Here is a 576,716-nt window from a genome sequence, read left to right as displayed (position 1 = left end):
GAATTCTTACCACTGTCTATTCCATAGGGGCAAGCATTATTCTTGGAGAAGTGTGACATCCTGGGGTAAAGATGTGGTCCATATTCTTCATGACTAATTGAGAGAAATCTGCCCCTGCCATATATAGTTGTGATATTTAGTCAGCTTCCATAAAGAGTCCCTAAACATCTTTAGAAAGAACTAAACATATGTTAAATTTTGGATAAATTGAAGCAATATTCCAGAACTTTCATTATGTTTTACTAAGACCAGACTTAAGAAATAAAAGAGAGCTTATAGAATCACCATACCCGGAAAACATTCACTGGTGATTAAAATGCTAAGAATTTTGAGGGAGAAGAAATATTATTTTGATTAATAAATTTCACAGATAGGAGGAGCACCAGTGGTACCCTCTTGGTCAGCAACATCCTGACTCCATTCAATATTATTTACTGCATAGGTTAGGGAATCACCAGCTTGATTTTATTTTTAATTACTAAATATCCATTCTAAGTATATACTCCCAAATTTGGGATATGATGACTACATAAAAGATGAACCATATGTCCCACCTATTGTGAGAAAAGCTCAGTCTCAACTCTTTATTGCTTGACATTATTAGCTTCCAGTGGGCCAGTGTGATCAATGTCTGAAAGCTTTAAAGGTATTATCTATAGAGTAATCATATTCTGTTATAATTCTTTCACTTTTCGAAAAAGACAAAGTAAATCAGCCAAGGTATGTGTAAAGCCATTAGAGCAGTCTTTATCATGGGATCTTTATTTTCTGGCCTTCAGTCTTCAGTCTTATTATAACCAAGGACACCAAGTATCCTTAGCATAATAACAAATTTAATACTGATTACTCCTAGACGTTTCCTTAGTATTTTTTACACATTATCTTTAGTCTCATGACAATCATATTGAGTAGCATTCTTATCTTCTTTTCACAACTGAAGAATCTGAGGCCCCAAATCCCACAAGCAGAAGGTGGAGCCGCACATGCAGCCTGAGCCAAGGCTGTGTGTCTACACTGCTGAAGTCATGTTTTGTTAGTATGAGAGAAGTATGGCTCTTACTTTTATGAGCCATTGCAATTTCTCTCATACAGCTCAAATAGAACCTTAAGAAGTACTTTTACATTTTCTTTCATGCTTTGTGAGTCATAACCAAATGTCTCAAGCACTGTCATTCCCCAAAACTGGATTAGCATCTCCACTTTTTGCTTTTGCTGATAGCCAGTACCTGTGTGTATCAATTCTGACCATTTCCACCATAATCAACAACTCTCTTATGATTATAGCCTCTCCTGCAAGTGGAGAACGAACATGAGGTCCATTTAGCTCTTTGGAGTTTTTCCTTGATAAGCCTCTCCTTCTAGCCACTAACAGGATAGAAACATTGTGTAGGAAACAATGTGGCTCCAGCAGCTAGATTCAGTAATAAATCTACTATATAAATCCTTTCTCTCCAAACCATTGAATCTCTTTGCCCAAATTACACCAAATGCTGGCTCTTCACAGCAGTCATTATGAACCAGGACTTAGTATAATTGTACATCATTGTTTTAACCAGCAACCTGTTAAAACTCTTGAGATTTGTCCATTGTGCTTTAATGTGTATTTTCGATGAGTCCAACAAACAACAACAACAACAATAACAACAATAAAATGTATCATACTCCAAATATGTTCTCTGTCTCCTGGACAAAGCATTTTTAAAATCCAGGCCCATTTCATCTCTTCTAGCTTCTGTCAATATACTGACAGCTTATATAACCCATCCTGAAAACATTTGCACGCCTGAGTATGGTTTTGCATAGTGATTCTAGGGTCAGTGACAAACTTCCACTCTAGTTAGTGGATATGTCTCATAACTGGGAATATAATGATATCTGCAAAAAAAGGAAGATAGTGTGGTAGGTGGGGTTAGGTGGTTAAAAAAAAAAGATTAGAAATGTCCTGATGGGTCACACACCTCAACCATAAAGCTCACTTAACTCTTTTAAAAGTGCATACTTAAGCAAGCAACATTTTAAATTTTTACCAGTGTCCTAACCATGAAAAGTTAAGGCAACTGGGAATTCAGCTTGTCTGCACACGCCCCCTTTGCACTTGCAAATGCACTGCCTGGAGCATAGCAGTGCCAGGACTAAATTCAAGTTGAAAGTGTTTTCTTCCACAGAGTGACATGGTTGTACCAGTTAGGATAACTTTGAATACAAAGGGCTGAAACCTAACTAAATAAGCTTCTATAATGGGACTTTGATTTCTTTCTTTTTTAATTGAGATGAAGTTTCCCTCTTGTTACCCAGGCTGGAGTGCAATGGCGTGATCTCGGCTCACCGCAACCTCCGCCTCCTGGGTTCAGGCAATTCTCCTGCCTCAGCCTCCTGAGTAGCTGGGATTACAGGCATGCACTACCACACCCAGCTAATTTTTTGTAGGACGGGGTTTCACCACGTTGACCAGGATGGTCTCGATCTTTTGACCTCGTGATCCACCCGCCTCAGCCTCCCAAAGTGCTGGGATTACAGGCGTTAGCCACTGCGCCCGGCCTGCTTTCTTATACAACCAAGGTCTGAGGTAAAGGAGCTCCCAGTGTTGCTCTGAGAGCTCAGCAACATTATTTAAGATCAAGGGTCTTCCCGTCTTCCTTTTCTACCATGCATACATAATGCACAACTTTAGGCTGGCCCCTCATGGTCTTAAGATTGTCACTGCAGTTTCAAGCATCATGACAATCAACATAGCATTTAGCCTAAGGAAAGGGGTATTTATTAAGCATTTATGTAATTGTGGATGATAAACTTTCCCATAACCCAGACAGATAGCCATTCACATCCCAAACCAGGCTTTAGCTACGATGGATTAAGATGCCTGGCCATAACCTAGTCACAGATAAAGCAGACAAAACGGTTATTTCACATTTTAATCTTTGGCCAAAATGTCCTAAAATGTAAAAATGTTGTTTGTTGGGTAATCAGTAAAGCATATTTGACACATGAATGGTCCTCGATTTTGTTAGCTGTCTACAATTAGAATGCATTCATGTAGGTAACATAGGGTTACCATAAAATCTTAGAGTATTCTGTGTCCTGTTACTCTTTCACATTATAATCTCTCCAAAGCATTCGAATATGATGTCTATTCTGTGGCTGAAAGCCTTGATTTTGTTGGGTGCGTCCTCCTGAAACAACAGCATAATCAGGTGATAGTATCATGTGATACTTATTTACTATCAAGACCTAAATTATGTGTTTCCATTACTAATGAGAGTACCTCATGTTCCCCATTTTGTTCCACCCAATTCCATGTCACATCTGAAGTCTATTCTTTAAAACCTAACTACCTAAATACCATGTACCAATATGTTGCAAAAAAATGTAAGTGAGAGAAAAGATTAGGGTTTGGTACAGGACAATTGTTATAATAGTGCCCCAAAATGTTTTGTCTCTATGCTCTCATTCTGCATTTGGGTTTCAGTTTGGATGAGTAACATGCATCAAACTATGCAGGATGAGACCAGGTGACTTAGCTTCTCTTTATTTAGTAGTTAAAGATCCTAAAAATGACTATTTTGTCACCATTCAATATGGAGACAGATATTGGGCAGAGTTTTATCTTTGCCACATCAGTGTGGATTGGCCTCTTTCCAGAGCGGACAATGGTGGTTACCTTTGAATCATGAATTTTAATTCAATCAATCAATTGTGGCTAGGCTGCCAGGGTTGGTGTTATTCAACCAACTTAGGTAGCATAATATCAGCAGTTTATTGTTAAAAGAGTATTTTTAGAAAAATATAGTAAATTTCAAATGCACTTTAGACTGTATTTCTGAACCAATTTGAAGCACTAAGAGCAGCCGTTTAGTGAATGGTTGTTTTATACTAGTCAACATGCTAAGGGTGTCACATAATAAATATGACCACTGTAAGGAGAAGAAACAAAATCAGAGGAAGTGAATTCCCCAGGATCATATAATAGATGAGCCTATCTGTACTCACTGAAATCTTTGAGTAGCTTTAAAGAAAACAGTTAAAAAATAAAATCCTTTAAATTTAGCTACCCTTCACATCAGAGGCGTGTAAAAACAAATACACATAAGGAGGCACCAAAGGATTAACCGGGTAGTAAATGTTTGTGCTTAATATTGTTTCAAGCAGCCTTTAAGTAAAATAAAGTTAAAATAAAATGTGTCTAAACTTTAAGTAATAGTCTACTTTGTAATAGAATTCTATCTAAAACCTCTGCTTCTTAAACATGTTTGGTGGTTGCTTTCGTTTTAGATGATTTTTGCAATGCTTCTTTCCCCATCTGTTATACAAGAAGGAAATTATTCTATTGTGGCTACTGCAGGACGGGCATGAGGTTAGGTGCTTTATGCATACTGGGCTGCTGAGACTTATTTCTCCTACTTGAAATATTTACTTCTCCATTGATTAAAAAGGTGGATTATAGCATACACTAAATGAAATTGCTTAATACATGCCTTTAAATCTTACACTGTATCATTTGTCTGAGCCATCTCTGAAATATCTCCTAATTATAAATTATTATTTTCCTAAGTGATGCAGGTATTTGTCCTTTTTATCATCAGTACGTGTAATTTTTACTTTGATTAAAATCATGTCCTAAATGAAACATTACAAACTAACCTGGGTAACAGTTTTGATCTACATTCTGCTGTTGGATACATGCTTCTTATTTTTAATTTGTATTCAGATAAGCACATCAGGAGGGAAGAGTATAATTGATTGTTCTGAAGACACAGTACATACCACATCAAAATAATTGGAAATTTGGAATGCAACTTGTATATAAAATGCATTTTCCCCTAGTTAATATTTCTTTTGAATCTGAGCTTGTGCAGTCAAAACACAAACATTTTGAAAATTACTAAACTGAAAATTTATTATGAATGCTCTTTAGTTCATAAACACATGTATTTTAAATACCAAAATAGTCAAGTATTAGGGGCTTCCTTTGTGGTACTGAACTAAACTTTGTGCAAAATTTACATTCTTCTTTATTATACAGGTTAATGTGGATGAGCCAAGTTCAAATTCTCTCTGTGTTAGTTTAACCTCAAGCTCAAGCTCAAGCTCTTTAAGCCTCTTTTTTTTAACCTAAAAATGACTGACGACAATTAACCTGTTTAAATGCTATATAAGGAGTAGAGAACTAAGACGGCTGAATAGAAACAGCTCTGGAGTATAGTTCCCAGTGAGAGCAATGCAGAGTGTGAGTGATCATTGCATTTCCAAACGAAGTAAAAGGTGCATCTCAATGAGACTGTTTGCACAGTAGGTGTAGCCCAAGAAAGGTAAGCCAAGGCAGGGTAGGGCATTGCTTCACCTGGGAAGTGCAATTTCCGGAGGACCCCCCTCCCTACCCAACTGAGGCCATCAGGGGCTTTTCCATCCACTTCAGCACTCCAGTTCAGATACTGCACTTCTGCAGTTTTTACTGCCCACAGATCAGGAGATTCCCAGGCTGAAAAGCCCCACCAGTTTTCCAGCATGGCTGTTTCAGCCAGTGTTGCAGTTTTCCACACAAAAATTAACACAAATCTGGGTGGCTGTTTTAACTGTCACCTGGAATGCCTGGGAGACAGAGCCACCCATTCAACTGAAAAAGAGGGGGCTAAAAGCAGGGAGCCAGGTGATCTGGCTCAGCAGGTCCCACCCCCACAAAGACCAGCAATCTGAAATGCTCTGGATTGAGACTTTCGCAGCAAGCACAGCTGGACCTGGGAAGGTCCAACTCTGTGGGGGAAAGGGCATATGCCATTACCGAGGCAGTCCACCACTACTGAGGCAGTCCACCACTACCAAGGCAGCTCACCATTACAGAGGCAGTCTGCCATTCCCAAGGCAGTCCATCATTACCAAGGCAATCTGCGACTACTGAAGCAGTCTACCATTACTAAGGCAGTTCTAACTCTACCTCTGTAAACAAAACAGCAAGGAAGTTTATACAGCAGCTAGGTAGAGCCCAAGGGAGCTCAACAATACCTCTGCTGGCAGACTGTGACTAAACTGCCTCCTTGCAGGGCAAGGAATCTTAGAAAAAAGGCAGCAGCACATCAGGAACTTACAAATAAAGTCCCATCTTCCCAGGACACAGCACCTGGGAAAATAGATGGTTATGAGTTCTGCTGCAGCAGACTTAAATGTGCCTGCCCAGCAACTCTGAACAGAACAATGAAGCTCCCAGGGCAGCACATGAGCTCTGATAAGGGACAGACTGTCTCCTAAAGTGGCTCCCCAATGCCTTTATATTCAAAGAGGCACCTCATAAAGGAGAGCTCTGGCTGACATCCTGCTGGTACCCTTCTGGAACGAAGATAATAGAAGAAGAAACTGGCAACAACCCTTACTGTTCTGCAGACCCTGTGGGTGATGTCCAGGCAAGCAGGGTCTGGAGTGGACTTCCAGCAGTCCTGCAGCAGAGGGACCTGACAGAGGAAAATAGAAGTAGCTTCAATATCAACAAAAAGGACATCCACTCAGAGACTCCATCCGAAAGTCACCAACTACAAAGACCACAGGTAGATAAATCCATGAAGACAGGAAGAAATCAGGACAAAAAGATTAAAAAAAAACCCAAAAACCAGAATGCCTCTCTTCCTCTAAGGGATCACAACTCCTCACCAGCAAGTAAACAAAGCTGGATGGAGAATGAGTCTGACGAATTGACAGAAACAGGCTTCCGAAGGTGGGTAATAACAAACTTCTCTGAGCTAAAAGAACATGTTCTAACTCAATGCAAAGAAACTAGGAACTTGAAAAAAGGTTAGATGAAATGCTAACTGTGATAACCAGCTTAGAGAAGAACATAAACCACTGGATGGTGCTGAAAAACACAGAACGAGAATGTCACGAAGCATACACAAATTTCAATAGCTGAATCGACCAAGCAGAAGAAAGGGTATCAGAGATTGAAGATCAATTCAATGAAATAAAACAAGGCAGCAAAATTAGAGAAAAAAGAGTGAAAACAAATGAACAAACTCTCTAAGAAATATAGGATCATGTGAAAATACCTAATCTATGGTTAATAGGTGTACCTGAATATGATGGAAAGAATGAATCCAAACTGGAAAACAATCTTCAAGATATTATCAAGGAGAACTTCCCCAATTTAGCAAGGCAGGCCATCATACAAGTCCAGGAAATACAGAAAACACCAAAAAGATATTCCTCAAGAAGAGGAAACCCAAGGCACATAATTGTCAGATTCACCAGGGTTGAAATGAAGGAAAAAATGCTAATGGCAGCCAGAGAGAAAGGCTGGGTTAGCCACAAAGGGAAGCCCATCAGACTCACAGCGGATCTCTCAGCAGAAACACTACAAGCCAAAGGAGAATGGGGCTGATATTCAACATCCTTAAAGAAAAGAACTTTCAACCCAGAATTTCATATCCAGCCAAACTAAGTTTTATAAGCAAAGGAGAAATAAAATCCTTTACGAACAAGCAATTACTTGGAGATTTCATCACCACCAGGCATGCTTTATAAGAGCTCCTGAAAAAAGCACTAAACATAGAAAGAAACAACCAGTACCAGCCACTTCAAAAATGTAAAGACCATTGATGCAATGAAGAAATTGCATCAACTAATGGGCAAAACAATCACCTAGCATCAAAATGGCAGGATGAAATTCACACATAACAATATTAACCTTAAATGTAAATGGGCTAAATGCCCCAATCAAAAGACACAGACTGGTAAATTTTATTAAAAGACAAAACCCATCAGTGTGCTATATTCAGGAAACCCACCTCACATACAAGGACACACATAGGCTCAAAATAAAGGGATGAAGGAAGATTTACCAAGCAAATGAAGAGCCAAAAAAAAGCAGGAGTTGCATTCCTAGTCTTTGATAAAATGGACTTTAAACCAACAAAGATCAAAAGAGACAAAGAAGGGCATTACATAATAGTAAAAGGATCAACACAACAAGGGCTAACAATTCTAAATATATATGCACCTAATTCAGGAGCACCTAGATACATAAAGCAAATTCTTAATGACCTACAAAGAGACTTAGACTTCCACAAAATAGTAGTGGGAGACTTTAACACTCCACTGTCAATATTAGACAGATCAACCAGACAGAAAATTAACAAGAATATCCAGGACTTGAACTCAGATCTGGACCAAGAAGACCTAATAGACATCTATATAACTCTCTATCCCAAATCCACAGAATATGCATTCTTCTCAGCACCACATTGCACCTATTCTAAAATTGACCACATAATTGGAAGTAAATCACTCTTCAGCAAATGCAAAAGAACAGAAATCATAGCAAACAGTTTCTCAGACCACAGTGCAATCAAATTAGAACTCAGGAGTAAGAAACTAATTCAGAACTGCACAACTTGATGGAAACTGAACAACTGGCTCCAGATGTCGGCTGCATAAACAATGAAATGAAGGCAGAAATAAAGAGGTTCTTTGAAACCAATGGGAACAAAGACACAATGTATCAGAATCTCTGGGAGGCATTTAAAGCAATGTCTAGAGGGAAATGTATAGCAATAAATGCCCACATGAGGAGCAAAACAAAGTCTAAAACTGACACACTATCATCAAAATTAAAAGAGCTAGAGGAGCAAGATAAAAAAAAACTCAAAAGCTAGCAGAAGACAAGAAATAACTAAGATCAGAGCAGAACTGAAGGAGATAGAGACACAAAAAACCCTTCAAAAAATCAATAAATTCAGGAGCTGGTTTTTTAAAAGATCAACAAAGCAGACAGACCACTAGCCAGACTAATAAGAAAGAAAAGAGGAAAGAATCAAATAGATGCAATAAAAAACGATAAAGGGATATCACCACAGATTCCACAGAAATAGAAATTATCATCAGAGATTACCACAAACAACTCTATGCAAATCAACCAGTAAACTTGGAAGAAATGGATAAATTCCTGGACACTTGCATCCTCCCAAGCCTAAACCAGGAAGAAGTTGAAACCCTAATAGACCAATAACAAGGGCCAAAGTTGAGGCAGGAATTAATAGCCTACCAACCAAAAAATGTCCAGGTCCAGACAAGTTCACAGCCAAATTATACCAGATGTACAAAGAGGAGCTGGTAGCACTCCTTCTGAAACTATTGCAAACAATACAAAAAGAGGGAATCCTTCTTAAATCATTTTATGAGACCAACATCATCCTGATACCAAAACCCGGCAGAGACTCAACAGGAAAAGAAAACTTCAGACCAATATCCATGATGAGCATAGAGACAAAAATCTTCAATAAAATAATGGCAAACTGATTGCAACACCACATCAAAAATTTACCTATCACAATCAAGTAGGTTTCATCCTTGGGGTGCAAGGCTGGTTTAACATATGCAAGTCTATAAATATAATCCACCATGTAAACAGAACCAAAGACAAAAACCACATGATTATCTCAATAGATGCAGAGAAGGCCTTTGGCAAAATTCAACAGCCCTTTATGCTGAAAACTCTCAATAAACTAGGTATTGATGGAATGTATCTCAAAATAATAAAAGCTATTTATGACAAACCCACAGCCAATATCATACCGAATGGCAAAAACTGGAAGCATTTCCTTTGAAATCTGGCACTAGACAAGGATGCCCTCTCTCGTCACTCCTATTCAACATAGTATTGGAAGTTCTAGCCAGAGCAATCAGGAAAGAAAAATAAATAAAGTGTATTCAATTAGGAAAGGCAGAAGTCAAATTGTCTCTTTTTGCAGATGACATGATTGTATATTTAGAAGACACCACTGTCTCAGCCCCAAATCTCCTTAAACTAATAAGCAACTTCAGCAAAGTCTCAGGATAAAAAAATCAACGTGCAGAAATCACAAGCATTCATACACACCAATAACAGACGAATAAAGAGGCAAATCAAGAATGAACTGCCATTCACAATTGCTACACAGAGAATAAAAGTACCTAGGCATAAAACTAACAAAGGATGTCAAGGACCTCTTCAAGAACTATGAACCACTTCTCAAAGAAATAAGAAGAGGACACAAATGGATGGAAAAACATTCCATGCTCATGATTAGGAAAAATCAATATTGTGAAAATGGCCATACTGCCTAAAGTAATTTATAGATTCAATGCCTAAAGTAATTTATAGATTCAATCCCCATCAAACTACCAATGACCTTCTTCACAGAATTGGAAAAAAACACCTTAAACTTCATATGGAACCAAAAGAGCACCCGCATCGCCAAGACAATTGTAAGCAAAAAGAACAAAGCTGGAGACATCATGCTGCCTGACTTCAAATTATAATACAAGTCTACAGTAATCAAAACAGCATGGTACTGGTACCTAAACAGAGACACAGACCAATGGAACAGAACAGAGGCCTCGGAGGCAATGCCACACATCTACAACCATCTGATCTTTGACAAACCTGACAAAAACAAGCAATGGGGAAAGGATTCCCTGCTTAATAAATGATGTTGGGAAAACTGGCTAGCCATGTGCAGAAAGCAGACACTGGGCCCCTTCCTGACATCTTACACTAAAATTAACTCCAGATGGATTAAAGACTTAAACATAAGACCTAACACTATAAAAACCCTAGAAGAAAACCTAGGCAAAACCATCCAGAACATAGGCATAGGCAAGGATTTCATGGCTAACATACCAAAAGCATTGTCAACAAAAGCCAAAACAGACAAATGGAATCTAATTAAACTCCAGAGCTTCTGCACTGCAAAAGAAACAATGATTAGAGTGAATCAGCAACCAACAGAATGGGAAAAATTTTGCCATCTACCCATCTGACAAAGGGCTAATATCCACAATCTACAAAAACTGAAACAGATTTACCAGAAAAAAAAAAAAAAATTCAAAAGTCTGTGAAGGTTATGAGTAGACACTTTTGAAAAGAAGATATATATGAGACCAAAAAAAAACATGAAAAAATGCTCATCACTGGTCTTTAGAGAAATGCAAATCTAAACCATATTGAGATACAATCTCATGCCAGTTAGAATGGCGATCATTAAAAAATCTGGAGACAACAGATGCTGGAGAGAATGTGGAGAAATAGGAACTCTTTTACCCTGTTGGTGGGAGTATAAATCAGTTCAACCATTGTGGAAGACAGTGTGGTGATTCCTCAAGGGCCTAAAAACAGAAATTCCATTTGACCCAGCAATCCCATTACTGATTATATACCCAAAGGATTATAAATCCTTCTATTATAAAGACACATGCACACCTGTGTTTATTGTAGCACTGTTTGCAATAGGAAAAACTTTGAACCAACCCAAATGCCCATCGATGATAGACTGGACAAGGAAAATGTGGCACATATAACCATGGAATACTGTGCAGCCATATAAAATGATGAGTTCGTGTTCTTTGTAGGTGCATGAATGATTCTGGAAACCCTCATTCTCAGCAAACTGACACAAGAACAGAAAATCAAACACCACATTTTCACACTCATAGGTGGGTGTTGAACAATGAGAACATGTGGACACAGGGAGGGTAGCATCACAGACTGGGGTGTTTTGGGGTGGCTAGGGAATGGACAGTTTGGGGAGAGATAATATGGGGAGAAATGCCAGATATAAGTGATAGGGGGAGGGAGGCAGCAAACCACCTTGCCATGTATGTACCTATGCAACAATCCTGCATGATGTACACATGTATCCCAGAACCAAAAGTACAATTTAATAAAACACCCAAAAATAAAAAATAAATAAAATGCTTTACAAACTAAATTACCAAGATCAAGAGAAATTAGAGTTTATGAATAGAACCTAACCATTTTTGTTCACATTGAATGTATAAAATGGTAGGTTTTGAGTTAAGAGGAGAATTCTAGTAATCAAGTCACAAGATAGAACTGTTACTCTGCTCTATCCTTATTTAATCAAGTATTCAAGTCACTGTGGAGTGAGAAGAACTAACCCTTTCCACCAACCACTGAGGACACCTTCCCCAGTAAAAAACGTCCATTCCCAGTTGTTTTTCAATCATCACCTTCAATCTAACATCCACCTTGCAGCTCAGGTTTTCTTTCTCAAAGAAAATTTGGATGTTGTTGCCCCCATACTTTTCAAATGCTATTCTGTTTTCCTCGAATCACCCATTCTCCTACTACCTAATTTCTCCACTTCACGTCTCAACCTAGATAATACCTGATCTAGAAGGCCTTGCCTGAACATCATACCATTTCTAGACAAAAACAATTTTTTACAATGTTATGTTCTACTCTTATCATTGGATAAGTCGGTGCTCAGTAAATAAGAGCATATATGTGGTACTCAATGCTTATTAAATCTATCTCTATAGCACTATCGACCTCTTCTCCCATTCTCCTTGTATGTTCGTAATGAAGGGAATATGCTAAGTCAGCAACCCAAATTTAGAACTTACCAGGATTAATCAGTGTAATTTTACTAGTTCATCTTTCTATTTTGGAGTCTAACTTGCCTCAAATCTACAACACAGGTAAGTTCAGAGTAGCCAAAAGAGAAACTGGAGAAACAACTTGATCTGCATCACGAATTTACCTTGGTCTGCTCATGAGTCTGGGGAGGAAAGAAGACAAAGGTATTGCAAAGGACAACAAACTATTAGAATTTTGCACCTAAAACTCAGTTCTCATCACACTCCTGATGTGTTATTGGACATCAACCCTTGACATTCACATTAGAATTATATCAAGCAATTTTGATAGAGCAATTTAAAATATTTATCCTCCAGGTCTAATAACAAATACAAAGAGTCAGAAAATTCCAAAAAATATGAATATAACTATATATTGTGATCACATGAAAATTAAATACCTATTAACTTGCAAAATATGTATAATAGTATCTCACATTTATTCATATTATATTCACAAGCACGAAGAAAACACAGCTCTTTATTTTCAATGTACAGATATGATGTTCACCCAATCCCCCATCTCCAGGGCAGCTAGGAGGGGAGAGTGGTGGAAACAAATAGAGAAGAGCACATTCATTCCAATATAACCCTGGTCTATTAGATAAATTGGAAGTATTTAAATGTTTCTCTTTTAGGTAATTCAGTTCTTTTGCTCCTCTTCAAATTTGGGGGCTCCTCTCCAAGCCAGACCTGGAGTGACTGGGAAAATCACGTAAGTTTAAGCCTCAGAATCTCTCTTTGCAGGGACTCTGGAAGCTCTTCCAGGGATCTGGAATCTATTCACAAGCTGATACAGCTTTATAAAATTTGTAAAATTAGTATACATAATAACCTTCACCAATGAAAATGACTGTCTATTTTCACTCTGATTTCCTCTCTGCCACAGTCTCCTTTTTTTTTTTTTTTTTTTCAGTAGCACTAGAGTAGCCATGGGAAATTCTGCAATTAGCCTATGGGACATTTAGCTGGGAATATATGCAGTGTAAGTTGGAGTAATATACTTTTGTAGTTTGCAGTCACTGCTGTGTAAGTTAAATTATTGCTGGCAGTCCCAAAAGGCTTCTAGGAATAATGTAGTCAGTGTAAAGGGTATTTAAGGAAACTTGAAATGTCCTGAAGTTTTAAAGCTCACATAGAATAAAAGCTTCACAGAGGGCTTTCCAAACTTGACAGCAATGGCAAAAATGCACATGGCATTACTAATTATAAGTTGTGAAGCTAAAAGAAACTTTTCCTAAACTAATAGTTTTTAAGAATTTTAAATTGATAATTTCATTAAAAATTTCTATTAACCATGCCAGAGGAAAGACAGAGTTTCTTTTGTATTCTCTCTGTAGAGGGGTATTCCAAAATCATCAAGAGACAATTAAAATCTAAAAAGCATCCAATAATGTAGAGAAGAAATATAATATAGGGTTGAGTCAGGCAACTAACAATTAACTGTATCAGTTCCCCTATTTTCTGAAGCATTTGACAACTTTTGAAACCTAATTTTTTTTGTAAATAATTTTTTTCATCCTGAATGTGTTCATTTTCATTCCTAATTTTTCACCCTAATGTTCTTATTTTTCAAAAATGTTCCAAAAATTTTTAAGTTTCAGGCAACACAAAAGTTTAATTCACTCTGGATGTGGCTAATGTGAATTTGTAGCTCTAGTTGGAGTGGAGGCCTCGACTCTCTGTGGTGTCTTCAGAGTGCTCTGCCACAGAGCTCCTGGGGGTGCATTGGTGAGAACTGTCCCTGCTGGCCATTGGGAGCAACTTGCCCCTATGCAAGAGTATTTGCTCCTAAATACCGTGGCTGTTTTTCTCTCTTTGCTGCAACCTCAGGCTTCTGCTTCCCCACCAGCCACCTCTACATCCCTCTACATTTATCAGTGGGGTTTGCAGATGCTTTAGGGTCTCCAGCACACACAAGCCCTGGGGAAGCAGGAGCAGTGCTCCAGATTCTCTTGGATAGCTGCCTTCCTCTAATACCACTAAGTTCTTGCATAGAGATGGGAAGGACTCCCAGCTAGGGCTTTACCTGGAGGTTGTGGCTCCCCATAGGAAAGGCAGAGAAGTGTGCTTTTCAAATCACTCTTCATAATTGCTAAGTTTTTAGAGACCATTATCCTATAATTTAGCCCAAAAGGTGATAATCCCAACATTTAACCAATTTTTCTATTTTCTGAACTCATTGAGACCATGATTTTATTTTCTCTTGAACCATAACCTTCTTTACATAAAATTCTGTTTCTAGTCTATTTCTTGGTATAATAGATGAGAGGTTGTACTCACACAAACATGGAATACAAGCCAATTTTCTTGAAGTTTCAAAAATCCCATTTTGTCTGTCTGAAGCTGAATATGAATTCTTTCTCTTTGTATTTTTTCTGCAATAAATTCTAGTTTCTATCCCCAGTTCACTAACCATACAAAATAATCGGTCTCATGCTGATTAAGGAAAAGGTAATGTACACAGTGAAACAAAGGAGCAAAGAAACAAACACAGGCATTACATGATTTTTCTAGTCTTCTTCCCCTCACTTCACATGGGTAGATGAAAAATAAGAAAAATAGTTTCAGAAATGAAATCTTAGAGCTAATTGGAAAAAGAAAGTGAGAAAGAAGAAATTAATACATTATAAGCACCAAACTTTGATAATATTTACTCTAAGGGCTTTTAACTGAATGACCCCTTTGATGAGAGAAAAAGAGGGGGAAGCATATAGCGTTGGCTCCATCATGGGAGTTGACTTGCCTGACATCCACTGATAGAGCAATGACACTGAGATTCTCTCCCAGGAATGGCAAAGAAGGTGCTCCTCAAAGTTGGGATTTTATTGAGGAGCACAGAAGGTACTCAAGGTTGTTTTTAATGGTGACAAGGCAAAAAACAGAATGAACATCCATTTGGATGATTTATCCTATTTGCATTTATATGTTCTCCCTTGAGTAACTGGAGGAAACTTATGCATTATGAATTTTTAACTTCATAATCGCTAAATATCTTTTCTGACAGACATGACATAATCTGACCACTAGATTTTATTTATTCTTCTTTTGTATTTGGCCAACTTATTACAAAGCCAAAGCAGTATTTACAATAAATCTTAAAACATAAAGTACAATCCAATTGGCAATAATGTTCATTGAAATATGAACTCAACTCTTAAAATGGTGAAAGATGTTTTCTGTGTCTATTGTTCATCTGTTTCATTTATCCATCAAATATTCCATAATGATCATTGAAGCACTCAATGCTGTGAACCATTATTTTTTTCACTATTTTCAAAGGCATTTCTAACCTGCTTAGATTACCATATTTAAATAACTACATTTATTTTAAATGGGAAGAAATAGAGTTCCTAAAAGGAATAATTTTTTTTTTCTGAAAATGCACACCAACACAGCTGGAATTAGATGACCTATCTGGTGACTCTCAGCCCATCACCCTTTATAATATATAATACCTTCCTTCTCTTTTTGGCTATACTTGATTGTACCATTTCTACTTTATGAGACTCATTAGGTAAAATCATAAAATTTTAGGTCTTGAGAGATATCTCAATGCAAATACAGTTTAATTTTCTTATTTTACAAATGATAGAACCAAAATCCTGAGAAGGTAAATGTCTTACTGAAAGTCACACACCTAAATAATGACAGATACAGAACTTCTCTATTAGACATAAGAAATACGACTGAAATATAAAGAATTATGATTTAGGATAATGAAAAGAAGCTTGCATTTGACACTGAGTAAAGCAAAAATATTAAATTTAGAGCATTGCAATTTTGTTCAAGTACAGCGCATGGAACAAAATATTGCTTTGTACAAGTTTTCATATATTAAAATATGCCTAGGAAAATTATCTTTAAAAAGGATCCCAAGTAAGTTTCAGATTAACAGAAAAGCAAAAATTGATGTAAAAAGTCTTAAACTTTTATTAACAAAGAGTGGGGAAAAAGAAATTTAAGTTTTAAATCTTTATGTAGAATAAAACTTTCTACTTAATGATCAATCGATAAAACAATAATAAATAATTTGACCAAACAGAAATAAGAATTCTTTGAGTAAAATATATACAAACAAGATAGTAGAGGCAATAATAAAAATTAAAAAATAATTTTTAATTACAAAGATGATTCAAGTAACAAGCCTGGACAATATATTTGCAAAAACATTACAAAGATATAATATCTGTAACATTTTTACAAAGGAAAGTAAAACACTCAGGCTCCATTCTGGGTTTAATCATCATGCCCATGCTCCCCGACACAAAGATATGTTGAAGCCCTATTCCCTATTAACTGATACTATGACCTTATTTGAAAACAGAATCTTTACAATGTAATAAAACTAAAATGACATTATTAGGGTATGCCCTCATCCAATATTACTGGGAAATTTAGATACAGAGACAAACACGTACACAAGGAAGACTCCATGTGTACATGCAGGCAAAGATGGAGGAGGGGAGGTTGGTGATGTATCATCAAGCCAAGGAACACCAAAGATTGCCAACAAATGACTGAAAGCTAGAAGAGGGGTGTGGAAAAAATCATTTTTTCACAGCCCTCGGAAGGAACCAATCCTACTTACAACTCGATCTTGAACTTAAGGCCTTCAGAACTGTGAAACAACTAAGTTCTCCTATTTAGGATATCCAGTCTGTAATAGTTTGTTAGGTAGCCCTAGCAAACTAATACAGACTCCAAATCATGAATGGGCAAGCAGCAGATAAATTTTAAAACTACTTTATACAGTTAATAAATGTTCTAAAACTAAAGTTTACTGATAATTTGAAAATGCATATTTAAGTAATACAATTTTATTTTTCACAAATTGGCAATTAAAAATATAAATACTGAATGCTCTTGGGTGTGTATGAGGAAACAGCATTTTTCAATGTCAATTAAGAGACTTAACCATATTGCCGTGTATGTACCTGTGCAACAATCCTGCATGATCTGCACACATACCTCAGAACCTAAAGTACAATAAAAAATAATAAATTAACTTAAAAAAATGCTCATACATTTGACTATTTTCCATTTCTCTAAATATTCACTTAAGAAAATAGTCAAGCAAAAGTTGATGTACATGACAACACTTATAATAGCAAATAACAAAAACTTGAAATTGCCAAAAATAGGAAAAGAGTTAAGGAAATTGAAGTACTTTTTATAAGAGAGACTAGTTTATAGATAATGAAAATGATATTAGACAAAACTATTTTTACTACTATTGGAAGAAGTCTAATGATCTTGTCACCCAGGTAGTGTGCCTAGTACTCAATAGATTTTCAACCCCTGCCCTCCTTCTTCTCTCTCTTCTAGTAGTACCTAGGGTCTATTGTTGCAATCTTCATATCCATAGTGCCCAATGTTTAGCTCCCACTCTTAAGTGAGAACTTGCAGTATTTGATTTTCTGTTCCTGCACTAATTTGCTTAGGATAATGACCTCTACCTACATCTGTGTTGCTGCAAAGGACATGATTTTGTTCTTTTTTCTGACTGCACAGTATTCCATTATCTCTCTCTCTCTCTCTCTCTCTCTATATATATATATATATACTCTAAGGAAATTGAAGTACTTTTTATAAGAGATATATATATCTCACATTTTCTTTATGTGATCCACCATTAATGGGCACCTAGTCTGATTTGATTCCATGTCTTGGCTATTGTGAATAGTGCTGTGATGAACATGTGAATGCATGTGTCTTTTTGGTAGAAATATTTGTTTTCTTTTAGATATATACCCAATAATAGGATTGCTGGTTAAATGGTAGTTCTGTTTTCACATTGAGAAGTCTCTAGACTGCTTTCAACAGTGGCTGAACTAATTTATGTTGCCACAAATGGTGCATGAGCATCCCCTCTTCTCTGAAGCCTCACCAGCACCTGTTTTTTTGACTTTTTAACCTTAGCCATTCTGACATGATGAATAATAATGTGAAACATTTTTTCATGTTTGTTGGCCATGTTTTTTCATGTGTTGCCCATTTTTAATGAGGTTGTTTTTTGCTTACTTGTTTAGGTTCTTTATAAATTCTAGATATTAGGCCTTTGTCAGATGCATGCTTTGGGAATATTTTCTTCCATTCTGTAGGTTGCTTACTCTGTTGATAGCTTTCTGCTGTGCACAAACTCTTTAATTAGGTCCCACTTGTCAATTTTTGTTTCTGTTGAAATTGCTTTTGAAGACAGCCATCAGTTCTTTCCCAAGGCCAATGTCCAAAATGGCATTTCCCAAGTTTTCATTTTGGATTCTTATTGTTTGAGATGTTACATTTAAATCTTTTCAATTCATCTTAATTTTTGTATATGATGAAAGATAGGGGTCAAGTTTCATTCTGCAGCTATCCCAGCACCATTTTTCTGAATAGAGAGTCATTTCCCCATTGCTTATTTTTATCAACTTTGTCAAATATCAGGTGGTTGTAGGTGTACCATTTTTCGGTTTTCCATTCTGAAAACTAATTTTTTAATAAAGAAAAGAAAATTTTATAATTATATCTGAATCCACAATTATAAGCTTGACTTCATTACATCTTCAAGAAAATGGGTGGTCAATTTTAAATGTAAAAATTGGCTGTCTTAAAACACAGGATTATTTCACAGATTTAAAAAGTCCTCAGGTTTTACTGTGACACATAAAGAGAATCATAGAAAATAAAAAGACAAAATGAATAGTGTATTAGTTTTCTCAAGCTACCATAACAAGTTACCACAAACTAAGCAGTTGAAAACAATAGAAATTTATTTTCTGAAAGTTCCAAAGGCCAGAAGTCCAACATCGAGCTTTCAGCAGTGCCATGCTCCCTCTGCAGGTATGAAGGGAGGATCCTTTCTTGCCTCTTGAAGCATCTGATGGCTCCTGGCTTTCATTGTTTTATGGTATCACAGCTTTAATCTCTTATATTCACATGAGCTTCTTCCCTGTGTCTCTAAGTTTTCTCATCTTTTTATAAGTAATCCACTCAGTAAATTTAGAGTCCTCTCTAAATCCAAGATTTCATCTCACAATGCTTTTATATCTGATATTAGTTACATATATATACATATAAATTTACATATTGTATATAACATATAAGACATTAATATCTGCAAAGATACTATTTCCAAAATGGTCATTATCTGAAATTCCAGGTAAGCATGAATGTTGGGAGGATACTATTCAACCCTTTAGAGGAAAAAAAGCCAAAATGAAAACAGCAGCTATTCATTGTTAGGAGTATATTTTATATGAGATTATCCTTTTCATACAGATTCTTTATATCAGTTAAAAGCTTATGATTTTCTTTATGCTGTTTCAGAATAAGTTTAAATAGGTAAGATCATGAGTCTTAGGCAAATTTAAATCACACACATCAAATATTTCATTCATTGAATAAACTAGTAGTAATATGCTAAAACTGGCTTCCGGACAGCAGGATGATGCCCCTGCCTTTAGTATGGCTGAGATGGGGAGAGAAGAGCAGACATAGATGTCAATGCTAAAGTGCTTTGGAGATTTGGAGTCTAAAAATAATGGGGGCCCCAGTCACTATGCCTTCTCCCTGAAGAGACTGAGTTCTGAGCTCCTATGTCTAGGAGAAAGCCAAACTACCCTAACTACCAGCTAGCAGCAGAGAAAAACCTGGACAGGGGGAGCTATTTTTCAGACGGTTGCTAAAAATCTTGTGCTACAATGGAAAGCTATTCAGCAGAGATTGGCAAACTAAAGCCTGTGGCCCAAATATAACCTCCTACCTGCCTTCAAAATAAAGTTTTGTTGTAAAACTCACACAAGTGCCTGCCCCTTTACAACACAGATACTGGTCCCCAAAGCATTTGAGATGCTCAAAATTAATAGGCAATATTAAGATAAAACTGCTGATCTAAAAGCTAGATGAATGTCAAGACTATTAACTATAAGGTTTGAAGTTATTTATTCTAGACAGAAATAATCTGATCTGTGCATGATAAAAATCTTGAGGTTAACACGTAATTTCACCAAATCTCAGCCTTTTAATAGTAAACAGTGAATTGAACTAAGTACATTTCCCTCACACTTCTATAATACTGAAAACAATCAGTTGTATAATGAAAAGAAATACAATTTTATTTTTATTTTTGTATTATTTTTGAGACAGGGCCTCACTATGTCACCCAGGCTGGAGTGCAGTAGCCCAGTCTCAGCTCTCTGCAACCTCCACCTCTCAGGCTCAAGTGGTCGTCTCACTTTAGCCTTCCAAGTAGCTGGGACTATAGGCATGCAACACCACACCTGACTCATTTTGATATTTTTAGTAGAGATGGCACTTCACTACATTGCCCAGGTTGGTCTCAAACTCCTGAACTCAAAGCATTCTGCCCTATCATGGTCTCCCAAAGTGCTGGCATTACAGGCAAGAGCCACTATGCCTGGCCAGGGGATACATTGTTAGAAAGAAAAAATATATTATTGTGTACTGAAAATTTCAAAAGTTAGTTGTAATTATGTTGTCAGAAAAAATAGGTCATAAAATAGAAGATTGAAAGTATTTACCATTTATTGTCAATATAACTCATGATTCCATATGTAATTTAAATAACAAGGATCTTACGTGATTATTATACTGAAATTCTTAAGGTTATTTTGAGTAACAAAAAAGTATTATGAATCAGTTTCTATTCAACAGAACTAAATTCAAGCTCATTTACACATTAGGGTTTTCTGTTTGTCTGAACAGCTCAATTATAACTAAAATTAAATGTCAACTGCATAATTTCTGAAATATGAACTGTATAAAAAATAAAACCATTAACACAATATTCCTTCTCTATATTAGATACATATATAAATGTGTATATGTTTTATGTACACATATATAACTGAAGCTTTAAAATCATAGACACAAATACACATGCATAGATATATAACTATATATGTAGCTTTTAAAGCTAGTTTTTTATACTTGGTTTTTAAAAAGATAGGACAAAATCTGTCCATGATTAAAAAATTTTCTTCACTCAGTAACCTCAAGTGGAAAGTAGATTTTATTAATGACTCAAAGTAGCCACAGACATTTTTCAAAACAATCTTAGATGCATACATGTGTTTCACTATAGGTTATTAGAACCTGCTTAGATTAAAAATGTTTCAATCTTTTGTTCTCCAAAGACGATCCAGGTTTATTTTATGAATGCTTTTTTTCTGATCTACTACAGTAATGTTCACCTACAATGCCAATTTTTGTTGACCAGATTAGGGTGACATGTATTAGGTGTAATTTCACCACTTCGATATCAAGCATAATTCACAAGCAGAGATCCAGAAAGAAGCCAAAAAAACCTTTTAAATAAACTCACTGGAATATATGTCAAAAACATTATAAAACTTAATATTAACTACTTTATTTAAATATAAGCAAATAATTATAAAGCACCTTATCTGAGCCTAGTACTTGTTGGATACTTCAGGAGAAACAAAAGTCATACTCACTTTCAGAGCTTTCTGTTTCTACTACTGTAAAATTCTCTTAGCCTCAAAGAGTTAATTATAATATCTTTTCTGGATACTACCTAGAAGTTATGTTTGTTTTTGTTAGTTCACAGTATAAGAGCCTGAATGATAGGTCAGGATTAGCACATCATCAAGGTAGACATCTAAAAGAAAAAGCAATCCAGCCAGACACAGTGACTCATACTTCCCAGCACTTTGGGAGGCTGAGGTGGGTGGATCATCTGACATCAGGAGTTTGAGATCAGCCTGGCTAACATGGTGAAACCCATCTTTACTAAAAAAAAAAAAAAATACAAAAATTAACCAGGCCATGGCGCTCATTTGTAATCTCAGCTACTTGGGAGGTTGAGGCAGGAGAACCACTTGAACCCAGGAGGCAGAGGTTGCAGTGAGCCGAGATTATGCCACTGCATTTCAGTCTGGGTGACAAAGTGAGACTTCGTCTTAAAAAGATAATTTATCCATTTAGCATGTAATTACAAGTGCCTATAAGGTGCTACACATTGTGTTAGGCAACTGAGATCAACTCCATTGAGTCCCCTCTTTCAGGATTGCTGGCTATGTCATTGGAGATAAATATCTATTCATGTAAAACAATTTGAAATCTATAAAAGAGAGCATATAACCAAGTACTAAAGCAGTGTTAGGATTTGCAATCTGGTGCCAAAACATTGAAGCCATTTTTGACAACTATATTTTTTTTTCAAATTCCGTATCCAATCATCAGGAAATCCTGTACACTCTTCTTTCAAAATACCTAAAATCCAAGTGCTTCTTATGACCTCTCTTGTCTGAGCTAGCATCTCCACTAGCCTGGGTACAGCAGTGGGCATTTATCCAGTCACCTAGCCAGCATCTTTGTCTTCCTGCTGCGTATTCTCAGCACAGCTAGGACAGTGATCTGCATAAAATTTAGGGTAGGTCCTGTAATTCTCCCGCTAAAAACCTTCCAATAACTTACCACTTAATTCACAATCAAAGCCTTTTTTGTGGCTTTTATTGTGAACTTTTCCCCCAAGAAAATGGTCACAATGGCCTTTAAGGCCCTATGTGATCTTACCTTGGCCACCTCTCTGATGTGTCTTTTAAGGCTCCCCTTAAAAGAATGACCACTGGGCCAGTCATTCTGTAGTTTGTTATTTTTCAAACATGACAAACTTACTCTCATATCAAAAAATTTGTATTTGTTCTTTCTGCCTTGAATGCTATTCAGTGAGTGTTCCTGAATGTCTCCCTCTCTCTCTTCTTTCTAGGTCTCTACTCACATATCAGTTTATTAAAGACTTCACTAACTACAGTTTATAAAATAATAAAGCACCTCCACCCTTTTCCACCTTGCCTTTTTTGTTAATTCTTTGCAGACATTAATTGCTATCGATTGCTCTAGATGTTGACTTATATTTCTGTGGTTTGCAAAAAAGGAAAGAACACCCTGAAGTAGAAGTATAAAGGCTTTTAATCAGCACCGATAGGCGTTCTAGGCCAGTGAAGCTGGAATGCAGTGTGTGTGTGTGTGTGTGTGTGTGTGTGTGTGTGTATTCACGAGCATGTGAAAAGAGCAAGAGGGAGGAAGGGAGAAGGGATAGTTTTAAATGAAAAGAGAAGCACAAGGAGGCATGGTAAAATTTTTAATTTCATTCTCATTGCTATGGGTGTTTTAATTATTTGATTCACAAGGTCTGAATGGCATTTTTGAATTGCATTTTTAAAATGTATATAAAAACGATTGTGGTAGAGTATGTTGGAAAATCCTGGCCTTCCCAATCTACTTTCTCCCTTTATCAATCTAGGGAGTCTGATCACTATAGACAGTATCAGACATCCTAGCCATCTCTCTTCCCATTGGATTTGGCCAATGGAAGAATTCACAGTGTGAAAGGAGAAAGAAACAAGAAACTTTTCCCCCAAGAAAATATCTGCTGTGCTGAGGTTTGACATTCCTCATGCTCCCCAACCTAAGGTCTTAGATGCTGTCAATGGCCCAGGTCACTTCCTACAGTCACTGCTGATACCAGGTTTTAGTAACTACTTCCTTGCTTTGCTCCATATGGCCTTGGACTGGCCCAGACATGTTTTCTCATCCCTTGTTAATTCCTCAACTATGTCCTCAACTGGTGATGTACCATATATTTATTACCAGGACTCTGACAGCAATTAAGTGGAGGCATTATGAAGCAAATTCTGGAGTCTGGAAGAGAGGTGACTTGAACTCGCATGGTGTCAGCAGAGATAAATAAGTAAGAGATGTGTTTTGAAGGTAAAATCAGAGGACTTTGCTATATGATCGTCATTAGGAGATAAGAAAAAGGAATACATGAAAATAACTCCTATGTTTATGCTTGAGCCTCCAGCTAGATCAAGGTTTTGTGTCAAGAGTCAGAGAAGAACAGGGATGATAGGTTAACAGTATGGAAGACAAAAATATCATTTTTTTTTTCTTGATATGTTGAGTTGTAATTGCTTAGTTGGGGTAAAACTTGGTTATGAGGTTGGATATCAGGGAGACACCAGGGCTAGCCACAAGTGTGGAAGTCATGTGCTTAGAGGTACTATTTAATATCACATACTAGATGAGGAAATAATGCAGAAAGCAAGCATGAATTTAAGTGAAAAAATATCCTGGGCATATCCTTTCCCAAGATGGGAAACTTAAACATTTAGAAACTTAATAGAGAAGGAGGAGTCAGATGAAATGACTGGGAAATGTGGAATGTAGCATGTGTGTTCGTAGGGAGGAGAGAATCAGAACAGTGTCCCAAAGGCAGGAAGGTGTGATAGTGATCGCCTTGAGAGCAATTTTGGTGTAAGTGTGGGGTGGAAGTGGAAGTTAAATGAAACAAAAAGGTTTTCATTAGAATCCAACCTTGCTCATCAGAGATCTATTCTGAGGATAAAAGTTAGAACATCAGCTGGTAATAAAATGTTGCTTCATTTTTGTTTTTGACAGCTGAGGATGTATTTTTCTTGGCACCATTTAGATAGACTTTGCTACTCAGTGGCAGGATTCAGGTGATCAGTGCCTTGCCCCAGTTGCTATGTCTATTCTATTACTATCTAGTCTGAATTATAAAGCTTTACCAACAGAACAACAGCAGCAAGACAAATTCGATGTTCAGGTTAGTACAATGAACCGTCATCCAGAATTCTACTTGCAAAATTCTGATCAAAGACCTTTATTAACATTAAAAGAGACTTTCAAATTTTAACTTATAAAATAAAACTACACTAATTATATGATTCACTTTATTTATTTATTTATTTATTGAGACAGAGTCTCCCTCTCCCAGGTTAGAATGCAGTAGTGTGATCTCGGCTCTCTGCAACCTCCACCTCTGGGTTCGGGAGACTCTCACGCCTCAGTCTCTGAAATAGCTGAGATTACAGGTGCCTGCTACCATGTCCAGCTAACTTTTGTATTTTTAGGAGAGATGGAGTTTTACCACTTTGGACAGGATGGTCTTGAACTCATGACCTCAAGTAATCTGCCCACCTCGCCCTCCCAAAATGCTGGGATTACAGGCATGAGCCACCACACTCGGCCATTATTTATTGTATTGATGGGCTCTATGAAATGTACTGATAAGAAAAAAAATTCCACAGCTATAAGGTGACTATACAGGTAATTTTGAGGAAAAAAAATAGCAGTACACTTATTTTTTAAGAACTGTACTTTTTTTATTTTTGAAATTACATTGTTACTCAAAATATTTTTTGCCAACATAAATATTTTCTTTTCTATTTCTCTTTCAAATATAACAGGTAAATGTACAAAATATATGTTATTTCAAATATAACATAATTCTTCAACATTATGGTAGACTTAACTATATTGACAAAAAATGATAAAAGCTTTAAAAAAGGCTTGAATTACAGAAAGCATTTTAAACTAGAATTTATTATAAAATGAAACATCCATTTTTCTTACTAGTTATCCTATTTTTTAAATGAGAGTTAAAACATGACATTCTATAAAGAACTGTAAATAAAAGCACAAATGTATAAAATAATCAGGCTGACCTCTAATATTTTCATTGCATATTTTAAGACTTCTGATGTGCCAATTGCCTCATCTTTTAAAAAAAATCAAAAAAATCATAATGCAAACTGATTAAGATTTTTAATCTAATATGAAAATGAATCTTTCAAGGCAAGATACAGACAGATGGGTAATGTAGTAATTAATTGAAGCACTGATCTTTGTTCCACATTTAGCAAATGTAAAACAAATTCAACTAATAACCTCTCATACTTAAAGATAGCTGCACTCCTTAAACTGCCTTCACAGCTTCAAAATTATATTTAAAAAAAACAATATAAACAGATTAAAAGCAGATGTCTACAACTGCATATAGTTATTATGATTATTACACCCAAAATAGGGTATTGAAATAGAACAAAACTAACTCTCAGAACAAGAAGAAAGGAATGGAAGACCGGATTTAACATCAAGCTCTACCTACTGGCTCTTGGGAAAGTCCATATTCTCTTATGTTAAATTCCTTATGAATAAAGTGAAGGGAATACTGCTTCTATTTCAGGGGAGCTTTTTTGTGGTGGGGGAGAATAGGTAGTTTTTTTTTTTCTTTTTTAGTTAGGCAAAACTCCTGTGGAAATGAGAGATATAAATACAGCTTAAAGTAGTATTTAAAGTATTTAAAAATACACTTAAAGTGATTACACTTATTTCAATGAATGCCTGCTTAAAGAGTCATCCTTGATGAAAGATTGCATGCCTTAATTTTAACAAGGTGTCAAATTTCCGTGCTATGGATTTGGTTTCTCTGTGAAGGAAAAAATTAATAAATGTTTAATAAATTGGTATTATCTAATATAAACTATGTGGATGACTGTTAGAGTAGCAACCACTATTTTGAGCAGGTCATCAACTGTACCTAAGTTTACAAAGAGTTTCCAATTTGGTATCACTCTAGTGACAACTGTCAGGAATGGCATGTACCTGGTATCTAACTATCTCTCTCTCTCTCTCTCTCTCTCTCTTTCTTCTTTTTTGTAATTAACTTTATTTTTGTCTTCTACTGTTTGCTTAAAATTTATTCATTAGAGAAAGTTTTTCTCTGCTGAAAAACTAAACTGACAGGATCTATAACTTTCTGGAGACTTGGAGGTAATAGAAAATTCTCGTTCCTTTAAGTTGTAAACAATCTTGACTCAGAAATTACATTGTCAAGACTAATATATTAAGCAATACTTCAATCTGTGCTCAAAGGATGTACCTTTGCCAGCCTCTTCACTCAGAGTCTGCAGTAGGCAGGCTACTTACTTTCAGGGGAGGACTGTGGAGAAGAGAGTTTTTTTCTTTTTAACAGATATCAAATGTACACCAATGTCGCAATAGTACAAAAACTCCTTATGTCCTTCACTCAGGTTTCACAAATGTTAATATGAATATTTTATTGCATCTGTTTTATTCTCCTTTCTCTATCCATATCTACATGATTTCTTTCTGAGCTACTGAGACTGACTTACAGCCATGGTACTTCTTTATTCTTAAATTTCTCAGGGTTTTCCTAAAAACAAGGTACAGAATTATTTTCAAAATCAGGATAACACTATTGATATAATCCTATTATCTAACCTGTAAACCTTATTCTGAATTTTCTGATTGTCTCAATAATCCTCTATAGCAAAAGAAAATATAGGTCCCACATTACATTCCGTTGTCATGTTTCTTTAGACTACTAAATTAATCTTGAACAGTTCAGCAGTCATTCAGTGTGTTTCAAGACACAGACCAGTAATTTTGTAGAATGTACTTCAATTTCAATTTGTCAGATGTTTCCTCATGAGTAGCATCAGGCATTTGGCAGGTATCCCACAAAAGTGATCTGATGTTCTCAGCGCATGCTATCGTGAGGCAAGTGATGCTGATTTACCCCATTTACTGGTGACATTAACTCTGATCACTTGATAAAGGTGATGTTTGCCAGTGATTTTTACTATAATGGTACTACTATTCCTTTTGTAACTAATAAGAACCTTGTGGAGAGATACTTTGAGATTATGTAAATCTGTTACTCCTCAAATGTTCAACCTAATTATACCATCTGCTGATGATCCTTGCCTGAATAGATTATTATTACATTTGCTAAATGGTGATTTTTAATTCCATACTTTTTCATATTTGTTTTTGCCATTGTACTTTAATGAAGGGTTTTACCTGCCTTCACTCCCTCCCTCTCCTCCTCCCTCTCTTCCTTTCTTTCTTTCCTCCCTCCCTCCCTTCCATCTATTCATTCTATCTATATGGACTTATAAATTCTTACTTGGTGAGTTATATATTAAAAGTATTTTATTCTATGCTGAAATTATCCAAGATTTGGCAAGTGGGAATTCCCTGAAACTGAATCATAAATGCTTTTACATCTCTTCATCATTCTTTAAACATTTTGCTATATTCTGGCAAATGAAGAGATTCCAGGTTCATCATAAACTTCCCATTCTCCAGTACTAGAATTGGCCATTTCTCCTACGAGCCTCAGTTTTTCTTTTTAGTGGAAAATGTGTTTGGAAACCTGGGTCTGAGATCCAGGTAAGTTGTGCTCATTGCTTCTAGAGCATTATTGTTTCTGAATCCTCTCCACAGAACACCTAGAAAACCAAACACACACACAAACAGGATACAAACACACCTGCATATCTATGTTTGTATTTGTGTTTAATGGATATAAACACAAACAGGATACATGTTTGTGTCTATATCCATTAAAAGTTATGAGTAGATTTTGGTATCTCTAATTTTAACCCACTATCACTGGGTTCATTCTAGCTTCTCCTTTCCCTGTCTGTAAATCATTTTACCAACAATGAGAAATCTGTCTTCTAGTCCCAAAATATCCACTTGTTTAATACTAAGGTATATGGAAAATAGTTCCAGAATTACCAATCCAGGCCATTGCATAAAAAGAAACCTACGAGCTGGACTCCAATAATGGGTTAGAGTTATTTTTTCTTTAACCTGAGAGAATATAATCCAAATATGTTAAAAGTTCCTGAATGTTAGGGATTTTTTTCTGCTTTTTAGCATCAGTGTGGCTATACTATTCATCTGTTAATAAGGCCCAATTCATTTGTTTCTGTTTAAAGAAACAGTTACTATAGCCCAAATGAAATGTAGCCCAGATGTAATGACTACTTTACATCCAGACTAACAACTCAAATGACTTTCAAAGAGATCAAGTGTATCCATCAACAAAGTAAAGGGTTATATATCTGGCCATAAGATGTCCATGCATCCCTTCTTCAAACGTGTAGAATTCTCTTCCCAGTAAGAAAAGTTACGCATTTTCTTATCCTGTCTCTGAACCCAGTTCAAATCCTGGATCTCTGGTGATGTCAAATCTTAGCCCTGAGGTCTAGATCTGGTGACCCATGAATTATATATACATTTAATACAAATATCCCTCTGTGTGTGTGTGTGTGTGTGTGTGTGTGTGTGTGTGTATTTTCTTTGTGTGGTTTCTTAGCTCTCTACTTTCTGGAAAAACTTTTTCGTTGTTGTTCATTTTTCTCTTTGACCACAATTGCAATCATCACTGGGAATATGACTTTTTTTTTTTTTAAGATGGAGTTTCACTCTTGCACCTAGGCTGGAGTGCAATAGTGCGATCTCGGCTCACTGCAACCACCACCTCTCAGGTTCAAGCGATTCTCCTGCTTCAGCCTCCCGAGTAGCTGACATTACAGGCACCAGCCATCACGCCCGGCTAATTTTTGTATTTTTAGTAGAGACAGAGTTTCACCATGTTGGACAGGCAAGTCTTGAACTCCTGACCTCAGGTGATTCATCCACCTTGGCCTCCCAAAGTGCTAGACTTTCAGATGTGAGCCACAGTGCCTGGACAGGGATATGACTTGTTTTATCCTTGCCCACGTAAATGTGGGGGCCTCAGTGTCACTCTTATATTAGAACAGTTAGGGTTTTTTTTGTTGTTATTGTCATGTAGTTTGGTTTGGCTTGGTGTTTACCTCGGCTTGTGATTTCTTCAGCCAAATGATTCTCTAAAATGTAATAGGCTTTTACTCTATTTGCTCCCAATCAGTTTCTTGTACCAGCAGGCACACTGAAAATATTTTTCTTAGACATGATTCACAAATTTGATTGATTCCTTTGCTTCCTTGCCTCATACCTCTTTTTCTCAATTAAATTATGGCTGCCTTGGGCTGCCACTGTGAAACATGTAACTATTCCACTATTAGACTGCAAACAAGTCACTGATTTCGTGTTTTCTTTTTGCATGTGCACTAGCAAATTCTCCCTTCCTTATAGTGATTGTATGCACCATATGTCTATCTCTTGTCTATTTTATTAATGAAGTATTATGAATACTATTGACTGTTACCTGATAAAAGCATTTTTTTCTGACAAAATATATAAAGTAGGTCCCCACTCAGTTTTTCCCTTGACTCTGTCCATCTTTATCAGTACTTACCCCTACTTTGGAGTTTTGATTATTCGTTTTTAACCCTGCAAGTTTCCCGCTGCCCCCTAGAATGTAAATAGCATGAGCAAAGAGCCAAGCACAATGTCCAGTATATAGGAATCTGTCAATGATTATGAACCAAAATGACTTACGAATAAGCAAGTATACACTTCAGTTAAAATGTGTGGTACAACGTTTTAGAATTACAGCGTTTAATGGCTCTTGAGCCGTTATCTTTAAATGGTTTCATAAGCACAGTACACACAAAAGTGGAAGAAAATTCTAACCAAACCCACAGTTATACATTTACTTTTTGAGTCATGTCAGAACACTTGACACGGAACAGAACACCCTCTCTGTAAGGCATTAAGTTGATGAGTACCTTGCCTCCACACTCTGCCTGGTAAGCGAATTTCAAATGCAGTCCAAGAGTCTCCTTAATTTACTGATTCTACTTTACCATCCCTTCCTTGATGTCTAAGAATCTGAACTAGTTCATTCTACTACTGTCAACAATATAAGGAATTCAGGAATAATATTCCTTCATATGAAAAGTTGGCAAAAATATATGAACTCTTTAGCATCACAGTTTTATATGGTGGTGTCAGAATTAATAATGACCCATACCTAGAAATCCAAAGAAAACAGCAAATCTAAAAAAAGTACTTCTGTGAAGATACAAACACGTTACACTTTTAGCAAATTTAGTGGAATAGAAAAGTTGATGTATTATCTAAAGTTCAAGAATACTGATTATGTGACACTCTGCTGTGACACATCTGGTGACCTTAAAATTAACATTTTATATTTAAATTATTATAAAAGCAGAAACGAGAGATCCTTCAGATCCTCCCCACTCATTGTTTAAAATATTTTACATGCTAATACACTCTTAACCCTACAGGGATGACACTGAAATTTTACTGAGCCATGGAATATAGAGCGAGTTCAAGGCTGAGGAAGGCTGCTCTTTTCAAAAGGATGCCAATGCTGCACACGTAGTCAATATCTGGATAAGTTGTCACGGGGAGCCGCCTGGAGTGAGCAATGGAAACCTGAGAAGGTGCTAGTGTGCAGATCTATTTCTATACATGTGTCTACCATCAATCTGGATATATACATGAAATATGTCAGATATTTTATATAATCATATATTTAACATATGCACATATATGAATATATGATTTTTAATATATATTAGGGAGTCAAATAACTTCTGAAATGAAGAAGTTTATCAATCATTCACTCTTTTGTAAGTTATAATATTGTCATTTGATTTTTCACAGGAAATGAGAGGATACTTTTATGTGTGTGTGTTTGTGAGGGCCTGTGGATAAGTATTCCTGTGTGTTTTTCTAACAAAAAAACACTCTCTTATTTAAAAGAAGATATTTCTCAATTTGATCTAACATTTATATTTTCCCTAATCTTATGCTAATTGGAAAATATATCTATGCTTTTCAATGCTCCAGTTCAATACCCCATCCCACAGAGTTCCCAAGACAACTATTAGGATTTAATGAAAGACACAGTTTTTCCTAACAAAGCTGGCATTTTCTTCAAACTGGATTCAGAAAGGAGGTAAGGTCAAGGAGGCAACCAATACTTAGCTCTGGAACCTCTGTCAACCTAATCCATGAATATAACAAAACATTCATGCTGGCTGGGAGTGGCTCATGCCTGTAATGCTAGCACTTTGGGAGGCTGAGGCAGGTGGATCACTTGAGCTCAGGAATTCAAGACTAGCCTGGCAAATACAGTAAAACGCCATCTCTACTAAAAATACAAAATTAGCCAGGAGTGGTAGGGCGCACCTTTAATCCCAGCTTCTCAGGAGCTACTGAGGCAGGATAATCACCTGAACCTAGGAGGCAGAGGTTGCAGTGAGCTGAGATTCTATCACTGAACTCCAGCCTGGGTAACAGAGTGAGACTCTGCCTCAAAACAAAAAACAAACAATAAAAAACACCTCATGCTGAGAATAAACTGCAAGTAAGTTCAAGACTCTGATAACTGTGGACAAAAAACTTTGGATTGAGCCACTGATATTTAGATTTGTATCACCTGGAGAAAAATGTAATTCCAATGGAAACACCATCCCACTTGGAGTAAAATCCAAAGCCTTACACAGCCCAAGTGATCTGGTTACTAGCTACACAGACGCATGAGTTTCCCCTCTGTCCACTCTAATGCTAGACAGACAGACAGACACTGCTAGCTCAGGCCCTTAGACTTTCCTCGTCCTCCATTATTTCTTCCCCAGAGAACTGTATGGCTCTTTCTCTCCCTTAACTGAGTTTTCTCTTCAAATATCGTTTTATTAGAATGGCCTTCCCTGATCTATATATTAACTCTACCCTCCATCTTTTCCTTTTCCTGCTTTATTGTTCTCCTTAATCCTTATCATCATCTAATACACTAGTTATTCACATGTTTATGTGTTCATTTTCTGTCTCTCTGCACTAATATGTAAGCTCCATGAATTCAGAGTACCTTTTTATCCACTGCTGTATCTCCGCCACGTTGAATAGGGCCTGGCTTATTGTAGTTTAGTGAATGAATGAATGAATACAAACGCACATCATATGGACCATGAGACTACAAGAGCTAATTGATATTACTGTGTACCTCAGAGCCAAAAAATATTCCAGGGTTTATGGTTTTCAAAAGTTAGAAAGACTTACATGAAAAAAAAAAAGCAAAAGTGTTCTTTCCTTGCTAGAAAACTATGGATATTCAATCCTATCCTTTTAAACAGTATAGCTAAGATGGAAGAAAACTGATGACTATTAGAAATCCTACAGAATAAAAATGTCGTTGCTACGAAGTAAATAGCTTCAGCTAGAAGTAGGAAAAAAAAAGTATTTTCTTGAAAAGCCAAACTAGAAATTCAGTATAAGTTTAGGAAACAAACAGTTAAATAACTCAGTGTAAATTTAGAATTTAATGGTGCAGCATTGCTATAGACTTTTAGAATCAGGGTTAAAATGTCAATTTTCATCATGTTTGATAGCAATGCAATAAGGCTTGAAAACAAATTACCACAAAGCTATTAGAGATGGGAAAACCAAATTAGCACATGTAGGCCATGTTATTTTATACCTACAAAGTCTAAGGAAATAAAATTGGAGCTGAGAAATATGTAGTAAAGCAACCGAGAATGAAATGAATGTTAAAAAAATTAATAGGGTTTAAAAATAGTTGAAGATTGTAAGTGTTCCTTTTTTGTCTAATGTTGAAGTTATCTTTTAAAAGTTATTTATAACAAGGATAAAGTAAATATTAGGTAATAATTCATGAAATATAGAGTTGCAATGAGGAAAATAATCATGTAAAACTCTACTAAAGCCACAGATGATTAAAAGAAATAGAATATAAACTGCTGGAGGGAAGACAATATAATAAAAATGTTGATTCTTTACAAATTACTTTCTAGTTTAGTTTAAATTTAATTCAATTCTACATCCTAATGGGATTTTATTATACAAATATTTTAAGGTTCATTTGGAATAATAGGTATGAATATCTAAAAGTTTATATTTTTAAAAAGTCTAGTACACACACGTTAAAAAGCTAAAAGAGGTTGGGCGCGGTAGCGGTAGCTCACCTCTGTAATCCCAGCACTTTCCAGCACTTTGGGAGGCTGAGATGGGGGAATCACCTGAAGTCAGGAGTTGGAGACCAGTCTGGCCAATATGGCAAAAGTCCCGTCTCTACTAAAAATATAAAAATATTAGCGGGGCATGATATCCTGTGCCTATAGTCCCAGCTACTCAGGAGACTGGGACAGAATTGCTTGAACCTGGGTGACAGAGATCTCAGTGAGCCAAAATTACGCCACTGCACTCCAGCCTGGGTGACAGACTGAGACTGTCTCTAAAAAAAAAAAAAAAAAAAAAAAAAAAAAAAAGCTAAAGGAGTATTAAGTGTCATAATATACAAAATAGCAGTCTTTGACAGTTATGAATCTAGTAATTCTACAAACATAAATCAATATACCATCCTGCCATTCAACCTTATAGTAATAGTTTATTTATAATAGTCATAATTTGAGATACAGTAAACTTGGTGTTTACATTATCATGAGTAGTTAAAATACTGTCTTTATAAGTGCTATGCTTAGATTTTCTTTCTACTTTTGTTTTTAGAAGCTTAATTATTTCTTTATTTCCTCAGGTGTATACTTTTCTTTTAGCTGTTCTATGTTTCCAAGATGCTCCATTGGATCTACTACAAAAAGAGTGTCGATTTCTTCAGAATTCTCATATTTATCTTAGAATCTATGAATTCTCTCTTTTGTATTTTCTTGATCCAGGCCTGATGTACAATTCTTTTTCTAAAACTTTTTTTTTAAAAAACACTTTCTAGGTTAGAATAAACGTTTTCTGGATCCCATGCTCTCCTCTTTCTCCTTTCTTTATGTTGTGCTACTAAATTTGCTGGAAGAATCCCCTCACAGTTTCCTAAGAAGGGATCTGAGCTTCCATGCTCTAGGTGGGAAAGAGGGTATCATCTGTTAGTGCAGGATGTGGCTGAGATGCTGCTCCATGGTGAAATGCCTCTGACCAGTTCCCTTTATTTTCTGCCCTGTGTCTCCAGCCTACCTTCATTAAACTAACACATCCAAAACTTGAACATCTAATGAATTCTGCAGAATTAGTTGTCATAGTATTTCCTACCATTCATTTAAGACTGAGACTTTCTGCCTTGCCATTTTGATAATCATTTATCTATTCCCTTTGTTTCTTTCACTATTTATGATGTTGTATTTGCTTCCATTACCTTATGATTTTTTTTCTCTCTTGGGTTTATATCATTTTTAGTCTTTCATAATTATTTTAGTTTGGATCTTAGGAAAGCAATAAACTCTATATTTAAATAAATGTTTAATTATTTGAAAAAGAAGAGGAATAATGAAATTCTATCATAAGACATGTTAAATATAAGTAAGGTAAATAAGTTGATTGGGTGCTGATTTAGAAGTGGAATGTTATTAGTAGTAAGGAAAAAAGATCCAGAAAAACATCTTGGCATATATAGAAATTAAGTGAATATAATGTTAGCATCAGATTAGTAAGAAAAAAAGCAATTTTACAACTGATTAACTATTTGGATAAATGAATGGATGAGATAGATTGATCAGTCATAGATTGATCTGTGATTCTTAACTATTTCTGTTCATCTACATTTATCTGTATAATACATTCTACTCAGTAATCGCTCTCATAATATGGTATAATTTACATCAAGAGAAACATGGCCAACACATTCTCTGAAAGACATATGAAAATATCCAGGGAAAGGCTAATACAGTTTTTAAAATTTATATTCTCCACCTAACCCACTCTGCTCTCCCTTTCTCTTCTAGAGGAAAGAGATCTGCTTCCTTGCAGATTTCTATTACTGTCCTAAATAAAAATCAAGATATTAAAAACCAGAAGAAAATATGAGAGCTATTTCTCAGGTACCTAGTTTTGGAAAAAAATGGATTTAGAAGAAAGTATTTTGGGAAAATTGTGAAGTATTACAACAAAATTAAATTATATAAAACCATATGAAAGATGCTATAAATTAAAAGCTTCTTTCTGTGGAAAAAACGACTTAAAAGATAACCAACAAACTTGAAAAATCCATAAAATCTGCAGAATAAACAATATAAAATAAGGAAAATAAATCTTCCAATAGAAAATGAAGCACAGATAGGCACAGACTGTTTAATGAAGATTCAAAAGGATAATATTTGAAAAAATCTGGGCAATAATGAAAAAATAAAATTTAAAATTGAATTATCAAATTCCTAGATCCAGAAAAGTTGGAAAAGGTTCACTTTTCCCTGCCGCTCCTTTCTCAACACAAATAAATAACCTTGAAAGTATTCAACATACCACAGTAAGAAGATTCTGAAAGTGAGGGAAACAAAGGTAGGCTGGCTAGGGACCTTTTGGAGGACAATATGGTGAACTATTAGGGGAAGGGAGTCCTTTTACTAAATGTGCAAGCATTAAAGGTGACGCTTTGTGCTGCAGAACTCTGTTTTGCTAAATGCATAATGTTAATTAAACACAATTATAGTATCACAGAATAGTTTTACCCTAAAAATTATTTTCCATCACTTATTAAAACTTCTCCCCCACTACATTCCCTCCCAGTGTCTGGCAATCACTCTTTCATCCTGTCTGCAAAGGTTTGCTATTTCAAGAATGTCATATAAATAGAATCCTCTACTAAGTAACCTTTTCAGACTACCTTCTTCAAGTAAAATTCAACTTCTTTTTATTGCTGGATAACATTACATTTTATACATGTAGTACATGCATTATTTATTATCAGCTTTGTTAAGCTATTATTATTGACAAATAAAAACTAAATACTTTTAAGGTGTCCAATGTGATTATATATATATATATATATATATATATATATATATATATATATATATACACTGTTATCACAATTAAGTTAATACGACACATCTATCAGCACACAGTTACCATTTTGTGTGTGTACGTGTGTGTGGGGGGGGTGAGAGTACTTTAATATCTACTCTTTCGGAAAATTGCAAGTAAATAATGCAGTACTACTAACAATAGTCACCATGCTATACATTAGGTCTCCAGAAGTTATTCATCTTACAACTGAGTCTGATCCTTTGACTAACATCATCTCATTTCCACAATCCTCTAGGTCCAGGCAACCACTTTTATACTCTGATTTCTTTTTTGAGCTTCACAATTTTAGATCTACAGATATGCTAGATGATAAAATATTTATGTTTTGAACCACTGTGCTACTCTCAGCTTGTATGAGTTTGAGTGTTTTAGATTCTACATGTATGTTAGAAAACAGAATGTTAGATAACAGAATATTTGTTTATGTTTGATTATTTCATTTAGTATAATGTCCTCCAGTTTCATCTGCATTGGTGCAAATGGCAGAATTTGCTTTTTATTAGACTGATAATGTTCAATCACACACACACACACAAAATTTCTTTATCCATTTATCTATGAGCATGAACTAGGCTGTTTTCATATATTAGCAGTTATGAATAATGTTAAATGAACTTGTGATTGCACATCTCTTCAACATAGAATTCCATTTTTTTAGATATATACATAGAAGTAGGATAGGATGGAAGGATTCTATGGTAGTTCTAATTGTGTGTGTGTGTGTGTGTGTGTGTGTGTGTGTGTGTGTGCCTCCATATTGTTTTCCATAATGACTGGACTATTTTATATCCCCACCAAGAGTCTACAAAGGTTCCCTTATTTCTACCCACATCCTCACCAACTCTTGTTATTTTTGATTACAGCCTGAATGACAGGAGTGTAGTGTTAGTCCATTTGCTTTTCCCTGATGATTAGTAATACTGAGCATCTTTTCATATATAGGTGTATCTCATTTTATTGAGCTTTACTTTATTGAGTTTTACAGATATTGTATTTTTATAAATCTAGGGTTTGTGGCAACCGTGCATCAAGCAAGTATATTATTGCTATTTTCCAACAGCATATGCTCACATTGTATCTCTGCGTCATATTTTGCTAATTCTTGCAACATTTAGAAACCCTGTCTCTACTAAAAATACAAAACCAGCTGAGCGTGGTAGCAGAGGTTGCAGTGAGCCGACGTGACACCATTGCACTCCAGTCTGGGCGACAAGAGCAAAACTCCATCTCAAAAAATAAATAAATAAATAAATAAATAAATAAATAAATAAATAAATAAATAAATAAAAGTGGTAGCATGAGGGTGACTTTTTATGAAGGTACAATTAATAGTCTTGACTGTAGTAGTGGTTATATAATGCAATTACACCAAGCTACACCCCTCCACACACACTCATAAGTAAGCACGTGTATAACTAGCAAAATCAGAATAAATTCTGTGGTGTAGCAAATTTATTTTTTTGATTTTGATGGTGTATTATTATAGCAAAAAATGTTAACATTAGGGGAGTCTGGTGAAAGGTGTTGAGGTTTGCTTGTATGTTTTTTTCTGCTTTTGTGAGAAACTACAATTATTTCAAAATGTCTAAGAAATAAGTTACTAAATTACAAATCTCCCCACATCCTACAAAATCAAGAAGGAGTGTTAATAGTCACTTACATTTATATTTCCATTAGGAGAAAATATAATATTGCAAATTTCCATGTCCATTTGAAGTTTGTTATATTGGAAATTTAAAAGCAGCAGAGCCAGCTCAGGAGCCCATTCCAAAGCACAAAATTAGAAGGAAATGACACAGTCAAGATAAGAATGCAGCAAGAGTCTAGTAGTGGTGAGCTAAAGGTAAAGTCACACTCAGAGTTTCACAGTGATTTGGGAAAACACTGAGTCATTGTCAATCAGAATTGTCTGCTCGGAAATCAAAGGATAGGAGTTTGCATATGTCAGAGTAGAGAAACAGTCTTGGAAAGGCATCACGCCTCAGAGGAGAGAGGTAAGTTACAAGGTGAAGGCATCTACTGGATGCATCGTAGAAATGAGAAAGAAAGTATCAAATGGAAGAAATTAAGGATCCTAATGAAACAAGAGTATCATGGTATTAACACATTGTCTCTCAAAACAAGGATGCTATCTTTTACTGTACCAATAGAAACATCACTTTCTAGAAAAAGAAAATGTAAGCCACACAAATAGTGCACACCATTCCCACCTCATGTAGAAATGCCAGTTATTTCTGGTTCACAAAAAATAACACCATTTAAAAATAACCATAAAAACACAAGAAAATCTATAAAATGCTCCTATTAAAACTATTGAAGTATTGAGAAAACTTTTTGGTTGATTAAAATAATCTCTGCAAAAGCAACCATTATAAGGCAAAGGTAGACTATAAAACAAAATATTGACGTGATGAAATGTCATTAAAGAATTTTTACTGAAAAAATGCCTCGAGTAAAAAAATCACATGCTCAGATTAGGAACGGACAGAAGATACAGATATGAAATGAGATACGAAAATAAATTTGAAGAAAAAGAAAAAGTGAAAGTCAATTCTAAAAATCTAAATATTAATAATACAAGCATATTATGAAAAAATAGGGGTAAATAATTCCAAAGTGTTACTACAGAGAACATTCAAGCATTAAACAAGAAGGCTGAATAAAAAGGCTAGACTTGGAGCTAAATTAGGACTCAGAAAATCCATAGAGAAAGCATTTTAGCTCAGAATGACTATAGTCATAGGGGTATGTATGCCCCAGTCTGTGAACCTGGGGAAGGTAGAGATTGCAACTGTGGGACCTTGCATTGGATTACAAGGCTGCTGTGCACAGCAGAAAGAAGCAGTGGAAGGAACTCAGGTGGAGCCTAGGGAAGGAGTATTCAGACTGCTCTAGCAAGTGGGAAATCCCCCATCTCCGTGGTCAGAATTTGAATTTAGGCACGCCTCACCACAATAGGCAAAAGTGTTCTGGGGTCTTAGATAAAGCTGAAGGTGATCTAGGCCATAAGGACTGCAAATTCTAGACAAATTCTAGCCAAGATCAAGTTGTGCTGGGTTTGAAGCCACTGGACTTGGGGGTGGGGGCACACCCTCATGCCTAGTGAGACATGAGGAGAGGCAGTTAAAGGATTGCTGGCATCACTCACTGCCAACCCCAGGCATTAGAGAGCTCCAAAAGAGACCTCTTCCTTCTGCTTGAGGAGAAGAAAAGGAAGAGTAAATAGGACTTTTTCTTGAAAATTGGATACTAGCTCAATCACAGTAGGGCAAGGCACCAGAGAGATTCCTGAGGTCTCCATTTCAGTCCCTAGCTCCTGGATGACATTTCTAGACAGACCCTGGGCCAGCAGAGAACCTGTTTCCTTAAAGGGAAGAACCCAGTCCTAGCAGAATTTATCACCTGCTGACAGTAAATAATCTGCAAGCAGGTAGGACATACTGTGGGCCTTGGATAAAACAGACTCATGCTGCCTTCAAGTGTGACCCAGCATAGTCCCAGCTGTGATGGCTACTTGAGAAAAGTAGAGAGAAGTGTAAAGGGCACTTTGTCCTACAGCATAGGTACCAGCTCTGCCACAGTGGGGAAGAGCACCAAGCAGGTCCTTGAAGTCCCTCATTCTTCCCTTGACTTTTGAACAGCATTTCTGGACCTACTTTCAGCCAGAAAGGAGCTGAAAGTGAATCCTAGACATCACTGTCTTGAAAAGTGAGTCCCAGACATCACAGAATTTACCACAAGTTGACTGAAGAGAGCTTGGGCTCTAAGTGAACATAAGTGGTACCCTGGCAGTACTCCTCTTGGGCCTGTAGTGGTGGCAGATGTAGGGAGAGACTCCTCTGCCTGGGAAAGGGAAGGGAAGAGTAGGAAGGACTTTGTCTTGTGGCTTGGGTGCCAGCTCAGCCACTGTAAAATAGATCACCAGGTAGATTTATATGGTTTCTGACTCCTTGTTCTGTTTCCCAGACAGCATCTCTGGACTCACCTGGGAGCAGGGGAACTTGGCACCTTCAAGAACAAAACACAAGGCTGGCTAGATTTACCACCTGCTGATTATAGAGCCTTAAGTGAACATAAGTGGTAGCCAGGTCGTGGTCATGGTGGGCCTTGGGCAAAACCCAGTGCTGTGCTAGCATCGGGTCTGACCCAGTGCAGTACCAGTATTGGTGACTACATGGGTGCTTGTGTCACCATCCCTTAGCTCCAGGCAGCTCAGTATGGAGAGATAAACTCCACTTGTTTGACAGAAAATAAGGGAAGAAAACTAGAGTCTCTGCCTGGTAATCCAGAGATTTTTTCCAGATCTTATCTAAGACCACCAAGGCAGTACCTTTGTGAATCTGCCAGAACCATAGCATTATTGGGCTTGGGGTACCCTCTAATGCAGATATAGCTACAGTAACCAAAAACATAGATGAAAACACTCAAGTCCCTTCAAATACCTGGAAGGGCTTCCCAAGAAGAACAGGTACAAATCCAAACTATGAAAACTATAATATATACCTCACTCTTTAATGCCCAGACACCAATGAACATCCACAAACATCCAGAGTATCCAGGAAAATATGACCTCACCTAAGGCACCAGGGACCAATAGAGAGACAGATGTGTCACCTTTCAAACAGAGAATTCAAAATAGTTTTTTTTGAGGAAACGTAAAGAAATTCCAGATAATACAGAAGAAATTCAGGATGTATCAGATAAATTAAGCAAATAAATGGAAATAAACAGAATCAAGTAGAAATTCTGAAGCTGAAAATATAATTGACATACTAAAAATGCATTAAAGTCTCTTAGTAGAAGAACTGATCAAGTATAAGAAAGAATTAGTGAGTCTGAAGACAGGCTATTTGAAAATAAACAGTCAGAGGAGAAAACAGAACAAAAAAGAATATGGCACATCTAAGGTCTAGAAAATAGCCTCTAAAAGGTAAATCTAAGAGTTACTGGCCTTAAAGAAGAGGCAGAAAGAAAACTAGGGGTGGAAAGCTTATTCAAAGGGATAATAGAGAACTTCTCAAACCTAGAGAAAGATATCAATACTCAAATACAAGAAGGTTATAGAACACAGCAGATTTAACCCAAAGAAGACTACCTCAAATCATTCAATAACCAAACTCCCAAAGATCAAGGATAAAGAATTCTAGAAGTAGCAAAAAAAAAAAAAAAAAAAAAAAGGAACAAATAACTATCAATGAAGCTCGAATATGTCTGGCAGCAGACTATTCAGTGGAAACCTTGTAGACCAGGACAGAGTGACATGACATATATAAAGCGCTGATGGCAAAAAAAACTTCTATCCGAGAATAGTATATCCAGTGACAATACCCTTCAAACATGAAGACTAGATAAAGAACATCATTACATAATGATAAAGGGTCAATTTAGCAAGACGACATAATGATTCAAAATATATATGCACCCAACATGAAGCACCAAGATAAACAAAGTAAATATTAGAGCTAGAGAGACAGACTCCAACATGATAATAGCTGGAGACTTCAACACCCCTCTATCAGCAGTGGACAGGTTATCTAGACAGAAAATATTAACAAAGAAACATTGGACTTAATCTGCACCATGAAATAAATGGATCTAATATGTATTTACAGGACATTTTATCCAACACCTGCAGAATAAATATTTTTCTTCTCAGCACATGAATCATTATCAAGGATCGACAATATGTTAAGCCACAAAACAAGACTTAAACATTTAAAATATTGAAATTAAATCTGATGACAAGGAAATAAAACAACAAATCAGTAATAAGAGGAGTTTTTGGAAACTATACAAACACATGAAAGTTAATGTGCTCCTGAATGATCAGTGGGTCAATGAGAAAAATTAAGGAAATTTAAAAATATTTTGAAATTAATGATTATGGAAACACAATATATCAAAACCTATGGGAAACAGCAAAACAGCACTGAGAGGGTAGTTTACAGCTAAAAGCACCTACATCTGAAAGAAGATACACTTTACATAAACAACCTAATACGGCTTTTTTTCTAAACAGCATCTCACTCTGTCACCAGGCTGGAGCACAGTGGCACGATCTCTGCTCACTATAACCTCTGCCTGCTGGGTTCAAGCAATTCTCCTGCCTCAGTAATGAGGCATCTTAAAAAACTAGGAAAGCAAGAACAAACTCAATCCAAATTTAGAAGACTAGACATAGTAAAGATTAGAGCAGAAATAAATTTGAATGAACAGTACAAAAGATCAATGAAAGAAAAAGATGCTATTTGAAAAGATAAATTTGACAAACATTTAGGCAAAGAATAAAACAAACTTGACAAACATTTAGACAGACTCAAATGACATCAAAAATAAAAAAGGAGACAATATACCCAATACCATAAAAATTCAAAGGATCATTTGAGGCTACCATGAGCAACTCTATGGCAATTAGTTGGAAAACCCAGAAGGAATGGATATATTCTAGACATATGCCATCTACCAACATTGAACCATGAAGAAATAATAAACCTAAACAGATGAATAATGAGATCAAAGCTGTAAGAAATAGTCTCCAAAGAAAAGCCTGGGATCCAATGGCTTCACTGCTGAATTTTGCCAAACATTTAAAAAAGAACTAATACAATATCACTCAAACTATCCCAAAATATAGAGGAAAAGGGAGTACTTCCAAACTCATTCTACAGGGCCAGTATTATCCTGATACCAAAATTAAAGATAAATCAAATGAAAAAAAACTACAAGACAAAAATCCCTAATGAACATTAACGTAAAAATCTTCACAAAACACTAGCAAACAAAATTCAACAAAATATTAAAAAGATCATTCATCAACATCTTTGGGATTTAACCCAAGGATGCATGGACGGTTCAACAAATGCAAATCAATCAATGTGATATGTCAACAGAAAGAAGGACAAACGCTACAGAATCATTTCAATTGATGCTGAAAAATAATAAAGTTTAACATTCCCTCTCAATGAATACTCTAAGAAATGGGTATACAAGAAACATTCTTCAACTTCATAAAAGTTATGTATGACAGATCCACAGTAAGTATCATCATGAATAGGAAAAAAAAAAAACACTGAAAGCGTTTCCTTGAAGATCTGGAATATGACAAGGATGCTCACTATCCCTACTGTTATCCAACACAGTACTGAAAGTTCTAGCTAGCACAAGCAGACAAGAGAAATAAAAGGCATCCAAATTGTTAAGGAAGAAGTCAAATTATCCTTGCAAATATAATCTCATATTTGGAAAGAAAAAACTAGAAATTTCACAAAAAACTATTAGAACTAATAAACAAATTCAGTAAAGTTGCAGTATTCAAAAATCAACATAGAAAAATCAGGAGCATTTTTATAGGCTGAAAGCAAATAATCCTAAAAACAAATTTAAAAAGTAATCTCATTTACATTAGCTACAAAGCAAGTTAAATATCTGAAAATTAACCAAAGAAGTGAAAGGTCTAACGAAAACTCTAAAATATTGATGCAAGAAACTGAAGAGGACACAGTGCGATGGAAAGGTACTTCATGTTCATGGATTGGAATCACAATGTCGTCAAAATTGTCATACTACTCAAAGCAGTCTACAGATTCAGTTCAGTCTCTATCAAAATACAATGACATTCTTCATAGAAATAGAAAAAAAAATCCTAAAATTTTTATGGAATTACAAAAGACCCAGAATAGTCACAGCTATCTTGAGCGAAAAGAACAAAACTGGAGGAATCACACTACTTGAGTTTAAAAACTACACAGCTATAGTAACCAAAAGAGCATGGCACTGGCATTAAAACAGACACAGACCAATGGAACAGAGCAGAGAGACCAGAAACAAACCTGTAACTATACAGTGAACTTATTTTTTACAAAGGTGCCAGAAACATACAGTTGGGGAAACAGAGTTTCTTCAATAAATGGTGCTGGGAAAATTGGATATTCATATGAAGAAGAATGAAATTAGTTCCCTATCTCTCGCCATTTACAAAAATCCAGCTAGAGGTCATTACATCAAGTGATGAAAGCCCAGCACAAAAAGACAAACTTTGTATGTTCTCACTTACTTGTGGGAGGTAAAAATTCAAACCATGGGCCGGGCGCGGTGGCTCAAGCCTGTAATCCCAGCACTTTGGGAGGCTGAGGCAGGTGGATCACGAGGTCAAGAGATTGAGACCATCTTGGTCAACATGGTGAAACCCCGTCTCTACTAAAAATACAAAAAAATTAGCTGGTAGTGGTGGTGCGTGCCTGTAATCCCAGCTACTCAGGAGGCTGAGGCAGGAGAATTGCCTGAACCCAGGAGGCGGAGGTTGCGGTGAGCCAAGATCGCAACATTGCACTCCAGCCTGGGTAAAAAGAGGGAAACTCCGTTTCAAAAAAAAAAAAAAAAAATTCAAACCATGGAACTCATGGAGACAGAAGGTAGAATGATGGTTACCAGAGGCTGGGAAGTATAATTTATGGTCCAGTCGGCAATATAGAGTTGTAAATTGTCAACTGTAATACGGTACATGAAATGTTAGGATGATTATGAATGGGTAGCCATATGAACTCATTGAAGAAATAGGGTTATATAAGATTTCATCAGAGCCCTGATAGATTATGGGGATCTTTCAAGGAAAAATAAGCCTTTAAAAAGATGCCCTAGGCATTATAGTGCATGGTTAATGAGTTCAAATTGGGGACCAGATGAAGATGAAAGGTAAAGGCTAGAGAGAGAGATCCATGAGGGCATTTGACTTTTATCCTAGAGAGAGCATACAGTCCATTAAAAATTTTTAGGCATGGGAGTAATTTGGTTGTCGAATTACATATAATTATTACTCGTACAGCAATACAGATGATTAATTGGAGGAAGACAAGACTAGAGGAAGAAAGACTGATGAGAATTGTTTCAATAATCCATATCACAAATGAAAAGGCTTAAGTTAGATGTAAAATGAACATATTTCATAGAAATTAGATAATATGTCAAATGAAACTAAACAAATATGTACAACTGAAGTCCTACAAATACCAATACACAAAGTCAGCAAAGAAAATGGAGGGTCTAGATTAGGGAGGACAACACAAAGGTCATAGGAATACTTAGAGACAGCTGTCCGTAGAAGCCAAGGGTGAAAAATATTTGAAGACAAAGGTCATAGTAAACTCTTTCAAATGCTGCAGTAAAATAAAACCAGGTAAGTTATAAAAGTAACCATGGATTTTCCTATAATGAGCTTTCTGTTGAAGTGAGTTGGAGTTTTGGAGGTGTAATGGTAACATTCTGTTACACTAAAAAATAACTGTTAAAAAAGTTTCCCACCACCGGGGTCAGAGGAGGGGCACCTGCGGCAGCAGCCGCCAGACACAGAAGATGTGCCAAAGTGGAAGTGCCTGGGCACCGGCACCCTTTAAATCACCGAGAGCCACTGTCTTGGTTAGATGGCTCTGGATTAGGATTCCCACTGGAATATCCCACCATTAGCATACATGCATTGCCAAAGACCAAAGTGATTATGAGAGCATTTGTATGTTATGGGGAATGACAAACTAGAAAAATCCTAAGAATCTGTTTCTGATGAAGAAAAGAAAGACAGTGATGATGATGTTGAACCTATTACTGAATTTAGATTTGTATCTAGTGTTAAATCAGCATTGGAAGCAATGTTCACTGCAATGTGTGAATACCAGGTCTTGTATCCAGATCCTGGGGATGAGGATTCAAATAACTACAATGGAGAATATGATGTGGAAGCACATGAACAAGGACAAGATGACACCCTACCATTTTACACCTATGAAGGAGGATTATTCCATCTAACAGCAGAAGACCAAGCTACACTGGAAAGATTAGAAGAAATGCTTTCTCACTCTACAAGCAGCCAGTATAATATAACTAGGGTTTGGACAGATGATTTCATAAGAGATTATGAAGATACAGATGTTGATCACTGAAAATGATTTATACAAGTTTAAGATTCTGCTCCTAACTGTAGGAGAGAACTTGGTACTTCTTCCACTCTGGAGTGAAGTTGATGAAAGTCTTTTTCCTTTTCCAAAACCCAAGTTGAATCAGTTCTTTTTGAGACAGACTATACTGAGACAACAAATTGTCACCAGCAGAAGATAGATACTATGACCTCTATTAACTTGATGAATTAACTTAACCAAGAGGGTATTTGTAGTTTATTATTTATGTAAAACTTTCTATGTCTGAGTACCCTCTGAGTAGGTCTATAATTCCTGCCTTCATTGTATGCATCTTCTGTAAGCTAGCAGACCTATGTGGTAAAAAGGCACAGGAGCTTGGAGGCATAGGTAGACTGAGTGGCAAAGAGAGAGCTCCTTTGCCATGCCTTACCAGCCTGCAGTTATAACCTCTTAGGTTGTATCCTTTCATTTCCAACCTTTTAGATTAGTTTCTGTAACAGAACAAGTGAATCTGGGATGATATCCTCAAAGTACTTCAAATGAAAATTGTTTTGTTTTTATAATTTAACAAATAAACTTAGGTTTTCTATATTAAAAAAAAAGAAAAAGAAATGTCAAACTCATATACAAAATAATAGCAAAGCTCTTTTGAGAACAATGACTGATGAGGAAATCATGGGAAACTCGAAAGGCTACAAGTGATTAAGAAGTACCCTAAGTTTACAGGAAAAAATACTATGTTTGGAAGATCAATTTAGGTAAAACTTGGAAGAAGTTTATAACTCCTACATCCCCTTCGGTGCAAAACAAAAAAAGAAACAGGACAAGAGTCAGTGATTAAGTTGAAAGCAGGAAACAAATTTAGAGTCTTATTCCTATACGATAGCTTTTATTTCCTCAGTGATATAAAGTATGGTATAGTCATCTAGGTAAGAAAATATTATATAGGCATCAATGTTTTTGAAGGGTCTAAATAACATATACTATGGGTACAACACTGTTTACTTCAAGGTAAGAGATTATGCGTAAATATTTTTTCTGCTTTTCACTTTTACATACTTAAAACGTCCTTCATTGAATCTATATATTTTAATTATCATAAAATGACTATTGTGGCAAGATAAGCTATCTTCATCCCATTTATAGACAAGAAAAAGACAAAAAAGGATGAGTGTTTTTAATGTAATATGAAGTTGGGAAGAGAAACAGATAACTCTCTTTACCATAATTAATTTCAAGAAGCTATGGAAATGCTGACAGAGTTAACTCAAGGGTGTAAGATGCTTTAATTTTTTAAATAAAAATATTTAGAGTCCTCAAGAAAGAAAGGCAAGCTACCAACCAGGGTCAAGCTGACATTGTTGACTTTCATTTTCCCTGCCCTCCAGACTGTAAACACCCTCACCCCCTCCTGCATCCTACACAAGGGTCAACAAAATCATGGCTGTGCCAGAGGCTTCAAGGTTTTCATTTCTAAAGAGAATAGGGGAAAGTTGTCAGTCAGGGAATTGGGACATAGGTGGGGGAGTATTCGTGGAGGAAGCAAGGAAAGAATGGAAGGAATCAAAAAGGTCTCAGCAATGGGGAAAGGAAACAGATGTTTTCATTGGAGCTGGGGAAATGATCTTTGCCATTTTAGAGGAGTATCTTCAGGAGATAGCTGAATGGCCTTGTTTTTGATGACTTATCTGGACATCAATGTACCATAACTAGAATTTTACCCAGCATCCTATATGACTTTGATTAAATGAGAAATGGGGTGGCAGATTTCATAATGGATATTAGGGTCTGTATTTGTTTTTCAGGGCTGTCATAACGAAACACTGAAAACTTGGTGACGTAACACGATATAAATTTATTCTGAGTTACAGAGGTAGAAGTAAAAAAAAAAAAATCAAGGTATGTGGCAGGACTGTCCTTCTGAAGACTCAAGGGAAGAATCTTTCCTGCCTCCTAGCGTCTGGTGGCTCCCAGAAACCCTTTGTGTTTCTTGGTTTGTAGCAGCGTCACTCCTATCCCTGTCTCTCTCTATGGTTGCCTGGGGCCTTCTTCTCTGTGTATCTTTGTGTACTCTGTTCTTCATATAAGGATACCAACATTCATACATTCATTGGACATAGGGCCCACTTTAATATGACATCTTCTTATGGGACAGAATTGAACCCACTACAGACCAGAAAAAGAAACAGGATATGGCCTCTACCAAAAGTTAGAGCATCAAAAGTATGAGGATAAAATCAGGTAGCTTAAGCAGAAAAATCTACTGTGCTCAGTTTCCATAGCAACTTTTTTTTTCTAATTCTTTGATAAAGGTGATGATGAGGCAACAATCCGACTTGTTGTTCACCTGAACATGCTATCAGAAAATCCATAGCCACCTTCTAGAGAATCCTTTAGATCAGTGGTTCCTAAACTTGAGCATGCATTAGAATCACCAGAAGGGCTTATTAAAACACAGATGGTTGGGCTCCACCTCAGAGTTTCTGATTCAGTAGGTCTGTCATGAGGTTCCACAATTTCCATATCTAACAATTTCTTAAGTGATAATACCACCAGGAACCATATTTTTGGGGCCAGAACTTCCCAAACTTTAAAGTGTATTATGTGGAATTTATGTTAAAATAACCCATGTACTGTAAAAAAAAGGGAAATAACAGGCATAAGATGCGGAAAGGAAGGCAAGAAGGGACGAGAAAAGACCATGTTAATTAACCACGGAAAATGTAAATCATTGAATTTTTCCAATGAAAGACAAACACTTCCTAATGAATGAAAAAAGAACATTCAGCGATTGTTTGCTTACAATAGAAACAATGAAAATAAGATGACATGGAAACGTTGCAAATGAAAGGATAAACCTATGTTTACCAGGCATATGGTAAGCAAACAAACAAAAGGAGACATGAAAATGTAAACATCAGGCTTTTAGGCAAGTTGAATTTAGAGAAGCATTTAAAAAGATAAAAAGAAACATTTTACATTGGTAAAACATTTAGTCCTCAAATAATATATAACGATGATAATATTTATCTTAATACATAGAATTCACAAATATTACTCCTAACACTTCATATTGGTACTTCTAACCTAAATCTTAGAAAGAGAGCCAGATGAAGTTATAGAGTGAAAAATATTAATGCACTTCTCTCAGTATAGAGCTAGACCTCAATAAAAAATGACACCAATATCTAACACCTTAGAAAGTTAAACTCTCATGTAAACCGAAAGTGAGCTGAAATCATAGTTGATGAACCATGCACATAAATTTACATATGTATTACGGCTGAAATAGTACTCATTAGAAAAACTGTAGTCTCAAGGAATTTCATTAGAGAACAAATGGAGAGAACTCATGCACTATGCATTTAACATAATCTTCAATTTAACATCATCTTGAATGCAAACGGTTGAGAGAAAACAACTGTAAAATAAACCAAAGAGGGTAGATACAGATTATAACCTTTATGGGGACAGGGACCTACTTCTCTGTCTTATTTATTACTCTATCTCCCACAGGTAGAACTATGTGTGGCAACACTCAAAATAGATGGAATAATGAAATACAGAGAAATTAGCAATTAGTTTTAAAGAGTACGGTAATAGAATCAACTAATGTAACAAACAATCTTTCTGTCAAGGAAAGTAAGAATTCAAATACCAGAGATGTAAATAACAATTGGACATATAGATATAAACATATCATGATCAACTTTAAAATTTTAAGAAACATTATGTAAAACACAGACTAATATATGTAAAGTTAGTTTGTAAAACATCTATATTCAGAATCATTAGGAAAGTTTGTGAATCTCTTCCTAAAGATTCTTATTAATTGGGTGTATGAATAGGACACTGTATTTCAATAAAATTCCCTTCTACCCCAAGGAATTCCTATGCACATTTAAGTTTAGAAACCTTTAGATCTGTGTGGATGTTGAAAACCTGAAAGGGAGAGGAACAGATACCACAAGAACAGAAAATAATCTACTTTGAAGATGTCCAGTTCTAGAGGAGTCAATGAATGTCAGCATAGGGCAAAGTATTTCTCACAAAAGGGGAAAGATAGATACGCAAATTGGCTGTAAACATGGAAAGATACTCAACATCGTTAGTCAAAAAAAAAAAAAAATGCAAATTGAATCAGTGAAGTACTGTGAACACCAACCAGAATGGCAAAAACTGACAAAACCAAGTGTTGGTAAATATACAAAATATTTGGAATGCTCATAACTTTACTGGTGGGACCATAAATTGTTTATCATCACTTTAGAAAACTGGCAGTATGTAATAAAGTTAAACATATGCCTGCTATATAACTAAAAAAACTTTACAGCTAAAGATGTACTCAAAAGAAATGAATCTATGTCCATAAAAAGCACATTCAAAAATATTCAGTTTCATTCATAATATTCAAACATTGAAAATAGCCATCTAAAAAGAAATGGATAAACTGTGGCATATTTATACAACCAAAAATTATAGAGCAATTTAAAAAAATGAACAACTGCTGCATTAACAACATGGATGAATCTCAGAGACATAATGTTGAACAAAATTCACACACAAGAACACATATGTGAAGTTCAAGCAAAACTGATCTTTAGCAATCGGTGTATTCTCTGGGTGTTAAATTTATTGATCTTACATATAGTACTTAAGATTTATATGTATCAATACAGATATGATACACTTCAATGAAAGAAAAATTTTAATCCTCAAACAGTAGTATAAGTAGCCACTAAAATTTCTTGTTAATGTTGTTTCCACGTACTTAATTTGTATTGTCATTAAGTAGTTTCTATATATATTTAACAAACATTGTCAGTTTCTCCTCTTGCTACTCAGATAAGTGAAGGAAACCTACAAATTATCTGCTATTTCAATACCCTGATCTGTTTTCTCTGGGAACTTTTTCCCAATTCTCAGCAGCCTAATGAGCATTTAAAGTTTTAAATAGTCTGAATAAATTTGCCTAAACCAAGGCATCATTTTGATGCTCAAAAATCCATTGAACAACTAAATATTTCTATGTCATCCGAAAAGTGTAATTTAAATGACAGCAGAAATGGCAATCAAATCCACAGTAAAGCAATGTAACAGAGAGAAAACAAATCTAATAATATCTTCTCATCACTCTTTCTCTTAGTAGCAGATTAAAGTTATCTTTAATGCCTTCATTACACAGATGTTCCCACACTCTGAGGAGCTCAGGAAACCAAGGATGTTGGCCTAATCTTTTATTATAAATGAGAATTTTGTGTGCCCTTTGCCATTACTTAATTGAAGACAAATATATAGAAAGTAATAGTAGACTAATTTCATTCAAGAAGATTTTCAAAAATATAATTTGTATGATAGATTACATTATAATACATAGTTTAGGATAAAACAGTTGTTTCACTCTGCTTAGACCAGCATAACAAACTACCATAGACTCCGTGACTTAAACAACAGAAATTTATTTTTTTCCTGAAGTACTGGAGGCTGAAAGTTTGAGATGAGAGTGCCAGCAAGGTGGCATTTTCTGCTTCCTTGTGTGTACCCACATAGTCTTTCCTAGATGCACGTGGGGACAGTTAGATCACTTCTCTCCCTCCACCTTCTTAAAAGGGCCACCCATTCTATTAGATTAGTACTCCACCCTCCTGACCTCATTTAATCTTAATTACCTCCCCAAAGCCCTGTCTCCAAATATAGTCACATTTGAGATTAAGGCTCCAATATTTGAATGAATTTTGAGGAGACATATTTAGCCCATACCAACAGTGTAGTAGTTAAAAGAAGGAGCTCTGCAGTTAATAACCAGATTCAAACCCCCAACCTACCATCTCTTAACTGTGTGACCCCAAATTCTCTATAATACACTTTTCTCATCTGTCAAGTAACCTAATAGTATGAGCCTTATAGAATTCTTACAATTAGATGAATACATATATGTCTAATTAGTACATAATTTTTATTTTTAAAAATTTCAAAAGCTTTTGGGGTACCAGTGGTTTTTGGTTGCATGGATAAATCATGCAGTGGTGAATTCTGAGATTTTGGTGTACCCATCAGGGTAGTTAGTGTGTGTTATACCAAATGTGTACTTTTTTTAATCCCTAGCCTCCCTCTCTCTATCCCCTGAGTCTCTGAAGTCCATTATAACACTCTGCAAGCCTTTTCTTGCTCATAGCTTCTCTCTCACTTGTGAGAACTTGTTTTTTTTAAAATTTTCCACTCCTGTGTTACTTCACTTAGAGTAGTAGCCTCCAGCTGCAATCAAGTTGCTGCAAAAGACATAATTTCATTCCTTTTAATTGCTGAGTAGTATTCTATGGTGTATATATGCCACATTTTCTTTATCCATTCATTAGCTGATGGGCACTTAAGTTGGTTCCACATCTTTGCAATTGTGAATTTGTGCTGCGATAAACATACATAGAAGGTGGTACTTTTAAAATAATATTAGTTTGTATTATTATTAGGGTAATTCTACTCATATAGGGAAAATATTTTAAAAACAGATTTGAGTTGTCAGAAAGACTTGATTGTACTGTTGAGTAAAACTTTTAAAGCTATTACCTTGTAGCAATGCAGTGAAGTTAATATAGCAATAGTTCTCATTTTTATGTCAAATCAACAGCATCTACACATATGTTATAAATGCAAATTATTGAGTCCTACCCAGACCTATTTAAGCAGTTCTCTGGGAGTGAGCCCCAAAGTTTGCATTTTAACAGGCTCTCTGGGTAACTTTACTGCACACCAATATTTGAGAACCGTTGTAAAAATGTGAGGCAGCCATGTAAAGGAGGCAGCCTTCAGAGAGAAGCACTATTTGGTGAATCCTTGGCATAGAACACTGAGCTTCCTATGACTTAGCAACTTGATTTATTATTCAAATTAAAATGAACACAGGAATGATACAGAAATGATAAACCATAAAATAAATGGAACATAATTTCATGCTACAGATGAATAATAGAAGAAACACAGACATCTATAAGCAAATAAAGTAAATTTGCTTAAAATAAAGGCTTTTTTTTTGGTTTCCAGCAATTTAAAACTGAAATCTACTTCAGAGATAATAGTGTAAATTCTGGTATCTCCTTCAAATCTTTAGGGTTTTTATATTATTAGAAAAGAAATATCACATGAAAAAACTATACCTCAACAAGATTTTTGCATGCCATTTATGTTCTAGGCTAACCTGTCATGTAAGGGCAACCTCATTTGATAATACAGTTGTGCAAATCACTTATTTAAAAATGAAAACCTACTTTTGCATGATCCTACTTTATGTCTGTATTTGGCTTTGTAAATGTGCTTCACTTTGTTTTCAAATGGTATAATGTCATTTTTCACTTGGAGCCTTCATATTGATTGACGGAGAGCATTAAATGAGAAAGACCTGGCTAGGGTCCAAGTTATCTCCACAGCAACATCTCCATGGCATTAAAAAAAATGAATTTAAAAAAAAGTCAAAGCCGCGAGCCTGTTTCATAGGTAAAATGAAATGGATCAAAAATTTCAGTGGCCTATGGCTTGCCACAATTGAGCATGAAAGTAAAAAAGAAGTAATTCATTGTTCATATTAATCTTACATCGAGTTATTCATCAGAAAGCTTTCTTGTGACCAGCATATTAAGAGGCTTCATTGTTTTTTTATTGTTTTTCTCACTTAATGTTCTGGAAAAAACTCCTTACCATTAATCCAACTTCAAGATTTGTTTCTTAATTATTCACACATAACCTAGTTCCCTCAAAGTAAAAAGACATTTTTTTCAATATTAGTGGTGGGGATAAATGAGTAGGTAAAATGGTGTAAGAAAAGTTGAGGGGGAAAAAGAAGAATGAGTGTGGGTGGGAACCTTGATGTGAACCATCATTAATCAACATTTTACAATTCAGGAGAATAATTTATTATGTGTAAATATGATAAAATCTTCCTGCCATAAACTAATGTAGACACTAGTTTATGCACTTTACCCATCCAATGAGTCTATGCCCAAAGAAACCAAATATAGTGAGATGCAAAGAGTGGATATTAAAAAAGGACTTGGTTATGAATTCAATTAACGGGAGACCAGGAAAAAAACACTCTTTACCATGAAATTTCCTCCTACTACTGATGTCTGAAGAGATGTCTCAGATATCTCAACTGGGTTTCCATAGTATTGCTAAAGGTTGCCTAAGCATTTGAGTTACTGTCTTATTACTACAGTACATTCAGTGGCGTTTGTAATAATCACTTCATTATATAGAAAACAAGGTATCCCACAAATTTTTAATTAGAATTTTATTGCAAATGGAACTGAGGTTAGAAGTTTATCAAAAGTGTAATAAGTCAGTAGTTAACCAAAAATACATTATGGCTTTAAACACGTGTGAATTATATTAAGACATTTGTACCAGAAGTTTGGAGTTACTTGTCATGCTACAGGTTTATCATCCTCGTCATTCTAATTCTAAAGTCCAGTGGCTAAAACATCAGTTGGAGTTTTTAAGTAAAATTTACTAACCATAAATACCACATAAAAATCAAAATGCCCTAACAACACAGAAACATTACTTAGATATTAAACTCTCACAAGAAAGCATTTTATAGTGGAAGTCAAACTTCTCACAGCCTATCATTTTAAAATCATTGAATTTTAATCAACTAAGACTTTCAGCAATGTATCAAAGGACATAAAAATGGGTCTTTCAAGATTTAAATATGAGGGAATCTTAAATGTCAAGAACAATCCTTTGCGAAGCTCAACTTCCTTTGAAAACTTTACCATTTAATAATATTGTAGTGGTAGCTAACTCATTCCCAAAGAAACCTCTTTGTTTCTTACCTTGAAGTTTTTGCCACAAATATTTGTTTTAAAACATAAATTTTACTTCATTATATAAAACATAGTTTTAAACAAAAGCATGAACTAATTTTATTAAAACATCCAAGTGAGATTCTATATGTAGAAAGTTAAAGTATTTTGAGAAACAGAAGGTCTAAGAATATGATTTAATTAGCAACAGGTACTTTATAGAATATTCTAAGTCACAATAATTTGCAATCAGGAAAACCTTGATTATAATGCTCAAATTGGATTTTTAGATGACCTCTTATTCCTCAAAATAATTTCCTGTGGAGGCTTTACTATTTGATATCAAAATTTTAAATATGCATTATACATTCAGTGTTGTATGTTTCATATTGCTGCTGACGTTGCCTGTGAGTCCTCAACCAATTTTCCAGTAAGTAATAGTAAAGTGACTATCTGTGCAGCTCTGGATTCAGGCTGCCTGGGATTGAATCATGGTTTTTTCCCCAATGAACTAGCTACAATAGACTGCATGTTATTTCTTTAGTTTCTTTATAGTAAAATAGGGGCATATATAACAAGTTACCATAAACATAGTGGCTTAAAACAACGCACATTGGTTTACCAAGACCTTCTGGCTCAGGGTCCTATTAGGCTAAAAATAAGGTATTGGCCAGGCGTCATTTTCTTCCTGAGCTCAGAGTCCTCTTTGAAGCTTACTTAAGTTATTGGCAAACTTTAGTTTTTGGAAGTTGTATTAGTTTGTTTTCACCCTGCTATAAAGATACTACCTAAGACTGGGTAATTTACAAAGGAAAGAAGTTTAATTGACTCACAGTTATGCATGCCTCGGGGCAGGCCTCAGGAAACTTAGAATCTTGGCAGAAGACATCTTCTTCACAAGGTGGCAGGAGAAAGAATGAATGCAAGGAGCAACTACCAAACAAAACCATCAGATCTCGTGAGAACTCACTATCAGGAGAACAGCAAGGGAGAAACTGCCATCATGATTCAATGACCTCCACCAGGTCTCCCACTTGACATGTGGAGATTATGCAGTTAATGGGGATAACAAGTCAAGGTGAGATTTGGGATTCGGACACAGCCAAACCATATCAGAGGTTGTAGGACTGAAATCTTCAGCATCTATAGATTGTCTCAGAGTCAATTGATTCGAGATCTTAATTGCCTCCTGAAAATCCTTTCACCTTTGCCACATTTTATTGGTCAACAAAAAGTCAAACTCGGTAAAATATTTGAAGAGATTTATTCTGAGCCAAATATGAGTTACCATAGCCCATGACACAGCCCTCAGGAAACCCTAAGAACATGTGTCCAAGGTGGTGGGGGCACAACCTAGTTTAATACAGTTTAAGAAAACATGAGATCAATCATGTAAGCTGTACATTGGTTGGGTCTGGAAGGCCAGGACAACTTGAAGCAGGGGCTTCCAGGTTACACGTAGATTTAAACAGTTTTCTCGCTGGCAAATGGTTGAGCTAAGCTGTTATTGAAGACCTGAAATCAATAGAAAGGAATGTCTGGGATGGTAAATGGATATGGAGACCAAAGTTCTATCATGCATCTGAAGCCTCCAAATCACAGGCTTCAGAGATAATAGATTGTAAATGTTTCTCTTCAGAATTAAGGTCTGTATTAATGTTGGTCAGCTTTTCATGAGCTCCAAAAGGGAGGAGGGTATAAATGGGTCATATCTGACCCTCCTTTCATGACCTGAACCAGTTTTTCGGGTTAACTTCAGAATGCCTTGGCCAAGAGGAGGGGTTCATTTGAATGGTTGTGGGGAGCTTAGAATTTTACTTTTGGTTTACTGATTGGAAGTTACCGGTTCTAGGCTGCGTGTAGTGGCTCATGCCTATAATTTTAGCACTTTGGGAGGCCAATGCAGGCAGATCACCTGAGGTCAGGAGTTCGAGACCAGCCTGGGAACATGGTGAAACCCTGTCTCTACTAAAAATAAAAAAAATTAGCTGGGCATGGTGGCATGTGCCTGTAATCCCAGCTACCCAGGAGGCTGAGGCAGGAGAATTGCTGGAACCCAGGAAGTGGAGGCTGCAGTGAGCCAATGTCATGCCACTGCACTCTAGCCTGGGTGACAGAGCAAGACTGTTTCAAAAAAAAAAAAAAGGAAAGGAAAGGAAAGAAAAAAAAAGTTACAGCTTCTACCTGCAATCAATTATTAGAAGGGGGCTACACAAAAGTGTGGGTACCAGAAAGCAGAAATCACAGGGTCATCTTATAAGTCTGCCTATCACTGTGGAATAACAACATACATACCTCTTTGGGTTGACTTTATTAAAAGCTTATTTGTATAAAGTAGGTAGAATAGTGCATGCATGATTGTTAATCAATTGTACTTATTTCTCTTTTTAGTTTGATAGTCATTTTTGCAGAAGCTTTGAGTGGCTAAAATGGTGGTGTTATGGGGGATAATAAAAGCTGAGTGGAAATTATAAGTTGTAAGAGAGCCTCCAGTATTCATTGTACTCCATTTATATCTTGATGGTGTGTTCTGTTAGTTTGCATGTAGAAGTAATAGAAATAAGTACAAGTTCCCATAGGATTGTTGCCAAACCCTGTCATGTTCCATGTCTATCACATGTTGAGCATTATAAATATTCTACCTCCAGATACTGAGATATTAAGTGAAGTTGAGAGATAGGTAGGTTATAATATGGGTTATTCTATATTCTTCACATCTATATTCTTCTCATTGCTTTCATGTAGGATTCAGAAAAATTTCCTAAGCAAATAACTGCCAATTATATGAAAGCTAAACAATGTTTTATTAAAGAAAGTCTACTAAAAGCAACAATACTGTTTCTGATTAGCTTGCTTTTTCTCCCACATATTCCCCAGAAAAATATTCTATTTATACAAATGCATCATTTAACTGGCATAGAATAAACAATCTATGGTCATGTTAGTTTTTGCTTTGAAAAAAAGGAAAGTGTTTTTCTCTCACTTGAGGCCACAGACAGGTGAGATGCAGGTAGAAGGGGAGTGAATGTTACATTCTCATGTTACATGAATTAAGTGTAAATATTTAAAAAAAAAAAAAAAAAAAAACACTTCTCTGGATGTGCCTGAAAACAAAGCTCAGTTATTTCTCTGCACTTTATCCAGCTCTCCACTTGAATCCGTAGAGAACTCAGAGGAAGACAGGAGTACACCAAAACACAGTCCCTATTATTTTTTAATAATAGTCACCAAAAGAATGTCACAGTTTTTTCTCATTAATTCTTAGAACATCCAGTGGAAAAAGGTAATTCTTAAGAACAAATTGCAAAATGTTTAATGATTCCAAAATGTAATTAGAGAGAGAAGGTATTTTTCTTTCTTGTTATAGCTCATTGACATTTTAGCTTAATTTACAAAATATTTTATGAAAGCTTCAAGAGAATTGCAGTTTGATATTTGTTTGGCAGGCAGCTAATGTTTCTCTGAAATACTTAGGAAGTTACACCACACACACACACGATTTCAAAAGAGATCCCTATATAAAGTGGGAGTGATTATGCATTTACTCACAGAATCAAGGCACCATTTCCACTAAATTAAGGGAAAAAAAGAGAGAGAAATGGATTAGAAATCCCAATCAGTAGAAACTGTGATATAATGCCAGTAAATCTATTATTGCCTTCAAATATATTGAAAGATCCTGTAAGCTTCTCTCATTCTTTTGGACTCAGGTTTGGATAAACTAGAAGGAAAGACATCTATAATTTTACCTTGTGGCCACTTGTTTAAGGCAGCTAGTGTATCTATCTTCCTTCCTCCAATCGATCTTCTTTTCCTATGCCATTGAGAGGCAGAAATACTTGAAAAAACAAACCAAAACAATAAAACAACTTTATTGAACTTGGTGGGGAGTAGATTGGAATTGGCACATTGCTTAATGGGAATAATGTTTCTTACAGTGCAAAGTAGACTTAGCAGAAAGAGAAAAAGTTCTCAAATGTGAGGGCATTCTGGTAATTGAAGTTACTCATGTACTTCTTTCCTTTACTTCAGTCTTTCATGGCTCCAGAAAATGAGCCTAAGTAAAAGCCCATTTTAACATAGATGCCAAAAGAGAAAGCCTTTTGGATACAGGGAATTGGCTGAGTTAATATTTTTTCCAAGTACTCACGTTCCAAATAACTACCATAGATATCAGGTAATGCACAAAAATGAGTAAGATACAGGATCTTGTGCTCAAGTGACTCAAAGAAAGTTATTTTTCAAAAGCAATTTTATTAATAAGATTTCTCATAATTTTTATTATGCTAATATGCATTTTAATCAGGATTATGGGGACAGCAAGCTGCACAGTTTACAGCATTTACAAAAATATGTTTACCATAAATTGCAACACCTCCTGCCCTGGACATTTTGAGGGCTGAGTAGTCCCAACAGAGAATACAATTATTTAGAAATGGCATATATCACATACCCTTAATCTGCACATGAGAAACTATACAAATTACACTCCTTAAAAATAAGGATTTCTTGCATGAATAAATGAAATGAAATGGGCAAGGCTTTGGTCAATGAGGCAGAACTGGGAACAACAGCTTTCTTTAGTGGAGTTGATAGTATCTTTCTGAATTACCCATCTCCCAGTACATATAGCTTAACTAATTAGAATCCCTTCATATTGTACTGAGGTCTTAACACCTTGCCAAGTCATGTGTCTCTGACATCTGGATGGAGTCACCCTTTGCACAGGGACTATCCAAGTTCCGGTAAGAGTGTACCTTGGCCTTTTATGTTTTCAGACATAAGGGCTATTGGAAAAGAAAACTGAGCATGACCAAAACCCCAACTGATCATTTCACACTTAGGAAATAAAATTACAGAATTAAGGTAAAAAATAAACATCATTGAGGAAATGCAGAAATAAACAAATATCTGAAAATAGCCTCCTGCAATAAGCAAAAGATGATTAAAATATTTAAAAATCTTTATATTATTCCAGAAGACATAACCTGTGGATAAAAACAGATACCTTTAATAAGTAAAACTGTCAAAACGAGGGAAAAGCAGAATCAAACGAAAAAGATTGTATCAAAGAGTAAAAGTAAACGTTTAAAAAATTCCAAGACACAGTAACATTTTAAAGAACTTATTTGAGTAAGAACTAATTCATGAATTGGGGAACATCAGACTTAAAGGATTTGGGTGACAAATCAGTTCTGATGACATATTGTCAGGGACTGTTATTTATGGTATAAGTACAGAAGCAAAATAAAGACACATTTGATTGATAGCTATTATACAGTATCTTAATTGGTGTATCCCATTAGGAAATCCTAATTTTATAATATAAATTTGTTGGCTACTTCTGATTGGTTTAGCTTAAGTTCTATTTTTCATTAATATAGGCATTTACAAGAAATAGCCGAAGTTAAGTATCATTTATATTTGCAGATTAAGCAAGGTTGGGGTCACTTATGAAGCCTAAGTAGTTCTGTCTGCTCAGAGACTCTTCGGGTCTGGTCTCCATTTTAATGTACTATAACACATACAATAGCAGGATTCAAAGATACTTTGCAATGAATAAAAAGAAGAATTAATGCCATAGAAATTTAAACATTTGATGTGAAGATCAAACTTCAAAATAATAGAAACAGAAAAAGATGGTATTCGGGTAAAGTAGAAAACACTGGCTCAAGCCCAAGCCCTCCCAGATCTTCTCACTACGCCCTCTGGAATTCATGCTCTGTCACCAGCATCTTCCCTATATTTAGTCTTTACTGAAATATGTCCTGAGGGTGACACCTTTTTCATTTTCAATAGGCAGGGCATGCATCTGTTTATTGTATTTCTTTTAACTTTTATTTTAAGTTCAGGGTTACATGTGCAGTTTTGTTTTGTAGGTAAACTTGTGTTATGGGGGTTTGTTATACCAATTATTTTATCATCCAGGTATTAAGTCTGGATGATAACCCATTAGTTATTTTTCCTTTTCCTCTTCCTCATCCCACCCTCCACCCTCTGATAGGCCCCAGTGTGTGTTGTTCCCCTCTGTGTGTCCATGATCCTTTAGCTCCCACGTATGAGTGAGAACATGTATTTGGTTTTCTGTTCCTGCATTAGTTTGCTGAGGATAATGGCCTCCAGCTCCATCCATGTCCCTGCAAAGGACATGAACTCATTCTTTTTAATGGCTGCATAGTATTTCATGGTGTATATGTACCACATTTTCTTTATCCAGGATATCATTGATGGAAATTTAACTTGGTTTCATGTCCTTGCTATTGAGAATAGTGCTGTGATAAATATATCTGCATGTGCCTTTATGGGAGAAAAATTAATACTCCTTTGGGTATACGTTCAGTACTGGAATTGCTAGATTGAATGGTAGTTCTATTTGAAATTTTTTGAAGACTGTCCAAACTGCTTTCCACAGTGATTGAATTAATCTGCATTCCCACCAGCAGAGTATAAGTTGTATTAGTCTGTTTTCACACTGCTGATAAAGACATACCTGAAACTGAGAAGAAAAAGAGGTTTAATTGGACTTATAGTTCTACATGGCTGGGGAAGCCTCAGAATCATGGCTGGAGGTGAAAGGCACTTCTTACTTGGTGGCAGCAAGAGAAAATGAGAAAGAAGCAAAAGCCAAAACTTCTGATAAACCCAACTGATCTCATAAGACTTACTCACTATCATGAGAATAGCACAGAAAAGACCAGCCCCCGTGATTCAGTTACCTCCCCGGCCCCTCCTACAATGCATGGGCATTTGGGGAGATACAATTCAAGTTGAGATTTGGGTAAGGACACAGTTAAACCATATCATAAACTATTCCTTTTTCTTCCCAACCTTATCAGCAACTGTTACTTTTTTACTTCTTTGTAACAGCCATTCCAACTGGTGTGAGATGTATTGCATTGTGGTTTTGATTTGCATTTCTCAAATGATCAGTGATGTTGAGCTTTCCCCTTTGCTTGTTCTTGTCAGGTTTGTCAGAGAATAGATAGTTGTAGGCACGTGGTCTTATTTCTGAGTTCTCTGTTCTGTACCATTGGTCTATGTTTCTATTTTTTGTAGTTGTTGTTATTTTGCAAGAGTGACACTTTCTTTGCAAGTTTCTTATGTCAAAGCTGCTTTTTATTTTATTCACTGTGTCAACCAGTTTGTAAAGATGAGTCAAGGTTCTATTTGTTCCTCTTTGATATTTTCAAACCATTTTTGGTCATTTCCCCCCCCTCCCCAACAAATCTCAGCCTCCTGGACAGTCAGGCTCTGAGACTGCCATTTCCCACCCTCATCCATATATTTTTTGCAAAAGGCACAGTGACTTCCTCTTTACCTGTACTTTCACAACCATTCCTGATGGCACCAATGCTCATTTGGATAATTCCTCTGGCCTCTCAGTTCTTTGACCTTCCAAACTCCAGTGATCATTTCTTTCACAAGCAGATAGTTATATCATTGATTTTGTTTCAGCAACAAGTGGCCCACATTCAAACTCACAGTAACAAGTATCCTTTCTTCTAATGATCACCGCTAATTATTCCAGTTCACCTAACCTAGAATCCCCATGCCATCATTCCCTTAAGGGCTCTGAGAGCTTTCATCCATTAACCCAACTACATTTTCAATATCAGTCATACTTTCATCTTCTCTCATCACTCTGTTCCATCTCTTGCCTAGATTCCAGAACTCTTGTTTCTTCACTTACCCAAACTTTTACCTCCGCTAGTCTTTATTACTCATGCCTTTCTACAAACAACCAAGAATCATTTTTTAAAAGTTCTTTTCTCCACCGTCATAATCAATCTATCAGCAAATATTGTCAATTCTACCTCCAAAATATGTCCCAAATCCATCCACTTCCCTGTCTCTGCCTATCACCACCCTGGTTCAAGCAACCGTTGGCTCTCACCTGAAGTGCTGTATGAGATCTTTAACCGGATTTCCTGCTTCTACTCTTACTTCTTATAATTATTAGTGAAATAATAACAAGAGAAAATATTTTGAAAATATAGGCCAAATCATATCTTTTTACTTTGTAAAACCTTTCAATCCTACCTCTTTGACTTCAGCTCCTACCACTTTGTGCCACATTTGCTAAGCTCTCAACATTCTGTTTCTCATTTATCTGAAGAGTCCCCAGGCCTCCAACCAAATGTTATCTCTTCAGAGAAGTCCTTTCTTATCACTCTATTTAAAATTGACCAGCTCTCTCTCTTCTGTCACCAGCACTTTCTATCAACTTATCATTTTTTTTCTTTTTACTTGTTTATTATTCATCTCTCCCTGCTAAAACTAAAGATCCATGAAAATGAGGACCTTTCTATCTCACTCACTGTGGCATCTCTTAATCTCTAACAGCTAAAACAATGCCTGGTATTTAGTGATTGCTACTCAAAGAGACCAGAGAAAGTAGAATACAAACTATAAGTAAATATATGGTTAAGAAAACTCTCCAGAGTTGAAAAATAATTTGAGTATTCAGACTTAAAGTGCTCAAGAAAGAAAGAGAAAGAGAGAAAGAAAAAGGAAAGAGAAGAAAGAAGAGAAAGCAAGAAAGAAGAAAGAAAAAAAAGAAAGAAAGAAAGAAAGAAAAAGAAAGGAAGAAAGAGAAGAGAAAGAAAAGAGAAAGATCAGCAAAGAATAAAGGCAGGCTTTTCTTGGTCTTTTCAACTGCAGCAGGAGCCCAACAACTGCAGAACACTATAGACTATGAAAAGAGATGGTGGTGTTTTAAGGCATTTATAATGAGTTTAATTTTCTTTAATGCCTCAAGGCTACTCAAATAAACTCTCAAATACATCATGGCTCAGGAAGGTTACCACGATTACTCTTTAAATGAAAAAGAAAATAATAAAATGAATGAATAAAAAATCAGAACCTAAAAATAAAAGACTTTTATGTTTTTAATTTTTTTAACTTCAGAAGCTCTGTTGAACTACATGTTGTTAGGCACATTTTATGGCTTCCCAAAATAGGAACCAAAGTACTTTTCTCACTATTTTATCTTTTTCTGCAACTTCTTTTGCAGCCAGGATTTTCTCATTATACAAACTTTATGTTCAAATGCAATATATTGCCAACCATGACAGTCAATTAAAACAATAAGTGGTTGTATATAGTTCCAAACTTGAATTATTTTTGTCATTGCAACACTATAGGGAGGGGAATAAAATCACTGTTTCTCTCTTTCTTCTTTCTCCACTTTGAGATTGATAGAGCTTGTAATGGCAATTTTCACTACCTAAAAATGTAAGTGATAATTTTCATTATTTTTGAATGACTTCAAACACAAAGGTATTTTCATTTCAACCCAGAAAGACTTATAAATTACTCTGTGATAGAGTCTATGTGTCATCAAAAAGCCTTTGACTTTTCTGTAAGTCAAAAAAACGTATTTCATACATTCCGTTAGTGTAACTGCTGAATGACAAGATTATTTGTGTTTTTCCCCTTTACAAATTTTTGAATTTTTATACTCTGTGATTATCACTGCATTTATGTTCAGTTGAAAGGGCTTATAAGTGGTATAATTTTATAGATACTATTTTATCACTGTTAGGTAGAAAATACATCACAAGAGACTTGATAGAAAATGTACCAAAGTGTTAACAGTAGTCAACTACAGTTGTATAAAGTGACTTTTCCTTTCTTTTAATATATTTTGTTACAAATGTTTCCTTCATGAACATGTGTTAACTTTATATTAAGAATGAATAAATCTTGATTTTAAAATCCGAGCAATCTGCAATCAGCTGTTTTATATTCCAGTGAGAATAAAGAAAAAAGAATGGAATTAATAAGGGCTGGGGGGGGGAATAGCGAGGAAGGTGACTAGAAGGGAGAGAGGACATTAAGCCACTGAAAGTTTCTATAAAGTAGGAAAAGGGATAGGGAATGAAAATACCAAATATTTTCATATTTACCATAACCACATCCCCCAGAGACAGTTTTCTTTGTGGTCTTTCAAACATGATTGAGCTAATTGCTATTAAATACTTTTCAATTTTACTTAAGGCCGACTTGATTTTTCTGTAAGTCAAAACAATGTAAAATGCAACCACTGCCAAATTGACATTTTTGAAATAAATATATTTCATAAATAAATATCCATGAATAACTAAATGAATGGACTGTTAAAGATATTTCACAGTTCATTCATTCATTCACTTATTCCCCAGGCATTTGTTTAATACCTATTATTTGGCACTCGAGTACAATATTACACAAGATAGATACATATTTCAAATGCTAGTATAAGTGTGTGAGTGGGGGACAAATAATAAAAGATAAGCAAATAGAATAATTTTAGATATTGATACATTCTATGAAGGAAATGAAACAGGTTAATACAAGAGGCAACATGGGGGAAATTGGAATTTGATAGGAATCTAGGGGCCATCAATATAACACCTGAGTTAAATGTTTATTAACTATTGATTTGCTAAGAATTTATTGTGTTCAATGCAGTGTAGGAGGTGAGAGGAGGAGTGATGAGAGAAAGTTACTGCTCTGTGAGGGCCCACAACCTAACATCTAGTGGATTCACAGAGCATGTATTTTTTAATGCAGTAGTTCCCAAAGTGTGGGTCTCCAGATCACCACAATCAGAATCACTTGGTGCTTGTTACAGATGCAAATTCTTGAGCTTCACCTTAGAACCACTGAATCAGAAATTCTAAGGATGGCCCAGGTGGCTGTATTTTAACAACCCTTCAGGTGATTCTGATGCACAGTAACGCTTGAAAACCATGGCCTACTCCTACTCAGCTGAATGTGTTAATTAGGACCAATTTTCTCACCCCAGCTACCAGAAAATTAATTACAATAAAAATATGTTTCTTTGCCTCCCTCCTTAATCTAGGACTTCTCAGAAAGTCATGGAAAATGCGTATTGGCTCAAATAGTCTTAAAAAGCATACAGTCTCTTTTCTGAATCTGTAGGGAAAAGCACAGATTTCCTTTCACAAATAAGTGCAAAGTGACTGACTGTCAGGTTGCAAGAGAGGCCGTGCAGGAGAGGTGAGAAAACCCACTTAGTCTCAGCACACTGCCTGCTTAAAGAAAAAAGAAAGAATTGTTTCTTTAAAAGACCCAAACCAAAAGTAGAACTATGTGCTTTGTGTTGCTGAGAAAAAGTGCGGCTCTTTATATGATGTAGATGAATTCATTTCAAGACAAATCACTCATTCTTGTAGGTTGTTCGCTTTTATTGAATAGCTGTGTGATGGAAAAAAATTAGGGTAGAATAGATAGATAGATAGATAGATAGACAGATAGATAGATAGATAGATGATAGATAGATAGATGATAGATAGATAGATGATAGATAGATAGATTTACTACAAGTAACTCTATCAGAAAAATTACCAAAATGTTGGCAAAGCAAATTCAGTCAACATCAATTATACAACTTAAAGTTTGTCTAAAGAGACTTATGCATTCTTGCTGCTGTTATGACTGAACTATATGCAGAGCTGCTAGTTTCTCTCTTCAATGGTAGACATTCTCTTTACAATCACTGACTAATTAGTAGTGCTAGCAACACTTCTCTAGATCACAAATGAAGGTAGAGGAGAGGTATTTCATTATCTCCAGTGATAGGTCTTCCTTTTTTAATGAACGAAGGGGAGGAAGTGAGAAGAAGGAAAGAGAGAACAGGAAGTCATCCTCTCAGATACAGGGCCTAATAAAACACCGTATTTCAAAGCAAAATACAATTCCCAATTAAATGTTTCTCAGTAAATAAAATAAGGACAAATGTCAGGATCTTCTCATTTTAGGTTTTTAGATTCAAAAAGACATTTAAACTCGAAATAAAAGGATTATAAACAAAATGCTAGGAAGTTATATTCACAAATATAACCACTCATATTGAATTTCCAAATCATGATTTCAAGTCAAATCAAATCAAATTTCCAATCATGATTTCAAAACGATCATTTGTCATGCAGAATATTTAAAAATTATATATTAGACTCGATGTTATGATAGAGCCTTATTTCATTATTTTCAACATCTGTATACTTTTGAGAATTTTTTGTTTCATTCTAGTTTTGAATATTATACCTGCTGTGCTTCCAAGCAGTACAGAAGAGGACACTTAACCAGAATTATCACCGTCTGTCCAACTGATAGGCCCATCGTGAGCTTGTTATTACTCTTGGCAAGCTCTGTTCTTTCATATCTAAAACGTGTTTGTGCTGAAGCCAAACCAATTACACAATTTCAATCCCAAATTGTTCCAAATTTCTGCTAAATTACAATGTAGAGCAGGTACACGTTTTATTCATTCACTCACAGATGTAGAATATTCAGCTAATACTATATGAAATCCAATTTAACGAAATACATGGGGTTATTGAATAATAAAAGTCCTTTGATCTGTAAAATGCATGCATAGCATAAAAGAAATTTCAATCCCTTTGGGGAATGCACTTATAAAAGAATACATTCATATACACAGTAATGAATACATTTATATATCACAGTAAATGTGATATACTTAATATTTTAATTACATGTTTGATAAATCTACTAAAATTAACAATATAATTTCATATTTTATAACACCTCATTGAAATACCTTGATTCTCTAACAAAAGTAATACAAAATGGAACCCAAAATTATAAAAGATGGAATTTCAGCAGCAAATGCAATAACCTAAAATAATTGTCAATGAGACCTCAAAAGAGTATAAAAAAAGAGGAAAATGTAATTAAAGCTTGTTGAGGAGTTAATCAGGTAAATAGGTATTTTGTTAAAAAATGCAAATAAAAGACATATTGGAATGAGAGATAGAGGGGGCAGATCACTACTAACTTAGGAACATTGTGCCTTAATGATTTTAGAAAAAAAATCTCTTTTGTACCCCTCTCACTAACCTACCCTGGCACAGCATCATTTTGACTGTCGACAATGCGACTAAGACCATCTTATGTGTACCCTAACACCTCTGAAAGAAGGAGAACAAAGAAAGAAGCTGATTTTCTGTCTCATAGCAAGGAATATTCAAGGCAGGCTAAAGTAGCTTGAGAAAAAGAAAGAATTATTTCATGAGTTTTAGAGGATATTGCTGAAAATGGTAAAGGAGCTATAGCAAATAGTGAAATGTCCAGCCACAATAAAAAATAAAATTAAATAGAACAAGTTGAATCTATGAAAACCCACAAGTCCAAAATAGGAAAATAATGTAAAGCATTTAAACAATTATTTATAATGCAAAAGAATGGAGCTCAAATAATATATGATTATACTCATTGATTTTAATTGGTATGGGAGCATTTGAGTATTCTGTTTCTACAATTAAGTACATTTTTGCTTATCAAGTAGAAACCTTTCTCTACCAATTGAATAAATAAAGAATAACAGGAAACTTTATGCTAAATACTCCTGTGAAATGTAGGAACTGTATGAAGAATATGTCATTGTGCATACAAAGACCAAACAAAAAGGAGTTAGCAATGTGTTTCAAAATTATGGCTTAAAAATGTTCTCAAGAGGAGAAGTAATTATCCAGACTCAATCCTTTGTATTGGGCTAAATTATTGATAATGACATATTAATAGGTCAAACATTAATTTTCTGTTATACTAACACTCTGGGTTAATAGAAGAGGAGCTAACAGTGGGAATGTAATACTGGCAAAGTAAAATTTGTCTAAACAATTTTGGGAAAGGGAACAGAATCTACAAAGCTAAAGCTCAGTAGAAATGTTTGGGCTCAGAGAGTTCTGTGGATGTAGCAAGCAAAGTTGAGAAATTAAGAGATGCCCAGCCTGGAGCATTTCTGCCAAGGTTTGGAAAATACGACTAAGTCCATATGCCAACGAAGAATCAATTGATCATCCAGAACTTGCAACTTCAGCTGCAGTGAGACAATCATCTTTTATTTTCGGCTTAGAAGATGGCTATATCCTTCGGAAATAAACCATATGACTGATGAAGTTATTGTAACCCCAAGAAGACCCAAGAAGAATTTAAGAGGGAACATGTTATTGAGAATGAGAATAATAATAAAAATATAATGAAAACAAGTTTATACCCACTGCATGGATAATTTTGTAACTGGATTAAGTATAAATCTTTAAAATTTTTGAGATACTTTCAAATGTTTTGCCTTTTTTACGTTTCTGAAAGTCTTAAATGTGATAGAATACACTTATGATTTTAATTACATGTTTCAAAAATCTAATTAAACAAGTGTTAATCAATATTTAAATAACTGGATAATTTTGCTGTTTACATCTTTTGATATATGTTTTTTTCTGAATGTAAGCATCAAAAGAATATTATTTAATAGCTATATAATACTAAACCATTGAGCATTAAGTAAAGTAAAAATACTTTCAAATATATCTCACCATTCATAAGAGTCTAGTGGACATTAAAGTTAATACTTACATGTGGCAGGTACTGTTTTTGGTTACTTCTCATGTTTTTTCTCTCAGTTTATCCTTATCCTTATAACAGTTCTATGAGTTTTACAGTGTTGTATTTTATAGATGAGGAAACTCCAGCACAAACAAATTAGGTAATTTGTCCTAGGTTACACATCATGTAATCACAGGCTTCACTTGTTCCTGGACTTCACCAATGGTCCCCACTAGTTACATTGCATGTAATGAGCTGTACTGAGTCACTGTTATATTTAAGCTTGAATTCTTCTCTGCAAAGTTGAATTTATGCATGCTGCACCTTTTTTTCGGTCTATATCAAACCAGGGCATTACATTAGTGACAAATGGACTTTATGTTCTCCTTAGTAGATCTCCCCTTAACTCTGTTGAAAAGAATAAAGCAAGACATCACTTAAAATTCAAATTTTTGAAAGAAAGCCTCTGAAGAAAATGTGTTTGCCCAATCCTATAATTCATATTTTAAATGACATTAATAATGTCTAAAGTAGGCAATATTTCAAGTTTAAAATCATTTCAAAACATTAAAAATGTTTTTACCTTTATTTGGAATATCAAGAAATATAGAGACATAGTTGTTCTGAATTATCTAATGTTCTTTCCAGAGTTTAACTTTCTTCATTTATTTGTATTTTTATGTTTGCAAACAAGGTGAGGAGGAGGCTGCAATGAATGAAGATGACAGTTCTGGGAATAATCAGTTCTGCCTTGCCTTGCAGCATTCGCCATAGGCACAGGTTTCCATCTTAATGTTAACGTCCTACTGGCATTTAATGATCATCAGCTACAAAACTCACTCAGGACTTGGATAGTGATGGATAACTAGAATGTATGCTTAAATGTTTCCTAAATATCTGGACTGCTACCTCTGAAAGTAGAAATACGCTATTAAATTAAAAAACAAAATGGCTTTAAAATCTAAGCTAGTCTCCTGAATTAATGATTTTATAACCCAGTCACTTTGACAGGTATGTTCCAGTTCCACATAATGAACCTGAAATGTTCTCTAGAATGGATGAGGGTAGCAATGTCTCCATTTCTACTCCTATATTCTCAAATTACCCTCCAATCCCAGAGAAAATAGTCACCCTTCTTTGCAATGCTGCTTTCAACTTCTATTTATATTCCTTGATGTCATCCAATGTCCTTTTTGACCTTGTTTTCTCAATTGCTTCCTCTCTGTATTTTATTAACTTATATAAGAGTAGTAATCACTCCTGGTGAAATGTTTTCACATATACTGAGTCCTCATGACAGTCCTAAAGTTAGAAATAATACTAGCCCCCTATATTCAAAATCAGGCTTAACTGTACCGTTCCTATCATCCAAGCTCTTTGCATACTAGAAACCCATAAAGAGGAAACTCAGTGTTTTTCTTGCTGCTCATTACCATTTCCAACCCTACTTTGGGGCTCTTATCTGGTAGAATCACTATTGTTTCCTCCTTTTTTTTTTCTTTTTGCACTATTATCTGCCAACCACAAGGACTTATTGTCTACATATGGCCTAGAGTCATCTCTTCCATCTCTAGATTCACAAGTGTTTTGGGTGATGTCAAAGTCTATGATCAGGGCTTATTCAGCAGCCTATCTTTATGTCCCGTGACTTTTCCCAAATTTGCTTCCACAGCCATACCCTGGAACTTATCACAACTCAAATCTGCTACACTCCTGAAATGTTTCACAGAGATATACCTATTTCTATATAGCCTCTTCTCTTTCTTATTCTACCAACAGCAACATCAGAGCTCTATCATTTGTTACAAATATAGCAGTGTTCTGTGTTCACTTCCTTCCCCATGCAGCTTTGGCCCAAGACCAAGCTCATCAAGCTTCATAACCCTATTCTCCATTTTCTACCCACCATACCAACCTTGTAATCCACAGAAATGACTACTTTCTAGTGATTAAAGTTTCTTCTGGAGAAAAGCACCTATTAGGAAGGATTGTTGCTACCAAAAATAATAATAAATAAATCATATCTAGGTCTTAAATATCTCCTGGGAAACATTCTACACATCTTTAGGTTTTATCTACTCCATTCCCTTCAGCTGCTATTCCAGATTTTCACATTTCTCAGGAAATCTTTACACAGCCACATCCTCCCTTAACCTCAGTAAGTAAAACTGCATTCTGTTTTACCAAAAATGTTTAGGCAGAAACAAAAAGTATTTTATCCCTTACTGATATGGTTTGTCTATGTCCCCACCCAAATCTCATTGACAATTCCCACATGTCATGGGAGGAACCCAGTAGGAGGTAATTAAATCATGGGGGTGGGTCTTTCCCATTCTGTTCACACAATAATGATCTGATGGCTTTCAAAATGGGAGTTTCCCTGCACAAGCTTTCTCTTTTTGCCTGCTGTCATCCACATAAGATGTGACTTGCTCCTCCTTGCCTTCCACCAGGATAGTGAGGCCTCCCCAGCCATGTGGAACTGTAAGTCCATTAAACCTCTACTTTTGTAAATTGCCTAATCTTGGGTATGTCTTTATTAGCAGTGTAAAAACAAATTAATACACTTACAAAATCACCTATGGCTGTACCCATCATTTTCACCTATGTATTGGAAGATGTCTCCTCTTCTGTTCCAAGCTAATTATCCCATCTATACTCCCAATTCCATCTCTGCATTAACTTATTATCTTAACCTGGATTCTCTCAAAAGCAGAGCTTGAAATAAAGGATTTTGTGCAGATAGTGTCTTGGGATTGTACCCAGAGAGAGAGAGGGTATGGGAAACAGAAAGATGAAACAGGATAAGGGAAAATAAGTGCAAAGATATAATTTTAAATTGGCCACCCAACAAGCATCTTGTTCATATATAATCTTCTCAGAAGCTTTGAGAAACACAAAAATTGTCCACCAAGGGGACAACATTTACAAGTATTTCTCTATCAACTTCCATCTCCTATTGGTCAAAGGTGGTCCCACAGACATCAGCTCCCTAATACATACTTCTGAAAATTTTCCAATATCAGACTAGATGGTCAATAGTCTACTTAAGGTTGCCTTGTGAAATTTCCATAGGTATCTGAATAATATTCATTATGTGGTCTCCACATAATAAGCACACATATACATACACACACTGTTCCTGTTGTAGTTCCCCCATTACTCATCTAACTAATTGCCTAAGCCACAGAACTAGAATTATCCTTGATCTTCCTTGTTAGTTTTTCACTCCAATATTTCACAATTTCTCTCTGATCCTTACCTCCTTGATCGCTTTAAATTAATCCCTTCCTTGTATTTCTTCTGCTCCTGTATTATTTCAGGCTCTCGTCATTTTTCACTCTGATTACTCTAATTTCTATAGTTTTGCTGGCATTTGCTCAATCATTTTTTAATTACTTTCAGTATGAGTTGCAAAAGGTCCAAATCTGGCCGGGTGCGGTGGCTCATGCCTATAATCCCAGCACTTTCGGAGGCCGAGGTGGGTGGATCACGAGGTCAAGATATTGAGACCATCCTGGCCAATATGGTGAGACCCCGTCTCTACTAAAAATACAAAAATCAGCTGGGCGTGGTGGCACATGCCTGTGGTCCCAGGGACTTGGGAGACTGAGGTGGAAGAATCGCTTGAACCCAGGCGGAGGTTGCAGTGAGCTGAGATTGTGTCACTGCACTCCAGCCTGGAGACAAGGATATATAGGTGCAAATAGTTTATGGGCAAGTTATACCTGAAAGCAGAGTAAGGGAATAGAAAAAGCATGAGGTAGAATTCTTCCTACCAAAGGATGTAGAAGTTGATAATTGCTCTTGGATTGTGCTGTGTGTAGGGTAAACATGTGATCAGGAAACAACCAACCAACCAACCCTTGGGCAAAAAAAGACATACTTTTGTCATTTTGCTATTTGTTTCCTATTTGACTTAAATAGTTTTTTGGTCCCCACATTACTGGCTTATTTTGTGTTTAGTTCTTTTTTTTTTTTTTTTTTTGGTAATAAAACATTTACATTCCTTTCTCATTTACTTTTGTAAATATTTTATAGCTATTTTCTTTGTGGTTACCATGGAGATTACATTTAACATCCTAGAGATATAACACTGTAACTTGAATTTATAGCAGCTTAACTTCAACAAAATACAAAACTCTGCCAGTTTAAAAGCTCTGTCCTGACCCTTTTGCTGGTGAATATTACAAAATTATATCTTTATATGTTATATGCCTCAAGCTAAGATTTATTTAAAATTCATTAGCCACTTATATTATATAAAAAATAAAATGTGGATTTATGAACCAGTTATAATAGTAACAGCTTTTAGATAAATAATTGTTTTTTAAATGTTTTAATCTTTTAAATTGTTATACCCCAGTGAGTTAGAAGGAAAGCGCTACACTCTGGGTTCCAATTGAGAGTCCTTTATTGCCAGTAACCAAGAGTCAGCTTGTGCTCAAAATCTCTTGGCCCCAAAGAGGGGGACGTGATTTCCTTTTATACCTAACCTAGAAGAGAGAGGAGGGTGAGTCTAGCTGAAGCAGAATTTTACAGAAGCAGAACAAGCAAGTTAGTAGGAGGAAGCTGGTAACCAGGAGGCAGGAGGTTCCCATAGTTGCTGGTTACTAAGAGCATTTCCATACAATCATCAAGGTGGGTATTTTCACAATAGTAGGTAGACTTGCCAAGCACGGTGTGCTTACAACAGTTACAGGTACTGAGAACAGCATGACCCAAACCTCAACAGTTCAAGGCTCTGAGTACAGCGTGACCCAGTAAGTCACCTGAAGGGGCCAGGGCAGGGAGGGTGAAGCTAAGCTGGTTAGTTCTTTTGAAAATCACATAGAAAATGAAAGTGAAGTTATAAACCATTATTACAATACGACTTGCTTTTATAATTGTTAATGGATTTACTTTTGTTGAGATAATTATTTCTTTATATGACTTGCAGTTACTGTCTAGTGTCCTTTCCATTCAAATCGCTGGGCTCCCTTAAGCATTTCTTACCGGACAGGTCTAGTGGTAACGAACTCTCAGATTTGTTTATCTGCAAATACTTTAATTTCTCTCTCACCTTTGAAGGACAGTCTTACTATATATAGGATTTTGGTTAGTACTTTCTTTTTATTTTTGCACTTTGAATAAATTAACCCACTGACTTCCTGACCTTTAAAGTTTCTGATGAGAAATATGTAGATAATCCCATTAAGAATCCCTTGTATGTGACGAGTTGCTTCTCTCTTTGTTTTTAAGACTCTTTCTTTGCCTTCAGTTTTAAATAATTGATTACAATATGTCTTGGTGTGGGTTTTCTTTTTTGAGTTCATCTTACTTGGAGGTCGTTAAACTTATTGGATGATTATATCCATATCTTCTATCAAATTTGGGGAGTTTTCAGTCATTACTTCTTTAAATATTCTTTCTGCCCCCTTCTCCCTTCTTCCTCTGGAATTCCCACAATATACATATTGTTCCATTAGGTCTGTTAGATGTTATTCCACAGGTCCTTTAAGCTCTGTTCAGTTTTCTTCAAATAATTTTTGACAAGGGTTCCAAAACCATTCAATGGGAAAAGGATAGTCTTGTCAACAAATGGTGCTAGAGAAACTAGATATTCACATGCAAAATAATCAAACTGGGCTCTTGCCTAAAATCGTATACAAAAATTAGCTCAAAATACATCAAAGGCCTAAATGTAATATCTAAAACATACAGTGAATGTACAGATTGTATGTGGCAGTGATTTCTTAGATATGATACCAAAGACGCAGGCAACAAAAGAAAAAATTAACAAATCGAACTTCATGAACATTTTTAAAAATTATACATCAAAGACACTATCAACAGAAAAAGAAGTGATCCACAGAATGGGAGAAAATATTTGCTAATCATATATGTGATAAGGGATAGAAAACCAGAGCAGATAGAGAACTCCTAAAACTCAAAAACAACAAAAAGAACAAACAACCCAATTCAAAAATAGGCAAAGGACTATGTAGTCATTTCTAAAAAGATATACAAATGGCTAATTAGCACATGAAAGGATACTTAGCATTAGAAGGATACTAATCATTAAATGCAAATCAAAACTACAGTAAGATAGCACCTTACATTATAATGAGAGTAATGACAACAGCCTCATCAGAATGGCTAACAAAAAAATGTAAGAAAGAAAGCAACTAATGTCTGCAAAAATGAGAAGTCAGAAGCACTTCCTGAATGTTCTTCACATGTACCCCAGAACCTAAAACGCAATAAAATCCTTCTGAGGAAAAAAAAAAGAAGAAAATGTAAAATTGTACCACTGCTTGGAAAACAATATGGTGATTCCTCCAGAAATTAAAAATAGAATTATCATATGATGCTGCAATTTCACTTCTGGAAAGCGATGTCTGTATATCCATGTTTATAGTAGCAAGTTTTACAATAGCTAAAACATGGAAGCCACCCAAGTCACTATCAACAGATACATTGCTAATCAAAATGTAGTACATACTGTTCAACCTTAAAGTGCAAGAAAATTCAAACATATGCCACAACATGGATGAACCTTGAGGATATTATGCTACGTATAACAAACCAGTCACAGAGAAAAAAAAAACAAAACAAAACTGTGATTCCACTTATATGAAGTATTTAGAATAGTAAAAATGGTAAAAAACAGAAAGTAGAATAATGATTGTCTAGGGTTGGGTGGAGGGGGTAGAATGTAGACTAATTGTTTAATGGGTAAAGAGTATCAGTTTTACAAGATGAAAGTGTTAGAGAAATGGATGATGCCAATTGTTGCACAGCATTATGAATATATTTAATACCACTGATCTGCATATTTAAAATGGTTAAGATGGTAAATTTTATGTTATGTATGTTTTACACATTATGTAAAATAGAAATGGTAAAACTTTCTATTAGGATTTTGGCAATGTTTAGCTGAATACTGTGCTTTAGGATCTCTCACAAGGCTGCAATCAAAGTTCAACTGGGGCAAAATTTTCTTCCAAGAACATTCATTTTAGGCAAGATTCAGTTCAATGTGGATTGTAGCATCAAAGGTCTCAGTTCTTTGCTTGTGGTTGCCCGGAGGCCACTCTCAAGTTTTGCTATGCGGACCTCTCCAACATGGCTACTTGCTTCATGAAACCTAGAAAGATACTCCGCTAGCAAGATAGAAGTTAAAATTCTCTGTAATTGAATAATAAAAGTGGCATCTCATCACTTTTGCTGTATTGTATAAGTTAGAAGCAAGTTATTAAATCAGGCTATACTCATGAAGAGAATATTATATGAATGTGTGAATCCTAGGAGGTAGGATTATTTAGGGCCTCTTAAAAACTACCTATCACACTTTTCCAAATTCTCCCCACATCTCTAACATGTGATTTTCAGTGTAATCATGCAAAGTACACATTTGTGTTTTTAAAAAATGGATCATGTTACGTCAAACCTTTGTGTCTTTGTAAACTTGCATTCTGCCTTGAGTGGCCCCCTAATCTGATCAGTTAACTAACCTCTCTATGTTTAATTCACTTAATTACACTAGTTAAATTTAAATGTCTGGCCTTTGTGTTCTCACAGCACCTTGTTCAAATATATATTGTTGCTCGTAACCCTGTAATCTAATTGTTTATTTACTCATCATCTCATTCCCTAAACTATTAATCTCCTGAAGCCTATATCCTGTTTGAACCTTAGCACAGTGTCTGAAACGTTATGAATGCCTAATTAATATATCTTGGACAAATGAATGAGTGTATATTATTTTCATCTTATACATTAGGGAATTAAGAGAAAATAAATCAGGGGGTTATTCAATATCTCACAGCTTATAAATTAGAAAGCCAGTTTTAAATAGATGCTCTTTATTCCATACATAGAAAGGTGTATCCTGCTTCAATTTATTTGTATCATATGCTATTATCAACTGAAACCCCTTAATTCTGTCATTTTATTCATCTTCCATTCTACCAGTAACCATACCTCTTTACTATACTTGTCAATAGTCTTGATTTTGTTCTGCATATGACACATAGCACTTGTTTATGTCCTAACCTCTTTGAGTCTGGTCTTTTGAATCCTACAACACTACATTGTGTAACATTCTGAGAAACTGGTGACAGACAACTCATCCTAGATAAATTATTACTCCCCTTTTTATAACCTTCAATGGTTATCAGTTTGTACATGTTTACATCCACATTTCTTCATTCCTTAAAGTGTCAGTGTTTTTACCTGTGAAGGAAGGGAGTAATATACTCCAATTCCTGAGATGAAAGATTAGATTAAGTGATATAAAATAGATTCCTGGCTCACAATAAATGCACAGTAAATAAATATACTATTTTTAGTTTTTAAAACGCAGTTTCTACTTCAGCAGTCAGGTCTATTCACTGTCTTATAAATTTGCCTGGCACACTTAGGCTTTGGTGACTTTCCCCTACATAATTACCCCTATGACCTTTTACAGTCTCTTTAAATAATCAAATTCTAATTACTCTTCAAAGTAATAATCTTATTATGCCTCCTCCTTAAAGCCTTATCCATTTTGAAGGGAATGAGTTATTCCTTCTCTGTAATCATTTAACAGATAAAGGTATAATCTGTATCACTCAGTTGACTCTTAGAGCCTGTGCTTTGTTACAAATGGTTCCAGAGTATGCAATTTGTCTCTCTACCTAGAATCTAAGCTTCTTGAAGGCAGAAAGAATGTGTCTCCTCTTTATTATCTTCTGTTCTTTAGAACAGAACAGTTATCTGGCTATCTGCCACTTGTTCCTACATGCCCCAAATGCTCCAGTCATTGTAGTCTTTTCAGCAAACCTGCCATGACATACTTAGGAATTTGGTCATGATGTTCCTACAATATCCTTCCTTCTGTATTCATTCAAACGGTTACTTTCAAGTCTCATCTTCTCCATGACGTCTGCTCAAATACTTCAATCCCCATATTCTTTCTCCTATAAAATCCTAAAGTTACCATTATTACATGTTCACTACAAGGGCCATGGCATGTACATCTGAATCTTGTTTGGTGTTTGACACTCTAAGACTTAGTGATGAATATTTATTGGTTTATTTGAAAAATATCTTTTTTATTTTCTCATGTTTTTATTTTATAAAATTTTATATTTTTATTTTATAAAAATATAGCCTAACAACATGTAAACTATTATTACTATAAGAAGTAGTCAAAAAAAAAAAAAGAAGTAGTCAGAGAGAGAAGACTATGTTCTATGCCTATGGTTAATAGGAGTAACACACCATTTTCCTCATAAGGATGCCAAGTTAACATATAATTATTTCTTAAAAGATGTTAAGTCAAAATATATCTGAAATGGGTAAAATATTTCACTAATGTGATGTAAATTATTTCCCTTACAAATATGCCAGAAACTTAAGTTTTACATATGTGGATTTTACTTTTAAAAAATGTTTTACCAAATTGCACTATTACAGACATTTGCCTTTTTCCTAGGTTAGTCATCTTTTCATAACGATTCATAATCTTTTACAGAGTCCCTTAAAATCAGAATCCCTTTCATAAGAACAATTTTGAGGGGAAAAACACTTTTGTGCATTTCCCATCAATTGTAAATAGATTCAAAGTGGTTGTTGAGATATGTGGGTTTGACATCATCCTTCGACAGAGAAGGATCAAGGGAAGAAAATGAAACATGCTTTTGTGTGCTAATGGTCTTGCTCTGCATTTATTCGTTTAACACTACACGGATCTTAATGTAAACAGGTTCTAAAGATGCCCATTTATGGGAAAATACTTTAGAACCTATTAGAAAGGCAAGAGTTATCTAGCCAATAATGAGTTATCTAGCTAATAAAGAACTATCTAGCCATTAATGGCCAGTGCAGAAAAATGTCAACGATGTTGACTTCTTTGCTTGCAATAGCATCAGGACTATGTCAAATCTGCTCTTATTCTCATCTAGAACCACATTGTACAAATTAGGGGTTCGCCAACTACAGCCCATGAACCAAATTCCTCTTTTTCACCTGTTTTTATAAGTAGTTATATTGGAGCATAGACACATCCATTCATTTATATAATGTCTATAGCCATTTTGACAATACAGAAGCAGAGCTGAATAGTGAAATGGAGGCAGCAAAATCTAAAATATTTATTATCTGGCCCTTTATACAAAAGGTTTACCAAACTCTACTTTAAAATATATTATGTAAAATTCTTAATCTGGGGTTTACCTGATGAATACATGCCATCTTTGTCCTTATCAAGGGATTTGGAGAATCAATGAAAAGGACAATGGGACTGAAATGTGCATTTGTAATGAATTAACTAGTAATTCTTATCATGTATACATGGCTACTGTTGTAATTTTCCATATTATTATTATTGGTCAAATTTGTTAAGCCTCCTTTATGTGCCAAGCACCTTATATGCAGTATCTCATGTATTAGACACAAAAAACTTTGCAACATATTCTGTATTATAATGTCAATTTTTGAAATCATGAGACTGAAGAGCAAAGAACTAAAGTAACTCGACCAGGGTTACACACTAAGGAACAGGTAGGGCAGGAGTCAAAATCCAAATCTATTCAAATCTACAATTTATATTCAGCAGACAACCCTACAAACTGGGAGAGAAATAAAGGAATATAGAAAACTCAATTTGTGACTGATCCTGCAATAAGCTGTCTAAACAGTTGTTTATATTACAGACAAAAGAAATGCATCTGGAGAGTAAGCATATCTGAAAATAATAACTTAAGCATACTCTTAAAATAACGCTGTATGGGCCGGGCATGGTGGCTCATGCCTATAATCCCAGGACTTTGGGAGGCCGAGGGAGGTGGATCATGAGGTCAAGAGATCGAGACCATCCTAGTCAACATGATGAAACTCCGTCTCTACTAAAAATACAAAAATTAGCTGGGCATGGTGGTGCGTGCCTGTAGCCCCAGCTACTCAGGAGGCTGAGGCAGGAGGATTGCTTGAACCCAGGAGGGGGAGGTTGTGGTGAGCCGAGATCGTGCCATTGCACTCCAGCCTGGGTAACAAGAGCGAAAAACTCTGAATAAAAAAAAAAAAAAACCTGTATGATATATGCATCTGAATATGTGTTTTGAGCTAGGGAATCAGTAGTGGCCAATCTGGAGATTGTTCCTTGTCCATGAGGAGCATCTGAGCCTTCATCCCATCCTGTGTAACAGGTCATACAGGGGATTTGGGCCCTGAGTTTTGCATTAAATGAAGGCTATCATGTGGAGGTCATTAAGGGGAAGGTATAAGGTGAAAATGCTACATATACTGCATGCTGTTTGTACGTGGTTGTCATTTTCCTGTCCAGTCCACTGCTACTTTGTTGTGCTGCTATCTTGTACAGCCCCCTACTGCTGGACTGTAGGAAGGCAGATACATAAGACCTACCACCAACGGACTGTATATAAGGTGCATATCTTGTCCAGCCTGCTGCCACTGGACTGTTTCTGTATGTAAGGCAGTTCTTCTATCCAGCCCTCTGCTATTGGACTCTCTTCCCTGTATATAATCCCCTAATAAAGCCCCATGTCTCATTAGCTGGCTCTGGGTCTCTTCCTGGGTATCTTGAACCTGATGCCTTCCTTATTGAGGTTAATAGGGGTTCGTCACAGCATCATACATTGACTCTGGGAGGCACTTGAGGCATTGTAAATTTATTGTTCTATGTAATTTCCAAATCAGCCTCTGAACTGAGCTCCATTATCTACCACTTTTGCAAATGAAAAGAGAAAAGGTTAGGCTACTCTTTGCAGGTCACAAAGAAAATAACAACAGGTCCTCTGTTAAATTACTCTATAGTGTTCTACCCATTAGTCAATAAACAATACCTACACAACCAAAGCTTTAAACAACTTTTAAGTTTCTTGCTCATAAATATGAGCAGATATCTAAGACACATTAGACATTAAGGAAATATTCTAACATAAAAACAAGTAACAAAAAGGAAGTAATCAAAGAGATTGAGGGAGCAAGATGGTGGAATAGACGGCTCCACTGATTGTCTTCCGTCCCCCCAAGCACACTAAGTTAACAACTATCTACAAAGAGAAAAACATCTTCATAAGAACCAGAAATCAGGTGAGCATTCATCACCAAAATTCATGTGAGTGCCAGCTCTGTATCACTGAAAGAGGCACTGAAGAGATAGAAGAAACAGTTTCGAATCACCGACATCGCCACTCCCCCACCCTAACGGCAGTGGCAGCGTGGTGTGCAGAGCATCTTTGGGTATTGGGGGAGGGCACAGTAATTGTGAGGCATTGGACTCAGTGCTGCTGTCCCATTAGAGCAAAAAGGAAAAGTAAGCCATACTCCGTTGCTGCCTGCCTATGGAGAAAGCATTTAAACCAGCCCTAGCCAGAGGGGGTCGCTGATCCCAGAGAATCAAACTTGAGGTCCTGGAAACCTTATTATCATGGGCTAAGTGCTTTGTGCTCTAAATAATATAGGCTAGCCCATAAGTACTGTAACTCTTGGGAAAGTCCTAGTGCTAAATTAACCCCAGAGACAGTGGACTTGGGGGGCGTATGACCTACTAAGATACCACTTGGGTAGCTAAGAGAGTGCTAGCATCGCCCTTGCCCTTGCCCCAGCTGGCACAGCTGATGGCTCCAAAAGAGAACCCTTCGTTCTGCTTGAGGAGAGGAGAGGAAGACTGGGGAGAACTAGTATTGCATATTGCACACCACCTCAGCCACAGCAGGATAGGGCACCAATAAGAGTTCTGAGGCCCACAATCCAGATCCAGATTCTGAATGGCATTTCTAGACACACCCTGGGCTATTGCCTTGAATTTTGGAAAGGCCCAGTGCTGGCATCACCTACTAGCTAAAGAGCCCTTGGGCCATAAATAACTAGCAGTGATAACCAGGTACTAAATCTGAGGGCCTTGGGTGAGCCTCTGAGACTTGCTGGCTTCAAGTGAGACTCAGGACATTTCCAGCTGTGGTGGCTATGGGGCAAACGTTTGAGAAAAGTAGAAAGCAAAGTAAACCGGGCTTTGTTTTGCATCTTGGGTACTGATACAGAAGGAGGGCAGGGAGGTGTTGGGAGGAGAAGGGCAAGTCCCTGGCAATGGCCCAACCCCCGGGCCTGTGCCCATGGACCTAGGTGAAGATAGGCCCTCCGGCCTTGGTGCCCAAATGTTGCATTTCCCAAGACCACCCTGGCCTGCCATGCCCCTATCCTATGCCTACAAAAACCCCAAGCCCCTAGCAGGCGAACACACAGGCGGCTGGACATCAAGAGGAGCACATCAGTGGAGGAACACACAGGCAGCTGGAGGTGGAGAGAAATGCACTGGCATAGGAGCATGCTTGGCACAGGAACACACCAGCAGCACACTGGCAGGCCACTGACAGGTGGAACAATGTGGAGTTTGACTGGGGCAGTCAGAGGAGAGTCAAGGTTCCCATGTGGCCTGACTCCAGGGGAAAACCAAGTCTCTCTGGCTCCGCCTTTTGCTGAGAGCTACTTCCACTCAATAAAACCTTGCAGTCATTTTTGAAGCCCACATGTGATCCAATTCTTCTGGTATACCAAGGCAAGAACCCCGGGATAGAGAAAGCCCTATGTCCTTGCAATAAGACAGGGGTCTAATTGAGTGGACTAACACAAGCTGCTGATGGACAGCTAAACTAAAAGAGCATCCTGTAACACACACCTACGGGAGCTTCAGCTGTAAATATTCATCCCTAGACGCTGCCATGAGGTCAGACGCCACAGCCTGCCCATCTGTATGCTCCCCTAGAGGTTTGAGCAGCGGGGCACTGAAGAAGTGAGTCACACCATTATCGCATGCCCTGCAAGTGGGACAAGGGAACTTTTCCCATTTCGATTCGAGCATGGCCACAGGGGAATAGAGCACCAAGTCGCTCTTGGGGTCCCTGATTTCAGGACTTGAATTTAGTACAGCATCTTTGGACCTGTCCTGGGCCAGAAGGGAGCCCACCACCCTGAAGAATGAGTTCCAGACCAGACAATATTCACCACAAATTTACTTCAGAGCCCTTGGGAAGCATCTTGAGATGTGCCCTGGTCCAGAAGAGAGCTCACTGCCCTTGGACCTTAAGAGAACATCAGCAGTAGTGTGACAGTACTCACTATGGCCTGGCTGGCCAGTGGCTACAAGGTGAGTCTCCTCTGACTTTGGAAAGGGTGGAGAAGAGTGTGAAGGACTGTATCTTGTGGATTGAGTGCCAGCTCAGCGACAGTATAATAGAACACCAAGTAGACTTCTAAGATTTTGGACCCTAGTCCCTGTCTTCCAAATGGCACCTTGGACCTTGGACCCCCTTGGGTCCTACAGGAACTTGCCACCCTGAAGGGAAGGACAGTTCACAGTTTTGGCACCTGCTGACTGCAGAGCCCCATGGCCTTGAGTAAACATAGGCAGTAGCCAGGGAGTAGTTACAGGAGGCCTTGAGTGGGACCCAGTGCTGTACTGGCTTGAGGTATGACTCGACATAGTCAAAGTGGTGGTGGCCACAGGGATGTGTGTGTAACTCCATCCCCAGCTTTAGGTGGCTCAGAAAGCAGAAGGAAGAGAACAAGAGTCTCTGTCTAGTAACCCAGAGAATACTCCCGAATCTTGTCCGAGACCATCAAAGCAGAACCTCAACAAGTCTGCAAAAACCAGTGTTACCAGACTTGTGGCACTCCCTAAAAGCAGATGCAGCTTACATCACAACACCCAAGTTTTATTTTATTTTTTTAGGATATATGGATATCATTCACAAGAGAAACAGGTACAAGCAAGCCCAAACAGCGAAGACTACAGTAAATCTCTAACTTGTCAATGTCCATTCACCAAAGAATATCTACTAGCATCAACACCATCCCAGGAAAATAACCTCACTACATGAAATAAATAAGCTACCAGAAACCAGTCCTGGAGAAACAGATATATATATATATATAATGGTTTGAACAGAGAATTCTGTATATAATATAAAATACCTGTGTTAAGGAAACTCAAAAAATTCAAGATAACTCACAGAAGGAATTTAGAATTCTATCAGGAAAAAAAAAAGATATTGAAATAAATTAAAAGACTCAAGCAGAAATTCTGGAGCTGAAAAATGCAATTGGCATTCTGAAGAATGCATCAGAGTCCTTTAATAGAAGAATTGATTGAGCAGAAGAAAGAATTAGGGAGTTTGAAGACAGGCTATTTGAAAACACAGAGGAGACAAAAGAAGTACTTTGGGAGGCCGAGGCGGGTGGATCACGAGGTCAAAAGATCGAGACCATCCTGGTCAACATGGTGAAACCCCGTCTCTACTTAAAATACAAAAAAATTAGCTGGGCATGGTGGTGCATGCCTATAATCCCAGCTACTCAGTAGGCTGAGGCAGGAGAATTGCCTGAATCTAGGAGGCAGAGGTTGCGGTGAGCCAAGATCACGCCATTGCAATCCAGCCTGGGTAACAAGAGCAAAACTCCGTCTCAAAAAAAAAAACAATGATACACACTTACAGGATCTAGAAAATCACTTCAAAATGGCAAATCTGAGTTACTGGTATTAAAGAGGAGAAGGTAGATAAAAAGATAGGAGTACAAAGTTTATTCAAAGAAACAATAATAGAGAACTTCCCAAACTTAGATAACGATATCCATATCCAAATAAAAGAAGGTTATAGAACACCAAGTAGATTTAACCCAAAGAAGATTACTTCAAGACACTTAATCATCAGTCTCCCAAAATCAAGCAAAGGACAGAATCCTAAAAGCAACAAGAGAAGAGAAACAAATAACATACAATGGAGTTTCAATATGTCCAGCAGGAGCCTTTTCAGTGGAAATCTTACAATCTAGGAGAAATAGCATGTCATACTTAAAGTGCTGTAAGAAAGAAAAAAAATTCTTTAGAATGTATATCCAACAAAAATATCCTTCAAACATGAAAGATAAATAAAGAGTTTCCCACATAAAGAAAAGCTGAGGGATTTCATTAGCACCAAACCTGTCCTGCAAGAAATACTAAAGACAGTACTTCAGTCAGAAAGAAAAGAATGTTCATGAGCAATCAGTAATCACCTGAAGGTACAAAACTTACTAGTAACAGTAACTGCCCAGAAAAACACAGAAACATTTTAACATTGTAACTGTGGTGTATAAACAACTCATTTCCTAAGTAGAAAGACTGAATGATGAACCCATCAAAAATAATAACTACAACAACTTTTCAAGATGGGTAGTATGATAACATATAAATGGAAACAACAAAAAGTTATAAAGCAGGGGACTATAATAAGGCATCAATTTTGAATTAGTTTTCTTTTTAGCTGTTTATTCAAACAGTATTAAGTAGTTAACAGGTTAAAATAATGGATTAGGAGATAGTATTTGCAACTCTCATGGTAACCTGAAACCAAAATACAATGGATATGCAAAAAATAAAAAGCAAGAAACTAAATCGTATTACCAGAGAAAATAACCTTCACTAAAAGAAGACAGAAAGACCACAAAACAATGAGAAAACAAATAACAAAATGTCAGGAGTAAGTCCGTACTTATTAGTAATAACATTGAATGTAAATGGACTAAACTCTACAATTAAAAGACATAGAGTGACTAAATTAGTGAAAAACAAAATACATTGTTCATTTTCTACAAGAAACATCTTACACCTAAAAAGACACACATAGACTAAAAATAAAGGGATGAAAAAGCATATTCCAGGCCAGTAGAAACCACAAAAATAGCAAGAGTAGCTATATTTATATCAGGCAAAATATATTATACATTATATATAAATCTATTATATATATTATATGTTATATAACCTATAATATATATTATTTTAAGACTAAAATTATGAGAGGAGACAACGAAGGTCACTATGTAGTAATAAAGGGGCCAATTTAGCAAGAGGACATAACAATTTTAAATATATATGCACCCAAAATGGAGCACTCAGATATAGAAAGCAAATATTACTAGAGCTAAAGAGAAAGCAAGGCTTCAACACAATAATAGCTGGAGATTTCGACACCCCACTTTCAGCATTGGACATATCTTTCAGACAGAAAGTAAACAAAGAAACATCAGATTTAATCAGCACTACAGAACAAAAAGACCTAACAAATATTTACAGAACATTTTATCCAAGAGCTGCAGAATACATATGCTTTTCCTCAGCACATGAATTATTCTCAAGGATGGATCATATGTTGGGTCTCAAAAAAGTCTTAAAACATTCAAAAAAATGAAATAATATCAAGCCTATTCTCTGGCTACCATCAAATAAAGCTAGAAGTTAATAACAAGAGGAATTTTGGAAATTATACAAACACATGGAAATAAAGCAATATGCTCCTGAATGACCAATAAATCAATGAAAAAATTAAGAAGGGCATTGAAAAGTTTTTGAAACAAATAATAATGGAAACACAACATACCAAAATCTCTGGGATACAGCAAAAGGAGTACTAAGAGGAAAGTTTATAGCAATGATATGCTTTCATCAAAAAGAAGAAAAACTCCAATTAATCTAAAATTGCATCTTTTTTTTTTTTTTTTTTTGAGACAGAGTTTTGCTCTTGTTACCCAGGCAAATGGCGCGATCTCGGCTCACTGCAACCTCCGCCTCCTGGGTTCAGGCAATTCTCCTGCCTCAGCCTCCTGAGTAGCTGGGATTACAGGCACACGCAACCATGCCCGGCTAATTTTTTTTTGTATTTTTAGTAGAGACAGGGTTTCACCAGGTTGACCAAGATGGTCTCGATCTTTTGACCTCGTGATCCACCCACCTCGGCCTCCCAAAGTGCTGGGATTACAGGCTTGAGCCACCACGCCCGGCCTAAAAATGCATCTTAAAGAGCTAGAAAAGCAAGAACAAACCAAATTCAAAATTATAAAAAAAAAAAAATAATAAAGATAAGAGCAGAAATCCATAAAATAGAAGTGAAGCCAACAATACAAAAGATCAGTGAAACAAAAGTCAGTTCTTTGAAACATTAAACAAAATTGACAAACCTTTAGCCAGACTAAGAAAAAAGAGAAAAGATCCAAATAAATAAAATCAGAGATGAAAAAGCAGACATTTCAACTGATACTGCAGAAATTCAAAGGATTATTTGTGGCTACTGTGAGCAACTATATGCCAATAAACTAGAAAGTCTAGAATAAATAAACCAATTCCTAGACACATACAACCTACCAAGATTGAACCAGAAGAAATCCAAAACCCCAACTGACTAACATCAGCTAATGAGATCGAAGCTGTAATAAAAATTGTCCCCGGAAAGAAAAGCCCAGACCTGAAGGCTTCACTGCTGAATTCTACCCAACATTTAAAAAAGAACTTATACCTATTCTCTTCAAACTATTCTGAAAAATAGAGGAGGAAGGAAGATTTCTAAACTCATTCTACAAGGCCAGTATTACGCTGATTCCAAAACCAAAGCCACATCAAAGAAAGAAAACTATAGGCCAACATCTCTGATGAATATTGATGCAAAAATCCTCAAAAAATACAGCAAACTGAATTCCACTATACATTAAAAAGATCATTCATCATGGCCAAGTGGGATTTATCCCAGGGAGGCAAGCACGGTTCAACATACAAAAATCAATCAGTTTGATACATCATATCAAGATAATGAAGGATAAAAACTATTAGATCATTTTAATTGATGCTGAAAAACCATTTCATAAAATTCAACATTGCTTCATGAGAAAAGAACCCGTCAAAAACCTGGTTATATGAGGAATATACCTCAACATGATGAAAGCTATATATGACAGACCCATAGCTACTATCATTCTGAATGGGGAAAAGATGAAATTCTTTTCTCTAAAATCTGGAACACAACAAGGATGCCCACTTTTACCACTGTTCAATATAGAACTGGAAGTTCCAGCTAGAACAATCAAACAAAAGAGAAAAATAAAAAATAAAAAACATCCCCATTGGAATGGAAGAAGTCGAATTATTCTCGTTTGAATATAGTATGATCTTATATTGGAAAAACTAGACTCCACCAAAAAAATACTAGAACTGATAAGCAAATTCAAAAAGTTGCAGGATACAAAATGTACACTAAAAAAATCAACAGCATTTTTCTATATAACAACAGTGAATACTGTGAAAAATAAATTTAAAAAGTAATCTCATTTATGATAGCCACACATAAAACTAAATTTCTAGGGATTAATCAAATAAGTGAAAATTTTCTATAATAAAAACTATAAAACATTGATGAAAGAAATTAAAGACACAAAGAAATAGAAACATATTTTATGTTCATGGATTGGAAGAATTATTGTTATTAAAATGTCTATACTACTGAAAGTGATCTACCCAAAGCAAGATTCAATGCAATCCTTATCAAAACTCCAATGACATTCTTCATAAAAATAAAAAAAAGAATCATAAAATTCATATGAAAGCACAGAAGACCCAGAATAGCCAAAGCTATCCTAAGCAAAAAGAATAAAATAGAAAAAAATCACATTACCTGACATCAAATTATACTATAGATCTATAGTAAACCACACAGCATAGTACTGACATAAAATCAGACATATAAACCAATGAAAGAGAATGGAGAACCCAGAAACAAATCCACACACCTATAATGAACTCATTTTTGACAACGATGCCAAGAACATACACTGGGGAAAAGACGGTCTCTTCAATAAATGGTCCTGGAAAACTGGATATCCATATGCAGAAGAATAAAACTAGACCCTTATCTCTCACCATAAAAATAAAATCAAAATGGATTAATGACTGAAGACCTCAAACTCTGAAGCTACTATAAGAAAACATTGGGGAAATTCTCCAGAACATTTGTCTGGGCAAAAAATGTATTAAGCAAGACCCCAAAAGCACAGGCAGCCAGAGCAAAAATGGACACATAGGATCTCAAAGTTAAAAGCTTCTGCACAGGATACAATCAACAAAGTGAAGAGACAACCCATAGAATGGGAGAAAATATTTGCAAACTACTCATCTGGCAGGGATTAATAACCATAATATATGAGGAATATAAACAACTCTATAGGAAAATAATATAATAATCTGATCAAAAATGGGTAAAAGATTTGAATAGACACTTCTCAAAGGAAGACATACAAATGGCAAACAGGCATATGAAAAGATACTCAACCAATGAATGCAAGCCAGAACTACAATGAGATATCATCTCACCCCAGTTAAAATGGCTAAAAGACAAGCAATAAAAAATCTAAAAGACAAGCAATAACAAATGCTGGCAAGGACGTGGAGAAAGAAAACACTTGTATACTGTTGCTGGGAATGTAAATTAGTATAAATACTATGGAGAATTTGGAGGTTTCTTTAAAAAAAATCTTAAAAAGAGCTACTATATGATCCAACAATCCCACTGCTGGGTATATATCCCAAAGCAAGGAGATCAGTATGTTTAAGAGATACTCCCATGTTTGTTGAAGCACTGTTCACAATAGCCAAGATAGGGAAGTGACTTCAGTGTCCATCAACAGATGAATGGATAAAGAAATATAATACATATAGACAATGGAGTACTATTAAGCCATAAAAAGAAATGTGATTCTGTCATTTTCAACAACATAGATGGAACTGGAAATCATTATGCTAAGTGAAATAAGTCAGGCACAGGAAGACAAACACCACATGTTTCTCACTTATTTGTGGGATCTGGAAATTAAAACAATTTAACTCATGGATGTAGAGAAAAGAATGGTTATCAGAGTTGGGAAAGGGTAGTTGGCGTTGGGTGGGAGGCAGGGATTGTTAATTGGTATAAAAATGAACAGACACTTTTCAAAAGAAGACATATATGAGGCCAACAAATACATGAAAAAATGCTCATCATCACTAGTCATCAGAGAAATGCAAATCAAAACCACGTTGAGATACCGTCTCATACCCATTAGCATGGCAATCATTAAAAAAATCTAGACACAACATACTGTAGAGGATGTGGAGAAATAGGAACACTTTTACACTGCTGGTGGGAGTGTAAATTAGTTCAACCATTGTGGAAGACAGTGTGGTGATTCCTGAAGGACCTAGAATAGAAATTCCATTTGGCCCAGCAATCCTATTACTGGGTATATATCCAAAGGATTATAAATTGTTCTATTATAAGGACACATGCATACATATGTTCATTGAGGCTCTGTTTACAATAGCAAAGACTTGGAACCAACCCAAATGTCCATCGATGATAGACTGGACAAGGAAATTGTGGCACATATACACCATGGAATACTGTGCAGCCTTAAAAAAATGACGAGTTCATGTGATTTGCAGGGACATGGATGAATCTGGAAACCATCATTTTCAGCAAATGGACACAAGAACAGAAAATCAAACACCGCATGTTCTTACTCATAGGCAGGTGTTGAACAATGAGAACACATGGACACAGGGAGGGGAGCATCACACACTGGGGTCTGTTGGGGGAGACTACGGGAGGGACACTGTGGGGTAGGGAGGTTGGGGAGGGATAACATGGGGAGAAATGCCAGATATAGGAGACGGGGGATGGAGGCAGCAAACCAGATTGCCATGTGTGTACCTATGCAACAATCCTGCATGTTACGCACATGTACCTTGAACCTAAACTGCAATAAAATAGATATTTAAAAAACACAGAAAAATAAGGCCTACTATTTGATAGCACAACAGGGTGACTTCAGTCATTAATAACTTAATCATACTTTTAAAAATAGTTAAAGTCATGTCATTGGATTGTTTGTAACACAAAGGATAAATGCTTGAGGGAATGGATTCTCCATTCTCCATGCTGTGCTTATTTCACATTGCATGCCTGTATCAAAACATCTCATGTACCCCATAATTATATATATCTACTATGTACCCATGTAAACTAAAAATTTTTTAAAAATTATTTTAAAAACAGTGAGTGAGGAAAAATTTTTAAATATCAATAATTACTATACTGGGAAAGTAAGAAAGGATGCTTATCTATGAAACACAAACGTAATGTTAATTTTTCAAAGAGGGATATCCATGTCACAGGAACTGGCTTCCAGAAAATAAAAATATGAGAGAACAAGTTCACTAAGAGAAGTAGAACAAATAAATAATAACAGAAATACAGAAAAGAAAATAACAAAAAATTAATATTACAAGATTAGAATACTCAATGCATTAGTATTCCCAGAAATTATCAAATAAATAATTTAAGAGTTTTTCAGAACTGATGGATATGTTTCCAAAGTGAATAGGGCCCACTGAGTGACCAGCATAGTGAAAAAGGCTCACATTACTACACATTATCACTAAAATTCACAGGACTAAAGATAAATAGAACTAGAACACTTCCAGAGAGGGAGAAAAAAAATGAGTTCACATTTAAAATACTTTACAACAGAATAACACAATTTCTCAGCAACATCAGAAGCTTAAAGAAAATTAAACAAGGTATTCTTTCTTTTCTACATGAATTGTAAATTCTGGGAGGCATGCTGAAGATTTTCACTAGGATTTTCATGTTGCTAGTTTCTTTGTGTATCTAACAGTTTCGCCTGGACTGTTTTGATTCTGTTTTCTTTGTTAGATAAAGTTTTATCTGTCATTTCTTCACGGTTTGTTGTACCTTGGTTTTTTCATTATATATTCTTTTTGTCCTTTTTAAATCATTGTACACTGAATTCAACTTTGATATTAGTAAGGTCACCCCTATTCGGCAATTTACTGCATTTTTTTAGAGGTTTTGCCACCTTGTAATTTTCAATTCTGATTTTTTTGTATTTTAGAAAGTCTTAAGAACACTAATTAAATATATTTGACCATATATTTCTCTAGCAATATCAAAAACTTAAAAATGTCCATGATAGTTCACAAACTCCCCCAACTCGTACCAAAAAATAATGGGAGCTTTAATTTTAAATTTCATAATAAAGGGTTCCTACTGGCTTTAAAAAAAACCTGAAAATATTTCAGCAAGTGGGGAAAAGATCTTATTGTTGTTTTAGAATACTGATTCTGGAACTAATGAGTATACATAGTATATTTGAGAACTGATTTTGGAGGGTGCAGCAATTCTTGCTAAGTAGTGATTGTAATAGTTTAAAGGAGAGATGGTAATTGCTTGACCTAAGGCTGTTCAAGTGGGCATTGAGAGATGATTAATTGGGTAAGAGGCCAAAAAGGTGGAGGTGGGAGGCTGTCTAAAATGATGTTGAGATTTCTATCTTAGTTAACTGGGGAATGATAATGGCATTAATTATCATAGAAAATGATAGCAAAAAATAATGTTCGTTCATATGTTGATTAGAAGTATCTCAGGAACCAGCACTTTACCTTAGAGTTTCAAATAGAGGCTAGTAAAGTAATGAATCAAACTTAACTTAAAATTTTCCTCTAGTCCTCCCCTGACCTAGTAACTGGATTCAGTAACTAGAACTTTACCCAACTGATCCTATTACTAAGTACTTTTCTCTAATTTTGAAGATTAAGATGCTTCCTCTAATCTTCAGAGTTCATTGAAAATATGCTACCTGTTAATCTCTGCTATGGTCTGAGTGTTGTGTGTTTCCCTGAAATTCATATGTTGCATTCCTAACCTCTAAGGTGATAGGCTTAAACAACAAAAATATAGTGACAGTATTAAGGTGAGAGTATTAAGAGGTGGGCTTTGTGAGGTGGTTGGGGGAATCTGCCCTCATAAGTGGGATTATTGACCTTATAAAGAGGCCTGAGAAAGCTTGTTTGCTCCTTTCACGTGTGAGGACACAGTGAAAAAGTACCATTAAATGGACCTCACCTAACAACAAATCTGCCAGTGACTTGGTCTTGGGCTTCCCAGCCTCTAGAACTGTGAGAAATAGATTTTTGTTGTTCAGAAGCTACCCAGTCTAGGATATTTTCTTACAGCAGCTGAAATGGACCAAGACAATCTCCTAATCCTAACTCCTCATTTTTATGGATCTCTTATTATCTCCTGACCAGTATCAGTTAAGATTCTTGGATATAAGCAATGAAAGCCAACTTGAGCTAACATATTGTATTTAATAACATAATGAAGGGAATCATAAAGACTAAGTAGGAAAGACACTAAATCAGACTTATGAAAGGGTCAGACCCCAACGAAGGCTGTGCAATAACCACACCCCACAGCCAATAAAGGGTTGATTAGAAATTGGCTTCTGTCCTGCTGCTGCCAGGATGCTGCAGAACACTGAGCCTACTGGCACAGACTTGGAAACCCCACTCTAGGGGGCGGATGCCAATATTGCTCTGTGAATATTAGCTAAACTCACTCGCATCTTTCCCTCCAAGTCCAAATGCCTGTCAGGTGTTCGTCGTGGCTATGCCTAGGCCACATATTTTTGTCTTTGATGTCAAAATAGAGATGACTAGCCCTCTTTGACTTCCTTAGCGAATGGAGGGAACTGTGTCCCATTAAATTATTCCACAAGTACTTATTGAATATACACTGTGTACCATTTCTAAGCACTGAGATACAGTAGTGAACAAAATAAACCAAAATTCCTGTCCTCATAGACTTGTAGAATGCAATGAAAGGAAGTTTTGGACATATTATTGCCTGAAGCTTACTTTCCAATCTGCTATGAAACACTGTTTGCAAAGATTCAAACTCCAAAAAAACGACTGATTTTCTGAAGTCTATGTTTCCTAAAAATTGGGGTAAGCTTCAGGGTTTGAGACACTATCTAATAATGGATAAGACCTAAAAGTTTGGAAAGCCTAAAAAGAAGACACCTAATTTCTCAGCTTGACACTTAAAACAAGCTTAGCCCCTTGACTCCCGGCTCCATGTCTCATGTAAATCCTATCCTTAGTCCATAAGGGGAGAGTAGCCTCTGTTTAACTTATAAGATACGATTAAAATTTGAACCAGCCAGAAGTATTTCTTTTGAATATTCAACCATTTTTTAGTTCTTATTTTATATGTACGGGCAAATTATCAAATACTCTACAAACTGATCCTTATCTATGTGGGTTCAACTCTAGAGCTTCTGGTGGGAGAAACTCTTAGTCATCCCTCACCCAATCTCCCAGCCGGAACAAAAAGTGCAATTGGTTAATTGCTTCAGAACATTCAGGCTCCTTTACACAGGTATAAGAGATATTAACCCTCAAATGTTGTATGCAAGGTTTCTAATTCCAGTCCCCTGCAACAGAGAGGGAAGCTGAAGGGCTTGATGCTGAAGTCCATAATTTGTAATGAAGTAGCTCACAAAATGATGATATAATGAAGGAAGGTCAAGTATAGACTTAGTCATAGTAATAATGCTTCAAATACTTAAGGGATGAATAGCCTCTGGAGATTGGACTTTGAGCCTAACCAGCATGGATACCGTGATGGTTAATACTGAGTGTCAACTTGGTTGGATTGAAGGATGCAAAGTATTGATCCTGGGTGTATCTGTGAGGGTGTTGCCAAAGGAGATTAACATTTGAGTCAGTGGGCTGGGGAAGGCAGACCCACCCTTAATCTGTAGGGCACCATCTAATCAGCTGCCAATTAATATAAAGCAGGCAGAAAAAGGTAAAAAGGCGAGACTGGCCTAGCCTCCCAGCCTACATCTTTCTCCTGTGCTGGATGTTCCCTTCCCTCAAACATTAGACTCCAAGTTCTTCAGTTTTGAGACTCAGACTGGCACTTCTTGCTCCTAAAGCTTGCAGATAGCCTACTGTGGGACCTTGTGATTGTGTCAGTTAATACTTAATAAACTTCCCTTGATATACATATCGAGGAGAGTTTATTATATATCTATATAATATTTATTATTACATAATAATATATAATTATATATTATAGATATATTATAGATTATAATATAGATATGTAATATATATAGATATATGTTATATATCTATTAGTTCTGTCCCTCCAGAGAACCCTGACTAGTACAGATACCTTGTCTATATGGGAAAAAGCACTCCAACTTTGAAGCAGCTCAATTTACAAATGAATTTCTTAAAGGCAGTCTTTCGCCATTCTTCTTTTCAAGATTGGTCTTACAAAAGTTCTTACCTTTACAATACAACCAAACCCTTCAAAAAGAAAAAATGAGTGTTTCTCAAATCCAGATGTCAAAATAACAGCAAAGTCTCAAACTGTGACTAAACCTCGTCACAGACGAAAATATAAGTCTCCTAGGAAACCTGCCTGAGCCAGAATTATCATCACTTTTTAACTGCTGAAGATAGTTCTATACAGCTCACAAATTTTCACCTGTGGTAAAATATTACTTTGAAAACCTTTATAAGATACTAAAAGCAAGGCAAAATATAAAGTGAATGCATTAATTTGTTAAACGATTAATTATGGAGAGCCAACTACAGGCTAGGAACTGTTCTGACTGAGTGTACAGCACTAATGATACTGACCAAGCCTTTGCTTTCTAGAGGTAACAGTAAATGGAGAAAAATATAAAGCAGACTTTTTTTTTTTTTTTTTTTTTTTTTTTTAGACGGAGTTTCGCTCTTGTTACCCAGGCTGGAGTGCAATGGCACAATCTCGGCTCACCGCAACCTCCGCCTCCTGGGTTCAGGCAATTCTCCCGCCTCAGCCTCCTGAGTAGCTGGGATTACAGGCACGCGCCACCATGCCCAGCAAAGTTTTTGTATTTTTAGTAGAGACGGGGTTTCACCATGTTGACCAGGATGGTCTCGATCTCTTGACCTCGTGATCCACCCGCCTCGGCCTCCCAAAGTGCTGGGATTACAGGCTTGAGCCACCGCGCCCGGCCATAAAGCAGACTTTTAATGAGGAGGCATGAGTTGGAGATGCCACATTAGATAAGGAGGAAAGAGAAGGTGTCTCAGAGATGACACTGGAGCAGAGACTTGTGAAATGAAGGAGGAAGCCAGGAAGCCAAACAATTGACTTAACGGGATGGAGAGAGTAGGCCATGTGAACGCACTGTAGCACTCACACCTTTGGTACATGTGACACTGGTAGGTATTGAGAGCCACCTGGTGTAGCTCTAGCAGAGTGAGTGAGCAAGAGGAGGCAGACATCTCACTGATGGATGTAACAAGGCTAGAGCATGCAGGGCTGTGTAAACACAGTAAGGACTTGGGATTCATTCTAAGTAAAAAGGAAAGTATGACAGTAGAGTTTCAACAGATAAGCAACAGAATCTGACTTTCTATTAGAAGAAATTAAATTAAGTCGGCAATATTTCTGACCACTCTGAGACCTCTATGCAGAGAGGTGAAAGAGCCCCTAAGATGTAAGAATATTCCTGTAAAACAATGCTATTATTTGCTAGTTAGTTATCATTATTTCTCTTTAATTAATTTTGTTGATCTTCCCTTTTGCACATTTTTGGCATGAGGGATCATAAAGCTTATATAATGTTCTGTTGATGCCAACAATAAAGCGAAGTATCTTCTTTGTTTCCAAACTGTCATTGATGTAATTATTTTTTAGTCTCCCAAAATTGTTGTGTTTGAACTCTAGACCTGATCTGATTTTAAATGTTAATGGAAGAAATTACCACAAAATTCTGTCGTATGAATACATTCCCTCTAAATACTCTATGTCTCTTATAAATCCCAATGCAATAAAGAGTATTTTTCTTTGCATTCAACTAAGAAAAAGCGTCAGAAATATTGCCGACTTGTGATCTGAAAGGGGAAGAATAACAGATTAATAGATAAAGAAGAGATACTTTCTAAAAGCTTCAGTATACATGGGAGGGGCACCTCTATCATTTGTGTATGGGTCTGCCCTTCAACAACCAGTTCATCAGATGGTCTGACCAAAACTCTTAAAGCTCAGTTCCTGAGATGGATCATAAAACCAAGGTCTAAATCTATTAGCCTTAGCATTCTACTGGCCACAGTGATTGGTTCAGAGTAAGTCACATGACAAAGACAGTCAAAGCAGATCTCAGGAATTACAGACAGCTGAGAGAAAGTGTGCCTGTGTTTCCCCTGAACACAAAGATGTAAATTGGTATGACTAGAGCTGCTGCAGTAAGACAAAACTTTACAAAAAAAGAACCAACCTAGAAGTGGAACTGAAAAACTGAAAGAGAGAAATCAGACCTTGGTATTATTACTTTAAACTTTGCTTTGAGCTACATCGAAAGGCAGTCTTCTCAGCATTTCTTTATGTGACCCATAAAATATGTATTCTTGAAGCTACACTGGGCTAGGTTTTCTGTCACTTGAAACTGAAACTATGGTAATGGATATATATTGACTTCAAATAATATTGAATGTGAATAATTAAATCAATAATACATAACACTAGATATTAGAATTTTTCCATTAATATTACATCTCTTTTTATTTAGCAAATGGAAGAAACATTCTAAGATTTATGTAAATACAGAGAGAAATAAGAACTTAGAGACCTGACTTATGGTGGAATACTGGGAAGGGAGCAGGAAGAGGTGAAATGGGATTGATATGGGCTCCATGGAACAGAGAAAAGGGGAAACTGAAGTTTTCAAGCTAATCAGGAAGCCCAAAAAGCATCAAGTTATAGAGAACAGTAAGTCAGAATATAAACAAGATGCAAAAGACCAAACAGACCCCTAAACCAGTATGAGAACGTTTAAAACTTATATTAAAAGGACCAGACTTGAAAAAGGTGCCCAGAGACTTGGGGATTAGCTGAAGTGCTTTTTATAGGTAACCTCTGGAGTCAGCATAAGTGGAGAGGAAGTTAGTGAAGTCACTGAATAGACAAGAATATACTTGACAAAATAAAATATTCAGTTATGTATCCAGGCCAAGTAAAATATTCAGAATTCAGTAGACCTTCAAATCCCTAAGGCAACATGACTTTGAAAGGAGAAATATCTTCATGTAGAAAAACATTCCCTATTAATGACATGGTAATTCTCTATGACCTGCAACTGAATCAATGAGAGCCATCAAAGTACAAGATGAAAGTTGTATTTCTCTGTCTCTCTCCCACTTATCCCCTCCCACCCTAACATAACTGTGTTTGGCATTGACTGGTTCACAATGAAAAATGAAGACATGAACTAAACTTACTGTAATGTGCATGAGATTAGGAAAAAGGTGAATACTCATAAGGTATTGCTATATAGAAAGAAGCTCTAAGCTGTAGAAAGAACCACAGATACCAGTTAAAGCTAGACTCAGACACAATTGTGAGATGAAGATGCTTCGCAAAGTCATTCTCATGGTGCGTGCCTGAACCAGCAACGTCAATATTACCTGGGAACGTATGAGGCAGAACTACCAAATTAGAAACTCCAGGGAGAAGGCTCAGCACTTTGGTTTAACAAGGCCCTCAGATGATTCTGAGTTATATTAAAGTCTGCCACCTACTGCCTTTGCCCAGGCTCAGCGGGAGTCAATGAAGCCTTCCTCTAACAACTCAACCATAACCATTTTCTGAGCACATAATGACCCCAGTCAAGAGGAGAGTAGTAGCCCCAAACTAAAACATGGTTTAGTAAGTCTTCGGCTATTTTCAGCCTCATAAATCCACTGACTTGCTGCAACACCAACCTGTCTACATGATAGTCCCTTAGAACAAGGCAGGTAAAAATAGGCAAGTAAATAAATACAGTATTGATACACATTTTATAAAATTGGACTACTGCATAGAAGTTCGTTGACATATTAAAACTTGGTTTCACTAGGCTATGTTCTACACACCTAGAGAATAACTAATAATATAAAGTACCTATAAGAGCACCATCTCACTATGCCAGGAACACAACAAAACAATAGATAATAGGTTCCAAAATACCTCCAAAAGGTAAATTTTGATTCATCCAAAATACTTAAGAGAGTTGATTATGCCACATATTATTTCTTGAAATGTTTATACCTGTTTCTGTATTTCAGATTTACAATACACCAAAATACACTCATAGAAAAAACAAATGATTCAGGCTGAAGGAGAGAGAAACCTCTTGTGATTATAGCAAATGCCCTCAAGCAAAAAAAAAAAAGTTCAAAAGGTTTACAAATGAAAAAGCAAGCAAAAGAAAAAAGATAGAGTTTGCTAAGAAAAGAAAGAATCTTCAAGGAAGAGGTAAGAAAATTAAAATTAAGTTTCTTCTTGGGTATATTTTATTTTCATGAAAAACAAACATTACTGACAACCAACCACAAAAATATTTGGCAGTGTGGTTGATACATACGTAACTGTCTGCATTGTGTGAAGATTCAGATGTGCATGTGTTAGAACTTTTTATTCATTTTTAATTCTAAGCAGCAGTATATTTTGGAAACATATTAGAGATTTAAACTAGAAACAATACTAACTACACTGAAAAGCACAAGAGTCATCACAGACTTGTTTTGTGAAGGATATTAACGGTCATGGATTCAAATCTTCTCACCAATGCAGAGATGCCTTTTCCAGCATCTATGGTAAGTGATCCCAAAGCCTGTGGTTGAACATAGGCAGAAGAGGCCGTTTGACCTCTGTTTAGTAATATGAATCATAAGAAACTTTTGTTTTACTTTTGGCTGATAAAATGCCTTGCTATATCACTTTGTTAATAATACTCCCATTTTAGATAACCTCTTATAGTTTGGTCATAAGCTGACTGTCCTATAAGGTGATACATAGAATTAAAAGAAGTATTCTGTTTGCATATTTTTATTCCTATGATTCATTTTATTTTCATGCAATTCAGTCATAAATGGCCATATCTTTGGGGTGTATATGTGGCTACCTGAGGGTTGCTGGTATTTCAAAAGCCCTAGTAAATACCTTGAAACTAACGTTCTCTTTCCATATTTTAGTTCAGTATTCATCCAGCATCATGAAATATAAAATATTATTTGTCTACTACTCCAGATAAATGAAAATCTCCGTTATTGATAATAACACTTAACTATTGTAGTGGCACTCTTTCTGAATGTAATAATCATAAGTATGACTTTGAAATAGCATGTCTGCTAAGTCAGCAAAGAAACAGCCTGCCCTGTGAAGGTGAGATAAACTGCTAGCTGCCTCCCCTTAAAAACAAGGACAAGCCATCACTTTAAAGCAGAATTTTTCCTTCTTGATAAGAATACATTGAGTGGTCTTATTAATAAATAATGTCTATTTCATGAGAGTAAGGAGCATTTTTGTCCAATAGGAAGAAAGAAATGTTAACTTTCATAGCCTGAAATACTATAATCACCTTGGTATGTAAAGCTAATCTTGGAGGAAGTGCTAAAACAATTTGCTTAAGGAATTTTGGAAAAGAAAAGGTCCAAGACTTCCAGTCACTCTCTATGAGATCCAATATCAGAGGGCTAACTGGGTGAATTCATTCATTCATTCATTCATTAACTATCTATTAAGGGCCAAACAAAATCTACTTGCTAGGAACACAGCAAGAAACGATATCCCCGCCCTCATGGCTCCTAGCCAAGTCTGCTGGTACAGAAAGAAGCCAGTGATGCCCTCGAATGAGAATAAGTCTGGCACTCAACCTAAGGGCCAGAGTGTACAGGAGGAGAGGTGCTGTCAGCACACCAGCCTCCCCGGCATAGCAGTTGTATTTTGTGGAGCAATAACTAGTATATCTTAACAGTTCAGAGCTGCTTATTAATAAATCAAGAACTTTATACTGACATAGTGCAGCCAAATTAAATAGAAGTTACCAAAAGAAATGGAAACCTTTTTTTTTTCTTCTGGTCAACAAGGGTGCTTTATTTTTTAGAAGAATTTTAGTAGTCATAAACATTTAAAATTGAAAATTTTCACATCTAAAAATTATTGAATTTCTATATTGTCTTAAGAAAACAGAAGGTCCATGAAACCAAACCAGCATCTCCTCCTGGCAACTATCAGCTGTGCTGCCCCTGGTTGTTTGGAGCACGTTTCCAATTGGTCCCATCCTGAGCAAGCTCCGACCTTTCACTGGCCCATGGAAAGATTTTATGACACCTTATTTAATTATTGCTCATAAGAGACTTTAATGCATTAACTGATCTCCTAATGAATCAGAGATGTGTAGAGTTTCCATGCATAGCAATCTGTAAAATGAACCTCATCAAATAAATGCTACCAGGACAGTAATACACAGAAACAGTGTATAAAATGACACAGAAACTACAATTCAAAATTAATGTTGTCTTTTACGTGTTCTGGAAATTTTGGAAACTTCTTCTGTTAAAAGTGAACTAAAACTGGCATAGACATAGCCAAGGTAATTTGATAGTTGGTATAATGGTAAACAGAATTCCCAGGAGAAGCAAAGGATGGGGTTTTTTTCTGACAATTTTCTTCCTTCCATCTATTTTAATTAATATTATATATTTTACATTAGGTCTCTGATCTTTTATGGGTCACAGTAATCCATGACAGCCGATGGGAAAACAATAACTAAACAGGTACCATGACACTGTTTTACCAAATTAAATCAAGAAGAGTTCAAGGACAAAAATGACACTGAACTACTATCCAAAAAGAGTGGCTTAAAAGGAAACGTTTTTTAATGACTCAGGTCATCACTGTGAAAATTATTAATATTATAGTAGAATAATATTACCACATGGAGTCCTGATACTTAAAGATATTTGAAGTTGTTTATGTTGGTGGGCAAAAGATTTTACCTTCTTCCCCTAAAATAGTTTTCTAATGTCTGTGTCTTAGTCAGGAACCTGCAAGAAACAGAATGGACCATGGTGAGCCATCGTTTGCATAATGACCTTCTTTGGTTCTACCACAGTCTACATTTCTTCTTGTCTACAAAGTTCACTGCTCTCTGGAGAAGGAACCTAGATTTTCTTTAGTAATTTTGATGAATGGCTACTAGCTGCTGGGGAGGACATACATAAAATTAAAATATAAAGTATGGGAAGCTTGAACTATTGGGAGGCATCTGTTATCCACATAATTTCCCTGTTATGCTGTAGTTCCGAAATGTCAAAAAGCAGGCAAGGCCTCCAAATGACAACATTAGAACTTCCTTTATGGCTTTTTGTCCCAATAAATCTACTCACATTTTGGAATATTATGATTTATAACAATGGTAGAGAACACAGAGAATATTTATATAGGATGGAGATGATGTCTAAGTTTCTTAGTAAAATATTATTTCCTTGAATTAGCCTTGAGACAGTAAAATCTGTTCTTTTGCTTGTTTGGGGATTTGTTAGGATATTTTGTTTGTTTTTCAGATTTATTGAGATATAGTTGACAAAGATTGTATATATTCAATGTGTACAAAGTGGTGTTTTTATATATGTATACACTGTGAAATAATAACTATAATTGAGTTAATTAACATATCAATTATCTCACAGTTACCTTTTTTGTATGGTAAGAATATTTAAGATGTATTCTTTTAGCAAATTTCAAGTTTAAATATACAGTATATTATTATTAACTATAATCACAAAGCTGTTCATGGGTTCTCTAGAACTTACTTATCTTGAGATTGCAAGTGATTAACATCTCCCCATTTCCTCCATCACTTGACTCCTGGAAACCATCTTTCTACTTTCTGTTTCTATGAGTTCAACTTTTTTAGATTCCACATATAAACATGTGAAATCATTCCATATTTGTCTTTTTGTGTCTGGTTTATTTCCCTTAGCACAATATCCTCCAGATACATCCATGTGATCGCAAAGGCAGGATTTCTTTCTTTTATTAAGGCTTAATAGTATTCCATTGCATAGCACATTTTCTTTATCCATTCTTCTTCTCAGAAACACATACGTTGATTTCATATCTTGGCTATTGTGAGTAATTCTGCAAGAAATGGGATTGCAGATATGTCTTCTATATAGTGGTTTCATTTTCTTTGGAAATACACCCAGAAATGGGATTGTTGGATAATATGATAATTATGTTTTTAATTTTTTTAAGGAACTAGCATATTCTTTTTATAATGACTGTACCAATTTACATTTCTATCAACAATACATAAAGGTTCCCTTTTCTCAATATCCTTGTCAATATTTATTAATCTTTTGACTATTTTATAATAGCCCTGCTAATGGTTATAAGGTGATATCTCATTGTGGTATTAATCTGCATTTTCCTGATGATTAGTGATGTTGAACAATTTTTCATATACAATATCTGCTAGCCATTTGTGCATCTTGTTTTGAGAAATGCCAGTTCAGGTCCTTTGCCCATTTTAAAATAAGGATTTTTGTTTTTGTTTGCTATTGAGTTGCATGAGTTCCACACATATTGTAGATATTAACCCCAAATTAGAGATATGGTTTGCAAATATTTTCTGACATTCCATGAGTTGTCTTTTTACTATGTTGATTAATTTCTCTGCTGTGCAGAAACTTTTTTAGTTTGATGTAGTACAATGTGTTTATTTTTGTTTTTATTGTCTATGCTTTTGTGTCATAATAAAAAGAATCATTGCCAAGACCAATATCATGAAACTTTCCCCCTATGTTTTTGTTCAGGAGTTTTATGGTTTTAGATCTTACATTTAAGTATTCAATACATTTTAAGTTGATTTTGTGTATGGTGCAAAATAAACATCCTTGTGTTTTTGTTTGTGTGTGTCTGTCTGTGTGCATTCACGTGTGTGTGTATGTGTGCTGAATGTAGATAACCAGTTTCCCTAGCTCCATTTACTCATGGGTCTATTCCTTCCATATTGTGTATTCTAAGTTATTTTGTCAAAGATTAGTTGACCTTGTGCCTGTGGGTTTATTTCTGGGCTTTCTATTCTAACCACCTGCCTGTGTGTCTGTTTTTATTCCAGGACTACAGTGTTTTGTGTACTAAGATTTGTAGTATATTTTTAATGTAGGCAGAGTAGTACTATAGTTTTGTTCTTGCTTTAGCTATTTGGGGTATTTTGTAGTTCTATATAAATCTTAGAATTACTTATTTCTATTTCCATGTAAAATGACAATAGAGCTTCGATAGTGATTACTTTAATACTATGGATCATTTTGGGTAGTATGGGCATTTTGACAATATTAATTCTTCTGATCCATAAATATAGGATACTTTTTATTCATTTGTGTCTTTTTCAATATTATTCTTCAATGTTCCATTGTTTTCAGTGTATGGAATTTTTACCTCCTTGGTTAAGTTTATTTCTAAGTATTTTATTATTTTAAATGCTATTGTAAATGGGATTATTTATTAGTTTCTTTTTCAAATAGTTCCTAGTGATTGTACAGAAAAACAATTGATTTTTATATGTGAATTTTGTATCCTGCAACTTTACTTGTTCATTATTTCTAGCAGTTCTTTGGTGGAGTCTTTCGAATTTTCTATATATAATCTATGATCTGAATTTAAGATTCTTTCATCTTCAAACAGAGACAAATTTACCTCTTTATTTTCTATTCGGATTCCTTGATTTATTTCTTTGTTGTGCCTAATTCCTCTGGCTAGGACTTCCAGTACAATGTTGACTAGAGGTGGTGAGAGTGATCATCCTTGTCTTTTTTCTAATATTGGAGGAAAAGCTTGAATTTTTTCAGGCATATTGGCCTGTACTTTTAACATCATTATTATTATTATTATTATTATTTTAGTGTCATTACCTGGCTTTGGTATCAGGGTAATGCCATACTCTTCAAATGAGTTGGAAGGGTTTTCTTCTCATCAATTTTTTGAAAAAAATTCTGAGAGGGATTCACATGAATTCTTCTTTAAATTTTTGGTATAATTGACTCATAAAGCCACCCAGTCTGGACATTTCTTTGATGGAAGATTTTTGATTGCTGATATAATTTCCTTACTTGTTATTGGTCCCTTCAGATTTTCTATTTCTTCATGCTTGAGTCTTGGTAAGTTTTAAGTTTCTGTGAATTTATTTATAGTAAAATGTATTCCTATGGTGTGGCTGAACATCATTTGGATAACAAAGTATAAGACTTTAGAATATAGAGGCATCTCTGCACTTGTTTTTTACTTTAGTATCCTATTAAACAAAAAACAACATCAACCTTCACCACCCCAAACCTTCCAGCTTTTGTGCTGGACTTTTAGATATACAAGCTTTTAATTTTTGCTTGATATTTCTCTTTTTCTTCAAAATTATCAGATATTTCTGAATCTTTCTATGTTCTCCTCTTGCATTAGTGCCTTCTTTTCTGAATTCACCTCTCACTTCCTCCAGATAAATCAACAATTTATTTAATGTAGGATTCTAAGTCAAAATATTTTAGGCAAAATCTTAAAATAACTTTATACTTGAAGTTCTTTAAACTTTAAGAGCTGCCTAACAGCTGTTTTTTTAGTTTTTAAAATCCATTCTGAGAACACTAAGGACAGAGGCTGAGAATTTAAAATTTCAACCACCAGCTAGATAATGTGCTCCTACAAGGTGAACCATTAACACTTCACATCAAGCTCTATTCTGGTGAAAATCTTGTAATGTAGGACTATTAAATTAGAATACTCAAAGATCAAATACTGACATCGTATAAGCAAGTTATATTTCTATAAATGCTAGGAATTTATATTTCCATAAATTCAGTTGATGTAATTGAGATATATTACCTTAGGGCCTTAGGAGGCTTGAACTAAAAAAATTATTAAGAAGTTGTTAATAATAGCATATATATGCAATAAATAAAATTGATTTAATAATTTTATTAATTTTATAAATATTTATAGAAAACCTAATGTATATAAGGCATTGTTTATGGTTCTGAGGGTACAGAATGACCAAGAAAGAATGATTTTGATCTCAAAAAACTGACATTCTTGTGGGTGAAAAATGCAATAAAATAAATTAACAAAAAAATTTTAGATTGTGATAAGGTCTAAGAAGGATCTAAAAATGGATAGCAGTATGGAAAGGAAGTAGATCTGAGAGTAAAGGGCTCTATGAATAAAGTTATTAAGGAAGGGGTCTCTTAGGAAGTATACTTTAACTCAGACCTGATTAAATTTTAAACTTGGTACCAGCATTTTGTTTAAACCAGAAATATTTGGTAAAGAAAAGGTTTATAGAAAGCAAAGTACATAAGTGAGAGTAATAAAATTAAAAGAAAATAAAAGTAATTTATAGGATACAGTTGTGTTATGTTATAATAAAAGTTGAGAATGTGTTGTTTAAAGCAGACTTCATTATATTGGTAAGTGTTCGCTGGAAATGACTGAAAGCTCTAGTGAGTAAGTTATTACAGGAAGATACACTCTGTGCACTTTAAAATGATAAAAGGAAGATAAAAAGCAGAAGTCTTATTAAAAATCACCTATCTATATTTTTACCCAGGATGACCCGCATTTTCTGTTCAAATCACCTCCACGTAGGAAAATAGGATTTGTCATGCTGGATTAGAACATTGCTCTATTACATGTGCAATGCTGATTCCAGCATGAGTCAAATATTTGTTGCATCAGACGAAAGTAAAAACTTCCAAAACAAGTTGTCATACTTGCTGTGCTTTCAGCTGCAGCTAAAATTCCATGTAGAACTATACTCTAGATATAAGACTTTTTTTCTATTTTAGATATAAGACTTTTTTTCCAAGAAGTTTAAGACACTATATTTTATGGAGGCGTGGATAAATGTGAATATGGTCACATCTTCCAACTTTACCTTTCCTCCTCTAAACCCTTTATCTCCCATCTATACTTATTGTGTGCCACGGAAGACAGGGGAGAAAAAGAGGCAGTGAACAGCTATCTAGTTCTATAGGATATGGTTGAAGCAGCAACCATGTCCATCTTTCAGGCTGCCCCATAGCAATATCCTTTCTGCTTCAAATAAACCTCCAGATGTTAGCTTTACTCTATTTTACAAAAAATACATTGTGTGAATTGTCATGGCTCATGAACCTGCAGGAATAATTCATTGTTATGCTTTAAAACTTTTTCTAGCTAATGTGCATAAGAGTCAGTATAGACCCTACTCATACAAAGAGATGGTTAATTATGAATAGAATATTTTCATGCTGAATGTAGGGATTGTATTTTATATATCTACCCCAACCAGGCTTGTTTTATGCTCTATATTCTCTTGCACATTGTAGGTGCTCTGTAAATGATTAGCCTGTCAAATTTGTCTTCCTAATTAAAGAGTTTAGACCATTTACATTTATTAGGATAAAAATACATTTGGTGTTGTTATGTTGTGTTATAATGTGCTTTCTATTTTTACTATGCTTTTTTATTCTTATTTTTGTTTTCCTATATTGGTATTTCTTATTTTTTCCTTTTACAGGTTTGTAAATTATAAAACACATTATTATATTTTAGTGTTATCTAAAAATTTTAAACTTACATTTAATATAACAAAGTGTAAAGTTAGTCAACAGTCTTACCAATAATGCAAACAATACATGGACATTAGAATGCTTTAGCACGTATCATCCATTCTCCATTATATATTAATAACTAATACTTTAGATTTAAATTTTTTGTCTTAACTCCAGAAATTAGGAACAATTGCTAATTTATATAATCATTGGTTATTTATATTTACTCACAAAGATTCCAGTTTTTGTTCACCATTTCTTCTGGGATTATTTTTATTCTTCCTGAGGTACATCCTTTAGCATTTACTTTAGTGTACATATATAGGTGACAAAGTCATTTTTGTCTGAAAGTATCTTTATTCTACCTCCATTTTTAACTATAGTTTCATTGGTTATAGAACTCTAACATTTCTAGATTATAAGTGTTTTTTTTCTGAAGATTTTGAAGTTATTATTTCATAACTTCATCATTTGTTAGCTTCTAATGCTTTGTTAAAAAGATACCTCCTCCATCAGTCTAATTGCTTTTCCTTTGTAGATAGCCTGTCTTTTCTCTCTGCAGCCAGATATTATTTCCTCCACATCTCTCTATTTGCTTCTTCTGGAATTTAGATTAAATAATTACCAAAATTTGTGATTCTATTATCCATGTGATTTAACTTCTTTTTGATATTTTCCATCTCTTTTTCTACCTTTTCTGGATGTCTTTTTAGATCTTTCATCCAATTTATTAATACCTTCAATTGTGTCTAACTTGTGGTTTAACTTATTCACTGTTCTCTATTATATCATAATGGTAGGTTTAATATTTTTACTATTTTTCATAATTATCAGGGCAATTTTAATAACTTCTTATTTGTATCATATGTTCAATATTAACCTTTATTTGCGGCTATCTTGTTTCTTCTGATAATTATCTTAATATTATCTGATTTTTATAAGTTACTTGTTTCTTTTTATTTTAGATTTTTAAACTGCTAAAGTTAGGGTTTGATTCTGTTTGATGTTTTTGATGTTTCTTGTTCATTTGGATTTGTGTGGCTTGTGTACATATACACCATGGAATGCTATGAAGCCATGAAAAAGAATGAGGTCATGTTCTTTTAAGGGACATGGATAGAGATGAAGCCTATTATCCTTAGCAAACTAACATAGGATCAAAAAACCAAATACTGAATTTTTTTTACTTAAAAGTGAGAGCTAGAGAATACATGGACACATAGAGGGTAACAACGCACACTGAGGCCTTTTGGAGAGTGGAGATTGGGAGGAGGGAGAGGATCAAGAAAAATAATTAATGATTCTTAAGCCTAATACTTGGGCGATAAAATAATCTGTACAATAAACCTCCATGATGCAAGTTTACCTATGTAAAAAACCTGCACTTGTATCCCTGAACTTAAACTAAAATTTTTTAAGAAAAAAAAAAAAAACAAACAATTCTAAGGAGTTCTTCATTAAAAAAAAAAACGTTAATTCTCCTATTCAAAAACAAGGACAAATGAGCAGTCTCATCACTGTCCTCTGAAAAGCAGCTTTTTAAGCCACCACAGTTGTTACCTTCTATGGGTCAAGCATGATACAATGTCAGAGATGTTTCCTGCACTTTGGAGTTTGCCACCTGTCTCCAATGCAACAGACACATCATTAGGTCTGTATATGCTCTTGGCACTAGTTTACCTCTCTGGGTTTAAGTTTTCTCTTTGTTTCAAACCTCCAAGTATTTTCCATACTCTCCCACCAGTTGAGATTTTTTTTCTAAACATAATTTTTCTAAAAATGTATTTTACCGGTGTGTGTGTATATGTGTGTATATATATATATATATGTATGCACATACATATAAATATATGTATTTTTTTTCTACATAGTTTGATCAATAGAAAACAAAGAGCAGATGTTCCAGTTATGAGCTTTAGCCTCATGAGGCACTGTTCATCTCTACTTTCTTTCTTGGATTCCAAAAACTACCATATAAAGAATCCTGAGCTAGCTTGCTGAAGGATGAACAACCACATGGATCTGAGTAGTGAATTTTTGTTAGCCAAGCTTCAGATATCTGAGAGAACACAGCCAAGATGAGCAAGCTAAGCCACAGATGACCTGCTGGTTGAGCACAGATATCTGAGTGAGGTATTGCAGGTTTTTAGCAATTTTATTATTATATGCTATTATGTGATTTTCTTTGTGTTTATTTTGCTTGGAGTTTGTCAGTCTTCTTGGCATGATGAATTTACATTGTTCATTAAATTTAGAAAATTCCCAGCCAGTATTTCTTCAGCTTTTTTGGCTCCTACCTTTTTCTCTGCTCATTCTATAATTCAAATCCCATGGACATTAGGCCACTTCATATGAAGTCACTGAGGCACTATTTTTTTCATTCTCATTTATCTGCTTAATTTTGAATAGATTCTTCTCATGTCCACTGATCTTTTATTCTGTAAAGTCTAATTTGCAATTAAAGTCATCCAGTGATTTTTTTTTCTTAATAAATTGTAACTTTCATCTCCAAAATTTCTGTGTGGTTGTTTTTATCATCATCTATTTATTTCTTCTTTATGTTTACATTTTTCTTTAAATGCTTCAACTTATGTAATACATTAATAATAACTATGTTAAAGGCCATGCCTATTAATTCCACCCTCTCTGTCATTTCTAGGTTGGTTTATATTAATTTTTTTCTCAGTTTTGAGTCTGTTTACTACCTCTTAATATATTTAGAAAGTATTTATTGAATATAAAACATAGCATATACTCCTTGTTGAGTGTTTACATATTTTTGTGTTTCTTTAAAGAGTATAGAAGTTTGTTTTGGCAGAAAATTATTTTAGACAAGATTAATCTTTAAGAGTATCGTGTTTTCAATTCCATTAAAACATGGGCAAAGGACACAGACAGACACTTCCGAAAAGAAGACATACATGTGGCCAAAAACATATGAAAAGAAGCTCAACATCACTGTTCATTAGATAAATGCAAATCAAAGCCACAATGAAATACCATCTCACACCAGGCAGAATAGATGTTATTAAAAAGTCAAAAAATAATGGGTACTGTCAAGGTCGTGGAGAAAAAGGAATGCTTATGCACTGTTGGTTGGAGTGAAAATTAATTCAACTATTGTGGAAAACAGTGTGAAGATTCCTCAAAGACCTAAAAATAGAACTACCATTCAACCCAGCTACCCATTACTAGGTATATATCCAAAGGAATATAAATTATTCTATCATAGAAGCACATGCACCCATTTGCTAATTGCGGCAGTATTCACAATAGCAAAGACATAGAATCAAGCTAAACACCCTTCAGTGGTAGACTGGATTTTAAAAATGTGGTACATATATACACCATGGAATACTACACAGCCATCAATAAGAATGAGATCCTGTCCTTTGCAGGAACATGATAAAGCTGCAGGTCATTATTTGTAGCAAACTAACGCAGGACCAGAAAACCATATACCACATATTCTCACTTATAGATGGGAGCTAAATGATGAAACCACATGGACACACAGAGGGGAACAACACACACTGGGGCCTATTGGAGAGTGAATGGTGGGAGGAGGGAGAGGATCAGAAAAATAACTAATGGATACTAAGTTTGATACCAAGGTGGCAAAATAATCTGTACACCATGCTTTGGGACACATAATTTACCTATATTACAAACCTGCATGTGTACCCCTGAACTTAAAGATTTTTTAAAGACTTGTTTTTTAAATACTGTAGTCTGAGTAGTCTTAATTCTAGGGAAAATTTACACCTACTAAAACAGGACCCTTGTATGACCTCTACTGATTGTCCAAGTTTTCAATAACCTTTATCCACTTTGATTGGATTAAATTTAAGTATCTCCTAATTCTGTATAAACTTGAGAAACTGATCACCTTATAACTTCCTGACATTTGTTCTTGCCTAGTCTCCTGAAGTTCTACCCTACACATGCACAGGTTAGTGTTCAGCCAAAGATTCAGGAAGGCTGGCATGTAGATTCCTGGAGGTCTTACTGTGTATAACTCCCTCATTTCTGTTTCTCTTCCTTGTAAACTCTAGCTGGTCCAGCCCCTTCAACTTTACTCTTTGTCTTCTTACTTCAACAAGAGCCTCATGCTCTGCTTGGATTTTCACACACACACACACACACACACACACACACACACACGCTCTCTTCAAGAAATTGCCTTTGGACAGAAAATTTAAGTGATAATATAATTATTTTTATTTGTTTTCCTATTCAAGGGGAAATACTCTTATACTATCTGTTGTCTCAATGTCTTAAAACAATTATTTGTATATTTTGTCCAATGCTTTATTTGCTTTGGGTAGGAAATAGGTTCTTATCAGTTTCCTTCTGAGCTAGGATTAGACAGCTCATTGATGCTAGGGCTCTCTTGCTAGGTAACTGCTTATCTATGATTGAGTATACACAAGTGAATCCACATTCACCTATTTTCCAATATTTACCCTTCTCAAGTAAATATCTGAAAAATCTCAAGTCCTTGGCATGCTAAACACCAAGAGTCAAAGTGTTTCCACCATCAATTCCTCTTGATCAGGCCATCATTTCTGTTTAATGACCTGTTCACATCTTTAAGGAGTCATGAAAGCCAATATGGAAAGGCATGTCAACAATCAGGCATTACTATAGAATAACAGGACAGGAAGTTGGTTATCAGACTATGGGTTTCTTTAATACTACAGTGGCCAAAGAGTTACATTTGAAACCAACCACTTATCTTTTTCTCATTACCTTTAAGAGTTAATTTCTTTTGTGTATCTATACATTGGTGTGTGAGGATAGTGAGGGCAAAAGGCAGACATTTTCACTTAAAAATCTTCTGAAGTGTTCTGATTGCATATATTTAAATTTCTTATAGTAGATTTATCTGCCTTACTGCCTATGTAAGTGTAGTATATGTTATAAATCTGTTAGGTTGTTAAGAATTATATGTTATGAATGTTTCTGATAAACATGTCTGGATTGAAAGAGTAGGAACACATTTTATCCAGATACCAAGAAATAAAAATTGTGGCCCTAACCTTTTCACTGTATGATTAAACAGTTTTTTACCCCTATAGAATGTGGATCTTTACCTGTAAAGAGAAGTTAGACCATATGCTGTTGATTAAATTTTCTCTAAAAGGTCTTTAAATTTTATAAATATTTGAAAAGCTTGTTTTAAAACCTGCTGATACAGGCATAGAAAATTGCAGGTAGTTTTATTTTTTTTCTTTTTCTGTCTGTTTTGGAAGCTTTTACAGAACACTGTGGGGGTTTTGTATGCATATTTTTTTATGTCAAGACTTCGTGTGCAGAGAGTTAAATCTCTGGCTAATTGTGGACTTGTCAGAGTGGATGCCAGACTGCAGCAAACTGAAGACTAAATGGTTTAATAGAGCAGAAACCATAAATACAGCTGTCTTTCATGAAATTTGATTATGAAGAAAGCGTAAGAATATTAATACTATATTAGAATATTAATACTATATTGGGCAAACCGTCCTTCAAAAATGAATGATAGATGAAAGCTTTCCCAATCAAACGAAAGCTGAGAAGTTCATCATCCCTGGACCTGCCTTTAAAAATGTTAAAGGGTGTTTTTCACCTGAAATACAAAAATGCCAGATAGCAACACTATAGCATAGAAAAGTATGAAACTCATTGATGAATATAAATATATGGACAAATACAAGTTAGAGTTACTGGATACAATTGAACACAAGCTGTTATTTGCTTAATATAGACTATCATAAAATATTTTACTTAAGTGCCAAGGTTACCATAAAAAACACCTATAGAATGCACGAGCACATGCACACACACACACACAAACACACACAGAAATCAAAGCATTTCAGATAGAAAAAAATAAACAAAACACAAAGAGAGAAAAAGACAAACAAAAGAACTACAAGACAAACAGAAAACAACTCACAAAATGGCAATAATTTTTTTATCATTATTTAATTTAAAGGTAAATGGAATATATTCCCAATAAAAAGTCATGGAGTTGCTAAATGGATTAGAAAAAAGAGACACAACTATATGCTGTCTACAAGAAATTCACTTTAGCCTTAAGTACACAACCATGCTGAAAGGGAATGGGTAGGAAAAGCCATTTCATTTAAATTGGAACCAAAAGAGAGGTAGGGTGGCTATACTTATATCAAACAAAATAGACTTTATGCCAAAAACTGTCATAAGAGATAAGAAAGGACATTTTATAATGATAAAAAGGTCAATCCACCAGGAAGTTTTATAAATTATAAATATATATGCATCTGACAGTATAGCATCTAAATACAAAGCAAACAGTGACAAAACCAAAGAGAAATAGAAAGCAACATAATAATAGTGGGAAATTTCAATATATGACTTTTAATAATTTCAGAACATCAAGAAAAAAATCAATAAGGAAAGACAGAGTGTGAATAAAACTATGAACCTATGAAACCAACAAACATATACAGAATTTTGCAAAATAAAAAATTCACAGACATATGGAAATTTAGAAACAACACTCTTGAACAACCAATTGGTCAAAGAAGAAATTAAAAGATAAACTAGAAAATACATTGAGATAAACAAAAATGAAAACTCACAACAACCAAAACTTATGCGATGTAGCAATAGTTGTACTAAGAGGGAAATTTATAGTGGTACACACCTAAATTTAAAAAAAAAAAATAAGAGGATTCTGCCAAGAAGGCCAAAAAGGAACAGCTCAGGAGTACAGTTCCCAGCGAAAGTGACACAGAAGACAAGTGACCTCTGCATTTCCAACCAAGGTTCATCTCAATGGGACTGGCTGGACAGTGGGTGTAGCCCAAGGGAGGCAAACTGAGGGAGGGAGGGGCACTGCCTCACCTGGGAAGTGGAACTGGGCAAAGGATTGGTGACTGTTCCCCTCCAGCACTCTGGTTCAGACACTGTGCTTCTCCCATGGCCTTTGCAACCCACAGACCAGAAGATCCCCATTGAGCCGACAAGCACCACAAATTACTAGCACAGATCTGAGTGACCATTCTGGCCAGCACTGCAGTTGTCAGCACAGATCTGGGCAGACACTTTGGCAACAGGAGAGCCTGCATGACGGAGCTTCCCATTCCCCAGAAAGAGGGGGAGCAGACAGACAGATGATATGGCTTGGTGGGTCCTATCCCCACAAAGACCAGCAAACTGATGCCCTCATGCTTGAGTTTTACAGCCAGGGTATCAGTTCTAGCTCAACCCAGGATGATTGAGCTTGGTGGGGGGAAGAGCGCCCACCATTGCTGAGGTGGTTCTAATCTCACCTGCATAAACAAAAGCTAGAGGAATCTTTCACAGCCCCTAGACTGAGCATGTGGCAGCCCAGCAGCACCTCTGCAGGCAGACAAGGGACAGACTGCCTCCTCAAGCAGCTCTCTGACCCCTGCATAACCAAATAGATACCTCATACAGGAGAGCTCTGGCTGACATCTGGTGGGTACCCTTCTGGGGTGAAGCAACCAGAGGAAAGATTAGGCAGCCATCCTTGCTGTTCTGCAGCCCTAGCAGGTGATTCTCAGGCAAGCAAGGTCTGGAGTGGACCTTCAGCAGCTCTACAGCAGAGGGGCCTGACTGTTAGAAGGAAAACTAAAAAACCAAAAGAAAGAGCTTCAACATCAACAGAAAGGACATCCACTCAGGGACCCCTTACAAAATCACCGACTTTAAAGATTAAAAATAGATAAATCCACAAAGATGGGAAGAAACCAGCCCAAAAAGGATGAAAACACCAAAGACCAGAATCCCTCTCCTCCTCCAAGGGATCACAACTCCTCACCAGCAAGGGAACAAAACAGGATGGAGAATGAGTTTGATGAATTTGTGACATGGTAAAAAGTGCCATAAAACTGCATACCTCAACTATACCTCAGCTTTCTGTTGAAACTGCTATTTATAACCCAAATGTGAATAAGTAATTAAGCACTGTGATCCTTACCCTACCCAGACAATGTGTAGACAAATGCTAATCTTAGCTTTTGTGAACCACTTAAGTAACAATCAGAATGTCAAATAGTCCCCTGGCCCTTGGAATGTCCGGAAACCCCTCACCCCCATCCCCACCTCTCACCATCATCTCTGCCCAGAAGGTGATTTGCAAAATCCACTAGCCCTCGGTATGTCTGAAGCCCCTCACCCCTATCCCCACCCCTCACCCCCACTCCCAACGTGGTTTTGGGGTATAAAAAGGTCTTGTCACCCTTCTTTCTCTGCCATGGGTTGGAGAGACATGAGTCCTCCGTGGTCGCCAGCAATAAACCCTGCAATTTGGCATACTTTTGTCTTGGTGTTGACTTTGTATGCTCGGTCCAGTATAACAATTTGACAGAAGCAGCCTTCAGAAGGTGGATAATAATAAACTTCTCTGAGCTAAAAGAACATGTTCCAACCCAGTGCAAAGAAACTAAGAACATTGAAAAAGGATTAGATGAAATGCTAACTAGAATAACCAGCTTAGAGAAGAACATAAACGACTTGATGGAGCTAAAAAACATAGCATGAGAACTTCACAAAGCATACACAAGTTTGAATAGCCAAATCAATCAGGCAGAAGAAAGGATATTAAAGATTGAAGATCAAATCAATGAAATAAAACAAGAAGACAAAATTAGAGAAAAAAGAGTGAAAAGAAATGAACAAAGCCTCCAAGAAATATGAGATTATGTGAAAAGACCTAATCCACACTTGACTGGTGTAGCTGAATGTGACGGGGAGAATGAATCCAAGCTGGAAAACACTCTTCAGGATATAATCTGGGAGAACTTCTCCAGCCTAGCAAGGAAGGCCAATATTCAAGTCCAGAAAATATAAAGAACACCACAAAGATGTTCCTCAAGAAGAGCAACCCTAAGACACAAAATCATCAGATTCACCAAGGCCAAAATGAAGGAAAAAATGCAAACAGTAGCCAGAGAGAAAGGCTAGGTCACCAAAAAGGGAAGCCCATCAGACTCACTGCAGGCCTCTCAGCAGAAACCCTACAAGCCAGAAGAGAGTAGGGGCCAATATTCAACATCCATAAAGAAAAGAACTTTCAACCTAGAATTTCATATCCAGCCAAACTAAGCTTCATAAGTGAAGGAGAAATAAAATCCTTTACAAACAAGCAATTGCTGAGAGATTTCTTCACCACCAGACCTGCCTTACAGGAGCTCCTGAAGGAAGCACTAAACATGGAAAGGAAGAACCAGTACCAGCCATGGCAAAAGCATACCAAATGGTAAAGACCAATGACACAATGAAGAAAGTGCATCAACTAATGGGCAAAACTACAGCCAGTAACAAAATGGCAGGATCAAATTCACACATAACAATATTAACATTAAATGTAAAGAGCCTAAATGCCCCAATCAAAAGAAACAGACTGGCAAACTGAATAAAAAGTCAAGATTCATCAGTGTGCTGTATTCAGGAGATCCATCTCCCATGCAAAGACACAGATAGACTCAAAATAAAGAGATGGAAGAAAATTTGCCAAGCAAATGGAGAGCAAAAAAAAGCAGGGGTTGCAGTCCTAGTCTCTGATAAAATGGACTTTAAACCAACAAAGATCAAAAGAGACAAAGAAGGGCATTACATAATGGCAAAAGGATCAATGGAACAAGAAGAGTAACTATCCTAAATATATATGCACCCAATACGGGAGCACCCAGATACATAAAGCAAGTTCTTAAGTTACAAAGAGACTTAGACTCTGCACAATAACAGTAGGAGACTTTAACACTCCACTGTAAATATTAGACAGATCAACGAGACAGAAAATCAACAAGGATATCCAGGACTTGAATGCAGATCTGGACCAAGTGGACCTAAAAGACATCTACAGAACTCTCCACCCCAAATCCAAAGAATATACATTCTTCTCAGCATCACATCACACTTATTCTAAAATTGACCATGTAATTGGAAATAAATCACTCCCCAGCAAATACAAAAAAACGAAAATCATAACAAATGGTCTCTCAGACCACAGTGCAATCAAATTAGAACTGAGGATTAAGAAACTTACTCAGAACTGCACGATGACATGGAAACTGAACAAATGGCTCCTGAATGACAACTAGATAAACAATGAAATGAAGGCAAAAATAATGATGTTATTTGAAACCAATGAGAACAAAGACAACATACCAAAATCTTTGGGATACATTTAAAGTGGTGTCTAGAGGGAAATGAATGGCAATAAATGCCCACATGGGAAGCAAGGAAAGATCTAAAATCAACACCCTATCATCAAAATTGAAAGAGCTAGAGGAGTAAGTTCAAAAAAACTCAAAAGCTAGCAGAAGATAAGAAATAACTAAGATCGGAGCAGTACTGAAGGAGATAGAGACACAAAAAATCCTGCAAAAAAAACCCAATAAATCCAGGAGCTGGTTTTTTGAAAAGATCAACAAAGTAGATAGACCACTAGCCAGATTAATAAAAAAGAAAGGAGGGAAAAATCAAATAGATGCAATAAAAAATGATAAAGGGGATATCACCACTGCTTCCACAGAAATACAAACTACCACTAGAGATTAATACAAACAAATCTATGTACATAAACCAGTAAATCTGGAAGAAATGGATAAATTCCTGCACACTCACACCCTCCCAAGAATTAACCAGGAAGAAGTTGAATCCCTGAAGAGATTAATAACAAGGTCTGAAGTTGAGGTAGCAATTGATAGCCTACTAAGCAAAAAAAAAGAGTCCAGGTCCAGACATGTTCATAGCTGAATTCCACCAGATGTACAAAGAGAACCTGGTACCATTTCTTCTGAAACAACTCCAAGCAATACAAAAAGAGGGAATCCTTCCTAACTCATTTAATGGGACTGACATCATCCTGATACCAAAACCTGGCAGAGACACAACTAAAAAAGAAAACTTTAGGCCAATATCCATGATGAACATCGATGCAAAAATCTTTAATAAAATACTGGCAAACTGACTGCAACAGCACATCAAGAAGCTTATCTATCATGAACAAGTAGGCTTCAACCCGGGGATGCAAGGCTATTTCAACATATGCAAATCTATAAATGTAATCTATCACATAAACAGAACCAAAGACAAAAACCACATGATCATCTCAATAGATGCAGAGAAGGCCTTCAACAAAATTCAACGTCTCTTTATGCTAAAAACTCTCAATAACCTAGGTACAGATGGAATGTATCTGAAAATAATCAAAGCTGTTTACAAGAAATCCACAGCCAATATCATACTGAATGGGCAAGAACTGGAAGCAGTCCCATTGAAAACTGGCACTAGACAGGGATGCCCTCTCTCATTATTCCTATTCAATATCGTATTGAAAGTTCTAGCCAGAGCAATCAGGCAAGAAAAAGAAATAAAGGATATTCAGATAGGAAAAGAGGAAGTCAAATTTTCTCTATTTGCAGACAATATGATTTTATATTTAGAAGACCCCATCTTCTCAGTCCAAAATCTCCGTTAGCTGACAAGTAACTTCAGCAAAGTCTCAGGATACAAAATCAATGTGCAGAAATCACAACCATTCCTATACACAAATAACAAGCAGAGAACCAAATCATGAGCAAACTCCCATTCATGATGGGAAAATAAAACACCTAGGAATATAACTAAAAGAAAATAAAACACCTAGGAATATAACTAACAAAGGATGTGAAGGGCCTCTTCAAGGAGAACTACAAACCACTGCTCAATGAAATAAGAGACGACACAAACAGATGGAAAAACATTCCATATTCATGGTTAGCAAGAATCAATATCGTGAAAATGGCCATACTGCCCAAAGTAATTTATAGATCCAATGCTATCCCCATCAAACTACCAATGACCTTCTTCACAGACCTAGAAAGAATCACCTTAAACATCATATGGAACCAAAAAGGAGCTTGCATAGCAAAGACAATCCTAAGCAAAAAGAACAAAGCTGGAGGCATCATGCTACCTGACTTCAAACTATACTACAAGGCTACAGTAAATAAAATAGCATGGTATTGGTACCAATACAGAGATATAGACCAATGGAACAGAACAGAGGTCTCAGAAGTAATGCCACACATCTACAACCATCTGATCTTTGACACACCTGACAAAAACAAGCAATGGGGAAAGGATACGCTGTTTAATAAATGGTGTTGGGAAAACTGGCTAGCCATGTGCAGAAAGCTGAAACTGGACCTCCTCCTTAGATGTCACACTAAAATTAACTCCAGATGTATTAAAGATTTAAACATAATACCTGACACCATAATAACCTTAGAAGAAAACCTAGGCAATACCATTCAGGACATAGGCATGGGCAAGGACTTCCTGACTAAAACACCAAAAGCAATGGCAACAGAAGCCAAAATAGACAAATTGGATCTAATTAAGCTTAAGAGTTTCTGCACAGCAAAAGATATGATCATTAGAGTGAATGGGCAACCAACAGAATGGGAAAAAATTTTTGTGATCTACCCATCTGACAAAAGGCTAATAACCAGAATCTACAAAGAACTTAAACAAAATTACAAGAAAAAAATAAACAGCCCCATCAAAAAGTGGGCAAAAGATATGAACAGACACTTTTCAAAAGAACACATACATGAAACCAACAAACATACAAAAAATGCTTGTCATCACTGGTCATTAGAGAAATGCAAAACAAAATCACATTGAGATACCACCTCACTCCAGTTAGAATGGCAATCATTAAAAAATCTGGAGACAAGAGATGCTGGAGAGGATGTGGAGAAATAGGAACACTTTTACACTGTTAGTTCGACCATTGTGGAAGACAGTGTGGCAATTCCTCGAGGATCTAGAAATAGAAATACCATTTGGAATAGCAATCCCATTAGTGGATATACACCCGAAGGACTATAAATCATTCTATTATAAAGACACATGCACTCGTATGTTTATTGTGGCACTGCTTACAATAGCAAAGACCTGGTACCAACCCAAATGCCCATCAGTGATAGACTGGACAAAAAGAAAATGGCACATATACACCATGGAATACTTTGCAGCCATAAAAAAGGATGAGTTCCTGTCCTCTGTAGGGACATGGATGAATCTGGAAACCATCATTCTCAGCAAACTGACACAGTAACAGAAAACCAAACACTGCATGTTCTCACTCATAGGTGGGTGTTGAACAATAAAAACAGGTGGACACAGGGAGGGGAACATCATGCACTGGGGTGTGTTGTGGGGTGGGGGACTTGGGGAGGGACAGCAGGTATTGGGGAGGTTGGGGAGGGTTAACATTGGGAGAAATCTCTGATGTAGGTGATGCGGGGAAGGAGGCAGCAAACCACCATGGCATGTGTGTACCTTTGCAACAATCCTGCAAGATCTGCCCATGTACCCCAAAACTTAAAGAACAATTAAAAAAAAAAAGATCTCAAATATATAGCCCAATTCTAAACCTTACAGAACTAGAAGAAAATAAACTAAGCTCAAAGTTAGGAGGAAGAAAATATAAAGATTAGAACAGAAATTAATATTTTAGTCAAGCAAATTGAATAACCTCTATAGATCTACTATACAACATTGTATCTATAGTTAACAATAATGTATTATACACTTGAAAATTTGCTAAGAAAGTAGATTTTATGCTATGTGTTCATATCACAGCAATGAAACAAGTGAAGCAAAGCAACTGGGATATAGAAACTAAAAATATTACAATGATAAAAGAATATGTCACCAACAACTTTGTACCAATAAAATTGAATAATAATTTAGTTAAAACCAATAAATCATTTCAAAGACACAAATTTCCAAAACTGATACAAAAAAATATAATATCTGAATTGCCCTACATCATTGAAAAATTGACTTATAATCCAGCTTCTTCTCAAAAGAAAACAATGCCTAGATGGTCTCATTATTAATTCTACCAAAAAATCTCAGAAAGTTATAACAACTAACAAACTCTCAGAAAATAGAGAAGGAAGGAATGCTTCTCAATTTATTTTATGTATCCAGTATTACCCTGATATCAAAAACATACAAAATCACTACAATATATCACATATCTTCTTAATACTTATTACTATTATGCCCTTTTTAATAATAAAGGAAACTATGACTTAGAGTAACTTGCCCAAGGTCACACAGCTAGTATCTGGCAAAGTTGGGGCTAAAACTCAAACAGTCCACGCTATTACCAAACTCTTCAGCTACTAAACAACTGCCCATATTCTATCAGGTTTGATTTCTAATTCCTATCAGATTCCAGATTTGATATCCTATAAAATTACTATTTCTAAAACTATCTAGCATCTTGATACGCTTTACAGGATAATTGTTTTTATTAGGTATATAAGTGATAGGAATTCCTTAAACATATTTTATTTCAGCTGTAAATACTAGCATGTCTTATTTTAGTTATAAGTTTTTAAAGAAATTAAAGGATTACAACATTTTTAAGAGCAAAACTTTGTCTTTTTCTCCAAACTCTTAACCAATTCTTGGCAAGAATAATAGAAACTAGAGTTGGAGAAAAACTTAAAGAGCAATTAGCTCAACTACTCCATTCAATAATTCCTTCTGGCCATCTGGCTACTACATTTACAGTTGGTAGTTTTGTTTTATTACTATTGATTTTGATATTTTAATACAAAGTCAAAATTTCAATCAAAAAGTAAAGATTATCTGAAGTGTAAGACTTATCCTATGTCCTCAATATGTCAACATAAATCTTACCACATCACCTACACACATGAATAATGAGGATGTGGAAAAAAAATACCTTTGTAAAACAAATGCAATTCATAATGTGTTTCTAAGCATATTATGTTATTTGACACCTAACTTTGTGAGCTTGGTATCTGTTTGCTTCAACAACAAAAAAAAAAAACAGAGACTTGACAAAGATCATTTTCCTTCTTAGGAAGTACAGCACAACTCGGTTCTTTTTGAATTTAAAATTTTTATTAAATTTTTTTATACAGCTGTGTATGCTTACTGTCTTTTTAATTTGATGCAAAAATTTCTCAAGATTGTTTTTTTCCAGTAAGATAAATATATCTAGATATAGATGTAGAGGGCTTGTAATTTACATTTCAAACACTGAACATGAAGTAAAGCCTCAGGAAAGGAACATGGTCATGTAACTGACACTTTCTCCTCAGAACCCATGGCAGAGACAGATATGACAAAAGTCTCAGCACTCAGGGAAAGGGTAAATTTCTGTTCACTGCCCTAATACCTACAAAATGTCTGATGGAATATAACGCCTGGTTCACTGCTCTATTTCTGACATTTCGAGACAGCTTTTCAGCTTGAGTTTTGAGTAGTAGGTTACTTTCTAACAGCCGTGAGCTCTGAAGCTACAGAAGTAAGAATTTTTCAGTGTTTGTAAAGACACTAACACACATTAAGAAGACACATCATAGCAGAGGCCTTTCTCTATAGGAGGGCTACAAAATGGAAATACCTGTCATATTTAAGGTATACAGAGAAAATATTATTAGTTTTTTCTACTTAAAGTTAATAACTTGTACAACAAAGTCCTGAATGTATTTCAAAACTATCTTTTAAAAGATGATTGATGATTTAACAAAATCTGTCCATTATAACTGAGTGTTTTGAACCCAGTCCATCAGTTGTTTTCTAATATCCCTGGGAGTGAGTTGGAAGAACCCACCTAGTTGTAACGGAATCTGTGAGCCTACCATCTCAGAAATAGCCAACCGAGCAAAAGGAGGCTTTCTTTGAAAAATACAGTCTATTCCAGACACATGATTTGATTTATTCATTTAAATTAAATACTATTAAATGTATTTAATAACCATTTATGTATTATTTAATTCTTAAAATAACCTTATAATTTATTCATTTACATAATATTTTTAGGTCGATTATATTGCACAGACTGTAAAAGAGTCAAAGATGTATTGGGTGTTCTCCTGGCTTCAAAAGAATTTCAAAAAGAGTAAGAGATTTGTCAGTATATATATTAATTACCATACAATAGGATAAAATTAGAGGCGGTGAACAGTAGAAGTAGAGATTTCTTGCACCACAGTCATCAGGGAGGTCTTGCTGAGGGAAGTGACCTACAAACCGAGTCTTGCAAGATGAGCAGATTTTACTAGTAAAAATAAGTGAATTGGGAGAACAGCATTTTTAAAATATGACCTCAACTACCTGGGAGAACAGGCATTTTTGGAGAAGGATCATCATAATATTGCCTGGACAGGTCTTAAGGAGGTAATAAATTTATTCCAACATATGTGATGATAAAATTGTTTGTTAGCATTCTGGGTGTGTTCACATGTAATGATGTATTAAAATGTATGATTAACCTTAAAAAATAATAATTTTGTGGTAAGTTTTACTAATTTAAACATGCTGACCCAAATTTTGCTAGCAGGGAAACTAAATGTGTTTAAAAAATGCAATTATAATTTTAATTATAAAGTTTTACTAAAATACAATATGGATCAGTATTGATGCTTTATGAATATGCAATCAGATGTGTCAAACCTCTATCTTTCTACTAGACTCACATTCCTGACAGACATATAAAGTATTTCAAACTGTGAAAGCTTTCAATTTCCTTATAAATGTGATCAAAGTAGAAGCATTTCAATGAAAGCATCAACTTTATCAATAACAAATTAAGATGAATCACAATACATTGGGTCTTCAGACTATATAACTCAAATATTTATCTAGATTATCAAGAATCAACTATTGCAGCCTATTTGTATAGTGAAAACAAATATTCACATACACTTCGACATTAAAGGAAAATAAAAAAGTATCAGGCACAATTAGGCCTAATGTGGAACATGAGCTAGTTTAGGTCTGAACTCTCTCCACAATTCTCTTAGTACCTTCTGATGCTGGAGCGTGCCTGTCCTCACTCACTGCTGGGATGCAGCACTGATCCCATGCAGACAAGCCCTGGCTCCAGGTCCCTCAATTTTCATCAGGTTAATGAATCTAGGCTCCTACCTCAAGACTCAACATTCCCCACTTCCTACACTTTCTCTTTTTCCCTACAAGGAGAAAATGGATAATGAGAATTGTTATGCAGCCTTCACTCTCCTAATGAGTTATTCACCCCATCTCAAAAAAAAATTAGAAAATTGAATAAACTAAATGCTTTTGTCCATGAGTTCAACCTTTTGTGCACTGGACGCCTTTGGTGTTCTAGTGAAGATCATGGACCTCTTCTCAGGATGAGGTTTTAAATGCATATAATATAATTTTGAGGGTGACAAAGAAGCTAGTTATATTGAAATTCTATTATTGAAATAAAAATATATGTTTGTTCATTAACATATTAAATGACATATCTAGTGAGAGATCTAATAATGCCATATTTTCAAAGTAGCAATGAGCACTAATGATATTTTAACGTACTGCAATAACTTTAATGAGCTATCAGGATATGTATACTTCTTTGGGTGACAAAGTCACAAGCATTGCTTAATTTTAAACAAGTTTGGTTTTATATTCAAAATTAATGAAGTGGCTAAATTTGAGGTAGACGTTAGTGAAAATGAAGATGCAATTTGTTCCCCTTATTTAAGTTCCTGGACTCCATTAATTATCTTTATGCAGTCAGGCAAGAGCCCTCATTTGCATATTTGCATGATATAAAAATTAAAAATTTGTACATCACAACTGCTGGGAATGAGCAAAATGCCTCTTAAAAAAAGGCATTTTATAATCAGCATTTAATCCAACATATACAAGTTACCTTGTCCCACACTCTAAAAATGTTGCTTAAATTTTCAGCCCACCTTCCTGTGAAGTACAAATGATCTTCTTGCAGAACTATAAAGGGCCTGTCACCTTGTCACCTAGCAGTTGTTCCTTCTCTAGCTTCTCCTGGTGAAGCTGGCTCCTGGGACTAGGAGTCCACCAGGACTTCTAGAATCTCATTCTGATATAGACCACACCTACCTTTACAACTGTCTCAGCTATGGTCTAAAGGACATTACTTACTTTTGTGCTCCTGGATACAGTACCTTATTAATATCTCTCCTTTGGCACATACCATCTATAATATGTATTTGTCATTTAAGATCAGCTTGTACTCTACAATGTAAATAAAGTTGATATGTCTTTCATTCCACATTCAGTGTGTATTCTAATAATCCCACCACAGACACTCCTGTGTGTTTTCCCAGGGCCTAAGCTCTCGTGGCTACTTCTGCCGAATTTCTGTTTTAGGTGAACTTTTAGCTCCATATGCATCCCACGCTCTTTCCTTCCTTTCAGTGCTGACTTCAGTGAGCAATTTGCTTACTTTTTTGTGATTCTGTTCTTTTGTCTACTCTTCCCAAAAAGGGATATCAATTGCATTCAGAGCACTTTATAGGCACACTGACTGATGCTTTAGGGCAATAAAGGAGTTCCATGGGTACGTATTGCATAACCCCCACTTCTTAGCAGTCTTCTCCTCATACCTCTGTTTTCCCAGGCCTTAACACCCTCGGACTCTGCTAGAAAACTCAATTCCTTTCCATGTTTTAAGGCTGAGGAATTTAGTTCTTCATCAACTAATGGGTGCAGGGTTCACTTTTGCAGAGGCAAAGACTCATGAATGACTGCTCTAGTAAAGGACCCATTTTTTCTTTTATCAGCAAAGAATGACTAGCAGATACATTTCTGTAGCTCTTTCTTCCATCAGCTTCTGGATGAGAAACAAAGCAACAGGTAGATATGGGTTTTTGCTGACATAAATCCTGCTACTCATCTCAGAAGGCAGAAAGTGGTAGGGTAAGTTTTGGTTTTAAATAAAATATTTCTCTGTAGTGCTTGCATGACAGTTACTTGATGGGCCATCTCTGGCGATACAGTCTCAGCTCCTTGAGGACAGTTGGGGACTTTGCAACACATAAGTTCCTCTCCGCATAGAAAAATACTTTGCACATAATATTTCAAGGGGAAAATGAAGGAAAGGGCAAATGGATAAAGAACGAGAGAAGATTTTGCAGTATTGCATGTTCTGTACATGCATGTTTGATTCATGTGATCTGAGTCAGAACTAGTTTGTGAGATGGTCAAAGTCCAAGTGAATTACCAGCCAGTAATGTCTGGATGAGCTCTTCAGTGTTAACACCTCCTAAGTTAATATACTTCAATGGTAAATATGTGTAGAAAGCTATTAGGAGAAATAACAAAGAGGTATAATCATACTAAGCCCTCATAAGACAAAAGATCTAGAGTTCCCTGCTTTCTGATATAGTATATCAAAGTGATTAGACACATCAGATTTAAAATAAGGCAAACCCAGGTGCAAATCCTAGCCCGTCACATACAGGTCACATCAAGTGTGCTAAGTTACTTAGCCTCATGTTTCTCATCAGTAAAATAGTTACTATTAAGGGAGACATGTTGTGAGAATTAATAGAAAGGTAGAGTACATCTCAAGTCCCTTACCTTACTTAACATAGTGCTGGCTACATTACCAAAACATATAATAACCTTCTTATACTACTTGCCATGGCAATTGTTATTAAAACTAAATAATAATAACCAAATTACTTGAAGATGAGAAATGTGCTGGGCACTAATCTAAAATTTTCTTCCACGTCAACTTGGAGAACTTGTTAAGCCTCCTGATAATCTTTGAAGTCAAATGAAATTTTGTAACTTACGCTCTTCCCAGTTCTTCTCAGCTGTGTTCAAGAGGTAAAATCAAAGCCATCTGAAACATCTGTATTTCAATAAAATCGAAAGAAAAAAAGCCCATTATGTAATTAGCAAAAAAATTAAAAGTCAGATTAATGCAATCCATAGCACATGTATACAGATTTTATTCTAAATTATGAAAGGGAGCTGATTGTACCACTCATTATCTTTTTTATGCCTACCTTGGGAAAAATGTATAAATTATTTCAATTAATCACCTGTCTTAAAATTATATCAGAAAAATATTGAAACTTTTTCAAGACTATTAAATGAAAAAATTACTTAATTCAGTGAGTGGATGCTGCTTTGATGAGGTACTGTCCAAAACCTATCACTGACTTCAACATTGCTGTGTGAATTTTAACTGGGACTCAGCCGTCTCTTCTATTTCAGAGTTAGTGAATGCGAAAACTGTAATGATTAATAATATTTGCGGCCCTGATTGAGATTTCTTTGGTTTACAGGGAGCTAACTGTGTCCACTTTGTTCTTTTGTGCTGAAGGCCTTTTCAACAACTGTGTGGACTTTTTAGCTCCATATAAATCCTGAATCCTGTGAGAAACAGAACTTGATCAAAGGGCAAACAGAAGCCCATGCTGTTCTCTCTCCTCACATTGATGGCTAATCGATGTCCATTTACTTGTGTTCTCTAATGCACGGTGTCCACCTAGTTGCATAAAATGAAGGATATTTTGTATGTATGTTAATAACATTTACTGAACTCCTTCTGGTTTCTGAAAGTCAGAAAGGCAATCTTTAAACACAGAAAGTGAAAAAATTTCTAATTTCTAATAAATAAAATCTTTTTCATATCAGGAACACATAAAATGCCTATATGCCTAAATAAATACAGTTTAAGTGTGTCAATTCCCCAGGAAATCTCAGAGTTGAAGTGTAGAATATATGAAAGATAGGAAAGGAACTACATTGGATGGTAAATGAAAACCTCTGCAGGCAGACAGCTGTTCCTTGTTCATAGTATATCTGAAGGGAGAGACAGCTATACATTTTCCCCACAGAAACAAGGTTGAAATTTTTTCCTAGTGCAATAAGCATCTCTACATCCAATAAATACCTGTTTGAAGAGGAAAGTAAAATACAGAGATCCAGAACAGGATCTGAGAGATAGATGATAGAGAATGTGGGAAGATGTTTGCCTATCTCCTAAAATTGAAGAAATTAGTTATTAGTCAAGGCACAGGACAGATAAGAAATAAAATTTTAAAGATATGAGAAGTAATGTGAGTTTATCTATCTGTTCACCTGCTCTTCCATTGAATATTTACCTTAGTGTGAACAAACAGGAAATGGCAAGTGGGAATAGGCAATGCTGTGTATGGCCTGAACATTAACATGGGTAATCTTAGTAACCAAATAGAGTTGCATTTGATAATATATAACATATTTATGAAGGATACATAATGATACTATGGTATACAACTATACAGAAATATTTTTATGAGAACCCAGATTAATTTCACCTGTGCCATGAATATTTGCTAAAATTAAATCTGCATTGGTTGTTGAAAGAGTTCCTATCCATGCATACCTACATGGCCTGTCCAAAAATGATGTATTTAAATATCAAAACAAGGTCCTTAGGGGCTAAGGAGTGATGAGAATTAGTACATTTTGAGGACCAACTCAGAGTTTTTTGAAAAAGGCTCAATTTCAAAGATTTAATTTGTAGTCTCCTTAGGTATGTCTATTTGACTTGGCAAAATGTAGTAGAATGCAGCATAGACACAGAATCTGGGGGATTAGATAGAGGTGAGAAGAGTCAAATAGTTTATTGTTCTGTTAATTTATCTTTCTGCCACGTTCTTCATTTGTCAGTCCTTCTCCATTCTATTTCTCAATCTGTAGAATTCCAACTTCTTTATCAATGCCTAGTCTGCATGTCTTCTCCATAGTGAGACTGTCCTTGACAATTCCCTTCCACCCTAAATGATAATCATTTTTTCCTTTGTGGAGCCAAATAATTTGTTCTGAACACTTATTTAGGTAATTATTTTCCCATCTTCACTTTCACTGAGTCTTTGTATACTCAATATTTAGAGTTCTCACTCAATCAATGTTTGCTAAATAGGCTGGATAAAAATCAGTGGAAGGACAGATGAGCCCCAGAAAATTTGAGCCATTCTCCATCACCATATTTCTTTTCACTCTCACTCAGTTCCCTTTTCTTTACTCTTATTCCTTTCTTTTCTTCCTTCTTTTTTCATCCTTATTACTTGTCATTTTCTTCTCTATTTTATTCTGCTTTTTATTGGAGTTTTTCATTTTTTATGATATATTAGAAACCTTCAATATTTGGATATTGTAACAGAGTTTTCTCTTCTCTTTCTTCTTAAATTTTTTAATAACATAGAAAGCAAATGTTTAATATTTTTCTCTATTCCCACATTTCCTGACCAGCCCCAGAATCCCAGACTTACACGAAAGTGTAACTCAGGTTTTCAATTTTCTGTTAAGTATAACTACTTTTTTATATTTATTCATAAGTGACCATCAGTAGAAAACAGATTTCTTATCGTTGGTGTGTAAGAATACCTATTTCTGAGATCTATGTATACTTTTTTTTTTTGAGACTGAGTCTCACTCACTCTGTCACCCAGGATAGAGTGCAGTGTGACCTTGGCCCACTGCAACCTCTGCCTCCCAGGTTCAAGTGATTCTCCTGCTCAGCCTCCTGAGTAGCTTGGACCACAGGTATACATCACCATACCTGGCTAATTTTTGTATTTTTAGTAGAGTTAGGGTATCACCATGTTCTCCAGGCTGTTCTTGAACTCCTGACCTTGGGTAGTCCATGCATCTCAGCTTCCCAAAGCACTGGTTTTATAGGCATGATCTACCTTCCCAAGCTGGATTTACATATACCCTCAATTAATTCTGAGGAATTATCATTTCTTGGAGATGAATTGTATCCCTAAACAGAAATTACCTAGAGCCATGTATAATTCTGAAGATTTTAGTCCTTAGGGAAAAAGAATAAATAAATAAATAAATGGAAGATTGTTGGCTGGCATGTTTATATTAGCTCAAGATTTCAAAATTGAAATCAAATAAAAGCATTCAAAAAACTCTCCAGCATTTTTTCTCATAGACTAAATGATTTTGCTCTAATCAGTTCTTACTTTCAAGTGCACCTCAAAATAATGTTTATTTTTTTCCATTAGAAATAGATTATATTCCTCTGCTTTATAAAAGTTATTTACTTTTCAAAACACAATATGGGGTATTGGCCTGCAGTTTTCTTCTTGAACCATACACTTACTTGTTTTTGAGAAAGAGACTTTTGTTTTATGGAGGACACATTGCTCGAACACAAGGATAAGTCATATTTCATTGCAACACCAAATATTTTGTAAGATATTTTTATCACAGTGTTCCAATGAGATAGAAAAATGAGTTATCTTCCTTATTTTATAGAAGAACACACCAACTCCCAGGGAATAAAGCATGTAGTAGGCAATAGGACATAGAACTTCATAATTCCTAAACAAACAGTTTATGATATCTCATTTTTTAACTCTTAAAAGCAATGTTAAACATATATCACTATAATACTATGTTTTTTCCTTCATCATGGTCCTTTTTTATCCATACCTGTGATAAAATAAGCATTAAGAGATATTGCAACAGTCCAATAGAAGAAGAAAGAAAAATACACAGTATATTTCTTCCTGATAGAGGAAAGTTTCTTCTGGTACGACACACTGAAAAACGTGAGTCACCTTGGTATCCCTGCTGATGTTCAATCCAATTAATCTCAACATATTCACTTACAGAGCATCGGAGAAGGTAAAAATTAATTCCAATACAGTTACATCTACAACTACGTTTTAGAATGCCTTACTTCTTTGTATTGTTCAGGGTCCTTAGTTTCTGGACCCTTAGCTACTTTAAGCAGAAAAGAATTGATTAAGCCATATTAAATGCTCACAGAATCACTGAGCTTCAAACTCCATTGCCAGAAGCATTTCTTACCACAGAACTGGCCTGAAAAGGAGTCTCCTGACTCTAATGGCATCAGAACAACTTTGGCTCTGCCACAGCTGAGATTCCTAATTCAAGAAGCTGTCCCATTACCACTACCAGCCCCAGAAACACCACACTGAACTGGTTTGAATAGGAATTTGTCACTGCTGTCAGCCATGCAAACAAGAGTCTCTGATTCTACCCAACCCAGCCAAGTACATTTTCCATGTTGAACCTGTTTGTTCACATAGATAAATTACAAATCAAAGTTCAAGGAGGTTGCATCTCACTGAAGGAACCTCGAGCATCTGTCTTGGAAGGGAAGTTGTGAAATACAGTTTTATTAATTCTACCTTATTGAACGAATGCAGCATTCAATAACGTAGGTCCACATACAGAGAGTTCTCAAAATGTAAAGTGAACTTTCAAAATGTCTTGGACATCTATGAATGACATATGATTACTACAACTTTGCAAAACATTATGCTTATTTGTAGACATCTATGGAACAAGTCAGGAGAAAAAAATAAATCCTAACCATCCTCTATGTTTTTTTGCATGTAGAGATCCTTTAGCTTGTTGATTTTTAGGTACTTCCCTGAAAAGAAGTTCTCAGGTAAGCTTTATTTTTGAATGATAAAGTTAAAAGTGTTTATATATTTTAGTTATAGTTGTTTGAAAAGGTAATCAAGGTAGATTCTGAAATTATGTTCTTCAAAGAGTTAAAAAGTATCATGGGAATTAGCTGAAATACATCTGTTTGACAGTGACAAGATTAATGAAGCCTGCTGCTCTCTGTGCTTTCAGAGTTGAACTTTTGTTAGTCTTAAGGTATAATTATAAACATTATTTGTCTTCTTTTAATTTAGGCTTTCTAGCTTTTGGGATTTTTAATGATACAATTTTTTCAAGGGATGCTATTGCCAGGTAGCTTTGATAGCTTTAAGTTTTAGGAGATATTCTTCATCAATAAAGACATTCTTTTGCCTAGGCTAATTAATCTAATCTATAATCTATTTCCTTTTCTACATATTTTGTTTGAGTTACATAAAGTTAAATAACCAGGTGAAGGAAAGAATGTTATCATCCAGATATTGTTAACCATAGGATCACTCTAGCAAAACCACTACAAACTCTGTTTATATAAAATTACAAAACTATATACTAGCAAAATATTGAGCAAAAGAGTACATTTCCCAGCTTGCCCAGTTGTATATTTGTAGTCTAGTTTTGCCTTTATAATTAGATGAATAACCTTGAACAAGTCATTTAACCTTTATTTGTTGTAATATTCCACAGTGGTAAAAGGTGATGCTAATAATACATGACTCTTGTTTCCCAAGAATGTTAGTAATACATAAGTGGTAGCATCTGTACCTGTGTTTCTTTCAAGAAAGTTATGCAATAAATATTAAAACATGGTCACTTTTGAGTTGGAGAAGGTCTACTGTGCTTTAGTCAATACTGCACACTTTTTCTCTTTATTAGGTATCAACACTGTCTTTGAGGATAGTTTCTACTCTTGCTTTACCCATATGACTCTAAAGGGGTTTCTAGACACAGCATGTCATTCTCCTATTCATAGTTGTGAGCATATGATTTGGGCCAACACTGTTACCATTTTCTACTTTTTTGAATGTAGTCGTTCATTCAAAAGTGTGAACATGATAGAAGCCACACCAATAAGATTCCCACGCTGAAACTGTTGCATGCTGAAAGAAGAGACACTCATTCTTTTCTCTAGGGCAATGTTTCTCAAATTTTAGAATCCTTCAGAATCACCTGGAAGGTATATTAAGACAAAGTCTTTGAGTGAGGTGCCCCAGATCTAGAGTTTCAGAGTAGATTGATGTGATCCTGGATACACATTTCTAATAAGTTTCTAGGTCGCTGTTGCTGCTAGTTCCAAGGACCACACTTTGAGAATCACTCCTCTGTGATCACTGAGTTAGAAGGCTGAAAGCCTAAAGCCATGAGTGACTAACTCCCCTGCAATATGTGTAAAGCCTACTTATTATTATTTTCATCATCATCATTTTCATTATTTATGGTCTGTAATGAGGTCAAAGATCAAAGAGTGGCAGAGAAAGAGAGCAATACAGAAAAGAGATAGAGAGAGTGTGGTGATGTCACCATTTAGGCTCTCCATTCAATTAACCCAGGCACAGGCCTAGCTCCACCTCTATTTTTCCCACTTATATGAATCAATCACTGTCCTATCTAGCTTACCCTATTGGAGATAGCTTTCTGTTTTTTTTTTTTTTTTTTTTTTGAGAAAAAAATTTACTTTTAACGAGTTTCCAAAAGAAAAGGGAAATTTAATTTCATAACAGTATCATTTAATGATCCAAATTTTATTTAAGAAAGGTCCCAGAAATAATGTATGGCACTTGGCCCATTTTATTCTTCAGGAAGATGATATTCAGGCATATCTACCTATCTATCTATCTACCTACCTACCTACTTATCTATCCATCTATCTATCTAAAATATTATTTAATATAAATATAAAATACTGTTTTATATATAAAACAATATATAGTTATAACAGTATTTTATATTTATATAAAACAATATTATACGTATATTCAATATATTGTACCAAAATCGTTTGTCATTTTACAAATAAGTTCACCATTTTCATGTGTCACATCTAGAATATATTAGACAGTAAAGAGTATCAGTTCACTGGTGATTGGTTTCTTAAGAAATACTCATAATTATATTGAATTACCATTAAAGCTGGTATTTTAATGGCAGCACAGATTTTTCTATGCCCATCTCTCTCAACTGAGTTTTGAAATAGCTCATTAACAGAGTTTAAATTATAATAACATAGAGACAGCATAATATCTCACTTACTTATAAACATACTGCCAGCACTCTTGCTTGGGAAATACCCATACTGGGTAGAATCTGTCATTTTTGTATTTGCACTATTTATTTTACTATTGAGTGACTCCTGCACAGAATCTATTCAGAGGTTTAAATTCATTTCCAGAAAACAAAGTAGGAAGACATTAGACAGTAATGCTGAGAAGGTGCAGGAAAATTCTGATGATCCTGATAGGTAATTAACACAATAAGTAATGCCTTCTTTGCATGAGCTCTCAATTCCCCCCCAGAGCCAAAATCAAAGTCTTTTCATCTTCTATTTTGCTCCCATTTCTAAGGATCCTTTCTTTACACTTCAGTGAAAAGTCCTTCATTTCTCATTAATGTTTTAAGTACAAAGCTAGTTCTGGTGATGATATAATATTTCCCAAGTCTAAATTAGGTTTCATACAGAGCATTACAAAGTCAAAAGGCAGAGCTCATGCTGTTTTTACTTAGTGTTTATATAAATGAAGAAGCATGGTGTTTCAGAAGTTTGCTTTTTTTCTTCTTTTCTCTTTTAAAATCAAACTTTTGTAGTTGATTTAGCATTTGTTAGACCAAAAATAGCATAAGTGGTTAGTATTTTTATTTCTATCATTAGATATTTTATTGTTGTACAGATGTCAAAAAAATACATACAATTTCATCAACATGAAGTGTTTGTATATGTAGTCAAGGAATGGACCATCTAAATTTTAGTAAGATTGTCTGTGTATTTATTTGCATCATATTAGTCTTAAATTCCTGGTATATTAAAACCCATTTTTTTTCTTGGTATCTTTAGTAATTATAATCATTTTATTCTACAGACATTACTGATACTAAACTGACCAAACCCTGGGAGCTCACCAAAACCTTGCAGCAGCTCATTTATCTTGTCTGTGCTTAAAAATATTGGTTCCTCAATCCAGCAGATCCAAGATGGCAGGAGCAACTCCGGAGTGCAGTTCCCAGCAAGAACAATGCGGAGGGTGAGTGTTCACTCAATTTCAAAACAAGTTTTCACTGCTCACAGACCAGGAGATTCCCAGGCCAAAAAGTGCAACAAGTTTTCAGCACAGCTAGTGCTGTAGGTTGGCGCACGGAAAGTCACTCAAATCTGGGAGGCCATTTCAACTGGCGCCTGGAATGCCTGGGAGACAGAGCCACCCATTCAACTGAAAGGAAGAGGGCTGAGACAGGGAGCCAGGTGATCTGGCTTGGTGGGTACCAACCCCACAAAACAATCTGAAATGCTCTGGATTGAAAGTTTCATAGCAAGCGGAGCTGGACCCAGGACTGTCCAGCTCAGTGAGGGGAAGGGCATCTGCCATAACCAAGGCAGTCCGCCAATACTGAGACAGTTTACACAGCAGCTGGGTAGAACCTGTGGCAGTTCAACAATGCTTCTACTGGCAGACCATGACTAGACTACTCCATGCCAAGCAGAGCATCTATGAAAAAAGGCAGCAGCATGACAGGAACTTACAAATAAAGCCAGCTTTCCTAGGACAGAGCACCTGGGAAAAGAGGTGGTTATGAGTTCTGCTGCAGCAGACTTAAAGGTACCTGCCCAGCAGCTCTGGACAGAAAATGGAGCTCCCAGCACAGCACTTGAGCTCCTATGAGGGACAGACTGTCTCCTTAAGCAGCTTCCCAAACCCCATATACCCAAAGAGACACCTCATAAAGGAAAGCTCAGGCCAACATCTGGCAGATACCCTTCTGGCACTAAGATAACAGAAGAAGAAACTGGCAGCAACCCTTACTGTTCTGCAGCCCCTGAGGGTGATACTCAGGCAAGCAGGGTCTGGAGTAGACCTCCAGCAGTCCTGCAGCAGAGGGGCCTGACTGTTAGAAGGAAAACTAAGAAATAGAAAAAAATAGCATCAACATCAACAAAAAGGATGTCCACTCAGAGACCCCATCTGAAAGTCACCAACTACAAAGACCACAGGTAGATAAAGCCATGAAGATGGGAAGAATCCAGTGTAAAAAGGATGAAAACACCAAACACCAGAATGCCTCTCCTCCTGCAAGGGATCATAACTCCTCACCAGCTAGGGATCAAAGATGGATGGAGAATGAGTCTGATGAATTGACAGAAACAGGCATCAAAAGGTGGGTAATAACAAACTTGTCAGAGCTAAAAGAACATGTGCTAACCCAAAGCAAAGAAACTAAGAACCTAGAAAAAAGGTTAGATGAGACGCTAACTAAAATAAACAGCTTAGAGAAGAATACAAACGACTTGATGGAGCTGAAAAACACAGCACAAGAACTTTGTGAAACATACACAAGTTTCAATAACTGCATTGACTAAGCAGAAGAAAGGATATCAGAGATTGAAGATCAACTCAATGAAATAAAATGAGAAGGCAAGAACAGAGAAAAAAGAGTGAAAAGAATTTAACAAAGCCTCCAAGAAATATGAGATTATGTGAAAAGACCTCATCTACGTTTAATAGGTGTACCTGAATGTGATGGAGAGAATGAATCCAAGCTGGAAAACACTCTTCAGGATAATATCAAGGAGAATTTCCCCAACCTAGCAAGGCAGGCCATCATACAAGTCCAGGAAATACAGAGACCACCACAAAGATATTCCTCAAGAAGAGCAACCCCAAGGCACATAATAGTCAGATTCACCAGGGTTGAAATGAAGGAAAAAATCCTAAGGACAGCCAGAGAGAAAAGTTGGGTTACCCACAAAGGGAAGTCCATCAGACTCACAGCAGATATCTCAGCAGAAACCCTACAAGCCAGAAGAGAGTGGGGACCAATATTCAACATCCTTAAAGAAAAGAACCTTCAACCTAGAATTTCATATCCAGCCAAACTAAGCATTATAAGCAAAGGAGAAATAAAATTATTTAAGAACAAGCAATTGCTGAGAGATTTCATCACCATCAGGACTGCCTCACAAGAGCTCCTGAAAGAAGCACTAAATATAAAAGGAACAACCAGTACCAACCACTCCAAAAACATACCAAATAGTAAAGACCATCAACCCAATGAAGAAAATGCATCAACTAATGGGCAAAACATCCAGCTAGTAAAATGATGGCAGGATCAAATTTACATATAACAATGTTAACCTTAAATGTAAATGGACTAAATGCACCAATCAAAAGACATAGACTGGCAAATTGGATAAAAGATCAAAACCCATCGGTGTGCTGTATTCAGGAAAACCATCTCACGTTCAAGGACACACATAGGCTCAAAATAAGGGGATAGAGGAAGATTTACCAAGCAAATGGAGAGCAAAAAAAAAGCAGGAGTTGCAATCCTAGTCTCTGATAAAATGGAATTTAAACCAACAAAGATCAAAATAGACAAAGAAGGGCATTACATAATGTAAAAGGATCAATGCATCAAAGAGCTAACGATCCTAAATATATATACACACCCAGTAGAGGAGCACCTAGGTGCATAAAACAAGTTCTTAACGACCTACAAAGAGACTTAGACTCCAACACAATAATAGTGGGAGACTTTAACATTCCACTGTCAATATTAGATAGATCAATAATACAGAAAATTAACAAGGATATCCAGGACTTGAACTGAGAACTGGACCAAGCAGACCTAAAAGATATCTACAGAAATTTCCACCCCAAATCCACAGACTATACATTCTTCTCAGCACTACATTGCACCTACTCTAAAACTGACCACATAATTGAAAGTAAATCACTCCTCAGCAAATGCCAAAGAATGGAAATCATAATCGTCTCTCAGAACACAGGACAATCAAATCAGATCTCAGAATTAAGAAACTAACTCAGAACTGCACAACTTCATGGAAACTGAACCTGCTCCTGAATGTCGACTGGTTAAACAACAAAATGAAGACAGAAATAAAGATGTTCATTGAAACCAACAAGAATGAAGACACAACGTACCAGAATCTCTGGGACACATTTAAAGGAGTGTCTAGAGGGAAATTTATAGCAGTAAATGCCCATGTGAGAAGTGAGGAAAGATCTAAAATCAACACCCTATTGTCAAAATTGAAAGAGCTAGAGGAGCAAGATAAAAAAGACTCAAAAGCTAGCAGAAGACGAGAAATAACTAAGATCAGAGCAGAACTGAAGGAGATAGAAATATAAAAAAACCTTTCAAAAAATAAATAAATCCAGGAGCTGTTTTTTTTAAAGATCAACAAAATAGACCACTAGCCAGATTAATAAAAAATAAAAGGGAGAACAATCAAACAGATGAAATAAAAAACAAAAAAGGGGATATCACCACCAATTCCACAGAAATACAAACTACCATCAGAGATTATTGAAAACAACTCTATGCACATAAACCAGTAAACCTGGAAAAAATGGATAAATTCCTGGACACTTATATCCTCCCAAGCCTAAACCAGGAAAAAGCTGAAACCTTCAACAGACAAATAAAAAAGGCTGAAGTTGAGGCAGGGATTAACGGCCTACCAACCAAAAAATGCCCAGGGCCAGACAGGTTCAAAGCTGAATTCTACCAGACATACAAAAAGGAGCTGGTACCATTCCTTCTGAAACCATTGCAAACAATATAAAAAGAGGGAATCCTTCCCAAATCATTTTATGAGACCAACATCATCCTGATACCAAAACCCAGCAGAAACTCAACAAGAAAAGAAAGTTTCAGGCCAATATCCATGATAGCATTGATGCAAAAATCTTGAATAAAATACTGGCTAATGGATTGCAACAGCACATCAAAAAGCATATCCATCACGATTAAGTAGCCTTCATTCCGGGGATGCAAGGCTAGTTTAACATACGTAAGTCTATAAGTGTAATCCACCGCATAAACAGAACCAAAGACAAAAACCACATGATTATGTCATTAGATGCAGAGAAGGCCTTCAACAAAATTCAACAGCCCTTTGTGCTAAAAACTCAATAAACCAGGTATTGAAGGAACATACCTCAAAATAATAAAAGCTATTTATGACAAATCAATATCATGCAGAATATGCAAAAATTGAAGCATTCCCTTTGAAATCTGGCACTAGACAAGGGTGTCCTCTCTCACTACTCCTATTCAATATAGTACTGGAAGTTCTAGCCAGAGCAATCAGGCAAGAAAAAAAAAGGGTATTCAGTTAGGAAAGGAGGGAGCCACATTGTCTCTATTTGCAGACAACATGACTGTATCTTTAGAAGACCCTATCATCTCAGCCCAAAATCTCCTTAAACTAATAAGCAACTTCAGCAAAGTCTCAGGATACAAAATCAATGTTCAGAAATCACAAGCATTTCTCTACTCCAATAACACACTAACAGAGAGCTAAATCAAGAATGAACTGCCATTCACAATTGCTCCAAAGAAAATAACACACCTAGGAATACAACTAACAGAGGATGTGAAGGACCTCTTCAAGGAGAACTACAAACCACTGCTCAATGAAATAAGAGACGACACAACCAGATGGAGAAAAATTCCATGCTCATGGTTAGGAAGACTCAATATTGTGAAAATGGCCATACTGCCCAAAGTTATTTATAGATTCAATGTTATCCCCATCAAGCTATCAATGGCCTTCTTCACAGTACTGGAAAAAAGCCGCCTTAAACTTCTATGGAACCAAGAGAGAGCCCACATAGCCAAGACAATCCTAAGCAAAAAGAACAAAGCCAGAGGTATCATGCTACCTGATTTCAAACTATACTACAAGGCTACAGTAATCAAAACAGCATGGTACTGGTACCAAAACAGAAATATAGATCAATGGAACAGAACAGAGTACTCGGAGGCAACGCCACACATCTGGTCTTTGACAAACCTGACAGAAACAAATAATGGGGAAAAGATTCCCTGTTTAATAAATGGTATTGGGAAAACTGGCTAGCCATGTGCAGAAAGCAGAAACTGGACCCCTTCCTGACACTTAACAATAAAATTAACTCCAGGTGGATTAAAGACTTAAACATGAGACCTAACACCAGAAAAACCCTAGAAGAAAACTTAGGCAAAACCATTCAGGACATAGGCATAGGCAAGGGCTCCATGACTAAAATATCAAAAGCATTGGCAACAAAAGCCAAAATAGACAAATGGGACCTAATTAAACTCCAGAGCTTCTGCATGGCAAAAAAAAAAAAAAACAATCATTAGAGTGAACCAGCAACCAACAAATGGAAAAAATTTTTGCAATCTACCCATCTGACAAAGGGCTAATATCAAGAATCCACAAAGGACTAAAAGAGATTTACAAGGAAAGAAAAAAACAAACCCATCCAAAAGTGGGTGAAGGATATGAACAGACACTTTGCAAAAGAAAACATATAGGAGGCCAATAAACACATGAAAAAATGCTTATCATCACTGATTATTAGAGAGATGCAAATCAAAACCACATTGAGATACCACCTGACACCAGTTAGAATGGTGATCATTAAAAAATCTGGAGACAACAGATGCTGGAGAGGATGTGGAGAAATAGGAACACTTTTACACTGTTGGTGGGAATGTAAACTAGTTCAACCTGTGGAAGACAGTGTGGCACTTCCTCAAGGACCTAGAAATAGAAATTCCATTTGACGCAGCAATCCTATTACTGGGTATATACCCAAAGGATTATAAATCATTCTATCATAAAGACAGATGCATACATATGTTCATTGAGGCACTGTTTACAATAGCAAAGACTTGGAACCAACCCAAATGCCCATTTATGATAGATTGGACAAAGAAAATGTGGCACATATACACCATGGAATACTATGCATTCATAAAAAATGAAGAGTCCATGTTCTTTATACGGATATGGATGAAACTAGAAACCATCATTCTCAACAAACTAACACAAGAACAGAAAATCAAACACCATGTGTTCTTACTCATAGCAGGGTGTTGAACAATAAGAACACATTGACACAGGGAAGAAAGTGTCACACACTAGGGTCTGTTGTGGGGAGGCCATGGGAGGGACAGTGTAAGGGTGGGGAGCTCAGGGAGGGATAATATGGGGAGAAATGCCAGATGTAGGTGACGGGAGGATGGAGGCAGTAAACCACATCGCCATGTGTGTACCTATGCAACAATCTTGTGTGATCTACACATGTACCTCAGAACCTAAAGTACAGTAAAAAAACGAAAAAGAAAAAAATACATTGGTTCTTCATCAACAAGCATATATTAAATATCTGTTGAGAACAATCACTGCATTAAGCAATAGTGAGGATGCAAGTATCCTCTCTCCAGAATATTTCAATCAACAATGCCGATACACATACACACATGTATTTGTGTGTGTGTGTATATGTATATGTAGATATAGGCATGTGTATTTATACAGATATACAGAAATACATACAATGTATGTTTTAGAATTTTTATAATATGACTTAATTTCTATTTTAATTGCCCACTCAGTATTATGAGCAAAAATGTAATATTAGATAATTATTGGTTAAACATAGTCATTTCTATTTCAAAATTAGTTAAGTGAAGTTTTCTTTCTTTCCTGGTTGCATTCTGGGAGGTGGCTAACTCCTAGGACTTACTTAGTGTTCGTTGAATTCTAGCAGGCCAGTGAGAGCTCATAATCTACATCCACCCATACTGGCATCTGTGGACATGATGTTACTTTTCCTGTCTGGTTTAGGGCAGAAGCATCCTTAATCCATCGCAATTGTCAATCTCTAATCTATTCTACTATGTCAAATGTATTCAAACTTAGAGGCCACTCTTACCATTTATTTGTCTGTGTTTGGTAAATAGCAGCCTTTCAATCTCTTATGTCACTTTAGGAGTGTGGAAAACTTGAAATCATATGAACTTAGCATATCCAAATGTGATCTCTTAGTTTCATCCTTATTAACTGATTTGTCTCATTCTTTTCTATCTCCATAAATGACAGCATCTTCAGCCTATTTGGTCAAGGGAAAAACCTAAAATCTTCATTAATTATGTGCTCAAGTCCTTGTTCTTCTGTTTGAACTACTGAAACAGCTTGCATACTGGTTTTTGCCTTCTCTTTAGTCCCCTCCAACCTATTTTTCACACAGCAGTCACTAAGATAGTAGTTGTTCAATGGCTTCCCATTGCCTGGGAATGAAGGCCAAGTTTCTTTCTTACCATGGCCTTTTTTGGTCTGCATGGACCTGTCCTCTGCCACTTCTCCAAACTTACCTTAGTCCTTTCCTCCTCCCACCCCATCACACCCTACTTCACCCAATTATCCCCCACTTAGTAGTCTCCCATTTCTTTTAGGATAAAAGCAAAAACTTCTTAACACAGTTAATACAGTCCTCTACAATCAGCCTGTTGCCCACATGTCTAGTCTCATCCCTGCCACTCTGTTTCTTATCACTTATGAGTGAATCTCTATTTGACTTCTATCAGATAACTCTTCCATCCTGACCTCCCAAAAAGATTATTTTTAAGGCCGTTTATGCCTTGCTTTATCTGGCCTACTCCTACTTTTCCTTCAGGTATCAATCTAAGCATTTTTCCTAAAAGAGACTTCACCAATGTTCTGAATCATAGCAATTCCTTCTGCCACAGCTGGGTATAACCTGTGAACTTCTTCCATCATAGTATCTCTTAAAATTTATTAAAATTATTTGTTTAGTATCTATTTTTCTCATGCCAGACTAAAAGCTATATAAGAGTAGGGCTAAAATCTGACTTTTTGTCCAAAATATCCCCAGTACCTAGCAGAGAGTCTAACTCAGAGCAGGCCCTTGATAAATTCCAATTTAAATAAAATTCCAAACATAAACATAAAAGAGACTTCTGCCTCCAAAGTTCCCAAAAAAGACTATGTGTGACCATGGGTACATACATGTGTGCACATGTATATGCGTGTTCTCACCATAAAATATACCAGATTATTAAAACTATTGGCAGCAAATTAAAGCTGAGTCCCTCCTGCTCACTGTAGCAAGCCTGAGAATCCTGGAAGACAGGCACTCCCATTGCCATCTCCTAAAATAAAATCATAAATAATTACTTCCAGATTTTGTCTGGCAATTGGAAATCCTCATTTCCCACCATGCCTCCCTGCCACTGGTATTCCTTAGTGAATTACTTGAAAACTAGGGAAAAGTAGATTTCTGTCTATTTAGAGACCTCTGCGGACACAGCATTCATGGGTCCTAGATTTTCCAGAGAGTTGTAATGTCAACTAGAATAATTTCCTATCTCCCTAAGTACACTCGTACGTATCCAACCAGGCATCTTGATGGTTGGTTCAGAAAATGTGGATGCTGGTCTCACACAGAATGACGTTGAGGGCAAGCTGTTTGCTCTTAAGCCACCTGCAGGATGTGATTATAGGGAGTGAGAGAACTGCTTCTCAGACTTGTCTGAAACATCTTTGTCTTCTTTCTTCTGCCTTCACTGCATTTGGCATCATGTTAGGATGAGGGGAAAAGTTCTAGGTTAGTAAAGGAGCCATAGCCTGAGTCCCTTTTAAGTTATATTTCATTCAGCTGCATGGATGCCTCCCAAATTAAGTGAGAGACTGTATGAACAGCTCTTAACATATAGGTCAGTGTACAGCAAAAGTTCAATAAATGTTATTATGATTATTATGATAATTTAGCTGCATATGAACGAATAAAGCATAGAGATTTAGCAACTTTCATAAGGTCTCAAGGCTGTTGTACCTGGTAATTTAATATTCGTAAGGAAGATTGTAGCCTAGTTTTACTGTTTCACAAGTGTCTTTTATCACTGTGTTAAAATAGGAAAACTGTTCTTATTACTTCAACTATGTCATCATCTTAAGCATTAATCATTTTAAGCATTGTCTGCATGTCAATATACAAAATATTCTATCAAATAATAAAAATGGGATCTTTTCTACCTGTGAAACTATTTCAAATCTAAACTAATATTTATATCCTAAGAAAGATGCCTCATACCATATTAAATCATAAACCCAAAGTATAAACTAGACTGTCAGTTAAATGCTAAAAAGATTATAAATGGCAATTGCTCATATTATTGCAATGATATGAATAAACTTTACTTTTTTAGACAAATGTCTCTTTACTAGTAAGATACTTGTTAATTGAAATACCAAACTACTAAAAAACCTTACAGAGAAATACAACATGCTACAGAATCTGAAACAGAATTTTAAATGCCAAGGTCATTTACACGTTGGCTAACTTTTTACTACTCTATTTTCCTTGTCTCTGTGGGAACCCGGTTTGCTAAGAAAAAAAAAAATCTATATCTTGCAATTCTTGAAAAAGAAGAATGTTTTATCTAAAATTAATGCATTACCACTTAGCAGTCTGGACACAGAGCATGGCTCCTTGTTTAAAACATGTCTTGTATGAGTCAGCTAGCCCACGAATTAGCCTATTGTGAATTTTCAAATATGTATCAGAGACCTAAATAAATAAAACATGTTTCTTGCAACACAAAGTACATCAGTGTAGTTAGGTAATCAAATCACGTAGTTTGCGTATTATGCTATTAAATTATTTCTACATTGCATTTGGAAACTTACTGAGCAGAGAGAGTACATAAGAAATTAAATATAAATAGAACTGACACAACCTTTCTCCAGGCTCAGCTATTCAGAAAATGTGCTTTCTGTTAAAAAAAAATGAGTAATGATAATTATAAAGAGTTAAAGGAAGCAGTGATTATACTGAGGGGCATCATTTACAGAGCAACCTACATAAATGTCTAGACTAGAAAATAAGAAAAGCTAAAGATTTATAAGTGAGGGGGCCAACATATGAAGCTTGAAAAAATTATCAGAATAGATTCTAAGGAATTTGAAAGATGATAAAAATGTCATTAATTAAACTGAAAACAAAGATACAGTAGAGAGTATCAATAAAACCAAAGCTTATTTCATTGAAAAGAGAAATGAATGGATAAATCTCTGATGAGCTTGTTCAGAAAGTAAGAAAAAGAGGGAGAATTCCCAAAAAAAGAATAAATAACATTAGAAGTAAAGGTGAGAAACAGATTTAGATCCAGCAAGATTAAAACATATTAATAATACTGATAAAATTATATACAATACATGTTAATATAGTCTAATAATATATATATACACATACACACACATATACGTATGTCTTCTTCTCATTAAAGAAGATAAGGGTCCAGGCGCAGTGGCTCACACCTATAATCCCAGCACTTTGGGAGGCCGAGGAGGGTGGATCACGAGGTCAAAAGATCGAGACTATCCTGGTCAACATGGTGAAACCCCCTCTCTACTAAAAATACAAAAAAGTAGCTGGGTGTGGTGGCACGCACCTGTAGTCTCAGCTACTCAGGAGGCTGAGGCAGGAGAATTGCCTGAATCCAGGAAGTGGAGGTTGCAGTGAGCTGAGATTGCACCATTGCACTCCAGCCTGGGTAACAAGAGCAAAACTCGGTCTCAAAAAAAAAAAAGAAGATAAGATAGTCTGGCAAAACTTATATAAAGATATTTAATCATTAATTAAGATTTTTACTTTCAGGAAATACCATGTCTTGGTGGTTTAATGGGCTTATTGAGTATGCTATCAATAAACAAATTATTATAACCTTATACAATCTCTCCAAAATAAACAAAAGAGGTAAAACTCCCCCAACTCCTTCAAATAATCTTACTATTAAAATCTGGCAAGGAAAGAATAAGGAAAAAATAAAATCTTTATAAAAAGTGCATAACTATTTGAGTCAAGAAAAACTTACTTGGTAAAATTGAACATTGATTAATTATTTTTGAAAAGAAGAAGAAAAAAAAAGTCCCTAGCCATGGGATGACTGGTTTTGTCTTTTAACAATTAATGTCATTTTAAAAAGTGCCCTAAAGTGATATAATGATTAGTGAAATGTGTCATTCTGATTTTGATCTGGATTTGGATAAAGCAACTGGAAGAGAGGGTTTGAAATGTTCACAGTACATAGATACAACAAATGCTCAAGGATGTTGATACTCTGAACACCCTGACTTGATCATTTCACGTTCTATGCATGTAAGAAAATATCACAGGGACTTTGTACGTATGTATACCCATTATATATCAACAAAAAAAAGTTTAAAAAATAAAAAATAAAGAATATATTGGGGACAATTAGGGAGATTTAAATATTAACTAATTATAAAAGGTTATTGATATACGATAGGGATTAAGTAAAAAATAATAGATTACAAAAATGTACAGTAGGATCTTCCAAAATAGTGCTTGATTTCTTGTATCTCTCTCTCTCTCTCTCTGTCTTGTTCTGTCTCTCCCCACTAAAAGCATAATAAAATATCATTTTATACCTAGGAGAATGGAAAATGTTAAGAGACTGGAAAATATCTATTATTAGTGAGAATGACCGTTATTAGGAATTAATATATTACTGATACCCATATAAATTGCTAAGCAATTTGTCACTTTTTTACACAATTCAAAACTTAGATATGGTATAACAATAATTTTATTATATGGATATATATACCATACATACATATATATATATATATATATATGCCATACAGTAATGATTGTCAAATATTATCAGGCATCAAAATCACTCAGAGGGCTTATTAAAGCTTTCTATACCTCTCCTCAAAGATTTTTATTTATTAACTTAGGTTGGGACCCATGAATTTGCATTTCTAACAGCTCATGAGGGGTTGGAATCAATGCTTCTGATTCCAGAAACATACTTATAGAAACACCACACTCAAGAAACTTATTCATTTGGTAAGAGACATACATGAATGTTCATAACAGCATTGTTTATAATAGCAAATAAATCTAGCAACAAGCTAAATGGGTAAATCTTGGACAAGTAAAGAGTATTATATGCAGAAAGATTGCAAACAATAGATTGTTTAGGTATATATATCCACTTGAAATGACATATACAAATTTTAGATAGTGGTTCTCTCTGGAGCTGAAGCAAAGCAATGGAACAGGTAAAGAGCACCCAGGTAGATAAAATTCTTATCTATAATATTTTATCTTTTATTTGCCAAGTGTTCCTTTTATTATTATGCTTGATTAGACATGCATTTGTTATAAATATTGTATTTTAGAAGACTGCTACAGAAGATACTATGAAATACTTAATATTGGCCAGTATGAGGATCTCCCAATCAGTCACTGATATATAAGACAAGTTTTTACAGATAAAGTGAATTTTCCTTTTAATCCACTTTGTTGAGGTATGACTGACATACAAAACCTGTACATATATAACGTATGCAACTTGGTAAGTTTGGAGATAAGTATATACCCCTAAAATCACCACCATAAACTTATCAATCACCTCCAAAACTTCCTCCTGCCCTCTTATTTAATGAGCAGGGACAATGGACCCAATGGAAATGATCATCCACAGAACTGTAGCTGGCTTACCTATCTTCTGTGGCTCGCTAAAAGCTGGCAAGTCAGGGATCATCACTCGCAATAGCCTCTGTTGAACAAAGACTGAAAACTTGAGATAACTTATTTACATAAATGAGTACTGGGACAAAGTGGAAAATGTTCTCACATACTTTCATGGCATTAACATGGCACAGCATTTGACTTTATAAACCAGTGCACTGTCACAAGAAATTTCAGACTGGCTCAGATCTAAGCTATAGCTAGCCTAAGGTTACATTTGATAGTGGCATCAAAGGCGATTTACAGATAAAGATAAATGCTCACTGCTATATCAAAACTCAGAGTATCCCAGCTACTCAGGAGGCTGAGGCAGGAGAATTGTCTGAACCCAGGAGGCAGAGGTTGTCGTGAGCCGAGATTGCACCATTGCACTCCAGCCTGGATAACAAGAGTGAAACTCGATCTCAAAAAACTAAAAAAAAAAAAAAAAAAAAACAAAACTCAGAGTATTCCAGCTTCTAAAAGCTTGTCACATAACTTTCTATTTAAAACTGTATCTAGGCCAGTTATCTCCCGAAATGCGTTTTACAAAAGAGCAATTTGTGAGTTAACAGACGGCAGGGATTGTCTGTGTTGGGGGTCACCTGTTATAATTTAAACACCCAGCACAGTAACTAACACCCTGCAGGCTTACAATAATATTGACTGGATAGTGTGTGATTTAATGGGAATTTTTAGGAGAAAAGAATCTGTGGTCATATGTGGAGCTATTGTATATAATTGAACATGTTGACCACTACAAAGGATGCATGGTTGATGTGAGAGAGAACTGAAATCCAGCTGGTGCTAGACTTGCTGCTGGATTTCTCAACAGCCTACCTCTGAACTGTGCACATTTCAAGTACAGAGTACAACATATAGCTTACATTCAATATAACTAGACATTTTTCCCTTATGAGCTCAGAAGACAAGTGCATTAGTCTGTTTTCATACTGCTGTAAAGAACTGGCAGGGACTGGGGAATTTATAAAGGAAAGAGGTTTAATTGACTCACAGTTTCATATGGCAGGGGAGGCCTCAGGAAACTTACAATCATGGCAGAAGGTGAAGGGAAAGCAAGGCACCTTCCTCACAAGATGGCAAGAAGTGCCAAGCAAAGCAGGGAGAGCCCCCTATAAAACCATTGGATCTCATGAGAACTCACTACCATGAGAACAGCATGGGGGAAACCACCCCAATGATTCAGTTACCTCCAGCTGGTCTCACCCTTGACACATGGTGGGTATGGGGGTTAAAATTCAAGATGAGATTTGGGTGGGGACACAAAGTCTAATTATATCAACAAGTCTTTCATGGAATAACTTGAGAAGCATAAAGCTAAACTCTTGCCAGAGGGTAGAGGTTATAGAGTGGAGATGATATACAGAGGTGAGTTTTTTCTATTTTTTTCTAACTAATGGGGCTCTTACTGGTGCTTGAGGAGAAATCTCACTCTATTAGATTTACCTATCAATTACTTTTTAAACATTTCTATCAGATATAGTATCAAAATAATGCATAATAGTATTCATGGCTAGAGATGGAGAAGTCTTTTCCCTTCATTCAGTCTTCCAGTCTTGACAGTGCTGGGCTGATTCTTTTTCCCTTTCTCATTGACATCTCTGGGAAAGAAATGTCTGTGTGTTCTTTAGAAGTCTGCTTTTTGATACAATGACACCTGATGTATTAATACTCTTTTCTCTTGACACATTTCATAAAATGGTGGTTTGTGAGGTACTACTCTCTTTTCCCTCCCTTTTTTTCTTTGAAATTAAATCAACTTCCACCCAAAGAAAAATAAATATCCTGAGATGAGATTATCAGAATTGTTTTGATAGGCAATTGATACAGGAGTTCAGAAGAAATTACCTAGGCAGATAGCGAGAATACATAAGTCCTCAGTAACATTTTCCTTTAAATGAAAAGCAGCCTGAAATAATTTTCCTTTCTAACCAAGAGCAGCCTATAAAATAGAGCTACAGACATAGATGTTGTGCCAATCATGTTCAAACTGGTGGTTCCATATTCCCTTCTCCTTGTCAGCCACATGTACAATCGGAAGCCCATCTCTCTCACTAGAGAGAGAGCTGTTCTCCTTTCTCTTTTCTCTGCCTATTAAACCTCTGCTTTTAACCTCCTCATGTGTGTCTGCATCCTAAAATTTCTTGGAGCAAAACAACAAACCCCAGGTTTTTCCCCCAGACAAGGTAGCTGCTTCACAATGCTCTACAAACTACTGTGAAGGCAGTGGGAAAACATCTTTTCTTGCATAGATTATCATATATTATCTATAGGTCAACAGAGATTAAACAAAAAAGGGATGTGTAATAGCAAGCATTATAGTACTTAAGACATACACATTAGCTAAGGGACCAAGTTGATAAACTAATTATAAAGTAACTGTTGATAGAATATTCTTTTATGTAATCTTAATTTCCAATATCTATATGAGTCAAAAATTCATTTTCTACATTTATCCTTTCTTCCTCACCTTTATCCTGTTCTCCCATGTATCTGGTAAAGAGGTGGGATTGACCCTGACAGCTCCATTTTATAACCTCTGATACCAGTTGTCTGTCAGCTGAGTCAGCCAATGAGAGGTACTGATCAGCATTCAGAGGGCATGAGAAACAGGGAGGCCACAGTGTTTCTCCACCTTCCTCTGCCTCAGCTGGCAAATTTGGCATCCCTATGTCTTTTCATGGCTCCAGCTTCATCAGACAGGGTAGTCATGCTTACAGCAACTGCTGGGTTAACACCAGCCACTAGATTCCAGTTACCCACCTTTGTCTTTTCTTTGTCCCTCAGTCCAGAGCTGATGGCAGCTTTCTACTGTTGCTCAGCTCTGGGCTGCCTCACCATCCCCCATTGCCTTCCAGATTCCCCACTGCCTAGGTAAGCAATTTCTTTCACTACATTCCTTCTGTTCAAAAGACTTACAGAGGTTTCCTTTTTAATGTTTGAACCCCAACTAATAAATGTCATTCCATTTTATGTATTTTTAGGACAATTTTTGAACATGCATTTAAAAAAACTGGGGAAGCTTATTTGTTATTTAGAATAAAATGAGATAATACAAACATCATGGAATAGAGGAGGCCATACACTCTTATCTTCAATGTTTTTCCTACTTTAACTCGTGGGAGGAAACCACCTAGGCATGAGTCAATTTTATTCTGCAAATAGTTACTCAATCCCTAGAGTAAGGCAAGGAATATACTAATCATTAGTTTCTGAAAGTTGACTCAGAGCCCTTGAATAAAAAGTAAAACTAAACAAGCTCTTTCAAGTTGTAAAAATGATAAACAACACTATTCAAGGGAAAACACTGATTCAACAAACCTCGGTAACAATGTTTTCCCTATCCCATGGTACACTGTGTCCCAACTTGTTTCTGTCTCTTCTTTAGGTCTGTAATTGTTACATGAACACACTGTGCTTTTCTATGGGTCTTACTAACGTGGTATTTTTGTTTTCTTTTTCTTTCTTTCTTTTTTTTTTTTTTTTGAGATTAAGTTTTGCTTGTTACCCAGGCTGGAGTGCAATGGCATGACCCCGGCTCACTGCAACCTCCGCCCCCTGGGTTCAGGCAAATCTCCTGCCTCAGCCTCCTGAGTAGCTGGGATTATAGGCACGCGCCACCATTTTAGCACCGGCTAATTTTTTTTGCATTTTTAGTAGAGACGGGGTTTCACCATGTTGACCAGGATGGTCTCGATCTCTTGACCTCATGATCCACCCGCCTCGGCCTCCCAAAGTGCTGGGATTACAGGCTTGAGCCACTGCGCCTGGCCTTTCGTTTTCTTTTTCCTTTCACTTTGGGTTTAGCTTCCTCATCATTTGGTGTCATTAGAAAGGTAGGACCTTTCAAAACAGCAGAACTTAAGCTCACAAACCACAATGGGAAAAATTAATTCCAATATCTTTCATCCATTTGCATAACAGAGGCAAAAGTGGATCAACGTAATCCCGTGTTTTTTATAGGCATGTTAGTCATCTGGCACTTTAGTGCATTAGAATTTATTACTTCAGCAGTCTTCAGCATTTAAAAAGCATTTTAAAAGTATTTTAACACCAACTGCAGACACTATTGGTGCCCTGCCCACATTACCTCATCTGTACTGCTGCAGTGGACCTCAAACTACCAGAACCTGCCTTTCTTTGTTTCTGAGTTTTTTCCGATACTGGAACCTATTTTCTCTGACTCTTTTGCCAGACTGGAAAGAACAAGGAATCCACAGACCTCAGGAACAGTCCTCAACTAAGGAACACTTCTTTCTTCAGGTGGTATAGATCTAAAGAATGTAGCAAGAGTCCCCAGTGGGATAAGAATTAGGTCAATGCACCTTTTACTGTCCACCATCACCAGCCCATGTCACCCCTCACTGCCTTCTCAGTGTTCTTTTCATGGCCTAACCAAATTGTTCGCACTCAAAACTTTGTCTTATGGGCTACTTCTAGAGGACTCCAAACAGAGAAAAAAGCAAATTATTTCTCAACCCTTTGGGGAAACGTCAGCCAACCGCAACAAGGTGACTCACCCTCATGTATATTTTCTAGGGGAGAATGAAGTGAATAAACGCTTCTTCTGATAAAGCTACAGTGATTAATGAAGAAATCAACCACTGCAACAACACTTCACCTTCTGTGCTCTGTTCCATCACATTTTCATCATGTCTAGCTTCTCTTATCAGGACATCTTTGGACACAATCACAGAAAAAAATCCCAACGATCAAAATTAAGATAATAGTGACCAGAAATTCAGTCCATGGAGAGCCCACCATTGTATTTATGATCAATTGTGTTCACTTATGATCAGCTTTGTTTCTGTGTTTACTAGTTTTCCATTTAAGATGCCAGTGAGTTATTAAAAGATTATGTCCTTTCTCAACCATTGCTATGATGCTATTTTTATTTCTCTGACTATAGAGAACTAAAACATGTAAATCAGTGTCAATTTAGCTTACCTTTTAGAATTTCAAGCAGTGAATTGTGATAAAAGTGTATTTGTGATAAAAGTGTGTATATATTCTTTCCAAATCATGGCATCATGTTGCTGTTTTGGGGTAGTAAATGTTTTGTTATCTTTCCAAATATAGTTTTGCAGCTGATTTTAATAGACTTTACATAAAATATACCAGCTTCCAAAAACAGGACTGTGTGTATGTCAGAACAGTACTTTTATTATTAGCCTCCAAGCTTTTCCATTACTTGGCATCTCCACATTACAGGCCATCGCAGAGTACAATAGACAGTAGTTCTTTCCTGTGGAGTGTTGCTTTTCTTTTTATGACCAGATTACAAGGCAGATTTAGGCAAATGAGAAGAAACAAAATGTTAAGTTATCGAGATAAACAACTGGTAACGTATTTCCGCTGCTTAAGCAAAACATAAGCAAGGTTTGAACTAAGAAAGTGTTATTTGGATGAAAAGAAAGTTATAAAGATGGCAAATCACTGAATTTCTAATTTATTTTTTGCTGTCTAAGGTCCTCATTGGTCAAAGAGAGAAACCACGCCATTTCTACAAGTAAGTGCTAAAAACTGTTAAGACAGATGCTGTCACACAGTCTGTGAACAATTAAAGGAAAAGGAACACCATCACGGCAGAAAAATAAGACAACCTGGGAACTTTAAAGGCATTTAGGCACTCTGCTGTCCTTTATTTGTGTTTTTTATGCTCAGTAATGTGAAGAAAGCAGAAGCATAGACTGGGGCTACAACAAGAAAACAGATACATTATGTTAACATGGTGAAGAGACAAAGATTTCACTGTCACCAAGAACTTTAAATTCCTCAACTTCAAATTTAGGGGGTTATTTAAAGACATGGCTTTATGGAAATTTAATGATATGTTATGGTTCATCAGAACTTGTCAGTTGGCCCCAAGCTGCAATAATCAACTTTTCAATGTCAGACTCATTTACTCCTCGAAGAATTCTGAAATAGCCATTCTCTCCCCATGACTTTCCCCAGGAATTGGCAGCAATCTGAAGAAACAAAAGAAAAAAAAAGAAAGAAAAGAAAAGAAAAAGAAAAAGTTGAGTAACAAACTTTGGTACTAAAAAAAATGGAGAACTAATTTGTAACTTTTTTTTTTTTTTTTGTGATGGAGTCTCACTCTGTCACCAGGCTGTAGTACAGTGGTGCAATCTTGGCTCACTGCAACCTCCACCTCCCATGTTCAAATGATTTTCCTGTCACAGCCTCCCAAGTAGCTGGGACTACAGGCGCGTGCCACCACACCCAGCTAATTTTTGTGCTTTTAGTAGACACGGAGTATCACCATGTTGGCCAGGATGGTCTCAATCTCTTGACCTCGTGATCCACCCGCCTCGGCCTCCCAAAGTGCTGGGATTACAGGCATGAACCACCATGCCCAGCCTCATTTGTAACTTTAAATGCCTTTGATTTATTATAGACTACAATTATCAAAAACATACATATTTTTAATTAATGGTTGTGTTATGTATCAGAATACTGATATACAGGCGTGTATGTGTGTTGGCAATAGCCAGAATTTGTGTGACTCTCTGAGTTTCCCAGAGTACAAAGGTAACATACACATGAGTGTTTGAAATGCCCCATCAGAAGATGGCATGCAAACTGCACTTACAGAGTGTCTACTATGTGAACAACAGCCTGTATTAAAGACTGGAAGACCAAAGATAAATAACAAAGTATCTCATGCTCACGAAGTTTATAATCAAATGAAGGATGACCGACATAAGGCAAGTGCGAAGATGGATATGCACAGTAGAATTTCTGAGGTCAGAGAAAGGGCATCTCACTTACTTGGATGGTTCAGGGAAGACACTGTTGAAGAAGTGCCATGTAGGATGCATATTAAAGCCTGAGAATAAATTCACCAGATAAAAAAGGAAGAAAAAGATTCACATTAAAAAGAAACAGTAATAGCATAAACACCAAAGCATGAAACAGCATGAAGTAGTGAAATGAAGCAATAAAACTTTTATAATTAGATCATGAGATGGAAGCAGAATGGTAGGTTATGAGGCTGGAAGGGGAGCTAAGAACATCCATAATGAGAAAATAATGGGAAAGATGATGACAAGCCATTGAATTCATCCCAGCAGGAAAGAAAGGTGGGCAAATTCATACTGTGATTACATTATCCTATATGATAAGAAGTGGATGGATTTAAGAGGGTAGAGACAAGAAGCAGGGTGACTGGCTAGTAGACTCGTGTAATAATTGGCTAAGAGAAAATAAAGTTGGATAAGAGAAAATAAAGTATTTGAGAAATCTTCAGAAAGTAAAATAAACAGGAATTATATTTTTTAAAATTATTTTTAAAATGCAAAAATGGTTGGGTGGTTGGAGTAAGTCCAAAATGACTCCTGGGTTAAAAGCTTGAATGAATAAGTGTGTGATAGAGCAGAAACATTAATGGAGTATATGGAGATTATCATGAAGGCCAAAGGACACACAGGCGGGAGTTAGGTCTGTAACTAAATGCAGGAGAAAAACCCAATAAATTAGCTCTCACACTTGCTTCCCATTTACCCTCCACTGGGACCAAGACAGAAAATTTTCCTGGATGTTATCTGCACTGATATTCTCAAGGCATAAGGTGTTGAACTGAGCTTTCACTCTTTTCTACCATGTAAGAGAGGGGCAGACTGACTGAGCATCAGAAATTGTCATGACATTAGTTTTAATAAATAGTCCATTTTCATTAGCATTTCTTTTTAAGATTTGGCTTTTTGCCTCCTTAATCAACTCTGACACTTTAAAGGAGCTCTCTCAAAACTATGTCTAAAATTATAAATTCAATTTACCACTTCAAAGATGAAATGGACTTTGAATATCTGAGAAGGAAACAGCATCAATGTGTGTGAGAATTCTAGCAATGATAAAGTAAACTAAATGCCAATTTTCATATTTTCTAGTCAGTTCCTATATCTATATCTATGTATCAAATAAAAGCAGTCACAACACATCAAATGGTTACAAATAGTAATATTTGTAAATTCTTGCAAATATAATATGTAACACTGCATCTTTTCTCATTTGGATGTCTGAAGAATATTACCATTCAAAATTTCATAATTCAATTCTTGGTAAATATGGGAAAGGCATATAAAGATTGTATAAGCAAATGTGAATTTGTGTGCTAATGAGCGCTAACCATAGATTGGTAAGAAAGGCAGTACAATTATAAAGAGTGGACACTGTAAAAATTAGTGCTAATAAAATATACCTCAGGACATGTATCTGGTTTATTAATCTTATTCTTCCTACTCTCATTTATTCTATTTCAGCACTTATTTTGTTTGTTCCTTCCATATACCTACATTTTTTGGATTTAATTATAAAGAAAATGATGGCAATGCAGGAGAGAAAATTTCTAAAGACTTAACTTTTTATCTTTTGTTAAGATAAAAAGATATATGATATATGATCCAGTCATATGTATAAAGTATATTCATCTTATGTATATAACTTAATACATTTATACATGTGTTTATGAAATTTGTGTGTGTAATCTCCACCTAGATCCGGATATTAGTCATTTATAGCACCCAAGAAGGTCTAACATGTTTCCTTCCTGTCAACATCCATTCTCCCCTTCCCATAAGGTTTTCCTATTATCGATCTTTACAACAATGGAATAATGCAAAATATACTGAGGGTGACTTCTTTAGCTTACAGTAATGTTTCTGGGATTCATCTATGTTTTGGCCTATGTAAGCAATTAGTTCATCTTCTTACTGTGCATTTTCATTGTGTGACTGTACACAGTTTACCCATTCTCCTGGTGATGAACATGATGAACATAAGTAGCTGCTCCATTTACACATGCATCAGTAGTGTAAGATTCTGTTTACTCCAAATCTTTGTCTCTGCTGGGTATTATCAATCCTCTTAATTTTAGCCAGTCTAGTATATATGAAGTGATATTTTATTGTGGGCTTAATTTGCATTTCCTTGATAACTAATAACATTGATTACCTTTTCACATGGCCATTTGGGCCGTTTGGATTTCCCCCTTTTCTCATGCTTCTGTTTAAGAGTTTTATTTTATTGAGTCATCTTGTTCTTCCTATGTATGTGTAAGAATGTCTATGCATTCTATATGTAAGGACTTATCAGATATCTTTGCAGATAGATAATTTTTTTTCCATTCTGTGGCTTCCTTTTTCTTATAATACTATCTTTTAAATAATTGGTTTTATTTTAATGTAGGCTGATAATTTATTTTTTTAAAGGTCATTTATTTTGTGCCTGATTTAAGAAAGCTTTCTCTCATAGATATCACAAACTTATTTGCCTATGTTTTCTTTGAGAAACTTAATTATTTTGCAATCACATTCAGGTGTATGCTCCATATCAAAATTTTTTTGTCTGTATTTAGTGAGGAAGGGATCTAGTTTTATTTTTCATAGGTATATAAAATTTCTATGATCTATGCATTGGCAAACTATGGCTCATGGACCAAATATGACTCACAGAGTCCCTAAAAAGAGGATATAGAAGTCAGAAATTTTGTTTTTCCTAATGGTCTAGAAGATGTAAGCTACTGTGCTGAGAGAGGTTCTGTAAAAATCTGTGTGAGGGAGCCACATGGAAGGAATTTCAGGCATCCTCTAAGATCTGAGAATATTCTCGGGCAGCAGGAAAATGGGGACTTGGACCTACAACCAGAAAAACAAAAGTCTACCAACAACCACATAAGCTTAGAAGAGGATCATGAGCTCCAGAAAGAAACACGACCCAAACAACACTTATATGGAATCTTTGTGGGATCACGAGCAGAGGATCCAGCTGGGTTCGCTGGACTTCTGACCCAGAAAAACACTGGGGTAATAAATGTATGTTGTTTCAATCTGCTAAATCTGTGATAGTTTGTTACACAACAATAGAACACTAAGTGCTAAATTTTTTTAATGCATTTTCAGCACCAATTAAGATATTCAGGCCAGGTGCAGTGGCTCATGACTGTAATCCCAGCACTTTGGGAGACTGAGGTGGGCAGATCACCTAAGGTCAGGAGTTCAAGACCAGCCTGGCCAACATAGTGATCCCTGTCTCTACTAAAGCTACAAAAATTAGCCAGGTGTGGTTGCAAGTATCTATAATCCCAGCTACTCTGGAGTCTGAGGTAGGGAGAATTTTACTTGACACCAGGAGGTAGAGGATACAGCAAACCAAGATCATGCCATTGTACTCCAGTCTGGGCAACAGAGTGAGACTCCATCAAAAATAAACAAACAAACAAAAAGATATTAATGTGTTTTTTTTTTCTCCTTGACTCTTATATATTGATTAACTCTATTGACTGATTTTAATATTTGAAACCAACCTTGCATTCCTGATGTAAGTGAAATTTATGGAGTATTATCCTTTTATATATTTCTTAATTGTAATATTTTGTTTGGAATTTTATGCTCATGAAATATATTGGTCTATAATTTTTTTTTGTATTGTCAAGTTTTGGTATTGGTGTTAGTGCTTCATAAAATGAGCTTGAAACTGTTTCTTATTTCCTATTCCTTGAAAAAATTTGATAAAAAATTTGTTTTATTTCTTCCCTAATTGTTTGGAAAAATTTACCAGTGAAGCCTTTTGAGCCTGAGTTCCTCTGTGAGAGTAATTTAAATAGACTCAATTTTTTTTCAAATTGTTCCATAACTGTTTAGTCTATTTTCATTTTGTGTGGGTTTTGGATAAGTTTTGTTTTCCAGTAAATTTACCCATTTCATCGATATTTTTAATTATATGGGTATAACTTTTTGATAACATCCTCCTATTACCTACTTAATATCTGTTGAATCTGCAGCAATGTTCTCTTTTTTCACTTCTGTGGTAATTTGTCTCACCTTGTTTCTTTTTCAGTCTTCCTAGACATTTAATCTTTGCAAAAAATCAACTCTTTGCTATGTTGATATCATCTGCTATAATACATCTGCTTTCTTTTTCTTTTCTTTTTTTAATTTTGTTCTGTTATTTCTTTCATTTTATCTTCAGTTTAAATTTTTTAGCTTATGGAATTATTATTTTCAACCTTTTAAAAATATGGGCATCAATTTTAACCTTTCTTCATTCTTAATGCATGCATTTTTTATTACATTCAGTACTGCTTTAGCTAAATAACAAAATTTTCATCATGGTATATTCTGTTCAATTTCCATTTTTTAAATTTATTGAACATGCCCTATGGCCCAGCATGTGGTCAATATTGGCAAATATTTCATGTACATTTAAAGAAAAATGTGTTTTTATCAATATTTATGTGTAATATCCTATGAATTTCAATGACATAAAGCTGGCTAATAGTTTTTTTTTTTTCAATCTCTCATGCCTTTTCTTATTTTTAGCTGCTACTTCTGTGAGATACTGAGATATGTTTAAATATTTGTCTACTTTTTTCTGTGACTTTTGGTGTATATCTTTTGCAACTGTGTTATTTCAGCTTCTCTTTGTCTAAAAAGTCTTAACTTTGTATTTATTTTGAAGAAAAATGTCCTGTATAAAATTTTATGTTGTCATGTTATCTTCAACATTATCAATATTATTATTTTATTAAGCACTTTAACAATGTCATTTTGTAGACTTATACTTTCCTTCTTTATTGTTGTTAAATGCCAGCTGTCAGTCAGTGCTGCTTTAAAAAAAAATGTGTCATTTTAAATAGGGTGGATATTTTTAAATTTCTGTTTATTTTTTATCTTCAGCTGTTGGATTATAAAATGTTTGAGTATGATTTTCTTGGAATGTTTGCATTCATAAATTCAGGAACTCATATATATATATATATATATATCCTAAGAAATATATATATATATATATATATATGAAAAAAGTAGACAAATATTTAAACATATCTCAGTATCTCACAGAAGTAGCAACTAAAAATAAGAAAAGGCATGAGAGATTGGAAAAAAAACTATTAGTCAGCTTTCTGTCATTGAAATTCATAGGATATTACACACACACACACATAAATTCTCCATCTTTTTATCTAGATTTTTCTTAATTTTTTAAAATAATGGTTGTTTTAAAGCCTATATCTAAAGCATTATCTATTGCTTCTGTTGATAGTATTTTTCCCTTTGTTGCTGGTCACATCTTTCTGCTTCACTTGTCTTATAATTTAATCCAAACAAATCATAGCATGCCTGTTATAAACCTTATGCACAAACCTGCCAAATGCTCCTAGGCCAAAACATTTTCTCCAGATTTAGCACTCTCATTTTTAAAAAACACAATTTTGGAAAAGTTATTTTTTACTTATTTAGTGGAATTTATGGCTTGCTGCTATCTGTTATGTTTTACTCAATATTTTTATTATAAAAATAGATTTATGTCATAGGACTATTTGTAAATACTTTGAAACCTAATTGTGAATAAATAAAATTTCCCTAGATTTCTCAGTGCTCTTGCATAACATTTTGGCTTTCCTAACCCACAAAACATTGCATATAATTGAAAATAGGGAATGTTTTATTAAATACATTAATAAAAGTGCTTGGTTTTGTCTCTAAATATTATATTGTTATGAGATTAAATAACTGTTTGAATTTATTTAATAAAAATCCTATGCAGAAACATAATTATAGGTATTCAAATAATGTATTCTAGTTTATAACTTATTCACTGTTAGACATTAATGTTAATTGTTGGCTACTAATTGTTTTATTTTAATGAGAAAAATTAGATTTTTTAAAAGCTCAGTTTAAATATAAAGGAGAACCCTTCTACTTAAAAGCATAAGGCCTCCACATATCAACAACACAAATATACGGTATGACCACATAATTGGGTGATTGAATTTTGTGAGTGCCTTATGAAGAAATATACCAAGCATCATTCCGATGAGAACAAGTTCTAGCACCTAGTGTTTTGTAAGCTGAAATATGCCCTCTACTGTGTACATTCAAATTTAAATTCTATGGTAAGTATTACCACCTAGACTTTATTATATTTGCATAAAAAATATATAATATAAGAACTTAGGACAATTGACCAGCTTGTAGTAAACCGAATATTTGAGGTAATATGTTTCAATCTTCTGCAAATTGTTTCTTATCTGAAGTTTTCTCTTATTTTGAGACTAGACATTGGTTCTGTCTGAGTAAAGACACATGTGTATGTTATAATTGGCAAAAAGGGGGAGAAAAAGCCTTAACCTATAGGATATATATGTATGTGATATACCATATATATGAGATATTAACATAACAAAATCATAAAGTTCATTACCATATACATATATATGAAGGAAGTTTAATCATTACTTTAATATAAAAGATAATAGAACAAAAAGTTATCCTGTTGATTCTCAACTTGGGGAAAAAATAAACACTGATTTTTGTTTTTTTTTTTTACAGTTTTGAAATAGTAGGAGTTGAGGAAAACTACGAATACAATATAAATGTTTATAATCAGTTTTGTGCTGGAGAAAAAGCTGATGTTACCAACAATATTACACAACTGAGGACGTGACTAACACCAAGCACGTAGCTGAGGAACAGAAGATTCACACATATTTACTTCACAGCAGGGATTCAACTGGGAAGAGTTACATACCCAAAATTTTTCTTTCCGCCCTTGTGCTCCTCTCAGTGTGCCCCATCTACAATCAATAACAATAATAAAGATTGGTATGGTTGATATGTTTGGTTTGCTTCTTAAGAGAATGTAGATTATTGTCATTACTACATCTTTTGTGTTTTTTCTTTGTCCCATTCTGTTTCACAATGGAACGGTCACCACTGCCCTACAAAAATGTGCTCGTATAGTTTTCTTCTTTACCATAACATTATTTATATGCACAGAACAGACTCATCTATATAGAAATGGTTTGAAATCAAACTCATTTACCAAAGGAGAGAAAGACTAAGGCAACTTGGGGACAAAGGTTTTTAAAAGGACTTAAAAATACTTATCCTCTTTATATCCACCCCCCTGAAACTCTAACTTAAATGGCATAAACTAAACATTTCCAAGACTACTGATATAAACCATAATGGAAACATATAATTCTGTAGATGAGGGAGTTTATGAAAAATATTTATGTATACATATTATTTTAAACAGTGGCTTTGTGCCTAAAGTAGAATTTTTGTAAACACATATGTATGGATATAGAAGCTTATGTTCCCACTACTGGTCCATTTTGAATGTAGCACATAACAGCTCGTAAAAGACCTAAACCTATATGATTTCCTTTTTTCTCATTATTAAATCCAGTGAGGTAGGTATTATTAACCTTCTATTTTTATGTTTACTGAGATAATGGAGACTTGTCCAATACCATACATTGGTAAGTGTTGAACCAGAACTTCAAGTCTCACATTCATCTTAATATATTATATTGCTTTTCTTTTACAGACATATAGTCCCCACTTGCAGCGTGTCTTAACTTTCATGTAATTTGGTGAATTATGAGACTACAATTAATTCTGCCCATGCATTACCCCATTAACTTAAACCTAATGTTTAAACTTCCAACAGCAGAGCTCCTTTAAGCTAACTTATGGTCTGCCATTACAGAACAAACATTCCTAGGAGAGATATGAATTTCCAACATGTCAGTTTGCAGAAGGCTATTTTTAATAGGGCACAGAATAGAGTTATGGCACCTCAGCATAGAGATAGTGCCTAAAGGTGACAAGCTTGTGGTAGGGCTCTTGGGACACTCAAAAATATATATATTTTCATAGAGATTACATGTATAATCTATTTGGATCCTTTGGCATGAGAGTAAGGGAAGAAAAAGTGATTTTGGGTTTGAGAAACACTAAAAAAACAATTTTGCTTTCTCCTGTTCCTGACAGAGACTAGGAGTGGTAATTGCACTGACTGCCATCTCATTTTGTTCTCTGCTGCATACAAGGGTACCCTGCTCCAAATGTTCTGGGTAGTTAAATGTGAAAGTTGAAATTGCTTCAATTTCCAAAGACATTCTGCAGTTTTTAAATTGCATTTATGTTCTTGTAACTTTTCTTTAAATAGCCATCACCATTGAAAAGATTTACCAATCAATATAAGTGCCGCAAAATATTCAAAGTCCATTACCTTCTTCAAGTAGTAGATTACATTTGAAATCTTCAAGCACTCATTTCTACTTTTTTATAAAAGTTGTCATAACAATTTCAGAAAGACTTTACCAATCAAACTTCCTTTTGGGTGGTCTGGCTATCAGTTATGTTAGCTATTTGTGCAAAATACAAAATCTAAGACTAAATCAGAAGCATCTAAGGGACCATTTAACTCTAATACAGCAGGGGAGGGACCAAATAACTGAGATCCCTCAAGGTATCGTGAGAAGGTGGAGACAGTCCTGCTTAAAGCCACCCTGGAGCCTCCTACAAAAGAATTCCCAATCAAGAAAGAAATGTTCAGGCATGACAAACTAGAGTGAGTAACAAAGCCTTGAACAAAACAGATGAGTAGCAATTGAGTATAGTTTGTTCTCTCTCCCTTGGGTCTGTCCTAGCTCAGCTACCACACTGGACTCAGCTGAGTTTGGAGTTGGGAAAGGGACAAGTCAAACTTGTTATTAAAACGTAAAAGAGCTATTTCATAAAAAGTTTGTATATTCTATAATAATTTAACAGTACTCAAAAAGAGGATAAAACCAAAGTGATAAAAGTTTCCTTTGCTCTTTGTAAGATCTTTCAAACTTCTTGAGCTCCAGTGCCTTGAGGATGGTGCATGGGAAGAAGTGGAAACAGAAAAGACATAAAAAGGAGAAGAGGCACTTTGAAATGTAGTGCATACGTTTATTATTTTAGTATTACTGAATAAATTTAAAGTGAAATAAACTTTCTTAGTCTGGAAACTTTTAAGAAATACAAACTATTACTTTCACTTTTGGAAACTTTTAAGAAATACAAAAAAATACAAATGATTACTTTCACTTTTGTTCAAGCGCCAATATTTTTGATGTTTCTATATATTTCATTACGATTTTCCAAACAATAATATCAATGATGTAAAAGACGACAATAATTCTTGCAAATCTATCAGCTCTTTAGAGTTGCTGTAAGTTTATTTTCAGTAAACATGTTTATTATATATAATTTTAAGATGCTCATTTTAAACATCTGTCATTCTAAACCCAGAGAGAAGAGCAGCATTCGGATTGTTATATCCTTTCTCAAAATAGGCAGCCAAACCAATTATCCCAGTCATTGACTAGAGGTGAGAGAGGAAAAAGAAAGTAAGGCAACTGAATCTAATACTTTCAGAGACTAAGATGCTGGTAAAAAAAAAAAAAAGTAATAATGAAAGGTGTTAACCTTTATGCAAAATTCAAATGAAAAGAAAGTATCACACAAGGAAAAGCATCACCACAGAAGCTACTGTGCAGTTAGTTCGCCTATATTACAGCCTCTGTGTCAAATGACAAGCAAAGTCCATTCATCACAGGATTTAATATTTGCACTGCAACCTTCAGCTATCTCTTCTCTCTTCTATCTTCCCTAAACAGTTTCTAGGTTGGTAATCAAATATTTCATAGAGTTTCAAGGGGACGCTGCAAAAAAAGTAGATCTGTGGGCTGTTTCCCCAATGATATTATAGCACATTCTTGTGGTTAAAGCCTTTATTCAAACTAAAATAAAGATTAACGAGTGCAAAGCAAGAAGGAGTTCACTCCTTCACTCACCGGAAGGAGTTCCTGTCTTCCTGAGGGCATTTCTTTCCTAATATACATGTTCCTAAATTGTGGTCCTATTCCTTTGCTTACTTTTATAGCAACGGGCTGGAAATTCTAGAAATATGTATATATTTTCACAAATATTCTCTTGTAAGTCAGTGGCTGTCACTGAGGACATCAGGACCTTCATTATATTTATATTTGTTCTAAATATAATTATGTATACTCTATTTCCCTTTATATATGCCTTTTCATTTTAAGATTATTTACAAACATTTGTTTAGACAGACCAGAACCTTACTTTACTGAGGTTATTTCTTATTTATTTATTTATTTTTGAGACAGAGTCTAGCTCTGTCACCAGGCTGGAGTGTAGTAGCACAATCTTGGCTCATGGCAACCTCCACCTCCCAGATTCAAGCGATTCTCCTGCCTCACCCTTTTGAGTAGCTGGAATTACATGTACATGCCACTGAGCCCAGCTAATTTTTGTATTTTTAGTAGAGAAAGGGTTCCATCATGTTGGCCAGGCTGGTCTTGAACTCCAGGCCTCAAGTGATCCTTCTGCTTTAGCCTCCCAAAATGCTGGGATTACAGGTGTGAACCACTGCAGCTGGCCAACTGAGGTTATTTCTATACCCTTGTGAGTACAGTGGGTTCACAAGCTTGAGAGATCTTAATACAGGCTTTTTTTTTTTTTTTGCCTAAGGAAATCTACTTAATATGGTTCTTTTGAATTTTTCCGCTTCATTAAATTAAATTGTTTCAATTATTTGTTAAGACCCATTAATATCTTTTTCCCTCAAAATTTAGTAGAACCTGAAAATATGCTGTTTTTGAAAAAATCTAGGCAGCTCTTAGCCCATCTACCATATTCCCTAAGGATGCCTGAGTGCTGTCTGAGCCCTTCTGTCTCCCTACATTGAGACTATGTTTCCATCTCTCACTCAATGCACATATTATTTAAGCTGTTCCTTCAGGATTCATTTTATATGCCCATTTTTCATGAGTTCTAGAAACACGACTTTTTATATAATACGAAAAGTCTTTATGGAAAGACCATAAAGTTCCTGCAGAGTAAGGTATTAAAACCCATAAAAGATTGATTTATGATCCTGTACTTCTAAGGTGACTAATATTTCCATGCACATTCCCTTTAAAAGGGATATTATTCTTTTTTAAAACATTGTACTTTAAGTTCTGGAGTACATGTGCAGATCTTGCAGGATTGTTGCATAGGTACATACAAGGCAAGGTGCTTTGCTGTCTCCATCCCCTCCATCACCTACATCAGGCATTTCTCCCAGTGTTGTCTCTCCCCAACCTCCCCACCCCCCACTGTCTCTCCCCTGGCCCCCGACCCCCCAACAGACCCCAGTGTGTGATGCTCCCCTCCCTGTGTCCATGTGTTCTTATTGTTCAACACCCACCTATGAGTGAGAACATGTGGTGTTTGGTTTTCTGTTCTTGTGTCAGTTTGCTGAGAATGATGGTTTCCAGATTCATCCATGTCCCTACAAAAGACACAAACTCATCTTTTTTTATGGCTGTATAGTGTTCTTTTTAGATAACTGTGCTAAACACTAAACTTCTCTAAACCCTATTTTAAGTTATGTCTAGATAGCAAAATTATTGGAACTGAATAATTTGCATATGATTTTTAATGATCACTTTTTTTCTTTTCTTTGGTTTTGGTAGAGTTTGCCATTGAGGTCCATATGCTCAGTGAAGTCAGATAAGACGTTGTAAATAAGAAGGGTTGAAAATATAACTTTATTAAAGAAATATTTATATTCTCATAACTATAGCTTTTAAGGTAAGCACAGGATATCTCCTGTATACTAAACCTGTTAATTTCTACTTTTTTCAACAAATTACGGGTTAGCCCAAAGAAGACACATCTTTTGCTTTCAAGAAGCTGCCAGTCTAATGGAAGTGATGCTGGGGAATGAAAAACAAGAATATAAATTAACAAAATTCTGTAAGTGTCACTTTAAAAAAGAAGCATGTTTTGAAAATTTCTACAAGTTACCAGATGAAAATATTAACTCTCTCCAAAGGCAAAGATGACTATAGACATTTCTTCTTGGCATGGGAGTGTAGAATTTTTGGCAAAATCAGCAGATGCAAAGTCACAGGAACCATGAAAACTTATCTTTGCCTATTCTAGGAGCAGCACTTGGACCAGTGTGACTGAAGAACAGGGATGGGAGTGATGGGGCATGAAGTTAGGCAGGTGTGGCTCAGGCCTCCAAAAGTACTCATGGTTACCACAGTTGGCATTTACAAAGTTGGTGATAAAGAGCCATTTGAATATGAAATGTGACATGATCCAGATTATGTTTTAGAAAGATAGCTCTGGTGTTACAGAGGGGTGTAGTCACCAGCAGAGTGGGCTAGAAGCAAAAGATTAATGTTGTAGTTCAAGCAAGAAACAATGAAATTCTAGATAAGAATTTAAGACCCGTAAAGTCATGTTGTTTGTTCTTTTAACAGTTGTGTCCTCAACATCTAGAGCAATGACTTTAACTAGTTGACCCTAAGTAGATGTGTGTTGAGCTGGTGAATTGAAGTACATTGGCAGAGGAAATGAGTAAGAGGGAACCAATTTGACAACAACTTAGAAGGTACAAGTGATGGAATTTGTTGGCCAATTGATATGGAAAGAAAGGAATGAGAAATAGTTAAGGTTATCAACAGTATTTCAAAGTTGAATGAACAGGTACATCAAATGTGTACTACTTGAGGCACACTTCATATGATACAGAGATGTGATTCCAATTATCCGGTTAGTTTATTATTCCCAAAGACTGGTTACAACATTGCTTCACCTTCTTTTGGGTTTTCTCTGCTGGTAGTGGTGCTGCACATAAACCTTTAAATTAATGGCTTTTCTGTGTTTCTGACAAACAATAAGCCTAAGAACCAGGAAAAATTGTCAAAAGAAATTCTCAAACAACCTTTCTCTAAAGGAATTCTTCTGTGATGAGAATAACTATTTCCTAACTCGTACATTAAAGATTAAATTTGCTTAGGGATTGGGTTCCTTAAAGGCAGGCTCACAACCATCTAAGAATCTGGAGTTAGAGGGATAAGAAAAAATAACTATTTTATTATGACGGTAGGTATATTACACTGTAGCAGAATCACCTAGACAAAAAAGTTGCAATATTTTTGAAGATTTGCTGTTTCTGGGGTCACTGCATGTATCCAATAGACTGATAACAGGGATTCAAATTCATGTTTTCTGGGCAGACAAACTCTGTATTAGTGACTATAGATCCAGACAGATAAGAACACAGTTTTGAAAGAGTGGACATGTAAAGACATTTTATGCAGGACACCCTCCTTGAACAGGAAATTTTGGAGAAAAACAAGGAGCAAATATATCGTATAACCCGATATGGAACTCCAACCCTTCTTATTAAGGAAATGAAAGTCAGATAGGCTACCATGATAAAGAAACCACTAGATGGGCTTCAAGTCAGTAACAATGATATGACTGCACTGGATATAGGATTTTGCTCTTAGAGGTAAGACTGCAGATAGAGTCTTAGCTCCCATTACACAAAGATTTGAAGGATCACTGCAGGAAGAATAAGGCAAAGATATGCAGGCTTTTATTTTCTTATAAATGTTCTACCTGAGATGCTTAGGAACTTCATTTTTAAGAAAAGCTAATTCCTAGTAAATGAAGTGGTATTGAATATGAAAAGTGCTAATTAATGCTAGATCAAACATGGATAAAAATAGACTCCATGAGAAAGCAAAATGCAATGTGAGCATTCTCTACCACCTCTTAATTTTCTACTTGAGAAAAATGTTAATCAAGCTAAGGTTCAGTATATCTAAGATTAGGTATTTTTACTGATATGTTCTGCCAGGAAGCTACAAATTGTATCACAGATTAAGGAGCAGATGACAGTTCATGAAAGATCATTTTTTGCACGAAAATATTAATATCACACATGATCCTGTGTAACTAATGTTAATTATTTAAACAACACCGTACTGTGCCAACCATATTCCTTATATCCTGATGTATCAGGAACCAAAAAGATTGCAAGTGTAGTATCACATGCAATTTGATACTATGAAAAGAAGTATGGAGAAAATTGATAAATGTGTGTGCCCAGCTCAAGCTCTTGTCAGAATGACCTGCTGTAGAACTGAGAGAACTGTCCTTCTGTATTTACTATGCTGAGAGAATATGCATGAAAACATCCACAACCATGTGACATGTACTGAGCAAAGAGAGAGCAAAGACCAAAATCACGTATCAGTATCTGTGATAACCGACTAAGGTAATATCTTGTAAAGAGAAACTTTAAGGGAAAACTTTATACCTTTGATGTTAGGAATACAAATGACTTTTTACCTTCTCATGGAATCTTAGCACTGCTCAGAAATTATACCATACTGTAAGGTTTGGCCAGCTATGGTTACAGGCAAAATGTAACCTGGGATACCTGTTTTAGTTAATATATTTCATGAAATATCCATGTTCATTTATTTGCATATTATCCATGTCAGCTAATGATAGAGTTGAGTAGCCAAGACTACATGGCTTGCCACAAAACCAATCTGACTTAATTCAATGTATGTATTTCATAGATAAAGGGACTAAGATCCAAAAACGTTCAATAACATTTCAAGATTATATGATTAAGTGGCTAAATTGTCACTAGTGTCTTAGAAGCAGACAATAACACAAGCAATAAAAATTAGAACTAGAAAAAAGCAGAAAGGAGTAGAATCATTTCTAGCCGTGGTGAAGAGGAAAGGCATAGTCCTTTGATAATCTGTAGAAGATGCCAGGGGAAATGAATGCATACGTGAGAAAGAAGAGCATCACATAATGTAAGGAGCTGGCTTTCATGCATTCACAGAGAAATCATGAAAGTTTTGGAAGAAAGAGGGATTGTGGCAGCCATAGGAAAATAAAACTAGTGATGGTGAACAAGATATATTAATAAATAGAAAAGTGTGGGGTTGGAAGTAGGGGAAACAGTTATGTCATCACAGCAATATTCTAACCAGGGTTGCATTTGTCACATCCAAGTCTCATTTGTAACAAGAAATGTAATGAACACAATTGTTACCATGATGGGGATGGAGAAGAATAATATTTAATGCATTTAAGGATAAAAATAAATCAAAGTTGTCACTTAATATCACATTTTTCATTAATCATGTGAAAAATTTGTTTTTTCTGCAACCCTTTCCTTTTCATTGTAGCACAGACTTGGGCTGCCTTTCTCTTTGGTCTTATTGCAGTAATCAGTAATATCCTAGATATTTCTGTGCAGAGAAAACATTGCAAATTGCTGTAGCAACATATGCCTTTTAACAAAACTCTTGATTTATTCATTCATCAGAATTGTCATTCATACACACACGCACACATACATATATTCTTGGAGCATAGGATAAAATCTAATCCTAGTTTCTGCAATGGTAACCTAATATCACGTGGGATATACAGATGTATAGTAATAACCCGGCAAGTGCTCTCTTTTTTATGGGATAATCAATCCATACTTCAGTTGACAGAGAGAAGTAAGAAGCCACATTACTTCTTAGCCCTGATGTCCTCTCCTCCACCAGTAAATCTCTGGAAATTCACAAACTTTCTAAATCGCTATGTGAATTCAATTATTTTTGAAAATATGAGAGAGGTATAAGATTATAAAATACCTATGACAGAGGTATAAGATTATAAAATAAAATCACCAAAAACTATTTATTAAGCTAACTTTGGAAGGTAGCACTGTGCCAGGGGCTAATAACATTTTATTTCACAGGCCTCCCAAAATCTGAAGAATCTATGGACATTAAAACTACTTGAGGCCAGGAGTTGTGGCTCACGCCTGTAATCCCAACACTTTGGGAGGTCAAGGTGGGCAGATCACCTGAGGTCAGGAGTTCAAGACCAGCCTGGCCAACATGGTGAAACCCTGACTCTACTAAAAATACAAAAATTAGCCAGGTGTGGTGGCAGGTGCCTGTAATCCCAGCTACTCAGGAGGCTGAGGCAGGATAATTGCTTGAACCCAGGAGGCAGAGGTTGCAGTGAGCCAAGATCATACCATTGCACTCCAGTCTGGGCAACAAGAGTGAAACTCCATCTCATAAAAACAAACAACAACAACAACAAAAAGCAAGTTGAAAGCCATTCCGTAAATCTGCTAAAGCAAAATCTCAAACTGCGTATAAGCCATTGCTCCTAGATCTCTATTAATCTAAAGAACTGCCTGTAATCACCTTCCTTAATTGAGCTGTTGGTTCATGCACCACATCTGTCCTTGATATTTCCCAGCTAAAAAAGTTTTGTTTTCTACCACAGTGATTTAACACAATTCACTAGAGGTTAAGTGTAAATGAACAAATTCCTACTGCTTACATGGCTTTCTTAGTACAAATAGAATTATATTACCTAGGATGATAAAAAATTTTATCATCTTTACCAAAGAAATCGTTTATTCCTAACATTACATTTCTCTTTTTTTTACTGTCTTTATCTACCTGTGTAATCAAAGTAAGGTAGATCAAAATAAAATAATTTTAAAAACAAATGTAAAATTGTATCACATAGATAAGTACTCATTAATATCATAATTAGAATCACTCTAAATTCTACTTTTTAAATAATTCTAAAAATATATTCAGAGTAATAAAAAATGTTAAAGAGAGTCAGAATTTTAAAAATTAAAGCTTAAAGTGAGTATAAGAGGGCAGACACACTGTCTCATTTAATCCTCACAATAAGACAGAGGGAAACTTACTATCCCAGTGAAACATATGAGAAAACCATAATGTAGAGAGATCATACAGCCTGCCTGAGATCACCCAGTGAGGACAGAACTAGCATTTGAACCTGAGCTTGACTCCAGTACCCTCATTCTTTATGCGATAAAGCATTCCTTCACAATCAAGACCCCTCCTACACGTGATCTCAAGCCAAAATGATCTGTGTGTGTGTGTGTGTGTGTGTGTGTGTGCATGTCTGTGTCTCTTTGATACAAACACACAGGTTTTGTAAGTGACTTTTTTGGGAATGTCAAAATAGCTTTCTAAGAATTCTTTTAAAAACAACACTCCTATAATGCCTTTGCCTGAATAAAAGAAAGCTTTTCTTTCTTTTTTTTTTTTTTTTTTGCCTTGTCTTGCTTTGTTTTATAATAGGTCAGTTCATAGCAATTTTTGCCTTGTCTTGCTTTGTTTTATAATAGGTCAGTTCATAGCAATTTTTGCCTTGTCTTGCTTTGTTTTATAATAGGTCAGTTCATAGCAATAGCACTTTACGGAGTGAAACAGACCTGGTCAGTGTTTGAGATGATGAATCAATGAAGGATCAGTGACAAACAAGACAAAACAAATGGAGCACAAACTGGCCTGTCAAGTTGATTCAGTACTGACAGACAAGACAACACGATTCAATCAGCACTGAAAACAGAAAAAAAATAAAGCCCATCTATCAGTTTCAACATCCCCAGGGTCCTCTGCACCTCCACTCTTCTGTCAGTGAGTTCAGCTTGAAAGATCTCAACTGTCCTGGGGGACCTCTCAGTGGCTCCTTGAGTGACTGATTGATAGCGGCAAAAATCCGAGGGTCATAATTAGGTCATAATTTATTTATCGAGGCTCTCCATGTTATTCATCTCTGTATCTCCAGCACTAACAGGATGCCTGGTACACAATCATCACTCAACAAAATTTGTTGAAAGTTTGAATTAAGAATAAACTTGGGGGTATAGAAATGAAATAATTGCTATTTCGTAATTTATATTTTATAATTTATATTGGTCGCACTTTTTTCACTTTCTAGTAAGGTTTAAATATTTTTGAAAGTCATTCAACATAGCAGTCAAAGGATTTTCTTAGCCTTTGTAAAATCTTTTCATCACCTTTAGTACACACACAATATAGAAATGTATTAATGCCAAGTAAACTCACATAATATAAATCATATTTGTCAGGACTTAAGGTGGACATAAAGTAATATTGTAATGTAATTTGTGCATACAATTATAATAGCAGACACAAACTCAAAGATTCAGCAAGAACCAACTGTAATTTACTTTTTCTGTTTCTTCAGACTTCAATGGGTAGTTTTTTAGGCCTGGTTTTATTTGACATCTCAGCAATATTCCACACTACAGACCATTCCTGCCTTCGTGGAACTCTCTCTCCCCTTAGGTCTGTGTGACATCAAATCCTCCTTGTTTTCTCTCCCCTCTTTGGACATTTCTCTTCAGTTTTCTGATAAATGTCAGTAATTTTAAAACTTCTGGAGGGAATTATAAGGTAACTTTTCATTGAAAAAATTCACATTAAACTATCTGGCCCTAAAGCTATATGGGCCAGATTATTTTATTTCCTCAATGATTTACGCTATAATCACTTACTTGATCTAATTTTCAACTCATATTAAATTTATGTGTTTTCAGAAAATTAAATCATAAAGATTGGTGGGCTGGTTGTAGTAACATCATGATGGCAATAATTATGATGATGATATTAAAAATACAAATAGTTGTTGCTAACTCTGTGTATGGAGCTTCAATTAATTAACATGGTTCTAAGTACTTTCTGTACATTGACTCAACACCATACTCCTAATTCTAATACAGCCAAAAATAGAAATGTACTTTAACAGCAAGATTCTAATATTTTAGCCCAAAAATCCTGGATTATATTTGGGTTCTTAAATTTATGTTTATTTATATAGTATACATATAGAGATGATCATATGTATGTGTGTTCCTGCATTCTAAAAGTCCTGAAGAATTTAATAAGCATGAAACAAGCTTTTGGGTTTCTTTTGAGTTGTTTTAATGTAGTAATAGTATCTTTCTTTCCAGATTGACAGACCAAATTTCTTTTTCTTTCTAAATTTTACTGATTTTCTCTATCACTGAATGTTATTTTTTTAATATGCGAAAGTGATTTTCTAAAAATTGTGTGAGAGTTACTACATATGGGAAGATGAGTAAGCTCATGAAGAGCAAGCGTATTAAGTGACTTACTTTCAAACACCAGCCTTACAGCTCATGCTTCAAATTTGTCTTAGAAACATTATATATTGCAGCTGGGTGCGGTGGCTCACGCCTGTAATCCCAGCACTTTGGAAGCCCGAGGCAGGTAGAACACAAGGTCAGGAGATCGAGACCAACCTGGCCAAAGTGGTGAAACCCCGTTTCTACTAAAATACAAAAGCCCAGCCAGGTGTGGTGGCGCACGCTTGTAGTCCCAGCTACTCGGGAGGCTGAGGCAGGGGAATCGCTTGAACTCGGGAGGCGAAGGCTGCAGTGAGCCAAAATTGGAGTCGCCACTGCACTCCAGCCTGGAGACAGAGCAAGACTCCATGAAAGAAAAGAAAAGAAATGAAAAGAATGCAATTCAAAAATGTCAAATATCTACTTTATTATTTCTGTGATCAGAAAACAGTAAACATTGTTTAAAAACATATCTGAATGTATTTCATATATCATATATAATATATATCTACATGTAGGCTTCAAATGTGTAATAAAACATATACAAGCCTTCAAAATTTCAATTTGAGAATCCTTGAAAAATAGCATTTCTCCAAAGACAACAAAATGCAGGGTACTTAATCATAGTTTTTAAAAGTAAAAAAAAAAAGTTATCTTCTTTATAAATTAAAAAAAAGAATATTCAATTTAAGTTGTTCTGAGGTTTTTGTTTTGTTTTTTAATCTCACTGGGGGAAAAAAAGAAAATACCTAAATATTGAGAAAAATGAGAGCAATAAAGCAATGTGTACAATACCTGGTAGTAAGACAAAATGGAAGAAGTTGAATTGTAATAGTGAGTGTTTTGAACAAGACACCCCAGAATCAAACTCTAATGATTTTATATAAGAATTATTAAACAATAAGATACATTAAAAGAGTGAGGAAAAGGTACATTATTAATTATGTAGTATTTAAGCTTTTTGTTTTAGAGTTTGAAGAAAAAACTTAGGTCTTCATCACTTAATTATGTGCCCAGATATTTTTCAGGCATACTTTTGACATAATTACTTTAATAATTTAATAACATAATAATAATAATTAATATACTAATTTATAATTTAATAATGATTAGTTAATATTTTAATTGTTTGATTACTAATAATTTAATAATTAAATACAATATGTAAATATATTTATATGTTATATATAATACATTATATTATATATAACATGTATAATATATATGTGACTTGTAATGTGTATAATATATAATTTTTAAACAAAATAAAATTTACAATATTATACAGGTCAAAACCATCAGAAATAAAAATACAAAAACCAGCAATAATGGGGTTTAGTCGGTATTATAAGGAAATATTTCTTCTCTATAGATTCAATGTTTGTGTCCCTTCAAAATTCATGTGTTGAAGTCTTAACTCCCAATGTAACGGTATTAGGAGGTGGGGCTTTTGGGAGGTGCTTAAGTGATGAAGGTGGAATCCTCATGAATAGGATTAGCCCCTATAAAAGACATCACACAGACCTCCCCTGCTCCTTTTGCCATGTAAGGACACAGCAAGAAGACAGTCATCTATGAATAAAAAAGCAGGCCCTCCATCAAACACCAAATATGCTGGTATCACAATCTTAGACACTGTGAGAAATAAATGTGTAGGTCACCCAGCTATGATATTTTTGTTACGGCAGTCTGAAGGAACTAAGACAGCTTCCAATGCATAATGAGCTCATACACAACAAGTTTTAAAAACTAGCACTCTACTAGAAAAATGAACAAAGAACAACAACAAAGAGTTCACAGTAGAGGATGCTCATATGAATAATTAACATGTTCACCTTTAATTCTAGGGCCATTTTCTACTCTAGTTTTCACTTGTACCATCTCTGTAGCACCTGCACATGTTCAGGTAGTGTTCATCTTCTCTTTGCTTTGATACGCTTTTATGCCATTCATTTCTAAACCAATGAGTTCACAATATTACATGTGTCTCTAGAGCTGTCTCCACTATTAGACTATATGTACTTCAAGGTCAGGCAAATTCATGTATGTATTTCCCAGAGGTCATCTCTGCCAAAGTGCATCAAGAAAACATTTCTTTTACTTTTTAATGTTATTCAGCTTCTGCTATGTACCTTGTAGTTTACTAAAATCCTCTTTCTTTTCTTTGCTAACAGTTTCTGAACTCAGACTTATCTCAAAGTAGAATCACCGAGAACCAGGATGCTGAACTGAACAGCTTGCAAGTGTGAAAGACATATTGGTCTCTTTTTCAGGAACATCATTTCACAGGATACAAGGAAAAGAGATGTCACATAAACACTTCTTAGAACTTACACTGTAAACCAAACAATGTTGCTACAAAGGCATGTAAGTTAATATAGAAATAATGGAAGAATCTGAAGAAAACTCAGAGACAGTGAAGAAAGCCAAGATAGGCTCCAAGATCAATAAATAGTCGTCATTAAGTAGAAGAATGACCCCTGACTTGGCTACCTCTTAGTATCATTTTTCACTGGATTCCTCCTTGCTTCACACTCTACCCATAAGTTCTTTCAGATTCCTTTAATATGTCATATTCTATTTCACTGTGAGATTAGGCATTTCCCACTCATATTTCTTGGAGCAGGCTTCTGTTTTCATATATCCTTAACACTTTCTACTTGTCCTACTAGATTCATAGTAGGGGCCACTTTTTCCTGGCAACCTTCCCTGGTCCCCAGATTTGGAATTATGTGCCTTCCTAGATAACACACATCTTCATTACTCAATATATATTTCTATCCTATCTCCATCTACACACTTAATACATTGGATGTTGGCATTTGTTTCTCCTCTTCCCCCACCCCTTTCTCTTTCTTCTCATTCTCTCTCTCTCTCTCTCATGACATTGAGGACAGAGGCACTATCTTACTGATTTTTGTATTCTTAATGCCTACCATGGCACTTGACACATATTACATGTTTTTAAAGAGTTTCTTGTTGAAAAATTAAGCAAATTTTTTTAATCTATATATTAAACATGTAGTTCCAAAGCAAGTAAGAATAGAATTTAGGTATGAAAAACCCTGCATTTGTTCTATTTTAAAGAATTTTTCAGTAAAATAGAGAATATAGAAATTACTTGAGCAAATCTAGGAGGTGACCAGACTTTGAGGAATCTTGACACTGAATCTTTCTTGTTTACACACACACACACACACACACACACACACACACACACACACAGTATTCATAGACCATTAATTTTGAAGTCAGGTAATCTAAAGAGTTTTCTTAATATTCTCAGCCTTTTATTTCTGGAAAAATACAATAATTCCCATCTCATAAGGATTTTTAAAGTATGAAGATGGTATTTCATGACAGTTATACTACAGTAGTTAGAGATAGTTCCACTACAGTGATTATGGATATCCTTGGTATCAAAAGCATGTATTACTTTATTCATATTTTTGAGACACAGTCTCTATGTTGCCCAGGCTGTTCTTGAACTCCTAGGCTCAAACAAGACTTTTGCCTCAGCTTCCTAAGTTGCTGGTACTACAGACACACCACTGTATCTGGCTATTCGAGCTTATAAACAGAGATTCTCTAAATTCACCAAAGAAGACTCTCTAAAAAGAGAACATATAATCTCAGAAACCTTGAGACACATAGACTGAGGTAGCTCTCTAGAAACTCAAAATTTGAACCTCTAATGGTTTTTTCCTTGAAAATTTATGCAAATTTGGAATTCTACTCCAAAATATAACTCTTAAAATGTTCCTGTCAAGTCTTTCCATTTTCCAGTCACCTTGGTGTTTGAGTGGAGCCATTGAACAAATCCTAGCTAAGAAGTACGAATGGAGTTACGGACTGTTTCTGAGTTAAGGCTTTAAGAAGTGCATTTAAGGCCAGGTGCAATGGTTCACACCTGTAATTCCAGCATTTTGGGAGGCCAAGGCGAGCAGATCACCTGAGATCGGGAGTTTGAGACCAGTCTGACAAACATGGAGAAACCCTGTCTCTATTAAAAATACAAAATTAGCTGTGTGTGGTTGCACATGCCTGTAATCCCATCTACTTGGGAGGTTGAGACAGGAGAATTGCTTGAACCTGGGAGGCAGAGGTTGTGGTGAGCCAAGATCACGCCATTGCACTCCACACTCCTGCCTGGGCAAAAAGAGTGAAACTCCATCTCCAAAAAAAAAAAGAAGTAGTACCTTTAAGAATGCCTTCCTCATGCTCATCTTTATTGTCCCTAGGCTGGATGAGATCACAACATGTGACCATCACAGATGACAGATCAACAAAATAGAAAGAGCTGAAGCCCTGAAACCATATAAGAGTCATGCAACAACTAAAACCACCCATCTTAAACTGTTATGTGAACAAGAAATAAACTTCTATTAGTACATTTGAATTATTAAATATTTTGAGTCTATTTGTTGTATGACTACTGTTATTCAAACCAGGGCACCCCACCAAAAAAGAAAAGTGCAAGGAAGAGAGAAGTCTTTTGCAATTGAAAGACATTCTAACATCCAAATTAAATGTTCTTGCAAAGTCTATACTAATTATCTCACATTTATTTGCATTTGCCAAATAAGCATAGTAAAAATGTTCATTCAACTGTCTTAGACTTTCCCATCCATTAAGAACCTATAATTAAAACATCTGCTCAGAATTGATCAATTTGCCTGCGGTTAAATGTAACATAGCATGAAAATTCAGATTTAGCATTTAGTTGTTATTCAAAAATACAGAGGAAAAAGAAAAGATAAATGGAGAAAAACAAGTGGTGGCCCCAACAAAACTATGTCAAATAATTTGTAAATATCCTAAATAATAATTTAATGATCTTGGATTTTAAAAAATTTATTTGTATAAAAAATGGTAAAGAAAAAATACATTAAAATTCAATCCTGAAGCATTACTTTTATGCTCTCTTAAAGGACAAATATCTTTAACCAAAGCTAGGTAGACAGATGTTAGGTAGGTAGGTAGGTAGATAGATATTGAGATATCAATGGTTTATGACTACAAAAGTATGGCAACATAATGAGGCACCTAATATAGAAAATCTTGGCATTTAATTACTTTATAACACTATATCCTTAACCTGTAAAATATTATTTCTTTATTATTACATAACTACCTTTTTATTTTCTCATGATTTTAAAAATCTAACAAATAAAAAAGAAACTAAAGAATCCTAAAATCATTGAGATCAGAATTATCATGACAAAGTATTATGTGAACAAGAAATAAACTTCTGTTAATATATTTGAATTAAATACTTTGAGCCATTTTGACTAAATGATTGGTCTATGTTCTCCAAATTCCTCAGTTCTCTTTTTATCAGTCTTATGCCATTTATCCGTCTTTCTGTCATTATAGTAACTAATCAACCTTGTGTGCAGAGAGCACACACAAGAGGACTGAATAATAACATTACCAAGGCCGAATGATCCCTTTGGGTTTTCCGGTCATCTTCCCCCCCAAACACCTAGATGACCACCACAAACCATCTCTATTTTCTTCACATTTCTAGCAATACATTCCTCTCCTTCAAACACATCTTCTTTCTATAGATAACCTAATCTTCTAGTTCCTGGCGATAAGAGAGACAATCCAACAGAAATTTTTCTAAACTTACCACTACTCTAAACGCCAAAACATTTTCAACTAACCTAATTTTCTCTCCTGATACAATAGAGTTACCACTTAGTCCCCTCTCTAAGACCAATCTCTAGGCATGTCCTTTGAATCGCAACACTTCCAGGCTTCCAGCTTTCTAAGAAATCCTACACTAGCAACTCTCTTCTATTTTTTTTTTTTTTTTGAGACGGAGTTTTGCTCTTGATACCCAGGCTGGAGTGCAATGGCGTGATCTCAGTTTACCGCAACCTCCGCCTCCTGGGTTCAGGCAATTTTCCTGCCTCAGCCTCCTGAGTAGCTGGGATTACAGGCACGTGCCAGCTAATTTTTTGAATCATTAGTAGAGCCGGGGTTTCACCATGTTGATCAGGATGGTCTCAATATCTTGACCTCGTGATCCACCTGCCTAGGCCTCCCAAAGTGCTGGGATTACAGGCTTGAGCCACTGTGCTCCACAAAAAGGAAAAAAACAAAAAGACAGAAAAAAAAAAATAAGCGTAACTTCTTTCTTTTTAAACCTCACTGACCTCTTCCATTCTCTCTGTAAACTCATCTTTTTCTAGTCAATAAATATTGAATTTTCCCATGGCTTTGTCTCAGTCTCTCTTTTTTTTTCTGTGTAGCCCCATCCATGCTCAACTTTTCTCTCTCTTTGAAATCAGTAAATTTGCCTGTCTTTTCTGATAATCCATTGGTGCTTTTATGTCTCAAAAACATCTCAAAATTATGAGGTCCCACATTATAGTTTTCCTCTATCTCATTGTATGTCACTGTTTCCCATCAAGTCATACTTTTAAGTGGATCACTTTTGACTTCTCTTCCACCATGCTCCAATACAAACTCATAGCATGTCCTCTAGCTTTTCACCTTAAATATATCTTGATCCGCTCATATCTCCTAACTCTTCTACCATCTTACCAAGTCCAAACTATTATCTTTAACTTGCAATACTGAAATTTGCCTCTATATCACACTCTTTATACTCAGAGCAATCTTTAAATAATGCAAACAAAGATTATGCCACTTTTCTACTTTAAAAAACTTCAATTACTTTCCTTTTTATATGTTTAATCAAATACTTAACATCCTTGACAAAAATCTATGATATGGCCTACAAGTTCTGCCTTTCGTGATACAGCAATTGCAATCTTCCTTGTGTTCCCACAGTGCTGTGTAATCTTCTAACCATAAGGACTTCACACAAGTTTCTCCCTTTGAATGTTTCTATACAATCCATAAATCTTAGCTCAGACTTTACTTCCGCAGTGACATTTCTCATATCTTCCAAATTGGGCCAAATCTATCATATGTCCTCTTACCACCTTCTACCATGCCTTTATAAAATAAAATTGCAGAAATTCAGTCACAGCTTCAGGCTCTACTTCCAATTGTAGTTCTTTTTCTATTTCCATCACATCTGTGTTTCTTTCTCCACTGAAGTCTTGAAATCCACAGTAATCCCTGAGGATTGGAATCAGCTTCTTGCAAACTCCTGGGAATGTTGATATGTTGATCTTCTATCAATCACAAGTGTTCTCGATGGCATCTAGGACACAGAACACTTTCCAGAAGTTTTCAATTGACTTTACCACACTCACAGCCTATGGAACTGTGAGTTAGTTAAACCTCTTTTCTTTATAAATTACCCAATCTCAGGTAGTTCTTTATAGCAGTGTAAGAATGGACTAATACATCTTCCTTTCACTTGAACACTTAGAGGCCTTTATAGGAGTATTAATTATCTAAATTTTAAGATCCATCAGAGAAATAATTATCTATGGCAGGTATAGCCTTATGAAATGCATTCTTTTAGTAATAAGACTTGAAAGTAGAAATTACTTCTTGATCCATGGGCTATAGAATTGGTATCATGTTAGCATACATGAAGACATTAATCTCCTTGTACATCTCTACCACAGATCTTAGATGATTAGGTATATTTTCAATGACAAGTAATATTTTTAAAGGAATCTCTTTTTTTTGAATAGCAGATCTCAAAAATGGGTTACAATATTCAATGAACCATGTTATAAACAGATTCGCTGTCACTCAGGCTTTGTTGTGCCACTTTTATAATGCACACAGAATTGATTTAGCATAACTCTTAAGAGCCCTAGGATTTTTGGAATGGTAAAAAAGCATTGGCTTAAACTTCAAGTCATCAGCTGCCTTAGACCCTAAAAAGACAGTCAGCCTGTCCTTTGAAGCTTCGATGCCAGGCATTGATGTCTGTTCTCTAGTTATAAAAGTCCTGCATAGCATCTTCTTCAGATAGAAGACTGTTTCACCCACGTTGAAATTCTGTTATTTGTTGTAGCCTCCTTCATCAAGTATCTTAGTTAAATCTCCTGGATAACTTGCTAAAGTTTCTCCATCAGTACTTGTTACTTCACTTTTTACTTTTATATTATGAAGTTGGCCGCCTTCCTTAAGCCTCAAGAACCACTCTCTGCTAACTTTAAACCTTTCTTCAGCAGCTTACTCACCTTTCTCAGCCTCCATGGAATTAAAGAGAGTTAGAACCTTGCTGTGAATTAGGCTTTGGCTTAAGGGAATGTTGTGGCTTCTTTGATCTTCCCACAAGTCCACTAAAACTTTTTCCATTTCAACATAAAGGTGCTTTTCTTTTTGATATTTATATGTTTGCTGGATTAGCACTTATAATTTCCTTCAAGGTTTTTTCTTTGTATTCACACCTTGGCCAGCTTTTCAGTACAAGAGACCTAATTCTTTGGCCAATCTCCAGCAATATGCCTTCTTCCCTAAGCTTAATCATAACTAGCTTTTGATTTAAAGTATGACTCTTCTGAAACAGTTTGGCTCTGTCTCCCCACCTAAATCTCATGTTGAATGATATTCCCCAGTATTGAGGAGGGACCTGGTGGGAGGTGATTGGATCATGGGAGTTGATCTCCCTCTTATTGCTCTCATAATAGTGATGGAGAGTTCTCATGAGACCTGGTTGTTTATACAGTGTGCAGCACCTCCCTCCTCTCTCTCTCTCTCTCTCTCTCCTGTCACCAGGTGACATGCTTGCTTCTCCTTTGCCCTTTGGCCATGATTGTGAGTTTCCTTGTCAGTCATACCTCCTGTACAGCCTATAGAACTGTGAGTCAATTAAATCTCTTTTCTTTATAAATTACCCAGTCTCAAGTAGTTCTTTATAGCAGTATAAGAATGGACTAATACATCTTCCTTTCACTTGAACACTTAGAGGCCTTTATAGGCATACTAATTACCCAAATTTTAATATTATTTTGTCTAAGGGAACAGACAGGCTTGAAGAAAAGAGAGAGATGGGAGAATGCCCCATTAGTAGAAGAGTTAGAACATAACACAGTATTTAACAATTAAGTTTGCCATCTTATGAGTACGATTTGTGGCACCCCAAAACAATTACTATAGTAACACCAAAGATCACCAATCACAGGTCACCGAAATAATGAAAAAGTTTAAAATATTATGAAAATTACAAAAATATAACACAGAGACTCAAGCAAGCACATGCTGTTGGAAAAAACAAAGGTATCTTTAGACTTTCTCCATGTAGAGTTGCCACAAACTTTCAATTTGTAAAAAAGCACAGCATTACGACTAAGCAGGGTGAACAAAAAAGGAAGGCAAAGAGTAGTAGTATGGGATTTATTATAAGTCTCACCAAAGTATCTGAGCTGAGCTATGCATTAAGGGAAGAGCTCCCAAGACAACAGGAAAAGTGGATTTGATGAGCATGGGTTCAACATTTACAAATGTGAATCAAAGGGTTGTCACAAACTTTAAATTTGTAAAAAAAAAAAAAAATACAGCAAGAAACCAAAGCACAATAAAACGAAGTATATCTGCAGTAAATCTGTATATCTGTATATCTGCAGTAAAACTGTGCTCCATAAACAGGAATGACAAGATGAAAAAAAAGTCAATGTTCATACTAATTCTTTCCTGTGATTTTCTAAAAATTTTACTCTTGAATTTATTCATTTTAGTTATTGCACCAATTTCTAAGATTCATAAGCAAAAGTAAATGGAATTAATGCATCACAACCAAGCGGGGTGAAATAAAAAAGGAAGGCAAAGAGTAGTAGCAAAGGATTAACTGTACGTCTCACCAAACTATCTAGTTATAAACTAAGGGCAGAATTCCCAGGACAACAGAAAAGGCTGATTTGATGAGCACGGGTTCAACATTTACAAACTCAAATCAAAACTGAGGAGTGCCTCAGCTCTCTCCTCTAATTTCTCCCTAATCTATTTTTTCGGACAAGTAACTTCTCTATGTAAAGATAAGTAACAGCAAAGGAAAATTAGTGCAGAACATAAGGAAAAAACTCATTCATTCATTCATTGAATAGAGAAAACATTAGCACATTATGGATCATCAGATCAGTACCGTATTTGGTGGTTTGGCTACATCAGTAAATAATACAGACACCTGCTTTCTTGGAACTTCATTCTAGTAAAGATGACAGAAAATACACAATCAACATAAAAAGCCAATTAAATTATACATCATGTTAAAAAGTGATAATTGTATAAAATTTAAAAAAATAAAGCAGGTAGGGGGATCAGGATTGCTGGAGCAGGGGGCAAGTCACAAATTAAACAGGGCAGCGAGTGAGGACATATTGAGAAGGTGAGACCTGAGCAGAGACTAGATGGAGACACAGACACTAAGGAACTGGATATCCAGTAGAAGAGCATTTTAGGAAGAGAAAAATCCCTGAGGTGCATGTTGTTGAAACACTTAAAAATCACTAGAGCGGGAAATCAGGGTACAGATGGGTAGGAGTTGAGATCAGAAAGTTGATGGGAGTGAAAGTAGGCTAGAAGGAGAGTCCTCAGAACATGTTGGCCCTTGTAAGCCATTGTGAGAAATTTGGCCTTTAATCTGATGGAATTGGGAATATATTGTAGGGTTCTGAGCAAAGAATGACAAGATCTAAGGTTCTAAGGGAAAACCCTGTTTTCTATGTTGAGACTAGACTGCTGAGGAGCAGAGATCAATGCAGGAAAATCTGTTAGAAGCTACTTCAGTAATCCAAGTGCAAAATAGTAGGTAGCGGTGGCTCAGGCCAGGGTGATGGTGGTTCGGATAGTGAACAGGGTGAAAGGGCCAAGAGAGGCTGTGACATATTGAAAGTAAATTGTGAAGTAAAGGAATAAAGGATGACTCTAAGTTTTCCAGCAGAGAATATGGAAAAACAGAGCTGTCATTAATTAAGACAGAAAAGACTGATGCCATTTAGCAAGAATAAAGAGAGAAGAGAGAAGATCAAGGGTTCAGTTTTGGAAATGCTGAATTTGAAGCATTTACCTCCCTAATAAGGTATCCAGGTGAGGATGTCAAATAGGCCATGGAATGTATGAGTCTGGAGTTCAGGAAAGAGATCTAGGCTGAGATATCAATTCAGTTGATGTCAGCTTTTAGATGATATTTAAAGCCAGGATGACTCAGAAAGATGAGCTCACCAGAGAATGGGTGAGACTAGAAGCATGAGAAGAACCAAGGCCTGAGACTGGGGCATTTCAAAAGTACAGGGGAAAAATACAGCAAAGTACACTGCAAAGTGTTGGCCAATAAGAAAAACAAAAACTTAGATGAAGAGGATGAGGAAGTTCTGGGATCTGACCAATGAATTTGAAACCTGGGGCCTTAGATAACCTTCAAATCAATATTTTTGTGAAGAGAAAGGGGGTAATGGAAACATAATTGGTACAGTTTAAGAAAGATTGGAAAGAGAATTAAAAGTGATTTCAGGCAAATCTTGCAAGGATTTTGCTATAAAGAGTGAACATAAACGGGGTGTGGAGAAAGCAGAGTCCAAAAAAAGTGTTGAGTTTTGTTTTGTTTTTTTTTTAAATCTAAGAGATAACAGCACTATTTGTATGGTGGCAGAAATAAAATTGATTACAGAGAAGAAAAAGGAGAAGTTGCTTCTTCATGTCCTTGAATAGCCAAGAGGGCCTAGAGACTACAATAAATGAAGAGAGATTTAGACAAAAACATCTCCTTTGCTGAAGAATTAAAATTATCTCATTTCATTAAATTTTATTAATTCAAGTAAAGTTACCCTCAATAGCAATATTTTTAAATGCTATATCCTGTGTTGTGTATTTTTGTTTGTCTCTCTAACTTTTCACTAATAAAGAGAAAGATAAGATTTATCTGAAAGGTTTTTTTAAAAAATATATGATAAAAATAATCTTGGAGCATTAATATGACATAATTTTGGATTTTTTTTCTTTTTCTTTTTTTTTTTTTTGGAGACAGTCTCACTCTGTAGCCCAGACAGGAGTGTAGATCTAAGCTCACTGCAACCTCTGCCTCCAAGGTTCAAGCAATTCTCGTGCCTTCGCCTCCTGAGTAGCTAGGATTACAGGCATCTGCCACCACGCTCAGCTAATTTTTGTATATTTTTTATTGATAATGTTAACTTTAGCATTTGTTTAATTTTTTAAATTATATTTTAGCTTCTGGGGCACATGTGCAGATCATGCAGGTTCTTGCATAGGTACATACATGGCAATGTGGTTTGCTGCCTCCATCCCCCCGTCACCTATATCTGGCATTTCTCCAAGTTATCCCTCCCCAATCTCCCCACCCTGCACTGTCCCTCCCCTAGCCCCCATAACAAACCCCAGTGTGTAATGCTCCCCTCCCTGTGTCCATGCATTCTCATGGTTCAACACCCACCTATGAGTGAGAACATGTGGTGTTTGATTTTCTGTTCCTCTGCCAGTTTGCAGAGAATGATGGTTTCCAGATTCATTCATGTCCCTACAAAGGTCATGAACTCATTCTTTTTTATGCTGCATAGTTTTCCATGGCATATATGTGCTGCATTTTCCTTGTTCAGTCTATCATCAATGGAAATTTGGGTTGCTTCCAGGTCTTTGCTATTGTAAACAGTGCCACAATGAACATACGCATGCATGTGTCTTCCTTAACAGAAAAATTCATAATCCTCTGGGTATATACCCAGTAATGGGATTGCTGGGTCAAATGGAATTTGTATTTCTAGGTCCTTGAGGAATTGCCACACTGTCTTCCACAATGGTTGAAACTAATTTACACTCCCACCAAAGTGTGAAAGTGTTCCTATTTCTCTACATCCTCTCCAGCATCTATTGTCTCCAGATATTTTAATGATTGCCATCCTAACTGAAGTGAGATGGTATCTCAATGTGGTTTTGATTTTCATTTCTTTAATGACCAGTGATGATGAGCATTTTTTCATATGTTTGTTGGCTTCATATATGTCTTCCTTTGAAGTGTCTGTTTATATCCTTCACCCAGTTTGGGATGGGTTTGTTTTTTTCTTGTAATTTTGTTTTAGTTCTTAATAGATTCTGGATATTAGCCCTTTGTCAGATGGGTAGACTGCAAAAATTTTTTTCCCATTCTGTTGGCTTCTGGTTCACTCTAAAGATTGTTTCTTTTGCTTTACAGAAGCTCTGAAGTTTAATTAGATCCCATTTGTATATTTTGCTTCTGTTGCCAATGCTTTCAATGTTTTAGTTCTTGCCTGTGCCTATGTCCTGAATGGTTTTGCCTAGGTTCTCTTCTAGGGTTTTTATGGTGTTAGGTCTTATGTTTAAGTCTGTAATCCAGCTGGAGTTAATTTTAGGGTAAGGTGCCAGGAAGGGGTTCGGTTTCTGCTTTCTGCACATGGCTAGCCAGTTTTCCCAACACCATTTATTAAATAGGGAATCCTTTCCCCATTGCTTGTTTTTGTCAGGTTTGTCAAAGATCAGATGGTTGTAGATGTGTGGCGTTGCCTCTGAGGCCTCCGTTTTGTTCCACTGGTCTATATCTCTGTTTCAGTACCAATACCATGCTGTTTTGATTACTGTAGCCTTGTAGTATAGTTTGAAATCAGGTGGCGTGATGCCTCTGGCTTTGTTCTCTTTGCTTAGGATTGCCTTGGCTATGTCGGCTCTCTTTTGGTTCTGTATGAAGTTTAAGGTGTTTTTTCCAGTTCCATGAGGAGGGTCATTGGTAGCTTGATGGGGATAATGTTGAATCCATAAATAACTTTGGGCAGTGTGGCCATTTTCACAATATTGATTCTTCTTAATCACCGGCATGGAATTTTTCTCCATCTGGTTGTGTTGTCTCTTATTTCATTGAGCAGTGGTTTGTAGTTCTCCTTGAAGAGGTCCTTTACATCATTTATTAGTTGTACTCCTAGGTATTTTATTTTCTTTGTAGCAATTGTCAATGGAAGTCAGCTCTTGATTTGGCTCTCTGTTAGTCTGTTATTGGTGTATAGGAAAACTTGTGATTTCTGAACATTGATTTTGTATCCTGAGACTTTGCTGAAGTTGCTTATCAGTTTAAGGGGATTTGGGGCTGAGATGATGGGGTCTACTAAATACAAAATCATTTTCTCTGCAAATAAGGACAATTTGATTTCCTCCTTTCCTAACTGAATACTCTTAATTTCTTTTTCTTGTCTGATTCTCTGGCTAGAACTTCTAATACTATATTGAATAGGAGTTGTGAGAGAAAGCATCCTTGTCTGTGCCAGATTTCAAAGGGAATGCTTCCAGTTTTTGCCCATTCAGTATGATATTGGCTGTGGGTTTGTCATAAATAGCTTTTATTATTTTGAGATAGCTTCCCTAGATACCTAGTTTATTGAGAGGTTTTAGCATAAAGTGCTGTTGAATTTTGTCAAAGACTTTCTCTGCCTCTATTGAGATAATCATGTGATTATTTTCTTTGGTTCTGTCTACGTGGTGGATTATGTTAACAGACTTATGTATGCTGAACCAGCCTTGCATCCCCAGGACGAAGCCTACTTGATTGTGATGGATAATCTTTTGGGATGTGCTGTTACAATCGGTTTGACAGTATTTTATTGAAGATTTTTGCATCTATGTCCATCATGGATATTGGCCTGAAGTTTTCTTTTCTTGTTGAGTCCCTACCGGGTTTTGATATCAGAATAATGTTGGTCTCATAAAATGATTTGGAAAGGATTTCCTCTTTTTGTATTGTTTGGAATAATTTCAGAAGGCATGGTACCAGCTCCTCTTTGTATGTCTGGTAGAATTCAGCTGTGAACCATCTGGACCTGGACTTTTTTTAGTGTGTAGCCTATTAATTGCTGCCTCAACTTCAGCCCTTGTTATTGGTCTATTCAGGGATTCAACTTCTTCCTGCTTTAGGCTTGGATGGCTGAAAGTGTCCAGGAATTTATCTATTTCTTCCAGGTTTACTGGTTTATATACATAGAGTTGTTGGTAGTAATCTCTGATGGTAGTTTGTATTTCTGTGGAATTGGTGATGATATCCCCTTTATCGTTTTTTATTGCATCTATTTGATTCTTCTATCTTTTCTTTTTCATTAGTCTAGCTAGCTGTCTTTCTATTTTGTTGATCTTTTCAAAAAACTGGCTCCTAAATTTATTGATTTTTTTTAAGGATTTTTTGTGTCTCTATCTCCTTCAGTTCTGCTCTGATCTTAGTTATTTCTTGTTTTCTGCTAGCTTTTGGGTTTTTTTAATCTTGGTTCTCTAACTCTTTCAATTTTGACTATAGGGTGTCGATTTTAGAACTTTCCTTCCTCCTCATGTGGGCATTTATTGCTATAAATTTTCCCCTAGAGACTGCTTTAAATGTGTCCCAGAGATTCTGGCACATTTTGTCTTCGTTCCCATTGGTTTTGAAGAACATCTTTATTTCTGCCTTCATTTCATTGTTTATCCAGTCAAAGTTCAGGAGCCAGTTGTTCAGTTTCCATGAAGTTGTGAGGTTCTGAGTTAGTTTCTTAATTCTGAGTTCTAATTTGATTGCACTGTGGTCTGAGAGACTCCTATGATTTCTGTTCTTTTTCATATGTGAAGAGTGATTTACTTCCAATTATGTGGTCAATTTTAGAGTAAGTGTGATGTGGTCCTGAAAAGAATGTAGATTCTGTGGACTTGGAGTTGAGAGTTCTGTAGATATCTATTAGGTTTGCTTGGTCCAGATCTGAGTTTAAGTCTGGATATCTTTGCTAATTTTCTGTCTTGTTGATCTGTCTAATATCAACAGTGGAGTGTTAAAGTCTCCCACCATTATTGTGTGGGAGTCTAAGTCTCTTCGTAGGTCATTAAGAATTTGCTTTATGTATCTGGGTGTTCCTGAATTGGGTGTGTATATATTTAGGTTCATTCACTCTTCTTGTTGCATTGATCCTTTTACCATCATTATGTAATGCCCTTCTTTGTCTCTTTTGGGCTTTGTTAGTTTAAAGTCTTTTTTATCAGGGACTAGGATTGCAACTCCTTTTTTTTTCTCTCCATTTACTTGGTAGATCTTCCTCCATCCCTTTATTTTGAGCCTATGTGTGTCCTTGCAAGTGAGATGGGTTTCCTGGATACAGCACACTGATAGTTTTTGACTTTTTATCCAATTTGCCAGTCTGTGTCTTTTGATTGGGGCATTTAGCTCATTTACATTTAAGGTTAATATCATTACATGTGAATTTGATCCTGCCATTCTGATGCTATCTGGTTGTTTTGCTCATTAGTTGATGCATTTTCTTCATTGTGTCGATGCTCTTTACCATTTGGTACATTTGTGGAGTGGGTGGTACTGGTTGTTCCTTTCTGTGTTTAGTGCTTCTTTCAGGAGCTCTTGTAAGGCAGGTCCAATGGTGACGAACTCTCTTGGCAATTGCTTGTTCATAAAGGATTTTATTTCTCCTTGGTTTATGAAGCTTAGTTTGGCTGGATATGAAGTTCTATGTTGAAAGTTCTTTACTTTAAGGATGTTGAATATTGGCCCCACTCTCTTCTGGCTTGCAGGGTTTCTGTCGAGAGATCTTCTGTGAGTCTGTTGTGCTTTCCTTTGTGGGTGACCTGACCTTTCTCTCTGGCTGCCCTTAGCATTTTTTCCTTCATTTTAACCCTGGTGAATCTGACGATTATGTGCCTTAGGGTTGCTCTTCTTGAAGAATATCTTTGTGGTCTTTTCTGTGTTTCCTGGCTTTGAATATTTGCCTTCCTTGCTAAATGTGGAACTTCTCCTGTATAATATCCTAAAGGGTGTTTTCCAGCTTGGATTTATTCTCTCCATCACACTCAGGTACACCTATCAAACACAGATTAGGTCTTTTCACATAATCCCATATTTCTTGGAGGCTTTGTTCATTTCTTTGCACTTTTTCTCTCTAATCTTGCCTTCTCATTTTATTTCATTGATTTGTTCTTCAATTTCTAATATCATTTCTTCTGCTTGGTCAATTCGTCTACTGAAACTTGTGTATGGTTCGTGAAGTTCTCATGTTGTATTTTTCAGCTCCATTAAGTCATTTATATTCTTCTCTATGCTGTTTATTCTCATTAGCATTTTGTCAAACTTTTGTCAAGGTTCTTAGCTTCTTTGTATTGGATTAAAACATGTTCTTTTAGCTCAGAGTAGTTTGTTATTACCCACCTACTGAAGCCTGTTGCTGTCAATTCAACAGACTCATTCTCCATTCAACTTTGTTCCCTTGCTGGTGAGGAGTTGTGATCCCTTGGAGAAGGAGAGGTGTTCTGGTTTTTGGAGTTATTATCCTTTTTGTGCTGGTTTATTTCCATCTTCATGGCTTTATCTACCTGTGGTCTTCATAGTTGGCAGCTTTCAGATGGAGTCTTTGAGTAGACATCCTTTTTGTTGATGTTGAAGCTATTTCTTTCTGTTTTTTAGTTTTCCTTCTAACAGTCAGGCCCCTCTGCTGCAGGACTGCTGGAGGTCCACTCCAGACACTGCTTACCTGTGGATTACCCACAGGGGCTACAGAACAGTAAGGGTTGCTGCCAGTTTCTTCTACAGTTATCTTCATCCCAGAAGGGTACCTGCCAGATGTCAGTGTGAGTTCTCCTTTATGAGGTGTCTCTTTAGATATACAGGGGTTGGGGAGCTGCTTGTAGAAACAGTGTGTCCCTTATAGGAGCTCATGTGCTGTGCTGGAAGCTCTTGTTCCACTGAGAGCCGCTGGAAAGATATGTTTAAATCTGCTGCAGCGGAACTCATAACTGTCTTTTCCCAGGTGCTCTGTGCTGGGAAGGTGGGGCTTTGTTCATAAGTTCCTGATGTTCTGTTGCCTTTTTTCAGAGATACCCTGCCCTGCAAGGAGGTAGTCTAGTCACAGTCTGCCAGCAGAGGTGTTGCTGCCAGTTTCTTCTACTGTTATCTTCGTCCCAGAAGGGTACCTGTCAGATGTCAGCCTGAGCTCTTCTTTATGAGGTGTCTCTTTAGATATACAGGGGTTGGGGAGCTGCTTGTGGAGACAATCTGTCCCTTATAGGAGCTCAAGTGCTGTGCTGGGAGTTCAAGTGCTGCTGCGGGCTCTGCCCAGCTGCTGTGTAAACTTCCTTGCAGTTTTGTTTACAGAAATACAGTTGGAACTGCCTCGGTAATGGCGGACTGCCTCGGTAATGGCGGACTGCCTCAGTGATGGCAGACTGCCTTGGTAATGGCAGACTGCCTCGGTAGTGGTGAACTCCCTTGGTAGTGGTGGACTGCCTTGGTAATGGCAGATGGCTTTCCCCCAGCCAAGCCGGACAGTCCAGGATCCAGCTGCACTTGCTGTGAAACTCTCAACCCTGAGCATTTCAGATTGCTGGTCTTTGTAGGGGTGGGATCCACTGAATCAGATCAGCTGGATCCCTGTTTCAGCTCCTTCTTTTTCAGTTAAATGGGTGGCTCTGTCTCCCAGGTGTTCCAGGCACCAGTTGAAATAGCTGCCAAGATTTATGTGAATTTTTATGTAGAAACCAGCTGCACCAGATGAAACAGCTGTGCTGGAAACTCATGGTACTTTTTGGCCCAGGAATCTCCTGGTCTGTGGGCAGTAAAAACTCATTTGGAAATGTGGTGATCACTCACTCTCTGCATTGTTCTCACTGGGACCTGCACTCCAGAGCTGTTCTTATTTGGCCATCTTAATTTTTGTATTTTTTTGTAAAGATAAGAGTTCAAATGCCTGACCTCATGCAATCTACCTGCCTTGGCCTCCCAGAGTGCTGGTATTACAGGCATGAGCAACTGAATCCAACCTGATTTGTTTTGTTTTGTTTTTTAACTATCTTCTTTTTAGTTATTAATTTTAGTAGTGAGTATAACATCATTTTATTAAAAATGATACACTTTTAAAAAATTAAGGCAAGCATCTTTTTCCATATAACCTTAAAAAGTAGGGTAATAGGAAGCTACCATAGGCTTCTAAAGACAAGTTATGCTGAATAATTAAAACTCTTCAGTTTTATAACCCTATTAAAATGGAAAAGTGTTTCTTTCAAATTCAGTATTTGATAGAATGTTACAAACTGGCATCTTAATATACCGTCATGAAAACATTAGAAAAATTTTCCTTTTCAAAAAATCTGAAGTACTATAGTATCTTGCTTTCCTGTGAAATCACTTTCTTTTCCTTCCTTCCTTCTTTCCTCCTTTCCTCCCTCCCTCCCTTTCTTCCTCCCTTCCATCTCTTTCTTTCCTTTCCTTTCTTTCTTGTTTCTCTACAGTTATATACCTAGGAGATTCATTAAAAATACTCGGAAATTTCAACAGAGGTTATTATCTCTGAATGGTGAAAACATTTATAAATACACACATACACACATGTATTACATTTTTTTTTTCCAATTTGTAGATTTAGTATTCTACATTAATATGAAACATCATATTCTTCAATCTTAAAATACATGTATTTTCACATTCCTGAAATCAACACAAGTCATAAAATTAGTATTATCTTAGCTTCAAAAAAAGGTGATGATTTTTTAATTGAAATATTCAAGTATTTAAAACAAAAGAGGGACAACGATTAAAGAGACATCACACTGGATAGTTTGTCTATCCGGTGTGATTTAAAGATGTTTCAAAGATCCGTAGTGATTTAAAGGTGTTTCAAAGATCAGTAAGGAGAAGATAATTTGATTGTAGGTGCGGTTGTTTTGTGTAGGCTCAATAAAATTAAGTCATTAAGGACATGTTCAATAGAATGAAGTTATTTACCATAATATCCAAGATGAGAACAGTGAGGGTTTTAGATGGATAAGAAAACTTTGTAGCATGTCATTTGAATTAGAGCGAGACATTATGAGATGTTTTAGTCAGAACGAATTGAGAAAGCACTGGGAAAGTGGTCTCATAACCACACTGTCTTTCAGAGTAGGGCCTATATTAAAAATAACTCACTCCTAAAATTCCACCACCAAATTCTGAACTTCTTTCTTGCTCTTGCATAGATTAACATATTTTACTTACAAATTTGATCAATCTAATTTTGACAATTCTCACATAAAGTAACCTTACATTGAATTATAGGTGACCTTACGTCTCTTTCTGCTTAATCTTTGCTATTTGCAATTCTATTCACAACCGTTTTCCCAAACCATAATACACCTTGGATTTGCTCTCTTTCCTTGATTATGCCATATGTAGAAATTATTTCAATAATATATTTTCCTTGCCCTTAGAACAGATTCTTCAGGACATAGTGACAAGAAGTGAGAGCTAGAAAATGATCATTTTGTCCCCAGAATGCCGAGTTAGCCTATTACTGGACTTGAAAATAATGACTAAATAGTAGCAAGGCTTAGATCATTTTTCATTTGTATCACAATCTATCCTACAAAAGAAATTCTAGCATTGAAAACACTACATATTCTTATTTTCAGTTTCATTTTCCAAAAGCATTACAGGAGTAATTTTTTTTAATTGCCTTACCCAGTGAGTTTGACTGCATGTGTCTGAAGCTTTTGAAATTTTTCTGATTCTTTATTTGTGCTGGTAACATGTCTATATATTCCTGTCTTATAATGGAAGAAATCCTCATGGACTTTCATTATGGCTAAAATAAAATCCAACAAAACACAGCATTAAAATATCTTTAAAAACCACCAGAAAATTTCACAGAACAATCAATGGGTAAATTGCAAGGACTTCAATTTAAAAAGGGGTGTGCAATTTGCCTAATTTTCTTTCCTACTTAATTTAATTAGTTGAAATATCTTTTGTTATCTTATAAAAACAACTTTTAACTATTTAGAATTATTAAGTATGCATTATGCTTTTAAAACACCATCTAGTCTAATCAGCAGAGACTCTACTACCAAAAATTAAGCCCTTGCAGGAAAAGCACACTATACTTGGTCTGTGATTTCTCCATTAACCTTGTGCTTTATCACAAGCCTCTTAAAACTCCAATTAAGCTAGCAGAGCCTAGCAAACTGGGCTTAAAGCAATTGTCCTTAATCCTCATAAGTAAATACGAATCTTTCTTTGGTGAGCTAGAATAAAAAAAGCAAACTCCTAGCAAAAGAAAACTTTGATAGGATTTCATCCTCCCAGCTCTGGAGAGATAAGCAATGTTGTACACTTGGAAAAGTAGAGTTTATACTTTAGACACCTGTCCTTCATTCCCTTACCTAGATTACTTCATTTCTCTATTGTGTGCTGCTTTGTGGAAGGGCTGTGGCAATTCAGGATGAAGACTTTAAACTTCTCTTCTAGAACATATGAATTTAAAAATTTTTAGTTGGGATTAGATATGTTTATCTTGATAACTGTGTAAAATGCTTGTCTTAATTAGACAAGCATTTTAAATAAAACAGGAACTAACCTAACTAGTGTTTGACAGATCCTTAAAACAAAAACTTATACTTGAAAGTTAAATGTAGCTTTTCTAATGTTCCACTTTTTGTTTCATTGTTTAATGTTCCATGCCTTTTCTGATGCTGTGCAAATAGTCACAAAAGGTTAAAACTTCTTTATCTACTCTAAAACACATTCCTATAGGATTTTAAGAATTTATGTAACTGTAGACTCGATACAGATCTCTGCTTTTGTTCTCTTCTCATCACCTATACTTATTTTTAATCCTACAGATTTTAGAAGAATGTACACAATGTTATTCATTCAGGGTTCTATTGCCTTTACACTCTTACATACTGAGACAGGGAAAATGCGGTATGCAAGGCCAGACAATAACAAGCAGGTAATCCTGTAACATCGATTGCAAGAAGAGTCAACCAGCATTCTATCCATTTATAAAAATGTGAAGATATTTCTAGTGGTTTTTCTTTTCTATAGAACCATTCACACTCTTAGGTCTTATGATTCAGTGTTTCTCTAAGCATCATAAATAAAATATATTCATTATTCCTGAAAAACACTGCCAACTAAAGAAAAAGGATGAGAAGCCATCATAATTACCTGAAAGATGGTTTCTTTCTGCAGTTTCTGATACCAAACCCACTTGATAAATCCACAAATACATAACTATACAAGTTATGATAATGCAATTTTACTTTTGGAAAATTACAGCAAATTCATGATACAGAATTTTAAGATGGATGAGAGCCTTGATTGTTGTTCCTCTCTTGCTCCTGACTTAGACGGGTAGGAAGCAGGTTCTCAAGAAACCTTTGTAAATTGGGTGTCGAATAACTTGCATTTTTGTTTTATTGCTTTTAAATGTTATTCTTTATTTTTGATTCATTCTTTGAAATTTAGGAGCATTTCAGTATATGGCCATAAAATAAACCTAAGGTATTTATATTTTCTCATTTGAAATAATTACAATTCAAAATTGTTTGACTTATTTTAAAAAAGAGGGAGAGAGGGAAGAAGAAAAAAATGCTTGAAACAATAATACAATGACTTGAAGATTCTGAAAGGTTAAGTAAATTGCCCAGTTATTTAAATAGCAAATGCCAAAATTGGGATTTTTTAGTGCAACCTTGAGTTCAGAAGCCTGTGAGCCTTTAAATTTGTGGAGCATATTAGTGGAGCATGCCTTGAAATTAAAGATTATTTCCCTCACTCTTAAAATGACCAACAAATACACAGCTTACAAAGCTGTAAGGGGGAACAGAAAACTTCTCTTCATTTTTTTCAGGTTTTGAGTAATGTCCCACAATTTTTAAAAATTAAATTCAGGACATGTTTATGTAAGCCGTGGTTTCCAATAAATGCCAAGTGGTGAAAATGATCAATAAAAATTTATCCCACACAATTATAAAATTTATGATTCTTGTCTATATATATGTAACCAATATAATTAGATCAGTGTTCAGAAAAATTAAAATTGGCACTAGTTTCTTAGGTATGCAACAAATGTTTTTACATTTAATTTTGGCCTATTTTTTATTCCACTTTATTGATAATATATTCCAGGCCCTTCAGTATTCAAAAACCTAAATTTTCATTTTTGGCCTCATTGGATTTGTTCTTCCACGCACTTCAAGTCAATGTTTATACAGGGAATACATTCTGTGAATTTACCCTTATCCAGGCCATTGGAGCAAAATAAAATTCAACAGGTAAGCAGAATAAATTATTATCAGAGATAATATAAATCAAAGGCAATGTACAATAAGTAACTGTGTTATTTTATTATTTACTGTTAGTTTACTCCACATAAAACATTTACAAAATTGATCAGATTCAATAGCTTTCTGGTGTATTCTATTTACTTTGAGCTAATAGAAGGAAACTATTAATCCTCAATTTATTTTAATCCACTACCTAATCCATTTAAACTGAAGGCAAGAAAACGGCATGTATGATTCTTAAATATGACTGAATAAAGTAAGCTTCATTACAAATTAATCAGTTGGCATTTCATGTTTGACTTTCTGTTGGTCAGGATCACTCTGGAAAGACTCTGGAGACATTCATCAAATATGTAATATTTAGGAGTTCAATTTTTAAATTACTCTATCTTCTGAAAATAAAATGGCAGCTAAGTAAGATATAGCTAAGCATATCTCTCATAACTGCACTAATTTTTAAGTGTTGAACCCTTTTGAATATTCCTAAAGTGAAATTTTTCTTTCTTTTATTAAACTCCTATTACGTGAGCTCAGTGTAATGTTGCTTATTAAAAGAATGAATAAGAGAAAACTATCTTTCATCCAGGCTTACCTTGAACTGGCCCATTTTGCATGATTTCTTTCATTATCTCAGTTTCCTGGATGGAAAAATATGAATGAGCAATATCATTATCAGAGCATACTAAACCTATTGATTGGTGTACAATATTAAGTGTTTGCAATTCACTCTCAATCATACTTTGAAAAACTCATGTTATTATGCTGCATCAATGAAATTGTTAAAGACAGGAAGCACCCATTTGTTTTAATGACATTTATCACTAAGTAGTAATTTTGGAGTGGAGAGGAAACACAGTAACTTTTTATGGTTATAAAAAAATAAACAAGGTAAGTTTAAACAATATTTAATTAGTGGAGATTAATAGTACCTGTAGTCTTTTTCTCACAAGAGCTATCCCAAATGATTGTTTAGTTGTTGCAGTAGTTTTAGTACAAATATGTCTATGATGTCTCCTAATGTATAATGCAGCCATCTGTAGGGCGGCAGGGCACTCATTCATTCATTCTGTGCACGCTGAGCACAAACTACATGCCAGAAACTATGACAGGAACAAGTATTAACCCTGCACCTATACTCAAGTTATTTACAGTTTGGTTGAATGACACTACTAATTCCATTATTACATAATGAGATCAATTGTAGAGACAAGCACAGTGTTATGATTGCAAACAAAAAAAGGGAAATTAATTCTGCCTAGAAATCAAGGAAAACTTCACAGAGAAGATAAAGTTTTTACCTGGGCCTTAACATTTGTTTGGCATTCTAGATGGAAAGGTTTAATAACCATTTGCATCCAAGGAATTATCTCCTAGGTAGGTGGAAAAGTATAACACAGCATGGTGTACCTGGGGAACAGGGACTAGTTCTATATATAAGGAACATTATGTGCTGGTAGAGTGGCAGATGGTGGCAGGACATAAGTGAACAAAACTAGTAAGTCAAAATCAACTCAAAAACAAAGGTCAGTGTGCCATGGTTAAATACTGAATTGTATTCTGGAGATAACTGGGAGGCACTGGAGGTTTGCAAATTCTGAAAATGAGAAGGCTTGGGTAACACTGATATGATGAAGTAAATTTGCAGAGGCTTTTAACAGACAACCTAGAATCCAAGGCGGTATTTTTCCTGTTAGACCCAGATCCTCTTAAATTATTTTGTTGAGTGAGGCAAGGATTGAAAAAATGAGCTAACCGCACCAAAAAAGTCAATGAAAAAGTGTTTAAGCTTTTGTCAAGTTCAAATACATTTATATATACATATTATGAAACATAATTTTAAAACACTATTTCCTTGGACATTTTTTTAATTGAAGCTAATTTTTACATTGCTAATATTACACAGATAAGACATGATACCAAAACTAAAAGTACTTAAAAATATTAAAAATGATACATGAAAATAATATATTTATTTTAGAATATAATAGTTTTAAATAGTTTTTAAATTGTTTTAGTTACAGCAGTGATACATATGTTTGAGAAAGTCAACTATTCTTGATTCTTTGCATTTAGACTTACACTGGAAGAGACTCTGTATGGAGGAGAACATTGGTAGATCCTGTTAGATTTTTCTATGTTGTTGGGACATGGCTTTGTGGCATGCCGTTTTCCTCGTCCATCAGACCTGCTTGCCATGGCACATCCACTATTGGTAGCATTTTGGTCCTTGAAAAGTGGATAGCATGCATGGGATACCAGCCTATGAGGAATAAGCAAAAAACAAAGGTAATATTTCAGAAAATGCCATAATATCCTGTTTTTATTTAATTTTACTAAATTAAACCTTCATAAATTATTCCGATTACTTACATGCATAATTTTCAAAATAGTGACTGATTATAGTGACTAATAATGACTAAAACAGTGACAGAAGCCCAGTGACATTACACTCTTCCCTACCTCCTGTTTCTTCACTATAATTTTAAAAATCTTGCTTCAATCAATTTTTAATAAATAATCGTATCTGTAGTATAGAATTTCCTGAAGATAAAAAATGCCTGCCAATATTAAGTCTGTGCTAATACTAATAGGAGAAGGACCCCTTCAACCTGTATATATAATTATAATTTGGAAGAGCTAAATTCAACATAAATAAGACAATGAATCTGACTATTACTAGATGGGATATTAAAATTACATAAGTTGCAGCATTAAAGTTTTTATTTTGTTTTGTTTTCATGTTTTTATATTTTTATTAAGGTATAGATATGTTATACATAATACAAACTATTATATATCGGTGGTTCATGGTACTTTCGGAGCAACAGTATAATATTAATATAATATTTAGAGTTAATAAAGTAGAAAACTATCAGATGTGTGTATGATCTAAAAGACAGAAAATGATTTTCACTTCTGAGTTTTAAACTAAACATAGCACAGTACAAATTATTTAGCACCAATTCCAACTTAATAATATTGAATAAAAAGGTAAATGGAAGGAAAATTAAATCATAGAAATGATATTATCAATATTCTGTGCTGAAATGGCCACAGAAGTGTCCGCTAGGATTGGCTCATGAAAATGTAATAGTGTCCAACACAGTATGAGTATCCGAGGAAAGAATATGACAAAAGCAAAACCATTGAAAACACTCAAACAACCTAAAATATAGTGCATTAAATGCATTACATTTGTATTAAATGATCAGTGCTGTGGACTGAACTGTGTCCATTTAAAAAGCACGATGAAAATGGCCATACTGCCCAAAGTAATTTATAGATTCAATGCTATCCCCATCAAGCTACCACTGACCTTCTTCACAGAACTGTAAAAAACCACCTTAAACTTCATATGGAACCAAAAAAGAGCCTGCATAGCCAAGACAATCCTAAGCAAAAACAAAACAAAACAAAGCTGGAGGCATCACATTACCTGACTTCAAACTATACTATAAGGCTACAGTAATAAAAACAGCATGATATTGGTACCAAAACAGACATATAGACCAATGGAACAGAACAGAGGCCTCGGAAGTAAGACTGCACATCTGCAACCATCTGATCTTTGACAAATCTGACAAAAACAAGCAATGGGGAAAGGATTCCCTGCTTAATAAATGGTGTCGGGAAAACTGGCTAGTCATGTGTAGAAAGCTGAAACTGGACCCCTTCCTTATACCTTATACAAAAATTAACTCCAGATGGATTAAACATTTAAATATAAGACCTAACACCATAAAAACCCTAGAAGAAAATCTGGGCAATAACATTTAAGACATAGGCATAGGTAAAGACTTCATGATTAAAACATCAAAAGCAATGGCAATAAAAGCCAAGACAGACAAATGGGCTGTAATTAAACTTAAGAGCTTCTGCACAGCAACAGAAACTATCATTATAGTAAACCAGCAACCAACAGAATGGGAAAAATGTTTGCAATCTACCCATCTGACAAAGGGCTAATATCCAGAATCTACAAAGAACTTAAACAAATTTACAAGAAAAAAATAAACAAACAACTCCATCAAAAAGTGGGCAAAGGATATGAAAGGTACTTGTTAAAAGAAGACATTTATGCAGCCAAAAAACATGAAAGAAAGCTCATCATCACTGGTCATTGGAGAAGTGCAAATCAAAACCACTCTGAGATGCTGTCTCATGCTAGTTAGAATGGTGATCATTAAAAAATCTGGAGTCAACAGATGCTAGAGAGGATGTGGAGAAATAGGAACGCTTTTACACTGTGGGTGGAAGTACAAATCAGTTAAACTGTTGTGCAAGACAGTGTGGCAATTCCTCAAGGACCTAGAAAGAGAAATACCATTTGACCCAGCAATCCCATTACTGGCTATGTACTCAAAGGACTATAAATTGTTCTGTTATAAAGACACATGCACGTGTATGTTTATTGAGGCACTGTTTACAATAGCAAAGACCTGGAACCATCCCACATACCCATCAATAATAGACTGGATAGAGAAAGTGTGGCACATATACTCTATGAAATACTATGCAGCCTTAAAAAAAGGATGAGTTCATGTCCTTTGCAGGGACATGGATGAAGCTGGAAACCATCATTCTCAACAAACTGACACAAGAACAGAAAACCAAATACCACATGTTCTCATTCATAAGTGGGTGTTGAATAAAGAGAACACATGGACACGGGGAGGGGAACATCATATATGAGGGCCTGTTGGGGGATGGGAGAGCTATAGGAGAGATAGCAGGGGGAGGAGGGATTGAGGAAGGATAAAATTAGTAGAAATACCTAATGTAAATGATGCCGGGATGGAGGCAGCAAACCACCATGGCATGTGTATACGTATGTAACAATACTGCACGATCTGCACATGTACCCCAGAACTTATAATTTAAAAAAAGAAAGAAAAAGATTGTATGTTGAAGTACTTATACCCAATGTAATGATATTTGGTGGTAGGCTTTTGAGAGATAATTCACTTTAAAGGATGTTATGAGAGTAGGGCCATCATAACATGCCATTAGTGCCCTTATAAGAAAAGGAAGAAACCAGAACTCTCTTTCATCATGTGAGGACACTGCGAGAAGGTGTCTATCTGAAAGCCAGAAAGAGGGCCCTTAGCAAAAACCTAATCAGCCAGCAACTTGGTCCTGGATTTTGCAGCCTCCAAAACATCAGTGCTTGCTTTTCAAGCCACTCAGTCTACGAAATTTTGTTCGTAGTACCCCAAGCAGTCCAATACAATAAGATTTAGTTGGGTCTCAATGATAATTTACATTTTTAAGCTCTTAAAGGGCTTTTATTTTTTTATCATAATACAAAACAGAAGCCAACCAAGCACTAGTACACCAGGAAAATATCAGCCTAAGTTGCCCATTCAAAGCATCACATTTTAGGCAAAACATGAAAATATTTAAAGCAATTTATTGCAACCCATCAAAATCTGACATCCACTATCTTCTATAGCATCTAACTGGTCCTGTAGCAGACCCAGAACACTGAGTGAACGATGAAGAGCAAGTGAGAAGTACATATATACACCACTCTTTATCAGCAGCAGCTTCCTTAGCTAAATAATTCAGCTTTTTAGTGGATCAGCTCTTATAACAGACACAAGGATGTTATATGGGTATCAGGCTACATGAGACTAAGGAAATGTAACCTCCCATTTTTTTATCCAGTGGGTTGGAGACAATTAATGAACCATACTGATGAATTAAAACAACTGTAAATTATTTCTTTACATTATTCTTCTTATATCTATTCATCAACCTGGGTAACTGAAAAGCACGACAGAGAGATCTGCAACCCCGATTACTTTATTCTGTCTGTGGGGACTCACTTGGATCAGAGCAACAAGAAGAAATGTTTGCTCGCATCTTCAAAAGTAAAATTCATATTAGTTTAGCTAGAAATGCATACATTCTTCAAGAAGTGTCTCTAATAGCTTCTAATTTCAATAGATAACAAATATAGTGCATATTTAAATAGCATATTTATATTCATGTAGAGGTAGTGTGTGTGTGTATATATATATTTAAATTTTTTTTGTTAAAATACTGAGGTTCTTTTCCTTGTTCTAACACAATGTACCACTCATAAAAATCCTAGAAACACGTTAGGCAGCTATTTACCCACGTTTTCTCAGGTACCACCAAGCCCTATCAATGCTTCCACTGTTGCATCCATGACGGTTCTTGGCACAGCAAGAGATCAAATTCTGAGGGGATAGATTGGCTGTGTATCTTCCCTTAGACTGAATTGCTATTCGGTCAGCAGCCACACCTATTTCAAACAGAGTTATCAATTAACATTCAAATGGTACATAGCATTCCTAATAACATACATAATCCTTTTTGTTTGAACCCTAAGCTAGTCTTTAAAACTGTATATAATTAATAATTAATAAAAGCTAAATAGCATTAATATATTTATGTATTCCAACCAGTTGAACTGTGTCATACTTTCAGTCATAATTTTTGTCCTATTTTGATATTACTCCATTGTCCTATTGACTTCAAAGATTTTTCTGGTTTCTTGTTCCTTTGATGTTCTATATACTTCTGAACTCATCGAGTAATCTGTCAAGTGAAACTCTTGGAGGGCAAGAGCCGTATGTTCCTTATATTTCAATTTCCTGCACCAGGAACCGTACCTTGCATGTAGTCATGGGCAATATATGTTTTCTAAATGAGTGTAACTAAACTGGAGTAATCAAGAAAACTAATCATAGAACTATTAACTGGAAATTCATCCACGGTTATCTGATATATTGGAATAAAATTGACTCCTTTGTTTTTAAACTGATATCTAATTTAGCTACCCAGGAGACTTAAGCTAATCGAGACTAATATGAATTTATTTTCTACAATATCTAAAAGCTACATTGCACACTTTTGTGCTCATAACATAAATGAAGATTATTATCTTAATCTTGTTTCAGTAGACATGGAATTCAGCTTATGTATACCTATATATAAAATAAGCTGAATATATTTATTTAGTTACAATTATTAATGGTTGTAACTATTATTAACTAATATTAGTTACATATGATTTATCACATATAGCTATATTGTAATTATATATATACTATCAAATAGCTATATAACTGATTATATGTAATGCTATATACAACTGGTAATATATTTATGATAGTCATATCATTAGTTATACACACACACACACACACACACACACACACACACGAACTTATTATTAAAACTTCTTTTGTTTAAATGATTCCCTAGAATTGTAATTGTTATTGGTTCATTCCTTTCCTCAACACATTTATTAAACACCTATTAGCTGACAGGCATTGTAGCACTGGAAATTACAATGATGAACAAGAAACAAGAGACGCTTCTTCCTTCGTACAATAACAGACCAGGGGAACTAACCAACCAATAGCAAAATCCTACACATGTACTCATTTTGATTATGGTACCAAAATAAACTAATGTGAGTGATGAGATCACGAGAAAATTGGAGTGGGTACTACTTCAGTACAGACATTTTTGTTGTTGAATATCTGGTACAGTCTTGTTCTGGGTGCTTAGTTTCTCACTGGCTTTTAATTAAAGGCAACAAAGTAATAACCTTTCTTCCATTCATTCACATTTCTTAGTGAAAGTTATAGTATTTCTCTCATCAAAATTGTCAGTGTCCTGAAACCCCTCAAGGTGCTAATTTAAAATTTTTCTAAAATAATTCATTTAATTCATTTACATATGTATCTTTGTATACACATGATTTTGATGTAACTACAACATATTACAATGCTGTAGGGCAACTGCTGGCATTCTTTAGACGTTCAATATGTGTGAAATTTGTAACCTCCAACTCCCTATTCGAATTCCGTCTACTATTGTACTAGGTTATATTTCATAGGAGCAAATGGTATTATACAACTTCTGATAGTGTCAAGAAAATAACTCCCTATTTCATCAAAGAAAGGAGAAATTTTTGATGCTTTGACATTCAGCACAAAGATTTAGAATAAAATTTTTTTAAATGTTGGTGTAACTGTGTATTCATTTAGAAAATACTTTTTATAGTGTAGAGAAAATAGTAGCCCAAAAGTTGGAAGCCTGGTTTCCAGGGATATCTGTGATATTTCTCATCTTTTGGCTTCAGGTAAGCCACTTTACCTACTTGGGCCTCGTTTATAATACTACAGGCTTGAAAAGGGTGACCTTTAAAATCTCTTCCAGCCTCATGAATCTGTAGATTTTATCTAAAGGATAAGTGTTTTAAATCCCAATGTTATGCAATAAGTTGCTCTTATACTGACATTTCTGAATCTCAGTGGTGGTTTAGTCAAAATTCACTTGAAATATTTAGAAAAGGTCAGAAGATTTAAGAATGACTAATTTCAACCAATTGTATCCCACCCTCTTCTTAAAAACTTTCACTGGACATTACGTCTGAGACATGCTCTATTCTTTCCCCTGCTTGTTTTGTTCTGTCTTCAAATATAAGTAACATGTATTACTCCCACTATGACAGTGGGAGTAATATCTATTTATCTCTTCAGCTTCTGACAAATGGCTTGAATTTGATTTGATTAATAACTCTTTAAAATATACGTGCATATTGTCAAGAGTCTTATTTATTCCATTTTATAGCTTTTAGTTTCTCTGAGAGATAATCCTTTTTTGTAACTAATACTTTCTGACATAATTTTTTAGAGTTTCATAATTTATTTTCTTTAACCAAAAAATTGCCCTAATTTATCATACTGAATACACAGGATACAAAACTATGTCCTCTGGAATCACAGAAGGAAACCTCTCTCTGATGTTCCATGAATTAGGCAGGGAAACGGCCCCGACTTGGCGCAGTGCAGAGGCTATCTGTGGGGTTGTGACCTGGAACACCAAGATAAATCCTCCAGCCTAGCAAGTTCCTTTCAGTATTTCACCATTAATGTTTTTCCTTAGACATCTTCAGAAATAGTGGCATAATGTAAATTTTAGACAAAATTCTTATTGATCACCTGCTAGGTGTAACACATTAACCACATGAACAAAAAATGGCAGATGGTTTATTATATTAAATCTCTCTCCACCCATCTGAAAGAAACTTAATCTTGTTTTTATTATCTTGCCTTAACTATCAATAGACAAACAAATTTTGGCTTAGTAAGGTCTCCATGTGTGTCCCTAACACATCAAGGACAGCATAAGACAGCCAGAGAGGGGGTGTGGGCAGCAGTGAATTGATAAATGTAGCCGCTTGGGGTGAGCTGGACTACCATTATGGCACTAACAAAGGTATTTCCGGAATTGTCTGATTGATACCATGGAGCAATGATATTTAGACAAAGATACTAGCATTTCTCTGTCCCAGAATATGCTACCTTTCAGAGCTGGCTTCTCGAAGAGCCTATGTGCTTATTCACAATCCTTCCATGACTTTAAACTGTTTTTGCACTGTTAAAAGTTACTTGTAAGCCCTAGAGCTTAGTTTTATGAAAATAATTTAATGACAGCCAATCATCATCATGTTAGCTCTCACTTAATTGCTGAAATATATTCAGCACTCCTTTGAGGATAATTTTGGAGACCAAATTTGAGGGTTAGCCTGTAACTACTTTACTGGACTTGTGAACTTCTATAAAAGTAACTATAAAAGAATCATTGTTTATACTTTTTGAGTAATAGTAGACTTAATTTGGAAACTATTCTGATTAGAAGATCAGTTATATTACTTTTGAGTCAGAACCTGTATTTATTTAAAATGAAATAAAATCCATTTGATCCATCATTATTTAGTTTTAAAGTCTTACTTTATACCAAATTAGATTAATTACAGCTTTGCAAACTACATAAAGAAAACAGAAAATGAGGTTTATGTGGGTGTATCTATATGTATATTAGAATCATAAATAACATATGAATGACGAAGAACCTTAATCCTCTTTTTATCATCTGGCCTTAACTCTGAATAGACAAATGCATTTTAGCAACTTTATTTTGTAACTCTTTTGATTCACTCTCTATTTAAAATTGCACTCTAAAAATAAAATACAACTTTTAGACGAAAAATTAATTTTTTATATAATCTTCAGGTTACTTTCTTCAGCACAATGAGATTTTATTTTATCATATGCTAATATTTAAATATTCTAATTGTTTGATTATTCTCTCAGTCTCTAGAGCCAAAAGGGGTAGCTTATAAGAAAAGAATTAAAATGACTTTATTACTTGCAGTGGAAAATGCCCAGGATGCAGCACAATTTTTTTGATCCAATGGGCCATGTGTCCATCCAGGCCATTTATAAGAAGCAACAAAAAATTCTGGAAGATCAGTTGTTGCAGGTAAAGAAGCCTAAAGAAGAAGAAGAGGTACATGTATGAGATTTTCTCAAATATGTCTCAATAGGAAAATGTCATGCCTTTTTATAAAGTTACAATTATTTTTAAAATACATCCAAGTTTCCAGATGAACTATAGCTATGTGGGATTTCTATTTCACTTTATGGTTAAAAATGACAATTCAATGTGGGAACTCATAACCTAATACATAGTCATGAGAATAATACATAGAATGGTTTTTCTGGTTTACTGCACAGTGCAATACTATCAGCCAATGTTTCTGTCACCTTGAATCAGAGTTTTGCTCATCCGTAGGAAGACTACATGGTATTATTCAAATTTGTCCTCATAAAGAATGTTTACTTTTCTCTCCTATTTTAAAGAGTGTATACGATTCTGAGATGAAATTAATTTTGAAAGGGTGCATTTCTGACAATTATGTATTACATGTGTATTAGAACCCCAAGGACCACATCAATTTTGCACCAGCTATTAGGAAATAAAACTGGGATGAATTGGTTGATATTTATAAAATCTGTGCTTACTTCAGCAGCACAAATACTAACACTGGAACAATATTTATAAAATTCTTGAATACTAAAAAAGGATTCAGGACCAGGCATGGTGGCTCACACCTATAATCCCAGGACTTTGGGAGGCAGTGGTGGGTGGATCATGAGGTCCAGAGTTCAAGACCAGCCTGGCCAACATGGTGAAAACTCATCTCTACTAAAAATACCAAAAAAAAAAAAAAAAACAAAATTATATGTGGTGGTGGGCACCTGTAATCCCAGCTACTTGAAAGACTGAAGCAAGAAGGCAAGAGAATCGCTTGAACCTGGGAGGCGAAGGCTGCAGTGAGCCAAGATCACCCCACTGCGCTCCAGTCAGGGCGATAGTGCAAGACTTTGTCTCAGAATAAAAAAAAGGACTTTAGAAAGTGTCTAAGAGCAACTGTGCAAAACCACAATGTCTTAAGGGCCCAGGTATAAGCCCTGACAAAGTCAGTTTTGGCCGCCATCTTTCCAAGAAGGCAATGAATATTTGTTCTGGTATGACCAAGTATGAAACTTGTTCTGGTCATTTCATTCAAAGAAAAACTAGAACACAGTAACCTGTTATTTCCCAAACTTTTCTAAAGAGATGACCTTTACTTCCAAAAATAATCAGGCTTATAAACAATTTATTAATTTTTTATCAGTTGTGTATACATGTTCTCACCCACATATACACACATACCAATCATTTCTGAGAGTTCTTTAAAGTTTTGAAAGTGGTTTAATGTTTTCATACTGATTATTTTATATTCTTAATATTCCTATGTGATATAATCATGGACAAATATTATTAGTTCTATTAATGAATGAGAAAACTAACTTTTAACAGTTAAAAGACATGTTCAGTCCCTCAGTTAAATGAGACTGGACTAGGACTACACCCAAGTTTCAAAATTCTTAACTTTCATTTGTATTGTTTCCCTACTTTATCAAAAATAAATGGATAATTTGCAGCAGAAGTAAAATGTCTGTAAAAGATAAAATTTTACCAATTTAAAAGTTTTATGATTGTGCCTTGAACCAGTCATATTATTGATCTGCTTGGTATCTTGCAAAAAAAAAAAATACTTCTAGTAAGTACGTAATAGCTTTCAAGACTAAAACAAGGAACATTTAGAATTTACGCGTCTGCTTGAAAAGAGTTTCATCCAAAATAATTTATCAATTTGTATTTTAATAGGGGAGTTCAGTTTTGATTTAGGGAACTATTACCACCTGATCAAAAAATGACTATATCCTGAGTTCCATTACTGCTATTTAGATCATGTAAGAAAATGCCAAAAACATCAAGCAAATCATTGTGAAGTGCTTGCATGATAACTTGAAGGATAGTATCATAGAAAACCAAGTGATTTGGAAGTTTTGATGCCATTAGATGAACTGCATTGCAGAATCTTAGGGTTGAGGCAAAACATATTTATTGCTCTGGGTAGATAATTTGAGAGATATAGACTCACTTTCAAAAGGTACCTTTCTAGCTGGGACAGAAATATACATATCTTAAACTCATCCCTTCCAATTTTATATTATTCATTTGTCAGTGCACCTTCAAGCATTTATAATACTAGGTTGCCTCGTCTTTTCAGAGAAATAGATGGAGTACCAGTTATTTTATCACTTTAAAATTTCAATTTAATGACAAAGCTAGGACGTGATCCTTCTGCTCTATTGATACAATGAACACATAACTATTACTTTCAATACAATTAATTCTACAGGGTTGGTTATTTAAAATTTGACCTCCACATTTGAAAGCCTACCAGAGTGCTCTGCATATGGGAAATACTCAATACATATTTAATAATAATAATGAAATACATATATATCAAGTAAAAGTATGTTTTCCTCCATAGTCACATTAAGTTAAATTATAATACCAGCATGCATTTGTAGCTTTTATGATTTTTTCTTTAAAAATTAAAAAAAATGGCTAATCCTTCTCATTAAGACAAGGCAATAGAGAAACAATAAACAAAATGACATTTTTATTCAAAACATATATATCAATCCACTAATACAGATAAATTTATGAAGCTCATCTGTTGGATTTTCAAGATCATTACATTTATTATTGCTTTTCCTAAAAACAAGCTCCTAGGATTTGAGGCCCAGCAGATACATATTTTTTATGTACCTCACAATATATCAGCTAATATGATATTATAAAAACACAGAAAATTTTCTATCTCATTATTTCAAAAATACTGTTTTCCTCTGTTAAGTAAGTTTTTTAGAGTTTATAAATAAAGGTAAGCATCACAGAATAACAAGTGTTAGGAATTGGTAATGGAAGTGTGACCTTAATGAATGATACCTTTGTTGTTAATTAACATTTTTTGGTTAATAAGCAAAATAATCAAGAAGACCAGTTGATAGTGACAGAAAATCCAAAATGGCACTGGCTTAAGTAGATAGAAATTCATTTTTAAGAGATGAATTTTATATAGACATGCTTAATTCTTTTAATTGTAATGTTGAAAAATATTTTAATCAGGATCTAATTATATTTTCAAATCAATATTAGCCAAATTTGAGGCTCAATGTGAATAGTCTCCCTGCTTCAGTATTTCCATTTAAAAATTAGGAATTAAAGATACTGTGGGTAAATATGAGGATTAAATATGATACATATTGGAAGACTGTATAACTTTTGCATTTAGTTAAATTAAAATCTCTAAAAGCATGGTGGAAATGCAATCACAGAGTAGCTGGAGAAAAACTGATCAATTTTCTCAGGAACCTCAGAATAAATTCTAGACATTCTCACAATTGAGTCTCTATCTGTATAACATCCCCTGTATGAATCAGCCCCTCTATCCTTAGTTGTATTTCCCCTACCCACTTAAACTTGGATGCTCATAGTGACCTGAGAAGCAAATGAAGCAACAGAGAATGTAATTCTGGTATGACCTTTACAATGTAAGCTCAGTGACCATGAATACCAAGAGATTTCAGAACTATTTGATACTGGGGATGAAAGGGCTAATTTTCTAGTTGCTACTGGCTAAATAAATTTCTCATCTTCAACAATATTTGTCCTTATGACTTACCTTTAAAAGAGGTATCATTTGATATGTCTCTAGTTTTTTATAATAGGGTAATTTTTTAATGATCTCTTTCTTGTAAAGATCAATATGCACAGTGATTGCCCTACGGCAGGTAGTGTTAGCTCATCTCCAGTTCTGCCTTTTTCTTCATAGGAATAGAACTTTTATTTAGCACATTCAGGTTCAGAAAAGTGACTTCGTTTCCCAGTCCCACCCCACACCCCCCATCAACCTCCCTACCCAGGCTGCTATCACTAAGCTCTACCCTAATGAAATGTAAACAGAAGTACTATTTGGCAGCTTCTGAGATCTTTCCTTAAGAGATAGCTGGCCCTTGACTTTTAATCCTTTGATCTTTTGTATTTTTCTGCTGGCAAAAACACTACCGGCATGTTTGTTCAGTAGGCATTATGGATCGACATACAGCAGTCCCCTTGAACCATTATAGGACCTTGGAGATAAAGGTGCTGGGTGATGGAGCAACAAGAAGAAAGAAGTGTGGGTATCCAACACCACAGAGTACAAGTCTAGCGCAGGGCTACCCACTTCTAGATTTACTGGTGAGCAATTGGTTCCTATCTTACTTAAGGAATTGTCATTTTGAATTCTTGTCACTCTCAGCTGAGCCTAATCATAACTAAAACAGCACACATATTTGTCCTTAAAGTTGCTAGGGCAATGTCATATTTTCATTGAACCTAAGACATCAACAAATGTAAGAAAGCATCTCAATTTTAGAGGTGTTAACAAGTGAAAAAAAATGTGCATCTGAAAATGAATGAACTGTGATATTTCCCTAAATGAGTTCCTTAGAACATTAGTTCTGAGGAATTTTAATATATAATTACAAAGGGAGTTAATAAAATAGTTCTGAGAAACACCAGTTTTGAAAATTAGATTTTTGTCTTCACTATTTTTTATAAACTGCTAGTATATGTGAGCTCTAAAACATGTTAATAATGTTCATGATGTGAAATAGGATCTGGCCCAGTGCAAAATATATTATTTTATTTTATTTACTTTATATCATTTTTATTGTGAAGCAGATCAATGAACTAGTGTTTTATGAAACATACTTTAAAACAAGACAGACTCAGACATGGGGAGGCCAGAGAGTAGGTGCCTGTACTATGAACACACAAAATCACTTTAGGAAGCTACTTTTTAACAACCTAAAACATTTATTCATAGAGAATAAATTAATAAATTTTTACATTTATTTGTGAAGATTTCTTATGCAATAATCAGTTCAGTCCTACTGTGTTGTTCAAGCCACACTCAATTTTACCACAGTGTTATACATCAGACTGTGAATAGTGCAGAAAAATCAAACTGGAAACCTGAAAACTGATTTGAAATACATTCATTCTGCTACAAGTGCAGGTAAATAAGGAATGAGGCCAGGCGTATATTTTCTAAAGTTTACCGAAGGGTGTGAGGTTCCATTCTGAGAGGGACAGAAAATAGTAAGAAGAAAGACAGTTTGATGCTCTTTGAAATTTAAAATTCTTAATTCAGTGACAGCAAGAACAACTATCATCCTATTCTATCCTCAGTTTTTCCCTACATGGATGAGAAAATTCTGAGATGAGCTGAAGGAAACGTATACAAACACAGACTCCACATAGCATCTGGCCCTGTCCCTCTTCTGCGGCATCATCAGCCTTCCTGTATTCCAGAAGCCTGATGCCATTTGCCTTACGTTCATGTGTGTGGGAGCTAAACAACAATTTTGTGGAGAAAATGGTCATTATTGCTCAGTATTATATAAAGTATATAACTATATAACTGTGTTTTTTATTTTAATACTCAATGTTTTAGTTTCTAGAGAGGCTTCTGTTTATAAGGGTGACATACAATATTGCAATCAAGTAGTAGATATTTGTTCAGACAGGGTTATTCTTAGTCAAATCAAGAATTTCAAATCCTAGTCAGGTACGATGGTTCACACCTATAATCCCAGAACTTTGGGAGGCCGAAGCAGGCAAAACACCTGAGGTCAGGAGTTTGAGACCAGCTTGGCCAACATGGCAAAACCACATCTCTACTAAAAATACGGAGATTAGTGGCAGTTGCCTGTAATCCCAGCTACTCAGGAGGCTGAGGAGGGGAGAACTGCTTGAACTCAGGAGGTGGAGGTTGCAGTGAGCCGAGATAGCAGCACTGCACTCCAACCTGGGCTACCAAAGCAAGACTCTGTCTAAAATAAATAAGTAAATAAATAAAAGAAACAAATAAAAGATTTTACTTGAACAGTAAAAACTAAACTTGGAAAATTCACTTTGAGATTTTCAAAGGTATTTCTCATTCCTCAGTACTTGGCTGTCATTGAAACATATTTCTGAAAGGAAAAAAAAATCCTTGTATTATAACAAATGACTAGAGAAAAAAATCTAGTCAGTCAGCTGCTATGTGTAAGAATAAAGTACCCAGATGATTAAAAAAATTTTTCCATTTCTCATCTCAAAAATCAGTAGCTTTAAAAGATTTATTATAAAATAATTATTTTACTTTAATTTCCAACAAACTATAGAAAGCATAACATTATTTTTCTTTGTTAGCTAATGCCAATATATTCATCTATATTGGATAACTGAGAAAAGATGTCATCCTGGTTAGCTATGAGATTGACCCAAACAATTTCAGAATGTTTTACTTGCATCAATCTGATATTATATAATATAGTTTACCAACAGGTTTTAAATGCCATACTAGCCTTCTTCATATTTTAATTGTTTCCAAATAGTTCCACCTTAGACATAATACTTACAGGTAATAGCTTTAGTAACCTAATCAGTCTCCTTAGGGAATAAATAATTTCAAAATTGTCAAAAAAACAAATTTTAATGGAGTCAAACATACAAATGAATTCTTATTTTTCACATTTCTATGTGAAAACAGTATTTTTTCAATATATCTTTAATATTTATAAGAAGACATAACACAGTGAAGCTTCCTGGCACTGTCTCCCAAATTCAGAAGCACTTGAACATTATGTCTGGCAAAACAGTCAGGTACAAAGTTGATTTTGATTTGGTATGAGAGCATCACAGAACTCTCAGTTCGCCAGAAATACATAAACTCTATCAGAGCCAATAAATCCAGGGCTACGCCATTCTTTATCAAATGAAATGCTCCCAATAGTGAAGGTTTTAATAACTTAGTCCTTACAACATTAACTTATCTCAGAACCCTGCTATTCCAAAGGTCAATACAAGGGAGAAGAACAACTTTATATTATATAATAGCATTTAATACTTTACTACATTAAAGTACTGTGCTAAGTATTTCTCATCCAGTATTTGATGGGACTTATGCAACCCTATGAGCTAGATACTACCACTATTGTCATTTTTGCAGGAGACTGAGACAATGAGTGGAGGACCCAGTAGACACATTATGGGAATAATGACTTAAGCTAAGGAATGAAGCCAGGGAAGGAAAGAGCTTTCCCAAGAATTCAGGATGACTCATAGCTCATCTTTCCCATCCAGAGATAATAATTTCCCAAATCCCAACTCTTATTTAAGCAATATGGCCAAGGAGACATTTAGGGACAGAGGTGCATGGAAATTTTTCAGTATGCTTTAAATCATATGTTGGCTACTGCCTAACTCTAGCTTTAGTATATATGTTGAAAATAGTTTTTTAAAAGTTGGAAAAAATCATGGAGCGGGGATGGGAACCAGTTATCCAAAAGAATTCCCACAAAAAGGAATTCATTGTCACTGTACTTGGAGGTAGTCTGATATCACATATTGGGTTTTTCTATGTAATCAACAGGCTAAGAACTAGTTATAAAACTAAATGGTAGCTACAGCTTCCTATAGCTTCTAGTTCAACTCAGTTCATACTTCAAGTTCTTCCTAGAAATACCTGCTATTATTTCTGATTCTCTTTCACCTGGCCAGATATTAACACATCTCTAACACTCAGAAATTTAGTACTTAACTATTGTGCCCTAGAAATAAGATGCATTTCCTTGACTTATATGCTAAGTGTAATAGAACTCTTATTGGTTCAGTTGAATTTTTCTTATTACTTTCCTGGAAGTACTTGGCAATTCCAGGAGTTGTAACTTATTACAATAATTCAAAGCACTAGGTAACTTAAATTCTTCCCAACTCATAATTAAGAGTTTTAATTTAAATATCACCACAGTGATTTTTATGCAAACAAATCCCCAGGAGCCAATAAATGATTTTGAATTAAATTTCCTTTTTTTTTTTTTTGCTATGGTGAGTGGAAACTTGGGAAAGAAATGTAACTCATTTTCTCTAGAACATAAAATATTCCAAGCTGCAGAAATCAGTTTATAAAGGATACATTAGACATAATTTTCAGGAAATATATAGGCACAGAAAAGTGAGTGTGTGGCCCACCGTGGCCCTCAATAAAAGCAAATGAAAGAGCAAACCTTATAAAGGGCTGTCCCCTTTTCTTAAATAATGCTTGCTGCATATTATTTTTTTTCCTGCTAGACAGGAACAAAAATGAGACATAAAACAGAAAAACGTTACTCTTTTTTAGTTGACCATACAGTTAGGTCACTCAAAACCACAAATTGGAGCCACATCTCTAAACATTTAAATCTTACTTATTGTAGGGGAGACCTAAAAATAATAAAAGCTGAACACTTCAGAAAACTAGCTTTGGTTAAGATATTAAGTCTTTTTACTACTTTGAACCTGATTTAGCCAATGCTTATTGACTCTACTGAAACTCTAGTAAATTTTTAGGGGGACAGATTTTTCAGATGTGTCCTGGCTACACAATATAAGTAATTCTGGGTGGCTCTTAACCTCTCTCAATCTCTGCGTGACTTAGCTTCTCAACCTCAATTTGCCTGTCTTTAAAATGTGAGTAATGATAGTATCCACTACATCATGCTGCTGGGAAAATTAAATGAGATCATGTAAGAAACTGCTAAGTACTTTAACACACACTGACTTAATAAATGTCTGTTATTGTCTTCTCTGATACTAGTTATAATTTAGGGGCCTTGCTACTGGAACTTGAATCAGAATAATAACTCAGGCAATTATCACTTAAAAACAAAGTACATTAAACATTTAAAGAGAAACCCGTGCATTTATAACTCATCCAACAGCACACAACAACCCAGCTTGCTAAAGATGCTGAGAGCTTCCAGGAAGCCAGGACCCGATGTCTTCCTTGGGAAGTGGAGAGGTTACATTCCTGCAGCCTGGAAGTACCACTCTGCCCTGAGCATTTATAACAGGCCTTTAATATAATCGACATCTCAACTGGGAAATATATGTGCCTGGGGAACACCACACACTGGGTGGTAACACTGCAGCTCTGAGAGTAAGAGGTTTGCAATAACAAGTGAGGTAGAAACTTCTTTGTGCAAGGTACCTATTAGCAGATGATGACACTTCTAAAATATGAAAGGGAAAAAACCAGTATGGTAGTGTAAAGTATATGAATGTTAGGAAAATTGAGGTAATTTTACAAGGGAGTTTGTGAGGTCATCAGGCAAAATTTGAAGATATTCTTTAACAAAAATCTTGAGGATTTTTGAGGATCAACTTTTACTAATCATCATAGCATATATGTCTGAAGATACCAACATTTATTTTATTCTGATAATGGATATTCCTACAGATAGGACAAAATAACTATGTTTAGGTTAAAAAAAAAATAGGAACCATGATTTGCTGAAGCATTGGCATACTGAAAAAACAATCATCTGAAATTGTTATTTGTGTGAAGTCATTGGCAATGTAAATGAACATTCAATTATACTTTTTTGGATTATCTATTTTAATTTTTTTTATTACACATTAATTTCTGGAATACATGTGTAGAATGGGAAGGTTTGCTACATAGGTATACATGTGCTATGGTGGTTTGCTGTACCCATCAACCCATCATCTACATTCGGTATTTCTCCTAATGTTCGCCTTCCCCTTGCCCTTCACCTCAATAGGCCCCGGTGTGTGATGTTTCCCTCCCTGTGCCCATATGTTCTCATTGTCCAATCCCATTTGAGTAAGAACATGCAGTGTTTGGTTTTCTGTTCCTGTGTTGGTTTGCTGAGGATGATGGTTTCCAGGTTCATCCATGTCCCTGCAAAGGACATTAACTCATCCTTCCTTCTTTTTTATGACTGCATAGTTTTCCATGTTGTATATGTGTCACATTTTCGTTATCTAATCCATCACTGATAGGCATTTGGGTTGGTTCCAAGTCTTTGCTATTGTGAAGAGTGCTACAATAAACATACATGTGCATGTGTCTTTATAGTAGAATGATTTATAATCCCAAAGGATTATAAATTATAGTAAAGGGATTTATAAATTACAGTAAAGGGATTGCTGGGTCAAATGGTATTTCTGGTTCTAGATCCTTGAGGAATCACCACACTTTCTCCTACAATGGTTGAGCTAATTTACACTTCCACCAACTGTAAAATCACTCCTCCTTCTCCACATCCTCTCCATCATCTGCTGTTTCCTGATTTTTTAATGATTGCCATTCTAACTGGTGTGAGATGGTTAACTAAGATTAATATTGTTATGTGTGAATTGGATCCTGTCATTATGATGCTAGCTGGTTATTTTGCTCATTAGTTGATGCAGTTTCTTCATAGTGTCAATGGTCTTTACAATTTGTTATGGTTTTGTAGTGGCTGGTACTTGTTCCTTTCCATGTTTAGTGCTTCCTCCAGGCGCTCTTGTAGGGCCGGCCTGGTGGTGACAAAATCTCTCAGCATTTGCTTGTCTGTAAAGGATTTTATTTCTCCTTTGCTCACCAAGCTTAGTTTGGTTGGATATGAAATTCTGGTTTGAAAATTCTTTGCTTTAAAGACGTTGACTATTGGCCCCCACTCTTTACTGGCATGTAGGGTTTCTGCAGAGAGATCCACTGTTAGTCTGTTGGGCTTCCCTTTGTGGGTAACCTGAGCTTTCTCTTTGGTGGCTCTTAACACTTTTTTCTTCATTTCAGCCTTTTTGACTCTAATGATTATGTGTCCTGGGATTGCTGTTTTCGAGGAGTAGCTTTATGGTGTTCTCTGTATTTCTTGAATTTGAATGTTAGCCTGTCTTGCAAGGTTGGGGAAGTTCTCCTGGATAATATCCTGAAGTATGTTTCCCAACTTGGTTTTATTCTACCTGTCACTTTCAGGTACACCAATCAAACACAGATTTGGTCTTTTCACACAGTCCCATGTTTCTTGAAGGGTTTGTTTGTTCCTTTTTGTTCATTTTTCTCTGATCTTGTCTTCATGCTTTATTTCATTAAGTTGATCTGCAATTTCTGATATCCTTAATTCCTCTTGATTGATTCAGCTATCAATACTTGTGTATGCTTCACGAAGTTCTCGTGCTATGTTTTCAGCTCCATCAGGTCATTTATGTTCTTCTTTAAACGGCTGTTCTGATTAGCAGTTCCTGCAATCTTTTATCAATCTTCTTAGCTTCCTTGTATTGGGTTAGAACATGCTCCTTTGGCTCGGAGGAGTTTGTTATTACCCACCTCCTAAAGCCTACTTCTGTGAATTCATCAAACTCATTCTCCATCCAATTTTGTTCCCTTGCTGGCGAGAAGTTGTGATCCTTTGGAGGAAAAAAGGCATTCTGGTTTTTGAAGTTTTTAGCCTTTTTACACCAGTTTTTCCTCATTTTTGTGGATTTATCTACTTTTGACTTCTGATGCTGGTGACCTATGGAAGGGATTTTTACATGGGCATCCTTTTGTTGATGTTGATGCTATTGCTTTCTGTTTGTTAGTTTTCCTTCTAACAGTCAGGCCCCTTTTCTGCAGGTCTGCTGGAGTTTGCTGGATGTTCATTCTAGACCTTGTTTGCCTGGATATCACCAGAGGGGGCTGCAGAACAGCAAAAATTGCTATCTGCTCCTTCCTCTGGAAGCTTTATCCCAGAGGGAAACCTTCCCAAAGCCAGCCAGAACTCTCCTGTATGAGGTGTCTGTCAACCCCTGCTGAAAGGTGTCTTCTAGTCAGGAAGCACGGGGGTCTTGAGGAGGCAGTCTGTCCCTTAACAGAGCTTGAACACTGTGCTGGGATATCTGCTACTCTCCTCAGAGCTGGCAGGCAGGAAGGTTTAAGTCTGCTGAAGCTATGCCCATAGCTGTCCCTTCCCCCAGGTTCTCTGTCCCAGGGAGACAAGAGTTTTATCTATAAGCCCCTGACTGGGGCTGCTGCCTTTCTTTCAAAGATGCCCTTCCCAGGGAGGAGAAATCTAGAGAGGCAGTCTGGCTACAAGGGCTTTGCAGTGCTGCAATGGGCTCCGCCCAGTCCAAACTTCCCAGTGGTTTTGTTTACACTGAGAGGGGAAAGTGCCTACTGAAGCCTCAGTAATGGTTGATGGCCCTAACCCCACTAAGCTGGAGTGTCCCATGTCAACTTTAGAGTGCTGTGCTGGCAGCAAGAATTTCAAGCCAGTGGATCTGAGCTGGGCTCCATGGGGGTGGGATCTGTTGAGAAAGACAACTTGGCACCCTGGCATAAGCCCCCTTTTCAGGGGAGTCAGCAGTTCTGTGTCACTGGCATTCCAGGGTATGGAAAAAAAAAAAAAAAAAAAACTCCTGCACCTAGCTCTGTGTCTGCCCAAATGGCCACTCAGTTTTGGCCACTTGAAACCATGGGCCCTGGTGGTGTAGGCATCTGAAGGACTCTCCTGGTCTGTGGGTTGCAAAGACCATGGGAAAAGTGTAGTATCTGGAGCAGATAGCATGGTTTCTGATGGCACAGTCCCTCGTGGCTTCCCTGGCCAAGGGGAGGTAGTTCCCCAACCCTTGCTCTTTCAGAGTGAGGCAACACCCTACCCTGCTTCTGCTCACCCTCTGTGGGCTGCCCCACTGTCTAACCAATCCCAACGAGATGAACCAGGTACCTCAGAAGATAATGCAGAAATCACCTGCCTTCTGCATTGATCTCAACTGGAGCTGCCAACTGGAGCTGTTCCTATTTAGCCATATTCCCAGCCCACTCAATCATTCTTAAGGAGACTATGTCTAATTGATAACAGTAAATTTGCAAAGCCCACATGAAACTTTTGAGGAATTTAACAACCATTGGGGAAAGGATTTTTGTATTTGCATGACAAAATTATGACTCTGAAAGCTGAAAACTCATTATTTTAGTGATTTTAAATTGCTTTGATGTACACATGAACACATTTATACAAATACATGCACATACATGAATCAGAAAGAACACTTACTGTCATTTCATTCATGCTCAGGAGCATGGGACTAGGTGGCAAGGTGCCAAGGCGAAATTTGAAACCGTCTTCTAAAGTCATTCCCCAAAATTGGCTGTAGTTCTGTGCTGTCCAACTGCCTTACAAATGAAAGAGAAAAATATATACAGGTTATGTGACATCACTTTTATAAACACACATTCCTTTATATTTCTGAAATTCAACAGTGGCAAATCTCATATAATGAGAATTATTGAAGGCTAAATATTCTTTACATAAATGATGCATTATTATTTTAATAATCAAAGGTATGAGATACTCTTCCTAAATAAGATCCATTTTAAGAATTTTAATGACTCATATGAGGAACACAAGGCCAAATTAATATAGGCTAATGCTAAGAATATGAAATATTTACATACATATTAACATTTACAAAGGGATTAAGTGTTAATAAGGCCAATATATGCAGCTTCCTTTAAATGCCATTACATTCATCTTAGAAAGAAGCTTAAATATACAGAAATGTACTTATACAGTAAATAGGTTAATACATTTTCTTTACAATTTAGATTTGAAAAGAAATTGACCAGGTAGAAAAGTATACATAAAAAATGAAGGACAAAATAGTTATAATTTTTAAAAATGACATCAGTGCTAATCAGATATTGACACATTACATATTCTATATTAAATGAATTCATTTGTGTTAAGTGCTCAGTCATCTTAGTAAGAAAAATCAGTTGATGTGAAATTAGGTAACAAAAGTGCATATTCTTGTAGAGACATATTTTGTGCCATGAATTAGAAAAAACTTTCTCTTCAAAATTTAATATTGAAATTTGAAGATCACAAAAATTTTTTACAGATTATAGTAGATAAAAAATTAGAAAGATGCAAGAAACTTAATCATTGGCTATTCTGAACTATCTACAACTTGCGGTCAATATATTTTCAGTAATTTTGTCAAATCTAAATCCTGTCCTGTTGTGTTTATCACCAAAATTGTTTAGAATGTGATCAGCTATTATGAAACATTGAAAATATAACTTAATTTTTTTTTTGTTTTGAGACAACGTTATGCTCTTGTTGCCCAAGCCAGAGTGCAATAGCGCCATCTCAGCTCACTGCAACCTTCGCCTCTGAGATTAAAGTGCTTCTCCTCTCTTTCCTCAACCTTCCGAATAGCTGGGGTTACAGGCATGCACCATCACACCCAGCTAATTTTTTGTATTTTTAGTAGAAATGGGGTTTCAACATGTTAGCCAGGCTGGTCTCAAACTTCTGACCTCAGATGATGATCTGCCTCCCTCTGCCTCCCAAAGTGCTGGGATTACAGGCATGAGCCACCTCACCTGGCCTACAACTTAATTTTTAATAATATACCTGGCAATCCCAAGATGGCTGAATAAGAGGCAGCTCCAGAAAGCAGTTCCCAGCAAGAGAGATGCAGAAGCCAAGTGGTCTCCACAATTCCAAACAAGGTACCATGTTCATTCTGTGGGTCGGGTCAGACAGTGGGTATAAAGCAAATAGGGCATTTTGCGTCAAGGTGCAGCAAGGCCCCACCCAGGAGAAGTGCACAACCAGCTGGAGGATTGGGGGAATCTTCCCGAGACTTTGGTTCGGATACAGTGCTCTACCCAAGCCCTCTACAACCCACAGAACAGGAGATCTTCACTGGGTTGAAAAGCCTTAGTGAGCTGCCTGAACAGAGCAGAACAGCAACTTCAGCCAGCTGGAGAGGTCAGCATAGATCTAGGCAGAAGCACCAGCAGAGGCTGAGAAAGCCAAAATGTCAGTGGGACAGAGATACCCGTCCCCCAGTAAGAAGGAAAATGGAATGCAGAGAAACAGTTCAAATGGCAGGATGGGTTCCCCTGCCACACAAAGCCCAGCAGGCCAAAAAACTCTCACTCCAGAGTTAGACACCCAGAATGTCAGTTAGAGAGTGACCAGCAACTATACAGCTTGGCGGGCGGAATGGAAGCCACCATTACAGAAACCAACCTAATTTTCCTGAGTAAATAAAAGATGCAGCAGCTCCACTGAATCAGTGGCAGCCCAGCAGCACCTCTGCAGGCAATGGAAGCCACCATTACAGAAACCAACCTAATTTTCCTGAGTAAATAAAAGATGCAGCAGCTCCACTGAATCAGTGGCAGCCCAGCAGCACCTCTGCAGGCAGACAAAGGAAAGGCTGTCTCCCCAAGCAGCTACCTGAGATCAAAACTATAAAAATTCAAGGGATGAGGAGAAACTAGTCCAAGAAGAATGAAACCATCAAAAACCAGAACGTCTCTCCCCCACCACAAGTTCACAGCTCCTGACCAGCAAGGGAACAAAGCAGGACAGAGAACGAATTTGATGAATTGACAGAAGCAGACTTCAGAAGGTGGGTAATAACAAACTTCTCTGAGTTAAAGGAACATGTTCTATCCCAATGCCAGGAAGGCAAAAACCTTGAAAAAACATTAGACAAAATGCTAACTGGAATAACCAGCTTAGAGAAGAACATAAACAACTTGATGGAGCTGAAAAACACAGTACAAGAACTTCATGAAGCATACATAAGTTTCAATAGCCAAATAGATCAAGCAGAAGAAAGTATATCAGAGATTGAAGATCAAATCAATGAAATAAAAAGAGAAGGCAAGAAAAGAGAACAAAGAGTGAAAAGAAATGAACAATTTCTTCAAGAAATATGGGATTACATGAAAAGACCTAGTCTATGCCTGATTGGTGTACTGGAAGATGACAGGGAGAATGAATCCAAGCTGGAAAACACTATTCAGGGTATTATTCAGGAGAACTTCCCCAACCTAGCAAGGCAGGCCAACATTCAAATACAGAGAACACCACAATGATACTCCTCTAAAAGAGCAACCCCAAGGCACATAATAATCAGGTTCACCAGGGTTGAAATGAAAGAAAAAATACTAATGGCAGCCAGAAAGAAAGGTCAGATTACCCATAAAGGGAAGAACATCAGACTCACAGCAGAACTCTCGGCAGAAACCCTACAAGCCAGAGAGAGTGGGGACCAATATTCAACATGCTTAAAGAAATAAACTTTCAACCTAGAATTTCATATCCAGCCAAACTAAGTTTCATAAGTGAAGGAGAAAGGAAATCTTTTATGAACAAGCAATTGCCAAGGGATTTTGTCACCTCGAGACCTGCCCTGCAAGAGCTCCTGAAGGAAGCAATAAACACAGAAAGGAAAAACCAGTACCAGCCACTGCAAAAAAAGGACCAAATGGTAAAGACCAATGATGCAATGAAGAAATCACGCTATCCAAAGGGTAAAACACCCAATCAGTAATACAATGGCAGAATCAAATTCACACATAACAATATTAACATTAAATGTAAATGGACCAAATGCCCCAATCAAAAGATACAGTCTGGCATATTGGATAAAAAGCCAAGAACCACCGGTGTACTGTATTCAGGAAACCCATCTCATGTGCAAAGACACACATAGACTCAAAATAAAGTGATGGAAGAAGATTTACCAAGCAAATTGAGAGCACAAAAAGCAGGGGTGGCAATCCTGGTCTCTGATAAAACAGACTTTAAATGAACAAAAATCAAAAGAGACAAAGGAGGACATTACATAATGGTAAAGGATCAATACAAGAAGAAGAGCTAAATACATCCTAAATATATATGCACCCAATACAGAAGCACTTAGATACATAAAGCAAGTCCTTAATGACCTACAAAAAGAGACTTAGACTCCCACACAATAATAGTGGGAGACTTTAACACTCTACTGTCAATATTAGATCAATTGGACAGAAAATCAACAAGGAAATCCAGGCCTTGAATGCAGATCTGGACGAAGTGAACTTAATAGACATTTACAGAACCCTTAGCCCAAATCCACAGAATACACATTCTCTTCAGCACCACATCTCACTTACTCTAAAATCGACCACATAATTGGAAGTAAATCACTCCTCAGCATATAAAAAAGAACGGAAATTATAGCAAACAGTCTCTCAGACCACAGTGTGATCAAATTAGAACTCAGGATTAAGAAACTAATTCAGAACCGCACAACTTCATGGAAACTGAACAACTGGCTCCTGAATGTTGACTGGGTAAATAATGAAATGAAGGCAGAAATAAAGATGTTCTTCGAAACCAATGAGAATGAAGACACAACATACCAGAGTCTCTGGGACACATTTAAAGTAGTGTGTAGAGGGAAATTCACAGCAATAAATGCCCACATGAGGAGCAAAACAAAGTCTAAAATCGACACCCTATCATCAAAATTGAAAGAGCTAGAGGAGCAAGATCAAAAAACTCAAACGCTAGCAGAAGACAAGAAATAACTAAGATCAGAGGAGAACTGAAGAAGATAGAGACACAAAAATCCCTTAAAAAAATCAGTAAATCCAGGAGATGGTTTTTTGAAAACATCAACAAAATAGATAGACCACTAGCCAGACTAATAAAAGAAAAGAGAGAACAATCAAATAGATGCAATAAAAAATGATAAAGGGCACATCACCACCGATTCCACAGAAATACTACCTACCATCAGAGATTACTACAAACAAATCTATGTACACAAACCTGTAAATCTGGAGGAAATGGATAAAGTCCTGGACACTTGCACTCTCCCAAGACTAAACCAGAAAGAAGTTGAATCCCTGAATAGACCAATAACAAGGGCTGAAGTTGAGGTAGCAATTCATAGCCTACTAATTAAAAAAAGACCAGGTCCAGACAGGTTTACCAGACATACAAAGAGGAGCTGATACCATTCCTTCTGAAACTATTCCAAACAATACAAAAGGAGAGAATCCTCCCCAACTCATTTTATGTGACCAATATCATCCTAACACCAAAACTGGGCAGAAACACAAAAAAGAAAACTTCAGGCCAATATCCATGATGAACATCGATGCAAAAATCTTCATTAAAATACTGGCAAACAGAATGCAACAGCAAATCAAAAAGCTTATTCATCATGATCAAGTAGGCTTCATCCTGCGGATGCAAGGCTGGTTAAACATATGCAAGTCTATAAATGTAATCCATCACATAAACAGAACCAAAGACAAAAACCACATGATTATCTCAATAGATGTAGAAAAGACCTTTGACAAAATTCAACAGCCCTTTCTGCTAAAAACCCTCAATGAAGTAGGTATTGATGGTACATATCACAAAATAATAAGAGCCATTTATGAGAAACTGACAGCCAATATCATACTGAATGGGCAAAAATTGGAAGCATTCCTTTGATATCTGGCACTAGACAAGGATGCCCTCTCTCACCACTCCTATTCAATATAGTATTGGAAGTCCTAGCCAGGGCAATCAGGCAAGAGAAAGAAATAAATGGTATTCAAATCGGAAGAGAGGAAGTCAAATTTTCTCTATTTGCAGATGACATGATTGTTTATTTAGAAGACCCCACCATCTCAGCCCAAAATCTCCTGAAACTGATAAGCAACTTCAGCAAAGTCTCAGGATACAAAATCAATGTGCAGAAATCACAGGCATTTCTATACACCAATAACAGACAGAGAGCCAAATCAAAAGTGAACTTCCATTCACAATTGCTACAAAGAGAATAAAATACGTAGGAAAATAACTAACAAAAGATGTAAAGGACCTCTTCAAGGAGAACTACAAACCACTGCTCAATGAAATAAGAGAGGACACAAACAGATGGAGAAACATTCCATGCTCATGGCTGGGAAGAATCAACATCATGAAAATGGCCATATTGCCCAAAGTTATTTATACATTCAATGGTATTCCCATCAAGCTACCAATGACCTTCTTCACAGAACTGGAAAAAAAATTCCAAACTTCATATAGAACCAAAAGAGAGCCTGCATAGCCAAATCAATCCTAAGCAAAAAGAACAAAGCAGGAGGCATCATGCTGCCTGACTTCAAACTATACTACAAGGCTACAGTAATCAAAACAGCATGGTACTGATACCAAAACAGAGACATAGTCCAATGGAACAGAACAGAGGCCTCAGAAGCAACACCACACATCTACAATCATCTGATCTATGATAAACCTGACAAAAACAAGCAATTGAGAAAGGATTGCCTGTTTAATAAATGCTGCTGGGAAAACTGGCTAGCCATGTGCAGAAAGCAGAAACTGGACCCCTTCCTGACACTTTACACTAAAATTAACTCCAGATAGATTAAAGATCTAAACATATGACCTAACACCAGAAAAACCCTAGAAGAAAATTTAGGAAAAACCATTCAGGACATAGGCATAGGTAGGGACTTCATGACTAAAACACCAAAAACAATGGCAACAAAAGCCAAAATAGAAAATGGGATCTAATTAAACTCCAGAGCTTGTGTACAGCAAAGGAAACAATCATTAGAGTGAACCAGCAACCAATAGAATGGAAAAAAAATGACAAAGGGCTAATATCCAGAATCTACAAAGAACTAAAACAGATTTACAAGAAAAAAGCAAACAAATCCATCCAAAAGTAGGCAAAGGATATGAACAGACATTTTACAAAAGAAGACATATATGAGGCCAAAAAACATACGAAAAAAATGCTTATCATCACTGGTCATTAGAGAAATGCAAATCAAAACCACATTGATGTATCACCATACACCAGTTAGAATGGCAATCATTTAAATTTCTGGAGAAAACAGATGCTGGAGAAGATGGGAGAAATAGGAACACTTTTACACTGTTGGTGGGAGTATAAATTAGTTGAACCATTATGGAAGACAGTGTGGCCCAAGGACCCAGAAATAGAAATACCATTTGACCCAGCAATTCCATTACTGGGTATATACACAAGGAAATACAAATTGTTCTATTATAAAGACACATGCACACGTATGTTCATTGCGACACTGTTTACAATAGTAAAGACCTGGAACCAACACAAATGTCCATCACTGATAGAATGGATAAAGAAAATGTGGCATATATACACCATGGAATACTACGCAGCCATAAAAAAGATGAGTTCGTGTCCTTCATTGGGATGTGGATGAATTTGGAGACCATCATTTTTATCAACTGATACAAGAACAGAAAACCAAATACCATATGTTATCACTCATAGGTGGGTGTTGAACAATTAGAACACGTGGACACAGGGAGGGGAGCATCACACACTGCAGTTGATGGAGGGGTCTAGGAGAGGGACAGTGGTGGTGGGGCAGGTGGGGAGGGACAGAGAAGGGAGAAATACTAGATATAGGTGATGGGGGGATGAAGGTAACAAACCACCTTGCCATGTATGTACCTATGCAACAATCCTGCATGATCTGCACATGTACCCCATAGCCTAAAGTATGATTAAATAATAATAATAATAATATATTTGGCAAGTTAATGCTTTTCTTTTGTGTAAGATTTGTTAGTTCATAAAATCTTTAGAAATTCAGCTACAATTTAAAATGCAATCTTCATTACCCAAGGAATCTCAATAAGGGAACCTCTGAATTTAAGAGATACTGTATAATTCAAAAGGTTGACAAGATTTGCCTTGGGCAAACGATGACATCAGTAAAATATGTTTTTGTTGCCCTACATTAGTAGGTTTCAAACATCAGGTCAGAGATATTCATAGGTTATTTAATTAAGCACTAAATTTGGTGAGCAGGGTGATAATTTAAGAAAATAAAATGGAAGATAGGTGAAATAATAGGAAATAGAGTTTATTACAAATAGTGAGGGTAAGTTCTGTGTGTGTGTGTGTGTGTGTGTGTCTGGGTATGTTGATGTGTGTGCACATGTTTGTGTACTAGATCACAAGTAAAATGTATGTTCTACTGTGAGATATGCTCAAAAAATGTGAAAGGTATGACTAACCTGTAACATCCTTCTTCACTTAGACTCATAACTTTCTTTTAATCCAATTTAGCACTTACTGAACTTTCTTAATTTGTGTATCATATTCTCTGATAAACAGAGAACCTAGATATGAATAAATTTCTCTACATTCAAGAAATTTATACCTTAAGAAAGACCAAGGATAGAAATGGCTTCAGCCTGTGTCATTTGTTAGCAGTAGATCAAAATATGATCAAAAGATTCAAACATAACTCTGCCTGAAGGAGTTGGCACATGTTTACATAAAGCAAATTTAGTACTCTATCTGGAAGGCTGAGGATAAGTTTGGTGACCACATATAAAAGAAGAGAGCGTTTATTTAAAGTAAAGGCAACTCTTGAGCAAAGCACGCAGGTTTGAAGTTGGATGGCATGTTTAGGGAATGACAGATAAGTTAAATGCTTAAACTAGGAGAGAGGATAGGGACACAGGGCCGAAATGGCATAAAAGGTAAGGTAGTAAAAAAACTTTTGGACCAACAAGTTATTTATGCTAAGGGCAATACTTATATTTCACAAGCAGCAGAGTACCATTGAGAATTTCTGAAAACAGAGACAAGTCAGGTCATTTCAAACTAGGCTTGATAAAGAAATGCATTAGACTATAGTCTAGAATGGAAGAAGTAAATATCCAAGAGAAACTTTTAGTATGGCAGCTAGCAATACCTACTGACTGAGAGTAAAAGAAACAAAGAATCAAACTAACTTCGAATTTTCAAGTTAACCAGATAGAGCAAGATGCCAGTAAATAAGAATAGGAAGGAGTCAATCACTGCAGTTTGGGGTGAGCTGATTTTGAGAAACCAGTGAAAAATCAAAGCCAAGTTATCCAGTAGACCAAATCTTGAGTTCATAAGAAAGAATCTACTTATCTAGCCTTTGAATGTAAGCTGGTCTAGTAACTTTTACCCAACAGAAAGTGGTAGAATTGATATCATGAAAGTTTCAAGCATAAGCTTCAAGGGAGACTTGTGCACCTTGGACTTGGGCCTCATTAGTACAATAATTATGAGGAGATGCCAAAGCTAGCCTACTGGAGACACATGGCCCAAATAACAAGCAGCACCAACCACAAGGCATAGTGTGAGGCCATCTTAGACAATTCAGCCTCTGTTGAGGCTCTATAGACACAAGAGTAATTCCAGAAAAGAGCAGCCAAAGGGCCTCAGTTGAATCTATTCCAAATTGCTAATGTGAAAAGTCGGAAAGCTTATTGCTTTAAAATGCTGAATCCTGGAATGGTTTGTTATACACTAGCAGATAACGGAAATACTTATGTATCTCCCTTTATTCCACTAACTTGCTGATTATTACGTGTGCCACTAATTTAGCACTTATATTCTGCCCTATTATTAGAAATCCTTTTATAAAGGTATGACAATGTTGGCTCCTCAACTAGATGGTAAATTCCTTTAAGATAGAAATTATTTGTCTTTTGTTTTGTTTTGTTTTGTTTTGTTTGAGACAGAATTTCACTCTGTGGCCCAGGCTAGAGTGCACTGGCGTGATCTCAGCTCACTGAAACCTTTACCTCCTGGGTTCAAGCAATTCTAGTGCTTTCACCTCCCAAGTAGCTGGGACTACAGGCCCCTGCCACCACACTCAGCTAATTTTTGTATTTTTGGTAGAGACAGGGTTTCACCATGTTGGCCAGGCTCGTCTTGAACTTCTGACCTCAAGTGATCCACTCACGTTGGCCTCCCAAAGTGCTGGGATTACAGGCATAAGCCACCTCACCAGGCTGAAATTGTTTATTTGTATCCTCAGCAATGCCAGCAGGGGAACACAGGATTATTAATATCAACTGATTGGATTAAAAAGTAATACAGAGAATAAATAATCACTGAAGTACATTATACAGAATAAGGACTTGGATCTAAAATACTGTCAAGATGTGGGAAAGAAATGTTTTAAAGTAAAGATCACATATTTGATACAGGCTATTTTAAAAAGCACTTAATAAATATTAAATGACATGATTATATTTTCATGCAGAAAAATAATTTGAGCATCATGAAGAGGGAATAGCTGAGAATCAGAACTTTCTTTTAAATTCAAGCACTTTCCCTCTTTTTTGCCCAGGTACATAATTTTAGTTTTATTTTTTGTCTTTATAGCTTGTTCCTTTTACTTAACTTTTTTCCTTTGGTTTTTGTATGTTTCCTTTTGCTCAATTATCTTTCACTTTCTACTCTTTTAAAGTTCTGTGATGTTTCAATATTTGCTACCAAAATGCAAAGCTCATGCCTGTTAAGTAGTCCTAGAGTATGCTCCAAGTAAATAAATCAGGGAAAGAAAGTTCTTCCTTCCAAGGAAGATATTAGGTTGCTGCAAAAAGCAATGGTAGTTTTGGCCAAAATCACCATTACTTTTGCACCAACCTAATAGCATTTCCAATAACTTTTGTAGTCCTAAGTGTACTTTCTTAAGTGTACCACATTGTTTTAGACTGTAGTTTCTCATATGCTTTTTAACAGTGGAAAGCTAGGCTGCTCTGTTTTGGTTTCTTGGAAATGTATGTTAATTAAGTCTAGCATTTGAACCTTTTCAGGAATCTGATTCAAATAATTTCTAAAGGTGACACATACTCTCACGTTCTTCAAATAATTTAAATATGATTTAGCCTCAGAAAATTATAATTTTTTCCCTAGAAATACTTAAAATGTCATCGTTATCATCTAAAATATTGGTTTAACACACTCACACACACAGAAATTGAGAATGGTTTAAAAATATTAATATCAACAAACGTGACTTTCTATATTTTGTATCTTACAAGAAAAAAAAAGCTTTGAATACACTGAAATTCAATGTTCCCCTTATGCTGGGAAACAACATGTTATGTGTGGAAGGAGATTACACTTCTATTTTATAAAAATCCATCTCAAGAGTATTTCACTTTTCTAACTGCTTGATAATAGATCTTTTTATGTTAAGTATTTTCCAGAAATGTAGAAGATGTTATCAAGGGTATATTAAGATTCGATCAATGGCAGCAGAGAAATTCTGAAGCAGATACCAGCTAGCTTGTTCCTCGTCTTTTTAGTTCTGTAATAACAGTCAGTGTTGGCACCTATATCTTTTTCTTTTTCTTTTTCTCTTTGAGGCAGCATTTCATCCCGCATTGCCCAGGCTGGAGTATAGTAGCACAATCTTGGCTCACTGAAACCTCCACCTCCCAGGTTCCAGTGATTCTTGTGCTTTAGCCTTCCAAGTAACTGGGATTACCGGCATGCACCACCATGCCCAGTTATTATTTTTTTTTCTGTATTTTTAGTAGAGACAGTGTTTCACTATGTTGTCCAGGCTGGTTTTGAACTCCTGGCCTCAAGTGATCTACCCACCTGCCTCAGCATCCCAAAGTGCTGGGATTACAGGTGTAAGACACCTCACCCGGCCAGTCCCTACATCTTAATTCCCTCTGTGTAAATGGAGAAGCCACCTAATCTGTTTGTACGAGAGCATCAGCTGTTTCGGATGTTTCAGTGTCAATCATCCCTATCTTTAGTGCACCAGCAAAGTAAAGTAGCTCAATCTGTCAACTGTAAGTGACATTGGCTAGATACCCATTATTTCAGTGACATTATTTAGATTGGCTTGTTATTTGGGGGATCAAGATCGATTACCATCCTTTTAAGGTCAGATTCTACCCATGATAGCTAAGCATGTGATTGGCTTGGCCAGGGCAGCAGCAGAGGCAGAGATGCTTATTATGATTAAATCAGTTTTGCTGACTTCCTGATTTTGACTAAATACTTATCCAAAGTAGCTTTCTCTAGACTTCCCTTACCTACACTATGACCCTACTCTTTCCCAGATAATTTAGAGCTATGCTCTAGATTTCTCATTTGTTCATTTTAATTATTTAATGTTATTGAATGTTTGCCTTTGCATTCCAGTTCTACATTTTCTATCTCCCTTCCTATTTCTCTCCCACTCTTTCTTTTTAAACAATGACCATTTGTTTAAAATGAATAGAAACCAAGCAATACATTGAAACCCGAAGAGTCAATGGGAGTGTCAAGAAGCATATAAAGCAAGATTTCTCTCACCCATAGTCTCCTTTATTGACCTGTTCAATTAATTCTGGACGAACAAGGCATACGTGCTGGGAACATTTCCATTGCTGTCCTGAGCATGTGCTGCAAAGACATGACAGTTACCAAAGTGGCTTGGTCTTTATGAAGTATATTTCAATTAGTAACAAGAATTACACATTGTTATGGCATAAAATGTAATTTCTTGATTAATGTTAGCCATATGGTTGATTCTTGGCAAAAATAAACGGTAAAACATACGTTAGCTACCACTCACGATGCTGTTATCCTCTACTCCAGGCAATTTACAAATGATATGATCACACATCCGTAAAGTTTGAAAACATAAGCCAATTTGGACAGTAGATTCAATGTACTTGTATTTGGAAACTTTCTGCAGGCTAGTCCTTTTAAAGCAGCCTGCTTTTATATAGTCATTGTGCTTAAAAACACAATTTGCCTGTAGGATATCAGAATATTATAATTAAGAGGTATAATTAATGCAGACTTGCTGTATGATAATTTATTATCTAGAACATCAACCTCAAACATTAAAAGACATTCATGATTAAATTTTCAAAATTCCTTAAAATTAAATATACTTACAAAAAGTTACAGGTATGTGATGTCTTATGACATATGATTCTGTCTATATGTACTTAACTATATGTTTTGTTTCACAAATATTTCTTTTATTTGAAGAAAACATACACAGACAGTAGAATTCAGTTCTGTGCCACTTAAATTTATTACCAGGAGTTGCAGTTTTCTTTAATTACTGATCCCTCTTCATAACGTTGACCATCTTTGAAGCAACCTGTCAAAGTCACACGTAAACAAATCAAAATGCTAAACTAAGTAATAAAGTACATTCACATAAAAAGTAGTAAAAAATCATGGTTAGCTTTTCAAATATGCAGAAATGTTTGGTGCCAAGCTGATAGAAATCCATGTCTGGTTTATGCCAAGTTTTGTGTATCAAATTCTTCTGGGCCTGTTTCAATGCTTTTATTTTTAAACTGCATATTATGTTCCAACAGGGAGGATTTGTAAAGCATGAAAACATGATTACCAAAGAATTAATCACTGCGCTCAAAAAATAACGCTTTTAAGTGAGTATGCAATATAATAGTATTTGAATTGATTTGTGGCATTTCTCATTTTAAAAAACAACTTATCAAGTCTCATAAGTGCTTATAATTAATTGGCTATAACTAGACCAAATAGTTCATAGCTTTGCACTCAAAATATCAAGTAATTTCATGGAATTTACCTTAAAATAAAAAATTCTATTTTTTTTTAGCTCTAAATAAGGGGACAATTCATAAAATCAGTAAGATTGTAGCCATTTGCCTTCCAAATCCAAATGTTTCTTAACTATTCACTGAAACTAGTTATTGTTTTATGAGAATATATGAACTACTCAAAGATGATGAACAATGAATTATCATATAAAAACCTTCAGTAACATATTGTAAAAATAGTGCTCTGATTAAAAATTTAAATTCCTTTTGAAAATATAATCTGCTCAAATTTAAAATTAACACTAAATTAGCAAAAGGGTCTCAATTTTGTCTAGTGAAACTGTTTTTGACAGAAACAAGTAATTGATATTTTATGCCAATAGCTTCTGATTAAACAAAATGAATTTTAATCTTTTATTCATAAAATCATATGGCAAACTATAGGATTAGAAAGCATTCTGAGAGACCTGGTTTAACTTCTAGCCACAATGTTACAAAGTCACTTAGGAAATTAGCTGTTCTTTGATTTCCAAAAAGTATTTTAATAGGAAATAGTTCATAACTGTCCCTCCCCTGAATGTTTTACAATTCAATATTTTACTTAATACATCTAGTGATTTATGTATTTGCATCTATGCTTCCCTTTTACATGGAATTTTGATAGTTCACAATCATGAGGTAAGAAAAGAAACCACCTCTCTCCTGACCACAGTCTTCCTCATGCAGCAAGCCCAAGATGGGGGAAGATTGAACTTCCTATCCAATTCATGGTTTTAATTGCTACGTAAGATTAGACACCTATCATAACTCAATTCACAGTATGTTTCTAATTTCAAAAGATCCTAGAATTTTTTAATCACCTAGAAATAACAGAAAATCCATGCAACAATTCAAGTTTTCATTCAAATCAAGAGAAGTACTTTCTTAACCATTCTTAAAAATCAAGAGTGTGGGATAAAAACAAAGCTGATTTTTAATCATACTTCATGAATCTTGAGTGTTCAACTTATGAATTCCATGGATAAATGGAATAGAGATCTCAAGGGTCCTTAAAGAAAAAAGACTGTCCTTTCTCTGACTCGTACTTAGCTAATAATTTTGAAGTCAGGAGAACGCCATTACCAAGCCACCCAAAACCATCAGCACTAAATTTAATGTTAACAAAACCTCCATTTCTTGGTCATCCATCCTTAATGTCATGTAAGAGATAACTACGAGACACTACATTCGCTTTAATCTCATATGAGAATTAATCTCTTGAACAAAAGCCATACTCAGTTACACCTGACGCTGGTCCAGGTGCTGACACAACACCCAGACACAGTCCACTCTCTCCTTTACTACAATCCTTCCCAACTCCAACGGATCCCTCATTTCCCACACGGCATCTACAGAGATCTTCAAAAATATACATAATGTTACTTTCTACTTAAAATCTTTAAGTCATTTCCCATCAAATTTTGAGTAAGACCAAACTTCTTATTGTAACCTATAAAGCCTTACTCAAAATGTCTCTGCCCTAATCTCTGCATTTATCACTCCTGTTGAACTGACTGGGGGTGGAGGTTCCCAGAGGGATGAAGGGTTAGCATAATAGTAGTGAGGCTAGAGGGAAGCAGGTGGATGTAATTTGGAGATAATGCAAAGGGACTCACTTCTGGATTGAGTTTGGTGAAAAAAGGAAAAGAGGAATCAAAGTTATCTCATTAGGACTTTGGTTTGAGTAATGGAGAAATAGTGCAGCTATCACTAAGATAAGAAACAGGTTTGTGTCAAGAAATCAAGACTACTACACTGCATATTTTAGATTTAGATAAAACCTAGGCTAGACATCCTAACAGAGATATCAAGTAGGCAGCAGTTTATAAAAGACCAGAGTTAAGCCAAGGCTGGAGCATGAATTTGGGAGACACCAACATCCATATCTACTTTTTTAAGCCCAACACTAAATAAGAGTCTTTTGGAGAGAGTGTATGTAGATAAGAGAAAGTGGTCCAGGACTGATCTCAAAACACTGCATTTGACAGACATTCAGAAGAGGAAACTGGGAAGAAGTGGCCTGTTAGGGACTGGGAATCGAGGAAAGGGTGGTGTGATGAAAAACAGGGTTACAAAAGTGTTTCATGCACTCAAGGTGGTCAGCTGCATACAGTACTGTGGAGAGGCCAAGAACCAGAAAACAGACATCTGAATATTGCATTTGGTAATGTGGGAATTGCCGGTAACCCTACCAAGAGAGGTTTCAGTGAAGTTGCAGGGAGTTGGCCTCCTGTAGGAATGGGTAGATGAGAAACTTGGAATAAGAAGTGAAAGTTTTCTTTCAGTTATTTTGCCACGCAAGGAAAGAAGGGGATGAGATAGTACCTGGTTAAAGGCATCAGTTAAGGGAGAGCTTTTTTAAAGTCGGGAAAGAAAAAAAAACACATTTTGTAAATTAACAGTTAATCCACGTGTATTAGTCTGTTCTCACACTGTTAATAAAGACATATCCAAGACTGAGTAATTTATAAAGGAAAGAGGTTTAATGGACTCACAGTTCCACATGGCTGGGGAGACGTCACAATCATGGCAAAACACAAAGGAAGAGTGAAGGGAAGTTTTATGTGGTGGCAGGCAAGGAAGAGCTTGTGCTGGGGAACTCCCATTTATAAAATGATCAGATCTCGTGAGACTTACTCACTACCATGAGAACAGCATGGGAAAAAACCTGCCACATGGTTCAATTACCTCTCAATGGGTGCCTCCCATGACAGGTGAGAATTATGGAAGGTACAATTCAAGATGAGATTTGGGTGGTAACACAGCCAAACCATATCACCAGGAGAAAAGGAAAAAAAAAAAAAAGATGCTTCAGGAGAAAGAGCAAGAAAGGAATAGAGAATGGTAAAGATGGAAGTACTAAAAAGACAAGAGAAGATGGGATCCAGAGCTCAAGATGGGGAATCAATTCAAGGTAAGCAGTAACCCAGATGGAGGTAGGCTGAAAACTCTGATTGTGAAGAGATGAACGAATTCCTGTCTGGTAGCTTCACTTTCTCAGTAAAGTATGTCTGGGGCACCTCTGAGTGAGTTAATTAATCAATTGGTTACACACACAGTATATTGACCAATAAAATAAAACGAAGCAAAAACTAATGACTGTTGAAATTAAGGCAGTTTTGCAACTTTAACAGCCTTTAAAGCAATATTAGGCAAATCAAGTCTGTGGAGAATGAAATCATTTACCTTCTTGAATTGAGAAAAGATAATACATTGTCCATAATTTATTTTAAAATAGTTCATCACAGTGTATTATAAGTATCTGTGCTGGTCTAAACGTCACTTCTTGAATTGCAAAAAGATAATAATACGTTTATAATTTATTTTAAAATAGTTCATCACAGTGTATTATAAATATCTGTGCTGGTCTAAACTTCACTGTAGGAAAGGCAGTTACTTGCTCTAATCAGGAATCCACCCATGAAGGGTTGTTCAGCTGCATTCACTCTCAAAGTTAAGACTTTGGAGCAGCTGCGACAAGTGCTTCCATTATCCATATTTTGATCAACACTAGAGTATTAGAATAATAAATGTCAGAAGTGAGTTTTATTGTTAAAATTTATGACTTGTTAATCAGCATAATTTTGATAAATAACTACCTCCAAATGGTTAAATTATAATTTTTTACTTATGAGGATTACCCAAAATATGTCAAAGTCACATCCCACCTTTGTATCCCATAGTTTATATGTATCTCTTAAAGTCAAAAGCACCAAAGACTTGGTGCTCTAGGATTGATGTTTATCCCGTGTACTGTGTCCAGTCAAGTACGTAGGAGGAATTGTCATTCTCTGATAGCCACTGTACAGGTAACAGAGTCATACCACTGAAGTGTTATCATGTGTGCCTCCAATAAATTTTTAATGCAATGTAGATGTGGGAACACCTAAAAGGACAGAAACTGGAGACTTCACAAAGCTTACAGAGGTTGTATAAATTGGTTTGTGTCATATTTTTATGTGTCAGCATATGTGGCAAAGAATGGACTGTGATTTATTGTCATTGTAGTATAGTTAAGGAGACTGAGAAGTAAATAACCCTTATCTGATTCAAACGTCAGTGACTCACACACATTTTTTATCTTTTTTCTTTGATTAGGATTATACACACACATACTGTGCATAATCAAATTATCTTAGGTCTGTTCATGACAGATGGTCTACTAGACTTTCTCCTTAAGATCTGCTGCACCAAAAGGTTATGTCTAGAAAATTCACTCTAGCTGTTTTCAACTCTACCACTGGTTTTCCATATCTGACATTTGATTTTTTTTAATTTTTTTATTTTGACAGGGTCTCATGCTGTCATCCAGACTAGAGTGCAGTGGTGGGATGATAGCTCACTGTAGCCTCAAACTCCTGGGCTTCAGGGATCCTCCCACCTCAGTCTCCCATGAAGCTGGAACTACAGTACATGCCACCATGACTGGCTAATTTTTATTTTTTTATTTACTTTGATATGAAGTCTTGTTCTTTGTATATTTTTGGTAGAGATAAGGTTTCATTGTATTGCCAGGTTGGTCTTAAACTCTTGGCCTCAAGAAATCCTCCCACCTTGACCTCAAAGTGCTGGATTTACAGGTGTGGGCCACGACAGCCACCCTGACATTTGAAATCCTTTACTGGAAATTACCATCAGATGTGGCAAAGAAAACATAGGATGAAGAAAGTAAAACATATTACCAGTATGCTTTACTTCCAGTTTATACAAAAGATATATTTTTATTTTTTTAATCCTGAAGATAATGTACATAGTTTTAAATCCTTGATTTAAAGAGCTCTTAAGACAGGAAAAATAAGAAGAACTAGACATACCCATATAACTAATCTGAAAAATAATATCTACGAGATCAGTGAGTGATCATAGAATCTCAGAGGAAAGTTCCTTTATGCATGCAAACAATATTGTAGACAATATATATTGTATTTTTATCTTAACTACTTTTGCACATTTTTTCAATATTGTATAGCACTATTTTCTTTTCAAGTAGCTACTTTCAAAAGGAAGATAAAACAATAGAAAAAAATTATCTGTATAGAAGTGCTTATAGTCTAATGTGAACTTTTTGCCGTAAAATAAAATGATTAATTACTTCCTTTCATAATGAATGGAGCAAAATCTATACCTGGAACATATGTTCTACATAAAACATAACCCTAAATTAAAGTCTTAGCAAAATTCTCACTCTCAAGCAAAATTGGATATTGAAGAAGTGGATATTGAAGAAAATTGGATATAGCAACTACTTTTTTGTATGGGCTGTATGTCTCAAGAAAAGCTCAAGTACATTTCAGCACATTGAAAACATTACAGCTCATGCTTTTAAACTGAGACTCGAAAAAAAATTAACAAAAGGCAGACATCCAGATAGTCACTGTGTTGTGATGTGGTTCTGCATTCTTAATTTTTGGCAGAGATTGCTGGTTATTCCCAATACCATTCTCTCCTTCTTTTTCTTTTGTATCAGAACCCAATTCATAGCTAGGCACATTACCACACAGCTAAGCAAAACGTCTCTTTGCTGATTGGCATGGCCATGTGACTATGTCCGGGCCAAAGAGATAAAGCAGAGGTGCTGGTCTGCTTTAGAATGTCTTCTCAAAATCTGAAAACTATATTTTTATTTTCCCATTTCTTTTATGGGACTCAAATATTATTTTTGGAGCATGAAGAGCCAAACTAGATAATGACTACAAGGGCCATTTTCTAGCATGGTGAAGCAGAAGGATGCATGGAGCCTGGTCTCTAATGACAACGTGAATCCAGGCAAAATATTCCATGTGTTAGAAATATGTATTTTAGTTAGTGTTGTCACCAATAGGACATATTCTTACATAGTGCATAGTATTTATCAAATAAACATTAACAATTTTAATATACTCAGCTTTCCAGGGTTATATTTTTGTCTGCATGTGGCATACTAGTCACACAATGCTTCCTAATTGTTTCACATACCAAGTCTCCTTACCTATGTAGATGCTAAGTTTCTCAAGGTCTGGAACTTTATAATACTCTTTTCTTATGACCCTCAATGCTTACCACAATCATGGATATATGAAAAGTTTTAAACACTATCAATCACTCCTGTTAATGTTCCAACATCCAAAATAATATAGAAATTGCACATTTAAACTACAAATGATAATACTTTAATGATTTCCAAATATCTTTTAAAAACTACTTTAGGCATGAAAAGCTACACTTATGAAAATATTTTTATTCTTTTAAATCATATAAGTACATTATTATTTAATTTAACAAATATAAAATTTGAAAGAAAATTAAAGCCCTCTAAATATCAATGAATCCAAATTCAACCAATATTTACTAGGCCTCCCTCTTCATGGCACCATAACTAGTATACAATAAGTAAATCACCATGTTTACTCTCAGAAAGCTGCTATTTAATTAAAATAAAGTAATATTCTATTAAACAGTGAATAATTAAATAATGAATGAATTAATACCTGAAAAGTGCTTGGAACAGTTGTTGGCTCCAGAGTAAGTATTCCACAAATTTAGCTTGCAGGAGGAGGAAGAGTGGGTTCATTAAGACAATAAAAAACTTGCTACTCATTGCTTCTCTGCCTTTTGGCTAAGATCAAGTGTAGAAAACTTGCTACTCGGTGTATGTTACAGAGGGGTCTGTTAAGTATCTACCATACGCAGGTTCTATGAGGGGTGAATTTCCCTGACTGCCCAATCTTGTCACTAATAGAAACTATACTTAAATAAGTACACTAATCCTAGGCACAGGACTCCTTATGATGCCTTATGTATTGTCATCATGTTATTAACATATATTAACTTCACCTTTTATTTTAATGATCATACCAACATGACAAAATAGAGAAGTTCAACATTAAAATCACATTTTAAAGGTGTATTTTCATTGAACTTCTCTATTTTGTCATGTGACAATACAGAAATACACATTTAATAGAAAATATTTTCTATTTTTAAACATATGTTTTCTATTTTTCAATGAAATATACCTTCCATTTTCAAAGACATCATCTTCTTTCAGTTCCAAAATACATACAATAGTAATGGCCCAAGGGACCATGTGCAGTTGTGCAAGCTGTATATTGAACAAAAATGAGGAGCTCCGCTTACAGAAACTACAGATATATTGACCCCTGGCAGAAATGAGAGAAGTAGATCAAAGAGGAAATAGCAAGGGGTGAGGTATATGGGAAAATAGAAACTAAACATGTTACCAAAAGGTGTCATCCACCACTCATCTCTAACTGATGGTTACCATACAAGACCCAGGATCCAGAATTGTCAGATCTTTCAACTTTACAAGAGTAGCTAAACATCTGGATTTTTTTAAATAAAAACTCCGGGTTTAAATATTTCTAACTCATATTAATGCTATTTTCTGTTGGTTTTATTTTTTCTATGTAGATTACCACATTATCCACAAATAATGAGAGTTTTATTTCTTTTCTTCAGATTTTTTTACTTCATTTTTTTTCTAAGAGCATAACAAATATCTCCTTGTTAAATGTAGCAAAAACGGTAGACATTCATGTTTTGTTACTAGTCTTAAAGGGAACATACATATAATTTCTCCATTGTGTATGATGTTTACTTTGGAGTTTTGGTGTAGACATCTTTACCATGATAAAGAAATACATTTACATTTCTAGTATTAGAATTTAGAAAAATTGCCACATAGTACATGAGCTCTCATGAATAAATAACATTTTTTCATAACAGCCAACCCACTATAAAATATATTTTTAAGATATGTGATACAATGCTTGAGCTCATGAGTTTGAGACCAGCCTAGGAAACATGGAGAAACCCAGTCTCTACTAAAAATGCAAACAAACAAACAAATAAACAAAAAACATATCCTCGAATGGCAGTATGGGCCTGTAGTCCCAGCTACTTGGAAGTCTAAAGTGGGAGAATCACTTGAGCCTGGGGAAGGTCGAGGCTGCAGTGAGCCATGCTCTTGCCACTGTACTTTAGCCTGGGTGACAAAGTGAGACCCTGCCTCAAAAAAAAAAAAAAAAAAAGCAATACAAAATCAATCTTAAAATATCCAGGAATAAACAAAGAGTATTATAAGGCTACTATGGAGATAAGTGTTCCATCTATTTAAGGATATTTTTAAAAATCAGAGTAAGTGAAGAAACATCCTATTCTCTTTGATGAGATGTCATCACAATACAGAGTTCAACTATAGACAAATAAGTCTATAAATTTTATGCAATTCTATTCAAAATTTTAGCTAAAATTTTTGAGGAACTAGAAAAATATGTTCAATAACTGTTTATGGAAGATTAATGTCTACATGACCTAAGTCATCCTCAAAAAAGGGGGGTGAATAAGTTGACTTGCTATACCAGATATTAAGTTGTATTACAAGGCTGTGGATAGAAAAAAGTAAGTCACAGGAAGAAGAGAGCCAAACATTAATGAGCATATTATGAGAAGCTCAAATTTACTAGAAATTAGAGTAATTCAAATTAAAATGATAATGAGAAATCATGTTTTACTGATTATGTAAGTAAAGGTTACACATCTGGATAATACTGTTAGAGACGTGTCCCCGTATAGTACTAGGGGAGTATAAACTCATGCAGCCAGTTCTGAGAGCCATCTGGCAAGACTTAGATTAAATGCATACCTGGGACTCAGCAACCCAAGTGTTGCCTGTACCATGCAAGTCAATGAGAAGGCGTGCATGAGGCTGTCCTTCATGGACTTCTTTATGATAGCAAAGAGCTGTAGACAACTTAGGTGTCCAGCCACCATGGAGGAAACAGGGAATTAGATGAGATCAAGGGATATCATAGGAAATTAGATATCAGGTAGAAGCCACAGACTAGTCATACAAGCCCGTGGAGACATGGGAAGAGTTTTAAAACATGCTACTGTCTGAGAAAATCAAGAAACAGAATGAGGTCTGTAGCATAGTATGGTCTATATAAATTAATAATTTAAGCACATGCTCTCTCATTTTCTCTGTACAAGTTAAGACTACATGCTGTAAAAGGGTATGTGAAATTTTTTTAAAAGGAGTTTACCATTGGAGAAAGATGGGAATGGCTCCTAAACATTAAAGGAATGAAAGGAAGGAAGGAAGAAAATAAAGAGGGAAAAGAAGTAAGACAGGACATAGGGAGGAAGGAAGAAAGGAAGGAAAGGCTGGATGCAATGGCTCATTCCTGTAATCCTAGCATTTTGGGAGGTTGAGGCGGAAGGATCGCTTGACACCAGGAGTTTTGAGACCAGCTTAGGCAACATAGCAGGACCCCATCATTACAAATAAATAAAATAAATTAGCTTTGAGGTATTGTGGCACATACCTGTAGTCCTAGTTACTCAGGAGGCTGAGGGAGGAGGACTGTTTGAGCTCAAGAGTTTGAGGCTGCAGTGAACCATGATCCTGCCACTGCACTCCAGTCTGGGTGACAGAGCAGCAACACACACACACACACACACACACACACACAGTAGGGGGAGGAAAGGGAAAAAAGGGAGAGAAGGATGGAGGGGTGGAGAGAATGAAGAAGGGAAAGCTATTTATTGGAAAAATGTAAAGGTATCGGATAAATAACAATTAGGTGGAAAATGTAAAATAATGCATATGTAAACACATAAAGAGGGATTTCCTAAATTTTACAAACAAGATGACATTATTGAGAATAAAGGCTATGGCATCTGGATTTTTTTTTTTGACACAGAGTCTTGCTCTAACTTTTTAAATGACATCAGGATTTTTGAAATAAGGATTCCAAGCCCCTAGTTTACCAAAAGTGTCTTCTAACTGTGATTTCTAATCACCATCACCCATTTACGATAGTGTGACAGAGATCTCTGATTAACCCTGAAGTTCTGCTGAGGAGATTTAATACAATGAGAGACAGAAAAATAAAGCCTCATCTAAATGTAGTTGTAGAATTTTGTTTGGTTTTGTTGCAGAACTTGGTAATATCAAATGCTCAAAATCCACAGTCATTCTCCTCTAATTAGATCAATAGTAAATACTATCATCCTCCTTACATTGTGTTTATCCATTTAACCTTAGGCATTTTCAACTACTCTGTATGAAATTCTCTTTCTTTTTTGATAATTTTAGAACTCCCATACTGGAAAAAAAATGAAGCAAAACAAAAATCCACATGAAGAATATATTTGTTATTACTTAGGCAGAGTAGTACCACTTACTACTGTTAGGTGACTGACTTCATTTTATTTTATCCTAGTTTGAATAGCATTACTATTACCACAGTCTCTAATGCTAGTGCATCCATTAGCCCCTTGAAATAACAACTAATCTGCAGATAATAAATCTTGTGACTGTTTTGAGACTGAGAGGTTACACACAAAAAGGCTTGAGAATCCTGATTTCAATACAAAGCAGAAAGAGAGAAGAGAAGAAAAGAAAGAGTTGTAAGTAATCCTTACATAGATTGAGTGAGTGTTCAAAACTCACTGATCAGGATTCCAGTCAGCACTCAGGACTGTCAAATCAGAGCTTACCTGGAGGTGCTGGTACTACACAGGAAGCCCACATCCAAAGCAAAGCATGTTAACAGTCCAAATACATTTATTTTCTCAATCACAGTAGTCGTTTTTATTTCATTGAAAGAAGGAAGAAAATAAAGAAGAAAAAGAGAAAGTTTGTCAGATCTTGTTGTTATGAGCGAGGATAATGTTGAAACACATTCCCAAAGCCTACCTTCTGGATACCAAGGCTGTGTGTGAGGATCCCATTCTTTCTCTTCATGGCAAAAGGACTTGTAATCAGGACAGCAATCAGAATTTTCCCTGTCACAGAATTTATCACAGTAGCACAATGCATTTGCCTCGTAGAACTCAGTGACACAGCCATCATCTCTGTCTTCACAACAACCAAAATTTCTACAGTATCGCCCTTGGAAAATGGCTCTTTTGAATCGAGCACCTTCCAAAATGGAGTGATTCCTAGTGAAATAAGCTTCTAGATCCACTTCTCTTTGAGATAAATACTGCTTCTCCATCCAGATTTCTGTAGTAAGATAAGAGAAGATTAAGATCTGATATCCGGTCCACATTCTCTAAAAGTCAGGTAAAGCTTCCACTTCCGTTATATCCAATACCCTTGGCCCTGTGGGCTTCTGCTTGGAACCTGAATTCTAGTCATCAAGACACTTCGGCCTGAAACCTGAAACTGATCCTTTGCTTGAAGTGAGTATATTTCTTGTAGTTAAACATTAATCAAGAATTTCAATGTTTGACCAAGATAACGTATGTTAGAAATAAACTATTGTTATTCCCCAAAGTTAAAAACTTAAATTTCATATAATGTAAAAATTTTGCATCATCAATATATATATCTACATAAAATCTTATGCATAGAGGTACAGTGAACATTGCATGCCTCTCAAAAAATCTAAGTTCTTAAATCAAAAGCCTCCTTAGAATATACACAGCCCAGATTATAGCTGTAATAACCACTGACAAGGTGCAGGAAATTCAAAAGTCAAAAGTGCAATTATTCATCTCACCTACTTGCATTGCAACCAAAATCCAGGCTCTCATGGGGTTGCTTGCTAGGATCTGTCATATCAATAACAGTTGCTCTAAATCATGCCCAGTCACACACTGGTTTGATTTCCCATCTGTACTCCATTTACCTACCAGAAGCTTTTTGATTTCAAGGCTTAGTGGAACCTAATTTAGCAAGAAATTCCCTGAGGGTGACCTTAGTTCCCTCCACCTGAGTCCCCACTTAGCATAAATACTGTGATGTTTCAGTATCTTGAAGGCAGTTTATAGTCCAGAAAAGTCATTAGTCAGTGCGAATGAGCTGAGGGGAGGGTATTGTGAAGGAAACTGGAAGGACGAGGTATCATTTGCTTGATAGAACTGTGTGTTTACAGTGGTTTTTGGCTACACTGTATTTACTCATTAACTACAATAATTTCCTTTGGAATGGGGATAAGTAACCAGCAGAGGATGATTCAGCAGGAGTTGCTGGGTGGACTAGTGGAAAGCACCTGTCTTGGCAATCAGAAAACCCGGACTCTGGTCCCTGAGCTACTGTTTAATTGTTTCTATAACCTTGGGTTCACTATTTACTTCTCTAGTCTTCAGTTGTCTATAAAATGCGGTATTTCTTTCCCAGGCTATTTCATAACTCCAACCCTACAAACTTGTTCCTTGACCTTGCTCTGTATTTTATTCAACTCACACTTTTGTCTTCATTGTGTCATTTTCTTCTGGCACCTTCCTTTCAGGCTATAAACCAATGTAAGTCTCTCTTTAAAAAAAAAAATCGACATTATCTTGATGTCACTATCCATAATGCCCCTGTCCCTTCAATCCAACACCTGCTGTCTCCACTTCCTTGCTATCAACTGAGTCACTAAATTACTGCAAAGTACTGCCTCTACTCCCATCGACTCTTCCCAATGACCTCCTACCGGCCACTTCCCATGGATCTGCATTTATCCTAGTCATGTAGGTGTCTTGTGAGCATTCAAGGAGGGTAGATGTTATGTGTGCTCACGAAAGAAAGGAAGGAAGGAAGGAAGGAAAGAAGGAAGGAAGGAAGGAAGGAAGGAAGAAGAAAGAGAGCGTGGGGCAGGGAAAGAGAGAAAGAAGAAAATGGAAACTATATGAGTTGATGGATATGCCCATGAGCTTGATTGGGGTGATTATGTTACAATGCAAAGCATGTCAAAACATCAAGTTGTACACTTGAAACACATACAATTTTTATTTGTCCATTATACCTCAGCAAAACTGCAGGGAAAAGAGAGGAAGGAAGCGCAAAATTTAGACTAATGGAATTCAAATCCTAGTTCTGCCGCTGACTAGCAGCATGCATCTTTGAGTATGTGGCTTATTCTCTCTATGCTGCAATTTGCTCATCTGCCCATTTGGATAATAATATTTATTACTACATCAGGTGGGGGAGAAATTTAAATGTGATAATAACACAAAGTACTTAGCACATCACCCATGCTAAATAAATGTTAATCTTCATCAATAAGCATACCCCCTACCTAGAAACTCTTCATCCCTTGCTTTCTATGCTTTCATTCTCTCCTGATTCTCTTCCCATTCCTCCTGAGGCTCCCAATTTACCTGCCCACTCTTGGATTCACTTCCTTCCGTTCTCAATGATCATTTGAAATTTACTTTCACTGACATTCTCCACACTCCCACACCCCGTCCTCACACCTCATATTCCCTCAAACTTTCAACACTGAATCAATTTAAAAGCTATGGGCCACAAGACCCTATCCGAGGTGGACTTCCAACTTTATCTCTCTGAACTTAATTTATACAATTTTACTCCTTGCACACATTGGTCCTGTCCTCATGCTGGGTTTCTTGCCCATTCCTCAAACTTACCATGGACACTCCTGTCTTAGCACCTTTGCACTTGCCATTTCCTCTGCCTGAATCATGCTTTCCAGAAAACCGAATAGCTCTATCTCTTTCAACCTCTCAAAGAGATCTTTCCCACACTCCCTATCCAAAATGAGAAACCCTCTTCTGTCTCAACATGCTGGATCCCTTTCTCTGTACTTATCATAACATACTATAATATTATTCATTGACTTTATTTTCTGCATTTCCCCTTCAAATGTAAAGTCTAAAAGACCAGATAATTTTGTCTATTTTGTCATGGTTTTATCTCAAGCTTCTAACGCAGTGCCTAACACATAGTAGATGCTCAATAAATATTTATTCAATAAATAAATCAATCCTGCAATTTGCATTTGCCCCCTCTACTCTCTCTACTGAGGGCTGCTGGAGATGATATACTGGAGCATATCTAGTATATGCTAGATATGCTCTAGTATATCTGGAGCATTGGTGACACCATAAATTTTGGGTTATTTATTTTAGCAGAGCTTTCAAGTGCTACTCACATTTCTTTGTCTCCTCTTTCCCTTAGTGACTACTACAAATCTCCTTACCTTCCTAACTCACTTTCTCGTTTTCTAGAGATGACCTTCTCCCTGAGGTTGTCAAGAAAACAAACATAGCAAATGTTAATCCCACACCTTCCTGTCATAACACCCATAAACCTATCTATATTTGCAGCCACCTTCCTTTCTTCTAGACTCTGAAGATAAGCTACCAGCATTCCCAGATAATTCTTCCATCTATGATTTTTATTCTGACACCGTTTATCTTATTCCTTCCCTTACGTCTTAGGTCCCACACATCATCAACTTTCCTCTCAGCCAGTTCCTTCAGTGCATTGGTAGGATAGTAGCAGACGCCCTTGACCATCCACCTTGGATGAGGGACATTTTAGGAGAGAAGAAAAGCGCTGCAGTCCCTCTTATGATTACTTTTGCTGCCTCCATTGCACAAGAAACAATGGAGCAGATCAGCAGCCTCCTGATTTTATCTTGGAAAGAATGAAGCTTATCAAATAACCTCCTGACAGAAGATCTTAGCTAGATGCTGCAAAAATGGACTGAAAAGTAGACATTGTAGTCATGTTTATAATTGGCAGTTTTCAGATATCTTTAAATATGTAAACTGACACAAGAACAGAAAACCAAACACCTCATGTTCTCACTAATAAGTGGGTGTTGAATAATGAGAAAACATGGACACAGGGAGGGGAGGGGAACATCACACACCAGGGCCTGTTAGGAGGTAGGGGGCCAGGAGAGGGATAGCAGGAGGTGGGGAGATTGGGGAGGGATAGCATTAGGAGAAATAGCTAATGTAGATGACGGAGTGTTGGATGCAGCAAACCGCCATGACATGTTTATATCTATGTAACAAACCTGCACATTCTGCCCACGTACCCTAGAACTTAAAGTATAATAAATTATATATATATATATATATATATATATATATATGTAAAATGTAAACCTAAAAGAAGAAATACCATGGTCTACCAAGCCACTTTCTCCTATCTGTGTTTTTTGGGGGACATAATACAGTCCTTTTTTCAATGGAGAGCAAAACTGTGTGTGTGTGTGTGTGTGTGTGTGTGTGTGTGTGTGTGTGTGTGAAAGAGAGACAGAGAAACAGAGAAAACAGGAAGATAGGCTTGCTAAAAACAATATATTTGACTGTCTTAATTTCTATCACTAGAAATTTATTAGTTTAAATTATAGGATGTGAAAAAATTTTATTTGGTAATAAGTGCTCTTTGGTAAGATAAATAATATTAACTCACCTATGAAGGTCAAGGCTTGATCTCTTCAACTTCACAAAATATCTAGGATGGTCTCATGAGGAGGTGAGAAAAACTGGAGGGAGTAGCACAGCAAAGTAGGGAAAATGCTTGCTGAACAAACACCATGCGCTCATTCCTCACACATGGGGCCATGCATTAATTATTTGAAGCTACCTTCTTCTTATTTCTATTCAACTGAGTTAATTCAAATTTTAGATAAAGAATTTTAATAAGACATAAAAGAAGTCTCTGTCTATAGAATGCATTTACCTTTGAATTAAGCTGTTATGGGAGACTAGAAGATTGCACACATTACAATTACAATATACATCTGTAAATAGATATATAAATGCCTATTTTATACACAATACACACTAGGTATTAGCATGTGTATATAATCTCATGTAATTGTTGCAACAATCTGTCATGGCAAACAGTATGAGTACTATTCCTATTTTAGGTTTTACAGATGAAGGACTGGCTCAAGTGCTTAAGCAGTATCATACAGCCAGTAATGGAGTATTAGACAGCAAGCGCAGTGAGCATTTCCCTGCTCCATCCTATGATTGTTTCTGTCTACATATTTACCCTGGCCTCTTGTTTGAAGTCTGGTCTTAGCCTATGACATGAATAAATTTTCCAGAACCTTTTCAAATGGAGATATTACTCAGGTAGAGGGAGTATGGGAAGGGGAGTCGGGGACAAAGGTAGAGATCTAGGGAAAGATTGTGGAGTTTTTCACTGATTGGTTGTGTGTTACACACTCAAGTGAAACTCCACTTTTCTCTGGAAGTTTACCAGTTAATGCAAATTTGGCCTCTAATCATACATTGCTGAGAAAAGTTTTAAAAAGTGAAGAACTTAACAGACTCATTGTGTGTACCTATGCAACTATCTTGCACGTTCTGCACATGTACCCCAAAACCTAAAATGCAATAAAAAAATAAATAAATAAAATAAAGTGAATAAACATCAAAAACAAAACAAAACAAAAAAAAGCAGACTCATGAAATGGAAAAGAGTTATCGTGCAGTAGGTCCAGGCTTTTTGCAGTTTTGCTCCAGGCCTTCTAACCTCTCGTTATAAGTAAACAGGTACTTTGGGTTCTACTTTCTTCTTGTTTTCCCACTTTTTTTGCAACAGCAATTTCAACATCTTTTTCCATTTTTTAACTTCCCGACACAGAACTGCACAGTATGGTGATTTGTGTAGTATGCATTTGCAAATTAAAACAGCCTGGAGAGGACATTTGGTTTAGACCATCAAGCACCAAAGAAAACTTCGAATGGGCCAAGATGATGCATCCATTTGAGCCTGGAACAAAGAGAAAGAGAGGCCCTGACAAAAACCTCATTTCACCACCCACCTGGTCAATCTCCACTCTGGTCCAAGGGCCTCCCACAGAGATTATGTTGCCAGTTCTTTGCCTCCATGTAGACTGTGTAGGAGCCATTCAAACTTGCTATTGACAAAACCCTAAAGAAACCAAAAAGTAAAAAATAAAAAAGGAAGGAATATGCATGAAGACAGACTAGGAATAGAGTACAATGGAGAAAAAGCTAACAGAAAAAAGTTATTACAGGAAAAAATATGTGCATATAAGTAAGAATATTTCTTTTTACATCAAAATCTAATTGTAATATGTTTAAACAGGAAACATTATGGGAAATACAAAAACATTACTTCTAGAGCTAATAAAAATTTTTAATTAGTGCTTTATTTCACAAGAGGCACTTGAAAATAAGAAATAGGCCTGCTAGCTCTTTCTCTTAACGTGTTCGTAGTAATATAATGTTTTCAGGAAAGAAGTTCATTTTATTTACTCATTCTTTTATTCAAAAGCATATGTTGAACTCCAAATGTATTGCAGGACGCATACTATATTCTGGGAGTATACTGACTAATGAAACCTGATTCTAATCCTTAAAGATCAAGCCAGCATGGCCAGAGATGCCAACTTATAAACAAAGCATTGCACTGAGCCTTGATAAGTGTGATTACTGGCATATGTAAAGGGTGAACAAGGGCACAAAGAAAAGAGTAGTCAATGCTTCCTGGTAGCATCAGGGAAGGCAATGCTAAAGAAATGACATTTCAGTTCAATCTTAAATAGTAAGTAGGATATTTGTAAAGTAGACAGAATTTTTAGATAAGAAACAGAATATAACACATAGTATATTTGAAAATCTGGTAGGGGCCAGATCACTTTGGGGCTTGAATGACAAAGATACAGTATAAAGTACAGACTTTACTCTAAAAATGAAAAAAAAAAATGTGAGTTATTTGTTTTTGGTCTCCCAACAATTCCTTCGGCACATGGCTTTCTTTGGGGCTCTGTTCTTTTCCCACTTTGCAAAGTCCTGGTGAGACCATCAGTAATCAGTCTTTACCTTTATCACTTCCCAGAAGTGTCTGCACATGACATAAGCTAAGCCAATCACTCTCTCCTGACAATTTGAATCTTCGGTGGAGTTACTAGTATATAAAGCAGAAAGAGCTGAGTCATTCAGACACCAACACTTCCAAAACTGATCATAAGTTATAGATCAAGATCCTTGATCATTCAACTTTTCTTTAATTTCTATGAATACTAGTGTTCTTCTAACAAGTTCCTTTTTTTTCTTTTGGTTTAAATTGACCAGAGTCTGTCTTCTTTTATCAATCAAAGAATCCTTGAAATAGAAAGTTATTTCAAATTGAGGACAAGACAAGGATATGGTCAGAATGGCATTTCCAATAGATTGTTATGTTAGCAGAATACAGGATGCATTGAGTCAGGAAACTATACAATAGTCTAGGCAAAAGATGATGATAACTTGCCCTTGAGAAGTGGTTCTGGAATAGAAAGTTAAATAAGAAAAGCATTAAGTGGGTCATATGTCAAACTGGCTATGGGGATAAAGGAATAAGGGTTGCCTAAAGTGATTTTCATTTTCCTTTCATAAATGACTATATGGTAACACTAGCTTAGGAGAAGCAGTTTAAGGCACAGATGAGCTCAGTTTAAAACCTCTTAAGTTTGATAATCTAGTGGGTTATCCGGATGAATATGTCTAATGAAAAACTGACTTTCATCATTGCTACACTGTAGATTTGGAAGCCATCAACACACAGCTGATGGTAAAAGCCACGGAAATGAGTGACATTACCCATCATCAGCCAGGACTGAAGCATGACTCTGTCAGTAAGATAGTTGAATAGTCTAAATGCGCTGGTAAGTCTTCAGCAAAGAGTTTTATTTTAGAACTTTATGGGCTCTATTGGAAGTTTTGTTTTTAAAAATAATTTCTCTCATAAACTATATGAAAATTCCAAACATCCCTTATCTATGTGTTTTGTGAGAGACATCACGACATAATGGAATGATTCTTAGCTTTAGATTAAAACCAAATCAGATTGAAATCCCTTCCTAGCCAGGTGACATTGGTCAAGTTAGTTATTGTCGTAGAAGATTGGTTAACTCAAATATCAAAATTGGAAGTATAATACCAAATTTAGAGAGCTGCTTTGAGAATTAAATAAGATAATAGATGAGAAAGTACTGGAACCACGCAGAAGCTCCTTTACTTGCAAAGAAATATTTTCCCAAAGGTTGATTTTAAATTGATGAGTTTCAAAGTCTGAAGGGACTTTGGAAGGTTTTTGACATGTAGATGCATTTACACTAAAAGGACTTAAAACCAAACATAAGTTTCTACTCTTTGCTGATATATGTTCAATTAGGAATCAGTAATATTTTCAAAACATGACAGTTTTATTTATATAAAAATATAAATAAAAGTGGCTGACTACATGCAGCCAGGAGGAGCATCTGTCACTGAGGGATGGGGATATCAGGAAGACTGGTGCACTCTGAACAGATTTTTGGAGAGAAGGCCTTGAGAATGAATGCAGGGAGGACACAGATGATGGGCTTAATGAGCAGAGAACTGGGAACCCTGCAAGGGGCTACCATGTGTGAGACTCGTTCCTGGCCCCCAATAACTCCTGGGGAGAGGAATTAGTTGAAAAGGAAAGGAAGAACCCACTCTCACCATGAACTTCTGGAATCTTGGCAGCAAGAGACCCCTACACCCTCTGTAGACACGTGAGCTGCCACAGAGAGCTGCTTAGAATGGTGGTAGGGACAGGACTTCAGCCTGTGCAAAGCCCAGAAAGTTTGGTGTGGGAACATCTACAGTGGAGAATGGCCAGGGATGTCCTTCCCCCAAGGCTCACCATGCAGAGCAATCTTAGCAGAACCATTGGCTCTGAACAGAGCAGGGTGATCTTGCCCATGAGATGGCAGCCAGTTCAACCTGAGTACCCGCTGTCTGCTGGCCCTTCCTGGGGTCCTAGCCTGGGTAGTCTACTTGCAGTGCAGCCTTAAATGCCCAATCAAGGTGCCTCCCTGAGGCCCACCCCATTATAGCTCATGTGCTGGCAGACCATAGCTGACCATTGAAGAGATCCAGCAGAAGGGCCCCAGCCCGTGTGCACCAGCCCACTGGCAGCCTCCCCCAAATGAAGCCTCCCCTGTGCTGCTTAGCCAGCACACACTTGTCCACAGTCACTGCCCCATAGCAATTTCTTAGCACACATGAGCATGGGTGGACCTCACCTCCCCTTCCCTACCAGGGCACATGGGCATATTCACTGTACATGCCACAGCTGCCAGCATAAGTGCACCTTGCTGTCTCCCAGCCTTGATGTCATTACCAGCATGAATGCATGCACACACCCAGAGACCAGTGGCCCGGCCTCTGCCCTGCACCACCTTTGCCACCAGTGCAGACACACACATGGACAGCAACAGCCCCTCAACCCTGCACCACCACCACCACCACCGCTGGGGTGAATGCATGCATGGAGGCCACCAATGCCCCATGCCTGCACCAACACTGCTGCTGGTGCAAATGCACAGATGGGTGCCAGCAGCCCTGCCTTCCTATGCTGCCACCAATGCCTCTGTGAACACCAGCATGGAGGAAGGCACCCTCTAAACCAGCTAGGCCCTGCCCTACCAGTTAAGTGAGCAGCCCACCATACTGCCGCTGCTGCTACTTCTGCTGCCATGGGTGAAAGAGCATGGATCGTGTTGCTACCACCCAATGGAGAACTTCAGCTGGCCCTACCCATCAGAGGGTTGTGGTCAATGGTCCAGGAACACCTTGGCCCCTCTACCACAGCAGGTTCCTAAACTCAAGAGGCCTGGAGAACAAAGCCAGGGGCCCAATATCAGTCCCCCAGAGTTAGAGTATACAGTTTAGGAGTGCTGATCTGAACCTTTTCCCCCTAATGTCTTCTAGAAATGAGGCCACTTGACTGAACCCACTTAATACCACAGTCAACACCCAAGGAAATCAAATAAGATAACAACTTTGATAAACACATCCAAAGGATAGCAACTTCAAAGCCCAAAAGAACATCAGCCCACAAAGATGAGAAAAAACCAGCACAAGAACTCTGGAAACTTGAAAAAACGGAGTGTCTTCTTATTTCCAAACAAGTTCCTCAGGACTAGTTCCCTAGCAATGGTTCTTAACCAGGCCAAAATCACCGACATGACAGAAATAGAATTCAGAATGTGGATAAGAAGGAAGATCAAGATTCAGGAGAAAGGCAAAACACAATCCAAGGGTTCTAAGCAATATCACAAAATGGTATAGGAGGTGAAAGATGAAGTGCCCATTTTAAAAACGAACCAAACTGATCTGATAGAGCTGAAAAACTCACTTCAAGAATGTCACTAAATAATTGTGAGTATTAACAGCAGAATCAACCAAGCTGAGGAAACAATCTCAGCACTTCAAGGCCAGTTTTTCAAAATAACTGTCAGATAAAAATAAAGAAAAAGCAATAAAGAAGAATGAATGAAACGTCCTAGAAATATGGAACTATGTAAAGAGACCAAACCTACAACTCACTGACAACCCTGAAAGACAGGGATAAAAACCAGACAGCTTGGAAAATGTATTTCAGAATTTCATTCATGAAAAATTTTCCAACCTTACTAGAGAGGCCAACGTGCAAATTCAGGAAATGCAGAGAACCCCTGTGAAATACTACTCAAGAAGCCCATCTTCAAGACACAGATTCTTCAAAGCTGAAATGAAGGAAAAAAATTTGAAGGCACCTAGGGAGAAGGGCCAGGTCACCTACAAAGGGAACCTCATCAGGCTAACAGTCGACCTTTCAGTAGTAACCCTAAAAGCCAGAAGAGATTGTGGGCCTATATTCAGCATTCTTAAAGAAAAGAAGCCGCAATCAATAATTTTATGTCCAAGCAAACTAAGCTTCATGAACAAAGGAGAAATATTTAAGACACGCAAATGCTAAGAAAATCTGCTACCTCCACATCTACCTTACAAGAGGTCTTGAAGGGAGTGCTAAATATAGAAAGACCATTGCCAGCCACTACAAAAACACACTGAAGTGCAGAGACCAGTGACACTATAAAGCAACCACCCAAACACATCTGCAGAATAACGAGCTAACAACATGATAACAGAATCAAATCCACGTATATTAATACTAACCTTCAGTGTAAATGGGCTAAATGCCCCAATTAAAAAGCACAGAGTGGTAAGTTGGATAGAGAAACAAGACCCATGGTGAGATTCTTTCCTCAGCTTGGTTGATTCTGCTGTTAATACTTGGAATTATTTAGTGACATTCTTGAAGTGAGTTTTTCAGCTCTATCAGATCAGTTTGGTTCATTTTTTAAATGGGTACTTCATCTTTCAGCTCCTATACCATTTTGTGATATTGCTTAGAACCCTTGAATTGTGTTTTGCCTTTCTCCTGAATCTTGATCTTCCTTCTTATCCAATTCTGAATTCTATTTCTGTCACATCAGGGGTTTTGGCCTGGTTAAGAACCATTGCTAAGGAACCAGTGCTGAGGAACTTGTTTGGAAATAAGACGACACTCTGGCTTTTTAAGTTTCCAGATGGTTTTTTCTCATCTTTGTGGGCTGATGTTCTTTTGGGCTTTAAAGCTGCTATCCTGTGGATGGGTTTATCAAAGCTTTTATCTGATTTGATTTCCTTGGTGGTTGGCTTGTGGTATTAAGTGGGTTCAGTCAAGTGGCTTCAACAGACTTGTCTCATATACACTGACACCCATGGGCTAAAAGTGAAGGGATCAAGAAAAATCTATCAAGCAAATGGAAAACAGAAAAAAAGCAGAGATTGTTATTTTAATTTCCAACAGAACAGACTTTAAACCAACAAAAATCAAAAAAGAGAAGGAAGGGCATTATATGATGGTACAGGGCTCCATTCAACAAGAAGACCTAACTATCCTAAATATGTACGTGCCTAACACAGGAGCACTCACATTCATAGCACAAGTTCTTAGAGGCCTATGAAGAGACTTGGATAACTACACAATAATAGTGGGAAGACTTTAATACCCCTATTAGACAGATGATTGAGGCAGAAAACTAGCAGATATCCATAACTTGAACTCAACACTTGACCAAGCAGACCTAATAGATGTCTACAGAACTCTACACCCAAAAACAACAGAATGTACATTCTTCTTATATGCACATGGCACATACTCTAAAATTGACCACACAGTTGTACATAAAATAATCCTCAGCAAATTCAAAAAAACATAGGAACAGAAAACCAAATAATACATGTTCTCACTAGTAAGTGGGAGCTAAACATAGAGTGCATAGGACACAAAGTAGGGGACAACGGACACTGAGGCCTACTTGAGAGTGGAAGGAGGGAGGAGGATGAAGATCGAAAAACCACCCATCAGGTACAATGCTTACCACATGGATGATGAAATAATCTGTACACCAAACCCCAGTTACATGCAATTTACCTATATAACAAACCTGTACATGTATCATGAAAAGAAAATCAATGTAATTCACCACATTCACTGAATAAAGAAGAAAAAAAGTGTAAATAAGATTGCTTTCTCGATCTCTACACAAGTGAAGGGGAACTCATGGGCATATGATAACAGCATTTCTTACCTTGTCACTGGTTTTAATGTGAGAATTTGAAGGGGCTTTGAGCCTATGGAATCCTCACTAGCTTGGAAGAATCATCCCATATTTATATTATCAGCACACTCTCAATGCTTAAAAACCCTTTCATTTGCAAACTCATAATCTCGATTCAGAACTTCTAATCCAGTGTTTTTCACACTGGCTGAAAATGATAATGACCTGGAAGTAAAATTATAAACAATAAAAATTAAACTCTTCTCTATATCTCATCCTAAGAAATTATGATTGCATTTTTACAGAATAAGATGGAATAGGCTGAAAAGCAACTGTTGCATTTACTCAAAAATTTCTTTGTTCCGGTCACATTTTCTTCATCTCTTTTCTATTAATTTCAGTAGTACAGACACAGGGCCTTCGTGCATTATTTCATGATTTGTGATGTGTCACTTGGAGTTATTCTTATTAAAAATGAGTTATCCCATATACTTGTACAATAGCTATTCATTTCCTCGTCACTTTTAACTTACAAAAATTATCTCTCTTTTCCATCCCACCATGCCTTTTCTTTCTGGCATTTATGTTGTACTTATCAACCATGGTGTCATAGGAGGTGTTTCTTGAGTCATAGGAAGCTGTCCTCCATGTGTCAGTTTTAAGTTGTTTGTGTTAAATTACCTTAACTATCCTAAAACTAACACATGGAGAGCAGCTTTCTCTAACTCAAGAAACACAATGACTAAAATGACCTAACATTAATAATAATCCATTTATTGGTGATGAGCACAATTAATTGCCAACTAATTTTACTCGAACAGTGAGAGTTCATAAACTGAAAATGTATAAGTTGAAAAGCTTCCATGCTAGATACATAATAGGCACTCAATCTGTATTAGTTTCCTCTCCAAATTATTTCCTTGATTTGCCCCTCCCTTTCCCATCATTCTCCTTTGGATAATAAGATCATTAAACAGATCTTGTGTAATCTTAAATTTTAATTCCTAGTGGGCTATTGATATTCAGCAATCATATTTCTTCCTTTTGTAGAATAAAAAGTAGTTTGTATTCATGAGTGGGAATCCTCGGGGTATTCACATCCCATTTGCTCCCAGAGATGATGATAACAACCCATTAAAAAATGTTGATGTTCAATCAGAAGAGAATGAGGAAAATGATATGTAACACTTTGCATGAGACAAATGCACCTGGGTTGAGGAAAGCATGATAATCCAGACAAGGACAGCACTCCTTGTTTCTCACCAGAAGCAGGCACCTTCGGGCATATTGTTACAGAGATGGTATTTTGTGAGTCCTTTCTTCCGTTCCATAAGGCAGGAACCATAGCTGACTGGAAAAGCTGAGTCATTTTGAGCAACTGCTCTAGTGAAAACCAGAAGAGGGAAAGGAGAAGTGTTTCCACTATCGCAAGCAAACAGACTAATACCTTTTCTAAAATGTTTCAGAGCTCCAAGGACCAAAAAAATGGGGATGGGAGGAAAAGTGCATTCCTCACACAACTCAGAGGAATGTAAATAACAGGTTTGAAATTTTCTCATTTAAAACAGTGTGGTCAAGAAGAGAGAGTTTGGAATCTGGAATCAGAAAATTGAATGGGGGTTCTGGCATTAGCCTTATCTTTGACATACTCTTTTTAGACGTCGTTTAATCTTTCTTTGACTTAGTTTATGGGTAAAATGATAATATACTGGCTGAGTATATTTTCTCACATTTAGATTATTTGTATGAAGGACCTCCACAGTCTAGACCACATTCGGTTGAACCAAGCACAATGTACTTCCTGTTTTTGCTCCTCTTGCACATGGTGCAAACCTCGTGCTGCTGAACTCAGAATCTTAGTTTAGACATCTAACATCTAACTGTTAAGCAGTAACACACACATTTATCTGAACAAGAATAGGCAACAGCTCAAACACAGTGCAAGCTGAATTCATATTAGATTCCGTCTTATTTTATCCCCCCAAAACTACAGAATCTGCAGAAAATGAAATCTGATTCAATCATATAAAATTTCCATCATCAAATACCTTTTACATCTTCTGCGTGCAAAGTAACAACATTCAGATTACTTTGTAGCTATCAACAATAATGTCCTAGTTTATTTTATATTTGTGTAACCAAAAAGCCCCTTTAATTTTTCAAAACAACTCTTAATTTGAGTGTGAGACATCACTTCCAGGGAGACAGAAGCTGGATGCAGATTTTTAATACTTGTTTGGCTTATCTGCTCTTCTGTGAGGTTGAAGTTGGCGCCTCTACTTTTCAAGCAGGGAACCCAAATGCCTGGCAATCTCAGGAGGTGGAGAATAAAAGAAAATAACTTTATAATGTATGGTGATATTTAGGTTGACTTGTATAATAAATTCGATCTTTAAAGCAAAAGGCAAAGCTTCCTTGAATTCCACTGCTTTCTTGAAAAAAAAAAAAGCCATTACCAGGAAAAAGTATTTCCAAATTATTTTACATCCAAGTGTTTACAATCATCTGTCACATGGCTTCACTTATGGACTATGATATTTTTCAAAATTTTTCTCTGGTCAAGATTTTGCTTAGAATTCTTCACCCACATTTTTAACTGCATACTGATATGTCCACTGAAATATTTTTCAGTTATCTTAAGCTCAACATTTCTAAAACTGAATTCACATTTTGCCCTTTCCACTCCCCTTTTTTGCACACACACACATACACACACACACACACACACATACGACATGCACACAAATTCCTTCTATGTTCCAGTGTTTATTGGAATAAGCTAACCTTATCCTGCAGGAACAAACAACTCCAAGATCTCAAAAGCATAGCATATAAAGTTTATTTCTAGCTCATACAAGGTCTTCACTGTACTGGGCAACAATTCAAAGCAGCTGTGCTCCATAGGGTTACATGGGGTTCCCAGCCGTTTGATTCTGCGGCTCTGCAGTCTGAACATATGGTCTCCCTGCTTCTTGCCAAAGAAGAAGAAAAAGACTGAAGAATGGTATAGGAGTTTTCATTGCTTCATCCCAGAAGTAACGTGTCACTTCCACTTCCACTGTGTGGTTTCTCCTAACTGCTAGAGTGTTGCGAAGCATAGTTTTCCACGTGCCAGAAAGAAAAAACAGGAAACAAAAACTACATGGCATTGTGTTTGGTCAAGTTTCCGATTTCAGATTCCTGATTCAGAATCTGTGATGTTTGTCCATTTTTCTTATCAGTCCTCATCCAATGGAATACCATTGATAAGTGGATACCGTTAATTCTGCTTTTTCTACATCTCCTTAATTAGTCCATCTTTCTTCATTCCCGCCTTCACTTAAATTCATACTTCCATCATGTCTCCCTTTGATGACTGCAACACCTTTTACCAGGTCTACCTGCATCCAATATTCTTTCCCTTGAATCAATTATCTACACAGCAGCCATAGTGATCTTTTGAAAGTACAAACATGGTCATATTGATTTAACCTCCCGCTTAAAATCCTTCAGGAACTTCCCTTTGCTTTTAAAAATGCCAAAACCTGTAACTATGATTTATTCCCTATTATGTGCTTCCTTCTCTAACTTCATCTATTGCAAATGTACATGTTGTAGTGGGTGCTGTGCTGTGCCACCCAGACTTCCATCCAGGTCAAGCCTGCAATTCTCCAGCCACCGGACATTGCTAGTGGCTGACGGCTCACAGCTGAAACCCTTTTCTGAGAAGTGTCGTCAACCAAAAGAAGCTCTCTCACCCGTGATTACTCCATCCTGAACTTTTGTCCAAGGTCAGTGGAGGATAAAAAGGACTTCCTCTTACCTCAGTTGGGGACAAATGTGAAAGACCATCCCAGAACTCACTATAGGGTTTTCTGAGAGCTCTATTGTAACTGCCTCCCAGGACAACTTCTCCCACTGTCCAACCTGTCTTCTTTTTCACTCCTGATGAATGTTGTCCTTGGAAGAACTTCCAAACAACCTTCTCCACTGAAATCTCTGTCCTAGAGTCTGTTTCCTATGGAACCAAAGAGGTGCCTCACTCTCCGTGCTATAGCCATTTGAACACAGCACCCAAATTATGTTTGTGTGTTTGTTCCTGTCCACACATTTACATGTGTGGCATCTGAGGCCTAGAAGGTCAATCCTACCTTCCTAACTTCATTTGGGTCATTGCTACTTATCCTTTAGGACTGGGCTTAAACATCGCATCAACAAAGAAGCCCTCTTATCAATTCCATATTAGGCACTGTGTGTATATCCTCTCTCCCCCATACCTGCTCAGACTCAGAGCAATTCATTCTTCTTGTCAAACTACATTAGAACTCCCTGTGTAGTGGGGTCATGAATATCATCAGGTATGCAATGAAAATGCATTTAGGGTGATATGATGGACCCATGATTAAGATCTGTGACCTGTGACCCTGGTTATTTGTTTGGCTCAGGCTCAAAGCCCAGAATACTTAGCCCCTTGTTTCTGAACATAGGCCTCTGCTTGCTCTCTGAGCTCATTAGCATCTCTGATTGACCTAAGAATCTCTGGGTCACCTGAACTCTGAACATGGACCTTGGGAGTCAAAGGGCTACCTGGTTTCCTTCTGCTGCACCCTCATCCAGCCATGAGGGAGTCCGTTTGGGTGTTGCAGAAAACTGAAGGCTAGGATTCTTTCAGAGTCTTCATTTTCTCCTATATTACATCTTTCTCTCCTGTCACCAAACTCAAGGCTGTAGTGGCTTAGTGGCTGGTTTTTCATGTTCCTTTCTTATATTCTGAGATGTCTATAGTCCTGACTACCTCTTTAATCTAGTCTTTTAAATCTCCTCGTGTTCTAAGGAAAGATAATTTAGAAATTTCCTTTTTCTTGACCTCTTTTAGAATTACTAACTCCCAAAAAAGGTCACAAAAGTCAGCTTTAATATTTAAGACTAATTAGAGGCCTCTTTTCTGAGCAGTATCCTTCTTCTCCTTCTTGGGGGAGAAAAAAACCTGGTGGCTTAGCCTAGAAGAAGGCTATAAGAAAACACATTTAGAAAGGTCATGAAAATATGTAGTTTAATATTTGCAGAGAACTGTCCTTCATCTCTCATTGTAGCTATTCACGTATCTGCTGCTCTAGAGTGGGTTTTCTGTCAGTAATAAGCAGTTTTATTTATCTTTGAAAATTCAGTGACTAATATAATGCATAACCCATCATAAGTGCTTACACATTACTTGTTGAAAGACACTCAGAACACCTCTACCTCCTACTCCAGATTTATCAAGATTCTTCTCCTCTACTAAAAACTCCACCTGGCTCATCTCTTTTAACTCATACCTCTATTCACTTTTAGTTTCAACAAAAATGTATTTCCTGAGTCACCTTTCTTCTCTGTGGTCACCAATAATCCATATATTTCTATATTTACTATAAGAAAAATAGGCTAGCTCTTCATACATATGGTAAATATGCTATTACTTTGAGTGTTAACCTGATGTATGGTATATATTCTATTTGCTTTTTTGATGTTTATTAATTATTTTTCATCTTCTTTAAGGACTGCTTCAGCTCTTTCATAAAACATTAAACTACAAGAAAAGGAAATCAAATTATTTTCTTCTATCACCTATCTTTGCCATATTAAAATTTCTGCACATAGTTAAAAATATGTCAACCAGCGTGCAAAAATTTAAAAGTAAAAGAATGAGGTTTTAGAATTATACATAATTTCAGGATATTGATTCCAATTAGGGATTAAGACACACAAGAATTTTTCAATTGGGCTAAGGCCAAATATCTGTAATAATAAAAATAATAGCTGACCTTTATTGAGCTATTACTCTCAGCCAGACAACCTATTTTATATGTACTATTTTATTTACCCTTCACTGCATCTCACAAACTTTACAACAATTTTGTTCCCTTTTTACAGGTTTGCAACCGAGACACAGTGAGTTTAAATAGCTTGCCCCATGTCACACAGTTGCTAAGTGTTGAAATCATGATTTAAGCTTAAGAGAATTTAATCTAAAACTTACACTTTTACTTATGGACAGTACTTACAACATTCTAAATAGTTGAGTAATCTCTTGGTTATTGCTTTGAAACACTGTTTCTACCACACATGCTAGTTTTTCTAATGGGATCAAAGAGTTATGGTTGTCACACTGAGACTATTCAAATTGATCTTACGAGTTGAATACTTGATCCCCATCTAGAATCCTCTGCTTTAAACCTAGCCAAACTCTTCTTATGGTGCGCATTGACAGAAGTTCCCACCAAATGGTCCACATTACTGTAATGAATTACATTTTTTAATAAGTCTGAGCAAGCTAAAAGTGAACTGAAAAGCCCAAGTATAAACATCATTAGAACATGACTTATTAGGAGTAAATAATGCTGCTGGAAACACAGACACAATAAAAGCTTTGCTAAAACACCAAAAGCAATGGCAACAAAAGCCAAAATGGACAAATGGGATCTAATTAAACTTAAAAGCTTCTGCGCAGTGAAAGAAGCTATCATTACAGTGAACCGACAACCAACAGAATGGGAAAAAATTTTTGAAATCTACCCATCTGACAAAGGGCTAATATCCAGAATCTACAAAAAACTTAAACAAATTTACAAGAAAAAAAAAAGTGAAAAAGTGGGTGAAGGATATATGAAAATATACTTCTCAAAAGAAGACAGTTATGCAGCTAACAAACAAATGAAAAAACTCATCATCCCTGGTCATTAGAGAAATGCAAATCAAAATCATATCGAGATACCATCACATGCCAGTTAGAATGGTGACATCAAAAAAATCAGGAGACAGCAGATGCTGGAGAGGATGTGGAGAAATAGGAATGCTTTCACACTGTTGGTGGGAGTGTAAATTAGTTCCACCATTGTGGAAGACAGTGTGGCGATTCCTCAAGGATCTAGAAATAGAAATACCATTTGACCCAGCAATCCCATTAATGGGTATATATCCAAAGGATGACAAATTATTCTACTATAAAGACACATGCACACGTATGTTTATTGTGGCACTGCTTACAATAGTAAAGACTTGGAACCAACCTAAATGCCCATCAATGATAGGCTGAATAAAGAAAATATGGCACAGATACACCATAGAATACTACGCAGCCATAAAAAAGGATGAGTTCATGTCCTTTGCAGGGACATGATGAAGCTGGAAACCATCATTCTCAGCAAACTGAACAAGAAAAGAAAACCAAATGCTGCATGTTCTCACTCATAAGTGGATGTTGAACAATGAGAACACATGGACATTGGGAGGGGAACATCACACACTGGGGCCTGTCAGTGGGTGGGAGGCTAGGAGAGGGATAGCAGGGGGTAGGGGGATTGGGGAGGGATAGCATTAAGAGAAATACCTAATGTAGATGATGGGGAGATGAGTGCAGCACACCACCATGGCATGTGTATACCTATGCAACAAACTTGCACATTCTGCACATGTACCCTAGAACTTGAAGTATAATAAAAAATTAATTAATTAAAGCTTTGTGAAGAAGTTATTTGTCTCTAAGTGCTACAGTGGCCAATCAGATTTGCATGCTGTAAGCTTTAATATTCTATCAGTCTGTTAAGCTTCATTTAGTTATATATGCAAATTCCAACTTGAATTAGTTTCTGCAAAAATGAACATATTTATTGGAAGGGTGTGTGAAGGGAGGGAAGCAAGTGACCCTTGGAACTAACGAGTGGCTTCAGGCCAGGACAAATTCAGGTTAGTCCCTCTCATCCATATTTCTCTCCATGCATTTCCCTCATTTGTGGCTCTCATTGCAAATCACATTTCTCAGTTTACCTGTAACTGGTCTGAAAGCATCTGTGATTATTCAATATCCAGCCACCTATTTAGAGAGATGGAATTAATTCTCTCACAACCAAATTTTTAGGGAAAAGTTTATTGGTTCTGCCTGAGTTACATGCTCATCATGACCAATCAAGGGTGGACTGGCTAGATTTTTGAGCTGGGGTTTCATTTCTGCACAGTTCCACTGTGGTCCGTGTGCTGCCTTAGAATTGTACATATATCACAGCTCTTGTAATGGCTATGTAGATGGTGGATCAGTTTGCATGTAGATTAGTTGGGGGAATTTCTAGGAAAATGAGTATGTGATAAATAATCAGATGTTCACCTCAAACAGGGAAGAAAGAAAGTATAGCTGGAATTTTTTGAGCATACACTGAGTATGTCATAGATTTTGAAGGCAAGAAAAAAAGAACGATATTCTAAATCAAAATCTCAAACATCAGTTGAACTGAGCATGAACGGGCATATATATGATATACTCTTTCCTTTACTTGGATCCAGTTTGGCTGAGTATAAGACTAAAAGAAAAATAAGGGTTAAGGACACATTTGGGGCTTATTCTTAGTAACATAAAGGAAGACATAGAAAACGAATATTTATTGTGTACAGTGTGACTCTAGCTCTTTTCACTTATTATCTCATTTAATTCCCACTGCAACACTGTAAAGTAGGTATAATATCTCCATTTCTCAGATGTGAAAACAAAGGCTCTAAAAGACAACTTTCCCCAAATAAATTCTAATAAGTAGAAAAGAGTGTTTAAAGCTAAGTCTGTCTTATTCCAAAACCTGAGCTCTTTTGTTTTACCACAGAAAAGCATTTTAGAATAAAAAATAAATAAAATAAAACTCAAACATAGAAAAATTTTGGTGGCAAAATATAAAATGTAAATAACATAGTAAATTACGTAGATGAAGAAAATATTACTGGTCTCGGGATCAAGAACAAAAGGAGAAAAGCCCCAGATAATAAAGTTCATGAGCCAGTAGAGGAAAAACAAGGTTTATCACATAGGTAACCGTGTGCATTGATGAAATCTGGACAATATACTTTCTTCACAGCTGAAAAATTCCGTTGCCCATTTCCTAAGAAAATAGTATCATATAAAGCAGTACTTGAAGATTTTGGTTAATGAATAATTTGTCAGTGAACTTTGAAGCCCTGACTACAATTTCTTGGGCCTACATGTCAGGGTCAACAACCTCACTAAATAGTTTTTATTTATTGTAATATTGGTTGGTACGTATTAATCAGAGAATCTCAGAGTGTAAATACCAAAAGGGTTTCTGAGAGATCATTAGCAGGAAGGTCAGGGGAATCTTCATTTTATAGATAAAAAACTGAGACCCAAGGAGGAGCAGATACTGCGAGAGAAGAGAATGAAGCCCTGACTGAGCCCCAGACAGTCAGGGCTGAGCTGAAGGCAAGGCCAACATGGCCCCAGTAGAGGCCAGTGCTAGCAAGCAAGGGGCCTCTGGACCCATGGGCCGTCATGTGGTCAGAGGGGACTTTCCTCATATCACCTGCTATGGGTTTAAAGCCAGTTATCAAAACTTAGCTCAGAGCCTCCAGATGCACTCAGACCTAATAAAATAGTCATGTTCAATTGTGGTTCAGTTCTGAGAATAGTCTAATGTTCTTATAAAAAAAAATTAGAAAGAGTGAGTTCACCAAGGCCAACCTCCTCAACACAGATGTCACTGTCACATTAGTGATCTAGCCTCTCAAACCCTTCTCACGATGGAAAGTTGTTACTCCTATTTTCTGAACTTTTAATAGTGCACTAAAATATGACACCTTGAACTCTTTCACACTGACACTAATTCAGCCTTCGAGTTCCACAGTGAACAAACCCAGATGCAGTTTAATTTTAGTTTCAGAGCCACCTACCCATACTTCCTTAAATTTATTAACTCTGTATGTAATCCAGTTAAAATGAGAGAGAGAGAGAGAGAGGGAGAGGGAGAGAGGGAGAGAGAGAGAAATATTTTTGTTCATCATAAGTTGAATTCGTTCTAGATTTAATTGGGATACAAGTTTGGATTTAGTTTTGGTCTGGTTTGGTTTGGTTTGGTTGTTCTAAGGTCACTCATCCTTAATTAGGATATGTGTGGATTCAGTTGAAGTTTAAATACTGGAAAAACTCAGAAATCCTTTTCCATGTTTTTGGTATGTACACCCCTCATTAGTGATTGCAAGGCCTTCTTCACAACTGCAGTTCTCTATCTGCTAAGGCTTCCATCCTCCTCTGCCTGGAGAACAGGTCTTCGCCCTTCTGTCTCAGCTTAAAACTCCATTTCTCACTAAAATTGCACCCATCCCATTGCTAACCACTTCTGTGGTACCTTGCAGCAGTGTGAAGGCACATGGGGTCACTGATAGTAATGCCCCCAAGTGCCACTGCAGCGCAGTGCCTGGGCACAGAGTAGGCGCTCAACTACAACAACAAATTTGTGAAATGAATCCACGAATAAATTAATTAATAAACCCAAAAGACTCTTTCTGCACCAACCCCTTTGAAAGCTACTTCTGCTACCTGAGTCAGCTGGAACGTTTTCTTAGGTAAACAATATTCAACTCCAAGGTGGCTTAGTATCTGTGTGAACTTAAGTCATGTCACCTAACACCTTTGTGCCTTAGTTTTCTCACCTATGAAACGAAAAAAAAAAAAACAAAAACGGTAAATAACGATATAATTAAACTGATAATTAGAGTGATGTGTGGCACATATAAAGAATTCTGTTAGTATTAGCTCTTATCATTATTACCGTGGTAGTGGTAGTATTGCTCTAGTGAATGTATGATATACTTAGAATTCATAATTATGTGTTTAACATTTGCATTTTTGCCAAGCTTACTGAATTATTGTAAGATGAATACCCTTATAAACACCCATGCCAAAAATCAAAACTTTGGCAGCGGCACTGAACTCCTCTCTACATGTTCCATTCTACTCACAGCTTCCTCTCTCCCTCCAGGGGTTACCTGACTGCTGTAGTCACTGCTTCTTTGTGTTTCTTCCTGTTTTTGTCACCCAAATTTTTATTTATAAGCCCTATTATTGTCTTTTAAAAAATGTTTTTACAGTCTATTTTCATCTATAGCCTTCTCCATCTCTTTCTTGGTTTCTTTTTATTACAATAAACATGCTGAAAAGCTCAAGTTTTTGGTCCTGTACAGTTTCCCACAGCCTGCATTTTGTTAATTGCATCCTCATGGTACCATTCAACTCCTTCCTCTATCCTGTCTGGCTTGGACACTGGCAGCTGCTTGGAGAAGCTCGATCACACTCAGCGCCTATCCATTCAATGAGGCTCTAGGGCTGTGGTATATTCTTGAATCAGGAGGCACACTATGTCCGATTTTTCTTCCTTTATTTTTCGTTTTTACTATTGCCTAAACTTCAGACTTTATTTGGATTTTCTTCCATTTTGAAGTTCATTGCCAATTACGCTCAATTTCTAGATCCCCCATTCACTGGGAGTTGCAAAAATGATAATCTATTATTTTATTTTTATGTAATATCTGAAATAATTTTATAAGAAGAAGATTTTCTTCATCAACTACTTAATCGTCCATGTTCAATTCACGTAGAAGGGCCAGAATAGAGCTCTGATTCTTTCATTTTATTTACCCAAATTTCAAGATACATAATTCAAAGCTAATTTAAGATAATAAATTCGCTTTCTGTCTGACATCTTCTGACATGATGAATGTACTTTTTAATATCATTATAAATGCGTGGGTTTCCATCCATTTTAGTTTCATCCTTATGGAAACTTAAGTTATTCCATCTTTGGTGAGTGAAAGCTCCTTTTTTTTTTTTTGAGACGGAGTTTCGCTCTTGTTACCCAGGCTGGAGTGCAATGGCGCGATCTCGGCTCACGGCAACCTCCGCCTCCTGGGCTTTCAGGCAATTCTCCTGCCTCAGCCTCCTGAGTAGCTGGGATTACAGGCACGTGCCACCAATCCCAGCTAATTTTTTTGTATTTTTAGTAGAGACGGGGTTTCACCATGTTGACCAGGATGGTCTCGATCTCATGACCTCGTGATCCACCCACCTCGGCCTCCTAAAGTGCTGGGATTACAGGCGTGTGCCACCGCCCCCGGCCAGAAAGCCTCTTTAAGTTGGCTTCTGAGTCCTTTGACATGACTCTAGTGGTCTTTGATAGCGTTCTTGCTCATCATGTAGTCATCGGGTACAGGAGTGTTTGTGTAAGGGTGAATGTATGTGAGGAAGAAAAAGTGATGTGTGTGTGGTGTGTGTAAAAATGTGTGTGTGCCAGGAGGGTGTGCGTAATGGAAAGTAAGTTGGGAAGCTCAGAGGCTGGGGAAATGTAACATAAAAGACTGATTTGACAACCCACCTACTTTTATTCCCCTGCCCATACCCCAGCCCTGAAACTGGGAAGGCACTAGCAGGCTGTGACACTTCCAAAGCCAAAAGCCCAAAATGACTGCCTAATCAGCTGTCATGTATGAGAGTTGACTGGGAGAGTTTTCCAGGAAAGCTTTCACTGAGGTTGCATCTAGCTGGCCCTGACAGCAAAAGGAAGCTCTCTTTGTTACAAATATCTGAAATTCTTTCCTCAGGGCAATACAAAAACGCAGAAGCTTATCAGGTGTACAAAGCATTTTTTTTTTTATAGTTAAATTCCGGCTCTAGGCATAAATGGAAATACGATGTGAACTGAAAGGACAATTCAGCCAGCTGCAGGTTTCCATTTATATATTTTATTAATTAGAGATAAAGCCCTCACTTAAGAAATGGGCTAACATGTAAAATTTTCGTAAGCCTAAAAATATATCTTATGTAACCAAAATGACTTTGGGTTTTAGAGCTGATATGCAACCTTGGCCTCATATATTCTGCACCATTTAAATCCTCTAAAGTAAGTAAACTTTCACATAGTTAGACAATAGAAACTAAACATTTTTCTGGTCATTTTCTCAGAAAGTCAAGCTCACTTTCAGTGAACTGCACATTTCAGTGTTTCTCTGAATTTTACTGTCTACCTCTAAGAGTAGAATTAATTTCCTTTGCCCTAGCTGGTTAATCAGTGCATGATCACCAACTGAGACTCCCAAACAGTTCCAGTCTAGTGAACCCCTCCTTTCTTCATGTATAGGTTGGCCCTCAGGCCTGAGATCTCCACAGCTGTACCAGAGACTCAAATAGGATAGAGGATCATCAAGCTGAGGGATCAGTCCCCCAGGGGAATGTCATATCAGAACCCAGGATGTGGTCCAAACTCAGGCTGTTGATATGAAAGGGGCCTGGTAACGAGAGAGTTAGTGGCCAAGAGCAGCTGAGAGGACAGGAGGTCTGAGGATGCAAAACAGGGTAAAGAGTAACGCATGTTGGGAGCTGTCTCTAGTTGTCTCAACTTGGGCAGGGAATGCCTGAGGAGCAACTCCAGAGGGGACCAACACAACTGTTTTTGGTTTGGGTTTGGGGGTTCTTTTGTTGTTTGCTTTACTATAATAATTCCAATTTGCTCAAGTTTTGTGATCTTTTCACTTTCTTTAAAGTAAGAAGGGGAAAAAGCTGTGGTATACTTTTAGCTGAAAATTTCGTCTACTACCTTCTAGGACTCATGGCGTTACTTATTAGCATTGTACTTCTTGATATAGGGCTGAAGAAAGAGACTTTTTGTTAAGAAAAATCAATAAGCTATTTAGATGGATAGAGAAAAGAACTAAGAAAGAGATATTGAAACAGTTGCATAAGAATTAAGACACAATCTGTGGATGGAATGAAGCTAAGGAGAGAGAAGATGAGAGAAGGACTCCAGATACCAAGGTGGAAATAGAAGATGCCAATTTGTCATAAATGACTCATTCCTTTTTAAGAACTAGAAAGTTTAAAATCCAATGAAATAGTCTGTCATTTGTTACCATGTAGTAAGTCTTTGTCTCTCAGTGATCACAATAGCTCACAAATCTCTGGTAAAAGTCTAGGTTATACCTTGGTGGAGGGGACTTGTAGGTGGGGATTCTCAGGTAAAGCGAATGTGACCCACTCTGAGGGCGTTCTAAGAGGGTATCAGCAAAATGCAAAGTGTGACATGAATGTTCCACAGAAGCTAGAAATTTGCTCTGGAGAAGGTGAAGAAAAATATAGTCTTTGGGAATTCACAGAAATCTTGGAGAAGGCATTGAATTCATCTTAGCAAGTAGGGATGTGTTAAGCCAGTTTTAACTAGGCGCAGCATTCTACATATTACTATTGAGAATGATTTAGCAAGTGTATTCAGAAGTGGTGAGCAAATCACATTAGGTTTTCTCAATTCGTCAGGGAATTGTGTGATATAACAGAAGTTTTCAATATTAGAGTGGTTAAGCACTAGCACGTAGAAAAGAAGAGGGGCAGAGCAGCTGGTGTGCCACCGAAACGCATGTAATCTCTAAATCCTCCTCTATCATGATGGAGTGTCAAGTAAGGCAGAATTTTGAAAAGAGAAATCAGAAATACAGAACTATGTTCATAGTTCAAGAAACAAGTCTCCTTAAAGCAGATTTTGTTAATTTAGGAAGAATTGTTTGAGCAGTATGGTGCCCATCAAGATTGTCTGAGAGAAGTGGACCTTCGTTCCCCAAAAGGAGTTTCATCTTGCATAAAGGAGGCTTTGGGCAAGGGGATCCAGAGGACAATATCCAAACTTGGTTGTTCATATTTCTGCTTGTTGGGCAAGTTGAGACTTGAACCGTTAATATGAAAAATCAGACTTGAAGCTATTTGCAGCCTGAGCTGTAAAGAGGCTTCTACCTGTCATGAACTCAATTCATAGCTCTTACTGATGTACCCTTAGAAAAGAGACTGTGCTTTCCAAGGAATCGTTTTCTGTTCGACTCATGGCAGAAGAAAAATGGAAAAATGCTTGTAGAGGAAAAAGCCCTTTGGGGCAAGAAAGACCAAAATTCGAATCCAATTCTGCCTCATCCTAACTTTAATGTTAGGATTAAACAACTACTGAGGCAATAATGCAAGCAGTCTGTGAACAGTGAGAGAACTAGAAACTCAGAAGAAAACATACATTTTTGTTTTCTCCCTTTTATAGAAATATTATTTGTTTTGTGCAAAAACAAAATTTTGAACCATAGAATTTTCCCCCTAGTATATGATAATGAATGAAAGCTTCAGTCCTCATTGGTATACCTTCCTAAATTCTGTTGAATCTATCTAATATTAACTAAGCACCACTTCTTAAAAATTCAGAGCCTAGCCTACTACACTACTTCAAAATCTACTTCTCTAATCTTAAATGACTTAAGTAAAAGGTTTTACAAACTTTACCTGTTCATTGGAAAAGAGAAGCTGCTAACTTTAATTTCTCCACAACTTCTGCTATTTTTACCTAAACTAGTATTGATTTAAAAAGAAAAACACAAAGACTGAACTATGAATCAAAAGCAGAGTTGGTAAAATCTCTGGAATTTCTACTCCCTTAAGTGATTTAACTCAGCTTAAAGTTGAAAAGGCTTCTAAGCCTTGTTAGAAATATTATCCAGTTCTAGTCACATTATTATCAGAACATTTTGCCTTGCTCTAAGTACTTCCACAGAACCTGTTCTTGGCTAAACATATTTTTTAATTGAGTTTTCCATTGTTTTAATTTAGATATTCTGTTCAATATTTTAAATCACAATCTGTAGCCCCCTGGGAAAATTCGTCTTTTTTTTCCTTTCCTTCTTTTTTAGCATTTATGAATCTTCCTCTGCCTGTTGTGAGATTTCATTTCTTGAATTTATCCCCAGAGTTTTCAATTAAGGAAAAAATGGACTCAGGTGCTTAAGTGATATTGAGCAACTGCATATACACCCAATAGAAAGGTTTTATAAGAGATTAAAGCATCTTCTTAAAATATAAAATGAAGAGAAAAGCCTATTTCTAGTCAAGTAAATTGAAAATAATACATTTTAAAGTATAAGGGGAGTAGAACATTTAATTTTACAACCCACCACAGGAATATATGGAATGTCCCCCAAACTTACTATGTATTTTAAACAAATCCAGAAATATTTTCTGATTACTAGTTGATTATTCTAAGACCTCTGGATTTACTCTAAGCAAAACAATCTTTCTTTCTCATAAATCGAGTTATCATCTCACACAGTTGATTTAATGTCTAGTTGATAAAGAACTCACATGTGGAAATCCACAGCAGTCTAGTTAAAGTAGAATTTTTGTTCCCAGTCCTAATTGCAGATTTTTCTGCTTGCCCAGTAGATAAAATTCTGAGAGTATTCCCTTCTTTCTCAAGCTTTCAATCGGTTCTTTGTTTCTGTACTTTACTTCAGAGACTATGAAGAACAATATTCAAAAGACCTTCCATTTTCACCAAATTAAAATTTCACGAGAAAATAATGGGTTCCACTGATGATGCATAATGAAAAGTCCGAAAAAACCAAAAGCTTTATAAAGAAGGAAGTCACAGCCACAGCCACGTAACGGTTAAGTCAGGCTTTAGAATGACAACCCCAGTGTCCTTTCCTCTAAATTGAATGAACCCTGAGGACTGTTCAACCTTGTGTCCTCGAATTTCTTAGTGGAAATAAACTACAGTTGCCCAATGTAGTAACCCACTTCCCTAGCTGACTTCCTTACTTCCTTATCAATGTTTCCAAGGATCATCTCCCAAATAAACTACTTATACTAAATATTTGTCTTAGAGTTCGCTTCTGGGAGAAACCAAATAAAGATGCAGTCTCAGTACCTGGCAATTTCACATCATCTGTCCCCATCTCCTGCCTCCTCAGAAACATACATGGTCCTCCCAACCTCTTTAGTGCACCGAATGCACTGCTCACCAACCTGAAAAGTCACTGATTCATGTGCCATGTTCTCCCTACCATCAACCCTTGCCCTTCCTGTGCTCATGCTCTTAAGACTGTTCTTTAATGAGAAACTGAACCAATAAATTAGACCATGATATTCAGATGAAGCAATTTGTAGAAATAGCATAGTAGGAAAATCAAATGACTTATGCTAGGTTTGCCATTCACCAATTTGGTGTCCTCAGTCAAATAACCCATCAGATTCAAGTGTTTCAGCAACATGTGAAAGTTGTCAGAATGAAAATGGAGTTGCAAACATTTAAAAAAAAATCTGACAGACCCAGAAATGGCCATGAAGAGAGGGTTCTTCTGCTAGCATGCCTGACAAAAGCTACTACAGAAAACTACAAGGTCACAAGCATGTGCAAAAGCCATGGAAACCTTATACCAAAAATAAATATTTCTACAATGACAGCAACTGCCTATCCAAACTTGGACTGATGTCACCTTTGTTACTGATTTTTGTAGCTAAGGATAATTATTTCAAAATTATCATGTAATCCTCCTTATTTTTTCCTCCAAATATCTTGGTTGTCCTTTACTTCCCTTAATATGCATGCGAATAGTTTACTATAGCATATGTATATCCACTCCAATACTCTATGCCCAAATAAATTTATTTTTCTTTTAGGAGCCTCTCTATTTAGTTTGAGAAATGAAATGAAGATAATAATACTTAACTGAAAATTGCAATGAGTTAAAGGGTATAAAAGTCTTTGAGAACTGGAAAATATAGAATGAACAGGACACCATGTCAAACAACCTTCCCATTTTAAGATTTGCCGCCAATGACAGTGGTGCCTAATGTTTCAAAGCTCAGACCTTCAAAGGTGAAAAGGAACTTGGGAATATAGGAGACCTAATGCATTGCTGATAGGAATAAAAATTGGTGCACCTATTCTAGTAAGCAATCTGGGAGGATTTCATCAATTAAGTACACCTCGAACTTTAGGATTAAACAATTCTAGTCCTGTGTATATATTCCAGAGAAATTCTCACAAAGGTCCACAAGGGGTCACATGCAAGAATGTGCATCACAACAGTTGGTACAAGAAAGCAACCTAAGAGACCAAAGCTGGGCAGGTAGATAGGTAAAATGTGATGAGACTCCACCAGGCAGCTGTGAGATCACAATACACTAGATTTCTATAGAGCAATGTGTGTAAAGCTTTAAAAACAGAGCTGAGTAGATAAAAAAATATAACAAATGTAAACGATACCATTTACATTTATTAACTATATATGCAGACAAAACAGTGTACATCTTTAAAACATATATGAACAAAAGATATACATTAAATAAATACGAATGTGTGCCTACGGCAAGGAAGGGAAGGTAGGAATAAATGATGGTCATTAATCAACAGGTATATATGAGGGGGGTTTGCCCAAACTTACGATAGAAATCTGCCATGAACTGAGGAGTGTAATCAAGTCACCCCTTTACGCTGGAGTTGAAAGATGACTGCATAAATGACTACACAAATGACTGAGTAAATCATTATCATCTAGTCTTAGAATCAGATTACCTCGGTTTGAATTCTGCCACTGCCACTTACTAGCTTAATTTAACCATTTGGAGGAGCCTTTCTTCACAAAAATAAAATACGAATAATAATATTACAGACATCGCAGGCTCATTGTGGAGGTTAAATTAAATTCATGTAAAGCACTTGGTGTGGCACGTTGCTCATGATAAGACCACAGTGAATGTTAGAGATCATTACTAATAATCTAAAGTGATGCTTCACACAATTTAGCAGGTTGATAAATAAGTGGTTTTGGTTGGGGGAAGGAGAGATGAGCAGAGAGCTTTGCTGAGGCTCCTTTGCTTCTCTAACACCAGCAAAGGAGACGTCGATAAGTTTATGTTTCCAGTGGCCAAATAATAGCTGAAAACGAAACATTCTAAAATGGCTATTGGAGAATGAAGGAGCCTCGATGCTCTTCTATAAGCCACTCTTCCTGCTTAGGTTTGGGGGATGGGATTGGGTAACAAAGCATGGTTTAGGAGCACTGTGCCTCAGAGATGGCTCCAAGGGGAACAGGGACAATGTGCAAAGAATGAATGAACAGGTTTTCCCAAGACTCCTTTACCATCAGGGGTTCACTGTCCAGACCGCTTTTATTTTTTAATGTGTGTTATCCTAGGCTTCTCAGATGAACAGAAAAAGGAAATCACTTACAGGAGGCTAGGACACACTGCTGGGGATGACAAGTGGGAAACAAATTGAAGATGGTCAAGGTGGGCACATAGTGTGCCTGTAGGGGACTCAGGATTATCATCATGTATAGGTTTGCTCTATGGTCTCTGTTGCTCTCAGAATTTTGGGTACAAACTGACTAAAAAGTAGCCTTCACAAGAATCATGTGGCGACAGGCAGAGAGACAATGGCATCCCAGACACTCCAGTAACACAATGTTCATCAGCATTGGGTTGCTCCTGGGACATAGTCTGTCCCAGCAGCACAGAATCCCAACAGAACAGGAAAGCAGTGTTAGTGATACAAAATACGAACTTTCTGGCGTTCAAATCTTACTAGTGAACCTCTGAATATTAGTATCTTCTGAAAGCTAATTATTTACTTTGCTAGAAGAGTGTTTTATTAATGTAAAAAAAAAAGTGAAGTAAGAGGGGAATAACAACCTGACTCAGTTCGTAATGTATGCATTAAATAAAATTCGTATTGAAAAATAGTCACAGCCATTCTTCTATTTACCCATGATTCTTCTTTATTTGGCTGCTAAGTATAGGGGAATGTTAGTATTGCTGTCAGCTTGATATTAGATAGAAGGCATTAAAGGCTTAAACAGTGGTGCAAGAAGCTGTAGGTAAATCTCTCCTATGCTGGCTGTTAGCAGAGCACTGCGATGCTATATAACTGCAGCAAACTTTTTTTTAGTTCTGCTGCACTGCAGCTCTTAAAGGGAGCACACATTCTGGAAAAAAAAAAAAGTTAAATCTAGCAAGTGGTTAGCACCAGCATTCCAAAAAACTTCAGCAGCCTGTGTTTTCAGCCTCTGCTCCAACTTCATTGCTGCAAAATAAGAGAATATAGTAGTCAGGTTAAGATGAATAAATTTAAAAATATACACCTGAAAACTATACACTGATATTTGGGCATAGCATTGCCTATAAAAAAGTGGTTTATACTATAAGAAAAGTTTATTTTTATTCCCTAAGTAGATCCTTCCTTGTTTCACTATTACTGGCATAATAAAGACACACAGCTGTACCTTTGCATCAGACTCCAATCTCTTGGAGCAGACCAGTTCTGGCCTCTTACAAAGCATTATGACGGTTTTGAGGGGTTGGGGGCACCTTAAGAAACAGCACTGCTATATCCCACCCATTATCTGGCTGATGACTTCACTCTTGCATTGACTGCACCATTCCCCAAAATGCATCATCTAACAAGGAGGTAAAGTGAATAGGGACTGAATTAAATCCCAGCTTTTGCAAAAGGGAACATTACAAAAGACCAAGACCAAATAATCTCTTGCTTTTTCTTCATATATTGATTTGCTTGGCCTTACAATTTTGCTGTGTGGTAGAGGAGTGATTCCAATAATTTCTTTACCCATTCAATCTCTGTTCCTATATGATAAGGTTGGACTGTCTGGAACAGATAAGATAAACTTAACTGAGTGGGAGATGGGTATTGCGTACTGTGAAGGCAGATTGCACAGAAGAGAGTAGAAAAAAAACATCAGAGATGAAGCAAGAAGAAAAATTTAGTTCTGAGAAATTTAGTTCTAAGACATGACTCTGATAGAACAATGTGATAGAATAACACCAAATGGAGGAAATGACCAGAGCTTTCTATTTCCAGGTTCTAACTCATAATGAACAAGGGAGCCCTCCAAAATTCCCAGTAGAAAATAAAGGAGGTCAGTTGCCTTTCTGCAGGCAACTTTCTGTGCTATGCCCTTAGCCAGATCATGAGGTGAAGAAGTCGTGGTGGTGACTTGGAGCTGGCTCCTATGTGCAAGGTGTATGTCCTGGCCAAGCAGCTAAACAGGATTGTAAAATGTGGTTACACTCTGCATTATTAGAAGAAAGTACATTGTAGATGAAAAGAAGGAGACAGAGAAAAGCACTAACACAAGGGGTGGCTCCATGATTGCTCTGGTTTATTCTGGCCATAGAAAATCAACAGGCAAAAAGTAAGAAGTAAGCTGTAGCTTTCATCGTCTAGAATTCTCTGAAGCCCTGGAATAAAGTGAGGAAGTGACTCAAGCACATCTCCTCGTTAATTATTCTGATAAATAAAAATTACCATTATTTTGCTTTATCTGAAAGCACCAACATGATTTTTCTGAAAGTACCAGCATTTAATAGTTAATATTACAAGAGATTTAAGGAGATGATCATCATTTGGCTAATACTTTTTAAGTGCCATGTATCTTATACCCTAAGCACTTTACATACATTAAGGCACATCTTCACAATCATTTGATTCCATTTTTCAAAGAATAAAATTGAAGCTCAGAAAAATTCAATATCACACCCAAGGTCATAGTGCTCCAAATGAAACCCCAGTTTATTCTGTGTTTTCTATTTGCTTTTGTTGTTTGCATAGCCATTACTTACTTTGTCTTAGTCAAACTAAAACGTATCGAATCTGGCTTGTATAAAATGGTGAACTCTGTCACCAGAGGGTTTCAACAGAAGATATATGAGCATATATGTTGTAGATGGGATTAGAACATTAAATAAAATACTGGAACAAATGCCTTTAAGTTTCCTCTCAAATATAAAATTTTATTATAATGGGAATCATTAACTCAGATTGAAGAGCAATATAGGCAGATCATCCTCTGACACCATGCCAGCAAGCTCAGCACTATTTCTCAGCTCTTCCCGAACCCACCAGCAGATCAAAGAAATGTTCGGCCCCACAATTGAGCAGCCAGTTGGAAATGACGTACTATGCTATGACAGCTAAGCCATCATTTTACAGACACTTTGTGAAATTTTTACTTTTCTTTGCCAATCTCAGTATAGGTAAAGAGCTAAATAACTTGAAAATAACAAAGGTGGACATATAAGAAAAGTGAGAATCATTAACAAATAAATCAATCCTATTTTCAAACTAGCTCCCTGGCAGTTAAGGCTCAGTATTTTATCATATTGCCAGTGAAACAACACACTTATTTTGGATATAAGAAAGTATAATTAAGAAAGAACTTAAGATGCTTTGAAAGTCGTAATTCTGGAACACAGTCAAACTCAACATCTTGTTGTTTTTTTTTTTTTTTAATTTGAGTTAACTTCAGGTAATGGGTAATATATTCTTGTGAAACATTAAGCCAATGTTACAGAAAGCATTTTTTAAAAGAATGTGCTGTGTGAGTTGGTTTTTCATTCCCTTGAAATGCAAAACCAAATATGCGTACTCTTTCCTGCAAAATGAAAGCAAAATGATCTACATATATGTTCCTGTGAATATGACATCAGGCTGCATGTATTGAGAACAAAAAGCCATTTCCATGTAATGCATATAATATGATTAAATACTGCATGTCTATTCTTTTTCTCTGAAAGATTTTAACTGTATTTTGTATATTTATGTAACTATTGACTTTGGTATAAAAAGACAAGATCTGGTAGCAGAGTTTATTATCCATAAGCCAGAAGCCATAAAACGTTCAGTAATTAAGGTCCTATAAAGACAGCCTCATAGACAAAGAATGCAGGTACTATGGACACTAGAGCGTACAATGTTGAATCTGGGGTCAAAACCATGTGACATCTGGATGATGTGAGTTCCAGATAATTACTAACCCTGATCTTATTGTTTTGTTTGATTCTCTTGGAAAACCAGAAATAGTCTTCCCAAGCCACTACACAGAGGAGTTATGGGTTCTTTTAGTTCCTGACTTCTGCTCAACTTTACAATGACTCACTACAATATCAAACCCAATTTTCATCTACTGAGATGACTTTGAGAAGAAACCCCAAAATTGTCAAACACCCACTTCTATAGATTTAACTCAGTTTCTAGAAAAGAAAAATATATGAGACCTGTTTCTTTTGATTGCGTACTTCAGAGTCAGACTCTCTCTGATTTTAATTCTGGTTCTTGCCAACCAAGTGTAAGGACAATTGGAAATTCAAAACGAAAAGCTTAATTCTTTCGGCTGAACAGAAGGGGAGAGATTTCCCTCCCACTTCTTTTTCTTACAGCATTTACTTTAGAAAACTCATTGTAAGTACTTTCTCCTGTCTTTGAAATGTATATAAAGTCTTTTGAAAACTAGGTGGGCCTTTTGTCAGGCCCAGAAAAGTCTCTTTCGAGAACTTGCGAACTATCTCCTTTAAACGTAAACAATCAAGGAAGACAGCATCCCTGTCTGCCAGTTTCCAAGGAGGATAACACTCTAAGTTTAGCTCAAGTCTGGCTCAAAGTTATAAAATGGCCCCATGTTCTAAAGGTATGAGAAGTTTACTTCGCCTTGTGTAAAGACAGACACAGATTGTCACCCCAAATTTCAGGTGAATTTAATGATGCTCTCATTTTTTTCTTGAGGACCAATTTAATTATTGTTGATCTTGAGAATATGTATATAATGGGGTCGATCTTCTTGGCTATATGAAGGGTGAGATTTCTTCTTCTCTGCAATCTCTTAGCAGATTGCTTAAGATGCACATCACATTCTGGTTCAATGTTTATTCAATACCAAAAAGGGTTTTCTTTCTCTACTACCTTTGCAAAGGGAACTTCTGGGTTAGCAGAAAGGTTTTGTTTAGTTTTGTTTTTAAATTACATTTCCCCAGTGTAGGCTGGGCGCTTGTAACAAAAGAAAGTCATTTTGACGGGTCTATTGCTACCAAATCTGAGTATAGAAATATTCTTTCCTTTATTATTTCCCTGCCCACCTGATGCCTGGGAAAGGTGGCTATCTACTCAGGTACTGTATCAGGTATCTTTATTCTTATAAGACAAATTTACCCTGGCCCTGTAGCCATTTGTCTATCAAATCATAGAAATCTTCTTTTAAACAACAGATAATAATATCCAGATTCCCAATTCTCCCCTGAGATTACAACCATTAACTCTCAGCCATCCAAGATGTATCAAAACTTCATTTTGAGAAATAATGTTTTTGGAAAATTGCCTGAAAAGAATAGAGTGGGCCTTTTTCTCTTGAAAGTTTTATTTTGATCCTTGAATCAAACCAGAATATGAGAGTGGCTTCCACGGGCAAGTAACTTATTTTCCCTTTTCTATGTTCTCATCTGAAGAATAGTCAGAGGAATGGGATGCCTGCTTTATAAGACTGGAACCTTAGACATCAATGGAGATTCTGAAATTCAAAATAAAATAAACTCAGAAAGCTTCTATACCACCAAAGTGGCAAATAAGTCATAGTCACCTTGCTAACAAAACTGTTATCTTGTTAAAAGTTTATCAAAAATCTGCAAAGAGAAGGAAGAAGGAAACAGAAGAATTTGCCTAGTTTGTGTTTTATGAGCAGCTAGTGAATGATTAGCTCTCCAGTTGTGTTAATAACAAATGAACCTGAAAGGTCAGAACCAAATGCATCTAATAATGCTTTTGGTAATCAATTGACCTTCAATTTGAAAATAATATACAGTAGTCACAGGGATGCATGTAGCAGGTAATACAAAAAGGGACAGTCTGTTTATATCTCATTCTGCTGTACGACTTCCACAATTAAGCCTGTAGAAGAAGAAGTAGGTTATGGAGTGGTTGTGGATAAAAGAGTTGCTGAACTCACAAGACAAGAAATATAATAAAACATAATTGTCAGTACTAGAATTTAATTTTCTCCTAAGTAACTCAACTCAGAAATCATTTATCTCAGTCAGGGAGTATGCTCTGCCTATGTGATGTTAAATACTCACCTACCCAGAGATTACTGCTTGGTGTAAACAGTCAAAATCTATGAAAGTATTCTTTGAAAATCAGTTAGCTGACACAATGGTCAAATCAATTATTTAGGGATCTCATCTGCTTGCATGAAGGTGGACAGTGATCATGTATTTTAAGTGTTACATAAAGTACAAATAAAACATTGTTTGGAATACACTAAGCCTCCAGACTCAGCTTGCACCAAATGCTATGCCAGCCTTATCCGAAGCAATTTCCAAACCTTGTACAGAATGTCAAGGAAAATAAAAATAAAGAATTAGATTTTACTAATAAAATTATACTGAATCTCAACATAGAACAGATCTCTCAAAATTAATCTACCACAAATTAAAGCATATGTTATTCCTTCATGCCACTGGACAGGAATTTGTCACCCAAGTTTTTAGTAATTGAAATAATTTACTGGAACAAAATCTTTTGTGATCCTCCTCCTTTTACTTTCTATTTTGTGTTTTCAGAGTTGAATAACTGATTTATTTGATTGGCCTGCCTAGACTGCCAATGAAGGAGCAAAAATTTGAACATCAAAGCCCTTGGTACATATTTGAATAACCTGAAGAGATTTAAAAACATACCAATATCTTTGTCACCTGCAAAGTTTCTCAACTTATTAATTAGTCTGCAGTGGATCCCTGTCATTGGTGTGTTTCAAAAGTCAATTACAGGTGATTCTCATGTTCAGCCAGAGTTGAGAAGCACTGAGCTAGATGCTAAGTGGAACTGTTTTATTGAGTTAGTTCCTTTTAAATGAACTTTAGAAAGGATGTGAGTTATAAAAATGATGGGTAAGTCAAATCAGGTATATCTGACATGTGTTTGCATTTAAAGGAATTACTGAGTTAATTTTTAAAAAGTACTATCTACAAATTGTCTGATTTGATTCAAGAAATGACAGTCTGGCAGTAAGTAAGACAAACTAATGTCTTTAGGAAATGAAAGAAAAACCAAGGGGAAAATTGTGAGATACCATCAAGTGCTCTTCCATAATTCTTTATTTGCAGTGGGTTTGTAACCGAAATGGTTTATTCCTTTAGGCCATAGAGTCATAAGAACAGAATTGCTTTACAAAACTGATGTTTCTTGGTTGATGTTGTAAGTAAATAAATAACAGGGAAAAGGTTTGGGGGAAATATATGGGTCAATATTAGTCTGACCACATATTATAAGAGTCGTAAAAGTTGTTAAATTGCTCCAAAATGTGCCAATATTACTAAGAAGTACAATACAGCACATTGGAAGCACAAAAAGTCCTTTTGCTTAATTATTTACATTTCTTTTACTTCTAACAGTTACTGTGTCTCACAAATGTTAAACTTCAAACTCTAAATGAGATTTTTCATATATTCCAAACCTGAATCAAAATCATTTTATGGCAATCTTATTCACTATCTTAATTTTAAGTTTTGTCTTGAGGGTTGTAATAATTGGTGTAAAAAATGTAACTACTACATCTATACTGTTCTCTTTGGCTCACAAAGTCTTTTGCATTGCCTAACATTCAGTAGTTCTCAATTTGTTAACCGAACTGGCTGTTTTTGTAATTTAAATAACCAATTGATTTTCTCATGTTTTGTGTAGAAACACTCTTACTGTGTAGTTATAGCCTATGTGAACTTGAACCAAAGTTATTGTATTTGAAAGAAATACAAAGCTTACTATTTTTATATTCATCTGAATGTGCAAAATTTATATAATCATTCTTATATTTTTGGACATATATATTTGTCTAATTTTTCACTATTATACAATTTGCCACCATTATACTGAAAGAGCTAACGTATTTGACAAAAAGTTATTAACCTTAATATATAAAAAGGGAGTTGACTACTCAATAAAAATATATTACCAAACCAATAAATTTTGTTTTTGCACTTTTGCCTAAGATAGTGCAAAAAGAAAATACATAAACAATAAAGACAAAAATAACAGAAGATATACAGAATTTTAACATGAAAGTTAATATTAAAACATAACTTGCCTTTTTTATTTGGTAAGTATTTTAAAAGGTGATTTTAAAAGGAAAACAATGAGATCACATAGGTAGAAATATAAATTAAAAATAGAGAAATTTGGATAAATATATTTATCTAAATTAAAGATCCTAATTTAGATTAATATAGACACTAGACAGAGAATAGTAGAGTACCCAAGAGGCACAGACTGCAGGCTGTTAGATTTGGATTCAACTTCTGATGGTGGAGACACTTCCTAGCTATTTGACTTTAGGCAATAGACTGAGTTCCTATAGCCTTAGTTTCCTCATCCCTAAAAAGAATTATAATAGTACTTAAGAATATTTTATGAAGATTCAGTAAAATAAAGTACATAACACTGTTTTAAATGTATAGTAACCTCTCAGTACACTGGCAATTATAACAATTCTCAATGCTGGCAAGACTGCATAGAGGCAGATATTGCTAAACATACTCCTCAAAGGGTAAATTACTACAATTTTCCAGGATAGAAATTTGGCTACATATGTTGAGAGTCTTTCATATGTTCATACTCATAAAACCTATAATCCTATTTTTAGAATCTTATCTTAAAAAGTAGGCAGAGCTGTGGTCAAGGATATAAATGCATACCTATTCATAACACAACTTAATATTTTAATAACTAATGTTACAGCAGAAAGCCACATCAGTCTTCTACAACAGAGCTTTTTAAATTTGCAGAAATCGGGATGCCAATTCAGGAAAAGTAGATAATATGCCCTAAATTGTGGAAAACATGGCTCAGAAAAGAAAATTCAAATGATATGTGTAATTGTATCATTTTTACTTCTCTTTCATATTATGCTTGTTTCTTCTTAAAATTGGAGGCTGCAAAATTAAGCATACTTCTTTTATGAGGGTATTTTAAATGAATGTGTGAGCTCACCCAGTCCCTTCTCAGAGATAAGTTTTTCAAAAATCACTTTTTTTCTCCCATTTTCCACTTTATCTGAGGGGATGTAGAAGAAAAAAACACTGTTCAGTTATTCTTGCTCTTGAAGAATACAAAGGTAAACCATGAAGAGAACATTTCTTTACAGAAGTTTCGTCTTTGTTTCTAGGATATAGCATTTTAAAAAATATAAGAAAGTTGTTTGAATTTACTTTTTACTTATCAGCTCAAAACATTAAAGTAGATAAACATTTACATGAATGTAGAGGCTATCATTGAGCTGGTATGCCTTTGTCTGTATGCTGCATGGCATATATAAAATTCACTTGGGGAAGGTGGGGTTGGGGGTACTCAGTGAGCCTAGCAGTCATCTTCCTATGAACTGAAACTGACATACCATGAAATACTGTGTCTCTGACCCCAAAAGCACACCATATGGATTATGGGACATCCAATGCCCCTCTAGAGAAAGAAGACAACAGTGATGTCACATATGAACCCAAAAAAGAAGTCACAATGACAGGCACTTCGGGCAGGAGTTGGTTTGTGGTCCAGGTATGACACACAGGGAACTCTAGTGCTACCTTCTACATTAAGAGGCAGCAAAAATTCGCTTATTTCACTATCAAATCCTTCTGACCCACAGAATGGAACAGTTAGTAATAATTCTTTCTTTTTTTTTAAAAAAAAGCACAATTTTGTTAATATTAAAAAAATAAGATTGCTTTATTTCTACAATCACATGGAAATGGATAACTAGATGTCCAGTGCTATCTTATATTTACCTCTTTGGAATCAAGAGCTTCATGTTCAGGAATAGCCACCATTGGATGACTCAGCTTCACAGAAAAGATGTCCAGGATATGATCAGAAGTAAAAGTGAGAAAAAATAAATGTTTAAATTTTATTTAAATAGACTGACAATAACATAAATATTTCATTGCAGATAATAGTGGATTATACCAAGTTAAACATTAAGATTCAATTGTCATAAAAAGACAAAGGAAGATATTTTGGCAGAGGGTGAGTATAAGACCACGTCTTATTTAGTTTTGTGTCACACATCATCTCTAACAGTGCTTAGCATATAGCATAGACCCTCATTAATTATGTATTTCATGAAGGAATTGTCAAAATGCACTAACAGATTTCACAGAGAGGAAACAAAGTTAAATTTATGTTTCACCCCTCACATATAGGCCTTTAATTGAAAAGCTCCAAAGCAACAGCAACAAACCAAGCCCAGACCCACAGTAAATGTAGATGCATCTATAGACAGTACTTACTGGAAATGTAAAATATTGTGCTTTATTGTGACTATTAATAATCTCAATACACAGGAACTTCATAAACATTGCAATCTCACCAGGTGATGTTATTATAACGTAATTTATATCATAGTGACACTTTAACAGAAGTTCTTTTCTTAATGTGGGAATTGTAATGCAGGACTTTTTATTATTGCCTGGGTCTTCTGAGAGCTACACATAAACTTCATAAGATAGAAGAAAGTCATCAAGATGCAAGAAAGAGAGAGAGACAAACTAAGACCATTTATCCTATCTCCAGCTTTAGAATAACCACAGATCCAGTTTGCCAGGAACATTTCTTATTTCTGCCATTGTCCTCGGCAAACCCTGGCTATTGAAATGATTGGACCCCTTTCACTTTCAACAGGGTCTTGCTTGGGCAAAAAGGTCTGTGGACAAAGACCAGCTCTTAATCCTCCAGAGCAATTTGGAGGAGGCCAGTAATTTAGCCTGCCTTGGGGAAGACTCTTACCTTGGCTGCTAGGGAGGCCAAGGAGGTCTCCACCTGACATTTCCTCAGGTTTCCCTTCACTCCAACAGACATTCAAGAATCAGTCAGTTTTTATTTAAAGTTATAGGTTCATCAAATCCAAGCCCTTACACTCTGTTCCCAACTATAAAATCCTTTGGGTATCATAGCAACAGGACTCCTTCTAGCTGCCTGAGACCCTTTAAATAGAAGTATGATCTGGCCCTAGAGCCAACTAGAAATCTAAATAGCATTCCAGAAAGCAGCTGGAAGCACCTCCTTTCACCTGTTCATCAGAGTCTCCTGAGATCCTAAGCATGACTTAGGGTCAGACTCTAGGTACTGCCTCAAACTTCAAATCCAAGTGATTGATCCTGGAAATAGCATAGTCATTAGTACACCTAGGCTAAGTAGTACAATATTTATGTGAATCATCAGAGTTTGTACAATGTCAAATGTCCAACCTCCTAATCTCCTAAAACAGAAAAGAATCATCTTGAAATTTTAAAATCTTGGTAATATCCCATTAAAGCACTCAACTGATATTAGAAAAGCAATTGAGTCATTATGTGATGCCTATTGCTATATTCCATTCTTCCTTTCCAATACAGGTATTCAGTAATTTTAATCCATTTTATTTTAATCTTGAATTTCAAAAACTATCTGTTGATTATCCTAATCAATGAAAGAGAACCAAAAATGACTGATCCTAATTAACTGGTAATCCTCAAATCATTTCTATTTAGCTTTGGAATGCTTTCTTCTGTTTATGATCTTTTGTCACAGGTTTGTCTTTTTAATATTCTTAAGCTGACTAAAAATGTGATATTAACGTGATGTGAAAATTTGTGGATTTAGTCATAATAATTTATTACATACTCACATAATAAATTCTTTATATGGGTTTGTTCATTTAGTTTTCACAATAACCTGGTAAGGTGAGCACTAGTAATACCCTGTTTCACAGATGAGGAAACTAAAGCACTGAGAGGTAGAATAACGTGTTCAAGGCCCAAAAGTAGTAGGTGAAACAGCCATGCTTGAATCTAGCCTGAGAGTGTAAGAGACTGCTCTCAAATCAAGTGTGATATGGCAATACATCCATGGGAAGATACGCAGTAAAAGGAAGTGGGGAAGACAGACAGAGACAGCGGAAGGGAATGTAGTATGACTATGACATTTAGCAAAGGGAAAAGCCAGACACTGAAGTCAAGGATGTCCCATTCAGAGACCGGAAGATCTCAGTGGTGGCTGGTGTCTCCACGAAAGGCCACAAGGAGACACAGTACAATGTAACTTATATGTCAGATGAGGAGTTTGAGCTTAATCCTCTTAGGCAATGAGAAGTCCTTCAAGTACTTTAAGTAGGGGACATGTGTGGTCAGATTTTCATTTCAAAAAAAGTCACGTGGCTGATGTACAAAATATGGAAATATGTGGATTGGAAGATATTTAAGTAATGCAGGACAGAAGTGGTGGTAGGGCAGGAAAGTAGGGAGGGGAGAAGAGCGGAAGGGAGGGAGGGGAGGGGAAAAAAGGAAGGAGAGGAGAGGAGAGGAGGAAGAGAAGACTTGAATAAAAATATCATCTCAGAGAATAGAAGACACTCAAGTTTTCTGGGTAACTCTAGGCTTCTTACTTTCTAGGATGAACAAAGAAGCAGAGAGTAGATATGTTGCCATTTTGTTGATTAAGGAAGAAAAACTGGGAACAGAGAGAAATAATGAATGCTAAAATCTCTGCTGAATACAGACTTTGTAATGCATGAGGCCTAGAGATGTCCAATGGGGAGGACAATAACACACAGTATGAAAAATTTGCCAGTCAGAATGGAAACAGTGAAACTAAGCATTAAAACAAGTTCTACATAGGTGAATGGCTTGCTATGCAGAGAGTAGATGAATATTACAGGGCAGAGAGAGTCATCCAAGTTGGCATACTTGATGGTAAACATTGTGAAAAACAAACTACTATGTTGCCTCAAAGAAAAAAATAACTAAAATGTTACTAATGTTAGCATCAGAGCATTATTCAACATGGAAAGATGAATGAAATAGAAAATTCAAGTGAAATGGGATAAAACATACTTTTATCCTGGATAGAAAATCCAGTACTAGATACTATATAAGAGATTAACTTGACCTTTGTTCACTCATCATTGTTGGATAAACACATTCGAATAAAACGTTCAGCTGATTTTCATTACACTGCTGGTCATAGCTGCCACTAAACTAACATAAAGCCTTGTGAAGTGTTTGTTACCACTGTGGGGCTTTCTCATATATACCACCGCCTCTCCTAAGGTAATATAAACAACTCCCACAAAGAGATAAAATCCCCTCACACCAACTGAAGAAATGAGAATGTAACAACTAGAAAAATAATATGCAAAATGTCATTCAATCAGTTAATTAAGTCTTTAATGTACACAAGAAATGGAATTTAGAGCTTTAGCTTTTGTGAAACCGTTCCCTCTTCTTGAGTGGAAATAAAATATGTTTTCTGGACTGCCAGAAATTGTGAAGCTGAGGGAGTGTTACAAGAAGCTTTAACATTTTAAAATCACCACCAGTGCCATACATTCCATCCAGAATTCACTTTTTTGGGATTGCTTTTATGTTCAACCACATCCTCTTGTAAACCTCCTTTACACCATTTGTCTGCAGTCACATGTACCTTCTGCTTCTGTCTCTCCACTTAGATTTGTGAACTACGAAGACAGACTCTCCTAAGACTCTCCCTCAAAAGGAGACATTACAAATTATTGTAGCAATACCCACACAGAATACTGTCTGTTTCATAAGTATAATATTGTCATTATGAGACTAGAAGCCGTTGGAAGTCATAGATTATGTGTAAAACGAACTCATGGTTAGTTGGTCTGTACTTGGCATAGGACCCAGCCAGCACACAGTAGAGACTGAATGAGTATTGAATGAATAAATTAATAAAAGAAGGGAAAATTGATGGCTTCAGAAAAGAGTTTTCTGACTTGTAAAATTAAAAAATTCTGAATTAGTAAAGCCTTAGGAAGTATTAAATGAATTCCTAAAAAGTATCCTCCTTTGCATGAGATTCTGCAAACTGAAGACCCTTCGAGTAGAGCTATCACACAAGGGAGTTCTATTTGATCCTCATATTTCTTTTGCTTTAAAAAGAATTAAGTTTAGTTGTCAGTGTTTAAGTCCAGAGATTATATATGCAGTTGTGTATTTCTGGTTTCTCTTAAACTGTTCAAATCTTTCAACACTAATCTTGCAACTATAAGGAGGGACCTTATAGGTGACTCTGCCTGTGCCTTTTCAATGAAACTAAAGATCTCCATATGAACATAGTCCCACCATTCCTACTATGAGGGACCAAAAGTCAGAGGTTACCTATTATCATGATTATGTAAATCATGTTTGATGTTAGAGATGTAAAAATCAGTGAACAGACATTGTCACAGAATATATAGGTACAAACACAAATAATGTGTTAGAAAGTACAAGTACTGAGTCCTATCATGGTTCATAATAAATGAATCTAACCTAAATTAAAAGGATAAAGGAATATTTTTCCATGAGGCTGAAATCCCAGCGATGCCACCTTATTGGAATAAGAGGCATTATGAGTGCCTATGGAACTCGTTGCTGAGAAGAAATTACTCACAATTGGGCTGATTGAAAGAGAGGAAGAAAATTCAGTGTGGATAGGTAAAATGAGTGAGAGAGAGATGTCAGGAACCGAGGACAGAGAATTACTGTGAGGAATCTGTATGCATCAACTTCACTTCAGAGTCATCTGTAAGCCCTTGAAAATGCTTATTAAATGAATGAACACTGTTAAATATGAGTTTTCCTGCAAAGGACAGGATCTCTCATTCCTTCTTATGGCTACATAGTATTTCATGGTATATATGTACCAAACTTTCTTCATACAGTCTATCATTGATGGGCATTTGCGTTGATTCCATGTCTCTGAAATTGTGAATAGTGCTGCAATGAACATACTCATGCATGTGTCTTTATAACAGAATGATTTATATTCCTTTGGGTATATACCCAGTAATGGGGTTGCTGGGTCAAAAGGTATTTCTGTCTCTAGGTCTTTGAGGAATCTCCACACTGTCTTCCACATGGTTGAACTAATTTGCATTCCCACCAACAGTGTATAAGCGTTTCTTCTGCTCCACAATCTCACCAGAATCTATTATTTTTTGACTTTTTAGTAATAGCCATTCTGACTGGTGTGAGATGGTATCTCGTTGTGGTTTTGATTTACATTTCTCTAATGATCAGTGATGCTGGGCTTTTTAATCATATGATTGTTGGCCACATCATCCTTCGCAAACTATAACACAGGAACAGACAACCAAATACCACATGTTCTCACTTGTAAGTGGGAGCTAAATGATGAAAGCACATGGACACACAGAGAAAAACAGACACTGGGGCCTATCAGAGGGTGGGAAGAGGGAAAGGGTCAGGAAAATCAACTAGTGAATACTAGGCTTAATACCTGGCTGATAATCTATATGACAAATCCCCTTAACATACATGTACCTATGTAACAAACCTGCACATGTATCCCTGAATTTAAAATAAAAGTAAAAAGTATATGTAGGTTTTTCTCATTTTCCCAAAAGACTGCAAGCTGGTTGAGAATAGATCTCATCATATCCTAGCAGTTGTGCACCAAACACTAGTTGATTGATTTTACTACTCACAGTTCTACACCCTGGAATAAAACATAGGCAATGCTCTGATTTTTTCTTTAATACGACCAGCTCATAATATGTGCTATGTGGAAAAAGCTGCTCTCAATAACAGTTAGAGACATACTTCTTGTATCAAAAAAAGAATTGGTTATATGTCTTAAAGTTTTAATCTGTATTAGGCCAAATAGTTAAAAGAAATTACAAAAATTCAGTAGTATAAATATTTATTTTTAGAATTTAAAAGTAGAGCATCTATTTGTGGTGATGTCCAAATATTCACAAGTTTGTCTATCTCATTAATTCCCTGTGTGACCTGTGGAAAATCACTTTGTGTCTGGGCTTTAGTTTTTTCATTTTTAAAGTCTGGGCCCTAAATAGATGAGTTTCAGTTCCCATTTTACTTGGATAATTCATCGGCTTCATGATGATTAAGCAACAAATCTATTGATTGATAAAGGATCCTGTCTCAGGAAAAAAAAAAAAAAAAAAAGGCCTTCCTTTATGGCATCTCCTGCCCTGAGCCACACTGAGGTAGAAGTGATGCCAGTGGGGATGGTAAAATGATCTCCTCAACCTTAACTGGAATCCTTAATATCAGTTCTTAGCTCTGCTCATTTATTCCTTGTATGATTTGTTACAAACCCTATTAAGCTTCACAATATTCTTTTGTGTATTCCCTGGGTTATTACATGTTCACTTGATAACACATGTTAATTGATATGTTCTGCTGAAATGCATGTTAATTGTTTTATAAGCCCACCAAACACTCACTGCTGAATGCTGGTCATTAATATTGTTACATTAGAGTCTCAATTTTAAGAACACTAATAAGAAAACATAGGAATTTTCTGTCCGGTTATGTGTAATAGATCTGAAATATTGCTGAAAACTCCCAAATTATACTATCTTTATTCTTGGCCTTTCCTCTTCCATCCCAAGAAAGACAGACTTAGGGCATGTTAGAATTTCTTCTTCCAAAGACCACTTTCTAGAGGACAGTGTAATGGAATTTCTTTTCTCTCCATTATTATATGTCCAGCCTGTTTAAAAATAAATACCACACCCTATTGTTGACTTAACATTTTTCATCTAGAGTTGTTCTTTCTCAACTAGAAAACAGCTTCCCTAAGGGGATTAACTATACCGTTCACTTTTTTTCAGTGCAGAGCTTTCAGGTTATAATGAAAACAGAGCAAGACATGTTTTTACACCATTTTAGGACTCAAAGCAACTTCCTAAAACTGAAATTGGAATCGACAAGGAAGCATATTTGTTGCTCTTTTTGTCTATTCTTTAAGAGAACAATTCATTACTTAATACTGCAGGCAAAACATCATTTTCAATATCATACCAGTCTAGTACAATCATAAATCAAATGTCTGTTTCTTCACAAAATAAAGTATTGGTGGAATATTTTTCTCCCTCTGTCTTTTATCTCCTATAGATTAAGCATATTGTACCTTTTATTCCAGTGTGATATAGAATAGAATATAAACAGCGATATATTAATACTCTCAACTTCATAAATATTTTTGGATTACTGCCCCTGCCTTATTCCCATCCAAGGTCTTCCTAATTTGCCACCAATTACATCCAAGTTGCAGGAAATCTATCCCAGATCCCAGGTATAATATCAGCAGATGTTAATTGGTGTGTTGCAAGGATTTGGAAGAGTTTTAAGGGAAGAAATAGGTATGACTGTGATAGGGTCAAGCCATCCCTTCTCACCTTAGAGCACCTACCAGATCCCATTCCACTTTCCTCTAACAGTAAACCCCCAAGAGCATCACTAAGGATGTGGGGACCAAGAGTTGGTTGCGGAGGGAAAGGGTATGTGATTGGCTGGCAGGCAGATAAGTTAAGGACTGTATGTCTATAGGTAACACAAGGGCTTCTTTCTATATGGTGGCTGCCAGCCTCATTTTCCCGGCACTGGGCCACATTCCTCCATTCCCACACTTTCCTATGTATTGTTTCAAATACACTTCAAAATTATGTAAGCTTTTCCTGACCCCTTAACATCTCCTTTATATATAATACTTTTCAACTGTCAGCGTTTTCCTTCCATCTCCACTCCTTGCCCTACATGGTCTAACTATATGGTCCTGCTAGGCACTATAACTTGATCTTAGATTGTGGCCATTTCTGAGCCACCTGATAAAGTCCAAAATCTTCCTTCTGGAAAATCTGTCCTGTTTTACTTCCAGCTATGTTCTTTCTGGAACCACAAACTACCAGCTATGGTGGTTCTTTATTCGAACTTCCAATAATAAAATAAGTGAGGTATTTACTGATTGCCAAGAAGCCCTCAGGAAAAAACTCTCCACTGTCAGTAGGTTTCAGCCATCCCAGAGTAAGATCTTTTGAGAATTAGAAGAAAAATATTCATAATACTGCCAAATTTGCCCACGATATCAACTAGGATTTCATAAACGGTTAAAAGGTCATTCAAATATGGAATCATAAAATATATTCTCAGGCATTCAAGGCCTTAGAATATTTGCTAAATAGAAACCTGTCTTTAAAACTTCTTGGATAACACCAGGTGAAATGCTTGATGTAGGAAACGGCAGGGGGAAGGGGGTGGGGAACGCAGACAGCAAACCACCATGGCATGTATGTACCTCTGCAACAATCCTGCAGGATGCAGGATGTGCACATGTACCCCAGAGTCCAAAGTACAATTCAAAAAAATCTTTCTTGGATCAAGAACTTAAATAAAAAGAGGAAGACATACAGGAAGATGCTACAGGAAATATGGAAAGGAAGGGTAATAAAACAATTTGATTAAGCATGTTGTTGCCATATAAAACAAACCATTCAGTTACTATGAAAAGGAAAGAAAGAAGCTATAACCATAACATGCCAGTAATAATTGAACAGCTAGAATTGAACAATATCCATATGATGGGAGGTAATGGGAGGGACCAAATGGAGTTCTCTTACTAGAAGAAGACAGATATTGATACAGGCATATAAACATGAATATGGACTTAAGTCCAGAAATATGAATATGTACTTAAGTTAAGGACAACAGACAACAAAACAGGGTTGAATACATTTTAAACCAGTAAATTAAAATGACACACTTCCATTAAAAAACTGGAAAGCAGAGATAACAGATAAGTTATCAAAAATGTAATAATGTGGCAGAAATGAGATTATGTAATGAGATAATCTCAGGTATTAAGATAAATATCTCCAGATTAAAAAAAATCAAAATTAGAAAATATCTGGCCAGCAAGAGACATGCACACAAGTAAAAGTCATACAAAGCTGAAAATCAAAGTAGGAAAAAGATTTATCTCTCCAATATGAAGCGAACTAAAACTTGAATAGCAATTTTATTATCTTAAAAATGGAATTCAAAGAAGAAATGCTATAAGGGACAGAAAAAAAGATATGTACTGGTAATAAAATCAATAAACCAGAAAATATGACTATCACAAATATATATTTCTAAAAATAGAGCCTCAAAGTATTAAGATTTTCCACTGACTTCTAATGCTTTGAAAGCAAGTTCATGGACACTTCATTTGAAAGCCTTCATAAAGCTAAGAAAGTGTTTAATGTTCAGTGGTGGCTAAATAAATATTTTTATAAAACCTGAGGAAGGACCCAACCTCATCATCATATCCTTGTTCCCCAAAAGAGATTTCCATTTAATTCACAGAACTTATGGAACATATGGCTTATATGAAGGCAAATGGGTATAATTATTTGATGGCTGCAAGTTAAAAGTCTGAGTTGTGCTTTCATCAGTTACACATGGGTAAACCTCAACAAATTCAGTAATCTGAAAAAATTTTATGTTCATATTTTAGTGAAAGAAGTAAAACCATGGTCACATTAGGCAAGATAAAGCAACATAGAAAATTTTACCCTGTAGTTTCCAAATGAGAGACTCCTCACCTGTGCGAATACTACATGGTGAAAATAGATTTTGTTGCATGGGGTAAGTAGAAGGATCACAAAATACCATTAAAGCAATAAGAAAATTAGGTTGAACTATATGAAATTGATAAATTTGATATTTGTGTAAAGAACTGATGAATAATGGCAACTTCATGTGGTTCAACCTAAAGAAACTTTTTAAAAAAACAAGTAATAGCTTTTCAAGAAGGCCAGATAAGCTATTATGTTCAGAGGTAGACAATATATATATTTTTAAAACTCAATTTGCAAATATAAAATGCATCTGTCCTGGTTTTCATTATATTTCAAGGTTAATAATGCATGGCTCACAGCTGCCTCCTCCTACAGAGCCTTAGCTCAGCTGAGACTATTGTCCTAACCCTAAGTTACCTGACTCTCTGCCATCCTACTGCCCATAGCCAATGGCTGACAGATAAAGGGCATAAAAGGGTAGCTCCTTTGCATCAGGTGTGGATAACTTTGCAATTTATTCTCTAGAGAATTCTCCCTGTGAATTAGGCCAAGGCTGGCCTTGACCTGAAGCCGCATTTGCTCAGCTCTTCGCCCTTCTCAATTTGAATTCACTTCCTTCCTTTCAGGATGCTTTTCTGAAAAACGCTCCCTCAATAAATCACCAATACCTGAACCCCCATCTCAGGCTCTGCTTTTAAGGAACTTGATCTAAAATAGCACATGAAGGAGAAGGAACAGGTGGCAGATGTGTGTGGTGAAATACAGAGAGCTTATTATCCCTTAGTGCATCCATCGAACCAGGTGCAAATGGACGGCAGTTTGTTTTCTCTATGCCCATAAAATCCAAGCATAGTCAATAAATTCCAAGGGCTAGCATGTTGTTTTCCAAAAGCTTAAAAATCATGTTTCTCAAAGTATACTTTTCCTCACTAAAAATGTTATCCTGTCTACCTACGTCTCTTTTCTATTATCAAATTCCTAATTTTTAAAATGATTTTATTAAAAAATGTTACAATGGAGAATCCCTGACGACACATGAGCTCAGAGGTGGGTGTTCTTGCTACTAAGATTAAGCCAAAAAGAGAAATATAAATATGAAATTGATTGTTCTCAGTTTCCTGGAAAAAATTTAAAAGTCAACTGTTTTATGATTAAGTTAATTACACTTTAAGAATAATGACTGGCAATTAGATAACCAGAAACATGCCCAGTTTCAAATTCCAGCCTGTCATTAAGGCATGTATTGCCTTGAAATGCTCTTTTTGCCCTCTAGTGGAGAACCTAGCTAAAAATGATTGATACTTCATTTTGCAAAACCGCTTCTCTTAAAATATCTGCTCATTGACATTTATTTTGTTAATGTTAAAACTCCAATTAATTTGCATTTAGTCATTTTTTACTAGAATGTTCTTTGTGGATGTATTAAACAAATTTATTCATTTTGAAAACAATTTGGCATCGTCAAATAGTGTACATGTTTTGGTTTCCTGAAAACTCTTAATTAAAACAGTTTTTAAAATTCATTTTAAGTTTGATAAAGTCTTTTTTCCAGTTCCAACAGTCTCAAATATTTTATGTTTTAAATCATCCTAATAGTTATCTAATTTCCAATACTTTTTAAACCTGTCAGAAACATTTTACAGTTGTAAGCAAAGCTGTTGATTTCTATGATGAATGAAAATAAATTACCTTGGTTTATTCACACAGAAAGATTTCTAATCATACATATGGTTAGATTAGAACATAAACAGACATTATTAATGAGGAGTTTTGAGGGATGTTTTTTCCTCCAAAATTCAAGATGACCTTTTTCAATAAATGTGGCTTCCTCAGTACAATTTTGTCAGATTATTAGATGTTTAGTGGTTCTCTCAGCTACTAACCTTTGGAAAGTGGAAAGTTCTGCCAAAAGAATGTTGGAGCCTGGAGATGAAATGTGAAAAGCATTGTGAAATTCACAAACCCGGCTCTGCCAGTAACTCTTGCCATGACCTTGGGTATGTCACTTTACATCTCTGGGCTTCGGTTTTCTTATATGTAGACTGAAGGAAGTCAGCCTCAGCAGTTAGTTCTAGACCTGATTTACATATATGGTGCTGTGTTTGAGCGAATGGAAGCCTGTGTGTAATTCCTGGGTGATAGTGATGGTGAAGTGGTAATGCTGCTTTATTGATAGATTTTAGGGAGGTGTCTCAAAGAAAATCAATTAAGCATCAGCTTTTAAGCTAATCTAAAAAATTTTTTACAAATGACTTATAGTTTCTGCGCCTCAGTTTCTTCATATGTAAAAGAAAATAAACCCTACTTTATGATTGTTTTAAAATCTAAATAAAATGCTGCATGTGAAGTAAGTGACATGTTCTCACCTTTTCTAAATACATTTCTTATAAAATTTCAGTGGCTCCTTCATTCATTTCCCGCTTCCCCGCTCCCCCTCCACCCACCCCCGCCCCGCACCGCCCCCAGTTCAGATAACTTATTATGCTTAGGAATGTGGAAACTATCTAGTAACCTTATTTGTTGCTAACTTCACATTATAATTTCTGATACCAGTTGCTTCAATGCTATGGCCTGCTTTCATTTTCTCAAGTTTGCCCTGTTCTTTTTCTTTCTGTCTATGCTTGGTGCCCGCTGTAGCTGGAATGCCCAGCCCACCCCAAGCTTTCACCTCTTTTCAGGTCTCAGATTCAAAGCCATGTTCTCACTAAGTCTTTCCTGATTCATCAGACTGGATCAGGATCTCTGATATATATGTGCATACTCATACCTGCCCAGATGTCTTTCGCATGGCAGTTCCAACAGTTATCACTAAGTATTGATTTTTTTGCTTCTTTAATTTCTGTTTTCCCTATGTAGAAAATAAGGACCTGGCAAAGGCCCCTCATGTCTCTGTCTGCTGGCTTTGAACCTAACAGATATTCAGTACATCTTTATGAAATGAATAAATAATTGTGTTTTGCCAACTTCCCGACTCCTGAGTTCACACACTTTATGTTGCAACAAAAATGTTGCAAAATCTATGATTTTTGTTTTTAGTAAGGAATTAGGCTACTAGTTAGTCAAGGTTTAGGTAACCTTGAACCAAATTACTTAATGTTCATTTTTCTAATTTTGAAGCCATGTACAACTGCAAACTGCTTATCTCAAAGAGCTGTTTCTTTATTCTTAATGTATACTCATAAAAGATTTTTCACATCTTTAGATTTAAATATTTACAGCATATATTAGAAAAATAAATTGTTATTTCAAAGCTCTCTCAGCCTTTGAAGCAGTAGGGAAAGGTCAGAATTACTTCAGATTTTCCTTTCTCCAGATAAATCATAATCTCTATTAACTGTTGTTGCTTGATCTTTGTTAAAATATCAGAAGAAACCTCAGGAAAAAAATCTTTCAAAGGAGCTACTAAAAATCAACCCATCCTTAAAAATACACCTATAATATTAATGTTTTAGTTTTTATTGGATTTCTGCAGATTCACATGGTCAATTCTCTGAGTAGCAATGCAACGATAATACCCATTTGCATGCTCTCAATAATGTTAACAATATAAACTTTACACCTGTACTAAATTTGAAAATAAATAAATAGAAGAACAAAATGAACAAGGAAAATCAACCTTTATAGGGTGAAATATCCAAGGAGTTTAAGAAGAGAATGCTCATGGCCTAGAAAGCAGGCTAAAGGCAGTTTGTGAAGGGGCCTCTCCCACCTGTCCATTCTGGACCTGAAAGTTTCTTTCCTTTCTCTGTCCTCCTACCTCATTGACACAACATCGGACCACCATGAAAACTCACCAGATGTTCCAGAGTAGGTATGCCAACCCCTAATTTCTCTCAAAATACATTTTGCTAGGAAGGCTTCCTCATTACTCTAATAGATGATCCACCCTTGCCTTACTATAAGTGAAGTGATTCTTTACATAGAGAAGACAGAAATAATGCATATAATTGGACTGAAAATATATCCATTTGCTCACTCTTCTCCCCCTTTTTCATTTCAGACAACTTATATTCCTTCTTTATTCTTAATATACAATCTCAAGAGCAGCTGCTTAGAAAAAAAGGCTAAGAAAAAATGATTAGTAAATATTTTGACATGTAATAAAGGTAAAATGTATTGTAAGTAAATAAAATGCATTATAAACATTCATTTTTAGGAAAAGCATAATTATAAAGAATTGCTATAATTTGAAATCTCTTTTTATGAAAAAGGCACATTAATTTTTTTAAAAAAGTAAATCATAAGAAAGCACATGTTTGTGGATATGGTATTTTTTCAAAGAGAAAGGACTTTTAATAACTGAAGTCTCATACCAAAAAAAACAATATACCTTCTGATTCAATAAGTCTACAAATACTGAATGTGTAAACCCTCAGGCCCATCTGTAAATGTTACAAGCACATGGGGACAGTTTTGATTAACAGGTAAACCCTGTATTTTATAACTTATTCTAACAAAAAATCCTAAGCTAATATACTAGATATATTACAGTATGTACTAATATATTACCGTATATATACATATACTCTTTCTATATAAATAACAATTGTATTTCCTTTTACTTACTAGGAGGTATATGAAGAAAAAAATAATTATAATCTAGTGCTTATAAACATGTCAATATAGTTTTCCTTTTAAAGGTTTTTATAAGGAAATTTATTTTCTTGCTGAATCATTAGAGAATTTAAAAGGCAAAAGAGGAAACATTTGTTATTATAGGGGAAGCTTAGAGTTTTCATGAGGTAAAAACTCTGAGGTCACCCAGTTCTTGAGATTTCTAAATTTTTTAAGTTGTAAGTAGGCTTAGGAATCTGCACTTTTCTAAAGCTCCCCAGGTAATTCTGAAGCAACCAGTCCAGTCTGAGTCATAGAGTTAGAATTTTGAAACCAAACTAAATGTCCTACTATTACAGCTAAAGAGACAGAAACCCTCAGGAACAGAGTGAAATGTGTGGCACAACAACATTTACATAAATTATGTTATATGCACACAAAATAAGAATGCAACTTTTGAAAGAAAATGCACAAACAGATATAAAACATCACATACTTTAGAATATTTCTCTGGGGGCAGAAAGCAAAGAAGAGTGAGAAATGGGAATTAAAGGAAATACATAAGTGAATAAATCAGAAAGCAATAAAACAAAGGCTGTAATAAAGGGAAAAAGGTATTTAAGATGAGAGTAATGGCCTACTGGTTATATTGATGGATTGTTTCTTCACTCCAACACCAAAATTTTACTATAATAGCTAAATGCTAAAAAGTGTATAAAGCTGAATACTTAAGTAGGAATGTGACCGTGTTACTTTCATATATCATTTGATCCTGGTAACGATTCTATAATAGAGATTCTGTTTTGTTGTTGTTGTTTGTCATTTCACAGATAAGAAAGTTAAAGCAAGAGTTTGAATTACTTTTTCAAACATAGGCATAAAACAATTCATTGATTCTACAGAATAAATTCAGCAACTGATGTCTTATTACTAATAGACTCTGCAGATGAATTTTAATTTGCATTCACTATAAGTACAGTGACTTTATACTTACCGATCAAACAGGATACTTCTGATAAAAAGAGGAAGCACTACACATATTGAAATAATATAATTTTAAAAATATTTATTGACTGGAATGGTTTATTATAGTGGTAGACATAAATATTTCTTTTCAAAACACTACTTTTTTCTTTTTAGTTGGAATCTCGCTCTGTCACCCAGGCTGGAGTGCAATAGTGCAATCTTGGCTCACTGCAACCTCTGCCTCCTAGGTCCAAGTGATTCTCCTGTCTCAGCCTCCCTAGTATCTGGGACTACAGGCATGTACCACCATGCCCATCTAATTTTTTATATTTTTAGTAGAGATGGGGTTTCACCATGTTGGTCAGGCTGGTCTTGAACTCCTGACCAAATGATCCACCTGCCTGGGCCTCCCAAAGTTCTGGGATTACAGATGTGAGCCACTGTGCCCAGTCTCAAAACACTACTTAAAAAATAAAATTCTTCAAAAAATAAGAAAAAAACATTATAATGTTTCTATTCATATATATTTAAATGGCCCAGACTGATCAGTACACATGATCATCTACACAGGAATATACATTTTCCTATCTATATGAGAGATCTTAAAGGTCAGGTCTGGACCTCTAGCAATGACAGCAGCCTGGGGTCTGCAAGTGAGAGTGTTCCGCTTAAGGGGTTCTGGGTAAGAAGAATGGAGAGGTAGGAGACTCTCTGGCTATGAAGTAAAAGCTATAGTGGAAGGGATTTTTCAAGAGACTACTCCGGAGATAAATACTGAAATATTCCAGTGGAAAGGCTAGAGAAATCTAGAACTAGCCCTTGCATAAAAACATACAATAGAATTAAATAGCAGTGGAAGAAAGGGGAAAATCTACAGACATGTGAAGAAATCCACCATACTTATCTCTTTAATGAGACAGAAGCAGACTTGAAATAAAATTGTGTATGGTTACAGACAACACACAAAAATCATGCATTTTTAGAAAACTAAAAGTGAAATAAAATGGCTGCATGGTTACAAACTTGGCACCAAAATATACATTTTTTTTTAAATGAAATAGAAAATATCCTCAAGGATGGCTGTGAATTTTCTCCTGGGGCTTTAAAGCTGTCTGTCTATAAAGATCCTATTTTTGCTTGTAAAACTTCTCAAGCTTTCACTGTAAATAGTGCCTTCTTGCTTAGGAAATCTCAGCCTTGCTTCTGCCAACAGATCAGACAAGTCACCGAGTGAAGGCTTAGTCCTCACTCCTCTGGTTTCTATTCATAGATTGGCCATGTGTTTCCGGTTTGTTTGCTGGTGCAAACTGGCAAAGTAGAGACTCAAGGGAGAAAACAACAAGAGATAATATCTTCCTATCTACATGGCTGTGCTAAATAAAAGGGAGAAAATGTAGTTGGGATAAGAGAAGAGAACAAAGTGCATAAAACTGAGTAATCAAGTGGGAATGTTGAAAATAGGCCAGAAGAATTGTAATTTTAGGATGATTTAAAAAGAGAGGTATATCTTGCAAATTATGAGAGCAGAAGATAGAAAAAATGAGACAGGGAATGAACGGCGAAAGAGGAAAAGTCAAAGACAGTGATAAGCTTTCTAGGTACTTTATATGTGTGTGTTTTCTCACCTCAGGGCCAGGTAAGTAAGCTGAGACACATGTGGCCACATATTCGTGATGCCTAGGAAGAATATTACTTTTCTAAATGAGCTGAAATTTTAAAAATAGAAATGGACTCCAGTAGGCCTTAATTTAGACATAAACATGTATGTTGTTCATGGTACTCTGCTTCCTTTGAAGACAAAAAAAATAAACACATTGTAAAATGGAGGAGAAATGGACAAAATGATAATAGTAGATTAGATACAATTTTAAAATGGTAACCCAAACACCCAGATACATCTTTCCTCTGTACCCTTTCTTATTTCCAGTAATATACATAGCCCAAGGCATAATACATCAAAAATAGAGAATACCCTTCAGACTTTTGTTTTGTTTTTGTTTGTTTTTTTGTGACAGGGTCTCACTCTGTTGTGCAGCCCAGAGTGTAGCGGCACAATAAAGGCTCCATGCAGCCTCGACTTCCCGGGCTCAAACAATCCTCCCAGCTCAACCCCTGAGTAGCTGGGACCACAGGTGCGTGAAACCATGCTCAGCTAATTTGTTGTTGTTGTTGTTGAGACAGAGTCTCCCTATGTTGTCCAGGCTGGTCTCTGGCTCCTGGGCTCAAGTGCTCCTCCCACCTTGGCTTCCCAAATTGTTGGGAAACAGGCGTGAGTGACCACACTCGCCCTCTTAAGTTTTAACCGGCAAAATTTTGATCTACAGGAACCTGGACTTCAACATTAGATCATAAACATAACATGTCATAAATATACACATACATATAATATAAATCACTGAGCCACATATATCCTCTTAGTTCTTAACATTTTAGCAGCAACCATCCTCTGAACCTCAAACTACCTGCTTTTACTTTTCTTTGTCTCAGAGCTCTCTCTGGGGATTAATGCTGCCCCACCCCTTATCCCCAACTGACTGCCAAAATTTCCCTCCTCCACCCCTCAGAGAGCAGAGCTCTGAGCTGTGTGTCCCTACAGCAGCTCCCAGAGTTCCCCAGTAATGAATGTAAAGCTCTAGTCCCCCACAGGGGTCACCTCCTTGCTCACATACTCATTATTAGATGTCGCTCCTCTTTGGCTCCACCCCCACTCCTATAGTTGGCATTTTCTGGAACTACATCCCCAAATAAGTACTCATAGGTGACAGTCTTCTCAGAGAAAACCAAACAAAGGTACAATCATCCTCATTATTCACAGCAGTTATGTCCTTAAAGCTTCCATGAGAATGGAATTCATGAATACCCAACCGTTTCTCCTGGAGAAAACCTGGATTAGGTTACTCCAAGTCTCTGGTTACGTCGTCATTAACCAACCAATAAATAACCTGTTTTATGGGTGTTTCTGTTTAAAGACACATATTTAATATATTTTTAATTCGCTAACACGAAACTCATGGCCAACAGCACTGTAACTCAAGCCTAAAACAAGCTTATCTGCCATACTTATTTTCACTTTAAGACACATCACAGCCTTCTTCTGCCTAGGAACATTAGAAAGCCCTTTAACACTATGCTTAGGGGCCATTTTAAACAGTGAAATTGTGCTCGCTTCGGCAGCACATATACTAAAATTGGAACGATACAGAGTAGATTAGCATGGCCCCTGCGCAAGGATGACACGCAAATTCGTGAAGCGTTCCATACTTTTAAAGCTCCTTATACACAAGAATGGCAACTTTTTTTTGGATCCACCATGTTAAACCTCGTGTACAGCTTGTAGTAAACAGTCAATAAATGTATGTTAAATGACCGAATTTAACACTAAAATGGTGTCCAAGTCAGCATGAGTGTATTTGATAAATAAATGCTTCAGCATTTGTAAGCTAAAAAAATAAAAATAAAAATAAACAGTGAAATTACCAACAAAATACACAGAGATGCAGACAAAAACACGATGCCAGAGAGATCACAAAAAGGACAATTGTTCACAGCATGACAGCAAGAAAGCAGAGCATTGCCTTGTTCAACTTCAGCTGGAACACTGAGGATTTAGATTTCTCCCTGTTCTGTGAATGTCCACAAATGACTAGAAGAGCAAACACAGTGAGTGTTGATTTGGGGTCACACACAAATTTTACTGAGTACATGAACTCACAAATATGAACTGTTTTGGAGTTCCCTATGGCAAAGAGGACATGAACAGAAGAAGAAAGAAAGATATGTAGGGTGCCCAAGAGGATGGTTCTGAGATAGCTTCACAAAGTTCACCTTGTTCCCAGCAAGCAGGTAACAAAGTTCTCCCATGTAAGCTGTAGGGGCACAGAGTAGTTGATAAGGACATGCCATGCAAGTGAAGAAAAGGGGATGTAACCATGTATTCTACAACTCATGGTTGTATAACGGAAAGGAATGAGAACACCACGGACAGGGGTCAGATGCACCGTGCCTCCACAACCCCACCATACCTATGCTCCCATGCCAACGCACTCTATTAGACAGGTGGAAACTGGATATAGACCTCAATAAAAGAAACATCCTCAACTAAGTGAAATTATTCTAAATAAACTGGTAAATCCATAACTTGACTCAGATTTAGTCTTTACTTGAAATAGAAATAATCATAATAATTCGAACATCTGGGTCTCTTAGTGAAAAAGGTAATTGTAGAAATTGTTCATCATTAATACATTTACTACCTTGCGGATAAGGTGGGAAATAGCATATTACATCACACCCTAGATAGATACCAAGACAAGTATAACAAATAAATACAAGATAACCTAAAATATGCATGAGATATCTTGGCACAGGAAAAGAGTATAGAAATTAAAAGGAGAAAACCAGTCACTTTGAGTATTGATGCATGGAGAAATGTCACAGAAGAAGAGGAATAATTTAACACGGTCTTAAGGTACGAGAATGGTTCATATAAGTAGGGTGAACATAGAAGAGTATTTTATATGGGAAAATGAATGAACAAGTATAACAGTAAGGCATTCCCAAAGCATGCCTAGAAGAAAATAAGAAAATCAGTTTACATAAAGTAAAATAAGAATAATAAAGACTAGTGTGAGAAAATAAAAGAATGAATTCTACTTGGTGAATGACTCAATATAAGGACAAAGCAGAAAAAGTATAAGGCATAACAGATGAATCAAGTTTTGAGTTTGGGGACTGAGAATTGTGGTTTTAAAGACGGAATTAGGAAAACCAGTGCAGAACTACTTTGATGAGTTTGAGGTGACAACATAACATCCTCGGGGAAATGATGAGCAAGCAGCTACAGATATGAAACTGGATCTCAGTGGAGAAGCAGAAAGGGAAGTGTGAATTTGAGACTTATCAGTACGAAGATAATCACTAAGGCCTGTGAGTGGGTGAATGGCTGAAGTGAGGCAATTAGAAAGATGAGGTAGAGAAGTAAGAAGTGTCCACAAAGAAAGCAAAGAAGGAGCAGTCAGGGAGTTAGAATGTGCATATTATCCCAAGAGCAGAGTAAGAGAAATGCAAGAGAAAATGATCAACTGTGTCTATTGGTACAGAAGAATAAAAGAGAGAAAGGACTGAGGAAATTCGGCTGAATTGCTGACAACCAGTTTACCTTTGAAAGAGCAATTTCAGTAGAGTGATAGAGGTGAAAGTCAGAAGCTTCCAAAACTGCACTAAAAAGTGAGTTTATAGAAAGGGAATGGAGACAGTGGCTATTGACCACTTTGAGAGAAAGAAACTTTTGAAACTGATAGATTTGCAGCATCATGAAGGAAAAGGATGAAGTGCTCCTTTAGTATTGTTTTATTTTGTTTTTTTAGGCTTCTGCATATAAAGGGGAGGCATTCAATGGAGAAAGAATGGAAGAAGATTTAGGGGAGTAGAAGGAATGACAATTCCAGAAAGCTTAGTGATAATAAGATCTTACTTGTATATGTTTTTGTTATCTTCAGGCACTTTTACACCTATTTGTCAATTTTATTTTCATAATATTCTAATAAGGGAGGTATTATTATCATTTCCATTTTAAAAATGAGTAAATGGAGGCATTCAGAGGCTAAATGACTTGCCTAACATGACCACCTAAAAAGGGTTGGATAAAGAAATAAACTCAGACAAAGAGACTAGTATCATCCTCTTACCCACTGGGCTATCTCACTTTCAAGGATTAAAGAATTTTTGCAACGTATTCATCTGACAAAGGGCTAATATCCAAAATCTACAAGGAACTTAAACAAATTTACAAGGAAAAAAAAACATCAAAAAGTAGGTGAAGGATCTGAACAGACACTTCTCAAAAGAAGACATTTATGCAACCAGAAACATGAAACAAAGCTCATCATCATTGGTCATTAGAGAAATGCAAATCAATATCACAATGAGATATCATCTCACGTCAGTTAGAATGGTGATAATTAAAAAGTCAGGAAACAACAGATGCTGGAGAGGACGTAGAGAAATAGAAACACATTTACACTGCTGTTGGGAGTAGGAAGTGTAAATTAGTTCAACTATTGTGGAAGACAGTATGGCGATGCCTGAAAGATCTAGAACATTTGACCCAGCAATCCATTACTGGGTATATACCCAAAGGATTATAAATCATTCTACTATAAAGACACATGCACATGTATGTTCATTGTGGCACTGTTCACAATAGCAAAGACTTGGAACCAACCCAAATGCCCATCAGTGACAGACTGGATAAAGAAAATATGACACATATACACCGTGGAATATTATGCAGCCATAAAAAGGATGAGTTCATGTCCTTTGCAGGGACGTAGATAAATCTGGAAATCATCATTCTCAGAAAACTAACACAGGAACAGAAAACCAAACACTACATGTTCTCACTCATTACTGGGAGTTGAACAATGAAAACCCATGGACACAGGGAGAGGAACATCACACACTAGGGCCTGTCAGAAGGTGGGGGGCTGGGCAGGGCAGCACTAGGAGAAATAGCTAATATAGATGATGGGTTGATTGGTGCAGCAAACCACCATGACACGCGTCTATGTAACAAACCTGCATGTTCTGCACATGTATCCCAGAACTGAAAGTATAATAAAAAAAGAAAAGAAAGCAATAGGAATGACTTTCTTCATGAGGCTGCAAGGAAGTAAAGAAGGCAGTTTTACTGTTTTATTCCAGGGTGAAAAGAAAGTACTTGAGCATCCTTATAAGATATGATGCACCCAGTTATAAACTTCCATCTTGAAAGTAAAAAAGTGAGGGAGGGATTAGGGTGAAGACTTAGGACCTGAGGAATTTGATGAAAATTTAGAAGAGTGCTCACTGCAGACTCAGCAAAAGAAGAATAAAACCTGTTGAACACCTACTGTAGCCCAGTTGAAGAGGAACTCTAAAGATTGGTAAGACAAGTTAAGCATGTTCTCCAGAGGGAAGGCTGGGAAGATTTCAGTTTGGAGATAAGCCAGTAGGTGAAACTGTAAAGTCAGACTTGGGAATGATGTTAGGGTATTAGAGAAAAGTTAATTTAGATAATAGATTGTGTCTTACAATTAAAGACATTAAGTTATTTCAAGTAAAAAGAAAAAATCCTGATAAATTATTATATTATTCACCCAACATAGATATCAAATTGGTAACTGATATATACTTTAATAAGACAATACAGATTCAAGACTAAGCAATTGAATGGAATCATTTAAAATGTTGTATTACAATCTTATTATTATTACTATTATTATTTCGGTTATGAATGGTTTTTTATTCAGTATCACTAAATCTCACACTCAGAAAGACAAAATCTATTATGAGGATTGCATGAACTGAAAATAGATTTCCAATTTCACACAGCTATTGTTCTTCTCAGTCTGACCAAGCAAAGGCTGAAATATGGATGAAATACAGTCTATCCTTGCTGAACAGTCCAGAAACCATTAAAATATCAAAAAATGAGCTATAGCATGTAATTGATATCTATAAATCATAACCTTAATATAGATGACAATTTATAAGAAAATGGTAACATTATTATCAGAATTATTAACTCAAATAACTAAATGGATTTCATGGCTATTGGCAAATATTAAATCAGAAAGAATTTCAAATAATATAAAATCATTTTTAAAATATTATACTTTATCTCATATACTTATTTTCTAGAACAAGAGTGGGACACAAAGTTCAGAAAAATGTCATATTGAATGTTTCCCTAAAATATTTATTGGCAAAAAAAAAATGGATATTTTAAAATCTGTTTAATTCAAAATTGATCATTAGTTGTTATAGAAGCTATTAAATTTAAAAATCTATTTTTCCTTATATAATAGTGCTTGCTTTTTAGATGATTGTTTGCATTTAGACAGGGTTTATTAACATTTTTTTCCTTTAAAAAATGTCTCAGGCTCTAAGGGCTATTATCCAGCTATATTCTGAAAGATAATCTTGATTGATTTCTAAGTATAGAGATATATTTAATTGGATATAGATTACTTGTAGAATAAATGCTTTGAAACGGGATTTTGAATTTTACAAAAAGATTTAATTAAAGTTTAACCAGTAAATTATTTTAGGAAATTTTCAGAGTCTGAGCATATGTACCAGTGAGGATGCCCTTATGGTAATACACCGAAGAGCAAAGGGAATTTATATGTAAGCTCCACGTAGTTTATTTTAACTGCTTGTTCCTAGAAAACATTTATGATTGAATTCCAAAGTCAACTATAAATATTTTTACTTGTTTTATATCATACATACACAGACAGACAGAAAGACACACACACACACACACACACACACACATTTCAGGTGCAAAACACTTCATTATTTTTTACACATTCCATTATTATACACAATGAAGTGCATAGGTACACTTTAAAGTAAAATGTGAATATTATTTTGTAGATACCCACAGTAATGTTGTCTTTTTTTTTTTTTTTTTTTTTTTTTGCCCATTGACTGTAATTGTAAGTGCCTTCTCATCAAGACACTGCAATTTAAAGAAGGTTTTTTAGGAATACTGAACTAAGACTAGAATATAAATTAAGGGCATTTTGTGAGATTTTGAAAAATGTCTTGCAATTTCACCCATAGGGAAGAACATGAAACAATAAAGAATACAGATCAGGGAATTACTTTGGAAAATAAAATAAAATTTTATTATTTCCCAAGGTCTATTATCTGCTTGTAAGATAATGTGCTTTCACACAAATACTTAATATTCTTAATACATTCAAATAATTAATATTTAAATATTCCTAACATATACGTTTCCTCCACATTTAAGTTTTAATAGTCAAGCATAATGAAGGATCACAGCACAGAGTAATTTCCATTTTGGAGAGTTCTCACCTTGTTGCACACGTTGTGACTGAGGAGGGTGTGAGAATCCTCCTGTTCATCACTCAGGGAGAAGGACAGATGACTGAAAGGTCCTGGGGCAAGACAGTCACCATGTGAGAGGGTCTGTGGATGCAGCAGGGACTTAGCAGGAGGATAGAGTTTAGTCTGATATAAAGGATGGAGCGAGACAGGCTTGGGAAGGACTGTCATACCCTGGGGGGAAGAAGAAAGGCACAAGAGGATGTTAGTGTAAAACAGTCAAGCACCCTTGGAATCAGGTCTATGATAGACATAGGTCAGAATCTCTTACCAGTAAGAAGAAAACCTCTTCTCACTAGGAGGTGTCCCTCATGAGACACCTGCTTTCAACGTGTATGGTGTATCTCTTTCAAAAATTCCTTTCAGTCCCCCACTCCAGACTCTTCTGTGGAACAAAACAAATGCCTGCAGAATGTCTCCTGAAGGGCATTGGGTTTATTTTTGAAAGTATTAAGAGGAGATATGTATAGGGAAGAAGAGAATACATCCAAAAGAAGTAGGTTGGGGTTAGAAACATCCTCATGAAAGAGGTAGGTAGTTATGGAAATTAATTAAGATGCTTGTGATCTGGTCTGGAAGAAATCAGGAAGTCAAGAGGAGGGTACTGTGGAGAGTATTAACATATGAGCGGGCCGGGCTTGGTGGCTCAAGCCTGTAATCCCAGCACTTTGGGAGGCCGAGGCGGGTGGATCACGAGGTCAAGAGATCGAGACAATCCTGGTCAACATGGTGAAACCCCATCTCTACTAAAAATACAAAAAATTAGCTGGGCGTGGTGGTGCGTGCCTGTAATCCCAGCTATTCAGGAGGCTGAGGCAGGAGAATTGCCTGAACCCAGGAGGCAAAGGTTGCAGTGAGCAGAGATCACGCCATTGCACTCCAGCCTGGGTAACAAGAGCAAAACTCCACCTCAAAAACAAAACAAAACAAAAAAAACATATGAGCGGAGAGGCAGAAGTACAAGGTTTAGTTCATGACATAGTGTGTTTCAGAGCTGAGTTTGTCATGGATAAAGAATCAGGGAGAGGCGAGTCTGTAAAGTATGAATGAGGTCTTCAGTTCTAGGCAATATGTTGTTTTAGAGAAAAACTAGTGGTGTAACAAAAAGAAGAGTTCAACTGCAAAGAGGGGAGGTTATGAGGCCTTAACTAGAGTGGGTCTTTAACATGGAAAAAGGATGAATGACTTTGAGGAAGGAGGAGCCACAGCATGAGGCCATGAATTATGTGAACGGAACAAGGAAATCAAAAAAGTAAGAAATCTTGAGGCTACAAAGAAAAGTTGCAGAAAAAGCCTGCATACAGGTATATATCTTCTACAAATCAAGCAAATACAAATATATATTTTATTTTACACACACAGCACATGCATACATTAATTATTTTAAAAAGACAGCATCTAGCAAAGACATGGAATCAATCCAACTGCCTATCAATGATAGACTAGATCAAGAAAATGTGGTACATATACACCATGGAATACTATGTGGCCATATAAAGGAAAACAATCATGTTCTTTGCAGAGACATGGATGGAGCTGGAAGCCATTATCCTCAGCAAACTAATGCAGGAACAGAAAAACTAAACATCACATGTTCTCCCTTATAAATGGGAGATGAAAAATAAAAACACATGGCATATGGTCAGGGAACAACACCCACTGGGGCTTGTCGGGGGTTGTGGGAGGAGGGAGAGCATCAGGAAGAATAACCAATGAATGCTGGACTTAATACCTAGGTGACGGGTTGATCGGTGCAGTAAACTACCATGAGGCACATGTTTACCTACGTAACAAACCTACACATCCTGCACATGCACCCTGGAACTTAAAAGAAAAAAAATTTTAATTTAAAAAATTAAAAAGATAACATCCTTTTTACAGTATTCTCTGTCTTATTTGTTTGACTTTTTTATTTGACAATTTTGGAATTTTTCTGTCTCAGTACATGAAAGCTATTTATTTTCTACCAAGACAGGTTACTGAGTTATCTTACTGATTGTAATTGTTGTTCAGTTGATTCTCTTAGACTTTCTGAGTCTATCACCAAAAAAATCAAATCACCTAACACAGTGATAAACTTACCTGCTCTTTGCCAGTTATTATAGTTTTCATTTCTTCCTTTTGTATAATTTAATTGGTTATTGCCTCTAACATTGTTAAATGAAAGCCATGTCAGTGGGTGGCTTTAATGGAACACATGCAGTACTTGTCCATTTAAGATGATTCTTATAATTTTATTTCTAAATCAAACACTTCATTGTTTTACCAGGTAAGTAAATGAATTATTAATCAGTGTGAAAGTGATTAACATGACAACTGAGTAGCAAACACAAGACTAGCTATGTGAGAAAAGGACAGTGTTGTAATTGACAGTTGAAGGTGCTTAGGACAAGGTGGTCAGAACAGTCTCTGGTTTATATTCAGCCTTCAGTTTTTTTTTTGGAGCGTGTAAAAATCAATTCTCAGGTTGTCAGGGGTCAAGCACATGGTGATCCATGGGCAGCAACAGGTTCACCAAATGCGGTTTTCTGGAGTAATTAAGTTCTATCCAATCAAGAGAAAAATGTTTGCAGAGAGTGTGCTACTCTGTGTTTTGTTCTTCTAAGTTCACTTTTGCCAATCTCCAGCCCTTAGGAGTAGGTCAAACTTGAATGCTTCTGTAGGCTCTGGTTTTGTCCTCACTTTATCCAGGCAGCTGGGCAGGGAGGGAGAGCAGAATCTTATCAATACTTGGACTGGCAGAAGAGAGCTAAGAATTTAGGCCAAGCTCAACTTGAGTATCATCAGTTGGTAATACAATACAAAGGAGAAAGGATTGTTGGTAGTGACAACCTTCATATGCATGTTTCGATCTGTGCTAGTTGCCTTCTATGTTTGTAGAAATTATTATCCTGTGATCCTCTTTAGCAAAATCCTGGGTACTTCTTAAATAGCTTTTACCTTACCTTCCTTTTTTCAGCTACTATTTCTTTACCTTCCCTTCAGAGGTGTCAAGGACCTCCAAATCCTAAGCCTTCTGAGAGCTCTAAGATAGAAATGGTACTTGGCTTTCTCCCTGGCCAGCCTAGGATTTAGCTTTCTTGGGTCGCTATGTCAGTTTTTCCTCATCAGGATATTTTTCAGCCTTTAAAATGTTATTGCTGTGTCTCCTCTTCTTACTTCCCATACTTGTAGATTATATCTTTAAAATACATCTTTACAATAACTTTAAGGGAATATTGGGAAGGAACATATTTCGAGGTATTGTTCAATCCACCATCCCTTACTGAAAGTCCTTAAGAGTTTTGTTTTGTTTAATAAAGATGGCACTTAAAGTCTAAGAAGATAATTACATTATTTTCCCCTTACATTAAATCCCACTTAGTAAGGACACAGCATTCTTTAACGTTCCACTGAGTTGTGTTTCCTATAAAATTGAGACATCTCCATGAATATTTATAACTGAGTTTGGGCTGAGGTTTTCTGCTCGTGCAACTTCTGTTGGGTTTTATAACAATGTGACACTTGCTACATAAAATCATTTAGAAGATATCCTTGCATTACAATAGTCTATAGCTATCTGCTGTCAGGGTTGCAGTCATGCACTGCATAATGAAACAATGAACTGCATACATACAATGGTGGTCCCATGAAATTATACCACATTTTTACTGAATCTTTTCTATGTTTAGATATGCTTAGATACAGAAATACCATTGTGTGACAGTTGCCTACAGTATTCAGTACAGTATGGTGCTGTACAGGTTTGTAGTCTAGAAGCAATAGGTTATACTATAGCCTATAGCCTAGGTGTGTAGTAGACTATACCATCTAGGTTTGTGTAAGGTACAATCTATGATGCTCGCACACAAAAGAAATGCCCTAACTAGTACAACCACTATGCAAAACAGTGTGAAGATTCCTTAAAGAGGTAAAAGTAAAACTACCATTTGATCCAGCAATCTCATTACTGGGTATCTACTCTGAGGAAAAAAAGTGATTTTCCAAAAGATACTTGCACATGCATGTTTATATCAGCAAAATTCACAACTGCAAAATCGTGGAACCAACCCAAATGTCCATCAATCAATGAGTGGATAAAGAAACTGTGGTATATACACACTGTATATGATGGAATACCACTCAGTCATAAAAAGGAATGAAGTAACAGCATTTGCAATGATCTGGATGACATTGGAGACTATTATTCTTAGTGAAGTAACTCAGGAATGGAAAATCAAACATCAGTATGTTCTCACTGATATGTGGAAGCTAAGCTATGAGGACACAAAGGCATAAGAATGATACAATGGACTGTGGGGACTTGGCGGGGAAGAGTGAGAGGGGAGTAAGGGATAAGAGACAACAATATAGTACAGTGTATACTGCTCAGGTGATGGGAGCACCAGGATCTCACAAATCACCGGTAAAGTACTTACTCATGTAACCAAATACCACATGTATCCCAACAACTTATGTAAACACAAAATCAAATAATAATAATAATAGGAAAATTCCCCTAAGGATGGATTTCTCAGAATGTACTCCCATCATTAAGCAATACATAACTGTGTTTGTTCCATAAAAGATTGTTAGAATTTCCCCATGAATCTATTTGTGACCTTCCCTGTGAATTGATTTGTGACCTGAAGCTTTTGGGGGGTAACTTTTCACTTTTTCTTTTTTTTTTTTTTTCAGTTTTTCTTCTGGTAATTGATTTACCGGAGTAACCTTTTCCAGAAAAATTGTATTTTTGCTATAAAGTATTAATTTCCTGTGGATTCCAAATTCACTTGCATAAGGGTAAGAGAAGCAGTGTTATATTTTGTGTCCTCTATATTGTTAGTTATTTTCATGTTTATTTCTTATTTTGTATTTTATCTTTTCTCCCTTTTTATTGATCTGTTTAGCTAACAGTTTGCTATTTTACACTTTATTCAAGGAATACATTTTATTATATTTATGAGTTCTACAACTTTTTTTCTTTCTAGTTATTTATCTTTTTCTAATTCTATAAACTCCTTTTGCTTTTGCAAAGAATAAGGATTTTCTCCTTAAATAACATTTCCTCTAAATAATTGTCTTATTTATGTTTATAAATTTTCCAAATCTAATGCTTACTTGATTGACCTTTATTACTCTTCTTAGATATTTATTAAGCATTTCTACATTACACATTTCCTTTCAAGGACTATTTTAACTATATAAGTTCTAATAGACAATAATTTGAAAAACAATGATTTCATTAGCTTTCTTTTCCAGATAAAAATTTTGTTTCCTATTTTTTCAAGTTAGATCTCCTTTTTATAATTTTAAAAGACTTTTAGTATAATTACAAAGTAATATAAGCTTACTTTAGAAAGATCAGAAGACATATGCAAACCAAAAAGACAATATTAAAAATACTCTCAATCTAGTGAATCCAAAGACAGTTTTCAAACACCCTTTTTTGAGAGGATGACATTGTGATTTCAAAATATATTACAAAACCATAATAATCAAAACAGTATGGCAGTGTCATAGAAGCAGACTACAGACCAATGGAACAAAAATAAATCTACCCATAGTCTTCTCAATAAATGGTGCAATGAAAACTGTATATCCTCATGTAGAAGAATGAAACTGGATCCTTATTTCATACAATATACAAAAATCAACTCAATATGGATTAAAGACATAAACATAAGACCCAAAACTGTGTAACTCCTAGAAGTAAGGAATAAAAAAGCTTCTTCTTGATATTGTTGTGGGCAATGTTTTTGTTTGTTTTGCTTTTGGCACAGACACCATAAGCAAAAATTGGTAAGTGGGATTGCAACAAAGAAAAAAAATCTCTGTACAACAAAGGAAACATTCAACAGTGTGAAAAGGCAATCTAAAGAATATAGAAAGAAAATATCTGAAAACTGTATATGTAAGAGATTAACATTCAAAATATATATATATTTTTTAAAAACTCATACAACTTAATACCAGAAAGCAAAATAACTCAATTTAAAAATGGGCAAGAGACCTGAATAAACATTTTTCAAAAGAAGATATGGCCAATGAGCATATGAAAAGATCAACAGGTATATGAAAAGTTGCTCAACATCAGGAAAATGCAAATCAAAATCACAATGAGATATTATACCACACCTGTTAGAATGACTATTATTAATTGGAAGGAGTATTGACCAGAATGTAGGAAAGAGAGAACACTTGTACACTGTTGGTGGGAATGTTAATTGGTAAGTCAGCAAGGAAAACAGTATGAAGGTTTGCCCAAAATTTAAAATATGGTTACCATAAAATCCAGCAATCCCACTCTTGGGTATATAGGCAAAGGAAATTAAATCAGTATCTTGAAGAGATATCTGTACTTTCATGTACACTGCAGAACTATAGCCAAGAGATGGACATAACCTAGATGCATACTGATAGGTAAGTGGATAAAGGAAATGTGGTATAATATGTAAATACACACAATGGAATATTCATCAGTCTTAAACAACAAGAAAATCCTGCCATTTGTGGCAATATAAATTAACCTGGATGACACTGTGCTAAGTGAAATAAACAAGACACAGAAAGGCATATAGTGCATTACCTCACTTACATGTGAAATCCAAAACAGTCAAACTCATAGAAGGCAGAGAGTAGAATAGTGATTACCAGGGGCAGAGGGGTGGGGAAAAATGGGTCAGTGTTAGCAAAGTATCAGTTACCAAAAATGAATAACTTCTGGAGATCTAATGTATAACAATATTAATATAACTAACAGTAGTGGACTGTATACTTGATTGCTAAGAGGGCGGATCCTAAATGTTCTTACCACAACAATAATAGTAATAATAACGGTAACTGCGTGAGGTGATAAATATGCTAGCTTGATTGTGGTGATCATTTCACAATAAAGATCTATCAAAACATCAAGTTTTTTACCTAAAATATACACAATTTTCAATTGTTGATTATTTCTAAATAAAGCTGAAGATAAAAGAAGGTAAACACAGAAATGTTATTCTGAATTTCCTTTGATCAAAGTTTCACGAAAAAGCAAAATTCTCAATTTACAGATGTCAGAAACTTTGTTTCCTAACTTTGTTATTAATTTATATTTTTTTGTGATCAGATAAACTTGTGTATATCATTTCTACCTTGGCAATTAGTAGGCTTTCTATTTTAGCCTAATGTATAGTCAGTTTTTGTGAGAGTTCCACAGATACTAAAAAGAGTAGTATTTTGTTTTATTTTGCTTTGTTTGCAGGATGGAGTCTGAATATATGCAAATTAGATTTACTTGAGAAGATCTACTTTTACCTATTGTTTTCATTTAATCTATGATAAACTGAAAAAGGAGTTAACAAAGTATTTTACCAATAATATATTTTCACTTTTTTCAAATCTTATCTCCTGCTTTTGTCTTATGAAAGTTGTTACCCTTTGATGTTTTGATATTCTAATGACTGCATTTTCCATGTAAATGCCATCTTTTAAAATTATAAGGAGTTCTTATGTGTCTTACTTAAGGAACTCTTAGCCTGAATTCAATCTGCCCATTTTGCAGATTATATTCTCTCTCTCTTTTTTTTAATTTGTGGTAGGTACCTGGAATACTCTGTCATTTTTTAACTGTCCACTACACTTTGTTTTAAGGTACCAAGTTAAAGATTAATTTTGTTTGTTATTTAATCTGGAGTTTTTTTCTTTTTGTATTTCATTTATTTCCATAGCAAATGAATTTCCTGTAAGAGATGTTTTTGCAACAGATTCATCCTGGGAAAGGACCAATACCTGGGATTATCTCTGCGACCAGGGTTTGGGATGTGAGTTGGTTTAGGCTTTACTTCTAAAATAATATCATCAGCTATATAGCACTTTCCATGGCAACTTGTCTGTGCCTAGGCTGTCACAAAGAGAGAGCATTAAACCAGAAAATCTCACTCATATCTTTCAAAAATGAATATTCCTAATGTGTCTTGAAGTTTGTTACTTTTTAAAATAATTTGTCATGAAGTAACTTGAGAAACTCTGAATGATGCCAAAGATTTTCATGGTCCTTCTCATGAAGAGAGTTTCATTATTGTAAAGAGTCGTCTACGTGTGTGTGTGTATGTGTGTGTATCTCCTTCGTCATTACAGGTTAGCAATAAATGTTGATATAACTGCAATCTCATAGTCCAATCACATTTTAATGTAGTCCATTGCTATTATACCTTCACAATTTTCTCATAAAACAGTGCTTTTACTAAAAAAGTCACTTACTTTAGAGACCACATTTTTTATTATTTTTCCCTTGAGTCAAAAATGTCACTTTCTGTATATTTCATATTTAGAAAACAAATGTTACAAACTGAGAATATTTTATAATTTATACTTTGATCCAACTGCATAATAAAACTCCCATATTGGGAGTAATTGGGTCATTACTCACTTTTTCAAATCTTCAAAGGTGTTTTCTATGCATTTTCTAATGGCATTTAATTACAAAGGAATAAATTTCAGTTCATCGTTCTATTGTTATTATTCCACAACAAATACTTCAGCAGGAAGAACACATGTATCCCCACCTGAATTGGGTTTTTCATTTTTTCCCTACTAAAATTCTTGAAAAAATAATTTCATCATTTACTTCAGTAAAACTTTATACATTTTTTTTTTGCCCCAGCTCACATCTTTTTTTTTTTTGCCCCAACTTTACACATTTTAATATTGAGTACTTTATGTCTTTAAACAGTACTGAAAACTGCACAGCTTCATGACCTTGGATGCCTGTTTTGTTAATGTGTTACCAAGTGTGATGTCATAATGCAATTATTAGTTAAAACTCAAGGCAAAAATACAAACCTTAGGCTAGGTGTATGCATAAAAGCAGATATAAAATTATATTTTAAATTATTTTAATCATTAAAAAAAAAACCTACTTCTTATCAAATGCAAGTAGATTTTCAGGGTTTAAAATGATACATATGGGGCCGGGCGTGGTGGCTCAAGCCTGTAGTCCCAGCACTTTGGGAGGCCAACGTGGGTGGATCACGAGGTCAAGAGATGGAGACCATCCTGGTCAAAATGGTGAAATGCCATCTCTAATAAAGATACAAAAAACTAGCTGGGCATGGTGGCGCGTGCCTGTAATCCCAGCTACTTGGAGGCTGAGTCAGGAGAATTGCCTGAACCCAGGAGGCGGAGGTTGCGGTGAGCCGAGATCGCGCCATTGCACTCCAGCCTGGGTAACAAGAGCGAAACTCCGTCTCAAAAAAAAAAAAAAAAAATGATACATATGGCTGATGACAAGCTTATGCTAGACACAGATATGGTATCACCTCTGCTATTTCTTGTTGCTTATGCTTGTATCAGCAGTGGTATAGTCAACCTAGATTATTTTGCAGAAGGTTTTTTTTTTTTTTTTTGAATGAAGTCATTTGCTTATGTTAAGGTGGCTATTTTAGTTAAAAAAATAGTTAAAAATGATACATCGTATGTCTAGCTAACTGGGCACATATAGTGCAATATGATACAACACATTTAAGGAATGGCCAACTGCAGTCTCACTACCCATCATCCCAAGTTAGAAAGGCCTGACATCTTTCCAGGGAATCTCATTTAGAACATATATGAGTTGTAACTGTCTAGCACTCAGACCTACAAAGGAGATCCATGTAAACCTATATAAGTCAGCAAAGCTTAGAATTTTTATAATTTTATATTCCAAGTTGGCAAACTTTCTGTAAAGTTCCAGTTAGCAAATATTGCAGGCTTTGCAAACCACAAATCTGTCACAATTATTCAATCCTAACATAGTAACATGAAAGCAGCCTTAAACAATAGATACGTGCAGTCATGTACTGTATAACAATGCTTTGGTCAGCAGACAATATACACATTGGTAGTCTCATAAGATTAACATGGAGCTGAAAAATTCCTATTGCAGAGTGATGTCTTGTGACTCTGACCCTGCCTAGGCTAATGTGTGTATTTGTGTTTGATTAAAAAACATGATTAAAGAGAAAAAAAATCCAGAAAATTTTAAAGTAGAGAAAAACCTTACAGATTAAGGACATAAAGAAAAAATATTTTTGTACAGCTGCACAATGTATTTGAATTTTAAATTGTATTATTACAAGATTCAAAAAATTAAAATTTATTAAGTAAAAAAATGGCAGTAAGTTGAGGTTATTATTGAAAACAAAAATTGACTGGACATGGGGGCTCACACCTGTCATCCCAGCACTTTGGGAGGCCGAGGTGGGCAGATCACCTGAGATCAGGAGTTCAACACCTGCCTTGCCAACATGGTGAAACAATGTTTCTATTAAAATACAAAAAATTATGCATGATGGCGTGCACCTGTAGTCCCAACTCAGGAGGCTGACGCAGGAGAACTGCTTGAACCCAGGAGGCAGTGTGCCAAGATCGCAACACTGTCCTCCAGCCTGGTGACACAGCAAGACTCCATCTCAAAAAAAATTAACAAATTTAGTGCAATCTAAGTGTTTATAAAGCCTACAGTAATGTACAAGTAATGTCTTAGGCCTTCACATTTACTCACCACTCATTCACTGATCACCCAGAGCAACTTCCATTTATGGTAAGTGCACTGCATAGGTGTTTCTCTATCTTTTATATTGTATTTTCACCATACCCTGTCTATGATCAGATAATGTTTAGATATGCAAATAGTTACCATTGTATTACAATTACTTACCGTATTCAGTACAGTAATGTGCCATACAGGTTTGTAGCCTGTAGCAATAGGCTATACCATGTAACCTAGGTGTAGTGGGCTATACCATCTAGAGTTGTGTAAATACCCTCTAATGTTCACACAACGACAAAATCACCTAAATAGGCAAGGCTGTGTTCCAATAATACTTTATTTATAAAAACATTGGTGAGCCGGGTTTGGCCCACAGGCCATAGTTTGTGACCGCTGTTTGAGATTAGTTTCAAAACACACTAATAAAATCTCTATCACGTCTAACCTGTGACCTATTTCAACCCCAGTGAATTATCTTGAGATTGATACCTAATATTTTAGAGATCACTATTCTAAATGATTCTTGAAGATGAACATCACTCTATCCTTCATTAGCATCCAATATATGAATCTTTTAATGTTCCAGTTTTGGAGGGATGCACAGGGATCATAAAATTGCCTTGGACATGTTTCTGTCAATGAGATAGGTAACAGTCATTTCTGATAAAATGCTTTAAACCACTTTTTAGTCACTTGAGAATTGTCCTCTTCAATGTAAATATACATAGAACTGATTTAAAAAAAAAAAGGCATTACTGAGGAGCTGGATTTTTTAAAATAGTTAATTATTATTTGTTGATATTATCATATCCCGCAAAACTTCAAGAAGACAGGAACTTATGAAGCTAGTAATATCTTTGTTCATTAGAGAAAAATCAGCAGACAAGTATGCAGCCAATAAATTAATTTAGCTCTGCTTAATTGACAGAGACATCAGAAAATCAATGTTATAGCAATATCTGATAGATTTGGTGTTCTAGAAAAAGCCTACTTTCTACTCAACCATCAAATCATACTGTTAACTTCAAACGCTGTTTCCGTTGCAACATCAAAGAACATTTTAAGGCATTCTGAGCTCTTCTCATTAAAGCCTGAACATCTGAGATGCTTTTGTTCTATCCTGGCATTTTTAAGTCGCTTCCTTGCCTGTGGTTTGGAAGTGAAAGGTGAAAATCCACTTTCTCTTCACTCATGCTGTCCCCTCTTCACACTGCAGTTTTCTGTCTGAATATAAGACACCTTTGTGAACTCAGAGTACCACAGGTAAAATTACTGGAGCCTTTAAGTCAGTCCTATCTCCCATCTTCCCACCTTTTTGGTAAAGCAACATTTGTTTTTAAATGCAGCACTTATTTTCAGCTTTCCTTTGCTGTCTAGAACTTATAACAATTTAAAATCAGAGCTGTGGCATTTTTGCTACAATTTTAATTGAAATCAACACCTTGTTAATAAAATCATGAACAGTAGTAATATTTTCTTAAAGAGCGACCTCCTTTATCTAAAGACATGTCAGCACTTTACAGACACCATCACAGAAACCCCATAATACTAAGAAATAAGAGATTTTGATTAACTGCATTTCACTAAGATCAAGCCAATATAAATTGGTTCTGAATGTATGGCATATCTTCTTGCTTAGAAACCCAAATTTTGAAGAATCCACGTGCATTTTCAGAACAGATATATTTAAAGCAACACATCTATTCTGAATACCAATTTGAACCAAGAAAATTTGAACTTGTGAAGTATGAAAAAATTTAGCGTATGCTTAGCTATTTCAAATCCTCTACATAAAAACGTTTTAATAATCACAGCATAATTTTTAAGATAGAATTTGGATAACTTAGTGCTTAAAGTATATGGTTGTCTGACAGCAAGTTACAGAGAGCAGATGGCATGGATCAGCATGGAGGTACCTGATGGAGGTACACTCAAGGGAAAGGAAAGTAAAACATTCCATAATCAATCACAGTGAGCAGTGGAGGACTACGATGCTGAGTTTTATGTTTTCCTATACAAACAGTTTGATTCTGGTCTTTCATTTCCCACCTGGAGGTGTTTAAGAGAAAGGAGAAATTAAAATTTAAGAAGTCAAAAAATAACACAGAAAAGAAACTTCTATAATTTCTCATAATGGAAGAGAGAAAGACGACAAGGTATTCAGTTGACCCTTTAACAGGAAGTCAACTCCTCTCTTTTAAAATTGCAGTGATTCTAAAGGAAATGATAAGGGGAAACATTTAAGCGTTCAGAGCCCTTTGATAGTGAGTATTTCATGTAACCATTGCAGTATCATTCTTAACAACTAGATATGGAAACAATCTAAGTGTCTGTTGATGGATAAATGGGTAAATGAAATGTGTTAAACAATGAAATATTATTCAGCCTTAAAAAGAAAGAAATCCTAACATTTTTAATAACATGGATGAACTCCAAAGATATTATGCCAGTGAAATAAACTAGTCATGAAAGGACAAATATTGCATGATCTCACTTTAGAGGAATCTAAAATAATCAGAATTATAGAAGCAGAGAGTAGAATGGTGGTGACCAGGGGTTAGAATGTGGAGAAAAGGAAAAATGGTGCTTAAAGGGTATAAACATTCAGTCATCAGAGGAATAAGTTCAGGAGAGGTAATGTATAGCATGGTGACTATAGTTAATCATATTTTATTTTTTACTTGAAATTGGTTGAGAATAGATCTTATGTGTCCTCATCCCTTATACATGCACAGAGTAAATAGTATGGTAATAGTTATGTTGATTAATTTGATTAGTAATCATTACATAATATACACATACATCAAATCATCACATTTTATACCTTAAATATGTACAATTTTTGTTTGTCAATTATACTGCCTTAAAGATGAGAACAATTGGGAAAAAAATGGAAGAAATTATACTTTTAAAAAATCACAAATACATATTAGTATGGGTTCCATTAGAAATGGTGATTAGTAGCCCCATTTTTGCAGGATAAAATTGAAGTTCAGTAAGGACTGATTTTTTTTGAAAATCACAAGAGCACATATTCTTGCCACTGTATTCTATCATCATCATTTCCTTTTTTTCAGGAAGTAGGAAAGTAAAAAGCTACAGTAACTAGCAACCAAAATAGGATTCCTCAATGATCAGAGGACCCAGGGACCAGACATATCACCTCTGTTGCAGTAGGAGGCCACAAAATGTGTAGCCCAAGTGTAAAGTGGTCAGCTTTTAGAGAGGAAGTACACAGGGTACAAAAAAGTTTACAAATAGGAGGAAAAAGACAGAGACCAAGGTGCAGACCACTGGGAACTCAGTAGAATCTAAGCTCCATAAAGCAGGGATATCGTCTGCTTTATTTCCTGGGTAATCACCCAAGCCTATTGCAGAGCCTGGTGCGAATGTTAAATGCATAAATATTAAGTGTAGAGGAAAAGGGGTAAGTAGACAGAGAAGCAGCAACACCATTCAGCATAAAACCACAGCACTCACTATTCAGCATTGCGGAGACCACATGCTCGTCAATGTTTTAGAGTGTGTCTTTCTCATAGTCCTGTGTTCCTTCTGCCAACCCAGGCAGCTAATGATTCATTCTATCCTCATGTTTCTGGGTTAAAATGTTTAGGCAGAATTACAAAAAGAAAGGAAAAAGTCATGGTTTTTTGTGTGTGTCTTTACTTTTTAAATTATTATGCTTTCAGTTATGGGGTATATGTGCAGAACGTGCAGATTTGTTACCCTGGTATACACGTGCATGGTGTTTGCTGCATCCACCACCTGTCATCTACATTAGGTATTTCTCCTAATGCTATCCTTCCTATCCACCCACCCCCCTGCTATCCTTCTCCTATTCCTCCTCCCCCAACAGGCCCAGATGTGTGATGTTCTCCTCCCTGTGTCCATGTGTTCTCAACGATAGATTGGATAAAGAAAATGTGGCCCATATACACCATGGAAAAGAAATGTTTTTAGAGTTTTGGTTTCAAAATAGATTTTGGAAACCCATGGCAGAGTTAATACTTTGAGAGAATAAAATTGGGGTTTCAAAAGCATAGGACCTAGGACATCAAACCTCTAAGACAGACATAATTAATCAGAGTAAGAATGTGTGAACTGTGCTTAGACTGGGGGCAGAAGGATGGAGGGAACAGAGGAAAGCAAGATCAGAAGCCTCAATAGGACTAGGCAAGGCCCCTATGCACCGTGGTCAGCACTGAGCTGACTCCCAGGGTGGAAGTGGTGGTGATGAAGATAATTCCTGATAAATCTGGGGAATCAGAGATTAGAGAGAACTTTTCCACTGACTGCCAAATAAATCTAGAAGAAATGAACCACTTCACTAGTTCCCCTGTGGCTAGTCTGGTGTGGAAGGCATAGACTAGAAATGGCTGCTGGGTGTGTCTTGGCAGAAAGCCTTTTACAAAAAGAGGGAAGAGATTCTGACAGATGTCATTTTGAGGCACCTCAAAGGAGATTTTGAAAACTAGTTAGATTTTTTTTTTTTCCTGAGATGGAGACTCTTTCTGTTGCCAGGCTGGAATACAGTGGTGCCACCTCAGCTCACTTCAACCTTCAACTCCCTGGTTCAAGCATTTCCTGAGTAGCTGAGATTACAGGCACACAGCACCATGCCCAGCTAATTTTTGTATTTTTAGCAGAGATAGGGTTTTACTATATTGGCCAGGATGGTCTCGATCTCCTGACCTCGTGATCCACCTGCCTTGACCTCCCAAAGTGCTAGGATTACAGGTGTGAACCACTATGTGGTTTGTTAAACTGTTAGAGTTGTTCCAAGCATAAAAGCTACTGAATTTCAGAAAATGGTAGAAAATTATACTAAGTGAATAAGTATGGTAAGTTGCTTAAAAATGTGTGACTTGACTGATGCCTGAAGATCTGTGACTTACTGTAAAAAGATCATCTTTATGAAAGCACATAAAAAATAAATGGCTATGCTCTTCTTGATTCCTACGGCAGTCAGGTAGTCAAAGTACCCTATCCTTGTTAGGAAAACAGAAGAGACCGTGGTTTTTCAAGTGGAGATATACTATATACAAACATCAGCTAATTACAACCTTATTAATTCTAAAAGCATGTAGATATCTTTGAATTTTAAAAAAAACAACTTTCACAATTCTGAACAGATTATGTACATACAAGATATGCCTTTATTTATTTATTTTTTTGAGATGAAGTCTCATTCCATTGCCCAGGCTGGAGTGCAGTGGCACAATCTTGGCTGACTGCAACCTCCACCTCTGGGATTCAAGCAATTCCTGCCGCAGCCTCCTGAGTAGCTGGGATTACAGGTACATACTACCCTCCCAGCTAATTTTTGTATTTTTCGCAGAGATGGGGTTTCACCATGTTGGTCCGGCTGGTTTGGAACTTTAGACCTCAGGCGATCTGCCCACCTCAGCTTCCCAAAGTGCTGGGATTACAGCCATGAGCCACCAAGCCCAGCCTAAGATATGTTTTTATTATAGCATTACAACTTCTTAGTGTTACAAAATCTATATATTTAGACACATTAAATGAAGCATTTATACTGTTTATGCTTAAGAAGTATTTTATTTTTAAGTGATCTTACAGTTTTTAATATATTGACGTTTTGTTCTTTCTATTATTGTCTTAACAAGAGATTTAAGTGAAAAGTTTGATGTTCTACAACTAAATTATTTTCTTATATATAGCCTGTGTAAGTCCCACATCACTTCCCAGAGAGAGATTCAAAAGGCAAAAATTATCCCCAAAGTTTATTGCAAGGATTAACCCAGAGACTTCTGTAATTATGAAACAAATGAATGAAATATGGTATCTTCTGCACTTCAAGAATTGCTGAGACAGTAAATTCAGAAACAGGGAAGTGCAAAGGCATATTCACTTTCATTGTAAAAAGTATCTTCATTTAAATTTAAGGTTGCCTACTTAGCCTTCTTATTCAGAATCTTGCAGCAGAAATAGTTGACAAGTTCTCCAATGTGAAAAAGAAAAAAAAGTAACTTAAGTAGCAAATGCCAAGATCCTTTAAAAAACTACTAAATATGTATGTGTGTGCATTTAATTACCTTGTGCATACACACATATATTTAATTTTGAAAATAAATTATCCATCCTTTTAGGGTTTTTAATTTAAGGCAAAGCAAAACAAAATTATAGCTACTCAAAGGGAAATAGCAGCAATAAATCTTATTGATGATTTCTCAATGCAAACAGGAAGTGAACAGAAAATGACTTTTAAAGAAAGGGGGGAAAAAGGATTCTCTACCCCAAATTGCTTTATCCAAGTTGCGAAGACAGAGGGAAGTGCATGCATGTGCACACACACAGGCACACACACATGTACATCATACTAAACCCTATATGGGTGGGTATTTGACATGATGTTAACTTAAGCAATAGATTAACACTTTCCATCTCTCCAAACATGTGACCTAAATAATACTTGTTTTTCCCCCTCTTTTTTGAATCATCTAATCATCAAATATCAGGAGGGCTCCAACGGTATTTAAAGACATAAACATAGAATTTCAGGATACAAGGAGACCTTTAATAGAGCACTGTAGTCCACTCATTGTGCAGGCGAAGACAACAAGGTCCAATATCAGGAATGACTTAATCCAACAATATGGATTTAAAGAGTTATCATACAGATTGCCTGACTCTTTCAAATTTCTCTTTTAGTTGATTGTCTTAGATAATAATTGGGGAACTATAATAAGAAAGAAGAAATGTCTAGTAAGGTGAAAAGCCATAACTTTGCTGATATATCTGGAATCAATGAAAATGTATGTTCCTTATCAAATAAGGCTACTATGACTAGAAGCTACATGGGACAATATTTGGAAAGTGAGGAATTCCAAAGAAAGAGTTTTACCTTCTTCTTATAAGTCAAATAGGAAAAATATCTTAATTAAAACACAAAAAGAAGGCACCTAATCAATGTTGGTCGAACTGAATTGCCCTTGGCAGGGATAAAGTAATGAGCTTCATTAGTAAGAGTATTGGAGCAGAGAGAGCCAAGAGATGTTCCAGTCTAGAATTTCTCAGTGCCAGCATTATTACCATTTGAGGCTGGATAATTCTTTGTTGTGGGGGAATGTACTACGCATTGTAGGATTTTTGCCAGTATCCTTGGCCTCCACCTACTAGATGCTAATAGCATCCCACTTTCTCAGCTGAAAAATTATCTCTGGTTGAGAATCACTGATCTGGTCCTATCCCCTCATTTCACTGACAAGATTCAGCTTTCACAAATGCACAGAGTAGAGGTGATTAACCACAATGTCACAGCCAGAATACACACTTCAAAACTGTTTCTGCAAAGCCAAGCTGTCCTAGCTTTCCTTTGGTTCTATTATACATAAAAAATGAATCAGGTCATCAGAACCTGCCTGAATATGGTTTTTGACATGGGAAGGTTAAACTAGCTTGACTCTACAATGCCCTGCAATGGACCTGTCCTCAACTGCACGCAATTCATAGAGACCTAAGCTTAAGAGAGAAAAAAAAAAAACCTCTATTTTTCTGAACTTAACCCGACATAATAAACATCATATATATTTGCTTTACTTTTGCAGATAAAATATGCTAACCTCCCCACTTTATTTTTATTTTTTGAGATGGACTCTCATTCTGTTGCTCAGGTTGGCGTGCAATGGCGTGATCTCGGTTCACTGCAACCTCCTCCTGCAGGGTTCAAGCGATTCTCCTGCCTCAGCCTCCCCAGTACCTGGGATTACAGGTGCCTGTCACCATGCCTGGCTAATTTTTTGTGTTTTTAGTAGAGATAAGGTTTCACCATGTTGGCCAGGCCAATCCCAAACTCCTGACCTCAGGTAATCCACCCACCTTGGCCTCCCAAAGTACTGTGATTACAGGACTGAGCCACTGCACCCGGACCTCCCAGCTTTATTAGATAAAAATAATTAGACAAGTCAGTTCCTGGTAAGCTATTTATTTACTTACCAAAGGAAGTTTTTTTATTTTTAAGAGAAAGTAAGGTAAAAAATTTTTTAAAGATCTTGAGGTTCATAAAGAAAATTGATATTTGGAAGCCGGAGCTGCAATAGATTAAATTTCACTTAGGATGACGTCATTTGAAAATTAGAACACTATTTTTTAAAACTCTAAAAACCTACCAGTAATTTCATACCTAAAGAATCACCAACTTTGAACTTAAAGAAAATTAGTATAAGTTTCCCTTTCCATCAAATCTTTGAAATAGACAAAAATACATTTCTTTTTTTTTAAATCTTGGAGTTTTCTTTCAATACATTTATTCAGATGATTTGCGTCACTCACTTGATTCTGTTCTCCACAGGCTAAACATCACAAGCTGTCTTTTGTCTTATTTTAGTGGAATTCACAACACAGTTTGATTACCAGCTTTAGTTCTTTGCTTCTCCTATGCCTTCTTTTGGTTGCTCTTCTCATTAAGATTTATTGTTTTTCCTGTCTAAATTGCTTATTTTAGGATATTTTATGTTGGGTCATAGGAAGAGAAGGTTGACAACTGTCTTCATACAACTCACCTTCAAATGTAAATATCTTGTCATATTTTAGGTTTGTCCTCATTCAAAATCTGCTTATAATACACATTTAAAATATATGCCAATATCTCTAAGGTTGAGGAATTGTAAAATGTGTTTAAACACATTAAACTTAGCATTCATATTCAAAGAATACCCCCAATTTTTATTATATTCTCTTCTATTCATTCTACCTTGAACTCGTTTTATGAGTGAAAACAAATGTACAGTACAGAAAAGAAAATCACAAGCCAATACCTTTGCATTTCCTAAGCATACTTATTAATAGCTATCATACAAAACATGTTAAGGCAGTTATAGAATTGAAACTGTGTAAGGAGGGAGGGAGGGGATTTCTGTAGACAGTGTCCTTGGAGAGTGGCACTAGCTCGATCAAAAATATCTTATGTATTATAAGACAATTTGGTACATGCTGGCAAATAAAAATGTATTTAAGATTCTCACCCACATGCCAAAGGTATGTGATTGTTACCATCTATGGTTCTATACACAGGCTAACCTTGACTCAAAATTTGAGAAGGTTTGAGACAGAGATTCCTATGAAATAATACATACTAATGCATCTTTTTTTCTTACAAACAAACAATATTTTTAAGAGATGGAGGTCTTGTTTTGTTGCTCAGGCTGGAGTGAAATGGCACAATTATAGCTCACTGGCACCTCAAATTCTTGGGCTCAAGCCATCCTCCTGCCTCAGCCTCCTGAGTAGCTGAGACTACAAACGCATGCCACCACAACTGGCTGAGTTTTAAATTTTTGTAAAGATGTGGTCTCCCTATATTTCCAGGCTGGTCTCAGACTCCTGGGCTCAAACAATCCTTCCACCTCGGCCTCCCAAAGATCTGGGATTACAGGCATGAGCCACCGCACCCAGCCAACAAACACAAATTGTTAACTTTCTAATCTCAGAATAACATTGATTTTGGATATTATTTCAAATTACTTTTACATAGATATCCCCTCTCTCTTTTGAAATGCTGTCGTTTAATACTTTTCAGATAAAACCAATAAAGAATTAAAAAATTATATTTTAACAAAGACCTATTTTTAAACTGTAATGTGGTTTGTATGAGAGTTCTAAATATGGCAGTGGCCAATCTCCCTTGAAAAAATATACATGAAAACATCATGTGTTAACAAAACATAGAACACATTTGCATAAAACTTTCAAAATGTCATTGTTTCCCAGTAGATTGGGATATGATCAGACACTACATTTTCACCAACTGTTTGTTAAGCAAGTAATCCTTCAGACAATTATGAGAGAAATGGCAAATAGGTCTTTGGGTGTCTGCTATTTTAAAAGCAAATAAAAATTTCTTTAAGATTTTTACCCCTATATAAGGCAGCTGAAGAGAGGCATGGAAAATAAATTCCCATTAACAACTGACATATGCAATAGAATAATCTAAAGCATAGGTTACAATTTTCCAAACTTAATGTATACATAAAATCAAGAGAAAGAAAATGTCAAAAAATGGGGTGCAGAGGTGATGGAAGGTCTAAGTATGAAGAAATGAACCTATCTAATTATATTTCGGAGGAAAAGGCAAATATTGTCTCAAAAGGACAATTTTTTAAAAGATATATCCTAAGAAACATTTATTGTGCTGATAATTTATTACATATAGAGCATAACTTGTTCATACTAAATTGTCTATTATCTTTCATATAAAGGAAGGAAGCAAGGCCAAATAGAGAAAACATCACAAGGATTTCAGTACTTAAACAAAAACAACATGGCAAAACTTAGAGAAGCCAAATCTCTGTTCATAAACCTTCCCAAAGGAATGTAACACTATAAGAAATTGCAGGGACAGATCCAAGATGGCCGATCACTAACAGCTCGGGATTGTAGCTCCCAGTGAAAGCTCAGAGAACGAGACGACGCCACACTTTTAGACGAATTTTAGTCACTCACGGATCAGATGATTCCCAGTGGAGGAGCCCCACGGGTCGCCAGCGTGACTCTTGTGGCCGCCGCAGTGGTTTTGCTGGCGTCTTGGCGCAGCAGCTCTTCATGCAGAGCAAACGGGACTGCTACCCCTACTGGCCGGAGTTTGGAGCTCCGGGAAGTCAGAGCCGTTTGTTGCGGACTCAAGAGGGAAGCCAGACCAGAGACTCCCGGGCAGAAGAGCACCATCAGTTTTATCGCTGCTGTTTAGGCCGCCACAGTGGGTTGCTCGGATCCCAGCACCGGGAATCAATAAATCTGACCTCGTCTCAGAACCTAATTAGAAAGGCGGTTCATCTACAATGAAGGGAAAAAAACAGCCTAAGAAGGCCGAGTATACTCGAAATCAGAATCCATCAGCAACGGAACAAGCCCTGATGGAAAAGGACTGTGTTCCATTATCTGAAGTAGGCTTAAAAGGAGGATGATAAGAAACTTCTGGGAGTTAAAGGAACTTGTTCTAACCCAATGTAAAGAAACTGAGAACTTTGAAAAAAGGTTCGATGAAATGATGAAAAGAATAGACAATATAGAGAGGAATACAAATGAACTTATGGAGTTGAAAAATACAACACGAGAACTTAGTGAAATATGTACAAGCTTAAATAGCCGAATGGATCAAGCAGAAGAAAGGATATCAGAGGTCGAAGACCAACTTAATGAAATAAAACGACAAGACAAGAATAGAGAAAAAAGGATAAAAAGGAATGAGCAAAGTCTCCAAGAAATATGGGACTATGTGAAAAGACCTAATATACATTTGATCGGTGTACCTGAATGTGACGGAGAGAATGAATTCAAGCTGGAAAATACTTTTCAGGACATTATCCAGGAAAATTTTCCCAACTTAGCAAAGCAGGACACTATTCAACCCCAGGCAATACAGAGAACACCACAAAGATATTCCTCAAGAAGACCAACCCCAAGGCACATAATCGTTAGATTCACCAGGATCGAAACGAAGGAGAAAATATGAAGGGCAGCCAGAGGGAAAGATCAGGTTACCCATAAAGGGAAGCCTATTAGGCTTACAGCAGATCTCTCAGCGGAAACCCTGTAAGCTAGAAGAGAGTGGGGGCCAATATTCAATATCCTTAAAGAACAGAACTTTCAGCCCAGAATTTCATATCCTGCCAATTTAAGCTTTACAACTGAAGGAAAAATAAAATCTCTCAGGAACAAGCAAGTACTTAGAGATTTTACTACCATCAGGCCTGCTTTACAAGAACTTCTAAAAGAGGCATTATACATAGAAAGGAACAACCAGTATGAGCCTTTCTAAAAATACACCAAAAAGTAAAGAGCATGAACATAAAGAAGAATTTACATCAATGAAAGGATAAAATAGCCAGTTAATATCAAATGGCAGTAACCCTAAATTTAAATCGACTAAATCCCCCAATCAAAAGATAGAGACAAAATCTAACGGTATATCTAAAGATATACAAAGACTCAAAATAAAGGGTTGGAAAAAAAACTTACCAACCAAATGGAGAGCAAAAACAAATAAATAAAAAGCAGGAGTTGCAATTCTCACAATTAATAAAATAGATTTCAAAGCTACAAGGATACAAGGGTAAAAGGATTAATGTAATAATAAGAGATCTTAACACCCAGATACATAAGACCCATAATGAGATTTAGATTCAACGAGACAGAAAATTGATAACGATATCCAGGACTTGAACTCAGAACCAGAACAAATAAACTCAATAGAGCTCTCCATTTAAAACACACAAAATATATATTATCCACTTTAAACATACAAAATATTGATTGGCCATTATTGATACCCATTTTAGGAATGAAGTAATATTTCTTTTTCCCTCTTTTTCTCTTTTTCCCTCTTTTTTCCTCTTTTTCCCTCTTTTTCTTTCTCTTTCTCCCTAAAAAAAAAAGAGAGAAAAAAAATTGCAGTTTTCCTCTTGTTAAAACAATCTAGCAAGCCACATAGTCATTTCTATTCCTAAAAAGGTTCATTGAAACATTTTACCACAAAATATTCATTAATAAAATGTTCAACCTCGGCACTATTGCTATTTTGAGTGAGATAATTCTTAAAAAAGGACAAATAATAATAAAAAAATAAATAAAATAAAATGTTAGCAATGATAAAAGATGATTTTATGACAGATGGGCCACCTTGATTGAGAAACAAATGTTGAAAAAGAGTTAATTTGTGGCAAAGCCAGAGTTTTTCAGAGAGAGTAAAAGGCTGTATGACAGTACTGACAAGTTTCACCTATGACAAAGGTATTTGCTCGGTAATATTAACATGTAGTTGACATAAAGAAGGGAAGTTGAAGGTCACAGTTGAAATGTAACCTGATGAATCATTAGATAGAAACCTGAAAGTCACTGACATAATCATCACGGTTGAATGTCAAATATAGTCATTTTGGTAGGGAAGAGAGGCAAGTCAGATGTCTAAAAAAAGACTCAGAAGAAAAGCAGGAATGAAATACCCCAATAAGGAAAATTCCCTGTAATTACCCTTTTATGTTCTCTGTGAGGTAGCATGGAGGAAATTCTCTAAATGGTCATCTTCATGCAAAATATGTTCTCTGTCCCATTTAAACAAAGGAGAAGAAAAATAAGAGGCATACACGCTGGGAAGTGTTATTTCTTATAAACAAACAAAAAAAAAGGATTATATTTCTGGGAAAATCAGATGAAATAATATTCTCCCTTTAATTCTACCTAACATAATTTTTATAGATTTCCTTAGAGCTTTAAGAAAGTAACAGTATATCTAATACTGTGAATTGCATTATTAATTTATAAAGAAAGAGACAGGATTTTTACATAGCACATTATGTAAATGAGGTGAATTATTACCTTTTTATATTAAACCGAAAATCTTCAATGAAATCCTCTTTAATTACACATATTAAATGATCAGAAAACAATCAATGTATTTTGCAAACTCATAAATAGTCAGAATAAACTAAATACCATTCAGCTCTTTAGTATCTTAATTCTCATCAGTGAATTGCTTTTTTGAGCTTCTATGCCTTCCGGATGCCCATTAGTCCAATCAATTGTGCTAATTTTTTCCAACTCTACTTTTAATTATCAATAAAAATATGCCTTTAAACACATACCATAGTTTTTATATCCATACATTTATGACAAAGTGTGAGGACATTTTGTAATAACTCAAAAACACCACAAATTGACACAATAATCAATTAACTGAATAATGAATAAAGATTAATCATTAATTAAGAATGAATGAACATAATTTCAGAAGAGCATAATCTTCATTTTGAAGAGTTTTGTTTTTCTTTTTTTTTTTTAAAAAAAAAAAACCCATCTAATATACAATGATGCTTTCTGGCCTATACAACTTTCATGTAAAAGTTGCTGGCCAGTAAGTTTCATTTACTTGATTATGCATTTGGTTTCAAACTTGGCTGTTTGTACTTAGTGACTGTTTCCAAGCAAATTTTCAGCTAATAATCAGGTCAAAAGGCTGTCCAGCTGCACTTTTTTGAACTACAGTAAATACACCTCTGTCTAGTCTTATTATCATCTTTAGTGTCTGACATTTTGTAACAGAGTTTTGAAATCATATTTTATGGCAGTGAAGCTGCTAGGAAAAATTTATTGACTTAACAATCCCATCCAACATCTCCTGTCATGTGGAACTGTCCCCAGTACAAGGCAGATTAGTGAATGTGAGCTGCTTCCATTTGGCCCAACTGTCTGGCTAAAAATTTTCCATTACATGGGTGGGTGAGATCAACTGACTTTAGAACCATTCAATTTATTCTGTGGCAGCAGTGTAAGAGAAGACAATAGTGACTAGAACTGAATTTGGGTATACTTTCTTGTACTGAGGTTCTGATGAAGTAGTAATGATGAGATTATAAATTTAATTAATTAATTATTATTTTTTTTTTGAGATGGAGTTTCACTCTTGTTACCCAGGCTGGAGTGCAATGGCGCAATCTCAGCTCACCACAACCTCCGCCTCCTGGGTTCAGGCAATTCTCCTGCCTCAGCCTCCTGAGTAGCTGGGATTACAGGCACAAGCCACCATGCCCAGCTAATTTTTTGTATTTTTAGTAGAGATGGGGTTTCACCATGTTGACCAGGATGGTCTCGATCTCTTGACCTTGTGATCCACCCACCTTGGCCTCCCAAAGTGCTGGGATTACAGGTGTGAGCCACCGTGCCCAGACAATTAATTTTTATTATTTTATTTTTTAGACTGTCTCACTCTGTCACCAGGCTGGAGTACAGTGGCCCGATCTCCACTCACTGCAATCTCCACCTTCCTGGTTCAAGTGTTTCCCCTGCCTTAGCCTCCAGAGTAGCTGGAATTACAGGCACTCACCACCATGCCCAGCTAATATTTTGTATTTTAATAGAGACAGGGCTTCACCATGTTGGCCAGGATGGTCTCGATCTACTGTCCTCATGATCCCCTTGCCTCGGCTTCCCAAAGTGCTGGGATTACAGGCATGAGCCATCGCACTTGGCCTCAATTTATTTTTTAAGTAGAAGTAAGCATCTACCCTTGAAAGCTGTTTTGGTATCTGCCTCCATTGTAGATTCTGAACACAACAAGATGATAGTTAAAGCTCAACATAAAAAGGCCAGTTGATAGTACATGCCATTTCCCAGATGTTCAGTAGTGCCAAGGTTCTATCATAACTTTCCCTTTCATGCCAGGTAAATGAATAAGACCAGGGGACCCCTGGAATTCACTTTTAAGTGGTATGCTAGGCTTCTTTCAATTCTGACAGTGCATTGTCTGCTATTACTTCTCAGGTTCCACATTCAAATGGGGATACAAACAAGGATAAATTGGTTGGAAAAAAAAAACATAAATAAGATTAGGTCTGTGGTAACGAGATTTGCAAAATAGGTCAAATTTTCAGTCTAGTATTTGGAAATAAAGAGATTTATGTTGTAACGTGAAAAGAGCTTTAAACTTACTTTATAGTCAGAAAAAGCAATGAAAAGAAATGGCAATTATTTTTAATGACAAGAATTTCCTGCACTTGAAAATGGAATTTATCATTTTCTAAAGTAGACAGTATATGTTGTAAATTACAGGTAGATTAACTTGATATTCTGTAAGGTGTCTTGCTTGAAGTAAAATGCACAAATTTAAAATTATACTCACACAGAAGAATAAAGTTATTTCCAAGCATTGGATCATATTGTTAACAATGTATGTTACATGGATAATATTTGAAATTTAACTGTTGGTGGTTTGATTTTCATATAAGTATTAAATTATTTTATAAACATTTTATAATTATCCTATACTGTCTAAAACTTTATATTAAAAGCTGCTAACATATTATTGTCATGTAAGCAACAGATATTTCATAAATGCTTTTGTCAATGATAGAAAAATGCTTTCCCCAAGGAGTTTCCATTTATGTTCTGTGTGGAATTAGTGAAGGCAATCTTATATATTAACAAGATTTCCCTATTTAATTGGAGGACTATTTTATTCTACAAAATAGAAATAATTGCCTCTACTTATCATTTTTGATCATATCAATGCGTTCTAAAAAATTCAGACTTGGCTGGGCATGGTGGCTCATGCCTGTAATCCCAGCACTTTGGGAGGCCAAGGCAGGGGGATCATGAGGTCAAGAGATGAAGACCATCCTGGCCAACATAGTGAAACCCCAACTCTACTAAAAATACAAAAATTAGCTGGGCGTGGTGGTGCACTCCTGTTGTCCCAGCTACTCAGGAGGCTGAGGCAGGAGAACTGCTTGAACCTGGGAGGCGGAAGTTACAGTGAGCTGAGATCGCGCCACGGCATTCCAGCCTGGCGCCTGATGACAGAGCAAGACTGTCTCAAAAAAAAATTAGACTTACCAAAATCATAGCTTTCTCACAATGTATATATAAATCAATAGAAAAAATTTTAATCTGAATTTTGTAAATAAAAACTAGAAATAATCATAAAAAGTATTTGTAATGAACTTTTTCAAAGTTACAGAGGAATTTCAAACCCAATTAGAGTTAACCATAGATTTTAAGTAATGCAAATTTTAGAGTTTAAGGGATCCTTAAAATGTACATAAACTGAACACCTCATTTTATGCATTAAGAAACTGAAGTTTAGATAGATGAAACCACTTGCCCAGGGTCACAGAGCTAACGTGTCAGATAAGAAATTCTTAACGTTTTAAATACAAATGTAATTTATATTTTCAATATTATTAGTTACCATTTTTAAACTAAAATTTTAAAAGCACATATCACCTTATATTCCTTTATAAATATATTTTATTGTGGATTATAAAATATGATGATCTTACATGTCCTCACTATATTCAGAAAGTTTTTTATTTATTAGTTTCATAATATATCAATCTCCCAATAAAATATATAGCTTATACTATTTGCTATATTTTAATAAGATAAATAAAGATTTAAAGTCTCTGCTATTCATTAAGCAGTTTTATATTATATAAATGTGTATTTTCATATTTTTCACAAATATAAAGCATCATTGACAATTCTCCGTTATACCTCCTTCAAATATAAAATATTTAAGGGGAATGTAGTATAGATTTTTCAAACATAAACAAAATGAATAACAAATCCTCATGATGACTTGAGCCCCATCTATGTTACTAGTACTTAGTACTGCCCAATCTGGGAGACAGCATCACCTCAATGTTAATGTGAAACTAAACAGGGCTTTTGTCAACTTTAATATACCAAATCTAAAATATTTCATCTCTTCAAAGGAAGCATGATTTTATTTTATTTTTTGAGACAGTCTTTCTCTGTTGTACAGGCTAGAGTACAGTGGCATGAACACTTGCTCACTGGAGCCTCCATCTCCTGGGCTCAAACATTCTCCCACTTCAGCCTGCCAAGTAGCTGGAAAAACAGGCACAAGCCACCACACCCAGCTAATTTTTTTTTTTAATTTGTTGTAGAGATGGGGTTCTACCGTGTTGCCCAGGCTGGTCTCAAACTCCTGGGGTCAAGCAACACTCCTGCCTTGGCTTCCCAAAGTGCTGGAATTACAAACATGAGCCAGTATACCCACTGGAGGCAGGATTTTAGAAACAAGAATGCAATACCTATATGATCCATCTAATCAGTGATTTCATGATGTCTTTTCAGAGGGTAACATCTTGATGCCCAAAACAATACCAGCACTAGGTAGACAAGTTTTAGAAAAAATCACATTGAAATGCTTCAAAATATTATTATTGAATTATTTAAGAATTTATATTTATTAAACAAGCATCTTTTTTTTTTTTTTTTTTTTTTTTTGCCAATCAGTTTGAGCTTATGAGGTTGCTCAGGTTAGCCTTGAACTGATGACCTCGCCTTCGCGAGCGCCATGACCTCCGGCGGGAGCCACTTTGGACCCCAAACAAGCATCTTTTTATTACCAAATACATGCCAATCAAATGAACACTTTCTTACACATACTATATTCATAGAGACATCTATATTTTATATACTTATTTATCAAAATAGCAAACATTTTCTCTTGTGTGTACTCACCTGTTCAGAAAAGAGGTCACTGTTATCTTCCAAGTATTTACTGAAAGGGTTGGGTTCATAGACTTCCTCCTCTTTCTTCAGTAATATTCTGGATTTTACAGGTACTGGGCGAATTACTCCAGGCTTAGTCTTCATGGATGTCAAATAAATGTTAAAAAAAAAACCACTATTAAAATGAATAAATATGTGTCTTGTTAAGCCATTCAATGCTGTTCTCACAAAAAATTATACTTTTTTAAATTCTAAAATGACCTCATAAATGCATAAAAACAGCCTGAAGTCAAATCATTTTAGCTAATGTGTTTATTTAAAACTTAACTATAACAGCCATCAGTCCACCATTGTAACATTCGAAATGCAAACACGTTCTACCCTTGCAGGGGCATATTGTCAACAAATGCTTCATTTGCTATATATTTGTTGAGAGTCTTCTCTGTGTCAGGCAGCATTCTGGGTGCAATAGCATAGATGACTTTGGTATATCCACCAAGCCCATGACAACTTTCTTTTTCTAGAAAGAGCCTACCCTACATGTCCCAAAATCTCCAAAGCTGGACCCCCAGATGCCATATTCATATTATGAAGTGGGGTGGCTTTCTGACCTAAAAGAGTGGAGGGTGGGTGGCAATTAGATTGTCTCTTCCAATAACCTGAAATAGGGATTTAAACTGCTCTGCAGAAACTGTGGGGGACTGAAATTAAGCAATGTCATGTAGAAGCTACAGGGAAGCCTTAACATGACCTAAAAAGCAGATATTGTGAGAGCAAGAAGACAAAGTGCATGGAGGAGAGAGACACCTGAGGGCTTTCCAGAATTGAGTCCCCAGACATTCTGGAGTTTACATGGATTTCCTGTCCTGAGGTTCTTTAAGACTTTTTTTTCTTTTACACTAGATTCTCCCCCCAACTTTTTTTTTAACCCAACATTACTTTTGTAACTTGCAATGGAAGAGTTTTAGCTAAAACATCACTCAAGATTCTTAAGCTTGTATCCAATGTCAATTTGACAAAGAGAGAGAGATGGGGGGAGAACTCTAGCTTGGGGTAATTTCAAAATGATGTTTCCCAAACACCAAAATCCTGTTACCCTGTAAAGTATCACACAAAAAATTGATGTTTGTAAAAACATCACAAACAGTAATTTAATAAAAAGCTGTGATGTTCTTTCTGTTTAACCATTTTGCTGCAATCAGTCTTCTCAACCCCATTTCCTTTCGGAAAATTGTAAATTAGCTCTTTTCAATCCATGCTGATACTCACACGTTAAGCCTTAAGGGACTACATCTATCTCTCTGCTCTACAAAGCACTTGATATATTTTGAGTCTTGAATAAATGTCGCTCTGCAATACTTTCTTCAACAGATATTTTTCCAGTTATCGTTCATGTATATGACAACTAGGGAAATACAGTTTGAGACAAGTCTCTGACTTCCCCAGACTAAGAAATATCTCCCACTTAAGAAACTCTGATTTTTCTCAAGGGGAAAAATGAACGAGTAACATCCAATTGTGCATGAAATCATGCCATAGAGTATACACATGAGAGATGGAGAATACACATAAGAGTAAACACATGAGAGCAATATTCCTCCATTAAGTGCCACATAAGAACAAAGTCCAGGCAGTTCCTGATTTTTATAGTCACCTGTAATTACAGAGATGCCTGACATCTGGGCCATGATCCTAAGTTGTCCACACTTCTCTTTTTCATTTGACTTCCTGCTTCATTTCTTCTCTTTCTCCTATTCCTGCACCTTCTCCTTCTCTTCTATTCCCTTGTGAGGCAGAAAATAAATGGAACTCCAGGACTCAGATGCTAAAAGGCTCTAAAACCAACATGGTACCTTAGGGGCTAAGTTTGGTATCACTATGTAGAAAGATGAAAGCAGGAAGAAGAAATCCAGGAACACTTTGGATAGTAGGATAATCTCTGCCAGAGAAATATGACTGCCTGGGTCCCTTTATTGCAAGCAGGCAGATGTTTCTGCTTATCCTGGCCTAGAGCCTTCCACTTAGGTCATCTGTCTTGGGATCAGTCCCTTCCAGGATGACACCTGAAGAGAGACTCTTCTGGTTGGTTGGATGTCAGATATATTAAGTATCAGAGTCTGTTACTGGTGCTTCATATTTGTTTCTCTACCAGTTTTTATGATCTTTAGTTCTTATGAGTTTCCTGGATTTGATAGTTGTCTCTTACAATTAGACAATTATTTTTTGCTCCATTTCCTCCACTGTATTTGATTTTTCACATGTTTTTCCTGGACTCTGTGTTTCCAGGTTTGGTCTATGTGAAGTCTCTGAGTCTTCCTCATTCTGTTTACTCACTTGGTCTTCTTAGGGTTTCCCTGATTTTTACATTATATATATTCCCTTTTTCTTTATTCCTGGTTTTTGCTTCTACAACCTTAATTTATTATTATGCAGTAGTCAATACTTCATAGATATGGAAGCCAACTCTAGGCAAAAGACGACTACACATAGCTTGCCTTTGACATTGTTCATACTTCTCATCCTCTGATCTTTAACCATACCTTTCAAACTCAACCATCTGTCAGTATTGGTCCAGTTGGAAATCTAACCCTAGGGTCCCAATTCTGATCCTCATGCACTCTCCACAAACCTTCGTACACTAATCAATCATCTGTGTGGTAGCCTCTACACCTTGCTCATGCCTTTTCATGTGCTTCAAAACCAGCTTCAAAACCCTTGAAGACCTTTTGCAGCTAAGGACACTACCATTGTCTCATAGACACAGGTTTTATATTCTATCAATATAGAATCAAAAACTAAACTCAATATTTTAGATAGATCATCTCATCAATTTCTTATCAATTCTGTGGGAGGTTTAAAGGTAATGAGTCACATGCCAAAGTCATGCAGTTAATATGTGATGTTAATGTTTAAATCCATGTTTTGTCTGATCATAAAGCCTGTGATTTTAATTATTTCTATGCCTATTCCAAAGAGGAAAAGAGATGTCATAGAATAGACAGAAGCTTGAAATCATTGTTAAACATCCATCTTTCTGTAATTTATCCTGTCTAATTAACAAAACACCTGTAATTTTTATATTTTGTATTCTTTTAAAATATATTGTTCCTCTGTTTTATTTTCACTGTCAACTCTCTCATCCTTGATTTTGTCCATTGTTAACTCATTCTATGCCATTTTACTTTCTTTTCATTAGCCATCCTAAATATTTTCAGAACATTTAGGACCTAATGTTTTCAGTTCCTGGTGATGATACACATTCACACATCCACTGTTTACGCATGCACATGTGTGCACGCACGCATACACACACACACACACATCCCTCCACCACCACCTCCTAAAATGATCCATAATTTTCATGGCCAACATGTCAAAATTTCCTCTGATGTCTCTTGTTAAACTTGGTTAAAATGTTACTCTCATGAAGTAGCATAATATTGTAGAAGGAGAACAACATGGACATAGATGTTAGTTTTTGCAATGTTGTTAACAAACTGTATTACATTGGAAAAGCCATTCGACCTGTGTAGACCTTCTGTTGAAGGGTAGTAATTCTAATACATGACTATGTCCTTTAATAAGGGGTAATGACACATTTTATTATTCACCTTTTTGACCCCTCAGGAATTATACCTTGTAGAGTTGTAGCAAAATGCTTGTTTCTGCTTATTCAAATCCATCATCTAAACAAGGGTCTCAAAGTGCCACTTCGAAAGCCTATAAAACAGCATATGTGAAGCAACTGACACTGTTTCATCACACATAGATCTCTCTTGGAATATTAGTTAACTTCCCCTCGATTCTTCCTCATACATTGTTTAACAACGTCAAATGGGCATGTAATCTATATTTGCAACACAAAGTTAACTAATGTTCTATCCAATTAAGACATTGTCCACTAGCATTTTGACTCTTAGAATGAAAACTTCTAGACCATTATCAGCATCATCTGAGAACATGTTATGAGTGCCAAGGCTCAGAGCCAGACCTAAATCTACTGAATCAGAAGCTGCATTTTTACAAATCCCTAAGAGATTCATGTACACATTAAATGTGGAAAGACACTAGACTTGAAGCAATTCATTAAAATGTGCTGCTCATGTAGAGATAGATCTTTCTTGGTCTATTGATCCAGAGACATCCATTTGACCTTGTCTTCTGTCTCCAGACTGAAGGAAAGGCTTTAAAACAGACTATGCTTTATTAATTTCTAATCTACATTACATCTTTGCCTGTAGTCATCTTTGCTGATAGTTTTGGACTTCAAGTAAGGTTCTCTTGAACAACTTCTCTAATTCTGGACAATCTATTTTGTTACATCTGTGTCCAAACAAACACAGAGGAAATTAGATTCATCAAGTTAGGAGAATCTATAAAAGTTAACTATTGTAAGATTGTCATTGTTCAGCAATATTACAACTTAAACTAGCCTCAAGAGGCCCTTCTTTCATTTTTATCTGCAATAGAATCTATAGAATAGTCAGACTCATGACTGATAGACACAAATGGCACTCTAATGATGCCAGAAAAAGCAGTTTTGTAATTTTGTTTCCAGCCTATGTGGAAAAATAAAAAAGGTAATGACTCTCATAGCCAGTACAAAGGGCAGAAGAAGAAAAATGAGAAGATTATCCCAACAGAAAATATCAATCCATGGATTACTAAGAATTGATTTATACTGGGTATAGACATTTTTGAAGTGCCTAAAAGACAAAATAATTGTTTTGCAACTCTGAAGCACACCTCTACCACATGTTCACTGGAGACATTTTGGCAACTGAGATCTAGTCTGTGTCAGGAACTATAGTGTCTACAGAGATAAATAAGATATACCCCCTGTTTTCAGAGGGCTCACAACCCAGTTGAGAAAGCCACAAGATAACCATAGTACAAGTTGAGTCATGTTACTCATCTCCTAAATGATGTCCATCAATTCTACATCAAGTCAAGTCAAATTAACTCTAAAAGCCCTCTAGTGCCTCACCTTCTTACTGAGAGTGATATACAAAACCCCTGTAGTGCCTACAAAGCAACACCTATAAGGGTGCTGTCTGACCTGATCTTTCCTATCCCTAACCAGCCTCTCTTTTCCATTCTTATTTCCCAGTGCTATCCCTTCTATCCCTTCACTCTTTCTACTCTAACTTACACACTATGATACTGCCTCCTCCAGAAGTTTGTATTTGCTCTTCCTTTGTCTGGAACTCCCTTTTTCCTTTTCAGTTTTTCAAATGTCCATTTAAACATCACCTTATCAGACAGATCTTTCTAATGAGCCATAGAAAATAGCAATCTGCACCTCTCTGACCTGCTTTATTTTCTCCACAGCAGTTGTCACTACCTGACATCTATTTGTGTTTACTGTCTTTCTTTCTCCACTAGAATGTAAGTTCTGTGAGACCAGATATCTTTAGTTTATTCACTGTTGTATCTCCAACATCTACAATGGTGTCTGTACCTGGTTGGTGCTCAATAAATATTTGCAGAATGAATAAGTTAATTGACAGGCAGAAGCTCAGTGTGCTGACTGTAATTCAATATGGAGTCTATAAGAGGTGCTGATTCAATAGCAAAAACAGGGGATCAACCCAAATGCCCACCAATGATACACTGGATAAAGAAAATGTGGTATGTATACACCATGGAATACTATGAGGCCATAAAAAGGAACGAGATTATGTCATTTGCTGGGACATAAATGGAGACAGAAGCCATTATCCTCAGCAAACTAATGCAGGGACAGAAAACCAAACACCGTATGTTCTCACTATAAGTGGGGGCTGAACAGAGAGAACACCTGGACAAATGCTAGGGAAAAACACACACTGGGGCCTGTTGCGGGCAGGGAGGGAAAGTATCGGGAAAAAACGGTAACGCATACTGGGTTGAATAAGTAAATGATGGTTTGATGGGTGCAGCAAATCACCAAGGCACATTTTTACCTATGTAACAAATCTATACATCCTGTGCATGTACCCCAGAACTTAAAATAAAATTTAAAAAAAAGAGGTGCTGATTGACTCCTTGAGGTCTTCCATTATTTTTCCTGAATTGGCTAACTTTTTTATTATAAAATAATTCACAAAGAGGGAACTTTGAGGGATAGAAGAGCCATATAGTCTTTTCCAATAGAGGATGAGAAGGAAAGTGGGTTGATGAGCTCTGCCCTCAGAAGAAAGAGTAGAAAGCTAGAGTTATCATCTCCAGAAAGTCAAGGAAATATTAAAATCTTTACAAGATTTTAATCTTATTTATTTAAAAGAAACTTTTCTCCCATGTTCATGGTGATATGCAGTAAAACTCTTAATACCAAAAGACAATGATATTATCTTTTTTAAAGAATTCAAGAGTGGAGAATGGGGAGGAGCAGAGGATAATACATCTGACACTAACATAAGTCTTGGGGGCATAAAAAATCCAAGGAAGTGAGTATATGGGTTCCCCGAGGCCCAGCAGCAGGTTTTAATGGGCTATAAGACACTAGTCTAAGCCTGCTATTGATTTGTGTTTATAATCTATCAAGTAGACACTTAAACTTGAACAGTGTCACTTGGGGCACTATATAAATAGATACCATTTCCATCCTTTGGAACTTATAATCATAATTCTATGACAGCAAGTTGGTACAGCCTCTGGGCTGGAGACCAAGGTTGAATATTAACTACTAGCACTGACTTAGGTAATCTATTACCAATATTTTTAAATAATGGCTTTTCACAGTAAATCTTTCTTATTCTAGTAACTTCAACTAATAATAATAGACTGATGTTTTCAAATTGCCTCTGACTACAGTAATATGCTCTAGGATGGAGTGATAAAGAAAAAAAGAAATAAAGGATAGGGCCAGTTCTCAAGAATTTATTTTTATCTTTCTGGAGAGATACGATATGTAACAAAACTGCAAGAAAGAAACAAAACAACATACAGCAAATTCTGTGATTCTGGCTGGAAATTCTATTAATTTGATGGGCTCAAAGTGTTTGTGACAGTGCCATGGTTGTTTGCAAACTCGACAGCATTCTACCCAGAAAGACTGTGGACAAAAGCAATATTCTCTAAATTATTTACCTGATTTACTCATTCAGATAATACATGCTTATAGGCCCTAATTCTTTTTTAAAACAAACATTATAATATAGTTGAAGCAAACACTTAAACTACGTTTTCCCCTCAAACAAATATCTTCAATCTCAAAACACTATGGCAGAGGGTAAAGCTGTCAAGATTGGAAAAAACAAGAGAGATTTTTATACCACTTATTACCAAGGGACTACTGACACAGCATTCTAGATATTTAAACTTCCGTTTTTCATCAGAATTATGGAAATAACAATTCCTGCCATACTAGCTCAAAGGTGATTGTGAGAACCTAATGTGATAACATGCATGATAAAACTTGGTAAATAAAAAGCAGCATAAAATAAATTTGAAAGGAAAAATAGAACATATGCTTTGTACTTATAAATATGACACGTTGATTCTAAATGATCTAGGCTATTCACGAAAGTACCTACTTAATGTGTTTTTCCAAAAAAATGTTTTATAATGATTATAATACTTGTATAAAAATAAACATACATAAGACCTCATAATTAAAGGCCATATCTCATGGCTCAAGAAGCATTTCATGGAATATACACAATACAGATTGGCTAGATTGAAATATTTCAATGGTTAAATAAAAGACAGTAGCATGACTCAAACCTGAGGAGGCGTACCTGATAAATGCTGTGCCACTTAAATATGTTATGTCAAGGAAAAAGTGGTCAAAGAGAAATTGCCCTTGAGCTTGAAGGAGACATTGGTTCTACACAAAAGCTTTCAGGGCTGCATTTTCTAAATGACAGAGACCTTAAGGCCTTCAGAAAGATGAGTCATGCACCACTAAAACTGGACGCATCAGCTGGCACTCAGAACTAGGAACAAAGTATTTGCAAGTTGAAGGACTCTTCTTTATAGTGTTCCAGTAAATAGCATCTTGCTTTTACCTGTATATAGCCATGTGACTTTTTTTTTTAATCTATTGTTTTGTGCTCTCTAGATTAAGTATTCCATCCTGGACAACAGTGAACATTTTGTAAGGGCATGAAATTTCAAAAGCAAAAGGTAAATGTCATCTAAACTAGGCTACCCTACTGCCAAAGAAAACCAGGATTTACCCAACTTGTGGAGCCTAACTTGTGTGTTACCTTATGTAGAGAAAAAGAACCCGCTCATCTTTGTTAAGATCTTTGTGATAATTCAGCTCAACAGCTAGGAAAGTTTTGTGAAGGTTTAACCTAGATCCTAGATCTTTCCTTTCTTTCCTCTTGCTCCTTTTAATATACTACAGGAAGCACTATTCACAGCTGCGAAACTTCAGTACTCTAACTGACCCTACCCAGTCTCCTCTTCAGTAAGTACTCACATTTTCCAGGCAGTGCACAAATACCAGGCAGAGCCAGACAAAGGAGGTACCCAGTGAACATAATGCTTCCATAGAGGCCCCCATTTCCAAACTCCTTAATTAATCTTTTCTTATTTTCCTTGAATTATCTAAAATCAATAATAATGATTCCTTCCGAAGCCTACACAAAGCAAGGATGAACACTAATGCTGGTGATCCTAAATAATCTATTTAACTCCATAAGCTTCTGTTTCTTTGTAAAAATGGCTGCTCACATTCTCTTCATCATTCACAGATTTTTATGTGCAAAAACAACATCTTCCTGTCTATAGGCATATACTGACCACTCCATATTTTATGACATGTGAGCCTTACAATAATCCCTTCAGGTTTACAGGGTAGTTATTCCAATCTCCAGTGAATAGGTGGGAGTTTCCAATATTTTCATCTCTAAGTTCATTTCCAGTTCTGTTCTACTGCAATGCTATTTAATAGAAGAAAAGCAACTAAGATTGGTGAACTAGCTTCACATGGGCCTCTAAAACAGTCTCCCACACCCAACTCTAAATCATTTGGCTTCCAAAGTAAAGAATGGAAACATTTTAAGAGTAAGGGTCATGGTTCCATTTCTTTTTCCCTTTCAATTCTGAATTGGCACACTTGCAACAAAAGCAAGCAAACAGATAAGCCACGTTAAAAACTTAAAAGCATGAAAAAATGATATATCTTTAAAAAAGTCAAATCTCAAAAACAATTTGAGATTTGTATTAAGCTTGTAGTACCATAGCAATTTGTCAAATATTTTCTATTCAACACATTTATTACATTTGCCTCCTAAAATAGGAGAAATAATTTTATATATTTACTATTTTACACAAAACATATTTTTTATATAATTTAACTATAAAAATCATATATTTCCAGTATCTGTGTTTTTATGTGTTATGCCTACATACATATATACTCATATAAACAAAGGTGTATATACACATACAATCAGAATTACCTGTCATCTATATGTATATGTATATTATAAACACATACATGTATAAAAATGTAATTATATAGATCTCATAGTTTTGTTTATCAAAGGCATTCTTATTTACTCATATTCAGAACTTAAAGAGCTCATGATGGCAAATATTGAAAATTCATTCATAAAAATGAAAAAATTATAACTTTATAAATGTTACTTCAGAGTAAAAATATTCTAAATCATTAGTGAAGTACATGCCCTATAACATGTCTTCCATACAATCATTTTCCGTTGATTTATTTCACTCTTAAGTAGTATTAATATAAACACAGGGTTAACATCATGAAATAAAAACCAAAGTGATTGAAATAATTATATCAGTACAAGAGATGTTCATTATTTTATGTGATATGCTTGTTTAATAATAATCCTTTCACAAACCTACCTATATCTCAAGGGCATTTTGAGATTAAAACTTAATTTAAAACTTGGTTAAGAAATGTCTTGAACTCCTTAAAGAAAAGGTCTTAAGTAAATGCAAATAAATTATTATAAAAGTTTTTCAAAGCAATGCTTTGTAGTTTTTTCCCCTAGAGAACACAAACACAGGATTGTTTTATTGGGCAAAAGATAAGTGTTTTTTATTACATTCACGATGAGTTGTTTTACTATATCTCATTTTATAAAATTATTTTTAATGTATCTATACATATATTTGCCTCTTTGAAATAATTTCTTAAAATATGAAATCAAGAATTTACATGTATATATAAAATACATACCTACACATATATATAGTCTACCGACATCTAAAATCTCTATTTTATAAACTGCTGAGTGAAACTACATATGAGAATGTTTAAAACATTCTTGATTTGCATATATTACTCTAAATAAATATATCATTTTAAATATTAAAATAATTATAGTAATATTTCCATATCTAAAGTGGAAAGTCATTCAACTTCATTATGCTACTGCAGTGCTTGTTTCCATGGCAACTTCTTCATCTTCACTGTGTTAGTAACCATCGATTCACAGCCCTGGAAGAGCTTGGAAAGTACACAATAGAATGCTCTCATTGTTCAATTAGGAAATTGAGATCCAGACTCCAAGATTTGTGACTTACCCACTGTCCGCCCATTAGTTAATGTCAGAGCAAGAAGTATAAAGTAGGCCTTCTGATACTCATCCCAGCATTCTTTCAGGTATACTATATTGACCCCCACTGTTCGAAACCAATTGACATTAAAATCACACACACACACACACAAACGTACCCCAAATATACAAAGTATATATATATAAACACCAGTATAGACAAGTGGATCGATTGAATCAAGCTATTTTCAAAGTCAAACAATGCTTTTTATGATTTCTCAGTATTACAAATAATATAATTATTTTTATTGGGATGATAATTTCAAGAAGATTTGTTGGCTGTGGCTATAGGATACCAAAACAATTTCTTTAAAAGAAAAAAATGAGTTAATGTTTCAAACCCATTCTACTAGAAATTTCCATTAATTTTATTGAAGATATCTATCATTCAGGAATTTACAATTTTAACAATAAACATTGAAAGATATTAAGAAAATCTTTGACCAGTGTCATCTGGGAAACTTATTTCAGGACTTCAATTTGCTAACCACTGTGAGAATAAGAAATACAAAATGCTATAAGAGAAAATAATTTTCCTATTTAATCAAATTTTATAGACAAATTTTTATATTACATTCATGATGAGTAGTTTCACTAAATCACATTTTATAAAATCATTCTAGAGTCTGGGTCTGTGCTGCCAAATGTAGTCACCAATCCCACTGTTGAGCCCTTGTGATTAAGCAGAAATGAGATTTGCTACAAATATGGAATATGCAGTAGTTCAAAGACTTTTCCCCCAAAAAGGAATGTAAAACCATCTCAGTTTTTATACTGCTTATCCATTGCAATGATAATATTTATATAGCATTAAATAAAGTATTTTGTGGAAATTAACATTACCTGTTCTATTTTACTATTTTAATGCGGCTACTAGAAATTTTAAAATTACATATGTGGCTTGCATTTATCATTCATGTTGTATTTCTATTGCTCAGCACTAATCTACACCATTTGTGTGTTGATTATCCTGGGTGAAATATCTATTTCTTATTTCCTCAAATCCAAAAACTATCCTACTCAATCATGACCTTCTCCTTAAACTCTTTTTGGGTCTCTTCCTTTAAAGAGTGAACTCTTCTCTAAATTCCAATGGTATCTTTCATCTGACCTCACTCCATCTCTTCTAATGCCGCTACTTGGATGTAAGTTACTGGCAAGTAGGGTCTATATATGGTTTTATGTATGTTTGTCACCTGCAAAACAATCACCATGGAGCTTTAGAAAAGTATCAATAAAATTTTATTAGACAAGTAAGTGAATAAAAATATATGTAGTCAATGTATTTTTTTTTCACTTTTACTCAAATAATGCTCTCTTGAGAGATCAGAATTTAGAGCAGTAGATCTGTGACTTAGAAGATACATACCAGTTGACTCTCAGATACTGTAGAAGATGGTGAGGAGAGATTTGCCTGCAAAGCATAAACATGGTGTTTATTTAATGAAACTCATAATTTATTAAAATAAAATATTTATTTGTTTAAGTATTTCGAAGTTTATTATTAAAGAAGTATATGTCCATGATAGGCTTCTGAAAAGTATAAACAAAAAGGAAAAGTATCAGTATGCCACCAAAGACATAATTTTTAATATTTTTGGTCAATTGTCATGCAACATTTTTCCTATGTATTTTTATTTGGCCCACATAATAGTAAATATGATGTTTTACATGCTGCTTTTCCTTCTCATTTTCTTAAGATAAGCATTATAACATGACATCAAAAATTATGCAACATTACATAACATTTCATTCCGTGTATACTTCCCATTTTAATCAAACATGCCAGCATTGTTGCTATTTCTATTTATTTAAAGCAAACTGAAATGACAGATATTTCCTTACAGTATTGTTTTATAAAAATAAACGTATCTCAAAGCTTTTATGATCTGAGAATAAAACTGACTTGGTTTTTAGAATTGTTTAAATTAAAGAGCAGATTAATATTGTTTCTTTGTCATTGGCTCCTGTATTTCAACCCTTTCATCTGGATTTAGTTTCTCTCATTTATTAAAATTTTATCTCATTGTCATAACAACATTTAACATGAAATCTATACTTTGAATACATTTGTCAGTGCACAACACGGCATTGTTGGCTATAGGTGCAATGTTGTATGGCAGATCTCTAGAACTTATTCATCTTGTTTAACTGAAGCTTCATGTTGATTAGTAACTTGCCATTTCTGCCTGCTCCCTAGTTTCCTTCATACTAAAGTAAAGGTTTTGGTAGTTTTTCAGACCTTACTGTCTTGGATGTTGTCTGAGTGTTTTTATCGTGTTCTCATTCTTCAGTAAGACTTCAACTAGACACAGAATTCCAGGGTAATAGCATTTCTGTCTTTTGCAGATGCTATCCCACAGACTCTGGCTTTTGTTGGTGGTGGCCTAAATGTCATAACTTGGAGGATCATCTGTCTTCAAATTTGGTTAACATTGAAAGTTTATCTCCATGACATTCTATAATTTCACTATGATGTGCCTCAGGGTAGATTTCTTTTTATTGTTTTTTTTTTTTTTTTTTTTTTTTGGCGAGGGGGGCAGGACTTGGTATGTTCCTTTATTCTGAGTATGCATCTGTTCTGAAAAATCCTACATGATTATCTCTTCAAATGCTGCTTTTCTCCCAATCTCCCAATATATCTAATCTCTTATTATTGAGCTTCTTTTAAATATATATTAATGTGCCACACAATGATGTTTCAGTTGATGATGAACCAAATATATGACAGGGTTCCCATAAGATTATAACGGAGCTAAAACATTCCTGTCATCCACTAATGTCTTAATGATCTTGACTATATGTAGGCCTAAACTAATGTGTTTGTGTCTTAGTGTTTAATAAAAAAAAAAAAAGCTTAACGAGTTTTTATTTATAATAAATAATAAATAAAAAATAAAAACCTGAAATAGAAAAAACTTATAGGATAATGGTGTAAAAAATATTTTTGTACAGTTGTATAATGCATTTGTGTTTCAAGCTACATCTTCCTAGAAGAGTCAAAAAATTTTCAAAATTAAAAAACGTACAAAATAAAAAAAGCTACCATACACTAAGGTTAATTTATTGTTGAAGAAAGAAAAAAAATACAAACTTAATGTAGCCAAAAGTCTGCAGTAGTGTACAATAATATCCTTAGTTCTTCACATTCACTCATCACTCACTCAATGATTCACCCAGAGAAATCTCCAGTCCTTCAAGCTCCATTCTTGGGAAGTGTGCGATACAGATATACCACTTTTTATCATTTACAATGTACTTTTACTGTGCCTTTTCTATGTTCAGACACCTAAATATCATTGTGTTACAATTGCCTACAGTATTCAATACAGTAACATGTTACATAGGCTTGTAGCCGAGCAGCAATGTAGTGGGCTATACCATCTAGGTTCATGTATATACACTTTAATGCTTACATAATGATGAATCACCTAGTGATGTGTTTCTCAGACTGTCTCCCCATAGTTAAGTGAAGCATGACTGTATTTTGGACCCTCTCAAATCCTCTCCCATTTATCTCAAACTCGTCTTTATATTTTTACCTCTTTATAACGTATTCTGGATGGTTTTTGCTCTAAGCCTGTCAATTAGCTTATTTTTCTTTAAATGCATATTAGTATGTTTAACATGGTAATTGAAGTAAATACCTTAATAATTGACTCTTCACTTCTAGGTCTACTTATTTTTCAAATCTTGTCTTATGATATCTATAACTCATTATAATGTTTAACATATTTCAGTTGTTATAGTCACCCCTTGTTAAATACCGTGTTGCTTGTATTTGCTGATTCTCCCTCATGTATTTCCCTTATGATGTTCTTTAGTTATTTTGTGTGTTTTTAAATTTTCTATTTTGAGTAATTTTGGCAATTTGGATTTCTTTAGATATTCAAGAAGCCCTGGTTGGGAAACCATCCCTGTAGTACATTTGCCCTCATGGGGGTCCTAGGAGTTGTCCAGGTTCTGGACCAGTTACCCTTTGCCTACACCTCTCTATCCTGCTTCCATGTGAAGAAAGTCCTTGCTTCCCCTTCACTTTCCTCCATGATTTTAAGTTTCCTGAGGCTTCCCTGGACATGCAGAACTGTGAGTCAATTATATCTCTTTTCTTTATAAACTACCCAGTCTCAGGTAGTTCTTTATAGTGTGAAAATGGACTAATACAAACTTGGAAGTCCCACTTGATTTATGGCATCCAGGGATTAGTTATGTTTTACCAAGCATTTCTGCATTTATATGGGAGGCTAAATTTTCATACCAGCTCAGTCTTCCATTTTGACAGGAACTGGTCAGCATACAGATGAATAATTATAAATATGCTTGGTTAAAATATAATCAAGTTATGTTCCTAAAATATTTCTATTTTTGAAATTGCAAATATTTCAGAGCTTATTCTGATGTATCATTGTTTTTAATCTGAGAGATTAATAATAACCGAGAACTGAAAGCCTCATGGTTCCATGATACCACCAAGTATACAGGAACATGAATCACCAAACAATGATGAGGAACCTGAAGTTCTCTGTACCCAGTGTCTAACATTGTTTGTTTTCTGAGTTTTGATTAATGCCATCCTTTACAGGGACTGCCACTGCTTGCTGCTGTTCCTGGTTGCTTGACGGCAGTAGGGTATCTTGGCTAAGTGCTCCCATTCTCTAATTTATGTGGACCAGGTTAGTGTGCACTCAGCTTTGGGAAGAGTGCCCTTCAGAATATCCACCATGGTGTTCCTGTCAGTTTACCTAGGGTTTCATTATTAACCTCATAATGAAATATAGGTAATAATAATGATTTCCTCTAAAAATCGTAGGTTTTTTACTCTTTAATAATTTTTTTCATATTGCACTAACGAAAGCATTCTCTATTGATTCCTTAAGTTAAATAAATAGCTTCTGTGAAATATGCTGATTTAAATGCAACTTAACTAAAAAAAAATGGTTTAATTTCTACTTCGATAATTATAGGCAAGAAGTTACATAATAATAATAAAGTATTCACACAATTTGCACTACTAACATTTTTCAGTATATAGTACTAAATAATACCAAATTATTATTATAGGGAAAAGAGAGAAAAGGCTCAAAAATATTAATTAAAGTAGGAAAATATCTAAATATCTTTTTATCCAGTCTTTATAAGACCCCCAAATTCCTTCATTGGGAATCATGACATAACAATAAGATGCTTTAGACTGCACCAGACATTTTTATCTCAAGTTATATTATGAAATCCATGTCACTGTGATCAGAAATTTCCCAGAGAAAGGGAGAAGTTAAAAGCAAACCATAGAGTGGAGTGGATATGTATAATATTAATACAGATCTTTACTTAGCAAAGAGGAAGAACAATGTCTTACATGTTTTACACTAAAATGACCAGGCTTTTTCAATGAACCCAATGATGTCCAGCCCTTTGAGAACCCTACCTATGCATGCCTAATACAGGTTAAAGCTGTTTATTAGAAGTTACAGCTCTAATTATGTCATCAATATTGTAGCAATTGTTTTCCGGAAAGTGAGGAGATATTGTGTGGCAAACTAAGATTTACACAGCAGGTGATGGAAGAAGGTTGCTATATTTGAACACCTGCATCACCTGAATAAAGGTGGAGAAGAAACTTAAAATACCTAACAATAAATTTGAAATTGGATTTGAACAACATGAAAATTTTGGTTATTCATATCTCTCCATGTTAACACCAACTGGGAAGAATAACATTTGAGATAAATATAAGAATGGCTCTTGTATGAAATAAAAATTCATAATCTATATTCTACAGCATTTGACATTGTTTTAGTTAAAGAAAAATAATGAGAGATAGAGAAAGATGGGCTTTAGCCATTACTGTAGTCTTAAAAAAAAAAACTTAAAAAACTAATAGAGCAGTCAAAAAAGTATGAAAGTAAAAAAATTTTATTTCAAAAAAATCCATTAAAGAATTAAGTTATATAGAAACTAAAAGAGTTAAAGACTAAATAAAGGTAAGGATTTTAAATCCATTGAAAGATAAATTCCTACACAGGGTACCACTTGTCCCAAGCCAGCTTTGCAGAAATCATTTTTATTTCCCAAAGACTTGAAGCCAAAAGCACACAAAGCATAGCAAAGCTCCTTATTCATTGACTAGATTTGCCATTCCTTGCCATCTGCAGCATTTCACATTCATGACAGGTGTCCTTTCAGTTGGCATCACTAACAGACACCTTCTTGGGGGCCTGGGGCAAAACTCAAGTTGGATTAGAAAAAAAGTATTAAATAATTGCCTTTTCTTTCAGTACTCTGCTACCCTACTTTTAGCATGCTTTTTTTCCTTTCAGCAGCCATGTCCCTTCCACCTAAGTATAATGCCAGGTTTGATACCATTAAGATGCTTCTTTTCCCTTTTCCTCTATTGACTCTGACTGTCCTAAATCTTCCTTTCTCTAAGCTCAGAGAGCTCTAATCAGTGATAACATGCTAGTTGAATTATGTTACTTCTCCCAGTCAAGACTGACATACAGGTAAGCAGAAAGATAACACTCAAAATATTAATTGGGCACCTAGTTATTACTGAATGCTAAACTCAGCATTGAGGACATATAAAATGATAAAGACACTGTCTTACTCTTAACCTGGAGAGTGTTCCTATTATTTGTACACAATGCACTACTCAACAAAATGGATCCATGTTAAGAATGTTAGACGCCAAGGCCATGAGATATATTATGACACATCACCCTTATTTGTTTATTCCTAGTATCTATATAGAATTTACCCTGTCTAAATCTCTCTTCAAAGACCATTTTCTAAGTTAGTAATATAACCCTCATAATATCTAAACATAAAGAGTAGATTTAGTAATTTTTAAAAGTTTGACTCTTTAAGATAGGGGATGATTCCAACTTGTCATGAACATAGTTGGTAGACGGAACAAGTGGGCATAGGTGACCGGTAAAAGTCATAGTTTATATGTGTAAACAGGGAAATAAAAGATCAGATCAAGGGGAAGTTTGTCTGAAATAAGGCGCCTTCCTATTTCGTAAAATCTAAAATGGCAAGGAGAAGGATACAAGCAGAAGGGTTGTCTCATTCAATCTCTTCTCTGCCTCCTCATCTAACGTAATGCAGAAGACTATCTTCCATTCCTTCCTTAGCCCCTGTCACACATATATACACTGCAGAAATTTTCTGAACAACTAAAAAAGGAAATAAGTGGAATTTCTTGTTTAAATAGTTCTCAGTTCTTCCTATAACTCATCAAATCTCTGGTCTCATCCTACAGTGAAGTAGATCTGGACCTGATTGGGATTAAGTCCCCTCTTAGGACTCCCCAGAGTGCACTATTGCACATCAACTCTGAAGCATTCCAGTATAGCAACCTTTCCAAGCATAGCAACAAGAAGAGTGTGTGAGCTGGTGAAATTGGATATGACCTTTATTTGAATATCTGTATATACAGTGGAAATATTATTAATAAAGTTTGACACATTTTTCAATATATTCTGATATTTTGGAAGGAATATGTTTCCATTGTAATAACATTCTTCTGTCTCTCAAGCTTATTAAAATGAGATCTTACCTGTATGCTATCTAATATTTAATAACTCCATCTCAGATATTTCCTCTACACTTAAAAGTAATTTGTAAAATGTAGAAAATTTATAAGATAAGTTGTTATCAATAGAATGTGATTCCAACTACGAGTTTTTTTGATGCCCTATTTTCAGAGTTTGTTCTTTATTAAGAAAGCATACTATGTTTTTGAATTATATAAATGAGATGAATTTATACTGGAAGTTAATAAAAAATAATAAACATTTACAATGGCACATATAATGCAAAGACAAAAAAATTCCCTCTACAAAGTTTATAGAATGAAATAGAATTTTAATACATAATTCTTTCCTGAAGGGTGGAGCAACATGGCAGAGCAGAAACTTATAGTGTTCGTATCTCCTGCAGGAACACAAAATTTTAACAACTATCTGGACACAGAATACCACCCTCTAAAAAACCAAAATCAGATGAGCAATCATAGTACCTAGTTTTAACTTCAAATTGCTGAAAGAGGCATTGAAAGGGTTGGAGAGACAGTCTTGAACTGCTGAGATGCTACCCTTCTCCTGACTCCCCAGTAGTAGCCATACAGCACAGAGAGTCTGTGCACTTGGGGAAGGGAGAGCACAGCAACTAGGGGATTTAACATTGACTCACCGCTGCCTTATAATTGCAGACAACAAAACTGTGCTGGGCTCAGGCAGTGCCCACACATGGAGAGAGCATGAAGTACCTACGCAGAGGGGAATTGCCCATCCCAGCAACTGGAAATTGACTTTCTTGGCAAGGCTCGCCACCACGGGCAAAAGTGCTCTGGGATTTTAGGTAAACTTGAAAGGTAGTCTAGGACATAAGAGCTGCAATTCCTAGGCAACTCCAAGTACTGCGCTGAGCTCAGAGCTGGTAGATTAGGGTGGCATATGACCTAGGGAGATACCAGCTGCCATGGCTAAAAGAGTTCTTGTGCTTTTTCTTCCCCAATTCAAGGCACTGCTGCTTGCAGCAACAAATGTACTCCTTGTTTCTGCTTAAGGAGAGGAGAGTGAAGAGTAAAGAGGACTTTGTCTTACATCTTGGAGATCAGCTCATCCACAATTAGATAGAGCACAAGGCAGAGCTTTGATGCTCCCATTACAGGCCCTAGCTCACAATGTTTCTAGGCACTTCCTGGGCCAAAAGAGAACCTGCTGCCTTGAAGGGAAAGACCCAGTCCTGGCAGGACTCATCACTTGCTGACTAAAGAGCCATTAGATACCGAATCACCAGCAGCGATAGCGAGGTAGTACACCATCGGCCTCTCGCTCTTAGATGTGCTGACTTCAGGTGTGACCCATCACATTCCCAGCTGTAGTAGCTATAGAGACAGACTCCCTTCTGTCTGAGAAAAGCAGAGGGAAAAGCAAATGGAACTTTATCTTGCACCTTAGGTACCAGCTTGACCACAGTGAGGTAGAGCAACAAACAGGCTCTTGGGGTCCCTGAATCTAGGCATAGGCTCTTAGACACCATTTCTGGACTAGCCCTGGGCCAGAGGGGAGCCCATTGTCCTGAAGGGTGAGTCTCAGGCCCAGAAGCATTTGTCACAAGCTGACTGAAGAGCCCTTGGGCTTTTAGTGAACATCAGCAGTGGCATAGCAGACACTCCCACCCCACCCTGCCATGTGCTGATGGTGGTGGTGGCCACAGGGAGAGGCTCCTCTGCCTGTGAAAAGTGGAGGGAAGATCAGAAAGAACTTTGTATTGTGGTGTGAGTGCTAGCTTAGCTGCCAAGAAATAGAATATCAGGTAAATTTCTAAATTTTTTTACTCTAAACCGTGTCTCCCAGACAGCAACTGTGGACCTGCACAGGGCCTGTGGGAACTTGCCACAGCAGTGCATGTATCTCACCACAGTACCAGGCAGCTCAATACAGAGAGAGACTCCATTTCTTTAGGAGAAAGTAAGGGAAGAAATAAAAGTCTCTGCCTAATAATTCAGAGATAGGCATAAACAAGCTTAGACTGTAGACTACAAAAAATACCTAACACTTCAATGCTGAGACACTGGCAAACAATCACAAGCAACAAGACCATCTGGGAAAACATGACCTTATAAAACAAACTAAGTAAGGCTCTGGAAGCCAATCCTGGAGAAACAGGGATATGTGATCTTCAGACAGAGAATTCAAAATAGCTGTGTTGAGGAAACACAAAGAATTTCAAGAAAACACAGAGAAGGAATTTAGTATTCCATTAGATAAATTTAACAAAGAGACTGAAATAATTAAAACAAAATAAAGCAAAAATTCTGGAGCTGAAAAATGGAATTGGCCTACCGAAGAATGCATCAGAGTCCTTTAATAGCAGAACTGACCAAGAAGAAGAAAGAATGAATGAACTTGAAGACAGGAATTTGAAAATGTACAGAGTCAGAGGAAACAAAAACAAAAAAACAATAAAGCACAGCTTCAGTATTTAGAAAATAAGAGTTATTGGCCTTGAAGATGAGGTAGAGAAAGAAACAGGGGTAGAAAGTTTATTCAAAGTTACAATAACAGAGAACTTCTCAGACCTAGAGAAAGATATCGATATTCAAATACAGGAAAGTTGTAGCAGATTTAACCTAAGGAAGATGACCTCAAGGCATTTAATAATCAAGTTACCAAAGGTAAAAGGTAAAGGATCCTAAAAGCAGAAAGAGAAAAGAAACAAATAAAACACAACAGAGCTCTAATATGTCTGGCAGCAGACTTTTCAGTGGAGGTATTACAGACCAGGAGACAGTCAAATGACATATTTAAAGTGCTGAAGGGGGAAAAACAAAAAACTTTTACCCAAGAATAGAGTATCTGGTGAAAATATCCTCCAAGCATGAAACAGACATAAAGACCTTTTCAGAAAACAAAAGCTGAGGGATTTCATCAACACCAGACCTGTCTACAAGAAATGCCGAAGGGGGTTCTTCAATTTGAAAGAGAAGAATGTGAAGGAGCCCGAAGAAATAGGAAGATACAAAACTCACTGATAATAGTAGACGCACAGAAAAACACAGAATATAACACTGTAATTGTGGTGTGTAAACTACTTTTAAGTAAAAAGACTAAATGATGAACCAGTCAAAATTAATAACTACAACTTTTTAAGACATAGTATAAGACATAAAAAATTAAAAACTAAAAAGCAGGGACATGAAGCTAAAAGTGTAGGGTTTTTATTAGTTTTCTTTTTGCATGTTTGTTTGTTTATGCAATTAGTGTCAAGTGGTCATCAGTTTAAAATAATGAGTTATAAGATAGTATTTACAAGCCTCATGGTAATCGCAAATTAAAAAACATACAAGAGCTACACAAAAATAAAAACCAAGAATTAAAGCATACCACCAGAGAAGATCACCTTCACGAAAAGAAAGACAGGAAAAAGGGAAAGAAGAAAGAGAATATCACAAAACAATCAGAAAACTAATCACAAAAGGGTAGGAGTAAGTCCCTACCTACCAATAATATCATTCAATGTACAAGTACTAAACTCTCCAATCAAAAGGCATAGAGTGGCTGAATAGAAGAAAAACAGACCCAATCATCTGTTGCCTACTGGAAACACACTTAGTCTATAGACATACTCTTAGACTGAAAATAAAGGGATGTAAAAAGCTATATTTCGTGGCAATGAAAACCAAAAAAGAGCACAGGTAACTATACTTATATCAGACAAAATAGATACCAACACAAAAACTGTTAGAAGAGACCAAGAATGTCATTACATAATGATAAAAGGGTCAGTTCAGCAAAAGGCTAAAATGGTTGCAAATTTATATGCAACCAACACTGGAGCATCCAGATAAATAAAGTAAATACTATTAGAGCTAAAGAGAGACAGATCTCAATGCAGTAATAGCTGGAGACTTCAACACCCCAATTTTAGCATCAGACAGATCTCCCATACAGAAAATCAGCAAATAAACATCAGACTTAATCAGCACTATAGACCAAATGAACCTAATAGATATTTACAGAACACTGCATCAAACAGCTGTAATGCTTCAACACATGCTTCTCCTTAGCATGTGGATCATTCTCAAAGATAGACCATACGTTAGGTCACAAAACAAGTCTTAAAACATTCAAAACATTAAAATAATATCAAGCATCTTCTCTGACCAGAGTGAGATTAAGAGGAATTTTGAAAACTATACAAACACATGGAAATAAAACAATATGCTCCTGAATGACCAGTAGGTCAATGAAGAAATTAAGAAAGAAATTGAAAAATTTCTCTAAACAATTGATAATGGAAACACAATATACCAAAGCCAATGGGATATAGCAAAGCAGTACTAAAAGGGAAATTTATAGTTGTAAGTGCCTACATAAAAACAAAAGTCAAATAACCTAATAACATATCTTAAACAACTATAAAAGGAAGAGCAAACCAAACCCAAAATTACTAGAAGAAAAATAATAAATATCAAAGCAGAAATAAATAAATTTGAAACAAAGAAAGCAATTTAAAAGATCAATGAAACAAAAAGGTGGTTTTTGAAAAAAATAAAGAAAATTCATAAGCCTTTAGGCAGAATAATGAAGGAAAAAAAGGGAAGAAACCCAAATAAATAAAATTAGAGATGAAAATGAAAACATTACAACTGAAACCACAACTTTTTTTCTGTATGTACTTTTATTTTTTTAATTTTATTTTATTTTAGGTTTCAGGACACATGTGCAGGACATGCAGGTTAGAAACATGGGTAAATGTGTGTCATGGTGGTTTGCTATACCTATCAACCCATCACTTAGACATCAGTCACCATATGCATTAGCTATTTATCCTGACGCTCTCCTTTCCCCTGCCCTTTTAAGAGGCCCCAGTATGTGCTGTCCCCACTGTCCACATCTATGTGTTCTTACTGTTCAGCTCCCACTTATAAGTGAGAATATGTGGTGCTTGGTTTTCTGTTCCTGTGTTAATTTGCTGAGGTGAATGACTTCCAGCTCCATTCATCTCAATGCAAAAGACATGATCTTGTTCCTTTTTATGGCTGCACAGTAGTCCATGGTGTGTATGTACCACATTTTCTTCAGCCAGTCTATCATTTATGGGCATCTGAGTTGATTCCATGTTTTTGCTATTGTGAATAGTGCCACAATGAACATGTGTATATCTTTATAATAGAAAGATTTATATTCCTTTGCGTATATACTCAATAATGGGATTACTGAGTGAAATGGTATTTCTGGTTTCAGGTCTTTAAAGAATCACCACACCATCTTCCAAAATGGTTGCAATAATTTATATTCCCACGAACAGTGTAAAAGCATTTCTATTTCTCCACAGCCTCACCAGCATCTGTTGTTTCTTGACTTTTTTAATAATTGCATATTCTGACTGTGTGAGATAGTATCTCACTGTGGTTTTGATTTGTGTTTCTCTAATGATCAGTGATGTTGAGCTTTTTTTCATGTTTGTTGGCTGCATAAATGTCTTCTTTTGACAACTGTCTTTTATGTCTTTTGTCCACATTTTAATGAGGTTGTTTGATTTTTTCTTCTAAATTTATTTTTTATTATTATTTTTTTCCTGAGACGGAGTTTCGCTCTTGTTACCCAGGCTGGAGTGCAATGGCGCGATCCCGGCTCACTGCAACCTTCACCTCCTGGGTTCAGGCAATTCTCCTACCTCAGCCTCCCAAGTAGCTGGGATTACAGGCATGCACTACCATGCCCAGCTAATTTTTTGTATTTTTAGTAGAGACGGGGTTTCACCATGTTGACCAGGATGGTCTTGATCTCTCGACCTCGTGATCCACCCATCTCGGCCTCCCAAAGTACTGGGATTACAGGCTTGAGCCACCATGCCCGGCCTCTTTTAAATTTATTTAAGTTCCTTGTAGATTCTGAATATTGGACCTTTGTTAGATGGATAGATTGTGAACATTTTCTCCCAATTTCTAGGTGATCTGTTCACTCTGATGATAATTTCTTTTGCTGTACAGAAGCTGCTTAGTTTAACTAGATCCCATTTGTCAATTTTTGCTTTTGTTACAATTGCTTTTGATGTTTTTGTAATGAAATCTTTGCCTGTGCTGGTCGTAAATGGTATTGCCTAGCTTTTCTTCTAGAGTTTTTATAGTTTTGGGTTTTACATTAAATCATCCTGAGTTCAGTTTTGTACAAGGTGCAAGGAAGGAGTCCAGTTTCAATTTTCTGCATATGACTAGTCAGTTTTCCCAGCACCATTTATTAAATAGGGAATCTTTACCCCATTGCTTGTTTTTTTCAGGTTTGTTGAAGATCAGATTGTCGTAGATGTTTGACCTTTTTTCTGAGATCTCTATTCTGTTCCATTGGTCTTTGTGTCTGTTTTTGTACCAGTACCATGCTGTTTTGGTTACTGTAGCCTTATAGTATAGTTTGAAGTCAGGTAGCATGATGCCTCCAGCTTTGTTCTTTTTGCTTAGGATTGTCTTGACTATATACAGGCTTTTTGGTTCCATATGAATTTTAAAGTATTTTTTTTTAATTCTGTGAAGAATGTCAATGGTAGTTTAATGACAATAGCATTGACTCTATAAATTACTTTGGGCAGTATGGTCATTTCCATAAATTGATTCCTCTCATTTAGGAGCATGAAATAAAACCACAGATTTTAAAGGATTATTAGTGGCTATTATGAGCAACCATATGCCAATGAGTGGGAAAATCCAAAGGAAATTTATAAATACTTAGACACATACAACCTATCAAGACTGGACCATGAAGAAATCCAATATCTGAACAGACCAATAACAACTAATGAAGTCGAAGCTGTAATGAAAAGTCTCCCATTAAAGCAAAGCCCTGGACTCAGTGGCTTCACTGTTGAATTCTATGAAACATTTAAGGAAGAACTAATATCAATTCTACTTAAACCAATCAAAAAAAAAAAAAAAGGAGAAGGGAACACTACCAATCTCATTCTATAATGAGACCAATATTACCCTCATACCAAAGCCAGAAAATGATACATCAAACTAAGAAAACTATAGGTCAATATCTCTGATGAATATTGATGCATCAATATTCATTGTTATGCTAGGTTAATGTTGTCAATATGTTATGCTAGTTCAACAAAATGCTAGCAAAACAACTTCAACAATGCATTAAAAGATCATTCATCATGTCTAAGTAGAATTTATCCCAGGGATGCAAAGATAGTTTAACATATGCAAATCAATCAATGTGATATGTCATATCAACAGAATAAAGGACAAAAACCATATGATCATTGATGTTGAAAAATCATATGATAAAAGTCAACATCCTTTCATGATAAAACAAAAACTCTCAAAAAACTGGATATAGAAGGAATATTATCCAAACATAGTAAAAGCCATATATGATAGAACCACAGCTAGAATCATACAGAATGAGGAAAACTTAAAGCTTTTCTTTTAAGATCTGGAACATGACAAGGATGTTCTCTGTCACCACTGTTATTCAACACATAACTGGAAGTTGTAACTAGTGTAATCAGACAAGAGAATAAATAAAGGGCACCTAAATTGGAAAGGAAGAAGTCAAATTATTCTTGTTTGCAGATGATATAATCTTGTATTTGGAAGAACCTAACGAATCCACCAAAAAAGTATTAGAACTGAAAATTGAATTCAGTAAAGTTGCAGGATGCAAAATCAACATACAAAAATCAGTAGCACTTCTACATGCCAACGGAGAACAATCTAAAATAGAAGTCAAAAAAGTAATTTCATGTAAAATAATAGCCACAAGTAAAAGCAATAACCTAGGAATTTACTTAACCAAAGAGTGAAAATCTCTACAATAGAAACTATAAAACACTGATGAAAGAAATTGAAGAAGATACAAAAAAACTGAAATAGATCCCATGTTCTTAGATTGAAAGAATAAATATGTTATAATGCCCATATTACCAAAAGCAATCTACAGATTCAAAGCAATTCCTAGCAAAATACCAATGACATTCTTCACAAAAATTGAAAAATTATGAAATTTATGGGGAACCACAAAGGACCCAGAATCACTAAAGCTATCCTGAGATAAAGGAACAAAGCTGGAGTCATTCTTTGACTTTGAATTCTACTTCAGAGCTATAGTAACCAAAACAGCATACTGCTGGCGTAAAAACAGAAACATAGGCCAATGGAACAGAATAGAGATCCAAAAACAAATTCACTCATTTACAGTGAGCTCATTTTTGACAAAGGTGGCAAGAACATACATAACAAAAAGACAGTCTTTTCAATAAATGATGCTGGGAAAGCTGGGTATCCATATGCAAAATAATACAACCAGACCCCTATATCTTACCATATACAAAAATCAAATCAGAATGAACTAAATACTTAAATCTAAGACCTCAAACTATGAAACTTCTACAAGAAAATATCAGAAAAACTTTCCAGGACAGTAGTCTGGGCTAAAATTTCTCCAGTAGTACCCCACAAGCACAGTCAACCAAAGCAAAAATGAACAAATGGGATCATGTGTTCAAAAGCTTCTGCCCAGCAAATGAAACAATCAACCAAATGAAGGGATAATCCATAGAATGGGAGAAAATATTCGCAAACTACCCATCTAAGAAGAAATTAATAATCAGCATATATCAGGAGCTCAAACAACTCTATATAAAAAGTATAATTATGTTTTAAAATGGGCATAACATTTCAATAGACATTTCTCAAAAGAAGACATCCAGATGGCAAACAGGCTTATGAAAAGATGCTCAACGTCGCTGATCATCAGATAAATGCTAATCAAAATTATGATGAGATATTATCTCACCCCAGTTAAAATGGCTTTGATCCAAAAGATAAGCAATAACAAATGCTTACGAGGATGTAGAGAAAAGGGAACCCTTGTGGTTGGGACTGTACATCACCAATTAGTACAACCACTATAAAGAACAATCTGGAGGTTCCACAGAAAACTAAAAAGAAAGAGCTATCATGTATGATCTAACACGTTATCCCACTGCAGGTCATATACAGAAAAGAAAGAAAATCATTATATCAAAGAGTTATTTGCACTCACATGTTTGCCACAGCACTGTTCACAATATCTAAGATTTAGAAGCAACCTAAGTAGCCTTTAATAGATGACTGAATAAAGAAAATACAGTTCTTATACACAATGGAGTACTATTCACTCATTATAAATAATGAGATCCTGTCATTTGCAGCAACATGTATAGAGTAAGTGAAATAAGCCAGGCACAGAATGACAAACAATGCATGTTCTCACTTATTTGTGGAATCTAAAACTCAAAACAACTAAATTAATGGAGATAGAGAGTAGAGAAGAATGGTTACCAGAGGCTGGGACGGGTGGGGGTTGCTTTGGGGTGGGGAGGTGGGGATGGCTATCAGGTATAAAAAAAATTGAAAGAATTAATAAGACCTGGTATTTGATAGCACAACCAAGTGACTATACTCAATAATTTAATTGTACATTTTAAAATAACTAAAAGAATATAATCAGATTGCAACACAAAGGATAAAAGCTTAAGGGGACAGATACTCTATTTTCCATGATGCAATTATTATGCATTGCATGCCTATATCAAAATATTTCGTGTGCCCCGTACATACCTATTATGTACCCACAAAAAATTTTTAAAAAATCAAAATTTGTTTAGAAAGGAAATTTCTTTACATGAAGAAAATAAACTTTAAAAATGAGTGTCATGAGAAGTAACGCTCTTATACCTTATCTGATATATTATGAGTTAATGTACATTTAAGCACATGATTTAAAATCTTAGAAACAGTAAATCATTATCATTTTAGATGTTAATATGACCAAATATGAAATCATTCCTTCTAAATTTAGGCTGAAGGTTACTGGGCATGAAGACATAATTTGGACCCAGAGTATAAACATGAATGGATAAAATATTTAAAGAACACGAACTATTTCCAGTATGGACTTATACGTCTCTAAGTATATAGAAATATCAGTGACAGAAACTTTGACATGAAGCAAACTTGGGTTGGGTTTTGCCTTCTCTGTGACTTCTGAAACTTGTTTTCTCCCCTCTGTAAAATGGAGATTTTAAAATAAAAATACCCACTTCATATGCTTGGTATATGATTTAAATTAGATAGTTAAGCTTTATTTCAAGTTAAGAGCTCAAAATATTAGTTTTATTATTGTTCAATTAAACATCTTTTTAAAAGAATCAAATAAAATATTGACGATAAATTAATCAACCCTGCAAATGACCTAGGCTCACTCCCTATTCAGCATGCTGTTAGCCTACTTTCAATTTTATTACACTAAAAAGAATCTCAATGATATTACTTTAAAACAGCCCACAATTTAAGCACACCATGGACTGGAGAAAACCTTTACTTTAACTAGTCTGAATTAGTGTTGCTTTTACTGTACCTGGTTCATCGTATAAAACAGACCCTGTAAAATTTCACAATACGTGCAGTAAAGACCCAAAGAAAAAAATATTATTTTGTGTTTTTTTGTTCATTTTTTTCTTCTTTTAAGAGAAAGCCTTACATCAAAGGCCTATAAAATGGAATTAGTTATACACTTTTTTTCTTTTATTAAACCATTATAATTATCTCAGGAAAACTGGAAAACCTATGAATACTTTGAAAACTAGCAAGTTTGTAAGTTGGTTTTAACATCAGTTGGTTCTCTGGCTACCTCTCCTCTATTTCTACAACAAAGTATTTTGTTCATTTACTATTTTAACTATCTACTATCTGTCTTATCCATTGGAATATATGCTTCAGAAATTAGCACCCTATCACTGTGTTCACTCCTCTCACCCCAGTGACTCCTCAGTGAATAGTACTTGGCAGACACAAAATAAATATTTGTTGAATCAATGAATACAGGTGGAAACTGAATAACAGGGCTAGAAATAGTGACTAGCTTTTCTATTAGTCTTGATTCATAGATTATATACTATACCTTTTTAATTTTTATTTTTTATTGGCAAATAATAACTGTATATATCCATGTGTTTGAGACATATAATATGTAGTAGTCAGATATATTATTTTAGGTAGTTAGTACTAACTTGTTCAGGATATCCTCAAGTGTAACAAAACTTTTTTTTCTTTGCTTTAATTTGTGTGTTCCCTTTGTTCAACCTCCTCTGTGGTATAGGAGTTGGTAACCTGCATGATCCCTGCTCTGGAATTTAAGAATATCTACAAAGTCAATGACGCATTGAGTCCCAGCAGGTATATACTCTGAAGATGACTAGTTTCTCCAAAGTTTGAAGACAGATGGTGAAATATTGAAATGTCACAGAAATAGCCTTCTCAGAGTTGCTTTTTAGTTTTCATGGGAGAAGAGGGAAAACATAGTGATTAATTAATTAATTAAATTATAGCTAGTAAACTCATAAAGTGAGACATCCCATAGTTCAGTCAATATGAACATCCTAATTTTTGGAAGAAAATATTACAATGTCATTATTTTTTAAAAGTCAATGTATTATATTAAGACATACATGATAAGCTCTTGTTCATCTAAGATCAAAACTTATAGCTAAAGTGGACTTCTGTTCTACAATTTAATCTTTTCTCCTCTAAATAAATGCATCAGGTATCACTTAGTAAACTGTAATAACTACAGCTGAGTATGTACAAATATGACTAAACCTTGAGCTGGTGCCAAAACTAGTTTTGACCTTCCATTGTAAAATGATCTCTTATGGTCTTCCAAAAGATGTGTGCATATATCAGGTGCCACAAACAATAATCCAAATGTCATGTTGTAAAATAAAGTAAAAACAAAGCTTCTTACTCAAGAAATGAATTTTAATTAAGGTAAAGAACCTTACCTGAAATAAAGGTTATATTTGTTCTAGCCTATACTGAACCTGTTTGATGGTTCATTCTTAACTTTAAATGACTTACATGTTCTCACAACATTAAGAGCATGAAAGTTAATCTACTTTTATTAAGTCTGATAATTGATTGAAAATAAAGAATAATTTGAAATAATTTTAAGCTATGGAGATTGAAGAAGCTGCTTCAGAATCATTTTAATTGCTACCAAATTAACCACTTCCAGAGAGAAACGGATAGTGACGTCAATCCACTGAACCTGCTGAAAACTAATCTAATTAGACATTTTACTGAAAGGCAAGAATAGATAAGAGACGAGAATGAGAAAGCAAAAATTCTGGAGATTTTTTTGATGGTCTGGCTCTTGTAAAATGTATTAGTCACAAAAAGTATGGAAACACTTTTAGGAAAACTTTCTTTTCTTGTACCCACTCAAGAATCAAGAAATTAAACTAAATCACAGTACTTCCAGTATTCCAAAGATACGTAAGAGGTAGAGAAGAAAGGAGATGTGCAAAAAGGAAAACAGGAAAGGAAAGGAAAAGCATTTAGGTATTGAGCAATTCCTTTGTAACCGGATTGCATTAAGGGTTTTTTGTATATTAGCTAATATAAATTTTACACAAGAAAATTATTAGTATCCACATTTCATAGATGAAGAAACAAAGGCACAGAAAGGTAACATGGTGAGTAATTTTCCCAGAATCAGTTATCTAAAAGTAACACTGTGATTTAAACTTGGATCTAGTCTACTAAATGCCTTCATTCTTTTTAAGTATTACTCCAAATGGCTTCCAATAATAATGAAAAATAACAGCAAGACTTCCAGGAAATGCTCTAAGCAGTGTTCCTACCCACATCCTCTAAACATAATTTTTCTGGATGTGGTAAAATTTAGTAATTTCAACTTATTACTTGCCTTGGGGAGATTCAAATGAAGGCAGAACTGTATAAATTGCAATGATGACATGGCACAAAATAAACATTTAATAACTATTTACTCTTCACAATTATGACAAAAACCACAAATATATAATTTAAGTGAAACACTTTACTCATTTGTTTTAGACTAAAAACTAAACACTTATTAAGGAGATAATTTTGTTTCAACTGGAGTAAGTTTGGTCAGAAGCATAAGTTGACCACATGATGGAAAATACAATTATTAGATAGTGAACACTAGTTGGGATGAGGCTATGCATGTGTATGTCTAACGCACTCAGAGCCAGCTACTCATAATTACTTGACTTGAACGTGTGAGTCTAATCCACTATTAATCTATTTTTGCTCATAAGTAGAAATTGATTTATTTGTTAATAATTTAAATGCAAGAAAACAACAAAATAGTCAAAGTTGATTAAACTGGCAATCCGATTAGAAATGGACAAATCTTAATGTTTCAAGTATATGATCTGACTATTTTATAAGCACTATCAACCATTGCAAAAATGAAAACATCATCTAAGCATTGATAACTAGAAAGATACCAAGTATGGCAGTTCTGTTTTATTTAGCTAACTGATCAAATTAGACCTCACTTAAGAATGAATGTGATAAGCTTACCTGATGTTTTATCTCTGACATAATCTGATTTTTCATATCTGAGCCAACCATCTCATCATACCCTTCAACTTCTTTAAAAAATCAACTAATTCTATTTAAATTACTTTATAATTGTGTTCTCTCCAAAGCACAGGCACCCATTTCAAAAGCAGTGTGTATAATTATAAAGGTACTTACATATTTGGTTTCTCGACCAGCTGCTCTTGGAAGAGTTGTAGAAGTCTGTATGAAAATAAAAACAATTTTACTTCTGAAATAATAAAGTAAATAATAATAGATTCAACTTCTGGAATGTGTTCACCTTTTCAGTTGAGACTTTCTAAACATTGCTCTCTCTATACAATATCATCTTTTAGAAAATTATTTAATAAAATGATATCACTTGATTTTACTTTTCACTTATTTTATCTATCAGCTTTCTGGTAATTTCTTCTTATGTACTGATGATGTTAACTCACTGTTAGGAAAGATCCTAATAGTTCTTCCCTCATGTTTCTTCCATAACTTTTGCCTATTTCAAAATTCATACAGAAATCTCTGTCTTTTCAATTTTTTGACCTCCTCAATTCCAAAGATGTTTTCATCTACTCCATTTCAATCATTCACTCCCGGAAAGCTCTTGGACTTCGCATTCACCAATAAAACAGAAACTCTCAGAAATATCAATTACAAATCTCCCTCACTCAGAACTCTCCCTCCTATCCACCATCTTTATTTCTCTAGTGCCACCAGTGAAACATCCACATCACTGAGACCTCCAAATCACTGACTTTCATTGGCTTTATTCTGGCTTTACCTCTCAGCTCATATATTTTTATTATTATAAGTCATTTTAATACTTTAATTTTTTTATCTTCTTCTCTTCCTGTGACAAGTTTATTTCAAAAAAAAAAAAAAACAAAACTCAACCCTAGATTGGCCTTACTATTCATTTTTCCCCATACTTGAATCGGAGAAGCAAAACATTATTGGAGAAACTCTTTCAAACAAAATAATTAATTTTAAACTAATAATTCTCAATTTCGAATGTGCATTCAATATTGCCCCCAATTTTTCTTTTGTAGGCCCACTTTCTGAGATGAAATAGCTATTTGATTCATTTGTCCACTCGACACATATTTATTGTGTGCCAATCACTGTTATACACTCCTGGGACGTATTGGTGAACAAAAGATACAAAGCTGTCCTACCACAGAGGAGTTCACTTCTCGAATAAATGAAATAAGCAATAAAATCATACATAAGTAAATTATATGTTAGAAAGGAATAAATGCAATGAAAAATATGCTTCCAGATAAAATTTTCTTTGCTTCTACAAAATACCTTGTATTTTTCTGGACCACCTAAATGTTAAGGAGGTCAAGAGTGCTGGGAGCTTACAGTTTTAAATCAGATGATCAACGTAGAGAAGGTGACATTTGAAGGAGACTTCAAAGACTTGAAGGAGTAAGGAAGTTGGGTATGTGGTACTACTCTAGATAAAGAGCATTCCAAAAAGAAGGAACAAGCACAAAGTTTCTAAGGTAGATTTTCTCCTCTGAGAAAGGTGGGTAGAAAACTGGAAGTAATCTTTCCATAAAGGACAAGAAAAAAATCTGACCAACATATTGAAAAATATTTACCAAAGACATCAATGTAGTAAAAAGAGAGTGAATAATTACTGGGCCAAATTAAAAGAGGATGGGAACCTGAAGAGAGAAGCCCAGCATTTCAAACTGCTTGTGCCCTCAGGGTGTTTGCAAATAATGATGAATTGCTTGAAAAGCTAACCCAAACTTTTGATATCTCTCAGGCATAGAGAGAGAAAAGTCAACCAGGACTTGCCAAGAACAGTTTGAGCTCCTAGGAGTAAGAGTGACCCAGAAGACTCACATGGTCCTCAGCCTAGTGTCAAATTATGTGAAGATGACTGTCTAGAAAAAATAATCTCAGAACCTTAAATTAAATTCAGGTAGTTTTTTCTTGCTAGTGCTCCCAATGTTTGACAGAAACAAAGAAAAGACTCTCTATGGAAAGACAGTTATCATCTGAAGTCTCCATTTCTATTAAGACGTTTTCACATAGGTTTTCTAGTACACAATCAGATTCAGATACACAAAGAGGCAAGTCAATGCAAATGAGGATGAGCAGAAATACTAGACAGCCAGAAAAAGACCCACAGAGATTCAGAAATTTGTTTTTTCAGAACCAGACTGAAAATAACCATACTGAACCATAATTTAGGAGATAAAAGTTAAGCTGGAAAATTTTTACAGTATGCTAGAAACTATAAAATAATCAGTGGTATAACTAATTTGAAAAGGAACTAAATGTGCTACGATAGGAGCATGCTTGACACATTCATGGAACAGCAAGAAGGCTAGCAGGGTTGGGGTAGAGCGAGTGAAGGAGAGAGAAAATTTAATCACGGAAGTACTGGGGCACCAGACCATATAGACCCTTCCAGGACCTTGAGAGGACTTTGCTAATAATTTGAGGGAAATGTATAAAGCACTTCTGGTTTTAAACAGAGGAGGGTCATGATCTAACTTGTGCTTTAAAAGTTTGTCTGTGTTTGATGTGTTAAGAATGAACTATTGTGAGTTAGAGGCATAAGAACAAAACTCTTGTACTACCCAATAAAATATGATGGCTCAGTAATGCAGAAGCCATGAAATAATCATTGACATATTCTGAAGCTATAGAAACAGGATTTCTAGCAGAAGAGATGTGAAATGTGAAAGAGAAAAACAAAACATCACACCAAAGTTTTTGACCTTGAGCAAACTGAAAAGTGAAATTTTACCAGTGGAGATGAGAAGGCAACATAAGGAATCATTCTGTAGGAGAAAAATCTAGATTTTATTTGTATGCATATTGAGTATAAGACATTTGTTAGAAATCTAAATAGAAATGATGAGTAGGTATTTGGAAGTCTGTAGTTTGAGAGAGAATCCTGAACTAGAAATAGAGTTGTCAGTGTATATGTACTTAATTTTTAAAACATAAATCAGGCTGAGATCAGCAAAAGAATGAATGTAGAGAGGAATGAGAAGTTTGAGGACTCATGACTAGAGAATTCCAACATTAACAGTTTGGAATGAAGAAGATGAACCAGCAAATGATGCTAAGAAATAATAATAATAAGTGAGATAGAAGAAAAACAGAGTACGGAGTTCTAAAATACCCTAGAAGAAAACATATCAAAAAGGAGGGCATGAGCAATTGTTTCAAATTCTGTTGCTGTCATCTCAAATCAGGACTGGATTTATAGCAATGTGAAGGACTTCAAGAACCTTGGAAAAAATGGTTTTGGCAACACAAAATTGGAGAGTTAAGAGGAAACCAGAGAAACAAAATTGAAAGCAGAGTATATAAACTTTTTTTTTAACTTTTTCAAATTCATCCCCATCATACCTTCTCTCCTTAATTTTGGTTATGATCTTAAATTTTACTTTATTGGAAGGTGTTAGTTATGAAATAACTAGAGATATTGGTTATAAAATTATTTCTCTTCCACCAAACTATAAACATTCTTGCATCTGTACCTGTCATGTCCTTTATTTTCTGTCCTGTTCCAATGGAGGACATTTCCAGCTTCTTATCACATGGTCTTAGCACATTTGGGCCGCAATAACAAAACACCATTGACTGGGTGGCTTATAAACAACAGAAATTTATTTTCCACAGTTCTGGAGGCTGGGAGGTCTAAAATCCAGGCACTAGCAGATTTGGTGTCTGGTGAGGGCCCACTTCCGGTTCATAGATGGTGCCATCTTCCACGTCATTACATGGTGGGAGGGGTTAAGAGGTTTCCCTCAGGACTGTTTTGTATAGAACTTATCCCATTCATAAGGTCCCCATCCTTATAACCCAATCATTCCTCATGGCCCCCTTCTAATACCTTCACATATTTCAACATATGAATTCTGAGTGGATAGGTGGGGCACAAAACTTCAGACCATTATTTCCCTTTCTTCGGTAGAATTAGTACTTTCTCTACTGAGACCAACACCACCGTATGCAAATTTGATCTTGTCATTTTCAGCTTCACAAAACATTCTTTCTTGCCCTCACTATCTACCTAAATTCCTTCTCCTTTTAACAGCCAAACATTTAAAAATAATTGTTTTGTTTTGTTCTGTTTTTACGTACTTTATCCCTGCTTTCTCAAATCTGAGGGTAAGAAAAAGAAGTAACAATGAAGATAATACCAAAGTGGTCCTTCAGCCTTGGGGGAGAAAATAGTTAACTACAGGTTTCAACAACTTGCCAGCTTCTGATGAATCTTTCCCTTGATCCTTTGCCTCAGCAATGATGACTGAGACAGCTATTGGAAGAGAAGAATATACCATAAGCAGAGGTGCAGGTAGGCAGAGGTGAGGGCTGAGGGCACCAGAGTGGAGAGGAAGTGGCAAGTGGGAACTGGTAGATACTATAGCACTTCTCCCTTCTGAAGTACATGTTCCTCCTGCTCTTAAGGAATAAATAAATAAACTTCACCAAAACTGGCAAGTGCTAGGACCTGGGCTTGGGGACCTGTCACCCCAGGCAGCAGGCATACATACACCCAACTTAGCTAACATGCTCAGGGAAATTTGAGTTTATAAATATAATAAGACATCTGAAAAACTTAAATACTATAAAAGAAAACAATGGTTCCTCTATTCCACTTCTAAGTATTTACCCAAGATGAGTGAAAGCATATATCCATACAAAGTCTTTAAAAACATTCTTGGCAGCTTTATTAGTAATAGCTCCAAATTAGAAATAACCCAACCATCTATAAATTGGTGAATAAAGGATAGTACATCCACACAGTGCATATTACTCAACAATAATTTTTTTAAAACTGAGCTAAAAAAACAGCAATGCAATGATATGGTTGAATTTCAAATGCCTTCTACTAAGTAGAGGCTGAAGGGACTACAGATTATATTATTATGTTTATATGATATTCTAGAAAAGGCAAAAGCAGAGGAACACATGAAAAGATAAGTGGTTTCCCAGGACTCGGATTGGAGGAAGGAATATACTAAAAAGGAGAACCAGGGAACTTTTTCAGGTGAAGGAAATGTTTTCTTTGGAATGTGGTGGTAATTATATAATTGGATTCTTTTGTCAAAACACAGAACTGTAAACTAAAAGGATGGAGTTTACAGTGATTAAATTATACCTCCTCAATAAATCTGATTTAGAAGAAAAAACTATGTTAGCTAAACTATGTTAACTTAATACCGGAATTGAAGGAAAGAATAGATACTGAATACATTCTTGAACTGGAATATCAGATCAAGAATTCCTCTTGAAGGAATTACAAAATAATAAATAGAAAAATATGAAAAGCAAGAGACAATAAATACAGAATTGAAAGTGACAAAATCAGTATGATAAGAGTTCCATGCGGGAAGGAATATTTGCAAAAATAATGATATAAAAATTACCAAGAATGTAAGGGGAAGAAAAGATTGAATATATCATATAAATGATCATAAAGAGTACCAATCAAAATAAGTAAAAAAGTGCATACATACATAATTTGAAAATTTTGTAAGATCATACGTAAAGTTTTAAAAGCTTACAAAGCAACTCTATAAATGATCACTTTATAGCAGAGGAACAAGTATCATGCTGACAAAATACTCATAAGTATGTTGTTGAAGAAAAACAACCTAGGGGGAAAGTGTTGAAGAGAGAGGACCTACAATTTTATGTGCGGCAAAACTATAATTTAAACGAAAAGGTAAGATAAAGATGTTATCATGGACAAAGTTCACAAAATCTACACAAAAAGATCTTACTTTATACAGCTTGAAGCAAGATTCCAACAAGAAAAACAATAAATCCAGGAAAAACCTTTGAATGTGTGCAAAATAAGGGTCTAAATCAGAAATAAGTATCTAAACAAAGGAAAGATCGAGACGTGTTCAGACATAAAGCTAAAAACAAGACTAATAAATCATACGTGTATGTGCTCGTATATATAGGTTGATTAAAAACAAGTGGAAACTGAAAAATGCTATAGTACTTATAAAATTGGGGGAAAGACATTTATAAGTTTTAAAATTGATGGAAAAAATAAGCATAATAATTTTAATATGTATGTGTAACTACCAAAAGTAACAAAATACGAAGTAAAATGTTCAAAATGTTCGACAGTAAATAACAAAATTGCCTGAGGAAAGGAGAGAAAGACAAGAGAAAAAGAAACATTTTAAATAGAAAACGTAAAATAAGATAGCAAAAAATCAACCTAACATAACAAGAACTGAAATAATTATAAATGGCTTAAGGGCTCTGATAAATAGAATCTAACTGAATGTAAAAATGATATCCAGAAATACGGTGTTCTGAAGAAAATTAAACAAAAGGGCATTAAAAAATGTAAAATAACAGTAAAATATACATGTAGGAAAACAAGAATTAGAATTATAAAGTCACTATTTTAATACTGAAGAGAAAAACTTTAAATTAAAAAATGATTACATATGCTGATAAACCTTCTAAAAACTCAAAAACAAGAATGATTGTCAACACACAAGCACCAGCAATATGGTTTCAAAATATACAAGACAAACCTAATAGACACTTCTTTAGACTTACCTTCCTCTAACCCTTGGCCATAATCAACACAATTACATTCGCAAACACTCTCTTCTTATAGCTCCCATGTACCACACTGCTCTGATTTTCCTCTTAACCATAATAGCCTTTCCATTCTCATTTGCTGGCTCTTCACCTCCTTTGTCAGACCTGTGATTTTCTGTTCCTTGGAGCTCTGTACAGGACATTCACAATGTCTACATGACAATGACCCTCAAATACCTCTGATCAGCTTCAAACACACAGGTATAAGCTTTCATGATAAACACCTCAAATTCATTCTTGTCTAAAACTGGCATACCTTCTGCCTGCCACGATACAGCTCTTCCTTCGCTGTTGTCGATCTTCAAGGTGAGTCCTGCAGTTCATTCATGATTCTTCTCTCTCCTTCACTACCCACACCCAAACTCTCAGCAAGCCTCAAACCCTCATACTTCTCTCCACCTCTTCTGAACCTACCCTATCCAGACCACCATCACTGACCGTTTCCTTGCTCTCAGCAGCCTCCTCACAGCAGCCATATTGATCATCTTGTATGGTTTCATATTACACCCACCATGGTTTTATGTCTTCTCATTTTCCTTGGAATTCAAACTTCATACCATAGCAAGTAAGTGTCTAAATCGCTGTGCATAACCAGTTTCTCAACATCCTTTTTGCACTCTTCATCCCTAGCTCAGTCTGCAGCAAGCACATTGGCTATCTTCTTTATCTTCATACACGCTAAGCTCTTTTGTGCTTCAAGAAATTTACACATGCCTGTTTCTCTGCCCGAAAGCTATTATTCCTGATCAAAATTTCTGTGGCTGGCTCTTTTCCATCTTTGGGTCTCAGCTTGAATTCCACCCTTGATCACTACATTTAAAGCATATACCTTAATTTACTCAGCCTTGCTTAGGTTCCTAGTGTCTTGCAGCACCAGACATATGGCAGGTGTTTAATAAATACCTGCTGAATAAAAAACTGCCTTATCTTTAGTGGCCTAAAATACTGTTTTTTTTTTAACACCATAAGCATTAAATATTTGTTAAAGAAACCAGTAATATACATTATTTTTCATATATAATTCTTAAATTCTATTATTATATTTAATGTCTTTTACATGTTCAACAAATAAAATAAATACATATATGTTTAAAAATTTATATAGTATCTTTGACAAATCAAAGTTTTAGATTAAAAGGCTTAAAGGATATATAATAAAATAGACTTCAAAATTATCCATTTGTGAATCTTCTGCTAAATTACAATTATTTAATATGACAATAATTGATTACTGGGTTTTCTATGTCATTACTAATGGATATTTGTTGATAATATTCCAATTGAAAATCAGGATTACTCTTCCAGTTGTGTATATTTCTGTAGATTTGAAAATTACTTCAGATGTACAGTGCCCCATGTTTTAAGAAAGGACAGGAAAAAAGTATACAAATTCCAAGTAAATAAATAAATAAGTTTGAACAAAAAAACACAATAACTAACAATTATCAATAAAGGAAAAATTATAGGCATTTTGAAATTTGGATGAGTAGAGCTTAACTACATGTTTGAAAAAAATAATTTGGAGAAATGTAGCATTTTATACCAACAAATGAAAATAACTATTTTATAAGAAAGAAATACATACTCAATTACAACAATTAATAGTTTGGTAGTACTCTAACAATCTAAAATATCCACTTTTACTTCCCTTTGAGTCAAAGAATAATGAAATAAATTCCACCAACAAAAAGAAAAAAAAATTCCAGAAATGATACTTCTGTTGAAGCTCTTAGACGAATTTTACTTTAGTCTACTTTACTTTTTACTTCTCTAAGTGGCTACAAATTCCATAAATATTGAATCTATTGTTTGAGATGAGAATGAGCCACATATTATACATTCTAAATGTCAACATTTAAAAAATAATGTTGGCTTTCAAACTGTTTTAAACTTGATCCACAGAAAGAGGTTTTACTTTGCAACCCTGTACACACTTACCTTGCATTCTATGTGTACATGTAAACAAATGTCAACAAAAGCTATACGTTATTTGTAATCAAGTCTAATATTTACTATCTTTAAAAGTCTACTAAAAGTACTGATTGCAATTCACTAAACTTATTTCCCAATTAACTATTGGACCTTGACTTGCAGTTTGGAAATCACTGACCTAATAAACCTTACAATTCCATAAATTATATTAAATACATACATACTTTGACTGTGCCAGAACCCAACAATGTCTTTGGGAACCTTGAAGGAGAATCAGAAGAATGCTGAAAAAAAGAGAAATGAAGGAAGAAAGAAGAGAAAAGGAAAGAAAAGGAAACGCCTGTGAGGCATCATACGAAAGTAGAGGAAAATGGAGAGAAGCAAAGCAAATGTTTGAATTGCACATTCTAGTCTAAGGTATTACCATAGACAAGGAATCCTGTAAGACCTTATCAATGGTAGCACAGACCTCTTCAGTTTGCTGCCTGAGCTGTGCAGGAAAATACAACTGGAAGAATTGAAACCAGGTACTGGGTTAGCAATAAGTTTTGGGATTGCATACCAAAAGCAGGGGTAATCTGAAGTTATTACCTCCACAGGTGGTTCTAATGTGCTGTCCTTGGAGACACTTTCAGTCTTGACTGGTTCATCTAGTGCCTAGTGATAAATGAAATCATTCTTACATAAGGCTTCTAGTCACACAAATGGAGTAGAAAAGTCTCTTTAAACAAAATCTTTTATGTATTAATATTCTGAGAAAACAAATACTTAAAGTATTTGATGAGCCATTCTTTAACATTTTTTATGTTTGTTCAGTTTCTTCTGTGAAATTAGTATCTCCAGTATAAGGTGTTAACAATAAGAAAAGGACTTTGAGGGTTTACATTTGTTCAACTTTTTACATTTTGTTTTTTACTTAATTTTTGAATTTTTAAATTGATTAAATGTGGGAATCTTTTCATTCACTAATTTGGACTTGTGGCAGAGACAGCGCTGGGTACATCAGATACTTCATATTCCTGAGCATAATTATTCAATGTTTCCTTAGCCTCAATAATTTTGGTGTGAGCTTGTTACTTATTTCTTGTTAAATGAAGTCTAAAGTAATGTGTAACTTCTGGGACAAGGCAGTTAAAAGTAGATGTGATTTTTCATCCTAGTCTCTCTCGTCTTCAGATAACTAAGAAGCAAGACAAAAGCAGACAATATTATGGAGTCACTATTGGAAAAGAGCCATGTGGATGAGCTATCAATATACTGAGCTACACCAAACTATGATGTGGGAAGAAAATAAATGCTGATTGTGTTAGGCCACTGAAATGTCAGGTTTTGTCTATGTAAGCAGCTAGTCCATGTAAATCCATGTAAGCAAATCATGTTGCTTACAATGTAGCATTGCTTACATTGACTAATCCAGGCACTGTAGGCTATATATTTTTACAGACTAACCTCGGAATTTTTTCATTCGTACTAAGGCCTAATCCAAGCAATACAATCTTAAAACACTTCATATAATTACGTAAATTTATTGCATTTATACAGTTTACTTCACTTGCTTTTATGCTCTAATTGCCATATAAATTACATTTAAATCTGTATTTAATTACATATGAAATTTAATTGCTGTTATAATTTTTACTTTAAATGCTTATATGCATTATTTTAACTGTAATAAAATTATATTTTACCGTTGACCACATATTTATCATTCTCATCCTCTGCATTCCTCCGAGGTTCTAAGTTTCTATTTGCTATTATATTCCCTCAGCCTGAAAAACTTTTTTCAGCATTTTTTGTAGTATAAGCCTGCTATTAAGGAATTCTCTCAGTTTTCTTTTAGCTAAAAATATCCTTCTTTTGCTTTCTTTCTGAAAGAAATTATTCCTGGATATAGAATGTACAGTTTCTTTCTCTCTCTCAGCATTTTAAATGTAACATTCCATTGTCTTCTGGTCTTCATTGTTTCTGATTAAGAAATTAGCTAGTTATTATCATTTTTCTGTTCTTCTGTATGTAGCATGTAATTTTTCTCCACTGCCTTTAAGATCTTCTCTTTAATTTTTTATTTTTTGGTAGAAGTGGGAGTCTCACTATGTAGTGTAAGCTGGTCTTAAACTCATGACTTCAAACAATCCTCCCCACCTTCAGCTTCCCAAAGTGCTGGGATTATGGGTGTGACCATGCCCAGCTGCAAGTTGGGGGTGTCTAGCATGGTTTTGTGGAATTTCTTTGTATTAAACATTCTTAGGATTATCTGGGCTTCTTGAAAGAATAAATTTGTATCTTTCACCAAATTTGGAAACACTTCGCTATCAGTTTAAGTATTTGTTTCACTCCATTCTCCCTCAACTCTCCTGAAGTCTCAGAGACTTCAGTTACATTTCTATATTATCACACAGGTCGCTGGAATTCTTAAGCAATTTCTATCAATTCATCTTCAATTTCACTGACTCTTCTGTAATTTCCAGCTTCTTCTTAAACCAATCCAGCAATTTTTTTATCTCTAATATCTTTTTTAGTTCTAGAATTGCCATTTGATTCCATTTTGTAGTTTCTATTTTTGTGCTAAGAATTTCTATATGTTAGTTTATTATGAGTATATTCATAATAAACATATAGAACATATTTATAATAATTGCTTTAAAATCCTTACCAGTTAATGACAATTACAACATCTGGAGCATCTTTGGGTTGATCTCTATTAATTACATTTTCCCTTGAGTATAAGTTACATCACTCTGGTTTGTTTTTTTGTTTTTTGAAACTGAGTTTTGCTCTTATTGCCCAGGCTGGAGTGCAATGGCACAATCTGGGCTCACCATTACCTCCACTCCCAGGTTCAAGGGATTCTCCTGCCTTATTCTCCTGCGTAGCTGAAACTACAGGCATCTGCCACCAAGTCTGGGTAATTTTTTGTATTTTTAGTAGGGACGGGGTTTCTCCATGTTGGTCAGGCTGGTCTTGAACTCCTGACCTCTGGTGATCTGCCCACCTCGGCCTCCCAAAGTGCTGTGATTATAGGTGTTAGCCACCGTGCTCGGCCTATATCCTGAATATTTTGAATTATATGTTAGGAAGACTAAGAATTCTATTATGGTCTCCTAAGGAATATTATCTTTATTAGTTTACTTTTTGGTTGTTGTTTTTCTCTTTTAACCTCTCTGCACCCAGAGCTGCTTTGCTTGGCAATCTGTTGTGTCTTCTTAAGATCCCCATACATACTGATATACATGAATTTGTTCTTAACAATGCAGTGGTATTATATCTTTTTCAATTATTAACCTAGCACTGGAGATCTGAAGATTAAAATAAAATAATTTCACTTAACTTTTCTAATTTGAGTTCTAACACCTAAAAATCAATAGTTTTTAAAAGCCATGTTTATTTCTAATTAATATATAGGGCAAAATCCGACTTATTGATAGGGTCTTGGCATTTTTTGTTTTAATTATGCTTTAAGTTCTGGGACACATGTGCAGAATGTACAGGTTACATAGGTATACATGTGCCATGGTGGTTAGCTGCACCAATCAACCCGTCATCTATATCAGGTATTTCTCCTAATACTATCCATCTCCTAGCCCCCACCTCACAACAGACCACAGTGTGTGATGTTTCCCTCCCTATGTTCATGTATTCTCATTGTTCAACTCTCACTTATGAGCCAGAACATGCGGCGTTTGGTTTTCTTCCCTCTGTTAGTTTGCTGAAAATGATTGTTTCCAGCTTCATCCACGTCCCTGCAAAGGACATGAACTTATCCTTTTTTATGGCTGCATAGTATTCTATGGTGTATATGTGCCACATTTTCTTTATACAGTCTATCATTGATGGTCATTTGGGTTGGTTCCAAGTCTTTGCTATTATGAATACTGCTGCAATAAACATACGTGTGCATGTGTCTTTATAGCAGAATGATTTATAATACTTTGGGTATATACCCAGTAATGGGATTGCTGGGTCAAATGGTATTTCTGGTTCTAGATCCTTGAGTAGTTTCCACATTGTCTTCCACAGTGGTTGAACTTACACTCCCACCAACAGTGTAAAAGTTCCTATTTCTCCACATCCTCTCCAGCATCTGTTGTTTCCCGACATTTTAATGATCACCATTCTAATTGACATGAGATGGTATCTCATTATGGTTTTGATTTGCATTTCTCTGATGACCAGTGATGATAAACTTTTTTCATGTTTGTTGGCTGCATAAATGTCTCCTTTTGAAAAGTGTCTTTTCATATCCTTTGCCCACTCTTTGATTTTTTTTTCTTTTAAATTTGTTTAAGTTATTTGTAGATTCTGGATATGAGACCTTTGTAAGATGGGAAGATTGCAAAAATGTTCTCCCATTCTGTAAGTTGGCTGTTCACTCTGATGATAGTTTCTTTTGTTGTACAGAGGTCTTTAGTTTAATTAGATCTCATTTGTCAATTTTGGCTTTTGTTACCATTGCTTTTGGTGTTGTAGTCATGAAGTCTTTGCCCAGGCCTATATCCTGAATAGTATTGCCTAGGTTTTCTTCTAGGGTTTTACAGTTTTCGGTCTTACATTTAAGTCTTTAATTCATCTTGAGTAAATTTTTGTCTAAGGTGTAAGGAAGGGGTCCAATTTCAGTTCTCTGCACATTTTTAGCCAGTTTTCCCAATGCCAATTATTAAATAGGGAATCCTTCCCCATTGCTTGTTTTTGCAGGTTTGAAAAAGATCAGATGGTTGTAGATGTGTGGTGTTATTTCTGAGACCTCTGTTCTGTTCCATTGGTCTATATTTCTGTTTTGGTACCGGCATCATGTTGTTTTGGTTACTGTAGCCTTATAGAACAGTTTGAAGTCACGTAGCATAATGCCTCCAGCTTTGTTCTTTTTGTGTATGCAGTCAATTTGACTCCAAACTTTCTGTCTCTCTAATGATGGGAACTAGCCAAAATCTCCATTCCATTGTTTTCCCCTCAGCTGGGCCTAATAGGTACATTCAATAGTCATCCAGCGACTTGGGCAGAGTTTATCTACTGCATTTATGGCTCCTTTTGGCACTCTCTTTACCTGGACTCCCCCCTCACTTTCCAGTTCCTGTATAACCTTACATTCTGTTCTGTGTTTCTTCATCTAATAAGTCTGCAGGGTTGTTGCTAAATTTTCAGTACTGCATTATGACCAGACAAGGGACAACCCATAAGGTGAAAAAGTTTAAAGTATAGACACCAACCTAGTGCCATATTTTTCTTACAAGTATTGACTCTACTGCAGTTTTTACCTGCCTTGGCCATGTTTCAGTACCTTCAGGCACTTCTTTTTTATAATCTTATCCAGAGTTTATCATTGTTATCTGTAAAAAAGTTGGTCCAATACAAGCTATTCCTCCACTTGCAAAAGCAGAATAAGGCAAGCTAATTTAAAATTAATTCTAATTTCAATTTTCAACACATATTTTCTGTATCACAGAGATTGCATAAATTCAATCTCAAACCCTGTCTCAGGTGACTAAAGGTTATTTTTTCCTACTCTAAGCCTAGATTGATATTAGAAAATGTGATGGCCATTCACAGTGGCTCACACCTGTAATCCTAGCACTTTGAGAGGCTGAGGCAGGAGGATCACTTGAGCCCAGGAGCTCAAGACCAGCGTGGGCAACATAGTAAGGTCCCATCTCTATAAAAAATTTTTTAAATTGGCTGAATGTGATGAAATACACCTGCAGTTACAGAAACTTGAGAGACTAACATAGAAGGATGGTTGAACCCAGGAGTTCAAGGCTGCAGTGAGCCTTGATCACACCACTGCACTCCAGCCTGGGCAACAGAGTAAGACCCTGTCTCTAAAAAATTAAAAAGGGGAATGTCATTTCTCATTCTTCTTGCAACTGAGAGTGTAACCATTCAAAACTCTTGACTTTTTAATTGGGATGCAATTCCAGTTCTCTGTATTACCAAAGCATCAGCACCAAGATAAATGCTCTGAATTTCAGCCTGCTTTTAGTATTTGACCCTTGGGGATTTCCCCCACTATTTTTTTTATAAGCTCAGCTTTATACTGGGTCGAACACAGATGAAATTGTCAGTATTCAACTGATAATCACTTGCCAAGATGGCAATTTCACGTAGCTTGGCCTGTTTTTTAATACAATTTTTAAATTGATCCTCGATTCCAGGCATTTTACAACAGAAAGTTTTTCAAGCAATATAGTTTCAATACACTTTGAAAGTTTGAAAATCTACCACCAGAAAGGTTACACAAAAAATATATGTCATGAGTTCTGAAGACAGTTACAAAAGAGGTTACCAAAAATGCAATGAGCAATTATAGGCACAAGGCAGTTACTTTCAAGAGACGTATCATCACTTGAATATATATGATCTGGTAGATTTGTAAACAGACAAATGAAACACTCAGTTCTCTATTATCATGTATTATATAACTTTTAAGATTATAGGCTGCCCTGTCCTCTTAGATTTACCTCCTATTGCTCATTTCTTTATTCCCGTTCTGAGGTAGACATATCCTGACAGAAGGTGTTATGCCAGCCATGAAACCATGGAATCCATTGCTCATCAAAATCTATTTTCCTCTTTCTAACAATCAGGGATCTCCATCCACAACTATCAGCCTTGACAAGAGGTACCAGGTCCAGATGGTAGACTTGCCACTTTAGCATGGGATATGTCGCAAAGAATTCAGAAAAGTGACTTTAAAAGATAAAATTTTACCATCCCCATGTTTTAATCGCTCATACATTGTCTGGAAATTTTTGTTTTCAAGATCCACTTCTCTGTATTAAATCACAAAATTTGAAAGACTGGTTATGATAACCTATTAAAAACACTTAAGATTGATTCTTTCTTACCATAACAAAAATCTATTTTATGCTTGCTTTCCCCATTCTTTAAAATTATGATTGGTCATGAGAAATGACTGGCAAGGAACTGAAATATTCATCAATGTAACTCTTCACTGGTGTTCAGATGGTTTAATATTTCCCTGGATGGTGTTTCAATCACCTCCTGGTCACCTTGTTCATAGGGTAGAGGTTCCTTTCCTTGTATTACAGAAATAGGTGGTTACATAATTCCTGATACTGTGCAGATAAAAGCCACAACAGTTTTTTAGTCACATATGCTCACAGTCCGGGGAAGGGGCACATCATGTTCCATGCAGGGCCACATGGAGGATGCAATAAGGAACAATCAGGGGTTGTGGGTATCCAGAGAGTAATGCACCCCTGGTTCCACCAAAGGATATGATTGGTTTGTTTGAACTGGAGCCTATTACTAAGGCATACTCAGGAATTACACCTGGTATTTAGATAAGGAGGGCTGTTTGTCTAGTAACCTTATCCGCAGGAGAGGAGCAAAGAAGAGAACTTGCAATTAGGCTATTTGAGGCTCTCTCACATATAGCAGACATCAAGGTAGCACACAATATTGGGCCTTAATTTTAGGCCTTACACCACATGTGACCTCTACTATACTGATAATTATGGAGATGCAAAATGTCAGAAATTAAAGACCAGGACTAACAACCAGTTCCTCAGGAGGGAATTTTGTTCTGGCTCTTGCTCAGCATTCCAACAATGCCTTTCACATGCTCCTCACTCTCAGGCTGCCCCTACCCATAAAGAACCTTTTGAGTTCTTTGAACTTGTGGTGATCTTTTGAACTACATGTAATTAACTCTCCCTAGATCCACTCTCAGTTCACTTAGAGAATTCCTATTCATCCTGAAGATTCAAATCAAACTCCTTTAGAAGGTCTTTCTTGGCCTCACAGGCCAAGGGAATCATTCCCTGTTTGGGGAACCATATCACTTTGCACATTATCTTAAGTATATTGTATCATAATTACTTTTTAAACTATATCTCTCCCCTACTGGACTATTTGTTCTATTAGACTACAGAAAATATATTTATCTTTGTAGACCCAGGACAGAGAATACGACAGGTGCTCAGTAACGATCTTTTTGATGAATCGCTAGGTAAACCAAGATATAAATGAAGTTAAGTTAAATTAATAAATGAATCATAGAAATAATGTTATTTAAATACTCCCTGGTAAAATGTTCTAGATGAGTGACTTAAACTCTTTGAATCATTTAATTAACAAATAAACGATATCTTTTTCTATATTACAGTTAAATTTGTTAACCATGAAAGATTTGAGCATATAACCAATGTTAGTGCAATGAGATTATTTTCTTTTTAAAACCCAAACCAACTAAGATTAATATTCTAATTAGTCTGTGAAAACTTACTGCTGGCAAAAATAAAACTTTTATTAGTTACCTGTGATACTGAAATTCACTCAGAGATTGACAAAACTATCTACTCACGTCCCGTGGAAAACTAGACTATAACTGATGTTAGGTCTCAGTAATGCTTAAATTTTGAAATGGTACAAAATACCCAGACTATTTTTTTAAAAATTGGATTGGGGCTTATTTTGAACTTAAATAGTCATGAAATTTACAATTGATTTTGTGTAATTGACTACAAGTTACTTGTCAGACGTATCATTGTGATACTCTTTCAAGCAACCATTAAAAAGTAGCTTCTTTTTCTATTGTCCAAAAATTTATTTTAAAAGCATATTTTGAATCTCAGTAAGAATTCTGACCAGAGGTTGCTTTTTGATAAGTTAGCCAGCATGATGATACTGCTTCTCTAGATTTTATTATTTTGAATTAAAGTCTCTTAAAATAGTATCTAATAAATTATTATTAAAAATGTGTATTTTAATTGGACTAAATAAATTGAGGCATAAATTGAATATTCTTTGACCTCATTCATCTTAAAATATTCTTAACTAATATAAATAATCAGAAATACTTTCATTAGAAGTGTTTGTAGTTTGCTCAAAAGTGCCAACTTTGGGGCCCAGCTTTTGAAGACACCATATCTTATAGCAGAAAATAATTTATGAACTTAGCACTACATTAAAATTAAGAGCCAAGAACTATGAAAAAGCATTGTAAATCATATAAGCGTATGCTAATAAACTGTAATAGGTATTCCCAATTATAAGTGTCTCTGATGAAACCGCAAACACTTTTTAGTCAAATATATTGAGTCAATCTCATCTGTTCCCTTAAAATATAGGATCAAGTTCTAAAAATCAGGAGTTGGAAAGTAAACTGCCTCCAATGGAAGAATGATTTAACAGAACCTGTAAACTTTTTGTTATGCCTAGACTATTTGATTAAATTTCAAAAATTTCATGCCTGAGTTATTAGATTTTAATAATGATCAAATCAACCACCCAAAATGATTTGTGTTAAACCTAAATGCTCCTATACTTTGCTAATATGGCCTGGTTTTGGTAGAATAAATCCCCTGAGGACTACAAAATACTTAATGGACTAATACAAAATGATTTGTAGGAATGTAGATATTAGTGGAAAAATAAATCTCACTTTGATTGTCTAGTTGGGGATTCATGTCTAAACAACATTCAGCTCTGAAGAAACTGGAAAAAAGTACACTGCAAATCAAAGGAGCTTGCAGATATATAAAATAGGGTTTCTTTAACGATCTAGGCATATTTGCCAATAAAATATTTTCACATGATTGGTTTAAAAATTTCAAGAACTGAAGAACTCTACTTGGTGATTTTACTCCCGAGAGCTTTGGAAAGTTAAACATTTGTTCCTCCTACAGGGAAGGGAGTTTTTGCAAACCATTACAGCCAGTTTCAAAACCATTCCAGCAAAGCTCCATGGTAGAAGAATTTATACTTTTTTTTTTCATTTAATTAATGATGTCAGAAGGGTGTTCTTTATTCCAGCCAGCACCTCCTTCACTGTCATTTGCTTCATCTCTTTCAGTAGTTCAAGAAACTGAGCTGGTTTGTAATCCATCACTATCTCAAATCATCTCAGAGCTACATTATTTCCCGTTTTCTTTTAATTTTTCCACATAAAAACAAAATATTCTTGTTGCTCTCATTTAATGAAGATATAAATATATTTTAGCAAGTAATTGAAAAAAAGCGTTGTAGGCAGGGATCCCATATCAGCATCCCTTGCTCAGTAATTCACTGAAGCTAGCTGATGTCACTGTAGGGTAACAAACGGAAGGCTGAGAGCCAACCAGATCTCTTCTGAGGCCCAATTTAGGAACTTAGTAACCCTGATGCTTTAGGGAATGTACTTGGCTTCTTTGAGCATCAAATTCTTCACAGAGTTGTGAAGACGAAAGAGCACTTAGCTCAATGTCTGATACACTAGAGTATTCAATATGGCAGTCATTGTGACTGTATTGTCTAATCTTCAAAAGGTGACAGCTTACTTCCCTTCTAGCAGAAGGCGGTTCTATAAGCTTTTCCACGGAAGTAGAATTGATGAGGCTTAATCTGTCGTAAAGAAAGACTCTTTGTTATTGTTGTTTTCATTGGCATACAATAGTCTACTTTATTTTTATATGCCTATGAGCAAAAATTTGCCTTAAGGTCTAGTAGAATAAAATTGGAATTTTAGAGACTTACCTGGCCCCAAACTAAACTTTTATTCAATGAACATCTAATGAAGAATATAGCATATCTATCTCCTCAAAAAGTTCAAGATAGGGAAGGAAAGCAATAAATATGCATGATTAAATGCAATTTGATAAGTATTTCTTTAAAATTATGCACATATTAGACAACTACCTGAGAACTAGTTACCATAGATTTGAGTCCTGGGCTCTTCTCTACTGTTAAAGAAATTGGAAACACATTTGCCTCTTGTATTAAAATCTAAATCAAGCAATGTTTCTCTAATATAGACCATGTGCTAAATTAGTAATAAGGTTTTGTTAAATTTTTAAGACATAAAAGGATTCTTTTTGTTTGAGACCGAGTCTCACTGTCACCCAGGCTGGAGTGCAGTGGTACAATCTCAGCTCACTGCAACCTCTGACTCCCAGATTCAAGTGATTCTCCTGCCTCAGCCTCCAGAGTAGCTGTGATTACAGGCTCCTGCCACCACACCCAGATAAACTTTTTTTTTATTTCCAGTAGAAACAGGGTTTCACCATGTTGGCCAGGCTGATTTCGAACGCCTGACCTCAGGTAATCCACCCATTTCAACCTCCCCAAGTGTGGGATTACAGGCATGAGCCACTATATGTGGCCAAGAAATAAAGATATTTTAAAATACTCTCACCTAAGGACATATGTTTAATGAGATTAGAGTCTACCAACTCATGCTTTAAAAAATTAAATAGGCAACTAAGCTGGGTGTGGTGGTGCATACCTATAGTCCCAGCTACTCAAGAGGCTGAGGCAAGAGGATTGCTAGAGGCTAGGAGTTCAAATCTAGCCTGGGCAAAATAGCAAGACCCCTTCTCAGAAAAAAATGAAACAAAAAAATCAAAGAGGCAACGTAGAATAAATAGACTTGGCAGCTGACAGGATATATCAAAATTTTGCCTTTCTCTTTTTATGCCATCATTTTTATTAGCTGTTCAAGTAACTAATTTTATATTCCCTGCACCAGAAAAAAATATGTTTATCCTATCACTTTTCATTTAAAGGATTAAACCTGTAATTATCTTTTGCTACATATACAGCTGAGCTGCTCCAGCATTCTTCTGTCAAGTACACACCTCTTATGAATTAAACATATCATGAAAATGGCAGATAGCAAGGCCATTTGTTAAGAACCCTGTACCTAGCCCCAGCCCTAATTTTATCCTCAGAAATACGAGGAGGGAAACAGAAAATTTAAACTACATTCAAGGAAAAAAACTTTTATTTTCATGGAAAAATATTGGTAAGACAATAAAGATGCCTATTATTTGATTTGATGGAAATATTTCTTCATTCTCTCTTCCTTGAGACAACTGCATGATAAAAATAATAATCTGTTTACTTGGAATATTAATATGTGCCTAACTGTTTAACTTTTTGCCTATTGCTCTCAGACTCAGATGATAAGAAGAAAACTAGTCAATGAAAGAGAAATCTTTAACACTCTCTGAGAAAGACAGCAATATACACATCAAGACTGATATGGTCCCCACCCAAATCTCAACTTGAGTTGTATTTCACAGAATTCCCATGTGTTGTGGGAGAGACCCAGGGAGAAGTAATTGAATTATGGGGGCCTGGTCTTTCCAATGTTATCTTCATGATAATGAGTAAGTCTCAGAGATCTGATGGGTTTATCAGGGGTTTCTGCTTTTGCTTCTTCCTCATTTTCTCTTGCTGCCACCATGTAAGAAGTGCTTTTCACCTCCCACCATAATTTTGATGTCCCCAGCCATGTGGAACTGTAGGCCCAATTAAACCTCTTTATCAGCAGAGTGAAAACAGACTAATAAAAAGACTAAAAATAAAGTCTATATCAAAGTTATTTTATCTATAGACCTCAGTACATTGTTGAACATATTGTAACAAAGTCTATGGACAGTCACAATATAAGGTAATCTGATTACTTTATAATCATTAGTATTTCATCCTTCTGTCATTCTTGGAGACAATGATTATTGGCAGGAAATTAAGCCAAAGACCCTGATGAAGCCAACACAATAAAAATCACACCTTACATTTATCTCTCCCTGTAACTCCTTATTTAAAACCTAAGCTACAAATGCTTCCTTCCTAAAGGTTCACAGGACAAAAATGATAAAATGTGGAATAAGCTATAAATTTAAATTTTGTTTCAGAAAATAAATTACAGAGGAACCCAAAACCTCATGCTCCCTGCCAACAAAGTGTACTCTTTTAAAAATGATGGGCCTCATCCAGGGGTGATTAAAGCTGGAAACAATCCAGTAATTCAATGAGAGCTTAATGTCTCACTGCAAGGGGTGCCTGTATTTCAATTTGGAGAAAATCTTGCTTTAAAAAATAGCATTTTTTAAAAAAGTAAATCTGGGTACTCATTAATTATACTATATGCTGTAGAACAAAATGTGGCATAAGATACCCACCATGGGTATAATCTGGTTGGAGAGATAATTAATTGTTGAAATAGCTAAGACCATGAATTATTTTGTTAGCTCCAGCTTCAAGGCATTCTACAGCATGGACCCTACCCAAGTATTATAATGAGTCTACAGCATTATCCTATCCCTGAATTGTGGTGTTCTGTGTGATCTCAAAGGGATCTCAGAACAGCTTCTATGATTTAAAAGATTCCAATATTTTTATTCTTCCAGAAATAGATGAGTTCTTGAAGATTATAGTCCTAATTTTCCCACTCAGTTCAGAAATAAATCTCTTTGATATCAATGGCATAAGATAAAGTCTATTGTATAAACAGAGGGGAATAAAGGACTAAATTGCCAGATTTACATTTTAAAACAGTAATACTGAAAGAAGCAATACAACATCATTCAAGAAATGTTATTGAAAATGGAGGTAACTCATAAAAACTTTAGATAAGACTTTGATATTTTAAAATTCTTAAATAGTAAAATTTCTTATTGAGGAACACATAATGGGAAAGCCAGCATAAAATATGTGGAATAATTTAAAGGACCTAAAGAAAAAAAATACACATCACATCTGTGACCTTTGAATGAATTAAATATTTATGGTTCAAAACCAATTCATATTGGCCAAGAGACAATAACCTCTGCTAGTACTAATACAATAATCCAGCACCCTCTACAATAACATTATGTTAAATTTAGATATATTTATACTTTTTGTATGAAAAACAGAAGTAATAATTTTCCTAAAGAATGTTTTATTTAAAATTAAAAACATAAAGCCATTCAATATGAACTTGTATAATAGGCTAAATACACATCAATACCACCATACATATTTATGAAATGGATTGTAATGAAATTGGAAATTGAACTAATGATTCTTCATTTTTATTGACTAATGAATACATTATAAACTCTATAATTCAGTTAATTGGAAGAGAATTTTGGAAACATAATAGACAGAGACTCTGGAAACAGTACTGACATCTAGTCTTATCTCATAAAAGATTTTCAGAAAGAATTAGCTGTCATTTTTCTAAACAGGAAATTAACATAGTAGCCACACATAGTTCCAGGAGAATGTGCCTAGATGAGGTGAGACAAGCATGAGGGAAGGACAAAGATGAGAGCAGGCTCCTCAACTCCTCTGTGCCTCACTGCTGATGGATAGTGATTCTTCTGTATCTGTGAAAGCATGCACTTGTGACCAGATTCCAGAAACAGCCATCCAAAATAGGCAGAGAGTCTGTTGTGTGGGAACCCTGCCACCATCTCCCACCATTATGGCCCTAGGGTGTAGAATAAGGGACAATGGGAAAGTGTCCCTTTCCACATCTTCCTGAAGTCTCCTGAAATCCATGTTTTAGTCCTGTCTCATCTTTTAACAGGCAATAAGGTGCAGAAATTCAGGATTGATGCTAGAGAAAAAGCTGCAGATTTTCCTGCAGCCTAGTGAACCACCAGTTCAAAGCACTTACACATACTGAACACAAATTGGACACCACCTATGTATAATTTGGAATTGATGTCCACCAATTACTGGTAGTAACTAGTCCAGTAGTAATGTACATTACTTATTCCACTAACAATTCCTACTTATTAGACAAGAGATCTTACAAAGGTTTTACCCCCAGATCATGCTAATAGAATAAGAATGTAGATTTATAAACCAGGGACCAAAATACCACCTGGCTCACAAACAACATTTTGATAAATTATAGTAACGGTCTTTGAAACATTATAATTACACAGAAAAAAAAGGTTGTAGTACACTGAGAAATGAATTGACTAAATACATAATCATAAATATAAAATATGAAGTGAATAATTTCACAGTCTTGGTAGCTCATTTCACTTTGATTCTGATATCAGTGTTCTATTGTACTTTCATTTAAACATGTGCAATATATTTATTAAACAAGAGGATTTAATTTAATGTACCTACTTATGTAGCAACTGATAATTTTATTATTAGTGACCCTTAATAGCAAAGCAAAAAACTCCTGGAGCCATGTGAAAGCAGTTGGGTCATTGAGAGTCATCTCAATCTTCCCTTCCATTCATGAAAGAAGGATCACTGGCTGGCAAGAATGGATGAAGAGGTTTAGTTCACAATGAAATCTATGAGGCTAAGTTGAAAACTCAGCTATAACATCGTGAGTATCAGTATAGTACAATGGTGGAAGCTACTGCTTAGTCACCAAGTTTGGACCAGTCAACAACCAATGTGGCCAACTGTTCACAAATAATTCCATTTCACCTCAATTCTTTCAATCAATGTGGATAGATATGAAAGTTCTTGAATATAATAATTATTTAAAATTCCAAAGAACAGGGATCTATCTAAATCTGAATCAAGCTTCCCAAAGCTGCTTGACAGTGAACTAAACATCTCTAGACTCATACTCAGCCTCTATTGATAACCAGTAATGTCTCCAATTATATTCATCAAAATGTTTTCATCACATCATCCTAAACTAAGAGCAGAATGTTATTTTAGTAAAGGCAGAACTTTAAAACACAAATCTTCCCAACAGAAATTTTAGAAAACATTTTAAAAATCACATTAGAAATGTAAAATTCACTGTTTTTGAGCCAACACTGACCTTCTGTTCCAAAAGCAATGTGTTTGTAGGGATTGCTGCAAAAGCCTTGTAGCTTGACTTGGTCTTGTATTGCTAGAATGGGCAACCAGAAAGCAAGAGTAGAGATGAAAACAGGAAGGAATATGACATAATTTTCAGACAGTTCTACCCAGTTAAATGACACATTATCAAATGAAGAAAAGGGTTATTATGCTGAACAACTAGTTTCTGACAGAAAAAATTAGTTTACCATGTTAATATTTTATTAGAGTGAGAAGCAAAGAAATGCCACAGTAAAATATCAGCCTAGAGATTACAGGCAATTACATGCTACTCAGTTTCAGAACTTAAAAACTTCCTTTACACAAAGTTATACATAAACGTTTCATTAGCATTATGCCCTCAGACAAGTATTATTCTATACATGATGACAGGACCGTGGTTCTGCTTAATCCTCAAAGGAATGTTTCTTTTTTAGAGTGTACAAATAACAAATATTATGCCAATAAGTGTGATTGAGCTCTTAATGATTTTCCTGCATCCACAAAAACAAAGATCAAAAAACATAAAATTTAGCAGCCATTTTTTATACAAGCAGCAAAGTAGTCAATAATTTGAACATAAATAATATCAGCAATGTAACTCTCTAAAGAAAAACAAAAAGCACATGCTCTTGATCTTAAACTACTTTTTAAAATCTCATCTGCACTTTCTAACAATTATGTTAATGAAGCAAATGCTAAAACTTCTTAAGTGTTAAGTACGACTCAGAATAGTACAGTTCAGTGTTGTAGAATATTTGGGGGCGGGCAACCATGAGGAAGCTGTAGAAATCAGAATTAAAATGCATAATCAAAAACTCAGTTTTGATACTGCTCTGAGTCTCCAGTTGCTTAACTCAGTTCAAGGCTCCTGTCACTTCAGATGCCCTTGTCTCAGATAACTTCCCCAGTGGCCAGAACCAGTGAGGAAATTGGCACGGAGCTCCAGGCTATCTTAGTATCTTCAAAAGCAAACCAAAGTGTCTGCAGAAGACAGTGCCATCAAATAAAACTGAAACTTGGGTTTTAAAGATGTAATTGAAGGAAACTTTCTTTAAACAGGGTGGTGAAGGTAAGAGGCTAGAACCTTCATTTTCCTTAGAAAAATGCTGAAGTCGTTAGGAATCAAAGTGCCAGACCCAACAGAAAGTCAACATCTAGCTAACAGCAGAAGGCAGTCTTTCTTTCTTTTTTTTTTTTATTTTACTGTTTTATTTCTTTTCTTGGTATACTGCCTTAGAGATAATGAAAAGGAATTAGCAACCCAAGGGCTGCATTTCAACAAGTGACATAAAAAGTCCCACTAGCAGGCTGTGTGCGGTGGCTGATGCCTGTGATCCCAGCACTTTGGGAGGCCAAGGCAAGCGGATCACAAGGTCAGGAGTTTGAGACCAGCCTAGCCAATATGGCAAAACTCCATCTCTACTAAAAATACAAAAATTAGCTGGGTGTGGTAGTGCACACTTGTAGTTCCAGCTACTCAGGAGGCTGAGGCAGAAGAATGTCTCAAACCCAGGAGGCAAAGGTTGCAGTAAGCCAAGATCGAGCCACTGTACTCCAGTCTGGGCAACAGAGCAAGACTCCATCTCAAAAAAAAAAAAAGAAAGAAATTAACCCTAGCCAGATGATCAGTCACTAACAATTCCTACTTATTCCTACTTACAAACACATGCTCACTTACAGACTCTCATTCATACACAGGAATATGTACATCTATACATATGTACTCACATACAGACACACACACATTCATTCACAAACACACTCAGCTAAACATGCACAAGAGCTCAGAAGTTGCACACTTTTTCGCCAAAGAATGTACTCTGAATGTTTACTTATCTTCTACTTTCCCTCTACCATAGAGCTCTTCTCCCTCATAGGAAGAAGCTATGTGGCTTTCTGCAAGTCTCTCAACTCTGAAGAAACCTACACTCCCATCTCCTACATGAGGGGCAATTGCTGGAAGATGTTTCAGGTCGCTTCAAGCCCTAAGTTACTAAATCGACCCTGCACTGCTGTGGTCTCTAGACAACAATATATTTGAATAATGATTGAAATTGAAATACTATCTTTCCATGGGCAATAGGAGCTGACATTTATTACTATGCTGACATTTATTTCTATTACTCACTTAATTTTACAGCAGCCCTATAACTAGAGAGTTATTAAGAAAAGCAGAGGTCAAATGACTTGTCCAAGACCACGCAGCCCATAAAGAGCCTGCCTGTGTCCAATATACATGCTTTCTCTATAACATTTTATTCCAAAGAATACCTAAACATACATGTAATGCAGAATAAAATATACCACCTCACTCTATGATGGTTTTATGAAGCATTAATTTAATTTTGGTTGCAATCATAATAATAACAGTATCTAACAATCACTATGAGCCAGGTACCATTCTAAAAGCTTCATATGAATTAGCTCACTCGTCACTACAAAGCTATTAGGTAGATACTATACTATCTCCTTTCTGTAAATGGAAACTGAGGTACAGAAATGTTAAATAACTAATTGAAGGTGACCAACTAGTACATGTAAGTCATAGCTGAAATTTGGACATGCCCACTCTAGCCCAACAAATATACACATATCTACAAATGCCCTTGCCTCTTCCTTCAGGATGCGCAATCATTTACAATGTTTGTTCTCCTATCCTCAAATTCCCTAAGGAATATAGCTGGGAAAGCCTGTACAGAGACATGTCTTGTTATTGCACACAAAATGTCACAGAATCTTACAATAAAAAGTGATATTGAAGGTCATTGGTTCAACCTCCTCTTCTGAGACATGAATCCCTGTTCTGTTTAGTAGCCAAATGAATGCTTGCTTGCCTCCCAAGGCAACACATTCAGGTCTAATTATTAGAATTAGTACAAAATTCTCCCCTACATTGAACCAAAATATGCTTCCTGCTAACTTATCTCATTAGTCCTATTTCCCTGTACTTGAAATCATGACTCATGTCAAAAGCTCTCTTCTGCATGACAATTATATTGCTGCGTTCACCAACTCCCTGATACTCAAGTGCAGAATTCCACCACCCTCATTGCTCTCCTCTGATAATATTCCTGAAAATTATAAAACATGATTAACTAGAGGTGTTTTTAGCACATAGTAAAATATAATCATCACCTCCATGATACTGACAATAAACTCAATTAATGTAATGAAGATAATAATTGGGATCATCTCCTTAGTTCTTGTGGAGAGTTTAAAAATATGCAAGAATGGAGGCTGGAGTTACTTCATATTGTTGGATGATACTGAGTAGGCTATCACCTAAATTCCTAATTCTTTCATCATTTTTCAAAACATTTCCCGAGAGCTACATCCTATAAATGTCCTTATTTATACTTTTTTAGACCCAAAAATAGGGCTGTAGGCATTATCTTTATCAAGTTTTATCTGATTAGATTGGGTTTGTCATTGTAAGCAATAAAGATAAGAATTTTTAGATTATTTCATGAAACATTTTGTTAGATGTGTCATTTTTATCTTCACTCAAATCATATACTAAGGACTGGGAGTTCCTGCCACTGGGTTCTTCCAACTGATGGACATTAACTGATCCTGTAAATCTATTTGAATATGAAATGTTCAACTAATGTATTCATTCAAGAAATATTTTCTTTCTCTTTCTTTTCTTTTCTTCTTTTTTTTTTTTTTTTGAAATAACATCCTTCTCTGTTGCCTAGGCCAGAGAGCCATGGTACAGTCATGACTTACTGCAGCCTCTACCTCCCGAGCTCAAGCAATTCTTCCACCTTAGCCTCCAGAGCACCTGGTAGTACAGGCATGTGGCACCATACCCAGCTAATTTATTATTATTTTTATTTTTTTGTATAGATGGGTTCTTATCATGGTGTTCAGATTGTCTTGAATTCTTAGGTTTAAGCTATCCTCCTGCCTTAGCCTCCCAAAGTGCTGGAATTACAGGCGTGAGCCCCCATGCCTGACCAAAAAATATTTATTGAGTACCTACTACATGACATGCACTACTCCTCTAAAATGTACATACCATTCTCTTTTCAGTCTAAGAATCCCATTTGTTGCCATAAAAGATATGTTTTGAGTCCACTGTCCTTCCTCTAGGTTCTCTTAACAATATGTACTCAATCTAAATATAAATTTTGTATTCTAATTTGGAACATAGCTCCTTTTAAGCATTCCAAGGGTTCCAGGTACTAAACCAAATTCACTCATTTTCCTTTTTGGTTTAAAATTATTAATCATTCTAATTTTAGAAAACTTGAATTATAGTATATGGAATTACAGGGTTAGAACAAACATTAGCTAATCATAGGAGGTAAAAATGACCAGCCTAAACCTGAAATCTGGCAAACAATGCAATAATACCTATTGATTCTCTCCAATTTGTGATCTATGCTTTCAGTTAACATTCAATAAGTATTTCTTAAATATCTTCTGCATGGTGCAGGGCAAAGTTTAGACTTCGAAAACAAAATGGCACTTTATTATTTATGTTTACCAGAGCTAATCCTGTTTATAGGCAATGCTAGTTGCTAGCTGCAATAAAATGCTAGATTTGAAGGTTAGAGTAGCAAAAACACATTCTGCCCCTTCAGAAAATACTTTCCTCCATGGTCATATATCCTACTGCTGATGCCTAAAATTCCACCACAGGCTCTAGTAATAAAGATCCATGAGGCCACAAAGTGAACTATGTTAATTGCCTTGAGAATCAGGGGTATAGTTACACTTTAAGTGCAGTAAATCAGGGCCCCTAACCCCCGGACCATAGACTGGTACCTATCAAGAATTGGGCCAAACAGCAAGAAGTGAACAGCAGGTGAGCATGCATGACCACCTAAGCGCCACCTCCTAGGAGATCAGCAGTAGCATTAGGTTCTCATAGGAATGTAAACCCTATTGTGAACCACGCAAGCAAAGGATCTAGGTTGCGTGTTCTTTATGAGAATCTAATGCTTGATGATCTGAAGTGGAACAGTTTCATCCCAAAACCATCCCAACCCCCCCCCCAACCCATGGAAAAACTGTCTTCCATGAAACTGGCCCCCAGTGCCAAAAAGGTAGGAGACTGCTGCAGTAAATGAAAGAAACTTGGATTATATAAACAATGGGATAAGGAAACCCTGGCAAAGAACTTCCCTACCACCATGTTCAGCTTATTCCAGAGCATTCCTGGGTGGATAGGAGTGCATCACTCTACATGTACACTTTCTGCTCCTTGGTGACCATGTCTACGTTGCCTGAGTCAGAATCTCCCTGAGATGAAAGCACAACCCAAGCTCTGATCCAATTCATAGAAGATTGCCCAGACACTTCCTTATAGCTGGATTACCAGCAGAGCACAATCTATAACGATCCTGATAATGGAAAAGCTAGAGGTGAAGGACAGAGCTGTTAAAAACTGCCTGGTAAGGCAGATGGGCAACGTACCAACTGAGAAAACTTCCCAGGACAACTTCCTTCCCAGGATCCTTATATCCCTGATTTAGCTTTTCGTTTGTCTAACACCCTAAATGTATAATTTTATTTCATTATATTATACTTTGCCATCCCCATCTGCCTGCTAGATCTTTTAGAGGAGAGATTTTATATTATTTCTCCTTTTATTTTCAACACCTAATACAAACCTGGCAGAGAAGAGATGTTCAGTAAATATTTGTTGACTTGAAATATCTAAATGAAAATTACAACAAGATTCAAAGACATTAAAAAAACACAAATGTTTAGTTCTTTGTCTATGGTTCCAGTCCTAGACAAGCCTCTCTGATTAAAGACCCTCTTCCACCACTCCAAGCATACGCTGAGAACATTTCCAACACAGATTTTTGAAGTCATCTTTCTTCATGATGTGAACCTAAAACATCTGCTGCATTATCTTGATCCCCGTTTTTATATTTGACAGTTCTGTTGCTTGAGTTACACAGTGCACTCCCCTGGAAATACAAATCCCCCCAGAGAGTACAGGGCTGGAGAGGAAGAGCAGCTCTCGTCAGTCATTGACACCTGAGTGTGTACCATTTCTAGGATCAATTCGGAGAGGCTAGCTGGAGAGAAGCACAGGGAGTGGCACACAGAACTGGTTAGTATAGAGGTTGAAGTGATAGACAGCAAAGATGAAAGAATCCTGGAAACTCAAGGATTCCCAAGAACTTTGTGAAGGGAGTAGAGTAAATGACAGGGAGATAAAAAGAAAAAAACAAAATAAGAAAGCACATAAGGCTAGTTTCAGCTGGGTTTTTTCCCCATTTCACATAATAGCTCTGATGTTTGGTGAATGTTTGTTATTCTTCCTACAAAACATAATGGAAATCTTATCTACACCCTCATTGCTGTAACTTGACAACAGTCACCATCATCACCCACCTAGATTGTAGCAATAGGCTTCTAAGTTCTCCCAGCTTAAACTTTAACTTTCATCCTCTCATGGTCTATTCTTATCTAGCAGTTAGTTAAAACTGTGTCACTTATCTATTCAAAACCCTCCAAAAACTTACTATCTTACTTAAAGTAATAATCAAAGATCAAAGAGTGATCCACAAGACCCTCCTACAGGATACGGCTCCCAGTTACATCTCCCTCTGACAACCTCAACATCCTGTTCCTCACCACTAGCCAAGAATATATTCTTTGTACCTGTCAAGCACTCTGTGATCTCAGAGTATTTTCCTCACTATACTTTCTAAAGGAGTATCACCTCTTTGGGTGTTACCTTCCCAAAGATACCTATCCCAATAACTCAGCATAACTTGTGACACCATGCCTTCTCTATTTCCCTTGAGAATCAGGGCTTTGCTGTTCTCCGTGACATATATGACCTTCTGACACACAAGATAATTTACTTATTTGGAGGGGTTATTGTTGATTGTTTCTCTTCCACCAAAGAATATGAACTATCTTTAAACAAGCATCATTGCAGATTTGGTTTGTTGCAATATCCTCACAGCTTTGAAAAGCACACCTATTCGGTACTCAATACATATTTATTAAATGGACTTTTTTGAACCCAGATTAATTATTTTAGCTCATGCAGACACATTCCATATTGTTCGTTTTGCAAATTGCATGTTGTTCTGTAGAAATGGAGACAGTCACATACAGACTGCTGCCACCAAGTTTTCAGAGTGATGTATTTGGGAAGGTTTTTATGCCTTAAAGGAAGGAGACTTCTGTGAATAAAAAATCATCTACAAAGTTTTATGAAATATCAAATAGCTCTCAACTTGTTCCCTAAACAAGCTATGTGCCCAAATCAACGGAGACTCTTTATAATTCAAACTAATCTTCAGACTATCTTCAGTAAGTAACAGACGATATGAGGCTTTCATGTAATGTTCGTCCCAATTTCCATATGGAACCCCATGATAACTCACTAGGATAAATATGTAAATTTTTTTAAAATTTTTTATTGCATTTTAGGTTTTGGGGTACATGTGCAGAACATGCAAGACAGTTGCATAGGTACACACATGGCAGTGTGTTTTGCTTCCTTTCTCCCCTTCACCCACATTTGGAATTTCTCCCCAGGCTATACCTCCCCAGCTCCCCCCCACTGGCCCTCCCCTTTTCCCCCCAATAGACCCCAGTGTTTAGTACTCCCCTCCCTGTGTCCATGTGTTCTTATTTTTCATCACCCGCCTATGAGTGAGAATATGCAGTATTTCATTTTCTGTTTTTGTGTCAGTTTGCTGAGAATGATGTTCTCCAGATTCATCCATGTCCCTACAAATGACACGAACTCATCATTTCTGATTGCTGCATAATATTCCATGGTGTATATATGCCACATTTTCCCAGTCCAGTCTATCATCGATGGGCATTTGGGTTGATTCCAGGTCTTTGCTATTGTAAACAGTGCTGCAATGAACATTCGTGTGCATGTGACCTTATAGTAGAATGATTTATAGTCCTTTGGATATATACCCAGTAATGGGATTGCTGGGTCAAATGGAATTTCTATTTCTAAGGCCTTGAGGAATCGCCACACTGTCTTCCACAATGGTTTAACTAATTTACACTCCCACCAACAGTGTAAAAGTGTTCCTATTTCGCCACATCCTCTCCAGCATCTGTTGTCTCCAGATTTTTTAATGATCACCATTCTAACTGGCGTGAGATGGTATCTCAATGTGGTTTTGATTTGCATCTCTCTAATGACCAGTGATGATGAGCATTTTTTCATATGATTGTTGGCCTCATATATGTCTTCTTTCGTAAAGTGTCTGTTCATATCCTTTGCCCATTTTTGAATGGGCTTGTGTTTTTCCTGTAAATCTGTTTGAGTTCTTTGTAAATTCTGGATATCAGCCCTTTGTCAGATGGGTAAACTGCAAAAATTTTTTCCCATTCTGTTGATTGCCAATTCACTCTAGTGACTGTTTCTTTTGCTGTGCAGAAGCTGTGGAGTTTGATTAGGTCCCATTTGTCTATTTTAGCTTTTGTTGCCAATGCTTTTGGTGTTTTGTTCATGAAGTCCTCGCCTACTCCTATGTCCTGGATGTTTTTGCCTAGATTTTCTTCTAGGGTTTTTATGATGCCAGGTCTGATGTTTAAGTCTTTAATCCATCTGGAGTTAATTTTAGTGTAAGGTGTCAGGAAGGGGTCCAGTTTCTGCTTTCTGCACATGGCTAGTGTGATGGCCCCCGCTGTGTTCTTTTTGCTTAGAATTGACTTGGCTATGCGGGCTCTCTTTTGGTTCCATATGAAGTTCATGGCGGTTTTTTCCAGTTCTGTGAAGAAAGTCAATGGTAGCTTGATGGGTATAGCATTGATTCTGTAAATTACTTTGGGCAGTATAGCCATTTTCATGATATTGATTCTTCCTAACCATGAACATGGAATGTTTCTCCATCTGTTTGTGTCCTCTCTGATTTCGTTGAGCAGTGGTTTGTAGTTTTCCTTGAAGAGGTCCCTTACGTTCCTTGTGAGTTGTATTCCTAGGTATTTTATTCTTTTTGTAGCAATTGTGAATGGCAGTTCCTTCTTGATTTGGCTCTCTTCAAGTCTGTTATTGGTGTAGACGAATGCTTGTGATTTTTGCACATTGATTTTATATCCTGAGACTTTGCTGAAGTTGCTTATCAGTTTCAGTAGTTTTTGGGCTGAGGTGATGGGGTCTTCTAGGTATACTATCATGTCATCTGCAAATAGAGACAATTTGGCTTCCTCCTTTCCTATTCGAATACCCTTTATTTCTTTTTCTTGCCTGCTTGCTCTGGCTAGAACTTCCAGTACTATATTGAATAGGAGTGGTGAAAGAGGGTATCCTTGTCTAGTGCCGGATTTCAAAGGGAATGCTTCCAGTTTTTGCCCATTCAGTATGATATTGGCTGTTGGTTTGTCATAAATAGCTTTTATTACTTTGAGATACATTCCACTGATACCGAGTTTATTGAGGGTTTTTAGCATAAAGGGCTGTTGAATTTTGTCGAATGCCTTCTCTGCATCAATTGAGATAATCGTGGTTTTTGTTTTTGGTTCTGTTTATGTGGTGAATTACGTTGATAGACTTGCGTATGTTGAACCAGCCTTGCATCCCCGGGATGAATCCTACTTGATCATGATGGATAAGTTTTATGATTTGCTCTTGCAATCGGCTTGCCAGTGTTTTATTGAAGATATTTGCATCTATGTTCATCATGGATATTGGACTGAAGTTTTCTTTTCTTGTTGGGTCTCTGCCAGGTTTTGGTATCAGGATGATGTTGGTCTCATAAAATGATTTGGGAAGGATTCCCTCTTTTTGGATTATTTGGAATAGTTTCAGAAGGAATGGTATTAGCTCCTCTTTGTGTGTCTGGTAGAATTCGGCTGTGAACCCATCTGGACCTGGGCTTTTTTTGTGTGGTAGGCTCTTAATTGCTGCCTTAACTTCGGACCTTGTTATTGGTCTATTCATACTTCCAGCTTCCTCCTGGTTTACACTTGGGAGGACACAGGAGTCCAGGAATTTATCCATTTCTTCCAGGCTTACTAGTTTATGTGCATAGAGTTGTTTGTAGTATTCTCTGATGATGGTTTGAATTTCTGTGGAATCTGTGGTGATTTCCCCTTTGTCATTTTTTATTGCATCTATTTGGTTGTTCTCTCTTTTCTTTTTTATCAATCTGGCTAGTGGTCTGTCTATTTTATTGATCTTTTCAAAAAACCAGCTCTTGGATTTATTGATTTTTTGAAGGGTTTTTCGTGTCTCTATCTCCTTCAGTTCAGCTCTGATCTTAGTTATTTCTTTTGTTCTGCTAGGTTTTGAGTTTTTTTGATCTTGCTCCTCTAGCTCTTTCAATTTTGACGATAGGGTGTCAATTTTGGATCTCTCCATTCTCCTCATATGGGCACTTATTGCTATATTTTCCTCTAGAGACTGCTTTAAATGTATCCCAGAGATTCTGGCATGTTGTGTTCTTCATTCTCATTGGTTTCGAAGAACTTCTTTATTTCTGCCTTCATTTCATTGTTTATCCAGTCAACATTCAAGAGCCAGTTGTTCAGTTTCCATGAAGCTGTGCAGTTCTGAGTTTGTTTCTGAATTCTGAGCTCTAACTTGATTGCACCATGGTCTGAGAGACTGTTTGTTATGATTTCAGTTGTTTTGCATTTGCTGAGGAGTGCTTTACTTCCAATTTTGTGGTCAATTTGAGAGTAGGTATGATGTGGTGCTGAGAAGAATGTATATTCTGTGGATTTGGGGTGGAGAGTTCTGTAAATGTCTATCAGGTTTGCTTGTTCCAGGTCTGAGTTCAAGCCCTGGATATCCTTGTTGATTTTCTGTCTGGTTGATCTGTCTAATATTGACAGTGGAGTGTTAAAGTCTCCCACTATTGTTGTGTGGGAGTCTAAGTCTCTTTATAAGTCATTAAGAACTTGCCTCATGTAACTGGGTGCTCCTGTATTGGGTCCATATATGTTTAGGATCATTAGCTTTTCTTATTGTATCGATCCTTTTACCATTATGTAATGTCCTTCTTTGTCTCTTTTGATCTTTGTTGCTTTAAAGTCTATTTAATCAGAGATGAGAATTGCAACTCCTGCTTTTTTTTGCTCTCCATTTGCTTGGTAAATCTTCCTCCATCCCTTTATTTTGAGCCTTTGTGTATCCTTACATGTGAGATGGGTTTCCTGGATACAGCACACTGATGGGTTTTGGATTTTTATCCAATTTGCCAGTCTGTGTCTTTTGATTGGTGCATTTAGTCCATTTACATTTAGGGTTAATATTGTTATGTGTGAATTTGATACTGCCATTTTGATGCTAGCTGGCCGTTTTGCCCATTAGATGATGTAGATTCTTCATTATGTTGATGCTCTTTAGAATTTAGTGTGACTTTGGAATGGCTGGTACTGGTTGTTCCTTTCTATGTGTAGTGTCTCTTTCAGGAGATCTTGTATAGCAGGCCTGGTTGTGACAAAAATCTGAAAACTTGCTTGTTCGCGAAGGATTTTATTTTTCCTTCACTTATGAAGCTCAGTTTGGCTGGTTGAAAGATTTTTTCTTTAAGGATGTTGAATATCGGCCCCCACTCTCTTCTGGCTTGTAGAGTTTCTGCCGAGAGATCTGCTGTGAGTCTGATGGGCTTCCCTTTGTGGGTGACCCGACCTTTCTCTCTCGCTGCCCTTAGTATTTTCTCCTTTATTTCAACCCCAGTGAATCTGACAATTATGTGCCTTGGGGTTGCTCTTCTTGCGGAATATCTTAGTGGTGTTCTCTGTATTTCCTGCATTTGAGTGTTGGCCTGTCTTGCTAGGTGGGAAAAATTTTCCTGGATAATATCCTGAAGAGTATTTTTTAGCTTGGATTCATTATCTTCATCACATTCTGGTACACCTATCAAACGTAGGTTAGGTCTCTTCACATAGTCCCACATTTCTTGGAGACTTTATTCATTCCTTTTTGCTTTTTTTCCCTCTAATCTTGGTTTCTCGTTTTATTTCATTGAGTTGATCTTCAACTTCTGATATTCTTTCTTCTGCTTGGTCAATTCGGCTGTTGAAACTTGTGCATGCTTCATGAAGTTCTCATATTATGTTTTTCAGCTCCTTCAATTCATTCATATTCCTCTCTAAGTTATCCATTCTTGTTGTCATTTCCTCGAATCTTTTTTCAAATCTTTTTTCAAGGTTCTTGGTTTCTTTGCATTGATTTAAAACATGTTCTTTTAGCTCACAAAAGTTCCTCATTATCCACCTACTGAAGTCTAATTCTATCATTTCGTCACAGTCATTCTCCGTCCAGCTTTGTTCCCTTGCTGGTGAGGAGTTTTGGCCCTTTATAGGAAGCAAGGTGTTCTGGTTTCAGGTGTTTTCCACCTTTTTGTGCTGGTTTCTTCCCATCTTTGTGGATTTATCCACCTGTCATCTGAGTAGTTGCTGACTTTTCGATTGGGTCGGTCTCTGAGTGGACGCCCAGATTGTTGATGATGAAGTATTTCTGTTACTTGGTTTTCCTTCTACCAGTCTAGCCCCTCCACTGTACGACTGCTGAGGTCCACTCCAGGCCCTGCTTTTCTGGGGTGCACCTATAGCTGCTGCAGAACAGTGAGGGATGCTATCAGTTTCTTTCTGCTATCTTTGTCCCAGAATGATGCCTGCCAAATGTCAGTCTTCTGGATATAGAGGGGTCAGGGAGCTGCTTGAGGAGACAGTCTGTACTTTATAGGAGCTCAAGTGCTGAGCTGTGAGCTCTGTTGTTCATTCAGGGCTGTTAGGCTGCTACGTTTAATTCTGCTGCAGCAGAACTCATAAAAAAACTCTTTTTTTCTCAGATGCTCTGTCTTGGGGGTTTGGGGCTTTCTTTATGAGTGTCCATTGCACTGTCCCGCCCAGCTAGGAGGCAGTCTAGTCACTATTTGCCAGCCGAGGCTCTGCCCTGCTGGTGTGAGGTCCGCCCTATTGCTGCAGGCTCTGCCCTGCTGCTGCAGTCTCCGCCCTGCTGCCACGGGCTACACCCTGCGGCGGAGTCTCTCTGTTGTGGCGGGTTGCCTCAGCAATAGGAGTGTAACCTCAGTAGGGATGGATTGCCTCGGTAATGGCAGACGCCCCTCCCGCACCGAGCTGCACCATCATGGGTTCAGCTGTGCCCGCAGTGAAACTCTCCACCCGGAGTGTTTGAAATTGCCATTTTGTTTGTCCCACTGCGCTGGCCCAAACACCGTTTCCCTGAAATCTCCTGGCCTGGCTCACTGTCCAAGTCCCGTTCAATCAGATGGATATGCCCATCTGCCCTCTCAAGTCTCAGATTGCTGGTTAAACAGGGCACCTGGAACAGTGTGCTTTGTGCGGAGCGCTGTGGAGCACCGCTGCTCTGTAGCACCAGCCACCAGCTGCACCAGCAAAAGCCGCTGCACTGGCATCCCATGTCTCTTTTATACCTGGGAATTTCCCTGTTCTGTGGGCAACAAAGATCCATCTGGAAATGCGGCCCTGACTCACCCTCCGTAGTTCACCGAGAGCTTCAATCCTGGGTTGTTCTCACCGCGCCATCTTGAGTCAGTCTCAAAAATTTAAATTCTTTTATAAATGAAGGCAGAACAGATTGGGGACCCAGAGACAACTCCATGGGTGGATTTTATAACATTCAGTCTTTTTCAAGGGAAAAAAAAAGGCTCGGACAATATAGATGTTGATCAAAAAGTAGGCTGGGCATGGTGGCTCACACCTGTAATCCCAGCACTTTAAGATGCCAAGGCAGGTGATTACTGTGGTCAGAAGTTCAAAACCAGTCTGGCCAACATGTTGAAACCCTGTCTCTACTAAAAATATAAAAATTAGCCAGGCATGGTGGCACACACCTATAATCCCAGCTACTTGAGCGGCTGAGGGAGGAGAATCATTTGAACCCAGGAGGCAGAGGTTGCAGTGAGCCAAGATTGCACCACTGCACTGCAGCTTGGGCGACACAGTGGGACCTTGTCTCAAAAATAAACAAAAAAACAAAAAACAGCAGACTGAGCAGCAAACACCCATCCTGTCTAAAGCCATGATTATAATGTGAAATAGTATTTTAAACTACATCTGACTTTAACATATCACAGCAATTATATCATACAAATGCAAGCACATTCAGAACTTTAAAATTTTATCTATGAAAAAGAAACATCAAATACACTTTATATCTGAATTTAGCTCAGCATACTATGGTTATTCCATTTTATTTTAATATCAAAGGACAGTAGGGCCCAGACTTTAAACTAATATCCTTCAAGCATTCATGTTTTAATCAGATGGCCATCTGTATCATAGGACCGCTATTATTTCAGAATCTGGGAGTGAGTAAAGCTGACCTAAATCTAAAGCTCTTTGATTTCAAAAAGAGCCCTGTGCTCAGCTTCATACCATACCAGAAGGAAAAAGACAAGAAACAACCCATGAAAGCACATCATAAATTCTTCAATATCACACAGCTTTTGTCTATTTCTTCCTGTCAGTCTATAAAATAATGTTACCAATTTAAACAGTCAAACATCAAAAGACATCAGGATAAGATTTACCTATTCCACATCAATTTTAATAAATTTTTACACTCAAGTTACAATTTCTGAAAATAATATTTCATAATTTTTTTAAAAAGTGGGCTAACTTGACTTTTACCTTAAGAGATAATATAGCAAGATGCAAAGAGAAAATAAACATGAAAAAGAATAGCATGGTCTCAGAGTCCATGCTAGTCTATTTTTGTAGAAGTTATTATAAATTTTACCCATAAGAAGCTTTTTTTTTTTTTTTTTTTTTTTTTTTTTTTTTTTTTTTTTTGAGACGGAGTTTCGCTCTTGTCACCCAGGCTGGAGTGCAATGGCGCGATCTCGGCTCACCACAACCTCCGCCTCCTGGGTTCAGGCAATTCTCCCGCCTCAGCCTCCCGAGTAGCTGGGATTACAGGCGCGTGCCACCATGCCCAGCTAATTTTTTGTATTTTTAGTAGAGACGGGGTTTCACCATGTTGACAAGGATGGTCTCGATCTCTTGACCTCGTGATCTACCCACCTCGGCCTCCCAAAGTGCTGGGATTACAGGCGTGAGCCACCGCGCCCGGTCATCAATTGATATTTTTACTGGTAGTTAAATTATAATCATTCTTCTTATTTTCCTTTTCATCAAATTTACCTTGCATTTCTTTGAATTTTTTTACTTGGAAATTCTTTTAAAAGAAAAGAGCAAATGCTGAAAATTTTTCAATGTTGGGTGTAGGAAGAGAGCCAAAAAATAATAAGTCTTCAATAAATAGGCCTTTAATGTATTAAAAGCCCTTTGAAGGCTTGCCGTCTTCCAACTGTCTGACTATATTCAAACCAGGAGAAAACAAAAAGTGCAGTGAAACACACATAGAAATACTTTGAAACAGCTTCTAGAGTAAAACCATTTTTACACACACAAAAAGAATAATTTAAGTATATAGCGGCATGGTTTAAAAAATAATAGTTAATACACTCAAGAAACAGTAACAATTAGATTGTCAGTTTGTTTTAAATACTCTACAGATAAATTTTATAATCACATATATGTATATAAAATATAACAAACAGGTCAATTTACCTCAAATAAGTAGAATTTTCAATTGAGAATCACAGAAAAGTTAAATTCTATCCATCTCATTTGCTTTCAGTGTTTAAAATACAATGACTTAATCTCCAATACATTTTTTAAATAACCCCAAAATTATATAAATTGTGAATTCTGGGCATTATTCCTTAATAATGATTTTCTTCATGAGAATTATAAAGTCAGCCTAAATTGCTAACATGAGTTATTTCTTTGTAGCAATAAATCATAGTAATAAAGAAAATGGCTTCAAGAATCAGCAGACTTAATATTATATAAATGCTAGCTCTGTACCAGACCCATGACCCGGACAAGTTATTCACTGAACTTCAGTTTCTTGGTGTACAAAATAGGGAAAATAGTATTGCCAACTCCATATGATTATAAAATTTAACTGATGCAATCCATTGATTAATTTTTCAACTATTTTGCATATTAGCATAGTTTCTGACTCACAGAAAGCATTTGATACTGCTATTATTACTATTAGATTATAAGGCCAATCATCTTAAGTCTCCACATACAGCCTTCTAGGATTATCTTCTGTATATTTGGTCAGGTTGTTTTTTATTTCTGAAATGCCAACTCCTTTCCTCTTCATTAAGTTAAATCCTAAACATCTCCCACAGGCCTCATGTTTTTGATAGCTTCTCTCAGTAACCATGTTCCATCACAGTATTCCTGCTATATTGAACTCAGTTGATTATTTATAATCTGACTTACACAATTAATTTTGCCTTATACTGGTTTTCTAGCTGTATTGTAGATTTAATAACTATATATAGCTTCTCCAAATTGTGTATCTTTTTCCACTGATTAAAATTGAATTGTTCTAAGACAAAAAAACATTATCTCTTACTTCTCTTTAAAAGAAACCACACACACTTCAAAGAAAGCTAGTACAGTAGTGGAACACATATAGTAGGTATTTAATGCATGCTTTGACTTGCATTGCATTGTAACATCATTTACAAGACAATGAAGATCACTTTATCCCTTCAACATGACATTCTTCATCTGAAAAGTGACAGTGAAACATACTCTCCATGATATTTCAAAGCTCTAAAACTATAGTATTTCAACATACGGAGCTGAAAATCACCATGCCTTCTTATGCAGGCACTTTAATTGTTTCCTTTTATTGATATAACACCTAGCAAATTCTGAGTGTGGGTGATCCACAATCTGAATTACTTGAGAATAGTTGAGAAGCCAGCATGCCTTAGTGTAGAGTTGCCTTCTGCCAGGAGAATGGGGTTGGCTATATCATAGGCCTAGATCTAAGAAAATATTCCATTTTATATCAATCCTGTCTACTATTCCATCAGTACAGGATATTTGGATGCATGCTAGGGTCCCTGTTAATAAACAATGAGAAACATATCATAGTCCCAAATCTCAACTACTTGCTTTTAATTCTGTCATTAGGACCAATGGTATAACTCATATTATGCCAGGGGGAAAATAAAACCCTTGGAGTCATAGATATAAAAAGTTAGGAAGAGGAAGAGGATTTTTGAAATGAAAAGATATGACTGAAACACATAATTCTATATGGATTATAATTCATTTACACATTCAAATATGCCAAGTCCTGGAGCCCTCTTGTACTTTTTCTTCCTCCTTATAGTCACAGAATGAACACTATATTTCTGCCTTGGAGAAAAATAAAGATTCTTCCCTGTTTCAAAATAAGCATGCATCATGCAACATGCAAAAAAATACCTTGGGTTTCTTATTTTCTTGGCCTGTTGACATGGACAATGCACAGGGTGAAATCAGCTCCTCAGTTCTTGTTAGAGATATGGGAAGTGATGGGGCTGAAACAGGTGACCTGTGGTTGAGGGTGGTGCTTTCAGATTTCCCAAGTCTTGAAGGCAGGGTACCACTGCCGCAATGTGGGTACAGTGCTGAGGGACTGAGGTAGGGTGTCTGGGTGGGCAAATTGGCACAAGGGAGAGAGGAGGACCTCAAGTTGGGAAGAGAGGCAGAGCTAGCATTGGAGATAGGGACTGAAGGAAGAGCTGAAGGATTCAGCTCCTGGCCAGATAGTTGGGATGATGCTCTTTTAGATCTGTTTATCAGGCTTGAAAGAGCTGGGGAAGGATGGAAACACTTCTCTGAAGAAAACAGTGTAGCTCTTTGATTAATAGGAGGGGATAGAGAAGATAATGCAGAGGAGGCTAATGTAGAAGGGTATGTATGAATGTTTCTGGGGTTTTCTGGACCTCTGAGGTCACCATCCTGTTTACTCTTTAAAGAGGAAAGAGAAGAGCTTGGAGGAACAGGAGGAAAACCCACAGAACTGATTGCACTGGTTTGTAGCAGGGAGAGCATTGTATCACTCTTCAAAGTGGGTAATGGTGTTGTCTCTACCTTCAGGGAAGCAAGGTTGCTACTAGCTTGTTTTGTAGGAGAGAGGGAGGGATCCTGAGAAAGGGGAGTAGACTGGGTGAAAACAGGCAGGCGAAAAGATTGCTGGGTCAACTCAGAATCCTGGTGTTCCGCTTGATCTGACGACCCAGCTCTCAGGGAACAACTTGAGAGAGACTTTTTAGGCGTGGGTGGGGTCTGCTTTGGTTTTTGATCAAGTGTGAGCATGGAAGAGGCCGGGGAGTTTAGAGAGAAGGTGGGACAGGACGCAGGGGAAAAGGGTCTTTGGTGGGAAGGGTTTGACTTGAGAATGGCAGTGAGAAGGGCAAGCCGGGAGGGCACCGGGGATTTTACCCCTGACTTTGAAAGATTTCCACTAGATGACATTTGGCTGCAGATGGTAGAAGAAGAGCCATGGAAAGAGGAAGTAAATGGTTTGGGGCTCGGAGAGAGTGAATGCGTGACAATGCGGACTGGGATGTAGGAGGCTGAACTCGTCTTCAGAGAAGCACTGGAGGACGGTGGAAGAAAAGAGGTTTTCGGACTTTCTCCACTACTAAGGACATGTGAGGTGACAGGTGTCTTCTTCAGAACTTCGGAAGTCAGTCCAAACTTTGGATCTGCTGCAGTTGAACTGGGTAAGTTAGAACGTGATAGTTGAGTGGAATGGGGAAACAGTAACGTCGAGCAGGTGCCCTTCGATGCAGAAAAGGGTGAAGAGTGAGTGGTAGTTTGAAAATACGTAGCTGATTCTTCCACCACGGCCCCACCGACATCCAGCCTCCTAGTGTGGAACTCCTCTAGGACAGAGGCTCCCTCGAGGTTATCTGGGTCGGGTGGTGTGTTCAGATTAGTTGGAGAAACAAAGGAGAAAGCAGGTGGTTTACAGGCAAGCTGCTCAGAGGTAGTGGGAGAAGAAGTTAACTAGAGGAAAGAGAAATAGACAGATTGAAATAGGACATTATTTGTGAAACGATTAACATATTCTTGTCACTTGTGCGATTATGCAAACAACTTACACAAAAGAACACATCTTAAACCTCCATAAAAATGAAGGAAATTCGTTTTGCTAATGAGGCCTTGCTCTGAATTTGAAATAAGATACAAATAAGCTGTGAAGTATTACATCCTATACCTCATTTATTCCGCAGAATGAAATCAATATAAAATTGTACTGCATAGTTGGAAGATAATTCATTGACAGGATCTAAAATAGTTATCTTAATTTTGAATTGTGTGATTTGGAAAGATTTAAATCACCATCAGTATAAATTGCAAATTTCACTTTGGAAAATGATTTTCTTCCATTGTAAGAATATAAACCATAATATTATAATAATGACTACAAGCCTTAAAAAAAAATTTAACACACTTCAAGTGTTTAAAATTCTAAGAGTTTCTACTACTTAACTCCTACATGCTGTGAAGTTGGAAAAGTGCCCAGAATTCAAAAGATGAAATAACCCAATATCAACACAGAATGATAAACTGAGAGACTGAAAGCAAAGCCCAAATTAGACAGGAAGTTTTAGCTTAATTTTCCCAACTATTTGCCAGAATAAACATTTAACATGAACATATAATGAACATTTAACAAATTATTTGGGTTTTGTTGGAAGAAATAGGCTGTCTTTTATATCAAAAGAAGCCAGAACACTTTACAAATACAATCCACCTGAAGCAACAAAACCCACCAATCCAAATAAAAAAAGAAATAAAGAACAATTGATCATTTTACAAGAGAAGCCAGGGAGAGCCTGTGAAACAACTGGATGTATGTAGTCTTGTGCCATTTTAAAAATCACCTAGTACTTTAAGTACTGAAGTTATAAATAATTTGAATACCTTTTAAACAGAGGTTTCCCTTCAAAGTCATTGATTTATGACAGTATACAAAAGAATAAACGTGCATGTATAATAAAGAATTTAGAGAATATCAGTCAATCAAAATATCAATAAATATTAAGACTTACATATAGATATTGCATTAAGCACATAGCAGGAATATATATATAAACATAACAATCAAACTTAGCAAAATCTTTACAAATAATGTAAAAGATATTTCTTGATTTTGCTTATAACACTGTACGATTTCCATTAGACCTAATAGAGGTTTCGTACCATATAGTTTTAAGTCTAGAAATATTTAAAACTTTCAAATTCAAACAACTCATCCCAAACTTTTAAGTTTCTAAGGAAACATACCCAAAATGCTCCTTTCTTTTATATGTAAATTTATATGTATCTTTGCAACACGAAAGAATTCTTGCTACATAAATAATACCTAAATATCTTGGCATAACCCAGATTATGGGAAAATCAGAGGCAATTGAAAGTCAAGCAGAATTCAATCAAATAAAGGAAGAAAGTTTAGCAATTCACTCATGTAAGTTTTACTTAGAAACGAGTCTGCTTAGCCAATGTTTATGTAACTGATCCATGTGGTTAGAGATATATTTAAATCCAAACACTACTAGCTGGGCAGCTGAATGTTTCTGTCACTGCAAGAATGACGATGTCTTATTTGGAGTTACACAATCATTTGTAGTTAAATATGTCATTAAGAGATTGTTCTCTTAGGGTAAATAGTATATTCAAGGATTTTTTTTTAACCACAAATGAAAAGTCTTCTCTACTTATTTCCTATGATTGATCTCTTCTAATTAAAAGAACATAGAAACATTTCTAGGCTGTGTAGTGTGTCTTTGCTTGTTGTACTAAGCCTAGAATAGCTGTTTGGTAAATAATTCTGTAAATTAATAACAGCAGTCACAAAAATCTTACCTTTTCAGTTCTGTTGTTTCCAAATAACTTTAATGTATATGAAAAACTCAATTATTTACCCTGAATATTCATCAAATTATCACCGTGTTAAGATCATAATTGTTAATTGTAATTATTAGGGTCTCATTCAGAGGAAAAGACTAACCTCTCCAACTTCCTCAAAATGATGGCTTCTAATGACCAAACATTCTACTATGTTAATATTTTACCTAATATAAATAACTCAGAATTTTATTAAATGTTTTAATACATTTAAAACATTGATTATTGAGGAACTTCTAACAGAAAGGGTCTGCAAAGTCTAAAGATGTTTACCATGTTTATATTAATCTTCATATAATTCTTTTCTTGTTTAATATATTAATAAGAATATGCAACATACTCATTTTTAACTTGCAAAAATACCACCATGTTATTCTAATTTGTACTAATATAAAAATGTGACACCATATTTTAATAAAATTTCCAGGGGTTAAGGATTTCTTTTTAATAAAAAGAATGATTTTCCTGAATTTCTCTAATTAATATGTTTTTAAAAAGAGAAAGTAAAGGCAGGAAAATATGTATGCAGAAAGAAAAAATGGGCACCTGTCAAATTCTCAGGAGCTCAGAATCAGTCCTTCATTTTACCCCTTCCTATAAATCCCTTATTAGTGATGCCAAAGGTCTCTATTGGCATCTATTTAATATAAATTATTTCCATGTCTTCTTCCTCTCCCATTCATAATCTTCTATGCTGTTCTCAAGGTTTGTTACTGACGCTTTAATTGCTTCTCCCTCAAGGCTGTTCTGGGTCTTCTTTACACTATTTCTTACTGCATCTGTATTGATTCCTTTGCTTCAAACACCACTCTAGAGTTACCAATGACCGTTTTTCCAGTCCTCAGAACTATGCTGGAAGCCTCCTTGCCATTTTCAAAACTCTCTAAAGTCATGTTCAAAACTCTCTTCTCCTAGAAAGACTATCCAGAACTCTGGAAAACATTCACAATAATCTCAGTAACCAAAGATGCAATGTGCTCCTATCATTAGGTAGATGATCCTAATCATAAATTCACTCTCAGATCCTATATGTTAAAGACCATTAGTTATTTTAACAACCAATCTCTACTGTAGAACTGCCTTGTATTTTTAGTAAACCTAAAATGAACTGCTCCTATATATATTCAGTTTTCCCTGATATTTCTGTGAGATCTGAAAGCATTTGAATGAAAACTGAAATGACTGACCTGATACCTAGTGTCTTGAATAGTTCCCGAGATTCTGAGAGCACCAGATGTGGATTGCATATAGTTGTGCTCTCCCTCCTGAATTTGTAGTTATACAACGCCTCTCCCTCCTGATTTTGTACAGCTACACGAGGCAGAAACCTAATCTTTAAAAGAGTAAATAATCTTTTCTGGTGTTCTTACTTCGACTTGCACTCCATTTAACCTATCACCAGATTGAACTTTTAAAATCTGATCACCTATGCTTAAGACTTCATCAGTGTTTTCTTTGTGTCTACCATGAACTAAAGACCTTTCCTTCATGACAAAGCCCCTCTCTTGCTATCCAGTCTCATACTCCTCATCTCTATTTTTTAAGTTTCAGTAATACTTTGTTAAATCTCAACCTTCATGCCAGCATTGTCAACATTCTAGATACTGAGGTTTCTTACCAATGTTCTCTTGCCAATCAATTTGGCAAACCTTCATTCTTAAAGCAATTCCAGCAATTGTCATTATGTTTCTAAATCTAGTCTACTTAAAGTTGCTCTGAGAAAAAAGTGATACCACTTGTTAATTGGCAGGACCACTGCACCTGTTTTTCAAACTGCATCCTACACAAGGGCAACAGCCGAGTGGGACTGAATTCACCTACAGAAGGAGGGGCTTTCTCGATTCACATACTGGTTGGTTGAGTTACTGGGGATTGGTGAAAGCACAAGTTCAATGTCTATAGTCTCAGCTGGGCCCTGTACCTCTCCCTTTTTTGGTTGGTTGATTTGTGTTTTCTTTTTGTTGTTATTATTTTGACCTTGCCTTCCTCTACTGTTCTAATGAACAGCTTTTCCAAAAACTTCACATTCTCCACAAACCCTTAACCTACTATTTCTCCCATTATGTTCAACAGATGGCCTACATTTCTTTACTCCAAGGAAAATCAAGATTACCAGGAAAATGAATTTTGGTAAAATCACCTCTATTCCCTTTCCCTTTTTCTAAGGAAGGTGAATGAAAAAACCTTTCACTTTTTTAAAGGTGAATTCTCCTGTGTACTATGAATCACAGCAGCTCTTGACCTCTTAGAAATCTCATTTCGTCGGTTATTCCCCTATCCTATGTACTTATTATTTTTATTTTATTTTTTATTTTTTTCCTAGTTCCCTGATCCTAACATAGATATAAAACAGAAATTCACTCTTCTAAAAGCATAATAATAAATATCACTGTGGTGAGTAGTAAAAGTAGTCACAATTCTCCATTCTTTTTCATTCTTTCAGAAAGTCATTTGTTCCACCAGTATCTAGGTAGCCAAATGACTTGTTTTGGCCCATACAATATCATCAAATGCAATACAAGCAGCAGTGTCTTGAAAAACACCTGTGCATTGAGGTTTACTGGCTTGTTGCATGCAGAACACTGCCATAATATGGATGAGCTTAGCCTAGTTTACTGGAAGATATAAGACCCCATCTCAGCAGACAACTACCTGGCCACCAGACAGTTAACCAGCCACCAGCTAACCCAACAGCCAATCACAGACATAGGTAGGTCACAGCAAAGATTAATTGAATCTAGCCCATATCTGCAGAACCATGTAGCTGAAAACAGCCCAAATTATTGACCAGCAGATTTCTGAGCTAAAAAAAATTGTGTTTTAAAACACTAAATATTGGCATGGTTTGTTAAGCAGCAAGAGCTAACTGACAAAAACAAACACATACATACATATCCCAAGCTCTTTCTTGATCCTGTATTTCCCATAATTACAGGCCTATGTTGTTTTCTTCTCAGTCAAGTCTGCACAATATAATCACTGCCTTGAGTTTCTTACTTCTTGTAGCCAACACACCCTAAAATGACTACCCAAAGAGTCCCAGTCTTGTAGAATTTCTTCCTTTTAAGTGTGGGTGGAAATGGTGACTTGCCTGTAACAGAATATGACACAGGTGAAGGAATTTTTCAAATGTAACAAAGGTCCTTGAATCAGGTGATTTTAAGTTAATTAAAAGGGAGGTTATCCTGTGTGGGTAGGACCTAATCAAGTGAGCTCTTAAAAATAAAAAATAAAAATAAAGTCTTTGGCATTAGAGACTCAAAGCAGCAGAGATACTTTTTCTCTGTTACTGGCTTTAAGAAACAAGCTGCCACAAATTCTACAGCCTCAAGGAAATAAATTCCACCAACCTAACTACCTTGATTTCAACCTAGTGAGAAATCCTGAGCAAAGAACCTGGCTCAGCCATGTCCAGACTTCTGATCTACAGAAACCAGGAGAAATAGGTAAATTTGTGAAACCACGACATTTGTGGTAACCTATTATACAACAGAAAACTAATACACCTCCCACTGAATTCACAGATTTGTCCTCCACTCTTACATGGAAAACTGTTATCACTAACGTCTACAATTATTTCTTTTTCCTAAAACCAAAAGGCACTTGAATCCCTTACCTTTTCTGATTTCTGTTCAGGGTGTAACTCTTCTAATCCATCCTCCTTTTCAATGCTTTTATCTATGGCCTCTATTTCATTACCCTTTCCTAGGATATTTCCAGTCTTTTGATGAGTCCTTTTCATATTCCTTCATCCCTCTCATCTCCCACCCTGTTCTTAAGTGCTGGCACTTTCTTGCCTATTGCCTTTCTGGAATGCCAAAAAATGTATTCATACTTCAAGTTTCAGCAACACTGCCTCTGTGAACCCTTTCTGATGGTCCAGGCTGACTTGGCATCCTCCCCATAGGCTTCCCACTGTTTTCTGAGCATGCTGTTGTCATTATTTCCAAGCACATATCATTTTTAAATTCCCTAAAGGTAGATTATGTCATTTAAAGTTTGTGCCCCCAGTGTCCAGTGCCTAGCCTACTGCCTTCATGCAGGAATTTTTAAAAAAATGTCTAGTAGGTGGAGGAAGAGATGGATGCAGAAGCAGAAACATAGTGTCTCCTTGAGGAGGGTCTGACCCCTCCCTCAGCAATTGCCCCCTCTTATTCTGCTCTAGACTCTGGGCAGTAAGGATGAGAAGATGGTAGGAAGAACATTGCCTCTGACCTCTGATTCAGTCTCTACCTCCCCAGCCAGGTTCTGACATCAAGTTCTCAAGTTCTGCTATCAACCAATCAGGGGACTCTCTTCTTAAAAAGCTACATCTGGAATTGTAGTTTTTAAGAAGAGAGTCCCCTGATTACTGCTGGAATTGTCAAAGCGACTTGATTTGCCAGAGATGTTCTTCCTTTGTACCTGGTTAATAGCACAAATTAACCCATCCAGAGGAAATAACAGGCCACCATTCAGGGACTATAGGGATTCTGCCAGCATCAGAGAGAAGAGCCTGGGGCCTCTCACTGATTCATAAAAATTCTCCTAAGTAACTCTAGTCTCATTCACCATGAAAGGTAACAAGATAAAAGAAGAGAACATATACTCACCCAAAGCAAGAAAATAAATGGAGAGGTAGCAGTGGGAAGATCACTGGAGAAAAGTTGGTAGAAAAAAATAAAATCACTTGGTCAGGGATTTGTCCATTTCCTATGCCTTTGACAAGAACCAAGGAAGGGGCTCAGGGAGACGCCTTCGGGAGCTGCTCTGGGAGCGGCCCGGAGTGGAGTGGGGGTCGTGGCTTTGTGAGAGGCTGTGGGAGGGCACGAGAGCGGGGTAGGGGGTGGGTTGTGGCCCCAGGCTTCCAGGTGGTGCGCCTCAACGCTGTGACTGTGGACAATCGCCTGGACAACCTGCAGCTGGTGCCATGGGGCTGGCGGCCCAAGGCCGAAGAGACCTCCAGCAAACAGAAGGAGCAAAGCTTGTATTGGCTTGCAGTTCAGCAGCTGCCTACAGACCCCACAGAAGAACAGTTTCCTGTCCTAACCGTGACCAACGGGGATGTACTGGAAGAGGAGAATTCTTGCACCTACTGAGTGCCACTACCCTCCCTGCACGGTGACTGAGAAGCGGCTCTGGGAGTTCAACCTCTGTGGGCGCTGCCAGCTGGCCTGGTACTGCGGCTGCCAGTGTCTGCAGAAGGATTGGCCCGCCCACAGGAAGCACGGTAGGGAGTAGAAGCGTCCCTTCCGGCATGAGTTCGAGCCAGAGCGATGACGGGCGGGAAGCTAAACACACTCGCAGCCCTCGGGCCCTTCCCTGGGCACAGCAGAGACAGACCGGTGGTTGAACCTGGAGGTGCCGAAAATGCCAGGTGCGGGCCCAGGACAGCCGCCATGAGACTCCCGACGTCGCAGGCAGTGTATGTGGGCACAGCGCCCCTCATTGTTCATCTCCAGCAGCGAAAACCGAAGAGGCTCCCACCAGGATGGTTCTCATTATTTATATGTTAATACGTTTGTAAAATCACATACGGGTTTTTTTTGGGGGGTGGGCAATGGGAAGGGTAGAAATTACAAATAGAATCATTCGCTGTAATCCTCGAATGGCAAACGGTCAGGCCACCTGTCTAAAAACTGTCCTGTACCCGAAGCTTCTCCCCTGGGCCACCACGGAGCAGGAGTTGTGTCCACAAAGGCAAAGTAAAGGGGTGGAATCATAAAATAAAAAAAAAAATAGGGCCTCTAAATTTTTAATACTCCCCAACTGCTCAAAGCAGTTATATGACCAAGAAGGCCCATGTCGAATCTGAATTACTACTTAATCACCTCTCACCTACTCAATGCAAGATCGATCAGGGGCCCACGTGACTCTGCTCTGCATGCAAAAAGCCATCCAGCTGATGGCTATGAACACTTTACCTGCGGCTTCTTAATATAAACAGACCGTGTTTCAGGAAGTACTTTGGCATTCCAAACTAGTCCTGTAGCAGTTAGCCGAATCCAACATGAAAGTTGAACCTCCCAGCTTCTTTCAAGGTTTTCAACTTCTATATCTCTGGGGTCAGAAGCTATAGATTATTGGCTTAAGTAAGCAAAATGCAGAGCAACAGCGCTAACTATAAGGCAGGAGTCCTAGGTGCTCTTCCATACTCTATTATGAATTTCTCTCAGCTTAGTAGGCTCACTAACAGGGTTTATGTAACGTCTATTCTCTATTTATATCACTACATCATGTAAAAGGAGAATCATTCATTCATTCATTCATTCATCAGACAATATTTAAGCACCTAGAGTCTTCCAGGCATTGTATTACGTGATGGGAAGCAGAAGATGAGAAAAAATTTTTTTGTCAAGTTCAAGGGGTTTAGGAATCTAATGGGGTAAGAGAGACACATGAAGGCTATGTAATGCACTATGCTGGTATGAATAGGGTATTTCATTTTAAAGTTGAGGCCTGGGGGTATATGAAGTGTTTCTATGTCTAATGCCCCATCCAAATAATAACTTACTGTAATCTCTCTTCTGTGAATTAATGAAATCTACTTATTTAATAAACATATGTGCTAATGTCCAAATTCCTCAGAATTTCATGTCAGAACCTCCATTATTTAGCCCCAGTCAGTTCTTCTGGTCTTATTTTTATGATCCATGTTCCTCTCTCCAGTTCTTACTTCTGAGCTACATTTGAAAAAGGTATAAAACTCTCCTTCTCCACATGTTCCTTACTTTGTGCCCAAAAATCATGCTGCCATCTCAGACTTCTTAGATACAGAAAATCATTTATTGAGAGCCTGCTATTTGGTCAGGCACTATTCTAGGCACTTTGCATGGATTATCTCATTTAGTCTTCACAAAGAAGGTTGATAGATATCAACTCATTTTACAAATGAGAAAACTGAGGTTTATGACTTCAAGTAACTCACCCACAGGTACATGGCCAGTACATTGCCCATCTCATTTTGGTTTTCCCATACCACCCCTCCAATGCATGACCTCCCTTTCCTTACCTCCTAACTATTTCCTCAGCCTGATTTCTATACCCATAACCTCACTCACACTGTTCCCACCAAAGTCACCAAATGACCTCCTAATTTCCAGATTTAATGGACTCAGGGGCCCTACTTTATTTGACCTTGTTTTATAGTTCACTACAGACTCCTCTTTTTGGGAAGTCCCATTTCCACTGCTATAAAACCACTCTCTCAGGCTTCTTTGGTTCCCCTCTTAGATAGAATAAAGACATCTACGTTTCTCATTGGCTTCTCTCTTTTCACAACTCGTTTTATACTTTCCTGTTTCCTGGCTTAAATCCTGTCTTATTTTACCTTCTTTCCCTGAGTAAATTCCCATCACTTTAACTTATGTGGCAAATATCTCCAGTCTTCCTTCTCTCTCCTGTGTCCAGGATTCATACTTTTAACTTTTTTGTAGATATCATCATGCAGTATCACCAAGGCTTCTCAGACTCAATATCGGATGTCTAATCTCTTCCCATCCCCTCCCAAGACCTGTTATTCATTCTTCAATTAATGATGCCAACATTCATCCAATTTCCTATGTAATAAACCTCATTCATGCTTAATTTTTCCCACATGTTGTCGATGAACAAGTTCAGTTAATTCTACCTCATAAGGCTCTCTGTTGATTCCCACTGTCACTATCTTAGCTCCAAACTTTATCATCGGTCTTTCAGATGAATCACTGTGTTGTATGTGTGTTCAACCTCTCCTTTAATGCTAATACTGTCCCTAAGAAAATTCTTAGACTTTTATATGAACACGTAAGTCTCTTCTTTTCTGAATTTTATTTAAGAGGATTTTAACACCTTATTTTATATAACATGTTTACTTTTGACGTGCTTTAATTTAGCGATTTTTTTTAACATAAGATACTTTTACTTAAACATGCCATTTCAAAGAAAGCACTTGGAGACTATATGTTCAACACAATATTTATATTGACTATGTCCAAGATAATATGCTAACCACTGCAGGGGACAAAATGTTTAATAAAACTGAATTTGACATGGGCTTTAACTGTAAAGACTTTACAGTCTGTTAGGGGAGATAAGACATGTATTAAATAGCTATAGTACAGCCTCTGATAATTATAAAATATGTACAAAAAAAAGCTATCAGAATTCTATTGGAAGAGAGTTTGCTTTCCCTGAGGGAAAATAACAGCTTCCTGAAGGTGTCAATATCTGAGCAAGGACTTCGAAGGTGAAACGAAATGGGAACTTTTGAATTTTTTTCACTCACTTTATTGAACCCCCTTTATATGTAAGGCACTGCATTAAGTGCTAGGAATACAGAAATTAACAACAGACCAAAACTTGACTTCAAGTCGTTTTCAGTCAGTGAGGAAGAAAGATAAAAGAATATTATTATACCAGAATGAAAAAGAATTATACTGGAGATTTTTTCCCCACTAAAAACTATAAAATAATAAAGAAAATCACAAAGATGAACAAGAACTAACTTTTTTCCGAAGGGAACATCTTTAAGAAGAGAGGCTACTTGAACTCAGCTTAAATTATCAAATAGCCTAGGTCAAAATGGAGAAGAGCTAGGGAAAGAAGGAAGCATTCAACCAGAGGAATCTAGGGCTCAGAGATGGGAAGGTATGAAATATGTACTTTGGTGATAGTTCAGGAGAGCTGAAGAAGAAAGGTAAAAGATGTAGACTGAAAAAGAAACCTGGGCTAGGATGTGGAAAGGTTAAAGGCCAGACTAAGAAGCGAAGACATTTGTTAGGAATATTTTATCAATGACTAACCAATAGAGCTAACTTATAGATAATTCTATATATGGATTCATTTTCACTAGGTAGACCAGAAATTTACTTACTTGACTACATTTCTGATTGAAAACTTGATATTGTTTGCATCAAGCAGCCCAACTGTGTATTTTTTTCTTTATACTTTGTACATTACAGTTCACTATATTAAACTTCCAGACTGCTTTCTTTGGGGCTCTGGTCATTTCTCCTTAGTTTACACTTGTGGTAATATTAATCTTATTTTTATTTCATGATGACCTACTGTTCACTCAAATGGATTATTACAGGAAATGGAAACAAGAACACTGGTAATTATTCAAATAATTGGTAATTGGTCAAACACTTTAGGGTCTAGTATTCCTCTATTACTGGTAATCATAATCTTCAGCCACAATTAATATATGAGGTTGAGCTCTGCTTTTTATTTGGAGTGCTAATAACATGAACTATAACCTGCTCCTAAATAACCCTTTTTGGAAAAAAGATTTTGAAGGATGCATTTATTCTCTAGATTCACTTCTGTATATTTGGATACACGGATACACACACACACACACACACACACACACACAAAATGGCCAATTAAGGGTAAAAAAAATATATCAGTAAGGGAAAAGAGTAAATCAAAGACCCAACAATTGCTTTGTTAATTTTTTGAATTAATATCATCACTCCTACATTTTTTCTCAAATAAGTCACCTAAAGCTGTTATACTCTAACAACGGAAATTTCCACATTTCTGATTTCCATATTTCTACATGTCCAACTATTTCATTATCTTTTCTGAGGCAAGAAAGAAATGTTTAAACCTGTCACAGCTTATTGAGAATACCTTTAATTATATGATTATATTTTGTTCCAATACATAGCTGAGAACAAAATTCAAGATGAAATAAATCTTTTAGTCCAGTGAAAATGTGAGTACCACAGAGTGTGTCTTTTATTACCAGAAGACAATATAAGATACTAGATGCTTGAAGGTAATAAAATGCACCATCAGAAAATCAGTGAAGCCTTCAGGGATAAAGATGGTGTGACACCAAAACTCCAATGTCTATTCTGCCATTTTGCATTGGTCCTGTCCTAGTAAAACAAAAAGACCAACATGCCAGTAAAAAATGTCCTTTAAACTACTTTGGGTTGATTCCAAGTGCCTGCTCTAGTAGATCCTAAACAGGACATCTTGGTACCAATTCACGGTCATTGTTACGAAGTTAGAGCTCTGCATCCACTAGCTACTCTCAAAGCCAGCCCCTGCACTCCTAACATTCTAACTACACCTCATCAAAGTCACTTATATTTTCATTACAGAAAATAGCCAGTCAATGGCAAAATTATTCTAATTTTTGTCTTCAAAATGCCTCCCTATCCACATCCTTTCTTTCCTGCCATCACAGATGCAGAGCTTCTCCTATTGCACCGGACTCTCTCTACCTTAAAAGAACCATTCAATCTTGCTGCTAAGTTTTGGAGTGGTATGTTTTCCCCTATTCACTGAGGTCAGCCACACCCTGGTGGGTTTTGAGACCACAAAAGATGTCTTCCTTAAGACACACACAGGAAATTATTTTTCTTACTCTTATTTCCTCGTTTATCATTTTACTAGTCTTTTACTAATTTAAAATCAATGGGTCTACCTCTAATATCCAATTACCATCTTTTCACTAGAACTTTCTTATATCTGAAATATGCTTCTTGATGGACTCAGCTCACCAAGCACACCTTCTTGACTAAAGAAACTCCTAATATCAACCTTATCCAAGAATTATTTAAAAGAAAGGCGTAGTATTCTCCCAAATTTACTCCAACTAAATGTTTTACATTTTCTTTTCAGCCAATCCACAGCATAAATGCTTAATGCTTTTTATCTTATAGATTTATTGACTGTTTATACTATGATGATTTATTATCCTGAGATTATGGCTTTTTAAATATATTTTTCTTTGAAAGTTTTGTCTGCCTTAAACAGGAAAGCCTTTGCAGACAACCCAAGACAAAGGTTGCATAAACAATTTTTTTTTCTTATGGACAAGAAGAAGACAAAACTTACCTGCCCATGCTTTTGCTGAGGGGCCATCCCATGGAGCATTTCGGTATGTGATGAGGCCTTGAGATCAGTCCCCTGTGTTTTGGGACGCACTACATCAGAGACCAGACTGGAAGAGATTGCTAGAGACTTGGGCCGGACAGCTGTCGTGCCAATCCCCCCTGGGGGCCCTTGTTCAACTTTCCTGCTTGTAGCCTCATCTTCCCCTTCAGAGTCCACAATAAGGACATATTCAGCTTTGAAGAGGTCACTTTGCTGCATTCCTTGAAGTTTGTTTGCTTCAAATTCCCTTTCTTGTAAAATCCTTCCACTGACCTCTGAAGGACAAGTCAATGTCCCTTGGTCTCTCTCTTGCTGGCTCTCAGCATTCAAGGTCAAGTAGTCATTGGATTTAGACTGTAATAGATGTGGAGAGAGAAAAGCATTATCATTAGTTTAATAAATGCTTCTTCTTGGCATGTACACTAAAAATCTTAACTTCCTTATATTTTAAAAAACATATTAAATTAGATTGACATAAGAGAGAGATGGAGTTGAAGTTAATGGTTTATTTTTACTAGCCCACTAGCCCCCCTGTTTGTCCTGGTCTAAGCCCAAACAACCTTGGGATAATAATCAACATCAACAAGCAAACCTAACTGTTTTAAAGTAAGTCATGACATGATATTTTAAGGAGAGACAGGGAAAGAGAAATTGTTTTTCATGAAGACATTTGTGAAACAAATGGGGATTGGCTAAGGGTTTAGTTAATGGTGAAGCAACCTGCATATCCTTTCAAAGCCAAGGGAGGAAGGAAATCCCCATTGAAAGATTCTAAAATCATACAAAATCTCTCTAAAAGTCTGAAAGGAAAAATAAAACTGGAACAAAATGCATAGTCAGACAAAATAATCTAAGTTAATTAGGAAGAACTCATAAATAGAACAGCAAAAAGAAGACATAGATATTTTTAGTACAAAGCATTTTTCACTGTTTTATTTTGGATTTGTAATTCTCAGTCTTTTCCCATCCAATTTTCTATGAATACATATGTTTTCAAGACCAGGATCAAGATAGCTTTATCCAGCTACCAAACCTCTTTTTCTAAAATTATGACAGCCATGTATAATAAAATTGTGTTTAAACAGCCTAATGTCAATTATCTCATTTTTATAACTACACTACGGTTACTACTATTCTTTTCCAGGCAGCTTTTCTGTAAGACTAAAATTATCTCAAAATAGAAAGTTAAACCAGTAAATAAAAATAAGCTAACAATTTCAACTCTGGTTGTCAATTTAATGTGTCCTAAGTGTGCATGTGTTGTATGTATGAAGACAGAAGTCAAATCACTAATTAAATGTAACTAAAAGGTTGATTTTATACACCCATCCCACATTATGCAGCAGATAACGATGATATAGTCAGGATAAAACACAAATTGCCTCTGATTAAAATGTATCTGCCCATCTTTCTCTATCTACTCTCATATGTTTTTTTCATAATATTTAGCACTCTAAGGGATTTTATTACACACTTTTCTTTTTTTTTAATTGCTTGCCTTCCTGATAACAAGCAAGCCCATATGAATTGTCTTTATTCACTTGGAATCCAATCACCAAGAGAATAACATATGTTCAGTAAACTGTTGCTAAGTATATAAATAAATGAGGAATTACATTATTTTAATGTTGGACTAATTAAAAGATAGGGTGAAAAATCTTTAATCTTTTTAAGATGTGGTTGTATATATATCATTGCAATGAACAGATGAATATTATCATCTTAGTAAGCTCTGGAGGTTTGCAACCAAGATTGGTTTATGTAGCTACAGTCTCACACCACTCATAGGGCCTAATTACAAAGGATCTCATTAATATTATGTAAATAAGTGCTGTAGGAGAGAAACTATCCAGAAGTGCCATATATAGTATTCAGAATGTCTTTGAAACAATTTGCCCCAATTAGTCTTTGAAAGAAAATAGCGGCATTGAAAACTCCAGAAGCATGGAAATATTACTACTTTCTAGATAAGATTTTTTCTTACAGACAAGGTAAATCTGATTATTTTATCCCTTTCTAATTGTGTCAAGAACAACATAAAGTTGCCCCAATTTCGTTTTATTTAGAATTAAGCAATATTAAAACACATTTTAAAGAGAAAAACATTTTTACTCAAAATTTTATTATTCTAACATATTTTCAAGTTTTAAAACTTCGTTTAATTTCACTTCTAGTCTTGGTCTTATTTTAGATAGGTATGATGAGGATATGAACACAATATTATATCACCTACTATTATAAGGTTAACATTTTTCCATGGAATTACCTAATTACCATAAGTATAACTTTGCCAAAGTGATGTACTATCATATTCTTAATTTTTCTGATTGTTAGATATTAGGCTCTTTTACCCCCCTAATTATTTTCCTACATAATTTTTCTTCTTTTGTACTACTTCCTTGTGATATATTTTGAAGAGTTAGATTATTGACAGGTTATTAACAGTTTTATAACTGTAGATAAGGAATTCCCACCAAAGTTGTATGAATTTACAAAACCAGCAGCAAAGTGTAAGCATGCCAATATTTCCACAACTGTCCCAACATTGGGTATTACACTGTTTAATGTTGCTAATTCCTTACATGAAAATAATAACATCTTACTGTTTTGTGTTCTATTTTGACATAAATTAAAACATTTTAAAATTTTGTTTCTATTTTCTTAAGAAATATTTGAGGAAACGTGCCAGGAGGCAGAATTTGTCATGTGAATAGCAAACAATAGGATGTAAAACTGAAAAAAACTGAAGATAGCACATTAGAGAGAACATATGATTGATAACATTTATGCTTCTATTGCATTATTATATTTTTAGTCAAACATAGAGTCACAGGAACTTAAGCACAGAAAATATATACAAATTTCCAAGTTATCATTATCGAAAATCTAATATAATTGTTTGAAATAAAAAAAGAATAAAAATATTCCTACCCTATTTACAGTTTCTGGACTCTTATCACTTGGTTCTTCTGGGATTTTAACAAGAAATTTAGAGGTATCAGCCAACTGAGTATGTGTTGGTAGTCTTCGGACAGTGGGGACAAATGTGAAGATCAGAGGTTTGGCTTCAGAACCACCAGCAGAGACCTATGAGACATGCAGTTAATTAGACTTTCAGCCTTGTCAAAGGTTTATCTTGACTTTATTCTCAATATAACATGATATTTATTTCATTTCTTTTGATAAACTGCCTAGTGTCCTGTGATCATGTATATGGCTGCCAAAGTAAATACCTATAAAAATAGTCATAATGTATCAGAATCTTTTTTATGATACTCTTTGCTAGAGGAAATAATACAACCCTGGGAAGATCCTGTTGGAGGGGATGGCATAAAACAGGTTGGTAAGCTGATCAGCTGGAATCTCATGGAGCATCCCTATCTCAGTGAGGTCATCACAAACTCATCATCTGGTCTGTTTCAAAACTGGCTTTCATCCATTTAATCTTGGGTTTGTAGGTTTAATTTATTGACTTATGATCAATAAGAATGCAAGAGAATTTCCACATTTATCATTAACAAGAATGCCAAAATACAAATTTAAAGTATCGAAATACCAGTGCTACTCTTAAGGATAGGCCTTCTCCTTCATTTATTCTTAACTTATTCAAAAATAATTGTATGAAGTATTTGCTGTGTAACAGGCACTTAGGAAGGAGGTAGGAAAACAGTGGTGAACAGGAAACAGTCAGTAAGCTACTCACAAGAAGAAAAAAGATATGAACAGACTACTAAGGGGACAGTGATGAAGGACGCCTACCCAACCCAGGAAGCTTCACAATAGGCAGCACCTGAAAGTTAAGTCCAGGTGAAGAGGAGGATACGGAGATCCCAAGCTGAGAAAAGGAGATGAGTGGAAGCATGGAAAGCAGCAGCAGTGGAGAGTGTATTAATCTTGGACTTTGTTCTGCTGACATTGTTGATGGAAACATTACATGGTCATATTAGAATTGTAGATAGATAAAATCTAGTTTTAAAAGTCACAAGCCTAGACACAGGAATAAAAAGCCAAAAGCATAAGTTGGGGACTAAACGAGAAGGGAGAAGAAAAGATGGTACTGTAGATTTCTCTTTTAAGAAGTTTGGATGAAAAGTAAAAAGAGAGGTTGAGAGTAATTAGAGAGGGAATTAGAGTCAACAGGGTGCTTTTGTTTGTCTTACAATAAACTTGAACATATCTATGGACTGGGGGACGGGTGAGGGAAGAGAAGGAAAGGGAAGCAAGCCCCGGAAGGAAGCAGGTGAAATAAGTTAAAGCAGCAAGAAGGCAATATGGTCTCATTGAGACTGGAAAAAATGGGCTAAGATGTAGAAGAGCTCACAGACGTGGTAAATGGTGGAAATGGAAAGAGTGGGAAGGTGATAAGAACCACTTTTTTGTAGATAAAATTGTATATATTTATCATGTACAACATGATTTCTTGAAACATATATACTTTTGAAATAGTTAATCTAGTTAATTAACAAATACAGATCCTCACATAAGTATCATTTTTGTGTTGAGAACACTTAACATCTATTATCTTTGCATTTTTCTAATAATTGTCAATAACTATAGTTACTATGCTGAACAACACATCTTATGAACTCATTTCTTCTATCTAACTGTAATTACATACCCTTTGACCAACATCTTCTCAAGCCCCCTCCCTCCTACCAACCACAGCCTCTGGTAACCACTATTTTACTCTTTACTTCTATTAGACCAACTTTTTAAGATTCCACGTAAGAGTCAGATGATGCAGTATTTATCTTTCTACTACTACTGGCTTATTCTGCTTGACATAACATCGACCATGTTCATCTGTGTGTTGCAAATGACAGAATTTCATTCTTTAAATAGCTGAATAGTATTTCATTGTGTATATGTACTATATTTTCTCTATCCATTCATCCATTGATAGAAACCTAGGTAAATTCCATATCTTAGCTACTGTGGATACTGCTGTAATAACATAAAAGTGCAGGTATCTCTTCCACATACTTATTTTATTCCCTTTGAATATATATCCAGTAATGGGATTGCTGGATCCTATGGTAGATGTATTTTTAATATTTTGAGGAACCCCCATACCATTTCCATAATGAATGTGCCAAATGACATTTTCACCAACTGTGTATAAGTGTTATCTTTTCTCTACATCCTCAGAAACACTTATGCTTTGTTTTTCTGATAATAGTCATTCTATGGAGGGAGGTAGTAGCTCATCAATTTGATTTGCATTTCTCTGATGATTAGTAACAATGAGCATCTGTTTCATTATAAGCATCATTTTCATTCATACCTATTGTCCATATAACTGTTGGCCACTTATATGTCTTCTTTTGAGAGATATCTATTCGGGTGTTTTCCTCTTTTTTTAATTAGGTTGTTTTTCTGCTATTGAGTTGTTTGAGAGATTTTTTATATTCTTTTGGTTACTAACCCTTTACCAGATGTATCGTTTACAAATATTTTCTCCCATTCTGTAGTTTGTCTCCTCACTCTATTGATTGTGTCCTTGCTGTGCAGAAGCTTTTTAGTTTGCTAAAATCCTATTTGTATATTTTTGCTTTATTGCCTGTATTTTTGAAGTCATATTCAAAAAATCATTGCACACACCAATGTCATAAAACTTCCCCACTATATTTTCTTCTTGTAGTTTCATAAGTTTCTGGTCTTACATTTAAGTCTTTAATCCATGTTAAGTTTTGTATATGATGAAAGACAGAAGTCCAGTTTCATTCTTCTGCATGTGCATATCCATTGCCCAATACCCCTTATTGAAGAGACTTTTCCCCATTGTGTATTATTGGCACCTATATCAAACATTAGTTGGCTGTAAGTGTGTGGATTTATTTCTGGACTTTCAGCTCTGTTTCATTGGTCCATGTGTTGGTTTATGGTTACTATAGCTTTGTAGTAACATACTGTGAATTCAGGCAGTGTGATGCCTCCAGCTTTGTTCTTTCTATTCAGAGTGCTTTGGTTATTTAGGGTCTTGTGTAGTTCCATAAGAATTTTATGATGTTTTAATTCTGTGAAAAATATTATTGGAATTTTGATAGGAGTTGCATTAAATCTGTAGAACACTTTGGGTGTTAGAGACATTTTAACAATATTTATTCTCCAGTTCATGAACACAGTATATCTTTCCATTTATTTGTGTCTTTCTCAATTTCTTTCATCAATGATTTATAGTTTTCAGTACAGAGATCTTTCACCTCCTTGGTTAAATGTATTGCTCATTATTTTATTTCTTCGTAGCTATCGTAAATGGGATTGCTTTCTTCATTTCTTTTTCAGATTGATCACTGCTAGATACGCTCCTGATTTTTGCATGATAATTTGTTATCCTGAAACTTTACTGAATTCACTTATTAAGAGCTAACAGTTTTGGGTGGAATCTGAAACTTTTTATATATAAGATCCTGTCACCTGCAAACAGGGTCAATTTAACTGCTTTCTTTCCCATATTGGATGCCTTTTATCTCTTTATTTTGCCTAATTGCTCTGGCTAGGACTTCCAGTCCTATGCAGCATAGAAATAGTGAGAGTGGGCATCCCTGCCTTTTCCAAATCTTATAGTAAAAGCTTTCAGCTTTTCCCCATTCAGTATGTTAGCTATGGATTTGTTATATAGGGCCTTTATGATGTTGAATTATATTCTGTTTACACCCAATTTATTGAGAGTTTTTATCCTGAAAGTATGTTAACTTTTGTCAAATTTTTTTTCTGCATCCATTACAATGATCATGCATTTTATGTTTTTAATTCAGTAAATGGGATGTATCAAATTTATGGATTTGCATATTTTGTTGAACCATTCTTGCATTCCTAGGATAAGCTCCACCTGATCTTGGTAAATAATCCTTTTAATGTGCTCTTGAATTCAGTTTACTAGTAGTTTGTTGAAATTTTTTGCATATATGTTCATCAGGGATATTGACGTGTAGTTTTCTTTTCTTGCTACATTCTTGTCTGGTTTTGGTATCAGGGTAATGCTAGTCTCATAGAATAAGGTTGGAAGTATTCCCTCCTCTTTAATATTTTTGGAATAGTTAGAGGAGAATTGGTCTTGGTTCTTCTTTAAACATGTGGTAGGATTCAGCAGTGAAGCCATCAGGTCCTGAACCTTTCTTAGATGAGAGATATTTTATCGCTGATTCAAATTCCTTACTCATGATCATTCTGTTCAGATTTTCGATTTTCTATTTCATTCTTGGGAGGTTGTATGTGTCCAAGAGTTTACCCATTTCTGGCAGCTTATCTAGCTTGTTGGTATGTAATTATTTATAGTAGCCTTTTATGTCCTTTGTATTTCTGTGGTATAAATTATAATGTCTCCCCTTTAGTCTCTGATTCTATTTACTTGTCTAGCTAAAGATTTGTGAAATTTATGTTTCCAAAAACCAACCCCAACACCAAATTTATTTACTCATCTGCATCTCTGCCCTTTTTTATGGCCTTCAGTCCTACTACTATGCTCCTAGTAAAACCAACCCTCGCTTTAACTCTTTGCCTTCTACTTTCTTTCACTTATTCAGTGAGGTCTTATTAAATGCCTACTAAATGCTAGGCACTATTCCAGGGGTTGGTGCCATAACAAAAATCCCTACCCTCATGGAGTTTACATTCTAGCGAAGGGAAACAGAAAGACAGTAGACAAATAAATACACAAAATATGTAGTACTAGAAAGACTTGCTATAAGTCTATTGCAATAACCCATAAGAGAAAAACTGGTGAGTTGAATTCAGGTTGCCACAGTGACAGTGGTAAGAAGTATTAAGATTCTGGCTACATCTTAAAGAAAAAGCATAGAATTTATTGAAAATTTGGAAGTGGAATAGGAGAGAGAAACAAAAGTCAAGATGGGTAGAAAATTTTTGAAGCAAATAACTGCAAGAAATGACACATTATTCACTGAAATGGAGAAGACAATAGTTGAAGCTGGCTTAAAAATAAAGATCAAATTTTGTATGCCAATATACATCCAAGTGGAAATGTGAGTATGTGAGTTAAGTTTAGAGGAAATTCTGTACTGGGGATAAAATTGCTAGGGTTGTTAACCCATAGACGGTATTTAAAACTAGAAGACTAGAAGAGATGAATAAAGGTGTAAACACAAATAGAAAAATAAGAGGCTTGAGTCTGAACCCTACAGACTCTAACACTGAGTGATCCACCAGCCGAGGAAGAACTAGCCAAGGTGGCCTGGGAGTTTTAAGGAAGATTTTAAAAGGCTGAAACATCACTGACAGTAGTGGGAAAGAGGGCTGACCAGAAACAAAATTATTAACAGTCTATACTGAAGGTCCAGTCCAAATATAAACCCAGGAACAGTGAGGCAATTTGCTTGGCTGTTTGATAGTCTCTCAAGGAATGCTGAACTGCTTATTATGGGAACAGAGGAAGTGCATTATAGCATTGCTAGTTTATGTTTGGAGCTGGTTTTGGTAGGATGTGGTGAGTATAAGGAAATTAAGGGTACTGGTGAGGGTAGAGCAAATGGTTGACCATGGAGTTTGGTTTGTATAGGTAAGGAAGAAGAACCCTCAAACTGAAGGAACTAGAGGTCTCCGTGGCTCAGGAAACAGAGTCGATACAATGATGACTGTTTGTTTGAGAGAATGGATGGGGTCATAATATGATATGAGAGTTTACTAATTTAATTATTAGAAGTATAGTAATTCTAGATGATTCTAAAGTCCAGGCTTGGGCAGTAAGTCTGAGTAGATGAAAGGAAGGCTACTGAGCTTGTGAAGATCAAGGAAATGTGAAACAAGAATGTTGACAGGGTCAACTCTGTGAAGGGGAGAGCCATACTAGGCAATGGCAAGTCCGGGCTGGAAAGAGAGGCTGATAGCTGGTGGCACAGTCTTAAATAAACGTGAAGCTGGGGTTAAGGCATCCTTGGAACAGACTATATGGGAGGCTAGGCTATTAGAGATTTTCTTCTTTTTAAAATTAGAGATATTCTTTGTGTAACTCGAACAAACAGATTTGGATATCCTTGTAGAAGATTTCACCCAAATGATAGAAGGGCCTAACAAACTAACTCTGGACTACTTAGAGGGTATAATTTCCTGGTAAATAAAACACACCTTATGGAAACAATGTGCAGACAAACCCTCCTAAGCCAGTTTTAAAAACTTTTACTTTTCAATATTCTTTTTGCCTTTAAAGATGTGTGTCATTATTTCCTCGATGTAGTTGTGTCAAGATTCCTGGGTGGCAGCTTACCAACAGGAAGTAATAAATCACTGCTTTATTTTGTAGGTAGGAACATTAGATCCCTTGTGAGATTTGAGGGGCCTACTTGTCTGATCAGCAATACATAATACAGCAGACTTTCCAGATGTATTGTCTTCTAGGGTGGCTTCATCACATGACTAATCTCATCAATATCATGATAGAAAAGTGAGTGGTTTTGGCAAGGAAATTACTGAAGACAGTTCAAATAATCCATTCTATGATTTCATTTGAGTAGGAAATAAAGATAACCCTTCAGGAGTAAAAAGGCAAAATTACGACCTTGTCCCCAGGTTCTGCAACTAGGCCCACCCTTATCTTCTTATGTCATGACTATAGGTCTATCTTAGGCTCCATCCAAATAACATTTAAATAATAACATATGAAAGGCTTCATTATAAGCACCCCACTGTTACAAAATACATATAACCATTATAAGCTTAAGTAGCTTTATCTTCTAAGGCATATACAATATCGAAAATTTACTTCTTCAAACACCTTGCACAATTTGTATAATTAAATGTTACTTAAGTAGCTAAGATACAAATACAGCTCTGCAACCGGTGTATCACAAACTATGGCCTTTTTAAAAGTTGACAGCTATAACTTTCAGTGAATAAAGTGGAAATGAAGTATGAATGCAAACTGATGCTTCACTGACTAAGGTATGCTTTTACAACAGTACTGTCCAAAAAACTTCTAAACATAACCACACGCTGACAATAAAGGCAACCGAAAAGAAGAAAATTTATTTCTTTCTAATTTATTGTTATATTTTCCTAAAGAAATATACATATCCTACATAAAATTTCTTCACCAGTGTAGGAAAACAATTTTTTTTATGTCAGTTGAACCGATACGTGATATTATTCCAGAAAACACAGAAACAAGAAATCTAAGAAGACTAGAGACTTATTCATCTTTCTGGTTTACTGTTGGAGAATAACAAGATCAGAAATTCCTGTCCACATACATATCTTCAGAATAATAATCACGAAAAGACAATCATTTGGTATCCTCTTTTAGGCTATCAGTACAATGTTAGCTCTTTTCACCACATTGACCTAGTATCCTTAACTTACCAGGGATCTAATACTCATTTGCAAAGAATTTCAGTTGGAAAAGAAATTGAAATTATACTAACTATGCAATGTAACATTCAGATAAAGAGCCCAATGTTAGTTAGCCAATAGACTGTTTAATCCCTGGTATAGGACGGAACAAAGAAAATTTGCTGTTTACAGCATACTGTGGCTAAGTTCCAATGTAGCCTGAGAATGAATTGCTATGGTGATGAAAAATCATTTTCCACAAAGCAGCAACAGACGCATGTTAACAGCATTGCACTTGTTAATTGACAATTAACACTTTCAGTTGTCAATGTTATTTAAATATTTCAGTTTCTATCCTTGGGAAACTATCTTAGTCATAGAAATATGAGATAAAAGGATTAAAATCTTTTTCTAAATACGCTTTGAAATGCTCAAAATCTTTAAGACCATCACCTTCTCACTGGATAGCCTAATAATTTGAAAGACTGTTTTCTACCATGCCATGTAGGCTAACAGCTCCTTTGCTCAGTTTTGGGCTGTAATGCCTTCCTTTCTTTATCACTCTGAAAGTTCTCTTCCTTCAGATGTTGACACCCACACTCACAGATGGCCTCTAGCCTTCTGTTAAGGCATTACAGGGTACCTTAGCATTATCACCGTGCCAAGGGCAATTCTGAGCATTTTCTTTGCCCAGTGAGCAGTTTTGTTTTTATCAGCTTGCCTTTTCTCTAAGTGAAGATAGCATTTCATTTCAATATACAGACAAATGTATCTACAGCGGGTAGCTCTCCCTCACATCCTTGCAGCAAACACCACCACCACCATACACGGCTTTTAAAAGTTACTGAAAGCATTAAGCAAAGGCTTTCCTTTTACCTGGGGTGTGGTCTGAATGCTCCCTGATAAGATGCACGAGTTCATTTGGAAGTAATTGTTCCCGCAGTCACTCAGAAGCCCCTGTTCTGAAAGCATTGATTCATCACATAAGGGAGCGAGCAAACCAATGACTGAGGTGGGAAGGGAGCCTCATACTAAAACAACACACACACACTCACGCAGAAAGAAGAAATTCTAAAAAGAGGTAAAGCAGAATCATTCCTGAATCGAGGAATTGTGTCAGCTCTGAGGAGTAGTTTCTGTTTTGACAATTTTTAGATTTGGAACTTCATGAGAGGTCATACTAACCTCTGAAATAGAATCAGTAGAAGTTTAAAAAAAAAAAAAAGAAAGAAAGAACCACTGGTATGTGTTTGCCTTCTTTTCTTTTCATGCATGTATTCTAATTATAGATTCTGTGAAAGGAAGAGAAAAGCCAGATTGTACAGCAATAAGAAGCTGATTGAAGGGCCCTAGCATCTGCCAATCCCAATAATCAGTCGGTCACACACATAGAGAACATTTAGAGGTATAAATACATGCAAACACTGTGTCCAAATAAAGAACTAGAAAACACACCGTTATTTCAAAATATCAGTAACTTAATTCTTAGTATATAAATCATAAGCAACAGTACAGGAGCATCTGTAGTGACTGAAGTTATGCTATTAACAAAATTATCTCTAAAATAAATCTTGGAATCAAATCCTTGTCAAAACAAAATTTCATTCCAAGGTTCCTTGAAGACAGTGAGAATCCTGACTACAGACAAACCTTAAAACTTCATATGTGAATTGATTAGAGTCTTCAGCTTTCAGTATTTCTATTTTCTAAGTATTGATTTTTCTCCAAATCTGTAATATCTACATTTGTGCTTTGGCAGTGAAAGATGTTGTATCTAAAGACTAGATATAGACCAAGGCTATGGGAAGGAATTATTATTTTAGAAACCTAGACTATGCCTCTTCAGATTTTCAATGTTATCAAAAGCCTGAGATTATGGAAATAATGAGTAAAATAATTTCTATAAGCGATTCTATTAGCAGAGTGGGAGCAACTATTCCAAACAACATAGCACACTTTGACCTAGATATGATTTAAATTTCTGAATATAAGTGATGTTATGAAAAAAAACTATGTGCCTTTTTCTATTTTACACATATTTATGGAAACTCAAAAGAGAATACAATCCCCTCCTGCCCTCAAAAAGCTTATATTTCAAGAATATAAAACAAGTATACAAATGACAGAGATACAAAGTGAAAAAAGAAAAAGTCCCCTTAAAGAAAGCCAAATCAAGACTAACTGCCATTCACAATTGCTACAAAGAGAATAAAATAACTAGGAATACAACTAACAAAGGATATAAAGGACCTCTTTAAGGAGAACTACAAACCACTGCTCAAGGAAACAAGAGAGAACACAAATAAATGGAAAAACATTCCATGCTCATGGTTAGGAAGAATCAATATTGTGAAAATGGCCATACTGCCCAAAGTAATTTACAGATTCAATGCTATCCCTGTCAAGCTACCTATCACCCTCTTCACAGGACTGGAAAAAACTACCTTAAACTTCATATGGAACCAAAAGAAAGCCTGAATACCCAAGACAATCCTAAGCAAAAAGAGCAAAGCTGGAGGATCACACTACCTGACTTCAAACTATACCACAAGGCTACAGTAATCAGAACAGCATGGTACTGTTATCAAAACAGAGATATAGACAAATGGAACAAAACAGAGGCCTCGGAGGCAATGCCACACATCTACAACCATCTGATCTTTGATGAACCTGACAAAAACAAGTAATGGGGAAAGGATTCCCTGTTTAATAAATGGTGTTGGGATAACTGGCTAGCCATGTGTAGAAAGCAGAAACTGGACCCCTTCCTGGCACCTGACACTAAAATTAACTCCAGATGAATTAAAGACTTAAACATAAGACTGAACACCATACAAACCCTAGAAGAAAACCTAGGCAAAACCATTCAGGACATAGGCATAGGCAAGAACTTCATGACTAAAACACCTAAAGCATTAGCAACAAAAGCCAAAATAGACAAATGGGATCTAATTAAACTTTAGAGCTTCTGCACAACAAAAGAAATAATCATTAGAGTGAACCAGCAACCAAAAGAATGGGAAAAAAATTTTGCAAGCTACCCATCTGACAAAGGGCTAATATTCAGAATCTATAAAGAACTAAAACAGGTTTACAAGAAAAAAAAAAAAACCCACTCAAAAGTGGGCCAAGGAAATGAACAGACACTTTTCAAAAGAAGACATATATGAGGCCAGCAAACATGAAAAAATGCTCATCATCACTGGTCATTAGAGAAATGCAAATCAAAACCACATTGAGATACCATCTCATGCCAGTTAGAATGGCGATCATTAAAAAATCTGGAGACAACATATACTGGAGAGGATATGGAGAAGTCGGAACACTTTTACACTGTTGGAGGGAGTGTAAATTAGTTCAACCATTGTGGAAGACAGTGTGGCCATTCCTTAAGGACCTAGAAATAGAAATTCCATTTGACCCAGCAATCCCATTACTGGGTATATATCCAAAGGATTACAAATCGTTCTGTTATAAAGACACATGCACATGTACGTTCATTGCAACACTGTTTACAATAGCAAAGACCTGGAAGCAACCCAAATGCCCATTGATAATAGACTGGACAAGAAAAATGTAGCAAATATACACCGTGGAATACTATGCAGCCATAAAAAACGATGAGTTCGTGTCCTTTGTAGGGACATGAATCAATCTGGAAACCATCATTACTCAGCAAACTGACACAAGAACAGAAAATCAAATACTGCATGTTCTCACTCACAAGCGGGTGCTGAACAATGAGAACACATGAACACAGGGAGGGGAGCATCACACACTGGGGGCTGTTGGGGGGACTAGGGAAGGGATAGTGAGAGGTAGGGAGTTTGGAGAGGGATAACATGGGGAGAAATGCCAGATATAGGTGACAGGGGGATGGAGGCAGCAAACCAGATTGCCATGTGTGTACCTATGCAACAATCCTACATGTTCTGCACATGTACCCCAGAACCTAAAGTTTAGTAATTGCAATTAGAGGATAGACACATGTGTGTATACATATGTGTGTGTATATATGTGTGTATACATGTGTGTGTATACATATGTGTGTATATGTGTATATATACATATATATGGGTATATATATATACGTATATATATGTGTATATATATACACACACACACACACACACACACACATATACACATGTATAAAGAAAAATTCCCCTACTGCAGTTCTTCTTAAACTACTGCACACATGACTCCCCTGTGGATCTTGTTAAAATGCACTTTCTAAGTATGGAGATCTGAGATGTGGCCTCAGCTTCTACATTTCCAAGGAGCTCCCAGGGGAGCCCCACCCCAGATCCGCTGCTAGTGTGTTACACTTTGAGTAGCAAAGACAGGGAATTTCAGAGGGCGATGTTACAGCTACCTGGAGTGCAATAATTCAAGATGGTGGCATATGGGCTGCACTTAGAAAGATGGGGAGAGGGGGATAGAAAGGTTAGATGGAATATCACTTATTTCAAACAGAGAGAGAAGGCTGGATTGAAGGCACCTATTAAAACAGCAAGCGAAATAAGTCATAAAGCATAGGACCCTGGAGTCAGATCATCACTAGCTGTGGGCCCTCAGACAAGTTACTAAACTTCTTAAAGACTCAGTCCTCTCACCTGTGAAATGCAGATGAGACTAGCTCTCATTTAATAGCGTTCTTGTGAGAATTAAAATTAAATTCAATGTGTAAGAATTCCACAGATTCTTAGCTCTGTGCCAGGGAGATTCTTAATACATGTTACTCCTGCTGGGATTGTTGTTTTCCAGTTTGATAAATAACATAAATGAGAATAAAGGCAAATGAGAGAAAAAAAGTAGGTTAAATCTAGGTAATCAAAGATTTTGAATTAAGATGTTTTAGCTTTACTCAGTGAAGAACAGAAATGGAAATATTAATATATATGTATATATAGGAATATATATGTATAAAATATATACGTATTTATTGATACTACCCTTTGGTGTTTTAATTTATACATAAATCTTAAGAAACCATTCTTATCTCAAAGTTCTAGTGTGGTTCCCCAAGAAATGACAGTCCAGATTTTTGTCAGTGGTCAATCAGTTTATTCCAAGTGGATTCAAACTGCTATGAAACTCTTCTCCTATATCTCATTCTGTGCTTTCCCCTCTGATCCTTTCTTTCTCTCATCCCTCCCCCAAACATAAAGCAATATTATTTATGCAAGTTGGCATAATGAAATTTAGAAGATAAAAATACTTTAGCCCCACCCTTCCTGCTCAAAGGCTTTCTTGAATCATTTTACAACACAAGAACCAATTAAATCAATTCATTATTTTGACATTTTGATATTTTGCTCTGCGTCTTATTGGTAACTTTCCCTTAACCATTTTCTTTCTTTTGTCTGATTAACAATTGTTGTTATAGACTATTTCTTATAATAATAGAAGTCATAATTTTTACTTAAAAACACGTAAGTGGTCATGCATTATAACAGTATGCTTCAGCCGTCTGGATGGAAACTACGTCTAGCCTCAAAGAGCACATGTATTTTGGATAATTTCTATAGAAACCATTCTGTATTTAAATAGAAAGCGATGGCATCTAGTCAAAAAACAGGCACTAGTCTTGAATGACAAAAGAGAATATAAATTACCTGGATGGAGAGGAGAAAAGAGTCTATCCTCTAATTGCAACCACTTTTCCATAGACAAAAAGAATCATCCATGGTCTGCCCAAGACCCTTAAGCATTTTGTAAACACAAACTTTTAATGATCTCTCTCCCACTAAGGAACACAAACTGTTCTGTTGATTTTTTTTTTCCAGAAAAAAATAGTTTGTCAAAGTTTGCAACAGATGAAAACAATACAAAATTCTCTTTAAAATCTGGCATTATTGATGGCTGAAGCAAGCATTATTCACCATTATTAATAAACAGATATTACAGCAATACCTTTCAGCCAAAAGACTCTTAAAACATTGTTTTTAAAATAAATAATACAGAACAAATAATCTCTTTTCCTGACATGGGAAACAAATTTGAGAAAAAAATAGATTAGTCCATGAAAGTTTGCCAAGAAACATGTAAGTGATTAAACAGATCCAGCTGCCAAGGCTATTCAGACATCCATTTGTCTGTTTTTATGCCTTCGGCTTGATAACAGAAGGTACTCGAAGTCCCATTTATTTATCTTAATAAACATCTATTGAGTGCCAGTCACGATTCTAAGCTCTGAAGACATAAAATGATAAAGGCTTGGAACCTGTTCTCAGCATGGCTTATAGTCTCATTAAGAAGAAGCCTTCACTAGTGACAGGAGCAATGAATGAAGTCAGAGAAGGGTAACAAGTCATGTACAAAACACAGGCTGCATGGGCAATGGGTATCAGGTTGTTTTTGGGGGGATTTCACTCTTAGCTTCTGCACTTCTACATCCTGTTTCTGGCAAACACTGGGACACTTCTGCTCAGCCCTTGGTGTATTTTTCTTCTAAAGATGGAAACCATTAGTCATTTGGATCTTTGTCTCTCAGGTAACAGATGATTCCAGAGATCCTAATTAGGACAAACCCAATTCACAGACTCAGAATTTAGTGTACAATACTTAAAGTGAATCCTGACATCTCATCAACGGTAGGTGAAATTCCATTACAGTCTAAATTTGGCCTCATCTGTTTTGGACATAAGGATTGCTTCTACTTCTGTTATTACTGCTTATAGTATTATAATGCTATAAATTATAAGTCATATACTGCTATAAGTATATAGTTATACTGCTTACTCTTCTCCTTGGGGTATATCTTTCTAGTTTAAAAAGATATTAGTAGACCTCAATTAAAGTAAAACAAAAGCTTCAAAGTACTGTTTGACCTAACAAGATATTCAGAAAGAGGAACAGACACAACAATAGGAAACATTTATCCATTAGGAATAAGTGTATTTGGTTCACTCTCTCCTTGAATTACTTCCTTAGCTTGGTTTCAGGCACTCCATTTCCTTTCAGTCCTTCTCCTATCCCCTGGACACTCCCTGTCTGCTTTCTGCCTTCCGACACCTAAGCTTTAACGTAGCCCAGGAGTTACTCCTTGGTGATCACATCCAGTTATTTAGCTGTAAAGAATATTTATAAGCCAATGAATTCCGATGTATTTCTCCAGCCTGGATGGCTTCTCTGGATGACTTTACTCACACAATTAACATCACTATTGGAACATCTTATAGACAACTGAACATCAGTGCATCTGAATCTGAATTAATTGCATTTCTTTTGAAGTTGTTCCCCACCTCCCAAAATTTTCCTCACTTCTTCAGATATTTTCTACCTATTTCTAGTTGCTTAGGCTACACATCATGAATTCATATTATTCTTTTTGGTTTTTAAGAATCCCTCATCAATGTATTAGTAAATGCTTTTGGCTGTCCCTTCAGAATAAATCCAGAAAATGAATATATCTGACTGCTTCCACTTCTAACATCCCAGTAGCGGAACCTGCCATCTTCTTTCTGAATGATTGCCTCCTAACTGGTCTTTCTGCTTCCACTTTGCCTCCTGAGTGGATGCTCTGATGAACCATTCATATCCTCTTAAGGCAGAAGGACTTCTTCCCCAGCTGCTGGGAGTGCTGTAACTACTCAGCTGTCAGTCCTCTTCAGGAGCAATTCTCATCTGAAAAAAAAAAAAAAAACTCTTGCCCAAAGTCACTCTGCTTTCTTAGAGGCATTGGATGGCTAGTTGATGCATCCATATAAAGTCCTGGCCGCCTCACTCCAGCTTGAAACAACTCTAGAGAAAAATCTGTTTCAGAGCTCCTCATGAGGTCAGTTAGGCTTTGAGACTGCACTGTAGCCCAGTCTCTCCCTCTACCTCCTTCCCATCTCCTACAGTCCTGGGAGCACTCCATAATAAACTTTGCATGCTAATCTCCATCTCAGAACCTGCTTCCTGGGAACCCAATCTGTCATATCTTCCACATAACAGCAAGAGTAAACCTTTTAAAACAGAAGTCAAGCCATGTTACTTCTCTATATGAAACCCTCAACTAGAATCCTGTGTTACCAAGAGTATCAGTTCTTATAATGACCTCCAACCCAATGATCTGACCCCTACCACTCTCCCCTTTGCTCCCTCCACTGTAGACAGTGACCGTCATGTATTTCTAGAACATGTATTTCTAGAGCTAATCCCACTCTCCAAGTGGTTATCATGTCTCTGCTCAAATATCACATTAACAGTGAAACATCCCTTACTACCTTATATAAAATTGCAACTCCACACCTGCCCCCTTGCCAGCACTGTCTACCCCTATTAGCCCATGTTATTTTTCTCCAGAGCAGTTGCTAACCTCTAATGCTTGTTTTCTCTCTGATTTCCTTCACTGGATTTTAAACGCCATGAGGGCAAGAATTTTGCTTGGATTACTGCGATTTCTGTAACACCTAGAATAGTATGTAGCATGTATAGGCACTCAATAAATATTTGTTCAATGAACTTCTTGACTGAAAGTGAACTCTATTTCTTAAACATTTTTTTCTAATTAAAAGGACAATTTTGGTAAACTTTGAATTGACTGTTCAGAAGAAAATGGAACCAACCTAATCTCCTCAAGTTTCCTAGTTCAACTGGAATAGAAAATCACTGATGTTCACAGCCCTTACAAAGAGTCAAACGTATAGGAGCTAAAGAAAGTAGCAGCATATGAGTAACTGCAGTCAGATTCCGTCTTATAAATCATACCCACAAGTGCGTGCAAGAAGAGAGAGCAGGATTCGCAGAGCTGTGGAATGTCCAGTTGCTTAGGTCAGAAGCAGACAAAATAGGTTCTGGTCTCCTGATTTTCCACCAAATAGCTGTGAGGTCTTGGGTGAGTCATTTCTTTTCTCAGGGACAATTTGTTCATAAAATGAGGTTCTAGATCAGCATTACCCAATGTGCCCTTCTTAGACTATTACCCTTGCAAGACAAATGGTGAGCAAGGGTTTCTGTGGTCAAATAAATTTAGGAATTGGTATATTCCATATCCTATATTTGGAGAACTCTTGTGGTCAAACGGCCTTTTAAGCTGTGTTCAGCCCATGGTTTCCCACATTCATTTGGCCACAGAATACTTTCCTTTCACAATGCACACTATCATCCCACTCACTCTGTGACCGAAGTGCTGAACTGCACAGTCCACAGAGCCTTCGTTTAGCCATAATATTTGATGAATGTATGAAAAGAAGACAGTTTGGGGAAAAAACGAGAGTTTTCACAAAGTTACTAAATAAAATGCTATTTGTGATCTTGACTGGGAAGAGAACAGGGTAAGCTACATGAAGATCAGGAGATGTTCTCTGAGTTAGAAAGCAGGGAAGGAAGGTAGTATATATATATCAGGTCTATCAAGTATAAATTCAGTTGTGCTAAGAGTAGTTCACAAGCAACATATTCAGTGGCACAGGAATAGAAATTGAATAAATGAATGATAGATTGAATAAAAGACCTCAAAATATATTCAAAGAAGTCCTAATAAGTTATGTAGCAAACAGTTGGGAATACTATTTTTTTTAAATGCTCAGAAATTCCATAGTGAATTATTTTACATATGTCATAAAAGAAACAAATTCTAACACATGATATGCTTCATAAAATCTTGTTTCTAAGCAGATAGAGTGATGCCCGCATCATTGGAGGTAACAGTGTATTCCATAAAGGAACAAAACAATGTAATATTTATTTATAATATGACGCTGGTATAATCTGATTTTTTGTTTAAAATAAAAGAGGGAGCAATAGCATACTACTTTATATTTCTGATATATTTACACATAAAGAATGTTTCCCAGAGCTTTTATCATATTCTACAGGAAAAAAACTTCATCTGTATTACTCAGTTTTGACCAAGATAAAAACTGTGTTAGAAAATGTTATTAAAATGGCTTAAACATAAAAGGGTTTAACTGATTAAGAAGTTCTAAGCTTCTTACACTCAGGCTCAGCTCACAGGGCAAGTGATGAACCTCCCCAGCCCACAAGGTATCATGTAATAGGAAAGAATTATGACAATCGTTTTATGATAATGATAACCAATGTTTTGTCATTAGTCATATAGAAGCAACTGCATTTTAAATTAGTTTCCACATACTTTGGCAACATAAAGAATAGGCTAAATATAAGTGCAAAGACAAGCATATCAAGAAAGAACTACTACTTACTATACATGTTTCATATTTGATTTTAGTGCTGTAGGATACAGTAAATTCCTTTTCACAGGTTTTAGCTTGTTAACTTTCTTTAAAATCCAAGAGGAGAAAATTGTTAAGTACAATGAGTTTTGAGTTCCTCTTCAAAGAACCAATATGTCAGTATGTTCAGCTTTCCTGTTATTTGTTCTTCATTTGAGAGTTTAACTGTCTTATTCTTTATGGCTTCTTGCCTCTAGTTTCCAAAAACAAACCCCTCCAACTCTCTATCACCTGCTCTGTCTTTAGCCTTCCCACCGAAACTACTTGCCCCGCCACTTTAACCCCTACCCTTGGTCTCTTTAAAATAGCTAATCGAAATTAGCTTAGACTATGCTGTCCCACCCCAGCCAACAAGGAAAAGACACAGCAGTAGAGACCAGCTGCATTAGGGAGAAGAGCCCCTTTCCCTCCCTTGCTTAGTGTGCTCTCACCATTGCTCCATCTGTGAAAGGAACCCTTCTATAGAAGTAAATTGCCTTGCTGAGAAAACTTTTGCCTGGCTGCTATTTTCACTTTGTAGCACTGAGCATTTATTTCCAACAGTACTTCATTTCTTTTCATTTGTACTTTATAGAAATACATGACTCAGCAGAATTAGTGAATGCAGATTTCAGAAAGCCAGAGTTTGTCAGTTTGGTCTTGGGCTCCCTAACCTTGATTAGAAGAGTCACATAGAGAGGAATATAGGAGTAGAGCCAACAAATTGTGTGTATGATACAGTACGAGAGCATGGGCTTTAGATTAGAGAGCACCAATGTGGCATCACATCACCCTCTGCATTTGACCCAAGGCAAATTAGTAATCCCTCTGAGCTTCATTTATTTATGACCACGGAATATAACACACAAACTAAAATGCTCTCAAGAGTAAAAAGGAGAGCAGTATAAATTATTGCCCTAAAATAGAACCATTTTGAGCAACCAAGACATAGTTAGCCTACTTATTTGCAATATTTAGATAATATCTCACCCCACGATGGTTAAAATGGCATGACACAATATGTTATATTAGAAGTTTGACACATATACGTGTTCAATCACATTTATTTCACCCTCCCTTCTCATACATAGAAATTGGGTATTGGTAAAGGTTGGGACAAAATGAGGGACGTATTGTGTTATCTTTTTTAAATGGAGTAAGTTTAAGCAAGGCATGCTACTCCCTCTCCTTTGAATGCTCTCCTGCAACACTCTCCCTAGTTAATATCTGTTTGCCCTGCTGAGCTCTAAGAAACTCAGAGATTCCATGGCAAATATTTTAATTTACATCATGAGGGTAACATAATTTCTGATAGACAACACATTTTATAAAATCATTACCTAAAGAGGGCTTCCCTGGCTTCATGGACTAAGTACAACCTCCTGTTGTATCCTCTCTTAACATTTGTAATTCTACGTGGTATTTGCTGCTTTCAATTATATGAGTACACAGTGAATTGTTTAGTATCTGGTTCCCCAATTGGAACATAAGTGCCAAGGTGAGGGGAAATGTATCTGTTTTCTTTCCTGCTGTACCCCCAGCACCTAATATAGTGCCTGTCACACAGGAGGTCAATATTTGCTTATTAAATAAATGAATGATTGCATGCTTTATGTTAGATGTATGGAGGATTCAGAGAGGACAGGAGGAATTGCTGTTTCAAGGATTTCAGTGTCAGGGTCTATAGAGAAATTAGAGTGATTTAAACACTATATGAATTTTGTCACTTTGAAAACACAGCACATGTAAAAATAGCAACCCAACCTGAATGCCGAAGTTTTGGATGTTTCAGGAATCTATGAAGGAAGCCAGCATCAGAAGGGTGTGTGAGAGGCCAGGGTACATAAAGAAAGATGAGAAAAGCATCTCTGGTCTAGATCACTCCTCCTACTATTGACAACCATAGACTATCACCGTGGCTACCTCAAACACTTAACCCACTCTAAGCAAGAGCAGATTTCATTCCACACACAGATACCATTTAATGAGTTTAATATATTATCTTTTGTATCTCTCGCAAGCCAGCAAAAAATTTATCATGGCCACTAGACAAGGAAGGAAAATGAAACTCAAGGAGATTAAATAACTTGCTCAACCAGCACCTGAGAAAATGGGATTTGAACTCAGGTCCACCTGGCTAGAACCCAGGTTCATGCTGCATCTCGTTTGCTCCCTGCTTCTGCCAGGCTTACCTTAGAGTTACACATTTATAGAACAGTGATAAGAAAGGCAGAAATACAGAGTACATAACAACACAGTATCCAGCCAGGATCTTTTTCCCAATATGGTTCCTACCCAGGAGAATTGCACTCTGAGGAACACTTTCCTCAAGCTTCCAGTAATCGTTCTCAAAATGTGGCTGTATACTCTGAGTTTCCCACTCTTCACAGCTGTTATTCTCTTACTATAAAAGCAATGCATGATTATTTTGGAGTATAACTTTAAAATAGAAATGAGATAAGGAATACCAAAAAATACAATCATATTGTCACTGGCATGAGTGCTAAAGCTACATACTTTTCAATATGGGAAGTAAAACATATGCATAGAAAATTATTGTTGAATGACTACATATGGTTACCATAAGTAGTTAGCAAAAAATATTTATCTTCCAGAATATCCAAAGTAATATGTGAGCTCTAAGTTGATGTTTTATACCATCTACTTATTAATTCTACTAATGAAAACAATGGAATTTAGAGTCAAAATCAGATTTAAAAACATAAATCTACCTATTATTAATGGATAAACCTATATAATTTACTTAAATTCCATGATTTTTAGTTTCTATTTTTATAAAATGGGCATAATAAAGGCATCTGAACCTCATAGGATAGATGCAAAAGTTAAATGAGATGACATATAAGAGCCCTGGTGTATGGCCTGGCACATAGTAGGTACTCAATAAATATTCCTTTTTCTCTTTCTTTTTAGGGTAGAGCAAATGTATGAGGCTGAACAAAATTTCTAATTGATATGGGTATCAGAATATTACCATGTTTACTTACACTGTTTCCTCCTTTTTCTCCCCTTAATATTTTTACTCCAAAATAAAACAGAAAGGCAGCTTCTAAGAATCTTGACCCTTGTCTACCATCATTCAAAAGACTTTTACAAACCCTGTGAGGCTTGTCCACAATAGCTAAAAATCTTACTCATCAGAAGTTACATGATGATCAGTGCAAGTTAATAGATCTAAACATTTGCTCCACATCCTCTGGAACCAATCACTATTTAGCCCAAAGTGTTGTTTTGAATGAAGATTCATATATATTTGTAAAAGATTAATTTTGTGGGTGAAGACTTGTAGGTGGATCAAATTACACTGGGATGGTCTTTTCTCTTGATTTTATGTTTGACACTTAGTAATTTTCATCCTTGGCAAAACAACCCAGTTGATGGCTATGGTTTGTCAATGTGTTTCCACAGACTGGGAGGTGTGCTGGGGACCAACACCACACAATCACCCATGACAACAAGAATTAATGATGCCTGTTTGGATCACCAGTGCACCGCTGGTGCTTAACATTTAGTAGATGCTCAATATACATTTGTTGAATGAATGAATGGTTTGGTGCCTACCATAGAAAAAATAAGACAGTGCTATATGCCAAGTATAAAGAAACAGAAGATAAAGGACAAAGCATTTTTAAATTTGTGGTAAGTTTGTGGTAAGTCAGTAGCTGCAAATATAATATAATCCCCTCACTGGCACTTCTCTGACTAACCATATTAGATAATAGAAAGCTTTCTGTACTATTTCAACGGTGAGATATTAAGGAGCAACACAGAAAATATGAGGAAGACATTTTTAAAATATTCTTCTCATGGAATGTAATAAAGCAACAACATAGGATGTAAGACAAAAAAAATTTCAACTTGAAAAAATAATACATTATATAAAGGTATTTCGTATATCATCAAAGAGAAACTGAAAGAGCGACCATCTTACCAAAGAAAAAGACACTTTATGTACTTATCAAGCTTGCCCACAAATTAAAATGACACTACCAAACACTTATTAACAAAGAATGGCTCCTTCATTTCCATAAAGAAAACAGATTATCTAACACCTAGAGATTTCGTAAGAATTAAATAAAATTATACATGAAACGTCTCCAACATGACGCCCACCATGTGGTAAGCTTTCAAAAGAGATTAGTTATTGTTGTAGCAGCATATCATAATCCTGAGTTTCCTAGGGTAACTGGAAATCTAATATTAAGTTTGTATGTAAAACCAATGCATGCCAGTGACATCATCATTTTAAAATTTCATAAAATGATTACTGAATGTACTCCAAAGTACTTTTCTTTAAAATCAGCTTTTTTTATTTCCCTTTTTCTCTGACCAACTTTTATCATTTTCTCTTGCCTTTACATTTATGCCCTTACATCTCTCCATATAATGAAGCTCTACTCTCAGTTATGATTTTGTTAACTGATAAGTCTACATGGAAAGCACACCTATTCCCTTCAAATCCGCCTGTTCTAATTTCCACCAAATTCTAAAAACATAAATAATTTGTTTTTGAACATCACAGTACTGTTTTATTTAAAAACCTATCTGTGGTATCCCTGGTGAAAACATTTTAAGAAACATTTCTCAGTGTTTTGAAAGCACACATTGACATTAATAAATCTGGTTACCTGAAAAGGTCCAGAGACGCTGAGCAGGCTGGTAATCTCTAAGCCTTAGATTCCAGTATGCTGCCCATACTCTATGATACACAGCTATCTATATATATAAATATTTTTTCCAAATCAACATGTGACTGTGTAGGAGATGGGTGAGCCTTCAAACTATGTGCAAATAGCTTCGAGATATTCTAATGACATTCTATTGAGTAGCCTGTAGGCATAAAGGAATTCGAGACACAAAAAAAATTATTGTTTCAGTGCATAGTTATTAAAATGTTTTGCTGTGAAGACAGAAAGCCTTCTTTCTTTTTGGAGATGTTTACTAAGGTCCATAATGTATTATTTCAGTTTTCTCAATAAGGTTACCAGTAAAAATGCAGTAAATTTTTCTTCAAGACTTCAAATTGAATTTATTTTTTAAATAATAATGTTTCCTGTCAGAGCTGACATGGAAAATATGCAACAAACAAATTCCTTTCCAAAACAACTTTTTTAAGTAAAGAACATATAATCATTAAGTACATTTAACATTTTCTATGAAAATATATCTGAGATTTTATAACAGAAAAATAAATATGGATTTTTGCTAAGTCATTACTTTTTAAAGAAATCTTTGGATTTTCTAGGCTTCTAAGCATGAGCTTAGCAGCCAAACTGTTTGAGCTTCAATCCCAGCTTTCCTACTTAATAGCAGTGAGACCTTGGACAGATTTCTTACTCTCTCACTGTCTCAATTTTCTCATCTGTAAAATAAGGATAATAAGAGTAGCTATCTCATAGGGTTGTGGTTACATGAGTTATATAAGCCTTTGGAACAGTACTTGGCACAGAGAAGGCATACAATAAATATGTAACTCTTATTATTAGCTATTATTGGCAATGGGATTGCCATACAAGTTTTAAACTATTTGTTCATTATTTTCCATCCACCTTCCTCTACCCAGTCCCACATCCTCTTTCAACACTCTAAAGATAATCAATGCATGACCTCTTACTACTCAAATAATAAACTTTTTTTCCCTGAACTTCTGTGTTATAGATATCATTTGTCTCTTTCATCTTCAAGAAAGTCTTTCTCCTGGTCCTCCCGGACACCATCCTGCCCTGGTTCTGCTCCAGCAACTTCCCTGCTTCTCCTCTTCCTTCAAGAGAAAGACCAAGCCAAGCACAGTGGCCCACTCCTGTAATCCCAGCACTTTTGGAGGCTGAGTCAGGAGGATCACTTAAGGCCAGGAGTTTTGAGATAAGTCTGGGCAACAGAGTGAAATCCCATCTCCACAATTTAAAATTAAAAAATTAGTCAGGCATGATGTGCACATTAGTCCTAGCTATTTGGGAGGTGGAGGTGGAGGGGCTCTTGAGACCAGAAGTCCAAGGCTGCAGTGAGTTATCATCATATCACTTCACTCCAGCCTGGGTGAAATTTTGAGATCTTGTCTCTAAGAGAGGGAGAGGGAGAGGGAGAGGGCGAGGGCGAGGGCGAGGGCGAGGGCGAGGGCGAGGGCGAGGGCGAGGGAGAGGGAGAGGGAGAGGGAGAGGGAGAGGGAGAGGGAGAGGGAGAGGGAGAGGGAGAGGGAGAGGGAGAGGGAGAGGGAGAGGGAGAGGGAGAGGGAGAGGGAGAGGGAGAGGGAGAGGGAGAGGGAGAGGGAGGAAGAGAGAGAAGGAAGGAAGGAAGGAAGGAAGGAAGGAAGGAAGGAAGGAAGGAAGGAAGGAAGGAAGGAAGGAAGGAAGGAAGGAAGGAGAAAAAAAGAAAGAAAAGAGAGAGAGAAAGAGAGAGAGAGAGGAAGGAAGGAAGGAAGGAAGGAAGGAAGGAAGGAAGGAAGGAAGGAAGGAAGGAAGGAAGGAAGGAAGGAAGAGAGAGAAAGATCCCCAAGACTTAGCACTTGGCATCCACCTCTTTCTACGGCCTGAGGTCTCTCCTTCCTGACTCTCTTCTCTCATGTTCTCTGCTCTCATGGTTCAGTGCTCATGAGAACTGGCTGATTTCAACGTGTAATTCCAGGTCTGCACTCTCTCCTGAGTTCCATCATTTCTTTTTTGATGTCTCACTTGCTGGTTCTAATATGAGCAATGATGGTGCAAGTCACTGGGTTCGGGAGTTTGACAAACGTGAGTGTGAGGCTGGGTTCCACCATTTACAAGGTTTGTGACCTTAGTCAATTGTCTTGCTTCCTGAAAATCTCCATTTACTTATATATAATAAATCATTTATAAAACCTACCTGCGAGTCTCCATTAAACAATGTGATTGATACAAAGCATATGAAATAATGCCTGTTACATAGAAAACCCTCAACACATGTTAGATGATTATTAATATTAACCTCCAACTAAATATGCCCCAAATCTTTTGACATTTCACACACATATATAAAATAACTCTTCATCTCTATAATTTCTAGAAATGTTTTACTGCCACCATCACTTTCAAGACACTAGATTTTAGGTTTTTTTATTATTTTGTCTCACTTGTTTCCATCATCTGAGTGGTCCTACATTTCCATTGTAATTTTTAATTAACAATACTTTTAAGCTGTGTATGTTGCTGCCTAGTTGAAGGGTTACTCTTTAGCCTCCTTTACCAGTATGTATGGATTGTGACCAATGAGAAGTAATTAAAAATAAGTTTCTTTAAAATGATGTGACATGCCCTTCTTTCTCTCATCCTCCATCCTGCTGTCTGGAATTTGGATGTGATGATTGGATCTCTAGCAGCCATCTTAGATCCTGATAAGGGCTTCACTCTAAAGTAGACAGAATCATGAATAAATTGACAGGAAGAGATCTCAAACAAGATCAAAACTAAATTTCTGATTTTTTTTTAATTTGAGAGAAGAAAACATCCATTTTGGGGTTTTCTCTCTTTTGTAAAGTCAGATCTAATCCTAAGTAAATTAACAATTCAATTTCTAACTCTTCCCTAACATGTAGCCTTCTTGGTAGCCAGGCCAACTTTCTCACAGTCTCACTACTTGCTTTGGCTAAGTTGCTTCCTTTGCCTGTCCTTGCTGTCTTCTAACCCTCCACTATCTTAAGGCAAGAGTTCATATCTACCAGGAGTCATCTCCGATTTTTTAAGTACTCAGCTCTCTCCTGTCATCTGAATACGTCGTAGCACTTACATTCTGTCCCACAGCATCAATGACCACAGAGAATAATCCTGTCTCTTAAATTATTTGCAAAATCATTAATAACTGCGTGTTACAGGTTGGATTCTCTGGAGACAGATGCAGAGACAAAGTTAATGGTGCCAGATATTTTTGAGAGAGCAACTGGTGGGAAGTAAGAGGAAGAGGCAAGATTGGCAGAGGGAGAAGTTGAGTGGTGACGCAGACCCAACAAAACCTGGGCTAATTGGGTAAGGAGCACAGGAGCTCCCTAACACTTGCATTAAGATGTGCTGCCCATAGCACTTCCCATATCCAGCCAAAGTGGCCAAGGCTTCACCCACTGTGGGCTTCCCTAAGAGGTTAACCTCAGTGGAGAGCCTCTCTGCAGATGAGGTTGACCCTAAAGGAGGTGACAGTCGAAGGCTACCTGCCAACCACACCTTCCACGACTCAACAGCAAGACATTCCTCAAAAAGGAATCCGGGCACCACATCTCTGTCTCTACTATACTATGTCAGCATTCTGTACTTCTCTTTCCAAAGTACCAATTTTAATAATAAACCTAGAGTAGGGATTTGATAAATAGTTATAAAGCTCTTCAATTGAATGTATTTCATGCTTAGTATAAGAAATATAACCTATACAAAGTTCAGGAGATAAATTTTCCTGTGCCCAAAAACAGGTATTAAAAAGTTCCAAGTATTGGGGACTGCAGGCATGCACCGCCACACCTGACCAAAAAAGTTTTTTTAATTCCTTTGTAAGAACAAATCTTTTCAAAACATTTCCCTTTTGCTTCCTGGAATTGATATTTACTTTGCATAAGATACAAGTTTTTTGTTGTGCAGAACATGCCTTTTTTACTTAACTTCATATATCCCCTACCTGCTAGATGTTGCTAGGGCCTCCAGACACACTCCATATGAAGTACCAGCAAGGGGGAGGGACCTGCCCATTTGACTTGCTTATTATGAGGAACACCGTGCTCTTGGGGAAAATCTTCTAAGAAAGAAAACTTGCTATTCATCTTTAGATCACAAAAGCAAATTCATGAGCAATCAAATTCATGAATTCAAACTCAACAGAGATTCTGACTCTGCAAACTCTGTTTAAGCTTCCACTGCTGTTTTCATTCTTCTCATAAGCTCTTTCACTGGAAGCTCATTTGGGGGTCTCTACAGATCTCATAAATAATTTCTCTCTCCCTTTTGTTAAGGGGCCAATAGAAAATGTCATTAGAAAGCAGACAATTAGCCAGGTATGGTGGCTCACGCCTGTAATCCCAGCACTTTGGAAGGCCAAGGTGGGTGGATCAAGTGGTCAGGAGTTCAAGACCAGCCTGGCCAACATGGTGAAACCCCGTCTCTACTAAAAATACAAAAATTAGCCAGGCACGTTGATGAGTGCCTGTAACCCCCAGCTACTCAGGAGGCTGGGGTAGGATAATCACTTGAACCCGTGAGGCAGAGGTTGCAGTGAGCCAAGATTGCACCACTGCACTCTAGCCTAGGCAACAGAGAGACTCCATCTCAAAAAGAAAAAGAAAAAGCAGACACTTTTCCTGTTTCATGTATCCTTCTTTTTTACTTCAATCACTCTATCTATCCCCAACTGTATTCTAGTTACAGCAGGATTTAGAAAGGGGTGGGGGAGGGAAAGGAAACCCAGAATTGAAATGAGGTCATAACTCTCATCATCAGTAAACAGGACAGCAACAGGGGGAAAAAAGCACCAAAGATAAACAATAGCTATTATTATTTTAAAGATAATGAACACAAATAAAATGTCAGTCTGAGGATTAGCTGAGACCCACCTTCCTCTCATTTTGTCCTGACTCTTTCTGAGTAGAGGGAGCAAAGTCTGTCTTCCCCATGATGTATCTGAGTTGTGACCAATACGTTTACTTTAGCTTCGAGATAAGCAAGATGAAGTATTATCACAAGGTGAGTTTGCTTTGTGCGGCTGCCTGCTGCAAGTCTTCTATATCTCTGTCTGCCCACTGCTTCCCAAAATATATCTCTATGGTAATTTAGCCCCTTTAAGAATCACTCCCATCTGTTCTCTGCTACGAAGATAGCTACTTCAAGAGATGGCTATCTTTGCTGGTTGGCTATGGAGCGTGGTGGTGATGATGGCTGACACGCAATCTACAGAAAAGTCACCCAATGTAGTTCATTTGTAATTCATCGCTTGAGTGTTTTTGAAATGTTTGTGTTTGGAGGTTGTTTTCTTCGTCTCCCTGAGCCAGAAGGCCTTGTCAGAAAGTCAAACTTCAAAAGTGACAAACTGCTCTGATCATATAAGGGTGGTTTAGTTGCTAGGGAAACCACTTTAAAGGGAGAAACAGATCCTATTTGTGAATTTATAACTGAGAGAAGAAACAGATGCTAAGTTTCTGAGTGAGTCTAATTTACTTTAAGACACATTTGGGGTCTGTGGGTAGCCACAATGAGAGTTATATTTTTTAAGCCATAGACATAGCAAATTCTCCAAAATTTAGGAAACTTTAGTGTAGTTCAGAAATTAAAGGTACAAAACAAGAATGTCTTTCTTCTTTTTAGCTTTGTAAATTAAAAAGAAAGAGTCAGAAACAAGACAAATACATTTTCCCAGGACACTTGTGGGATCCAGGAAAACCACCAGGACTCACCATCAAGCCCCACATGAGTAAATTCTTCTGACAGTGCTGATGGTATGATCTCAGGAAGAAACAGAAATCCCTTATGAATACTCCACAAGTATTTGCCAAGGAGTTGTCCAGAATAAAATACCACTATGGAGACTGAGGCTGCTTTATGCAAAAACAGACGAGGAGAAGATCTGAGTTTTCTCTCAAAATACCTCTCATACCTGCCAATTAAACCTCAACATCTAGAGCTTCTTTTTTTCTAAATCTTATAGCAAGTTTCAGATTCTTCCCTGAAAATGAATTTTGATACCAGGGAAAAGAAAAAGCCTAGGAAATATCAGGAGTGGCTTCTAAAATAAGATAAAGGAATTCAAAGCTGGTAGCCAAATAAGTTATGGTTGTTATTGCTAATATTGTCATTATCATTACCATTAACACCATCACAATTTATTATTTCTCTCATCACTAGCATAATCAAAATAATTCTTGTCCTCTTAATTGCCATTACCACCTTAAAATAAAAAGAGCTACTCTTCTTTGGATATTTATCACGTGTCACAAATTATAAGCGCTTTACATTCATTATTGGATAATTCCCAGAAGTTGGCAAATTTTTTATGTAAAAGGCCAGAAAGTAAATATTTCAGCAGAGACAGGGTTTCACCATGTTGGCCAGGCTGGTCTTGAACTTCGGACCTTAGGTGATCTGCCTGCCTCGGCGTCCCAAAGTGCTGGAATTACAGGCATGAGCCATTCACCATGCCCAGTCCAAGTTACTGAATCTTAAAGCTGCACATACTATCTTTGTCACGGCTCTTCAGCTCTGCCCTTGGATGACAAAAGCAGAAAGAAATTGTGCAAAGAAATAGGTGTATCTATATTCCAATTCAGCCTTTAGCCTGTTGTGTCACAGGGCCCAGTAGCAGAGGGAATAAGTGTGCCTGTGCGCATGCACAGTAGTAATGGGTGCTGATTGCTCCCTGATTTCCGATAGTGCAATTTGAAAGTGCTTTCTGGACTAGCCATAAATCATTTGGTAAGCACCAAATGCTAAATGACTTGAATTTGAAATTCCACATGTGTTTTTAAAAGTCCCCTCCTTTTAGCAGCTAATGAGCTTTTTGACCTTAGACAAACTTGTGTTGCCAGACTCCAGATTTCCCATCTGTAAAACACAGCTGCTAGCCTAGGTCCGTGTTTCTCCAACCACCAGTCATGACTATTAGCGAGTCCTGTTTGGCATTTCAAAAAATGAATTAGAAAAATGAAGAATAGAATAGAACAAAATCAAATTTAATAGAAAAACATGAATAAGCACTCTTTCAGAGACTCTGTTTCAGATATATATGAACACACACACAAACTGTATTTGTGGTTCACAAATCTGAAAGACACTGGACCAGATAATCTGAGAGCTCTGTGCAGCTTTAAGATTCAATAACTTGGGCTGGGCACAGTGGCTCATGCCTGCAATCCCAGCACTTTGGAACACCAAAGTAGGTGGATCACCTAAGATACAGAGTTTGAGACCAGCCTGGCCAACATGGTGAAACCTCATTTGCTAAAAATACAAAAATTAGCCAGGCATGGTTGTGCATGCCTGTAATCACAGCTATTTGGGGGGCTCAGGCAGAAGAATTGCTTGAACCCAGAAGGCAGGGTTTGCAGTGAGCCAAGATTGTGTCACTGCTCCACTCCAGCTTGGGCTACAAGGACAAAGACTCTATCTCAAAAGAAAAAAAACTATAACCCATTCTCCCTGCACTCAAACAACTCAAATCACACACTGAAGTGATGAAGTCAATGGAACTATAATTCTTATCAATCCTCTCAGAAAGTCAAAGCCTTGCAATTGATAAGAAAATTTAAAACCATTTTAATATTAAAACCACTTAAATATTATATTATGAATTCTATTTAATGCTATTAATATCATTATAATAATACCCTTATACCACCATTTACATATTAACACTAGTGATACTTTTGCTATATTATAGGTATAATATAATTATATCTATATTTAAATTTATTTTATTGGGAAAATATTATCAATACAGAAATATGTTCTGTAAAACTCACCTGACTTTTATGATAGTGCTTGCTTACCTATGAATAAAACAGTAAGAACAAATGAGATGTTAATAGCTTGTCAAACATGGGACCATGGTGACATGATTTATATATCTTGTACCAAGATATACAAAAGGGGCAAAACTTTCCAGTTCTTGTTTTCATTTGAGGGATACAGTATATGCTATTGTTAGGCCAATAATTATGATTTGCATTGAAATTACAATTCACAAATATATAGAATGATCCAGCCAGAAGAACTCAGCCCTTTTGGTTCCATTTAAATCTGGAAGCCCTAGAGGAAACATTACTCATTTGCAGAAATTGTAGTGCCAGTGTGTGTGATAAATTGAATGAAAAGGACAGGAAAGACACTTCAAGCATTCACTTTCTGATACTGAAACCCATCCTATTTTTAATCCTCTCTCTTGGGTATTTAATTGCAGATCCTGGTCAAGTCATGCTGTAAAAAGTAACCAGGTTGACAAATTATCAGTGCTTCACTTAGCTGCAATTTCCCTTCTGAAAACTATCTTCACGAATTGGTATTCAGAAACAACACTTAGTTTAGAGACCATCTTGTCAGTAGAGAAATGGCTCTGAAAACCAAAGAATAAATAGTAGAAATTATAAAATTAGTTAAATACAAAAAAGTGAGAAAGTAAATAAAAATGTTTAAAAGGGCTGAATATTTACACGTTCTCAAACAAGTGTGAGTATAATTAAAAGAGCTCTATAGGATTTAGAAGGATCATGACAATAGATCCTAGGAGCTGTGGCTAAATCGGGAGCTGTTCCGAGGTACTGAGGATCAAGTCACTGTTTGCTTTTCACTGCAGTTGGGGGATGGCTAGATTTACTTGACAGTAATAATGATCATTTTAGAAACTCATTGATTTTTCTCCCACGTGATCTTGAAAACCCATCTTTCCTTCTATCTTATAGGCAAGGCTAACTCAATCTCCTGGCTATATTCCTTAAATATAATTTTTGGCTAGGCGTGGTGTCTCAAGCCTGTAATCCCAGCACTTTAGGAGGTCGAGGCGGGTGGATCACGAGGTCAAGAGATCGAAACCATCCTGGTCAACATGGTGAAACCCCGTCTCTACTAAAAATACAAAAAATTAGCTGGCATGGTGGTGCGTGCCTGTAATCCCAGCTACTCAGGAGGCTGAGGCAGGAGAATTGCCTGAACCCAGGAGGCGGAGGTTGTGGTGAGCCGAGATCGCGCCATTGCACTCCAGCCTGGATAACAAGAGCAAGACTCCGTCTCAAAAAAAAAAAAAAAAAAATTTATATACATATATATATATATATAATTTTCCTACTCACCATTTCATCCCATATTCAGTTGCTAAATAATTTCTCTCAGACAATATTAAGTGAAATGCCTATATTGGATATGCTGATATTCAATAGGAAAAGATGGTATTCAGTTCAAACTTCATTGGATAAGAATTAAAGAGGCCTCAGCTATCAGATGTCTCCCTTAAAAGAAATATAGATTTCATAGTATTTAGTTTTCCATATTTAATTAAGTGGCTTAGGAAGTTTTAAATCAATTTTACGGGGGACTTAAGATGGCGCTGTGAGAACAACCAGGATTGGAGCTCGCGTTGAATCTGCAAACGGTGAGTCAGAGCTGCATTTCCAGACTGATCTTTGTTGCCCACAGAACGGGGAAACTCCCAAGTATAAAAAAGACACGGGACGCCAGGTAGTAGGTCTGCCTGGCGAAGCCGGCAGCCGGGGCGGCGGCGGCCGGCCCTACCCAGCAATCCCCACAGGGCGCGCCTGTCCGGGTGCCCTGTTGAACCGGCAACCTGAGACTTGAGAGGGCTGGACTTGAGACTTAACGAGACTTGGACCGTAGGCCAGCCCAGGGGATTGCAGGAACAGATCGTTTGGGATACCCAGTGGGACGAACAAAACCACGATTTCAAACTATCCCGAGCAGACGGCCCGAGATGCTCTGTGGGGGAGGGGCGTCCACCACTACGGAGGCAACCTGCCCCAACTGAGATACACACCCACTGCTGACGCAGTCAGCCGTGGCCGAGGCAACCTGCCCCAACTGAGATACACGCCCACTGCTGACGCAGTCAGCCGTGGCCGAGGCAACCCGTCCCTACTGAGATACACGCCCACTGCTGATGCAGCCTGCCGTTGCTGAGGCAACACGCTACAATGAAGAGACTCCGCCGCAGGGCGTGGCGGAGACCACAGCAGAGACTGCAGGAATAGGGCGAATCACACAACAGCAGGGCGGAGCCTCAGCAGCCAAACAGTGGCTAGTCTGCCTTCTAGCTGGGTAGGACACCTCATCGGACTTCGAAAAATAAAGCCCAAACCCCCCAACACAGAGCATTTGAGAAAAAAAGGGTTTTTTTTAATGAGCTCTGTTGCAGCAGAATCAAACATAGCAGCCTAACAGCCCTGAATGAACAACAGAGCACACAGCTCAGCAATTAAGCCCCTACAAAGTACAAACTGTCTCCTCAAGCAGCTCCCTGACCCCTCTATATCCAAAAGACTGACATTAGGCAGGCATCATCCTGGGACAAAGATAGCAGAAAAAGAAACTGGTAGCATCCCACGCTGTGCCACAGATGCTAGAGGTGCACCCCAGACAAGCAGGGTCTGGAGCGGACCTCAGCAGTTGTACAGCGAAGGGGCTAGACTGGTAGAAGGAAAACCAAGCAAAAGAAATACTTCATCATCAACACTCTGGGTGTCCACTCAGAGACCCAATCGAAAAGTCAGCAACTACGCAGACGACCAGTGGACAAATCCACAAAGATGGGAAGAAACCAGCGCAAAAAGGAGTAAAACACCCGAAACCAGAACACCTCGCCTCCTAGAAAGGACAAAAACTCCTCACCAGCAAGGGAACAAAGCTGGACGGAGAATGACTGTGACGAAATGACGGAATTAGACTTCAGAAGATGGATAATGAGAAACTTTTGTGAGCTAAAAGATCATGTATTAAATCAATGCAAAGAAACTAAGAACTTTGAAAAAAGATTTGAAAAAAGATTCGAGGAAATGATAACAAGAATGGATAACTTAGAGAGGAATATGAATGAATTAAAGGAGCTGAAAAACACAATACAAGAACTTCGCGAAGCAAACACAAGTTTCAATAGCCGAATTGACCAAGCAGAAGAAAGAATATCTGAAGTCAAAGACCAACTCAATGAAATAAAACGAGAAACCAAGATCAGAGAAAAAAAGCACAAAAAGGAATGAACAAAGTCTCCAAGAAATGTGGGACTATGTGAAAAGACCTAACCTACGTTTGATAGGTGTACCAGAAGGGGACGAAGAGAATGAATCCAAGCTGGAAAATACTCTTCAGGACATCATCCAGGAAAATTTCCCCCACCTAGCAAGACAGGCCAACACTCAATTGCAGGAAATACAGAGAACACCACAAAGATATTCCGCAAGAAGAGCAACCCCAAGGCACATAATCGTCAGATTCAACAGGGTTGAAATAAAGGAGAGAATACTAAGGACAGCCAGAGAGAAAGGTCAGGTCACCCACAAAGGGAAGCCCATCAGACTCACAGCAGATCTCTCGGCAGAAACACTACAAGCCAGAAGAGAGTGGGGGGCCAATATTCAACATCCTTAAAGAAAAGAACTTTCAACCCAGAATTTCATATCCAGCCAAACTGAGCTTCAGAAGTGAAGGAAAAATAAAATCCTTTGCGAACAAGCAAGTACTCAGAGATTTTGTCACCACCAGGCCTGCTTTACAAGAGCTCCTAAAAGAGGCACTACACATAGAAAGGATCAACCAGTACCAGCCATTCCAAAATCACACTGAATGCTAAAGAGCTTCAACATAATGAAGAATCTACAACAACTAACAGGCAAAACAGCCACTTAGCATCAAAATGGCAGTATCAAATTCACACATAACAATATTAACCCTAAATGTAAATGGACTAAATGCACCAATCAAAAGACACAGACTGGCAAATTGGATAAAAATCCAAAACCCATCAGTGTGCTGTATCCAGGAAACCCATCTCACATGTAAGGATAGACAAAGGCTCAAAATAAGGGGATGGAGGAAGATTTACCAAGCTAATGGAAAGCAAAAAAAAGCAGGAGTTGCAATTCTCATCTCTGATAAAATAGACTTTAAAGCAACAAAGATCAAAAGAGACAAAGAAGGCCATTACATAATGGTAAAAGGATCAATACAACAAGAAGAGCTAACGATCCTAAACATATATGGACCCAATGCAGGAGCACCCAGATACATAAGGCAAGTTCTTAATGTCTTACAAAAGGACTTAGACTCCCACACAATAATAGTGGGAGACTTTAACACTCCACTGTCAATACTAGACAGATCAACCAGACAGAAAATCAACAAGGATATCCAGGGCTTGAACTCAGACCTGGAGCAAGCAAACCTGGTGGACATTTACAGAACTCTCCACCCCAAATCCACAGAATACACATTCTTCTCAGCACCACATCACACCTACTCTAAAATTGACCACATAATTGGAAGTAAAGCACTGCTCAACAAATGCAAAACAACTGAAATCATAACAAACAGCCTCTCAGACCATAGTGCAATCAAGTTAGAACTCAGAATTCAGAAACCCACTCAGAACCGCACAGCTTCATGGAAACTGAACAACTGGCTCTTGAATGTTGACTGGGTAAACAATGAAATGAAGGCAGAAATAAAGAAGTTCTTCGAAACCAATGAGAACGAAGACACAATGTGCCAGAACCTCTGGGACACATTTAAAGCAGTCTCTAGAGGAAAGTATATAGCAATAAGTGCCCATATGAGGAGAATGGAGAGATCCAAAATTGACACCCTATCATCAAAATTGAAAGAGCTAGAGGAGCAAGATCAAAAAAACTCAAAACCCAGCAGAAGACAAGAAATAACTAAGATCAGAGCTGAGCTGAAGGAGATTGAGACACGAAAAACCCTTCAAAAAAATCAATAAATCCAAGAGCTGGTTTTTTGAAAAGATCAACAAAATAGACAGACCACTAGCCAGATTGATTAAAAAGAAAAGAGAGAACAACCAAATAGATGCAATAAAAAATGATAAAGGGGAAATCACCACAGATTCCACAGAAATTCAAACCATCATCAGAGAATATTACAAACAACTATATGCGCATAAACTAGTAAACCTGGAAGAAATGGATAAATTCCTGGACTCCTGTGTCCTCCCAAGCCTAAACCAGGAGGAAGCTGAAACTATGAATAGACCAATAACAAGGTCTGAAGTTGAGGCAGCAATTAAGAGCCTACCACACAAAAAAAGCCCAGGTCCAGACGGGTTCACAGCCGAATTCTACCAGACACACAAGGAGGAGCTGGTACCATTCCTTCTAAAACTATTTCAAACAATCCAAAAAGAGGGAATCCTTCACAAATCATTTTATGAGACCAACATCATCCTGATACCAAAACCCAGCAGAGACCCAACGAGAAAAGAAAACTTCAGGCCAATATCCATGATGAACATAGATGCAAAAATCTTCAATAAAATATTGGCAAGCCGATTGCAACAGCAAATCAAAAAACTTATTCATTATGATCAAGTAGGATTCATCCCGGGGATGCAAGGCTGGTTCAACATACGCAAGTCTATCAACGTAATTCACCACATAAACAGAACCAAAAACAAAAACCACATGATTATCTCAATTGACGCAGAGAAGGCATTTGACAAAATTCAACAGCCCTTTATGCTAAAAACCCTCAATAAACTCGGTATCGATGGAACGTATCTCAAAGTAATAAAAGCTATTTATGACAAACCAACAGCCAATATCATACTGAATGGGCAAAAACTGGAAGCATTCCCTTTGAAATCTGGCACTAGACAAGGATGCCCTCTCTCACCACTCCTATTCAATATAGTACTGGAAGTTCTAGCCAGAGCAATCAGGCAAGAAAAAGAAATAAAGGGTATTCAAATAGGAAAGGTAGAAGCCAAATTGTCTCTATTTGCAGACGACATGATAGTATACCTAGAAGACCCCATTGCCTCAGCCCAAAAACTCCTGAAACCTGTAAGCAACTTCAGCAAAGTCTCAGGATATAAAATCAATGTGCAAAAATCACAAGCATTCGTCTACACCAATAACAGACTTAAAGAAAGCCAAATCAAGAGCGTACTACCATTCGCAATTGCTACAAAAAAAATAAAATACCTTGGAATACAACTCACAAGGAACGTAAGAGACCTCTTCAAGGAGAACTACAAACCACTGCTCAACGAAATCAGAGAGGACAAAAGCAGATGGAGAAGCATTCCATGTTCATGGTTAGGAAGAATTAATATCGTGAAAATGGCTATACTGCCCAAAGTAATTTACAGAATCAACGCTATCCCCATCAAGCTACCATTGACTTTCTTCACAGAACTGGAAAAAAACACCATAAACTTCATATGGAACCAAAAGAGAGCCCGCATAGCCAAGTCAATTCTAAGCAAAAAGAACACAGCGGGGGCATCACACTACCGGATTTCAAACTATACTACAAGGCTACAGTAATCAAAACAGCATGGTACTGGTACCAAAACAGAGATATAGACCAATGGAACAAAACAGAGGCACCAGAGGCAACACAACATACATACAACTATACAATCTTTGATAAACCTGACAAAAACAAGCAATGGGGAAGGGATTCCATGTTTAACAAATGGTGTTGGGAAAACTGGCTAGCCATGTGCAGAAAGCAGAAACTGGACCCCTTCCTGGCACCTTACACTAAAATTAACTCCAGATGGATTAAAGACTTAAACATAAGACCTGGCACCATAAAAACCCTAGAAGGAAATCTAGGCAAAACTATCCAGGACATAGGAGTAGGCAAGGAGTTCATGAACAAAACACCAAAAGCATTGGCAACAAAAGCCAAAATAGACAAATGGGACCTAATGAAACTCCACAGCTTCTGCACGGCAAAAGAAACAGTCACTAGAGCAGATCGGCAACCAACAGAATGGGAAAAAATTTTCGCAGTCTACCCATCTGACAAAGGGCTGATATCCAGAATTTACAAAGAACTCAAACAGATTTACAGGAAAAAAACAAACAAGCCCATTCAAAAGTGGGCAAAGGATATGAACAGATACTTTACGAAAGAAGACATATATGAGGCCAACAATCATATGAAAAAATGCTCATCGTCACTGGTCATCAGAGAGATGCAAATCAAAACCACATTGAGGTACCATCTCACGCCAGTTAGAATGGCGATCATTAAAAAATCTGGAGACAACAGATGCTGGAGAGGATGTGGAGAAAAAGGAACACTTTTACACTGTTGGTGGGAGTGTAAATTAGTTCAACCATTGTGGAAGACAGTGTGGCGATTCCTCAAGGCCTTAGAAATAGAAATTCCATTTGACCCAGCAATCCCATTACTGGGTATATATCCAAAAGACTATAAATCGTTCTACTATAAGGACACATGTACACGAATGTTCATTGCAGCACTGTTTACAATAGCAAAGACCTGGAATCAACCCAAATGCCCATTGATAATAGATTGGATTGGGAAAATGTGGCACATATACACCATGGAATATTATGCAGCAATCAGAAATGATGAGTTTGTGTCGTTTGTAGGGACATGGATGAATCTGGAGAACATCATCCTCAGCAAACTGACACAAGAACAGAAAATGAAATACCGCATATTCTCACTCATAGGTGGGTGATGAAAAATGAGAACACATGGACACAGAAAGGGGAGTACTAAACACTGGGGTCTACTGGGGGGAAAAGGGGAGGGCCAGTGGGAGGGGGAAGTGGGGAGGGATAGCCTGGGGAGAAATGCCAAATGTGGGTGAAGGGGAGAAGAAAAGCAAAGCACACTGCCATGTGTGTACCTACGCAACTGTCTTGCATGCTCTGCTCATGAACCCCAAAACCTATAATCCAATAAAAAATTTTAAAAAAAAGAAACTATAAAGAAAAAAAAATCAATTTTACAATTTAATGAATAGAATGTACTCTCAGAAATAAAATCTCAATGTATAGCAATACAAGGTAGGAAATATGGGTACAATTTATTTTATGATTCAACTTTCACAACCAAGGGTTTCCGCTACAGAAGTGGTTCTCAATTCTTGGTGATCCCTGCCCCCCCACCCAGGGTACATTTGGCAATGTCTGGAGACATTTTTGGTTATCACACAAAGTGGGAGAGGTGTGCTCCTGGTGCTCCTGGCCACTAGTGGGTAGAGACAAGGGATGTTTCTAAATAGCTTACAATTCATAGCACAGTTCCTGGCAACAAAGGTATATTTGCCCCAAGTGTCAGTATTATTAAGTTTGAGAAACATTGCTCTACAATATTTCTACCACAAAAACACAAAAAATGATTACAACAATTATACATTTTGGTCTGTACAGCTGACTTATTCATTAGCAATGTTACTTTGTCCCCTATATTTATCTCAAATAAGTGGTATTCCAATTCATGCTAAGCAAAATTACAAATAACTACATGAATCCATGGCTTGGAACTATAGGATTATTTATAAATGTTAAAGTTATACATGCCAAAATCCACTGTACTGTGTGTGTGTGTGTGTGTGTGTGTCCCTCTCTCTCTCTCTGTCACACACATAGATACAATATTTAACATAGAATGTCCTGTACACAACCAGTGCTCATTAAAATATGAAGGCTGGTTTTACACCAATATGTGCTGAAAGAGAATCAAAATGACTGTATTGAAGTCAATAGGATTAATTTCTGAATGGCCAAAGGAAGTTGTTCTAGATAGAATGTGAAAATAAGTGAAAATGGAAAGCCTAGAATGTCTGTCAAACTTGCTAACTAGTTATGAAGGTAGGAGTATCTTCCTGGGAAAAAATAAGTAATTTCTAAGTTTATTAGACTGTAACAGAGTAGATGCCTTTCACTTAATTATTATGCATAACTTTTACATCTAAACACATCCTGATAAGATAGCTCATGTACTCTATACAGCTGTCTGAACATTTTCTGTTGTAAGAGTCATGGTGGGGGCATCATCACCCATGGAAAAGTTGAGAGGAAAGCCTAAATCTCACAGCAACAGATTCCCTCTGATGGTTGAGAGGCAGTTTAAGAACTGCTGCTTATGTTTCTTCTGTTAATATCCAACAACATAAGAAATTTTTAAAATGAGAGAATGAACAAAACTGATCAAAAGAAACAAAATCAATCAATAAAAACGGACGAATCTGCAACTCATTTTAATCTCACTAAGAATGGCACTTCCAAATTAGAAACAAGACTATTTAAAACGATTATTATAAAATCAGGTAAGTACAAAAAAGTGAGACAGTCAATAAGAATGTTTAAAAGGGCTGAAAGTTTACATGTTCTCAAACAGGTGTGAGTATAATTAAAAGAGCTCTATAACTGGAGGCCTAGGGTTTAGAGGGATCATGAAAATAGAACCTAGGAGCTGTGGCTAGGGGAGAGGTACTCTCAGAAAAGATTAATGGACAAATTGGTTGTGTATGCAGACGATGAGGACCCTACTGCTACGAGGAGGCTCCATTCAGGGACTTAAAACAGAGGAGTTAAATCAAGTTCAATTTCATTCAGAGCATTTATTGATGGTCTAATTTTGTTATAGTACTACACTTTTGAAAATATTCAAGATTGGCAGCAGCTCAAGCTGTGCTTTAGAAACATTCTGAAGTAAGTTCAATATAAATTTTAGTTTAAAAAATAGACTCAATATTTGGGCTCAACTCAGGCTTTAGCAAATTCTTCAAGTATATTTGGCATTATGGTATTTTGTTTTGTTTTGTTTTTTAGATAGATTCTGATTCTTGTCTCTGAAAGGCTCAAAGGGTCAGGTATAAGCATTCTGTAAGAAGATAGTCTCAGAGTTAGAGCTACGTCATATGAGCCATCCATCAGGTATAGAACAGTCCTGAAACCCAAGTGTTTCAGCTAACCTGTCACTGCTCAAGACCGAAATGTGTATTTGGCCACAATTATGCACTCCTTGAAAAGAAAAAGTACAGCTTTGAATCTGGGAATAAAATTATCCTGCGGCCTTGGGACATAAAACTAACCTGGTAACATAAAATACCAGGTGGCCCAATATTCAAACTTAACTAAGGTAATTCCCAATGGAATTGATATCCTGAGAACAGGTATTTTAGTCTTGTTGAAATGTTATTACTGTAAAGGGACTTTTCCTTTTTAATGATTAATGTTATGTAACCGAGCATGGCTACATATGCAGAGAATGTCTGCAAATTTGTATAGGTCTTCTAAATCCTGTATCAATTTATTAATTTAACTAAAACCCACACCAAAAATAAAACAGGTTTCTTTGAAAAGAAAGAGACTAATGTACTTTGTTATGGGAAAAAGGTATCTAAAAATCCACCAGAGTTTTAAGTCTAAATATTTTATTCACTCCTTTTTTTCCCAGTTCCACTAGAAACAGTAAAAATTCTTTGCTATAGGCCTCAAAAAATGTTGAATTTTGGGGAGAAAAAGGTGGCCTCCAAGGTTTCTGGAGTATGGGCTTATCAATAAAATAATTTGAGCACATACTACTATTATAGAAATATCTACGAATTTATTTATTATCATGCACATGTGCTCCTGGACAAATATATAATGTAAAACATACACCTTAATAGAAATCTAAAAGGTGGAAATAAAAACATAGATTAATAGTTTTTCTCCATGCCCTAATGGATTACCTGACACAACCACTGAGATTTGCTTACCAATTGTGAGACCACTGTAACAGGTCTAATAAGCTAGTCAAGCATAGTAGCTGTTTTTATGACTTAAGCTTTTTGAGCTTCATAGGAACTGATAAACAATGGCCACCAAAGTTGAGAGGCCAGTCTGCTCTAACATCTGAGAGACAGATCCTGTATCAATTTCTTGGAATGTTCTTGGACACCTCTGTAATTAAAAGAATGGGCTAGAGAGATGTGGGGATGAGGGACATTTATCTTCTAAGGTTAAATAATGACACAGTCTTTGTGGCTGGCCACGCTCTTTGACCTCTTTCAACTCTGGCATCAAGATTGTCTCACCTACTACAGAACCCCAGGGAAAGCAAAGAAGGATAAAATAAATCAATAATTTCACGAATTACTCTATTTGTATCCCTTGCCTTATCCACATGCTCCCACTTAGGTCAGACTCTCATTTCTTCCTTCCCTGAATGTCCAGCATCTGACTTTTGACATATTCAGGAAGTTTGATACCTCAAAGACCTAAGCAGAAGTTTCTCTCTCTTCCTTGGGTTATTCTTCAGAAAAGACAAATTATTTTACTTCAATTCTGAAACCACCTCGCATAAACTAAATTTGTGAAGTTTGAAAAACACATAAGCATAAGAATATGCAAATTTCCTTTTGGGAACAAGAAGTACATTGAAAATGATACCATGGCCCTTTCTGAAGACTCCAGAAGGAAGCTGCTCAGCTCAGTAAGTTGCATTAAATCATGAGTAGGTTCAGTCTGCCCAGGTGTTCTCCCTCTGGACACATTCCCCAGGTAGAGCTTTAGGCTCTGGAGAAAGTTTGGTTGCTGCCTGGCAGATGGACCTTCTGGCAAAGAACAAGAATCTCAAACAGTGGAGGAGTCAAAAAAAAAAAAAAGTATCTTTCCCATAAGCATCTTAAAGTATCTTGTGCTTTTAAAAATTTGTGTTAATCAGTTCAGTAAATGGCAGCATCATCCAAGCCAAATCTCCTTTATTTTATTTAGACAAAGCAATGTTCTCACAAACCGTGCAGGTCCAGAGCTTGAATCCTCTTCCTTCTCACCGCCCTTCACATGTCTGAAGGCAGTGGCCTCCAGGGGAAGGAAAAGGTGTGTGCGTGAGGAGTCACCAAGCTTTCAAAGATGTCCTGAATTATCGGAAATTTCTTGGCCCCTCTATTAAATTCATTCCTCTTTGCCACTACTTTTTATCCTTGATTGCCGTGGTTTTTCTTACATTTCTTTTTTTGCATCAAATAACATTTCTTTTTCTGGAAACACTTTCCCTCTATGAAACCACCCACTTCAATTAAGTCATTGAATCATTAGAATGGACTCATTGAGAGATAAAGACAAACAATCTGAACCCCAAGGCTATCTGCTATAAATGTGAAACTTTCACCTCTTCAACAGTTTACGTACCTAAGGCAGATTTTGTAACACCTCCTTGCCCTCTACCCTCACAGTCACAGAAGAGGCACAGCAACAGGATGTCATTTTTGGCTTTGATGTCATATTAGAATAGACCTCCAGAAACCATTCCCTGCTTCTATATACTTATCATGTTCATTTACTCATCGTTTGTTCAAAAAATCTTGACTGAGCACTGGCTAGGTGCCAGGTGTTATCCTAGATCCTGGGGATACAACAGTGAGCTAAACACACAAGAGTCCCTGCCCTCATGTAACCTCTATCTTAGAAGAGGGAGATAGATGATAAATAAAACAAGCTTCACAATGTCTTAGAATACTGTGGTCGTGCTGAGAAAAAAATTAAGCATATACGATAGGTACAGGGAGTACCAGAAGATGGAGGTGAGAGCACAATAGATTTCAATAGGTTGGACAGAGAAAGCTTCCTTGGAGGTGACTTTTGAGAAGAATATTGAAGGAAGTGAAGAAATAAACTATGCAAATATCTAGATGAAAATACTCTAAGAAGAGAGAACAGCAAAAGTCAATACCCAACGGTGGGAGGCTGACGTCCCTGAAGAAGAGAGGCTGGTGTGGCTGAAGAATATGATGCTAGGGAAGAGCCACAGGGGATGTGGCAAGATTCTTAAGAAGGGGTCATATTGCTGGGGCCTTGTCAGCCACTGGAATGGACTTCAGCTTTTATTCTGAGTGTGACGGGAAACTACTGAAATATTCATAGCAAAGTGATGACATGGTCTCACTCCCCAGTAGCAATAAAAACCAAATCTTGGTTTCTTTATGCCATATTCCCCTAAAATGAATGAAGTCTCCTTGCAGAAAAGGCTGATTCCAGAGTTGAGTCAAGAAAAGCACAACATAATACTAAAAATGAAACATACACACATAAAGAGGTGGGATAAGAAGAGAAAGAACAACAGTTCAGCTGTGGATACCTTAGGTTGGAGACGTCTTTTAGACATTCAAGTGAAGATGCTGAGTATGGAGTTAGATATATGAACCTAGAATTTAAATATAGAGGAATATCTGGAGATGTAAATATAAAGATATAAAGAGCACATACAACCTTGAGATTGAATCATGTTACCTAGCCAAAGCCTAAGTACAGAAAAAGAACCAATGAACACACATGGAGAGGTGGTAAATGTGAGGAGGATGAAGGCCAAAAAATATGGAGTATTCATAGAAAATAACCAATAGTTCAGTTATTCCAGGACATAGGACACATAAATCTGAGCAGTAGAAGTTCAGGCTGTCACAGCAGGTCCAGGAGAGAATACAAAGAACCTGGAATGCAGCCTAAGAAATTTCTTCTTCAGAATTCAGAAGATGTGAGAGCGGCAGATGCAGACTCAGCATTCATCAACATAAAGCAAGCTGGAGGTTCACAGCCTGCTGAGACTGCTCTGGGAAAAAATAAATAAATGAAGGCCTTGAGATGAGGCTAGAACTCTGGAAACTCTAGAACTATTCATGTAGGAAAACAGGTGTGAGTAGATGCTTGTGTGAGTTAGCCACTGGTAGGCAGCTCTTTATACAATGACCTTTTCAAAGGAGCGGATCTGTGCTTGGCAAGTTGAAGGCTCTTCTCAGGGCACTGCAGCTGGACTTGTAAAACTGTTAAGACTCACTCTGCTGGGCTTCCACCCTTTAATCTCACTGCTCCTTTTGTTTACTTGTATCCTAGCTACAAATGAGAAACCTGATCTGTTCAAATATCCACCACAGACTTTTGGCATGACCAGAGATGATGAAGACAATCATGGTATCATGACAAACACAAAGTTTACTGTGCCAGATATTTAGTAACTACTTTGTCATGGAGTCCTCACAAAAACTTTTTGAAAGAGGTACGATCATCATCCCTATTTAGTAAGTGGGAATTCTGATGCTTAAAAATGGTTCCATAACCTCCCTGAGGTCATACAGCAAGTGACAGCTTTGGCACTCAGTCACAGGTCTTTGGGACTCCATAGCACTGTGATCTTAATAATTGTCACACAGTGTTTCTCAGTGCCTCTCAGAGGTGCCGCTTGGAACCGCTGCCAGTTAGAAATGGTGGGGCTGGCATCAGGAGAGAGGAGGAGGATGAAGTTGTAACTGTCACTTAGCCTGGCCTTGTGCCTCAGTTATCCATTTAAGGAACTCTCAGTTGAAGCCCATAATTTACCAAAGATGAAAAGTCTCTCATGGATGCAATTCCTAGTGAAAACCTATCTGCAGGATGAACTATCTGCAGCAGATTTCAAATCTGGTCTATCTATGCTTCAAGAAGCAGAGGTTTGCTACAAAATCTGAACACATCTGGAGTAAATCTCAAAAAAACCTCCAAGTCTTGACATATATGACTTTTAAACAGAAAGTAAATGAAGTGAAGAAGATTTTGCAGAAATACACAATGGCCTAATTTTTGAAGCTTTTATCCACCACTCATTTGCTCCCATTAAGATAAAAGATAAACATGCTTTTAGAATAACAGGGATGTATTGCGAACAGTTAAAGCTGTGCTACCCTGGGGCAACAAGCTAAAAAAAAATGCAACGAAAATATACTAATCTTCCCTATTTGAGGAATTCAAAAGGAAAAAAAAATAATTCCTGAATTTGCAGCGAGTACTTTTCTCTCCTTGTTAACCCAAATTAAAAAGGTTCCTAACTATTGCATATATACACACCACCACCTGCTTGAGGTATAGAAAAGCAATTAAGTGACCCTGGAATGCATTCATGGTGGATTAAATAAATGCTCTCTCCTTGTCTTATTTCACCTACATCTAGGTAATGTGACCCTGATTGCAAGAGCAGTGCCTTGCAAATAAAAGCTGCAGGAATGTTCAGTACCCATTAATTATTCCATCAACATAGGCTTGACACGCCCAGCAATAAATGTGATCATGTTCAGCACCATAAACAAAATTGTTATCTTCAACTACTTCTGTGGATAATTCCTAGTTTTTAGGGACACTATTGGGAAAAATAAGTAATGAACCCTCATGTGTGGAATCCTAAGCTTTAACTAAAGAGTGTACAAATACTGGGATGCAGGGTTAGGAAAGAGAGAAGGGAGGGCTGATGGGGGAACAGAAAAGTTTAAGGAATGACAAAGGGGAAAAAGTAGAACTGTGGCTTCTGTATTTCATAGTCACGAAGCATAACTGAGACTATGTTAAGAAATTAGAATTACGCATTGAAACCTATTTCAAGATCAAATCATTAAAATCACGATACATTTTTACATTCCCAAGTTTTTTCTACCTAAAATTTTTTTAATTAAAAAATATATAATCTGAAATTTAGTCTTAAAAAGTTGCAGCTTAAATATGCAAAGCAATTTTTCAAATTTATGATGCTCATTCCTACCCATAATTTAAATTATTTCCCATTATATAAAGTTATAGTAAAATCAACTTTTCCTGAAGCAATTCTAAAGTTGAGCATGCTAATTAGTTCATAGCTAATTTAACATCTGTTGTCTAATACCATTATAAACAGCCATGACATCTAAAACATTACTAGTAACTAGTATGACATGAAATAAGAAACACAAAGACAGTACACAGCTATCCTTTATGTTAAATGTGTAACATGGTAATAATATCAAGGAATTGTATGAATAATGCCGTAGAACTCACAGAACATTCAAATCCAAGGTACCAGCTGCACATGGAATCCGGTGTCACATGTCAAACTAGCAGATGTCAAGAAAGCAGTGGTTGTAACAACAAGGTCAGTGTCAGCCAATAGAACTCATTGACAAACACTCGCCTGTGTCAGCTGCTGATATTGATGAGCTGCAAAGATGACAAAGCACTGTACAAATTATGCCCTCCTTCCTCCCTGCTTCCCCAACAACTCTGGACTGGAAATAGCAATGCATCTGTTATTTCAATCCCATCTGAATATATTAACCTATCTCGACCTTAGCAGTGTTGTAAGAGAAACTGTTTGCCCGAAAATTGTGGGAAGTTCTGTTTTAAAGGTTAATAAAAGGGCCTAATCTGACTTGGCTACATAAACCGTGTCATATTTAATATATATATTAGTACATATTAATATGTATATATTACATGACTTAGGGTTGAGAGAAATGCCTTCAAATCGAAAGCTTTAAGTAAGAAACTCAAACTTACAATAGCTTCTACATTAAATTAACTGGCACTCTCAAATTAATTGAGGCAATTTTCGTGGATATGCCAGGGACTGAAGAAATAAAAATGAAAAATTCTATTTCTATTCTCACTTATAACCTTATGGGAAAAAGAGATAGACAAATACAAAACATTACACGTGAGTTAACTGCTTTCCTAGAGGGATATAAAAAACAATAGTGTTCTATACCTGGGGAAAATATATTTCCAGTAAAAAAAATCAAGAAAGGATTTACAAGTCATTTCCAGTAAAAAAGTCAAGAAAGGATCTACAGGTCAAAAGTATAGTACGTGCTCTATAATTCAATTTTTTAAATAACAAAATAATTAGCAAATTATATGACAAGGAAATTCACAGAAATATGAATGACCAAAAAAGAAGAAATATATTCAATCTTATTAGTAATCAGGAAAATGGAAATCAAAATCATAATGAAATATGATTTCCTACCCACCAAATTGGCAATACCAAATGCTGATGACAATGTGGTGCAACCAGTAATGTCCCATATTGCTAAAGGGAGAATAAATTGGTAAATCTACTTTGGAGAGCAATTTGTCGATATTCCAGAAAAGGTGAATATGGATACAGCATCTGATATGATTTTGCTGTGTCCCCACCTAAATCTCACCTCTGAATTGTAATCCAAATTGTAATCCCCACGGGTCAGTGGAGGGAGCTGGTGGGAGGTGACTGGATCATGTGAGCATGATCTTGTGATAGTGAGTGAGTTCTCACAAGATCTGATAGTTTTGTAAGTGTTTGGCAGTTCCTCCAAACTGGCCAAACTCCTGCACTTGGCCCAAGAAATCATGTACATTAAAATTTTATTGATGCTTTGCATGAGAAGAAGTAGGAAAATAAGAAAAAAATCTAAATGCCCATCAACAGGAGAATAGATAAATAAATATAGTATATTTATTCAGTAAAATAGTACAAAGAAATGAATTACCTAGAATTATATGTATTGGCATACCTGTATCTCAGAAACTAATATTCTAAAAATAATCAAACTACAAAAGGATAACTACAATGTTATCATACGAGTAATGTTTCCAAAAATGCAAAAGCAGCTATATATAATTTTATAGATGCTAAAATATATAGTATAGTATAAATGTTCATGAGAAATAGAAACACAAAATCTAGCATAGTAAATGCTAGGCAAAGCTGGGGACAATGAGATAGGGAGAGTTGCACAAGAAGTGTCAATGAATATTAAAAATTAATTCTTTCTCTGGGTCATGTGTCTAAAATATTTTTAAATACAAGTAAATAAGCTAAAAAATGTGACAGAAGCACAGGTAAAAGAACAAACAGTCATGCCAAAAGATAAAAATGAATGTGAATAAAATAATGGTTAGTAATCATGGATATCAAAAAATTTGCTGGGGCGAGGTCAGTGCCTTAGAATTTTTTGATAAAATCATGTAGACCCCAACATTGATTGACATGTTCCACTGCTTTTCCCCTCATTTTCTTGCACTGAAACTCCTAACTAAACACAGTTGCTAGTATCAAATATCCTATGTAATTTGCACAAGCATTGAAGGCTCTCCTCTTCACTGCCATCATGGATACCTGCAGTTATCTTAGGATTGTGAAGGTAACACCTCCGCCACGACGGCATGAAGAAGTTCGAAGAGAGACTAGTGAATAAATAAGAGTGCTGCAGAGCGAGGCATCAGTGTCAGAGGGTACTAGGGGCAGAAGAAAAGGTGAGAAGGCTGATGTGAAAAATAAAAGAGCCCTTGGCTTGAGTCTTGAAGGGTATTTAGGCAGAATCATAAAATTATGAAGCTTAGGGCTGAAATACAGTTCATCAAAAACAATTCTGTGAGGTCAGGGTGAGGATGGTGAGGGGAAGGGGACATGAAAGAGGAGAATAAATATTCTTTCAGCCACAGAGATGATGGGTGATGAAGAAATTCTTGCCCAAGAATTTGTCTGGCTCAAGCTAAAAAAAATAACTATACTTTAAAAGTTTCCTCTGGTCCTTTAGGCAGTTGGCTTTTATATATCTGTGTGTGTGTGTATATATATACACACACACACAGATATATAATATTTATGTTATCTTTTATAGATAAAATATTAAATATACATTTCTATAAATTATATATATAAATTTATATATTGTACAGAGAAAAATCTGCATGTGATAATTTTATATATAAAAATATTTTTTCTCAAACAAAAAATGTATGTCTTTTTTATCACATGAGTATAGTTATATGTAAATGTAAAGCTGTATCACTGTATAATATTGAATATAATCATTTACAATTATTTTTTGAAGCTTAGTCCATTGATATTAAATAGAAAGTGAAATGATTATAAAAATAAGACCATGCACATTCAAAAAGCTTTTTACAGTATAAAATTAGTGAGGTGTGATCAGTTATCAACCTCACTTTCTGTGATGGGGGAGGTTTAGGAGGTCCTAAAATTGGGGTGGGGGAAGATGGAGTTTATATGTTTACATAAACATATAATTTTTTTGTTTGAAAAAGTCTAAGACTCCTGGGAAAGTCCAGCACAGGGGAGGGGGTTAAACAAGGTATCTACAGCTCAGAATAATACAGTAATGTACATTTGCAGGTTTAGAATCCAGAGGAGGTGAGGGAAGCAAAGGCGACCAGGAAAGAGTTTGTCAGGACTCTGGAATGAAAAGAAGAGGAACCAGTGGAAAGATTTTGGGGAAGGTGTGTTAGGTTTGGCAAATTAAAGCATGGCAGGTGACCAGAGCCCAGGTGAAAAAGCCCTATTGCTGGGGATGCCGGAAGAACTTCTAAGAACAGGATACCAGGCACTCCATATTCAGTTCCTTCCCATCTCCTGCTATGTTGCAAGTATGCTTTACTCACCCAGCTAGCAACATGGCATAGGAGTAGGCACTCAACCTAAACACGATTGTCTAACTAGAGGCATTTGCATTTTTAAATTTTAGTCATACCTGATAGAAAATATAGTATCTAGTGAAAACTCCATTCCCTAGATCCTGCTTCAGTATATTAGAATGCCTAGTTAAATTTTAATTTCAGAAAAACACCAAATAAGCTTTTAGTATAATTATGTTTCTTCAAATATTTAGGATAAACATTTTAGCATAGGCATGTCCCAAATATTTTGTGCAACATACTTAACACTAGAAAATTATTTGTTCTGTATCTGAAATTCATATTTAGTCCATTGGGCTTTCTATATTTTTATTTGCTAAATCTGTGTCTGGCAATGCTTTTTTCTTTTTGGAGACAGGGTCTCTCTGTTGCCCAGGCTGGAATGCAGTGGCACAATCATGGCTCACAGGCTCACAGCAGCCTCAGGCTGAAGCAGTCAAGTAGCTGGGACACAACCACGCCCGGCTAACTTTGCAGAGGCAGGGTTTCACTACATTGCCCAGGCTAGTCTCAAACTCCTGACCTCAAGTGATCTTACCTGCCTCACCCTGCCAAGCTGCTGGGATTACAGCATGAGCTACTGTGCCCAGCTGCTGGCATTACTCTTTCTATGCCTATGTTTCTAAACTCTTCACAAGTGCTAGAGAACTGCTTAAGCTGTTACCGCCTGTGTGATGCTTTATAAACATAAAATTTAGGTAGAAATTAGAGAAAATGAACTAATTACAAATCCATTTTCAAACACTGTTAACCTAATCGATGCAGTAAGAAGCAGTAGGTGAACCTCCTGCCTGTCAGGAGAGGTAAATTGGGCCAGTTAAAACATTTCTACCAAAATGACAGTAGGTCTTGTGGGCATACAACATATTCAGGTCATCATTTCATTTTTCTGTTAAATTGCTGAGTGAAAATGAGAACAACCTGAACCACAGCAAAATAGTATCTAGATATAGAAACTCAATTTTGACCTGCATATAAAGCTATTTTCTCGTCAATGAAAAAATGCTCCATAATCCCCAATAATAGTTTAAATAATTTAACTATATGTCTGGCAAGAAAACACACATCTTGAGCCATGTATTTTGAAGATAAGTGTTCTTGACTAAGCTTTATCATCTGCTTCTCAAAGAATCTGCTTGCTTGCAAACTTTATAAATGATATGACAAGACCAATCAATGCTTCAAGCTTATGCAGCTCTCAGTCCCAGTACACAATGACACGTGGCCTCATGGCATCTGCCTTTTTTTATGTTAATAAGATATGGAGTTCTCAACTTCTGCAGAAGGTGCAGTTTCAAAAGCCCCTTGCCCCATTTAATTTTTTAAAGAAAAAAGTGAGTCTTGGTATGTTTTTCAAGCAAATTATCTTGAAAAACCTATTAGGTGTAATTATTAATAACTAGGTGTAATTATTTTGAATATTAAAGCTTTGAATGTAGTCTGTGTTTCATAGATTTGACAGTAATGGTCTAAATCAGAGGTCTGCAAGCAAGATTCACAGACCAATGCCGGCTTCCACCTTCTTTTTTATAAATGAAGTTTTATTGGAATACAGCCTCATTCTTCCACTTACATGTTGTCTTTTGCTACAAAATCAGGGTTGGGTAGTTGTAGCCAACAAAATATTGACTATCTGACCCTTTACACAAAAGATTTGTCAACTTTGCTTTAAATAGACATTTACCAATAGTCAAGGGGACTGATTACTCTCCTGAGCTGGTTTGCATATTTTTAAGATAGTATGGCAGCCTCCATTGTTTAGGTTTTGTATATCAGAGAGATATAAAATCTAAAACACTGCAAAAATGTAAAAATGTCTGGCAAAGCAACAGGCAAAGTAAATTTGATGAAAGAGGCTCTCTCAGTATTTATTCTAACACAAGACATCCTCAGTGGATCATTCACCCCAGTCCTTTGCTCCTGGACTGGAGAAAGGAAGTAGTTATCCAGTTGCTGTAAGAATCGGGTTAATGATCCAAAGCCATTTTGATTTCCTTCTCTTTTTTTTTTTCTTTTTAAAATCTAGCCTCTGGCAAATCTTACCCTCACCCCTAGAAAACATTTACTTAAATCAAGCCTAGAAAAAATACCAACCAGTCCCCATGATCAGCTGATGTACTTTCACTGTGGGAATACAAGAAATGAGCATTTTTCATACAAGGCTGTTTGGATAAAATTGTATTCAGGCTTCGATTTTGGTGATGCCTCCAAATCACTGTGCAAAATTTATTCTTTGAAGCCTGGAAAAAGCCACCCAGAGCAATCGATTAGGCTGCTCTCCCTTTCCAATAGGAAATCCTGCAAACGGTGGCTACAGACATGCCTCATTTTAGAAAATGTGAGCATTATGTTACACTTCCATTAATTAAACCCCACTTGCAATGCCCTACATGCACTTTCCTTCAGAAACAGGTCCAGTATCTTTCCAAAGTACAGGTCCAGACTCTTCTGCAATACATTTGTGGAAGGGGGAGCAGTGAAGACAGCAAATGCGACTCTGTGTAGACAGAGCCCAGAGATACCAGTCTGGTTTGAACTGGGTCTACACATTGTCATCACATTGCCAATGTCTGCACAGTCAGTATGACTTTGAGTTAGATGTATGCGTCTTTGGGGTGGCTTTGGGAAAGCTAATAGAGATTATGATAAAGGGCCTTAGGTTTCCTCATTCTGACCCACTCCTTGGTACAGCTAGATTTCAGGCTATGGGGAAGTACAGGACTAAAAGTTGCAGAGATATGCAATTGTTTCCCCAGAAATATTATTTGATCATTTCAGAGAAATGTATCATCCTAATGCTTACCAGAGCAATAGGTTTTAGTAGGTTAAAAGCCAATGAAAGAATTCACCCTAATATTGAACAACAGTGCCAATCCAATTGAACTCCTTCATGCTTTTTGTACTATTTGTCAAACATAAATATTAAAATGGGTGTGTAATGATGAAATATACATATTCAATGCCCTCTATTAAGTGCAGCAAAACTTGAGTCACAACTGGAAATCTTAGGTTGGTTTAGAACTGACCTCTAAGGGTGTCACCTGGCAGACCAGGGACGTTTCTTGGAGATAGGAACTCTGGTGGCTGGGAACTTAGTCGCCAGGAAAACTGCCTTGGTGACCCAAGACTAAGAGGCCTTATGGAATAAAAGAGGAAACTGCTCTTTGTGAGTTATCTCTGAGCTGGTATCTGAACTTGCATCCTGAATATAGACCCGTAGAAGTGGTAGTTAGAAAAATAGCACTTTGACTTTTTTCAACATTTACAGTCTGGAACATGTATGACAGAATCTCTATATAATACCGTTACTAACAATAAGCACTAATATCTATTGAATAAATGGTAGGTGCTAGGCAACATTGGTAGGGATTTTCAGTATTTAACAGACTCGTATTAGCAACCCTATTTACAACTACTGCATAATTAAACGTTGCCTTGAAGAATTTGATCAAATTGGTAAAAGTTCTGGTGGGGTTATTAAAATTCAACTAACCAATCACAAATCCACCTAGACACAGTAGAGAAAAGCAAGGACAAATAAACAAAGTCACTTTGAATAAAAATTCAGTAAGAAGCATATAGAGATTTCCCTGATTATTATATAGGGCTTTAGAATTTTTTTTTTTTGAAACAGAGTTTTGTTCTTGTTGTCCAAGCACGAGTTCAGCTCACCACAACCTCTGCCTCCCAGGTTCAAGTGATTCTCCTGCCTCAGCCTCCCAAGTAGCTGGAATTGCAGGAATGCGCCACGGCACCCAGCTAATTTTGTATTTTTAGTAGAGACAGGGTTTCTCCATGTTGGCCAGGCTGGTCTCGAACTCCCGACCTCAGGTGACCTGCCCACCACAACCTCCCAAAGTGCTGGGATTACAGGCATGAGCCACTGCACCAGGCCAGGAATTTTTTTTTCTCAAACAAATGTAGCAACTGGTTTTTTTTTTTTGCAAATGAAGAAGTTAGAAAATTTGGAATTTATTAGCCAGTTTAAGAATTTCTGTCCCTATCACTTCCAGGCTGTTTTCAGTGTACCAGATGTTTCATATCTAGTGTTTCTAATCCCTCACAGGCATATTTTCCCCCATTTTAAAGACAGCAAAACTGAATATTTGCCCAAGTTAGTATAACTAACAGATGACACAGTTGGGCTTTGAACTCAGGACTGGTGTCCCCATGGTTGGCGTCATTTTTTGATGCCACTCAGCTTCAGCAGCTGTGTGAATACTTTATAGCATACAGCAATTTCCAGTGTAAACATTGGCACAAGAAGACACTCCCATTCGTTTTCATAAATTAAGCCAAACCCCAGCTATTTTCCCTTATTTACTGACCTCCTTACCGCAAAACATTAAGATGATTGATCTTTCAGAAAGACAAGGGAACTAGGATACTTGCATTGTAATCGAAAGGTATTTGTTTTTTAAAAGGAGAATATGAGAGCCAACAGAAAAAAAGATCATCACGTTGACTTAATTTTTTCTCAAGGAAAGAAAAACAATCCCATGCTCACTCACCTCCCACACCAAGTCTGGAGGCTTGTAGTGATTAGCAACAGAATTCCCCCATTCCAGTTCAATTCACACATCTGCAAGGTGTAGGCAGGTTCCAGGGCTGAACACTCAACTGCTATAAAAGCAATTACATATTTCTACCTATCACAGGCACCTACTGGAAGCCATTTATCAATACTGCTTCAAAAAAAAAACACATCAATGTCAAACTAAAAAGATAACAAACGTGGTAGATATTCAGCTTTTAAAAACTGTTGAAAAGCGTTACCCAACAAAATATGGCTCAAAAGCAAAACAAATCGCTGTAAGATAAATCAATCTCAAAAAAGTAAAACTTAAATTGGTTTTAGCACAGATTAAAAATGTGAATTCATGAATACTAGCCGATTCATTGCTGCTTGGAAGAATTTTTTATTATAAATTGTGGACTTAATATCTGATCTGATAAGCCTTGAAAATAATTAAATCTAAATAAGTGAACTGAATGTAGATATACCTTCATTTAGTTGTGTCTTTGAAAGAGGAATTTAAATTTCACATTCTCTTGAAAATGTAAGATTTAAGTTATATTAAGAATTGCAAAGATTGATAGTCATTTGAGATCTGTGACCTGTCCTCTAAGCTAGTGGTTCTCCAAGTCAGTTTCTGGAGCAGCAGTGTGGCATCTCCTGAAAATGTGTTAGAAAGGCAAATACTCAGGCCTTACCCCAGACTTGCTAACTCAGAAACTCTGCAAATGCGGCTCAGGAGACTATATTTTAACAAGATTTTAGAAAATTCTAAAATCTGACAACCACTGTTCTAAGATCCATAAACTCAGGTAACCTGGCTTACAAAAACTGATTAAAAACATGTGTTTAGAACTAACTGAGAAAAGTAAATTACAGGAGTTCTCTACTTGCAGAAACTAAAAGTTTATTTGCAAAATACTTTGTTGCTCTTTTTTTCATAATATACTAAATGAATGCACTAAAATTCTCAGTCTAATTCACAAAGCCAATTCAACTTGTAAACTTAGTGCTATCATACTAAAAATACTATTTAATAGGTATCCTAATGGGATGTCCTTTCAGAAAAGTTAAGTATGTAAACCTGAAAGTTGATACAAGGAGGTAGCTGACATTAGGAAGGATCAGCTTGCAACTGCAAAAAGAAACTCCAAATTCTACCCCCCAGGTCTCCTACTCCCACTTTCAGGCCAACTCCACTGGGAGAGAAGGACAGTTTGAAAGTCAGGCAATATTTCAAGGGAGGATTTGCAGGGAATGGGTCCCATCAGACAGAAGAGTGTGAGTGAGGACTGTGCCGTTGGACCTCTGATAATGTGGGGCAATGTTGAAGGAAGGGGGTGGCAAAAGTCTCCAGGGATTTCAAAGCTACTGCTTCTCACAAGAAGCTGACAAAGTCAACAACAGTCCCTGGGGCAGAAGAAGAAAAAAGGAATTCCTGAAAAGTATCTCTTTGCATCTATAGACCATTTTTTCCTCAGGCATTTGTAAGCAGGGAAGAATGAAATTTGTAGAGCTTTAGTTCATCAGTCATTTAATATACAAAATATTCACAGAGGGAAGGACAGCAAGATTATTTTGGATGAAAGACTCAGACAAGACTTGATGTTTCTACTCTGCTTAATGATATCATGGTGACAACTCAATGTCAATCACACACAGTATGCTTCGAGCAGCAGAATCTTGGGAAACTCCAGAATGCTATTACTAACATTAATGAGCACCACCATACACAGTGCTTCATTTCACTCAGAGTATGGCAGACTCTACAGGAGCCAGAACTATAATACTGTCATTCAGAAACAGAGAAGACAGATGCCCAAATCATGGGATTTCCAAGGTCAGTGGGAGGATTCCTTTATCTCCAAATTGTTATAGGACCAACAGGATTTATGACCACTGCCCAGTGACAGACCCATTACACTGAGACAGCAGAAAGGCAGCAGAGAAAGATTTATTAATGATTGCAAAGTACCAAGGGAGGAGATGGGAGGAGAAGCTCAAGTCTATCTCCTCTGGGAACAGAGAAGTTCTAGAGCAGGTTTTTTAAAGACTTCTTGAGCATGAGAAGCTGGAAAATTGGAGTCATTGACTGGTCAGGGAAAGGGGGATGAAATCATCACGATGTAAAAACTGCATTTTTTGGTGAGTCAGTGCCTCATGGGGTCCTTCAGACCAGCTGAGTCAGCGGGGTCTTTTAGATCAGCTGGTATCAGTGGGGGTCACTGGGATCAGCTGGCATTAGGAGTTTGATCAGTATGCAAGACCTTTTCACCACTATAGCCTATTGCCCTGGTAAGCATCAGGATGATATATTTCTCAGAAATGACCAAAGGGAAAACAATGCTTTATAATGCTCAGGTTGTTATCTGTGGAACAGTTAAGGGGAACTGTAATTCTGTAACAGGGTGTACATGTTTGTGAGGCAATAGGCACCAAAGAACTATGAAGAAGTAGGTCAGAGAGCCAGCTGACTTCATGACTAATGTCACATGTGCAGTAAGCTTGGTTTATTTTCATTTCTCCCTCTATCTTTTTTCCTGATAAATTTTATGAAGTTTATATGGGCAGTTTCAAAATTACAAGGCATGGCTCATGAAGTAAGATTTAAAAAAAAAAAAAAACATATTCATATGAATATTGCCTACAAAGAATTTACCATGGACAGTCTATGTTTACTTGTTTCTATTGCTCAAATTATTTTTGAAACTTCTCCCTTTGAATTAACTTTAAAATTCATTTATATTTTTAAGAAAATTGGTTCTGCTGCCTTAAATTTATACCTTTTTTAAAAAAATCCTAAACAGGTTAACAGATTGTATTGAAAGACAATCATTTGGAGGATCCAAGATGGCCGAATAGGAACAGCTCTGAGTGCAGTTCCCTGCAAGAACAGCGCAAAGGGTGAGTGCTCATCACATTTCCAAACAAGTTTTCACTGCCTACAGACAAGAAGATTCCTAGGCCAAAAAGTGCCATGAGTTTTCAGCACAGTGTTTTCAGCCGGTGCTGGGTTGGAGCACAGAAACTCACACAAGTCTGGGTGGCTGTTTCCATGGGCACCTGGAATGCCTGGGAGACAGAGCTGCCCATTCCACTGAAAGGAAGGGGGCTGAGACAGGAAGCCAGGTGATCTGGCTTGGCAGGTACCGCCCCCACAAAACAAGCAATCTGAAAGGCTCTGCAAGTGCAGCTGGACTCAGGACAGTCCAGCTCAATGGGGGTAAGGGCACCCGCCACTACCAAGGCAGTCCACCAGTACCTAGTCAGTTCACACAGCAGCTAGGCAGAGCCTGCAGCAGCTCAGCAACACCACTGCTGGCAGACTGTGACTAGACTACTCCATGCAGGGCAGGGTATCTATGAAAAAAGGTAGCAGCACAACAGGAACTTATAAATAAAGCTAACCTTCCTAAGACAGAGCACCTGGGAAAAGAGGAGCTTATGAGTTCAGCTGCAGCAGACTTAAAAGTACCTGCCCAGCATCTCTGTACAGAACAATGGAGCTTCCAGCATAGCACTTGAGCTCCTATAAGGGACAGACTGTCTCCTTAAGCAACTCCCTAACCCCCCATATACCCAAAGAGACACCTCATAAAGGAGAGCTCAGGCCAACATCTGGCAGATACCCTTCTGGGAGGAGGACAGCAGAGGAAGAAACCGGCTACAACCCTTACTGTTCTGCAGACCCCACAGGTGATCCCCAGGCAAGTGGGGTGTGGAGTGGACCTCCAGCAGTCCTGAAGCAGAGGGGCCTGACTGTTAGAAGGAAAACTAAGAAGCAGAAAGAAATAGCTTCAACATCAACAAAAAGGGCATCTACTCAGAGACCCCATCTGAAAGTCACTAACTACAAAGACCACAAGTAGATAAAGTCATTAAGATGAGAAGGAAGCAGCTCTAAAAGTTGAAAACACCAAAAACCAGAACACCTCTCCTCCTCCAAGGGATCACAAGGAATCAAAGATGGATGGAGAATTAATCTGATGAACTGACAGAAACAGGCTTTAGAAGGTAGGTAATAACAAACTTCTCAGAGCTCAAAAAAAACATGCTAACCTCATGCAAAGAAACTAAGAACCTAGAAAAAAGGTTAGATAAGATGCTAACTAGAATAAACAGCCTTGAGAAGAATATAAATGACTTGATGGAGCTGAAAACCACAGCACAAGAACTTCACGAAGCATACACAAGTTTCAATAGCCAAATTGACTAAGCAGAAGACAGGATATCAGAGATTGAAGATGAACTCACTAAAATAAAACAAGAAGGCAAAATTAGAGAGAAAAGAGTGAAAAGAAATGAACAAAGCCTCCAAGAAATGTGGGATCATGTGAAAAGACCTAATCTACATTTGATAGGTATACCTGAATGTGACAGAGAGAATAAATCAAAGCTGGAAAACACCCTACAGGATATCATACAGGAAAACTTCCCCAATCTAGCAAGAAAGGCAAATATTCAAGTCAAAGAAATACAGAGAACACCACAAAGATATTCCTCAAGAAGAGCAATCTCAAGGCACATAATCATCAGATTCACCAGGGTTGAAATGAAGGAAAAAATGCTAAAGGCAGCCAGAGAGAAAGGACAAATCACCCACAAAGGGAAGCCCATCAGACTATAGCAAATCTCTCAGCAGAAACCCTACAATCCAGAAGAGAGTGGGGACCAATATTTAACATCCTTAAAGAAAATAACTTTCAACCTAGAATTTCATATCCAGCCAAACTAAGCTTCATAAATGAAGGAGAAATAAAATCCATTATGAACAAGCAATTGCTGAGAGATTTTGTGACCAGCAGACCTGCCTTATAAGAGTTCCTGAAAGAAGCACTAAACATAGAAAGGAACAACCAGTACCAGCCACTCCAAAAATGTACCAAATGACAAAGAGCATCGACACAATGAAGAAACTGTATCAACTGACGGACAAAACAACCAGCTAGCATCAAAATTGCAGGATCAAATTCACATGCAATAATATTAACCTTAAATGTAAATGGGTTAAATGCCCCAATCAAAAGACACAGATTATTAGCAAATTGGATAAAAAGCCAAAAACCATTGGTGTGCTGTATTCAGAAAACCCACCTCATGTACAAGGACACACATAGGCTAAAAATAAAGGTATGGAGGAAGATTTATCAAGCAAATAGAGAGCAAAAAAAAAGCAGGAGTCGCAATCCTAGTCTCTGTTAAAATGGACTTTAAACCAACAAAGATCAAAAGAGACAAAGAAGGGGATTACATAACGGTAAAAGGAACAATGCATCAAGAAGAACTAACGATACTAAATTTATATGCACCTAATACAGGAGCACTCAGCTGCAAGTTCTTTTTTTTTTTTTTTTTTTGAGATGGAGTTTCACTCTTGTTACCCAGGCTGGAGTGCAATGGCGTGATCTCGGCTCACTGCAACCTCCGCCTCCTGGATTCAGGCAATTCTCCTGCCTCAGCCTCCTGAGTAGCTGGGATTACAGGCACGCGCCACCATGCCCAGCTAATTTTTTGTATTTTGAGTAGAGACGGGGTTTCACCATGTTGACCAGGATAGTCTCGATCTCTTGACCTTGTGATCCACCCGTCTCGGCCTCCCAAAGTGCTGGGATTACAGGCTTGAGCCACCATGCCTGGCCAGCTGCAAGTTCTTAATGACCTACAAAGAGACACAGACTCCCACACAATAATAGTGGGAGACTTTAACACTCCACTGTCAATATTAGATCAACAAGACAGAACATTAACAAGGATATCCAGGACTTGAGCTCAGATCTGAACGAAGCAGACATAATAGACATCTACAGAAATCTCCAACCCAAATCCACAGAATATATATTCTTCTCAGATTCACATGGCAACTACTCTAAAATTGACCACATAATTGGAAGTAAATCACTCCTCAGCAAATGCAAAAGAACGGAAATCATAACAAACAGTCTCTCAGACCACAGTGGAATCAAATTAGAACTCAGAATTCAGAAACTAACTCAGAACTACACCAATTCATGGAAACTGAACTGGCTCCTGAATGTCAACTGGATAAACAATGAATTGAAAGCAGAAATGAAGATGTTCTTTGAAACCCGTGAGAACGAAGATACAATGTACCAGAATCTCTGGGACACATTTAAAGCAGTGTCTAGAGGGAAATTTGTAGCAATAAATGCCCACATGAGAAGCAAGGAAAGATCTAAAATCAACACCCTATCATCAAAATTGAAAGAGCTAGAAGAAGAAGACAAAAAACTCAAAAGTTAGCACAAGACAAGAAATAACTAAGATCAGAGCAGAACTGAAGGAGATAGAGACACAAAAAAAAACCCTTCAAAAAATCAATAAATCCAGGAGCAGTTTGTTTTAAAAGATCAACAAAATAGACCACTAGCCAGATTAACAAAAAAGAAAAGGGAGAAGAATCAAATAGATGCAATAAAAAATGATAAACAGGATATCACCAATGACTCCACAGAAATACAAACTAAAATCAGAGATTACTACAAAAACCCCTATGCACATAAACCAGTAAACCTGGAAGAAATGGATGAATTCCCGGACAACTGCACCCTCCCAAGCCTAAACCAGGAAGAAGTTGAAACCTTGAACAGACCAGTAACAAAGGCTGAAGTTGAGGTAGCAATTAATAGCCTAGCAACCAAAAAAAGTTCAGATCCAGACAGGTTCACAGCTGAATTCTACCAGATGTACAAAGAGGAGCTGGTAACATTCCTTCTATTCCAAACAATACAAAAAGAGGGAATCCTTCCCAAATCAATTTATGAGACCAACATCATCCTGATGCCAAAACCCAGCATAGACTCAACAAGAAAAGAAAACTTCAGGCCAATCTCCATGATGAACATAGATGCAAAAATCTTCAATAAAATACTGGCAAACCAATTGCAACAGCACATCAAAAAACTTATCCATCACGGTCAAGTAGGCTTCATCCCGGGTGTGCAAGGCTGGTTCAACATATGCAAGTCTATAAACATAATCCATCACATTAACAGAACCAAAGACAAAAAACACGTGATTATCTCAGCAGATACAGAGAAGGCATTCAACAAAATTCAACAGCGCTTCATGCTAAAAACTCTCAACAAACTAGGTATCGAAGGAACATATCTCAAAATAATAAAAGCTATTTATGACAAACCTACAGCCAATATCATACTGAATGGGCAAAAACTGGAAGAATTCCCTCTGAAATCTGGCACTAGACAACGATGCCCTCTTTCACCATTCCTATTCAATATAGTATTGGAAGTTCTAGCCAGAGGAATCAGGCAAGGAAGAAAATAAAGGGTATTCAGTTAAGAAAACAGAAAGTCAAATTGTCTCTATTTGCAGACGACATGATTGTATATTTAGAAGACCCTATCATCTCAGCCCAAAATCTCTAAACTGATAAGCAACTTCAACAAAGTCTCAGGATACAAAATCAATGTGCAGAAATAACAAGCATTTCTATATACCAACAACAGACTAACAGAGAGCCAAATCATGAGCAAACTCCCATTAACAATTGCTACAAAGAAAATAAAATACCTAGGAATACAACTAACAAAGGATGTCAAGGACCTCTTCAAGGAGAACTACAAACCACTGCTCAAGGAAATAAGAGAAGACAAAAAGAGATGGAGAAAGATTCCATGTTCATGGTTAGGAAGAGTCAATATCATGAAAATAGCCATACTGCCCAAAGTAATTTATAGATTCAATGCTATCCCCATCAAGCTACCAATGACCTTCTTCACAGAACTGGAAGAAAACCACCTTAAACTTCATATGGAACCTAAAGAAAGCCCACACAGCCAAGACAATCCTAAACAAAAAGAACAAAGCCGGAGGCATCATGCTACCTGATTTTAAACTATACTACAAAGCTACAGTAATAAAAGCAGCATGGTACTGGCACCAAACATAGATATAGACTGAAGGAACAGAACAGAGGTCTCAGAAGCAACACCACACATCTACAACCATCTGATCTTTGACAAACCTCACAAAGACAAGCAATGGGGAAAGGATTTCCTGTTTAATAAATGATGTTGAGAAAACTGGCTAGCAGTGTGCAGAAAGCAGAAACTGGACCCCTTCCTGGCACCTGACACTAAAATTAACTCCAGATGAATTAAAGACTTAAACATAAGACTGAATACCATAAATACCCTAGAAGAAAACCTAGGCAAAACCATTCAGGACATAGGCATAAGCAAGGAATTCATGACTAAAACACCAAAAGCATTGGCAACAAAAGCTAAAATAGACAAATGGGACCTAATTAAACTCCAGAGCTTCTGTACAGAAAAAGAAGTAATCATTAGAGTGAACCAGCAAGCAACAGAATGGGAAAAAATTTTTGTAATCTACCGATCCAACAAAGGGCTAATATCCAGAATTTACAAAGAAATAAAACAGATTTACAAGAAAAAAGCAAACAAACCCATCCAAAAGTGGGTGAAGGATATAAACAGACACTTTACAAAAGAAGACATATGTGAGGCCAACAAACATATGAAAAAATACTCATCGTCACTGATTATTAGAGAAATGTAAATCAAAACCACAATAAGATACCACCTCACGCCAGTTTAAATGGCAATCATTAAAAAATCTGGAGACAACAGATGCTGGAAAGGATGTGATGAAATAGGAACACTTTTACACTGTTGGTGAAAGTGTAAATTAGTTCAACCATTGTGGAAGATAGTCTGACACTTGCTTAAGGAACTAGAAATAGAAATTCCATTTGACCCAGCAATCCCATTACTGAGTGTACACCCAAAGGATTATAAATCATTCTATTTTAAAGACACATGCACATGTATGTTCATAGCAGCACTGTTTACAATAGCAAAGACCTGGAACCAACCCAAATGCCCATTGACGATAGACTGGACAAGGAAAATGTGGCCATAAAAAAAACGATGAGTTTGTGTCCTTTGTAGAGACTGGATGAATCTGGAAACCATCAAACTGACACAAGAACAGAAAATCAAACACAGCATGTTCTCACTCATAGGTGGGTGTTGAACAATGAGAACACAGGGACACAGGGAGGGGAGCATCACATACTGGGGTTTGTTGGGGGGCAGGGGGAGGGACAGCAGGGTGGTGGGGAGGTGTGGGAGGGTTAACATGCAAAGAAATGCCAGATGTAGGTGATGGGGAGATGGAGGCAGCAAATCACATTGCCATGTGTCTACCTATGCAACAATGCTGCATGATCTGCACATGTACCCCAGACCCTAAAGTCTAGTTAAAAAAAAAAAGAAACCATTGCCAAATCCAAAAAAAAAAGACAATGATTTATCATATGTCTCAAAAGAGACTCAAAAGATTAGGATTCTGGCTACTAAGAAATAGAGAAAGAATTCTTCTCCAGGAAGTTTTTGAAATTAGCAATATTATGCAATATGACTATAGCCTATGAATATAACACCTGTGATAGAAACAGCATTCATGCCTATTCAAGTCTGTCATGTTCATTAAAACATATATCATTGTTATAGCAAAGCAGATGCATGCAAAGCATCCTCATAATAGAAGACTATATAGTACCTGATATTTTATTATTATTGATTTATTATTTTTTGTAAACCATTTCTCTGCTCCTGAAGATCTTTTAAAAAATGCAAATACTTAGAAGAGAATCAATACATTAAGTCACCTACATTTTATATAAGTGGTTCTCCACTCTATCCAAACTGTTCATCTTAATTCCATCTAAGGGATCTATGAATAGCATTCAATGGGTCGATGATGGAAAATATATTACGTTTTGTTTTTCTTAATCTCTAACTTTCCTTCAATTATGAATATAATCAATCAACTGCTATAGAAATAGCACTATCTGTGACATTGATACCAATAAAAATCATAGATATTTTACATGTTGTATATATAGCAAAATATCACTTGTTTTCACCACTACATTGAAATTACAATACTTCTTAGAACTATTTCTGAATCTTATACTAAACACGCTTTTTAAAATATGCTAAGAAGAAGACTATAGGTCCATCAAACTGCCAAAAGAGTGCATGATTCAAGAAAGATAAAGAATCCTTGCCTTATATAACAAGTCACCTTATTTATTTTTCTGTTTGACCAGGGCAACAACAACAACAAAAATCCCAGGATACCATTATACCTGTGAAAAAGTTTCCACAGATTGGAAGGCAAATCTTGCATGTTATAAATTTGACATGCCTTGCCTTTTTCAGAAACAAAAGCAGAGACACAGTTCTAGAGGCACATTACATTAGCTATCAGCTTGGAAATCACTGACTGGATATACTAGTATGTGTCTGTGGGTAAAATGTAAGCAGAGAATCCATGTTTAAAGCACTGGATTCTTACCAACCCATTATCTAGGATATTAATCATGGGAGCAGAGGGGGAAATAAAAATACAAAAAAATCTGACATCATATCAAACTTCTAGACCATCATGATTCTAAGGCTCTTTGAAAATTGAAGGAGAATGACAAAAATGATAAGTGAGACAGAGACTGACTTACAGGATAAGTTGGACAGCTGTCACAGTGAACAGTAAAGCAGTCGTGCATGGGTATCAGGAATGGCTCATCATTTAACACTTAACATGACAGAGAGCAAACAATTATTTGGTGTGCTTTATCCCTAAAAGTAACAGAGAAGGGAGAAAACGGAAGAAAGTAAGAAACTGTATAGCAGACACTCTGTGACAAAAATTTTAAAATCCTTAGCAAAAAAGATTGTTCAGTGAGCCAAAAAAAATCACTTTTGAAGTTAACCATTCCACATTTTTCCAGGTTTCACTATAACTTTCCAAAGAATTATGTTGACAAAACTTTACAGTACCAAAGAGAAATAGGAAATAGTTTAGGCTTCTCTTATTCAGTCTATTATGCTCAAATTAAACTACAGCTGATTTTTTTTAAAGAAAAAATTTTTTCTTAAATTTTTTAGTAAAGTTGGCCCTCCATATAGATGAATTCTGCTTCCCTGGATTCCACAAACTACAGATCAAAAAATTCACAAAAAAGGTGTTTATGTTGCCTTTTTTCTTGTTATTACTTCCCAAACAATGCAGTATAACAACTCTTTACATAACACTTACATTTTATTCGGTATTATAAGTAATCCAGAGATGATTTAATGTACAAGGGAGGATATGCGTAGGTTATATACAAATACTACACCATTTTATGTCAGGGACTTGAACATTCTCAGATTTTGGTATCTGCAGGAGGTACTGAAACCAATCCCCTTTGAATGTTGAAGAAAGAATGTACTTTAATTTTAAAATAAGAAGCATAATTTTCATCCAACATTTGTAAAGGTCTTGAGTGGAACATATATTATGTTAATGTATTTGTTTATTCGTTATCTGTATATATTCTAATGAGAAAGATTAATCCATCTAATTGGAAGGAAAAGAATACCATACTCTGAATAATCTCGAAATTATCTCAAGAAACAAATGCATCTCTAGATCTGACAAATAAAATGAATAAACTAGTATAAAAATTAAGTAAACCTTAAGTGAATTTGCAACCCTGGATTGCAGGCATGGAGATGCAGCATAGATTCCTAAGACACGTGGAACACCATTGAATATGAGCAAAGTGACCTGTGGATGTGTCCTGTACTAGTCAGGGCAATCAGCACTTGCTGTGGGTGATAGTACGAATGTGGAGCACATCTGTAAAACTGTCCTTTTTTCTAGAATGTTTTCCCATTGACTTCTCAGAGTTGACATGTCCTTCGCAGCTACACCACCTGGCTATGAGTTAGAGCACACATGGCCCAGACAAGGTTAATCACAGATATAGACAGTGGAGGATAGCAGAATTCTGGAAAAAGCTGGATCGGGAATTAAATCCTGGATCAAAGTCCTGGCTCTGAAATTGACTAGCTAGCCGTTGAAGGGGCAAGTTACCTAACTCTTTATGTCTCAAATATATCATCTATCAAATGAATATTATATAAATCTCATCTCATAAGTTATCATGGGAAACAAGGTTAAAAATATATTCAATGTGTTTCAAGACTGCTGTTTAAACTGACAAAAAGTACTCCATTATATTCTCAGTCTATGTTAAAGTATTCACATCTGACCTAAGCTAGACCAACAACTTTTTTCTGGATTTCTTAAATTGAGGAATGGATTGTTGAAACCCATCCTCCTTGGATGACAAGGTGTTACAAAATAAAATCCTGGAGCCGCTAGTGGTCTTCTGTTGTCACCTACGTGGCAACCACATTTTTCAGTCAGAAAGAAAGAAGCTGGGGGTTGTTGGGGGGCGGGGCGCGGTCAGTGCAGTCACTCACCTGTAATCCCAGCACTTTGGGAGGCTGAGTCCAGTGGATCATTTGAGGTCAGGAATTCGAGACCAGAAGACCAACATGGTGAAACCCCATTTCTACTAAAAATACAAAAATTAGCCAGGCATGGTGGTGGGTGCCTATAATCCCAGCTACTCAGGTAGCTGAGCCAGGAGAATAGCTTGAACCCAGGAGGCAGAGGTTGCAGTGAGCAAAGATTGTGCCACTGCACTCCAGCCTGGGCAATAGAGCCAGACTCAGTCAAGAAAGCAAGAAAGAAAGAGAGGGAGAGCAGGAGAGAGGGAGGCAGGTGGGCAGGCGGGCGGGTGGGCAGGTGGCTAAATGAAGAAAAATCTAGAGGAGAACCTGGCCACTATAATCTAAAAATCTAGAGGAGAACCTGGCCACTATAATCTAAAAATCTAGAGGAGAACCTGGCCACTATAAATCCCGGTTTTAGATGTTCCTGAGGGCCTGTGTATCCTGAGCTCGGCTGAGACTTGGATTTTTCAATCTGGGCTTGATGCATAGGTGGGTAAATACTGCTTTAGCCTTAAGTATATAAAGTTTGACTCCCATCACTTACACTCTGAACTGATTACCACCGTGAGTTTTGTGGCATCTTGGATTTCCTCAGTCTCCACCTACAAGTATTCAATGTATATGCAGAAGAATGCTTTTCACTTTCCTGCCTTTGTGCTGTGAATATTAAAATGCAGAATTGACTTCAGGCTATGAGCCCTTCAACCTAAGAGAATCTCAAAATGCTGATTGCCTGTTTAGAAGAGAGCAGTAAAATTTAGCCTTAACTTGGGGAAAGTGACCAAATTTATTTCTAGAATGTGAATTAGAATAAGGTGATAATTCTAAAGAAGTCAAATTTTATTTCTATTTTTAAATAATCTGCTACACTAAGGATTCTACAGAAGCTGTGGAAGGTTAATTAGGGACAGTTCTAAAAGAAAGAATTAAATAAAGTGCCAATTTTGGATTTTTCCCTTTGTTTTATTTCTTCCTGTGTATTTTGTTGAACTTCTTGGGCACTTAATTAATGGCAACTATCAAACAGTATGTCAAAGTCAATTTCTGTCTTCTTTATATCAATTTCAGTATATTTGATTAATTCAGTTGCAAATACATACAATATACTGAATTAATCTCAGTGTCATGCTAAAGATCAAACGCCAACTCACGAATTTTAAAATTCATGATAGTTCTTCCATTAATCTCAACTTCCCTTTTTCCCCAAAAGAGACTATGCCTTGATAAATAAATGCCTTCAGTAAATTACGGTGTATTTGTTTTCCACACAGATGTTGGAATTTCATAAGATTTCCCAAATATTTTCATGTGTCAATGCCTCTTATAAAGGCAGAAAAGCTTAGGTAATTTAGTTTGAAAATGACTCTCATGGCCTCAAAATGGGAATGAAGGTAGGTTTCTTTTCCTCTGGATATTACCTATGTTGAATATTTTGGTTTAAACTAAATCCTCACTTCATCAAAGTAATCTCTTTTTTTACTTAATTCCCATGGTTTTTGGATGAGACATCACTTCCTAGTTAGTATTTCATTAATTTGTAGTCATGTGTATCTTCTGTATTTGACTGGAATGGCACTGAGGGCTGAGTGTGTAGCTTCCCACAGCACCTGACTCAATGTCTTATACATAATGTTTGCAGAACTAACAAATCAACTGTGAAACCAATCTATTTCTCATTAAATTATAATATAATGCTTGGAGTAATGCCTATTGCCTTCCCTCCATCAATATAACCTACACTCTGCTTAAACTGACCTCCCTAAGTAAGGAAATTTGGCATTGTGCTATACAGAGCAATCTAAATAACAGAAGAAGTTCACTTGTCCCAAATATTCAGATGGTTGTGCACACACATGCACACACATACTGCTTAGAAATTCTTTCTCAAATGAGAAAGGAAAAGTGCATCTGCCATTTACCCATCAACTTGAGTTCGTTTAGTCAATTTTTTTGTTTCCTAAAGCCTCAGGAATTAGGATAAGAAGAGTTTTCTGAGCCAAATATGTAACACACATTTAATGCTAATAGAAAAATGTGTTTATTATTTTGAGGACACCTGGCTGTGTGTGTATGTCTGTGTGTGCACGTGCATGCTCATGCGTATCCTGATAAATAGAAATGTTTAAGTCTTTGACATAATAATTCAAATTTTGGAATTTAGTCTAAGTAAATAATTTGAAAATTGTTTTAATTAACACACAGTTATAACAGCAGTTTAAATGAAAATATAAAAACAGTTCAAATTGTCCATAATAGAAAAATTGTTCAACAAGATTTAAGCAGCAATTTGATTATGATTCTACATCTAAGATAAATGTAGAAAGGATATATAAAACAATAGTGGGAAAAATAAAATACAAAATTATATATTCATATTGATGTACTTGATGTTTATGCATAAAATTTCTTATGTATGAAAACTAGAAGAATTTGTCAACAAAAGACTATATATTAGATAACAGAGTCAGAAATCCATTTTCTGTTATTGAAAAAATAATTTGAGTAAAAACTATCAAATACACAGAAAGTTGACGTAAAGACAAGGAGGGGTGATGAAAATTTGTATTAACTGGGAAAGTCACAGGTGGCGTAGGGTGATGTTACAGAGAGGAATTGGAAGCCCATGGGAAGAATAGCTGGAAACACAGGAGAATGGAGAGCACCAAAATCCACCCAACCACTTCAGACGCTGTCTAAGATTGACCTGCCTGAAGCATCCCAGAGAGGCAAGGGTCTTCCTTAGAAGAGATTTCATAACCTCATTTAGAATTATTCATAATTCTCATTGGTATATTTTTCCTTGTATTTTCTCAAATGCCCTTATGCTGTGGTTTAAGACTTTTGTCATTGCTTTTCCCCGGAAAGAAATAATGATGCAGTTAGCATTTATCCTTGGTACAAATCCCTTTATACATTTAGCAATATCTTCAAATATGCATCTAAATCCTTTTTAAAAGAATGAGAACTCTATCCTTCCTTGATTCTGTTTATTTAGCTGTGGCTTCAATATAATCAGAAATGATAATTCTTCATAATTTAGTCCTAATAAAAATAATAAACACGTTAGAATTTATCAGGTACTGTTCTGGGTGTTTGGCGTGGATCAACTGATTTTAGCCACACATAATCTACCTATGATGAAGGTACAGCTCATTCTCCTATTCAGATAAGAAAACCAAGGGACGAAGAAGTTTCTTGTCCAAGATTTTACAACTTTGTTCTAACAGAGCTAGGATTTAGACCAATAATCTAAATGAAGAGCCAATTGATCACATCTAATATTATCTCCATTAAAAATTATGAGTCTTAAAACTGGGAGAACTGTAAAATTCTGCCTTGAGATCAGTTTGTGTTTTCTGTGGTTGTTGTTGTATGTTGATAGGTTACTCTTAAACCAGGGCATTAAAAGGAGAAATTCTGGTTTTTTTTTTTTTATTAGGCTTAAAAATAACCCAGTTCTTACTGTATTTTAGGCTGTGCAAATTTTGCATAGTAGGTCTATACTTTCTGTTATTTATTTTAGGTGCAGAGGGTACATGTGCAGGTTTGTTACATGGGTAAACTGCATGATGCTAAGCTTTAGTATACCACTGACCCTGTAACCCAGGTAGTGAGCATAGTACCTGATAGGTAGTTTTTCCACGCACACTCCCTCTCCCACCCTCCCACCTCAAGCAGTCCCCAGTGTCTATTATTGTTCACATCTTCATGTCCATGTGTATTCAATGTTTAGCTCCCACTTATTATTTTTTTAAATTATGCTTTAATTTCTGGGGTACATGTGCAGATCGTGCAGGTTTGTTACATAGGTATACACATGCCATGGTAGTGCTTTGCTGCATCCACCACCCTGTCATCTACATTAGGTATTTCTCCTAATGCTATCCCTCTCCAATCCCCCCACCATCTGCTGTTCCACCCCAAGCCACCCTCCCAGGTCCCAGTGTGTGATGTTCCCCTCCCTGTGTCCATGTGTTCTCATTGTTCAACACCCACTTAGGAGTGAGAACATGCAGTGTTTGGTTTTCTGTTCTTGTGTCAGTTTGCTGAGAATGATGGTTTCTAGTTTGATCCATGTCCCTGCAAAGGACATGAACTCATCTTTGTTTATGGCTGTATAGTATTCTATAGTGCATATATGCCACCTTTTCTTTATCCAATCTGTCATTAATGGGCATTTGGGTTGGTTCCAAGTCTTTGCTACTGTGGACAGTGCCACAATAAACATCCATGTGTGTGTCTTTATATTGGGATGACTTATTATCCTTTGGGTATATATCCAGTAATGGGATTGCTGGGTCAAATGGTATTTCTATTTCTAGACCCTTGAGTAATTCCAATACTTCAGTAAACTACTAAAATTTATAAAAAGTAATTAGTCTTAGGAACAATTTAAAAATATGTATATACAAAGGAAGATGAATATATATATAAAACATATTCATATATAGTGAATATATATATCTAGGAAGATGCCCTGATAGGCATCTGCTTGTTAACTCTAGATTCTCCCAAACCTAAACTCAGAAGTAACAATATAGTGTACCTATGCAGTTGAATTCCCTAATGCTTCAAAAGTTACCAATTACAGAAGATAAAGTTACTTGGCTTAGCGTAATTGTAAATTAACTTCTTTGTCTTAGGTATTCCTGACTCATATTTTTCCTCATAAATTTCCTTTAAGAATACCAGGGCTGCAAGCTGACATTGATTCCCATGGCAGAGGTGCGGTGCAGCGGGGCATTTAGGGGGTAGGAGAGATATGTTTATTCTGGTAGTTACCAAAATTTGAAGGGCTTTTGAAAGAGACTTTGAGTCCTATGATTCTTCTATCACACAGTCTTCTTTACTGTGCCAATAAATTAAATATGCATATCATAGGCATTGATTGTGCAGAGGAGCAAGGGAAAGGGTGACAAATCTTTAACCATCAACAACTAGTGGTCTAAATGTTCACACTTCTAATGTTCCTTTCCCAAAATTGACTAAATCTAATCATATGCCCTGGGTGACAAATAAGTGTGTACCCATTGTTAACTCTTGACCCTGGGGATTGAATGAAGCCAAACACACAAAATAAACATATGAGTAAAAATTAAGTGGAGTCTATTGTTTCTCAGTTTCTTAATTTTAAGGCAAAATTATTCCAACATATCTGAATTCTTTCCAAACCAAAACCAATAATTTTTAGTAGTTGGAAAATAAGGGGTCATCAGTACTATAACCCCAAGCAACAAAAATCCAAACAAGAATAATATCTCAAGCAGGCTTAACTTGTTTCCAATTAAATACTAATTGGAAGTTCTTGATAAAACAAATTATTTAATTCGAAGCCATAAGTGTCCTTCCTAACTCTTAGTTTGTACCAATTAACTTCAGCATAGAATTCTAAAAGCACACAGTGAATTCTCCAAGGACAAACATCTGCCTTGAGCAATAAAATTTAGAACATGATTTTTATTACTATATATACTAAGAAAGCCTCCACACACACATGCCACCAATCTAGTTCTGCCTACCCTCACCCCAGTCCATTTAATCATGTCTATTTTTTACAAGCTTAGACTTTTTAGAACGAATCCACCTTGGTCAAATTTACTTACCATAACGATATTTGACCTGATAAAGCCAAATGGTTTGAATTGTTTAATGCCTATTTGCTGTATATTGACACCTAAATGAAAAGCAAGAAAATTGAACATATGTACAGAATTAACACACCATTGTTGAATATGCCAGATTCCTAACATCTTAATCAAATGCAAAGTGTTTCCTGCAAATATTACAAAAACAAATAAGCTTAAGCTGGAATTTTTTTCACCAATTAATTTTTAAAGTACACATATCCTCCCCACCCCTACCAACACACACACACATTGGTGCAGAGAGTATTAGGAGTACTTAGATTACAAGAGAAAGAAGGTCATAGAGGAAAAGAGGGATCTGAGAGATACGGGTAAGAAGAAAAAGACCTTATAATTTTACCTTTTGGTTTTTTTTGAGACAGAGTTTTGTTCTTGTCGCCCAGGCTGGAATGCAATGGCACAATCTTCACTCATGCAACCACCACATTCCCGGTTCAAGCAATTATCCTGCCTCAGCCTCCCAAGTAGCTGGGATTACAGGCATGCACTGCCACACCTGGCTTAATTTTTTTTTTCTTTTGGTGTTTTTAGTAGAGACAGGGTTTCACCCACCCTCCTTGGCCTCCCAAAGTGCTGGGATTACAGGCGTGAGCCACAACACCTGGCCCAATTTGACCCATATTAATCCTAGCCCTACGCATTCATTGATTTATTTGACAAACATTTATTGAGCACCCACTTTGTGATAGTCATTCAACCTGATCTCTGTCCAAAATATATATGAAAAGACTGTCTTAAAATTTAAAAATAGATATTAAAGTTAAGCCAGGATTAGCAGAGGATTAGAGCAGAATTCTGCTGAGAAATGAGTAAGTGCCACCTCAGTATTCCCTGTTCCTCACCTCTCTTCTTTCCCTTTTTTTTTTTTTTTTTTTTTGAAGATGTCTCGCTCTGTCACCAGGTGCTGGAGTGCTGTGGCGGAATCTCGGCTCAGTGCAACCTCTGCCTCCCAGGTTCAAACGATTCTGCTGCCTCAGCCTCCCGACTGGCTAGGACTACAGGTGTGCACCGCCATGTCCAAATAATTTTTGTATTTTTAGTAGAGATGGGTTTCACCATGTAAGCCAAGATGATCTTGATCTCTTGACCTCCAGATTCACCCGCCTCGGCCTCCCAAAGCGTTGGGATTACAGACATGAGCCACTGCTCCCAGCTTCTTCTCTCCCTTTCATCCTCCCACACTCCTGGGAACAGACAAAGAATGACAGGGTCCCACTTTATGGAAGGCTAGTAAATCAGATTACAGCAAAGGGTTCAGATGTAGAGTTTTAAAATAAGGAAATAGCCCGATTTATTTTAAAGGCACTTTGAGGGCTATTGGCTTGGCTATACTATGTAGGGTATGTGGAGAGGATATTCGGCAAAAAGCCCTTAAAACATCCCAAAACATTAAACAGAGTAGATGAATTGAATTCAAACAGTGTATTACAGAAAGCTTTGTCAGAATTTGAAAACAGGGAAAAGTGAAAATTGACAGTGGGATAATCAGGACATAATGAACAGAAAATGTGTTAGGAAGAACAAGTCATTTTGGAATAATGAAATAGATATTGTTTGGATTGGAAGCAAGAAACACTACAAAACAACCAAACAACAACAACAAAACTACACACTGTTAAAATAGAAAACAAATGATTCTCTGTTCAGGTTCCTCTTCGCCCTGTCGCTCAGATGGTCAAGGAATAGAATGTGTTTCTGTATGCTATTACCGTTTTGATCACGAAGGTGTCTAATGTAAAATTAGGTCATCTGGAAACAATTTTAGAAATCTCCTAAAATGAAATGTTTAAAATGTGTAGAGGGAAAATAAGTACATTTCAAAGCAGACTTTCAAAAGGCAATGGTTTAAAAAAAAATACAACCTACTTGAGAAAGTAATGGGATTGACACAAATCCCTAGGCAGTCCTGGAGCTATAACTGAACTAGGACTTCTAAACTAACCCTTGCTTTATCTTCCCACCCTTGCCAAGATTTTCCTAATAAACTCTCTAACACTCAGATCCCTTCTTTAGTCTTTTACATCTGCATTTTTTATGTTATTACAATACAAGTTGCACTCGTGGTTTACACTAATTCTTCAGTGCAAACTCCCTGAGGTAATATATTCACTTGTGCATCCCAATACTAGCACAGTGTTTAATACACAAATGGTCTCATTTATTGGATACCACTTAAATTCAATTTGTATGTTTTACTTCTGGAATTATATAAATTCTTCAAACATCAGAGTCTGGTGCCTGGTATAAAGCCTTGAGCACAATGAAATAATAATGACAGTGGTTATTTGCTTATTTTATCCACTTCACAGTTCGGGAAGAACATATACTACTGCATTTAATCTTCAAAGCAATCCAGTAAGCTGTGGTTTTATTTGCATTTATTGATAAGGAAACGAGCTCACATTTTGAGTAACCAACTCAAGACTACACAGCTGGTTAGTACAGTCTAGCACTCAGTTTCTCTTGATACAGCTTTGTCTACTTCTGATCTGGTCCTTGTCCTCAAGGAAAGTCACTCAGTTAACTTAGCCATCTCTATTTCCTTGCCTCCATCTCCTTCCTGAGCCAGTTGTATTTCTACTAATATGATGACATATTGCACAGCAACAGCAAGTCAGGGAAATGGCTCAGATGGGTGAAATTAACAAATTGTTGGCTACTGTTTCTAGAGTCCCAGACACTTCTAGATATCTCAACCCCTTTGGAGCTTTTGTAGGCTTTTCACCATTGTCCAAGTCAACTTTGACTGAGACATGTGAAACACAAACAGGTTTAAAATTCTTAGGCCCCCCCAAAAAATCAGTAAAATCTGAAACCTCTGTCATATCCCTAATCAAAATCCCAAGATCTCTCTTTCCTATTCGCCTCCATCTGATTTCTCCCTAGGGCACTGTTGCGGGGTGTGCATTGATCTTTGTGTATCTTCTTTATCAAATGTATGTATATAATTTTTTCTCTATTTGATTACTATCTTCATTATGTGATTGATCCTCATTTTATCTTTTCTGACTCCCTTTCTGCTAATTCATTGTCCTATTTAAATACTTTTTTTCTCAATCCCATTTTATATCTATCTAGTTCCAAAAATAAGAAATTAGAACAATTGTTGTTTATATAACCCATGACTTAAAATGTTTCCTACCCCCATTCCATTGATTTTCATTTTCATTAAAAGATACCCAAATGTAACTGATATGTATATTAGCTGAATGACAGTAAATGAGATAGCATGGTTCTGGTCAGAATGTACAGTAGGAGACACATCTTACAACTCTCAACACATATTCACTAAGTATGTAGCCAAAAAACATTCTTACCCAACTGTGCTTTCCTTCCAGTTTTCTCTGCCTCTGGCCCCTTTGAGACGTTTAGGAATGCTGGTTGTAATAGTGAAAAGCCAAATTACAACACAGGTAAATAACTTCTCTACTAAGATTTCTTATATCTCAATTGAACTTGTTATGAGGAAAGAGTTGCTAAAATAACTAGTATTCAGGAATGTCTTTTAAGCATAAAGCACTTTAGACTTCTGGCAAGAATGCCATATATTTAACACACAATATTGTCATCTTTATAAAATAGAGTAGATAACTATAGCTTCCAGCAGCTCTGAAGGTATCTAGACGTTCCAGGGAGAGCACTTGAAGCTACATAAGATTTCTCTAGACACATAGTAATTTGTCATTTCTACATTTCTACTACTCTCTATATATTTATAAAGTGAGTTTAAAGGTATTATACATGAGCATTAAATTTACTATCTTAAAAAGCTTTAATGAAAGGTCTACTTTTGTGGATAAAACTTTAGGAAAAATCACTACATGCCTATACTGAGAGAAAAAGACCTCATTCTTAGTCAATCAAGGCCCAAAATATTTTGAGAACCAGAAAGGAAATAACCATTGTAAAAATAAAACTAAATTTAACCAGTATAATAGAGTGATTATTTCATTCATAAACCAAAGTAATAGATAACATAGTTAGAACTTTTCCATTGCTCTTTTTCTCTTTAAATGTCCGTTAGCTAAATAACCAAATGCTGTTTTTAAAAATCTTAGCCTTTAGATATATTAATATTACTAATCTCGTTATTTATTATGGTCAGCAGAGAATTAAGAACAACATTTATTTGTGAATCCAGGGTCATTCACTCACTAATTATGTGACTTGGCACTTTCATTTCTGTATTATTTGGTAAAGTGAGAAATCGAGAGATGATTTTTTTTTCATCCCAATAGTCCAAAATGTTATGCATTTTCATCAAATTTTAATTCACATCCTATTTACTTGAATATTTCCCCTCCAGATATATTAATCTCCTCTCAATTTGGAGAATAAACACGAAGTATCAACAAAAATTACCAGCAGTATTGCAGTAGTATTACTGCATGGCATACAGGCATGCCTGAGTCTTGCCGGTCACCTACATTCCAAGGAGTTCTGAGGGATCCACATAAACAGACAAATCAAAGTAACCTTTTACTAATAACTGCCCAAGCACCAGATCCTCCAGTGAAAGGCTGAGTAAAAGCCTGATTAATCTGAGGCCTAAGCATAGTCTTTTATTTTATTCAAAAATATAGAAGCAGCACATTTGGGTTAAAAGCAATATAGGGAATGAAGAGAAGAAAAGAAAGCACTCAAGCTAGGTAGGTCCTTAGACAAAGGTCTCCAAATACACTGATTCAACTCTCTCTCTCTGTCCCTTTACCTTGAAAACGTACACCCAAACAACATATCAGTTTCTAAATAATAATGTAGCAGATCTGCCTTATAGACTGGTAGAATTTACTTTCTTGTTACTGACATTGTTAAAACCATCCAGGTTCAACTTTAGAGCTTTAAGCTTGAATTTACTACAGTGGAAGGAGAAGGTAAGTCAATTTCCAGATATCTGTCTCTGAATTACTGTATTTTCCCCACTCTCTATCTTCCTTCAGATATTTGGTTCCTACCCCAACTAATCGTGAATTACACAACTGTATTTGAGCCAATATCTGGTATCTGATATTGGTTTGAGGGTCCAATGTCACTAACAATTTTTTGTGTGAGATATAGAAAAGAGAGTTGCTTCTTTTCATTTAGAACAATGTGGCTTCAATTCCTAGTCACATTATTTGTTGCTTCCATTAAATGTCACTTTCTCAAGGAGGATTTTACTAGCATTTTGACCTGAATTAAACGGCCTGTGTTTTATACCTCCCTCTTATAACACTAATCACATAGTTACTTGTTTAAAGACTGCCTTTCTTGTTAGAATGTAAGCCTCATAAAGTAGGCAGATGGCTATAAGGCCGTGGAGTATATCAGTCTGTTTAGATGAAGACTACCCTTTCTTCAGACAGATGCAACCCTGTGCCATAGTGCTCAGTCATCAAGCGGAATGTTGTCTGCACTTCAGTTTCCACTCAAGTCCTTGGCAGTAAACACACACAACCACACACAATGTCCTCTGTCCAAAGAGGCAGCTTTGTTTTTACCACTGTATCCCTAGTACCTAACGCAAAGCCTGACACCTGGAAGATGCTTAATAATTATTTATCAAATTGAATTTTAATACTTGAAACAGAAGAGAAGACCCAATTGTATGTAAACAGGCTTTCTATTCATTTGCCCAATTAATTTTCCTACATATTTCCCTTTCTATTCCCCCTAAAATATACACATACACATACATGTAATATCTCTACACAAAGTATAGATTATATTCTTCCAAGCCTATGATCCAACATTATTTGCCTAATATGTCTACTACGAAGTCTGACTACTATAACTTAGCTTTATGTTGAAAGTTTCCGGGGTAAAGTGGGAGAAAATATGCAGTTTAACATGGTGTATTATGACAGGTCTGATTTTCTTCTCCTGTTAAATACTATTGATACATTTGTTGAAACTTTAGTCTCTATTTTCACCTCTTTGTCTCAACAGTTTGTAAAGGTCTCTTGCATTTCTTCAATAAAACAGGAGCTCTATTTAATGGCAGAAATGTCATACTGTATCTTGGAATTCTTAAAGCAAAACATTTTACTACATTCAGGGAAAAATATATTAATCCAATGTTTAAAAAGAAAAAGAAAACGAAGTCCCAACAATTAGTTATCTCAAATGGAAAAAACTGCCTTAAAAGTAATAGTGGACTTCCCATGACTGGACATGATCTAGCAGAAATGGGTTAGTATCTGTCATCGATGTTGTAAAGAGTTTTCTGCAGAAGGAGAAAAGTTTGAGAAGTTCTATATTCTCAGCATTTCAAAGAATGCAGCTTCTGCTACAACAAAAAGCAACTACTATTTTCCCTGAATGCAAATTGGCAGGCATTTTACAAATTTATTAACCCTTATAGATGAAACATGTAATAAAATTTCTAGCAATATAGTTCGTTGTGAGTTCACTGTAATCGTTATGAAAATCCTGAGACGAGTTCGGTTTACTTTTGTATCCTGGGGCAGTAGTCATACACTGTAACTGCTGAACTGAGAAATCTTCCAGAGTTCAGATTGCACAATTACAGTCCCAGCCTCCCATCTACTCGGAGCAGTAGCCATATGGAAGAGTTAGGTGATCTGTGTTAGGACCAGGGTTTTATGGATAAATGCAGTCTCTGGCTCCAACTAGCTGTGCATGTCCTTGCAAGTCATTTAATTTCTCAGTGCCTTATCTCCTGATCTGAAAACGTAGGATAAAAACAATATCAAAATCACTGTTTTTGGGCTGTTGTGAGGAGTAAATGAGTGAATAGATACAAAGCGCCTAGAATGTGTTCCACAAAGGTAAAAGTATTCCATAAATGTTAACCTTATGCCTTTAACCAATTTTCTTTTCTTTTCTGTGACTTACTTTTCTCATTTATAAAGCAAAAATAACCCTACTACCTTAGAGCATTGTAAAAATCACAGTAGAGATGTAAAACTGTTTTGGAATATTTTAACTTCTATGCAAATAACAGAAGCAAATTAAACTAGTATTATAAAGTACTACAAAAATTATTTTATCTCATCCTTCCTTCAGTTAAAAATACTGTTTAAACTTTCTTCTTCACTCTGTAAGAGAAATGTTTCACTAAAAAGAGCTAGGAATTGTACATCAATGTAGACAATAGCTGTAGAAATAAAGGCATTCTTGCTGGCAAGCTTCCAGAGATGGGTTTTAGCATTTTTCTGCATATAGAATATTGGGGCTTTGTCAGTATCACAGAGTGAACTAAAAACACGTGATACAAAAATATGAAAGCATTCTTTCCGAAGTATAAGAGGTCTCTCACTCCTGGTCTCCTACTGTTTGCTTCTGCAAGTATTCCCTAGTGCATCAATTCATAGAACAATCTATCAAAGGTGCAGGGAATAGAATGACCTCCAACAAAGGGAGAAAGCAATATCTTCCCAAAAATGAGGAAGGGAAGCTAGAAGAGATTAGCAAAAGCCTTTATGAATTGCTCCCAAAGGTCTGCTTGACCTTTCATGTTCAAGCTGCTGTACAGTGTGTCCTATTTCAGCTTTTCATGAAATCTTACAATTACTCAAACTTGGTCAACTGAGAGCTAAAACTTAAAGATGAAAAGGCAAAAGCCAAGCACTTAGGTCAACAAAAGGACTGCATAGCTGCATGATGGATGAGTTTCAGTTCAAATAATTCACATAAACACAGTTGATGTGTAGGGTGCTAGCAAATATAATGTGTCCACAGTATGATGACTCTAACAAAATAAGCAAATATTTTAAAAATAAAGATGTCATTTTAAAATTTAAAAGCGGCATATGGTTGTTGGTGAAAAGTTTAAAATATTAAAAATATATATAAATATGTAAAGTGCAAAAACCATCTACATGGTAATAAGTTGCAGATAACCCATATCACATTAGACCTTAGATTCTAAGATTCATGAAAGCAGGAATTGCCACATAACGGTAAGCAAACGAGACATGATCTCTGCCCTCCAGGAGTTTAGCAGGTACTCCTCCTTCAGGTCTTTACTGAAATGTCCCCTGCTCAGAAGTTCCGGATCACATTACAAATTTCCTTCCAACATTCCCCATTTAATTTTTGTTCATGCTACTGATCACCTTTGAATATAGTATATATATATAATATTTAATAATCACATTATTATGTGTTCCATGCAAATTTTTTTGTTTATTTTATTTTCTCTCTCCTCTCACTCAAATATGGATTTGCTATGATATTCCCAGAGTTTAAACAGGACCTGCAACAAATAAGGCAATTAATATTTGTTAACTAAATTAATGAATGCATACTTCAATGTAGTTTTTTCCAAATAATTAACTATGTGTCCAATAAGAGAGGACTAGGTAAATAGATTATGATATTTCCAGAAAATATAATATTTTGAACATATATATTTCTACATTTACCACATGTAAAATTTCTACCATAAGTTTGTTAGATTTTTGAAAGTCACACTGTCAAAACATATATATAACTTCATTTTCAATATAGATACACGTTTGCATGTTTATATTGATAAATAATTCCTGCTGTGTGCCCAGAATCATGTTACATACTGGGGACACACAGAAGGAAAGAAGGTACTCAGGAAGCAGACATATTAAAAAGACAAGAATGATACAATGTGATAAGCACTGTAACTAACATACTTATGTGAATTACTTCTGCCTTAGGAGATGTTTGGCTCCTTGAGAAATGGGTAGGAAAAGGTGGGAACAGTTCTCTCATTAGAGAAAAGATGCTTTATACAATCACACTGGCTTTAATGGGAAGCTGTCAGGGAAAATGTTATCTTGCACATCATGATGCAATGTTCTACTTACCATTCAAAAGCAAAGCTATGATTTCTATATTACTCATGATCACAGTGAGATCTTGCAAGTGAAATACTGACTATTATTGCTCTGATATCTTTAATGTAGCCCTGAATATGGATGCAAAAAGAATGAAAATTCAGTGAATTGCAGCAACGTACATTTCTGCTTTCAGTTCACATTCCATTACAGAGTGCTATGTCCAGTACTGTACTGAATCTCAAGGAGACCCATCTTTTTTTTTTTTTTTCTGCTTTTTTCCTCCACTGTCCTTAATACACAAAAGAAAACAGGGACTCTGGAACTCAATCTGATACAATCCACCCTGTTTGTCATCAGTACAATGTGTCATTTGCAAGTTCATCCAGTATCTTCCATCCATTACAGGGTGTGGAGCAGCTAAGAATAGCTGCAGAACTTGACTCTGAGCTGCCTGCCGGGAAGCACTAAACTTACTGCATGACTCACTGTGGGATGTAAATTCTTCTGAGAGTGCTGATAAAAAAGGAGTCTTTCAGCAAGAGAACCTTTTTAATGGGTTGCTATGACAGCTAAGAACTTTCACCAGTTTGGTGTTCTTGTGAAAAAAAGAAAGCAAACTTGTAGATAGGCCACATTCCGGAGGGCCAGTAAGTGGCACATGGGTACATTTCTCCCCTGTGGCTCAGATAGAAAAGTTGGATGGTTTCCATTAAAGAAAATCTAAACTCTGAATTATTCCTTGCTCATAAACAGCACCACAGGCTGAGACAGTAGAGCCAAGGTTTAAACAGCTTGGGAATACTTGTGCACACTTCATTTCAAGTCATTCCTGTATTATTTATTATATTAGGCACTAGTGCACTTTTATCCGTCAGACATCTCAGAATCTACCTACTGGATGCAATTCTCAAATAGACACTTAAAAATCTGGAAATAAAATAAAAATCACAACAGGGAAATTTTATTCAGCTAGGCACTGTGCTGAGCCCTTTCCATGCATTTTCTAATTTAATTTGTACAATAACTCTACAAGGTATATTAGATTATACTGACTAACTTAAGTTCAGTTACTTGCCCGTGGTCACAAAGCTAGTAATCCTGAGAGCGTTCTGCAATTTGGCATGATTTTCTTTCATTTTAATTCCCAACCACCTGCTATGGAAACCAAGAAATTAATATCATGTCCCTTGAACTTTATAAAGAGATTTTGCACAAGTCCCTGCCTATGTAAGTAAGACTATTAATTTAAACTTTATATTGCATTTTCCCAGAATGAGAATTAGGAGTAAAAAAGATAATTTCTCTAAACTGTGAAAGAAAAGACATCGTAAATGCTTTTCATTCTCATATGAAGTTTCAAGGTAGAAAAATATAAGTATCATCTCTTTAACATCCCAAAATTATATTCTGTGTATATTCTATTACCTTATGAAATAGCTGATATTTGACTGTTTTGTACCACAAAATGGGAATTCCACATGGTTCAACCCACTAGATAACATAGCAGTGCTTAAGGAATGGGTGTCAAAGCCAGAAAGACCTGCATTCAAGTCTTGCTACTGCCACTTTCTAGTTCTGTAATCCCGAAACACTGTCACCACTCTTAGTCATAGGTCCTTTCATTATAATAGGGGGCTAATGAAAGTGCTCACTTTTGTGAGAAGATGATGCACAAAGCACTTAGTAGTCAACAATGCTCCGAAAGGACCACCATATTTGTTATTCATTTACTTTCAAACTGAGCCAACAATTCCCCCAATCCACATACCTTCCTCTTATAATCTCTCAGTCAAAGTAAACCAGCATATTTTAATATAAGACCTCATTCACCACTATTCCTTTATCCTGTTAAAGAAATCTCAGATTCACTTTAGAAACCAATAGAGATTCAGCTCTGTACTCTAATTTATTCTCTCATTGTAGAATTTTATATTTAAAATTTGTCACAATGTTTTCTCATATTTCTATCTTGGACCATCACTCTCCCCTTTTCAATAAGTAGTATAATTTTTTCCTTATAATTTCTCTCCAAAGAAACAGTGAAAAAGGAGCATTCTTGAATGTGTGCTAAGACTATTACAACTCATGATTGTCAGCACACTATGCAAACAATTGTGAAAACGTGTGTCCATTTTTATGTACCATTTTAGTTATTTTGTGTAAAAGAAAAACAGACCTCTATCTCTACCTTTTCAAACTTTAGCTAAAACAAAAATGCTAATTCTCTAAAATCAGTATTATTAAATGGAATCTAAAGCTGTCCTTACCAGAGTTGCAGAAACAATCCAGATTTCTCATTAAATGGTTGAACCATGAATAGACAAACTTAAAAGTTTCCTTCTGCACTAGGAGTGCCATGATTTTACAGGATTTAATGTGCTTTCCTGATGCCATTGGTCCTGGTCCAATTTATGATGATTGTCCTACAGCCATCCAGGTAGATGTTCATCTGAGCCTAAGAGGATCATATCTCTCCGCTGGGATCCAGTAATTGAGCAAAAGGCTATGCCTATGATCTAAACTATGCAGGTTAGAGTTATCGCCTATAATTTTCTAGCTTAATGCTGTTACCATTATCTTTTCCATCATAATTCTTGAGCCTACCTAAGAGTGAGGCCAACATAGAGAAATCAAAAGAAGAGAGACAACAGAGCAGCAGTGAGATGGAAAGAATCAGACACTAATTACATCATTTTAGCCTCTGAATTCAGCTGTGCCTGAAGTCCATATGCATTTGGTCTTCCAGTTATACAACCAACAAATTCCCTTTTAAAAAAGGCAGTTTGAACTGTATTTGTTACCAGCAAACAACAAAAGAAAACGTGTAAAATGCCTGCCATAATGCCAGTTTATAGTAAGTGTTCTGAATTTTATCAATATGTATATATAGTCCAATAACTGTTATGGTTAGACAAGACCATAAAGATCTTCCATTCCTGTTCCTTTTCTAGAAAAAATGGGACCCAGAGAGGCTAAAGTATTCCTCACAATCAAATTTCTCTTTATTTGCACATCTGGGATCAGAATCCAGATTTTCTTTTTCTTATATGTCATAGTCCTTTAAAATTATCTACAATATAGACACTATCAAAATTAATTAAGTCCTGTGAGGGACATCAAAAGTCTCAAACACAGGTAAAGAGGAAAAAATGAACAGTCTCCTTTAGGCTGAGCTTGGGTGTTTTGTATTCGGGAATTTTATACATTTTTCAGACAAGATTAAAGTAATAATCAGTACGTTTGGGTTGTCCATTGATGTTACAACTACCCACTCCCTGCCCTTTGTATTGCAAGGAAAAAATAAAAGGTAAAAATAATATTTGAAGTGGCGTATTTAAATTAAAATTATTAAACAGTTTAATACAAAGAACTCATTGATTTCAAGCACTCAAAAAACACTCAACAATGTACTATAAAAAAATGAAGATGACTAAAACATACTTGCTGCAGGATAGTTCTTCAAATAATATATTTATACTAACACTTACATATTTATAATGTACAAATATTTATACTAGTAGACTGCCCGTGGTCCAACAAGGAGGCTGTGAGTGGGGAGAAGGGAAAGTGGAGTAGAAAACACAAAAGAGATGGATATAAATTCCTTTTGAAGGACTTGGGAAGACCTTCTTGACAAAGTGCCTTGAGCTAGTTTTACGAGTGGGTTGGATTTCAAAAGCCTGCATTGGATATGTTTGTAAGACAAAGACATTCCAGATGCAGTAAACAGCACCAGCACAGAAAGTTCAGTTTTGTAAACACAGATGGACCTGTGAGTTCATGTGAAAGATAAGTGTATAAAAATAGTTAGTGTTAGGTGAAGAATATCAGAAGAACTTCCTGTCTCAGGCTTTCAGAATTCTCAAAACCTCAGTGTAGGGTAATAATACCATGATGCCCCTACAACTTGCCAGAATACAAAAAATGCACTCAATTCTTTATTTTAACCAACTGGGGCAAAACAACTTTCTCTTCCACTATTTAATGTTTCATCATTAAAAAGGTTGACGTTAGCTATAAAGATACTCAATCAAGCAATGATTATATTAGGAAAAATGGAAATCAAAACCAAAAAAACTCAAATTATAAACAATCCAAATGTCTAGCAGCAGACTGTCAAATAATTATAATATGCAAACCACAGAATACTATCCAGACAAATTGATATTGTGAAGAATATTTAATGAGAACAATAATGTTCAAATATGCTGTGACCCAAAAAAGAGCACTAAAAACTATATGCAGGATCAATTTATTGTGTGCAAATGTGTATATCTGTACACAAATATGTATGTGTTTGTATAAAGCAACAAGATGATATAGCAAGGCATTAGTCATGGCTATTGCCAGATGGTAAGGCAAAAAATATTACATCTGTTTTCATTTCTTTCCATTGATTTCTTGTTCTTTAAGCCTTTACTATAGAAATACGTATTACTCTTATAAAGTAAAAATAATATGTATGTGTATATATTTACGTATGTACAAGGCTTAATCCTTTACATGAGGGAAAGTGAATTTAAAGTAGACACTAGAGCTTCAGGTATTTACTTAAAAAAAATTAATACATCAATGAATGGACGTTATTTTTTTCAGTAACAAGAGCTCCCATTGAAAAACCCTCTCTACCCACTATGCAGTGTAATCAAACTTAAATTTGTTGTTTAATTCTGAGACAATTATTAAACTGTCATCAACATTTCAACCAGAGTACATACAATGTTAAACTTTAGTATAATAAAATTTTATGTAATATATTTTTAGATAACCTGAAGAAAAGGATTAAACTCTTTAATTTCCTTTGGACGTTACTTCACTATGACATTTCAAACCTATGTAATGATTACTTCATTGCAAATACAAATAATTTACATTCAATTATTAATTATATGCAAGATGTAAATTATAGAAGAGCTCAATTTATATATTGTGAATAATGCATTAGAGGTAAGACTTAGAGTTGGAGGGTGGGGGTAAATAGTGGTGTTTAGCTGAGCATACAGAACACAGCTGTTAGGGTAAGAAGGCATCTCTACATTTAAAGCTGTCTCTTAATTATGCCTGACCCTCTTACAACAAGTAAATAGGGTGTTTCCCAATTTGCTTCCTTTCACCTAACATTTATCTTAATGAGTGATGAAGGTTAAGTACTGTTGATTGTAAAACAAATGCCATCAGCACCAATTTAGCATGCGTGTCGGTATTTCTGCAGCTTAATAATGAACCAGCAATAAGTGACATCAGGACTTACTCATGACACTAAACCACTGACCTGCAGAAGTGTGAGCACACAGGTGGGTTCTGATTTACAAAAAGATTGTTCAGCTATGCTTCTGCTTTTCTGATCTTTATATAAAGCAGACGCTTTCAGCCTTCACTGTGTGTTGGAAGGCCTGAGGAATATTGTTTAAATATTGATAACAGGGCCCCACCCACAGAGATTAGCTTTCCACTGATCTTTGGTGGGCTTTAGGTATTTCCTGAAAATCCTCAGAGGATTCTAGTTCATAACTAAAGTTGAGAGCCCTGATTCGGTGTTAGGATTATATATATCCACATTTAACACATTAATGTCTTACCCTTTTTTAAAAACAAATTTTGTAATTTTGTAGTATTACTACATAGACTTTCAGGGAAAGTCTAAAAGTAGCCAGATGACCTAGGAAAGTATCAGCAGGTGCCACCCACTCTCACTGTCTCTGATGTCCTCTCAAGACCAGCCTTCAGGACTGAGTCCTAATTGTTGAGGAGTAGGTTGCAAACACCAAAAATTCAACTCCATTTAGAATTTCAGCAAGGGGGATATGATCTAAAACTCAGCCAACACAATACTCCTCCCCGTTATACACTCTCCATAACTAACAACTGTCACCAGTCTATTCCCAACCTTCTACCCACAGACACTTCACACATAATAATGTCACCAGAGGCTCAGGTCAGAGCCTTTATTTGTGCCCTGTGGAACCACTCTGCTCTTGAGGGGAAACATATATTTAACCTATGCCTTGATCATTCCTTTTAGTTCCTCACCAATAACTGATGGCTGCCCCTTCCCTCAATGGCTTCCTTTTCCATAAACCTCTTTCTAATAGAGTAGATTGAAGCTAGTTGCAAATATGTTCCTTCATGAGCTCACACCCACTGGAAACTGGGTGCATATACAAGCACCCCCCAACCCCCAATACCCTTTACAACCATTGTTCTCTGCCATCTCTGAATAACCTCTGTTCTCTCAAAATGCACATTCAGGCCAAGCACTGCATCTTCCCAGCCCTGCATCTGTCATTGCCTGGCTACAGGACCATCACCCATTTTCGATAATGATTTCAGCATCTTACTTGTTAACTCATTCCTTTCTCTGTCCCTTTAGTGTGAGAGCTGATAACCTTTCCAGAACTCTGGCCCCAAAATAGAACCTGACCTTTTCAGCAAAAACGGCTTTTATTTCCATTGTACTTCAGCCACCTACTGACACACATCGCCATCCTCAGACTCTCACTGGGAACAGCACTTCTCTCGATCCTAAATCTAGAAATACCTCTCCCACAGTACCAAATTCCTTCTCAGGACACTCTCATGGTCTTTTTTAATACAGAGTTAAGGTTCCTCAAAGATGGGTTCCATGCACTGCTCCCAGACTCTCATCAACCACTTTACTCTATAATTCCTTGGAAGGTGTATAGCTAATTAAACCAGTAGAGAAGTTAAGAGCAGTCCTGAGTTTACACCCTACATGTAGTACATTTTATGATCTTGGAAAAAATATTTCATTTCTGTAGACTGTTGGAAAGGGGGACAATGAAAACTTCTGCTTCATAGCCATTGCTGTAAGGATTAAATGATCTAATGTAATCCATGTGCATAGCACAGTAACTGCCATACAGTTCTAGCCTCTTCTTATTGACGTTAGTCTTCATTATTATCTGGCTTTTACACCCACAATCATTTGGTGCTGCTTAGTCGAAGTTTAACAGTGACATCAAATCAATAGGTCAGCAGATCTTAATCCTCTCCTGTCTCCAAAGTCCCATTCTTGCTGGGTTCCGCCTGACTCTGCATTCTCCTACTTCCCTGCCTGCTTACTCTCTGCCATCAGTTTTTCACTTCAATCTTCAAATGTAGCCATTCTTTTCCATAGGGGTACTTATTCCCTCTATTAGTTAAAATTATTAATTGCATGCACTTACTGTTCTAGCTCCAATTTTGCATTTCCAGTTCCTTGCTGGGATTAAATTAAATTGGCAGAAGCTCAGGCTAAGTGCCTGCAACAGAATTTGTCCCATATCCATACAACCTGCTCCTCCACAACAAATGGGAGAATCATCCTCCTACTCCAGGTTTGTATCTCTGATCCCTCTATCTTCCTCTCTCTCTTAGTAGCCAATCAAGTTTCAAAACCCACAAATCTTGTTTCTGTAACACCCATCTTCCTTCCATTCACTGAATATGTCCTTTGTTCAATTTCCAGGCACCTATCTCACACGAAGTTTCCAATCCACCCACCATGTAACTTTGACACTGACCAAGAATTACAGCTTCAAAGAAATCATTTGAGGATTATGAATATCTTGATCATGAATAACTTCCATGTGAAAGGCTCTGCAATTAATCTTAAGTGCTATAAACTCTGTTTTATTACTATGTTTCCAAATATTAGAGTTATTTGGATTGTATATAGATCAGATAATTTACTTTTTTTCCTTTTAACCTAATATAAAGCACTTACAAACTTTCAGCCATTGCTATTACTTTTCTCCCTCAGTAAGTGCCAAATTAGCTCAATTTTAGTTAATTTGTAAGTTCTGAAAAACAAGGTTCTCCTCAACAGCAAGTAGAAAAATGTCTGAATGACTAGATATGATTTCAAGGGACAAGCAGTTTCTTTGTCCCTGGCTGATTGGCAGTGAGGTATCATAACCATGGTTTATTCTTCTGTGATCATGTAGTATTTGGAGAAATAAACAACATTTATAATAGTGAGATAATGAACACACTTTTTTTTTTTAATCACCTATCATCTATCATATGTGAAATGATCACTTATTTTATCAATCTATCTTATTTTTATTTCTTTTTTTTAAAAAGAGAAAAAGAAGGGGAAAAAAAGAAAAAGAGGGAAAAAGGAATATTACTTCATTCCTAAAATGGGTTTCAATAATGGCCGATCAATATTTTGAGTGTTTAAAGTGGTTAATGCATATTTTATGTGTTTAAAATGGAGACCTCTATTGTGTTTATTTTTTCTGGCTCTGAGTTCAAGTCCTGGATATCGTTATCAATTTGTTGTCTCGTTGAATCTAAATCTCATTATGTGTCTTATGTATCTGGGTGTTAAGATCTCTTATTGTTACATTAATCCTTTTACCCTTGCATCCTTGTAGCTTTGAAATCTATTTTATTAAGTGTGAGAACTGCAACTCCTACTTTTTATTTATTTATTTTTGCTCTCCATTTGGTTGGTTTTTTTCCATCCCCTTGTTTTGAGTCTTTGTATATCTTTAGATATATCGTTAGATTTTGTGGATAATGTATATTTTGTGTGTTTAAAATGGAGAGCTCTATTGAGTTTATTTGTTCTGGATCTTAGTTCCAGTCCTGGATATCGTTATCCATTTTCTGTCTCGTTGAATCTAAATCTCATTATGGGTCTTATGTATCTGGGTGTTAAGATCTCTTATTATTACATTAATCCTTTAACCCTTGTATCCTTGTAGCTTTGAAATCTATTCTGTCAAATGTGAAAATTGTGACTCCTGCTTTTTATTTATTTATTTTTGCTCTCCATTTGGTTGGTACTTTTTTTTTTTTCCCAACCCTTTATTTTGAGTCTATGTATATCTTTGGATATACCATTAGATTTTGTCTGTATCTTTTGATTGGAAGATTTAGTCGATTTAAATTTAGGGTTACTGCCATTTGATATTAACTGGCTATTTTGTCCTTTCATTGATAAAAATTCTTCTTTATGTTAATGCTCTTTACTTTTTGGTGTATTTTTAGAAAGGCTCATACTGGTTGTTCCTTTCTGTGTATAATGCTTCTGTTAGAAGTTCTTGTAAAGCAGGCCTGGTGGTAATAAAATCTCTGAGTACTTGCTTGTTCCTAAAAGATTTTATTTTTCCTTCAAATGTAAAGCTTAAATTGGCAGGATATGAAATTCTGGGCTGAAAGTTCTGTTGATTAAGTATATTGAATATTGGCCCCCACTCTCTTCTAGCTTGTAGGGTTTCCGTTGAGAGATCTGCTGTAAGCCTAATAGGCTTACCTTTATGGGTAACTTGATCTTTCTCTCTGGCTGCCCTTAATATTTTCTCCTTCGTTTCGATCTTGGTGAATCTAACGATTATGTGCCTTGGGGTTGGTCTTCTTGAGGAATATCTTTGTGGTGTTCCTGTATTGCCTGGGGTTGAATAGTGTCCTGCTTTGCTAAATTAGGAAAATTTTCCTGGATAATGTCCTGGAGAGTATTTTCCAGCTTGAATTCATTCTCTCTGTCACATTCAGGTACACCAATCAAGCGTATATTAGGTCTTTTCACATAGTACCATATTGCTTGGAGACTTTGCTCATTCCTTTTTATCCTTTTTTCTTTATTCTTGTCTTGTTGTTTTGTTTCATTAAGTTGGTCTTCGACCTCTGATACCCTTTCTTCTGCTTGATCCATTCGGCTGTTTAAGCTTGTACATATTTCACTAAGTTCTCGTGTTGTATTTTTCAACTCCATAAGTTCATTTGTATTCCTCTCTATATTGTCTATTCTTTTCAACATTTCATCTAACCTTTTTTCCAAGTTCTTAGTTTCTTTACATTGGGTTAGAACAAGTTCCTTTAACTCCCAGAAGTTTCTTATCATCCACCTTTTAAAACCTACTTCAGATAATGGAACACAGTCCTGTTCCATCAGGGCTTGTTCCATTACTGATGAGTCCTTTTCCAACAGGGCTTGTTCCGTTGCTGATGGGTTCTGATTTTGAGTATACTCGGCCTTCTTAGGCTGTTTTTTTTCCCTTCATTGTAGATGACCCGCCTTTCTAATTAGGTTTCTGAGTCTATATCTGACTTACTGATTCCCAGTGCTGGGATCCGAGCAACCCACTGTGGCAGCCTAAATAGCAGCGATAAGACTGATGGTGCTCTTCTGCCCGGGAGAAGCCAGAGGGGTGCTCTGGTCTGGCTTCCCTCTTGAGTCCGCAACAAGCGGCTCTGACTTCCCGGAGCTCCAAACTCCAGTCAGTAGGGGAAGCAGTCCCGTTGGCTCTGCATGAAGAGCTGCTGCACCGAGACGCCGGCAAAACCGCTGCGGCGGCCACAAGAGTCGCGCTGGCGACCCATGGGGCTCCTCCACTGGGAATTGGCTAATCGGTGAGTGACGAAAATTCATCTAAAAGTGTGGCGTCATCTCATTCTCTGAGCTTTCACTGGGAGCTACAATCCTGAGCTGTTAGTGGTCGGCCATCTTGGATCGATCTCATGAACACACTCTTAATGTCAAATAAAAGTGCATTATTTAAATGAAGTAGGGAACAGTCGTGTAATACAAAACCATGGAGATATTAAATATGGCTTATCAGCATGTTTAAAGGTAGAAAATACCATCATACATTAAGAAAAGATACAGTTTGAAACTTACACACAGGATAGTTTCATTTCTTTATATGAAGAATGTATATTGAGAATAGCAAAAGAAATCTTAGAGAGATGAGACTGTGGGAATATTTTTCTTTTGTTTAACTTCATTTTCTATATGCATTAAATTACAAAAAAATGAGTTTTCTTATCATTAGAAGTAACTGTCCAAAAGAAAGTAATATCCATCCCTTTAAGGATAGCCTTTGTTGGTCAAATTTAAAGTTAATGTAAGTTAGGTTATTCAACATTTGTGGAACGTGTATTTTAATGGACTCTTTGGGGAAAAGAGATACATGTTTCTGAAGACACTGGAACTCAGGGAAATATATCCACCAGTGGCTGGGCTGATCAAAGGAGGGGAAAATAAAAATATCATCTTCCCCACTGAATTTGCTCTTACCTAGATAGAGCCTGGTACCAACAACTAACCTTAAAGAAATGTAAAACTAGAGGTCTGTATTAGGTCATTCTCACACTGCTGTAAAGAGCTATCTGAAACGGAATAATTTATGAAGAAAAAAAGTTTAATTGGCTCACAATTCTCATTCTTGTGCTGCTACAAAGAACTACCTGAGACTGTGTAATTCATAAAGAAAAGAGTTTTAATTGGCTCATGATTCCACAGGCTGTACAGGAAACACAGCTGGGAAAGCCTCAGGAAACTTACTATCATGGCAGAAGGTGAAGAGGAAAGAGTCACTTTTACATGGCCAGGGAAGGAGGAAGAGAGTGAAGGGGCAGATGCTATACACTTTTGAATAACTAGATCTCATGAGAACTCACTGTCACAAGAACAGCAAGGGGAAAAACCGCCCCCATGATCCAGTCACCTCCTACCAGGCCCCTCTCCCAACACTGAGAATTCAAATTCAACATGAGATTTGGGAGGAGTCACAAATCAAAACCACATCAAGGTCTCTGCTGAATATGCTGTTATTCTCTTAACATTCATGACATTTCTACTAGTATTATAAAATAGGTAGTGATGATTCACAAGAAAATAAAATTTACATTTTTGCCACTAGCATGTTCATTGGAAATGTAAAGCTTTCAAAATTTGATCGTGTACAGTGTATCACCATTCCTCATGAATTTCTTTTTTTGAAACAGAGTATCACTCTGTCACCCAGGCTGGAGTGCAATAGCAGATCATGGCTCACTGCAACCTCCACTTCCTGGGTTCAAGCAATCCTCTTGCCTCAGCCTCCTGAGTAGTTAGGATTACAGGCGCCCACCAACATGCCTGGCTAATTTTTTGAGTTTTTAATAGAGATGGGGTTTTGCCATGTTGACCAGGCTGGTCTCAAACTCCTGACCTCAAGTGATCTGCCCACATTGGCCTCCCAAAGTGCTAGGAAAGTAACAGCATTTGACCTAGGAAAGTATCAGCATTTTTGGATTACAAGCATGAGCCACCAGGCTGTGCCCATTTCTCATGATGCCTACTGAGGGAGGAGGTATCATACAACATTTTGAAGCCATTTAAAATAACTATGATTAACATAAATATAACATATAAAATAAAAATATAGAATTCCTACCTATCAAATATCAAACTTCAATTATTTCAATAACCAGAAATTTTACTCTGGTTCTGCCTACTGCAAATTGAAAGCAAACTATACGCTTCAACCAGTGCTAGAGAAACCTTTAGATAAAATTTTCAAGAAAGAGCTCTTAGTTCCCTGAGTCCTTTGCATTGGTCAGCCCTTGCTGTTGCTTTCAAATACATGTGGCATTAATTTCACTGACCTAACACCCACCTAAAGGCATAGTCGAAGTAAATTAAGTAATGGTTTTAGAGTAAACTTTAAGGTCTTCTTTTGAAATAAGGTGATGTTGGGGGAAAAAAGTCTACCACCACCGCCACTATTGGACTAGATTGCTTTCAAATATCTAAAAATTGGCAAAAGCAGCCATGTGTTTGACCTACCTACACATTTGAAAAATAATGAACAAGGGCTTACTTGCTTGAAATATTTCCTAAACATTGCATTCTTTCAAAACCAAAAAGACAAAAAGACCTCAGGAGTATTTTTAAAGAGTACTGAGAGATCTTGGGACACAGAGAGCCCCATTTGGGTCAAAGCAATCAGATTGACATAGGAAAGGAACGTGGTGCCACATCACACAAATAACATTCAATCCATCATGCTTAGAGATGGCAACTCAAGGCAAATCAGTGGAGGACAGCTGCTTGACATTCTGTTTTCATTCACTCTTGAACCGTGGCAGCTTTTAAAATTGATTGTGGCTTTTAATTCTTGAACCAGAAACCAGAGATCATGGTAATTGGCATATTTGTCAAATTTAAGGACTAAATACTTAGATGACCAGACTGTTTACTGTGTTTGGTATGAATCTCAGAGTCTGTACCAGCAACAGAATGATAAGTGTTCTTTTTAAAAAGTCTGAGAAATTTGGCTTGTATCCTATTTGCAAAGGAATAAAGAAGCACTAAAGTCATCATTTCTGGCACTCTTTAAGATCACGTAGAAAACCAGTTTCCCATAGATCTGACTTACGTTGGTTCCACGGCCAACACCCCACTCCAGTCAACCTTCACCTCACACGTTTGAGCTGAGAAAGCCTCTGTCTCACTCCCTGCTTGCATTTTCTCCCCATTCTCATCCATTCCACACTGTCACCATGACACATTTTCTATAATGCCTCTTTAGTATTTTGGTCTCTTGACATTCCCTTAAATCAGTTAAGACTGTGGGCTTCCACTACTGGATCAAGGTTTGTGTCCTCCATGTAACCCCCAGGTTCTTTCACATGCTAACTCCTGTCACCAATTGGCATCATATTCCCTATTTGTAAGAGAGACCCCAGCCCATTTCTGTACCAGATTTAATTCACAGTGTTAATTCCGAGCAGGCTGATTACCCTGGCTCAGTTAGCTTTACATAGAAGTGGGTAGAGAACATACTTGGCACAAAACATCAAAATCATGAGGCTGTGGGTGGAGCAGCTTTCCTTAGACAAGGTTGAGGGTGGCAAAAATGAAAACATGTAAGATAAATCAAAACACCAAGAGAAATTACATAGATGACATGCTGTGTTAGCTTCTTCATTTCAGCTCAGCTTTTCAAGATGGATTATTTCAATTCATTACATCTTAACTAGCCACAAGGGGAATAGATAACCGTGCTCTTACTAAGTTAAAACATCATTTTTACTTTAAAACAATTACAAACATATCATGGAATAAAACGCAGTATTCATACTCATTTGTTGATATAAAAGGCAGACATTCTCTAAGAATTCCCAGATTGGAATAAGACAGCATCAGGCTGTACCCAAGTTCTTTGAGAGAACTTGTTCCCACTCCTCTGACTTAACTGCTAAAAGGGAGCAGCACTGGGTCTAAAGAAGGTTTGAGGATGTTTGCAGGAGTGTCATGAGGTGCTGCACTGGCAGCAATCTCAGAATGAATGAAGAGTAAATCTCTGAGATCCTTGAGACTTTTGCCTACAGTTTATCCTAAATAGACATAGCTGTGTCTAAATCTTCCCAGATGTCCCCTTATCTTGCTTTATATTTCATGTTTTCTTTACTACTCGTGGTTCCTTCCCTACCTCCCAAGTCAGCAAAAATTCCATTACTAAATGATGATAATGATACTGATGGTGGTTGTGGTAGTAAGAAATAGATCCCTACATTTCCAAATTCCAAGACATTGTGATATACATTATTCAACTGATGTTAGCGTTATTAAGGAGGAACTTTATTTCTAATTTACACATGTGCAAATTGAGGGAGAGATTAGGTATATTGTCCCTGGTGATGATAGTCTTATGACTCCGGATCTGCTGCCCTTTCACTCTAAGACTTTGTCTACAACTCCTCCGTCCTTTGTTTCCTCAAAATGCTCAGCTCATGTCACAGAATACTGGTTTACAGATGTGTGTAAATGTTCTTATGTAATTTCACATTTTATTCTAATTAGACTGTGACTTTCTGGTGATATACCTTCTGTTGTCATAGAATCATGACTTTAAAAAAATATGTTTGGTACCCTAAAATCAGTTGCTAGGGAAACAAGCTGAAAACTCAGTTATAAATCTGTAAATATATCTATTAAAATCAAAGAAGAAACAGGTGGAGGGAGAGAGAAGGAAGAGGAGGATGAGGAAGAGGAGAATGTAGAGCAGGAGAAGAAAGCAGATCAGAACTGCTATAACCCTCTTCTACCTGTCCTAGTGAAAATCCCAAGAGATGCTTCAGGTAATAGGAGAACTTAGTGCAGACAACATTTAGGGAGAGTCTTGTCAGTTTTAGTCATAGAAAGGCTATGAGTAAAAGCCAAAAATTGCATAGACTGTTTGAAAAGAATTTCAGTTAAACTCCTGGGGACACTGCTGTTTGCTGGAGTAAGATTTATTTCCCTTCTTATTAGAAGAACCTGATATTGTTTAAGGATCCACCCTACCCTCAAGACCCCTATGAATTAGGAAAAACTGACCTGATCCCAGCAACAGGGAAAACTCCTACCTTCTAAGCTAGTGGTTCTCACTAAGTGGTACCATCCTCCTAGTGGAGTGTGAACATGTGTGAGGACATTTTTGGTTGTCATAATGAGCATTTGGAACCTGAGGTCCAGGGAAAATAAATGAGCTACAAGGTATAGAACAGCCTGTATAATCAGGAATTGTACCAGCCAAAATGCCAACAATGTGCTGAAGAAAAAAACACTGGCCTAAACTAATCAACAACAAAATATTTTTCCAATGACAAAAATCCTTGAATAGGTATTTAACCAATGATATACAAATGGGAAGTCTGCACATGAAAAAATGCTCAACACTATTGGCCACTAGAGATGCAAGTTCAAGCCATGATGAGATGCCAGCACATGGCTATTAGGATGACTATAATAAAAATTACTGAAAATATCAAGTTGGGTAGGAATATAGATCAAGTGGAACTCACACTCTTTGCTGGTGGAAATACAAAATGTTTTGGCCACCCTGGAAAACCAATTTGACAGTTTTCTATAAAGTTAATCATATGCTTAGATGACTCAGAAAGCCCTCTCCTAGTTATTCACCCTGGAAATGAAAGGCTTACATTCACACAAAATCCTATAGCTACTAAAGTGTATAATAGTTTCATTTATTAACTGCCAAAAATCAGGAACTTTTTAAATGTTCTTCAATGGGTGAATGTTTAAACAAACTGTGGACACTGGAACAATGCAATACTACTCAAGAATAAAGAAACAAAGTATTGGTCTATTGAGGCATGGAACAATATTGTTATGACATTCCCAAAAAGATATAACTATAGTTTTGGAAAACAAATCAGTGGTTGCCAGGAGTTGGGGGTAGGGAAAGATATAACTAAAAAAGGGCAGTTTAAAATTTCATATTTTTGTCTCCATGACAGAATTTTTGTTTTTAATTTCAGCTTTTATCATAGATTCAGGTGGTACATGTGCAGGTTTGCTACATGTGTACATTGAGTGATGCTGAGGTTTGGGGTGTGATTGATCCCCTCACCCACGAGGTGAGTTTATTACCCAATAGGTAGTTTTGCAGCTCTTGACCTTCTTCTTCTCTCCCACCTCTCATGATCCCCAGTGTTTATTATTCCTGTCTTTATGTCCATGTGCACCTGCTCTTTATTTCCCACTTATGAGTGAGAACATGCAGTATTTAATTTTCCATTTCTTTATTAATTCTATTAGGATAATGGCCTCCAGCTCCATCTATGTTGCCCAAAGAACATTATTTCTATCATTTTTTGGCTGCATAGTATTCCATGGTGTATATGTACAACATGTTTTCTCTCTAATGCACCATTGATGGGCCCCTACATTGATTCTATGTATTTGTTATTATGAAATAATGCTATTATGAAATATGAGTGAATGTATGAGTGCATATGTCTTTTTGGTAGAGCAATCTATTTTCCTTTGTATATATACCCAGTAATGGGATTGTTGGGTCAAAAGGTAATTCTGTTTTAAGTTTGGAGAAAACTTCAAGCTGCTTTCCATAGTTTACATTTCCATCAACACTGTATAAGTGTTCTCTTTTCTCTGTAGTCTTGCCAACATTTATTATCTTTGACTTTTAACAATAGCCATTCTGACTATTGTAAAATAATTTCTTATTGTGGTTTTTATTTGCATTTCTCTTACAACTAGTGATGTTGAGCCTGTTTTCATATGCTCATTGGCCATTTGTAGGCCTTCTTTGGAGAAGTGTCTATTCATGTTCTTTGCCCATTTTTAATAGGGTTGTTTCCTTTTTGCTTGTTAATTTGTTTAAGTTCCTTATAGATTCTGAATATTGGACCTTTGCTGGATGCATTGTTTACAGATATTTTCTCCCATTCTGTAGGTTGTCTGTTTACTCTGTTGATAGTTTCTTTTGCTGTGCAGAAGCTCTTTAATTTAATTAGATCTCACTTGTCAATTTTTATTTATGTTGAAATTCCTTTTGTAGACTTAGTCATAGATTATTTGCCAAGGCCAATGTCCAGAATAATATTTCCTAGATTTTCTTCTAGGATATTTATAGTTTCAGGTTTTACACTTAAGTCTTTTATTCATCTTGAGTTAATTTTTGTATATGGCAAAAAGTGGGGGTCCGGTTTCATTCTTCTGCTTATAGCTAGCCAGTTATCCCAGGGATTCCTTTCCCCATTCCTATTTTGGTCAACTTTGTCAAAGATAAGATGGTTGTAGCTATGTGGCTTTGTTTCTGAGTTCTCTATTCTGTTCCATTTATCTCCATTTTTGGTTTTACAACAGTATCATGCTGTTTGCATTATATTACTGCTTGAAGTCAGGTAATGAAATTCCTCTGGCTTTATTCTTTTTGCTTAGAATTGTTTTGGCTATTCAGGCTCTTTTTGGGCTCCACATAAATGTTAGAATATTTTTTCCAATTCTGTGAAAAATGATGTTGGTAGTTTGATAGGAATAGCTCTGAATCTGTAAATTGCTTTAGGCAGTATGGCCATTTTAATGATATTGATTCTTCCAATTCAATCTATCTATCAGTTTAGAATATTTTTATTTTTTAATGTCATCTATGATTTCTTTCGGCCATGTTTTGTAGTTGTCATTGTAGAGATATATTCATTTCCTTCCACAATGAATTTTTTAAACATGAACATTTGCCCATGCAACACAGTCCAACAATAGAATAGTAAAAAACTAAATGATGAAATACACAGGACCCAGTCACCATTATTCTGACTCCCCAGAGAAACCACTGTTAACTTGAATATGAGCTTGATTGATATCTTTCCAATTTTTAACAAGATTGAACTTAGTAGAATGCAGACATGAAATGATTTTAGTTTGCCATGATATCTACAACCATGCTCTCTCAATTTTCTCTTTGCCACTTCTTGTAAACATCTTGAGATTATATAGCTTTGTGGCACTTTTCAGCCACTAAAACTAACTCACTATGTTATTTAGAAAAATGGAGTTTCCGACCATTTTTGTATTGCCATACTAAAATACTTAAGATGGGTAATTTATAAAAAGAAGAGGTTTAATTGACTGCTGTTTCTGTAGGCTGTACAGGAAGCATAGTACTTTAAACAGCCAGATTTTATGTAAACTAGCTGAGCAAAGAAATCATTTATCACCAAGGGGATTGGTGCTAAACCATTGATGAGGGTTCCACCTCTATGATCCAATCACCTCCCATGAGGCCCCCCCTTCAAAACTGAGAATCACATTTCAACATGAGGTTTGAAGGAAACAAATATATAAACCATTTCAAATAGTTTTGAGGGAGAACTATAAGCCTGAAATGATCCCAAGTAATATATAACATTTCAAGTCTTGAATAATAAAATGCAGAATATAAAAATAAATCAAAGTTAATATTGTTTATATATGTGACATCAAATATGCACGTTTAGAGTGATGCTAGCAAGGTGAAGAAATAGGAGTTTACTACACTTGTCCTCTCACAAAAATATCAATTTGAACAACCATCGATGTACAAAGATACTTTCATAAGTGTTTAAAAAAAAAAAAAAAACAAGTGAGAGATTACAGCATCTGGATAGAGTACAGAAAGAAAAGATACATTGTAGAGGTTAGGAAAGTCAGGTTCACATTTCCTACATCACTCTTCCCCTAAGCCTGGGCAACACAGCATGGAAAAAGACATCCATTGTATGGGGGAATGAGAGTAAAGTAAAAATCTGACTGTCTCAGACCCCAGTACCAGGATTGCCCCAGTGAAACCTAATACTAGGCCACCCCATAGTCCCAAGCTGAGATGACAGACTAACCTTCATAGCCCCAGGCTCCAGGTCAGCCCCTGCAGACCCAGGATTCAGGTTAGCCCTGTAGACCCATTCAACAGTCCCATACAATTGGACCGTGGTGTCTGAATGGCTCATGTGGACACAGGATCCAGGCCTACCCAGTGGACCAAAGATTCAAGTCTAATCCCATGAACCCAGGTACCAGGGCAGTCTCTGTAAGCTCAGTCACCAGATGTACTAACCTGCTGGCCCAGGCACCAAGACAGCCTGCACAAAGACTACAGTAGCAAGCCTATCTGTGTGCAGGCTTGATGTTCCACCCCGAAATCCCTGGACAATATGGCTGGTGAAGAACTTTCACTGACAAAGCCAGTTTGTGAGGACTAGAAGAGGTATCTACTTCTTCAAACGTGTAAATACCAATAAAAAACCACAAGAATCATTTAAAAATTAAAAATACATTTTGTTCCACCAAAGGAACAAAAAAAAAGCACCAAGCCTAAGGAAGGTAACTGAAACTTAAAAATCAAGATCTATGGACTGCCTGACAAAGAATTTAAAAAATAATTATCTTAACTATAGAAGGTGAATGAGCTATAACACAGATAGATAACTAAACAAAATCAGGAAAACAATATATGAATAAAAATAGAAGTTTAATAAAGTATAGAAACCAAAAAAACAAACAAAAATTTTAAAGTTGAAGAACACAAGGATAGACCTGAAAATTCCACAGAAGTCTTCAACAACAGATTCAATCAAGGAAGAAAAAGAATCAATAAGCCCATACAAAAGATGGGTCATTTGAAATTACCCAGTCAGAGGAACAAGAAGAAAAAGGAAAAAAAGAGTGCAGGCCTATGAAACTTGAGGGACACCAGAAAGCAAAACAATGTATGTATTATGGAAATCCCAGAAGTAGCACAGGCACAGAAAGGAGAGAAGAGCTTATGTAAAGAATGACAGAAAACTCCCCAAAGCTGGAGAGAGAAATTAACATCCAGATCCATGATGCCCAAAAAAATTCAAATAGATTAAATAATAAAGAAATCGTCAGTGAGGCACATTATAATTAAATTCTCAAAAGCCATAAATAATGAGATCAATCTTTTAATAACAAAGTCTCTCAACAAATTAGGTATAAAAAAATGGACCTCAACATAATAAAGGTTATATGACAAACCCACATCTAACATCATGCTCAATAGTGAAAAACTGAAATATTTTCTTTTAACATCAGGAACAATACAAGGATGGCAACTCTTCCCACTTCTATTCTATATAGTACTGTAAGTCCTAGCCAGAACAATTAGGAAAGAAAAAGAAATAAAAGATATTCAAATCAGAAAGGAAGAAGTTAAATTGGCTCTGTTTGCAGATGATGTGAACTTATGTATAGAAAACCTGAAATACTCCAAAAAAACAAAAAAACTTTTAGAACTAATAGACAAACTCAGTAAAGTTAAAGGACACAAAATCAACGTACAATCAATCTCTGTTTCATACACTAACAATGAACCATGTGGAAAATAAATCAAGAAAATAATCCTATTTAAAATAGCTACCTGAATTAAATACTTAAGAATAAATTTAACCAGAGTTGAAAGAGCTGTTCACTAAAAACTATAAAACACTGATGAAAGAAATTGAAAAAGATACAAATAAATAAAAACATTTAGTGTTAATTGGAAAAATTAATGTTTAAAATTTCATAAAATTCAAAGTGATCTACAGATTAAATGCAATTTCTATCAAAATGTCAATGATATTTCTCACAGAAATAGAAAAAAATATATAAAATATGTATAGAACCGTAAAGAATCTCAAATAGCCAGAACAATCTTACACAAAAGAACAAAGTTGGAAGTTGATTTCAAAATATGCTGCAAAGCTAAAGAAATTAAAACAGCATAGTACTGGCATAAAAACAGACATATAGACCAATGCAACAGAAAAGAGAGTTCAGAAATAAATACATGCATTTAGAGTCAACAAATATTCCGAAAGCACACTATGGGGAAAGGACAGTCTCCACAATAAATGGTGTTGGAAAAATTGAGTGTCAATCTGTAGAGGAATAAAACTGAACCCTATCTATCTAAAACATATATATAATTCAACTCAAAATAGACTAAAGACTTAAACATATGACCTCAAACTGTAAAACTACTAGAAAAAAAAACAAAAGAGAAAAGCTATGTTGACTGGGGATTTTTTTTATGACTCCAAAGCACAGTTTTTTAGATATGACTCTAAAAGCAAAAATAGACAAATAGCATGGCATCAAACTAGAAGGCTTCTGCATAGCAAAGGAAAAGAATCAACAGAGTGAAGAGACAATCTACAGAACGGGAGAAAATACTTGCCAAACATACATATAGTAAAGGGTTAATATCTAAATTATGTGAATAACTCAAATACTTTAATATTAAGAAAACAATTAACCCAATTAGCATAGAATCTAAACAGACATTTCTCAAGGAAAGACATACAAAAGGCCAACAGGTATATGAAAAGGTGCTCAACATTACTAATCATCAGGGAAATGCAAATGAAAGCCACAAGGAGATATCACCACACACATGTTAGAATGGCTATTCTCAAAAAGATCAGCGAAGCTCGGACTCAAGATGGCGCTGTGAGAACAACCCAGGATTGGAGCCCGCGTTGAATTCGCAAACGGTGAGTCAGTGCTGCATTTCCAGACTGATCTTTGTTGCCCACAGAACGGGGAAACTCCCAAGTATAAAAAGACACGGGACGCCAGGCAGTAGGTCTGCCTGGCGAAGCCGGCAGCCGGGGCGGCGGCGGCCGGCCCTACCCAGCAATCCCCACAGGGCGCGCTTGTCCGGGTGCCTTGTTGAACCGGCAACCTGAGACTTGAGAGGGCTGGACTTGAGACTGAACGAGACTTGCACAGTAGCCCAGCCCAGGGGATTGCAGGGACAGATCGTTTGGGATACCCAGTGGGACGAACAAAACCGCGATTTCAAACTATCCCGGGCAGACGGTCCGAGACGCTCTGTGGGGGAGGGGGGTCCACCACTACGGAGGCAACCTGCCCCAACTGATATACACGCCCACTGCTGAGGCAGCCAGCCGTTGCCGAGGCAACCCGCCCCAACTGAGATACACGCCCACTGCTGACGCAGCCAGCCGTTGCCGAGGCAACCCGTCCCTACTGAGATACACGCCCACTGCTGACGCAGCCTGCCGTTGCTGAGGCAACACGCTACAACGAAGAGACTCCGCCGCAGGGCGTGGTGGAGACCACAGCAGAGCCGGCAGGAACAGCGTGAATCACACAACAGCAGGGCGGAGCCTCGGCAGCCAAACAGTGGCTAGTCTGCCTTTGAGCTGGGCAGGACACCTGATCAGACATCCAAAAATAAAGCCCAAACCCCTCAACACAGAGCATTTGAGAAAAAAAAAAGGGTTGTTTAACGAGCTGTGTTGCAGCAGAATCAAATATAGCAGCCTAACAGCCCTGAATGAACAACAGAGTGCACAACTCAGCAATTAAACCCCTATAAAGTACAAACTGTCTCCTCAAGCAGCTCCCTGACCCCTCTATATCCAAAAGACTGTCATTAGGCAGGCATCATCCTGGGACAAAGAGAGCAGAAAAAGAAACTGGTAGCATCCCTCGCTGTGCCACGGCTACTAGAGGTGCACCCCAGACAAGCAGGGTCTGGAGCGGACCTCAACAGTCGTACAGCGAAGGGGCTAGACTGGTAGAAGGAAAACCAAGCAACAGAAATACTTCATCATCAACATTCTGGGTGTCCACTCAGAGACCCAAACGAAAAGTCAGCAACTACGCAGACGACCAGCGGACAAATCCACAAAGATGGGAAGAAACCAGCGCAAAAAGGAGGAAAACACCCGAAACCAGAACACATCGCCTCCTAGAAAGGACAAAAACTCCTCACCAGCAAGGGAACAAAGCTGGACGGAGAATGACTGTGACAAAATGATGGAATTAGACTTCAGAAGATGGATAATGAGAAACTTTTGTGAGCTAAAAGATCATGTATTAAATCAATGCAAAGAAACTAAGAACCTTGAAAAAAGATTTGAAAAAAGATTCGAGGAAATGATAACAAGAATGGATACCTTAGAGAGGAATATGAATGAATTAAAGGAGCTGAAAAACACAATACGAGAACTTCGCGAAGCAAATGCAAGTTTCAATAGCCGAATTGACCAAGCAGAAGAAAGAATATCTGAAGTCGAAGACCAACTCAATGAAATAAAACGAGAAACCACGATCAGAGAAAAAAGCGCAAAAATGAATGAACAAAGTCTCCAAGAAATGTGGGACTATGTGAAAAGACCTAACCTATGTTTGATAGGTGTACCAGAAGGGGACGAAGAGAATGAATCCCAGCTGGAAAATACTCTTCAGGACATCATCCAGGAAAATTTCTCCCACCTAGCAAGACAAGCCAACACTCAATTGCAGGAAATACAGAGAACACCACAAAGATATTCCGCAAGAAGAGCAACCCCAAGGCACATAATCGTCAGATTCAACAGGGTTGAAATAAAGGAGAGAATACTAAGGGCAGCCAGAGAGAAAGGTCGGGTCACCCACAAAGGGAAGCCCATCAGACTCACAGCAGATCTCTCGGCAGAAACACTACAAGCCAGAAGAGAGTGGGGGCCAATATTCAACATTCTTAAAGAAAAGAACTTTCAACCCAGAATTTCATATCCAGCCAAACTGAGCTTCAGAAGTGAAGGAAGAATAAAATCCTTTGCGAACAAGCAAGTACTCAGAGATTTTGTCACCACCAGGCCTGCTTTACAAGAGCTCCTAAAAGAGGCACTACACATAGAAAGGATCAATCAGTACCAGCCATTCCAAAATCACACTGAATGCTAAAGAGCTTCAACATAATGAAGAATCTACAACAACTAACAGGCAAAACAGCCACTTAGAATCAAAATGGCAGTATCAAATTCACACATAACAATATTAACCCTAAATGTAAATGGACTAAATGCACCAATCAAAAGACACAGACTGGCAAATTGGATAAAAATCCAAAACCCATCAGTGTGCTGTATCCAGGAAACCCATCTCACATGCAAGGATACACAAAGGCTCAAAATAAAGGGATGGAGGAAGATTTACCAAGCGAATGGAAAGCAAAAAAAAGCAGGAGTTGCAATTCTCATCTCTGATAAAATAGACTTTAAAGCAACAAAGATCAAAAGAGACAAAGAAGGCCATTACATAATGGTAAAAGGATCGATACAACAAGAAGAGCTAACGATCCTAAACATATATGGACCCAACACAGGAGCACCCAGATACATAAGGCAAGTTCTTAATGACTCACAGAAGGACTTAGACTCCCACACAATAATAGTGGGAGACTTTAACACTCCACTGTCAATACTAGACAGATCAACCAGACAGAAAATCAACAAGGATACCCAGGGCTTGAACTCAGACCTGGAGCAAGCAAACCTGGTGGACATTTACAGAACTCTCCACCCCAAATCCACAGAATACACATTCTTCTCAGCACCACATCACACCTACTGTAAAATTGACCACATAATTGGAAGTAAAGCACTGCTCAACAAATGCAAAACAACTGAAATCATAACAAACAGCCTCTCAGACCATAATGCAATCAAGTTAGAACTTAGAATTCAGAAACCGACCCAGAACCGCACAGCTTTATGGAAACTGAACAACTGGCTCTTGAATGTTGACTGGGTAAACAACGAAATGAAGGCAGAAATAAAGAAGTTCTTCGAAACCAATGAGAATGAAGACACAACGTGCCAGAACCTCTGGGACACATTTAAACCAGTCTCTAGAGGAAAGTATATAGCAATAAGTGCCCATATGAGGAGAATGGAGAGATCCAAAATTGACACCCTATCGTCAAAATTGAAAGAGCTAGAGGAGCAAGATCAAAAAAACTCAAAACCCAGCAGAAGACAAGAAATTACTAAGATCAGAGCTGAGCTGAAGGAGATTGAGACACGAAAAACCCTTCAAAAAATCAATAAATCCAAGAGCTGGTTTTTTGAAAAGATCAACAAAATAGACAGACCACTAGCCAGATTGATTAAAAATAAAAGAGAGAACAACCAAATAGATGCAATAAAAAATGATAAAGGGGAAATCACCACAGATTCCACAGAAATTCAAACCATCATCAGAGAATATTACAAACAACTCTATGCACATAAACTAGTAAACCTGGAAGAAATGGATAAATTCCTGGACTCCTGTGTCCTCCCAAGCCTAAACCAGGAGGAAGCTGAAACTATGAATAGACCAATAACAAGGTCTGAAGTTGAGGCAGCAATTAAGAGCCTACCTCACAAAAAAAGCCCAGGTCCAGATGGGTTCACAGCCGAATTCTACCAGACACACAAGGAGGAGCTGGTACCATTCCTTCTAAAACTATTTCAAACAATCCAAAAAGAGGGAATCCTTCCCAAATCATTTTATGAGACCAACATCATCCTGATACCAAAACCCAGCAGAGACCCAACGAGAAAAGAAAACTTCAGGCCAATATCCATGATGAACATAGATGCAAAAATCTTCAATAAAATATTGGCAAGCCGATTGCAACAGCAAATCAAAAAACTTATTCATCATGATCAAGTAGGATTCATCCCAGGGATGCAAGGCTGGTTCAACATACGCAAGTCTATAAATGTAATTCACCACATAAACAGAACCAAAAACAAAAACCACATGATTATCTCAATTGACGCAGAGAAGGCATTTGACAAAATTCAACAGCCCTTTATGCTAAAAACCCTCAATAAACTCGGTATCGATGGAACGTATCTCAAAGTAATAAAAGCTATTTATGACAAACCAACAGCCAATATCATACTGAATGGGCAAAAACTGAAAGCATTCCCTTTGAAATCTGGTACTAGACAAGGATGCCCTCTCTCACCACTCCTATTCAATATAGTACTGGAAGTTCTAGCCAGAGCAATCAGGCAAGAAAAAGAAATAAAGGGTATTCAAATAGGAAAGGTGGAAGCCAACTTGTCTCTATTTGCAGACGACATGATAGTATACCTAGAAGACCCCATCGCCTCAGCCCAAAAACTCCTGAAACTGATAAACAACTTCAGCAAAGTCTCAGGATATAAAATCAATGTGCAAAAATCACAAGCATTCGTCTACACCAATAACAGACTTAAAGAAAGCCAAATCAAGAGCGAACTGCCATTCACAATTGCTACAAAAACAATAAAATACCTTGGAATACAACTCACAAGGAACGTAAGGGACCTCTTCAAGGAGAACTACAAACCACTGCTCAACGAAATCAGAGAGGACACAAACAGATGGAGAAACATTCCATGTTCATGGTTAGGTAGAATTAATATCGTGAAAATGGCTATACTGCCCAAAGTAATTTACAGAATCAACGCTATCCCCATCAAGCTACCATTGACTTTCTTCACAGAACTGGAAAAAACTACCATGAACTTCATATGGAACCAAAAGAGAGCCCGCATAGCCAAGTCAATCCTAAGCAAAAAGAACACAGCGGGGGCATCACACTACCGGATTTCAAACTATACTACAAGGCTACAGTAATCAAAACAGCATGGTACTGGTACCAAAACAGAGATATAGACCAATGGAACAAAACAGAGGCACCGGAGGCAACCCAACATACATACAACTATACAATCTTTGATAAACCTGACAAAAACAAGCAATGGGGCAAGGATTCCATGTTTAACAAATGGTGTTGGGAAAACTGGCTAGCCATGTGCAGAAAGCAGAAACTGGACCCCTTCCTGACACCTTACACTAAAATTAACTCCAGATGGATTAAAGACTTAAACATAAGACCTGGCACCATAAAAACCCTAGAAGGAAATCTAGGCAAAACTATCCAGGACATAGGAGTAGGCAAGGGCTTCATGAACAAAACACCAAGAGCATTGGCAACAAAAGCCAAAATAGACAAATGGGACCTAATGAAACTCCACAGCTTCTGCACGGCAAAAGAAACAGTCACTAGAGTGGATCGGCAACCAACAGAATGGGAAAAAATTTTCGCAGTCTACCCATCTGACAAAGGGCTGATATCCAGAATTTACAAACAACTCAAGCAGATTTACAGGAAAACAACAAACAAGCCCATTCAAAAGTGGGCAAAGGATATGAACAGATACTTTACGAAAGAAGACATATATGAGGCCAACAATCATATGAAAAAATGCTCATCGTCACTGGTCATCAGAGAGATGCAAATCAAAACCACATTGAGATACCATCTCACGCCAGTTAGAATGGCGATCATTAAAAAATCTGGAGACAACAGATGCTGGAGAGGATGTGGAGAAAAAGGAACACTTTTACACTGTTGGTGGGAGTGTAAATTAGTTCAACCATTGTGAAAGACAGTGTGGCGATTCCTCAAGGCCTTAGAAATAGAAATGCCATTTGACCCAGCAATCCCATTACTGGGTATATATCCAAAAGACTATAAATCGTTCTACTATAAGGACACATGTACACGAATGTTCATTGCAGCACTGTTTACAATAGCAAAGACCTGGAATCAACCCAAATGCCCATTGATAATAGACTGGATTGGAAAAATGTGGCACATATACACCATGGAATATTATGCAGCAATCAGAAATGATGAGTTTGTGTCGTTTGTAGGGACATGGATGAATCTGGAGAACATCATCCTCAGCAAACTGACACAAGAACAGAAAATGAAACACCGCATATTCTCACTCATAGGTGGGTGATGAAAAATGAGAACACATGGACACAGAAAGGGGAGTACTAAACACTGGGGTCTATTGGGGGGAAAAGGGGAGGGCCAGTGGGAGGGGGAGGTGGGGAGGGATAGCCTGGGGAGAAATGCCAAATGTGGGTGAAGGGGAGAAGAAAAGCAAAGCACACTGCCATGTATGTACCTACGCAACTGTCTTGCATGCTCTGCTCATGTACCCCAAAACCTATAATCCAATAAAAAAAAAAAAAAAAAAAAAAAAAAAGATCAGCAACAACAAGTGTTAATGAGAATCAGAAAGACCAGCAATAAGTATTGGGAAGAATGCGGCAAAAGAGAACTCTTGTACACTGTTGGTGGGACTGTAACTAGGTACAGTCGATATAAAAAACAGTATCGTGATTCCTCAAAAAATTAAAAATAGAACTACCATATGACCCAGCAATCCTACTTCTAGCTATACATCCAAAGGAAATAAAATCATTAAGTCAAAGAGATGTCTGCACTCCATGTTCACTGTGACATTATCCACAATAGCCAAGATATGGATTCAAATTAGTATCCATTGGCAAACAAGTGAACAAAGAAAATGTGTATATACACATAGTGGAATACTATCCAGCTTTATAAAAGAAAATCTTGTCATTTGTGATGAAATTATGTATCTGGAAGAGATTTTTATAAAGTGAAATAAGCCAGACACAGAAAGACAACTTCTGCATGATCTCACTTATATGTGAGACCTAAAACATTCAAACTTGTAGGAGAAGGGAGTAGAATGGTGGATGCCAGGGGCTACAGGGTGGGAGAAATGGGAAGATTTTGTTCAAAGTGTCCAAAGTTTCGGTTATGCAAGATGAATATATTCCAGAGATTTTCTATACAGCATAGTGCCTATAACTAATGGTACAACTGTACCTCATACTTAAAATTTGCTAAGAATGTAAATCTTAAATGTTCTCACCACACAAATACACATATATGAAAACTGGTAAGTATGTGAGGTGATTAATATGTTAATTATCTTCATTATAGTAATCATTTCACTCTGTATATCAAGATATCATGTTGTACACCTTAAACAGATACAATTTTTATTCTGTTATACCTCAACAAAACTTTAAAACAACAAGAATATGCATTTGTATGTAAGTTGATAATTTATTATTAGAATTTTGATTATTGTGTCTATATTCTTAAGGATTTACATATTCAAAGTTAGCCATACAAAAAAAGTAAGGGTATCCCTATCAGAAAAATGGAGAATCATCTCACATTAAGTGTTACTTTGTGTCAAATATATATGCAAATATATGTTTGGGGTTTTTGTAAATACAAGTGGGGTATATGAAAGATCCATAATTTTTACATATTTTAAGTTAACAATATATCATTGATGACTTTTCAGTGTAGTTAGGTTAATCCTAATATTTAAATGCTTTATAATCTAGTTAACCAATCACACACTGAGTAGCATTTAGATTTTTTACATTACAAAATATTATTGAATGGAAAGTTTATTTACCTTATGTATTAGTTTCCTAGGGCTTCAATAACAAATTATCACAAACTTGGTGGTTTAAAGCAACAAAAAGACATTCTATCACAGTTGTGGAGGCCAAAAGTCTGAAGTCCAGCTGTTTCCAGGGCCATGGTCCCCTCCAAAGTCCATAGGAAAGAATCCTTTCTTGCCTATTTCAGCTTCTGATAGATCCAGGCATTCCTTGGCTTATGGCAGCATTAACTCCAATCTCTGCCTCCAAGTTCAAATGACCTTTTCTCACTGTGTCTTATCTACTTATCTTCTCTTAGAAGGACACTTGTCATTGGATTGAGAATCCACCATGATCCAGGATAATCTCATTTTAAGACCCTTAATTACATCAAAAAGACCTTTTTTTCTAAATAAGATCACATTCACAGGTTCTGGCTAGACAGGTCTTTTTCTGGGATGGGATGTGCTAGTCAACCCACTAAACTTAATAATATATGTAAAAAGAGTCTATAAGATTTTGTTAAAAGTGACTTAACTAGATAATAAGATATTTACATTCAAACTGTGATAGATACATCACCAATTCTGGATATTACTGGTTTTTTTTCATATTTGCTAATAAGAGTTTAAAATGTTGCCTTGTCTTAATTTGCACTTTTTGATAATTAACAAAACAAAACAATTTTTTGTACAATCATTGGGATTTTCTATTTTTTTCATCTGGCTCATATTCTTTGTTCATTTCTATAGTGGGGGGGGTTACTTTACTCATTTTTACTCTTTGATTTGCAGTTGCTCTTGATTGCTGGGATTTGGATATATAAAATGGAGAAAAGTGAGTATTTTTAAACTTGATCCCCATTTATTCTGGAAGCTCTGGACGTAAACACTTCAGGTTTGGAATCTTAGTAATGAGCTACGGCTATCTATTTTGGGTACTCCAGCAGGCCTCTGGTCACCACTACTGAAGTTTGTTTGCTTGTTTGTCCAGGTCAAGTAGGACTCTAGTCAATAGCCTGTCTCCATTAAGCACTATAACATAAGAGCTAAAAACATAGACTCTGCATCAAACATGCCTTGAAGAAAACAATGTGTCGATTACTGAGCCACTTTGGATAAGTCAACTTTGCACAATCTGCTCCCTCATTTGCAAAATGAGAAATGTTTTTCAAAAAGAAAAACCTTAGTACCTGTTTTTCTGCAAGAATGTTCTCTCCTAATTTTTGTCAAACATTAGCTTCAAAGAGAGACTTTCCTGAAGATTCTTGAGCAGTCATCATTTACTCTCTTACCTCAATCAATTTCTACTCTTTCATTCTGTTTTATTTTCTTTTCCTATTTATTGTTAACTGAAATTAACATGTTTATTGATTTGTTGAATGGATTATCTATCATCAGTCCTCTCACCATCTACCGCCTTAATGCTGGTCCCCTAAAGATTGTGATCTACTGTATCCTCAGTACCTAAAATAATGTCTGACACTTGGTAGATGCTCAAAAGATATTTTAATAGATTAATGAATTACTAATGAATGAAAGTAAATAGCCTGATGCACATTAAATGCTTAAAAATGATGAGAGGCCTCAACCTCTATAATTCTACAATATTCAGCAAGTACCTGTGCTCTCAAATCCTCTTTCAGGCCAAATATATTGGGTTTGCATAGCCATAGTCACTGCCTATTGAGAAGACACTTTCTGATTTTTAAATTCTCTAGCTATCTGAAAGTAGAGAATTCTGCAGTTATTACTTGGTGTTGATGAAAATTGTTTAACATTTTAGCATGGCTGAACATTTTGGCCTACAACTCATTACAACACAGAAAATGTGCAAAGAAGTGAACATAGTTGATGCTTGCTCTATATGTTACATTACCTCTATTCTTTTCAACTTCATTTTATGGATTAAAACAAAATAAAAAGACATTGAGTGATCTTAGGGAAAACTTAAATTTCACTGCTCTTAGTTTTCATATCTTGCTCGTTTAGGTTAGAGAGTAAATCAACATCATGCAGTTTTACACATGATGCTAGCTCTCATTTGCTCATTTGAAACCAAATTCACAAATGAGCACCATATCAAACATTTCTGATGTGTGTTTTATTCGCCAATATCTACTTAGTTCCATCTTTAAATCTGAGAGTCACAACTGCCCACATATGCACTATGCCAAAGATTCATGGTGTCTTTCATTTTGAAAGACAGGAGAGTTCGGGCTTTGAGATCAGCCTTGACTATTAACACATTTCAATAACATTCACCCATTTTAATCCAACGTACTTATTCATCTTCAGTTATTTTATTTGTGTTTGTTTCTAAATGGCAGCTCCCAGAGTGATTTTCAGAGAAGAATGATTTAAAGTTCATAAAATGTCATCACACATTTCCATTTTCTCTCAAACTACCCAGGAAACCAAGATGAAAGTCAAACCTAAAATCACTTAAACTTTTTATAAAACATCACATAAAATTACTCAAAATTCCAATCTCCAAAAATCTTATATAGTTTTGCTCACACTTTTCATTAGTGAAACTTCTACTGTTCTAAAATTCAAAAGATGTCAATCTTAAAAAGTTACTTAAATTGGTTATATTGATTTCTGTGGGTATTATGTGCTTTCCAGTCCAACCAGAGAAAAATTTCTCAACAGTAAATTCTACATCTATTAACTTATATGATGTATTTGGTGAGTATGTGCTCAAAATCTTTGCTAATTTTCAATCTAATTTCCTTATATGAAAAGTAAATGTGCTTACTTACACATGTGATAAAATGATAAAATAGAAACCAATTTTGAGTTATTTTATATAATAGAAAATGATTTGTTTGCTGGGTAAGAAAATTAGATTTCTAAAAGAAACAAAAGAAAATGAGATATAATACATGCTAAAAAAATTAGTTTGGTAATAAAGACAAAAGTTCAGGAGACTTTTTAAGGAGATCTGAAAGCAGAGACCAAAATATCAGAAAGAGTAGTTTTCCAGACATTTGGACTTCAAGGATTAGTAATTGTTTTTTAAGGAATCATCATAACTTCATATAAAGAAACATTTTTTAAACCAGAAAAAATGAGGAAGGATATAATCTCGAAAAGAACAGAGCTTTTAATAAATTGAATAAATATAAATTATTTTATGAAAGAAATTACAATTGTTCTTATTTTCCTCATTTACTCTAGAGTAAGTAAAACCTCATCACAGACAAGCACTAATCCAAACCATTTTTGACATCCGCCTTCTAGAGAACCTCAGAAATGAACAAGGTGCTTCTGAGATTTGCTTTCTCTGTCTTAAAAATCTCTTTTCAAGAAGTTTCAGGCCATCTGATTAAACATAAGCAGAAACCTTACTGTGAAGCTAATAACTTTGATTTAGGCCAAAGTCATATCAGAGAACAAATATCTACTGATGGTTTAATTATCAGATGACATACTGAATAGTATGTCCCCTTACTAAGGATCTTTTTATGAGTACTCATACCACTTGTTAGGACCTGATCCAACCCTTCATAAAACACTGAGGGCATTAAGGAGTGAGGTGAGGTGTGAACAAATATTTTCTGAACTGCATATATTTTGATCTAGGTGATTTTGTTATTTAATCTCACATTAAATCACAAAAATATTGTCAGTAGGTTTTATTAACAATACTGAGTTTACAATACAATAACAGATTCGAGGTTCACTGAGGAAAAATTGCCAATGACAACCCCGCAACTGGAGGGCATCAGAACTGTGATTAATTCTTTGATTGAATTCAATTATGATGCTTTAAGTACTCTGTATTAGTAACTTTGTTTTTACCATCACTCACAATCCTCACCTGTGAGGGCTCATATATCTCTTGTCTAGAATAATCATTCTCCTATCAAAATGTAACCCTAGGCTGCTGACCTTTGCTTTCTCAACAAATCTTTTGATAAACTTCTGCAAATTTACAAACACCTCTCAAAGAGTACTTCTCCCCTTTTAATAGACATCACTTCACAGTAGCAATGCCTGTACCCAAAACCATGATGGAGAACATTGTTATTGTTTGGAGATATCTATCAAGCCTCTTTCATCAGGCTTTCTCTCTCTCTCTCTCTCTCTCTCTCTCTCTCTCTCTCTCTCTCTCTCTCTCTCCCCCTCTCTCTCTCATCACACACACACACACACACACACACACACACACAAGCATCTACTCAATTTTGGTGTTTTGTGAATATCCTTTGAGAAGCAATCCCATATATGGACCCATTTAATTGTGCTGGACTACAGAGTTAGTTCAGGAAAACCACAGAAGATTAGCAAGAGTTCAGATGCCAGATATATGAATCGATGCATGCAGAGCTACAGCCGTATGATGTACCCCTGGCTTCTTAGGATTGTAGAGACACTGTGAGGATTGTCACCAATCCTTCACAAAATTTACACAGAAGTATCCACCAAAGAAGACAAAAGCAGCACATGACACGGAAAAAAGTAATACAAATGATTAGAGACCCCTTCTGACTGCCCAAACTCTGACTAGTCATAGTCCCATGTGTGGACCAAGGACAAGATTAATAAATACCATCAACATCTACTGTATTTCTGTGACTCTCAAAGGTTGAAACTGCAAGAATATATGTAAGTTCTGGCATTGTCCACAAGTTCCCAAGAAGGTATATGTGTTTCTACCCAAATCCCGACACCCCAGTAATGAAATATTAATTTCCACTTCGTACTCAGTAGAACATATCAGAGACCCCACTTCTCTCATTCCCTGTACCACAACTAGCCTGGAACCTTCCATATATTAGCTATTGTGAGCATGGAGTACAGACATCTCTTTGACCTACTGATTTCATTTCCTTTGGATATATACCCAGAAGTGCGATTGCTGGGTTATATAATAATTCTATTTTTAATTTTTTGCAGAACCTCCATATTGTTTTCTTTTTTTTTTTTTTTTTTTCTTTTTTTTTTTGAGACGGAGTTTCGCTTTTGTTACCCAGGCTGGAGTGCAATGGCGCAATCTCGGCTCACCGCAACCTCCGCCTCCTGGGTTCAGGCAATTCTCCTGCCTCAGCCTCCTGAGTAGCTGGGATTACAGGCACGCGCCACCATGCCCAGCTAATTTTTTTATTTTTTTAGTAGAGACGGGGTTTCACCATGTTGACCAGGATGGTCTCGATCTCTTTACCTCGTGATCCACCCGCCTCGGCCTCCCAAAGTGCTGGGATTACAGGCTTGAGCCACCGCAGCTGGCCTGTTTCCATACTGATTGTACCAATTTATATTCCCACCAGAAGTGTACAAGAGTTCCCTTCTGCCACATTCTCTCCAACACTTATCGCTGTTCTATTTGTATTCTCATTGACACTCATTATTGCTGATCTTTTCAGGAATAGCCATTTCAGAGCTATTGTGTGAAACAGAAGTTTTTTGCTAAATCGTCAATATATTTGGGAAAACTTAGAACAGCAATTTAGATTACTCTACAAATACAAGTCCATTAACCCAATGTTTTTCCCATTAAAACACTGGTGACTAACTAGAATTACAGGAAAATAAACTGTCAAGACTTTTCCTATGTTATTTCTTAGAGTAACCCTTTGACATAGGTAGTATTATTATCTTCATTTCATAGATGAGGATTCTGGATCATAGACTTAAACATATAGTGACAAGCAATAAAGCTTTAAAGATTAAGAGAATATCTTCAAGACCTAGAACTAAGAGAAGAGTTCTTATGCTTGATACCAAAAGCATGATCCATAAAAGAAAAAAAATTGGTAAATTGGTAAAATTAAAATCTTTGCTCTGCAAAATATTCTGTTAAGAGGATGAAAGACAAGATATGACCTGATAGAAAATATTTGCAAACCACATATCCAACAAACAACATGAATCTAGAATATTTTTTTAAAAACTTTCAAAACTAAACAAGAAGAACACAAAAACCCCAATTAAAAAGTAGGCAAAAGATCTGAAAAGACACTTCACCAAAATAGATATACAGATGGCAAATAAGTACATGAAAGATGTTCAACACCCTTAACAATCAAGGAAATGTAAATTAAAACCATGATAAGATACCACCACACACCTATTAATCAGCTAACACAAAAAATAATAATACCAAATGCTGGTGAGGACACAGAGAAACTGTGATACTCATACATTGCTGATAGGAATGTAAAATCATACAGCTACTCTGAAAAATAATTTGGTAATTCCCTTTAAAACTAAAAAATGGACTTCACCATATGTCTCAGCAGTTGCACTTTTAGCATTTTTCCCAGAGAATGAAAACCTGTTTTTACACAGAAATATATACACAAATATTTGCAGCAGTTTTACTTATAGTAGCTAAACATTGGAAACCACCCAAATGTTCCTCATTGAACAAATTATTTAAAAAACTGTGATATAGCTATACCATGAAATAATACTCAGAAACAAAAAGAAATATGGATCCTCACAACTTAGACTCACTTCAATGAAGTGATGTCGAGTCCAAAAAAGCCAGCCTCAAAAGTTTGTATACAGTCATGCATCACTTAATAACAGAGATTCATTCTAAGAAATGAGTACTCAGCAAATTTTGTCATTAGGTAAACATCATGGAGGGTACTTACACAAACCTAGAAGTTATAATCTACTGTAACTGCAGTAGGTTATAACATACAGTTATATCTGGGGTATATGGTATAGCCTATTGCTCCTAAACTACAAACCTGTAAAACATGTGACTGTACTAAATGCTATAGCCATTGTAACAGAATAGTATATATTTGTATATATAAACATAGAAGAGGTACAGCAAAAATATAGCATAAAAGACAAAAATGGCATACCTGTATAGGGCACTTACCACGCATAGAGCTTATAGGACTGGAAGTTGCTCTGAATGGGTCAGTGAATGAGTGGAGAATGAAGATGAAGGCCTAGGACATTACTTACACTACTGTAGATTTTAGAAACACTGTGCACTTAAGCTACACTAAATACATCAAAATTTTTCTTTCTTCAATAATAAATCTTAGCTTACTTTAATTTTTTTTAATTTTATGAACTTTTTAAATTTTTTAACTTTTTAACTTTTGTAATAATACTTAGCTGAAAACACAGATACATTGTACAGCTATATAAAAAATATTTTCTTCATGTCCTTAGTCTGTAAGCTTTTTTCTATTTTTAACTCTTTAAATGTTTTTATTATAAACTAAGTAAAAAACACACACGGTAGCCTTGGCCTACACAGGAGAAGCAGCATCATTAAGAGGTCACTAGGTGACAGGAATTTTTTCGCTACATTATAATCTTATAGGAGCACCATATATGCAGTTCATCACTGACCAAAACATCATCATACAGCACATGACTATACTGCAAAATTTCATTTTTTTAATGTTAGTGAAATAATACTTGCTGATTACATTGTTGATGAATATAGATGAAGAAAGGATTAGTGATTAACAGGGGTTTCATATACTCTGGGTTTACACACTAACATAGAAATCTGAAAGATTTAACATTAATTGAAAAGAAATTATGTTAAATATCCTCTTTTCGGTTTTTCATTTGCATCCAAGACCAGACAGTAATAGTTAACCAATAAAGTAGGTCCCCAAACCTTGCCAAAAGTAGTCAACATTTTGGCAAGACAGTTTTCATATGTGATATAAAAGTTATCGCCCATCTAATTACATTTCTAGTGACATTTTGACATGTAATCCAAATATATTTCCCTATTTAAAGAGAAATTTAAGTGACGTTACTTAACAAGATGTTAAGTACATTTCGAAGAATATTAAAGTACTATTACTTAAAGTCTATAGTAGTAAGATTTTATTTCATTCCATGATGGCTAAACATTAGTCCAATTTTTCCAGAATGAAGAATAAAAAAGGCCTCATGAAGTAAATGTTGGCTTTGCTTATTTGTTTATTACACATTGATGTAAACACAAAGCATGTGTTTCCTTTGAGAGGAATAGGAAGTCATCATAAAGGGGTGATGGGGAGCTGAGGTTCTGGGCCTATCATGAGAAGGACATAGATGAGGGTTAGGAGAGCAGATCTGAACTCAGGCTGTCCCGAGGTCAACTCTTCCACTGGCTCGCTATGTGTTCTGAACCACTGACTTAAGACTTAGCTTCTCCACTGCAAAATGGGAAAATAGCATCTACCGCCGAGATTTGTGGTGATGATCGCAAACGAAGTGCTTTACCTGCTTCTTAGAACATGAAACGTGTTCTGCCTATTATCTATATCATCACTCTCATCAGGCAAAATTGCTCCACTTATCTTAAACTATCAATCAACAGGGATTTGGTTTTCAATTCTGATGTTACATTAAAAATTTAATTAAACATGTTTTGTAAAAGTAATGTTCTAAAATATTTAGGTTACTGGATCAAAACATCAATAGTTGTCTTATTATTAGTGGTAAAACATCAATACAATCTGAGAAATAAGCAAAATGTCAGCATGCTTCTTTTCAGAATGACAGGGAGCTTAATTCTTCTCACAATTATTGATAGATACTAATTTAAAATTGTACCTAGAACTTTAAACACATGGGAAACCAAAAAATGATTCCTCTTTGAGAGGCCAAGGCTGGCAGATCACTTGAGGCCTGGAGTCGAAGACCAGCCTGGTCAACATGACAAAACCTTGTCTCTACTAAAAATACAAAAATTAGCTGGCAGTGTGGTGCACACCCGTAGTCCCAGCTACTCGGGAGGCTGAGGCAGGAGGATCTTTTAAACCTGAGAGACAGGAGTTGCAGTAAGCCAAAACTGCACCACTGCACTCCACCCTGGGTGACAGGTGAGACTCTGTCTAAAAAAAAAAAAAAAAAAAATCCCTTTTACTTCTTGAGTGTTATCAAAACAAACCCAAACCAAATGCACAAAAGTTCTAGATATTCAGAAGTCCTCTGTTCTACCTCATCCATATTCTGTATGATTGTTACTGCAGAGTGTGGTGGAGGCAAAACTATCCCTAAGCATAGGATTTTGGTAGAAGAAAAGAAGAAAAATGTAAGCAAAATATTAATTCCTCCAAAATAAACATGAGAATCTTCAAAGGATAACCCAATTTTTATTGATTTCATAAGCATCTCTCTAATTGTAACTGTCAGTGTAAAGAATTTCACAATATCTGAAAATATCTAATGGATATTAAAAACCATTTTTATATTACTTAATTTTCACAAGGGAACAGTAAATATAACCTCTTCTTGGGTAGTACTGGGTTATTCTTGAGGCAAAAAATAAGGCCAAATTAATCATCAAATGTAGTACGAAAAAAAATAGAACTCTCCAGTTCTACTTTCACCTACTCTCAGAAAGTTCTACAGTCTCCAAAATTCTGTCATTGCTCTGTGAACTAGCACATTGGCTAAGTGACAGGAGACTGCCATTCTCCTCCTGTCACACTCTAGTGATGCTATTTCAATGCCAAAATCTGCAATTCTGCCACCAAAGCCATAGCATCCTACTGATGGCCCCACTATAGGCGGATAAGCTGCCAGCAACAAGCATGTCGGCATTTATTACTCTGCATATCATACAAAGATTTCATGGAAAATGCCTCAATTTTTACTCAGAATGTCTGATGAGGTGGAGTTGGTGGTCAATCAGAAGGTGGAGGCAGTCTGCCATACTCAGGGTCTGTCATTTTTCATGAACAAAAACTATCTCATCTGTCTATTCCCTCAGGACCACTCCCTTCTTGAAGGCTCTTCATTGTCTCTTGAAAATGGTCTGTGAAAGTGCCAAACTACCAGCTCTCCAGATGTGACTGAATCTTAAGGTGAATTTAATTTAGACTTAGCTTGGAATCCCTGTCATAAATCATATAAAGTGCATGTGCACACGTGTGCACACACACACTCAGGCATGTAAAACCCATCCTAGGCAGTTCCAACAAGGTTCGAGTACTACTTTCCATGTATCAGGCTTACAGGGTGCCAGGAACATAGAGTTCCTAAACTTGAGGAGCTTGCAGCCTGCTGGTAGCCAAGATGGTACAGGCAGAAGGATGTAAGTACTCAAGGCTTACATAAATCTGCTCTTGGATAAGGAATAAAGCACCAAAATCAGATGGCCTTGCATTCCTCTCTAACACAATCTCATCAAGTCAGCAAGATCCATAAAAATGTGAGGTCACAGTACAATTTTTTACAAAAAAAATTACTCTGAGCTATTTGAAATGGTTGTGAGACTGAAAAATAAAATTTAACCCATAATATTGTTGCCTTTATTTGGGTTGTTAAGATTCTAGGGTTTGACTAATAGAGAAGAGCCATGCAAATATATTCACTGATTGGCATTTCAATGTTCTGCCAACATGCAGGCTCTATAAAAAAAATCCCACTCTGCAAAACATCTGTCCTTTCGTAGAAAAAGGAAGATACTGTTCACTATAGCAAGGCCTTTACATTTCCCTATATTATGTTATCATAGATTAGTAACTAATTCCCCTACTGTGTCCACTATTTTTACTTCTATAAACAATATTGCAACAAACATCATTAAACTAAATATTTCTATATTTCTTAGCTTCATATAAATGTCCGGAGTAAAATTATCTGTCCAGTAGGTATGTAAATAATTATGATCTCAATACATATTATACTCCAGAAAAATGATACCAATTTACAGATGAGACTGCATATTTTTTAAAAAATTTCTTAAGGAAAAAAATTAAATAACTATTGGAAGTGTTTCTTTCCTAGGAAAATATCTTACATGCAAGGAAGAAAAATGTCGGATGAAGGTAAGAAGCATATAGTATGATACCCATAATAGAAAAAAAATTGTTGCTGGGTTTAAAATTTATGTGAATCAGATTGTGCTGTCAACTGCGTACTTATGTTCTCTTTAACATTTTGTGCACACATGCATGTACCAGGATCCCTTCCCTAACCCTCCTTCTTGTTAACTATATTCTCCATCTACAAATATCTCACTTTGACAAATCTAGCAGCTTTAGGGTTTTTAAATTAACTTTATGAAGCACATATTAGGTATGGTCCTAATTATTTGTTCCTCACAATTTAGCATTTATTTTTATCTCTATGTAATACTTGTATTCATGTAATATAATTATACTCCACTGAGATTAGGCCATAACATGTTTCAGAATAGGAACGATATTTTAAACATTCTTGTTTTTGAGGCCAGGCACAGTGGCTCATGCCTATAATCCCATCACTTTGGGAGGCCGAGGCAGGTGGCTCACTTGATCCCAGGAGTTCAAGACCAGCCTGGGCAATATAACAAAACCCCTGTCGCTACAAAATAATTTTTAAAAATTCTTGTTTTTGAAGCTTTGTAACTTCACAGTACAAAAATACAGTTAAAAATTAATAAACCTTTTCATGGCATACTTCTTAGTGGGAAAGTAAGCATTGTCTCTTGTCTGACAGCTGTTTGAAATCCTATCTGGTTTTGTCCTGAAGAAAACAATCCCCAATCACAATTCCAGGGTTTCTCCAGACACAAGAAGTAACTTGTATACCACTGTGATTCTCGTTTTTCTAATGACTACCATATCACTTACTGAGTTTTTACTATGTGAAGTGCTTTTCAAATATTTCCACATTTTTAGTCCATCTGACAGCTCTGTGCGGCAAGTCATAGCCCATTTTACAAATGAGAAAACGGTGGCTCATTTAAGTTAAGCAAATAGAGCCCAGATTTGATTCTTACCCCAGCGTCCCAGCATTTAACCACCAAAATCACTATGGTAAATGATTTTCTTGTGCTAAGAAAAGGAGTAAAGATTATAACCTGTAATTCAAACTGAAATTTTCAAACTTAAAAAATGACGTAATTTTAGTTATATGATCAGAATTTCTGGCACGTCAAATAACATCTTATGCAATGGTTTCACATAGTTAAATTACCTTTAGTCTTGGTTGATTTTTGCTGCTATAACAAAATATCTGAGACTGGATAATTTATAAAGAACCGAAATATATACCGGAAAGTCCAAGATCAGGGTGCCAGCAGGTTCTGTGTCCGGTAAAGGCTCATTTCTCATAGATGGTGTCTCCTAGACATCCTCACACAGTGGAAGGGACAGAAGGCAAAAAAGGGAGGAACACTGTGTCCTCACATGGCAGAAGAGCCGAAGAGAATGAACTCATTCCCGAAAGCCCTTTTATAAGGGTACTACTCTCATCTACTAGCACTCGACCTCACGGCTTCATTGCCTCTTAAAAGCCCCACCTGCTAATACTATCAGTTGATGATTAAGTTTCAGCATCTGAATGCTGGAGGACACATCCAGACCGCAGCATCTCTCAATAAAGAATAACGAGGTTCCACAGCACCCATCATTTACTGAAAATATTTTCCAACACAAATACAGCATTGAGAGCAAGCTTTTAAAAATAAATTGAGGGGCGTCTGGGTCAAGATCACTAATGGAACACAGGTGTTTATTTCATATTCTTCTCTGAACACTATTAAAATGAAAGTGAAGGAATTTTGAACAATAAACCCAAAAAAAATAAGAGATCTGGCATAGAGAAAAATCAGTATAAGAAAGCACATTGTAAATTTCTGGAAGATGAAAAGGAGATGGAGGTAGACTGCCAGATGAAAAGGAACTGCCAAGAAGAGACCCGAGTATAAATGCCTTTGCAAACCCTGGAGGGTGCCAGTCAAGGAAGAAAATTCCACAAAGGCACGACTGTAAAGCAGGGCTGAAAAGAAGGGGATACCTTGAAGGTCTCTAAGACGAGCTCCTCCTTCCCCACCCCACGCAAAGGACCAACATGCAGGAGGTCTGCAAGCTGCAGGCGGAGGACACCTGGGCTGAATGAATGAATAAGCAGAAGCAAGTGGCACAACAAAGCGTGCTAGAGTTCCAAGACTGAAAGCTGAGTTGAAGTGGAAAAGCAAAATAGGGATGAAAAAAAGGTTCCATTTCCTGTATATTTCCTTCACATTCTAAATTAATGCCCCACTCTCTGTGACAATCGTATTAATTCACGCTAACATTTTCTTCCTTTGGTCTCCCACTAAGACATGATATCCCCAGAGAAATTAAAACAGGTTCAGGAAAGCAATCCTACGGGCTCTCTCCTCTGCTCCTAAGACGAATGTCATCAAGTTAGTATTTAAAATCACGAGGTGGTCTCTGAATTGCTATGCTGTGACAGCTATAAGGATACTAGGCCTATTTTGAAGAACAAGCTGGGGGGCACGTCTTCCCAGAAGCTACCCATGCAAGAAAATACCCATTAACAGAGAAGAAAATTAATAAAAAGATCCTTGTGAAATTTTAGGTTATAAATAATCACAAAAGACCAGCAATTGAACTACAAACATCCTCTAACCATTTTTTTTAAAACCATCTCCTTATTTTCATGAAGGTCGTGTAGCAAAATAAAGCAGATGACTCTCTAATGTAATTCCATCACTAATATCACAGTCTATTTGTCATTCCCTTAGGGGAGTCGTACTTGGGACAGAACAACTAGATATATAATTGTAATTCTCACAATGAGAACCTAGAAAATATTTCGCTGCACATACAGTAAGCTATAAATGTCACTGTGAAAGCACAGCTCGGTTAAAGCCTGCAATCCGTCTATCTCCCTTCTGTTATTCACCATCACACAAAGCTCTATCAAAAGATCCATTCAAACAGTGAGTGTCAGACTTACATTATCAGCAGACACTGCTTTAATTAGCAGTGGGTTTCAAAGGACTGGATGGCTTCTAGAACTCGATTTGAACCATAAAGTAGAAATCTGGATCCTTAATCAGTTTCACTTCTCAACTCTCAGCTCCCCTCCCCGGGTTCCAACAGATTCAGCCCTCATTTTTCTTAATGTAAGAAAGAAAATGAAAATGGTGGCTAGACTTTGGCAATACTTGTGAGTCCACTTTTTCCTTAACCCCCAGTGATGCAGAGGGGCTAAAATTAAGGTTGCAAAGGGACTAAGATATCTGTGTCAGGTACGTCGCAGGAAGTGGTAAGAATGACAAAAAGAGAATGAATAAGAGCTAAAGAAACCATTTTCAAAATAATATTTAACACAGAGATTTTATATATATCTGTGTGTGTATTAATTTTTATTCCAAATGGAAACACAGCATCCACTTCATTTTAGTTAAGTGTGAGAAAATAAAATGCTTTATTTTGGATGTTTCAATATAAACATTAAAGCACTTACATGTTACTTTTTTCATCTATTCCACAATATTTACCCATGATCCAATTCCTGAATCTTTGTTATTCCTCAGTGAAAATATAGATAAATATGTAATTTAATTCTTGAGTACTGAACTGTGAACTTTCTATTCTAAGGGGAAGGTTTCATCTAATAACAAGGACTTCTGTTTTACATTTGATCAGTGATAATATAAAAATAGAAGCTATTTCAAGATTCCTAATGTTTGAATAAATAGGCATCATTTGGTATGGAAAGAATTTAGTAAATCCACAGCCAGACAGCACTTTTGACAGATGTATAAAATGCTGAAGAGCATAGCAATCTTTTCAAATCCAATCGAACCTTTCACTTTGTAGATAAAGAAGACAAAGATTAAGTGATATGTCAAAGGCCACATGAGCACAACTTTAACTGTAATACCAGTCTCTTGGAATCAGATCAAACATGCTCCTCGCCATACTAGTTGACACTCAGGGAGAGATAGAAAACCTCTTTTGAATAAGAATCCTTGTCACCATCAACACACACACAGACACACACACACACACACACAGTGAGAGAGAGAGAGAGAGAGAGAAGACACGGATTCTTCATTTAGAGTTTCACAGGTATGTCAATTAAACACCTGTACAAACCCCCTTTTTTATTTTCCCATCTCTCCTCATTCTGCCATTATGCACATTCAGTCTTTAATTCTCACTGCCTAGCAAATTCCCAATGATCCTCATCATCCACCACTGTCAGCATATTTCCTCTCCTCTCCTGTTCTTTAAATTTTATACTATAGATTCTTCTGGAATTTTTAAATTTTTATTTGTTATTGTCTCAAAGGAGAAGGCAGAATTATTTCTTATGCAAAGGAGATTTAAGTTTTTCAGCTGTTTAGTTTTTCACTTTGGTCTGCCAAGTAATCAGAATTTGCGGTTACTATTTACAACTATACTTCACCTGGGGTAAGATCGGAATTTTTTAATTACTTCTAATAGTCGAGGGTTGTCTCAGTTTTTTGGAGAACATTATCTTTATCATCAAATCTCTAATATCTGGTGCAGAGAGATCAATCCTATAATACCCTTATTGACATCTCAGAAATTTCTTACCTCCCTAAGAAAGAAAAAAATTAATTAATTTTTCTAAAAATTCAGGAGCAACACAGTGTTCAGAAACTCGGAGTATCCTGGTCCTGAATTCCCTTCCAGTTAAGGGATGCTTACTGAGAAACTTAACATGAAATTTTGGCCTCTACCACCCATCTGTTTAATGACAATAATTATTTCCACAGGGTATTTTAGATGTCAACTCTGGATGCCATCTCTGGAGAAAAGTGGATAATAAATTTAAAATATACCAATGATGAATGGGCCATCATGGGCAATGTGCCAAGTGGAGGCATAGGATGCACAGTAGGCAACACAAATATGTTAGGGAGGGAAGCTGCATCCTTAAAGATGCTGAAGTGCCTACCATGGCCTATGATGATGTCATCCATAAAATCAAACATGAACTGATAGCATAAGGGGTTAAGGTATGGGGACAAAACAACTCATATGCTCTATCATCAAAAGTATCACTCAGACAAAATGGACATTCAAGGCAACTTTATCAGTTGAATCCAGAACACAGCAAGAGTCATTGGTGGACTCTATGAGTAGCAGAGAAATGGAAGGAGGTTTCCAAAATAAATAATGAAAGGCTAAAAAAATAAAAGATTATTGTTTGCATGTTTTTATCTTTCTTTCCTTCATTTAGGTCATCACCAAAATTAGTTTATTAAAAACTGATGCAATCAATTATGGTATAAAGATACATACATCCAGTACCTTACCCCCAGAGATTTACTATGTATTAAATGTAATTAACATTTATACTTACTTTATTATATGAAGTTGCCTTGTAAGGAATAACATATAGGTCAGAAGCAACATTCATGCCATACTGAAAGTAATACCTAGATAACACATCAGAAACTATGTTTCTGAATAGATGACTTGTTTTCAGGTATGTCAGGGCCTTCTGAGTGAGTGCCTGTTAACAATGACTCTAGTTAGACACAATTAGAAAGAGAGATAAATATAAAAGTAGATATTATGACAGAATAAAACATGTTACAGGCCAGGTGCCATGGCTCAAGCCTATAATCCTAGCACTTGGGGAGGCCAAGGCAGGCGAATTGCCTGAGTTCAGGAGTTCCAAACTAGCCTGGTCAACATGGTGAAACCCCGTCTCTAACAAAAATACAAAAATTAGCTGGGCCTGGTGGCATGTGTCTGTAATCCCAGCTACTTGGGAGGCTGAGGCAGGAAAATCGCTTGAACCCGGGAGGCGGAGGTTTTGCAGTAATTCGAGATTGTGCCACTGCACTCCAGCCTGGGCGACAGAGCAAGACTCCGTCTCAAAACAAAACAAAGAAAGTTACAGTATAAAATGCTTTACAATCATTCCCATCATTAAGACATTCTGAGAAATAATTATAGACTTGCTACCACAGGGCTATGTGAGAGATTGGGGTGTCAATGGTTTGTACACTTAGAATATTTCTGAGCTGCTAAAACCTACGGTCATTACACCATAATGTACCACTGTAGCCCTTAGTACTCTGTCTTATTCAAAATAAGTGTCCAGGAATGTATACTGATTTAAAAGTCTTCTTTGTATTTTTCTGGGTACATTGCCACCTAATAGGCACTAGGTTGCATCTCTGAAGATGCTCACCAACACCACTCAAACCTGTCATCAGATAATGATATCAGGAATTATAACCAAGCACTAGTCTCCTGTTTTTTTGTTTGTTAATAGATTTCTTCTTAGAAAGTAACTAATTTTATGTGTATTAATGAAGCTATGAATTAATAAATAATTTTGGCTGGGCAAGGTGGCTCACGCCTGGCATCCCAGCACTTTGAGATGCCGAGGTGGGCAGATTGCCTGAAGTAAGGAGTTTGAAATCAGCCTGAACAACATAGTGAAACCCCAACTCTACTAAAAATACAAATTAGCTTGGCACGGTGGCTCATGCCTGTAATCCCTGCTACTCTGGAGGCCGAGGCAGCAGAATCGCTTGAACCCAGGAGGCGGAGGTTGCAGTGAGCAGAGATCCCGCCATTGCACTCCAGCCTGGGCAACAAGAGCGAAACTCTGACTCAATCAATCAATCAAGTAGCCTTTTTTAAAGAGCTATCCTCCGCTGAATTATCACAGATTTCTGAAATGTATAGTTCTTTGTAGTTTTACATTTTAACAACAGTTTTATTTCTTTTCTTTTTTGCTGTATTTAAAAATAAGTGGTATGGGCCGGGCACTGCGGCTCACACCTGTGAGGCCAAGGCAGGAGAATCACCTGAGGTCAGGAACTCAAGACCAGCCTGGCTAACATGGCGAAACCCCGTCTCTACTAAAAATACAAAAGTTAGCGGGCGTGATGGTGCTCGCCTGTAGGCCCAGCTACTCGGGAAGCTGAGGCAGGACAATCACTTGAACCCGGGAGGTGGAGGTTGCAGTGAGCCGAGATCTTGCCATTGCGCTCCAGCCTGAGCAACAAGGGCAAAACTCAGTCTCAAAAGCAAATAAATAAATAAATAAATAAATAAATAAATAAATAAATAAATAAATAAAATAAAAAATAAATAAGTGGTAGGAATCCTTTTTTCTGAAATCAAGAAGAATGTTTTATTATGAGATCATAAGTAAATTTACATATCATTTGGTAAGTCTTTTACCCTCAAATTCAAAAGAAATCAAATTTTAAATATAGAAAGTAAAATTATTTAAAATGTAAGTTTTCAGCTCCTTATATTAGATACATCCTGTTTAAAAAAAAAAAAAACCTAATTGTCAGTTGACCTATTTTTTTTCTCAGTCTCAAAGAGTTGCTTTTTTACTCAAGGAAGCAATATTTATGACATTCAGATATTGACTACTGTTTTGATTTAATTGTACCAAGTTTCAATATAAAATAAGTTGAATCATATACTCTTATTATTTTTGTAATATTATTGAACATTCATTATTTGAGAAGATAAAATTGTCTCGAGACATATTACATTAATGCAATAGAAATTATTAAATTTATGCATGAGATCTGTTTGTTTTTATAATCTCTTAGAGAAAGAAACCATCATTACATCAGAATGCCTGGAGGTATATGATCATTTTTACTATATTAATATATGATTTTTTTCCTTTTTATTATGAAATTTCAGTTAAAGGTAAATATAAGTAAAATTCTTTGTTGATGCATTTATAGTCTAAAAGAAGTTTAGAAAATAGTCAAGATTTGTTGTCTTAGTTTTACTTATTTATTAAACATAATACATAGAAACTAGTACCTATTTCTTAAACTATTCCAGAAGTAACTTCATGTTATAAATATAAACATACCCAGTTTGAATGTATTGCTTTGTCTATCATTATTCCAAAAATGCAACTCATAGAATCAGACTACAAATTAATATGCTAATACAACATTTCCTAGAGTGTGTTGCAGAGAACACTGCTAGTTCTTCAGAATATTCACTGTTATTGCACTCACATTAAAATGTATTACATTGGTAGGTGAGTTTAGAAACCGTTAGATTAACCTCCAGAGTGCCTCACAGTCTTTAACATGTTAAAATACAAATACGAATCTCAAAGGGGAAATTTACTGTATAATGCATTCCCTGCTCATTGTTTTCTGAATATTCTTGAGCACAAACCAGAACCACTTTTTATGAAGAGCTTGGAAAATCAGAGTTCCCAGGAACAGAGTTTGGAAAATATGTGACAGGAAAAACAAAGGATCCATTCAGCCTCAACAGCAATTATGGTGGAACTAACCAAACTGAAACGTATTGTTAGAAAATCGTTTCCTCCCTTTTTACACCTCCCTACTATTTCCCAGAAGAATAGCTTTAGTTTAATCTGATTTAGCAGAATCAATGACTAAGATATTCCACATGGCTTAATAGATGGTTTTCAGAGGGGTGAAAATGTCCTTCTAAGCCTATGTTAATTGATTTTTCCTCTCATGTTTGAAATATTGGAATAATATCAACCAAATTATGAGAAATTTCACTTGGCATTGGTAGATTTAAGAAATTTTGAAGTATTTTAATACCGTTCCTTTATTTCTGATTATGTATTGATTAATAGATGTAAAAGAGGCACCTTCAAATGGTAAGTACCTAGCAATATTTTAATCAGCAAACAGCAACAAAGTGAGGGCAAAATCAATACTTAAAAGCAGCAATTCACTCAGTCAGGGTAAGACAAGATTTATATTAGATATGCAGCAAAGAATCTTGCTTTATTTTTGTCTTTGTCTTATTTTGTCTTCTTTTATCTTTGTGTGGAATAAACTGATGAATTTTAAAATGCTGCAGACTGTTGACTTTTTTACTTATTTACTATAGATCTTACCTTAGAAATTTTTTCAAATAAAACTAATAATGCATATTAAGTGTGTGACACATACAATAACACTGTTCATAATAAAGATCCTTATAAGAAATACAGCTTCACTTTTAAACAAATACATAATACAATATTATAATGTACCCATATTTAAATATTTTATTGAAAAAATATTTTCTTCTTTTAAAAACCAGACTTTTATGAACTTTACTATTTATAATAAATAAATTGAATAACTTTCAGAAAATAGCGAACTCCACAAAAATACATTTTTCAACTGTCTTCAGCAACCTAGCCAGTCATACTGTGTTACATTGGTATTAACATGAAACATAATGCTAGATGAATTGAAGTTTTGGATATTTATTCACATAAACAAACAAAAAGTTCAACTAAAATAACTTTTACTGGAAACTCTCAAAGATATAGATTTTCCAACTCTTGAATAGAAAATACTGAGCATAAGCAAAGCTTTTCTTGATAACGGTGTCATCAGAACTCCTGTATCTGAAATGTGCCACGTTCCTTAGCTTCATTTGCTTGTACACTTAATTCCCCCAGATACTGGGCTTTCATGTGTTACCCATCTCCAGAACAGCCTCTCTTCTCAGTGCAGGTGAATGTTCTTATGCCTCTGATCTGCCATCATATTTTCCCCCAATTTTTAGAAGTCAATCCAAGGCTAGCCCTAGGCCTCTGCTACAGAGTAATGTTCATGAGGAAAGCTACTTCCTCTAAGGAAAGGTTTTTGCTCACTTCTAGATTTATAGCTGTATTCAAGGTAAAGTCAGGCGTGCACAATGTCTGACTTTCCAGAAAGTGAAATGCTAATACATTGAATCACTTCAAATAAGAAGAAGCCTCCGTCTTCACTTTGTGCACTTGCCCTGTGTCCACTATGTTTACTTGCAAAACTTCCTGCAAGACTGCCAGGAAGCTCAGGGTCAAGTTTCCAACTAATTCATAGCAACTATTTATTCATGTATGTACTTACTCCCTATCTGGTTCCATAAAGGTTTTATGACCACTAACCCTTAATGCTTACCATATCTGGGTTTTCCTTTTACTTTTAAATGTCTTTTAACTTTTCTCTTTCTACATTAAAAATTTTGGCCATGTGCTTTTTAAGTGAGTCAGGCCAAAAACAGTTTAAAAATAGGCTTTGGCTAGGGATCTCATATATAGTACAGTTTTTATTCTTCACAAAGCCTTCAGATTAGTTATTACTGTTCCCTATCTTACACATGAATTAACTGACACAAAACGCATAGTCTTATGTTTGGTAGTTGTGGGCAGGAATTTCCACCATGCCTCTTCTGATTCAAAATCCCTGATTAGCTCTAGAAGGACACATGGCCTTTCCAAACAGTCAAAAAGCAAAATACTCTGTGGCCACTACATGTTTGGGCAATCAACTAGAGCAGAGCTCCACAGTGGGTACTGAAAATGATGACCTGATTCTTTTAAGAAAAGGTTATATTTTAACCAATATATTACTACTTTAAGACCTTGAGATTCTAATACACTTTGGGTGTGTTCAACCCAGTATGGTTCTTTTTTTCCATTTTTCTTCTTTTAATATCTTGAATAGTCCATAAACCTCAACTTCATACACCTAGAACAATGTATTCCCATGAATTTGGTCTTATGATAGTGATAGTCCATATAATCTTACTTCCTCTTATTTATGCTGATACTAAATTAGTTATGACCTATTCTAATGTTAACTCAGTAGCCACAGTAAATTTACAAACATAATTAGCTACCTATGCTCATCAGATGAACCATGGACAGCACATTCAACTCAAAGTTATAGTATATTTTATATTTGAGCAAATATAAGTGACCACTATTAATCGTTGACATTTAATTGCTTAGCATCAAGGAAAATTATTTTATAACTTTCATGGCAAAAAAACTTTATACCTACCAGAAGTTAATTAAACTTAATAAAACATTAAAATATTCTATAATGCTTATTTTTCATGACACATATTCCTGGTATCTCCGAGAAAAATTAGACTTTGAACACTTGCTAAGCTTCACATACACAAATAAAACAATCTTCCAGGCAATCACAAGGAGATATCAAAATAAATGGATTTCAGTTTTTAAAATGAAGGTAAACCACATCATTTAACTAAATCAAATTTGCCAGTATTTGTGTACTGACATTTTATGTATAACTTAATTACATTGTTTTCAGGAAAGCCCATGAAACTCATTAATTTTAAAGTTATTGACCAGAAAAACATGGAAACAGAGGCTGGGCAGTGCAACTTTTCCTATCTGTGACAGTTTCTCTACCACCCTATAAATTTCATTATAAATCTGTGTGTGCTAAATCTCATGTCTTACCGTCAGTTTCTCCTCTAAATTCTTGTCTAATAAGCTTCTTTTTTCATGCTTTTCAAGTTCCATATTGAAAGAGAATGTGGAGAGAAAGACTGAGAGACACAGAGGTTCAGATTCTGTCTAGAAAATGATATGACCTGCTTACATGTTAGATATTGCAGGACATTCCAAGTTCTGAGAGCCTAGGACACTATCAGAGAGCCCTAGCGATAATTTCTGGTTAGCTAGTGTTTCCATTTATAGATGTTCAAACCCTATAAACAGAGCACTGAAGAGAAGTCAGGCAGCTGGCCTTAGATAATGATAAATGTCCCTAGATATAAAAGCAAACTCTTCAGCATAATCTTCCAACAGGTTAGGCTCCCTGAACCAATAAAGATGCACGTGACAAAAAGCCACAATCAAAGAATTCATTAATAGCTGTTGCAGCAGAATAAAATAACTCTAGAATATACACCTAATAAATCAGTTAAAAAGAACAAATGTAATAGTCAGATAGCAAAAAAATCAGCAGGTCTACCAATTCCAAATTCCAATTTGCATCCTAGTAGTGTAAAAAATCTACTTTGCAGATTTTTTTAAATGTTGCTTAAAGAGAAAGAGCAAAAGCTTAACTAGTTAAAACCATAAAGACATGCAAACATACATTCAAGGGGTGTTATCAACTTTATTCCATGGAGAGTTGACAAAATGATGTTTAAAAATACCATGAAATAAAAGTGTTTTCCTTCACGAAAACGAATTTTGCTCTTCATTATTCTGGCTTTTTCACAGCGAATAAAGTTATGATATAGAAGATAAAACTCATTTTTTTTTTCAGTGAAACAAGTTTTTTCAGAATTCTTTAGAAAATATTACATGCCTTAAAGAAAATTAATTGGGCAACTTAATGGTAAATAATTATCCCTATATTTTGCAGCAAAACAAAAAATATGGGTGATCATAGAAGAATATAAACAGAGTTCAGTAAACTAAGACTAATCTCTATGGTGATTTAATCCCTCAGCCTGTTTAAAACATCCTTTTAACACCTGTTTTTTGGTGGTGTTTGTTTGTTTACTTTAACTCAAATTCTGTATCAGCTTTTCCTTCATAAGAAAACATTTTAGAAAGTGTGTTGTGAAGCTCTATCCCTTCAAGCAATTGCAGTCAATTCTCTGTTGTCAGGCAGGGTTGCTTCAGAATTTGTTCTGCAACATGATAGAAGGGTTGAAAACTTGAGAAGTAAAACATTGAGTAGGAAATAAACACAGAGTCAGAAATAAACCTATCCTTCAGGGTGATAAATTCAAAAACACTATATTAGATTCATGGGCAAAAGGGGCTTTCCCTTTTGACTCAAATCTAAATTCCAGAAAGGAAATTATTTATGCTGGTTATTGTCCTAACAAGTTGGAAAAGAAAAATCTTAAGGATTGATTAACATGCAAGATTGGTATGTGTCAAAAGCGAGGCAATTGTTAAAATCATAAGTGAATAGAACTTTCTAAATCTCCCTAGGGGAAAAAAAAGAATTGCGCTGTGGCTGCAAAAGGAAACTCAATTCGTGCTCAGCATGCGAGTTTAATGCCTGAAGACTAAATCCAGGATCCAGTTGGGGGAAAAGGAATGGTGTGCGTGCTGCAGAGTTGGCTGGCAGATGAGAAGACGACAGTGATTTGGAAGAGATGTGGAAAGCATGAAAAGTTTTAGTTCCACAAACGTGCTGAGTGCCTATAGTAGATCAAGATTATCCTAGGGGCAGGTAGACTTTTTTAAATAAAATAATTGAAAATAATAATATAATTAAAAGATACAATACCTGGATTTGGAACCTCAACAAACTCACAATTGAGGTGTGACTGGACAGTAGTAGAATAACCCTCATATTACACAGTTCCTTAGCACACTCACCATGTGCTAGGTACTGCTTTCAGGCTTTCCAAATGTTATTTCAATTAACTTTCAAAATCACTCTAAAGGGTAGATATTATTATCTTCCCCATTGTTATGAGCTGAACTTTGTGCCCCCAAAATTCATATGTTGAAGTCCTCATCCCCCAATACCCTAGAATGTGACTGTATGTAAAGAATGGTTCTTTAAAGAGGTAATTAAGGTTAAATGGAGTCCTTAGGGTGGGCCCTAATCCATTATGAGTCGTTTCTTCTGAGAAGAAATTAGAACACACGCACTTACAGAGGGAAGACCCTGGGAAGACTCACTGAGAAGATGGCCATCTACAAGTCAGAGAGAGCAACCTTAGAAGAAACCTACCCTGGTGCCACAGGGTGAGCAGCAGCTGCCGTGAGGAGAGGTTGGTGGGAGATCTCACACCACCTTGCTGGCAGAGACCACCAAAAAGCCAGAAGACAGAACTTATGCTGACTATGAATCTGTGAATGAATGCATGGACAGTGTTTGTAAAATAAATGAAGACTATCTGAACAGAATGATCCCAACAGCCCCTCTGTCACATTGATTTCATCAGTTGTTTGATTTTATTAACAATCTGGCAGTTTAGCAAGCTGATATCCAGACATGCCAGTCTTACAACAAAGATAGGATTAAAGAGAAGATCTACATGCACCTGGGTCACCAAGCCCAGCTGAGTTGGGAGCACTAGGGGAGTGAGGGTGGGCTTCACAGGTGTATACAAAGAAGGAGCTTCAGTGGAAGTTTGGGATTACAGTGTTCCTGTTTCCACTTTGTTACACTCTAGCCAGAATTACATGCATTAGATACATGTGAGGGTAATAACTGGTTGATAAACCTGTTCGACTTGAAGCACCTGCTGTCCCCTTTCTCTTTTTTCTTTTGACTTTTCTCTCTTTAACTTCCTTTTCGTTTTTACTTTTTTTAACTTAAACATGTTTCATGATGATTTAGGTGAAGTTTTTCTTTGTCAGCTAATGTTGGCCCCTGTTAATTTTTTCAAACTGTCCACATCTGCATTATGACATCTGCTGTACTAACTATTCTTCAAAAAGAAGTTAGAAATGGAAAAAAAAATTAAATGCAAAATAAATTTACAAATATTATAAAAGGAAGAAGCCAACTGTGCTGACATTTTGATTTCAGTCATCAATGCTCCAGAGCTTTGAGGAAACAAACAAACCTCTGTTGTTTAAACCATCCAGTCTGTGATATTTGGTAAGGAAGCCAAATCAAACAAATACACCCATTTCAGAGTTGAAGAAGCAAGACACAGTTTGCAGCTCATAAGCAGCAATCAAGTCCCCTAGCCTAAGCTCCTCTCCAGCCACTATGCACTTTAGCTTCTCCTCTGAACAAATCACTTCATCACAGGTGTAACAGGAGACTAGACAAATAGCACCAGCACTGTGTGGTGAATGCTGTCTCTTCCATGCATTTTCAGAGATATGTTTGGATATTTGAAAATATTTTAGAAATGATTGAGGTGCGAAAGCTTTCTTTTTTTTTTGAGATGGAGTTTCACTCTTGTTGCCCAGACTGGAGTGCAATGGCATGATCTTAGCTCACCACAACCTCCACCTCCCAGGTTCAAGCAATTCTCCTGCCTCAGCCTCCTGAGTAGCTGAGATTACAGGCATGAGCCACCATGCCATGCTAATTTTTTTGTATTTTTAGTAGAGACAGGTTTCACCACGTTGATCAGCCTGGTCTCAAACTCCCCACCTCAGGTGATCCACCCACCTCGGCCTCCCAAAGTGCTGAGATTACAGGTGTGAGCCACTGTGCCCTGTCAGAAGCTTTCTTTGGAGGAAATTATGCCAGGCAAAAGCTAGCTCTCATCTACTTGCTGGTCAAACAGAAAAGAGATCGAGCCACTCTGGTCTCCTTTCCAACAACCATGTTCCTCCCTTAGGTGTCTTCCTGGAGTCCTCTCCCCTCAGTCAGTCACATAGCTCCCTTCTCACTTCATCCAGTGACATCCTTCCCCGTCACAAATAGCAAGCCCCTGACTCTGTTCACTCACTTGATGTTTTCTTCTTCATACCTTTTCTCATCTTTGGTATTAAATTATGTCACATTATATTTTAAGTTTATCCATATGGACTTCTTTGTAGTTTACCTCCCCTGCTAGAGAAGGGTGCTTTGAGATATTTAACAGATAATTATTTATGAGACTTTGGCAGGAAACAGAGGAATAAAATACATATTAATCCAACACAAATTATACTGCAATGAATACCATATTGATTGTTCAAGACACAGATCTTACATAACTATTAAAGGAGAAAGAAATTGATTTAGGAAGCAGGGACAACTGAATTTGTTTGCAGATTCTGCTACTCTCTAGTTGGCTCATTTTGAGCAAACTACTCACCTATCAGAGTCTCAGTTCCCTGGCCCCTAAATAGAGGGATGATACCAACCTCATGTGTTATTGCAAGAATTAAGTGTGGTAAATTCTGTGTGTAAGGAACTTAACAGAATGTCTGGCATTAAGCAGTTTCTCAGTAAAAGCATGTGACATTATTTCCCTCATCTATATGACATTTATGAAGGAAAATGTGACTTAAAAGATGCTATCCAAACCCTGATAAGTATGACAAAAAACATTAAAGCAGGGATCCCCAACCCCTGGGCCATGGACCAGTACTGGTCTGTGGCCTCTTAGGAAACAGGCTGCACAGCAGGAGGTGTGGCAGCTGATCCAGCAAAACCACGGGAGCTCCCCAGCCTGTCAGATCAGCAGCAGCATTAGATTCTCTTAGGAGCGTGAACCTTATTATGAATTGCGCATGTGAGGAATCCAGGTTTCATGCTCCCTAGGAGAATCTAACCAATGCTTGATGATCTGAAGTGGCACACTTTCATCCAGAAACCACCCCCAACCCTGGCTCCTTCTGTGGAAAAATTGTCTTCTGGGAAACCAAAAAGGTTGAGGACCACTGAAACAGAGAATAAGAGCAAATATTTGCAAGTTATTTATCTGATAAAAAAGTTACGTATCCAGGATACATAAAGGATTCTTGCAACACAACAATAAAGGACAAATAACCCAATGTTTAAAAAATGGACAAAGGATTTGAATAGACATTTCTACAAAGAAAACAAATGACCAACAAGCACATGAAAAGACGTTCAACATCATAGGGATTAGGGAGAACAAAGCAGAACCAGGAGGTAACGCTTCACACCTATTAAGATGGCTAAAATAAAACACAAACAACAACAAGCATTGGCAAGGATGTGAGACAATTGAAACCCTCTTATGTTACTCCCGAAATTATAAGGTGGCACGACCACTTTAGACAACAGTGTGGCAAAATGCTATGCATTTCTCAAAATGCTACGCATCTAATTACAGTATTACCCAGAAATTCCACTGCTAGGTATATACACAAGAGAAGTGACAACATATGTCCACACAAAACTTCTACCCAAATGTTCATGACAGCATTATTTGTAATTGTTAAAAAGTGGGGAAAACACAAGTATCTATCAGTATATGAATGGTAAAACAGATGTGGTATATCCATACGGGGAAAATGATTCAGCAATAAAAAGGAATTAAGTAGTAATACATGCAAGAACATAGCTGAACCTTGAAAGTACAGTAAGTGAAAGAAGCCAGTCACAAAAGACCACATATTATATGATTCATTTGCATAAAATGTCCAGAATAGGAAAATCCATGGAATCAGAAAGATCATTTGTGGTTTCCAGTGGTTGGAGGGAAGGCAGAACAGGAAGTGGCTGCTAACAGGAATAGAGTTACTCTTCTGGATGATGAAAACGTTATGAAATTAGATATTGATGATGATTTTGCACAACTTTGAAAATACACTAAAAGTCACTGAAGTGTACATACAGTGTAAAAGGATAAATTTTATAGTATATAAATTATATGTTAAGAAGGCTATTTTAAAAAAAAGTCAACAGAGGAAGATTTGTAATTCCTTTTTAAGATGGAAATTTACTTTTCTCCGGAATATAACACATAGGGTCACTCCAACAGTAAATTAAAATTTAAACTGCAGTAGCCAAGCAAGAATTCCATCCAAAATTGAAACAAATGACTGCCGACAGATATTTGGTTCAAGATATTGCCACTTCACTTCATTCCTTTGCATTCAACACACATGATTCCCGACTAAGTGCCTGATGATTCTGTGCCTGCATTCAAAAACTGGGGCAAAGTGGAACTTGCAACAATTAAAATTGCTTGTTCATCTACTGCATCTGAGAGCCAAATGTAAATTAACTTTAATAGTGGTGATTTCCCCTCACCTGCCACTTAAGAAACTTCCTTCTCCACACACACAAAAAAAAAACACAGACAGATGCTCTACAACTAAAACCATGCAAGGTAGAAATGCATGAATAAAAACAAATGCTGTTTTCTTTTGAAAGAATGGCAATCTGCTAAACATGGTGTAGACAACCCAGGATCTTCCCCATTATATGCTCCAAGGATAAAAATCTTTTTAGTAAGACAGGGATCCTTTTCTGGGACAATTGGTGCTTTTAAATGGGTTTCTTATCATTCCACATAACACATCCAGAACATGAATCCATTATTCCTGCCATGGTCAATTCAGAAGTCCTTGTAACTTCCACACTCATTTAGTGATGGACCAGGATACTAAACTCAGCACATGCTTCAGATACCCAGGATGTTAATGCAACTGTAGCTCACATCCAGCACTGAGCACTGATCTCAAACATTTAACTTCTGATCTGTTGGTGTTGCTCTTAGTTCAGACTTTATGCCTTTGTCTCTAGAAAGCTGTGTTCCAATTGGTGGTCACAGCATTGGGAAGGCAGAGGGGAGTAGGCAAGTGAGAGAATGGTTTCCAGCTCTTTCTGGTTGTCTCAGCATCCCTACCTGAATCTATTTATCAGCTTTGGCAGCTTCAAACTCTTAAGGAGCAACTGTCAACTCCTCTACTGGAAGACTTTTAACCTCCCATCGCCACAAATTTTAAGGCATCCCTTATGGCTCCTGTAGGCAAGCAGTAGTGAGTTCTAAGAGTTCTAACACACACACACACATAAAATTGTTATTTCAGGAGTAAAGACAATAAGCCAAGATAAACCGACAAGATTTTAGGAAAAAGGACTCCGAAACAGAATTACAACAGCGTGTGTTTCTAAGAGTTGTGGTGGGTACTCACAGCTTGTAAAAAGATAATGTCTGTAGAGAAATGTCTTAAAGTTGAATTTGTCACTATATAACAAATATCGTTTGTAAGTTGAAGCTGCCAAGCAGATAAAAAAAAAAGCCAACCCCAAAATATCAGTAGATGGTAATTATGGTAATGACAGCTTAACAAATGTACCTTTGTAATTACCATTCTTCAATGAAACATAAACTATTTCTACCAGAATATGACTTTTTAACCTCTTCTGATACTAGTTTTACCCTTTTTTTGGTTCTGGACCATATTTTTTGAATGACTGTAAAAAAGACATTTTAGTCCATTTAGGGGAGAAAGCATGTTCTTTCTAAAATTATTTCTGAGATTGAGTGTTTTTTGAAGCATTAGAAAATATTTTAATCAAGTGAGAACTGTAAAAATGTTGAAAACTGGCTTTAATTTTTGCATCTGAAAACATACAATTTCTTTATTGAAAACTTACTCAAAGTAAAATGTGAGGTTTAAAAAAACCACTACTATTAACACTGATGATAATTCTACATAACAATAGTAATTGTGATATAAAACTAAATTCATATTTTCAGAGTTTATAACACAAACTGGCTAAGATCAGTTACGAATCAAGTCCAGCATGTTCCATTTTCTCAACTACTGTATTATAGCACGTATAATTTTCAAGGGGCTTTCAATATATTTTTTTTTGTTCATGGTTACATCCGCAGAGGTACTTGGTTGGAACAGGTTTTGCTCTTGCATTTGCAATCAATATATTTCTAGGCCCTTTTAACAGTGGATACACTTCCTAATAGTTCCTAGTAGCCACTTTGTGTCTCTCTGTCTTTCTCTCTCTCTCTCTCTCTCTCTCTCTCTCTCTCTCTCTCTCTCTCTCTCTCTCTCTCTCTCACACACACACACACACACACACACATAAAATTGCTATTTCAGGAGTAAAGACAATAAGCCAAGATAAACCGACAAGATTTTAGGAAAAAGGACTCCGAAACAGAAATACAACAGCGTGTGTTTCTAACTTTAGAAAGGAGTTCTGGATTTACATTTTCGTGGGTCTTTATGACTTAATCAACACAACCAGATTCAACACCTAGCTCACCCTTCCCCTAAACCCAGCAGCTTAACTATCATGGTTGTGTGGACACGACAAATCACTTTGCCCCCAAAGTAACAGCTCTGTGCCCTTTGAGACACTGTGCCCAGAATATACTTTCCATTTTATCAGTTGAAATTGTAACATGTTCCAAAGCAATCTGCACTTATACAGAAAGAATGCTTACCTTTCTACTGACTTGGAAGCAGCCTGCAGGACAGTAATCCATCAGGGAGGTCAACGGCCACATTCCAGAACAGCTGACCCTGTCAGTCTTCGGAAAATACTGTTTACTCTGTAACTAATACTGGATACCAGGCACAAGAGGCAGAAACCAAATTTTAAAAAAAGGGTTAGGCATAAACCTCATTCCCACTGGGACCACTTCACAAAAACAGTAGTCGCTAAGTTCCCCAAAAGGATTTATATATAAGAATGTCTTAGCAATAGTAGTAATTTTGAGTCAAGTGTGTTGAAAAGTCTTGCAACATATCCAACTAATTTTTATTGTACTGATGAAAATTCTTTATGCTTCCCTAAGGACGTAAGTGGTAGCGGAGAAAAATGTTACTGAAAATTGAATTTCTCTTCTATTTATGTTGACCAGATTTTAAAAACAGAATTGAAAGTCCTTCTGAAATGGAATGTCAATTACTCCAGAGAAGGAGTGTCGGAATTATGCAATAGATGTCCATGGTAAGGCTGAACAAACTCCACAGTCAGGTAGGACAGTTGCCCTGCTTCCCAGTCATCAAGAACTGTCCAGAGAGGGCAGAATTCTGATGAATCTTTCTCAGTTCCCACAAATTTTCCTCACTAATTACTCTCAACAGAAGTGAGTCCATGTTACCCCAAAGCCCACTACTTCCATGTCTACCCTCTGTGCAAAAGGATCCGACTGTGGGCTCTGGCCCACGTGTAAACCCCATTTAAAGCATGGCCGGGAAAAAGACTCAGAATTTGAAAAACAAATTTTTGCTTATTTATTTGATTCTCTGTGGAAAATATATCAACCCAGATTAGCTTTGTCATCCCACTCAGTAAATCATCCCATCCTGCCTTCTATAGTGTATTTTTAAAAGAAGGAAGATATCGCAATTATTTATTTGCCTTTTGGGATCATTCACATTGAAACTCAGGGTCCCTAGTAACTTATAACGGTGGCACCCTGAGTTTCTGCTATTTCAAAAGGTTCTAGGAAGAAGCCCAGCTACAGCAAAACAAAAACCAGGTAAAACCAGAAGTTCCTGAGTTGGAGATTAAGTTTGGTGGACAGTCCTTATCACCTTACTAAAAACCCTCCTAGGGAGGAGCTTATTCACCATTTTCTATACCTGCAATGTATGAAGAGGCATGATCAGGACTGTGCCTGCACTGCCTTTACCCTACCTTTCATACAATGACTCAGCCAACCAGCATAATGACAGCCCCGCTCTCACCTTCCTTCAGGGAGACACACTGCTTTGGGGACTATCCGAGAGTTTTCCTTACTCATTGCAAGTAATAAAAATCCCCGTTTTAAATCCTCTTTGGTTGTGGTCATTGGGTCAACACCTGCCAAGTGGCTGAAACCATCCATTGCATGGGTCACATCACTACTCTTTTTCGTGATTTCCACTAGTTTAATTGATTGATGTTGGTGTTTTCTAAGTGAATGCTCATGTGAAAAACAATGTTAGTTTAGGACATTATTTGATTATTTTCTATTCGGTTCAGTAACTTGATAATCATGGGTCGAATATATCGACATCCCTGTGCGGACACTGACAGCTTTCAGGAGCTGAACACACACTCTACTGTCAAGAGTTCAGTTAGGAATGAGCAGAGTCGCATACAACCATACACCATGGCAGGCTGAGTGCACTAAGTGCTAAATTAGAGTATAAATGATGTGCTTCAGGAGCCAAAGAAAGAAAAGACAATTCTGCCTGGGGACACCGTTCATGATTTCACACAGATGTTAGATTTGAGCTGGGCCATCCTAATCCTGGCTGCTAAAAGTGATCTTTGGACATCAACATTTACGTCATGTGAGAACTTGTTAAAAATTAAAAACTTGAATGCCACCCCAGACATACAGAGACAGAATCTGCACTTTAATAAGATCTACAGGAGATTCATATGGGCATTCAAGTGTCGGAAGCACTGATTTAACTACTTTTAGAATTGCTAGAGATATAGAAAAAAAGGGCATGTCAGGTGTATACAAAAATAATGAAACCCAGAATATGCACCATATGTTTGAGGTATTATAGCAGGTAGAAATAGAGGATTAATAGAGTACCTACAGAGGATTTATGTAAATGGTAAAAAAAACACTACAACTACCTACTATGAGCCAGTGACTCTGCTAAATGATTGATTATGCTATCTCATTTCCTGCTCTCAAAAACCCCAGGCGGTAGCTGCATCGTTTCACAGATGAGAAAGCCAACACTAACAGGGGCTAAATAATTCCCCAAGTCTACATACAGATAAAAGAGTAGAGCTAGAATTCAAAACTAATATTTCCTTCCAAACTAGACCTCTCAGCCACTACCTACTCTAAGCCTTGGATTTTCTTCACCAGGAACAAATCCCAGTCCTCATCAACACTCCCCTAAAGAGCATGAGGGCCTGAACCCCACAGGTAGCGTATCCCAGGCAGCACACACCCTGCTTCTCCTTCCATCCTTCTCTCTTTCTTAAACTCCTACACCTGATGGAATAAGAAGGAAAAACTGACAAGACTGTTTTGGTGACCAAGGTAATTACTGTTTCATTAAAAATACAATGTTTGGGAGACCCTCTCTTGGGTGACCCACTTTCTCAGCATGAGGAAGCTTTCTCTTTCTCTCTTCTTTTCTTGTCGATTAAACTTTCCACTCCTAAACCCACCCCCATAAAATTTTTTTTAAATGTTTTATTACCAACTAAATTTATATGCCCCATAGAAAATTTGGAAAACACAAGGTACAAACAGAAAAAATTAAATTATCTGTAAAACCACAACTCAAATATACCACAGTTAACATTAAGATATATTTTCTTTCAGGCTTTTTTATATATTTTAATATTTTATATAATTAGTGCATCCTCTTTGTGACTTTTTTATTAAACAATACATTATGAACAATTTCCTTAGTCATTAATGCTTTTATCCATGAATATTCCTAATGGTTGATTGGTGGCAGACATAATTTTCGTCTAGCCTACCCAAGAGTCAGAGGACAGAAGCTAGATAATGGCACAGGTGCAGAGAACAGGCTGGACATAACCCACTTTAATGACAGGTTCTTACCTCTATCATTTTAAAATTGATATTGGTCATATTGTTTGTTTACAATAACAAATAACTGCACATTATAGGCAAGAAAAATTATCAAATTTCCCAAAAATGAGAAAACAAAATCAGTGAAGTACTGCAATTCTATGTCCATGAATAATCTATGCTTCTTACTGGTTCTAAATGGTTTGTCAACAAAAGCTCTTGATAAAATACATATTTTCTTAAAAAAATACATCAATCATATGTACACTATAATAATATTCTAGTAGTAATATATGCTCACTAGAGACATTTATAAAAATACCCAAAGGCAAAGCCATCTTATATATAGTAATACTTGATTACAGGTAACAAAAACACTTGAGAATAAATAATAATAATGTATATTGTAAGGTACAAGAGTATTTCATGAAGTCAGCCAGGCTTCATGAGGACTACAACCAGAAACTAGAAACTCGTGATTAACCAGTTTCTCTGTTAGATCCCATGATCTCTTGTCTTTTTCTTTCTTTGTATATCTGCTTTTGTCTTATTTTCCCGGAAATAGACTTTATTTGTGCAAGTGGGAGAAGATGCCTGCACCTCCAGTCCAAAGTGTTCATGTCTCTCAATCCAAGGCATGCATACAAACTGATTTGCTTTCTCTGAATTTCCAATTCTAAATTCCCAGAAGAAAAAATCCAATTTGCCTGGCATGAGGCAGGTGACCATCATGGTCCAATCTGTAATGGGTAGTGGGAGGTGGGGGGCAGGTGGGGGAGGAAGGAAGGAGGAGACCAGGCAGAGTCACATAGTCTCAACACAAGGGAGTTGAGGAGGCATCATTAAAAGGGTCTACTAAAAATTGGGGGAAAAAAACGAAGATACAACTGAAAAATGTTAACATTTTCCTGGATTTTCTCCCAATCTCTTTTCTCTTCTTACATCTAATATTTCCTTTGAGGCTTTTCTATATAGTATATTTTAGTTGTGATAATGATGTATAAACTTTATACCTTAATATAAGAATTCTTCTTATTACTGTAAAGTCTTGAAAATATTTTAAACCAGTGAAGCACCAATTAGTCAATGTGCAATATTTGACTAACCATTCCCACTTCATTGAAAACTCAAACTATTTCCCGTGGTTTCAAATAAATCTCAGATGACCACCTTTGTGCGCAGAAAGCTAATTTTTTATTTTGAATTATTTCATTAATGATGATTTCCAAATGCTAAATTTTACCAGATTAAAGAAAACAAAAATTGTCCAAGTTCTCCATAGATATTGCTAAATTTCTTTCCAAAAGGGTTGCATGCGTCTTTCACATATCCTTATCAGTATAAAATACTATTGTATTTAAAAATTTGTCATAGTTAACAATCATTCTTTGTTGAAATAACTGAAAGAATAGAATTGGAATGTTCCTAACAGAAAGAAATAATAAATATTTAAAGTGTTGGATACTGCAGTTACCCTGATTTGATCATTACACATTGTATGAGTGTATAAAAATATCATATGTACCCCATAAATATTAATTTTGCCAACTATTATGTATCCATAAAAATTAAAGATCATTTTTTAAATTCCTATACTGGAAATTTAAGATAGAAGTAACATTTACTGACTTCTATTTTTTTAAGACAATCTCACTCTGTCACCCAGGCTGGTGTGCAATGGTACAGTCTTGGCTCACTGCAACCTTCACCTCCTGGGTTCAAGCAATTCTCATGCCTCAGCTGGGATTACAGGTGTATGCCACCACAACTGACCAATTTGTGTACTTTTAGTAGAGATGTGGTTTCGCCATGTTGGTTAGGCTGGTCTCAAACTTCTGGCCTCAAGTGATCCGCCTGCCTTGGCCTCCCAAAGTGCTAGGATTACAGGCAGGAGCCAGGGTGCCAGCCTTCAGTGGCATTCTAAAAGCCACATGAGTATAAACATGGTTTCTTTTATGTAACTGTTGAGGCTTAATCACCACACGTTGCCAAATATCATTAAACCTCCTTTAGCAGCCAGGACTAAACCTGCTATTCTTCCTTGGTGCCACCCAAGGAAGGTTAATTCATCTTACAAACATTAGTTGACCACCTGTTAGTTGACAAGCACAGTTTGAAACTTGGAAATATATAGATGTAGATCTATGGTCCCAGTTCCTACAGGTACTGTTACATGAAGGATGGCAGCCCTCATGGGAGTAGACACAATAGAGAAGAATCGCTACATCACACTCAGGGCTTCCCTGCATAGCCCTGGAACATCCTCAGTGATGCACACCCATCATGTCCTCAGGCCAGCTCTGGTCCAAACCTGCACTTCAGAAAGTTCCAAGGAATGAGGGATGGTAGCACTCGGAACACATTTAAACCACAAATACCAGGCCTACCTAGCACTTCCATCTTCCTGCTTAAAATGAAAGAAGATTGCCTACAAATGCGTTATAAGAATGGGTGAGGCTGGGTACAGTGGCTCACGCCTGTAATCCCAGCACTTTGGGAGGCCGAGGTGGACGGATCACTTGAGGTCAGGAGTTCGAGACCAGCCTGGCCAACAGGGTGAAACCCCATCTCTACTAAAAATACAAAAAAAAAAGCAAGATGTGGTGGTGGCCACCTGCAATCCCAGCTACTCAGGAGCCTGAGGCAGGAGAATAGCTTGGACCCAGGAAGCAGAGGTTGCAGTGAACCAAGATCATGCCACTGCTTTCCAGCATGGGTGACAGAGTGAGACTCTGTCTGAAAAAAAAAAAATGGATGAGATGTTGCTTTGGAATTTATTCAAACATATCACAATTTTTTAAACCTAACTATAACATCAGGAGCAAACTCTACACTCAGTAGTAGATTCTTATGACATCTCTCTCTCTCTCTCTCTCTCTCTCTCTCTCTTTCTCTCTCTCTCTGTCTCGCTCTCTCCCTCTCACTGACTACAGTTTATTGATATAAATGTTGCTCCCAATTTGAGAAGTTCATTGAGGTATAATTTAGAATTAATAAGCTCAGGCAATAGTATACAATGAATGTACTTCCCAAGTTAGGCAGGAATTTAATGTCACCACATAAAACCAAGATTTTCTGATTGTCAAAGTACCAGCTGTGAACTGATCAGGAACACAATAGGAATTTTGTTAATTATTATTACCCAGAAGAAAATAATTAGTTTCTTTGTAGGGAAAATAAAAACAAATGTTGCTATTTCTTTTTAATTTAATCACTGAGGTTGATAACACTCCAAACTGGTTTACCAGTTTTGGTCTTCCTATTTCTGAATATCATAAACTCATTAATGCATTGGCAGATTGCATGTTAATCTTCATGTCCATAGTAGTCACTGGATAACTGGCACATTGTTTTCAGGGGGCAGGAAATAACCACCAAACCCCAAGATACAAAGGGTGACTGATACCTTTAGAGAGAATGTAATCTAGCTTTCTTCAGACTTCAAACTTTCATCAAAGTCTTCTTTAACCCTTTGTCCTTTCCTTTTAGCATGGCAAATTGGCTTTCATTCTCCTCCACACCTTGAAAATAAATCTCAGAACCATCAGATCAGAGTAACAGGGAGTATTTCCTGGCCTAATTGAGGTACTTAGGTCAATCACAGCCTTCTCTTCCCTAGCGCCATCAGTCATGAAAACCCACTGCACACTTGAGTTAGGAACCACACTGTCAATAGGCAATGTTACATTTTGCTTGGAACAGAGTATGGTACTTCTGAAATGTTGAAGATAGTTCTAGGCCATTTGTGTAGCTCAAAAATGCAAGAAGAGCTGGGAACAGTGGCTCACACCCTTAATCTCAGCACTTTGGGAGGCTGAGGCAGAAAGATCTCTTGAGCTCAGGAGTTCAAGATCAGCCTGGGCAACATAGCAAGACCCTGTCTCTACAAAAAATAAACTAGCGAGGCATCATGGTGTGCATCTATAGTCCTAGCTACATAGGCGGCTGAGGAGGAAGATCCCTTGAGCCCAAGGTGTCAGGGATGCAGTGAGCTATGATTGCACCACTGCACTCCAGCCTATGTGATACAGCAAGACTGTCTCTAATAAAGAAAAGCAAACAAGCTAGAAGATGTCAAATAATCTGTTTTTAATTTTTTAGAGCTTCTAGGAAGCCTCCAGATTACAAAGTGCAGGCAGACACAAGCATTAAAAGCCAAGACTACCAGGAATTCTGACCCCAGGGGCAGATAAGCAGTCATGTCCTTTGCCCCAGGTTGTAGAACTCAGACCTAAAGGTACAAGTCTTGATTTTACAAATCCATCTCATGTCTTTTTTATGCCACTAATTAAAGACATTTATGTGTCATTAGACATTTTCCAACAGATCAGCTTTGCCACTTAGATCCAAGTAAGAGCTTGGAAGAGAAAAGTATTTGAGTCCAACATCTGTATTTATGGCTTTAGGTATTTACTTACATTCTTTGGGCCCCAGTTTTCTATAAGAAAAATGCATACGAGAATAGCAACTTTGCCACAGAACTGTTTGAGGGGCAAAAATGATCACTGTACATCAGTATTATCTTCGTGGAAACTGCTATTCCTCTAATTATCCTAGGTTGTCAGCAGATGAACAAACCTGAAGAACAAACCAATAGCCAAGTGTCCATGGAGAGAAATTATTGTTGCAATTGAGGGAAACAAGTTAGTGGTGTGATACATTTAATGAGCAGCATCATTGCCATTGTGCTGCCTGCTAATTAGGTATAAGTAATAAGCCACAGATATAAATGTCTATAATTAGTATTGCTTTTACAGGAAAGTTCAAATTTTTAATTTCTCTCGTCTCGTTTTGTCCATTCTTCATAACTGTAATCAGCATCAATATCAGCCATTTTTTAAAATACAGCTTCACTATAATCACTCACAGTAACAATTGCCCAGATTAAAAGATAGAGCCCTGTGCCCTTGAACCAAGATGTTCTTACTTCGTTGCTAGGTGGTTCAATTCATGGTCCAAGCAGGAACCTTCTCCACTGGGGTTTGCGGTACTAGTGGCAGTGAAACATCTGGACCATGAGGTCACTTCTCCTTGGAAGGCAATGGAGGAATGTTTACAGCATAAAGAAAAAAAGGAAGCAAGTCAATATTTGTGGAGGCACTCCCAGGTATTTGCCACTGCTAGATGTTTTTCAATTTTGTATTTACATCTCCTACCACTCTTATAAGGTAACTATGACATTATCCCCCTCTTACATGTGAGCAAGTTATACCTAACAAATGTCAAATAACTTATCTAAGTCCCCAGCTAGAAAGGGCAGCATAAGAGTTTGAACTGAGATCTGCTCCAGATAAAATCCTAGCCTGCTGTGTTAGCGAGTCAGAGCAAAAGCCCTGAACTCCGAAGTATGCGGGTCTGTGCCCCAAGAGGGCAGAATCCAGGGAGACAGAGCTCTGAAACCTAGGAAGTGAGAGTTTTGAAAGAGATGAGGAGGATCAAGGATTAATCAAGGAAAGAGGAGAGGGGGAATTAAGTCAGTTGATGATCACTTTCACTACAAAAGTTTTGCTCTGGGAAAGGCAATGGATGACTTCAAGGGTGTATCAGCTGGGCTTTAGTAGTGGAAGCAGAGCCACTACGAGCACTACGGTAAATCCATAAGGGATTTACCATAGGAATTAGAGTTTACATGGTTGTGAGAAGTGCAGGGATAGGCAAGTCTGGAAGAGGGAGTTGGAGGATAAAAAAGTCAAGAAGCGCTGACTTGGGTTGGCAAGACAAAACTTTCAGAGAGACTTGGGAAGCAAAGCACAGCCAACCTATGAAGCAGGGCTGTGAGCAGGAACCCAGGGAGACCTCAGGAGAGCTTTTTTGCCTTTGGCACCTACTGCCTCTGTGGGTCTGAAATGAAGCATCTGGTGGTGGGTCTGGAGCCACAGTGGTCAGCAGGTCCTGTAGTCTGGATGATGAGAGGACAGTGAGGATAAACGGGGACCCACCACGTACCTCTGCACCTCTTCATCTCTATATCTGGTGTACTTCCAATAGTGTATTTCCTCTGAAGTTCCTCTCCTGCCTAATGCTACAGGAAATTCCACAGGAAGGGGATTCTCCTAATGTACCTCCAAGCTTAATCAGGCTGTCAGTAGGCACAATTCAAGACAAAGAGTGATGCAGGAAAATCAGTTAGGAAGCTATGTTACAGAAGTCTGTGCACGATGTGACTAGTAGAGAGGGAAAATGTGATTTAGGAAACAGGAAAAAAATGCACGTGGACTTGGCAATTCACTAAACAAATATAAAGAATTTATTTTTAGGGCTAATACTAGCTAAAATTAGAAATATCGCAATTGACAGATAAATTATAATTGACAACAATGACTTGCACAAACATAGTAATAGTCCAGTTCTAGCATTATCAAAGGATTTTAAACCTATTTTGGGGAAACTCTGGCAGCACACTGAACAGAAAAAGCCATTATTATGCTGTAGTTTTTAAAATTTCAAATATAAAAATATTTGTATGTGGAATGCTACCCAAACTCTATAAAAATAAGACCATTTCTTAGAGCTGACATAAGATCTTACTCACCTATGACGGGTTTTTCTTGTGAGTGTAAAAAAATTATGCCAGATTTTTAGCAGTGAAGATTCTTCTCATTTGGAGGTTTGAAGACCTAAGACTCCAACAGCCAAAAGAGTAAGATGTGCTTGGAATGTTTGCCTTCCAGAATATTTGAGGCAATTAAGCAAACTTGCTCCTATTTCCTCCAACTACTGAAAACTCAAATCTCATAAGAATTCCTGTTGATCCCCAAATCCATCCAACACAACTTATTAAGGCTCCCCTCACCTGACCCACAGAGTAAATAAGCCTCGAAGGATACAAAAGAAAAGGGTCTCCTCTAGCTTTCTCAGGAAACATAAAAACCAACAGCTTTTCAGGCAAACCCCATGTGAGCATCAAAATCTTTCTCTTCTAAGTAACACCACAGGCATAATGTAAGGATCACTGGACTGAGGGTTTAGATGTCCAGTGTTTCTTGTCTCTGATACTAGTTACTTTATCTTACTGAGAATCTACTTTTTGTTATCATTAAAATGAGTGAACTAGGCCATATAATCTCTTCCCTTTTTTCTTCTTGTTATATAAATTTTTTTTTTTTTTTTTTTTGAGGCAAAGTCTTACTCTGTCGCCCAGGCTGGAGTGCAGCGGCACAATCTCAGCTCACTGCAACCTCCATCTCCTGGATTCAAGCAATTCTGTGGTCTCAGCCTCCTGAGTAGCTGGGAGTACAAGAGTGCATCACTATATCCGGCTAATTCTTTTTTTATTTTCAGTAGAGACCCTTCAGTAGGGTTTCACCACTAAAGCTAAT

The 576,716-nt window shown here is 36.3% G+C and overlaps 2 protein-coding genes, 1 non-coding gene and 1 pseudogene across 58 annotated transcripts; 2 read left to right on the top strand and 2 right to left on the bottom strand.

Annotated features, from left to right (window-relative positions):
* Positions 1-45,424: 45,424 nt before the first annotated feature.
* On the top strand, positions 45,425-46,697 carry LOC100391675 (methylosome subunit pICln pseudogene; annotated as a pseudogene).
* A 22,621-nt stretch (positions 46,698-69,318) lies between these two features.
* On the bottom strand, positions 69,319-249,283 carry TINAG (tubulointerstitial nephritis antigen). Of its 7 annotated transcripts, none has more exons than XM_054254125.2 (12): positions 243,308-243,774; positions 232,076-232,139; positions 231,338-231,427; positions 219,445-219,559; positions 206,519-206,642; positions 202,445-202,595; positions 198,404-198,584; positions 196,917-196,962; positions 193,716-193,839; positions 161,297-161,342; positions 127,541-127,599; positions 69,319-70,231 (listed from the first exon to the last, which is right to left on the bottom strand). In XM_054254125.2, exons 1-11 carry the CDS (start codon positions 243,660-243,662, stop codon positions 127,558-127,560), a joined length of 1,338 nt encoding a protein of 445 aa, XP_054110100.1. In that variant the 5' UTR covers positions 243,663-243,774; the 3' UTR covers positions 69,319-70,231; positions 127,541-127,557. The 7 variants fall into 7 exon arrangements, with proteins under 7 accessions (XP_054110100.1, XP_035151820.2, XP_035151818.2 ...); XM_035295929.3 differs by lacking the exons at positions 69,319-70,231; positions 127,541-127,599 and adding exons at positions 153,381-153,732; positions 249,138-249,283 and having other exon boundaries at positions 243,308-243,616; XM_035295927.3 differs by lacking the exons at positions 69,319-70,231; positions 127,541-127,599 and adding exons at positions 153,381-153,732; positions 154,538-154,595.
* Positions 249,284-275,058: 25,775 nt separating this feature from the next.
* Positions 275,059-558,147, bottom strand: MLIP (muscular LMNA interacting protein). Of its 50 annotated transcripts, none has more exons than XR_013534304.1 (16): positions 557,975-558,147; positions 490,689-490,809; positions 426,445-426,600; positions 423,475-423,867; positions 409,183-410,754; positions 391,913-391,984; positions 376,993-377,058; positions 376,826-376,909; positions 376,626-376,685; positions 368,020-368,064; positions 348,304-348,348; positions 336,418-336,546; positions 308,191-310,614; positions 307,890-308,093; positions 283,921-283,974; positions 275,059-275,386 (listed from the first exon to the last, which is right to left on the bottom strand). XR_013534304.1 is itself a non-coding variant. In XM_078369389.1 (16 exons), exons 2-15 carry the CDS (start codon positions 490,734-490,736, stop codon positions 283,163-283,165), a joined length of 2,958 nt encoding a protein of 985 aa, XP_078225515.1. In that variant the 5' UTR covers positions 490,737-490,809; positions 557,975-558,147; the 3' UTR covers positions 275,059-275,386; positions 283,130-283,162. The 50 variants fall into 50 exon arrangements, 48 of the variants coding, with proteins under 48 accessions (XP_078225515.1, XP_078225517.1, XP_078225537.1 ...); XM_078369389.1 differs by lacking the exon at positions 308,191-310,614 and adding an exon at positions 283,130-283,192; XR_013534303.1 differs by lacking the exon at positions 490,689-490,809.
* LOC128931958 (U6 spliceosomal RNA) lies at positions 302,180-302,286 on the top strand. The gene has a single exon (XR_008481105.1). It is a non-coding gene; the product is annotated as a U6 spliceosomal RNA (small nuclear RNA).
* Positions 558,148-576,716: the final 18,569 nt, after the last annotated feature.

The sequence above is a fragment of the Callithrix jacchus genome, chromosome 4, assembly GCF_049354715.1.
Source record: "Callithrix jacchus isolate 240 chromosome 4, calJac240_pri, whole genome shotgun sequence".
Classification (NCBI taxonomy): Eukaryota; Metazoa; Chordata; class Mammalia; order Primates; family Cebidae; genus Callithrix; species Callithrix jacchus.
The sequence above is the reverse complement of the archived record's forward strand: the minus strand, read 5'-3'. Positions and strand labels throughout refer to the sequence as shown.

Excerpts from the sequence above, each read along its gene's own strand:
- TINAG (XM_002746661.6), bottom strand. The coding sequence starts at position 243,662 with ATGTGGACCGGATATCAGATCTTAATCTTCTCTTATCTTACTACAGAA. Across the intron at positions 219,560-231,337 it reads GTCAATAAAGGAGACTATGG|TTGGACAGCACAGAACTACA; the intron begins GTGAGAGAAATC and ends TTTGTAAGGCAG. Across the intron at positions 161,343-193,715 it reads CATGCAGTCAAACTCACTGG|ATGGGGCACACTGAGAGGAG; the intron begins GTAAGGCAATTA and ends TATTGATTGTAG.
- MLIP (XM_035295906.3), bottom strand. The coding sequence starts at position 434,769 with ATGCTTTCAGAACAGGGGCTTCTGAGTGACTGCGGGAACAATTACTTC. Across the intron at positions 410,755-423,474 it reads CTCAGCAAAAGCATGGGCAG|TTAACTTCTTCTCCCACTAC; the intron begins GTAAGTTTTGTC and ends TCTTTCCTCTAG. Across the intron at positions 376,686-376,825 it reads TACAGGATTCCTTGTCTATG|CATTCTTCTGATTCTCCTTC; the intron begins GTAATACCTTAG and ends TCTTTTTTTCAG.